Source organism: Globicephala melas, chromosome 3 (genome assembly GCF_963455315.2).
Source record: "Globicephala melas chromosome 3, mGloMel1.2, whole genome shotgun sequence".
NCBI classification, from domain to species: domain Eukaryota; kingdom Metazoa; phylum Chordata; class Mammalia; order Artiodactyla; family Delphinidae; genus Globicephala; species Globicephala melas.
The window spans coordinates 5851640-6428355 of NC_083316.1; the positions used below are offsets into that span (position 1 = coordinate 5851640).

A 576716-nucleotide genomic window follows, 5' to 3' on the forward strand; every position below is an offset into this window, starting at 1 on the left:
ACATTCCCCACCTTGTAGACATAGCTTGAATATTTTTCCTTCTGATTTTATTTTGTAGCATGTTTCCATTACCTTTTAGCAGGAAAGGACCACATACTTTAAAAATACCTTTTATGTGTTAAGAGGATTTGGGTTGTGTTATATGGCTAAGAGCATTTAAAATTAGAAAGGAATCAATACATTTTGCAAACATTATGTGCTAAATTCTATCTTTAGATTCTAGCCTAAAAGACCCCAGTCCTTATCATGGGCATTCACTTTTTCAATTCCAAGATGATGCCTTTCCATCTTGCTGGCTTTGGGATGCAGTTTCCATCAACTTTAGAGACAGGGTCCCATGTGGCAGTTGGTTCTAAATATTCATGCCAATGACCATTCAAGACCAGGAAGGACTGTCCTGGGTCCTCCTCACTCTGCAGAGCATGTGGCTGGGTGCATCAGAATGATGACTTCAAAGTTGTCTGCATGCCTCATTCATTCTCTATGTTCCTCTGATATAAAGGGCCAAGAGAGGAAGTCAAATAAACAAACAACCTACTGTTGCCATATTATCCACTTCTGTTGTATGGTTCCGGTGCACATTCACTTATTTAATCATGGGGACCCTAAGAGGTGGTGCTATCAAGTACACCATTTACAACTGTGGTCCACAGAGGTTAAGACACTGCTCAAGGCTGCACAAAGAGTCAAGCAGTCACTATTGAGTCTATGTTTGCTTAACTCCAGAGCCCATGAGCTTCCATGACTCCATCCTTCCTCTCCAAGGTAACAGTACCCAACCTCTGCAGGCACACCCTGCTGTGTCCACAGCCTCCTTCAGATCCCCCGGGATACGGCATATAGATTCTTCTTCCCTTGAGCTGTTCACTTCAGCTCTGCTGCTTGGACCACCTCTTCTTCAGAGGAACACACATTCTCAAAATATCTTCACCTTTACTTTTGTCACCTTCTCTTTCAGTCTTGCTCAGCCCTCTCAGAATATCTCATCTCTCTCTACCTCTTCCTTTCTATGTTCCCTTCTTTCTTCACAGCACTACTTTTCTGAAAGAGCAAAATCAGCCCCACCAGTGACAAAATGTAAGGATGGTGTTAATGAGAGCACTATTACGTTAAAAATAATTCCTAAGTCAGTTTGACATGTGACTCCCCCTCTAGATGTCCCTGGAGGGCTCTTGACCAGGCTTTGGGGTAGGGCACATGACAAGAATTTGGGGGCGGCAGAGAAACGAGGAAAGGAGGAAGGAGGGGAAAAAAAACGCAGCTGTAAACTTCATTTCCCTTGGGCACTTTCTCTGCCACACTTCTGCTTTTTTCCTCACTATCTCCCCATCTTCTGCCATCTTTTGACTATGCTCATCCCCCACGGATACCAAAATCACGGATGCTCAAATCCTTTATGTAAAATGGCCTAATACAGTCAGCTTTCCTTATCCACAGGTTCCGTGTGCACAGATTCAGGAGGTCGACTGTACTGTCATCATCCTGCATTCTTGCAAAATTTCCTGCTTTCCCCAGTTGTCAACGGTTTTATGGAAGTTCTTTTCAGGAAATAATGGTTATATAACCTTCAGACACAAAAATGCTGGTGCAGTTGTAGTCAGACAAGAAGACCAGAGTTTAGCCTTGTTGGGAAGGGACGCTATTCAAATAGCTTGCAGAAAATCTTGCTCACAAACTTCCCTTGATGGTCATTTTATTTTTTAAACATCTTTATTAGAGTCTGATTGCTTTACAATATTGTGTTAGTTTCTGCTGTATAACAAAGTGAATCAGCTATACGTATACTTATATCCCCATATCCCCTCCCTCTTGTGTCTCCCTCCCACCCTCCCTATCCCACCCCTCTAGGTGGTCACAAAGCACTGAGTTGATCTCCCTGTGCTATGCAGCTGCTTCCCACTAGCTATCTATTTTACATTTGGTAGTGTATATATGTCCATGCCACATTCTCACTTTGTCCCAGCTTACCCTTCCCTCCCACTCCCATGTCCTCAAGTCCATTCTCTACCTCTGCATCTTTATTCCTGTCCTGCCACTAGGTTCATCAGAACCTTTTTTTTTTTTTTTTTTAGATTCCATATGTATGTGTTAGCATATGGTATTTGTTTTGCTCTTTCTGGCTTACTTCACTCTGTATGACAGACTCTAGGTCCATCCACCTCACTACAAGTAGTTCAATTTCATTTCTTTTTATGGCTAAGTAGTATTCCATTGTGTATATGTGCCACATCTTCTTTATCCATTCATCTGTTGATGGCCACTTCAGTTGCTTCCATGTCCTGGCTACTGTAAATAGAGCTGCAATGAACATTGTGGTACATGACTCTTCTTGAATTATAGTTTTCTCAGGGTATATGCCCAGTAGTGGGATTGCTGGGTCATATGGTAGTTCTATTTTTAGTTTTTTAAGGACCCTCCACACTGCTCTCCATAGTGGCTGTATCAATTTACCTTCCCACAAACAGTGCAAGAGGTTTCCCTTTCTCCACACCCTCTCCAGCATTTATTGTTTGTAGATTTTTTGATGATAGCCATTCTGACTGGTGTGAGGTGATACTTCATTGTAGTTTTGATTTGCATTTCTCTAATGATTAGTGATGTTGAGCATTCACGTGTTTGTTAGCTATCTGTATATCTTCTTTGGTGGTATGTCTATTTAGGTCTTCTGCCCATTTTTGGATTGGGTTGTTTGTTTTTTGGACATTGAGCTGCATGAGCTGCTTGTATATTTTGGAGATTAATCCTTTGTCAGTTGCTTCATTTGCAAATACTTCCTCCCATTCTGAGGGTTGTCTTTTCATCTTGTTTATGGTTTCCTTTGTTGTGCAAAAGCTTTTAAGTTTCATTAGGTTGCATTTGTTTATTTTTGTTTCCATTTTTCTAGGAGGTGGGTCAAAAAGGATCTTGCTGTGATTTATGTCAAAGAGTGTTCTGCCTATGTTTTCCTATAAGAGTTTTATAGTGTCTGACCTTACATTTAGGTCTTTAATCCATTTTGAGTTTATTTTTGTGTATGGTGTTATGGACTGGAATGACTGGTGAGCCGAAAGCCATATCTGCCTCGTTCACCTTCGTGTCTCACTCAATTACATGGTGTCTCCCTGTTCCTCATTGGCAACATTCAATAAGCATGTAATGAATCATTTTCTTTTCCATCATTCCAGGGCAGCTGTTAGTCAACAAATAATTAAGTGAAAGCAGAGCTCTACCATTGCAGTACCAACTTCACTAAAGTGGGGAGAGTTCATCATGACCCACAATTTGAATTATACCTGGTGGGTGGCCCCTTTATTCAGAGCAAAGTGCTAATAAGGCAAGTCTAGTTTTGATTCATTCCATTTTCATGTCTTCATAGCTTTATAGCAAACTAACTTCACACAACTTTCTCAAATATGTATTATTTTGTCATAACAGGGACATTGAAAAGTGTAATTGAATTTGCTATAGAAAGGATAAATTCAAGGAATTGCACAATCAATGGTGGTTTAAATATAAAGAGAGACACTGTAATTTTCCAATATGCAGTGATTTTTATTGCCTTATTTGGACACTACCTAAGTTCATTGTATTTTTTCCAAGTCCATCCATTCAGGATGATGAATTAGGATCATTTTGCTGGTAGGGGAGTATACACTGAACTTGGAGTTCTCTAAATAACTTGAGGTGAACTGAGTGATTATATACTCAGGTGAGTTAGAATATGATGTTTAAGAACTCATACTACAGCTGTTATAAGATCGATTGCTTGGTTCTTTAGATATCAAACTTCTGTTAAATTAACAAATCATATTCTTCGAAGACAAAAGTCACAAATATTTTTCAGGTATGATTTCAGTTGGCATTATCAAATGCATGAGCACATAGGCCCAAGATATGCGATGATGAGTACATAAACCCACAGAGTAATTAAACCTCTAGGTTCACATGTGCCTTTCTGGAGCAACCACTGTTTTCTTTTGTGTCATCAAGAGTTTACCTGTTCTTGAATTTTCATGCAAGGTGGACTCTTTTTTTGTGTCTGGTTTCTTTTTGCTTGCAGTTCTTGAGATTCATTCATGCTGTGGTTTGTATCAATAATTCATTTTTTTAATTGGTGAATACTATTCCATTCTATAAATACACCATGACTTTTTAATTATTTCTTCAGTTGATGGACAGTTGGGTCTTTTCCAGCTTTTGCGAGTTACAAGGAAGCTTATTAAAACAAGAATTTTGGGGGGGAGGGTATTACTTTTCTCATTGCTAAACACCTAAGAGTGGGATCTCTGGGCCACAGAGTTGGTATAAGTTTAAATTTATCTGAAACTCCAAACTTTTCCAAAGTAACATTTTACTCATGAGAGTTTCAATTGCTTCATGACCACTCAATATTTCATGTTAGACACTTTGATTTTAGCCACTGGAGAGATGTGAAATGCTATTTTATTGCAGATATAATTTTGGTTTACCTCATGACTAACGATAATGAACATCTTTTCATGTGCTTATTAGCCATTCGTATATCTTATTTGTGAAGCATCTGTTCAAGTCTTTTGCCCATTTTTCGTTGTTTTATTTTATTCTTTTTAATGAACTGTAAGAAGTCTTTATAAATTCTGGATACAAGACATTTTTCAAATATGCATATTCGGTATATTTTCTCCCATCCTGTAGTTTGCTTTATTATTTTTTTACTAGTGACTTTTGGAACAGAGTTTGAAAAAATAACATCCAATTATCAATATTTTCCTTTTACACTGAGTACTTTTGTGGCCTAAAAGTTGTTGCCTACACTGAAGATATGCTCCAATATTTTCTTCTACCAGTTCTATAGTTTTAAGTTTTACATTTAGGGCTACAATATCTTAAATGAATTTTAGTGTGACATTTATTATGTGTTCCTGTTTAATATTAAAAAAATATCCTTTACTATCTCTAGTAATTACTCTTAATCTTGAATTGTACTTTGTCTGATATTAATATAAAAACACCGGCTTCCTTATTCTGACTATTGCATGGCATATATTTTTTCTATCTTTATATGTTTCTTCATTTGTGCCTATATTTAAAGTGTTTTTTTGTTCTTCAACTGACCTTCAAATCTCTAGCTTTTTTATCTGGTCTTCCAATCTCCACTTTTAGCCTATTTATATTTAAGGCAATCATTGATATAGTTAGCTATAATTCTACCACTTTGTAATCTATTTTCTTTTTATCTCATCTGGTTTTCATTCCTGTGTTCCTCTCTTCCAGGCTTCTTTGGCTGTTAGAATTAGTCTATTGCTATAGGAATTCCCATTCAATACATCTATTGGCTTTTTAGTTATACCTTGTAATTTTTTTTAGTGGCTACTTTAGGAATCAAAATATGCATTTTTGATTCATCATTGTCTATTTAAACCTAATAGCATTTTTCACATAAAATTTAAAAGCTTGCAAAGTGTACTTTAATCTATCCATCTATCTTTTGCTACAGTCATAATTTAATTTACCCACCTATTTTTTACTATTGTTATACATTTTATAAAATATATGTTATAAACCACACATTGTAATATAATCACTTTTGCTTTAAATATTTAGTTTTCTTTTGGATAAATTAAGATCTGCATTTCCATCTGATATCATTTTTCTCCAGCTTCAAAAACTTCCATTAGCATTCCTCATAGTACAGGCCTGCTGGCATTTAATTTTTTCAGATTTTATCTATCTTAGAAGTCTTTATTTCAAATTAGTATTTTGCTTTATATAGAATTTTCAGTTCGTGTGTGTGTGTGTTCCTTCTGTCTAAAGATATCATCCTATTATCTTCTGATCTCCACTGTTTCTCATGAGAAGTCAGCCATAATTCATGATTCCCTGGGTTTAGCGTGTATGTGAGTGTGTGTGCGCATGTGTGTGCGCATATGTTCAGAGGTGTTCATTATTATCTGCAGAAGTTTGTCCAATATAGACTTTCTTCTTTTGCATAAATCGGAAATTTTAGACCATTATTTTAAAATATAATTCAAGACAGTGTCAAAGAACAATTACCATTTCCCAAATTCATGTACAAAGTATACTAAGTACATAGTAAAAGCAGATTTAAATATAATTTTAAAGTAAAAATACATTTAAAAAATCATTAAATAGATTCAATTATAATCACAATAATTTCCTAAAAGATTGTGTTAATTACCCCTTACACTAAAATTGATATCCAGGTAATAATAATTTTTGTCAGTAATGATATTGGTTTAAATTATTTTTACCCTGGGAAAATAAAATTATAGAATTCTAAAAGCAATCCTTGCTTGGGTGGATTGGGAAGGCTGCCAATAGAGAAAATCTAATTCATAAATACAAACAGACTATTACTAAGCATCTCATAATATCATTGATTTGGTTAGAATTGAAGCAAATGATTTACCCCAAGTCTTTTGGTGTAAAAGAAAAATTTTAAATTATGATAATACAAAATATATAAGATCACTAATATTTATTCATTTTCTTTAGTACCATTTGTGTCTTGATTCTATTATCTAAACTCTAAGGTTAAAAGAGATGCTTCACACTCTCCCCCCCACAACAAAATAAAAAAAGAAAAGAAAAAAAAATTAAGGTTGAAAAGTACTTACTTTTAAAACAGTTCCATGATGTTATATACATTATGTTTGTATAAGGGAATGATCCCATGAAAATATGTCAAGTTTTTCTGGTAGGCTAAAATATATGGTGAGGTTTAGATTTTTACCAGTTTCTAAGAATAAATGGTAACAAAACTAGATCTGTTGACAGTTGACTGTTCTAGATTCTAAAGGCTAAGAATGCATTAAATTTTATACTATTATAGTCATAATTTTAACACAAATAGCACTTCCATAGAATAGCATGAATACTAATTAGTGCCTATTTGTGGCATTCATGCTTATTAGGGTTTGGTCTAAGTTTATTGATATATTGGAATCAGAGAATTAGAAGTCATCTTGTTCAATTCATAACAGTCCATCACAGATCATGTGCTTACCAACTCACTAGATACTCTGTTATATTTTAAGTAACTTTCATATGAGAAAAGTTCTGCTTTATACTGAGCCAAAATATATCTTGGGTTAATCTAAATTTATTATTTTTTTAAATTGTATCCCATCAAAGTTTATCAGACCAGTTGCTTTTACATATTAGCCCAGAGTTCAGGTTCAGTTCCTAATATATATCTATTATTTGAATAAATCACAAGCCTGAAAATATTTCAAAATAGCTCTTTAGTGTTACAAATAATAAACCAAGAAGTTTTTATTTTCCCCTAAACCATGTGCCGTTGCAGCCCTGGATGAATGAGGACATATACTGCTAAGAACAAGAAGGACATTGATTGTGTTTTACTCTTAAGGTTGACTTTCCGGACTTCTTTAGCAAGGCTATGACTGTAAAAAGGCATTGTCAAGAGAGCCTTGTGAGTTTCGCTACAGCCCCTGGCATGGGCACTGTAGCTTGCCAACCCCAACAATACTTTCCTCTTCTTCCTTGATAACTCAATCAACACTGATTTTTTTTGGGCATCTGGTTGGCACACACTCTGGGAAGGTAGGCTCCCGGGTGAATCACCATGGTCTCACTTCCCTTCCTGTGATTGTTTTTTTTTGTTTTTTTGTGGTATGCGGGCCTCTGACTGTTGTGGCCTCTCCTGTTGCAGAGCACAGGCTCCGGTCGTGCAGGCTCAGTGGCCATGGCTCATGGGCCCAGTCACTCGGTGGCATGTGGGATCTTCCCGGACTGGGGCACGAACCCGTGTCCCCTGCATCGGCAGGCGGACTCTCAACCACTGCGCCACCAGGGAAGCCCTGATTGGTTTTAAGATAAGCCTACTAGCCCGTTCTGGCTGAAAGATGTAGGGAGAATTCTACTGTATATGCAGGTGATAGATTTCCCAACTTAATGAAAGAGAAGATATTCCAGGAGAAAATCCACTTATGCCCTTTCCCCTCCTACTCAGCATTCTGACCTGTGACAGTATGACATCTATAGCTGCAGTGGCTAACTTGTACCCAAGAGTTAACAAAGCAGGGAAAAATAGTCAGGATGCTGAGGATGGTACAGCAAAGAAAGATGGCTCTGGGAAGCCTGAGGGCTTCATGGAGCCACTGTCTGTCTCCGACTTCTTGTTAGGTGAGGTACATACCTTGATGTTTGAGTCATGGATGGTCAGGAATCCTCCTTCTTGCAGCCAAAAGCAATCCTAATTACTACTGCACTTTTCGCACCAAAAGATAGGCCTGGGGTGCTGGGGGTCCAGATCCGAGACTTCCATTTAATACCAAGGACAGAGAAAAGGAGCATATGAATCTAGGAAGTAGAAAAACCCAAACTGAATAGTAAGAAGGAAGAAAGAGAGAAAACCAGAGAGGACCAAGGAGGGAGGTATGTATTCTGACAACCCCTCCACAACAGGAAGCAGATGTTGAAAATGATTAGGACATGTGTGATAGTCAACTGTTCAAGAATCAGTATGACATGGGTACCACCCATCAGACTGTGTGCTCATTACCTTGTGCTCACCAAAGGTTGGCTGTATCAGAGTAATATCAATAGTTCCAGGCAGGTAGGCAAGGGGAGAGTAGATTCAGCTTGTAAACACCTCCCCATCCCCCAGGTGATGTGACATGGGAGTCACTTAGAATTCCATGCATGTGTCTGAATTTCAGGGGACCCAGAGGCAGCTGAGGTGAGAGCTACCCATCATCAATGGGTCTACCAGGGTCCCAGGCACAGTCGCCTAGTCAGGGGACATGGCAAAGACTCAGTGAGAGATGAGGAAAGTTCTGGTCAGTCTGGAGTACCACAGGACCCTGACCAGGCTGACCACAAGTCACACCCTCAATCAGAGAATGCCAATGGAGTGCCCAGGGTTGGTATACTTCAGAAGTCACTGGTACAGCGATCAGGATAACATAAGCCTTGTCATGGATCCACCAACTTGGAGCTCAGGTTACATAAAGGAACTCTTCAGTTAAAAAATCTGACTAGTCTCTACGTCTGTGTCTGTATTCCTGTCCTGCCCCTAGACGTAGAGAATGGACTTAAGGACACGGGGAGGGGGAAGGGTAAACTGGGATAAAGTGAGAGAGTGGCATGGACATATACACTACCAAATGTAAAATAGATAGCTAGTGGGAAGCAGCCGCATAGCACAGGGAGATCAGCTCAGTGCTTTGTGACCACCTAGAGGGGTGGGATAGGGAGGGTGGGAGGGAGACACAGGAGGGAGGGAATATGGGGATATAAGTATACGTATAGCTAATTCACTTTGTTATACAGCAGAAACTAACACAACAATGTAAAGCAATTATACTCCAATAAAGATATTAAAAGAAAAAAAAAGTCCGACTGGTGACTGCATTGCACTTAGATGACTTTCTCTCCTCTCCGCCCAGCAGGGATGAGACTTGTGGAAAAGCTCAAGGCACTTACAGGAAAACAACAAAGCGAGATTCTCTGCACATCTGAGTGTCACAGGAGAAACTGTTGATGATTCTGTGCCCCAGTGAAGCATGTGTTCTCCAGGTTAAGCTCTGCCTAGAAGGCTCTACACACAAACTGTGGCATGGGGATTCTGACTTCCAGGTTCTGCAATGGGTACCATCTTTGAGATAATCTTAGTTTCTCAATGTTATTTCTAAAATTCAGTTCAAAAATTAAATGTAGACTTTTCATAATCAAGTCTAGATTTCCTGTATGCTCATAAATAATTTAAAATTAGATGTATTATCTTGAGTTTCTGTCTCCTACTAACTAATATTTAATTGAAAGTTATATCCCACCTATTTCCAAAATAGTTGGAATTTTAAATTAAGCATTACTTAAAATAGAAGAATCAGAGGACTGCAACTAATCCAGTAATCCTTCTTGGGGAGGTGGTCAGGGTTCAATCAATTATCCGTCAGTTAAGAAACAGAAAAGCTTCCAACTGGTTAAGAGAAACAGGGCAACTCAAGGGATTATACGATTACACATGTATTAGGGTAAAAATAATAATGATAAATAAAACAAGATTATGTGACTATGGATCATCCAGCTGTCTGAACAGCTTAAGCAGATGTGGTCCTTTCCCTAAAGGTCTTAGATTATAAAGTGTGATTGTATGAGAGTTTATTTATGAATCCTGAGCCAATGATCTAAAGAAGATAAACAAGCACAAGTAATAGTGCTTTAAATGCTTAATAAAAATCGTTAAACATCCCTACAGTTTATTCCTCCAACAATCAGTAGGTTAAAAGATTGGGTGGAGCCATTACCCACTTCTGTTTTTGGTTGTATCAATGTTTGATAAGAAATACACCCACACAGAAGTTCAGCGTTTCTTCATGCAAATTATGCCTATGTTTATTGTCTTTTTAGTACCTAGATCCCATTCTTAAACTTAGGGCTCTGAAAGGATTCTAAGTACCAGCCTAAATACAAAACTCATTACATAAATTCCATGTTGCCCTTTTGTTTAGATGTAATTCATTGAAATACTGAATAGCCTGCAAAGAAGAAAAGAGCTGAATATTGTTTGGGTCAAGAATACTTTACTCACAGGAAGGAAAAACCTTCTGGAAGAATCCATTGTCCAGTAGACAACGTGGGAATCATTGGAATAATCTGATTTTGTTACTTGCTGACATTTGTGATTCCTAATACCACGCTTCGCGACTCCTTCAGCTCTTAAATTTTCCTACAATATACCATTGAAAGAATGTGAAGAAGGCTGGTGGATAGTTTTCTATACCACAAATATAGGGTTAGCAAAAAGCATCTATAACTTAGACTTGTAAAATTCTGTCCAGAACAGACTTAATTGCATTCAGTGTTTGCAAATTTAAAGACTAAATATAATTACATATTTTGGTCTCCATATAAGAAAAGCATATGTATCACTGTAACTGGATACCTAATTGCAAACTGTATGTCTTAAGAAGAGTAGATTCTTTGTGCTCTAATGAAATGTGATATAAATTTGAATCAACATTGAGCAAACTCCAAGCTTGATATCTATTCTCTATATTTTAGTCCAGATAATTTAATATTAATTAATGCCTTTAAGATTTTTCGACATTTTTTTAAGAGGAGCCCTCCACTTGTTGGCTCTTGGGAAAAATATGTTTAGAAGTGAAGAGCAACTCTACCACAGCAGGAAAGACAGATTTCTTCTTCATATATTAGTTATTAGACTGTAATGCAATGATGAGGGTCTAGGTTTAAGATTACCTTTATATTCCTGAGCCTGCTGAGCATGAAAAAGTCTTCAATATTTCCCAGTAACCATGTAAATGCAGCCTGTCTAGATAGAGTAGCATATTCACCACATCTGTCCATTTAGCGGTTATTCAATCTAAGGCAGTTGGCTCCATGAATCCAGTGACCGTCCCCCACCATTGCTCCAGACACCACCTGGTGCTGAAGTGGGAGCTGAGAAAAGTGCATCTCAGAGGCTCTTGCAAGAGAAAGCAGAATCTGACCACAAGGTCAATTGATTCTTCATTTGAAATATCATTTATTTTTAAATTTAACTCATGTTAAAATTTAGTCACTATTTATCTATGTATTTAACGTTCTGTTTTTTTTTTCTTTTTTAAAGCCCAGCGTTTAGAAATCCTTGTCTATATTGTTACAAATTATCACGCTTTTATAATAATGAACTACAAAATAAGCCTGGACGCTAGTCATTCATTACAATGGATTACTAAAAAAAAAAAAAAAAATCTTTGAAAATGTCTTTTATTTAACCTCCTAACACCAAAATTATTGTTTGATAATAATGCCTTTCTATTTTAGGAAAGTAATCAGGGTTGACGTAACCTTATAGCCATCCCATGGAGAATGGTTGGCCCAGACACATGGAGGAGATTCCCAGGTGAGATGATGAGTATCAGTTTTCCAGATAAGGGAATTGGAGGGTGGGTGGATGGGTGCGTATGTACGTGCTGTAAAAAAGTAAGCTGAGGCACATTAAATTGTTTTTAAACATTTAAACTTTTTATTTTATAGCCGATTAACAATGTTGTGATAGCTTCAGGTGCACAGCAAAGCGACTCAGCCTATATAAACATGTATCCATTCTCCCCCAAACTCGCCTCCCATTCAGGCTGCCACATAACACTGAGAAGAGTTCCCTGTGCTGCAGAGTAGGTCCCTGTTCGTTGTCCATTTTAAACACAGCAGCGAGGCCCATTAAAAATTTTGAAGAGTTCTTTTGAGCACAAACGGATTCTAATCAGGCAGTGCCAAACAGGAGGTAGGGGTGAGGATTTTACAGGCAGGACACAGAAGCGAAGCAAAGCCATGATTTGATTGGCTAGAGCTTCAGCGGGTTTCTCATTTGGGAGAGTCTGATTGGCTGCGTGTGATTGGCTGTTCTCAAGTTTCACTCCCTCAGTTTCCAGTGCAACGGCTTAGGTTTTGGTTTGCTTAGGTAGGCAACTCAGGCATTAGAGCCACCTCCGTCCAATGGTCTCCCTGTTTAAATAGTGCATAGAGGAGGGGTGCCCTTCCAGGCAGGAAGAAGCAGGCGGGTAGGTTCAGAAAAGAGGATTGGGGTGGGGACCTCTAGGCTTCGTGCAGCTCACTTTATCTAGAGCCTAAATCAGGAGGTATGAAGGCATTACAGACTGAGCAGGGCTGCTTCAAGAGCCCTGGCCTTTCACAGCAGGATGTAGTTTTCTTGCGTAGGCAATGGGGCAGAGCAGGGCCAGATTTCTGTTTCATGTAGAACACTGAGGGTTGGCTTTGAGCAGTCAGCAAGGCAGGTGAGCAATTCTGAAGACTTGACTAAGGCAAAAGAGTGAGGCTATGGAGAACGGAGAGGCTTGAGAAGAGACGGGTGATAAAGTTGGAGGAACGATGGTTATTTGGATGTGGGCAGGTGATGGCACAAAAGGAGTGGAAGAGAAGTGCTTGTCCCTGGCTCAGTCATGTTATAGATGGTCACAGAGGGACAGGAAGGCTTGGTAGGCATGGTTCTGAGTTCAGTTTTGGACTTGTCACCTGTGATTGGGGGACTATTTAAAAGGAAAGTGCCGCATAACTTAGGTATGAAGATATTTATATCACACACAGCAACACTCAACATGCTACTCAAATATTTCACTTGGGGTTCTTTTGAAATCTTCCGTTTAAAAGCAAAGTTTCCTGAATTTGTAATAAGGAACTCAGTTCATGAGAATCATAGTATTTGGAATTAAATTTAGAAGTGTATTACTTTTGTCAAAAGTGCCAGCAATAACAAACAAAATCCAAAAACCCAAACAAGCCTATTCCAAGCTGTTGTCTTCATCTTACATCCCTTAGTTTGGGTATTGATGCTTGGTCATTAGAGTGACACCCATGCAGGTGACTCACTTCACTCCATCCTACCTCTGCTTCCTTGCTGTCAAGGTCTCAACCATGGTCAAGCTGCAGAAAGGATGAGATTTTAAGTGTACACTTCATAAACCCTGAGAGTCTTCCTTGCCTGGAATTGTTTTGCCTCTGATATGTTACTGGGAGCTACAGCATCCCATTTCATTTTCTCTTGAGAAAACCAACCCCAGTGGTACTTTCTCCACACATTTTTTTTTCCTGGACATATTTATTTTATGGTTATCTCTTTTGCTCTATTGGGTGAGTAGAACTAGTTCAATATTGTATGAAAATCTTGCCATTTTAGGATTTTAAAACATTGTGAAATTTTTAAAAAATATGAGGGCAGTGCCAATAGCAAACATTTATATACATATAACCTCTTCAGGACCTGGGCAACATTTCTATCAAATCAAGTTCTAAGTAATCTAGTAGCATTACTTGCCTTTTTTTTTTAAAGAATAAAATCACTTTATGTCTTCATTCTTTCATTCAGTCATTCATTCATCGAGCACATACTTATTAAGCACTTACTATGTGTTTTGCAAATGTAAAGTAATAGAGATATAACAGTGAACAAAAGAAACAAAATCTCCTGCCCTTAATTAATTGACCTTCTAGTGAGGGAAGAAAGGCCACATTAAGACAAAAATAAGATTTGCGTGTCTACTAACTGCCATGGCACACCACTGAAACATTCTCTTGCATTTACACCTAAGGAAACAGTACTTGTTGTCAAATGCCTACGTACAACCCAACAAACTTTTTTTGTGTACAGTTCCCTTATTTGTATTGAATGTGATTTCCCCCACCCCTGATCTAAAAATGTTGATTAAAATCCATCCCTTTACCCAGCCCAGGGTAGTATAAACATGTTAGAAAAATCCTTAGAATATTTGGCTTATTCTTCTTACTTTACAGATAAACTGAAGCTCAGAGATGTTTTTGATTTCTCTGAGGATCTACAGTTGGTATCAGAGTTGAGGCAAAAATCCAGCACTTTAAGAAAGTTATTACGAGAATATTAACTATTATAGCAGTGTGAATACAAGCAGTGAGTTTATTTTCAAATTCAAACATAAAACCATGACTCAAACATGGGAGAGTGGCTTATAATCTTAAACTAAGTTACCTGAATTGAATGAATTCAGAATTGGGCAAAAATAGTCATGAACTATGTCACAGTATTGTTTATCATAGAGACCATTTCTTGTCCCTAAAAGTACATTATTGATCAATGTTAGAGTGTAATTAAATTATTCTCTTGTTGACTCTTTTAAGGAACACCTAAAAGGATATAAAAATAAAAGTTGAAGGGTAAGCTATGACAAAGTGAGAGAGTGGCCTGGACATATATACACTACCAAACGTAAAATAGCTAGTGGGAAGCAGCCGCATAGCACAGGGAGATCAGCTCGGTGCTTTGTGACCACCTAGAGGGGTGGGATAGGGAGGGTGGGAGGGAGGGAGACGCAAGAGGGAAGAGATATGGGAACCTATGTATATGTATAACTGATTCACTTTGTTATAAAGCAGAAACTAACACACCATTGTAAAGCAATTATACTCCAATAAAGATGTAAAAAAACAAAACAAAACACCACAATAAAAATGAGAATAAGAGCCTGACTGAATATATGTATACTAATAAGAATATAAACTTTAAAAGTAAAAAATAAAAAAAAATAAAAGTCAAGGTATCTGAATCATTCACGCTTGGTAAACAAGCCCCCTCTTCCGGTACCTCCCTAGGAAACAAATCCTGAGCACACAGCTCCACTCTATGAGTCATTACTTTTTAGATCGCATTCTCCGAGCAGCAGCCGAGAAATCGATACCTCTCTCAAGGTTGTAGACATGCTGGTGCTGGGCCCGATTAGTCATTAACCTATTCTCACTCCTCCCAGCACTCACAGAAGGAATTCCAGTGTCTCGGTGGATCTTGAAACAAGTCCTAGTAACAAACTTTGGAATGGCGGCGGGATTTTGTGAAAGGTCTGTTGCAAAATACTTGTACCATCTTCTCACATATTCAGGACCATAAATCCCAATAAGTCACCCAAAATCAGATATTCAAGATGAGTCTCTGAACTATTTCTTCCAATTTTGTCACTTGAGAAATCATTTATCAAATAAACCAAGCAAGTAAGGTTTTTCAAAAGACGTGTCAGGATCATCCCACTCGGAAGGGGAAAGAAAATGAATATATTAATGGTCCATGCAGCAACTTTTTATCTGATGCTCTAAAAACTGAACTGCAGAAGAGTTCCTCAGTGAGCTCAAAGAGTTAATGAGGCTTCCCGGAGCTAGAAGCTGGCTTTGGTTGTGTGGTTTCTGTATCCACAGACTCTGGTTCAATCAAAATGTAAATGTTATCTGGGTACACAAAACATATTTCATGGTGATAATGAATCTGTTGACATATTGTTCATACTTTATTGTATAAATTTTAGTGATGTATTTGCCAGAGAGAAAAACGAATACACAGGGAAACGCTCCGCGCTCAGCTCTACAATATGCTCTGGGTTTGACACGTGTCTGTGTCTGTCCTTGCCTTTAATCAATCAGAGTACTGTGACATTGGGAAGAGCCCAACAGCGTCCTTATTGAGTGAGCTAATCTAACTGTATTTGGAATAGGAACTAGAAGATGGGTTATTTTTAAAGGAAAAGCCACTGATTCCAAAACCTGTCCTGCAGCATAGTTACTTAACAGATGTATAAGCACTCAGATGTGCTATCGTGTGTGTGAAAGATGATCAGATTAGGAGGGGAGAGGTGGCCTGCAGTCACTGGGTGGACGTGTCTGTCTGCTTGAACTCAAGCTTGCACCCCCTAGGCTCTGCACGCAGGCAGAGATGCCAGGACTCTTTGGTGTCTCTAGCTGGCAGGACCAGCTGTCTAATTTTCAGGGCTCAGGGCAAAATAAAAATGGGTATCAAGAATTTCAACATGGCGACAGCAGGACCTTAAACCAAGCAAGGGGCCCTGTGCAACAGCACTAATCACGCTCCCGGGAGGCCTGCCCTGCCTTCTGGGTTCTGAGGATGGAGGGCTGCCCTCTAGCGTCGCAGGAAAAATGAATTCTCCTTTCTCATGCTTATTCTTCCTTTCCCCCCACCCCCAATCTCTCAGGCCCGTTAGAGCTTCCATAGTAAGTTTCTTTGTGCATTTTGTCGCAAGGACATTGATATGGAGTATATTTGTGGGAAAACCCCTTTGCTCATCGTGGCTTACCCTCGGCATAGCAGCCCTGCTACCCAAAGGCACGGAAGTGGACTCCTTGGGATCCCTTTAATTGCATGAGTCTAGATTTCATGCTCCTGGCTTTGTACTAAAGGGCATTTTTCATTCCACTTCATGCTGCTTGGGGGTTATTATTCCATTGTGGGTTTTTTTGCCTTCAAAATAGAAACTGTTGTGAACTTTTAAAAAGGTATATTTGGTGCAATTGATTACAAAATGCTGATAGAATAACTATAATGATTATATTGGTTCATATTTTGTATTAAACATAAAGAGGTCCTCATAAAAATAAGCCCCCAAACTGAAACAAACGAGAAGCCCAATATAACCTCGGGAAGCCTGACATATCTTGATTACTCTACTATATTCATTCCACGACCTGTGTACACGACGGTGAAATTTAAATCATATGGGGGACTTGGGGATGGATGTTGATTTTTGCTCATGTTTTGTTTTTTGTAGCCCTACTTTTCAAAGTACATTGGAAATTCCTAGAAGGGTCCTAGGCTTGGTCCTTCTTTTCCCCCTTGAACATCTGGCATAGGATAGGCACAACATAAATATTTATTGAACGAATTAATGAAAGAATGAGTGATAAAAAATGTCATAAGGGTCAAGGACAAAAATCCCTTCATGCAGAGTCTCTTTAAATTATGTCCTGCCATTGTGTTTAACAAAATCTCCTAGAAATCTTACAGCCACACCCCTTTACCATGTGGAGGATATATATAGGGTATAGCTACGGGTTGTTACTTCCCCACTGGAGAGAAGGAGAAAATACTTAAACATGTACTGTTCTCTTACGAGTCTCTCAATACTTTTAACCATAAACCTAAATTACAGATTATTTACTTTATCTTCCTTTTTGAGTGGGTAAAGGCAGCCGTTTATCAATACAAAGGGTGAAGAAGCACCAAGAATTGGAGAGGAGAAGTTGCTCCAAAAGGAAAAGGCTGGAAGTGCGCAGCTCTGCCCAACCTAGACAGACCACGGGCAGAGCGGGAGGAAGGGGAGAATCCTCACGACAGCAGCTGTGCAGCTTCCCACTCACCCGGGCTTCCTTAGGAGACGCTGGTCTCGGGATATTTATAAATCCGATTCATCAGCGCTGTCTTGCAGCTTGTTCTCAGAACCACAAAAACCCTAAAATCCCCCAGTCCAAAAGAAAGAACTGAGCCCGATGGGTGAGTCTGGACCCGCGGGTAAAGCTGAGATTTGAATTACCCCCGGGGGGGTGGGGGGCGGTTACGTCTACCGCCAGGGGTGGCCAGGCAAAGCGGGGTGAGGGCGCAGACCAGGAACTCGACAAAGAAGAGTTCCATCTCCTGCGAGGGCAGGAGGCCGTGGGACCCCCAGGACACGTTCGGGGTAGGGGGCTTCTCCCATCCGTTGCCTCCTTCCATTTCTTCTCCTCTGCAGGTCTAGGGCAGGAGGGAAGGCCCAGGACTTGGTGGAGTCTGGTGGGCAGGGTCCCTGGCCAAGGATCCAGTGTCCGGGACATGCTTCCTTTTTGTCCCCCATCCTTACCCACCGGCCAAGGTCTCGGGCAGCCGGTGGCAGAGCTGTGCCCTTCTCTGGTCTACACCCCCTGAGCAGAGCAGGCATTAACTCTGGCTAAAAATAAAGTCACTAGAAGGCTCCGGGCCGCTCTCCCCTCGTGGGCTGGGTCCTGCCGTCCCTGGGCACGCAGCTACCCAGCTCACACGCCTCTGTCCCGCAGGGGGACAGGAGGGCCAAGAGCGGGCAGTGGGACAGTTCGTGAAGGTTTCCCAAGTGTTAGGCAGTGCCAGGGCTCAGGGCCCCCTGCGCTGGTCTGGTACTGGAACAGACAAGGGCATAGGAACAACCCCCGGCCGTGTGCTGGTGCCCGAGAGGGGAGGATCGCGGTGCCTCGGATTCCTTAGGCTTCGGGTGGAGGTGGGATTTGCGGGTCTTGGGTATAGCCAACTCTCGACTAGGAGGAACCCTCCAAAAGGGTAGGCTCCTTTGGAGAGCACCAAGGAGCTCCCCTACCGCCCAGGGAGAGGGCCAGCGGGCTCGACCCCAGGAGTGTCAGGAGGGGGACACTGCCCCTGCAGACATCGGCCCCCGCGCCCAGTCCCCCGAGGTGACGTGGAGGAAGCGAATCCCAGAGCCAACCCTGCCCGCACCAGCGCCCGGCCACTCTCCCCGGTCGCGCCCTCGCTGCCATCCCTGCCGGACAGCAGGGGCTCGGCGGGGGCCGTGGACCGACCAGAGGGCTCCCTCTAAACTCCGATACGGAAAACCTTGCCCTATCGGGTACCTCCAAAGTGTGACTTAAGCTGAAACTGCAGGGCGCAAGTAAGGCGGCCTACCCGAGGACGTGGCGGAGTGCAGCGCTCAATCACACGGGCGGGTGTCCGCCTCGCTTCTCCATTGCGCATTTGGAGCTGTTCTCGGCCAGGGGGTCTCCTCGCGTCCCAGCGTCTTCCCGCCCACCGCAGGGAAGCCCCCTGCTCTCTAAGAGAGTGGGGAGGACCGTGAGAGCCCCCAAGCCCGCTGTGCTGAGTTGAAGAAGAGGAGGGTGGGAACCCCCTACCCATTAAGGGATGCGGAGGGGAGGGGAATCCCTCCTGCGAGCGCACAGAGGGTGAAAAAGAGAAAGTTCCCGCGACCCTCCGAGTAGGGGATACCAAAGGATGGGAGGTCTCCTCCCGGCTACGCTCTGAGAAAGTGGGGAGGAGCGTGAAAGCACCCTGTCCTACCCACCCCCCGCACACCACTCAGAGCCTGGGGGGACTGGAGGGTGGGAGGGGCCCCTCCCCGCCGCACTTGGAGCCAGTGGAGAGGAGTTAGGAGCCTCCGCAGTCTTCTGAGCGAGGTCGGAGGTGAGGGCGGCAGGAAGCGGGAACCCCCAGGCCGCGCTCGGGGACCGCGCAGGGCACGGTGGGAGCCCCCGCCCGACCCCAGGCTCAGACAGCGGAGGAGAGGTGGACCTTGCCCGCGCTGATCGTGGGTGGGTCTAAGAGAGGGACCCCCGGGGCTGGGGCGCGGCCCCCGCCTCTCCCCTCCCAGCACGCGGCTGGGCGCGCCGGCCCCCCGCCGTGCCCGGCGCGCGACACGGCCGTCGGGGGGCGGCGGTGGGTGGAGGCCTGGCTGCGCCGCGCGGGGTGCGGGCAGAGGCGGGTCGAGCGCCCCCTGTCGCACCCGCCCCTCCCGCGCGGTGGCGGCAGCGGCGCCGCCGGGAGCTGCCCCCGAGGCCGCCGCCCGGCCCCCGCCCGCGCGTCAGCGCGCCCAGCCCGGGGCGCCGAGCTCCGCCCGCGCCGGAGGCCCCTGCGCGCAGCTCGGAGCGCGGGCAGCGCGGCCGGCCGAGGCAGCGCGGGGCTGGGACGCGGGCGGCTGCGGGCTAGCGGGCGGCGCGGCCCCGGCCGGGCGCGCTCGGCGGGCGCCCCGTGAACCGCCCCGATGTGGCAGGAGGCGATGCGGCGGCGCCGCTACCTGCGGGACCGCGCCGAGGCGGCGGCGGCGGCGGCGGCAGGCGGCGGCGGCGACGGCGACAGGCTGCAGCGGTCCCGGGACTGGCTCTACGAGTCGTACTACCGCATGAGCCAGCAGCACCCGCTCATCGTCTTTCTGCTTCTCATCGTCATGGGCGCCTGCCTCGCCCTGCTCGCCGTCTTCTTCGCTCTCCGGCTGGTGAGTGGCCTCCCTGCGGGACCTGCCCGCGCGCCCCGGGGCCCCGAGAGGAGAGGGAGGTACCCGCCGAGCCGCGTCCCGCCCGGGGCTACCCCTCTGCCCGCGGCGCCCTGCCCCTCCTGCCTGCCCGCGGCCGACCTGGCTTGGGCGAGAACTGAGGGCGAGAGAAAAGTTTCCTCGGAAGGTTCTGCCCAAAATAAAGTTGCCGGGGTGTGCACTGGGTGGACGGCCCGGGTGTGCGTTTTCCACCTCTGCACACCCGCTGGCAAACTCGCCGCGCTTTCCACTCGGCGCCGCTGGCCGCAACAGCCGCTCCACTAGGTCTGTGTCCCTCCGAATCAGCCTCGCGCCTCTTCGCGAGACCGCTGCCCAGCCCCTGAGCTGGCGTTTTAGTTATTTAACTCTCTAAAAAGCCTGCCTCGGGAAAGTGGTGAATGGAGAGGAGAAATGAAAACAAGTATTTTATTATGCATATTTGCCTTTAAATCTGTATGGTTTAGTCCCATAGACAGGGCGAGATGGGGTGTTGACCTGTTGTGAATCTTCAGCCTCCAAGTGTATAAGTAACAAGCATCCGTGAACCGTTGATTTCCTATTTCTAGAGAGGTAGTTAGTCGTGTTTACTTGTTTTGCACAGGTTTTTAAACTGGATTTCATCACTGGGAGCGTAATGCAACTCCACAGCTGATGTCAATTTTGCCAATTTATATTTTTCGAGTAGAAATCCTTGGCTCACTCCCGTGAGCGGTGAGGGGAATCTGTAGATGGCGGTAAGCTTCCTGTTACTGATCTTTCTGTTGGTGTGGTTCAAACTTCTGCACCGCCTATGATATGTATGTGCAGATCGAGTGCCAGGCATTGATTAGTCAGTGAGATATTTTTGGTCAGTGGTTGATCTGGGGATGTCTGCATCGAATGATGTCTTTTTAGCTTAGAATATAAACATACACCTATATTCATGTCCTTGGAGCAAAGGTGTGGGTGTTTGCTTTATTTCAACACGTGTGCAAAATAGCTGTCCTTGGGTTTTTGGCAATTTATTCTTCATATCCTGAGCCAGATGGTGCTCTAATATTATGCATGGGAAAACTTATCATCTGGGTTCTTTAAAAAATGAAGTTTTCTTTTTCCCCCACACTAGTCAAGAGGTGTTGTCTTCTGCTGGAATTCAATGAGATAAGAATAGAAATTAGAAAGTAAATAGAACATCACGATGCCACCGATCACAACTGGGTCTTTTATTATACAACATAGAGCAGAGAGCACCTTAATTCTGTATTCTGGGTGTGAGTTCACGGCAGTCTTCACACCCTTGTTACCAGCCTGGAATGCTCCCTGGAATGGCATCTTTGTCTCTTCTCACCACTTTATAGGGCCAAAGAGGACCTGGTGAGAGACTTCTTCTCAGTCTCATTGGCAAGCAGGGTCTCTAAAAGCATCTCCTTCTCATTTCCATTCTTGCAGGGAAGAAAACACATCCCTTTTCCTCTGGAAAAAGCAGCCAGGACATTGCTACTTGTGATTCTGTTGAATCTGTAATTCTAACCCGTTCTGGCTGGTTCTCTTCCAAATGGAAAAGAAGGAGCAGGTGATGGCCTATTTATAGCACCATTAATATATTTAAAGACAAATGTGAAGTTCATGCTCCCCTACACAAACCACTTTGTTTGCTATCATACAGATCTCTAACTTCTTAAACCTTGATCTACCTAGATGTTCTTGAATGGGTCGTCAGGGATTCAGCACAGTCAGCTGAAAGCTCCCTTCTCTAATTTGTCTTTGATCTTTGTGTTTCTTTACCCAGTTCCTTTATGTTCCATTTCACGTGGTGCAAATGCTGGAGTGGTATCTTTTTAAAAAGCTTATTCGGGCATCTTTACTTTTCTTGATAAATCAATCATTCCCACACTCTCCTGGCATTCAGCTAAATCACTTTAAGTACAAAGCAGGCATTTCCCATGGCATGGCTGTAGCCCAGGGTGAGGTCCAGAGATGGTGGAATGGATCCTGTCCTTTGCTCTACCTAAACCATGCTCTGACTACTTTGTAAATCCTGCTAGGTGTTGAGCTGTGCAGAAATGTTCCAGAATCAGGAAGGGTGACGTGGTCTGGTGGAAAGGCTACCTTCAAGTGGGCACTGGGGCTACTTACTGGGCCTGGCATTGGGAAATGCATGGGAGGAATGGGCACTGTCTTCTGCAACTTGACCTTAGGAAGTACTGGCACAGTTCTGAGATCTGGACAGCTCATTTCTATTTTGCTTTTAGTAATAGCGTAAACAGCAGTTCCACTTTACTACATCCATCCATGTAGTCAAAGATGGCTAGGTTAGGAGCATTGGAAGATGGGACAGAGTTAACATGGAGTCATGTGCACACAGAGTGGGGTGAATTCAGTTTTCAGACTGACCAGAGCTTGGCTTCCCAGAAATCTACACTGGGAGACAGAAATAGCTGCCTGGGGCCTGCCCAGGTTTCCACCTTCCTGCGCTTTACTGGAATCACTAGGACAGATTCTTCTTTCCCTTGAATCTGCCTGATTTTGATTTCCACTAGACTTCCATCAGTTCTTGTAGTAGAAAAAGTCTGGTAACTTTCTTAATGCATATCCATAGTTTTCTGGAACATTTGAGTCACAAGATGATCCTGATAGTATCCAAGTACATAGTGATTTTTTGGTATATGTAATTGCCTTTGTGTGAAGTGACTTGAAATATCTTTTAAAAAGAAAAAAAGTAAGCTTTGTCTTGACTTAGTATTTCCCTGATTGGCATTATTCACAATCTGCTTTCACTTAATTTCAGTCTATGGTCAATCTATGCGTCTGCATCATTGATCACGAAGATAAGGTAATCTGCAAAGTATTTTTATTATATTTTAAAAAGTAAATTCTGAATTGAAACTTTACTATCTTGCTTAACTATTTTCTACATAAAAAGTGATTAAATAGGTTTAATCCCATATTTGTTAAGAAATATCAAGACGAAACAAATAGCACATATGATAGCATGTCTTGAATTTTAATATCTTGTTTAATAATAGGAAAAATATTTTCTGTTTCTTATGATGGAAGTTTTTGATGATAGTACTGGGCATGGTGAACAAAATTAAATTACCCTCTGGCATGAGAAAACTTGGAACTAATAAGACCAAACTTTAAGTTCTAGGTCTTATGAGGTAGCTTCATTTTCCAGGACTGGTTCTTATTACTAAATGCATGAAAACCTCATCTCAGAATCAAATCCTCTCTCATTTATTATGTCCAAAATCAGCCAACTTTTCTCAAAATTTGCCCGTCATGGTTAGGAAAGGCTGGCATAAATTTTTTAGTTTGTCAAATACCAGCTAGCTCCAGCCAGATTTGTTTTGGTTAAAATTTATGATTAGGGATGGTCAATATTTCAACTGGAATGGAAAAATTTCATTCCCATAAATTTTAAATAGTCAGATATTGCAATAAAATAGTTTTTTTCTGGTTTTTTTACCGGTTTTTTTTTTTAGTTTGGTAATATCCAAATGAGTATATACTTTTATCAGTATTACATATGTAATATGTATGATTTTGACAGAATATGATTTACCTTCTTGCTTTTACCATGATTCGGTGTTCTAGATATTTCAAACAATGACCGTAAGTACTTCATTACAAATCAGTTTTCCAGCATCAGGTGTTTTTTCTAGGGGCAGATATATGAGTGTTTCTTTTCTCTATACATGGAGAAAGAATCCTAATTCTTCCAAAACGAATAAGTGAATCCAATCATTGTAGAGGCAAATTGGCTTTATTATTCCAGACATTATTTCAGCGCCCCTAGTGGGTGGAAGGATCAATGGGGAGAAGTCTTTTCTTGGGGAGTGGAAGGCTGGAGAAGGCAGATAAATACGTCTGACATCTCCTCTAAGGAGCAGGCAATTCTCTGCATACTTTCTCTAGTCTCTTAATTCTGGGGGTGGAGGGGTAGTGCATGCTTTTAGGAATTGGAGTGGAGGTAGCTAAAGATCTGTCTTTCTGCAAATTTCTCTGTATGTGCAGGAGAATCTTACTTGGCAGGTGTTTGTAATTTGCAACCAGTAATTCAATAAGTCACTTTAATTATGATTTAACTGTGGTATAAACAAACGACAGTGAAAAACTGTAGTTTTCTGAAGGAAAGATGGTTGCAGTTTAGAGGCCTAGCAAGAAAGGATTTGGAAGCATCCTTTGGATATTAAAGTGCATAATTAAATATATGCACGGTACCTTGCCTTCTCCATTTAAAAAAGGCAGAGTGTAATGGTTAAGAGCATCTGTGTGTGTTGGCATTTTGACTTTGTCCCTTTCCATCTCTGTGACCTTGGGCAAATTGTTCAACTCCTCTATGCCCCAGTTTTCTTGTTTGGAAAATGAAATGGTACCTGCCTTCTAAGGTGATGGTCCCAATCAGTACACGTGAAGCACTTAGAAGAATGCCTGGCACAGAGTATGCCCTCAGGAACTGTTGTCATTACTGGGTCTTCTGTAGTTGCATTTTCATTGTTGCTGTGAAAAACATGTAGTCACATAGTATTAGAGCTGGAAGGGCGCTCATGCTACAGAGGAGGAAACTGAAACCCAAAGGCGGTGGCTCTTGTCTTTAAGGGTGCAGTTGTGGTGCTGGGTGTCTTGACTCTGCCTGCGTGAACTAGGCTGGTGATCACTGCAGATCTAGAATCCCCAGCTCTGGTCCTAGCACAGCAGCAGTTTTCTTGTTTGAAATTTCATGCTGATAGGAAAGTCCTCAAGGTTCATTCTGTGGATGGGGTTACATTTCCATTTTTTTCTCTTTTAATGTTAAAGAACTGTAGGGATGCTTCCCCACGATTAACTCATTGAGGTAGACTTCATTTATTTCCTTTATGCTGAATGTTCCCAGGGTTTTCCCATTAAGCAGCAGGTGCATTTGCAACTTTGCTTTCGTTGGCCAAGTCCCCGGCATGAATACTGTGGCCTGTAAAATCCATTCCTGTGGAGCTCTGTGTGAAACTTACTGGTATTTTTTAACTTAAACATTCTATTTAAAAAATAATAATGCTGTTAGAGCTGATCTGTTACTTTGGTAAAGGTGTCTTATGATTCTATTAATTACTTTGATCTGTTTGTTCAGGAATTGCTAGTGATGGGACAGTCAGGGCTAGGTGCTTGTGCATAATCCGCTGGTACCCCAGTTCCTTCTATAACTCGATGTTGACATCAGTACGATCCACTGGACTTCACTCATTCTTCCCTCACTGATATTCACGGAGTGCCTGCTGGGGCCCGCACTGGGATGGGCATCCCTCTGGGTGGCACTCCATCCAGAAGCAGCTCACCTTCGACACGCTGCCACTTACCTGTCCATACTAGGGTGGTCTGTTAGCCTGGACGCCGTGAGCTCAGAGTGTCTGCATCTGGTCCTTTTTCGCTTTGCTCTCTCCTCCACTGCTTCCCCTCTCCTCGAAGCCTCCCCCTCCCCGTGCTGCTTATCCAAGTTCAAGCTCTCCTTCCTGAGCTTAAACAGGTCAGCCTGTGCTGTGCATTCCTATCTGTATTGGTTGCTGCCTCTGATGCCTGCAAAGCTCATTTGTTACATGAAATAATTTACCCACTCCATGACTGTCATCTGATGTGCAGAATAGTTTTGTCAGTTCGTCTTGTCTCCTCAACTAATTGTTAGTTTTTTCAGGGAAGAAACTTAGCACCCCCATATTTAATACAGTGCTAACCAGATCGCAGGTGCTTAACTAACATGGATAATTTAGGGGGTGGATGCATTTTTCCTTAGCTGCTGTCATTCCCACTGTGTAGCCTCTTGTTAAGAGCATAAAACTGTCACTAGACCTGGATCTGGTCTCAATGTTGCCACTTAGTGTTCCTGACAAATTAATTTATCTGCTGTGGACTAAAATGAATAACACAACCAGGCTCAGGGAGATATTTTGGGAACTAAGTAAGATGGATCCTGTGGACATTTAGCACAGAGCTGGGCACATGTCGTACCCAAAACAAATGTAGGTCATTTTTATTATTATACTTGGAGCACACAGGGTTTTCCTTGTCAAGGTCCCCTGTAGGTGTATTTCAGGCTGACAACTAAATGAGTACTAGAATTTTTAAACCTGGGTATGAAAGAACAGGGGATGTTTTTCTATTTATGTGATAAGTATGAATATAGCTTTGAGGTACTTAAAAAAAAAGATGGAGAAGCATAGATAGTTTAATTAAAGTCATATTGTGACACAAGTTACCGTTCTCTAGCACTAAAATTCTGCCAAATTGACACTGCTATTGGCCTTCATATTTTTTTCAATTTTGTTAGCTTTGGTTAATGTTATATAATGTAAAATGAACAAGAGTGATAAGATAATATTTACCAGGCAATTCCCTGGTGTCAAACTAGGAAATAGATACACATCTGGCAATGCTGGTTTGCAGCCACCAGGTGCGTTTGGGGGGAGGGAAAAGGATTGTTGAGCCAGCTTGTGTGTTTGATCCATATGGCCAAATTAAGACTTTGCTAATGTTGCTTCAATGCCCTATTTGTATAAAGATACAATAAAGATCACAAAGAAGGGAACCGGGAGAGGTTTGGAGGAAGACTTCATTCGTTCATCTGTTGCTGGCAACGTTACAAATAATCATTTTTGCTCCCTCTTTTCACTTAGGCTTATGCTTCCATCCCCAGGTGCCACCTTCAGGTGAGAGAGAGTGATGGGCAGAGTTATGAGATACTCAGCCTAAAAAACTCCATGAGCAGCTCTGCCAACTAGTTTTCTGACTCTGCCCAGGGCTGTAGAATGACAGTGCCAAGACAGAAAGAACGAGAATACAGACCTGGGTCACCACCATTAGGAATGCATAAGGCCAATTGTATCTCAGAGTCGAACCAAGCCACTTTTTGCTTGAAATGGAAGATTTCAATATTCAATGTTTAATTGAATATTTTATTCAATTAAAATCTATTGAATGAATAATTTATTGCTTTTGAAACATACAAACATAAAGTACAATGGCTTCTTTTTAGAACGTTGAAATTCTTGAGAAGACTTCTCAAGATGATGCTTATTGTCTGAGAGAATCTTATGAATAAATCAAGTGTCTAGGGTAACCACCCTACAGCAGGTTCCTGGTGGAGACGATGGCGGACCAGCACCATGGTGATGGGAGCCCTGACTGCAGGGTTTTGGGATTAGAATTTCTACCCAATTTCCACCAGTGTCCTTTATCATCCCTCAGATGTAGTGATGCTGGGATATTACAGCCAGGACGGGCCAGAGCTCATAGGTGCTGGCTTCCATTCCATGCTTACCCCAAATGCTGAATTATTGCGTGTGTTTTAAATGTACTGTATGATTTTTTAAGCTCTATAAAAAAAGGGAAAATAATTAAGATTTCTATCTACTAGTGAGCTGTGCATATGTTGAAGGAAAGGAAGTTTTAGACTGGTGCATTAGTAGAACTAATAAAGCTATGTGATGTTACAAATTCAGAGGATAAGGAGATCAGATGAATAAAAATGAAAGAAATAATGAAGAAATGTTAACATAGTTCACACACATGATTGATCTGACACCTAATCCTCTCCCATTATTGGCTTGCAGTTAATTCAAACACATAACATCCATATTCTTCGGAATTGGACTTTAGGTGCACAGAATGGGATTTATCATTTGATTAATTTGATTAATCTTTGATTCTTGAGCTCAATCCTCATTTATATCTATTTGGCTTGCTTGTTTATTTACACTAAAATTAAACATCCACGAACCCAGTCCAAACTAGAATATCGCCAATAATGTATTTCAGTCTACACTGCACCTCTCCCATTCCCCTACCTACCCTCAGAAGTAAACTTCATTTGCACTTTTTGTTTGTCATTCTCTTGCTTTTCTTTTTGTTCATTTTATCATACATACCCTATATATATCATGTGGTATATGTGTGGTATAAAGTGGTGATTGAGGTCCATTTACATGTTTTTTTTCTTGTGGAGAATCAATTTTTACTGATTCATTTTAGTTACTTCTTTCCCCAAATCTGTTATAAATCAAAATTGCATATATGAGTCGTTTGTTATGGGCTATCTTTTCTCTTCCATTGGTTAAGTTTTGTTCTTTTTTTTTTTTTTTTTTGCGGTATGCGGGCCTCTCACTGTTGTGGCCTCTCCCGTTGCGGAGCACAGGCTCCAGACGCGCAGGCTCAGCGGCCATGGCTCACGGGCCTAGCCGCTCCGCGGCATGTGGGATCTTCCCGGACCGGGGCACGAACCCGTGTCCCTTGCATCGGCAGGCGGACTCTCAACCACTGCGCCACCAGGGAAGCCCTTTGTTCTTTCTTAATACGCACACACACAGAGTATAATTACTAAGCTTTATAATACGTATTTATATTGGGCAAGGGAAGTAACATTCAGCTCTTTGAAAAGTTTCTTGGTTATTATTGAATTTTTGTTCTTCCATATAAATTTTACAATCAACTTATTTTAACCTCAATATGAAAAAACTCAAGTGGGTTTTTGTTAGTGTTATATTAATCTATTGATTCATTGCTGATAATTGATATTTTATGATATTAAATTTTTCTATCCATGAACATGGGCTATCTCTCCATTTATGTGCTTCAGTAATGTTTTACAGTCTTCTATAGGCTGTTCTTACTCCTGAGTACCAAAAGATATTTTGTATTTTATTGCTTACTGGAAATGATGTTTTAAAAATTATGAATTTCTACTCTTTTGTTGATGATGTAAAAGAATATAATTTTGGATATTATTTTATAGCTACACAACTTATCATATCCTTTTTATTACTGGTAACTGAAATGCAGATTCTTTCAGGTTCTCTACATAGACAATCATATCATCTACAAATAATGAGAGTTTTATTTCCTTTTGTCCAATCCTAAGGCATTTCATTTCTTTTTCTTGTATTATTGTACTGGCTAGAAACTCTAATGTGTTATTGACAGAACTTGTGATTGAGGGTATCCTTACCCTTTTTCCTAGTTTTAAATAGAATTCCTTCATAGTTTATCCACTTAGGATCATGTTGGTTACAGATTTTTATAGATATCCTTTGAGATTCCCTTTTGTTCTAATTTATAAAAAAAGTTTAAACGTGATTGGGTGTTGAGTTTTACCAAATTGAGATAATTATAGGATTTTTTGTTGTTTTTTAATGTCAAAGTAATGGATAATAATTTTCTATTATTGAACAATTTTTATATTCCTGATACAAACACAGTTTTTATGATATCTCTTATAAAATGTTGGATATGAAGTACTAACATTTTGTTTAAGATTTGTGCAAGCATATTCTTTGGTGAAACGAGTTTGGAATTTTTCTTTATCAAATTGTCATTTTTCTTTTATAAGTTTTTCTGGTCTTATAAAATAAATCACGGAATATGCCTTCATTTTTAGTTTTCTAAAAGTTTTCATTATGTTAGAGTTGATAGAATTTGCTTAGAAAACCACATGGGTTTGTTGCTTTCTTTGTAGAGAGATTTTTAAAATTTCTGCTTCAGTATCTTTGATAGTAATAGGATTATAGTATTTCTAACTTTACTTCTCAAGTCAGTTTCAATAAGACTTTTCTAGGAATCTTTGCATTTTGTCCCAGTTCTCAAGTTTAATGGCATGTATGTGATAATACTGTTCTCATTTTTACACTTTACATATACTATATCTTCGGGTTTTATTTATAGTGTTATTTTTAGGTGCTTTCTTTTTTTACTTAATCTCATCAGATGTATGTTTTGTCTTAACATACATTAAGACAAAACATTTGCATTTTTGCTTTCTATCTTTGTTACCTCTTGTGTCAATCAGAACATATTAGAATATGCTATGGAAACAAACAACTCCAAAATCTTAATAGCTTAACACAGTAAAGGTTTATATTTTGTTCAGGCTGCACAGTAAATTTGAGTCAGCAGAGGAATTCTCTCACACCAGTCACTCAGAGATTTAGAATGAAGGAAGTTGCATCCCACAGTATCCTTCTTTCCTTGATTGCTACACTAGGGAGGAAAAGAGTGCTTCACTCTCTGGCAATTGACATCTTCCACATGGAAGTGACACATCACTTTTATTCATTTTTCATTGACCAAGTAAGTATCCTAGTTATCTTTTGCTGCATAAAACCCCCCAGAAAACTTAGCGGTTGAAAACATCAACATCATTTATTTTCCTCCTGAAGCAGCAACTTGGGCAGGTTTGGCAATGGCAGCTCATCCCTGCTCCATGTGTCAATTGGGATGGCTTAAAGGCTGAGAACTGGAGTCCTTAGAGGCTTACTCACTTACATGTGTAGTGGTCATTGCTGGCTGGTAGCTGAAACTCAACTGGGACTGTTGGCTGGAACACCTTCACATGCCTCTCCACATGGTTACTTGACTTCTTCACAGTATAGTTGCTGGGTTCCAAGAGTGACCATCCTCTAAGAATCAAGTAGAAGTGCATGGCATCCTTATAATCCTGTCTCTGAAGTCAGATAACACCACTTCCATCATGGTCACAAAGAACTGCCCAGGTTCAGTTGAGGAGGGCATAGAACCTCACTTGATGAGAGGAGTGCCAGTCACATATGGGTTGGGATATATTATGGCCCCCATTCGTGGGAAATACAGTCTACCACAGTACCTTATATAGCACATCAAATTCCCATATGCCTACAAGGAGGATGCATCAGTTAGCTTGTTCTGCGTAACAAACCGCCTCCAGAATTAACAGATTGGAATAACTATTTTATTTAGCTCACAATTCTGTGGGTCATCTCTTCGTTCTAGCTATTCAGTTGATCTCTGCTGGTCTATCTCTTGTTTGTGTGGTCCGCTGGCAGCTGGTGGGTCATTTGGTAGCTGGATCATCTAAGGCGTCCTCATTGACATATGAGGCCAGTTGGCAGGCTGTCAGCCAGGGATGTTGGGTAGGGTGACAGAGTCACTGGGCTCGTTTAGCAAACTAGCCTGAGCGACTTTGCATGTGGGGTTCTAAAGATCAACGAGGAAGAGGGCAAGCCCCAATACCTAAGTATTTTCACGTCTTTGTTTCATGCAACTGTTGTCAAATTGTCCAAAGAGAGTCACGTGGCCAGGGCCAGAGTCAGTGTAGGAGAGAATTACATAAGGGCTTGGATATAGGGAAGGGAATTAGTGCAGCCAGTTTTGCTGACAAAACCATAACCATAACAGAGAGGTGAACTAGAATGTTTAACAGTGCTATTACTGCCACGGTGCACCTACCTGGTCACCAGACATTTAGTTTACTCCTTCCTTAAGAAAATACGTACATCGCTTTCTCAAGAGAGACCACTCCAAAGTCCCATCCACTACTGGCAAGAAGCTCAGAGTCTAGGATCTGTGAATGAAGGGCACTACTTTGTTCAAAGGGGAATGCTGAGCAGTCATTTCACATGAAGCCTGAATGTGGCTTCTTCTTTTTTAAATTTTAATTTTGTTGGAGTATAGCTGATTTATAATGTTGTGTTAGTTTCAGGTATACAGCAAAGTAATTCAGATATATATATATATATATATATATTCATTCTTTTTTAGATTCTTTTCTTATATAGGTTATTACAGAATACTGAGTAGAGTTCCCTGTGCTATGCAGTAGGTCCTTGTTGGTTATCTATCTTATATATAGTGGTGTATGTGTATTCATCCCAAACTCCTGATTTATCCCTCCTGTGGCTTCTTTTGATCTGGAGACCTGTGGACTAAGAAGATGTTATCAACCATCCACTCAGCCACCCAGTGCACAAAGGATAGCCACAAAACTCTCCCATTATCCCAAGGGAAGAATGACACACGTTCATTAATCTCTGGTCATACCAATTTATAAATTCCCCTGGGCAGACAGTTTGAGGGTCCCTGGCCCTGGGGATAGGGATTGCTTCTTCATTAGATACAGATTCTTGTCCTGGAAATAGACCCCTGTCTATTATTTCCTGTGACATCTGAACCCTCCACTGGGGAGGTTCTTCCTTATTGGCCATCATTTTGACCACAGCTGGATTGAGTTTTGGGGAATATTTCCTTCTTGGGGACTGAGCAATTTTCTCCACCTCTTTCTTGCCATAGATAGAGAACCCCAAATTTCCTTTGTTTAGAACAGCAAAAGTTCACATTGGCATTTCTTTTGGAAACACAGATCTTTCAAAACTTCTTTGAATTCTTCTCTGTTTAATTTCACTCATCTCCCGGTGTCAAAGGTCATGTTCTTTTCAAGACATACTTCTGTGATTTGCTATATTACTCTGCCTTTTCGCTCCATCTATCTCTCAGTCTTTCTCTCGCTCCCTCTCTCTATCAGTCTGTGCATGCTTTGAGCCCGTTTGGGAAACACAATTTCTGGTTCTCTTTTCCCTGCGCCTTTTTGTTCAGTTGAAAGAATTTGCTGGCACCATACTTTTAGTTGGGCTTTAGTCTGAAGCACCTTAATCCATTCCGTCTTCAATAGTAGGTTTGATTTTTTTTTTTCTGCACATGACTGGGTTTTAATCACTCTAGGACCCAAGTTCTGTCATTTACTGGTTCAGACTGAGAAGCATTTTCCTCTTCCTCTGATAAATCCATAGAATTCTGCCTCCCTTTCATCCCTCCTTACAACCAATCAGTTATTTTCTGAGCTTGTATTTTTCTTGTACCTTAACAAATGCAGTGAACAGCAACACACCCACACTTGTAACATTGTGTTTGATGGCCCTTTCTAGAGTAGGGGTCAAACAAACTCTGGCCTGGGACCCAATCTGACCCACTGCCTATTTTTTCAAATAAAGTTTTATTGGAATATAGCCTGACCATTCGTTTGCCTATGATCTATGACTGTGTTTAAGGTACAGCAGGCTGTGTTTAGTGTGACAGAGACCTTATAGCCAGTGAAGCCTAAAACATTTATGATCTGGCTCTTACAAAGAAGCTCGCTGAGCCCTGCTGTAGACTTACAATTCTATTAGAGCATCTTTTGCCTTCCAGGACAGGAATATATTCTGACCAAATGTTGGACCATTGCGTAGCTTGGGTTGCTACTTTTCAGTCTCTGATAATAGTTTCCTTGCTGCTTCTGCCACCTAGCAGCTATCAATGCTGTATATTTTAGGTTTGGGGCAGCACTGTATTTCAGGTACCAATTTTTGTATCAGCAAAGGTGTTATATAGGTTGTGACGGGTTAATAAACCTCCCACACCAGAGGGTTACTTCTTGCATACACGTCCTGGCCAGTGTGGGCCAGGAGGGAGCTTCTGCTCATCTGGGCGGGGCTGTAGGTGTCCTCCTCATGACAGACGCTTCTGTAATCATTGTACCATGGAGAGAAAGTGCTGTGAGACCTCTCACTGGCATTTACAGGCCTCTGCCCAGGAGAGAAACACTTCGCTTCTGTCCACATTATTTTGGCCAAAGCATGGCTACTTGGAACTTCAAAGGAGGTCAGAAAGTACACCCAGAAGGAACCCAGAAGAAGGAAATGGAGAATATTTTGGAAAGTCCCTGACCACCGCATCTTCTTTCTACTTTCTTTGGGTTTCATTCTTTTCCACATTTCTGAAGTGGGATCTTTAATTCACCAGTTTTCAGCTTCCTTTCTTATTATGGAGCTTGGCAGCAACAGGGAGCATTGAGATCAGCAGAGAGTCACTAGGTCAATCAGGACGTGCAGGGATGTGCACCCGCTGGAGGGAGCCCTTTCAGGAAGGAATGTAGTGGGGAGCCTGGTCCGGCTGCTTTGGTCAGAGTGCTGCACGTGGAGCAGGGCAGAGCCGGGCAGGCTGGGCCCCTCCAGGCTTCTCCACACGTGTCTCATCCACATCTGACCCTGCACATCGCCCTTCCTGGGGCTGCTTGGCTTCCACCTCCCAAATCTTGTGCAGGCACCCGCGAGGGCCAGCTCTCACCTGGGAGCATTCCAGGAAGGGGATTCTGGTGGGGACTTGCTCCACTTTCCCCTCCCAATTCTGGCACAAATTCCTCTTCTGTTCAACTCTAACCAAGAGCCGTGGAGGGAAAGGGGCTCTAAGAAATGTGACTCCCAGCAAAGCCAAATTGACAGTAGGACAATTCAGCTCAACTTGTAAGATGAACCATTTCCCTCTGAGCACCACTTTTACTGCACAACACAAGTTTGCTCTTGGGAAGACTTTCAAAATTTTTCGCAATTATTTTGCATTTTACGTTTAGATCTATGATCCATTTTGAGTTGATTTTTGTGAAAGGTATAAAGTATGTATCTAGATTCATATTTTCGTGTGGGTATCTATTTAGTTTTTCTTTCCTTTCTCCGTTTAATTGTCTTTGCGCCTTGGTCAACATCAGTTGACTACATTAATGTGGGTCTTTCCAGTCCGTTGATCTGTTTGTCTCTTCTGCATTACCACTCTGTCCTGATTACGGTTGCTTTGTACTAAGTCTTGAAATCGGGCAGTGTGGGTCCTCCAACTTTGTTCTTCTCCTTCAACATTGTGTTGGCTATTCTGGGGCTTTTGCCTCTTCGTTTAAACTTCAGAATCCGTGTGTTGATATCTACAAAATTAACTTGCTGTGATTTCGATTGCCATTGCATTGAATCTGTAGATTAATTTGGAAAGAACTGACATCTTGACAATACTGTCTTCCTATTTATGTACACGGAATGTCTTCCTATTTATTTACATGGAATATTTATTGAGATCATCTTCGATTTATTTTGTCATAGTTTTATAGAATATTTTAGTTAGAATTTTTATTTATTCCTTTCACACCTCATGGTAAAATGGAGTATGACTATGTATGTGGGAAAGAATGAGAAAATATATTTTCTATCACGTATCACACACACACAACACACACATATACATTATGTGACACATATACTTAAAAGCAAATGTGGGGCTTCCCTGGTGGCGCAGTGGTTGAGAGTCCGCCTGCCGATGCAGGGGACACAGGTTCGTGCCCCAGTCCGGGAAGATCCCACATGCCGCGGAGCGGCTGGGCCCGTGAGCCATGGCTGCTGAGCCTGCGCGTCCAGAGCCTGTGCTCCGCAACGGGAGAGGCCACAACAGTGAGAGGCCCGCGTAACACACACACACGCAAAAAAAGCAAATGTGTATCATAGCTAAAGGCTGATTTCTTTTTGCCCAGTGACAGCCCTTCAGATTAATTTGTGGTAATCAAATATATAATCATGTAGAATGGAAAATTGGCATCATTTCAATAAGGAATAGTCAGACTAGCATTGGTGGAAAGTACTCAGATATTCAGGAAAGAGGGAGTGATGGTCACCACGATAATAATCTCATTTATGGCACACCAGTGACGTACTCAACCCCGCCAGCCATGCAGTGTCTGTAGTTCTGTTCATTTGCGGGAACAGGGACTTAGGGAGGCCCCGTGCTCACTCCAAGTTACAGTTAGTGATGGAAATTGGTTTCTACCTTCAGTCTGTCGGACTTCAAAGCACTTCACTAAAATATCCTTTTTATAGAAAAGTATTTTACATTAGACTGTCCTTTACCATCTAAAAGAAGAACAGTACTGTTTAACAAAAAATGAAAAATGCACGTGGAAAAGAATGAACATACAGATAATCTGTTGCTCCATGGAAAAACCTCCAAGAAGCAAAGCAGTTGTCACATGATAAATAAAAACGATGGGTGTTTAGGAGGCTTGGCAATTAGAAGCGATCCCAAATTACCCCAAAATGCACTGAACAGGAAAGGATGAAACGGTCCAGGAGAGATAGGAGCCCATTATCATGATAGTAGGTAATACCATGCTCAAGGTCTCTTTTAAAGGCATTTTAGCCCATTTTATTTAGTTTGCATTGTATGGTAAATTTAAAAAGTCTTTTTAAAGATATGTCTTAAAGGCATTTTCACACATTTTAGTACTAATAAAGACATTTTAGTACATTTCATTTAGTTTACATAACATGGTAAATTTTTTGTTCCGCTAAGGGAGGAGGGGTGAGGATATATAAACGTATTTAATTTAGATTGACAATGTTTTCACTGTTTTTGTTCACTTTATTTTGAGCTACTCTATTTGTTTTATACTCTGAATTTTGAAAACTCAACTAGCTCCTAAGGAAGCAGCCATGGGGGAGCTGTAGTGGCTTCATTCATCTTCCTGTCCACTGGGGCCAGAATAAAGGACGGGGGAGGCCCGTGTACTTCAAGGTCTGAGGGCGTTCCACTGTTTCATTTATTCATTAGACTTAAGAAAAACGCATGATTCAGATGCGGGGTTAGGAAAGAATGTGGTTTATAAGCTTATACATTCTTAATGAATACTGTTCTGTTTTCTTTCCTTGACAACCTTATAAAAGATTCTGTTTAGTGGAGAAGTCCATATTAAGGTGTTTGGAGTTAGACTTCAAAAGGCAAATGCAGAGTAAATTGGTGGCTGTTCTCTTTCTGGAAGAGCCCAGATTCTTCAGTGGGCTCAGGTTCTGCAATGGTCAGGGCCACTGGCCTCATGAGCAGTGGCTGACCATCTTAAGCCGTGGGCCATCTGGGAATCTGGTCCCCGCAACCGAGGCTGGGGACACTGCTTGAAGCTGAGATTCCTTCTCTGGTGTGTGGGATGGACCAGGGAATGCCGCGCATCTGGTGAGCAGGGGTGCCAGCCCCTCAGATCAGATTACAATGGAGAGACTTAGGGCCTTTGTCCGCCCCCTCCTCCCTAAAAGTATATTCACAGTCGTAGTTTATGCTGGGTTAGCATGGAGATGTATGTAATCTTTGAGCTTAGAATCTTGGGTTTTTTGTTTGTTATTGTTCTGATTTTGAACGAAATTAAAACATTTCTGTGGGCCCGTAAAAATATTAGGGGACCCAGGCTCTGTGTCCTCTGTGCCCAGTGAAGAGGTCACCTGAGGCCCACACTAGTCACTTCTCAGTGATCAAGACGCTGATAGTTAAAAAAAAAAAGAAAAAATATGCCATAGAGACTCCAATATTTAAAACCAAAACCCCTGTATCAAGTCTTATTACATAATGTACCCAGCTCAGTAAGGCATTGGGTCTTCAACTGATTACCGTTGGATCTTTTAAAAAGAGAAGCACAGGAAAAGCTCCTACAGGTAGAGTACTTTGTCCCCCTCTTCCTGGAAGGACTCACAATCACAGACTTTCTGTTCCTTTAGCTACTAATTTTCACTAGACAGTCACGCATATTTTCATACCATTTTCAGTCTTTCTGGAGAAATCAGAGCCAATAAAGTCACTGATTGTTTCTCCCTTACTGGGTTAATGAAGTAAGTGAAAAGCCACACCAGGAAAACAGCTGTCCTGGTTGTTTACTGGTTAGCTTTCTGTCCACAGCTCAGTTAACTTCATTTGGGAAGGTTTAAAATAAAATCGGTTTTCACGGCTCCATGTGTGTAGCAATTGTGGTCTCAAATTTGATGTCTTCAGAAGACAGGCTGTCGGGTCCCTGTGTACCTCGGCCCATGGTGCCTATGTGCTGGGGAGCACTGGTGGTTACCTGACACCTTTTTGCAACGATTGGAACATGTGTGTGAGGGTAAGAGTACAATTAGGCACTTAATTGTGGCCAAAAATAGCAATGGCGGGAGATTATAAGAACATCCCTTTGGATCCTTCTGTTTCCTGGCTGTTGTGGAAACAGATTCCTTTGGCCCCTCAAGGACTGGCCGCACCTGGTCTAGTGGATCATCTCTGCACAAGCAGGGTGCGGAGCTCTGCTGCAGGGGTCTGCAGGAAAAGACCGCCCCCAGCTCCCTGGGCTGGAGCCCTGGCTCTCTCCCCATCAGCTCCACAACCCTGGCACCTTCTTTCCGTTCAGGGCCGTGCGTTTCCTCAGTTGTAGAGCAGTGCAGGCACCAGCGCCCACTACCCCCATAGGGCTGTTGTGTTAAAGGGCTTAATGTACCTGAGTGTTTAGCACAAAATTATAGACATGAGTATTTGCTGTGATGGCCTTTTTTCCGGGTATGACTTGACGCAAATAATTGGGAGAGAGAGGAAGGGGAAATGAAGGCACTGAGGGTGGGCCTGGGTCCCTTTTCTTTCTGCTGGGTGTCAGCCTGGGCCCCATATGGTGGTTTGGCTGCTCTGCTTTGCTTCCCGCTCTCCCTGTGGTTATGGCCTGATATCTGAAGGGGGCATGGGGGGGCATCTCCAGGGTGAAGTTAGAGATGCTCGGGGCACGGAGTGAACCCTGTACCAACCAGAAAAGGTGAAGGCTTCCCCAGGCTCTGGTATTTGAAAGACCCACCCCGTACTTGCCAGATTGTACTGTAACTTTTAATATGCTAAAACCTCAGTGGAAGTTCTTAGGGCCGCGGCCATATGGGTGTTTGATTGAAACTCCTTTGAGTATTTCACCAACTAAATATATTGGGTGAGGATCAAATATCTTAAACGGTGTTCCGTCCCATAGTGTGTGCTGTTCAGAGCAAGGTTCCAGCATCATGTCTGGAGAAGCTAAAGCCTAAATCCAGGCTTGGATAATCAAAGGAAGTATGATGTCTATTACATTGTGTGAAATTGTATAGAATTGTAATGGTGTGCCTTTTAGGGGGTGTGTGACTAGAAAGACATAAATAGAAAATAAGTATTAGTGTGCAAATGTGGATTTTTAAAAAATGCATTAGTAAGAGGCCAATAATAAATGTCCATTTTCTTTTTGCTACTGGAGCCCAAGAGAGGTGGTGAAGGAAACTAGCAAACTGACACCTTCTTCTAAGTATTTCCCGCTCTCTCATCTTCTAGACCCTTTTCTATTAACCTGTGTTCCCGTTAAAACATTAATTGCATAATTAACATAAAAGAAAAACTTCTCCCTTGAGAGCCTGAGATAGTTTTTAGGTTTTATTTAAATAAAAACATTTCAAATCCATTTGGAGGCCTTAATTTCCTACAGTTGGGGTATTTCTGATCCTCTGGTGCAGGCAGTGAAGTTGGTTGTCTTATTTTATCCGTACCTTCTGTGTTCTTGAATTCACTTTTGAATGAAATCCATTTCTCCATTTACCAGGGAAACTTTGAATTTGATGGCATGGCTGTTTTGCATTATTTAAATATCCAATACTGGGTTATGTATATAGAAAAAATATGGTTATTTAATAAGAAGCTTAAATTTTCAAAAGTTCCAACTGTTTTACTTCTGAAGTCACTTTTAAAACCTGATTTATTTCGACACTGATTAACATTGATAACATTTTGATAACCAGTCATGGGTACCACGGGTTTTCTAAATTGTACCTTTGCAATATTTTTTTTCTCTCCTTAGGAAGTTGAAGACCACGTGGCATTTTTAATAACAGTTCCAACTGCCCTGGCGATTTTCTTTGCTATCTTCATCCTCGTGTGCATCGAGTCCGTGTTTAAGAAGCTGCTCCGCCTTTTCTCTTTGGTGATATGGATTTGTCTCGTTGCCATGGGCTACTTGTTCATGTGTTTTGGAGGTACCGTCTCTCCCTGGGACCAGGTAAGGTGTTGAAATGCTCTTTGTGTTTGTTTTTCTGTGCTTTGATCTGTAACATACCAAGTTCTGTCAACTTGGCCCTAAACTGTAAACAGGAGACCAATAGCTGAGAAGGAAGTCTTCTGAAACAGCTGTCTCAGGCATGTCCCCATAATGAAGTCACTCAGCACCCGTTTGAACTCCTCAGACCTGCTGGCCATTGGGGTGCTGCCTGGGCTCACCTGGTCACGTGTTTCTTCTGATGGCTAAGTCTGCATTTACACCTCTTACCACTTGGTCTTGGTAGCTCCATTTTCCTCTAACCCCTGAGTTTCCCATTATTCTGGAATCCCTCTGGGACTGGAGCCTCACTTTGTGCCTCTAAGTCTTCAAAGACTGGTCATTGCCCTTGAACTCTTTCTCAGTGACTGGATCTCCCTTCTTACAGACAGATGGCTGTGATACTGACTTTGTATCAACGTGATAACGTCATAGCAATAGGGAGACCCATAGTTCTTCATGTTGAAACTGGGGAGGCTCTTGACTTAGAAAATGGCTATGTCTGGAGGATGTTAGATCTTCAGGAGAATGTAGTCTAATGGGCTTTTCCCTGTGTACTGCTGCCACAAGGCTGTAGCCTGCTGACTGCTTGGTCAAGTGCTGGGTCGTCCAGGGCACAGATGTGGGCCGCAGATGGGGGTGTGCTAGTTACTAGCTTCAAGTTTGTGATGGAAGTCAAGGGGTTCTGTCACCCTCCAGGGAGAGATGAAACTGAGCACCAAGGGCTGTCCCTGAGTTGGTGGCGACTCAAGAGCCTGGGGTAGGAGAGGAACAGGAACCACAGATGGGTAGAGGAGAGGTCATTAGGACATGAGGCCCAGGGAGGGTGAATTGCTGTGGAGGCCAACGGAGAAGAGAGATTCAAGATGGGAACGCACAAAAGGGTTGACGTGCCTGAGCTGAGAGAGCGCTGGGTGAGCCCAAGGATGAGGTTTCCAGAGAATTCTGTCCCGTGACCTCAGCCAAACCATCATCCTCTTTGGGCCTCGGTTTCTTCTGCAAAGGAAGAGGCTGGACGAAGTGAACTCAGGTTGGTCCCTCTGGCTCTAAAGGATGCTGTGATGGTGAGCACAGGTGGAAACAGTGCCTTTCCTCTCCTGCAGCTCCCCGAAGAGGCCCCAGTGCTCAGGGAAGCTCCCCTGGCCGTCTCCTCATGCCCCCGTTCAAGCCTCTTGCAGGGCTGGGCACCCCCCACCCCTGTCTCCACGCTCCGGCCAGCTCCTTCCCCGCCTCTGCTCCCCGCTTTGTCCTTCACACGCCCTCACCCAGCTGCCATCGACGGCACGCGTGGCCCGAGGTCCCTCCGCCTTCACACCAGTGCACGTGGACAGAAACAGAAAACCGGTTAAGAGCGTCATTTGCCTTCTGTGGCATGGACCCAGTGGCCTCTCCTAGCACCAGTGCCACCTTGTTTTAACAAAATAGTTTTAGAAGAAGCCTTACTATCTGGAACGGCAGTTTCCTTTTGTTCAGAATCCTCTGAGCTTACTTTTCCATGTGAATTACGGAATCAGTTTGTCATGTTCAGTGAAAGCTCTACTGTTACTTTCATTAACCTCATCGGGCCCCTTCCCAGAGCAGCCTCCCCAGATGTCCAGCTGACACCCCACCGGGCCACCCCCCATCTTTCTTGTTTTTCTGTAGCACTCATGATGATCTACAGCACCTCAGAGCTCGTGACATACCCCTCTCTTTGTTAATCAACTGTCTCCCCTGCAAGAATATAAGCTCCTTCCGGGGTCCGGGGGTGGATGTGACCATCATCGGCTGTTGTGTCTTCGCACCCCTGAGCATTCTCTGCCAGTAGGAGCACCCAGAGCTGCTTGTGCAGTGCTCTCCTTAGTGGATGACTGTAGTTTTTCACTTTCAGATTTGTTGTTGTTGGATTTGTGTGTGCGTGTGTATCTACTTGTTCCGTTTTCACTTATCTGTTGGTTTTATAACATACACTTTGGTTTTATTGCTGCTCTCTGCCCGCTTGGACGCGACCTCTCTAAGCATCTTAAACATACCTATCGCACAGTCATTTTACTTCCATTTTTTCCAGATTGATTCCCCAGGTGTTGAGTTGGTTGGCTCAGTTTCTTGGCATCAGCTTTGACGTTGTTGTTTCCGACTTTAAGTTGAGCTGGGGGTCTTCACCCCCCGATCCGTGATCCCGCCCTAACCCTCATGCCGCCGAGGCCCTGGGCAGAGAGAGCTCCTGCGTGGAGCCTCAGCCCTGTTGATGTGGCAGGTGGCCTGGGCAGGCTTGTAGGAGCACAGCTGTGTGTGCCTGGTGCCCAGAAAAGGCCACAGCCGGGCTCGGCGGTTGCGGCTATTTCTGGCCAGTGTTTCTAAGCCGGGGGCTTGGCCAGGGTGCACGCCTCATGCTGGAGGGCTGCTCACACCTCTTGCCGGAAGAGGGGCGCTTTGGGCCCTGTGCCTCCACTGGAACTTGAAATCCTGCCCAGAACTCCCGGCTACCCCTGCCCCTTCAGCAGGGGACTTGAAATGTAGTTATTCTGCCAGATTGACCCCAGGTTTACTCTCTGGCGTCTTTTGGTATCAGCACCACAGATGCAGGCCCCTCACTGAACGCTGACCTTCCAGAAGTGTTAGAATAGGCTCAGTGTGCTTGAGGAAGTGAGCTCAAGGAATGGTTCCCACTAGAAGGTGTTTCTGTGAACAGTATTATTGTGAGGGGATGCAGGAGACCACCTGCTGCACTGACGGGGACAGTCCACACAGGGCCCCTCACCGCTGACGCCAAGGGCAAGTTCAGGGGTCCCAAGGCCACCCTGAGGCTTAATCGCTTGCTAGAAGGACTCACAGAACTCACTGAAAGCTGTAATACTCCTGGTTATGGTCTCTTACAAAGAAAGAAGGCAGATTAGCATCAGCCAGGGGACGTATTCAGGAGAACTGCCCGTTCTAAAGCCTCCATGGTTCCCTCCATGGGGAGTCACACAACAGCCCTGCCCGCCTGGCTACAACATGTAGCGCTGTGCATGGGGAATACCGCCTGCCTGCGAGGGTCAGCAGAGCCTTGTGTGTCCGGGGTTTTGACGGGGACTCCTCACGTGCTGCCTGCGTGGCTGACTGTCGGTCTCAGCCTCTCTGTAGACAGAGCTGACACTGCGTGGCCCTGAGCATCCTTCGTGAATCGCATTTGGACAGTCTGCTGGCCAAAGCCCCCAGGCAAACAGAGTCCTATCAGGTGGGGCATTCCTGGGGCCTGGAGCTCCCCTCCCAGGAGCCCAGGGCAAAGGCAGAGCTGTCTCTGGGTGAGGCGGGTTCTTCCTTGCACAGGTGGGTCGAGTGTAGATCTCGGCCGTCAACAGCTCCAGTGCAGAACCCAGAATAGAAACAGCCGGTGCGGGCGTCGTCTGGACGGTGCCACCCCTGTTCTGGGTGCTTCCCTTACACAAACCCATCCAATACTCGCGTAGCTTCGTGGGGTGGGCGCCATCGTACCCAGGCTCCCCAAGGGCCCAGGCTTCCACACCACGGGTACCTTGCTCCCGGCCGGGCTGCAGGTGAGCAGGACAGGAGATTTGAACTCGGGGGTCTGATTCCAGAGGCCACTCTGATCCGTGATACCGTGGTTCTCAAGAGGGAGCGATTTCACCCCCAGGGGACGTTCGTCCCTGTCTGGAAACGTCTTTGATTGTCACAGCCTGGTTGGGGGTCATCCAGTGAGTAGAAGCCATAGATGCTGCTCAACGTGCTACAGACACCCTACAATGCACAGGTCAGCAGCGCCACCAAGAATTATCCATCCTCAGATGTCTGGAGTGCTGAGTCTGAGAAACTCTGTATTTTAAGATGCTGCCCCTCAATGTTGTCTTTTAAATTTAGACCCAGTTCTCAAAGCCTCAGTAAGTGGAACTGTAGAGGTGCCAGGGCACGACTTAAGAGTGATGGTTCCGTTTTGATCAGGCAAAGATGAGTGATTTCACAGCGTGTATCCTGGAGAAAGTACCCTCAGGTGAAAGGGTGGCAGCTTTGAGATTGGTCACCCGTGTGGTTAGGAAGGGGTCACTGGGGAAATAAGGAAAACACGGAAGACGAAACTTCAGTGCCTTTGCCCTCACAGCCCTGACTGCGTGTGGAGGCCTCTCATCTTAATTCAGCTCAAGACGCCCCCAGCTTGGAGTCCCCTCCTACCCTGCGCTGCCAGCATCCCAACCCAGCTGACATTTGTTCCACACAGCTGCCTCCTGGACAAAAAGTATTTAAAAATGATATTTTGTTGATGGTTCCAAACATTCAGAGGGAAACTGGGTGATAAATTGCAGAGTCTGGGTCTCCAGCTGTTACAGTGGCAGCGTCTGCATTTTGCAGGGAAATTCTCTGCCTGCTTCTGGCTCCGGCTGACTTGCTGAGATGCCCGCCATGTGCTGTGACGAGCTCCTCATTGATCAACGGTAGAGGGGCTGTTGATGCACCTTATCTTCTTTTTCTGAATGTTTGAAAATACTTGAACGATTTTGAACTCAGCAGAGGAGGATTCAAGGTGTCTGTTTCCTCTGTTCTGTTAGGTAAAGGAAATGGGATAATTTTTATTTTTTTAAGACACCAGCGGCACTGTGTCTGGGGCCCATAGTCCCCTCTTCTGCACGTGCCCGGGCCACCACACGACATGACAGTGCTTCCTGTCTGAGGGCCTCTGGAACGCAGGGCCTTCCTGATAGGTAAGTCCTGTTGAAAGAGGCTTAATGGAGGTTGACAAATAGTGTCTCCCAGCTCTGGAGCCCGACATCTGAAATCAAGATGTGGACAGGGCCATACTCCCCCTGAAGGCTCCAGGGCAGGACCCTTCCCTGCATCTTCCAGCCTCATGTGGCTGCCGGTAACCTTGTGTTCCATGGATTGTAGACACACCTCTGCAATGTCCGTCATCACGTGGCACTTTTCTCCCTGTGTCTCTTCGCTTCTTATGAGGACACCCATCAGACTGGACTTAGGGAACCCCAGTGATTTCTTCTTAACTTGACCATGTTTGCAAAGGCCCTGGTTTTAAATAAGGTCACATCACAGGTACTGGGAGTTAGGATTTGAACACATCTTTGGGGGGGGGACACTATTCACCTCATGATAGATGTTATTTCACGGGAAGACAGTGTTGCCTAAGAGGATGCTGTCCTGTTGCAGGAAGCCAGTCCCATCTCAGGGCCTCTGTGATTCTGATATTTCCTTCCCCCTTTTAGATATCTGACAGCTGCTCTTGATGTCGACCTTCACTTAAACCACAAATCCACTTGGGGATTAAATGTATGCGGTGGAGGTTTTTGACCCATTTTCAAACCAGTGTCTGGGAATTAGAAACATGCTTGTGTGTGAATAGCCTGCTGAAATCAACAGAACAGAAAGAGAAAATAACCTGGTGGTTGATCCCATTGCCTTGTGAACAAGCAGGGCATCATAAACGAACGTTTGCACATTAGGTTGGTTTACTCTGCCAGTCCGAATAATGAAGGTGCTTCTTTGGGGTTTCTACCTGAGTGACATGATGACACTTTTCTTGCCTGATACATTTCTGTAATGTCTTTGGTTCACTTAGTGCAGCCTAAACATTTAGGTGATGTTTTAATTTATGACTTTCTATCAAGACAAATCCATTCCATCTCAGCTGAAAACCCCTGACTTAGGTCCTTCCCTCTGAGATGAGAAGACATTGAGAAGGTGGCAGGGCAGGAAGGCAGTCGCCTACGATGGCTGATGTTAGCCTGTAGCCACTGGGTTGGCCAAGTGAGGACCAGAGAGTGAGTCATATTTGCATTTGATTCCAGAGTTCTGCTTCCCTTGTATTAAGAGCCCACTGACTAGAGTTAAATAAAAACTTCCATGTCTGACAACCCCATTTCCGCCTTGGCAGGGAGACCAGGCTGCAGTTACTGTATAGATCTGTTAAATTACCAATGTGAAAGGCTAACATTTTGCTCCAGGAAGAAGAGACTTTCTGTGCCCTATTACCTGAAAGGATGCCAGACATTCACCATGTACCTATGTGTGTTTTCCTACAAAAATAGGACGTCAGTGTTCAAACATCTTTTTTTTAAATTGAAAATGGGTGAGAATGAAAGAAAAGCAAGGCCTCTCATAGGTTTTGAAATGGCACAGAGTCAGTTTTCAAGTGCAGTCACTTGGAGAGCTGTTAAAGAATGTATTTACCCCTGGAAGAACCTAGTAGCCTATGAATGAGAGGAGAAATCCAGCCTGTTCCTAAGTATCCAAGAAAGCCATCTCTGTGTGCTTTTGTGTGCCAGGGTTGATTTCTTAGGGGACATTTTGGACTTAATATGAAGAAGAACGTATCTGAGAAAAGTTAAAAGTAATATAAAAATTATTTCATTTAACAACAAAGGTGTAGGGTTTTTTTAACCCCCCCTTTTTTTAATAATGGCAAGGAATGTACTGATGAAATGTGAATTTTAAGGAAGTGCAGCACAGCTGGACACAGCCCCAAGTGAAGTTATTTTGAGATCCCCACATATTTCTGGCTGTTGAGCACGGAGGTGGCATTGCTGTATTCTCTCTACTGTTCCTTCCCAGCTGGAGTGTTGTGAAAACCACACAGGCTGTACAGTGAACTGGGGATTTATCACCACCCTCACTGGGGCTTCCCAGCCCTGACCTTGCTTGAAGAGACAAGTCTGCTGTTGTTTCTGGAACAATCTCCGTGTTTCCTCTTCTTTTCTCTCCTCCCGTGCTTTTCTTTAGAGGAGCATGAGCCCTGGTACTTAACATTGGCATCTTCATTAAACTGTTATCTGGCAATGGAAGGGATGCTGCCGTTCTCACCTCTGAGCTTTTGCGGTCCTCCCTCCACCCCATGCCCACATCAACATACATTTTAAAGGCTGGGTGGCCGTGGCCATGGCTCACGGGCCCAGCCTCTCCACGGCATGTGGGATCTTCCCGGACTGGGGCACGAACCCGTGTCCCCTGCATTGGCAGGCGGACCCTCAACCACTGTGCCATCAGGGAAGCCCTCGGAGGCATTTTTGTTTGCTGCTCTGTTCCCAGTGTGCAGCACAGTGTCACATACATGGGGATCACAACGCAAATACTTGAGGAACTAATTGAACGAGTGCGCGCATGACATATCTGTCTGCTCGTTCCCTTATCCTGTAAGGAGAGAAGACACTTCTGCGGTCCTGGTTCTTCCCTGCTCCGGGCACCGTTCAATTACTTTACATACATGCCTTCCTGATCTGTACAACCCTGCGACGTCACTACTATTATTACGTGCAATTTGAAGATGAGAAAACTGAAACCCAGAGAGGTTAAGCAACTTTCCCAAAGTCACACAATTAGGAAGAGAGCTGGAATTTGAACATGACATTCTGGCACTGTGCGTGATCATCACACACCATCTTACTCTGTGCCTCGGCATTGGTGACTGTGGGGTGTTTCCTGTGGTGCCTCAGCAAATGACAGATTATTATGTGACGAGGAAGGGGGCACCCTGGAGAATTCTGTATTGTTCTGTTACATGTTATTTGGAAAAACTTCATGGGGTGGGAGCTGTTGCTTCAGAGATGCCAAAAAATTGATCGCATCACTGTTCTGAATTGCTAGTGATATTCCCAGTTGGAGGTATTTTCATTCATCAGACGAGTCAGTAAGAGAAACGGGACATTTCGGCCCAAGGAAAAAATGTCTGTGTGTCCATATTAGTCAGCATAATTGTTTGGAAGTCAATGACTGCTTTCATACTGAAATGAACATAACTCCCTTATTAACAGATTCCCTGTAATTACACTTCTTTCTGCTGGTTTTCTCATCTGGGTCTGTCTTAGCATCTGTGTGTGCACCAGTAATCAGTTCCTTTCTTCCCTGTAGGAAAAACCCCTCAGGCTCAAAGGACCATTTTCTGGGATACTGGCTCTTCCAGTAAGGCACTCGTGTCCTAGGGGGTGGCCACCATCATAAGGAAGCTGGTCCTGTGTGTGCAGCAGTCAGGGCCTCTGGGGAAGTCAGTGTGCGGTCAGAAGAAGGAATCATGACCGTAGTCTGGAGTTTGTAGTGTTTTCCTGAAAGAGCTGGAACTTTACAAGGGAGGAAAAATGTTCTGTAGGCTTCCAAAACATCTGTTACTGACTCTGTTTAAATGGAGACATTTTTGATGGTGATTATCTTAGGGCTTCCTGCATCATGTCCCTTGTATTTGCCAAATGATTTTATAAAACGCTGCTTGTCATAGAATTCCAGCTACTTTGGCCTTGAATCTTGGATGCTGTTGTCATATCCAAAGAAACATACTTACGGGAATTGGTGAATAATATAACCTGTGATTGTCCTGTTTGGACTGTGTGTGTGAGTGCAGGGGAGCTGCTGACGTGAAGGGGAGTGAATTCTAGACTCCAGGCTGGAGCAGCAAGTTCTCGGGAAAAAAATACATCCCGAGTTTAAATTATTTCCTATTAAGAGTTGCTAAGCAACGCCTCACTTAGCTTCCCCAGTATTTGGTATTTCAGATTTCCTTTTCTCAGCAGCCACTAACATCATCCTCGCCCAGCAATTTCACAGAGTTGAAAACCCAGAAACTAGAGTTTGGAAAGGCAAAGATGCTGAAATTCTCGAGACAGAAAACCTAGGAAGAGAGAGGAGAGAACTAGAGAGAGAGAGGGAGCTCCGGAGGTTCGTAGAAAGTACCTTGAGTTTCTGCCTGAGCACCGATTCACACACACAGGGGAGAAACCTACCACAGGCCCGAGGAGGGACCTCTGGGAAAGAGCAGAATGGATAAATTCCTGGCACAAGGTCTGGAGAGCAAGCACCAGTGAAAAAGAGTTCCTAATGCAAAGGGAATCAGTTCATCAAGAAGACCTAACAGTTCCAAATCGTTATACGCCTAATAAGAGAGATGCAAAATAGATGATGCAAAAACCCATATCTAGCTCAGAGATTGAAACACCCTATCTCAAAAGCAGGTGGGACAATAAGAAAGAAAATCAATAAGGATATAGGAGATTCACAAAGTGTTACCAAACAAATTGATCTAATTGATGTTTATAGAACTCTCCAGCCAACAATGCAGAATATGTGTTCTTTTAAGCACACGTGGAACATTTACCAAGAGGGACCATATTCTTTCTTTTTTTTTTTTTTTAATATCTGTTTTGGAGTATAATTGCTTTACAAAGTTGTGTTAGTTTCTGTTGTACAACAAAGTGAATCAGCCAAATGCATATATATATATCCCTCTCCCCTCCCACCTACCCTATCCCACCCCTCTACGTGGGCACAAAGCACCGAGCTGATCTCCCTTTGCTATGCAGCAGCTTCCCACTAGCCATCCATTTTACATTTGGTAGTGTATATATCAGTGCTACTCTCTCACTTCGTCCCAGCTTCCCCTTCCCCCTCCCCGTGTCCTCAAGTCCATTCTCTACGTCTGCATCTTTATTCCTGTCCTGCCCCTAGGTTCTTCAGAACCATTTTCTTTTTTTTTTTTAGATTCCATATATATGTGTTAGCATACGGTATTTGTTTTTCTCTTTCTGACTTACTTCACTCTGTATGACAGACTCTAGGTCCATCCACTTCATTACAAATAACTCACTTTCGTTCCTTTTTATGGCTGAGTAATATTCCATTGTATATATGTGCCACATCTTCTTTATCCATTCATCTGTTGATGGACATTTAGGTTGGGTCCATGTCCTGGCTATTGTAAATAGAACTGCAATGAACATTGTGGTACATGACTCTTTTTGAATTATGGTTTTCTCAAGGAGATTGCTGGGTCATATGGTAGTTCTATTTTTAGTTTTTTAGGGAACCTTCATACTGTTTTCCATAGTGGCTGTATCAATTTACATTTCCACCAACAGTGCAGGAGGGTAGGGACCATATTCTTGATCCTAAAAGTCTCGCTAAGTTTAAAAAGATTACTTCATACAAAGTGCTCTCTCTGGCCATAACGGACTTAAACTTGAAATCAATAACGTAAAGAAGTTTGGAATATCAATCAATATCTGGAAACTAAACAACCCATTTCTAAATAACTCTGAAGGCCAAGAAGAAATTACAAGGGGAATTGGAAAGTATGTTGAACTGAATGAAATGAAAACATGATGGATCACAGTTTGCAGGGTGCACCTAAAATGGCACTTAGAAATTTGTAGCCTCAAATGTATATAGTACAAAAGAGGAAAGGGCTCAAATCAACAACATAAGCTTCCAACTTAAGAAACTAGAAAAAGGAGTACAAATTAGAAGAAAGGAAATAAAAAGGAGCAAAAAACAATGAAATTGTAAACAGAAAAACTTTAAGATAATCAGTGAACCCAAAACTGGTCCTTTGAGAAGATCCATAAAATTGGTAAATCTCTAGCCAGAAATAAAGATAGACAAAATTACCAGTATTAGAAATGTGAGAGGGGTTGTCCCTATAGATCCTACAGACTTTAAAAGGATAAGGAAATATTATGAACAGCTTTATGCCAATAAATTCCACAATCTAGATGAAATGGACAAATTCCTTGGAAAGCAAACTAGCAAAGATCATTCAAGAGGAAATAGATAACTTGAATTGCCCTATATGTATGAAATAATCTGAATACGTTGTTAAATATCTTCCTACAAAGAAAATTCCAGGCCCAAACGCCTTCTCTGGTGAGTTCTACAAAAATTTAAGGAGGAAATAATCCCAGTACTATTCAAGTTTTGCAAAATAGAAGACGGAACATACTTCCCAATTTATGTCATGAGGCCAGGATTGCTCTGATACCAAAGCCAGATACATTACAAGGAAAGAAAACTACAGGTCAATCTCTCTCGAACATAGATGCAAAAATTCTTTAAAAAATTTTAGTAAATTTAATCCAGCAAAACAATGGAATTTATATCAAGAATGCAAAGTTGGTTTAACATTCAAAAATCAATTCATGTGATTTACCACATTAACAGATCATTTCAGTAATTGCAGTGCCTGCCATCGTTTTGGTAGATAAAGGGGAGACGTTTGACAAAATTCAACATCTACTCATGATAGCATCTCTCAGCAATCTGGGACTAGAAAGGAACTTCCTCAAACCAATAAAGGGCAATTGAATAAAAAGTATAGCATTGGGACTTCCCTGGTGATGCAGTGGTTAAGAATCCGCCTGCCAATGCAGGGGTCACGGGTTCAAGCCCCAGTCCGGGAAGATCCCACATGCCATGGAGCAACTAAGCCCGTGCGCCACAACTACTGAGCCTGCACTCTAGAGCCCACGAGCCACAACTACTGAAGCCCGCGTGCCTAGACCCCATGCTCCGCAACAAGAGAAGCCACCGCGATGAGAAGCCCCTGCACCACAACGAAGAGTAGCCCCTGCTCACTGCAGCTAGAGAAAGCACACGTGCAGCAATGCAGCCAAAAATAAATAAATAAATTTATGAAAAAAAAAGAAACCAGTGTAGCATCATACTTAATTGGGAAGGACTGAATGATGTTACCTGTGATCTGGATAAGGTAAGGAGAAGACTCAAAAGACATAGAGACTAGAACGTAAGAAGTTAGGCTGGCTTTATCTGTCTGTGTGTGCACTGTCCACTGTATTAAAAATCCTATGGAACCTAAAAAATGCTGCTAAGACTAGTAAGTGGGTTTAGTGAGGATGCAGTTTACAAGGTTGAGATAAAATAAACTGTATTCCTATATATTAGAATCTTCCAACCGTAAATTGAAAAAAAAATCACTTAATATAGCATCAAAATGTAAAATACTTAGGAGTATATTTGAATAAACATGCATAATTCTTCTACACAGAAAACTATAAGACATTGTTGACAGAAATTAATGAAATGAGTAACTGGAGAGATAGACTCTGTTCATGGATCCAGAGACTCAATGTTGTTAAGCTGTCAGTTCTCCCCCAGTTCGTTCTGTACAGGCAACGCACTCTCAACAAGCTGTTTACAGAGAGTAGAAAGCAGATTCTAAGATATGTATGGACATGCAAAATACCTAGAAGAGCTAAAACAGATTTGAAAGAGCAGAACATAGAGATTTTACTCTACTGGATTTCAGGATTTATTATAAAACTCCGTAATCAACTTAGTATAGTATTGGTGTAAAAGTAGACATTTAGGCCAATGGCATACAGTAGATTGTCCAGAAATAGTCCCACATATATATGGTCAATTTAGTTTTGACTATGTCCCAAGCCAGTTTAATGGGGGAAAGTATAAGCTTTTCAACAATAGCTGCTGAAAAATTTAGTCTTGTGCAAAAAATAAACTTCCATTCATATATATGTGTGTGTGTGTGTATATATATATATATATATATATATATATATATAATATATACAAAAATGAACTCAAAATGGATCATAGATTTAAAAGTTAGTCCTCAAACTATTAAACTTCCAGAAGAAGACATGAGAACCATGAGAAAAGATCTTGGTACCCTTGGCTTAGAAAGCTGTTTCTTAAATAGAGTATGCCACAAATTGTCAGCTATTAAAGAAAAAGCCCTATCCATAGGATTTAATCAAAATGTAAAAACTCTTCCTACTCAAAAGCACTTTTATGAAAGTGAAAATGTAAGCCACAGACTGGGAACAATAGTTAAAAAATATATATCTGGCAAAGCACTTGTACTTAGGATGTAGAACTGACTCTTACAACTGAATTATACCTCAGTACAGGTGTATAATTAGTGAATGAGGTTTTGTAGTGCACAAAGAATTTTCATGCTCCATTCCAAATTATTGATACAATATCCTCAAATGGGAGGTAGGATTCCCATTTTAAACATGACCCCCCCCCCCCAAAAAAAAACCCTGAGATACGAAAAGAGGCTTTGTGACTCTCCAAAAACATGCAGCAGGTGGAAGGCTGGAACCCACTATGTCTTTCTTCTTTCCATTCAGGTGAGCTGACTCACCTACTCTTGGCTGTGTCCCCCTGATGGCTTTATAGTGGCTAAAAGAAAGGAGGGATCTTTAAGGAGAACAAAGATACCGAGATGTTTTGAGAGAATGGCAAGATTTCCATTTTTATCACGTCTAAAAAGGAAATGATTCCTTGAGCAAAGATTTCTTACCTATTCAATTTTTTTTTAAAGATTGGGAAATCAGAGGCTGAGTCGTGTGAAATTCAATCTCTTCTCAGCCTGTTTTTTAAAAGAATTTTTTTTCATTGAACATGGTACACACACAAAATGTGTAAGTCACCAATTTGTATTCTCTTTAATGCTCTTAATATGAAAAAAATACTTTTATTACCTCCTGCTGGGGGATGTAACTAAAGAACCAAATATTCTAAGATGTGTAACACAGATGCATTAGGCTAAAAATTGTGAAGCAAAGAAATAACTTTTTTTGGTAGACAGATGAACCAAAGTTCTTAAAGAAGGGAAATAAATAGGGAGTTATTAAAATAAAATAAAAAATTAACTTTATCATATTGGCCCAGATACAGGTAAATACACCAAGGGAAAGGAAGGGAGAACTCAGAAAGAGACCTGTCTTTTATGGCAGAGATGGAATTAAAACTAGTAGGGGTGGGAAGGACTATTCAGTAAGTGAAAAAAGGAATACATGAAATAAATGAAGAAAAGAAAGAAATAGATTTTTCTTATGGAAAGAATTAAATTCCTACTTTATTCCATATAAAAATACGAATTCTAGCTGGATTAAAATCTAAATGAGGAAAGCAAACCATTAAGGTTTTCACAGAAATGTAGCAGGAAATCTCTTTATAACATCAGTGTAGGGAAGGGTTTCTTAAATAAGGCATGAAGAGAAAAAACTTTTTTTTAATTATGAAAGAAAATTGATGGAGAAATATAAAAGGAAAGACCCATCCCAATTATTTTTATTTCTTTGTAGATACTCAAGAAACAGCCTTACATGTGTGACCAAGGAGGCATGTAGACGAATTGGTTGGGAACTGGATAAATCAATTACAGTACTTTATTCAATAAAATACTAAATAAGACTCAAATGAATACGTTGATCTACATGTATCAATACTGAGAAATCTTGGAAGCATAGTGCTGAGTAGAAAAGTTGCAGAATGATGCTGATTTTATATATAGTTATACTTTGAATACTTACAGATGCAAGTATTCAAAAAATAAAAAACATGAATGAGAAGAATAATGTACTGATTTCTCCCTCTTGGTTTTTTGTGGGGAAGCAGAGAAGATAATGTGAAGAGGAGACTTTAGCTGTAACTTCCTCTGTGTGTGTGTGTGTGTGTGTGTGTGTGTGTGTGTGTGTTTTAAATATACATATACTTATATATGAAAACATAGGATTGAAGCCTGCTATGGCATAATGTTCAGTGTATGAGGTGTGTTTACGGGAGGCTGTCATATGACTTGTATTTTTAAGAATTCTGGTTTTAGTGTTTCACATTTTAGAGTAAAATTAAAAAGATAGAAAGAACATCCGTTGTACTGAATATGACTTTGCCTTTGACCTGCATTTGCCATTCTGGATCGTGGGTCCCAGCCAAGCTTTTAGAATTGACTCCGTTCGTTATCAGCCTGTGAGCCACTGCTGAGGGCGGCTGTCTGTCCTGCTGCCTCCTGTCCTTCAGCCTCTGGGGTGTGATTGTTGTTCACCATGGTGAAAAAAAATAACCCTCCTTTTTTACCTAAATGTGTGTTATTACTAGTTTTAATAAAGCATGTTCTATTTTTCAAACTTTAAAAATATTGTTTAGCACTCTACCAATGACAGGGAATGTAATACTGAATGGTGGTAAGATACGGTCACTGGGATCTGTATTTAACAATTAATGAAAATCCAATCAAAATGTCCAAAGAACATAACCACTTAAAAGAAATAGCTAAATGGTGATATCATTACATTTTCATGGAATAAATACTTGGGGGATTAATTAATGGCCATAATCCTTAAATCCTATAAAGTAATTGTTTTTACAATTAAATGTTAATTGTTTTCTTTGGTTTCCAACTATTCCAAAAAAAAAAAAGAAGAAAAATCCCCAAACTGTTGACAAAATATTTGAGAATGAACGACTGAAATTAAGGCATCTTTGTCTTTGAACTTTACATATGTGTGCTGTTGAGTACGACACGGTTGTATTTTTGACACTTTTTTTCTGTTGACCCATGATGATAACAATTAACACATTAGCATGGAAGAATCGAATGAAATATTGTACTAGATTGATTCAAATCCTGCCACTCTCTTCCTTCAGTTACCTTCTGCATGTCTTCTTTTTTAAATGATTTGAAACTGTGTATTTAAGGGAAAACACTAATTTTCCAACAAAATGCTAATACTTGTAAGCTATGGCACTTAAATTTATTCATAGTCATCAGAAAACTTTAGAATTTCTAGAGATATAAAACAAAAACCTGGCAGCTTCATTAAATATACTAGGAAAAACATGTACCCAAGTCATCCAATGGACACTTCTTTCTCAAGTTCTGGGGGTCAGTGCATATAGATTTTGGATTCGTGTTTCCTACTACTTTGTAGATGGTACTAGCTTATTTTTAAACATAAACACTGGACAGAACAGAGGAGAGGGGAACATGAAAGAGGTAAGGAACCAGCAGCATTAGCAATCCATAAAGAAAAAGGAGTGGACAGTTCTTGTAACACATACGGATTAAATGGGTAGTGGCAGGAGGTTAAGGAATGGTGCTGGGGATTGACAGAGCCTTACGATAAAGGGAAGAATACATTCTATAAATTATCAGCACAGTATGCAGTATATTTTATCAAGCTCTGAATCTGAGATATTTTAAAGTTCTGATTTTTCTTTATCAAAGTTCCATTTAGCAGGATACGTTTTCCCCTCTCAAAAACTAGTTTTCTCATTTGCTAAATGCTATAGTCCTTTAGAACTCTGTACAGAGACTTGATTCGTGCAACAAGGGAGGGAGATGCCTCAATATTCTTTAGTGGTTGCTGCTTTTCCCAACACTACCTTTGACTTTTTTTTTTTTTTTTTTTTTTGCATCTCTTCTTTTAAGGTATGTGCTGGGGCTTAACTGCAGACACACTCAGTGTGCTGATCACAAAAACTCGGTCAACGTCTAATTCTTTGCATTCTAAGTCAACTTCTTGCTCCATTCGTCTTTGAAGAAGATGAAACTCAGCATCTAGATACTTCATTTTTATTGGAAATGCAAAGACACCAAGGCTAAGTAGGTGACATATGGATGCTCTGTACTCTTAGGATGTGGGCACAAACCCCAAGAGCTGTCTTAGAAACCAAAAGCAGAAACAGGCCTTTACAGTTGGGAGGGCATCTTTCTGTTGGCCTCTGGTGCAGCCTCTATCTAAGCCGTCGTCTGGGTATTTGTGAGTGTCACAGGGCGGAGAGCACAGAGACTCTAGACCTCGCGGGATGGAGGTTAGGGGTCCTACAAAGCTGTGTCCCACATACTGTGATTATGGACAGCCATCTGTTTCAGCCAGGATTTCTTTGGTGTCTGTCCTGTTCAAGGACTGCTTGGGGCCAGGATCTCTTTTGTAGATCCTTTATAGGGTGCTCCTATAAAGCATGCATCCTATAGCTTCACAGGATGATCTGATTGTGGGGGATTAATCCACACTCACCCAGAATGCCAACTTATGGTTTTATTGCTGTTTAGAGAGTACTGCTGTCTGCTAACCAAAAATACCTTCTTTCTGGTGTTAGGTTACCTGGGAAACCTCTTCATTGGGTGTGTGTTGAAGATCAGATCAGAACAAAGTGGGTCATGAGCTTTCCTTGGGTATTTTATTCAGGCTGAGACAGTCTGAGTAGGAGCACGGTTGCACAATGAGGTCATTGTTTTTGGCAGGTGACGTTGGGCAAAAGTCTTGGGCTGTGTTGCATGGAGCTCCTCCAGGATCAGTTTCAACGTCCTGCCAATACTCTCAAGTGAACCAACTTAAGGTCTCCTATAGATAGAAAGTGTGGCCCAGGGAAGAGGATGAATATTTTTGGAATATGAGCATTATTTTCCTCCACTGGAGGAAAACCTAGGTTTGGTTTTGGCTGATGGCTTCTCTTCTGGATTCTGCTTCACTCATCATTTAACTAACATCCTAATGTGGGAACCTGTCCTTTTGCCATCTGACATCATGGGAATCTCCAGCAGGACCTGGAGTCTGTGTCCATCAGGGCATAAGACCAGCCATTTCTAAGCTCTGGAAACACTATTATTGCATATAAGCTGTTACTTAACTAAATAAATACACTTCTCCTTAAGAGTTCAGAAAGATTTCTAATTAATTACAATTGAAAAAAAGGGGCCCTAGGAGTAGCTAGAGGCTGTGTTGACAGCTGAGGGAACAGCTACAGTCTCTGCCTCACTTTGGGTATCGGCTGTTGTGCCTGTGTGGTCAGCAGTGGGGCCCCTGATGGGCCCCAAAATGTGACTCTGGCCTCACTAGTAACCCTGAGATGTTTCTACCCAACAGCACCCAATAGCAGAGACTCCAGTACTTATCACTGTTAGAAATGGATACTCTCCTCAGGTTGGCAGGTATTTTTTCCCCAGCAATAATGAAGTGGCTTAGTAATGATGGATTTCTATAGATAAAGGCCAATGTTAAAATTTTAAAAGCCCTTGGAAATCTCAACATTCTTACCTTGGTTTCTGAGCAGAGTCAGCATGGAATAGAAATGCAGATGATCCCCATTATTTGCAGCATCCAGTTTTGCAAATTTGCCTACTTGCTAAAATGTATTTATAACCCCAGAGTCGATAGTTGAGGCCATTTGTGGACATGTGCAGAGCAGCAAACAATCTGAGTTGCCCCATGTGAATGTTCTCAGCTGAGCTGGAACAAGGCATCACTCTGCCTTGTGGTTTCAGCTCACACCGTAGGCAAGCGTCCTTTTCGTGATTTACTTAGTGCCATATGTATATATATATAGTTTGTATTTTTGTGCTTTGTGTTGATGATTTCACTGCTTAAAATGGTCTCCAAGCGTCTTGCTGAAGTTTTGTCTGGTGTTCCTGAACGCAAGAAGGTTGTGATATGCCTTCTGGAGAAAATATGTGTTAGATAAGCCAGAGATGCTGGCTGTGAGTTAAGTGTTAACAAATCAACAATGTGTAGAAAATAAGGTGCCTTTAACAAAAACACAGTAAAACAAGGTTGTGTATTGATTGGTTAAGGAAAATGCTGTGACCAGGGGCCCACAGGAGCCTCGCCCCATATTTAATGGTTCAGTACTCACTAATTCAGTGTTCATGGTGATGGTATAGCCATAACTACGGAGATTAAGGAGAATGGACCACCTGACCTTGGGAGGGCGAATCACAACATTGTCAGTGTAATAGCCCACGGAGATGGCAAGGGAACTACTGGTTTCAAATTTCTGTCCTTCCCATCACCTTTTCCATTTTCATATGTGACGTATTGAAATAACGTGCCTTGGCGTTGATATTTCTGTGAGTTGTATTTTGGCCTCACTCAGTTTCAGCTCATTGTTGAAATATCGTGAAGTGATGATAGCTTTAGAAAACCAGAAAAACAGGTTCATGTGAAGGGTTGAGGGGTTCCAGGATTAACATTTGGAAACAAAGGTCCTTCGGTCAGAGTGTCCTTGATGAGTGACCCCTGCTATTGGCGGTGACACCTTCAGCAGCTGGAGTGTTTGGCAACAGATTTGACTGCAGGTACTTGATGGGGTGAGGTTCCAGCCCAGAGCTCTCCTGGGCTCCTGAGAGACAGCCGTGTGACGGAGCATAAGGGTGGTGTGGTGGGCATGCTCCTGTGATGGGGAGGGCTCTGCGTCCAGATCAAACATTGCCACTTCCTCAGCAAGTGTCCTGGGACATCCTTTGGCGTCAGGCTGTTTGTTATTTCAGAGCCTCTCTGCCTTCGAGAGGGGCTGTTCCTGCCCCTTGAGTGGCATTTAGGCAGGAAAGAGACTCTCTAAAGGCCATTAGGATCGGGTACAGCCCCACTTCATAGGTACCCGCAGTGGGACTGGTGCTCACTTCCACCCCACAGACGGCTGCAAGGACTCAGGCCAAGAGCATCAGAACAGTGTGTTAGGACAGGATTTTTAAGGAACGCCGATGTTCCACAGCAGCCCGTGGCAGGCCCTGCGGGACTGGCTTAGGGGTGCTCAGACGTTCCCAGAATCTCCGTCAACCCCCTCAAGCCACCATGGCACTTAGTAAAGGGATGCAGTTGCTGTGGAAACCCAGCTTCAAGACTCATCCTCCAGCCTCCCTTCTGCGGAGGACAGATGGGGTTCCATGGACCCAGGTGTTAATGCACGCTGCAGTGAGGGCTGTGGAGTGGTGGGCAGGAGCCTGAGCCTGCCAATCACGTGATAGAGTTACTTTCAGTGTCATTTTGTACAAGTTATGAGCTCTTGATCAAGGGGATTAACTTGTCCAGGCCTCGGTTTCTCAATCTGTAAAATCACAGTCATATGAGCAGCAGCTCAAAGGACTATGGGAAAGGGTAGCAAGGATAATTCTTAGCACGGTGCCTGACATGTAGTGATAGGTGCTCAGTAAATGCTAGTTAGTGTGATAAGCCTTCCCATTCTCTGGGGTATCTTTTAAGGACTCTGCATGTGATGTAGCCCCTTTATTCAACTGGCAAGTAATAGAAATGCTGACACCATATGGGAGTTTGGAGCCCAAGAGAAAGATTAGTTTCAAAGTAGAGGTGAGAATTTAGTTTCTAAAAAAACTAAAAGTAGAACGACCATATAATCCAGCAAAGCCACTCCTGGGTGTATATCTGAGAAAAACAAAAACGCTAATTTAAAAAGATACTTGCACCCCAATGTTCATAGCAGCATTATTTACAGTTGCCAGTTATGGAAGCAACCTGTGTGTCCACGAACAGAGGAATGGATAAAGAAGATATGGTACCTGTATACAATGGAATACTACTAAACCATAAAAAAGAACAAAAGTTTGCCATTTGTACCAACATGGATGGATGTGGAGGGCATTATGCTAAGTGGAATAAGTCATACAGAGACAGACAAATACTGTATGATATCACTTATATGTGGAATCTAAAACATACAATAAACTAGTGAATATAACAAAAAAGAAGCAGACCCACAGATGTAGAGAACAAACTAGTGGTTACCAGTGGGGAGGGGTGAGGGGCAATATAGGGGTTATATTTTATAGCTATAGAATTATAGTTAAATCTAGGGGTTGGGAGGCATAAACTATTAGGGGTAAGACAGGCTCAAGGATGTATTATACAATACAGGGAATATAGTCAATATTTTGTAGTAACTGTAAATGGACCTTTAAAAATTGTATAGAAGTAAAAAATTAAAAACAAAGTAGAGATGAGAGAGTGAGTGTGGCAGAACTCAGAGCTGTGTGACAGGACAGGTGAGAGGTAAAAAGAGCTGCTCAGAAGGTGACCACATCACAGGACTGGCCAGAGAAGTGAGAGAAATCTCAGACCACCATGAGGTTGTAGTGCCCTGCAGGTCACAGATGGAGAGGCTGTGGACAGATATCAACAAGTGTAGGGACTGAAACTTTGCTGAACAATCCCCCAGTAACGCAGGATGGTTAAGTTCCTGACACCCGCTATACAATACGGTGCCTACAGATAACAACACTGTATGATGCACTTCAAAGTGTGTAAAGAGGGTGGATCTGGGGTTAAGTGTTGTGACCACAGAAGGAGGGGTGCAGGAGGAAACGCTTGGAGGTGAGGAAGATGTGTATTACCTTGATCGTGGTGATGGTTTCATGGGTGTATGCATCTCCCCAAACTCATGAAATTGTATACCTTAAATATTTATATCCAGCAGTGTGCTGGCAAACCAGCTCTCAGGAACTGTTTGTTCATAGTTTCACCCATTTCAATATTAGAATGTTCTCTATTTTGAGGAGTCCTTTGCTTATTGGGGATATTAGTGATTTGCCTTTGATATAAGCTGCAAATGTTTTCCCCGTTTTGTCCTCTGTCTTGAGTTTTCTTATGATGGTTTGCATGCAGAAGTTTTATTTCAAATTTTGTGTAGTTGGATTAGTCAATCTTTTAGTTTATTCTTCTCAATTCTGAGGCATGTTTAGGAAGTTCCCCCTCAAAACTCCTAGGTTATGAGGGAGCAAGCCTTTTTGAGCTAATCTCTACATTTAGATTACTGATCAATGAATGGGACATCTATCTCCATGAAGGTGAGACATGCTTTATCTTTTTCTGAGAGACTCTGCAGTTGGCCCAATGCTATTTATTGAAAGGTTGCTGCTGTTTTCCTAGGTTAAATCTCCCTTCATGAGGGTCTAGTTTTCCACTCTCTTCTCTTCCATTAGGCTGTTTGTGTACCGGGACCACTCTTTTAATTTTGGAGGTTTTATAGTAAGTTTTAATATCTGGTGGATCTTTTATAATTCTATGTACTTTATAATTCATTTTTCTAGCTCCAGGGAAAAACAAACAAACAAACATGTAGATATGGTTATTGGGATTGCATTAAAATTGTGGCTACATCTAGAGATAATTGATGGCTTTGTGATTCAAGAACATGGCATGGTTTCCATTCATCAATGTCTACATTTCTGTGTTTTTTTTTTTTCTTCCAGGAGTATATAAAGTTTCTTATATAGGTTTGGCCCCTATGTCATTTCCATACCTCGGTACTATGTATATATTTTTGTCATCCATTTAATTATTTTCCCTTATAAATGGGATTTTTTTCCATTGTGTGTTTTTTTAGATATTTGTGTTATAAATGAGATTTATTGACTTTTCTCCATTTAATTTATATCTTAAAATTTGACTAAATTCTTTTCTTTATAAAAAGTCTTTAATGCACTTTTGAATTTTCAGATAGGCAGTTTTATCTACATAGAAAGATTGTTTTATGTCTTTTTCCCCTGGATTCTTATGCCTCTAATTGCTTTCTCTTGTCTCATTGAATTGTCTACATCCATTACCGTATTTATTAGTGGCGGTGACAGTTGGCCTGTGTCATTTTTCTCACTTTAGTAGAAATATCTCCAGTGTTTCCTCATTAAGTAGGATCCTGGCATTTGGACTAAGATTCTTATGTATATAATCACATTCAATGTTCAGTAAGCACCTAAGAGTTCCATTTTATTGGGTGTTTTGATAAAGAACTGTTGTTGAATTTTGTTAAGTGCCTTTTTAACATCTTTAGAAATGAATTCTATTGATCTTTAATATAATCACTTATATATAAGGATTTTGATTGTTCTTTGTAGTCTCTAGCATTATAAAGTGCCTGCTTTTAAATATTTTTTGCCCTGAATTCCACCATGTCTGATACCAAATTGTAACCCCAGATTGCATTCTACTGCTTTGTCTGTCTTTCCGTATATCCTTTCATCCTTTTATTTTTAATATTTCTGGGCTAATTTAAGAGTCTCTTCTTGTTTATAGAAACAGTTATTGTTTTGTAGCATGAAAATATTTTTTGATAGGTTAGGGCCATTTGCATTTATTGACATATTCCATGTTCTTGGTCTCAGCTCTGCCATATGTAATCACACGTGTGGACACATCTCCCAGGGAGAGCCTGGAGAGGGAGACGTGTCAGTAGTAGGACCTCCTGGGGCTTCAGATGCTTTTCCAGGGGTGCCTGGGGCTTCCTACAGAAGGGAGGTGGGAGAGCTATACTGAGACTCTGCAGACGTGAAGATCAGAGGGGACCTCTCAGCCCCGCCGTGGGCACAGACACCCTCCGGAAGCCGCCTGCTCACACCGCCCTGTCTCCCGTAAACCCTGAGTCCTGCCTAGGAATATCTGGAACTGTGGTTTCCACTGAGGCCTCGTGACCCTGAGGTAGGGATGAGGGCTTTCTGATCATTGTTTCCAACAGCTGCAGATCTTACTTTCCATAAGATTTAAACTCTGTCCCACCTCCTCAAAGGCATTGTCAGGAGAATAAACTAAAGATGCAGAAGAATACCACCCACAAGGCCAGGATCAGGTGATGGTGTCTCCGTCAGGGTTACTAGTGCAAGAAGACCATTGGCCCAGTGGCTCCTGGGCTGGACTTTCTCCTGCTGTTACCAGATGTCTCCACCTGAGTGGCATCCCAGGCCTCTGACAGTCAAAGGTCTTGGTGTTGAGCAGATTCATTCATTGATTGTCAGCTTCTCAAGGTCAGAAATTCATGGAAACAAATCCACTAATTCACACTTTCTATCCCAAAACAGCTGAACCTGCTTTCATTTTAAAACGTTGACCCTCAAAATAGGCTGAAAAACAAAACCATCTTTCTTTTTGAACAGAGTACTTCAAATGTGTTTTCAGTGTATTTGATACCTGTTTTAATACTTGGGTAACAAAAAGAGCCCTCTGTCCTAGCTTTCTACATTCGGGACTTGATCGGTATGATGTTAAAAAACGAAACAAAACAAGAACAATCAGCAGATGCCAGCTCCACTCTCAGGCTGTGCTGCTGAACACAAATAGCAAAAAAAGCAAATAAAAATAAAATGGGAAATCTTTACTCCCCTGTTGAGATACATAATAACTGACTACAGAAACTGGGAGGAATAGGTAATTGACTTTCCACTTTGAAAATAGCCAACTTGATGTAGAAGATTTAGTTCTCAATTCCTGATAAGGAAAACAATTTTCAGATATTTCAGAATTGCGGTATGAATTTCCCCTCGAGTCCTACTTTGCTGCCTTGTCCCTGAAGGTTTTCATTTACCATTTCCGGACATTGGGCAATGTTTCTGTTCTTACAAAATCCGGCAGAAGACTTAGAAAGGAGAGGGACTTGGTCATGCTACCTTGTAAAATAACGTTTTGTTACAAAAATGTTATAAAATAAAAAAATATGTATAATAAAAGATCATTCACATGCAAAGAACATGAAATCCACAGATAAATCCAACTTGCAGAGCTGACACTGCCCGTTTTAGAAGGTCTTATGGGTTGTTTTCCTCTGCATTGACATGTCCTTGATGTACATATTCTGTCGTCAGTTTACTAGCTTGCCTTTTCCACAGGTGTTTAAACTTCCTCATAGGCATTCATTTAATTTCCGGCACAATTTACCTGAACTCTTGTTGTCAGATATTTAGCTTATTCTAAATGTTCTCATCATTGTAATCGAGCTGTGACAAGCTCCCCTGACCCATAGAGCATTTTTTGTGCTTTTTATAGTCATTTCTTAGTATAGACTACAGAAAGTGAAATTCCTGGTCCCAAAGAGTATCTGTAAGGTTCCAGAGAATACTTCCAAACAGCTTTGCAAGGAAGTTTTAACATTTTATACCCCACCTGTGAAAGAGGGTTTCATTCTTTTTTTTTAGCCATGAGGAATTTCATCACACTTGCCACCTCTCCTAGGCTCTGCTTGTGCGATGATAATGTAATGAATATTCATTTGAGAGTAATACAGAACATGATTGGTTGTTACAGGTATGTTTACATTGTTGTCAGGTTGATATTCTGCCCCTGAAGAGAGGCTAAACTTACTCTGCGGTGTGTAAGAGATGGATTCAGATCTAAATGTCTGTCTGAAATGAGAGAACCATGATTATATGTTGTCTCACTAAAGTTTGTATCGCAGCTGATGAAAAGGTTCTTAAAACTATGGACATTTTAGTGAAAAGTCTCCAGTAAATGTGATGATAGCACTCATTACATAGGACTGAAATAATATAAATACTATTCAATTAAAAATATAGTCACAAATTTATATAATACATATGTTTTATAAATTACTATATGTTATCTGTGATATTATATATATAGAACTTATAAAACATATTTATATAGTATATATTTTATATAACATATATATTATATTTAAAACAATATTATTTATAATGTTTATAATAACATTGTAATTAATTATATACTAGTATATAATTATAGAATGTAATAATAATATATAAATATCACACTTATATATTACATAAGTGATTAGGTAGTAGAAACAAAATTTAAGGTAAATAACAATTCTATCTGCTGTTCCCATCTTGAACAAATGAGGGCTTGAGATAAAATACTTTATAGTTTCTCTGAAAGGGAGAGGAATCCCAGTATACAAACATAGCATTTGCTCTGAACTTATTCTTTCTTTTTTTTTTTTTTTTTTGCGGTACGCGGGCCTCTCACTGCTGTGGCCTCTCCCGTTGTGGAGCACAGGCTCAGTGGCCATGGCTCACGGGCCCAGCCGCTCCCCGGCATGTGGGATCTTCCCGGACCGGGGCACGAACCCATGTCCCCTTGCATCGGCAGGCGGACTCTCAACCACTGCGCCACCAGGGAAGCCCTCTGAACTTATCCTTTAGATACGTTTATAGTGTGTACAATAATGAAGTTTATAGTTGCCTTAAATAAAGCAGATGTAGTATAGATATACAATGGAATACTACTCAGCCATAAAAGGAATGAAATTTTGCCATTTACAGCAACATGGATGGATTTGGAAGGCATCATGCTAAGTGAAATTAGTCAGATAGAGGAAGATAAATATTGTATGACATTGCTTATATGTGAAATCTAAAAAATACAACAAACTAGTGAATATAACATAAAAGACACACAGATATAGGGAACAAACTAGAGGTTCCCAGTAGGGAGGGGGAGGGGCAGCACAGGGGTTGGGGAGGGCGGGGTACAGACTACTGGGTGTAAGACAGGCTCAAGGATGTATTGTGCAACATGGAAAATCGAGCCAATATTTTGTAATAACTGTAAGTGGAAAGTAACCTTTAAAAACTGTATAAAAATAAAAACATTTTTAAAAATGGAAAAAAAAGAGAAATGCAAAAAAAAAAAACCCTTCCCTTAAATTGGAGTATTAATCATTAGTTTGAAATGAAAACAGAACTCAAAAAATGTTTATTTTTAAGTCAGTCCGTTTTCTAAATTATAAATTGTGTTATTGATTGAACAAAATGAATTTTCCTTGAAGAGTTGTTATGTCTTTAGGAATTCAGTATACACTAATGATCTTTAAAATGCAGAGATTAAAGGAGACTGGATGGAAGTAGTTTTATGTTCCCGAAAAAAAAGTCAGAAATTTCTGCTAATAAAGCTCAGAGCTCCAGAGAATGCAAACACATTCAACTTACTGAAGTAAGACATCCAAAATGAAAGTGTGTACACTCCATAAACCATGCGTGGCCTCGGCAACATGAATAATATCTGAAATATTATTGTGATCACACTCAAAGAAATAAATCCTCTGCTTGCTGTGATTTTCAGGTTTTAAATATTAATAGTATATAGAAACACTGTTTCTTCCTGCTGTAATTTTAAATATGACTCATAGTCTTTACACTATAAAAGGAAAAACCCTTAGTTTTAAGTATAGCCATAAATTGTTGCATTGGGTGTAATTCATGAAGTACTGGTGACCCTAGGTGATTTTTGTCCAGCAGGTCTGAATAGTAAGTATAATTCCTTTTTCTTAATGTTGGAATCTGATTGGATTCCCTAGTTTAATTGGATTTTTAAAGAGATATTTTCATTCTGTTAATTTAGTAAGATGTGTACTCTGTAAGGGAATCTTTTATTTGCAGTATGCTTGGTCATGTGGAGGAAGGATCTCAGTGTGTGGTACCCATGCCAATAACATTAGTGAAAGCTGGGAACCAGCTGGAAATGCAGATTCTCAGGCCCCAGCCCAGAACAACTGAATCAGGAATCCTAAGTGTGGCCCCAGCAATCTGTGTTTAACAGTCTCTCCAGGTGATTCCATTGCTGCTATGGATGTTGATTTTTTTTTTCAAAGAATATTCCCACTTGAATGTCACCTTCCTTACCTTCTGCACTGATGCTTCAGGATGTTAAGAAATAGACTATGTTTGAGGTTTTGGATGAAGACCTCACATATCAGTAAGCTTTGGTAGACAAACCACTCAGAATCGAGTGGCTTGAAACGACCCTATGGGCTCAACTGGTCAGTTCTTCTGGTCGTGGCTGGGCACCCTTGTGTGTCTGTGGTCAGCTGCGGGTCCGCTGGGGGCTGGATGGTTTGGGATGCCCTCAGCTATTGGGCCTTGTCTGTCCCCTTCATGCTCATCCTTCCTCCACAGGCTGCTCCAGGTGCATTCACAGGATTCCGAGAAAACAGGCAGGAGCAAGACCTCAGAATCAGGCCAGCTCCCCTTCTGCATTTTCTCTTGACCAACTCAAGACTCAAGGTTAGCCCAGCTTCATGGGCTGGGGGGAAGGACTCCACCCCTTCATGGGAGGGGATGTAAAATCAAACCCTCAAGGAGAGATGGTACAGGGAGAAGATAACAATCTGAAAATGGTCTGCCCCCAGCCCCGGGGCACAAGATCCAGAAGGGCCACTTCTTGGCTTCGGAATTCTGTCCCTCCTTTCTGTAGTTCATTCACATGAAAAGCTTCCTAGTTTCTCTCCGAAGCTGGGAAGTACGACACAACTGATAAAAGAGGACCCCGTTTGTTCATGGTCTCTGAGTCATCACTGTACCAGCGAGAAGACCATGTTTGCAAAAGTCAAATGAACCTGAATATTTGACTAATAAAAACATATAAAACAAGCTAAGTAGAAACAAGTAAAAATATTTTATTCCAAAAGTTGCATCCTCACTTTCATCCCTGGATTTCCTATGCAGTGTCTAGAATGTGCTCTTCTATGTGATGACCTGCATGAAGGCTCTGGTTTTCACACACAGCTGATTGTGTCCTCAGGGATGCTAGTGTGACAGTAATTGTAGTATGGATAGACTTCATTACTATAGAGTACTCTGGTACTGTTTTGCTGCTGCTTATGTTATTAGAGTGTTTGTGATAAATAAGAGTAGAAAAAGAGCAGGAAAAAAGGAGTATGTTCTTGATTAATGAGTTTTGGAACAAAAAATAATATGGTCCTTAATCTTATTTATAATAAGCATAGTGGTTTTGAATAGTTCATGTTAGACTTTAAATTATTAATGGTGGTAATAAACTGTTTTGTACAGTAATATTATACAAAGAGGAAGAAATACTTGCATTTTCAGATAATTTGCTAATGTGGAAGAGTTGGATCAGATGTATTCACCTAACACATCTCTATTTTTAGAGATACCCTTTTGGTTTTTTTTCCCACATGTTTAGAAAAAATAAGACATATATTCTGTGACATTCAATCTTTTGGGGGCTTTCGCTCTCTGGATCACAAGGTCTTATTTTCCAGCCAGCATGTGTTAAAAGACTTTTCTGTCTCAAATTCTTGCTCTCTAAAGAAATACAGGGAAAATTCTTGATACTCCCTGAAGAGTATAAATAATTCCATTATAAAACAATCATAAAACAATCACAGAAGGCTAGATAATACGGCAAAAACTTTTACCTAAGACTTGCTGGTACACAAAGCAAAGAAAGTATAGGTCACTTGGGAAAGAGTTTGGTGGGATTGACTTTGAGGTAGCCTGAAAGCAAGTGTTCAGATTGAAGAAATTAGACTTAATGCCAGAACTGCTGATTGAAGGCAGGGCCACGGTGAAGCTGGTGTGGTTGGACATGGACAGTCACTCCAGAGGCTGACCAAAATGGCTTTGATCCATGTGTCAGTCAGCCATGGCCACAATGATGCTGAAAAACAAATCACCCCAAACGCAATGGCTTAAATCATAAAGAATATGTTTCTGATGGAACTAGAGATGATCATACTGAGTGGATTAAGTCAGAAAGAGAAAAACAGATATTATATGATATCACTTATATGTGGAATCTAAAATATGACACAGATGAACTTATCTATGAAACAGAAACAGACTCACAGACATAGAGAACAGACTTGTGGTTGTCAGGGTTGGGGGGAGTGGAGGGATGGAGTGGGAGTTTGGGGTTTAAAAATAAACAGAATATGTTTCTCACTGAGCCCTGTGGGTTGGCTAGTGCTGACTTATCTTGGCTGTCCCTAACTCCAGGCTGCAAGTGGGTTGAGACCTGCCTCATATATGTCTGCATTCTTCATTGATCAGGAGCTGCTGGAGACATTTTCTTGTGATGGATGGTCAGAGCACAAGGACCAAGCCGAATGAGCAAGCACACTTAATGCCACTGCTCGCATCATGTTCTTTTACAGTTCATTGGCCAAAGCAAGTCATAGGGCCAAGTCCAACAGCAATGAGGTGGGAAGTATCTTCTGCCCCCGGGGGTGATGGCGCACAATGAACATTTGCTGAGCCCTACCTAGTCCAAGCTATTCCCAGTAAGACAGGAAAAGTGGGCTTGTATGAGGGTGATGTTTATTTTTGTAGATGTGTATATGGTAAAGCAAAATGTTATTTCTCACTCCAGTTGTTCACTTTAATCCCCTCACTTATATTTTGGAGAGACCTTGAGATTTATCTTTTCTAATATAATTAACATCCAAGCAGGTGACCTTTTTATTGGCAGTAATTTTGAAATGGCTACATTTTTTTCTAAGAATAGAATTGGCAACTTCCTAGTTGAGATCAGCATATGTTGTTGATTTGACCTCAAAATAGGATGGGCTGTAGTTATTATTGTGTTATTTTGAGAATATAAATGAAAAATAAATCTAAAACTGTAGACATGACATATAACAATAACAGCATGTAACATTAACAAACTAAATAACTTGAATGCACTGTTCATAGCAATTTAAGAGGTAATTTTTCTTTGCAGAAATGAAGGTATAATTCCAATCCATCTAGAGGGCTATCTTTGAAAATTATAATTAGCACAGTTGATAAGCAAGGACCCTTTACATACAGTACGAAGAATGTTGTAAACATTTTCTTGGCTCTTTTGCTCTAAAATACAAAGTATATTAAACATAAAACTATAAATGTTTTGTTCTCCTTTTAGCTTAAAATATAAACACAAATATTCAGCATTTTCAAAATTAGAACTCGAGTTGTGATCTTACAAGCTTATACTTAATACTGTCCCAGGAGCATGATGTTTAATTAGTTATAATGATTAACCTGTTTCTTAAGAGCATCTTCAAAATGAAGGTGTCAAGGACAGCAATCTAAATTCAGGTTCACTTGGGGATGTTTCTTTCCTTTATGTACATTAAATGTCTTACTCGGGACGTGCACACATACACACGAGTATGTATTTCTTGTGAGATGACCTGGCACTTACTATAATAAGTGCTTTTTCTTTGGAAGAGGGCGGGGAGGAGACACCAGCTTGATAGAAGGAGTGGGGCATGATGAGGGGAGGGGTCTAGAAAGGCAATGGGCATTTTAAGTTCTTTCTTCATGCACTGCCTCAATCATTTAAAATTAGGTTCCACTGCATTTAAGAGAAGAAATGACCTCAAACCACAGTTGCTATACAGGAGGGAAGTTTGTCTCTATTACACTGCAGAGAAGTCCAGAGTTAGGAATCCAGAGTAGGAAAGGATGCTTCATGACATTGCTGAGACCTGACTCATTGCAGCAAAATTCTCCCTATTTCCAGCATGCTCTCAGGCCACAGCTCCACCTCAGGCCACCACAATGCATCCCAGGCTGGGAGGAAGGTCCTCTCCCTCCTTTGCAAAGAGTCTTACTGGGAGATAAGGAGTTTATATTGAAAATATATTAAAAAAAAACTCATACAACTCAGTAGCAAAAAAACCCAAAACAGTCCCATTAGAAAATGAGCAGATGGTCTGAATAGACGTGTTACCAAAGAAGACATACAGATGGCCAACAGGTATGTGAAATAGTGCTCAGCATCACTCATTGTCAGAGAAATGCACATCAAAACCACAATGAGATATCACTCCACACCTTTTAGAATGGTTATTATCAGAAAGACAAGAGATACCAAGTCTTGGCAAGGACGTGGACAAAAGGGAACCCTTGTGCACTGTTGGTAGGAATGTAAGTTAGTACAGACACTATGAAAAACAATATGGAGGTTCCTCAAAAAATTAAAAATAGGGGTTCCCTGGTGGCGCAGTGGTTGAGAGTCCGCCTGCCGATGCAGGGGACACGGGTTCGTGCCCCGGTCCGGGAAGATCCCACATGCCGCGGAGCGGCTGGGCCTGTGAGCCATGGCCGCTGAGCCTGTGCGTCCGGAGCCTGTGCTCCGCAACGGGAGAGGCCACAACAGTGAGAGGCCCGCGTTCCGCCAAAAAAAAAAAATTAAAAATAGAACCACCAGACAATCCAGTAATTCCACTTCTGGGTGTTTACTTGAAGAAAACAGGAACACTAATTTGAAAAGATATATGCACCCCTATGTTCATTGCAGCATTATTTGCAATAGCCAAGATAGAAGGCAACCTAAATGTCTACTGATAGATGAATGGATAAATAAGATATGAGTTTTCTATATATGCGCGTGCACACACACACAATGGAATATTATCAGCCATGAGAAAGAAGGAAATCCTTCCATTTGCAACATGGATGGACCTTGAGGGTATTATGCTGAGTGAGATAAGCCAGACAGAGAAAGACAAATACTGCATGGTAACATATGTGGAGTCTAAAAAAAATGTCAAACTCATAGAAACAGTAGAAAAGTGGTTGTCAGGGGCTGAGGGGGATACAGAAATAGGGAGAGGTTTGTAAAAGAGTACAGACTTTCAGCTATAAAATAAATAAGGTCTGGGCATCTAATGTAAACATGCTGATAACACTGTATTATATAATTGAAATTTGCTAAAGCATAGACCTTAATTTTGCTCCTAAAAAAGATAAATTTGTGAGGTGATGGAAGTGTTAATTACATGTGGGAATCCTTTTACAATGTATACATATATCAAATCACCATGACGTACACTTTCAATATCTTTCAATTTTATGTCAATTATACCTCAATAAACCTGGGGGGTGGGAAACAAATCAGTCAAAGACGCTTATTGGGAGAAACCTTAACAGTACTTCCACCTGCCTCTCATTGGCCAAATGACCACATTTACGTGGGAGGGAAGTGGACTATGTAGTTCTTTTGGTTTAGCAAAGAACTGACGTTCTTCTCCCTTTCCTAGAAATTGAAGGATTTATCCTGGGGGCAATCAGCAAGCTCTGCCTTAATGCACATCACCCAGTTTGTCTTTGGAGGACATTCTGAATGTTTTTAGGGATATTCATTGTGACATATCAAATACCAACCTTTCGGTTACATTCGTAGCATAATAATTCAGTATAATATTTTGCCTTCCATAGCTTTTATTTATTTTATCAGCTGCCTTGACGCTGTGATTATGTTTCCACATATGTGCCTTTGGCACATCTTAGAATTAGATGTAGCTTCCAAGCTAATCAAACCACGTTTTTAAAAAGAGCTGGGAATTTAACTGAGCTATTCCTTTGTGTGTGGCTCTTGATGGAAAAATTAAACTTGCATTTTTAGAAAACTATCCTCCCAGTTTTGGAGTGGGGATTTATTAGGTAAATCTTTGCGTGTATCTTTGTAGTGAATTTATTTATATAATGAATGCGGGTCACCCTGCCCAGGCAATTTAAAGAATGTTTCAGTGTTATTTCTAAATTCACATTTGAAACGTTAGTTGATTGCTAATAAGAGAAATGATTTCTATTAAGGTCTCATACTTTAGTATCTGTTTCACGGAGATCCTCATTCTTGAATATTTGGAACGCCGTCAGAATCTCCCAGAGAAGGAAATGCAGTGAACGACAGGGTCGCTTTCTTGTGTATGATTTGAACTATTAATGAGAAGGAAGGATGGATAGTTTCGGTAAAGATGCTTTTCCCAGTCAGTTGGTTTATGGCATGCGCCTATTTTGACGGCAGTTTGTTGACATTAGCTGTTTCTCCTTTCAATAGATTAAGTTGACTAATAGATAGAGCAGCAGGATTGTCTATACAATGCTGCCCGAGGATTCGATTAGGCCTAGGGTGTTTTAATTAACAGCAGCATAAGGACTTAAACGCTGCCTCTTAGTCTGCCTAACCTTATTATTTTCAAGTAGCAGTTGAATAACACTTAGAAGAGAGTCATAAATCTCTCAAACTAATTAATGAAAATGTTTAAAAAATACTGGCAGATGAAAGTAACAAACATGTCAGCCCCCAAATTCTGTTTTTCAGCTACTGATTGATAATACTAGGTCAGTCGCCAAATTTTAATTTCTTGATTAAATGGCTTTCTCAATATTGCCATTTTATTCACACTTACTGAAGTTAATAACTAATGTATTTGACACTTCCTATCTCTCCTAGGAAATATTTTCCCTCATTATTAAAAAAAATGCAGATTGTCAAACGTAGCTACAAAAAAATCAAATTATTTGATATTTTATTAGCGAGAGTTTAAAACTATAGTAGTAGATGGTGGCAGTTCTTACCGAAAATACCTAAAAATTCTGAAGTGCCTTTTGAATCATTAGATTGGTGAAATTATATTCAGCATATTTTGAATATTTGCTTCGCTTCATTCTAGTTCTTTTCAGCATCAGTTGGGCATTCGTGGTGTAAATGGCAATTCTCTATTACGTGGGATTCTCTATGTGATCCTGTGTGGGGGTTGGATTAGAAGATAGACATTAAATATTTTCTTGTACCTGTGGCTCATTTCATTTGCAGAGTGGCTGTCAGCTGAGAGGCTGCTACAGGTGGTCCAGGTGATGGAGGGGATAGTGAACAGGTGGGGACCTGCCCAGCAGTATGCAGTGAATCTGGGAGAAGACGGGATGGATTCCAGAGATAAGTCAGAGGGGAACAGAACAGAAGGCTCTGTGATACCGGATGCGGCTGGGCTGTCCATGAATTTGAGATCTAACTCAGTCTTCTTTTGAGTTGGCTTCTATTTCCCTAAGAGTCAACAAAAAGAGGATTTTTTAACCACAACTTATTTGAATAAACATACTTTTGAAACAAAGTACAGTACTTACATTTATACCTATTCTGTGACATTTTTTGGCTTCCCCCATTGTATGGACTGCCGAAATCCTTTTTTAGTCTTGATGCTATCACCACATCCTTTCCAGTACTGCCCCTCAGTTTTGTGAGGATTTGTTCAGTGTCCACAGCATTGTAATGAAGACAGTGAACAGGCTGATCCTCCCGTGATGCATATGCTGGGGTGGGCACCATTCTGTGTGTCTTTGCCCTTTGAAGTGAGTATTACCACACCACCCGTTTTACTGTTGAGGGGAGTATGGCCCAAAGAGGTGTGTAACGTTCCCAAGGACACAAAGCTCTTTGTTGGTGGATCTGTATATAGACCCAGAGCTGTAACTGAGTCCAGTTCCAGGGCTCAGGCATTGCAACTTGGAGCCGTCCTGTCGCACCCCATCCATCACGTGGGTGACCTTCTGCTGGGAGCACGAGTGGATAGGCACAAAAAGGAGACGTGGCCTGTGAAAGGTATGAGCTGAGTGTGTACGTAGCTCTGTTTTAACACAGTAGAGGAAATTCTTTACCCGACACCCCCCCCACCGCCAAAAAAATCCAAAGGAGGAAGGAATTGTATTAGGTTGAGGGACTAAGAATGTTTCATGGAGACAGTGCTTCAAAGGCAGAACAGGTTTACAAGGAAGAAGGGCCTATCGTGGAGGAAGGAACAGCAGCAGTGGCAAAGCTATGCATACAGGCAAGCTTAGTGAACACAGGGGAGGAGTGAACACGGGCGGGGGTGGGTTCTAAATTCTCCATTTTGGCTGCTATATTTTGGTGTGTCTTAGGTAACACCAAAATTAATTTGTGTTTCATGTAGTAGACACAGGAAAGCCACTGGAGATTTGGGGTAGAGAAATGACATGCTTAGTCATTTAGAAAGCGTATTCTATTAACTGTCCCCTGATTCTGTTTTATTTTCCTACCTGCTACTGATTACTTCCTGGAAACACCCTATGTATTTTGTTGTCCTGTTCTGTCTTCCCTCCCATAATGTAAGCTGTTTGAGGGCTGAGGCTGGGTTACAGCAGGCATGCAGCTTCCTTTGCTCTTCAGAACTTTCTCTCTGGGAACCATGAGCTGCTATGTCACTTGTCTGGCTACCCTGAGACCACACTGCTGAAGAGCCACGTGTAGGCGCTCTGGTCCAGGGTTCCAGCTGAGCCCCTCCTTCGTGCCATCCCTGTAAGGTGTCAAATGTGTGCAAAGCTGTCTTGGACCCTGAGTGTTGTTGCCTGACCTCCAGCAATGCCACATGGAGCAGAAGAACCTCCCAGCTGGTCCCTGCCCAAATTCCTCACCCACAAAACTGAGCTAAAATAAGCCACTGCTGTTTGGAATTCAGGGCTGGTTTGTTAAGCAGTGGTAGTAACTGGAACGGATCAGATTGGGTCAGCTTACTTCAGAGGGGCGTGAGGGAGGGAGGTGGAGTGAGGAGCTCTCTGTCACACCTGATATGCTGTAATTGAAGTCACTGGTTTTACATTTCCCCCCGTGACTGAGTCCCAGTGACCATATCAAATGATGAGAGTGCTTGGTGTGAGGTGTTGGGTGCAAGAAAAGTGGATGGAATATTGAGTTGACAGCACCAATTAGATCTAGCATCCTGGACCTCCCTTTGGACATCCAAGAAATAACCCCAAATTGAATCTCTACTTTTTCTTCCAAAAGGCACCTTCCTTTAGACTTTTCATCTCATATAATGTTGCTCAGGTGAGGCACCTTGGAGTCCTATGTGGCAGGTCTTTGCTCTCATACCCCACATGGATGCTTCTTCAAGTCCAGTGAGCTCCACCTGAAAGCATATTCAGAATCCAACTACTTTCTTGTCCAAAAACAGTCACCTTCTTCCAGCCATCAGCTTCACTTTCTCTAGCCCTAGAGGTCCTCCCTGAGGTCATTCTCTAAGTGTCTATGCTTCCTTGTCTAACGGTCAGTGCACAGGCAGCCCAAGGTAGAGGCACTGCAGACACCACCAAAACTATATTGAGGACAAAGTCTATGAGACACCTGTGGTTTTTCGTATGGAAGCTACACTGATCCTTTTTTTATTAACATATTTTTCTTTTTATTGAGGTGCATCTTACATGGGCAAAGTGCATGAATGTTAGGATAACAGCTTAATGAAATTTTACAGTTGTGTATATGTAGATAGATGTAGAATACACCAATTCTAAATTATTTTAGGAAAAGTCCTCTTCCTCTTAGCTTGAAACATGTATGATAAGACTGGCTGACTTCTGGCCTCAATTGAGGAGTTTCCTTAAGGAGAGGATGTTATGTCTGCATGGTTTTTATCTCATGTTTATTGAAAGGACTGCCTGATTTGAAGTAAGAAAGTCCTGGATACCTAGACTTTCTTACTGTACCTCATTGGAGAAAATCCTAGCAAATAAAAATCTATCTTCTAGGCTTGCAAATCACCCCAAATATATGAGTCCCTGCCTTTTAAAAAATAGCCTTTCCTCCCCTGAGAACTGAGAACCCCTATTATGTACAATGAATAAAAGTAAAACATTTTCAGATGAAATTCTTTATTATTAATAAATTATTAGAAATATTCAACAACTGAATATCTGTGACTACTTTGAATGTTCACTTGGGTCTGATTATATTTTTTCTGAGTAAAGTCATTAACATATGCTTCCAAGTTTTCCTTCAGATGTAACCTCAGGCAGTGGCCAATGTGAGGTCATTTTAATATTTCTTAATATAGTCCTAGACTTGTTTGTACTTAGCAACTAATATCTATGGAGCATTTTCTACATGCCCCACTGCCTCCTGAAACCCTATGAGCATTAACTATTCACTCGATTCCACAGACCTAAAAGAAAGGCTAGGTCATCATCCTCTTTTTACAGGTGAAACTGAGGCACAGAGCATTCAATTACTTGCCAAGGTCACACGGCCAGCACGTGGCAGAGGCTGCATTTCAACCCTGTCCGGCAGGTGCCAGAGCCTATGCCCCTAACCACTGTAATCTACTACCTCTGGATGCCCAGGGAAAACACCAAATTTGGGGAAAGTCACCGACTGGCTGCTAGAGCACATCAGTTAAGGAGGGTGATGGAGTTTCTCTTAATCGTGTTTCCTTGGGAAAGATGTACAGAATAGACTTGACATCATTGGAGTTGAATCAGGGCCACCATGTTTGAGGAATGGAAAGTAATAATAACAGGCCCAGCGGAGCATCTTTATTCCCTCACTCCCTTTAACCACCCCATGGGGCAGGGACTGGTTTGGATGTGAGGACACTCAGGCAGAGAGAGATTAAGTTGACCAAAGGCAGCTAGTTAGTGGTAGAACCAGGTTGCTAACCCAAATAGTGGCTTCGAGCTTGTTCTCTTAACCACTGAGCTATGTGACCTCAAAAGAGAACAAAACACAGCAACACACAGGTTTGTGAGTTTCAGGGAAGCAGAATTCTTGGGTCCAAATAACCCTTGAAATGTCAGCCAACCTATATTTTGTCCTAGCTCCCTTTTCTTCTACACGTCCAGGCAATCACCCTCTCCCTACATCACAAATTTAACCTGAGAACTGTTGAATGTCCAGGAGACCTTGGTTGCTATACCCGCTATTGATTGCCATGGAGAAGGGTCATCACGTTGCCATGGCCTGGCGAGCCATTTTGTGTGTAAGTGAAACACATGCTAATTTGCCTTCAAAAGACTGGTTATGTGGGTTTTTTCAGCCTTGAATCCTCAGATTTGTGCCCTCAGGAAAGAATTCTATGATTTGACAGCGTCTCCTGAAAAATGAGTTTTGTTTCCACTGGAGAAGAAAAAAATCATTTGTGGGATCTTTCTAACAAAAATATGCTGAATTTCCAAAAGAACAGTTTTATTTTTATATCCCATTAGATTAAAAACTCCTCAAGACAACTGGTCTTATTCATCTTTCTCTATAATCACTCAGGGAGCTTATGATTAAATAAATCATTACATTTCAGTTTCTTATGCCTTCTTTATAAATTGACTCCATTATCATTATGTAATGTCCTTCTCTATTCTTGGTAATATTCCTTATTCTGAAGTATACTTTGCCTGATAAAATATAGCCACTGTAGTTTATTTTAGTTAGAGTCATATGGTATATCATTTTCCATTTTTTTTTCTCTTTTATTCTATCTGTATCTTTATATTTAAATTGGGTGTCTTGTAGACAAAACAATGTCGGGTATTACCTTTTTATCCAAGATGACCATCTCTGTGTTTCAATTGGTATGCTTATGTGTTTACCTTTGATATACTTATGGATGAGGTTGGATTGTCATTTAAAATCTTTATCTGCCTGCTTTTTGCCATGGTATTCTTTATGCTTCTGTTTTGATCTCTGACATTGGTTTATTATTTATACCAGTTAAAAAATTTTAGTGGTTACCTTTAATTGCAGTCTGCTTTCAAATAATATACCACTTCACAAGTATTGAAGGTGACTGTAACAGTATACCCCCCAAATCCCTCCCATTTTTTCCTCTCTATTGTTTTCATTTATCTTATTTTTCCATATGCTACAAATACACAGTATATTGCTACTATTTTTCCTTGATAATAAATTGTATTTTAGAGTGATTTGTTTAACAAAGGAAAAATATGTTTGACATTTAGCTTCGTTTTCATCATTCCTGGAGATTTTCATTTGTTTGTGTAGACCCAAGTTTCTATAGTATAGCCCTGCTGGTAATAAATCCTCTAAGTTCTCATTTGTCTGAAGAAAAGATGTCTTTATTTTTTCTTCACTTTGAGAGACAATTTCTCTGGATATAGTTGCTGGTTTGACCGTTTTTCTTTCTTTTTTATTGTTTTTCTTTGAACAGTTTGAATATGCCCATCTATTGCTTCCTATCTTGCATAGTGTCTAACGAGGAGTTGGCTGTAATTCTTCACTCTGCCCTTCTATATGTGATGTGTTTTCACTTTCCCTGAAGAGCTTCAGGATTATCTCTGTTTTTAGATTTCAGCAGTTTGAAAATGATGTGTCTAGATCTTGGTTTTTGCATTCATGTTGAAGTCCTTGGCTCTATTGTTTGATATATTTCATTATTTGTGGAAAAATTCTCAGCTATGATTTCTTCTGTCTCAGTCTCTCTTCTCTTTGTAGGATTCTGATCATACATATGTTAGAGGTTGTGTGCTATTATTTCACAATGCTGAGATGCACTATTCTTTTTTTCTCTTCTCTTTTTGTTCACAGTTGGTTAATTTCTACCAAACCAGCTTCAATTTCACTGATTCCTGCCTAAGCTTTGTTGAGTCTGCTGATGAATTTGTCAAAGGCTGCCTTCATTTCTGCTCCCATATTTTTATTTCTAGCATTTCCATTTTATGCCTCCTTATGAAATTCTATATATGATCGTGCATGTTGCTACCTTCTCCAGTGGAGTATTTTAATATATTAATTACAGATATTTTCAGTTCCCTTTCTGGGTCATATGTGTATCTGGATTTCTAGCTTGCTTTGTGTATTGTTGGTGCATTTTCCCTTGCATTTTTGTTGTATAACTATAATCTTTTATTAAATGTTGCACTTTATGAGTAGAACAGTAGAGACTGAGATAGATAGAATTTATGCTTAGAAAAGGGCATGCCTCTCCTTCAGCAAGACCAGTAGTGAGGGGGGTTGAGTTGGGCTTGTCAGAAGCTGTGCTGGGCTTGGGTTTTGTCTTGTATTTAGTTTCACTGTACCACTCATTTCTAGTTCTTTAGCTTGTCCTTAGGGTGTGTTCTGATTTTTTGATGGTTTTTCCCCAAAGTTTTTGCTCCACCTTTGGCTTTGGGCCTTTCTTTTGTGCCCTGTCCACCAGAGAGGGTCACTGTTTTCACTCCCACCCCTCCCCGAGTAGTATACTTGTCTTACTTATTACTCATTCTTACAAGCCTGATAATGGGGATCTGAAGAGGGGGGTGCTCTGCTGCACCAGAGCTGCCTCAGTACTAGGCAGGCTCTGCATCCATGGCTGTCAGGGATGGGGTTTCTCAGTGGTTCTTCACCTCCCCAGCGTGAGGAGAGTTCTGGACCCAGTTGGTGTCCTGCCCACACTTCCCAGAGATAGAGGACCTTTTTTTTTTTTTTTGTGGTGTGCGGACCTCTCACCACTGTGGTCTCTCCCGTTGTGGAGCACAGGCTCCGGACATGCAGGCTCAGCAGCCATGGCTCATGGGCCCAGCCGCTCTGTGGCATGTGGGATCTTCCTGGACCGGGACACGAACCTGTGTCCCCTGCATTGGCAGGCGGACTCTCAACCGCTGCGCCACCAGGGAAGCCCCGAGGACCCTTTTTAAAAAAGTTATTTACCCTACTCCCAGGTGCAGTGGATCTTCACCTGTGCTCTGTGGATGGCCAGGTGTGCTGTCTTTTCTCAGAGCCTTGAGACTTTGGATCTCAGGGGGGAAAAGGTTGGGCTGGGCTTTTTGCCCTTTCTGCAGTGGTGGCCACTCTCTCCTTCTAAGCATGGACCATCGAATAAGACTCCTCCCAGTCTTCCGCCTTGCTCCCAATCTTTTAAAAGAGCACTTGGTGGACGCGTGTGGAGAAGAGCCTGGGGAGGTATAGATAGTCTCTTTGTATCTCAGCCCCCAGCGTCTGTCTTCTCACACTAGCCCACACTCAGCCTTAGCAATTCATTCAAAGTTTTAGCTGACAGCTTCTTACCTGCCCAGGTAGGGGTCCTGTCTTCCATCTGTTCTACCACAGGGGAGTTAGAGCTCACATCCATCCACCCCTCAGGGGCACCCATCTTTCCCGAGATTTCAGGCTAGTTCATTGTTCTGTGACATCAGCTCTCTAATGAGTTCAAGAAAAGTTATAAGTTTTAGGTTATCCTGCTTTTTTATAGTGATAGGCTGGAAACAATATCCTTTACAGGTTACTGCATTCTAGGCAGAAGCCAGAAGCTCTTATTTACTTGTGTTTACAGTCTGTGAATTCATTCATTCATTAACCGAAGCTTTATCGAGTGTGCACTGGACCAGGCACAGAGCTACGTGGTGAAGATAATACAGACGACCAGGATAGACTCAGTTGTGCCACCGTTGTCCTCACAACCTGGTAAGAGGGCAGACCACACATATAAGAAATAGAGAAATAATGAGGTGAAGGAAAACACTGGTGGCACTTGCTGTGGAGGAGATTAGCAGGGTGCTGTAGTAGGGGCCACAGACAAGTGTCTGATATGGCGGGTGGGTGGGGGGGTGGCCTCCTTGAAGAGGTAAAATGGAAGCTGAAACCCAAAGGCTGAAAATAAGCCAGACTCATTAAGAGCTGTTGTTGGGGCAGTTTGGGGCAGGGATTTGGGGAAAACGTTCTGGGCAGAGATAATGTCCAAGGAACCTGGGGTGAGGGCTGCTACAGAGACTGACAGAAGGGCGTTAAACCTGGAGAGGGAGACCTCCTGAGTCAGGCAGGAGGCGTGGGCAGTGCCAGATCCTGCAGGCTGCCAGGGAAAGAAGCTTGGCTTGTCTTCTAAGTGCATTGGGAGGTGGCTGGTGGTGAAAAGTATCAGACAAGGTCCTAGCCGAAAACAGATGGCATGCTCGGAGGGGGTGACTGAGAGGCAATTAAGGAAGCTGGTGTTCACAAGGTCTAGACAAGTTTAAAAGAAACCAAGCTGGGATGGTGAAGGCCCAAGGCCAGACACTGCAGGGAGCTGTTACCACCTGAGCCTGAAGTGGGAAGGAGGGGCCAATGGTCCCTGACTCGCGAAAGGTGGGTTCCAGGAGAGTCTCCTAAGGAGCCGTGGCTCTTGCTGGAGGGAGGCTGGCTTGTGGTGCGTCGGTAGGGGAAGCCCTCCCGTCTCTTGCCTGAGCATCCAACTGGTACACCTCGCTGGAAGCCCAAATGCAAAGGAGCCTGTTAACCCAGTTCTCAGATATCAGCCTCTCAGTCACATGGCAGAGTGGAGGATAGACAGGACACAGAAGAGGAAACAAAGTCTGCAGCACTGAGGAAGAGGGACTGAATTCCCCTTTGGAGAGGTCACTCCACCTGTGGTACGGGCAGTGGATGGAAGGGATGAACGTGGCGATGGGTACAATGAGAGGCTTCTCCCAGCAGCTGGGAGGAGAGGAGAGATGTTGGGTGGCTGGGCAGTGACCGTGGGAAAAAGTGGTGGACATGGGATGCATTTTTAACCTAGAACAGGCAGAACTTGTTGGGTAGGATTTGAGGGGGGAGGCAAAGTCAAGGATAACTCACAGGCTTTTGTAACTGGATGAAGCCAGCACTCTTTTCTGAAAGGGGAGGATACTTTGGCAGGACCAAGCTGGAGGGAGACATTGGAGTCGAGAGTGATGTTTGGAGATCTTAAGTCTGAGGCACCTTTGGGGCTGCCAAGAGGAGAGGTCAAGCAGGAAGTCATACATCTTCTTCTAATATATCCATCCTTCTCATTGAAAAAGTCTGCAGATATATAAATAATGTGTCTAATGAGAACATGTTTTTGAAGTTCACTGTCTATAGTTTTTATAACCAAGTAGTAACATCAGAGAGGAATAGAAAGACTGTGGATCAGCATGCAAATATTTGCAAGTCATATATCTGATAAGGGGTTAACATCCAAGACATACAAGGAACTCATACAACTCAATAGCGAAAGAAAAGTTCAATTTAAAAAATAAGTGAAAGAACTGAATAGACATTTTTCCAAAGCCATACAAATAGCCAATAGGTACATTAAAAGATGTTCAACATTACTGATCAGACAAATGCAAATCAAAGCCACAGTGAGATATCTCCTCACACCTGTTAGAATGGCTATTTCCATCTGTTCTACCACAGGGGAGTTAGAGCTCCCCTTTTTTTATCTCTCTGGGCAGTGATAAAAGAGATTAAAAGCCTTTTGAGAAGGATGTGGAGAGAAGAGAACCCTGGTGCACTGTTGGTGGGAATATACAATAAGTTGGTATAGCTGCTATGGGAAACAGTATGGTGGTTTCTCAAAATATTAAAAGTAGAACTACCATATGATCCAGCAATCCTGCTTCTGGGTATTTATCCAAAGGAAATGAATTCAGGATCTCAAAGAGATTTCTGCACTCTCATATTCATTGTAACATTATTCACTATTGCCAAGATGTGGAAACAACCTAAATGTCTGACTACAGATGAATGGATAAAGAAGATATGGTTTATATAATGGAATATTATCAGCTATGAGAAAGAAGGAAATACCGTCATTTATGACCGCATGAATGGATCTTGAGGGCATTATGCTGAGTGAGATAAGTCAGACCAAAAAAGATGAACACTGTGATATCACTGACATGTGGAATCTGAAAAAGCCAAACTCCTAGAAACAGATGGTGAAATGATGGTTGCCAGGGGTTGGGGGAGGATGGGAAAATGGGGAGAAGTTAGTCAAAGGATATTAACTCCCAGTTATAAGATGAGTGAGTTCTGGGGATCTAATGTACAGCATGGTGACTATGGTTAACAATCCTGGAAAGTTGCTAAAAGAGTAGATCTTAAATATTCTTACCCCAAAAAAGAAATGGTAATTTTGTGAGTGTTGGGGGTGTTAACTAACACTCTCGTGGTCATCATTCTACAAATTTAAGTGATAAATACATTGTACACCTTACAATTATGCAATGTTATATGTCAGTTATATCTCAATAAAGCTATAAAAAAAAAACATGTCTTTCTTTTCTCCGATACTTATAGTCTCACTGTCAGACCAGGAAATTTAAAAAAAAAATACTTCTTGAAAACCATAAAATTTTAGCTCTGCTAATATTTCTCCAGATTCAGTTTATGTGGTAAAGCTTGTTCCACATTTAACAGGAGAGTTCTGGTTGGGGATAAAAATGTATAAATGTTTGGCCAGAAGAACTGGCCCACAGCCAAGCCATATGGATGCCTCACGTCTAGACGTTGGGAAAGGAGCAGGCAGTGACTGGGTGAGAAACGGAGGGACAGTGCGAGGGGAGAGCAGAGTGCCAGGATGCAGGATTCTCAACAGGGTCAGAGGCTCCTTGGGTACCCAGGATAAACAGGATGAAAATGTCATCCTATTTTGTTCCCTAAAAGCCAGAGACTGGCTGCTTCTAGGCCCCCTTTCCTTTGGTGCCAGCAGGAACTTTCTCAGCCTGAAGTTACCAGTGTGCTGGTGGATTGAGTTACTCAGTGACCTACAGATCACTCAGACCCCTGCAGAAGATCCCAGACCCCCTGCAGCTCTTTCCCAGCACCGGTTCTCTGGCTTGTCGAGTCCAGATAAGGAATGTACCAGATGGACATCCAATGAGCTAGCTCTAGAAATCTCTCATTCCAAAATTTTATTCAAGTAAATCTCTTTATTCCAAAATTTTAGAAACTCCCTTGGCTCACGTTGATCTCCTAATGTCTTGTCTTCTAATATGTAAACTATGTGTCCAGTGAGAACCGTTTTTGAAGTTTACTTCTTCCCAAGCCAGCGATAATATCACAGAGGAGGAGACAAACTGCAGAGTAGCATGAAAAGAAACATCACGTCTTTCTTTCTTTTCTTCAACACCTAGAGTGTCACCTGAGTCCAGGAAATTGAAAAGTACTTCTTGAAAACCATAAAATTTCAGCTCTGCAAATCCTTCTGCTGACTTTATCTGCCAAAGCTTGTTTCTCATTGAACATATCCTCTCCCATTCTTATATTTATCCTCCCTTCCTTCTCTGTCCCCTTTAGTAGGATAATGGGGAGTAAAAACAATAGGGTCTTTTCACATCAAGACTTGTGTTTGCTCCACAGAAGACCCTGTGAAAAGACACAGGTCAAGTCAAGAGGCATTGGATGTTGAATTTTTTTTTTAATACAGAAAAGTGATTTAATCTCTTTAATCCCAGCCTAATTTCTCATATGACTTCACCATATGTGTCAGGATATTTTCTGTGTGATTCTGGAACTTTCAGTTTTAACGACTATATAAATATATGTAATGGTGCATTTGTTTATATTCTACTTGCCGAATTTTTGACGTTGAGTCAGGGTAATCTAGATTTAGAGGCTCTTTTGGGTGGTTCTCTGTCAGTTACTCTATGCGGATGGTGGAAAGCTCTGTACCTGATGGCAGTCTGTCACCTTTGCGTCACTCTTGTGTCAGAGACAGCGCAGGCTGCTTGTAAAGGCATTGGCAATTTTTTTTTATAGAGAGCTTCTAAAGATCTACTCTTATCTGGTCTTCAGTTTATATGAATTTCTGTATTTTAGATTGAATACCTTTGCCTAAACCATGGTTTGCAGCCTAATCAGAGCTATGGACACAGTCTGCAAACCTCAAACCTGTCTCTGTGTGAAATTCACTGACCTGTTCAGGGACTAAACTCTTCATCTTCACCATGTTATTGATCTGCTCGGAACATCCAGGGATTTAAATAAAGCACCAAAAATATTTATATAGTTACATCAATTACTTGCATCTACTCTAGCAGAGAGCAATTACTTTTTGTGAATAGACACAGCTGTTAATTTTAAGGGCATTTAGTTTGCTTTTTTCAGTCTTTCACTCTACATGGTGCCTGAGAGATTAGAGACAATGAGAAAGAATTTTGTGACTAACTGAATGAATGAATGAATGAATATAAAGTGTTGGCTCGTGTCAGTGATGGTGGCGTGGTGTTTCTGTAACTTTATGCATTTGCTTTATCAGTATCACAAGCCCAGGACCTGTTAATCTTCTCCTGGTGCAGTGACAACCTACTAAGTAGTAACCTCTAAACCAGCAGTCCCCAACCTCTTTGGCACCAGGGACAGGTTTCGTGGAAGACAATTTTTCCACAGACCAGGGTGGAGGGAATGGTTTTGGGATGATTCAAGCGCATTACATTTATTGTGCACTTTGTTTCTATTATTATTACATTGTAATATATAATGAAATAATCATACAACTCACCATAATGCTGACGGCAGGCGGAGCTCAGGCAGTTATGTGAGCGATGGGGAACGGCTGTAAATGCAGATGAAGCTTCGCTGGCTCGCCGCTCACCTCCTGCTGTGCGGCCCGGTTCCTAACAGGCCACAGACCGGTACCAGTCCATGGCCTGGGGGTTGGGGACCCCTGCTCTCAACAGTTATAACCTCTCACTTCCAGGTGAGCAAGATTGTCTGGATGATGGATTCACCATCTGAGCAGTTGGGCTTGGTACAGGGTTAATTTACTGTCAATAAAATGATTAACAAAATTCCTATTTCTACCAAAGTAGAAGGCTTTCAACAAACATATAAGCTAATATTAGCATGGCCATTAACCAGCATATACAATCGGAGTAGATCATGGAAATATGAATCCACATGAAAATATTGCTATTCTTTCCATTAGTTTCTTACATATGTACTTATTTGCACATGTGTTTATGTGTATATGAATGTGTCTATATAATCTTTATTTTTGCCCATTTTTCAAATTACTTATTATTAAATTTTGAGAGTTCTTTATATATTCTGATACAAGTACTTAATAAAATATATGGCAAATACACACACACACACACACACAAACACAGTATCTTATTCCAGTCTGCTTTTCTTTTTGTTTTCTTAACTTTTTAAAAATACATCTTTATTGGAGTATAATTGCTTCACAGTGCTGTGTTAGTTTCTGTTGTACAACAGAGTGAATCAGCCATATGCACACGTGTCCCCATATCCCCTCTCTCTTGAGCCTCCCTCCCACCCTCCCTATCCCACCCCTCTAGGTCCTCGCAAAGCACCGAGCTGATCTCCCTGTGCTATGCGGCTGCTTCCCACTAGTTATCTATTTTACATTTGGTAGTGTATGTATGTCGATGCTACTCTCACTTCACCCCAGCTTCCCCCTCCCCACTCCGTGTCCTCAAGTCCATTCTCTATGTCTACGTCTTTATTCCTGCCCTGCCACTAGGTTTACCAGTACCATTTTTTTTTTTTTTAGATTCCATATATATACATTAACATACGATATTTGTTTTTATCTTTCTGACTTACTTCACTCTATATGACAGACTCTAGGTCCATTCACCTCGCTACAAATAACTCAATTTCATTTCTTTTTATGGCTGAGTACTATTCCATTGTATATATGTGCCACATCTTCTTTATCCATTCATCTGTTAATGGACATTTAGGTGGCTTCCATGTCCTGGCTATTGTAAGTAGTGCTGCAATAATCATAGAATGTATTTGAACATATTAAATGCTCAAATATATGTGGAATGAATGGTGTGTCTTTGCTGTTCCATGAATGTCTGTTTGAACAGTTTGGAAGAAAATGGGAGCACATTTGATAGGGTGCAATTATCCTGTCATCTACTATTTCACGTAAGGCCAATCTTTGAGGCAAACAAAGGCACCTCTATTTGTACAGGATGATTAGGTACCACACACTCTGATGTTTTTAGTAAAGCGAGAGTCCCTGGCCTGAAACAAATTTCACTGCAAAAGTATGTTTATTTTTCACTGATGACACATTAAATGAAAGGGATGACAGATATCATATTATGTATTAGGAGTTGTAGGAAAACACTGAGCCTGCTCTACGACCACAGCTGCACGCGAGGCATTCGGTAACCGTTTGCCATCTACCAAGAGTGCCGATGTTTTACCTTGTAACTTGATATTTTAGGGTGTTATTTATACTAGTAACATGCTTGCCCCAATTTATAATGAAAGAGGTCTTATGGAGTCCAATATTTATCTTTTATTTTGTAAATGCACTTTTTTTGCGTATTACATAATTTTCAGGGTTTGGATGGTTAAACTTCGCAGAAACCATGATTAAATTTATGAGGTATCATCGGTGACATCCTTGGAATCTCAAATAGGTTAATACATTATACATTTGATTTATGAATGTGTTTCATGCCTTGGTGCTTTTAGGGCCCAAATTCAGCATGAGGACATGCAGAACAAAAGTATCACTCTTTAAAAAGGGACACATTTGAAAGGGTGATGAGATTTATCAATAAAGCCTGATGTCTCAGATATATTGTATTGGCCCATTCTTTTTAGTTTATGTGCTGGGGTCATGAGGTCATTTACTCATGCAATAAGAAAAGTCCAACTTCGACCACAAGAGGTGTCTGATTTTAGCTACAATCTCACAACTTAAGAATCGGCCCGATCAGTAAGATTCGGCTTGTTTATTTCTCAGGTGTTCGCTCATTCTAGGAAGCTAGTTTTAAGTCACGTTTTTAAGAGTCATGATTTAAGGTGAATGGTTATGACTCTCAGGCTGCCGCTATGTGTATTTTTCCCCTTCTGATTCAGAAGTGGTCCAAGACTTGAACTTTCAAAAAGGACTAATGTATTGGAGGGCTGTGATTGAAGAATGTACAGGTTTGTCTAGCTTCTCCGCGATTGAAAACTGCAATACATTTCAATACATCTTAGAAAGACCAGTTGCATTTTGTTTTAAGTTATTATTAACCAGAATGCTGAAAGCATGCAAAATGTAATAGGGTCTCCCACTCCTTAAGGTAATGGGGTTGGTTTGAAAGCTCCTTTACCTGACTACATGGAGCCCAGAGAGGCGACACGGCGTGAGGTGCCTCTGTTGGCCGCACCTGCTGCCTTCTGCACCTCCGCCCAGGACCCACCCTCTCCTGGTTCCTTCTCTCCCTCCTCCTGCTTCATCTCTTCCACTCCAAATCCGGATCCACGTGCAAGGTGCATTTCAGTTGATTTTTTTTTTTTTTTTTTTTTGCGGTACGCAGGCCTCTCACTGCTGTGGCCTCTCCCGTTGCGGAGCACAGGCTCTGGATGCGCAGGCTCAGCGGCCATGGCTCACGGGCCCAGCCGCTCCGCGGCATGTGGGATCTTCCCGGACTGGGGCACGAACCCGCGTCCCCTGCATCGGCAGGCGGACTCTCAACCACTGCACCACCAGGGAAGCCCTCAGTTGATTTTTATTCTATGGAGCCTTGCTGATCTGCAGTGTTCTTTCTCTTTTTTTGTAATAACACTTGCCATTTGTATATAACTGGATAGTTTACAAATATTTTTACACAAACTCATATCGTTGACATCAAAACATTGATAGAAGAGATTTTATCCTTTATAGGTGAGGAAACCCAGGTTCTAACAAGTTAAATGATATTCCTGTAGCGCACTGATGTCCACCTTTCACCCATCTGTTCATGAAATATTCTTCCTCTTGACAAATTATCATTTTAAATCAGTTACAATTTCCCCAATTTTTATTCCATGCTTATGCTACTGAACTGAAAACATGACAGTTAATGCTTTGAGAAGCCTTCTAAGTGACCAGTTAAAAAAAATAAATAACAGCTTTCAAGGTTTCTTTCTAACCTAATAACACCCAATTAAAAAAGATCCTGGGGAGAAGTAATCCAGTTTATGAGATCTGCAAAATCACAGAGGTTTTACGAATTAACTCTGTAACAGATGGGCACTGGCTTTATGAAGAAAGTGGTGAAGTTGTTTTGGGGAATGGACGGAAGCTGGAATAAATGAGGCGCTGCAGCATCCTGCGCAGGGAGACCCCAGCCTGGCCCACCTCCCTTCAACTTCCTGGAAAGTAACTGCTCTCAGATGCCTACTCCAAGCCTCTCTCCTCTCCCACCCACCCTCACTCTCAGATGATAACCTTGCATCCTCTCCTGTTTCACTGGAAAGTTTTGAGCAATCTGACTCCCCCTCCCACCATGTCACCCCTCTACACGTCTAGCCTGAGCCTTTCTGCCTGTCATGGCCTTGGACTGCCTGTGGATCCCCTTATTTTGGGCTGACTCTTCCTGTTGGCCAGTTTTCAGGTATCTCCAGTTACCCAAGGGTATGATCTTCTCCTTTCTCTCTTCATCCTAAAATTCTCCCTCTCCACTAGATCTTCTCCTTCAGTACACTAGCATGCTATTCTTTTTATTTTTGGGGCTTTAAAAAATTTTTATTGAAGTGTAGTTGATTTACAATGTTGTGTTAATTTCTGCTGTACAGCAAAGTGACTCAGTTATACATATATATATTCTTTTTCATATTAGTTTCCATTTTGGTTTATCACAGGATATTGAGTATAGTGCCCTGTGCTATGCAGTAGGACCTTGTTGTTTATCCATCCTGTATATAATAGGTTGAGCCTGCTAATCCCAACTCCCAATCTTTCCTTCCCCCACTCCGCTTCTCCTTGGAAACCACAGTCTCTTCTCTGTGTCTGTGAGTCTGTTTCTGTTTCATAGACATGTTCATTTGTGTTGTATCTTAGATTCCACATATAAGTGATATCATATGATATTTGTCTTTCTCTGTCTGACTTACTTTGCTTTGTATGATAATCTCTAGGTCCATCCACGTTGCTGCAAATGGCATTATTTCACTCTTTTTAATGGCTAAGTAATATTCCATTGAATATATGTACCACATCTTCTTTATCCATTCATCTGTTGATGGACATTGAGGTTGTTTCCATCCTTTGGCTATTGTAAATATTGCTGCAGTGAACATTGGGGTAAATAGCATGCTATTCTTACCTCTTACAAAACGACACTCTTGACCCATTCCCCATGAACTACCATCCCATTCTTCTCTTTCCATTTGTAACAAAACTCCTTGAAAGAGTTCAATCTGTGCATTCTGATCACAATTGTCCCTAGATCCCACACAATTCTGGAGTGGATGAGATCAATAAAGACGGAAGAGATCAGTAAAGCCTATTTGGAGGAAACTGCTCTTACTAAGGTCACCTCATCAAGGTCTCCAGTAATTTCCATGTTGCTAAATCCAGTGGTCAGTTCTCAGCCTGACTTTTACCTGTTCCACACAATGCATTTCTTTCTCCCTCTGGAACTTGGATAGACATGGCTACACACAGATTTAAAACTTTTTTAAGTCTAAAAAGAAAGCACAGACACAGAATAAACAATTCTAAAAATAAACTGTCAGTTGGGGAAAATACTCAAATGCTCAAAATATAGAGAGCTTTTCAGATTAATAAAAAAAGATCAAAATCCCCCAAAAGGAGTAGATAAAGATGTGAGAGCATGGGCTTCCCTGGTGGCGCAGTTGTTGAGAGTCTGCCTGCCGATGCAGGAGACATGGGTTCATGCCCCTGTCTGGGAAGATCCCACATGCCACGGAGCGGCTAGGCCTGTGAGCCATGGCTGCTGAGCCTGCGCGTCTGGAGCCTGTACTCTGCAACAGGAGAGGCCACGACAGTGAGAGGCCCACGTACCGCAAAAAAAAAAAAAAGACATGAGTGCAAAACTTACAGAATGAATATAAATGAAAAAGATGTAAGTTCAGTCTCACCAATAATAAATAAATTTGAACTAACATGTCAAGGATATGACATTTTCAAAACAGTTAGAAAGAATAATAATGCAAAACAAAATAGGCATGCTTATATCCTGCCCTGGAGTGTAGCTTGCTACACAGCCATGGAAGGGGTTTTGGCAGATTTTTCCTTAATTCTTAAAATGTGTCTGTCTTTCAACATATTAGTTCCACATCTGGTAAGCTATCCTAAGAACATAATTACTCAGATATGCAAAAGATGTTACTGAATCTTCATAGGAGTGTAGAGAAATGCTATGTTACAAAATATCTATAGGTACACTAGTAAAAATTATAATATGAAGGTTTATTAGTGTTCTAATTGTGATATGTCACTACAAAGTACAGTGTACCATACACTCCCAATTTTGTTTTTGAATTTATCTTAGAAAAAAAGGTAAAAGGATAAATATCCAATAAAATGAGTGATCTTGGGTATTAGAGATATTGATTTACCCTCTCATTTGAATTTTCTGTGTTTTCTTTAATGAATATCTATTGCAATGAATATAAAAGAATAACACTGAAGAAATACAGAATTTTTACTTATGAAGGGAATTATATAATTAAAGTTCTAAATTCAAATCCAAGATGATTTTATTCATTAAGAACACACAAGACTGAGAGAGACCTAATGAATTCCGAGGGACACGTTGTCTCTAGGGGCAGCTGAGCGCGTTCAAAGTGTACATCACTAGTCTCTATTCCTTCATAATGGTGCTTTTATAAATTTTAAAGTTTATTAAATTTAAAAAATTGGCTATTACAATATATATAGATGCAAATACACACATGCACACATATGGCCACACACACCTTTGCATATCCCCTGGCTCCGCAACCTCAACTTGGAGTGGGACATTTGGGTTTTAAATAACTCAGGATTCTCCCAGGATGGAAAACTTGGGGTATCTTAAATATGGTGCTCTCTTGACTTGCCTTTGCGTTTTCTCTCTGCCCAAGTGTGTGTGGGGAGAACATTCATTCTTTGAGACCCAGGTCAATAGGCATGCGTGGTTGCTGATGACTTAGGGTGAGCAGGTGACCGATGTAGAGATGAGCCACCTGTGGCTGGGGAGTGAGATTGCGCCTCTCTTAGTCTTGATTTCTGTGGTCTTTGATTGAATACTGGAGGCAAATTTAACACCTTACTTAACGCAAAAGTAAAGACTTTGAGGACTGGAGTGGTAAAATTTTATCATTCTGAGTGGGAAGGGATATCACTTCCGAAAGAAGGAAATTCAGTATGTGATTGGAGGTTCATTATTACTGTGAGAGTAAGTAGATATTTTCATAGACTAAAATATATATAACTGATGTTCACCTTTTTTCCTTACAACTGGTAGGAGTCGTATAATATAAATAGTTTCCGTAAGAGTTTATTCTGTTAATATCATTGTTTAGACCTTTCAGAAGTTCTTTTCTCCATTATTAAATGGCATTATTTTCAAATGGAAATATTAAACTGTCCACAATTCACTTCAAGCTGACTTCAGTCTGCTCCATTCACACCCCACCTGCAGGGTGAATAGGAACAAGTGCATGTGCAGAGCTCTGCCTCTTGCTCAGAGGTAAAGTGGCCTTGATTAGGGGAATTTAGGATTAGACTACAGAAGCAGTGGGGCATATACACACACACATACACACACACACACACACACACACACACACACACACACTAAAATTCTTCTCTGCTGACTTTATTGCCTTGATCTGAAAAAAAAAATGGAATAGAAATGTACCTTGTAGGGAGTTATCACATACCATTGAAAGGCTCTAGCCAGCCTTTTTAAGTGATGCTTAAAACTAAACAGAAACAGATTCAAGGACTTAGAAAACAAACTTATGGATACCAAAGGGGAAAGGTAGGAGGAGGGGGAGGGATAAATTAGGAGGTTGGAATTAACATATATACACACTACTATATATAAAATAGATAACCAACAAGGGCCTACTGTATAGCACAGGGCACTCTTCTCAGTACTCTACAATAACCTACATGGGAAAAGAATCTGAAAAAGAACAGTCATACGTATATGTAAAACTGAATCACTTTGCTGTATACCTGAAACTAACACAACATTGTAAATCAACTATATTCCAATGTAAAATAATTCATATATGTATGTATATATATATATATATATATATTTAAGCATTACTTTGAGGATGGAATTGCTTGACAAATGCCTAAGTATCTTAAATCTGTGGGGTCTAAGGTACATCAAGTAACCTTTCTAAAGGCTGACCTGAACAGATATGTCACCTCAGCAGGAGTTTGAGAAGGCACATTAATAATGCTGTAAATCATAATCACCACAAGTCAGATGTCTGTGAGATAATAGGACCATTAAATATGATGCAAGTAAGAAATAGAAACTTTTTAAATGAGATATGTGTAATTGAGGACATGAACTTGATATGCTATTGCATTTAAAAAATAAATATGCTCTTTACGTTTGAAAAGCTAGTAATAAAATCACAAAATGAGATTAATGATGTTAAGCAGAAGCCCAATTAAATAAAGAGAAATGCCTTAATATGGATTGACAAAGGGCAGCTGGAGGTTTTACTTGATTCATCGACAAATTATAATTCTCTCTCTCTAATAAAAAGGACTGTAAAGTAGTCAAGATATAGTCTCACATATCTGTGCTTGGCTACAGAGAATTCAATTTGAAATGATATTTTGTAGCACATTACTTACTTTCTTTCATTTACCATTCTGCTTGTAAGAGGCCCTAGAAACTAATAAAATGATAATTACATAAAACTGATTTTTGGTGACTCTCATAAGGAAGCAAGTTAACTCAATATTATTTTTATCATTTTGCTGCTTTTGCATTTTGTGCATTAAATGCAGAAGAATGTTTTCCAATAATTTTGGTACACATAGTTTAAAATAGGCCATTGATATCTAGATCCAAAATAGATATGAAAATCAGTACTTTATATAACAAAGTAGCTGTAGCCCCTAACTGTGCTATTGTCATCATACTTTTTTTTTTTTTTTTTTTTTTTTTTTGCGGTACGCGGGCCTCTCACGGCAGTGGCCTCTCGCGTTGCGGAGCACAGGCTCCGGACGCGCAGGCTCAGCGGCCATGGCTCACGGGCCCAGCGGCTCCACGGCATGTGAGACCGGGACCAGGGCACGAAACCGCATCCCCTGCATCGGCAGGAGGACTCCCAACCACTGCACCACCAGGGAAGCCCGTCATCATACTATTAATTAAAACTAACTTTCTATATTATTCATTTATATCTATCTTTAATGGTTACTAATTTCCATTTGGGGTAATTATAATGTGCTTTTTATAAGCACAAACATAACTGAATAAGTCTTTCTGTTTTCTTCGTCCATCCATTTAGCACATCCTGTTTCCATGCACCACACTGCACTCATTTATCAAATTTCAGAAAGGACTAATGGAGCTTCTTGAGTGCACCAGGGTTTCTGCTAGACGCAGGGTACACACGCTGAGGAGGAAGCGGGCTCTGCCTTGAAGGAGCATAGGTGTCACGGGGGAGGTGACACATCACACAGAGTGGCAGGTCCAGTGGAGGGGAAGGTGGAAGGTGGGAAAGTCCCCAGTTCAAGGAGCTGTCTGCTCCTCGGCAGCCCTGTTCAAGTTCTGATGCTGGACCTGGGCTTTCGGACCGGTTGGAAATCTTAGACCAGGGTGAAAAGGCATAAATAAGGGACATAGGGAGGGACAGTTCCAAGCCTGGGGATGAGAAAAACACAGAGCAACATGTTGTGTTGTGGGAATTCTACCAAACATTTAATGAAGAAACAATGCTAAACTTCTTAAAACTTTGTTCAGAAAATAGATGAAGATGGAACAACAGCAGACATTTTTTGAGGCTAGCATAACTGACACCAAAACCTGACAATACATTAAAAAAATAGAGAGGGACCAGTACCTCTTCAGGTATGTAGGTGCCGATGTAGGGACACAGGTGCAGAAATCTTTAAGAAAAGAAAAGGATGATATGCCAGAGGAGTTTAAAACTTCCTAGTGAGGCTTCCCTGGTGGCGCATTGATTGAGAGTCCACCTGCCGATGCAGGGCACACGGGTTTGTGCCCCGGTCCGGGAAGATCCCACAAGCCGCGGAGCGGCTGGGCCCATGAGCCATGGCCGCTGAGCCTGCGCGTCCGGAGCCTGTGCTCCGCAGCGGGAGAGGCCACAGCAGTGAGAGGCCCGCGTACCGCAAAAACAAAACAAAAACAAAACAAAACAAAACAAAACAAAACTTCCTAGTGGTCGTTTGAGTGAGATGTCCCCTGCCAACCTGGCTGATTACGAAGGCAGAGAAGCCTCTGCTCAGTTTCAGCACTGAGTGTGTTTCTCTAGGGAGGACTGCCAGAGAGAGACCCCGTTTTTCTATCAGACACAAGGCTGTTTCCCCCTGGTTCTCTGAGACGTTCTCAGATCTCTGTGTGTGGAATTTATTCAAGGGCTCTGTCAATTACACAGTCTCCAAACCAATTCCTCTAATGTCAGGTTCTGCAAATTCGAGAGACAGAAGTTCAGTGCCATCTCCTGGTTCCCCGGTCTTATCCTGATGACAGTCACGACACGTTTCCTTTTCGCTGAGGGGTGGGCTTTGTGGGAGAGTCAGAGAAGCAGGTGGATTGCTCCTTAGCTTATTCTCCACAATAGCATACATTTTGTTGCTTGAAACGGAAGGCTGTGGAGGACAGTCCTAGAGGCCAGCACTGAGGAGGCAGAGAGAATGGGATGGTTTCACCGTCTGTTTCTCCCAGCATTGTTCAGACCCCAGTAAGACGTGTCTCAGCATCCTTCTAGAACATGAAGTATCCTATTCCTATTACTTGTTTAGATGCATCCCATCCTATCAAATGGATGTATACAGGTAATCACTCCTTCCTGAATGGCGAAACCTTTCCTTTTGTTTCTGTTTCTTGTATGTTTCTTTTGTTTTTTTTTCCCATAAAATTCCTATTTTTCTAATATGCATTTTGTGCATATCAGTGGAATTGTGCCTTAATTATTGAATGCCACCTTGTCTCTTGATAAAGTTTTCCAATTTGTTTCTCATGCTGTATTAATTATATTACCTATAATATATTTGACATCATATTAATATAACTCCGAAGAGATACTGATTTTTCAGAAGTAAACGTTTGTTTCTGGTTACCTGTCAAGAACTGTTACCGTCCCCTGCACCTGGCTTCCAGGCCATACTGTGATTGTCTAGTGCTCAGAGGTGTCCTTGTACAAGCAGTGTCCTCCGTTTTCACTGATGCTGTGCAGGTTGGCCTCTGGGGGTCAAGGTGAACATGTGGGAAGTTTAGTGGGTGGGATCCTGAGATCGACACCGGTGGGGGAGGGAGGGGAGCAGGCTGGGCTGAGGGAGAAGTGGGACTGTACTGCGGTCCCAGCATGGACTCAGCGCGCCCTGCAGGGAGCTCAGAAGCTTGAGAGTCGCCCTCCGGAGATGGGGTGGGAGGGCTGGGCCTTCTACCCAGTGACCACCAGTCATTGAGCTGATCTGCTGCACCAGGGCAGGGCAAGCCCTGGGCAGGGGGGTCTGTTCAGGTGACGCAGGTGCAGGAGGGGTGATGTGTCCTCAGTCCTTAAGGGGATTCGGTTTGCCACACAGAAACCCCCAGGATTGGGAATCAGCCCTGTGCTCACAAATCATGGTGTTATCTGCGATCCTGCCCGCTTGCCCGAGATGGTTGCCAAGGGTCAAGTCTGTACTTTCGTCCCTCTCTGTTCTGTGACTGCCTTATAGTGCGGGTCCTTTTTATTTCTCAGTCTGAAATATCAGTACTCTCAGACTCCCAGCTGCCTTCCTCTCAGGCGCCCGCAGTTCAGTCTTTCCAGGGCAGGGTGACTTTTCTAAAGTCAACGTGTGACCAAGTCCCCCCACTGCTGGGAGCCATCTGCAGCTCCCCGTGCCCCCCCGATCACGTCTAGACCTCCTGCGCCTTGTGAATCTGTACGTGCTTTGACTTGTCCTTATCTCTCTGCCTCAACTCCACGCTGTCCATCCTCCACACTCGCCTCTGTGACTCGGCTCTTCTTGTAATGTTTTCCCGGCTGTTCAGAACAGAGAGCAGAGCCCCTCACCTGAGCTCAGACTGCACCATCATCACCCCGTCCTGTGGAGCAGGGCTGATCCCGTGTCCAAGGAACCCTCCAGGCCCCTCAGATGGCATGACTCGGAGGACAAAGGGGGTCGGACAGTCTTAATATTGGATCAGTAATAATAAGCACTTGGGAGCCTCTCCTATGTTTCCAGCAAAGTGTGAATTACGTGGAGAGCTAGCAAGGTGTCAGTAACAGGACTCCACGGTGTTAAAAACAACAAGAAAGAAACACTTCATTTCGATTAGTTGTCCTGGTATCTTTGGCTAAATTTCAGATGGTGAGAAAAGGTAATGGGTGGAAATGTGGACTCTGTCCTTCTAAACCTGGGTGTTCTGAGAGAACACTGGCCCCAAGGCTGTACTGCTGTGCACAAGGAGCCCGTGCTAAGAACCCACTGTGCCATACTCGCCCCTGGGCCAGCAGTCCCATCTGCCACCCACCGGCACTCCCTTTGGGGAAATGTCCAGCTGTTTCTCATCTCTGCTGTCACTTCTTTTCACTCTTTATCACTCAGCCCTTCCCTACCCCCGAGATAGAGCAAAACTCAGGTAAACCCCTGTTTTATTTCCTGGTGGCCATTTTTAGTTTGGTCTAGTCTGTGAGCCATATTTAGGCACATACACGTATGTGATAGTCCCAGTTGCTCCTGGCATCTCACCTGCATCGTGTGAAATGATTATGCTCTGAGTAAAAGGAGTTACCTTGACTTGGTGGGAACTTGTACCTCTCGTTCATTATGTGCCAGGAAGCTCATGTATCTGTGTGTCAAGAATCTCAAATTCATTTGTTTAGAAGAATCTAGTGTATTCCCATGAACTCTTAAGATAGGGTGCATTAATTATTTTTGGAAATTAATACTACAACAGCTTGAAATACTTTCTTGTTCCCAGGAATTTAACTAAATACCGAAAGAGGATAGTTACTTTTAAGTGAAATGACCTAAATTGAATATATTGATATTTATGAATTATTTTCATCTTGAGAGGGATATTGTACTTCATCTGTTGGTAATAAAAAGGTTCTTGAATAGTATTTTGTTTCCAGTGCAGTTAGTTCCATTTTATGTAAACCTGGAAAAGGTCATCCTGTACCCTTTCAGTTTCTCTGGAACTTCACGTGAGTGTTCTAAATCTGAATATTTTGGCATCCTTTTCTAAAAATACTTCATTAAATAGTTATCATTTATTCAATTTAGGAATAGATTTGGAGGCTGTTTCAATGAATTATTTAGCCAATCAGTGGAAAGTTTTAATTCATTTCAGCAAAAGGAGTTATAATGTAAAAGATGACTGAATTTATCAAAATGATTTTCTCTCATGACCACCGAAATATGTGTCCATTCTCTGTAGAGTAACCCGTGGTAAACGCTGGATGTCCTGTGAAAACAGTACAGGATTGTTATTCTTGTTGCTCAAAGGCAGAGTCCAAGGTTAAAACACGGATGAGATGTTTAAAATTTTTACATGAAAAATTAGAACTACCAGGTTTGTCTCACTAGACGTTTCTGATTTTTCATTAAATTTATGATTTTGAGCACAAAAAATGCAGAAAAACATGCTCTTAAAGGAGAAGAAACAAACTCACTAATACATAGATGATGACTTAACCTAAAAGTTATTTTTTCAGTGCATTCTCACATTGATGCACTGAAACATCAATACATAGATGCGATAGATAGATGATAGATTATAGATAGATAGGTGATAGATAGATAGATAGGTTAGTTAATCTGTTCAGTTGATTGCTATTACAACACTGCAGGTGGCACACAAATATAATTTCCACCCCATATCATCAGAGCACATGAGGAGGCCGAGGAGTGACTATAGAGACCATGTAGTCACACCCTTTTTACTTCATTGGTTTTCTTTCCATATTTGTGTTTCCTCCATATAATTTGACTTAAATTGAAATAGTCTGTTTAAAATGGTGTGTGCTGTCTGCATACTTCTGATGATTCATTTATATTTACTCAGTTTCAAAATTCGCCTTGGAGAAGATGGGGGAGGAGATAGAAAGGCTCTTTATTTTCCCTACTTGTCCTCTCTATGGCCCTTTTAAATATCTCCTTCACTGCTTAGCAATATGCAAATATTAGGAAATTGCAGAGTAGAACCACGTACCAGTCTATGCTGGCAAATACTAAAATCTAATGACGTAGATGGATTTTAAATAAAATATATATTACCTAAATAGAATTAAGGCAACTTCAGAAAGAACTTATTTTTTATAAAGGCTCTAGTATCAGAAAGGTTTATTCTAGGAGCTGATGGATCCTGTAATGTTTAACCTGTTGCAAAATAGGAAAAGGAAAGTTTTCCAATTCATTTTTATGACTCTGGCATCATCCTAATATTCTAACCTGATAAAAATAACACTGTTGGAAAATTTTATGGCTGTAGATGCAAATTCTTAAGAAAAGTATTGGCAAATTTAGCCCAATAGTGTATTAAAACTATAATATTAATAGTGGCTAATAGCTACATGTATGATATTGATACTATGTTCCAGGAACTATTCTAAGTTCATATTATTCACTTATTAACTAGAATGTAAGCTCAAAAAGTCTTCTTCTGTTTTTCTCATAGGTATAATAACAGAACCCAGAATTGTGCATGGCACAAAACAGAAAGTCAATAAATTTATCGAATAAATGAATTAATAATTTTCATAACAACATTAGATTGATACTATTAATATTGCCATTCTCTATAAAAATGGTATAACAGATCCGTAGAGATGAAGGAGTTTGCCCAAGGGCACACATACCTTACTCAACTATGTAGTTTTTTGGGGGGAGTGCAAGGAAGGTTTGACTTTAGAAAATATAATAATATTGCTTAATATTTTAATCTATCAAAAGGAAAAATCACAAGGTCATTTTAATATATACTCAAAAACAGTTAAGATAATTCAATTCCGATTCTTAGGTGGGGAAAAATCTCAGTAAAATAAAAATCAAAAGGAAATTTCCTTGATATTTTATAAAGATAACTCAAGCTCAGCCTCCAAATTCTTACAGATATAACATCAGAGGAATTCCCATTAGATTGAAGACTAAAGAAGGATGTATGCTATCAATTCTGTTGGATAACATTGTACTGAAAAGAATCTTTAGTTCAACAGGGGGAAAAATTAGAGTATACGTATAGGAAAGGATAAGGCAACTTATCATTAATGTGGCTATTATACATTGACCTCGATACATAACAGCTGGGTGACTATGGCAAAGGTTATTTAACCTCTCTAAGCTTTAATATTTAATATCACCACTGAGACTATTAAGATGACATACTTCACAAATTTATTGTTTAAATAAATTGGGTAATGCATGTAAGGTGCCTCCCTTATGGTAGTTGGAAGATAGTAAGTACACTCAGTAAATGTTATTCGTTTTTATTATTACCTCCTGAGAAGTCAAAGGTACATAATTGAAAACCATTAGCATTAATGGAGAGATTCCATAAGTCATTGTGTTATTAAGTTCATGTATAAAGCTTAAGTGCTTTTTAATATATGAGTTTAAAAAGTTAGCAAATATGATGGGACAATAACCCAATTTACCTTAACACTAGTATATCTAGGAATATGTTATCATTTTAACATATTAACAATAATATGTCTAGAGATAAACATAGAGTTAAAAGTCCTGAAATAAAACTATAAAACTTTAAGGAGTGCTATAAGAAAAGATATTAATTAATCCAGAGGTAGCATAGGCTTACATATGAAGATTCAGTGTTCTAAAAACAACAACAACAAAGTTTTTAACCCAGTCTTTAATCTCAGCCAAAATGCACATATAAGTATGGGGAAATTAATCACATGTCACTAATTTTAATATGGAAGAGTAATACACAAACAAGAATAACCAGGGAAGCTGTATAAAGAAGATCCAAGAGATGGTTACTTGTATTTTTGTGATATTAGAACATGTGAAAGTTATAATAATTAAAAGACTAGGCTACTGAAATAAAAATAGACATATGGAACAGAAATAGTCACAAGTACATATGTGTCATTTCAAATCAGTGGGAAAGGAATTGAGCCTTCAAAAAAAGTGTTAGCTAACCATTTGGGGATAAAAGCAGGAAATTACAATTTCTGGTGTCAGTATTCCTATTTAGATGGCCACATAATCTAAATTTCTCCAGAAACATTCACATCAATCAGGAGAGCAAATGAGGTCATTGATAACCCATCTCAAAAGCATAACTTGGAGGCAAAAATTAGCAAGTATGTAAGTGATTTGTCTGATGGGAAATACACTTTCCTTTACCAGCTACCAGCAGAGCCACATACGGAGACCGTGCCTGATCAGAGCCAGGAAGAAATTGCGCTGAAAACAAGAGTGGAAGGTGGCAGCCCGGGGGTAGAAAAAATAAAAATTAAAATAAAATAAAATCATTTCCAGAGATAAAAAGACCCTCATACCTGGTCTGAACCTTGGTGGATCAAAACACTGACTAATGCAGAAAGTAAAGAAATAAATTGAGGGCTTCCCTGGTGGCACAGTGGTTGAGAGTCTGCCTGCCGATGCAGGGGACACAGGTTCGTGCCCCGGTCTGGGAAGATCCCACATGCCGCGGAGCTGCTAGTCCCGTGAGCCATGGCTACTGAGCCTGTGCGTCCGGAGCCTGTGCTCTGCAACGGGAGAGGCCACAACAGTGAGAGGCCCGCGTACCGCAAAAAAAAAAAAAAAAAAAGGAAAAATATTGAAAGTGCACCAGAGCAGGGGTGGCAGTCTTGGAAAGGCACTGGTTTTTTGGGGAGAAGGAATTCCTGGGATGCATAGTGATGGAAAGAAAGAAAATTGAAAGTGGAAATTAAAGTCCAGATCTGCTCTCTTAGCAACTTTCAAGTATACAATACAGTGTTGTTAGCCATAGTCATCATGCTGTGCATTAGATCCCTACAACTTGTCTTCTGAATGGAAGTTTTTACCCTTTGGCCAACATCTCCCCAGTTACCCTGTCCCCTTCCCTCCCCAGCCCTGGTAACCACCATTCTACTCTCTGTTTCTATGAATTCGGCTTTGGCTTTTTTAGATTCCACATATAAGGGATATCATACAGTGTTTGTCTTCTCTGTCTGACTTATTTCACTTAGCATAATACCCTTATGTCGAAAATTGCAGGATTTTCTTGTTTCTCCTGGCTGAATATATGCATGTCTTTCCATTGTGTGTGTGTGTGTGTGTGTGTGTGTATATACACATATATATGGCAACTTCTTTATCCATTCATCTACTGACAGACACTTAGGTTGTTTCCACATTGTGGCTATTGTGAGTAATGCTGCAATGAACGTGGGAATGCAGATATCTCTTTGAGATCCTGATTTCATTTCCTTTGGATATATACCCAGAAGTAGAATTGCTGGATGACACGGTAGTTCTGTTTTTAATTTTCTTGATGAACCTTAATTCTGTTTTCCATACTGGCTGCACCAATTTACATTCCTATTCACAGTGCACAAGGGTTGGAAGTGTCAGCTAAAACTATGGTGGTAACATTTTACAATATATAAGTACACCAAATCAATTCCTTGTGCATTTTAACCTTATAAAATATTGTATGTCAATTACATCTCAATAAAGCAAGAAAAAATAAAATATTTTTTGAATTAAGAAAAAATCAGAACATATTCTGATCCCTTCCAAGGAGCCATTGATTGAAGAAAACATATTTCATTATATCGAAATAAGATGGAACCCTTCATTCAAATATATGTATGTGTGTGTGTATATATAAAACATATATAATATTGTTTGTTCAGGAAAATAACAGACATTTCTAATGAACAGAACATGGAAGACAACATCTATACCAAGTTTCTCTAAGAAAAAATCAGAAAATGAGAATGGAAAACCCCAAAAAACAAACCCCAAAATCAAAAAAGGAAAACGTAACACACAACTCCAAGCTAATTTATATTCTTAAAGCGCTGTCAAATAAGTTTTAAAACTGCACGTTAGAAATTCAAAAATTCAGAGCAAAAATGGATAAAAAACGGGAGATACAGAAGAAGAATTGGCCAATCTTAGGAAAAAAATATTAAAGAAAAAGGCACAAAAGACAGAATAGATTTAATGAAAATATAATAAAGGATTTTGAGGAGTGACGTTAGCCAAGAGAACCAAGATGAAATAAAAAAGTAAAAAGGTTAGTGGGAAAGGGATAGGTATAAAAGATAGGCAAAAAAAAAAAAAAGTTTTAACATTCATTTAACTGCAGTCGCTGGAGACAAAAGCAATGTAATGAAACAGACCTAATGTTTAAAAACTAAAATAGAAGAATTTGGGGGGAAATTAATGAAGACCTGAACTTATACATTGGAGAGTCCACTATGTACCTAAGAAAACTGACCTAAAATGGTCAATGCTGCCATGTTTCTGAGAAGTCTGCTAGATTTTACAGAGAAGAACACATCTGCAGGGTGTCCATACAAAAAGATGCATCACTTAGAGAAAAGAAAATCAGAAGTACATCAGCATTCTCTATGTTGACAGAGCAAGCAAGACAGCAATGAAGCAATAATTTAAGAAACCCAAGGATATATTGTGTGTGAGCTAGTAATTTTATATCCAGCCAAACTGCCTTTCAAGAATCAAAAACCCAAGTAATACTGTACTCATGAATCCTTCCTGAGCAATCTAGGAGAGCAGTTCCCCTCAAACTGTTGTTTCACGAGGAAGAGAAAAGGAGCTTGTTCCAGAAAGTTACTCAATGTATCACTTGCTTTTGTGAATTAAACATGCAAAAAAAAAAAAAAAAACAAAAAAAACACAAAACAGCTGAACTGAACAATGTCCTTGGTGAAATAATTCATTTAATTCCAGCATGAGTTTCTTAACTTCTGTTGCCAGTTTGTAGACCATACTTTGAGTGGTGCCATAAAAAAGGACAAGGTGTATCCAAGAAAAGATGACTGGAACACTTAGACAATAGGACTGATGATGTGCATTGAATATACTGAACTTTACAAGGTATTTAGGAAGCCTGGAAGCATAGGTGAACATTCACAGTGTCTTCTAGGACATCTGCATTCTGTAAAACAATAATAATAAAGATGACCATTAGGTGTTTCTAAACTTTACGGATACTATGTAGATCTAAGAGTAAAAGGAAAGTGGGGACAAATAGGAGAAAGCAGTACATGTAAATATTATATTTTCTGAAAAGACAGAAGTGACACAATTTTAAAATGGGAGGAGTATTGACAGAAATTGAGCAGGTGAAATTCTTATATGCTGCTTTTGGTGGTGTAAATTGGTTCGACTACTTAGAAAACTTTAAATTAGTGGGTACTACAGTTCAACACATGCATAGCCTACTACGGAGCAACTGCATTCAGTTTAACTTCAACCTAAGTGTATAAACATATTCATCAAAAGATATGTATAAGAACAGTCATAGCAGCACTTGGTAGTAATAGCATAAGTCTAGAAACTACCCACATGTCCATTAGGAGAAAAACAATTAAACAAATTGTGTTATATTCACACAATGGGATGGTAGACAACAAGGAGGAAGAAGGAACCACAATGATTATACTCAGTGACATGGATGAATCCCACAAATATAATGTTGATGAGAAAAATCCAAACATAACAGGCTATATGTGGTAGGATTCCATTCATATAAAAAAACAGACAAAATTAATCTCCAGTATTTGAAGTCAGGATAGTGGTTACCTTTTTGGTGCTCTTGCTGGTGGGTGGGGGCCCCCTAAGGACAGGTTTCTGGAATCCTTGAAATATTCTTTTTTTCTTTTTGGCCGCGCTATGCAGCTTGTGGGATCTTAGTTCCCTGACCAGGGATCGAACCCAGGCCCTCGGCAGTGAAAGCACGGAATTCTGTTTTCTTGTTTTGGGTTCTGATTATACAACATTGTTTGCTTTGTGAAATCCATTGTGCTGTGTGCAGTTAAAAATTTTGCACTTTTTTTGTGGATGTCACACTTAAATGAAAGGTTCAGAACAGGGAGTAAAGAGAACAGAGGAAAAATAAAATGAGCTCCTTGATTGTTGCTTAGGTAGTAAATGAGAGTCAAAGGATAGAATTTAAAGCTGACAAAGCAAATAGCACACACCTGGTAGGGAAAAGAAGGCCTAAGGGTACTAACATGTATTGTGTAGTAGTTACCACTAAAACAAAAATGCAAACCTTTCTAAATATTAATACAAAGATACATAATGCAATAAATATTTTATATTTAAATATTTTATATTTATGTTTATATAGACAAAGAACCATAGTAAACATAATGTAATATACACAGTAAAATTAATATAAACTGTTTGACCAAGTTATAATGTTGCAGTCATATCAATCTATACAAATGGACTTAACCTACTTAAAAGAAGAAAAAAAAATACTCATATTGGCTCACAAAATAAAACCTGACTCTGTGCTTTTTACAAGAGACTTACTTCCAGCAATTCAGAAAGGCTAAAAGTGTGGGAGCCCTTTCACTGTCTCCTGTGCTGTGTCCCTTTACGTACCCCATCACTGTGGCATTTTGTTGTTCGTATGCATTTGTTTGCACTACAAGAGGCTCAAAGCTGATTGTGTATGTTTCCTGCCCCAGTGCTAGAATCAGCCATTTCTCAAGGAACATCAAAGCTGGAACAATTTGAACACCAAAGTAAATAAGGTAGTATTGGATTATAATCCACAGTCTAAAGTGAATATTCATAAATCCACACCAGTATAAATAAATGATTCAATGCATAAATACATGGGTAGAATAATCAGATCTCCCATGCAGAAGAATTCCACATGATTTATGTAGATATTCTGCCTTCAAGTAAGGAGAGTGTAGCTCCTCACCCTGCAAGTCTGGGCGGCACATAGTAAATTCTTGACAGAGGGCATTATGGATGGGTCAGGGGGTGGTACCTTTAGAGTGGAGAAGCCTGATGAACATGACCTTAGCCACGTGATCAAGATGAACATCAACAGTTATAAGTCGTGTGAATAGTACCTGCCCTTGATATGGTGTGATGAGAAAGGCACTTGATCTCTGTAGTCTTCCTCCCCTAAACACTTATTTCCAGGAAAATCATGAGAAAAACATCAGAAGTTCAGTCAAGGGACAGTCTATAAAATATCTTATTAATACTCCTCAAAATTGTCAAGGTCATCAAAAGCAAGAAGAACTCAGAAATTGTCACTGTATGGGGGCATGAGAATGTAATGAGGTATTCTGGATGGTATCCCAGAACAAACAGAATAAGGGCATTAGGTGAAAACTAAGGAATTCTGAGTAAATGATGGCATACTAATGTAAGATGTTAATAATAATGTAAGATGTTAATAAAGAGAAGCTGCATGCAAAGTATATGGAGATGCTGTATTATCTTTGCAGTTTTTCAGTGAATATAAAACTGTCCTAAGAAAATAGTTGATTAATAATTTTAACAAGGGGAGGATTCAAAGGTACACCAGTTAAGTGCAAACAGTGGAAAAAAGAGGAGATATAATGATATTGGACCAGGCAGAGTAACAGTATAACCACCTTCATGAGTCAGAAGCTAGAGGAAATGCAAGGAGACGTAGACAGATAAAGACTTAGAATAAGATCTAAACCAATAACCAGTGAAGTAGCTCTTAGTGTTCTAAATTAAATGTGAGTCCCAAGAATAGAAAACTTATCTTCATCTGAAGTGGGTCATCAATAGAAATTCCCTGGATATTTATCTGTTGTTTGATTATTGTTCCTAAAAGTACATATTCAAAAATAAGACTAATTGGAACTATCAGAAAGAGAAATTAACAAAACAGTCCCATTTACAGTTGCATCATAAAGAATAAAATACCTAGGAATAAATCTAAGGGGGTATAAGGCCTGTATTTGAAGAACTATAAGACACTGATGAAAGAAATTGAAGACAACAAAAACAGAAAGATATATTGTGTTCATGAAGTGGAAGAATTAGTACTGTTAAAATGACCATACTACCCAAGGCAATCTACAGATTCAGTGCAATCTCTATGAAAATATCAATGCATTTTTCATGGAACTAGAACAAATAATTCTAAAATTTGTATGGAAACACAGAAGACCCTGAATAGCCAAAACAATCTTGAGAAAGAACAAAGCTGGAAGTATTGTGTGCCCTGATTTCAAACTATACTACAAAGAGACAGTCATCAAAACAGTATGGTACTGGCACAAAAATAGACACATAGCTCAGTGGAACAGAATAGAGAGCCCAGAAATGAACCCACACTTATATGGGCAATTAATCTATGACAAAGGAGTCAAGAATATACAATGGAGAAAAGACAGCCTCTTTAAAAATGGTGTTGGGAAAACTGGACAGCTACATGCAACAGAATGAAACTAGACTACTCTCTCACACCATAAGCAAATACAAAATCAAAATGGATTAAGGACTTGAATGTAAGACCTGAAACCATAAAACTTCTAGAAGAAAACGTAGGCTGTAAGCTGTTTGACATCAGTCTTAGTAGTATTATTTTGGATCTGTCTCCCAAGTCAAAGGAAACAAAAGCAAAAGTAAACAAATAGGACTACATTGAACCAAAAAGATTTGCATAGCAAAGGAAACTATTAACAAAAAATCCACCTACAAAATGGGAGAAGATATCTGCAAATGATATGTCTGATAATAGATTAATACCCAAAACATACAACGAATTCATACAATTCAACATCAGATCAAACAAACAACCTGATTAAAAAAAAATGGGCAGAGGACCTGAATAGACACTTTTCCATAGAAGACATAGAGATGGCCAAAAGACATATGAAAGATGCTCAACATCACTAACCATCAGGGAAATGCAAATGAAAATTGCAATGAGATAACACCTCACACCTGTGAGAATGACAAGTATCAAAAAGACACCAAATATCAAGTGTTGGCAAGGATGTGGAGAAAGGAGAAGCTTCGTGCACTGTTGGTGGGAATGTAAATTCATGCAGCCACTATGGCAAATAGTAGGGAGGTTCCTCAAAAATTTAAAAATAGAACTATCATATGATCCAGCAATTCCACTTCTGGGTATTTTTCTGAAGAAAACAAAAACACTAATTCAAAAAGATATATGCACCCCTGTGTTCATTGCAGCATTATATGCGATAGCCAAAACACGAAAGCAACTTAAGTGTCCATTGATAGATGAACGGACAAAGAAGATGTGTGTATATATGTATATATGTGTATATACATATATATATATATACAAGAATTCTACTCAGCCATAAAAAAACTGAAATCTTGCCATTTGTAACAACATGGATGGATCTAGAGGGTATTAATGCTAAGTGAAATAAGTTAGACAGAGAAAGACAAATACTGTATGATTTCACTTATATATGGAATCTAAAAAAACAAAACAAATGAACAAACATAACAAAATGTAAAGAGTCATAGATACAAAGAACAGAGTTGGTGGCCAGAGAGGAGGAGTGTGGAGGAGATAAGTGAAATAGGTGAGGGAGATTAAAAGATACAAACTTAACAGTTGCAAAATAAATGAGTCATGGGTATGAAAGGTACAGTGAGGAGAATATAGTCAATAACTAGGTCATGTCTTTGTATAGTGACATATTGTAACTAGACTTATCCTGGTGATCATTTTGAAATGTATTAAAGTATCCAATCACTATGCTGTGTAACAGGAGCTGTCATAGTGTGGTAGGTCAGTTATACTTCAAAAGCAAACAAACAAACTCACTCATAGAAAAAGATCAAATTTGTGGTTACCAGAAGTGGAGCAGTTGGGGTGGGGTGCTGAATGAAGGCAGTTTGATAGAATTCGCCTGTGAAGCCATCAGGTCCTGGACTTCAGTTCATTGGGAGTTTTTTGTTTGTTTGTTTTGTTTTGTTTTTTGTTTTGCGGTACGCGGGCCTCTCACTGTTTTGGCCTCTCCCGCTGCGGAGCACAGGCTCTGGACGTGCAGGCTCAGCGGCCATGTTTCACGGGCCCGCGGCATGTGGGATCTTGCTGGACCAGGGCTCGAAGCCGCGTTCCCTGCATTGGCAGGCGGACTCTCAACCACTGCGCCACCAGGGAAGCCCCATTGGGAGTTTTTAAATCACGGTTTCAATTTTATTACTTGTAATTGGTCTGTTCATGTTTTCTGTTTCTTCCTGGTTCAGTCTTGGAAGGTCGTACCTTCTAAGAATTTGTCCATTTCTTCCAGGTTGTCCATTTTATTGGCATAGAGTTGCTTGTAGTAGTCTCTTACGTTCCTTTGTATTTCTGCGGTGAAAGTTGTAACTTCTCCTTTTTCATTTCTAATTTTACTGAACTGAGTCCTCTTCCTTTTGTTTTTGATGAGTCTGCTAAAGGTTTATCAATTTTGTTTACCTTCTCAAAGAACCAGCTTTTAGATTCCCTGATCTTTGCTATTGTTTTCTTTTTCTCTATTTCATTTGTTTCTGCTCTGATCTTTATGATTGCTTTCCTTCTACCAACTTTGGGTTTTGTTTGTTCATGTTTCTCTAGTTGATTTAGGTGTAAGGTTAGGTTGTTTATTTGAGATTTTTCTTGTTTCCTGAGGTAGGATTGTATTGCTATAAACTTCCCTCTTAGAACTGCTTTTGCTGCATCCCATAGGTTTTGGATTATTGTGTTTTCATTGTCATTTGTCTCCAGGTATTTTCTGATTTCCTCTTTGATTTCTTCAGTGATCCGTTGGTTGTCTAGTAACATATTGTTTAGCCTCATGTGTTTGTGTTTTTTCCAGTTTTATCCCTGTAATTGATTTCTAATCTCATAGCATTGTGGTTGGAATGAAGGCAGTCAAAAGATACAGACTTCCAGTTATAAGATAAATAAGTATTTGGGGTGTAATGTACAACATGATAAATATAATTAACACTGCTTTATGTTACACGTGAAAGTTAAGAGTAAATTCTAAGAGCTCTATCACAGGAAAAGCATACTCTTTCTTTAATTTTGTATCTATATGCGATGAGGGATGTTCATTAAACTTATTGTGATAATCATTTCATGATGTATGTAAGTCATATCATTATGCTGTACCCCTTAAACTTATACAGTGCTTCATGTCAATTATGTCTCAATAAAACTGGAAGAAAAAAAGATAGAAATAAATAGGTAAATAGATAACTAACTAAACAAATAAATAAATTGGAAAGGCAGAAAAAAAATCAAACCCTCAGATTAACCTAAACACATATCATACTGATAACTACACAGAAATATAAATCGATACAGATAGCTTTTGAATGCAGTAGCCTGGCTGTATAATCTTTGTGGAAAATTTATAAGAACAGAAGGATCTGAAACACATTTTGGACTTTACTTGGCTTTTTTTGGCCATTGTATTGATATAGTAATTCTAAAGAGGTCATTAAGAGTGGGTATTGAAAGATAGAATAAATATATTGATGATGTCAGGAACCAGGGTTATCACTGGAGAAGAGAAATATACATATGATTTGAACAAGATGAAGAAGAACAATGTAGTATGTGTTAGGTTTAAATTAGAAGCACTATGTACTCATGACACATATTTATGTATGTATTTCTTAGCTGTGCCCACAGAAAGTGACCAGAAAAAAGTGGTCACAGCTAGTGCCCAATTCCTGGTTTCTAAATAGTCTTCCTCTTAAAGAGATCAGGATCCTTGGAGAAATTCTTGATTCTAGGTCTGAGGTGGAAAAGTATTGTTTGAAAATTATTGACGTGTGCTTAATTAATTAGTAGAGGTGTTTTTCTGAAGTGTATAGTCTAAGTTAGTTAAGAGATTTAAAAGTTGAAATGATGGTGCCAGGTTTAAGAAAATTTATGTTTATGTATGTTCTTACAGAAAACTTTCAACATCGTTTTTATGTTTGATTCATGAGTAATAGTTACATTTTAAATAAAATCTTTTTTAAATAAGTGTTTCCATTTTCTTCCCTCCTTGGACATCCTGCCTGGGATCTTGACATGATGTTTCATTTAGTGCTGGTTCTAGTATCTGTTCGCATGTGAAGAAGGAGGAATGTACAAGCTAATGTGAAACTTGGCTGGTTCCTTACAGGTCCTGTCTCTCCTTATAGGAAACAAACTCAACAGAAACACTTAAATGTGCCAAAGAATTTCAAAAAAATTAACAACCCTAAGACCTAAAACAATGTTACTATTCAACAGAAATTATTTTATGAAGATATTGATGCTTTTTGAACAGAATCACAGATCTTTTAAAATGTAAACTCAAGTTATATGCTTTTAAATAATATGATCTGGCTTGAGAAGAAATTAGGTAGCTTTGGGGTACAATAAAATTGAGAAATAACTTTTAGGAAATACCGTAGCTGGTGAGAGACTTAGAGAAACAGTCGTGATATAAGTGTAGATGTTTACACTCCTCCAACCCAGAGAATGTTTTTCTTCTTTCCAATAACAAAACGGCTTGAAATTCTCTTCCAAAGGAAAACCAGATGGTGCAGGGGAAGGCAGAGGTAGACTACTGGAGAGACTGGACCCACTCTGCTTTGAGCCCACTGTCAACCTTGCTTGTCCTGGCAGTACAGAGCCTGTGGGCCCCATGGCCTCTGGAATTGTAGTTCCAGCTCTCAGGTTGGGTCCCCTGGTGGCAATATTCATGGAGCAGGGGAGAGACACACGACCACCCAGTCACAGCACTGAGACACTTGCCTAATGCCACGTGATATGAAGTCATTTAGACACACAGAGTCCTCTCCTATGCTGGGACTGATTCCGGTGGTGAAAAGAAGGACCTTGCTTCTTGTCTTCTTTGAAGAAAGAACTTAGCAAAGAGACCAAGATTGTGAAAAAGATAGAAGTGTTTATTAGAAGCAAAGTGCATGTGGGAAAAACAAAAGACGTGTGAAAGAGCACACAGGTGAGCTCTGAGTGAGTTGCGCACAATGGGAGCTGCTTAGGTTGCTTATATAAGAGCGTTTTTTTTTTTTTTTTTTTTTTCTGGCCAGTCAACTCCATATTTGGTCCTGGTATGGGTACTTATCTCTCAGCCAAGATGGATTCTAGCTGGCATCTTCTCCCTCCTTTTGTCCTTCCCCTAGACTGAGGTCTTCTCTGTGCATGTGTCGGGCCAGGAAATCCACAAGAATGCACCCAGTCAGGGCCCTATGCTCCCACCGGTATCCCACCTCGAAGCACCAGCAGGAGACCACCTGTAGCTGCTCAGACTGGGGCCTGTCTATCTCCTACCTTAGGGGTACCCTCAAGAGATGGGGTATTGCTTCAATGTGGGGGGTGCACCCAGGGGAGGATGTCGGGGCCAGCCACACTGTGACTGTACCCTGGAGACGGGACCAGGCTGGAGGATGAATAAGGAGCTCCCCCCAGCCCCCTGCTCGCCCGGTTCCTGGTTCTGATGCCTATGTTTCATTGAAGAACAGAGTTTAAATCCACATTTCTGGAAAGCCAGCAACAATAATTAGAAGAAAAAACTGTCCGAAACTGTCATCCAGGGACTTCCCTGGTGGCGCAGTGGTTAAGAATCCGCCTGCCAATGCAGGGGACACGGGTTTGAGCCGTGGTCGGGGAAGATCCCACATGCCACAGAGCAGCTAAGCCCGTGCGCCACCAACTACTGAACCTGCGCTCTAGAGCTTGCGAGCCACAACTACTGAGCCTGCGTGCCACAACTACTGAAGCCCACGTGGCCTAGAGCCCATGCTCTGCATCAAGAGAAGCCACTGCCATGAGAAGCCCGCGCACAGCAACGAAGAGTAGCCCCCACTCGCCTCAACTAGAGAAAGCCCGCATGCAGCAACGAAGACCCAACGCAGCCAAAAATAAATAAATAAAATAAATTTTAAAAATTATGGAAAAAAAGAAATTGTCATCCATGTTCAAGATCACCCATAGCACCTCAGAGTCGAACCCCTGCCCCCCTCGCAGCGCAGCATTAGAGCCAGTCTCCTGCCAGCGCCCCGAGTGGGAGGCCAGGCAGAAGACCCCGCTTTGAGCATTCTCATCCACTAGGAATGGTCAAGCCTCCCCCAGGACAGAGCGGAGGATGGACCTACTGTTTCAGGCTGCCTTTCCCACCTGGAAGTCACCTCTGTTCCCACAGTTTCCCAGCCAGTGGGGCAGGCTGGGAGCTGCCTGCTTTCCTAGCATCGCTCGCCTTCTGATTCCAGCCTGAGAGTGTGGTCTCCTTGGCCGATGGGTCCAGGAGAAAGAGGTAGGATGGCTAGGGACAGAGGAAACCGCGTCTGGAGACGATTCAGATGCAGACTTGTTAGGGACTGCTGAGCGGAATGCTCATGGTCTATGAAGCAGCTACGCTTCTGGTATGACCCACCCATTCATGTGCCTGGCAGCTTCGCAGAAGCCTTTTAGTACAAGAATAAATGACCCTGGTCTAAACGGGCTTTCACTGATACCAATAATGTATATTACACTTGGCACAATTAAAATGATCCAGTGCAGTGCTTGGAAGCCAGTAGAGCAAAATCATTTCCTGTGGCTAGACTGTGTCACCTCCAGGCTTTGCCCACATGGTCCCTTCACCCTGGAATGTTATTCTCTGAGATAAAGCTGTCCCCTGTCTGGGTTTTTTTGTGGCACTCCCTGAGTCTACAAGTGCCTGTCCCCCATGTCAGAGCTGCCTGCTTCTCTGGTCCCTGAGGCGCACCAGTTCCATGAGAGCCAAATTAAGTGCCCTTTGCCCCCTGATGTATCTGTGTGGAGTGTGGAGCTGGGTACACAGTAGGTGCTTAATGAAAGAATAAAGGAAATGACATCTGACCTCATTGGACCCCATCTTTGCCCAGAGTAGTTGTTTCTTGATTTCCCCTGGATTCATGACATTGTCCTAGGTGCCTTCCCTTGCTCTTAAAAATCTCCTCCCGAGATATTAAAAGTGTCTGAGAAGTGTGCCATTAATTATGTAATATAATAAAATAGTAACTAAAGTGCACACAAAAAAGTTGGTAAGTAGGGAGACAGTAAGAAACCAATTGTATGTTTTCTTCTACCTCTAGTACTCTAAGATGGGCTTAGTCCTCAAGTCACATCAGTCAGTAGCCACGTGCTGGTTTGGGGCTGAGGTCAGAGGCAAGCGAGGGCGGTATTGGGGTGTAGACACTGGCACTAGACCCCCAGGGTTTCAACCCACGTGCTGCCTCCTGCTGTTAGAGTGGCCCTGGGCACGGTGCTTCCTGTCTCTGAGTCAGTTTCCCTATCCCATCAGATAACCCTTTCTCCTAGGCTTGTCACAAGGGTGTGTTGGCTGCATGATGGTTAGGAGGAGGGCAGCACCCAGGGAAGTCCAGGGCAGTCCCCACCCAGGGAAGCCTCTTGGAATTGAAGAGAGGGTGCAGTGTGCACATGGGCACCCTGATGGGACACATCAGCCTAACAGTGGAATAAAGACAGATCCTTAAGAACAAGATTTAACCCCCTTTTGTTTTTTAAGGACAGGGATGGTATTTCAAGAAGAGAGAACAGCATGATGAAGATATGAGTTTATTAAGAGCAGAATGACCTCATATTTGCTTTCCCCAGGTTTGCCCTTCGTGGGTGTTCATGAGCCATGAAAAAAAAAATCAACAAGAGGCAAGTTTAGCAAAAGTCTTAGCTGTGCCCTTGATGTAGATATGCTTTCATGTGAAGCTCTGTCTCAGTTTCCTTGCCTTCCGGGATTGAGAGAACCACCTAGTAGGCTTCTGGAAACAGTATCAGCCTAGGCCATTATGACTCAGTGCCCTTTATCTGAGTCCATCTACCTGGTGTTCTCCCTCTTAGATCAAGGAACACACTTATTAAAGGACAGAGCCCAAGTCAGCTATGAACCAGAAAAAAAAACTGAAATAGACCCAAACACAGATCCAAATATCAAATTTTATGGACTCTAGAATGGAGTGTTCTTTTAAATAAAACCTATTGAGTCTATTTTAACGTAAGCATTTTCAAAGTAATAGTATTATGAAAATATCCGGAGTGTAAAACTTTCCCATTTCTGATTAGTTAGCATTGCTCTCAGGAACATAGTGCCTATGTAAACGGGGATTTACATGCAGTTACTAATGTTTAGGTAGTAATAGGGGAGTTATCACTTCAAAAAAATAAATATTGTTCAGCCAGAAATATGTGTGGTGCTTTTTCGTTTTTGCGGTGTCTTTAAAGTGAGGCCATGGGGCTTCCCCGGCGGTCCAGTGGTTAAGATTCCTTACTGCCACTGCAGGCTGTGCAGGTTCGATCCCTGGTTGAGGAACTAAGATCCCACATCCTGTGAGGTGCAGCCAATATTTTTTTAAAAAAGTGAGGCAAAGCCTGTTACAGCATACAGTTTACTACTGGTTTTCACGATACTGGTGATGGAATCACGTTTCTTTAAATACCATGACGCATGTCATAGAAGTGTGACATAAGCCCCAAACTTAATAATCCTGAGACTTTAAAATAATACTTAGAAAGACCAGATCCTGTGCAAACCGTGATGCCCCATGTAAACGTGAGAAGACTGCTGACGGGACAGGTGGTGACGGTTTGGACGCTTCTGTGAAAAAAATAGGTAAATAAAAAAGCCAAATAAAGCAGCTCTGGTGTTCCAGAATGAAATTATTGCTGTAGAACAGATCTGCTCTGAAGACCGTCCGATTTTCACTGACATATAGGAAGGAACATAAGGAATTATTAACAGGCAGGCGCCGTGAGACGGTTGGAGTTGAGAGCTGTTTCAGGAAGTTGTGTAATTCAAGAATTGAAAGCCTCAGAGAGCCAACACGGACACAGAAATAATTCATCTTTACAGCTCAGGCATATGCATTCTCCCCTTTAATATTTTCCTCTTTCAGAATGAGAGAAGAAGCAAACAAAGGCATTTAGAGCTTGGTGGGTCTTTTTGTGCTAAGACCCCCCTTGTACAAACACACTGCTTCACCCGGATGCTGATTTATGTAGATGTTGAACACACAAGTAGAAAATGGAGTATTTGTTTTTAGATGAATAATTCACTCATTTTCCCCGCATGAGTTTTTCTCATCTGAAGCACTGGCCTTTCAAATTAAATAAATATAATGTTTCAAAAGAATATGGGCATGAATATTCATAAAGACCAAAACAGTGAATATAAATAAAAGCCCTTTTACATAACATTTTATTTTTTTCATGAGGACCTTACTGTTTTGTTTTTTTTGCTGTTGTTCTTCTAAAATTTTATTATTCAAAGTGATTTTCCAGGACACCATTTCTTCTACGAAACCTACCTGTTATTGAAGTAGTGATACTGTTTTTCCAAATTGTTTCATGCAACAGTATTTTCCTTTACTGAGTAGAATTGAGGTAGTACTTGCTCGTGGCACAGCCCTTTAGCCATAGAATCAGCCTAGCATGGTGCCAACTCCTCAGTAAGGTGCTTGTCTAAACAACTGGAGGAACGTAAAAAAAGAAAACAATTTTTAAAAAGATTATGTACCCTGAAAATGTGGCCAGTTCATACACATAAAGGATGGCAGATCAGGTTTTGGTGTTTCTATAGATAAGCCGATGATTTAAAGCTTCAAAATATGCATACATGCAAAATGTAGGTTATCATAAACTGGGAATACAAATAGTGAGGCTCTTATCCCAGTTCCTTAAAAGCTGGAGGTAAAGGTAGAATGAAACAGCTGACATTTGACTAGAAAGAGAAAGATAAACAAATTAAGACTGCGGTTATTTATACCCAAACAACTCGTTTAAAAGGAGCCAGTATATCATGATATTTGATTGATTAATTCTGTTAATGGAATTGTCTGGATAGTCTTACTATAAGTAGTCCCTGAGATTACTTAGAGTAGAAGTGCATTGCTGTCTATTTTATAACATTAGCTACTCAAGGCTGTGAGTTTCTTTGAACACATGACCTTATAATCAATGCTGATTTAATGGCAGCGTACTGTATAATTTAAATCTGGACGTTAATGAAAGTGAAGTTGATATAACTGCAGCAGGAAAGGTTGAATTTGAGATATGTTGTTCTTCACTGTCTGATATCCACTTGCCAGACTGGAAGGATGGGAAATTCTTCACTTGAAGGGTGGGCTCCTGGTCCATTCTGTTACACACAAAAAGGGGGCCACAGAGAGATGAAAATGTTCAGAGTCACTTTTGTAAAAATATAAGCTCAGAAAGTAGAAATCTATTTACTACCTTCTGAAAAAAGAATGATTTAAAAAAATCATCAAAGAGCACATTATTATTTTTTTAACATCTTTATTAGAGTATAATTGCTTTACAATGGTATGATAATTTCTGCTGTATAAGAAAGTGGATCAGCTATACATAAACATATATCCCTATATCTCCTCCCTCTTGTGTCTGCCTCCCACCCTCCCTATCCCACTCCTCTAGGTGGTCACAAAGCACCGAGCTGATCTCCTTGTGCTATGTGGCTGCTTCCCACTAGCTATCTATTTTACATTTGGTAGTGTATATATGTCCATGCCACTCTCTCACTTCGTCCCAGCTTACCCTTCCCCCTCCCCGTGTCCTCAAGTCCATCCTCTATGTCTGCGTCTTTATTCCTGTCCTGCCCCTAGGTTCTTCAGAACCATTTTCTTTTTTTTTCTTAGATTCCCTATGTATGTGTTAGCATACGGTATTTGTTTTTCTCTTTATGACTTACTTCACTCTGTATGACAGACTCTAGGTCCATCCACCTCACTACAAATAGTTCAATTTTGTTTCTTTTTATGGCTGAGTAATATTCCATTGTATGTATGTGCACATCTTCTTTATCCATTCATCTGTCGATGGACACTTAGGTTGCTTCCATGTCCTGGCTATTGTAAATAGAGTTGCAATGAACATTTTGGTACATGACTCTTTTTGAATTATGGTTTTCTCAGGGTATATGCCCAGTAGTGAGATTGCTGGGTCGTATGGTCATTCTATTTTAGTTTTTTAAGGAACCTCCATGCTGTTCTCCATAGTGGCTGTATCATTGTACATTCCCACCAACAGTGCAAGAGTGTTCCCTTTTCTCCACACCCTCTCCAGCATTTGTTGTTTGTAGATTTTTTGAGGATGGCCATTCTGACCAGGGTGAGGTGATACCTCATTGTAGTTTTGATTTGCATTTCTCTAATGATTAGTGATGTTGAGCATCCTTTCATGTGTTTGTTGGCAGTCCGTATATCTTCTTTGGAGAAATGTCTATTTAGGTGCCCATTTTTGGATTGGGTTGTTTGTTTTTTGATATTGAGCTGCATGAACTGCTTGTAAATTTTGGAGATTAATCCTTTGTCAGTTGCTTCATTTGCAACTATTTTCTCCCATTCTAAGGGTTGTCTTTTCGTCTTGTAGGCAAGAATATACAAGAAAAGACCGCCTCTTCAATAAGTGGTGCTGGGAAAACTGAACAGCTACATGTAAAAGAGTGAAATTAGAACACTCCCTAACACCATACACAAAAATAAACTCAAAATGGATTAAAGACCTAAATGTAAGGCCAGACACTATAAAACTCTTATAGGAAAACATAGGCAGAACACTCTTTGACATAAATCACAGCAAGATCCTTTTTGACCCACCTCCTAGAGATATGGAAATAAAAACAAAAATAAACAAATGGGACCTAATGAAACTTAAAAGTTTCTTCACAAAAAAGGAAAACATAAACAAGAGCACATTATTTTTTCCTAACCATGTACTAGAAAAAATATTAAGTAGACAATTTCTAATAGACATCATTTTACCTGATTGCTTCCAAATGAACTTGCTATTTTCTTTCTTTGCATTTGATGAGGAAAATAATTTTTAAGGAGAAGGACTTCCTGGTGTTGGAGCAAGCTTTTTGGTAGAGCAGATGGATTCTCAAGGTTCTTTTTATTTTGAATAACATGAATACCCTGGACAATGCTCACCTTATGTTGTCCTGTTAACCTTCAGGAATTATGGTGAAATAATGTTTTAGCTTCAGCAGAAGATCATGGCTTGTTTTTATGCTGCCTTATGACTCTGGACAAAATACTTAACCCTTCAGCACCTTGATCTTCCCAATTGTAAAATAAGAAAATACTTGTCAATAGATCCTGTTTGTAATGTATTTTGAGATCGTCACAATATCAGTTTTAGGTTGGATGATGTTCTTTCTACATACTAACAGCTATTTCTGGGAACGTTCTACCTTTTCTCAGTTCTTTTTTCTGTTGTTTCCAAAGACTTTTTCATGCAATTCCAAGACCGTATGAAGCCTGGACATTTTGGTAAATGGCTTTCTTAGAAGCCATGCTTACCGATTATTTTGCCAATAGGTTAACATACTAATTCTTTGGAAGTTTCAAAGGCAATGACCTATATTTTAGGTTTTCATTAAAGTAGAACATCACTTCTGATACCAACTGCTGTTTTAGTCAGGTCTCTGATAATTCTGAATAATAAGCAACTCCCAAATCCAAGTGGCTTGTAGCAGTAATCATGTATTTTCTCTTTCATACTCACTAGTTTGCAGGTTGGCTAGATTTGTCTGATCTCTGTTGGCCCTACCCAGGCTCAGCAGGTAGGATATATTCCAGACTTTGTTTTGGGTTCAGATCTACTCCATTGTCTTTAATCCAGACCCAGTTTAAAGAGATGTGTCTTTCTGGGCCATGCCCTTCTCATTGTGGAAGACCAGACATCCAAGAGGGCAGGCAGAAACATGAATTGAAGCCCCTGAAAGCCTCAGTTCTGAACTGGTTGCTGTCACTTCAGCCCATATCCCATTACTGAAAGTAAGTCTCATGACCAAGTCCAAAGTCAATGCCATAGAGATGAATACTGCATCTCCTGATCTCCATGGCAAGGGCAAGGTGAGAAGAAAGAACTGTGACCACATCTTCTACATTAGGAAACTGTGCCTAACTGAGCAAAGTTCAAGAATGCCTTGTGGAGCTTCCCTGGTGGCGCAGTGGTTGAGAGTCTGCCTGCCGATGCAGAGGACACGGGTTCGTTCCCTGGTCTGGGAGGATCCCACATCCCACGGAGCGGCTGGGCCCGTGAGCCATGGCTGCTGGGCCTGCATGTCTGGAGCCTGTGCTCCGCAACGGGAGAGTCCACAACAGTGAGAGGCCCGCGTACCGCAAAAAAAAAAAAAAAAAAAAAGAATACCTTGTGTTCTCATTTTTATCTTGACCAAATGACCACCATCCCAAAAAAATCTTTAAAAAACTGAAGAGGTACTCTGGGAAACAGGAGGATAATGTGGGAACACTATACTACTTTTCCAGACCCAAGAAACAGAGTTTACGTGCTTTAACAATGAGGACGGTAGCTCATATTCAGACAAAGTAGTTTGCTAATTACTGGTGGAAAGTTTACATATTTTTAACTCTAAGCAAATCAGACTTGCAGACAGACCCTGCCATCTTTATGTGAGTATGAGGGGGGAAAGAAGGTACAGGAAACAAATGGACAAGTTTGGAAATTGGCCTTCACTCCAAGGAATTTCAAGTGTCTTATGAACAGAGACCCTGTATTATCCATGATAGGTAACAAAATGCTTCATATATTGTAGAGTTAAATACTGGTGAATAAATGAATGCATGAAAGTTGAAGAAAGGAATATGAAACATATAAGTAGATGGATACCCAGGTCTAAACAAGGAAACAGGAGAAAGAGAAGTGTCCATGGAAAAGAAATCAGGAAACTGCATTAGTCATCACCGTCTCAAAGTAGGGGCTGAGGGTCTGGACAGACAGAACTGTCCAAATTCGCTGGCGAAGACAGCAGGCTGCCTTTGTGCTAGGATATTAGTGTTTTTTTTTACCTCCTACTATTCTCTCTTTTTCAAGCTTTTTAAAATTTATGATATACCTCCCACCTATTTTAAATTTAAAAAAGGCACAGTGAAAGTTATTGTTTTACCTCTGATTCCAACATCAATCTCCCTTAACTCTGAGAAACATCTTCAGGAGAAGAATGAAAGCTACCCAGTGGTTCATGGTTTCATCATTACTCTTTTGGAGCCCAGGCTTTCCATCAAAGAACATCATATGTATTCTTTCCCTTAATAATATAACATTTAAAGATATGTTTTCATATTCTGTAAAAATAGAGTCAATATTCAGAAAATATTCTTGTCCAAAAATATCTGCAGAAGAAAAATAGAATCTTTTCTATCATTGAGTCTTCAAGGTGTCCCTGCGTTTTATCCTGAATTACGGTCATTAAAGATGTTTTTGTATAGTATAGAGTTAATTTCCAAGAATTTCTAAGTATATCTTTCATAGTAAGAAAGATGGAGTTCTACTTAACTATTCAGAATCGAATGAGAGATACTATTTGATGACTCAAATGGACAGTTCATTTCCTTCCTCTGAAACGGGTGCTTCCGTCAGGAAAATGGAAGCAACAGGTTGGGGCAGTGACAACATGGAGGAAGGTGTGTCGAATGACCCAGACATCACATGTCATTAGTAACTGTTGGTCTGGTCCCTTCTACTTATTTAGCAGAAATGAAGCTGGAAATAAATAATTATTTAGATTGGTCTCTATTTTAAAATCAAATTGGCCTGGAGACTTCAAGAAATAAGATCTAATAACAATTTCTTTCATCAGTATCTTATAGTTTTCTGAGCACAAGTCTTTTGCCTCCTTAGGTAGGTTTATTCCTAGGTATTTTATTCTTTTTGATGCAATCATAAATGGGATTGTCTTCTTAACTTCTCTTTCTGATCTTTCGTTGTAAGTGTATAGGAATGCAAGAGATTTCTGTGTATTAATTTCATATCCTGCAACTTTACCAAATTAACTGATAAGCTCTAGTAGTTTTCTGGTAGCATCTTTAGGATACTCTATGTATGGTGTCATGTCATATCGCTTATGTGGAATCTAAAAAAATGGTACAAATGAACTTATTAACAAAACAGAAATAGAGTTACAGACGTAGAAAACAATCTTATGGTTAATGGCTTGGGGGGGAGGGATAAATGGCAATTGGGATTGACATATACACTCTATTATATATAGAATAGGTGACTAATAAGGACATGCTGTATAGCACAGGAAAATCTACTCAGTACTCTGTAATGGCCTATATGGGAAAAGACTCTAAAAAAGAGTGGATATATGTATAAGTATAACTGATTCACTTTGCTGTACACCTGAAACTAGCACAATATTTTACATCAACTATACTCCAAAATTTTTTTAAAAAAGAAAGAAAAAAAGATCTAATAACAAAGTCAAAGATGAATAATTTCTCATAGTTCACTGATTCATTGATTAACTCAGTGTCTGCTTTGGACCAGATTTTGATTAGAGCAGTGTGGCAGAGGTGAACACATCTCCCTTGTCCTGTGCGTCCATCTGGTTGGCATATTGGAAACTCTCTGCAGTCTTTGCCACAAGCAAGACTAACGCTGACCACTGAACCCACCCAGAGCCCATCAGATCCGTATGGGTCCCAGGCACCACCTGGGAACAGGGTTAGAATACAAAGTCGGATTCAGTAAACTTTGCATGGAGCCCAAGAGCACACATTTCTGGCAAGCTCCCAGGTGAGGCTGAGATCGAGTGCAAGGCCCACAGTTGGTGTAACAAGGATCTGAGCTCCACAGAGCAAGAGACAATTCAGGGTTGTTACTGGTACGGAGCATAATGGATGTGCTGAGGAAGCTTGTACCTCCCATACCCTGAAGAACCATCAGCCAAGACCAGTAATGAACTGGGGAGAGGTGGGAAGACCACACATACACCCAGGCAGAAGTCATCAGACACTCACAGGTTAGCAGAGGCACCGAACACACTGTTGACACTAGGAGCTGGCTTAATTTTCATTACCAGGGTCTTTCAATGACGAATGTGTAGCTGTGATGCGCTACTGCTCTTAGTTATATCCTTGTTACTGATGAGAGGTTAAGATGAGCTGGGATAAAAATGAGTGTCATCCATCATGCTGCCTGGACTCGTGGGAATGAATGCAGGTCTGTAGAGCCAGGCTGACACCCCTGAGTTACACACCGTGGAGCACAAGCCTCTAATCAATCAGCTCCCTTTGCTTCCCTGCTCGGAACTTGCGTGTGCAATTACACCTGAAATGTTTCATCCCTTCTTTCCTTCAGCACGTATGTGTTGAGATCTTTATGTGCCAGGTACTATTCTCAGGTCCGTACAGAATCCTTGTCCCTATGGAGCCTACATTTGTATGGATAAAGACAGAAAATAAAAATGAGAAAAATATAAAAATAAGCATTCAGATTCCAATAATGACAGGAAGGCGTTCAGCAGGGTGATTAGCTAGAGGACGAATGGGGGTGATAATTTAGATACAGAGTTAGTGGGATTCTCTCTGGGAGGTGATATTTGAGCTTCTGTCCTGGATGACAGAAGCCAGCCAAGGGAAGATCCAAGGAAGAATATTTGAGGCAGAAGAACAGAAAGTGCAAAGGCCCTGAGGTTGTCGGAGGAACATCAATAAGGCCAGTATGGAGGGACTATGAACGTGGGGTGATGGGAGTTGGTGAGATATGAGATTAGAGGCATCAGCCAGACCAGATCATGAGGAACCCATATTGGCATGCCGAGGACTTTGAACTTTTTCTTAGTGTTGTAGAAAGCCAGTGGTGGGGTATAAACAGAGGAGGAGTGACATGGTCAGTTTTAACATTTTAAACATTGTAACATGATTACCATCATGTCCCATAATTGTCATTCCTTTTTTGTGGTGAGAACTTTAAGATCTAATTTCTGAGCAACTTTGATGTATATAATAATGTTGTTAACTGTAAATGCAATGCTGTGCTTTAGATCCCCAGGACTTACTCGCCCTATAACTGCAAGTGTGTGCCCTTTGACAAACATCTCCCCATTTCTCCACTCCCAGCCGCTGGTAACCGCCATTGTACTCTGTTTCTACAAGTTGATTTTTTTAGATTTCACATATGAGTGATATCATACATATAAACAAATCATCAGTGTCTTTCTCACTGTGATTTATCTCTCTTAGCATAATGCCTTCAGGGTCCATCCGTGTTGTTAAAAAGGGCAAGATATTCTTCTTTCTCATGGCTGAATAATATGACATTATGTATATACATATGTGTGTGTGTGTGTGTGTGTGTGTGTGTATCTCCTTCCCCTTGGTTAGTCCTCATGGGTAAGCCTCTGTCTCTCTGCTGAGGAGAGGTGGAGTTAAATTCAAAGTTAAATTTGAAAAGCAGGGTGATCATAAAGAGACACCCAAAGAAGCCTTAACACACACGGATGCTTTAGCACTAAAAATTGGTGTGACAGGATTCCCCAATTAAAGAAAGTACTGTTTTACACAGTTGTGATATTTGCACTTAAAAATGTAAGAGTGACTTAAAGTAATCTTTATGTAAACTATGATCAAGGAACAAGGTAATAAAATACTAATCTACATGAAAAGGTAAATCTAGCTTGTGTGTTTTGTTTTTTTAAAAGTTAAAGCACATTTCTGACTTCATAGCTTTATAGTTATGTTTCCAGAAAGTTTTAAAGATGCCCCTAATTAGTAAATCATATAAATATTCTCAAAATCAACAATCCTTTGGGGTGGAAATAACATTCAAAGAGGAAATTTTTTTTTTGAATTTAGAACTTACCTTCCAGAATGCTCAATTAGATCAATATATTCAAAAATTCTATCTTTTCCTTGGGCAGTTTTTACTAAGACCTCGCATTTCTAGTTGTATGCTAAAACAATAAGATACATATTTTTTCCTAGGGCTCAAGGACTCCTGCAGGGTAAACTAGGAGGTGCCCTGAGAACAGGGGCCATTTCCTGTTCGATCCAGTGTCTGCTGTTTCCTGCCATAGACAGCTGATAGATGTCTGTTCATTTAAGTTTTTTGATCAGTAGAGAAATAATCATTCAAAATTTAATGTGGCTGTAGTTAATGGCGAGGCCCATTGCATCAAGGAAGATGGTGAGATATTTTTAGAGATGCATTTAGTGAGAAAATGCTAATAACGTGGATGTAGTTTAGGTCATGTTGGGACGTATAATAGAGTTTTTCGTGCAGACAGCAAATATTTAAGGAGCACCTACCACGTGTTAACCATTGTGCGCCTTGGCGTTGGGGACTTGGCTATGAGTGAAACAGGTTCCTGCCCTTACAATGTCATTTCATCTTCACTGTGCAGAGGGAGAAGATTAACGAACCCAGAACTATAAATAAATGTTGTGAATAAGGTAAAGGAGGTGACAAGGACTAGGGTGTGGAAGGGAGGTTTGCTGTTTTGTGCAGGGCAGTCCGTTAAGTCTGGTAGGTAAAGTAATACTTGATCAGAGACCTGAGTGGAAAGAGGGAGCCTGGTAGGGGCACCACAGGGATGAGCACCTGGGCAGCAGCACCCCTGGCAGGCCCCAGAAACAGCCAGGAGGCCAAAGATACTGGATCACGGCAAGGGAAGGAGGGACCTGGCAGAGTGGAGGGCAGTGTGGCCACAGGAGACCACATCCTAGGACTGGTGGGATGTTGCCCGGTCTTGAGAGTTTACTCTGAGTGAGATGGGGGAAAGCTGGAGAGTGTTGGAGAAATGATAAGAATTTGTATATGAACTGGGTCTAGAAAGAGGTAAGATTTCAACAGGCCAAGAAAAGGAGGAAGGACATTCTGAGAACGAGCAATGGCAGACCTAGAGGCGAGCAACCCATGCCTACCACATGGGGATGACCAGGGTTGGCTGGAAGACAGGCTGCTTCCAGAGCAGAGTGGGGGTGAGGATGGAAAGGTCAGTTTGGGGACAGTCTGGACCTCCAGGCCATGTGGTTTCTGCTTTACTCTGTGATCACAAGAAGCCTTGGAGAAAAGTGTTCAGAGCACAGGGGTAAGCCAGAGAAAGTATTCATCTAAGGAAAAACTAACTAGATCTTTGCACTCAAGATCAGAAATCCAGCAGTTGTATGTTGGCTGGATTAAAGAAAGGAGACTGCTGGAGAAAAGGAGATCAGTGAGAGTATTGCTGTATCAGTTGGATAAGCGCTTCCTATCATGCCACAGTGATCGTCAGTGAGGAAATTCTGGAGTCGTGTGGTGCATCCATTTCTATGGGATATTTTGCAGCTGGTAAAAAGTAAATAATACCTTCACATCTATAGACTTGGAAAGATGGCTGTGGTGCACATATAGTTCAGTGATAAAAGCACATTGCAGAGTAATGCGTATAAAAGCATCCTCTTTAAGCCATCAATTAAACCTCCCAGGTGTGTGCATGTGTGTGTGTTTGTATGAGCTTGGTAACCCATCAATTAAACCTCCCAGGTGTGTGCATGTGTGTGTGTTTGTATGAGCTTGGTTTGTATGAGCTTGGTATCAGTTTAATGTTTTGGACCTTTTTACTCACACATTCTTTTAGATACGGCAAATCCATTTTGGTTTTACATATGGCCCTATTTGAAGTTGCTTTGGAAAGCAAGCTAAAAAAAATAGAGCCCTCTGGGAGTAATAAAAAGTGCAGACTGTCCCCCCCTGGGCCTTGAAACTGCACTAGACTCTCTTTCCATCCAGCCTGCCGAATGCAGCCCAGGCACCACTCGCTGAGCTCCCGAAGTGTTGCTCCTGGGATGCTGCCACTAAAATCCAAAACTTGATTGAATATGATTTGCTTAACTGACCTTTAACAGTTTCCTTTTGTCATCCAAAAGTGGGTAACAGGAGCCACTGTATTCAGAAAACCTGCCACCTCTATTCTCCATTTGGTTACTGCAGATAAGCTTTCCACGTGCTTCCATTTCAAAGCTCAGAATGTTTGCAGAGCGTGTGTTAATTGAAATCGTGTTAGCGTTTTAAAGCTGTCCAAAAGTTTTGTTAATTTCAAAGAAATACTAAAGGATTTTGCATTAGAAGAAAAACATGTAGTTGGCAAAGAGGTTTTCTTTTGTAATTGATTGTCAATTCTGATACCTGAAAATATTCGTTTAATGCCTTTGCAGGATATAAGGGTTTGGCATAAATTCTACATGTAGCAATAATAATACCTTAATTGAAAGTGTTTCCTGTAAATTTGCTGGATATTAGGGATTCCAAAGTAAATTTAGTTTTCTCAGTGAGCTGTGGCTACATTAACAATTGTTTTTCTCATTCTTAAAAGAGACTTTTCCTATAGCTTAATGGTTCTCCACCAGAGGTGGTATTACTCCCTGGAAGACAATTGACAATGGCTGGAGACATTTTCAGTTGTCACAGCTTTGAAGGGGGGATGCTGTTGGCATCCAGTGGGTGGAGGCCAGGGATGCTGCCACCCATCCTGCAGTGCACAGAAGGCATCCACCACAAAGAATTATCCAGCCTCAGCGGTCAGTAGTACTGAGGCTGAGACAACCTGCTTAAGAGAATCTGCACCGTTACTTTTTGATGGTAATACGCGGTACAGATTCCTGTGACTGTGCAGGAGGGGAAATGAGCCTGGCGTCCACCCGAGCTTCCCTCTCTTTAAATCCAGAGCAGAGCCTTTTGCCCGCATCCTTCCCGTGAATTTACACCCGGACACACACGAGCAGAACAGCTGGTGCCCTGTCTCTTGTGTCCTTCCTGCTATTCTGGGCTTTAGGATTCCTTAAAGTAACACGGGTCACCCTGTAAAAGTGGGGCAAGCTCTTCCCTTAGCCTCACTTATTTTTTGAGTGAAGAGCTGTGTGGTGAATGAAGCTATCAAATCCCCACGTTCCCTATTTTTCTGACCTTGGTCTGGTCTTTCTTCCATTTGATTTATCACCTTTTTATCCCTTTTGATGTTCTGTTTCTTTTATAATGACAATGGCCTGTTTTATTACCTACTAAACCATTTTCTTTTCCATTCCGAGCTTTTCTCTAAGCTGTTTCAAATTGATTTTTTTTTATTGAGGTGACATTCACATAACATGGATTAGCCACTTTAGAGGGAAGAATTCAGTGGGTTTTAGTATAGTCACAGTGTGTGCCATATCCAGCTTTATCTAGTTCTGGAACATTCTCATCACCCCAAAGGAAACTCTCTCCCTATTGAGCAGTTACTTCACATTCCTCCTTGCCCCAGCCCCTAAAAACCACCAGTCTGCTTTCTGTCTCTGTAAATTTACTTATTCTGGATATTTCATATCATGGGATCATACAATATGGGGTCTTTTGCCCCAGCTGGGTTCACTTAGTATAATGTTTTTGAGGTTCACCCACATGGTAGCCTGGATCAGTATTCCCTTCCTTTTCAGGGCTGAATAGTATTCCATTGTATGGATGGACCACATGCAGTTTATCCATTCATCCATGGATGGACATTTGCGTTGTTTCCACCTTTTTAATATTGTGAATAGTGCTGTCATGAATATGTGTGTACATGTATTTGTTTGAGTACTTGTTTTCAATTCTCTAGGGTATATATTTAGATCACATGGTAATTGTATGTTTAACCTTTGGGAAACTGTCAAACTGTTTTCACTACAGGGGAATCATCTCTAAGCTGCTTTATTTTGTTAATTCCATGCCCCTCCTCTTGGCATCTGCTTCTACCAACTCCCCGCAGGTGGCAGCCATCCATTCTCCCTGAGTTTCCGGAAACAGTTTGACAGAAAACTTAAAGAATCCAGATGTGCGTTCTAAAGCACAGATACAAAACTCTGAGAGTTTAGGACCAGCTTTGCATCCATACCCATGAAGTGCTCAGATTCACCTAATGTCTGCAATAGTTTGGATACCAAAACTGAAAATCCCCAAATTTTGAAAAAGAACCTTTTTTCCCTCCATCACAATAGTTAGTCCTTTTGTGTAACGCAGTGGATTTGTTTGAATATGCCCTCTTTTTGTCGTAATATTATTTCTTGAATGGCTGTGGTTCCAGGGGATCTGTGCAGCCTTTAATGGGAAGGAGAGGGGGAGCGTTTGGGAACAGGCATTCTCTGTGACTCTCACTGTCCTTCCTCCCCACCTGTAGGTGTCATTCTTCCTCTTCATCATCTTCGTGGTGTACACCATGCTGCCCTTCAACATGCGAGATGCCATCATCGCCAGTGTCCTTACCTCCTCTTCCCACACCATCGTGCTGAGCATCTGCCTGTCTGCAATGCCGGGGGCCAAGGAGCACCTGGTCTGGCAGGTAGGTGCACCTCCACCTCTGCAGGGTGACCACACCTGTTCAAGGTGTGACTGTTGGCTGGTACCTGGCAGGTGCTCCAGGTCTTCTCTCTGATGTTGACCCTGAGTGTCGCTAATGGGTAGCCAGCCACTGCCCCCTCTCTGCAGTGGAATCAGCAGTCACTTAGCAATTAGCAACAGTGAAAATTGGAAATGGCAGTTCCATTTTGCTGATTGATGGTTAAAAGCTGTTATTATACATTGTAATTTAGTACTCTTAGTTTTAAGAGTTAGAGTGAAACAACTTATATAATTAAATTCATAATTCTCCCCCATCTCTCTCTGAGAGATTTCCAAAACCCCGTCTTTACAGAGGACAGAAGAGCTCTCTATTTCTTAATCCTCTGGCAAGTCCAAGGACATAAAAAATAGTTCTTTAAAATGCTTCAACAGCAAATTTAGCTTTACTGCTAAGTGGCATTCCAGCGAAGCCTTCCTATTTAATTAGTTAAAAGCATTTAAAAAACCATTTAATTTCCTGTTACATACATCCGTAGACATGAGGGGCAGTGGTTTGCACTTATTCTTAACAGTCTCTTTTTTACCTGTAAAAAGTGTGCTTAATTTGCTGGGTTGGAATCAAATGTAACAAATGCAGCCAGTGTGCAGAATGCAGCGGGGCTGAGAGGAGTAGTTATGAACACCACTGTCGTTGAAAAGGGAATTTTAGACGTGGGTCATTGAGCCCTGAGGGTCTCAGAAACCAGTTTGTCCTTCACTTGAAGGAATGTTTTACTTGGAAACTTGAGATGGAAATGGAGGCTTACCCTTGGGTCTGTAGTAATTGCTCTTAGTTGGAAAGCGTTCTAGGGACCCCTTTTCTCAATACTCGTCTCTGAGCGTTCATAACAAACATTCATTAAGCGTAGCCTGAGCACTTGTGAAATGTCCTCTGTGGGCACTGGGTGAGGGTAAAGCTCCTGATCTGGCACAGTGGTGCCCGTTTCCCATTGACTTGTTTGGACGTTACTAAGAAGCATCCCCTCCAGGAAGTGGAGGGAACTATGTCTTTCCTGTGACGGAGCAGAGTAGTCACATCAGTAACCTGCATCGCCAGAGACACACACGGTGGCTGGTCAGTAACTAATCAAATGAAAGAGAAGGTGGGTGTTTTATTAAAAGATGAAACAATCCAGCTGTGCCTGGGATGAGGCGGAAGAAGTGTTCCTTTTTACACGAGTTCTGCCCCAGCTTTTACTTGCTTTTTCTACCTTTCACAGCCTCCCATGAGGATATTCATGGGACATTTCTCCTTTCTCCCACAAATTCCATTCTTCCACCCTCCCTTTAGTGGGGCCATTAGGCTCAGCCTTAGGTAGTCACATTCAGGTCAGGGCGATGGGTATGTTTTTCATAGGAATGAGTACATAATAATTTACGTAAGAATATCATGTGACGATAATAATTTGCTCTGCCAGTTTACACTATAGAAATCACTACAGGAAAGTCCTGGTCACACAGGCAACAGGGCACTCATGCATATTTCACTGCTCATGGCATCTTGCTGGTCGTGGGTTACCGTGGAACACATACCTTGAACATTTTGTACCTATTTTTTCTGCCCCTTCATGAATAAAGAAAGTATCTGCTGGTGCAGATGCAATAGAAAAAACATCTGGGAAATGAGGATTATGATACCTGCCTGTGAAGATCAAATGGGGTTAAAAAAAAAAAAAAGGAAAAAAAGAAGTGATTTACAAAGAACCAGGCATATTTTAGATATCAAGTACTATACTGAGGTTTTTTTTTTTTTTTTTTTTTTTTTTTTTAGCACTGTTATTTTCTTGCATTGGTTAAAAAAAAAAAAGTGGAAAGAATGTAATCTTAAATTTTTATTTACTCAATTTCCAAAACCAACAAAGAAAAATACTTCTTATCAGTGGACAGGCAGAGATAGGATAATGATAGGATAATTCTAGAATAGCAAAAGAATAAACATTCTTTATTCCATAAGAATAATGTTGAAAGGAACAGAAGAATATAAGGTCAGGTTTCCATCACTTCAGAAGTAATTTCACAGTGATTTCAGGAATGAGAATTCATTCTCAGGCTATGACCTATCATCTACTTGAGGAAATTTATTTAATACCTGAAAATTGTGGATGATGTCTCCTAACACATTTAAATCAAAGTATAATTCCTAATACATTTATAGACCTACCAGTACATTGAAAATCCAGTATGGATAATTTTTTCCCCTAAGTCTTTCAAGGATAGGTTGCCCCCAGATGTGTTGCTCCATTGCCTCCAGCTGCTTTGGTGTGGACTTCCTACAATACCATGCTCCTACATAACCATAATGCAGCTATCAAAACTGGAAATGTGCATTGTTTAATTCCTGACGTTCTGGTTCCTCCAGCTTTCCCAGTAATGTCCTTTAGAGAACAAGAGCCCATGCATTGCACTTTGTTCTTGAGTCTCTTTGGTCTCCTTCTGGATGGAACAGTTCCTTTGGCTTTTATTAACGCTTTTGAAGGTTGCAGGCCAGTTACTTTCTAAGATGTCCTTTAACATGGGGGGTCCAGTGTTTCCTCATGAATAGATTAAAGTTATGCATTTTGGCAGGAATCTCAGAAGGGATGGTGTGTCCTCATCACGTTCTATCAGGGCCGTGTACGTCTACTTTGTCCCATTATTGTCAGTGGTAATTATCAGTGTGCTGTCCACCAGCCTTTTCCACTTTGAAATTACTCTTTTCCTCTTTGTCATTAGTACATATTTTGTGGAGCGGTGCTTTGAAACTATGCAAATATTCTGTTTCTCATCAGACTTTTAATATATTTATTTGCTTGTTTGTATCTACGTAGTCTGATGTTCAGTAGATTATAAACCACTGCTGTCACTGTTTATTTTGATGCCCATATGGTCTCAGATTTGTCCAGCAGGTGCCTCTCCAAGCTGTACCTTTGACTTGTCCCTGTGATTCTTTGAGCATTTCCTCAATTTCTGGCACAAGCTATTTTGGGTTCCTCTTGTGCCCTCCCTGACCTAACCCTAAAATCAGCCATCCCTCCAAGGAGCCCTAGTTCTTTTTGGTGAAGAATGACATTTAGTGGCAAGATCTGGGCTTTAGGCCTTTCCGTTGCCATTGGGGTGTCAGTACTCCAAGTGCTTTGCATCTCCATTTATTTTTATATCTGCCTACATCTTAAACAGCATGACTTCACACTGATATTTCCATTTCCACTCCAGCATAAGTTTTATGCCAGTTTTCTCTCTTTCCATTGTGGCTCCCTTGACCAACAGTGAAAAATATTTAGCTCTCATGATCCTAAATATATTTATTTATTTGATGAAACCCTGCATGTAACCAGTCTCCTGTTGCAACTGTCAGCCCCTCCCCCTGCCCTCTCACTTGAGACAGCTTCCTTCCCCCATCCCCATGTCCCGTTCCCCCAGCTGGAGCTCTGAAACCCAGTCCACGAGAGGGTGTCCCCTCCGGCAGCTGGGGCTCTGACACCCAGTCCACGAGAGGGTGTCCCCCACCCCAGCTGGGGCTCTGACACCCAGTCCACGAGAGGGTGTCTCCTCCGGCAGCTGGGGCTCTGACACCCAGTCCACGAGAGGGTATCCCCTCCCCCAGCTGGGGCTCTGACACCCAGTCCACGAGACGGTGTCCCCCACCCCAGCTGTGGCTCTGACACCCAGTCCATGTGAGGGTGTCCCCTCCCCCAGCTCAGGCTCTGCACTTGACTTTGCCCAGTGTAGGAACTCCACACACCCAGCCCAGCTTTGTCATCTTGGGTGAGTTTCGCTTCCCCCATCCCCTGTTGGTGCAGACGCTTCTCTTCTCTGCCTCACCTGAGGGCTGGGCACTCAGTTATTCAGGAGGGAAGGAAAAGGACAAGAAGAGAAGGGGTAGAGGGTGGGCCCGGAAGAGGAAGACAGCAAACACATTTTGAACGGACTTTATTTGTAGAAGAGGAAGAGATTCTTTTCAGTTACTTTGTGTGATTCCCTTTGTACTGTACTGGTCTTGGCATCTTTTCTTCTAACTCTTTTCTGTCTTTGTTTCCTAACTGGATTTCAAAGAAGAGCTTTTCTGGAATCTGAGCTTATTAAGGGGATCTGGAATCCTTAATAACCAAGGGAATAAATTATTTTGATGTTAGGAAACTTAAAAGCAGTTTTGTACTGTCTATGTAAGAAGGATACTTTGTTTGCCTATCACGAATTTAGCAGAGGTACAAAGCCCTTAACAATTTATGGTTAACAAGAAAATAAGAATTTTGCCTGTATCAGTAGGATAGCATGCGTTTGACGGAAAGTTCCACAAAAGCAGCAAGGAGTCTTTTTTGCCTATGATTATATCACGTCAGAGGGAGACTGAGGCTAGGAAAGCAGGATGAAACTTCCCACCTCATGCCATGGTGCCTGCCTCCTGCTTGGGCCCTGGGAGCAAGGGTGGCAGCTATGCAGCCATTAGACAAGGTTAGGGATCTGGGTAGGTGTCCTGCTTCCCAGACTGGGGCAGCTGGTCCATCAGTCAGGAGCCCAGTCCGTCCTGCAGCCTGTGTTTGTGTAGCACTTACTCCATTTTAAATATGCACCTTGTCTGTTCTTCATTTGTTAAACTTCTGTAGGTCAGGTACACTGTCAGCTGGGTACTGAACCATCATCGAGGAATTTCCAAATATTCCTATTCACATATTACAATTGCATTTTGTATTTGAAATTTACTTAATTTTTTAATGTATTTATTTCCTTGGTATTCTTAGCATGGTCTGAATTTTCATTTTCTGTATGTTTTATTTTCCCGTGAGAGAGGGAGGAATTTGAATATAGATTTCTTTCACAAGCAGGTTATATGAGAATCCATATTTATTAAAGAAGATAAGCCAGGCAGTGCATATTGATTTTCTAACAGGATTACTCATATTTCAGAGAAATTTTATAGGATTCCTTTATGCAGTGGATACTTTAATATATTTAAGTTGTGATACAATTTGAAAATTTTTCATTTGGACCTAAAATAGAAAATATAGCCTGTCATCTATGGCAAGTGTGCAATCGTAGTAACGCAGATTTGTTACATAACTGATTCTTTTTCAGTATAATTCAGGAACTGTATATTGGAGTCTGGAATTAAATTGCATTTAGGATCTAATCTGAGAAGCTCAAAGGAGAAACAGCACGTTACCAGCTGCCCAGTTTCTGGCTGTGGAAGAGACGAATTGTTAGGAATTTGGATCTCTGTTCTTGCGGTTTTGTCTTTAGAGAAGCTCAGGATATTAATATTTTCCAAAGAGGGGAAAAGAGACTGTATCACTCTTCATTCTGTGTAGCATCCAGCTATTGATTATGATCTGTATCCTATTTGAACAAGGTATCATTTATCTGTTCTAAAGACATTATAATTTGGAAGGAGTGGGGTAAGCATAGAGAAGAGGTTAAAAACAGGAAAGTACCCAATGTGACTGTGTCCTCAAGCAAATCGAAACGCACTTCACAGTTCTGTTCTCCTTTTGCCTTCCTTACCCTTCCCCCAGCTGGACAGATAAACCTCATTCTCCTCTAAATGACAGGAACTTCGCACCATCATCGCATCAGAGAGAGTTTTGTAGGGCAAGTGAACAACAAACCGAAAATTAGCACTTCCCTGCAGGATGCCAAATCATTTAAAAATGCTCTGGCAATTTTAAGAATGTTTGAGGGAACCCTCCTACACTCTTAGTGGGAATGTAAATTGGTGCAGTCACTATGGAGAACAGTATGGAGGTTCCTTTAAAAAACTAAAAATAGAACTACCATATGATCCTGCAGTCCCACTCCTGGGCATATATCCAGAGAAAACTATAACTCAAAAAGATACATGCACCCCAATGTTCATAGCAGCACTACTTACAATAGCCAGGACATGGAAGCAACCTAAATGTCCATCGACAGATGAATGGGTAAAGCAGATGTTGTGTATATATAATGGCATATTACTCAGCCATAAAAAAGAATGAAATAATACCATTTGCAGCAACATGGAAGGACCCAGAGATTATCATACTGAATGAAGTAAGTCAGAGCAAGACAAATATCATATGATGTCTCCGTATATGTGGAATCTGAAAAAATAATACAAGTGAACTTATTTACAAAACAGAAATAGACCCACAGACGTAGAAAATAAACTTATGGTTACCAAAGGGGACAGGAGGAGAGGGAGGGATAAATTAAGAGTTTGGGATTAACAGAAACACACTCCTATATGTAAAATAGATAACTGATAACTGATAAAATACCTACTGTATAGCATAGGGAACCATATTCAATATCTTGCAATAACCCTATAATGAAAAATAATCTGAAAAAGAATAGATATATGTATATTCATATACATAAAACTGAATCACTTTGCTGTATGCCTGAAACTAACCCAACATTGTAAATCAACTATACTTCAATTAAAAAAAAAAGTGTCTGAGACAGAGAAGCTTCACGTTGGTAGTTAACTATTTGACTCTAATGATGGAATGAGACCTAAGTTTATTTTCCAACATTTGTGAACCTGTTTTGGGGAGGAGATAGAAGGAACAGAGGTAAAGGGAAGCCCTTTCAGACTATGAGTTTTGTCTTGGAGATTTGATCAAAGGAGCATGAAAAAAGATTTCTCTAAAAATGAAAAATGCCATCGATCCCCCAACAGCTGTCTCTATCGTCTTCTTGAACCTGTCATCTGAATTCTGTACTTTCTGTTCATTCAAAGCAATGGATTCATGTCAGATGACTTACATCATTACAGATTGATTAAATGTCAGCTGAATGGCATGTTCCACTGGCTGACATCTTGACAGGTGGTTTTCCTAGTACTTTCACCAATCCATGCATTTTTGTTACAGTATATACAAAGATCTGAGGCTCTGTCCATTCCAAATGTTTATTTTTGAGGATAGTTTGTGAAAGATACTGATTTCTAGTCATTTATTAAACCATCAATGATGCTTTTTATTTTTTAATTATTACTTGAAGCAAACAGACCACTTTATTATTTTTTTAACATCTTTATTGGAGTATAATTGCTTTACAGTGTTGTGCTAGTAATGATTCTTTTTAAAACCCTTAGTGGACAGTGAGAAAGTCAGCAACCCCTATGGGGAGTCACACGAGACAGACTCCTTCTAGGTACTTGCAGGTCAAACGATGAATCTGCTAAGTTGTGTGAACTTGAGAGAGTAATATATCTGCAGCTTGACTTTAGCGAGAACTTTGCTCTGGTCCTAAGGTATCTCTTTAAAGAGTAGAGAGAAACCCAATGAAACTCCATTGGTGCAATGGAGAGAGGATGTACAGATAGTCACTGGGAGACATTCTAAGGACAGACAGGGCTGGGGATGCTCCTAGTTACCTGTAAAGTGGAAATAATAATAATAATGCCTTCTTCCTAGGACAGCAGAGATGATTGGATGAGATGATAAATGAAGAGGACTTAACTGGGCCAGGTGCACAGTTAATGCATCAGTTAGTAAACATCAAGTGTTGATAACAATAACTGTATAGTGATAGAACTACAACATCCTCGTTATGTTTGTGGAATGCAATGACCTGGACAGGCTAAGGGAGGGGACGTACTTTCTATCCATTTTTGCAGTAATAATCACAGTGTGCCCTCTTTGAGAATGATGTACATCAAATTTGCTTTCCCCGAGAGATGTGAGTTCCTGCCGGCCAGACTCTGGGTTCATCACTTTTGCTGTCCTTCTCAGCAGCTCATGAATGGCATGTCAGAGAGTATGAGATGGTGGACACAGCAAGCACTTTGGTCCCAGATGGAATCTGGGCTTGGATTCAGTTTCTCCCACTTTATAGCTGTGTGTCGTGGACATGAAGGTGGACCACCCGGAGCCCCCTCAAAGAAAGACTGATTGTCCAGCTCTTCAGGGTGCTGGTAACAGCTGGCTTTCCATCCTTAGTCCCTTCCAGGCTGCCTCAGCTGCACAGAGCTGCCAGCCCAAGGTCATGACTTTCCAAGGGCGGGCCACATCCATGACTGATCGAGGTGGGGGGCCCAATGCAAGACAATTCTGATTGGCCATTTCAGCGCCACAGCTTCGGTGAGTCTGTCTGAAGTTGTCAGGCCTGCATCCCAGCCCAACTTCTCCCTCTGCCAAGTCCCGAGTCCTTCCCTCCGCTTGGGCATTGATCCGAAGGGCACTCCCTACTAAACACCCAGCTCTGTTTCATATGTGCTTCCTGGAAAACCAAACTGCAGCATCGCATAAACTTGGCCTAAGTCTTTAGTTTACTCAGTTTTCTCATCTCTAAAATGGCAGCAGTAACACCAACCTCCCTAGAACGTTGCTGGCCTTGGTGCTGATTAGATGACCTGGTGTATAGGAAGAACCTGTTGTTAGGCTGGCCTCGTCCTCAGTCCTCAGTAAACAGTAGACAGCAGCAGCGGTAATATAGTCTAAATGACTTTTATAGAAGCTGAGATAAATGGAACATGAAAATGCTTTGAGGATATATGTTAATAATCAAAGTCCAAATGACCTATGGAACTGAGTAGGGCAAAAGTTGCATCATACATACGTAAGACCCTCAGAGCCCAGGTCTGGACTGGTTGACCATCCTGTGGAATGTCCTCTGCAGACTCAAGGCAGTGAGATTCATCCTGGTGAGATGCTAGAAGCCCACACTACACTGATGAGTGAAGTTTGGAAGTTCAGCTAATACCTGGGGACCTGTGCTTCTGTAGGTTAGTAAGACACCAGCTTTTGGAGACCCAAGAGACGACTCAACCCTTGTCAGGAGTGAGAAGGAGGTGTTTATAGGATCACTTGCCAGTTGGACATCTTGAGCTCTTTCCCTGGAGTATTTGTTCCCTGGAGCAGCCCACTCCTGTTCCCCAGCCAACCTTGGGGATTGCTCATTTGGACCAGCCAATGGTACTGTGATACATTGGATCAGACCGTCCTGCATCTCAGCTTTGTGGTCCTGGACACCTGCATGTATACAGCTCCATCTCTTTGCATCACTCCTTCCACCCCCTCAGCTGAGATACTGTATTGGTTTCCTAATGCTGCTGAAAAAATTACCACAAACTTAGGTGCTTTAAACAACAGCAATTGCTAAATTCTGGAGTTTATCATTTCACAAAAATCAAAACCAAGCTGTGGCAGAGTTGGTCCCTTGGAGGCTCTGAGTGAGAAGGTTTTCATACCTCTTTCCTAGCTTCTGGTGGTTGCCAGAAATCCTCGGTGTACCTTGGCTTTTGGGGCTTCAAAACTCCCTTCTTTTCCTCCATCTTTACGTGGCCTTCTCTTCGTGTCTGTGCATCTTGTCCCATCCTTATAGGGACACTGGCCATTGTCTTTAGGGCCCACTCTGATGATCTCAAAGCAACATCCTTAATTTAATTATGTCTGCAAAGACCCTTATGCCAAAAAAAAAAGGTAGTATTCTGAGGTTCCTAGTGGACATAACTTGGGGGCTTGTATTCAACCCGCTCCCGATACCAACCTCCACAGATGGACAGCAGTTCCACTCCTCTCCTTCATGGCTTGCTACAGACCCTCCATGTATTCTCCAAGACCAGAGAGTCCATGGGGCTCCCCTTCACTTGACTACTCAGGTATTACTAAGCTCTATGGTGTGCAACATACGAAGATACCTCCTTGGAAGATATTTATGGTAACACATAGGAAAATAAAGCAAAACTAGAAGGATTTAGAGTGAGGAAACATATGGGAATTCCACTCTTGCTTAAACAAAACTCTCATCCATAAGGCAATCAACAAGGATTCCTGAGGAACGGTTGCAGACAGGTAGGGGAACTAAACATCTGCCATTGGCTTTTTGCCCCATTTTTAAAAATAGGTGATGGGGTCACTTTTTTTAAAAAAAGTTGAGATAAAGGTTTCAAAAGGTTTTCAGTGAATATGCTTCTTCCAACCACTCTAAAGTTTCTCATTGTTTGTAGTAATTTTGCATTTGACCCTTTTAGGATTTTGAGGTATATAATCACATCATTTTCAAGTAAATCTTTACTTTCTGATTTTTATAGCCACCTTTTCTTTCCAATTGCTTTGCCTAGTACCTCTAGAAAAAGGTTGACAGTAATGTGGTGATAGTAGACACACTTGTCTGTTTTTTTATTTAGTAGAGTTGACGTTTGTCCTTTAAACGACATGCTGGCTTTGGGGTTAAGTTAAATAAATGTTATAATTTGAAGGAAGTAACCATGTATTCCTACTTACCGACATTTTCTTTTTTCTTTTTCTTTTCTTTAAAGATTGATCTTGAACTTTATCAAAAGAGTTTCTAAAAAAAATTACCCGTGGGCAAGACTGTATGATTTCTTCCCTTTTATAATATTGAATGATTCTTGAATCTGGAATTAGCTCAGTAGGTCATGTTGTGTTTTTATCTAATTTTCTGCTTGATTCTTTTGACTAATAAATTATGAGGGGTTTTGGATCTGTTTTGACAATAATAAGAGCAAACACAGGCAGCACTGGCCATGGGCCAGGGATGATTCTGAGTGCTTCACTCATGGGTGACCATCTTCCATCTCAAATGTTTATTTAGATTAAAGATCATCCCCTTTTTTTCTGTGCAGATTCTTCTGTTTAGATTTACTTTCTTTTCTGGGGTGTTTTTCTCAAAGATATACTCTTATAAATGCAGTCTCTTTCATCTAAGGTTGCAATTATATTTTAGAGAGTAGAGTGATCTCTTTTCATAGTTTCAATTACTTCTGTTCTGATGTTTACTTTTCCCTGGTTAGTTTCTTATTCTTGGGATTTGTCCTTTCTCTATTAACTCCTGAGTCATCTAGCAAATTTTTAAATTTATTTTTCTTTATTTCTCCAAGGAATGAGTTTTGGATATATTTATTATTTTTATTGAATTTCTGTTTTTTTTTAATTTCAGATTTTTTCTTTGTTAATTCCTTACATTAATTTTCTTTGGTTTTGTTTTGGTTTTTATTTTGAACTTCTTGTGTTAAATGCTTAATCAATTTATTTTTTCTCTCATATTTATGTAAATACTGAAGGCTATACATTTTCCTCTGGAGCCTGCTTTAGCTCTGTGCTTTATATGTGCTCATCATCATTATTTTCTAGATATTTTGCTGATTTGGTTTGAATTTCTTTTGTTACACAAGAAAAACGTTTGCTGTTGTTTTGATGATTGTGGATTTTTCCCTTCTGTTTTTGTTATTAATTTTAGCCTTTTTTGCATTAAGATTAGATAACTGTCTATGTTATTTCTACTTTTTAGAATTTATTAAGGTCGTTGTTTGGTAATCTAAGGCCAGCCTGAATTTCTCTTTTCCCTTACAAAATTGATCTTTCTACCTGGTTGCCCAATGGACTTCTTTATTTTTGAAGTCCAGCAACTTTACTGCTATTTGATGTTTTATTAATACTTTGCATTTACTCTACTATTTTTCAGAGTGCCTCCCTTTTTTTTTTTTTTTTGCGGTACACGGGCCTCTCACTGCTGTGGCCTTTCCCATCGTGGAGCACAGGCTCCGGACGCGCAGGCTCAGCGGCCACGGCTCACGGACCCAGCCGCTCCACGGCACGTGGGATCCTCCCGGACCGGGGCATGAACCCGCGTCCCCTGCATCGGCAGGAGGACTCTCAACCACTGTGCCACCAGGGAAGCCCCAGAGTGCCCTTTTAACATGAACTAAATACTACTACTGCTACTGCCAGTCATTCTCATCATTAGCACTAGAACTCTCTGAGCACTTGTGGGGGTGAATCACTGTATTAAATGGCATTCAAGTCATTGTGTTCTTATAGCCACACAAACGCTAACTGACAGAATCTCCTACCTCAGAGTGGGACTGCTTCCTGCCATACTCCTAGTGATGCCATTCCTTCTGGAGCCTATAGCCTCCTGAACATCCTGAATCCAAGAGGGCTCCCCGCAATATTCCTACAATTGCAAAACAGGGACCTGGCTTTTACAGGCCCCTCACCTTGAGGTACATCTCTGCTTCCTTTCTGAATCTACAGCCTCCTTTATGGGGGTTCTCTTAGAGTGTCTTTTCTTGGTTTCCCACCTCTGGGTCCTGCTTACATTTAGTAGCCCTCACACCCACTTTGGAGTCTGGAGTTTCTACCGATCTTCTAATTTTGTCAAAAATATAAATTACCTATGCATTTCCTGTGCTCTTTGGTGTTCTGGATAATTTTTAGGAAAAGAAGAAGAATTGTAATCTTTGTGGGTCAAACTGGAAATATTTAGTTTTTAACCTTTTCTTTAGTTTCTTAAAAATCCCCTTCTATGCCATACCTAAGCCTCAAACTCTAGATCAAGACATTGACCAAAAATGGGAAGGGGAAGCAGAAAATAACAGATGAAGAGTTTAAACAGAGTTTTATTTATAATATAGAATATTTTCCTAAGATTCCTAGCCATGGCTTGGTGTATTAATTAGCTCAGGCTGCTGTAATGAAATGGCATAGACTGGGTGGCTTAAACAACAGAAATTTATTTTCTCATAGTTCTGGATGTTGGCAGTCTGAGATTAGGGTACCAGAATGGGTTCTAGTGATGGCTCTCTTCCTGACTGGCAGATAGCTACCTTCTCACTGTGCTCTCACATAGCAGGGAGAGAGGAAGAGGGAAAGATAAAGAGGGAGAGGCAGACGGAGAGAGAAAGGGAGAGGAACAGGGAGGGAGCAAGCTCTGTTGTCTTTTCTTATAAGGACACTAAAATTAGACCAGATCAGGGCTCCACTCTTAGGTCTCCATTTAATCCAAATTCCCTCGTCACTCTCAGTGCAGTCACACTGGGAGTTAGGGCCTCGACGTGTGAATTCATGTGGGGTGGGGGGACACAGTTCCAATAATTGGTTTGTCTGGTTTACTAAAAGTTTAGCAAGTCTGAGTCTCAGTGTTGTTCAAAGCACTCATGATGCTACCGAGCCTTCTGTTCTAATCCTGGACATTCCTGCTCTCCTTTCGTCCTTTGACCTGTTCTGCTGGGAGAGAGACCCGAGTAGACCAGAAGTAGAGTTGAGGTGGTGAAGGGACCCATGTCCTCGGCTTCTCACGGACCAGTGGGGAATCACTGATCTGGAGATGAAGGCTGAGGTGGTGGAACCTTCCCCATGGTCCCATCCTCTCCTGCTCTGTGTTATTATTATGACTTTCCACAGGAATCCTCACATCGTATTTCATGATGCTTATTTGTCTGTATGTCCTTCTGTCACACGTTCCCTGGGCCTTGATATGAGCTTTTGAGACCTGTGGCAGGAACCAGAGCTTTTAAATATTTTTATTTGTCCCAGCACCGGGGGTACATAATGTTAAATGGATGCCTGCATGAATAGACACATGAGGGATGGAATGAATAGGCACACACACGCATGACCGGGTGTAGCAGCATTGTAAGCATCCGTGTGCCTTGGACAGCACCCAGCGAGGGGGACAGTGGGCAGTCCTTTCTCTTTGCACTGTCTCTGAGCATGACTGCTGGGTCAGGTAGTGGTGCCCTTTAAAGAGAATCAGGAAGAGTGAAAACAGCCCCGACGCCCTCAAACTTTTATTTTATCCTTTTGTTTTCTTCAAGATAAGTCAGATCCTCACATGAATTTTAAATAAGTTTTAAATCAAGCTTACTGTATTATAGAGGAATCAGAGGAAAGATACAAAGATGACTGAAGAATTAGGAAACTGGATATACAAAGGGAAGTTCAAGATTGGGATTACTCATCACTGACAGAAAAATGAGGTGAAACTGAACTGGCTCCAGGGATATTAACATGATCCATAGGAACAGTAGGCTGGATGCTTGAGTCCAGCAGCCCCTGTGCACTTGGTTACTGAACCCATAGAGATCATCATATTTTAGCTAGTTAATGAGGCAGAGAAGGTCACTGATTTGGGTTCCTATTAATTGAGAAATAAAGACATTTTCAAAAATCCTGAAGACACTGAGGACATTAATCTGAAGTAAACTGCCTTATACATACCTCTGGAAGTTTGGTCAAGGAAGTACTTAGTGCTTCAAGCTACAGGTTATACTGTGATCTAAACCTCTGGTTTAAGGTTTCTTTTGAAGTGGTCTTTTTTAAAAAAATATTTACTTATTTATTATTTATTTTGGCTGCATCGGGTCTTCGTTGCAGCACTCGGGATCTTCATTGCGGCGTGCAGACTCTTTAGTTGTGGCATGCCTGTGGGGATCTAGTTCCCTGACCTGGGATCGAACCCGGGCCCCCTGCATTGAGAGCATGGAGTCTTACCCACTGGACCACCAGGGGAGTCCCTAAGGTTTCTTAACAGGTCGATGACTGCTTCTCTTGACTGAGCACCAAGGAAGTTCTGTAGGCAGAGCTAGGCTTTCATTTGGAAGATCTTCTAGTCTTTCCCTGCCAAAGAGTATCTGGATTCTTAGCAAACTCTTCTTATTATGGGGTGAAAGTCTTGTGTCCCAGACACAGTGGTTCTTAAGTGGACCAGTCACTTGTGGACACATTTGGTGGTTGTGAGATTGGAGGTGACAGTTGTTGAGACAGAGGTGGGTGGATCCCAGCAGAGATTAGGAGGTGGTGAATTGAAGAACCTCACCTGTGCAGGTGGGATGCACTGTCATTACTATTGTCTCCTGGCAAATCCTGCAGAGTTGGTTCATTAGTATTTGGTTCACTTGATTATCATTTTAATTACCTCTCTTAGAGAACCTTCTCAGATGACTCTAGGAATTGGGATCTTCTGACTGTAAACATCAATATTTCATGGCAAATCAATTTCCCCACATTTTTAGTTCTTTTTGTTGCATGATCTTCTGTGTATCAAAACCCATTCTGGATATTTCCCTCTACTGTGGTTTACCTTTACTACTCATCTAACAGCTTTTTGGACTTTTGAGGAGTTTGGGTCTGTTTTTTCTTATAAATAAGCCTTCATGACCTAGAAAGAATGACACAGTTCTTTCCTTTCCTTTCCTTAACTCTATCTCATATGGAATTTAAATAATTTTTTGGATTTGGATAAAAAGACGAGGAAGGTGTGTAGAAATTTTACCCTGGTGTTGCATTCTTATGGAAAATCTTAAGAACTGTTTTGAGCTTATCTTTTGGATCAGTTTAAGATTCTCATTTCCTATTTAACATGTTTTAAAATCTAATATTTATAACATCCACAAAGTAGAAAAGTATTTCCATTTCTTCCCGGCCTTTTGAGTTGCATATAATGTAAGAATCATTTTGATGATCTCTGGTTCCAGGTCTCAGTAAATGTTTGTCTTCAGTATTAGTCAAAAGTCACTTTCCTAAACTTTTCATCCTACTGCCTCTGCCCTGGATGCATCACTTACTCCTGGGGGTGCTGCAGGAGATGCTGGCTTGGCTCCGGGCCTGACCCACAGCTCTCCAAGGCATCATTCTAAAACTCAAGTCTGCCTTCATAATCCTTCAATGGTTCTCATTCCCTGCAGAGCAAATAACCCAGATCTCTTGGGATAGTGCGCTAGGCCCTGTAGCACCCGCAGCCTCGCCCCACCCCTTCCCACCAGCCTCAGCTCTGCAGAGGCTGAGCCACTTGCGGGTACCTGATTGTGCTTTGCCTCCTCTCATGTCAGTGCTGTTACATCTATTTTGTCCTCTGTCTGGAGCATCCTCCTGTTATCACCTGTCCAGTGCCTGAGAATGAGCCAGGTGTCCCCTGCAGAAAGTCCTCCATGGCCCATGAACTTGTCCCAGGAGCCCAAGTTTGGGCTCTTGGAGCCCAGCCATCATGCACCTCTCATCTCAAGTGCACTGGATCTCTTTTCTGACTCCTGTACTTCCTGGATGCTCCTTGTAGAAGGGACTTTTTCTTTGCTCTCTCCAGGCATGCAGATGTTTCCCAGATACATAGAATGCCTCTGTTCCCCATATCTGATCTTAAGAACCTCAAGCTTACTAGGAAAGCTTACTTGTATGCTGCACTAGCAAAAGCAGTTAAATCCTTTTGCTGAGTCCCCCAGAATGAAAAGATATGTTTCCCCTTTTCAAAGACAGGATGATGCATAATGGAAAAAGCTTTAATTCTGGAGCCAGAAAGACTTGAGCTCAAATCCCAGTTGTACATAAATTGGTTGTACAAATTTTAGCAAGTAACTTAGCTTCTCTGAGCATCTGTTTACTTATCTGTAAGTAAAGAGGGCCAAGGACAGAACTGGACCGAGGATTAGAGACCATGTGTCAATAATTCCTGGCGAGTGCTTGGCCTATGTTAAGTGTTCAATAAATGGAAGCCATTATGGCTATGATTATGGCTTTCTGCGTTTTCTCTCTCTCTCTGGCTTACTTTTTGTTGTTTTTCAGTAACGCACATATAATCAACCTTTAAAGTTAGCAGAGAACTTCTTCCTGAGGTATTTAAATGGGTGAAAACATTCAACATCCAGAAAGATATTCCATGATGATATTTTAGAACAGTTAATGGAAGAATCATATAAACCTTAAGGGGAACCCATATAACCCTCTACCAATTAGATCAACAGTGAAATGTCCAAAACTGTAGAAAACCATTATGCAGTATGAGAGGTGATTTAAGAGATAGCTTTCAAAACTAATTTCTTTAATAACAGTAACTTTAATTAACTTGTAGTATTACAATTGTAGTATTGCAAATCAATTAAATTATAGTATTTTTACTAATCAGATTATAATTTTAGTAAATCTGTTTCTTGTAAATTTAGAGAACTTATTAATGTCAATTGCACGTTCATCAATCTATCCAGAAGATGTATTTTGTGTAACTGCTGCATTCCAGTCCTTTTCTAAGTGCTTCCAGGATGAGCATGATGTAAAACAAGAAAACCTCAGGCACCTTAACATCTACTAGGAGACCTGTAAGTAACATTGAGAAACAGAAATGCAGGTTCATAGCAGTTTACAAAGGGTGGTGATTGTGTCCTCTGTAATAGAATTCTTCACCAACAATTTACCATAGTCAAGACATCTGCAGTCCTGGATTCTGCATTTAGAACTTAGAAGGTGATTTAAAGTGATACCAAGTCTCTCCTGTCACTCAACTGTGAGATGGTCAGTTGGATTTACGAGTACGACCAAGAGCAACAAAGAAAGGCCTGTGTATGTTGTAGAACAGGGGTTCTCAGTCTTTCTATGGGAAGGACCACAGAGTAAATATTTTCGAATTTTCGGGCCATCTGGTCTCAGTGGCAACTGCTCAACTTTGCTCGCTGTAGCCTGCAAACACCTATGAATAACATGCAAGCAAATAGACGTGGCGGTGAGCCAATACAACTTTATTTACAAAATCAGACTCGGCATATTGACTCATTGTAGAATAATAACTAGAAATCTTATTTTCACTCTAACTATAATAATTTATCACCCCACAAAATACTTACATGCCTCTGCTGCTCCATTCACTTAAACATAGTTTGTTATTTTTCAGAAATTTGTAATATGCAACTTCCAAAGCCACCCTTTCTCAGAAATAGACCTCCATCTTGTTGTTCTGTGAACCTTGTGAGAGGCCTCACTTGAGTCACATCCCTGGTGAACGTGAGGTTAATTTTTATTTCATTGGTCTCAACACCTCCACTACTGATGTAAGACTCAGGATTTTTCTCCTTTTCCCATCACTTATTTCTGTGGTGCCCTGGATGTGTCTCAACATCCTCTGCTGGATTTTGAGCAGATGCTTCAGAGTTCATGTAACACAGTTAATATTTTTCAACAATGTGTCACTGACTGGGAAATTCAGGCATACATGCCATACATTTTTCAGCTTGCAGGGTCCTGCTAAAAATTTCCCCCAAAGAGTCTTCCAAAAGAGTAAAATAAAAATGTCCCAGGGTATACCGATCAGCACTTCTTACAGCTCGTAGCCTGGCTGGATCTCTGTTTTACAAAGACAGCTGCTGCTGAAACAAGACTGCACATACTGCTGAAGGAATGTTGATTCTTAATGTTTCTGCACATTTCTACCTCTGCTTCTCTCTCTCTCTCTTTTTTTTTTTTATTAAGTCAAATTGAGGGAAGGCTCAAGGGAAGATAAGAACCTTCTTAGGAGAAAAGACGCTTAAGGATTTTCATTCCGTCCTTTGGGGTCTTCCCAGCAATCTGCTTATTTAGCTGTCAGGTTTCACTCTCTGGGCTGAGAATTTCCCCTAGTGCTGTGTTTCACTTGTTTATAGTCAAGTCTCCTGACTAGTGTGCAGGATACAGTTACATAAGCATCAGTTATTTGATCCCTTTCCACTTGCAGCTGTTTGCATTTCTCTTTTCTTGAAAGAACCACAAGTGATTCTCAGTGAGTTCGGCTTCTGACCCCATCCATTCTCACGGGGTCTTAAAAGATTGTTGAGACATTTTGTTTAGAAGGTCTGAAAATTTAGCCTGCAGGATTTTCATGGTCTGCCCAAAGCTGGCATCTAAAAATAAAATTTAAGCTGACTGGCAGCATGAGAAGTGCCCACATCAGCAGATGGTATGAAATGCAAGGCTTGTAAAATGAAAATATATGCGGGAAAATACAAAACTCCTTCCCATTTATTAAAGGTCTGATGGGAACACAAGCTCTTCATAGACGCAGTGGGCTGTTAGATTGGGAGATATTGGAGACAGAAGAAGCCTGTATTTTAGCAAGGCGCTTAATGAGATCCTGCCTGAGGTCTTTAGGATGAGACAGAGAAACAGGGTCTGGGAACGCAGTGCCACCCAGAGGGTTCGTCCCTGACAGAGCAGGCAGACCCAGTGTGCCCAGCAGTGTGAAAGGAAGTATTCAGGTGTACTCTGCAGGGTCATCCCTGCCTCTGCCTGTCCCACATTTTAAATCAAAGGCTTGTTTGGTGACAGAGGTGATGCCGAGAGCAGCCCTAGAGCAATGTTGATGACATGAGTCTGGAGGAGATACTGGATAGAATGCAAGTAGAATAAAGAGTCGAAAGCAATTTTGTCTAATTAGAACATGTGACAAATCACTTAAGATTAGATTGATTTTGAATGCATGAGGGTCAAAAGGTGATCTGCATAAGCAAAAAAGGGAAGAAGCATAAAGTAACAGAATTTCTCATGACGAAGAATGTTAAGGATCTTAGCTGTCTGCAAGTTGTATGTGATTGGTTTAAGCTGGGGCAGAACAGTGACTTCTCCCGAGCAAGAGCATGTGATGTGTGTCCACATCAAACAAAAGAAAATAATAATATCAACAGAAATAGCTCTGTCTTCACGTCTTTTACTGAGAAATGCATTTCCAGAAAATGGGTTGATAATAACTAATGGATGAACATTTACTATTTCATTGAGTTGAGTTAACTAACATCTACTTTCCCAAGCATCTTGACTCAGTCAACCTCTCCCTACTACTGAGAGGAACTTGAGAATGGGAGTGGCAGCAGGGGGCTCAGAGTTGCCCAGCTTGCAAATGGCAAGTGTGGATGGGATTCAGGCCCAGGCCTCTAACCATTACGGAATTCTCTGAACATGTTCTCCCACCCCCACGGTTATGAACCATGAAATAGAAGACTCAGCTTTCCCAGAGATCACATGATGAAAGGAGAATTGTAGGCGATCTTCTTGACTTTCATGGCAGACTGAGGAGGAATTAAAATTTTGACACAGGGTCCATGATCATTTAAATGAAAGACAGTGAAAGCATCACCAAAAGAATGGGTCTTTTCAAAGCCTAAGGTTGAACCATCCCCACTGTTGATGGTTGATTATATCTGGGAAGCAGGCATATGTGTACATAATCACCTTTTGTGACAGTGACAGTGAGAAGACACAGACAGGGACGGAGGAGAGAATGCTGACCCGGGAACATGGGAACGTGGGCTCCGGGCCCAGCTCCACCACTAAGGAAGCAGCCTTGTGACTCCAGTCCTTGGACCCACCCAAGGGCCCTAATCTGTGAAATGAGGGGCTTGGAGAAAATGATCCCGATTGCTCTTCCAGCTCTATTCTTTTATGATTATGTAAACAAAGTGCAAAGCATCTGTGTAAAAACTGTTCTGTAAAATAATGAAAGGGAAAAGAGTGGGCCTACTGTGAAGTAAAAGGTTTCTGGTGATGGTGTGGTTGTGAAATGGGGCTCAGGTGTTTGTTATGAGGCAGTGCGGAGAAAATTCAGTTAGAAGAAGTGTTGACTGTGGGGTTCCGACTGGAAAGACTTCAATACATATTCTTTTTCCAGATGCAGACACAAGTCACTTGGAGCTCTCTTTCTTCTTGCTTTCTGTATTTGTTTTTTAATGAAAAAGAAACAAAAAAAAAACTCAAGAAGAACAATCAGTTCTTGGAACTTGGAATCAGGTCTTGGAACGACCCTTGGAAACTCAGAAACCTGTATGTGAAATGAGTGTGGCTCGATAGATCAGAGAACAGATGTGCAGGCAGCAAAGTGATAACACACAGGCTCCTAATCTTAAGGACCACTTCCTTGGTCCCTCCGTGGAATTCTCCAGAGCTTTTCACCCAGTGGCAATTTCCAAAACTGTAGGCTTTTATCAATTTGTTTGTTATCACCACGCTGGTTTAGACTCTGATTCAATAATCCAACTGGGAAGTAGAAACAGCATAATTCTTTTAAATGCAAAGATACTGCACCATATAAAACAAATACATTATAAATCCCTCCAGTTATTCTAAATTGTTGGTTAACCAGATAGAAGTCTATCAATTTTATTGATCTTTTCAAACAACCATATTTGATTTTTATGGATTTTCCCTATCATTACCTGATTTTAATTCCATTAATTTCTGCTCTAATTTTATCTCCTTCCTTCTACTTGCTTTGTGTCTAATTTTCTCTTCTTTCTCTAATTTCCCAGATGAAAGCTTATGTCATATATAATAGATCTTCTTTTCTAGCATTCAAATTTAATACTATAAATTTCCCTCTAAGCACTGTGCTTGCTGTATCTCACAAATTTTGACAGGTGGAATTTTTGTTTTCATTTTGTTCAGGTTGGTTTTATCACCTGGGTTGTGGTCTATTGTGGTGAATTTTCCACGTGTTTCTGAGAAGAACTTGTTTTCTGCTGTTGTACGATGGTGTGTTCTATAAGTGTCAACAAGGTCAAATCGATTGATCCTGTGGTTCAGGTCCTTTTTACCATTAACGATTTTTACGCTGACTTGGTGTATCCATTACTGAGAGAGGGATATGAAGTCACCAACTATGTTAGTGGAGTTGTCTCTTCTTTCAGTCCTATCAGTTTTTGCCTCATATGTTTTGACTCTCTGTTGTTGTTGGATATGCATTTAGGATTATTATTTATTCTTGGAGAATTCACTCTTTTCCATTATGTGTGGTTCCTCTTTGTCCTTGATAATCTTCCTTATCCTGAAGTCTGTTTTATCGAAGTTGCTACGACTATGGCAGCTCTCTTTTGACTAGTGTCTGTGTTTCAGACAGTGTTCTCCATGAAAACAGAACCATTAGGAGATACACACACACACACACACACACACACACACACACACACACACACACACACACAGAGTTTATACCAAGACAGTTACTGATTCCCCTCACACACATGAAGCTGATTGAGGTTCAGGAGCACATATCATATTAGATTCCCCTTCTTTCAAAACCAGCTGAGAGATGCACTCAGGACTCAGAGAGACAGGGGTCCATTAGGACCACAGATCAAGTGAGCTTGCTAGCACTTCACCTCATCCTTTTCCACTCCCCACCTGGGTCTGACCACTTCCCCTGGAGGAAGAGCCCACCCACCAGAACCTGTGCTCCCTTTCATAGGAAGATCCCACAGAGCCAGGGAGGATTGCTGAGGTGAGCAGACAGTATTTGTTTCCTAGAGCTGCTGTAAAAAGTAACCACAAATTTGATGGCTTAAAATACTTAATTTTATTCTCCCCCAGTGCCGGAGGTCTTAAAAGGATGCAATCCACTCCACTGGGGATGAAGTCAAGGTTTGGCAGGTCGGCTCCTTCTCAAGGCTCTAGAGGAGAATCGCCCCCTTGCCTTTTCCAGCTTCCAGAAGCTTCCCACATTCCTGCATCATTTCGACTTCTCGCTTCCATCACCACATCTCCTGTTTCCTCTCTGATCCTTCTACCCCTCCTCTTATAAAATTCCCTGTTTTCTTGGACCCACCTGGACAATCCAGGACACTCTCTTCCTCTCAAGACCCTTACCTTAATCGCATCTGCAAAGTCCCTCTTTCCCTGTAAGGTTGCATCCACGGGTTCTGAGGATTGGGACGTGGGCGTCTTGGGGGAAGGCATTGTTCAGCTCACCACACAGGTCGGTCCCGTCTCCAGTCTCACCCATCACAGCGCTCTCATCTGCAAGGAGGGTGAGTAAAACAAGGAAGAGTGATGGGGAGCATTTCCAGGAAACTCCCCCCGTATTGAATCACAAATAAACGAAAACCAGGTTAAATCTGGGAGTTCGAACTGAGACGGATTCCCAGGGAGAGAGCATGAGTAATCCCGGGTGTTTGATGGGGGTGCTCCTGGGGCCAGGCCTGGTCCTGTTTGGCCCAGCCCACCCCTTGTACTTCTCCTCTCTGCTCTGCATCGCAGGCGCTGACCCAGCAGAGGGTGCTTCTGGCTCTGCACCAGCACCAGCAGGAGTCTGGGGGACACAGGAAGGGAAAACCAATAATACTTCTTCCTTTCTTTCCTCAGACTTGCTTCTCCTCTGTGCTGCCAGCTCCTGATGGACTGGACCAGTTTGGTTCTGTCCAATAACTTCTAGGCTCTGCTAACATCATTTCCATCCCTTTCCGTCCAGCCTGGGGTCTGGGTTAGAGGCCTGTGGGCTTCCTCTGTCTCTAACCTTTGGGTTGCCTTACCCCTGCTCCTCTAACTTGGCCTCTCAGTTCCTTCATTTCTGGGTAACTATACTAAGTGTGTGTGTAGTAGTCATCTCGAGCTGCATAACAAATTCCCCCCACCCCAGGTTTAGTGGCTCAAAACAACATTTATTATCTGTCTCACAGTTTCTGTGGGTCAGTGATCCAGGCACAGTCTTGCTGGACCCTCTGACTCTGGGGTGTGTGTCAAGGCTGTTGACTGGGACAGAGACATCCTAAGATCTGCTGGGGATGGACCCGAGCTCACTTAGTTGTCGGCAGGATTCAGTTTCTCGCGGACTGTTGGTCTGATGGCCTCAGTTTCTCATGAGCTATTGGCTGGTGGCCTTAGCTTCTTGTTCCTGAGCCCTCTCCATAGGGCAGCTCACAACACGGCCGCTAGCTTCTTCAGAGCAAGCAAGGGATAGGGCAACAGCGTATCAGCAAGAGAGAAGTTAAGAGCAAGACAGAGTCACAGTCTTTGTCACCTCATTTTGGAAGTGACATCTGACCCATCACCTTTGCACGGTCTGGTCATTGGAGCAGGTCACTGGGTCCAGCCCACACCCAAGGGGAGGGAGTAACACAGGTGTGAACAGCAGCAGGAGTGGAATATTGGGGGCTGTCTAGGCAGCTGGTGACCGCAGACACACACCTCACCCTTAGGTATCCTTCCTTATCCCATTATACAGTGTTTCTGTGAGCCATCCTGATTTAGCTACCAAGTTCAGTGTCCATGAACAGATGCCTTTCTGCCTTTCTCGTCTTTACATGGAAAAGAAAAGTAGCTTATTAGAGAGCTGGCTCCCTACTGGTGAATTGCGGTGCTGGCTACTTACAAATCAGGGGTAAGTTTCTCCTCCCTGTCAAAGAAAGAACCAGCTGTGGGAGGATGAGTGTGCCTGTGAAGCAGACAAATAAATGCCCGTTACATCCCGGAGGTACTCGCAGAAGTTTCTAGGGTAGGGAATAAACACCTGTCCAGATCCACCCTACCCAACCCTAACGGTCACAGAAGTCCGAGCTTAGAAAAGTGACACATTTCCACTGTATTTATTTTAAATGTGCCAAAGCTTTTGCACTTGGAGAACTTGGCCTGTCTGTTAGAAGGGCAGTTGCTTCTCCCGAAGGTGATTTTGAAGGTGACAGGGCATCATAATCCTTTAGGGCGCCATCCGTGGGTCCCACTCCTGCTGATAAGCAATGCTTTTGCACGTTTGTTCTTCTCTGCAATTGCAATTCCCTGGTAATCTCCACCTGACCCACAGCTCAGCCACAGTCCCTAAAGGCTTGGCAATTGGATGTGTTATCGGAGCCACCACAGCTGTTTCGAGTGAGGTCTGAGCGCCCGGTCTTTGCATAGGGATCATTGCAGAAGCGGGAGGAAATTTCTACCTCCAAATGATCATTTCCAGAACCACTGGCAACAATTCATTTCTTCTGTCTTTGGAAGCTATTCATCAAAGATGAGCTTCCTCCCTGCTCTCACTGTTCCCTTTCATCTGTACAACAATGCACCATAAAGCCCCCTGCATTAGTACGTGTGAAATGTCTTGAACATACACTAATGAAGCTTTTACATTTTCCTGTACTGATCCTCGTGCTCTCCCCCATACAAGACAGAACAGAAATCCAGTTCATGTAACATTTTCTCACAGTGCCCTGCCCAGAGCAGGCATTGAACGAATGATGATGCATAAGGAATACAACGACAATCATAGAATGATTGCCAACAGCATTTATTTGCGCTGACCGTGTTTAACATATTTCATTTTATTTAATCCCAAGTATTTAACATGTTTCATCTTACTTAACCCAGGTAATAAAATTCCTCCCACCCTTTTCTGGATGTGAAAACAGAGCCTTGGGGAGACGAAGGGACTTGCCCACGGCTACGCAGCATGTAGGTGACGGAGCTGGGATTCCAATCCAGGCTCCTGTGCCTGCAGCCAGCGCTGCCCTTCCCTCAGGCCCCTGCAATCAGGCACCACTTCCAGATTACTCCAGAAAGTTCTGCCCTTGCTTCCTTCCCTCAGTCCCTTCTCCTTCCTCAGGTCTCAGCTTCAGTTGTCACCTCCTTAGAGAAACTGACTCTTCCAGACCCAAGTAGGACTCCATTCCTTCTCCTAAACCCTTACGCTTTCACCATAAAGGACTTTGCATCCTTTCTAGTGCCTGTTCAGTGTCTATTACTACTCAACCTCAAGTTCCACGAGCTTGTGGGGCTGGGGTCTGCTTTGAGAATGTGCTATTTCTGCACACCCCCAAAGAGTCAACACCCCACATTGCTGCTATCTGGCAAGAAGCTGCTCCTGTGTAGGATGTCTCCTCAAGGGGAGGGCTGCCTGTGTCACCCCTGGAAGTGGGCGAATCCAGGACCCAGAGCTGGGGCCCCTGGCATCCTCATCTTATTCATTCTCTCATCCCGTGGCCCTTTGGTAGAGACTCAGGTTAGGAACTGTTCTGTGCCCTCCCTGAACTCGTAATCTAGTGGACAAGACAGATACTCAGAGAGTTAGGGTAGTGAGATTTCTGTGCTGCTGGAGTTGAGTATGAGGGCTGGGTGGCATGAGCGGGGAGCCCCTAACTCAGCCCGGGAGGTCCTGGAAGGTTTATTGGAGCAGATCCTGGTTCGGGTCTTGCGTGATGTCTCTTCTGGGTGAGGGCACACATGGGCAGGTGGACGTACCTGGGGAGCCAGAGCCAGCAGGCGCCCTGGTTCTACAGCATAAGTACAAAGGGGCGCTTTCTTGGCATTTCTAACAAGCCTCCAAAACTAGACACCTTCTGAGCTCGCCAGCCTTCTTGTTCCTCATTATCAATGGCACACCTGGCGTCCTTCCTCCTGAGCAAGTGGATCTTAGGCTGTCTGCACTGAGAGCTGACACATGGCATTTTGCACAGAGCAGGGCTTTCAGGTGGTGCTGACCTGCTTTCTACTTTCACTTGCTTTAGTTTCTTCAAGTACAGAGGCTCCGCCTCTTCCCTCACCACTTCCAACCTCCTGCTGGGCACCATGGCAGCGGTTCTTCCGTGAAAAGCTTTTCTCGGGGCTCACTGCTTCACTGGTGAAACTCAAGGGCAATGTCACACAATCTCCTGCTCCCCACAAGCTGCTCCATCTTCCTAAATTCAATGGAAGGAAGTTTCTTTTCTTCTTCAATTTTTATTGGAGTACCGTTGCTTTACATTGTTGTGTTAGTTTCTGCTGTACAGCAAAGTGAATCAGTTATATGTATACATATATCCACTCTTTTTTTGCATTTCCTTCCCACTTAGGTCACCACAGAGCATTGAGTAGAGTTCCCTGTGCTATACAGTAGGTTCTCATTAGTTATCTATTTTATACATATTAGTGTATATACGTCAATCCCAACCTCCCAATTCATCCCACCCCGTTCCCACCTTGGTGTCCATAAGTTTGTTTTCTACATCTGTGACTCTATTTTTGTTTTGCCAGCAAGTTCTTCTGTACCATTTTTCTAGATTCCACATATAAGTGATATTATATGATATTTGTTTTTCTCTTTATGACTTACTTTACTCTGTATGACGATCTCTAGGTCTGTCCACGTCTCTGCAAATGGCACTATTTTGTTCCTTTTTATGGTGAAGTAATATTCCATTGTATATATGTACCACATCTTCTTTATCCATTCCTCTGTTGATGGACATTTAGGTTGCTTCCATGTCCTGGCTATTGTAAATAGTGCTGCTATGAACATAGGGGTGCATGTGTCTTTTCGAATTATGGTTTTCTCTGTATATGTGCCCAGGAGTGGGATTGCTGGGTCATATGGTAGTTCTATTTTTAGTTTTTTAAGGACCCTCCCTACTGTTCTCCATAGTGTCTGCACCAGTTTACATTCCCACCAGCAGTGTAGGAGGGTCCCTTTCATAGAAGGAAGTTTCTTAAAGTCTCGGACCCTCCTTCTGGGATCCACGCACAGCTGAAATGAAACCATCACTGGTTAGATTGACACATGCCCATCTCAAGGCTGAACCTGGCAGCAAGAAATAGCATTTGTGAAACTGCTTTTATTTTTTCATAGGGCCAAATTAAACACATTAAACCAAAAAATATTTCTAAATTAGATAATTTTGCCCAGAAAATTCAAATATTAGCAACTCAAGTGTGTCTAAATCCATGATTTCTTTATAAAAAGAAATGATTTTTCTCTTCATTATAAAAAGAGAAAAAAATAGCATTACCTACTTAAAGTAATCATAATGAATCTACTACATAAAATATATTTATATAATATATATACACATATATATCTCAAAATATAAAAGTGAATAATTAAAAGTGGGTGAGAAAATAAAATCCTGCAGAGAAAAAATTGTGCATAAGAATGAACAGCTAGTAGAGTTTCGACGTCAGGAACCTATATGCCACTTGTGCTCTATGTCTCTTTGCTTAAACTGTTTCTATTTCAGTCCTGCACAGTGGCTCCCAATTATTCTATCCCTTTAGAGCAAGCTATTAGAGCCTCTGCTTTTGCCAGGAGCTTGAATACCTCTTCTTAATAACAGTGGATCTGAAATCTGTCTTCAGGCTCAAACACTTTAATCATTGAAATATGCTGCAACTGCAGGCAAGTCAAGACTGTATGCCCAGACTTTAGGACCTAAAGAATCTTTCTGGCAACTTGCCTAGAACCCCAAAGCCATCTGTAACCTGCATATAAATGAACTTTATGAAATTAAAAATAAACATGCAGCCATAATATTTACTTGTCCGCCTTCATCGCTTGCCCTGTGAGGAGTGGTAGCAGGCTGAGCGCATAAGTCAGAGCCTATGGCTGAGCAGTTTCTGCTGCATCTGCAGTCAGCAGCACATAATTACAGGTGGTGTTCTGTAGGCAGGGACAACAATACTGAAAAAGAAAGTTAGAAAGGCATTCATAAAGTCAGTAGTGTTACATAACAGCTATGGGCTCTGTCCTGCTGGAATTATTTTATAATCCCTACCAAGGACCGTGGACACTATGAACGAGGCAGAGTAGTCAGGATAGGTGATGTTATGCTGCCATAACAAATGGGTCTCAGTGACTGCCCGCAGAGTTCTGTTTCTTGCTCACATTATGTTCTCATCACAGATAATTACTGTAGTCCTCACTACGTCTTCTTTCCCCCAGATCCCAGGTGGAGGGACTGTTCCCATCTAGAACATTACTGGGCTCATGACAACGGGAAATGAGAGGGCAGAGTCATGTTTTGGCACTTAAAGCTTCTGCTCAGAAGTGGCTCATGTCACTTTCCCTGATAAGTCTTTGTTCAAACCTCATGTTAGTTGAAAAGAGAAATACAGTTCCCTTGACAGGAAGGGCATCACAAGTCACATGACCAAGTTTGAAGATGATGGAACTGAATGAAATGGAGTTTTCCCACAGGATGGTGCAGAGACTGTCTGGAAACAACACTAGAGTTTACCAAACTGGGGTCTCTTATACCCATAGGTTTCTGCAGTTTGCTTTCTAAAGACAAAGCATTTCATAAGCAAACGCTCATTTGCTGCTGGATGTTTCCTCCAGTGCTTCTGAAATCTAAATGGCTCTTTCCATGTGATTATGACTCTTTCGGCCAAATTGTGATGGTCTGATTTTTAAGTGACCAACATTCATTTTAGGGCCCTACAGTCACCTGGCTGTCTTGCTTTCAAATTTCTCATGGTGCATTAGCTGTAGTCCCTGCGCAGGAGACTGGGGAGCGTGCGAGCTGTGTGGGGAGCATGTAGGGTGCACGTACACATCTCTCTCCAGCTAATATCTACAGTGTCCTGGACAGACCCAAACTTTCAGTCAGTTCCTGCTTCACAAAATCTACCTGGAGCACCTCTACCTTCTCCTGTAATCCATGGCTTCCCTCTTGGGGAGTCAGAATGCCCTCATTGAGTGGCCAGAACATTGGCTGCTGTTCTTCTCTTCTTTGTTTTCCTGGGACTCTAGAAATTCTTTGCAAATAGAGCTCTTGAAGTCCTGCCTTGACATTCCAGCATTCCAAAAGTGAGGACGCAGATTAAGCCCTACCCACAGTGGTAAATTCTAATTCTAAAATTCTCTCTATTGATCTAAGTGGATCACCTTTTCCTTAAATGCCATTTAAGAACTTTCTGACAATTAACACTGTAACCCAAACCTTCTCGGTTTCTGTGAAGTTGACCAATAAATGATTTTTCAAAGTTCAGAAGCAGTATATCCCAATTTTGTTATAACATATACTTACCATAGAGAAAGTTAACCATTAACAGTGAACTGGATCCAAAAATCTCTGTCCCCAGGAGTATCGTTCAATAAGAAATGTGTTGCCAGTATGAGCATGGCTGGGAGAAATTAGACTTTGACCCTTGTTCTGCAGAGGATCTCGATGGCAGTGATCCAATCCATGTTTGTGACACTGAATTGAAAATTGCATTTATATGAACTACTTGGAATTAACATTATTTCTTTAGACAACCTCTGACAACTCATTGATGACTAAGCCAGTTGATAAGACCCTATGATATGTCTATTTCACTCTTAACCATGAACTCTGCTTCCTGATCCTCTACTATCCTGGAGGAATGCTCTCACCCCATACCTGGCATCCCTGTGCCTTGTCTCCCTGCATCCAGGCTCAATCCACTCCTCTACATCACACCTTCGTGGCCCCTTATCACCTACCTGAGACAGCACAGGCTCCTGGGTACCATCACAGGCCCACCGTCTTCACCCAGAATTCCATTCACACTCAACATCTCAGCTATACTAATCCTCTTAAAAATTCCCCAGATCTTGGGCTTCCCTGGTGGCACAGTGGTTGAGAGTCTGCTTGCTGATGCAGGGGACACGGGTTCGTGCCCCGGTCCGGGAAGATCCCACATGCCGCGGAGCGGCTGGGCCCGTGGCCCAGCAGCCATGGCCGCTGAGCCTGCGCATCCAGAGCCTGTGCTGCGCAACGGGAGAGGCCACAACAGTGAGAGGCCCGCGTACCGAAAAACAAAAAACAAAAAAAAATTCCCCAGATCTGCTGCTCCCTGAGGCCCCTGGAACTTTATACTCCATGGTTGATACTCCATGACATCCTCTCTTTTCTCTGCCCCATCTTTTCTCTCTGACCACAGAATTCCTATTCATCTTCTTAAAATCGGGTCTAGAGAAATCTACTTTGAGAAATATTTCCTGACCTCTCACAGACAGAATTAGGTGTTTCTTTATTCATTTCTTAACCTATACGTACTATCATATTCAAAACCTTCTGCAAAGTTTGTCTTCAAGGATAAGTCCTCATTGTATGACATTTCACTCTATCAGTGGCTCTAAAAATATTGTTTGAGAAAGGAGGAAACAAAGGAAGGAAAATTAGTCTGAGTTCATGATGGTTATGATTCAGGGACTTCGTAATTTACGCTCACAGTTATTTTAACCCTCCTGAAAGTCATAAAAATAATATTATTATCCCGATTAAAAAAATGGCAATTTGAGACTCAGCGTTAAATGACTTGACCTAGTTTCCACTGACAGGACGTGTCCACGTTTGAGTTCTTATTTTGCTTTATACTTTCTCTCAGTAAGTCCAGGCTTCCATCTAGAGACCCACAAAACACGTGTTTAGAAATAATAGTGTCTGTGGTTTTCTTTTAGGGATACATGGATACTAGAATAGATTATATGTATAACTGAATCACTTTTCTGTACACCTGAAACTAACACAACCTCGTAAATCAACTATACTCCAATATAAAATAAAAATTTTTTAAAAAGACAACATGGATACTTATTCATCGTTATTCATGTATTCTTTTACTCTTCAAAATATTTAAGAAAGCCCACTGTGTGCCAAACACTAATAAACCCCCAAAGGTTCAGTGATCGATCAGTCGCCAACACTGACACCTGGACACGAGTAGTGTCAGTCTGCTGGTCAACTCTGGAAAATCCTGTTTTTGGAGGGAGCTTATTTCAAGAGTTGGCGACTATGTTTTCCATTGCATACTACTGTGTATCTACCTTTGAGTGTCCAGTATGTAATTATTAAGTAACTAGTTGAAAAAGAGTTGGAGAGTCCTACAGAGGTCCCTGATCCCTTTGAAAGATACTCCATGACTACACTTTGTCTAGAATTATGCCTGTTACCTTTTGTTATTTTTCTAGCTTATGTCTTTGAGAGCTTTGTTATATATGTTTCTGTATATACTTAATTTTATTGCCTAAACAGTATGTTAGCAGAAATAATGAAATCAGTACAAAGTTGTACCATTTAATTAAAATGTTACTATCCATTGCTTAATAAGAATCCTGTAATATGTGGAGGTAGAGTTGAACAGAGTTAATAATTGGAAGGAACAATACATTTGTCATAATTTCTCCCATGAATACAGACTCCTGATAAACTTAGAAGAGGCTCTTTCTCATGAAACCAGCTGTAGAACTGGTATAAATCTCTTCAGATAAACTGACTTGTTAAGAAAGGGAAAAAGCAAAAAAAAAAAAAAAAGAAAGGGAAAAAGCAATCTTTTCTTCTTGATCCACATTTTAACTGCATTGTTTTTAAGTATCCCTCTGGAAATGAGAGTCTGTATTCCAAATCTTTCATCAGTGAAAAGCAGTATTTTGATGGTTGACAGACTCTCTTCCAGAGCTTTGGGTGCCAAGACTTAACGAGTGTGAACCTTTATTGCAAAACCTTGCTTTTTTCTTTCTAAGAGAATAAAATCACCCAAATATCATTTTTAAGAATGTTAGCAGAAGTTGGACCTGCTGTGCCTCACATGCTTGAAGCCTTGGAATATAATATAATTTATTCTCCTAAGAAATATTTCTTGAACATCACACATTTTATAAACGTTCTGTGGTCTCTCCTTCCCACCCTTTTTGGTCTGGTCACTTAAAACAGATGGTAGAAAGATGTGTTCTTATATAAGTTCTCCTTTTTATAATATTTCAGCATTTATCATTTTCAACCATAAATGTGCCAGAATAGATTGTCCTTCTTATTAATTTTCAGGAGAGCTCAGAAGTTAAAAAAAAAATTTAAAGGAAGTTATATATTTTTTCCTTTTAGTAGTCTACTCATACTAAAGGTTTAGAACTGTATAGTATTTTTAAATACTTAAAATACATTCTTTATTGTTATTCTTTTTTGATATGATGAAATTTTATGGCCCACCTTCATCTTACTCCTGAAGGAAAGGTCCAGTGCTGTGCTGGTCAGTTGTGAAGGTCTTTAATTGGTCACTCCTGGGGGTGGTTGTTTCTTGGGACCCAGTTAGAAGGCCAAGGAAGAACATTCCAAATGGGTCTTTGGAACTGGAGGCCCAATTCCAAATCATCCCCCATAACTTGTGCTCCGCTAAAGACTTCAGGTGAACTTTATTGAGATAAAACTTACATACAATAAGACGCAACATTTCAAGTATACATTTTCATGAGGTTGAACAAATCTACGATCCTATGTAGATACTAGAACAGTCAAGACATAGGACATTATCCCCTAATGAGTTTCAGAGATCATGGATCACCACTGAAATGCAATAGGGTTCTCTCATTTCTTTTAATGGCATGTTCCTTGGGCTTAGGCATCTTGTGTTGAGAAAGTTCTATATCTTACTGTTACACTTTTCAGAAAAGAAAAGGAAGGAAAAAGTGGTCCAACTGTAAAACAGGAGCACATCTTATCTCCATCTGTTCTTAAAGTACAATTTAACTCAGTTGGGCCTGGAGACATCATTTCAAGAAGCATTGTAAGGACAAGCAGTTCATCCCTTCACATAGCGGAGGGGAGTATGGTGAGCAAGACCCCAGCACCAGAGCATGCAGAGCGGCCACAGACTGTGCGTGGAGCAGGGCTTGTCAGGCAGGACCCTCTACTGCACGAGAACACGTCTGTTAGGGAGGACTGACAGATGCCCTTGGACTTCAGAGCACTCATAATATTCACCCTCAGTGCACAGACACAGGGGCACGAGTGTGACCCCCCACCTTTGCTTTCTCAAAATATAAGAGAAAAATGTGGGGAAATAGTAAGCATGGCAAAGCATGACAAATGATGAGTCCTCATTAGTGTTACTATGAAAATCCCACTATGGCATGAACTATTTAAGAAACATGGAGGGCATAGAATTCAGCAAGTAAAAACAAGCCATTCAAGCATCCTTGTAACAGGGAAGAGCCAAATCTGACTCCATGTTGGATCTGTTTCTTTTACTTTAACCTTTGCTTCCGCTGCTTTTGTTCACTGAAAGGACACTGTCTATACAGAATGGCCTGCCTCGGGGAACCCTGCCCCTCTGCCTGAATGTTAAACCAAAGTGCCTTTGTTCAGGGAAGCATCCTGACCCTGTCCACCTGTGGACAGCTACAAGAAAGAAGAAAGTAACACATCCCCTCCGAGGCTGGCCATTCCAGGGGATATTTGCAAATCTTATGGCCTTTTTACTTTATTTCCTCATCTCCTCCCCCTCTCTGTGCTATAAATGAAACTGGCATCCAAACCCCAATGAGATGGCTTTTCCGAGACACTCGTCTGCCATCTTCTCGGTCTGCCGGCTTTCCGAATAGTTGTACTCCTTGCCTCAACTCCTCGTCTCCGATTCATTGGCCTGTCGTGCAGTGAGCAGAGCCAGCTTGGACTAGGTAACACCCTGAGTCTGTAAAAAGAGCATTACATTAAAAGGTCAGGTTTAAATAAAGAAACAAATAAATGTGAATTCATTAGTTACTTCAGTGCTGAAGCTAGCTATGCCGAGGCTATCTATAGAAAAGAAAATGATTAGTCACATTTCGAATATGCTTAAACTTACATTTATCACCTTTTAAATTAAAAATATACAAAAGATAAATGAAGGGATTTGCCTTGATTTTTCAGCAAAAGCGTTAATTCATCTGAGCACTTTTGTCCTGCTTGAGAGAACTTGAGAATTCCCATGGCATTGTGGAGACTGAACATATTTTTGTATTTTGACTGTGATGAAGACAATATGCTATTCTTAATAAAGAAGTGGTTATTTGGGGACAGGAAGTACATATTTGATTATAATTACAGTCACCAAATGTTTACTTGCTGTAAATAAGGGTCTGGGTGGGGTTTGATGAACACATGTGCATGTCCATCATGTGGTTCTTTAGAGCCAATATATGTATAAAGCTCTTAGTAAGCCCACAGAGACTTCAGATGTGATTCCTTAAGGCCTAAAAGCATGTCACTGGGTAGCCAGACCAACTTCTTTAATCCCTGAGTGTCTACAAGTCCCAGCAAAGAGGGTCCTGGGTCAAACCCACCTTCGTTTTGTCATTCACAGCCTCCATCAGGTATCAGACTCTCACTGGACATTTGAGCCCAGAGCAGGGGTTTACGACAGATTTCCTGGGTTTTCAGGCATCATCTTGAATTCTATGAAATATTTTTGTATATACTGAGATGTTTCAACAGTTTTCACTAGATATTCAGAGGGGTCAGTGACTGTCCCCAAAATGTGAAGAGACGGGGACTATGGCTGAAAACCATCCTGCTGTTTCTTCCCAACCTGGTCCTCCCTCCGCTTCCCATGTGTCGTCCCAGTTACATCCCCCTCCAAGATTCGGTGATGGAAAAAAGTGGTGTTTTTATAATCAGTTCAGCCTCAGATGGCAAGGCAGGCTTCTTGGTAGGTACGTGGGTGTGCATTGTATTCACCTGTGTGACCTTCTGTACTTGACTGTTTGACAAATACCTCTTTGAAGTCATGTGTCCAAATCATTGTTATGTGATGGCCCTGTTGAGTCCTCCTGTAGCCTGGGGGTGTTCTTCCTTGAACATTTGTTGTACAGATGAGGGACCAGGCGAGGGAGTTGCCCTCACTAACAGCCATTCATCAATCAACAAATATTTGTTGAATGCCTGCTACATATTTTTCTTAACATCTTTACTGGAGTATAATTGCTTTACAATGGTGTGTTAGTTTCTGCTATATAACAAAGTGAATCAGCTATATGTATATACATATATTCCCATATCCCCTCCCTCTTGCGTCTCCCTCCCACTCTCCCTATCCCACCCCTCTAGGTGGTCACAAAGCACTGAGCTGATCTCCCTGTGCTATGAGGCTGCTTCCCACTAGCTATCTATTTTACATTTGGTAGTGTATGTGTGTCCATGCCACTCTCTCACTTCGTCCCAGCTTACCCTTCCCCCTCCCCGTGTCCTCAAGTCCATTCTCTACGTCTGAGTCTTTATTCTTGTCCTGCCCCTAGGTTCATCAGAACCATTTTTTTTTCTTTTTTAGATTCTATATATATATATGTGTTAGCATATGGTATTTGTTTTTCTCTTTCTGACTGACTTCACTCTGTATGACAGACTCTAGGTCCATCCACCTCACTACAAATAACTCAATTTCGTTTCTTTTTATGGCTGAGTAAGATTCCATTGTATATATGTGCCACATCTTCTTTATCCATTCATCTGTCGATGGACACTTAGGTTGCTTCCATGTCCTGGCTATTGTAAATAGTGCTGCAATGAATATTGTGGTACATGATTCTTTTTGAATTATGGTTTTCTCAAGGTATATGCCCAGTAGTGGGATTGCTGTGTTGTATGGTAGTTCTATTTGTAGTTTTTTAAGGAACCTCCATGCTGTTCTCCATAGTGGCTGTATCAATTTAGATTCCCACCAACAGTGCAAGACGGTTCCCTTTTCTCCACATCCTCTCCATCATTTATTGTTTGTCCTGCTACATATTTGAATGGTTGCCTTCAAGTACCAATTCTATTAAAAGTTATGAAAATTTTGGAAGCACTTGATATTCAGTTTGTTTGAGTTTTGGGGTAGGAGTGCATTTTTGGCAAATTGTTCAGACCTTTTTGATTTAAAATTGGTAATGGTCAGTTATGTAGTTTCAATTGCTTAAATTCAAATAGGAAACATACACTTTATTGGGTACTTGGTTTGTTTGTTGTGGATATTTATTTAAATATAATTTTATATGTGCATGGACAAAAAGAATTACAAATTTAAATATATAGGAAGTTAATTTTAACAATGTTCTTAAAATAAGAGGGTTAGCTACTTTTCAAGCATGTGTAATTTATTTCAGGAATATTGCATTCCTATCATTTTGGCCAGCATTTGCATCATATACATATATATATGAGTGTGTGTGCACGCGTGTGTGGTTGTACAATTTTCATCTATCTTTTTATAGTGGGACTTGGTTTTAAATACTAATTCAATTCAGAAGAATAAAAGATCTCCATACTTTTACACACACGCACACGCACACGCACACACACACACACGTTTTTCGGATAATAAAATTGGCAACAAATTTCAAGTGAATGCACCCAGCCCTTTGGATTCTATTAGTCTCATGGTTTAGATCTGCACTGTCCAGTATTGTAGCCACAAACCATATGTGGCTATTCAAAATTAAATTTAAGTTAAATATGATAAAATTTCAGTTCCCTCGCTGCCACATTTCATGTGCTTACCAGTCATTTGTGGATAGTGGCTACCATCCTGGACATCTCAGATAAAGAACACCATCTACTTAACCAGCTTCCTAAAGCTGTGCATTTAGATAATTTTCAATGTTTCAGTGGTATACATAATGCTGTAGTGAGCAACTTTATCTGTAAGTTTTGCACACATCTCCCGTATCTCCTTAAAGTGCAGAAATTCATTCATCATTCAGCTAAACACTGTTTAGTAAATTGTTTTTCTTGCCTTCTCAGTGACTTGTAGCAGTCATATTAAAATATAAGATAAAATGTGAAATTTTAAAATGTGAAGGCAAATATTCAATTCATAGACAAGCTATTATGTTCCTAGAACTGTTCTATAGAAATAAATAAATATTTAAAAATTCCTAACATTGTGAAACTTTTGTTCTAGAAAATGAACAATTAACAAAAATAAAAATGAATGAATGAATGATTGAATAATAATATGATAATGATTGAATAAATTATTGAAAAAGAACATTTTTTAAAATTAACTTCCTATATATTTAAATTTGTAATTCCTTTTGTCCATGCACATATAAAATTTTATTTAAATAAATATCCACAACAAACAAACCAATAATGATTGAATAAATAATAAATATGTGAATACATTTGCATCAAAATAGTCTTTAATGGGTGCACATTATCTGAGCCATTATTATGGTCATTACCATTTGTTCCAGTGTATCATAGACTTAATTTTAGCCTGTGATAACTTTTATGGTATAGAAGGTTTTAACATTCTGTGCTTCAGTTTTAAAGCTTTTCCTTTATGGCTCATGCTTTTTTGAGAACTTTAGACCCAAAAAGCACTAACTAAAAAGGGAAGATTGGTAATTTTAGAACATTAAAATTTTAAATTTCATTTGTGCAAAGACACCACTAAAAAAAGTGAAGAAACAGGACTGGGAGAAGATGTTTGCCACCAATACCTCTGATAAAAGTTTTCTCTCCTATAAATCATGATGCCAAAAATGCATATATATGGAAAGTATATGAAATACATTTTTCAGTGATAGTATCTAAATTACAAAAGAACAGAGGAATTGATATTCAACCTCCCTCATAGTCAGAGGAAAGCAAATTACTAACAGGGAGTTTCAGTCACACAACCATCAGACTGGTAACATTTGAAGAGCCTGACAATCCCTTGGTAGGATTGCATATGAAGGATTGAGAGCTGGTACATGGCTGTTGATAGTGAAAATTAAAATAATTGCTTTAGAAGAATAAAATTAGGCATACCTTTGAACAGAAATGCTACTTTTTTGATATTCTTCGAGAGACTTCAGTGAGTGTCCCCAAGAAGACAGTTTCCAAAATATCCATTTCAGCATCATCTATCATAATACACAATGGAAAGCAAATGATGTGTCCATCAGTAGGAAAATGAAAAAATTAGCTTATGGTATAGAGACAAGAATATTAATCAAATGTTAATAAAACAAACTGGGTTTATATGTTCTAGGAGAGATGGTCATCCAGAACATCAAAATGAGTGAACAATAGCAAATTGCTCAATACTGGGTATATATAGAATGCCATTTGGTACGATTAGAACATACAGAACAACACTGCGCTTTGTTTCTGGTACTATTCAGATATGATAAAAGTCTAGGAAAAGACAGGATGCCAGTGGTCCCTGTGAAAAGAAAAAGGAAAGGGTGTTTCTCAGTAATTCTTTACATCGTTTTTATAGATGTGGATGGTAGCTTCACGGGTGTTTGTTATATTATTTTTTTTCTGTACTTTTCTGCCTTTTAAATGTTTTCATTTTTCAAAAGCAGTTACAAATAAGAAACAAAAATTTTCTAGTGTAAGCGGAAAAATGCCACTTTAAAAAATCTTCATGTCTCTTCCACCCCCAAGTCACTGCCTGAGTTTCTTTTTGTGGTGTTCATCCTCTTTGCACAAGTGGGACATCCAGATGTCATCTTGAGCATTATCTTTTGAAATTTATGGCCTTGAAACCTCTGAATGAGCCTGAATTGAAGGTATTCAAGCATGATTCTCATGGAGAACAGTGATGGGAAAAAGTCTGCCTGAATTCCACTAACAATTTTCTAATATTTAACTTTTATCATTTGTTTCATTCTTTGTTTTAAAAAATATAGGAGCATTTTGTGCCATTATTGATTTTCTTTTTGTTCCCATTGATTTTTAACAGTGCTTGGGGAAAGGTCAAGATTATGATTAAGTGTGGCCTAAAAACACATATTTGGCCTCCTTCTGCAGCTAGCCACTGTTTAATAAAAAAATTTTTTCTTGCCTTTCTTGACTTGTAACAAGCAAATTAAAATATAAGATAAAATGTGAATTTTTAAAATGTGAAGGCAGATAATAAATCTCTCTTCGCAGAACTATTAGAATGTAGAGACAATTTAATGCCTAGGTTTACACAGTCTTTAAACACAGTTATTGTAACATAATGGGGAATATCCATAGGTCAAAAGGTACATGTGCTCTGTACATGTGGCAGCCGGCAGAGCACCTGGTGCCCCTGGAGTGGGGTGCTTGGTCCCTTCTTGGGAGAAACTACATATTGTTGCCATGATCCCAATAACAGCCACCTTTGTGTCTTGCTAGCTTCCCCTAACCCCACTGAATTATTCAGTTTCTCCAAGGTACTAATTTCGGTTCTCTATAATACCAAGCCTTCACACCCAAGAATACTGTATTGCACATTTAGCAATGTATTTGTGTGGTATTTTCCCTGTACATCAGCAAAATCCTATCCTTTTGATTACATAGCCCTTGTACATTTTTTATTAATTTAGAGTATTTTGTATCTTCTTTAACTCTGTGAATGGGTTTTTAATTTTTTTTAATGATATCATAACTATTTGATACATAGGAAAAACTATCAATTTGAATATTTGTCGCTTCTAACAGACCAGCTAATTGAACACTCTTAATAATCCTATTTTTTGTTCTATTTTCTTTGCCACATGAATGATTATGTCGGTGAATAATAATTTATAATTATATTATAATTTATAATAATTTCAATATTTATATCTCTTATTTGTTTTCATTCGATCCTGGAAAGTCATTCAGTAAACTGGGGGGGAAATAGACATTCTTGTGTCATCTGATTTTGGTGGAAAGGCTTGTCTGGCTTACCTTCAGTGTGATCCTTGCAGAGTTTCATTTGCTGAGGTAATTCACTGTGCTTGATGCTGAACAGGAAATATGTCAGTCTTTTATATTTTACTTAGTTTATAAAAGTAATTCCTTTGGATCATCCCTGTTCAGAACACACACACACACACACACACACACACACACACACACACACACACAAGGAAGGAGAGAAGGAGGGGTCTTAAAATAGTAGATAAACAATCTGATGACACTGATGAAAACATGTTTCAAAAAGAAAAGCCTGTTAGTTAAAAATCTAAGAAACTCAAGGCTTTAAATTTTTTGCAAAACAGTTCCCTTTTCTTACATTCTCAGTGTGTTTATGAACTATTTTCTGTACTCATCCTAGGAATCCACTCATAAGTCATTAGGTCTTCTTTTTTGTGTTTTCCAAAACTGCCCTTATAGACCAATGTCAGATTTTCAGTCCAGCTGAGAAAAATGTTGAAGCATCCTCCTGCACGGCGGCATTTACTTGTATTTTTATTTTATCATTTTAAATTCTGGGTCTCAGATTTAATCAGCATATTTTGCTGTCCTGCAGACTGCTTTAAATGCATCGTATCGGTCTTGTTCTCTTTCCTGACATTTTGGGAGGCAGATTTAATCTTTGATCTCACCATATTTGGAATCTATTCACAAAATTTGCAATCTGTGACATTTGCTTTTTAAAAAGTAAAGTTAAAAGGAATTAGCAAATCACACCACTTAAACAGGAACCAATATAAACTAGCTAAATATGTATGAATGTCCTTCCATAAATGTCATCTGCATTTATGACTGACGGAAATCCTCCATTCTCCATAATTTTCCAGGGTCCAGTGACATAGACTTCATAAAAGGTAAATAAAAAATAAAACATGCAGGTGAGACATAGGATGAGTACACCCCATGGAAGAGAGCCCGGCTTTTACCCTGAGCATCCCTGAGCCCAGAGGAGAGGCTGCCTGTGTGCCCTTTAGGCTTGGGACATTTTCCCATGTACGCCTACTCCAAAGTTACAACCCACTTTTTTTTTTTTTTTTTTTTCAGTAACCGGGCCTCTCATTGTTGCGGCCTTTCCCGTTGCGGAGCACAGGCTCTGGACGCGCAGGCCCAGCGGCCATGGCTCACAGGCACAGCCGCTCTGCGGCATGTGGGATCTTCCCGGACCAGGGCATGAACCCGTGTCCCTTGCATCGGCAGGCGGACTCTCAACCACTGCACCACCAGGGAAGCCCACAACCCACTTTTTTGAAATCTCCTGTTTGATTCTTAAAATCAAAATCTGCAGACTGCCCTCTTGATGGTTGCAGTCCTCTTGATGGTATATTCATAGCTGGCTTAATATATGGAGGCTTTTAAAAGCCATACATATAAAATAGAATGACTCATATAATTTTATATAACCTAGACAAAAATAGGATCTTCCAGAGTTGATAAGAAGACCACACTACTTGTGTCTGGTGAGGATTCATCTCAGGTCAGCAGGAAAAGCACAAGGCAAGGATGCTGTAAATGAGAGCCAGGAGCTTTACAGCTTTACAACCCAGTGCTGCCTTGGGTAGTGCCTGGTCTTCAGTTTTACATTATATCTTAAAATTCGTTGCACATGACCATCTCCATGTTCTAAGGTTTTGGGGAGCGAGGACCGTAGTGTTTTCAACTTTGTATCTCCACAGCACCCTCCATGTTGTTTATGGTCAATAAATGTTGGTTGGTTGAGTGAATAATCAGGTAGGCTGGGTGTTACAATTGAGTTAAGCAAAGACTCCTCCTGCTTTTATCCCAAGTACCATCCCAAGCACAGCCCATAGAGAAAGAAGGTTTTTTTTTTCTAATTGCACATTCAGACATATCTTGAATACGTGTGATGCTTACGTCCATATTCCTATTTGATTTTTAAATGAATTTACTTAAATAGATTATTTTTAAAAGGTTAATTCTATAGAAGACAGTCTTTGTGACCATAGTTAAGATGTTCTTTCTCCCCCTGAACATGGTAGCTTTAATTATTCAATGCATTTTTCCACAAACAGTTTAGTAAGGTTATCTGTTGATCTGGTGCCATTGCTGAGTCAAGAATTATCTTTGCAATTCAGCATAAGGACACATTTACGGACTATGTTCAGAGGATAAAAGATTTAATATTCATTTCTTATTATAACAAGAGAGGTATTGTAATATGAGTAACATACCTATAGAGAAAGTCAAGGAATTCATTGTACTTTAAGTGGAAAGAGTTGGATAGCACACCCACAGAGTTGCCAGCATGCTGTACATTAACCCATATGCTTCTCATAGCAGCCCTGGAGGCACAGAGAAGGTGGCTGATTTGCCCCAGGCCACCCAGCTGGGTGGTGGTAGAGCTAGAAGTCCACCTCGTGTGGGGTGTTCAGAACCTGTGGTCTTCATGGTGGCATCAGGGGAGCTGCCCTCTGATCTCGGTCACTGTTTCTCTGCAGTAATGGCCTGCTTTCCTGAACCTGAAACGGTCACCGAGCCTTGGTGCCTGCTAAGAGCCCTGGGCTTGGCAGGAAGGCACGTTATAAGTCCCTTAGTTAGACTCCACACATTGCTGCCACCCAACAAAACTCAAATAAACCACAGTGGAGATCACCCCAAAGAAAATGAAAGGTTTCATTCTGTTCTTGAAGATGCACAAAAACAAAACCTAAAGCCCGAAATGCAGGACTCTTACCAAGAGACATTCAATAAGCATTAACTGATACTACAAATGATGGAGACTTCAAGAAAGTACAATATTGAATAAAGGTCTCTCTGTTTTCTACAGGGTGAATTTTCTACTGGGAACATTTATGTGTGAAAATTGTCACTTCATTGATCTTTTTCCAAAGGGAAGTGCTGGAGCAGGTGGAGGTGAACTTGCTCTTAATAAGGCCAAACCCTCAGAGACCAGAATAGCACACGCACACGTGCAAACACACACACACACACGGCTGTATCAACCCACACGCCAGCAGGTGTGCTGACTCCTTGGCTCACTTGCTGGAGTAAGAGGAAAAGTTATGCCTTTCCTCTTGCCTCCTTCCTTTAGGGCTGGTCTATTGACATTCGCAAGTTAATTGTGAATTCACTTGGTATTATTCAAGAGTCTTTCAAAGCATACATAAATGAAATGCTGGGCAACTCATTAAGACATTCATCAGAAGTGCTTTCCGTCTCTTTTCAAAGCTAGAGAAATAAATGCAGAATTGAGGAGTTTTCATCAGCTTATCTTTTTTTATGTGCTGAAATAACTTATGGACTGCCTTCGTTACAATCAATGCTTTATGACACCCACTTTAGTTCATATCAATAGGCAGATGAATAATGCCTATGTAAAATCTATTTTAAGCCATTATTTTCTCCAACATCAGTTTGCTTCACAAGTTTTGAAAAGAGAAACATCTTCTCTTCCAAAAATACGTCATGCTCATATAGTTGATTGAACTACAAAGTAAATTTGATTTACAGGGGCCACCTGGATACATAACAAATAGGCTAGCATCTCCCAAATGTCTTCACACACCCAAGTCTCCACGATGATCCCCATAGAAGAAGGGTCTTGTGTCCAAATGGATGGCTCTGTACTGTCTGCTCTCCTGTGACATCCCATTACCAATTGAAGATTAACAGCTCTCTGAGCCAGTCTGTCCAGCTTTCCGGGATAATAATTTAACACTTATTAACACCCCCAGTTCTCAGGAAAAAAAATGCTTTGATAAAACTAACTTAGCTTTCTTCAACTAAGGTAAAAAATAAATCTAGAATGTTCTTATGTTTCTAATAATGAGCAAAAAATATTCTGCAAAGAGGATTTTTCTCCTGGAGTAAGGGAAGCACTGGTACAAGCGTACACGAGGGAAGGAGAATTTGGGTTCAGCAAGGATGTCAGCCGAGGTGGGTCAGAGCATCCTGAGGGCAGCTGTAAATAGTCATCTATAATGCAAGTCCCCAGCATCATAAGATGCTGTAAGAGGAAAGGATACTGTTCTTAGGAGACACAGAACACCTCCAAATCTATTTTCTTCTTACACTATGATTCTGCAGACATGAACTCCACTTTGCAAACCAATCTGCAGCACCCCGGAACCTCCGTGAGGCCTGGGAAGGTGCTGGATGGAGGGACCGTTCTCCCTCCTCAGGGGCTAGTGTCACACTGTGGACCTCAGATTCCTCAATGGCAGAATGAGGGAATTGGTCACTGCATGACCTTGTCTAGTATTCTAGGATTTTGCCAGTGAAGTTACAAAGTAACAATATTTGGAAGTTTCCAAGTATATAATATTTTTGGTCTTGGAAATAATAAAGTGGCTAAGTCTACGATAATTTTTCATTAGAGTTTATTATTTCGATAATATGTTGATCAGTCTTACTAATTTTTGGTAAAATTTATTTTAAAATAATTTTAAATAGATTACAAGAACAACTCTATCACATAGCCAATATTTAAATTTGGGAGATTCTTTTCAGTCTAGATCCCTCTGTTGCCATAGCGCTTTTTTAGGGCTAATCATGGTGTACAGATAATTTTTTCTCTACTTTTTAGATGATAAGTTAGATAAAATTTTGCTCATGTGTAAAGGGTTTACACTCATCTTTTTTATTGCTGCAGCCTTTGATTCTTAAAAGTTTTGCTCTTGTACCGTCTTTGGACGGTTAGTCGTTCAGCAGTTAGTTTTGCTATTTGTGTTCCTTTGAATTATTGCCTTAGAACAAGTAGGATTGTCTCACAAAACTCTTTCTAGTGTCTGCTGTTTCAAGTACAACAAATTTGCTTGCAATCGATTTTGGCATTTCTTTAATTTGTTTCCTAAGATTATAAATAATAACTTATATCTTAAGAATTTGTGTCTTTTTTACTTTAATTACTAATGAAACTGACATTTTTTCAAGGATCATTTACTTCTTTATAGTTCATGTTGTGTAAACCTGGAACTTCTTGCCTTTTAGGGATGTGGTTTTGTTAATGAGTCCAGTTCTTTATGCAGTTTAGATATTCAATCTCACCTGTCATATTTATCTCTGCTGTTTCCTAATTCTTCCTTTAATCTTAGTTTTGTTGGGTTTCATTGTACTGAAGTACCTAATATTTATATAATTATTTCATCTCTGTATTTAGTCAATCCACATTTTCTTCTTTGGTGAATACCTATCTATATAATTCACTATATCAAACCACGGAAACAAAAATAAAAATCTGACCTGGACCCCCCTTTCTAAAAAGCTCGGATGTGTAAATCTGTCACAGGCAGAACTGCCTTCTCTCCCTTTTTCCACCTTTTCCATTATAATTAATTCTCTTCCTTTAAGAGAACAACATTCTAGATTTTGTTTTTAATATTTTGTGGTCTGATTTTTACAAATATTTCACTTCTTGTCCATTTGGCACTTAATGTAGTATGTGAAGAGAGCTCAAAATCCAAGTAAAGTTTTCCTTTTATTAATACATGTTCTCCCAGCACCGTTGATTTCGTAACTGATTCATCTCCACATCATCACGGCAATCTTACTTTATAAAATATAGCTGTTTTCTATAACTCAGGCTCTGAACTTTGACTCTTCAGCCTCTCAGTTTCATCACAGGCATAAGTCTTTATTAAGTCTCTAGTAAGGTAATTTAAAAGAAAGTTAAATGACTGTAAGTGGTGTTATCCTTAGGGCTGTTACTGTAATTAACATGTTGACAGCCCTTTGCTTTTTTAAGTCATTTTTCCTAGGTCATGGAAATTATGTCATCTGAGTGCCTGGTCTCACTTCCAGAGGTGTACTATGGCTTTATGGTGAATTTCTCATTGGGAATGAAAACAGATTCCAAGGTCGGTGGTGTTGATGCATGACCTTGGTTTTTGCTCCTACCACGGGTGAGAATTCCTCACCAGAAAGGCCTGTGTTTGATGCTGCTGCCAGAGCTGAAATGTCTTCCTCCTTGGAGATGAAATACGGGACTTTAGAGTTTTCTAATTACATCAGAAACTATTCACCAGCTCTCTTTACGGCCCAGGTCATGAGCTAGGTGAACTTTTACTTAATTCTATTCAACTGACAACTGTTCTAGAAAATGTCCTATTTTTTGTAGCTGCGTAGCTTCCTTTTGTGTGTGAGGAATATATTTTTCTTATTTCTTCAGCCATGATTTAATAGACCAGGTGTGACATTAAGTTGACATCTGTAGACTTCTCAATCTTTCAAGTTAAATTGGGGTAATAAAACCTGCAATGTCTGTTCATTGGCTGATTGTCAAATAAACAGATGGTTACGATAGAGCTTTGACTGTAATGTGCTACTAAAACATAAGTTATTTTTCATTAAGAGGCTGTCCCTCCTTAATAGTTATAGACCAAAGTGCATTACACTGGGGCCATATGCTCTAGTGGAGGCGTGGACATGGGAACAGGCAATCCCAGTTCCATGTGGTAAGTGCCAGGCAGCACCAGAGAGAGAGCTCCTCAAAGCCTAGGGTGGGTGGGGAAAGCTCCAGAGAAGAGAGCACCACAGAACTAAGTCTGGAAGGCCGAGGTTACTACACATACAAGCACTGAGATCTAAGAGTACAGATATGTTCCTTGAACCTACACCTGCTGTAAGTGGTTTGACCTGCCTTGGGGGTGTGGGTGAGATCTTACAGATAGATGATGCTTAAAAATGTCTCGGGCCATATCATTAAAAACATATGTAGTCTATGACAAATAATTTGGCCTTCAAAAGATAGACACTAAAGACACAATTAATTGAAACAATGCAAGGACATGACCCAAGAGTCCTGGAAAACATACATAAATGCCTACCATTCAAACACTCCACAGCTCCCGCCCAGGTGTGTAGCGAAGTTTCTTCAGTTACCAGTTGACTTTGCTTAGCTGACTCCCCACTATTCCTGCTTTTCTTCATCACCAAGTTACTTGGCATAAACAATATTTGAAGCTTGGTTTTCATATCCCATTAGTCTATGTGACTTCTGTCCCAGTCGTTATTGAACTGTCTCTAAGGTGGCTGTGGTTCCCCAGGTAACAAGCTCATAGTTGAAATGGTGAACTGTTCGGGTTTAAGAAGAAAAGAAAGATTGGTTGTCTGCCTTTGGAGAAACAAAGACGATTGATGCTAATGACCAAAGCAAGGCTATTGAGAATTAGATCTCAATCTAATTTAGCCTTGCTGATTTAGTCTTCCATTCACAGAAGTTCAGGAACGTTCATTCTGGTTTGAAGATGAAAATTTTTCAGTAGGCGAAGATTAAAAGTACCATTAATAATCTTGGAAATGTAAGGAGCCCTGGATATCTTATGAAGCAATCTCATTGATTTTATAAAAGAAGAAACTAATTAAGTGACTTGCTTAAGGTCACACAACCTTTTCATTCCTGTAGATATAACCATCTGACTTCTGCTTAAATATTTCATTTAAGCTTTTCCCTAAAGGTCAGATTCCAAACCAGAGTGAATTAGTGATTCATCGAGAATCTGTGACCACAATGTCTGACAGTCATACACTTTTGGAGACAAAATGAAAGCACAGAGAAACATGGATCAAAACTGGTTGGTTCCTTGACTTTTTGACTAGAACCACTGAACTGTGGGTTACACATCATAAGAAATTTAAATGGACCAGCTAAAATATTTCAGTGTTCTGTAATATTGTTGTAATAAATATAGTTTAACATAACATGTCTTTGCTGTAGCATTTGATGTAGCCATCACAATTGAGACTTCTGTAAGACTAGGAAACATAGAGTGGACATTCCCTCCTAATTCAGTATGTCACGAGTGGGTGAACCAGTGCTTTGAAACATGAGTAGAAGCCATTAAATGGGGGCCAAAAATAAGGATGAGATGGAAAAGAAATGCAGAAGAAAAAGACAATAGATAATTAATAGCTATGTAAGATAAGGAGGACCCAAGGCATTAAAAAAGAACAAAAACAAAACCAAAAGCTTGTATTTAGGAGTAGAAAATAAAACCACACAGGAATAAATAAATATTTTAAGCCCCCATGCTACAGAATTTTGCCCTTTCTCCTAGACCATGGCTTTTTGAAACTTTCTTTTAAATTTCAATATATCGGTAATAATTCAAATATTATATTATTTCAACTTAGTTTCATGGTAATAGGACTGTGGTGTTATTTATTTTGTGTTAAAAAAAATGGTGACACAGGGCAGCAGACATCTGTCTTTGACTGTTGTAAATGTTCTTTCATTATTAGGCCCTAAGTCTTCAGTCTTACAGGGTCCCAGAAACCCTCTTTTTGTTCATTCATTGATTATTGATTCTACCAGAAATATTCTTAGCTGATATGTCACTAGAGATTTATTGCAAAACTCAGAAGCAATAACTTGCACTTTGGAACATATGTACTATGTGAATCATTTTCTTTTATGGAATCTAAAGCTTAGGTTCCATCTATGGAAAGCAATGTTGCCCAGCATTTTCTTCACTACATTTAAAAAGATGACTCTTTCTTATTGTTGGCTTTTTAAGCAAAAGACAGCAAGATCCCATTTTTTATTGATTTGTAAATTTTCTGTGAAACACTGGTGCTGCAGGAGCTGTGTGAAATGGCCAATTTGACTTATGAACCATTGGTTCCCAGCTCACTCAACAGCACAAGATCTGAAGTATTTTTCATAATTAGTAAAGGTGAATGTTACAACTTTTTTAGGTTTGTATCACTGCCAGTCTTTCCCTTTAAAAGTCCGTCCACAGGGAGGGGATATAGGGATATATGTACACATATAGCTGATTCACTTTGCTATACAGCAGAAACTAACACAACATTGTAAAGTAATTATACTACAATAAAGATGTAAAAAAATAAAAAGTCCATCCACAAAAGTTGTCCTGGAACTTCTCCTGGAAACTGTGGCCCAGTGCCAGTATCCATGACATCAGTGTCAGAGGTGAGCCCTGGGAGACGATTCAAAGGAGATACCGCTTTCAGAGAAAAATTTAGGATGGCTCTCTTTTAAACAAGAAAACAAGCAAATTGAGATTACTTAGATGAAAAACAAAGCAAGATTTGGAGCATTTTTGACAGTTAAAAAAATACAAGTATATTAGCAATTAGAAAAATACCATTAACCTGAAATCATAAATGTAATTCTCAAATGAGATATTAGTAGTAGTTTAAACTTCAAATTAAAAAGTTATTGTATTATTCAGTTATAAAAGCTCCATTGCATTCTGCCATGTGTCATCTATTTCTTTCCTAAGACTTTCCATTTTTGTATTGATTTCCAAAGTGTTTGCCCTTACTTCTTGGAGGTTGGTTATAATAGCTCTTTTAAAGTCTTTGATAATTTTAACATCTGTAATATATCAGGATTAGTATCTGTTGATTTTCCTTTTACTTGTGAGTTGAGATTTTCTTAGACCTTAGGAATTTGGCATTGATCCTTGGACATTTTGAGTATTATGTTACAGGATTTGGGGTCTTGTTTAATTCCTAAGGAGAATGTTGTTTGCTTGTTTTAACAATTGACCAGGTTAGTTACAGGCTGCAGGGTTTTTTTTTTTTTTTTTTAAATTTTATTTAACTGATTCTTTTGTATTAAGAATTGTATTAATTAGTGTTATGGGCTGAATTGTGTTGCTCCCTGCCCCCAAATTCATATTTTGAAGTCTTAACCCCCAGTGCCTCAGAAGGTGACTCTTTCTGGAGATAGGGTCTTTAAAGGGGTATTTAAGGTTAAGTGAGGTCATTAAGGTGGGCTCTAATCTAATATAACTGGTATCCTTATAAGAGGCTATTAGGGCACAAACACACAGAGGGGAAAAAACAGCATGAAGACATCAGAAGAAGAAGTCCATGTACAAGCTAAGGAGAGAGGCCTCATAAGAAACCAACTCTGCCCACACCTTGATCTCAGACTTCCAGCCTCAAGAACTGTGAGAAAACAAATTTCTGTTTTGTAAATCACCTGGTACATAGTCATTATTATGGAAGTCTGAGCCGAGTAATGTATTTAGATTTGATATTATTTGGTCATTAGTTGAAGAAATTTGAGGCTTGGTTTCTTTAAAATTCACCTTATTAAGCTAGTGACGTGACATTATGAAAACTCGTGTTCACATAAGGTACAAGAAATTACTGAATGTATTTTCTGGAGAGGGTAACTTGGGGGTGTGTGTCATGAGAGCCGTTCTTAGAATGGTGACAAATAATCACCCCTTTTCCATGTTGCAGGGGAAATGGATGTACGGTTCTAAAAAGAGTAACACGTGGGAAAAGACTTTCTTATTTGACTACATGAGTTTTTAATTTCTTTGCATGGAAATTATTCTAAACAATAATATAATCATATAAAAAGCTGGGAAAACATTTGCAGCACCTACAGTACAGAGTTGATTTCCTTAATGGATAAAGGAATGTTTTCAAATGAATTAAAAAAACAGTTACAGGCTGGGGGAGAGAAGACACACAAGCTACGGATATGGAGCAATTCTCTCTCTCTCTCTCTCTCTCTCTCTCTCTCTCTCTCACACACACACACACACACACACACACACAAACAGGTGTGAATATAATATTCACAATGTTTAAATTAAAGCATTTGCAAAGTGGCAAGGCTTTCAGATAAATGTAAAACCCAGGGTTGATGAGAATGTATGCAAATGGGCCCGTGACCTTTAAATTGGATCCCATATTTGTAGGGCAATCTGGTACCATATAACAATGACCTTCACAGTAGAATGCCCTTTGACCCACCAGTGACGCTTGTCATCCTGTATCCGAAGGAAATACCAATGAATTTGTGTAAAACTTTAGCTTCCAAGAATGTTTATCACAGTATATTTTATAATGGCAAAAAGTGGAAAGAATGAAATATCTGACTGTAGGGGTTGGGTTAAATAAAGTTTGTTACATTTGAATATAATATAAAGACTTTGCAGATTAATAATAGGGGGAATATTTATTTACATTATTATGTGAAAAAACAAGATTCTGAATCATGGGACTATTACCATTCTTTTTTTTGAAAGAAAAATAGCTGGATATGAATACCAACTATTGGAAGGATATTCATGAAAATACTGAAATGGATTGTGTTGAATTACAGGTATTTGGATCATAAGTAACTTTTAATATTTTCTTTTGGATTATCTGTTTTCTATGCTTTAAAATAAGCATATAAGATATATAGTGCTATTTTTAAAAACTCAGTATGGTTTATTTAATATAAAAATATGTTGCAGAAACAGTTGTGCTGTGGTTGCTTTGATTTCATAAAGGTAATGTAGAATTTCTGAAATGCAAAGTGTCTTTACAGTCACTTTTTGTAGTTCCTGCTCTTATTTTGTTGATTTAACTGAAGCTTAGCTCTTATCTTAAATATTCCTAAACCTTAGGACTTCCAGAGTCAGAATAATAGATATTTTGTTCCTCTGCATACCTTTGATAAAGCCATTCGTTTTATATTGACTCTTTTAGAATGGGACTAAGGTCTACATAGCCAGTTATGGGTCAGTTAAGAAAATTAAATTTCAATTGTATTTTTACAATCAAATATGTATCATGGACTATCTTTACCAAAATGTTCTATTTTCAAATCAAGGCTTAAGAAAAGTCTAATGTACTATAAATAATCAGATCTATTGAAAAACACAATTGATATTTTTAAAATGAATTACCTTTAACATGACATTGTTGTTTTTCAAGAAATAATGACCTGTTCCTGAGAGTGTGTGTGTGTGTGTTTGTGTCTGTCTGTCTGTCTGTCTGTTTTTGACAAGTGGGTCTATTCTTTTTCTATTTACTAAAGCAACAAGGAAGTATTATGTCGTGTAGAATATGCTAGAATGGATCCTCTGGGTATGATGTTCTGGGTTGAGATTTCTGCACCAGAAGTCTGCGAGTCTGAGCACCTTCTGCTTCCCTCCTCCAGTCCCCATTGAAGTGGAGCCAAAAATGCTTTCTTTCTGGCTCATTCTGCTGCACACAGGCCCTCCCAGGAGGCGGGTGGCAGTAACAGAGCTGTCACAGGGCTGCCACAGGTGGTTCTGTGCTAAATCTGCAGCTCAGAGTGTGCCTCCTTGGGGGAGGGGTAAGGTGGCTGGAAACTGTGCTCATGTCACTCCAGAGACACTCCCTGTGGGTCGGTGGGCAGAGGCCGCTCGTTAATTACAGCTGGTGGAGGCTCCCCGCGCCTCCTTCTTGCATCTGCATCTCCAGGTTTGCATTTGGAATCCACAGGACAGTGATGTGCTAGAGGGTTTGGGTGAAACAGGGTTACAAAACATCAGGAATCCTCTCATGATAGCTGGCATAAGAGCTTGTAATACCATCCAAGAATTCCAAGGTTTCTCGGGTAAATAAAAACCATAGCTACCATTTTATAATGCTTGCTGTGGGTAGACACTGTACAAAGCCATAGTACTTAACACATAATTTTGTTTTAAATGCACAAAATGGCAGTATTCCTACTATACAGGATATGAAACTGAGACTCATGTAATTGAAATAATTTGCTAGTTGTCACACAGCTTGTAAATGAAGACAGAAATTGAACCATTTTATTCACCGCGCCCCCCCCCCCATAGACATCATTGTTAAGGACTCTCTTAACTAGGGGATTTATTCTAAGCACATTCCCAAATATTAAACATATTTTGTCTAACAAGTAGAGCCAGCAAACCTATTTAAAGTTGTCACACTATTTGGGGGAAAAGTTCTGTGTGAGTGTGGTTTACCTGCATAGATTTATCTTTACTGAAGATGTAACTTTTTAACATCACATCACCTTTCAGTGTGTATCTTCATTAAGAAGTTTCAGTATTTCAGGGTGCTCAATTCCTTTCTAGTTAATTTATATTGAAATTTATTCTTTTTTCCTTGAGTTCATGATAGAGATGCTGTTAATCTCTCAAGCTTTCAGAGTATCTCGTATTCCAAGCATTAGTTGGTCTCTGCTAGGCAGAGAAATGAGATCGTTGAAGTATGTCAGGGTGGCCAAGGAAAGCTAGTCTGAACAGGTCAAGTTTTAGGGCAGACCTGTGGGATGAGAATGATTATATTACATTAAAGTAAATAAGCATTTCAATTTTAATCGAATATCAGATATATGACTGAAGAAAGCAAGATAGTCTTTAAAGCATGTATGTGAAGCTGCTTTGTGTTCTGTAGAAGACATTAAAATAGATTCATCCTATATTTCGAATATTTCAGAAGAATTTTACCTTCCATCAAATTGGCAGTTAACACACATATATGTGATTTTTGACCTCCAGGTAGCTGGCATAGAGGCTTTTTCTAAAAGGAAAAAGGTGTCTATGACTTGCATTCCAGGAACAAAGTAAGATGCTGATGAATTTATGAATCTGGCACAGTGGGGATGGAGTCAACAGCCGTGAAAAGTATTAATTCTGGCCTCAGTCATGTCGCAGAAGATACCTGGAGAAACTTCTCAGAAGACCATCTCCTTGTATTGTGAATACCCTCTAGGCGTGCTGTTTGCCCCTTGATTTATACTTTCTCATAACTATCAGTGTAAGATAATATTAAAGTGATAATAATAAATGAAAACCAAAGTTAGAAAATTTAAGGGACCTAGTTTGCCTCTGGAACAGGAGAAAAAGAGAAGCTTCTGACAATTTGCTACCGGACTCCAGTGGAACAGGAGAAAAAGAGAAGCTTCTGACAATTTGCTACCAGACTCCAGTGGACCAGAGAAAAGAAAAGTTGTTTGAGTTAAAGCACTTAAGTGTTGATTGCTGACAAGAGTGAGAGGAAATTGAAGTTCTGGGGCCCATGCATAGAGGAAAAGGGCAGGAGAGAAGTAGCTGTTATGCCCGGGGCAGAGGGGCCACCAGAACACACCTGAAAGTGTCCTAATTGTTCTCAGAAAAGACATCATGCTCTCAGCAGTGCTCCCTCCAGCTTTCTCAAAAACAAACAGACAAACAAAAAACACTCCAGCGAGCTGAAGGCCCCTGGCTGTGTTATCTCCTGGAAAGTTTGTATCAACATAATATGCATTGATCAAAGATCTGTGAAGTGAGAAGGCGTCAACTGTGGTTTATTGGTATTTTGCTTCTTGGCACTTAATTACCTGAGAGCACTTGGAGAATTTTCTGGAGAGGCGTCCTTCTGAAGCATTAACTTGTGCACTGAGATGGTGCCAGTGGTCAAATTGAAAGAGAAGTCTTGAAGGAGCTCCCAGTGCTTTTTTATTTAGAAAGTTATGTAAACACAGCACCGAGGTTTCCCCAGCATCAACACTTAGCTCTTTCTACTCGCCTTCCCATATGCTGAAATATCTTTCTCATGTTCCTACTTGCCGCCCAGATACTTTTAAAAGAGAAATCATTCTCTTTAGCAAGTTATTTTTTTTGGTTTTGTTGTTGTTTTGGGGATTTTTGCAATAAATCTTGTTGTGTATTTATCTGATGTCTTTGTAGTAACTAAATGTTTTAGAATTGTGGTTATATTATTTTCAGAACTTGCCTTTTACCTGACTTACAGTGTGAGCTGTCGCAATGCCAGGGGACAGTGCTTCACTTGCAGGTTTTATATTTGAATAGGCAATGTGCCAGCCCTCCCCACCCTTCCCCACGCCTTGTGCTCCTCTCAGGGTGCTGCCAACAGGGTGGACCTCCTTGGAACTTAATGGTGGGAGGTGGGGAGGTACAAAGACACTCTGAGCCCACGTATGATCTTTCCTACTGGGCTGATTGCAGTGGTGGAAATAAAGGCAGACAGTTGCAACTAAGGGCTCTTCATAGTGGCCCAGACGTATATCCTGCCAACTGAGGAATTCATTGTCTTTTGCTATAACAATATCCTGCTGAAATGGTAAGCCTTAGGAAAGTTACTTAAACTCTGTGCCTCAGTCTTTCCCATCTTTACAATGGGGTAATAGAGTTTCACTTTCATTGATGGTAGAGTAGCGCCTATCAAACCAAACTGTAGATAAAATATAAAACAACTTCCTGCAGGCACTGGGGAGTGACTGAAAAGAAGCAGGATCAGGTAGGATTCAACACTTGGGAGTAAAGGAACAGTCCCTGGAGGGATTTTCTGTTTTATGGATTTGGGGGGTTAGAGAAGACTCCAGGCAGCCCCAGGAGGAATGGGTAAAATGCAAGAGGAATGGGTAAAATGCAGGAAGAATGCTGCAGTTTCCCTGGATTGTACCATGAGTAAAGGAATTCATTGACAGGACAGTCACTAGAACAGGAGGAGGGGAAACGCTGGGAAGGACTGATCCACAGAGGGAGAGACCCTGGTCCCAAATATAAACTCCATACAAACCTCAGGCTGACTCTCGAAATAACCATGAACACGACAGAACCCTAGGATGCAGCTGAGGCTACAGGAGCTGAACAGAGACTGCACCTGTGGCCCACAGCAGGGGCACTGGGTTCTCATGTTACATTAGGTGGAAAAGTCAGGGCTGTATCTTGTCCTCACTACAGGAGTCTCCCAAATAGCAACACAAAGAGACAGAGCTCAGAAGCCAATAGACTAATTGAAGTGGAATCTAAAAAATTCAATTGACCAAAAGGAAAGAGGAGAGGAGGAAAAGAACATGAAACATATGGGACAAATAAAACCACAAGTAAAATAGTAGACCTATACCCAACTCTGTTAATAATTATGTTAAAATGAATGGACTAAGTACACTTGTAAGAGGTTGATATAATCAGAACAGGTAAAAAGCAAAACCCAGTTATACGCTGTTTACAAGAGAGGCACTTTAAATAGAAAGACATACAGGCTAAAGGATTTGACAGATACACCATAAAAGCAAGCACTGTAAGATTGGAGTAGTTATATTAGCATCATATGCAATACCCAGAGAATTACCAGACATTTCACAATAAGGTGATTTACTGCCTTTATTAGGAAAACATGACAGTCACGAATATGTACGTGCTACAGATGGTTGAAATTAGGACTGATAGAATTTAAAAGAGCAAGAAACCCTCTTAGAATGAATTGGTGATAAGTAAGAGGGAAATAGCATCAATCTTACACAAACCATTACAAGGAATAGAAACATAAGGAACATCTCTCAACTCATTTTATGAGGCTAGCATAATCCAGATATCAAAATCTAATAAAAATATTCAAAATAAGGAAAATAACCGACCCGTATTCTTAATGAATTTATATGCAAAATCCTTGCTAAAATCTCAGCAGATCAAATCTATCAGTATATACAGAAGATATCTTGACCATGTTAGGTTTGTTCCAAGAATGTGGAGTAGGTTTAATGTGAAAATTCAATCAATTTAGTCCACCACATTTACAGAATAAAAGAGAACAACTATATGAAGATTGCAATAAATGGAAACGGCATTTGGCAAAATTCAGTATCTTCTATGGTATAAACTCTCAGTAATTTAGAAAAGAAGGGAACACTTTCAAACTGATAAAGGGCATATGTGAAAAACACATACAGTTAACATCTTAATAGTCAAATATTAAACACTTTTAAGATCTGGAACAAGGCACTTGTATTCAATGTTTTATGGCAGGTCATACAAGCGAAACAAGGCAAGAAAAAGAAGAGGAAACATGGAAGGTAACAAGTAAAGCGGTCTCTTTTCATAGGACAAATTAATTGCACAGAAAATCCTAAGGAATCTATTAAACAACCCGTAGAACTAATATATGAATATAGCAAAGTTGAGAGATACTGTACAAAGCCATTATACAAAACTCAATTGTATTTTTATATACTGGCAGGAAAAATTGAAAAAGAAACATAAAAATATAATTCCCTTTACAGTTACGTAAAAAAGTATTTAATAAGAAATTTAAAAAAAGACAAGTGAGATCTCTACATTTAAAATTACACAGTTGCTGAAAGACATTTTTATTTATTTTTCTTTCTTTTCTTTAAATTGAAGTATAGTTGATTTACAATGTTGTGTTAGTTTCTGGGGTACAGTGGAGTGATCCAGTTATACCTATTCTTTTTCATATTCTTTTCCATTATGGTTCATTATAGGATATTATGACTATAGTTCCCTGTACTATACAGTAGGACCTTGTTGTTTATCCATTCTATATATAATAGTTTGCATCTGCTAACACCAAACTCCCAATCCCTCCCTCGCCCACCCCTTGGCAACCACAAGTCTGTTCTCTATGTCTGTGACCCTGTTTCTGTTTCATAGATAAGTTCATTAGTGTCATATTTTAGATTCCACATATAAGTGATATCATATGGTATTTGTCTTTTTCTGAAAGACATTTTTAAAAGACCAAAGTAAGGGGAGCAATATGCTGTGTTTGTGGCTTGGAAGCCTCAAAATTTTTTAAATGTAAATGATCTGAAGATCATTGTATATAGTCAATCATTCCCAATTGTAAGTCCAACAGGGTTTTTATAGAAATTTATCAACTGATTATAAAATTTATGTTGAAATTTGGGACTTAGGAGAGTCAAAGTAATCTTGTAAAAGTGGAGCAGAGTTAAAGTACTTACCTTGGTTGGCTTTAGCCAACTGATCAACTGATAGGTCAGCATAGGAGTTCGTAAACAGACCAGCTTATACAGTCATCGGATTTTGGGCAGAGATGCAAAAGTCATCTCATGGTAGATGAAAGTCTTTTCAAAATGGTGCTGAATTGGGCTTCCCTGGTGGCGCAGTGGTTGAGAGTCCGCCTGCCGATGCAGGGGACACGGGTTCGTGCCCCAGTCCGGGAAGATCCCACATGCCGTGGAGCAGCTGCACCCGTGAGCCATGGACACTGAGCCTGTGCATCCAGAGCCTGTGCTCCGCAACGGGAGAGGCCACAACAGTGAGAGACCTGCGTACCGTGAAAAAAAAAAAAAATCGCGCTGAATTAACTGGATATACATGCAAAAAACAAAAACAAAAAAACCCTCTATCTCTACCTGTCACCATAAAAAGAAATTAGATCAGGTGAATCATCTAATTGTAGCTAAATGTAAAAACTAAAACTATAAAGCTTCTAAATGAAAACACTAAAGAACATCTTTGTTGGGGGTAAAATCGACACTGAGTTTCTTATGCAGGAAACAGAAAATAATAACCTTTAAAGAATAAAATTTTCTCATCAAAAACACCATTTAGAACATGACTAGGTAAGCCAAAGATAAGAAAACATAATGAAAAATACAGGTCTGACAAAAAACTTTTTATCCAGAATATATAAAGAACTTCTGCAATTCAATAATATGAAGACAAACAACCTAATTAAAAATCAGACAAAAATCTGAACAGACATTGCACAAAGGATGACATATAAAAAGCCCCATAAGCACAGGAACAAGGTCTCAAACAGGGCTTCAGATTTATTAGTCAATGGGAAAATGCAAATTAAAATCACAGTGAAGATAACGCCACAAGCCAAAATGACTTAATGTAAAAGAATGACAACACCAATTACTGGCAAGTTTGTCATAGGTGTCTGGCACCAACTTACTGCTTACTATCATGAGATCTTCCAACTCTGGTTCTTGTGGAGTGAAAATATACTATCCATCTTATTGTTTTCTAAACACCCACCTTCTATTCTAGTAGCTATAGGACAGAGAAATAAATATAAAGCCAGGCCTTATATGCTAAGTGAGGAAATGCAGACCTCATTATCAAAGAAAAATACTGGACTTGATTCTGTATTAGGCAAGAATGAGCTTGCCCCCAAATTCTACCACCTTAGTTTATTTTTTTCCCTGTCTCAACTCTGATAGGATTATGACTATATTTGGGAGGAAAATAATGCACTGATTTTATTTACCTTGTTTTCTTTTTTGTGGCAAAACAGCATTGTAAATTTGGACTAATCCATGACCAGTGGATGGAGGCAGCTTAGAGTTTGAGAAAATAATTCCACTTAATAATTGATGTGGAAATTCAACCTGGAAATGTACTTTTAAAAAGCCACCAGTTTAAGGTCTCCAAGGAGTTTACAGGCCTACCCGTTTTATCAGCTTCTGTAACACTCATCCCTACTCACCCTCCCCGTCTTCCTTCCCAGGGTCTCCTCCACGCAGGCAAACGTCTGTACCATGTGATTCTGAGTCAACTCATGAATTCTGACAAATGTGGCAGAAAGGAAATGTACAGTTAATTAAATTTCATCATGTCTGCTGCCAGGCTTCATTTCAGCATAGGAGTCGAGCTAATCTAATAAGCAGCTGACCAGGACCTTGATTGTTGTGCCTCCCAGGGGACGTGTTCAGGTAGCTAACTGACTGTCTCTGGTTTGCCAAGACATGTCTGTGATAATCTACAGACTGTTGGAGAGAGGCCTGCAGCCAGGTATCCTTGTAAGTCTGCTGACACTATGATAGGAGTAGGTGGTCTGTTATCACACCACACATGAGAATGAAGAGTCATCTTGAAATGACGACAGTGAGCAAGTGAAGACAAGATGAATTGAGCTTGTAATGTGGATGCATATGGAGAATCTACCTATGTCTGTGTCCATATCCATATCTACATCTATCTATCTACAGAGATAATTAGATGATAGATAGATAGATAGATAGATAGATAGATAGATAGATAGATAGATATGTAGTTAGATAGAAATAGAAACAGAGATAGACAGAGAACACTTCATCCGCAGGTTTACAGGGGAAGAGTTGGAGGCCCAGATGTGAAGGAACTACCCGGAATTATATTATCAATGGCAGGTGGAGTCAGGATCCAAACCCTTGCCTGCCAAGGCCTAGAGCCTTTGCTTTCAGTCACAATATGACATCATTTACATGACTAACCATCTCATCCCTTGGGACTCAACTCACCTGCTCCAGGAAGTCCCTGCTCACCCTTCTTCCTGCCCCAGCTTGGGGTGCCTGCTTCCCTGTGATTGTCTAGTAATTTGCTTGTAACTCATCTTTGAGCACTGGGCAGTATCGTGAAAACAGCATGTTATAAAGGAGGCATCACCACCCAGTGAGAAAGACGAAGGTTATTCAGCAAATAGTGTGAGAAACTGGCTACATAACTGAGGGGAAAAAAGCTTGTCAAACTTTTACCATCCAGCAACAACCAAAATAAAGTCCAAGTGAAGAGATAGTGTAAACAAATAATTAAGGAAAACATAGTGAATATCTAATCTTGTAGTGAGGGAGTCCTTTCTGAGCCTAAAAGGGACTCCCTCTGGGCCCTAAATTCTGCACTGTTTTCTTTGGTGTTTCTTCTCATTTGTCTGCCGGAAGCTGGAGCACCTGAGAGAGGTTTCCATCTCACTTCTCCAGGGGGATTGTCATATGATGCAGCACCACCTGCTCCAGGCACTTACTCCTTGCACCTGGAGGAAGTACCTTGGAAGCCTTTCTTCCCCCTAGTATGTTAAAACCATCAGAGGAAGTAAAGCGGGAGCCAAGCAAGGTTAAATGGGTCCTTTCACTACTGATTCCAATGGCCCCTTGGTCATAGAACTCTTCCCTCCTACCTGCATGTATGGGTGTCAGACACAGTTGGCTCATGGACTTTGTGGCTGACATTGATGGGCCTGGCTGCTTGGGATGGTAAAATCCCATGCCCAAGTGAATATTTAGACTCTAGTAAAACCAACATCAAAGCTGACAAGAGCTGTTGGAAATGAGATGAAAGGAAATGAGTCATTTTGGCAGTCATTATACTTCAACTAAGTGCAAAGGACAAAAAAGGGTAATGATGTAAAAAGAGGTAGAAGAAAACTAAATAGGGGGCACTTGCAAAAGGTGCTAGAATAGTAGAGATTATTAACTGATACTGGAAATTTTTTAGTTCCGCCATTTAATTTCCTTGACTCAGAAAATGCCAGAAGCTGTTCTTGACAGATGTACCAGAGAACAGTGTAAACTGAAGACATACTGCAGCAAAATTAGATTGTATTTAAACTTTGGCTATCTTTTAAAAACTCTATTTTTAAAAATAGTTGCATAGTCATTCTAGAATCCCTTATGTTCTGTTTATTCAAAGGCATATTTTAAAAATTGGGGTTTTTGTGTTTGGTTGCATTTGGGAAAAAATAAATTGTCCATTTGGGGCCACAGAGAGGAAGCAAGATTTTTCTCTCTGAAGGTAGTTTAATAGTTTAAGAAAGTGTTGCCTGCCTTTCATCATCAGAAAAGGTGAAATATTGTACAAAACATTTGACAGGGCCATGGTATAGTTCAGTAATGATACCAAAAGTAATGAACATTATGGTGTGGATGAAATTGGCCCACAGAAACCTGCAGTATAAATGTCGTTATGTTTAACACATATGAAAAAGAGTTCAGTGTGCTTTTGCTTCTGGGCATTTAAAAGGTTGGTTATTTATAGCAACGATTTATGTATTATATAATATATGTATTTATATATTCAGCACTTTTATCAGGTTTATTTATTACTATAAACTGTATTTCAGCTTTTTCCTATTTTACCATTGGTAACAAAAATAATATTCAAACTGAAGAAAAAAGTGGTTACCATTTGAATCTGTGGTCCTTTTTAAAGGGAATTCAGTGTTAATGTAGTTTCATTACCATTTTCAAAATGAATGTAGGAGATAAACTTTGGAATGATCATCTTTTCAGCTTTTGAAGATGCCTGTGCTTCCTGGCCATTTGAATTTCCTCGTCTTTGAAGTAGCTTTTTAAATCTTTTTGTCTACAGGGTTGTCTTTTTTCTTTTCAATTTGTAAAAGTTATATTTATAACAGCAATATTAATCCATTTGATTTTTAATATGTGTTGCAAGTATATCCACCCAAGCCTTGTTTATAGTGGCTTTTACTATGCAATTTAAAATTTTAGGTCCTCCCTGGAAGGTATTTTGCTTAGTGAAATAAGTAAGACAGAGAAAGACAAACACTGTATATTATCACTTATATGTGGAATCTAAAAAGTAAAGCAAACAAATGAATATAAAAAAATAGAAACAGACTCACAGATACAGAGAACAAACTAGTGGTTACCAGCAGAGTGAGGGAAGGGGGACAGGGCAAGATAGGAGCAGGGGGTTAAGAGATACAAACTATTATTGTGTATAAAATAAACAATAAACAAGGACATATTGTACAACACAGGGAATATAGCCAATCTTTTATAACTTTAAATGGATATAATCTATAAAATTACTGAATCGTTCTTTGTACACCTAAACTAATATAGTATTGTAGATCAGCTATACTTCAATTTAATTTTTTAGTTAAATCCTCAAACATGACCATTTTCATTTATTGCCACTAGGTTTGTCCCCATTCCCAATATTAGGGCATCCTAAATATTTATTAATATATTTTTGTTTTTTTCATTCAAATATAATCCATCTGGAAATCATTTTTAAATATTATGAGAAAAGACTCTGGAAATGTTTTCTTCTAAATGGAAGTTGATATCTTTGGATCAATTAAAAATAATATTCTAAAGTAAAAACTATTTGTTTCTGATAATTGGTAAAGCCATTGAAGAGTAGGGTCAAACAGAATGTTTCAGCACCTGTATGAAAATAAAGCACAGTTTTATTGCAAGACAGAAAACGAAACCTGAAGAAATGGCAGAGGATCCTGTGCTACCAATGGGAACACTCTGAGATCCAGCTGCATCCATCCTTCCCCCACTTAACATGAAATTCCAGCCCCATATTCATTGTGTTCTGGAACTGGAAAAATAATGATAAAATTTAAAGAAAATTTTAAAATCTTAAGAACCTGTATAAAATTTATAAAATAAGTAAAAGAGTAAGGGAGAATTTGCTAACCTGTTTGTATAACTTTCTGTGAATTCAGAGTTGGAGTTGCACAGAAACCAACAGATCAATAAACTGAATAGCGATACACACACACACACACACACACACACAAAACACAAAACACAAAATAAAGGAACAGAGAGGAGCTTCAAGATGGTGGAAGAGTAAGATGCAGAGATCACCTTCTTCACTACAGATACATCAGAAATACATCTACATGTGGAACAACTCCTGCAGAACACCTACTGAACGCTGGCAGAAGACCTCAGACTGCCCAAAAGAGCCGTGTGGAGGACAGGCTCTTGGTGCTCCAGCCAGGCGTCAGGGCTGTGCCACTGAGGTGGGAGAGCCAAGTTCAGGACACTGGTCCACAAGAGACCTCCCTGCTCCACATAATATCAAACAGTGAAAATCTCCCAGAGATCTCCATCTCAATGCCAAAACCCAGCTCCACTCAATGACCAGCAAGCTACAGTGCAGGACACCCTATGCCAAACAACTAGCAAGACAGGAACACAAACCCACCCGTTAGCAGAGAGGCTGCCTAAAATCATAATAAGCCCACAGACACCCCAAAACACACCAGCAGACGTTGATCTGCCCATCAGAAAGACAAGATCCAGCCTCATCCACCAGAACACAGGCACTAGTCCCCTCCACCAGGAAGCCTACACAACCCACTGAACCAACCTTAGCCACTGGGGACAGACACCAAAAACAACAGGAACTACAAACCTGCAGCTTGTGAGAAGGAGACCCCAAACACAGTAAGTTTAGCAAAATGAGAAGACAGAGAAACACACAGCAGATAAATAAGCAAAGCAAAAACCCACCAGGCCGAACAAATGAAGAAGAAATAGGCAGTCTACCTGAAAAAGAATTCAGAATAATGATAGTAAAGATGATCCAAAATCTTGGAAATAGAATGGACAAAATGCAAGAAATATTTAACAAGGACCTAGAAGAACTAAAGAGCAAACAAACAGTGATGAACAACACAATAAATGAAATTAAAAATTCTCTAGAAGGGATCAATAGCAGAATAACTGAGGCAGAAGAACGGATAAGTGAGCTGGAAGATAGCATAGTGGAAATAACTACTGCAGAGCCAAATAAAGCAAAAAGAATGAAAATAATTGAGGACAGTCTCAGAGACCTCTGGGACAACATTAAACGCACCAACATTCGAATTATAGGGGTCCCAGATAAAGAAGAGAAAAAGAAAGGGACTGAGAAAATATTTGAAGAGATTATAGTTGAAAACTTCCCTAATATGGGAAAGGAAATAATTAATCAAGTCCAGGAAGCACAGAGAGTCCCATACAGGATAAATCCAAGGAGAAACATGCCGAGACACATATTAATCAAACTATCAAAAATTAAATACAAAGAACAAAGATTAAAAGCAGCAAGGGAAAAAACACCAAATAACACACAAGGGAATCCCCATAAGGTTAACAGCTGATCTTTCAGCAGGAACTCTGCAAGCTAGAAGGGAGAGGCAGGACATATTTAAAGTGATAAAGGAGAAAAACCTACAACCAAGATTACTCTACACAACAAGAATCTCATTCAGATTTGATGGAGAAATTAAAAGCTTTACAGACAAGCAAAAACTAAGAGAATTCGTCACCAACAAACCAGCTTTACAACAAATGCTAAAGGAACTTCTCTAGGCAGGACTCACAAGAGAAGGAAAAGACCTACAATAATAAACCCAAAACAATTGAGAAAATGGTAATAGGAACATACATATCAATAATTACCTTAAATGTAAATGGATTAAATGCTCCCACCAAAAGACATAGACTGGATGAATGGATACAAAAACTAGACCCGTATATATGCTGTCTACAAGAGACCCACTTCAGACCTACGGACACATACAGACTGAAAGTGAGGGGATGGAAAAAGATATTCCATGCAAGTGGTAATCAAAAGAAACCTGGAGTAGCAATTCTCATATCAGACAAAATAGACTTTAAAACAAAGACTATTACAAAAGACAAAGAAGGACACTACATAATGATCAAGGGATCAATCCAAGAAGAAGATATAACATATGTAAATATTTATGCACCCAACATAGGAGTACCTCAGTACATAAGGCAAATACTAACAGCCATAAAAGGGGAAATCAACAGTAACACAATCATAGTAGGGGACTTTAACACCCCACTTTCACCAATGGACAGATCATCCAAAATGAAAATAAATAAGGAATCACAAGCTTTAAATGATACATTAAACAAGATGGACTTAATTGATATTTATAGGGCATTCCATCCAAAAACAACACAATACACATTTTTCTCAAGTGATCATAGAACATTCTCCAAGATAGATCATATCTTGGGTCACAAATCAAGCCTTGGTAAATTTAAGAAAACTGAAATCATATCTAGTACCTTTTCCGACCACAACACTATGAGACTAGATATCAATTACAGGAAAAAAATCTGTAAGAAATACAAACACAGGGAGGCTAAACAACACAGTTCTTAATAGCCAAGAGATCACTGAAGAAATCAAAGAGGAAATCAAAAAATACCTAGAAACAAATGACAATGAAAACACAATGACCCAAAACCTATGGGATGCAGCAAAAGCAGTTATAAGAGGGAATTTTAGAGCTATACAAGCCTACCTTAAAAAACAAGAAACAGCTCAAATAAACAACCTAACCTTACACCTAAAGCAATTAGAGAAAGAAGAACAAGAAAACGCCAAAATTAGCAGAAAGAAATCATAAAGATCAGATCAGAAATAAATAAAAAAGAAATGAAGGAAATGATAGCAAAGATCAATAAAACTAAAAGCTGGTTCTTTGAGAAGATAAACAAAATTGATAAACCATTAGCCAGACTTCTCAAGAAAAAAAGGGAGAAGACTCGGCTTCCCTGGTGGTACAGTGGTTGAGAGTCCACCTGCCAATGCAGGGGACACGGGTTCGTGCCCCAGTCTGGGAAGATCCCACATGCCACGGAGCGGCTGGGCCCATGAGCCATGGCCGCTAAGCCTGTGCGTCCAGAGCCTGTGCTTCACAACGAGAGAGGCCACAACAGTGAGAGGACTGCGTACTGCAAAAAAAAAAGAAGAAGACAATAGAATTAGAAATGGAAAAGGAGAAGTAACAACTGACATTGCAGAAATGCAAAGAATCATGAGAGATTACTACAAGCAACTCTATGCCAATAAAATGGAAAACCTGGAAGAAATGGACAAATTCTTACAAATGCACAACCTTCTGAGAGTGAACCAGGAGGAAATAGAAAATTTGAATAGACCAATCACAAGCACTGAAATTGAAACTGTGATTTAAAATCTTCCAACAAACAAAAGCCCAGGACAAGATGGCTTCACAGGCAAATTCTATCAGACATTTAGGAAGATCTAACAGCTATCCTTCTCAAACTCTTCCAAAATATAGCAGAGGGTGGAACACTCCCAAGCTCATTCTACAATGACACCATCACTCTGATACCAAAACCAGACAAAGATTTCACAAAGAAAGAAAACTACAGGCCAATATCACTGATGAACATAGAGGCAAAAATCCTCAACAAAAATACTAGCAAACAGAATCCAACAGCACATTAAAAGGATCATACACTATGATCAAGCAGAGTTTATTCCAGGAATGCAAGGATTCTTCAATATACACAAGTCAATCAACGTGATACACCATATTAACAAATTGAAGGAGAAAAACAATATGATCATCTCAATACATGCAGAGAAAGCTTTCGACAAAATTCAACACCCATTTATGATAAAAACTCTTCAGAAAGTAGGTAAAGAGGGAACTTTCCTCAACATAATAAAGGCCATATATGACAAACCCACAGCCAGCATCGTCCTCAGTGCTGAAAAACTGAAACCATTTCCACTAATATCAGGAACAAGACAAGGTTGCCCACTCTCACCACTATTATTCACATAGTTTTGGAAGTTTTAGCCACAGCAATCAGAGAAGAAAAAGATATAAAAGGAATCCAAATCAGAAAAGAAGAAGTAAAGCTGTCATTGTTTGCAGATGACATGATACTATACATAGAGAATCCTAAAGATGCTACCAGAAAACTACTATAGCTAATCAATGAATTTGGTAAAGTAGCAGGATACAAAATTAATGTACAGAAATCTCTTGCATTCCTACACACTAATGATGAAAAATCTGAAAGTGAAATTAAGAAAATACTACCATTTACCATTGCAACAAAAAGACTAAAATATCTAGGAATAAACCTATCTAAGGAGACAAAAGACCTGTATGCAGAAAATTATGACACTGATGAAAGAAATTAAAGATGATACAAATAGATGGAGAGATATACCATGTTCTTGGACTGGAAGAATCAATATTGTGAAAATGACTATACTACCCAAATCAATCTACAGATTCAATGCAACCCCTATCAAACTACCACTGGCATTTTTCACAGAACTAGAACAAAAAATTTCACAATTTGTATGGAAACACAAAAGATCCCGAATAGCCAAAGCAATCTTGAGAAAGAAAAACGGAGCTGGAGGAATCAGGGTCCCTGACTTCAGACTATACTACAAAGCTACAGTAATCAAGACAGTATGGTACTGGAACAAAAACAGAAATATAGATCAATGGAACAGGATAGAAAGCCCAGAGATAAACCCATGCACATATGGTCACCTTATCTTTGATAAAGGAGGCAAGAATATACAGTGGAGAAAAGACAGCCTCTTCAATAAGTGGTGATGGGAAAACTGGATAGCTACATGTAAAAGAATAAAATTAGAACACTCCCTAACACCATATACAAAAATAAACACAAAATGGATTATAGGCCTAAATGTAAGGCCAGACACCTTCAAACTCTTAGAGGAAAACATAGGCAGAACACTCTATGACATAAATCACAGCAAGATCCTTTTTGACCCACCTCCTGGAGAAATGGAAATAAAAACAAAAATAAACAAATAGGACCTAATGAAACTTAAAAGCTTTTGCACAGCAAAGGAAACCATAAACGAGATGAGAAGACAGCCCTCAGAATGGGAGTAAATATTTGCAAATGAAGCAACTGTCAGAAGAGTAATCTCCAAAACATACAAGCAACTCATGCAGCTCAATATCAAAAAAACAACCCAATCCAAAAATGGGCAGTGGACCTAAATAGACATTTCTCCAAAGAAGGTATACAGATTGCCAACAAACACATGAAAGAATGCTCAACATCATTAATCATTATAGCAATGGAAATCAAAACTATAATGAGGGCTTCCCTAGTGGCACAGTGGTTGAGAGTCCGCCTGTCAATGCAGGGGACGCGGGTACATGTCCCGGTCTGGGAAGATCCCACATGCCACAGAGTGGCTAGGCCCGTGAGCCATGGCCGCTGAGCCTGTGCATCCGGAGCCTGTGCTCCGCAATGGGAGAGGCCAAAACCATGAGAGGCCTGCGTACTGCAAGAAAAAAAAAAAAAAAAACTACAATGAGATATCATCTCACACTGGTCAGAATGGCCATCATCAAAAAATCTACAAAGAATAAATGCTGGAGAGGGTGTGGAGAAAAGTGAACCCTCTTGCACTGTCGGTGGGAATGTAAATTGACACAGCCACTATGGAAAACAGTATGGAGTTTCCTTAAAAAACTAAAAATAGAATTACCATATGACCCAGCAATCCCACTACTGGGCATATACCCTGAGAAAACCATAATTCAGAAAGAGTCATGTACCAAAATGTTCATTGCAGCTCTATTTACAATAGCCAGGACATGGAAGCAACCTATGTGTCCATCAACAGATGAATGGATAAAGAAGGTGTGGCACATATGTACAATGGAGTATTACTCAGCTGTAAAAAGGAATGAAACTGAGTTATTTGTAGTGAGGTGGATGGACCTAGAGACTGTCATACAGAGTGAAGTAAGTTAGAAAGAGAAAAACAAATATCGTTCTCTAACACATATATATGGAATCTAAACAAAAGAAAAAAAAGTGGTCAGAAGAACGTAGGGGCAAAACAGGAATAAAGATGCAGACCTATTAGAGAATGGGCTTGAGGATACGGTGAGGGGGAAGGGTAAGCTGGGACAAAGTGAGAGAGGGAAGCAGCTGCATAGCACAGGGAGATCAGCTCGGTGCTTTGTGACCACTTAGAGGGGTGGGATAGGGAACGTGGGAGGGAGGGAGATGAAAGAGGCGAGAGGTATGGGGACATATGTATATGTATAACTGATTCACTTTGTTATAAAGCAGAAACTAACACACCATTGTAAAGCAATTATACTCTAATAAAGATCTTAAAAAAAAAGAAAAGTGAGACCTAGAAATATAGATTTAATGTATTCATTTTTAACTTAAGTAAGGAGAAAGTCAATGTTAAAAACTGTAGTCTGTATGTGGCTATGTAAGAGAATATTCTTATCTTTACGCATAGACAACTTATTCTTAAAAATTCGGAAAAATACGTATATGCATATATATGTATCTCCTTATATACATATATGTATACATATATGAAAAGAGAGAGAGAGGGAAAGAGAGAGAATCTGGGTAAAGAGTATGTTTGTGTTCCTTGTACTGTTCATGGAGCTTTTCTGTAATAAAATTATTTCCAAATAAAAAGTTCCAAAAGTAAAAAAAATAAATTAAGAAAAATAAACATCCTGAACCAGGGAAGTTTTGGAATGAAGTAAATTTGAATAAAAATTCTGGGCTTCATCTGGGAACAGGCAATTGCAAGAATATCTTGTTGTAATTATGTAGAATACTAAACACACCTCCACTCAATAAAATAGTAGCAAAGTATAACTTATTTCCTTTAGAAAGTTGAACTTAATGGAAGGGAGAATTCCTCTTGGTAAGCTGTGATTTATCATGTTATGTGAGATAAAGTACATAGCTTGAGGTTTTATCTTACTTATGTTTCATAGTTAGATATTACTAGCACTAAGCCTTTTTTCTATCTGTAAGATGAAGTGCAGGCTGATTAAGATTCGTTTGGGGTAGGTTTGGGGACCCGCAGCAGCTCCACTTGAGGATAAGCATTCTTGTTCATTTATTACATTTGAGGGCAGCATTCGTCTTGACCCTGACTGTTACTCATAAAATCAAAGACTTGTTATTCATACACAAAAGAGAGTCGGTCTTATCAGCAATGTCTACCTACTGTTAAAGTAAAGCCTTTCTTTCCATAAAGTGTGGGAATCATCTGACCACTTGCTGAGGGTTGTAGGGCTGGGATTGAATTGCCTGGACCATGAACCTAATAAATCCAGAAGGAGCACCAAGACCAAGAGGTGGTACTGGGAGCCTCAAGGCAGAGAGATGCTCTGGGACAGAACGGTTAAAAGCTTCCTGATGTCCAGAAACCTGCCTGCTATCAGAGGAGGACTTCCTGATTTTTATTGCTCTGAAGAAGATGCAAAATTTGCATTAAAACCCACGAGGTACATCTGTGAAATACGTGCTTGAATGTCCAAAAGCACTCATTGAGAGGTATTAGGTCCATCCATAAGTTGATGTTTTGGATTTAAAAATTCCAGTGTAAGAGTTATTTTCTCCAGTGATATACTGTGACACATATTCCACAGATAATGCTTTCCCATCAACAGTCTTTTCCAGGCACTTTTGGAATCTTACCAAAAGTTACTTTTCATGTGTAAAATTTTCCAATATTGAACATTTAAGTATTCAACCCAAAGAAGTTCCTTGTCTCATGAGCTCAATGAAAATTATTTTATCATAACATGTGAAACTATCCAATGAATTGGGGCTGCTTCTCAAGAAAGTGAACTTGTCTTGCAGGGGGTTTAATAAAATAAGGTGTTGGGTTGACCTTGGCCAGGGTCACCTGCACACGGAGAAGGCATGCGTTAGCAGAGTGTGGCGTTGTGTCTTTCTCTGCTAACCCTGATGAGTATAGTCACTCCTCTCTTCCTCCCCAGGACTCTGTGTTGCCAAGGAGGAAGGAGTGGAGGAGAAAGAAAGAAGAGATGGGATGAGTAAAGTGAAAAAAAAAAAAAAGCTGTTAAAACTCACTTCAAAAGAGGAGAGTGGAATTGTTCTACTTTTGGGAAACCGACCGGAACAGATGCACGTCTATTCAAGACATCCATTCAACATGGATTAATTAGTCACAGGCACCTTTCCTAGAAGCTGGGGAAAGCAGTGAACACAAATAATAAAAACCCTTACTACGTGAAATTTGCATTCTAGTTAGGGGAAGGTGAGACAATAAGCAAACCTGTAAAAATATATACATATGATACGGCAGAGTGTGATAATTGAATGGATAAAAATAAAGCAGAAAAAGGCTTTCCAGTGCTGGGGGAGGGAGGTATTGTTACTTGGAATAAGCTGGTGAGAGAAAGCTTCACTGATGAAATGCCATTTGAGTGAGATCAAAGGATGTGGACGTGTGGGTTAAAAGAGTTCTAGATTCAGGGAAGCCAGCATGTGGAGCAAAGCACAAAAGCAGTGGGATTGGACAGGCAGTATGGGTGGACCACATAGGCTCAGGAGACAATGTCAAGGGCACTGACTTTGTTCTCAGGTGATTTGAGAAGACACAATAGCAACATGAGTAAATGAATGACTGATCTTTCATTCAGAGTTAATGGCTGCTGTGCTGAGAGGCAACGGGTGGAGAGGAGGGCAGAGTCATGAGATTGGTTTAGAGGCCTGTGCAGAGGTGAGAGGGGTGGAGGCGTGGGGACCTGGGCACTAGCCATGGAAGTGGTATGAGGTGGCCAGTGTGGGATACTTGCCAGTGGTTGACCAGTCCAGATAACCCATCAATCAGATGTGGAGAATGAGACGATCTGCGGCAGCATGTTGGACTCCAAGGACTGGAGAATGTTGGGCCAGAGGAATGCCTGGTCAACCTTTGGAAATAAAGCAAAGGCAAAAACTCAAATAACATGAGAGTGAGCCTTGTGGGGGGAGGAGCATGGTGAGGGAGGAGCCTCATGGGGAGGAGCCTCATGAGGGCAGAGCCTCCTGGGGAAGAGCCTCCTGGGGAGGAGCCTCATGAGGGTGGAGCCTCCTGGGGGAGGAGTCTTGGGTGGAGCTTCTTGAGGGAGGAACCTCATGGGGGAGGAGCCCCAGACCCTTTCTAGTTTTTAGAATGATAATTATTATTTTCCTCCAATGTCTCTTGCCTTTCTCTGTAAGCAGCCAGGAGCTCTTGTGTGGTCCTGTCACAGCACTTCCCTTCTTTGCACTCTGCAGCTTGTAATTAACTATTGACAATTAATGGCAGCATTAACCACAGGCAGAATGTAAGTGTACAGGAGGGCATTTGTCTGTCTTGTTTTCAGTAAAATGTTTGATGAATAAATGACCCGGTGAACAAAACTGCACCAAGAGGATGGATTTTCTATATTTGTGAAACCTTCACTTCAAAGAAACTACTTAAAGTTATTAAAGAAAACAATCCAAAACTCTTATAAGAAGAGAAGCCCCTTGACCCTCTGTGGTCAACATCACGAGCCTGATTTCACAGCAGGAAGGAAGACTGTCTAAGGAAGAGGGCGCCTCAAGGCCACTTTCTATGGACAGAACCCAGAGCCTGCTAAACGCTATCTGTTGGTGCCCTGACTGCTTCTCTTAACCAATTATCGGAGACATTGGTATATCATTCTAAATTGGTTTGCCTTTTTTCCCCTCCCTTTTAATCTATTTTCTTTGTCCTTCAAGGCAAAGTGGTTTACAAGGGTTAGTGGTTTTGTTCACTATCTAATTACAATCGTCTCCTTATAATGAGCACATTGCAGCAAGCACCCGAACCCCTCTCATACCCCAGTGCAAACTCTCAAAAAGAAAGTAGGAGTCAATTAAAAAACCACAGTGCTGTTATTAAAGAGTGGAGAATATTACCTTGACTTTTTTAGTGAGCAGCACATTCCTTATTGACCATTGTCATTGCTAATTTTCAAGCATTTATTGTTTTAATAATTCTATTTTATTATTTTAGAGAACCATTTCCCATAACTCTTTGTTTAAGTTCTTTATGTCAATCTCCTAAACCTCAGAAATATTTAGGAGCATTTAAATTGGCTTTTTCCAAACATGCATGAAATGTTTTCAGTTCCTGGCTTTGTAAATAACAGTGTGAACCCCAAGGAAAGAGCAGTCTGTTACTCTGTCCTCCCACATATCCTCTTGTTGGAGGCGAAGGTACCTGTCTAATGTTCACAAACAAAAGTGTAAGTGTTTGGCATCTCCCGAGGTCTGGGTGTCTCTAAGTTACAGATGACTTCATTTTTGTTTCAGAAATATTCTTTCTTTTAAATTGTTAATGAAGGACACTTGCCATGAGCAGTATCTGTGAAGACTATGCATATCCAAACAGTTAGGTGGGTTTTGTTTTGCTTTTTATTTAAAAATTTGTTTTAATTGAAGTATAGTTGATTTACAGTATTGTGTTAGTTTCAGGTGTCCAGAATCATGATTGAGTATTTTTGCAGATTATATTCGTTATAGGCTATGAAAAGATAGTGGGCATAATTCCCTGTGCTATACAGTCAATCCTGGTTGTTTATCTATTTTATATATAATAGTTTATATCTGTTAATCCTATACCCCTAATTTGCCCCTTACCCCTTCTCTCTTGTCTTTGGCAACCACAAGTTTATTTTCTATGTCTGAGAGTCTGGCGAATGACTTAATTTTTAAATACTAGCAAATTATGTAGACATACCAGAAATTTTATATGGTGATGTTTTAGAAATAGTCCTTTCTTAGTGTTCTCAGAGTCTGGGGACCACACTCTCTCCAGAGGCCTTCCCAGGAGGATGCCCCTGCGAGTGTCCCAGCCCTGCTTGGGGTGTCCCCTCCTTCTCAGGCTCAGGGAGTGGGGGAGTGAAAGGGTGACCCCTATGTCCACCAGACTTGGTACACCCCCTTTGCTTTCTCCACATGGTGAAAAAAATTATATATATGATATATATCTGGAGATATGTATGTATCCAGAAACTTCTCAGTAGGTGTTATTCTTCAGCCATATATTCCTTTACTTACTTCTCAATATATTTATATGTAAAATATATTTATATTACATATGTTTATATAGTTTACATCACTCCTGTGCTTTCATGTTTGGTAACCTGTATCTCATAGTTCCTTTAGCAGGAAGTGGACTGTAATTTTTTAAATGTCTATTTCTCCGATAACCTGAGGCACACAACAGCAGCCTTGCCAGTGGATACATTTCCATGATAATCAAATGCCCTACCATTTGATTTAGCCCACGTGTGGGGCATAGGAACCCAAGTCAACACGGAGCTCCAAGTTCATGCTAATAAATAGCCCCTCGTTCCCTCACTAACAGCATGATTGGTATTTATGACAGTGATCCACTTACCTGATGATTCGTTGACTGAAACTGACCAAAGGAACTGTCTTCTGGCTACTTGAGAGCATGTGAGCAACAACAACAAATCTAAAATGTTATCAAAAAAATGAATTCTGTTAAGTTGGTGCAGCCGCTATGGAGAACAATATGGAAGTTCCTCAAAAAACTAAAAACAGAGTTGCCATATGATCCAGCAGCCCCACTCCTGGGCATATATCTGGACAAAACTCTAATTCAAAAAGATACATGCACCCCAGTGTTGTAGCAGCACTATTCACAAGAGCCAAGACATGGAAACAACCTAAATGTCCATCGACAGATGAATGGGTAAAGGAGACGTGGTACATATACACAATGGAATATTGCTCAGCCGTCAGAAAGAATGAAATAATGCCGTTTGTAGCAACATGGATGCACCTAGAGATGCTTATACTAAGCAAAGTAAGTCGGAAAGAGAAAAACAAATACCATATGATATCACTTAAATGTGAAATCTAAAATATGACACACATGAATTTATGTATGAAACAGAAACATACTCACAGAAATAGAGAACAGACTTGTCGTTGCCAAGGGGGAGGGTTGTGGGAGGGATGGATTGGGAGTTTGGGATTAGCAGATGTAAACTATTATATATAGAATGGATAAACAACAAGGTCCTACTGGATAGCAGAGGGAACTACATTCATTATCCTGTAATAAACCATAATGGAAAAGAATATGAAAAAGAATATATATGTATATATATGTGTGTGTGTGTGTGTGTGTGTATAAAAAACTGTGTGTATGTGTATATATATATAAAAAACTGAGTCACTTTGCTGTACACCAGAAACGGACACAAGTATATTTGATTGCAAATCAACTATACTTCAACTAAAAATATAAATAAATAAAAATAAATAAATTCTGTGACTTGTGCATCTGAGGCAAAAGAGTGCACTGGCTGGGCTGGCAGGCTCTGTGCTCAGGCCACTGGGTTTTCAGGGGATCAGGGGTAGGTCACCTCCCCTCTCTTATCCCTGCATCTCCATCTATTAAATGGGGAGTTAAAGCCATTAAATGAATTCATAACTAGGTTCTGCTTGAAACAGTGCCCAGCCCACAGTAGGTGCTGGGTATACCTCAGCTCATGTTGCAGCCACAGTTGTTGTTGTTATTATTATTATTATCATTAATTAGTACTCACAGAATTCAGTGTCAGAGACAATGTATCCCTGATGTTATGGCCTCTACCAAGTCAGTGAATTGGAGTCATGCTTTTTTTTAAAAAAAAAAAACTCCTCATTGTGTTTCAAAGACGCATTAAGATGGGCTACATAGAAATAATACACCAAGTTGCACAAATTTCACATAAGCAAGGAAAGTGAAGTCAAGGAAAAACAAGTGAATGGAGAAAGCAGCTCTGTGAGCTAGTTTTTGAGCTCCTCTAAGAGCCAAGCCCAGAAGACATGTCTCAGGTCAGAGCTGTACTGAGAGCGAAATCCAGAATCTCTATTTATCTTGATCTTTTATTTAACTGTCTGAAGGGCAAGGAAACAATGTTAGGCTTTCTCTGGTTCCTCCCTCCCTCCGTCAATTGCTATTTCTGGTGTCTGCCTGAAGGCAAGGAGAAGGAGGCAGGGGCTGGGGGGAGGCTAGGGCTGTGGCTTGGGCCAGATTCAAAGCAAACATTCGGCTCCTGCACAGAGCCCCCTTTGAGAAGCCCATGGCCTCGGGCTGCACACTGGAGGCCCCTTAGCAATCCAGAGGTTTCAAAGCCATGGTGAGCAGTGCACGAACCACCAGGGGTCCCAGTCCTGGCCTTTCTGCCTCCTGCCCTCAACCTTCCCAAGTCAAAACTTGTTTTCCCTTGGGAGCAATGGAACAGGAATGAAATGTGCAATAGAAACATGGCGCTGGAATAGACCATCCGTCCATCCATCTATTTGTTCTTTATTCTCATTGACACATTCAACCATCATGTGTGGAACACCCTGTCTGCCTTGCATTATACTGGGTGGTGGAATAGTCATTGCTCTTAGTTGCAAAGTCTAATGAAAGAATATCCTCAGAAGTAGGTAATCCTGCCCAAGTTGGTTCAGCACAAGATAAGCACCACAGACGGGGTGGTCAAGTACAGGAGAGGCCGCCTGACCCTGCTAGGGCTGGAACGGGAGCTGAAAAGCCTTCCTCTTCCAGTGCCAGCAGGGCTGGGTCCTGGGGTCGCTGAGGAGTTGACCAGGCCAAACACTAGGAAGGAGAAGGTGAGCATGGAGCAGAGACAGTGAGCAAAGGCTAATGGCCAGAATCTTGGGGTGGGGTGGTCTCACCTCGAAAAGCAAGGTGGCTCCAAGGTGGGGCAGGAGTGTCAGTGGGCTTCCAGAGACAGCCTGAGTCCCAGCATCAAGGACATCCTATGCTATTTTAAGAAGCTTACACTTGATCTTGTAAGCCAGTGTTTAAAGTATTGCACATGGACCACAGCAAAATAATCACCTTGGAAGTCTGTTAAAATGTAGATTCCTGGGCCACATTCCAAACTGATCAGAATTTTCTGGAGGTGGGTCCTGGAATTTCGTATCTTAAATGTGCATAATTGATCTTCTTTATGCATAGTGAAGTTTGCAGACAAAGCTCTAGGTCATGGAGAGGTTTGGGCAGAGGCCTGCCCAGTGCTGGTGGTGGGGATTTGAGTTGTGCACCCCCAGAGGCACATGATAAGCTTGCACTTTCCTTCTTCTTGAGCTCAGGTGACTTGCTGAAGTGCGTAGCAGAGATTTGTGGCATCTCCCAAAGGAGCCTCTGTGCCACTGTCTTCTCTCTGCCGTGGTAATTGTGGACGCCCATGGTGAGGTGAAGCCCATATTAGCCTGGGTCCTCACCCGTCTGCTGACCCCTGGTGGCCTTCAAGCTTGAGGCAGAAATGGACATTTAGGGTGTGAGCTGCTGAGACCTGGGAGGTGCCCATAGCCCCAGCATCACCCACCTGTGCTGGCTAGAGCAGGCAACTAGAATTCATCTGTATCACTTTTGAATAGCTTCTGCCAGCTACATTTGAATAGGGACAGCCCAACGTCAGAGAGGCCAACTGAAGTTTGTGGCAAGAGTCCAGACTTGATAGAGGAACAGAACAGAAGGGAGAATGGAAATGGGGAGGACACAGATTCAAGAGATATTTAACACATAATATTGTCAGAGATTCATGAATGTCAGATGTATGGGGAAAGTACATATCAAGGAATGGTGTCCTGTTGCTAGTCTGGGTGATCGGGTTGTGGGCAGTGACACCAAATGGATAGAGAAGGTGGAGGGTAGATGACTTTAGGGATGGAAGATGGGGAATTCCTTTTGGCCAGATCTTGGAATGTGCTTGAGGGTCCATCAGGAGGAGGCGTGTGCCAGGCAGCTGGCTGTGACGGGCTAAATCCTGCAAGGGGAGTCGGGCTACAGACCCAGGTCCATCAGGGAGATGCCGCACTGCAGGGGATTGTGTCAACCCTGGGAGCCGACGTGTTCACTTAGTTTGAATCTTGTGAGAGTGAACTGAGACCGTGGAGAGCACCAAGGTGTACAGAATTTGGGGGGCAGAGGAGTCTTGCGGAATGGTCAGGGCCAGAGAGGATCATCAAAAAAGGACAGAATAGAAAGATATTTGCAAAAAGGTTCTTGAGGCATGCTCCTGAAGATGCTGATTCGCTGGTCTGTGTGGGATGGACCCAAGGGATCCATAAAAGCTTCTCAAGGAATCTTCGATGCCCACCCAAGTTTGGGACTCTATTATCTTCCAAGAAGCTTGGTAGAGCTAAAAAGAGAAAGGATGGTCAGGACCTAGAGAAATACAAGCGTTCCCTTTAGTGACAGTCAGTGGGAGGAGATGGAAGGTCTGGTAGCTGCAGTGAGGCCCCAGAGGAGAGTTTGGAGTCAAGATGGAGAGGTTGTCCTTGAACTGAAGGGATATCTCTTACTGGAGAAACCCATGTAAACATGGGCGTGGGTGTAAACTGGGGTCATGCGACAGGGGAGTGAAGGAGGACCTCTGTTTTCTTTTGAAATAGAGAGCAGACTGGCTTTTGGAGCATGAAGGCAAGGGTTCAGTGGGAAGGAGACAGAGTGTCAAAGTTTGGAAATAGTCCTGGAGAAAGATGGAAGTGATAGCTAAGTGGTATTGAGGTGACCTTTTGGTAGTGCCCCAAAATTGGAGACCACAACTGTGTAGCTGTCTCAATCTTACATCCATGGAGAATTCTCTGGATTTGTGTGCTTTGGCATCAGGGTGGGAAAGACAGAGGGTGTCAATCCATGCTTCATGACTGGATAGGCACAGCAGATATGGTTACAAGGAGGCCAGCAAGGGGAAAGCTCAGATCATCTGTGGTAAATTCCCAGCTCTCCAGAGAAGGAAGCAATGCCAGCAAGTAAACCAATGGGTGAGCAGAAAAAGCAGGGCCAGGAGTGAGGGCCAAGTGATGGTCAAGGTGAGGCTGTAGGAAGCTGGCAGGGAAGAAGGGATGGGCAGTGAGTTTGATATTTCTGGGATGGAATGGTTCATGTGATCAGAAAGTTCAAGGTTATGGGCACGGTGATTGGAGTGAAGGCCACTGGCCTAACGTCAAATGTCTAAGTATTGTCGGATAGGTTCTGTCCATGAGTATTGAAATATCAGAGTCACAAATCAAGTTGGTAGCATGGAAGCCTCTAGGCCAGGTTCCAAACGCTTTAGTGAGTAATGAGGGAACTGAGATCCAGGACAGCCGGCATGACCCCACCTTTCCCAAGGTGAAGCACAGAGCCACGTGGTCAAAGCCTTTGCTCAGAACCTAAGATCAGAAGCCCCTTCACTGTCCTCTCTGCTCCTGATCCAGTTTATTTTTCTTTTTGTTTTTTTCTTTTAATTCTGCTATAGTGTCTTTTTATATATATACATCTTTATTGGAGTATAATTGCTTCACAATGCTGTTAGTTTCTGTTGTACAACAAATTGAATCACCTATACGTATACATATATCCCCATATTCCCTTCCTCTTGAGCCTCCCTCCCACCGTCCAGTCACACCCCTCTAGATTGTCGCAAAGCGCCAAGCTGGTCTCCCTGTGCTATGCAGCTGCTTCCCACTAACTATCTATTTTACATTTGGTAGTGTATATATGTCCATGCTACTCTCTTACTTCATCCCAGCTTCCCCCTCCCCTCCCCATGTTGTCAAGTCCATTCTCTATATCTGCGTCTTTATTCCTGCCCTGCCACTAGGTTCATCAGTACTGTTTTTTTTTTTTAATTCCATATATATGCATTAGCATATGGTATTTGTTCTTCTCTTTCTGACTTACTTCACTCTGTATGACAGACTCTAGGTCCAAACACGTCACTACAAATAACTCAATTTTATTTCTTTTTATATCTGAGTAATATTCCATTGTATATATGTGCCACATCTTCTTTATCCATTCATCTGTTAATGGACACTTAGGTTGCTTCCATGTCCTAGCTATTGTAAATAGTGCTGCAATGAACATTGTGGTACATGTCTCTTTTTGAATTATGGTTTTCTCTGGGTATATGCCCAGTAGTGGGATTCCTGGGTCATATGGTAGTTCTATTTTTAGTTTTTTAAGGAACCTCCATACTGTTTTCTATAGTGGTTGTATCAATTTACATTCCCACCAATTGTGCAGGAGGGTTCCCTTTTCACCACACCCTCTCCAGCATTTATTGTTTCTAGATTTTTTGACAATGGCCATTCTGACTGGTGTGAGGTGATACCTCATTGTAGTTTTGATTTGCATTTCTCTAATAACTAGTGATGTTGAGCACCTTTTCATGTGCCTCTTGGCCATCTGTATGTCTTCTTTGGTGAAATGTCTATTTACATCTTCCACCCATTTTTTAATTGGATTGTTTGTTTTTTTGATCTTGAGCTCCATGAGCTGTTTGTATATTTTGAAGATTAATCCTTTGTCTATTGTTTCATTTGCAAATATTTTCTCCCTTTCTGAGTGTTGCCTTTTCATCTTGTTTATGTTTCCTTTGCTGTGCAAAAACTTTTTAAGTGTCATTAGGTCCCATTTGTTTGTTTTTATTTTCATTACTCTAGGAGGTGGGTCAAAAAAGGTCTTTCTGTGGTTTATGTCAAAGAATGTTTTTCCTATTTTCCTCTGAAAGTTTTATAGTGTTCAGTCTTACATTTATGTCTTTAATCCATTTGGAGTTTATTTTTATGTATGGTGTTAGGGAGTGTTCTGATTTCATTCTTTTACATGCAGCTGTCCAGTTTTTCCAGCAACACTTATTGAAGAGGCTGTCTTCTCCATTGTATGTTCTTGCCTCCTTTGTCATAAATTAGTTGACCATATGTGTGTGGGTTTATCTCTGGACTTTCTATCCTGTACCAATGATCTATATTTCTGTTTTTGTGCCATTACCATACTGTCTTGATTACTGTAGCTTTGTAGTATATTTTGAAGTCAGGGAACCTGACTCCTCCAGCTCCATTTTTCTTTCTCGATTGCTTTGACTATTCAGGGTCTTTTGTGTTTCCATACGAATTGTAAATTTTTTTATTCTAATTCTATGAAGAATGCCGTTCGTAGTTTGATAGGGGTTGCATTGAATCTGTAGATTGCTTTGGGTAGTAGAGTCATTTTCACAATATTGATTCTTCCAATCCAAGAACATGGTATATTTCTCCATGTGTTTATGTTATCTTTGATTTCTTTCATCAGTGTTTTATAGTTTTCTGAGTACAAGTCTTTCACCTCCTTAGGTAGGTTTATTCCTAAGTATTTTATTATTTTTGTTGGGATGGTAAATGGGATTGTTTCCTTAATTTCTCTTTCAGATTTTCCATCATTAGTGTGTAGGAATGCAAGAGATTTCTGTGCATTAATTTTGTATCCTGCAACCTTACCAAATTCATTGATTAGTTCTAGTAGTTTTCTGGGGACATCTTTAGGATTTTCTATGTGTAGTATCATGTCATCAGCAAACAGTGACAGTTTTACTCCTTTTCCAATTTGGATTCCTTTTATTTCTTTTTCTTCTCTGATTGCTATGGCTAGAACTTCCAAAACTATGTTGAATAAGAATGGCAAGAGTGGACATCCTTATCTTGTTCCTGATCTTAGAGGAAATGCTTTCAGTGTTTCACCATTGAGTATGATGTTTGCTGTGGGTTTGTCATATGTGGCCTTTATTATGTTTAGGTAGTTTCCCTCTATACCCACTTTCTGGAGACTTTTTATCATAAATGGGATGAATTGAGTGTTGTCAAAAGCTTTTCTGCATCTATTGAGATGATCATATAGTTTTTATTCCTTAATTTGTTAATATTGTGTATCACATTGATTGATTTGTGTATATTGAAAAATCCCTGCATTCCTGGGATAAATCCCACTTGATCATGGTGTATGATCCTTTTAATATGTTCTTGGATTCTGTTTGCTAGTATTTTGTTCAGGATTTTTGCATCTATGTGCATCAGTGATGTTGGTATATAATTTTCTTTTTTTGTCATATATTTTTCTGTTTTGGTATCATGGTGGTGGTGGCTTCATAGAATGAATTTAGGAGTGTTCCTCCCTCTGCAATTTTTTGGAAGAGTTTGAGAAGGATAGGTGTTAGCTGTTCTCTAAATGTTTGATAGAATTCGCCTGTGAAGTCATCTGGTCCTGGACTTTGTTGCAAAATTTTTAATTACAGTTTCAATTTCACTGCTTCTGCTAGGTCTGTTTATATTTTCTAATTCTTCCAGGTTCAGTCTTGGAAAATTGTACCTTTCTAAGAATTTGTCCCTTTCTTTGTGGTTGTCCATTTTATTGGCATATACTTGTTTTTAGTAGTCTCTTATAATCCTTTTTATTTCTGCAGTGTCAGTTGTGATTTCTTCTGTTTCATTTCTAATTTTATTGATTTGCATCCTCTCCCTTTTTTTCTTGATGAGTCTGGCTAAGCGTTTATCAATTTTGTTTATCTTCTCAAAGAACCGACTTTTAGTTTTATTGATCTTTGCTATTGTTTTCTTCATTTCTATTTCATGTATTTCTGCTCTGAGCTTTATGATTTCTTTCCTTCTACTGACTTTGGGTTTTCTTTGTTCTTCTTTCTCTAATTGCTTTAGGTGTAGGGTTACATTGTTTATTTGAGATTTTTCTTGTATCTTGAGGTGAGATTGCTATAATTGCTATAATTGCTATGAGCTTCGTTCTTAGAGCTGCTTTTGCTGCATCCCATAGGTTTTGAGTCATTGTGTTTTCATTGTCATTTGTTTCTATGTATTTTTAAAATTTCTTCTTTGATTTCTTCAGTGATCTCTTGGTCATTTAGTAGCACACTGTTTAGCCTCCATGGATTTGTGTTTTTTACACTTTTTTTCCTGTAATTGATTTCCAGTCTCCTAGCATTGTGGTCAAAAAAGATGCTTGATATGATTTCAGTTTTCTTAATTTTTCAAGGCTTGATTTGTGACCCAAGATGTGATCTATCCTGGAGAATGTTCTGTGTGCACTTGAGAAGAAAGTGTATTCTCCCACTTTTGGGTGGAATCTTCTACAAATATCAATTAAATCTATCTGGTCTATTGTGTCATTTAAAGCTTCTGTTTCCTTATTTATTTTCTGTTTGGATGATCTGTCCATTGGTGTAAGTGGGGTGTTAAAGTCCCCTCCTGTTATTGTGTTACTGTCTATTTCCCCTTTCATGGTTGTTAGCATTTGCCTTATGTATTGAGGTGCTCCTATGTCGGGTGCATAAATATTTATAATTGTTATATCTTCTTCTTGGATTGATCCCTTGATCATTGTATAGTGTCCTTCCTTATATCTCATAACAGTCTTTATTTTAAAGTCTATTTTATCTGATACGCGTATTGCTACTCCAGCTTTCTTTTGATTTCCATTTGCATGGAATATCTTTTTCCATCCCCTCACTTTCAGTCTGTATGTGTCCCTAGGTCTGAAGTGGGTCTCTTGTCGACAGCATATATATGGGTCTTGTTATTTTATCCATTCAGCCAGTCTGTATTTTTTGGTTGGGGCATTTAATCCATTTACATTCGAGGTTATTATCAATATGTATGTTCGCATTACCATTTTCTTAATTGTTTTGGGCTTGCTTTTGTGGGTCTTTATCTTCTCTTGCATTTCCCACCTAGAGAAGTTTCTTTAGCATTTATTGTAAAGCTGGTTTGGTGGTGCTGAATTCTCTTAGCTTTTGCTTGTCTGAAAAGCTTTTGATTACTCCATCGAATCTGAATGAGATCCTTGCTGGGTAGAGTAATCATGGTTGTAGGTTTTTCTCTTTCATCACTACGTATATCCTGACAATCCCTTCTGGCCTGCAGAGTTTCTGCTGCAAAATCAGCTGATAACCTATGGGGATTCCTTTGTATGTTATTTTTTGCTTTTCTCTTGCTGCTTTTAATATTTTTTTTATTTGAATTTAATTTTTGTTAGTTTGATTAATATGTGTCTTGCTGTGTTTCTCCTAGGGTTTATCCTGTATGGGACTCTCTATGCTTCCTGGACTTGAGTGACTATTTCCTTTCCCATGTTAGGGAAGTCTTCTACTATAATCTCTTCAAAGATTTTTCTCAGACCCTTTCTTTTTCTCTTCTTCTTCTGGGACCCCTATAATTCAAATGGTGCTGCACTTGGTGTTGTCCCAGAGGTCTCTGAGATTGTCTTCAATTTTTTTCATTCTTTTTTCTTTATTCTGCTCCTTGGCAGTTATTTCCACTATTTTGGCTTCCAGCTCACTTATTCGTTCTTCTGCCTCAGTTATTCTGTTATTGATTCCTTCTAGTGTATTTTTTACTTCAGTTCTTGTGTTGTTCACCTCTGTTTGTTTGTTCTTTAGTTCTTCTAGATCTTTGTTAAACATTTCTTGTATTTTCTCAATCCATGCCTCCATTCTATTTCCAAGATTCTGGATCATCTTTACTATCATTACTCTGAATTCTTTTTCAGGTGGTTGCCTATTTCCTCTTCATTTATTTCATCTTGTAGGTTTTTACCTTGCTTCTTCAACTGTGACATGTTTTTGCTGTCTCATTTCTTAAATTTTTTGATGGGTGGGATTGTGTTCCTGTCTTACTGGTTGTTTCGCCTGAGGCTTCCAACACTGGAGTTTCTAGGCTGTTGGATAGAGCTGGGTCTTAGTGCCAAGATGAGGACCTCTGGGAGACCTCACTCTGATGAATATTCCCTGGGGTCTGAGGTTCTCTGTGAGTCCAGTGGTTCGGACCTGGAGCTCCCACTGCAGGAGCTTCAGCCCGACCCCCGGCTCGTGAACCAAGATCCCGCAAGCAGCGTGGGGTGGCAAAAAGAAAAAAAAAAAGAAAAAAGGAGAGCAATAACAAAGAGTAAAAAATAAAATTAGACTAGGAAACTAACAGACATGTTAGAAAGAATATAAAAATAAAACTATAGATGAAACAACAACTGGAAAGTAAAACAGTACCACGATATTAAAAAAGAGGAGAAGAAAGAAAGAAAAGGCGGAAAAGGCCTTGGCTCTGGAGTGTGGGGCTTAGGCAGGGGTGGGGCTTAGGCAGTGAGTGAGGCCTATGCTTAGGCCTCACAGGGCTGGAGAAAGCCCTGTGGGAGTGGTGTGGGGTGGGACTTAGGCTCCACGGAATAGAAGGGGCCTAGACGTGCCTCTGCTCTCAGAGGGCGGGGGACCCGGCCTTGGAGCTCAGCAGGCTTCCCAGGCTCCAGTGGGTGGGCAGACGCCCTCTGCTCCTCTCCTACTCCTCTGGTCCTGGAGAGCCCTTCCTGCCTATTTTTCTTTAGACAGTGTTTTTTAAGACCAGTATAATAGTAAGTTATTAATAGTTTAATTTTAAACTATTACCATGGTGAATTAAGAAATGGAAAAAGAATTGTGGAGGAAATTCACAAAGGCCAAATCCATCACCCTTACCTATATCTTAGGCCTCTGTACTGAGCAAAACTCCATTAGAGGGACAGTCATAACGTCTGGGCTCTCAGCTTTATGTAGGAAGGTGACATGAGCACAGACTCTGAAGGCTCACCTGTCCCGAACCCTTACCTTCTGTCCCATAATGTTCAAAACAAAGTCCCATAAGATAGGCTCAGCTTTGGGTTTGAGAATAAAAATAACACAGCTTTCTGCTGAGGGAGAAGGATTCATCTCACAAGTGGACAATCTGCGCCAGGACCCAAAGAGAAACCTCAGTTCTCCTCATTCCTCCCTTACCCTGTTCCAAGAATCCTGCTCTCTCTTTCTCTTCCTTCTTTAGGTTCTTTTTGCCTTAAGTGCACTTCCCTCATATTTTCTCGACAGTAAAGTATATAGTGTGCTTCAGAGTATGAGTTTCCTAGGGCTGCTGTAACAAATCACTACAAACTCAGTGACTTAAAACAAATACGATTTATTCTCTCAAAGTCTGGGAGAACAGAAGTCCAAACTCAAGGTGTCAGAAGAGCCACACTCCCTCCAGAAGCTCTGGAGGGGATCCTTCCTTTCCTCCTTCAGCTTCTGGTGGTCCATGTGTTCCTTGACCATGGCTGCATCCCTCCAGTCTCTACTCCTGTCTTCACATGGCCATCTTCCCTCATCTTCCCTGTTTCTTCTGTTCTTGTAGGATACATGTCAATGGATTTACAGCTCAGTCGAATGCAGGATGAACTTATCTCTGATCCTAAACTTAGTTACATCTGCAAAGATTTCATTTTTTTCCAGGTAGTCATATTCACAGGTTCTACGTGAACATGGCTTTTTTTTTTTTTTAAGTAGGGGGTTCCATTCAACCCACTGTAATAAAAAAATGGTACCTTAACAAAATCTGCTTTGATGTTTTCTTTTTGTGAGTTTATTCTGCCCTTATAACTCTACAGTCAACTCCTCGAGGGAAAGGATGTGTCTTCTGTTTCACTGCTCTTTCTTAGTCCCTCCAGCTGGTACATGCCAGGATGTCTTCCCAGTTTGTCCAGCTTTGCCTCCTTTCAACTTGCAGACCTTCAAAGTGGAGCAAACTCGTCCCTACCTTTTAGCACTTATCTCAAGGCCTACTTTCAAGAAGTCTCCTTTAGATCGTCCCATATGTCACCGTGAAGAGGTTAATTTTCTCAGATCCATCTGAATTCCTTCTCTTACTGGTTTGTCATCCTGTTTACAGTACATTCCATACGTGGCTTTTATGTATGGTCTCAACTTACTCATTTGCTTTACACCAAACATACTCAGAAAACTACGTGTGACAGAAGCTTATGCTCCAACACAGGAAAGGCTGTGTTTGCTGACTCAGTTGGCTGTCCCAACCAAATGAGTCAGCCTTACATTTGGCTGCAAGAAACAGAAAATCAGACTATAGAGGCTTAAACAAATGGGAATTTATTTGCCTCAAAAAAATAACACATCCAAAGGTAGTGGGCTACAGACCTTAGTCCGGCAGATTAAGGAAATCAGGACTGATGTCTTCAGGAGTGCATTGGCTTTTCTCTCACAATCATATGGAGGCTGCTGCAGATCCAGCCATTTCATCTACCTTCAAAGCAAGTAGATGGGATAGGAAAGTGGAAGTTTCCCATGAATTGCATCTGCTCCTTTTTATTAAGAAATTGAAAGCTGACATGGAGGCCCTTTCTCTTCTGAAGGCTACTTCACTCACATCTGGTTCCTCGGCCACTTCCAGTTACACGAGAACTGAGAGAAATAATTGTGTGGATTTCTAGCTTCTGTATTGGGAGGTACCTGGAGAAAAGGTGGTGGGAAAGGTCTTGACTAGCTGATCAGTAGAGTTTGCTGCTCCCTCAGAGTGCTTGTGTAACCCAGACTGTCTGGATTCTGACGCATCGTCACACACCATCTAATACTGTCATCTTGTCTGACGCCAGGACTGATGAGAACAGCTGTTAAGTCAGTAGGCAATAATTAACTCCAAAGTACATAAATTACCAGGCTGCAGGATTTTTTCCCTTTAAGTATACAGGTGAACGTGGGGTTGTGGTCACCTCCACTGACAGAAAGCTCCAACGCAGTCATTGTGAGGCTGCTTTGAAAACTGGGCGAGACTGCTAGTTAGGTGGGGAATATGCCATGTTTATGCGTGAACCCATGGATGTTTTATTACTGGTGTTAATAAAGCGTGTAAAAGAGAACTTCATAGGTTCTGGTGCAGCCTCTGCTTTTATTGTGGAAAATTCACTCAGAATCATATCCTCTTAGGCCACAGTGTTCTCCTGGGGGCCTGCATCCAGCCGTGATGTGGGGTTAAAATGAAGGAGAAACCTGGAGAAAAAAGGCTTATGCAGGTCATATGTATCTGTGTTAATTTATCATCCATTAATGCAAAATTTAGTAAGATTTATTATCATTATTTACGAAGGAGACAATTTTACATTTAAATCTGAATTTGATCAATGATCACTTAATACAACATTTTTTATTAGCAAAGGCTCCACCTGGGAGCGTTTTTGTAGCTCTGAAGTTTGATCCCCTTGTTAAGCCAACTTTATCAGATTTGCTAATGCAAACGCTATCAGACCTGGGATGCTGACTTGCTCTAAGAAAGGTACAAGAGAATGACATATAACTTTCAAATGCTAATTTATTAACTGGTTCTAACTAGATGATTTCTGTTTTCCATTTCTCTTAGAAACTACTGAGTGTTTGCTATTTGCTTTCAGAACAAAACGTATACGCCCACGATAGTAGCAACTCTATAGTCTGGAAAGGGTGCATTTAAAAATATTTCTCTAGAAGTTACTGGGAAGCCTAACCTCGCTAAAATATTTCTTTGATGTCATGTTGTGTACATATTGTCTTCCATCCCTACCCCTGGTCCTCGTTCCCCTGTTACTGCGGGTCCTTTGAAATCCCACTGTCTGTTCAGATGTGAGTGTCTGAGGTTGGCCTGGGCCCATATCATATTCAGCTGCTTCCTCTTCCCCCGCTCCCATACCCCACCACTCAACCTCAGCTTTATCCAAGATAATTTTCTAGTCCTCTTACTGCAGTGTTCATCTCCCTCCTCTAATCAGTACAGGAGCCCTCCTGAATGAGTGGAAGGGTGTCTTCGATTTGGTTTAAATAATTACACCACACTTCCCATCTTTAGTTTGAATAGCAAAGCCCTCCTTCCTCTGGAGAAGCTCATCCTCATTAGCATTAGCCATTATTCAATCCATTATTAAATTCTCAGCTCTTCCCTCCACTTGAATTGTTTCTTTGTTCTGGCAATATTCGGGTTTAGCTATCTACTTTTTTATTGACATTAGTTTCTCCAGTGGTAGTGTAAAACATATGCACTTGGGGAGACTTATGTTAAAAAAATAATAACCTACTGAGTCTCCAGGAGTGGGCTCTGGGCACTTAGGCATCGTTTTAAAGCACCAGGTGCTTTAAATGCACAGCCTGTTTCAGAAGTTTGGTGCAGTGAGCTCTGGTGAGGTAAGGACCTTACTGAAGTTTATCTCGCTTTTCTGATTGCTAACAACAAAATCAGAAGACGTATTTGTATCGGACTTAGAATTGAAAGCATGCTTTAAAATATAAGTTTCTGGCTCTCTAAATAGAGCACAGTTTGTGCATGAAATTTGCATTTGTATGTTATGGTGATGTTTTTATTAGATTCACTATAGTTGTAAGAGATGGCAAAAGACCTGTACAGAATTGGGTGTAGTTTATGTACATTACCAATGGGAAAGATACAAAGGTTAAGAAGGGTGGATTTTAATCTGTGGCTGAGGGGGTCATAAATGAGCTGGTCTTGCTTCAAAGAATGATGTAATCAGACAGATGTGTCTCCTGGGGAAGCCTGTCTACACAGGTAGCATCTGTCTGCCGGGGGCATTGGCTCCTCTACAGGGAGCGGCCCGTGGTCTGGAGAGCTCTGAAGTGTTACCTTGTTAGTAATCCAAACTCTACCAAATGTGGGAGGCTGACTTGCTCTAACAAAAGTGGCAAAGAATGATATTTAAACCCAGGATGCCAATGTATTAGTTTATCATGCGGAATATGCCTATCGGGTAGACCAGTTAGTTGTTCATATAAAATCATCTCTTATCTTCTCTCTCTATAACAAGAAGCCACCTTGTCCAAAGGTCACCCATGAGCCTAGCTATAACACAGGTGGACTGGGGATTTGTATGTTTAAGGCAATGTTTCTCGACCTTTCTCCATTACTACTCTCTTAAGAAGACTTTTTAAATGTTTTTTTTCTAACCAATCCCCCATGACATTTTAATACCACAGGTATATTGCATATCTATTTATGTATGCATATCTGTGTATCATGCATTAAAAGATTAATTTTTTGGCTTTCCCCGAGAACCAGTGTTTGCCCTCTTGGAGCCCCTGCTGAGAATGTATGGCCTAAGAAATCCATTTCCTAAAGCCTAAACTATGAGGCTCCACTTAGAGGGATACACCAGCCAGGTGGGCCAGGTACTGGAATCCGCTGACAAGACGACTTCTCTTCCAGACAACATTGTTTTCCTCAGAGACTAGTCTCTTTCTCTGCTTCCAAAATTAAAATCTTTACCACCCACTCACCTCCCTCCTTTTTTGCACATATCTTTCTTCAGATGTTTTTGTTCACCCCACAGATCAGAATCAAATCTGGCCAGAATTGCATTGTCTTTCAGGTGATGAAACATGTATCTGCATCCTTTTCAGGTTAAATCTGATGGGACAATTTTGGGTCCAAATTCTTCATGTCTGTCCCAGGTGTTATTTGCATGGAATTACTGAAGGGACATCAGGTATATGTCAAAGCATAACCCTTCTCTTAAGGATGACATCTGACAAAGCAATTACGAAGCTTTCTCCCCAAATGTGAAAGGCAGAATAATGGAGTGGATTGATCCAAAGCCAAAAATCATAGTTAAATTTAAGCTCCACCAGGACAAGAATTTTTGTCTTTTTTGTTTACTTAAAATTATAGTCCCTGTACCATGAACAGCTTCTGTCACATGGTGGGCCCTCAATAATATTTGTTGAATGAAAAAAAAATATTTTTATTCAGTATATGAATTAGTATCTCTCCAATTGTGGTGTAGTGAATCATGTGGATATGAGGAATTATATTCATTCATTCAAAGAATATTTACCAGGGACTTCCCTGGTGGTGCAATGGTTAAGAATCCACCTTCCAGGAGACAGGTTCAATCCCTGGTCCGGGAAGATCCCACATGCCATGGAGCAACTAAGCCTGTGCGCCACAACTACTGAGCCTGCACTCTAGAGCCTGTGAGCCACAACTACCGAGCCCACGTGCTACAACTACTGAAGCCCATGTGCCTAGAGCCCCTGCTCCACAACAAGAGAAGCCACCGCTATGAGAAGCCCGCGCACCGCAACGAAGAGTAGCCTCCGCTTGCTGCAACTAGAGAAAGCCCACGTGCAGCAACGAAGACCCAATGGAGACAAAAATACAAAGCAAAACAAACAAAAGCGAAAAAAGAAACAGAGACTATTTACCAAGAACATGTTATGACAGACCCTATACAAATTACCCAATGTATCCATAATGGAATAAAACAGATGGGATCCCTGCCCTCATGGACCATAGAGCAAAACAGGAGAGACAGGCAATAAGCTAATGGGTAAACACAAGCTATCACCTTTTGGGAAGCAAAGTGATATTGGGAGAAATAGCAGGGTGCAGCTGGTGATTACCAGGAGGCCCTCATGGAGCACGCTCATGGCAGGCCTGTCATGGAAGCCAGGTGTGAGTAGGCCCCACACAGGAAGAGGGGCAGGAAGGAGCTTCTCAGGCAGAGAGAACTGTGTGTGTAAAGACCTTGAGCCTGGAGAGATGGGCAAGCTGGATGACCCCCAAGGAGGGCACAGTACCTTGAGTGGAACTGAGGGGTAGGGCATGAATAGAAACTAAAGATGCAGACTGGGGCAAGATGTGTGAAGAGTTCAGTGTAGACATTAAAGTGGGCAGGCCAACTCTTCTGGGTCTAGACCTCAGAAGGAAGGTCTGGGCTCAAGGTCCACCTTTGGGAGTTGGTGCTATTTAGATGGTGTTGAAGAAGGCGCCAGGTATATGGATGTCCCTGCAAGGGGAAAATGGAGAAATTTAAAGAGAAAGGGACCTAGACTGAGCCCCGGAGAGGGCAGTATTTGAGTCAGAGTATTGGAGTCAGCCGAATGGCCAGACCCCAGGGAGCATGGGGCCAAGGAAGCTGAGAGAGACCAGGATCCTTGGCAGGAGAAAGGGACCAGCTCTGCTGAGGACGCTGCTCGGGAGTCACGGTAAGGGGAGCGTGGAAAGGAGTGGATGGGATTGACGAAGTTGTAGGTAACCAGTGAGCTTGACAAGAGTAGTTTTTGTGGCTTCTTGGGGTTGCTACATAGTTTGAAATGGAATATGGAGAATCAGAGGCCAAAGAAGTAGGAAGAGCTTCAGTAGACAAGCCATTGAGGTTCGGCTGTTAAGGGAAATGAGAAATAAAGAAGAAGGCAGCGTTGTGTTGTATTTAGGGAAGGCACTGCTCGGTTGGGAGCAGACTTGCTTGCTGCTGGGAATGGTTCAAAGAGGGAGAGATTGATGACAGAAGTAGCGGACATGAACTGGAGCCTGAAATCCCTGTTGCCTGGAGACAATTGATAATCAAGGTGATGGTCCAGGCTGTGTGGTTTTCTTCTGCATCAAGGTTAAAAGGTATTTTTCTTGCAAGTGGTGGAATTTGGTTGTCAAATTTCATCCCAACAAAGAAATTTCTAAATGCATATTCTAAAATCAAACCGTTTCCTCCATTCCAATTCTACTCCCATGTGGTTTTGATGCTAGGCACGGTTTTTTCTCATCAGCATCTTTCAGTGTGTGATTGCCTATAGAAATCCTTAAGGTGTGAAAACTATTTCCTGTAGCAAGCACAACATTTCCGTTTCTCTGATGGGGGGAAAACAACCTTCAGGACCACCTGATCACGGGAAGCTCTGCATGTCCTGCCTCTTCTTTCCAGTATAGAGATAATTTCTCAGTGTAGAGATAATTCCTCTTTGTCTTTTAAACCTATAGCAATAAACTTCTTTGCTGTTTCTATTGAATTTCATATTCCAAATATCCTTGCAAACTCATTCTAAAAAGGCATCAAACTGTTTCTCAAATAGTTAAATTGTGAGATAGTAAACATTACCCTAATTTGTTAATGACTGATTTACATATGATGCAAAATAAAGGGAATTTCATTAGCTGTGAACTAAGAATTCTACTCTTTATTATTGTCCTTAAAAAATTAGTACCCCTGGACTGCTCATCTAATAATTTTACTCTGGAATTTTAGTGGGCAGGTTTATTATGTAATATGTCCACTGGAAAATAGAAATGAGTATTTTTAACTTTTTATACTCATTCTTTGGAATTCTAGTAGCCTTGGATAGATTTCTGTTTCATTCCTGGCTTGAAATGCTTCTTCACACCATCAGGAAGCATGTTAGTTCATCACAGAAATGTATTTAGACTTGGAAAACACTGGAGATTTTAAAAATATGATCATTATGGTCCCAAATGAGGGTTTGGGCTTTAACTCATTTTCTTGATAGGCTGAGACAGTGTATGTGAAACCCACCATCTGAAAACCTTTGTAAATTGTCATTTCATGAGACTTTGCCTCTTTTGCATACGCCATCTTTTTTGGGTGAGCCCTTGACTGAAACTGGACTCACGGGGTATATTTAATTGTGGCTTCTTGTCCCCAAGGAAGACTAGTTGGCTTGGGGAGGAAGTAGTTGCTATCACTAATGACACAGAGAAGACCTGAACCCAGAAGGTTAAACCCATTGCTACTCCGGGCTGCAGCTTCCGAGAATCTGCACAATAATACTTTCAGCTCGGGTTTACTTGGGAGAAACAGACACCTCTGTGTAAACTGCCAACAAGTCATATATATATATATATATATATATATATATATATATATATATACACATACATATATATACTCAATTTTATTGGAGTGTAGATGATTTGCAATGCTGTGTTAGTTTCAGGTGTACAGCAAAGTGACTCAGTTATGCATATACGTGTATTCATTCTTTTTCAGATTCATTTCTCATATAGGTTATCACAGATTATCGAGTGGAGTTCCCTGTGCTATACAGTAGGTCTTTGCTGATTATCTGTCTCATATATAATAGTGTGTGTCTGTTAATCCCAAGCTCCTGATTTATCCCTTCCCCCCATGTTTCCCCTTTGGTAACCATAAGTTTGTTTTCGATATCTGTAAGTCTGTTTCTGTTTTGTAAATAAGTTCATTAGTATTATTTTTTTTAAAAATTAGATTCCCCATATGAAGTCTCATATATTTTTGGTCGAATCACGTGTGTCTTCTCAGAGTCGATTAAGGAGAAAATAGGTAGCAGACCCATCATGAGTTTAATAACCCTTTTTATTCTACCTAATTAGTTAATATATTTTTGTTATTGATGTTGAAATTGTATGTCATTAGTGATGTGCTTTCCAAACCATGTGTTAAGGCACCACCAGGGCATCCCAGGATATTTTAAAATTTCAAGGGGAACCTAGCAACACTGGACATCTGTCACTGTGGAAATCAACTCAAGGTAGTTGATGGTTTCAATATTAGGTGGCACTGCATTCCTTTTGTTGTCAAGCTGGGTTTTTGGCATATGTGACCGGGAAAAAGAACAGTGGCCTGGGGAAATCAAGACAGGATAGGAAATGTGGGTGGCGGTGTTGAATCCGAGGCTAGTGTTTGTGCAGATGCAATGCTCAACAGACACACTGACTACTGAGGGCCCATAGTAAGTCACATAGTAAGTGGCTACTTAAGAATGAAATAAAATTATAATATTTTATTTCAATGTATATGTTGGATTTCTCTTCCAACAGCTCCTAAGCTGTTAGGGCATAATACTTAAGCAGTTCAGACCTTACTACTTAATAAACAAGACTGTTAGATATCTCCTTTGGCCTAGGAATGCTATGAAAATATTAAGAAGACACTACGGGCATTGTGAAACAAGAAAATTTGGGAACCTCTGCATTAGTGGTTTTACTTTTTGCAAGTAAAAGTTTATAGTAATGTTGGAGGATGTATGCGATGCATGCTCAGTTTATCAGCAGTTTTCCTTCAACCACAGGCATCCATAAGTCTCATAAAGACGGCCCGCTAATGGGGAACCCTAACGGTAGGACGATCACGGCCATCCCTCTGAAATCTCACCTGTGCAGCTCCTAGAAGCCTGCTTTGCATCACCTGCCTTTGTTTGCTTGCTTTGTTGACATTTATTATCGGTCTGTTTTATTACATTTTTGTCAGCGAGGTTGATTTCTTGGGTGGGGAGAATATAACATTTAGTTGATTATAAATAAATGCTCAATGAATGTTTTTTGAACAAATGAAGTGATGTAATGAATGTCTTAGTTTGTATTAAGCCATCAGCAGTATGTGGCATTTCTGCAAAAGAGCTACCAGCCCCAGATTTCTAAAGAATGCAGGGTTAACCTTTAAGGGAATTTTCTGGTACTTTATAAATAATCTGTCTTTAAAATTCAATAGTTTTAAAGACACAGGGAACTATATCCAATCTCCTGGGATAAACCATAATGGAAAAGAATATAAAAAAAGAATGTATATATGTGTATAACTGAGTCCTTTGTACAGCAGAAATTAGTACAACATCGTAAATCAAGAATACTTCAATTAAAAAAATAGAAAAAAAAACCTCAGTAGTATGTTGGAGGTGGGAGAATTGAGTGAGGGGCAATCAAAAGGTACAAACTTCCAGTTATAAAGTAAATAAGTATTGGGGATGCAGTGTATAACATGATAAATATAATTAGCACTGCTCTGTGTTCTATATGAAAGTTAAGAGAGTAATGTTGAAGACCAACCTTGAGTACCACAGAATGTGTTTGTATTTAGAGACAGGGCATTTGGAGAGGTGACTGAGCTAAGATGAGGCCATTAGGGTGGTGTCCTTATAAGAAAAAGAGATTAGGACGCACAGAGAGACCCCAGGGGCACACAGGCTTGCATAGAGAAAAGGCCATGTGCGGAAACAGCTGGAAGGTGGTCATCTACAAGCCAGGTGAGAAGTCTTAGGAGAAAATAACCCTGCTGACACCTTGATCTTGGACGTCCAGCTTCCACAACTGTAAACAAAGAAACAAACAAAAATTTCTATTGTTTAAGCCACTGAGTCTGTGGTATTTTGTCCCTGCAGCCCAAGGAGATTAGCGCACACACGGGTTTAGCAAAACCCATTCCTTTTGATTAGGGTCCTGGAATGGTGCTGACTGGGAAGAGCTGCTTGGTCGTGGCCCTGTGAGACAGCATGAGATGCCTCTTGGTGATTTGGGTGGAACTAATGTACTGCATTGGCCCGAAAGTTTGTTCGGGTTTTTCTGTAGCAGCGTACAAAAACCCGAACGAACTTTTTGGCCAGCCCAATATATTCTCTGGTTGAAATTGCTCAGAAGTCAGAGTCTGGTGTCAACGGTATAAATCTCTTTGCTTCCTCCAAGACCCACTCCTCAGGAAAACCCTCAGTAGGAGAGGAAAGAAGGTGGCGAGGAAACCCAGGAGCACCCTCCGGGGAGACACTACTTTTAAGTGCATTTCAGCCTTTTATCCTGTTAAAAGGAAAGCTGCTGCCAGCCATCCCCTCCCCTAATTACTATCATTAATGAAACATCTAGTTTAGTTTGTAATAGGAAATTTCTTTGTTTTCCAATTTGCAGAAGGTTTCAGTTATGCAGCCAAGCAGTTATTTATCTTTTTTAATCACAGCATGACTTTATGGAATATATTTTGGTCTGATTAAAAAGGGCAATTCCAGGGTAGACCTTGAGAATCACAGCATTCATTGTTTTTTCTCCTGTATTTGGAGTCCGTGACTGCACAGGACTTTGCAATCTATCACTTCCATGTGAATGCACTTGCTAATGTCATGTTTAAGTTCATACCCAGGATTGGCTGTGCTATCCCTGTGGTGTTATTGCCCTCAGCAAACTTGTCCCTCTGTTATCATGTTACATTTGATATCTACATTTAGTTCCATTCAACTTCATAAGGTGTCCTCTTCTTCAGTCATAATTGGCAGGGTATATTGTGCTTGGTTTGCTTAATTCTAATTTATCTACTATTGTGTAGGTTATAAATGGGGTCACAAGTAGGTCATAATGCAAGTTGCCAATGGGGTAGCCATGCAAATGTACCCCGAGTACCCATAAAAGATGTGCGTCCCTTCTTGCGTGCTGTTGGTTGAAGAGACATATTTAGCTCACATGAAGTGGTGTATCATTTCATCTTAAACTAAGCTGCACAGGTTGGAGTGTCTGATAGCCTTGGTCATGTTTGTTGACTGAATCTGAACACCTGTTGCCTCAACTTTTTAAATGTGGATCAAATGTGTCACCTATAAAGCAGTGATGTGAAGATAATTGTGTATAGTGTTTAAACGAAGCTAAATTTCATTGATCCAGATTAATTAGAGAGATTATCTGTCTAAATTAAAGTCTAAAGTGTGCTCAAATATCTTTTTTTTCACTTGTAAGTCCACTGAAATCACCAGAATTAGGCAAATTTTGTATTGCTTAGTGCAGATCCTTAGGTGAGCTGATTCAAGGTGAATAAAATTTGAGTTTTAATTAGTATATAATTATATGTTTCTAAAGTTTTTGAAACGCACTGAGACACAGCACTTAGAGGTGTTCTCCTATTGCGCATATGTCATTATATATGGGAGAGAAGGTTCAGGAATACCCAGAAACCAGCATTTATTAAGCCCATTGGACAATCCAGCACTGCTTCGTCCTCTGGGTTTCTGAAAGAGTGGAACCTCTTTGGAATAATTAACTTTCATTCAACTATGTGGACTTACAAAGACCAAGGAGACAGTGGCTTCTGTTGGGTACTAGTAAAGATGTAAAGTTCAGTTAATCATCGATTGGTTGACAGAATGTCAGATGTAATCATTCAGACGTCACTGTGCCAGCAGAAGGGCAGGAGACAGTTTGGACCAGATGGAGACTAACTCTAATAAAAGTCCTTTGTAATCACAGGTAAACTCCCAATTGGGCTTGGAGCTCTGTGAAACAAAGAGAGTGGGGAGAAGAGTGTCTGCTGGTGTTGTTTTACAGAAATGGCCTGCCGAGTAAGTTAACAACAAAAAGGAAATGACTGGTCCCATTTTGGCCACAGGAGAAGTGGGCTATGAGTTCTGGAGTTAGCAGCTCCCTCCTTTCCATACAGCTTATTTGTTTGCTCTTCTCGCTCCTGTGGTGGAGAGGAACTAAACCCTGAAAGCTAAGATTCTTCCACGTGCTTGAAATCAGAGAGAGCCTGGATGAGAGAACACACGTGTGACAGTGCACTCCTCTGTGAAAAGCAGAGTGACCTATGGATCTCGGTGGAGGGAGGCTTGTGCACTCTTCTTCCACTGAGTTCTGAATATTGGAAACTCTATGTTTTGTCTCCTTTTTGTTATTCTAAACTATTAATCAAGCCACCTTTCTCCCCATCAGTTTCAAATTTGCAATCCCTGAGCTGAGATGTACAAGTCTGGGTTTCTGCAGGGTGAAGCCAGCTTTCCCTTCTAGGGAAGATGTGTTCTCAATGACTTAATTTGTGAGAGGAACTTTCTATCAAGATCTTGAGTATCTTCTAGGCCCATCTCTTTCCACTGGCCTGTAATGAGCTGGTGGAACACTCCTGAGAGAAGCAAATGACTCTCAAACTCCTCCCTGAAATTTTATCTAGCTGTGATACCAAACTTGAACCCTAAGTGTAAGATTCTTTAGCCCTTTAGCCCAAATATAGCTGGAAAAATAGCATAATGTATGCTATTCAAAAAGACCTAATAATAACAGCTCTAATATAAAAGAGAATAATGAAAATAATAATCACAACCAACAGTACTATTTCTAGCCGCCATTTCCATAGGAAATCAAATTGCATTTGACTCCCAATTTTCAATTCCAGTCTAACCAACCAAAACGCTAATAACACCCAGTGTTGAGGTGGTTGGTTTTTCAATTTTCTTCATAACTTTCTGTCTTAGCTCACGCTGTCATAACAAAACACCCCAGGCTGGGTGGTGCAAACAGGAGATACTTATTCCTCACATCCCTGGAGGCTAGGAAAGCTAAGATAAAGGTGCTGATGATTCTGTTCTGGTGAGGGCCCTCTTCTGGTGTCTTCCAGACACCCCTTCTCACATGGCAGAGAGAGGAAGAGAGACAGACAGACAGATACAGAGAGACAGAGAGAGACAGAGTCTCCTCCTTTCCTTATAAGGACACTAATTTCATCATGGGGACCGGACCTTCATGACCTTATCTAAACCTAATTATCTCCCAAGGGTCCCACCTCTAATACCATCATATTGGGAGTTAAGGCTTCAGTATATACATCTGGGAAGGACATGACATTCAGCCCATAATATTTTCTGACTCCACTCCTTATCTGGAGGGATTTTAAGTTAGAAGAAGATTCCAGCATGTGACCTGAGGATCATTAGATGTTATAGCCAAAGCACAGTGTTTCTGGTCTATACTAAAAGGCTGATAAAAAACAGAAATCCTGGGGCATCCCTGGTGGCGCAGCGGTTGGGAGTCTGCCTGCCGATGCTGGGGACGCGGGTTCGTGCCCCGGTCCGGGAGGATCCCACGTGCCGCGGAGCGGCTGGGCCCGTGAGCCATGGCCGCTGGGCTTGTGCGTCCGGAGCCTGTGCTCCGCAATGCGAGAGGCCACAACAGTGAGAGGCCTGCGTACCGCAAAAAAAAAAAAAAAAAAAAAAAAAAAAAACAGAAATCCTGAGGCCAGGGCATATAGCAAACTTAATTCTTTGGGGGTTGCAGGAAATGCTGAGGAGATGGAATTGTGATTCTCTGTAGCCATGTTTGAGAGCTCAGTTAAGGAAAACTCTACCTTGATCATTTTCTCTCCCAAGCAAGAGCATTATTTTATTTAAGCCAAATTTGATGCTTATGAGATGCAGTGAGCTTGCTGAATATTCATTTGCAGCTCGGTTCATCAAGTTCTTATAATCCCTTTTATCCTTTGACTTATAATTGGTATTTTTGCATATTTATGATCTGCTTTGTTTTAAGCTGAGGACCTGTTTTAAATGCTGTACTGTCCTTTCTCCTCCAGCCCTGTGCAGTGAGCTCACAGGGAAATCATGGTATTGAGTGATGGGGCTTCATCTGTTACCAGGAGCCTCACCCCACCCTCAGCTTGCATGTGTGCTGCCTGCTGACCTCTGTGGACATTGTAATCGGCAACCCCTAACCTGAGGTTAAGAATGGGAGTATTGAACAATTTTAAAACTCTTTAAAAGAGTCACAGAGGACCTGAGTGGTCACCTAATCCTCGTGATAGTTTCTCAACTGTTTGAAGACAGTGAGCTCACATCCTTAAATGTCCTTTTCCCAGGTGAAATAACCCTGCTCGGGTCAGTTGCCCTTGGTCACATGATCCCGTTAGGAACGGCCTCACGTCCTGTTACTTTCCTCTGAATGTACGTCGATGTACCAGCATCATAGTTAAATGCTCCATGGACGTGTGGTCTCCAAACTGCAGCCACTTAAAAGAACTTTAAATGATGAAGGCGCTTTATAGCATCAAATACAAATGCTTTGTAAAGGAAAATGATGTTAGCTGCTTCAAAGCTTATACATGTCTCTTTAGAAATTCTTCAGAAATACTTTCCCCACGCCCAAGTAGAGAGTGGAATTGTGCTAGACGAATGTGCCCTGGCCCATGTGAATCCGGGCCATGTGGGTGGGTATGGGGTAATCCTGAGAGCCTGGTGGAGCCCTGCCCTCCAGTCTCTTAATTTTGTAGACTTTTGTTTCTTTGCCTATAAAATGAAATAACAGAAATGTCCATCTTCCTGGCTGTTTTACTTTCTGGACTCTTGCAAGGATGAAACAAGGTGTGTTTGGAAAGGCAAGGTGATGGCTGTGAAAGAAGCAGAATCAGAGTTTGCTGGTGGGTACCGGCCTTCCCACCAGCACAGGACTGATTATTTATGCATCTCCTGAGAATCACTGACAAGTGTTGACCAATCTTCCCACCCTCACATCAAGTGAAGTTGGGGAAATGGAAAGTGGTGGAGACAACCAGGCTTCTGTGACAACTGGGCAGAGTCCGGTTTGCACAGATTCTGGATCGTGGGTCAAGCTTGATCTTAAGGCCTAATTTGAAACTTCATGGTGAACCTTGGCTGCTGTTATTACCTTAAACAATTTATTTTCTTCCAAGACATCTCTTGGGAAGCTAAGTTTCTTCTCCTATTTTCTGACAGATGTGAGAGTAGCTAAATGAAGCAACGAGATAAAAGAAGACATCAAGACAGTATGATGTTATAAAATAAATCCAACATTGTGAAAATAGGATTTTTTATTGTGTGTTTTATTGTGTGTTAAACAGTCTTCTAGGAAGTAAAATGCTGTGATATTATTTTTGAAACGAAAACCTTAACCGCATCACTTCCTTGTGCCCTAGGTTTTATAGAGTCATTATATGAATGCGCCCTTTTGACGGAAAAATGCTTTAGGATATCAATCACATATGTAAATATGTGTAGTTGTTAAAATACCAGGACTAATTCTATTAACCTTAGACTGTGGTATTTTAGGATGAAAGCAGGGATCAGAAAAATGCTTGTAATTTGATTAAATTTTCCACCAGAAGAGAAAGACCATAACAACTTGGCATTAAAACTCTTAGCTGTTTATTTCTTAAGCATTTCCTTTACATATCCAAATAAAAATCTATAAATGCATTCTTTCTAATTATCTATAGCCAGGGAGGGTTCGAATTACATGTTGTTGGAAGTAATGCAGCATCCATTGACCAAATGGATGAATGGATGAACGAGTAAGCAAAAGAAGGCTTTTCCTTCCATCCCATGACATTGCAAAGTTGCCAGGGCACTGGGTCAGGCAGGCAGTGTTGTAATAGAGATGCCCCTTTCGTACTCCCTGCTGAGGGAGGCCAGGGGACAGGGGATGGCTTTATTCAGTTCCCTTGCTTACATTTGGTTCTTATTTTGGAGGAACTGAGTTCTTTGTTTGAAGGCATTTTTAAGGAGAAAAAGAAGAAGCTCTTATAGATAATCACAGTTATTTTTGTCATTATTTCAGCTGCACCTAATAAGGAAAGAGTTGGTGTTTTCTAATTCTGGGCAGGCTGGTTTGTGTTGGCACTTCTGGTTCCTGCATTCTTTGGGTCACTCTTCTTCAAAGCAAACTCAGCAATGTCAAGGTCTGAAGAATCTTTAGCGAAGCGGATGGTCATTTTGCAGAAGCAAAGCATGACAGGACTAAATTAACAGTGCACCCCTGGGCCCGGCTCTGAAATGACCTGTGCTCAGGCAGGAAGCCAGGAAGTTCACGAGCTTTCCCACATCCTCGAAGGACTGACATCCACGGGGGTGATGTGGGAAAGGACGGCAGTGGGAAGGAACAGAGCCTGTGCAACTAGAAATGCTTGGGAGCAACACCGAAGATGAGCACACTGCTCCCCTGTTCTGTGCTGAGGCACACACAGAGCACATGCATGTGTCACGTGTGCACATGATGTACACACACACACTACCCCAAACCACACGTTTATCCCATATATAAATTACATACGACACACACACATCCATTACACATATCATTCACATAACACATACCAGGTACACATGTGTACCGCATACATACATCATGCATGAATCACTCAGAGAGAGACATGTGTCATATGGATATATCACATATACAAATCACACACACCATACACATCACAGAAATCTTACATGCATATTATGTACACACGTATCATGCATGTATCATATGCAAATCACACACAGATGCATGTCACACACACACACACACACACACACACATGCACACACTCAGCAATGCACAGAGCTAATATTTTAATCATCGGGAGTACTACACTGTGCAGAGGGAGGATGGCATGGTTCTCTGTGAAGTCCTGTCATGGGAACCTTGAAGGCTTAGGAATAAAAATTCCCCCAAGAGTGTTTGAGTCCTGGCATGCATGCTGCCCGTGTCAGTTGACTGATGTGTTAAGCTGACCTGTGTCAGTGGGAGACCCTTAGCAAGGAGCACAGAGCTTTTGGACACAGATGCTCTGCCTTTGTTGTTGAAGGGATGAGTGCCCGTTTGGTGAGAGGAAGGGTCATGTGGAGGGGGGTGAGAGCGGAGGGACATTTTCTGCAGGTGTGACCGTGTATGCCCTGCCACACCTGTGCAGGTCTAGCCCTGAACACAGGATCATCAGTTTTATTTAATTTTTACCACTCGCTCTGTGTTAATAGTGGGCCTTGAAAAGACCATGGTCATACACTGGTGGTGAGAGTATCAGTGGAACATTTTCTCGGAGCAATTTTGCCATATGTATCAAGAACTTTAAAATATTCAAGGCTTTCAACTCAGTGTATTTTACTAATTGAGCCTGAGAAATGATTAAATATGAGGCCAAAGCTTTGGACACAAGGTTGACCACTGTAGCGTAAAGCAAATGCAAAGAATATTAATAAAGAATATTAATAAAGATAGTATAGACATAACTAAGTTATGATATAGTCGTAGAACTGAATATTATCTAAGCATTCAAAATCCTGTTTCTACAGAATTTTCGTGATCTGAAAAAAATCAGATTAAATGTTAACTTAAAAAAGCAAAGCAAAACTCTGCATTCAGAATGAACTTGGTTCCTTTGGAACAAGGTAACAGTCTTGACAAAAGAAAATATGGCACCAAGTTCTTCGTGGGCAGGACAATTATAGGTTCTTTGTAGTTTTTCTTTATATATTTTTCTCTCCCCTCCCACCACAAATTTTTGTGAACATGAACGGTTTTTATCATGAATAGAGCAACAAGTTACATGGTTTGAAAGGTTCCTATATTCCTATATAAACAGTAAATAATGGGGAATATAACTTCTCCAGGCTCAGTGAATACAGCCTGTATCATCGAGTACCACAGTAATGCTGTATGACAACCATGAAATCCCAGTGGCCTCGATAGTGGACTATGGGTTGGCTGAATGTCTCTGTTCCATGAGTTTCTCATCTTCCCAGGACCAGCGGGCTAGTCTTTTCCTGATGAGACACAAGAGTGTCACCCAGAACACACCAGGCCTTCTAAACCTGGGCTGGATCTGGCACTCAGTTACTCCCACCCACATTGCATTAGCTGTAGCGAATCACATGGCTGAGCCCAGAGACAAGGGAGGGGCAGCAAAGTGACCTGTCAGAGGGCACGGATCCAAGAAGGGGGTGGAATCCTTTTCTGTTAAGTAAATAAAAATGTTAGTTCGGGAACAGAAATAAAATTAACCTCAGGCAGAGTCATCTCTTTGAAGACTGCTGCTCACGTGCATTGCGGTGTTGTTCTGTTCTCGAATGATAAACGGTCGCCCTACTGAGTGGCTCTTTGTGTCCTCAGATCCTGGCCAACGTGATCATCTTCATCTGCGGGAACCTGGCCGGGGCGTACCATAAGCACCTCATGGAACTCGCTCTGCAGCAGACGTATCAGGACACTTGCAATTGCATCAAGTCCCGGATCAAGTTGGAATTTGAAAAGCGTCAGCAGGTAAAATGCATGTTCAATCTTACGTCCACGTTATTTGAGACATTGTTGAAATGATGTTGTCACTGCTAATGTCAAGTGTGCAGTTCATCTGCTCACGGGCATCAGAAGGAAACCAGAGTAGCTATCTGGTTGCCCTGCCTGCCCAGCCTCAGGAGGTGTGCTGGGTAGATTGAATCATGAACCAACAAGCAGAGATGGCATCGTCAGACTCAGACCCAGCAACCCCAGGATCACCCACGTGCTGACAGCCACATCAACCACCATTCAAATAATAATGATAATGATTATTATTACAGTGATACTTTATTAAGACACTCATTTTGGGTGAAAGCATATTTCTCTGTGGCAAGAGTGTGCCCCACCTGAAATCTGCCTGTGTCGTCAATAGCACTTCGTATAGGGCCTGTTTTCCACCTGTGGTGGGATGGGACGAAATGATGAAGTGGGATGGGGTGATTGAGCTCATCCTTGAGGGAGGTGATTGGAGTTGGGAGGGAAGGTCTGGTAGGGAACTAGTTGTTATAGTGTCGAGGGCTGTCCTGCAGTGTTCGATGTGGGTGATGCATGGAAACATACATCAGGGAAATACATAGGCTCTGATGAAGCACTGCAAAAATAGGAAGTGGAGATAGTAGGAGATGTGGGAAGCAAAGCCAGCTAGGATCCATGTGGTCTCATCCAGGATGGTGGCAAGCTGGTGAAGCAGATATGCTTTGGAGGGGAAACCAGGAAGGGGTCCTGATCTTGACATGCTTAACTTCAGGTCATGGTGGAATATCCATATGAATAGTTTTGTTGTTTTTTTTTTTTCACTTGGGTTTGTGTATTTCCACAGGAACCCAGTTTCCATCTATAAAGGTGATGGTTGGCATGACTCTCTGTGAACCCCTCTCTGAGCACATTCATCAGTATTTGGCACATAGAAGATGTGTTATTATTATTTGTTAAGTTGTATCGAGTTAGTCCATTTTATATAAGTTCATCAAAATGTATTATGGTGGTGAGCAAAAAAAATCCTTTAAATATTGACACTAGACTTTTATTTGTGTATGGACCTATGAATAGTAATTGGATTCCTTTTTGAAAACAGGGAGGTCTGTTTGTCATTCAACAAATATTGACTGAGCATCTAGTTTGTGGCAGGCATGATTCAAGGTACTGCGATGTGGCTGTAAATATTGCTTTCCCACTGGTATTAGCAAATCTCCCAGTTTGTTTTTTTTTAAAAAAAATTTGTGTCACAACATGTGTAGCAAAAGTATTCAGATATTAATGTTTAATTATTTGGTCCCTATGTATATCAAACTCTGTGTTCCACATTAAGAGAAATAGACAGTTGTTGACGTGGTCTGTTAACTGGTATATCTTCATATACTGTACATTTATCCATGTTCAGTAATAGTTCAAATCTGGGTTCTAGAAAAGTCCATAGATTCAACACACAGCACTTAGTGTTCACGATTGTTCCCTCTACAGAGTTCAGATGTTTTGGGAGAGATGGTATCCTTTTTCAAACAGCAGTGACTGGATCAGGTTGGTCCTGGCAGTCATATTTAACTTTCTTTTCCATCACTTGCACCAAGGTCAGGAAGACCTGAAATTCCAAGTTGAGGGTTTATATAACCTAATGTTTATAGTACAGATTTGACAAAGTGGTAAGTCAGACTGCTGACCTGGTCTGCACTGCTTCCTGCCCTGAAGAGACCTTGAGCAACCAGGACCAGGTGTCATCCAAGTGGTCAGGAAGGGCCATGCTTTGACCGTCCTTGGCTCCAGAACTAGACCAGTGAGGCACACCTCGTGCTACAGACTTTATGGGACCATCGTGGGAGGTATTATAAGGGCGTCCACTTACAAGTTTATGAAAAGGAGCCAATGATCCTTTTTAAAATAAGGAAAGAGAAAAGGGACACTTTGAAGACAAAGAACTTATACTAAAGATATTTAATGAAATATAATTGGACACCACACATGTATTTTGCTACCAAACTTGGGAGTCAGCTCTCAGGGTCTTGGGCCTGTAATGTAGTAGTTTTCTTGTTCGGATTTTGGAAAATATGTTTCTAGAATAGAATAAATGTTTATAGTTTTTTTTTTTTTCAGACCAGCATGTAATTAAATGGGAATGAAAATTTTCCATAGTTAATAAAATCAGTAAGGTGTGATCATACAGATTTAAGGAAAAAAATAAAAATTGGCCAGTGGCAATCTAGGTATCCTTCACACAGAGGAGCAGTCTCAGAGACCATAAGGCCTGGTGTGGCCACAAACCAAATTAAGGTGCAAGGATTCCACATGCCACTTCCTCTCCACCCGTTACCACAAACCAGTTTTAAAAAAAAATTATTGAAGTATAGTTGATTTACAATGTTGTGTTAGTTTCTGATGTACAGAAAAGTGGTTCAGATATTTATAGCTATATTTATATAGATCTATATAGATACCTATATATGTTATATGTGTGTTATATATTATATATATATTCTATGCATGTTCTCTATATATCCATATCTCTATATATCTAAATATATAGGTGTTTCAGATGTACAGATGTACAGCAAAGATTCAGATATATATATGTAATACTTTTTCAGATTCTTTTCCATTGTAGGTTATTACGAGATATTGAATATACCACAAACCATTTTTGCTTTATCCACAGTCACTAGGACAAACAATAGTGTCCTTCAAAGGGCTTCATTCAGGGTAGGGGTGTGTGCTGAGCAGCTACAAGATGATTTGTTTCAGCCACCATTTGGTTAAAATCAATACCATCCATTTTAATGTTATATCTGCAGTTGCCGAAGAGTGAGTTGACACTCCCAGAGACTGAGGGCTGCCGTCTTGCATAGTTACTGGGCCTCTTTCACAGCTTCAGCCCCCTGTCGTCCTTAATCCTTGGGGAGGAAGGCAAATGTCCTGTGAGCCCAGGAAGCTGTCCCTTCTGCAACCGCCCTGGGGTCTACAAATAGTTGATATTACTGGGAAGTAGCTAGGGATTCTGAAATCTTTTCAAAATTGCTCAACTCTGTACTTTCTTTTCTTCAAATTTTGTGCTATTTTTCCTAGATGCAAATGAGATGAATTTCTTGAGATTAAAAATCATGTTTGAATAAAGTAGTATTTGTGCTATAAGAGTTGGAGAGAGAAGGGAATGAAAAATGTTAGCAGAGATTTTCTCAGAGTTGTATTCTTGCCCTAAAAGTGCCCTCATGGATAAACACTAAAAATCATATATATATTTTTTTTACTAACTGGGAAAACTAATGCATCGCATTAGCCTTGAGGCCACCTTTGGGGCCTGAAAATGGTGAGTTTTGACTTTTGTCTTAAGTTTCACATCATGCAGTAAAAGCCATTTCTTGTGTACCATGTCAGTGCCATAGAGGCTCTTTATCAAGCAGGTGTTTCTCCTTGGAGTGTGTAATAGACTCTCAAGAATTGATGAGAGCTGGATTCAGAGCAAAACAGGAACCCTTTCTCTTAACTGCCTGGGCAGTTGAAATAAATGTTGCCTCTGTAGGACTGCAAACTGGATTTGCTTTTTTTATAGAAAGAAAATAAACACTCTTCAATTTATATGTTGTCTTTGTTTGAAAGTAATGTAATTCAAAGAACCTTCATATGGTCTACCTTCCTCTGGAGCCATCCTGTGGATTGAATATGACACAATATGTGTTTCAGTGGAGGGAGAATACTAGTCAAGTGAGGTGTGGACCCCATGTTATTCCTGGATCTGTAGCCCACCACGGGGGCCGTTAGTGAACCAGTAGGCTTCCGGTCTCTCGGGCAAAAGTGTGTTTCTTCTCTTCAGATTTCAATGGAGCAAATAAGTGGTCCTTTGTGTCCATGGTTGGGTAGATAATAAATGTACCCATGTTTATCCTAATATGATAGCAGGTAATATTAGGGCACTACCGAATGTATTGCATGAATCATTTATGATGCGAGGTAAAGTGTAGATAGAGTTGCTGTAGATTTGGGATGCTAAAATTTGGTCCCTTTTCATGAGGGAAAAGGAGAAAGAAGGAACAGATATTTCTCTGAGTCCTCATAACGTGCCAGGTTGTCTATTCAGTTCTTTTACATATACTGTTTTATCAGTTTTCTGTTGCTGTTGATGACCACAAATGCAGTGGCTTAAAACAGAACAGATTCACTATGGTACAGTTCTGGAGACCAGAAGTCCAAAATCAGTCTCGTGAGTTTGGTCAGGGTATTGGCAGGGCGGGCTCCTTCTGTAGGCTTTGAAGGGAGAATCTGTTTAGTTCCCTTTTCAAGCTTCTAGAGCCTGCCTGCATTCCTTGGGTCCTAGCCCCTTCTTCCATCCTCAAATTCAGCAGCATAAAATTTTCCGATCTCTCTGTCTGTCTCTCCAACCCTCCTGTCTAATCTCTGATTCTGCCCTTGCATCTTCTTGCTTCTCTCTCACTAACCCTCCTGCCTCCCATAAGGATAATCCAGGAAAATCTCCCCATCTCGAGGTCCTTAATTTAATTATATCTGCAGAGTTCTGGGTTTGCCATGTAAGGTAACATACAGGTTCCAGGGATTAGAACAGGGTCATCTTTGCAGGTTCATTATTCAGCCTACTACCCTGCCTTCTTAACTTATGTATCAACTCTATGACTTAAGTCCTTTTTCCCACTTAAAACAAACAAAGTAATTGTCAAGTTACTTGTCCAAGGTCACTCAGCTAGTAAGTGTTGTTATTTCTGCCTCTCATGTTGGTTCTGCCTAGGTTGTTTGGAGTGATCTCTGAGGATAGGGATTTTTCCCAGCCATAAAGGACTTTTTTTAGTTAACTGTGTTATTACTATTACTAGATACATAAGAAAGCATAAGACAATAGCAAACATTTACCTGGCTTATCCTTAGGTAATGCATTGCCCTGATAAGAACATATTGTCCATGAGAATGTTAGGAAGTTACATGAAAGATCATTTCCTCAAGAAGCCACAGTGTTAAATCTGTCTGTGGCTTGGTTTCCATTCTGTAGTGGACCCTCGAGGACACCTGAGCTGAATCCTGGTTACGTACGTCATCTTTCAGTGTGACCTTGGTCAAATTTCCTAACTTCTTTTCCTCTGATGGAAGTTCTTCTACTTGATCTCTTGCCACATTTAAGAAACAGTCTTTCCAGCATCCAGAAGGGTATCCTGTTAAGAAAGTAATGAGTAGCTGGTCTTGCACTGAACTCTCATGACTTAACACACTAACTTAAGCAACAGAAATCAGCTGCCACCCTGGCCAAGCCATTGACCGTGCTGAGGCGGAGCGAGGGGGCGGGTAGTGATTGATGCCGGCTGTGCCATCTCCTGAATGCCCTCCATTATAAGTTCCCTTCTTCCTTGAAGCAAACAGATTGAACAGAGAAGTGTTCTGCTTTGTCTGCTAGAACACATGGGGAATCTTGCCAACACTCTTAACAGTCCCATCTCACCACGTTCGGAAGTCTACTTTTCACGAGCAGAATAGACATTGCTGCTCACACGGCATGACTCTGCATTTCCCCCAGTTGTCTGTCTGCATCTGAGTTGGTACATGGAGTCCAGAGTGAAGCATCTCACAGCAATGCCTCTTTTTTTTTTTTAACATCTTTATTGGAGTATAATTGCTTTACAATGGTGTGTTAGTTTCTGCTTTATAACAAAGTGAATCAGTTAAACATATACATATGTCCACATATCTCTTCCCTCTTGCATCTCCCTCCCTCCCACCCTCCCTATCCCACCACTCTAGGTGGTCACAAAACACCGAGCTGATCTCCCTGTGTTATGTGGCTGCTTCCCACTAGCTATCTACCTTATGTTTGGTAGTGTATATATGTCCATGCCACTCTCTCGCTTTGTCACAGCTTACCCTTCCCACTCCCCGTATCCTCAAGTCCATTCTCTAGTAGGTCTGCATCTTTATTCCTGTCTTGCCCCTAGGTTCTTCTGACCACTTATTTCTTTTTTTTGATTCCATATATATGTGTTAGCATATGGTATTTGTTTTTCTCTTTCTGACTTACTTCACTCTGTATGACAGTCTCTAGGTCCATCCACCTCACTACAAATAACTCAGTTTCATTCCTTTAAATGACTGAGTAATATTCCATTGTATATATGTGCCACATCTTCTTTATCCATTCATCTGTCGATGGACACTTAGGTTGCTTCCATGTCCTGGCTATTGTAAATAGAGCTGCAATGAACATTTTGGTACATGACTCTTTTTGAATTATGGTTTTCTCAGGGTATATGCCCAGTAGTGGGATTGCTGGGTCGTATGGTAGTTCTATTCGTAGTTTTTAAGGAACCTCTGTACTGTTCTCCATAGTGGCTGTATCAATTTATATTCCCACCAACAGTGCAAGAGGGCTCCCTTTTCTCCACACCCTCTCCAGCATTTATTGTTTGTAGATTTTTTGATGATGGCCATTCTGACTGGTGTGAGATGATATCTCATTGTAGTTTTGATTTGCATTTCTCTAATGATCAGCACCCATTTATGATAAAAACCCTCCAGAAAGTAGGCATAGAGGGAACTTTCCTCAACATAATAAAGGCCATATATGACAAACCCACAGCCAACATCGTCCTCAATGCTGAAAAACTGAAACCATTTCCACTAAGATCAGGAACAAGACAAGGTTGCTCACTCTCACCACTCTTATTCAACATAGTTTTGGAAGTTTTAGCCACAGCAATCAGAGAAGAAAAAGAAATAAAAGGAATCCAATTTGGAAAAGAAGAAGTAAAGCTGTCACTGTTTGCAGATGACATGATCCTATACATAGAGAATCCTAAAGATGCTACCAGAAAACTACTAGAGCTAATCAATGAATTTGGTAAAGTAGCAGGATACAAAATTAATGCACAGAAATCTCTGACATTCCTATACACTAATGATGAAAAATCTGAAATTAAGAAAACACTCCCATTTACCACTGCAACAAAAAGAATAAAATATCTAGGAATAAACCTACCTAAGGAGACAAAAGACCTGTATGCAGAAAATTATAAGACACTGATGAAAGAAATTAAAGATGATACAAATAGATGGAGAGATATACCATGTTCTTGGATTGGAAGAATCAACATTGTGAAAATGACTATACTACCCAAAGCAATCTACAGATTCAATGCAATCCTTATCAAACTACCACTGGTATTTTTCACAGAACTAGAAAAAAAATTTTCACAATTTGTTTGGAAACACAAAAGACCCCAAATACCCAAAGATATCTTGAGAAAGGAAAACGGAGCTGGAGGAATCAGGCTCCCTGACTTCAGACTATACTACAAAGCTACAGTAATCGTGACAATATGGTACTGGCACAAAAACAGAAATATAGATCAATGGAACAGGATAGAAAGCCTAGAGATAAACCCATGCACATGTGGTCACCTTATCTTTGATAAAGGAGGCAAGATTATACAGTGGAGAAAAGACAGCCTCTTCAATAAGTGGTGCTGGGAAAACTGGACAGGTACATGTAAAAGAATGAAATTAGATCACTCCCTAACACCATACACAAAAATGAACTCAAAACGGATTAAAGACCTAAATGTAAGGCCAGACACCTTCAAACTCTTAGAGGAAAACATAGGCAGAACACTCTATGACATAAATCACAGCAAGATCCTTTTTGACCCACCTCCTGGAGAAATGGAAATAAAAACAAAAATAAACAAATGGGACCTAATGAAACTTAAAAGCTTTTGCACAGAGAAGGAAACCATAAACAAGACCCAAAGACAACCCTCAGAATGGGAGAAAATATTTGCAAATGAAGCAACTGACAAAGGATTAATCTCCAAAACATACAAGCAGCTCATGCAGCTCAATATGAAAAAACAAACAACCCAATCCAGAAATGGGCAGAAGACCTAAATAGATGTTTCTCCAAAGAAGATATGCAGATTGCCAACAAACACATGAAAGGATGCTCAATATCATTAATCATTAGAGAAATGCAAATCAAGTAATGCTTCTTGATAAAAACCTAATTGGGCATTGAGAGCCCAAGAAGAGTTCAAGTGAGTGAGACTTTCGCACTGCAGTTCCTGAAGAATGAAAGCAGCAAGTTTCAGTATAAATGTTATTCCATGATCTTTGGGTAGGATCGTGCAGCCAGCGGAGACAGCAGAAGATGAGAAACACAAAACATCACACGGTACATACAGTTTGGTTCAGATAGGCTGACCCCAACTTGCAACCTCAAAGGTTATGAGTTAAACTTTTCTCCCACCCTATCCACTTTTTTTCTGTTTTATTTAATAATCACTTGTGTCGTTTTTTTTCTTTGGTATCTCTTCCTTGATGGAGTCATAACTTGTATCATTCTTGGTGGCCACTTGTTTCCATTTCATTAAGTGATGAATTACAATTTTTTCTCTTGGTATCAGTCCCTCGATGGAAAGGACATAGTTTATGTAAGTCACCACTTTTTCTCACCACTCACTAGTGAAAGATCGAATGATGTAGAAGATAACACTTATGTTTTGCTTGGAAGTTGAAAAAATGAAGAGTTGAGATTTCATGCGAGTTCTCTTCCCAGTGTTTGCCATTCGAATGCATCAAAATGAAGTTAAAGAAGGCATGGACATATATACACTACCAAACGTAAGGTAGATAGCTAGTGGGAAGCAGCTGCATAGCACAGGGATATCAGCTGCATAGCACAGGGATATCAGCGGTGCTTTGTGACCGTCTGGAGGGGTGGGATAGGGAGGGTGGGAGGGTGGGAGGGAGGGAGACGCAAGAGGGAAGAGATATGGGAACATATGTATATGTATAACTGATTCATTTTGTTATAAAGCAGAAACTAACACACCATTGTAAAGCAATTACACTCCAATAAAGATGTTAAAATAAAAATAAAATAAAATAAAATTTTAAAAAAGAGAATTGCTTTAAGAGTTTACATGGCATTGTATACTATTGATTGCTTAAATTCTCTCAAAAATCAGATATTATGTATCATTGAGAAATACCAGGGCAAGATATTTTGGGATGTTACAGTTTATGCCATGATGCTTATAGGAGCTTATAAATGGGAAATGAAAATCAATTCCAGAAAAAATATATGAGTAACCCTCAAATCATCAAGCCTGCAATATTTTCTGATGATTTCTTTAGTTAGAATGGATGAGAACACTACATATTTTCAAAGACTACAATGAAGGCCATGCTGTGAACGTGTACTCTGGCTCCTTTAAGGAGGAATCAACAGCTGTAGATCAAAGATCAAGGGGAAAGAGGAGGAAGACCATTGGAAACAATGTCAAATCTTGATGCCTAATGAAGAGCATCACTTCAGGAGATTAGTAATAGGAGCTGAAAATAGCATCAGTGTTTATTCTTTAAAAAGTTAGACATCCTGTTCTAAAGGAAAAAAATAAAGTATGGTTACAATAATTAATCAAGCAATGTATGCAAATGCCTATTTATATCATGACAGGAGAAAAGCTAAATGGTAAAATAAAACCTCCAGAAGTTTCCTCCCTGTAAGACCCTTGAGCAAAACCCCAATCTAATGTCCATTGTGAGGAAGCCACTCACCTGTCTTATTGGAGAAACACCTGGGGAACATTTATATTGCTGCAGTTTATCCCAAGCTAATGTTTGTTGATAATACTAGAGAAGCACGCACACACAAAACAACAACAACAAAAACAAACAAACAAACAAAAAACAGAAGATGCACCCTCAGGAGAGCATCCGGTTTTGATATTTTTGGCTTCTGAAAGTTCTCAGTTTTTCTTGGAGACAGCTTATTTTTTATAGCCTGTGACGCAGTAGTTTGATGCTTGCAAGATTGTATAATAGGAAAAGGATAATGTAATGGAAAGACTCAAGTAAGTTCAACATCATTTGATATGAGTAAAACAAACCCAATAAAAAAGAGTTCCAGAATCAGTCCTTCTGGCTGCAGTAACCATTCTTCTGGTATTTGTCACACACAGGAGAAAATGTGTGCCCTACTCCAAAACCAAAGTCAATGTCAGAGCTTCTGTGATTGCAATCATAGTTTTCTTCCTGAAAACGTAGTCAGAGATAGTCCAGCATACCTGTTAATGGGGAAAAAAGGCATTTTGGGCTCACCAGCATGGGGCTGATTTCAAAATGTTAAAGTTATTGAATTTGTGTTTAAGAGTCTATCGCCATAAGCATAGTCACAGATAAAAACACCTCCCATCGCATTAGGGCTGTGCCTGCTGAATCAAGGCACTCCCCAATGTTTATAACAAATTGAAAACTATGAGTTAGGAGCTTTAGAATTTTGTTAATGCATATATATTTTCAGAAGGTGTTATTCTTTGGAGTTTTCCCTTTTTAAGTTGTCTGAGTATCCTCAGAGTTTTAGGAAATTTTGTTCTTGTGCTTCTCAAGAAGAATCCTTTGGTCTGTTATTGGCCATTTAATATATGTATGTTTTTGGATGTGAAAATTCCTCCCCCAAACCTATGTTTTCCATAAATGTGAAAGAATGTAGGTCTTTATGATACACTCAGGGATGAAATATGAGGAATATTAGAGGTAATGACATGCATATAAACCTGTGCATAAACTACTAAATTAAAATAGGGTTTTTACGTATATTCTTCTATTAAATACAGGATTATGAAGACTATGGAAGTCCCTCTTATGTATCTAAACTTCTATTTCACAGTTTTTTCTTCGATTATCTGTTATGTGCTAGGGGATTAACCGAGGGAATAGAGTAGTATCTTAGTAGAAGACTAAAGGCCCCTGTTGTCTTTGGGCTTACCTTTGAATGGCAGGAGACAGACCATAACTGTCAGAAGGCAGAATTTTCATGAGAAGATACAAAAAGATAATGTGACAAAGCTTAGTGGGGCAGGTAGAGTGGTGCATTGGAGAGGCCAGTCAGGGGGGCTTCTCTGGGGATGTGACAGTTGAGTTGCAACATGAATCACAGGAATATGCAGCCCTATGATGACATGATGAGAAATGCTCTCAGCAGAAGGAGTGGGCCTACAAAGGTCTAGACTTAGGACCCTGATTGGCCTGTTTGAGGAGCATAAAGGTCAGTGGGATCATTGGGAATGAGAAGAGAAGAGGGAAGGAGACAGCAGTCAGATACCAGACCCCACACTGGGCCTCACAAGGTGTGTTAAGGACTTGGGAGTTTATTATACGTGGAGTGGGAAGTCACCGAAGGGTTTTAAATAAGGCAGTGATGTGAACTGGCTAACATTCTTTTTATTTTTTTTTGAAATATAGTTGATTTACAATGTTGTGTTAATTTCTGCTGTACAGCAAAGTGATTCAGTTATACATACATATACATTCTTTTTCTATATTCTTTCCCGTGATGGTTTATTACAGGATATTGAACATAGTTCCCTGTGCTATACAGTAGGACCTTGTTTATCCATCCTATATATAATAGTTTGCATCTGCTAATCCCAAACTCCCAATCCATCCCTCACCCCCACCGCCTCCCCCTTGGCAACCACAAGTCTGTTTTCTATGTCTGTGAGTCTGTTTCTGTTTTGTAAATAAGTTCATTTGTATCATTTTTTAGATTCCACATATAAGTGATAGCATATATTTGTCTTTCTTTGACTTATTTCACTTAGTTTGATAATCGCTAGGTCCATCTGTGTTGCTGCAAATGGCATTATTTCATTCTTTTTTATGGCTGAGTAGTATTCCACTGTATACATGTACCACATCTTCTTTATCTATTCACCTGTCTATGGGCATTTAGGTTGCTTCCATGTCTTAGCCATTGTGAATAGTGCTGCTGTGAACATAAGGGTGATGTATCTTTTTGATGGATTGGAGGAGGAAGGAGGGTTAGCAGGGTGACCCATTACAAGCTATGGCAGTAGTCCATACCTAAGCTAAGAGCAGCTTGCGTCAGAGTGGACAGATTCAGGACCTATTTTGAAATGAAACCAGTAGGGATTACTGTTGGATTAAATGTTGGGTGAGAAGAAAAGAAAATAATCAAGAGAGATGCCTAAGTTTGAATTCCAGCAACTGGATCATGGTTGGTGTGCCACTTCTTAGATATCAAAGTCTTTGGGAACAATACTTATCAGGGGTGGAGTAGAAATCACGAGTTGAGTTTTGAACAGTTAAGTTTGAGATACCTATTTTGTGTCCCAGAGGAGATACCTAGCTGGCAGTTGTAAATGAAATCGGGAGCTGAAAATGTAAATTTGGAAGACATCAGCATATAGTTTGTATTCAAAGGATGAAATGAGAACCCCTAGGGAGAGATTAGGATTAGAAAAGACAAAAATGACCCAGGGCAAACCCCCAAAGCATACCAATATTTGAAAAAAGATAGATGGTAAAGAGTTAGCCATTCACTGAGAAAGATCACCCATTACATGAGAGAAAAGCCAGAAAGTGTGGTTCAGTAGAAGCCAAAAAAGGAAGTTTAGGGGGATAGCAGTCAACTTAGTCAAATGTTGAGTCGCAGAGGGCAGAGCGTGAAGAAGTGACCAATGGTCTTGGCAGCATGGCGGTCGCCGGGCAGAGGGGTTAAATTGAACGGGAGGTGAGGAAGGGCATGCTGTGAGTTTTGACGGCTCCTTTGACATGTGTAGCAGGAAAGGGGAGCCAAAAATGCGGAGCAGTTTGTTTGGTCAAGACTTTCTTTACTCAAGATGGAAACCGATGTTGTCTTACATGCTTACTGTGGCATCTCTGGCAGTACATTTTAAGCTATTAATAGTTTCTGCTGTATTAGATTACATAGTTTTCCCAACGTGTCTTTCTTTATTCCGAATCATTGAATCATTCTCAGGAAGGGATGGGCAGAGGGATTGATTGATTTTTCTAGAAAGGCAACTCAGTTCCTGGATTACAGTTACTGAATAATCACAGCTGGCTCATGTGTATGCTGGCTCGTGTTCTGGTAATAGCTACTAGAAAGTTTTGAACCCAAAGAGAAACAATGAAAAAGAGTTTTTTTGTAAATAGGCAAATAGTAACAACATGGAAACCATGAAAGGGAACAAAAAAGTTGGGAGGCCTATGGGTAAAGTAAAGAGGATGAATTAGGACAAAAACTCAAGCCTCAACTTGGGTTAACTATGTTTTAGAAATCCATTAAAATGAAACCATAAGCCTAAATGTTAAAGGAAAAATACTTCATCCTCTTTGCAAAAAAAAAAAAAGATTACATATCAGTGAATGTGCCATTATAACCATATTCCTGGGAGGATCGCTACACAGAGTGTAAAAGTTTCAAGGTTTCACAGTTTTACTAAAAGCATTATTCTCGTTATGGAAAAGCAAGGCTAGGCATTTCACCTGAAGATAAAAATCCATCAACAAGCCATAGAATTATTTGAATTGAAAAGCACAAAGAGCAGTAGATGGCAGCTTCAGCCACCTCTTAAGATTCAGCATGAAAAGGCAGCAGCAGATACATTGAGATTTTCTTATTATTGTCCACGGACCCCTGCACATCTTGATTAGCCAGAGTCCAAATGACCAGAGTCCAGGGAATAATGTTTGGCCTCAGAATGGAATTTTCTTTGTTGTTGTTTCCAGTCCTGTTTTAGGCTCCTTTCTGGCGCCTTGTGTGCCAGATGACTTAATTTTCTAGAGGAGTAGTGTAGAATAAGAACAGGAATATTTTATCATTGACTCAGACCAATCTGATGGAATCTAAGGCCCGCAGGCCACGCAGGCATCTCAGCCCTGAAAGAAATGGCCATTCCTTGGACAAGCTTTGTCGTGTGAAATCTTTGTCGCTCAGGGACAAGATCCAATGGTTGGAGGAAGAAAAGTGCATTAAAACGAAACACAAAACCCACTCACATGATGCAAAAGGTGACACGCGTGAAGGTGTCCTTGCCCAGGCTCCTGCTAATGGCCTTTCCCATCTACAGGTCACTGGGTCTCAAGATGTGGCTGCCATCTTGGCAGCTGCCCGGGAGTTTACCACCAGACGAAGTGACTCTGGGGTTCATTTCCAGAGGCCTACCTGGGGCCCGCTCCTGCCATCCTGAAACCTGACTGTGAATCCTTTGGTGGCAGGGCTGTCTATTATTTCATTATTTTTCTTTGTATTCTTAGAGCCTGGTACAGTTGCCTGCATGGAGTAGGCAAGGACACGTACTATGACACTCCAGATGTGTCAAGACACATCCATATATCCTGTGCTGTCTCTCTCCCCCCGCCCTTCTCTTTCTACATTCAACCTTTATAATGCAATTTTTTTTTTTTGCGGTATTTCCTGTATCTCACAAGATTACCAGCACCCTTCCTTTTTATTTATATTTTAATTAGAATTTTCTTTGATTTATTTTTCGCCTTTTATTTTTCTGCATAGACTGGGGGGTATCACTTTTTTCAGGTTCTTAAATATATTCCTATAACTTTCCCATTCGGAAATGTTGGATTTCTCTATTTACAAACTGTATCATTAACTCAGCAAAGCTTTTAATGTTTTCTCTGCAGAGATCCCACACAGTCTTAATAAGTTCATTCTGAAATTTTTATAGGTTCCTGTGAAGAGGTTATTTTCTTTTCAGCATAACTTTTGTCTGTCTATGAACAGTATGCTGTATATTGTAACAGTATATTGTTGGGATGTGTGTTTATCTTGTAACCAGACCCTCAGGAAATTCTCTATTTACTCTGATAGTGCTTTCTTCCTGATATGATAATCACTTTCAAACTACACTTTGTGTTTTTATATGTTTATTTTTTTTACATTTTCTGGTATCAAGAGCTTCCAATACTACACTGAATGACATTGTTCTATGGGGCAGTTTTCTTGGTGCCTGTGCTTACAGGAAATGTCCATCATTTTGTCTTTCACAATTAAATACACACATTTTTTAAAGTGTTTTTATTTTTTCTACCTCCTTAAACATTTCTTTTTTAAGCCATGGCATTTTTTTTTTTTAACATCTTTATTGGAGTATAATTGCTTTACAATGGTATGTTAGTTTCAGCTTCACAACAAAATGAATCAGTTATATATATACATATATTCCCATATCTCTTCCCGCTTGCGTCTCCCTCCCTCCCACCCTCCCTATCCCACCCCTCCAGGCGGTCACAAAGCACCGAGCTGATCTCCCTATGCTATGCGGCTGCTTCCCACTAGCTATCTACCTTACGTTTGGTAGTGTATATATGTCCATGCCTCTTTATCGCTTTGTCACCGTTTACCCTTCCCCCTCCCCATAGCCTCAAGTCCATTCTCTAGTAAGTCTGTGTCTTTATTCCTGTTTCACCCCTAGGTTTTTCATGACATTTTTTTTTTTAAATTCCATATATATGTGTTAGCATACGGTATTTGTCTCTCTCTTTCTGACTTACTTCACTCTGTATGACAGACTCTAGGTCTATCCACCTCATTACAAATAGCTCAATTTCGTCTCTTTTTATGGCTGAGTAATATTCCATTGTATATATGTGCCACATCTTCTTTATCCATTCATCCGATGATGGACACTTAGGTTGTTTGCATCTCTGGGCTATTGTAAATAGAGCTGCAATGAACATTTTGGTACATGACTCTTTTTGAATTATGGTTTTCTCAGGGTATATGCCCAGTAGTGGGATTGCTGGGTCATATGGTAGTTCTATTTGTAGCTTTTTAAGGAACCTCCATACTGTTCTCCACAGTGGCTGTATCAATTTACATTCCCACCAACAGTTTAAGAGGGTTCCCTTTTCTCCACACCCTCTCCAGCATTTATTGTTTCTAGATTTTTTGATGATGGCCATTCTGACTGGTGTGAGATGATATCTCATTGTAGTTTTGATTTGCATTTCTCTAATGATTAGTGATGTTGAGCATTCTTTCATGTGTTTGTTGGCACTCTGTATATCTTCTTTGGAGAAATGTCTATTTAGGTCTTCTGCCCATTTTTGGATTGGGTTGTTTGTTTTTTTGTTATTAAGCTGCATGAGCTGCTTATAAATTTTGGAGATTAATCCTTTGTCCGTTGCTTCATTTGCAAATATTTTCTCCCATTCTGAGGGTTGTCTTTTGGTCTTCTTTATGGTTTCCTTTGCTGCGCAAAAGCTTTTAAGTTTCATTAGGTCCCATTTGTTTACTTTTGTTTTTATTTCCATTTCTCTAGGAGGTGGGTCAAAAAGGACCTTGCTGTGATTTATGTCATAGAGTGTTCTGCCTATGTTTTCCTCTAAGAGTTTGATAGTTTCTGGCCTTATATTTAGGTCTTTAATCCATTTTGAGCTTATTTTTGTGTATGGTGTTAGGGAGTGATCTAATCTCATACTTTTACATGTAGCTGTCCAGTTTTCCCAGCACAACTTATTGAATAGGCCGTCCTTTCTCCACTGTATATTCCTGCCTCCTTTGTCAAAGATAAGGTGAACATATGTGCATGGGTTTATCTCTGGGCTTTCTATCCTGTTCCACTGATCTATCTTTCTGTTTTTGTGCCAGTACCATACCGTCTTGATAACTGTAGCTTTGTAGTATAGTCTGAAGTCTGGGAGCCTGATTCCTCCAGTTCCTTCTTTCGTTCTCAAGATTGCTTTGGCTATTCGGGGTCTTTTGTGTTTCCATACAAATTGCAAAATTTTTTGTTCTAGTTCTGTGAAAAATGCCAGTGGTAGTTTGATAGGGATTGCATTGAATCTGTAGATTGCTTTGGGTAGTAGAGTCATTTTTACAATGTTGATTCTTCCAATCCATGAACATGGTATATCTCTCCATCTATTTGTATCATCTTTAATTTCTTTCATCAGTGTCTTATAATTTTCTGCATACAGATCTTTTGTCTCCTTAGGTAGGTTTATTCCTAGATATTTTATTCTTTTTGTTGCAATGGTAAATGGGAGTGTTTTCTTGATTTCACTTTCAGATTTTTCATCATTAGTATATAGGAATGCCAGAGATTTCTGTGCATTAATTTTGTATCCTGCCACTTTACCAAATTCATTGATTAGCTCTAGTAGTTTTCTGGTAGCATCTTTAGGGTTCTCTATGTATAGGATCATGTCATCTGCAAACAGTGACAGCTTTACTTCTTCTTTTCCGATTTGGATTCCTTTTATTTCCTTTTCTTCTCTGATTGCTGTGGCTAAAACTTCCAAAACTATGTTGAATAAGAGTGGTGAGAGTGGGCAACCTTGTCTTGTTCCTGATCTTAGTGGAAATGCTTTCAGTTTTTCACCATTGAGGATGATGTTTGCTGTGGGCTTGTCATATATGGCCTTTATTATGTTGAGGAAAGTTCCCTCTATGCCTACTTTCTGCAGGGTTTTTATCATAAATCGGTGTTGAATTTTGTCAAAAGCTTTCTCTGCATCTATTGAGATGATCATATGGTTTTTCTCCTTCAGTTTGTTAATATGGTTTATCACATTGATAGATTTGCGTATATTGAAGAATCCTTGCATTCCTGGAATAAACCCCACTTGATCATGGTGTATGATCCTTTTAATGTGCTGTTGGATTCTGTTTGCTAGTATTTTGTTGAGGATCTTTGCATCTATGTTCATCAGTGATATTGGCCTGTAGTTTTCTTTCTTTGTGACATCCTTGTCTGGTTTTGGTATTAAGGTGATGGTGGCCTCGTAGAATGAGTTGGGGAGTGTTCCTCCCTCTGCTATATTTTGGAAGAGTTTGAGAAGGATAGGTGTTAGCTCTTCTCTAAATGTTTGATAGAATTCGCCTGTGAAGCCATCTGGTCCTGGGCTTTTCTTTGTTGGAAGATTTTTAATCACAGTTTCAATTTCAGTGCTTGTGATTGGTCTGTTCATATTTTCTATTTCTTCCTGATTCAGTCTTGGCAGGTTGTGCATTTCTAAGAATTTGTCCATTTCTTCCAGATTGTCCATTTTATTGGCATAGAGTTGCTTGTAGTAATCTCTCATGATCTCTTTTATTTCTGCAGTGTCAGTTGTTACCTCTCCTTTTTCATTTCTAATTCTATTGATTTGAGTCTTCTCCCTTTTTTTCTTGATGAGTCTGGCTAGTGGTTTATCTATTTTGTTTATCTTCTCAAAGAACCAGCTTTTAGTTTTATTGATCTTTGCTATTGTTTCCTTCATTTCTTTTTCATTTATTTCTGATCTGATTTTTATGATTTCTTTCCTTCTGCTAGCTTTGGGGTTTTTTTGTTCTTCCTTCTCTAATTGCTTGAGGTGCAAGGTTAGGTTGTTTATTCGAGATGTTTCCTGCTTCTTAAGGTGGGCTTGTATTGCTATAAACTTCCCCCTTAGAACTGCTTTTGCTGCATCCCACAGGTTTTGGGTCGTTGTGTCTCCATTGTCATTTGTTTCTAGGTATTTTTTGATTTCCTCTTTGATTTCTTCAGTGATCACTTCATTATTAAGTAGTGTATTGTTTAGCCTCCATGTGTTTGTATTTTTTACAGATCTTTTCCTGTAATTGATATCTAGTCTCATGGCGTTGTGGTCAGAAAAGATACTTGATACAATTTCAATTTTCTTAAGTTTACCAAGGCTTGATTTGTGACCCAAGATATGATCTATCCTGGAGAATGTTCCATGAGCACTTGAGAAAAATGTGTATTCTGTTGTTTTTGGATGGAATGTCCTATAAATATCAATTAACTCCATCTCGTTTAATGTATCATTTAAAGCTTGTGTTTCCTTATTTATTTTCATTTTGGATGATCTGTCCATTGGTGAAAGTGGGGTGTTAAAGTCCCCTACTATGAATGTGTTACTGTCGATTTCCCCTTTTATGGTTGTCAGTATTTGCCTTATGTATTGAGGTGCACCTATGTTGGGTGCATAAATATTTACAATTGTTATATCTTCCTCTTGGATCGATCCCTTGATCATTATGTAGTGTCCTTCTTTGTCTCTTCTAATAGTCTTTGTTTTAAAGTCTATTTTGTCTGATATGAGAATTGCTACTCCAGCTTTCTTTTGGTTTCCATTTGCATGAAATACCTTTTTCCATCCCCTTACTTTCAGTCTGTATGTGTCTCTAGGTCTGAAGTGGGTCTCTTGTAGACAGCAAATATATGGGTCTTGTTTTTGTATCCATTCAGCCAATCTGTGTCTTTTGGTGGGAGCATTTAGTCCATTTACATTTAAGGTAATTATCGATATGTGTGTTCCTATTCCCATTTTCTTAATTGTTTTGGGTTCGTTATTGTAGGTCCTTTCCTTCTTTTGTGTTTCTTGCCTAGAGAAGTTCCTTTAGCAGTTGTTGTAGAGCTGGTTTGGTGGTGCTGAACTCTCTCAGCTTTTGCTTGTCTGTAAAGGTTTTAATTTCTCCATCAAATCTGAATGAGATCCTTGCTGGGTAGAGTAATCTTGGTTGCAGGTTTTTCTCCTTCATCACTTTAAATATGTCCTGCCAGTCCCTTCTGGCTTGCAGAGTTTCTGCTGAAAGATCAGCTGTTAATCTTATGGGGATTCCCTTGTGTGTTATTTGTTGTTTTTCCCTTGCTGCTTTTAATATGTTTTCTTTGTATTTAATTTTTGACAGTTTGATTAATATGTGTCTTGGCGTATTTCTCCTTGGATTTATCCTGTATGGGACTCTCTGTGCTTCCTGGACTTGATTAACTATTTCCTTTCCCATATTAGGGAAGTTTTCAACTATAATCTCTTCAAATATTTTCTCAGTCCCTTTCTTTTTCTCTTCTTCTTCTGGAACCCCTATAATTCGAATGTTGGTGCGTTTAATGTTGTCCCAGAGGTCTCTGAGACTGTCCTCAGTTCTTTTCATTCTTTTTTCTTTATTCTGCTCTGCAGTAGTTATTTCCACTATTTTATCTTCCAGGTCACTTATCCGTTCTTCTGCCTCAGTTATTCTGCTGTTGATCCCATCTAGAGTACTTTTAATTTCATTTATTGTGTTGTTCATTGTTGCTTGTTTCATCTTTAGTTCTTCTAGGTCCTTGTTAACTGATTCTTGCAATTTGTCCATTCTATTGTCCATTCTAGCTCCAAGATTTTGGATCAACCTTACTATCATTATTCTGAATTCTTTTTCAGATAGACTGCCTATTTCCTCTTCATTTGTTAGGTCTGGTGGGTTTTTATCTTGCTCCTTCATCTGCGGTGTGTTTTTCTGTCTTTTCATTTTGCTTATCTTACTGTGTTTGGGGTCTCCTTTTTTGCAGGCTGAAGGTTCGTAGTTCCTGTTGTTTTTTGTGTCTGTCCCCAGTGGCTAAGGTTGGTTCAGTGGGTTGTGTAGGCTTCCTGGTGGAGGGGACTAGTGCCTGTGTTCTGGTGGATGAGACTGGATCTTGTCTTTCTGGTGGGCAGGTCCACGTCTGGTGGTGTGTTTTGGGGTATCTGTAGACTTATTATGATTTTGGGCAGCCTCTCTGCTAATGGGTGGGGTTGTGTTCCTGTCTTGCTAGTTGTTTGGCATAGGATGTCCAGCACTGTAGCTTGCTGGTCATTGAGTGAAGCTGGGTGCTGGCGTTGAGATGGAGATCTCTGGGAGATTTTCGCCGTTTGATATTATGTGCAGCTGGGAGGCCTCTTGTGGACCAGTGTCCTGAAGTTGGCTCTCCCACCTCAGAGGCACAGCACTGACTCCTGGCTGCAGCACCAAGAGCCTTTCATCCACAAGGCTCCTTAATTTGGGATGATTCGTTGTCTATTCAGGTACTCCACAGATGCAGGGTACATCAAGTTGATTGTGGAGCTTTAATCCGCTGCTCCTGAGGCTGCTGGGAGAGATTTCCCTTTCTCTTCTTTGTTCTCACAGTTCCCAGGGGCTCAGCTTTGGATTTGGCCCCGCCTGTGCGTGTAGGTCGCCAGAGGGCGTCTGTTCTTTGCTCAGACAGGACGGGGTTAAAGGAGCCGCTGATTCGGAGGCTCTGGCTCACCCAGGCCGGGGGGTAGGGAGGGTCACGGAGTGCGGGGCGGGCCTGCAGCGGCAGAGGCCGGCGTGACGGCGTGACGCTGCAGCCTGAGGCGCGCCGAGCGCTCTCCCGAGGGAGCCATCCCTGGATCCCGGGACCCTGGCAGTGGCGGGCTGCACAGGCTCCCCGGAAGGGCGCGTGGCTAGTGACCTGTGTTCGCACACAGGCCTCCTGGCTGCGGCAGCAGCGGCCTTAGCGTCCCATGTCCGTCTCCGGACTCCGCACTCTTAGCCGCGGCTCGCGCCCGTCCCTGGAGCTCTCTCAAGCAGCGTTCTTAATCCCCTCTCCTCGTGCACCAGGAAACAAAGAGGGACGTAAAAGTCTCTTGCCTCTTCGGCAGCTCCAGACCCCTCCCCGTACTCTCTCCCGGCCAGCCGCGGCGCACCAACGCCCTGCAGGCTGTGTTCACGCCGCCAACCTCAGTCCTCTCCCGGCGCTCTGACAAAAGCCGGAGCCTCAGCTCCCAGTCCCGCCCGCCCCGGCGGGCGAGCAGACAAGCCTCTCGGCTGGTGAGTGACGGTCGGCCCGATCCTCTGCGCTGGAAGCTGTCTGCTTTGCCCTCCGCACCCCTGTTGCTGTGCTCTTCTCCACGGCTCCCAAGCTCCCCCACTCCGCCTCCCGAAGTCTCCACCCGCGAAGGGGCTTCCTAGTGTGTGGACACTTTTCCTCCTTCACAGCTCTCTCCCGCTGGTGCAGGACCCGTCCCTATCCTTTAGTCTCTGTTTAGTTTTTTCTTTTGCCCTAACCAGGTACGTGGGGGGTTCCTTGCCTTTTGGGAGGTCTGAGGTCTTCTGCCAGCGTTCAGTAGGTGCTCCGTAGGAGTTGTTTCACGCGTAGATGTATTTCTGGTGTATCTGAAGCCATGGCATTTTGATTTTGCTTTTAAATCTAAACTTATGTTTGACTTTAGAGAGATATATATAGACCATTTGCATTTGTCATCATAATGGTTACACCATATCTAGCTTCTCTCATTCTGTCTCCTGATACTGAGTGCTGTTTCCTAATCTTTTTTTATAGTAACGTCATCCTATTTTGTATGTCCTTTCCTTTTCATTAGGATTTGTAAGGTGTCTGCTTTATTTCTAACGTATTTTGTGAACATTTTAGAATATGCACCAACATTTTAACATTGTAATTGCTTTTTATCGAAGTGGTCCCAATAACACATATCTATGTGTTTCTTTGCTAATAAATGTTCCGGTTTCTCTTATTTTGAAATTAATGCATAAACTAAGAAAAAGTTATATTTGCTTAGATATCTCACGAGTGTCTTCATTCTTGTTCCGTTTCACTCACCACTAAACTTCTAGAGAAAGTAGGGACCGCTCTTTGTTTCTCTTGCCTTTTTACCCACTTCCTAAGTTCACTACCCAACTGCTATCAAAGCTCACTGTTCAGCTGAAAACACTTGCTAAATTTAAAGGTATTTGCATCCTAAGTTTCTGCAGTGTTGACTTTTGTTGCCAGTATTTTTTTGGAAAAAAATATTCTTGGAGGGAAAAACAAAAACCTTCTCTCTTGGTTCCCGTTACCTGGTACCACTTGGGATCCCTAACTTTTTTCTCTCTCTCCACATTTTTGGTAGACACTCTTTCCCACCAAGCACACACACATGTTTGTAAGGACTCTGCACAGAGACATCTTTTCTCCATATTTGTCTTGGTCAGTTTTCAGCTCATCACACATTTTCAGTCATTCTGTCTGGATTGATGGCTCTCAATGCACTAATTCTGCCTCCATCTTTTCCTGGGTTCTAGATGCATTTTTCATTAATACCACATACTCAGAATGTCCGAACCCCATTTTAACCCAGACCACACACTTTGTCTGTGCTTTCTCCTTTGAATATCCCCAAAAAACAATTGCTCTGCTGTGTCTTTTATATTTGACATCCCCACTGCCACCTCTTTTGGTTTTTCCTGCACCCTGCCCTCATCAGATTCATGTCATATTAATCCTTGAAAGGCACGGTTAGTATCAGGGCAAAGCTGAACATGTAAACACACTGACCTGGTTAAAAATGCAGTGTCCTTAACAGCTGTTCTTTGAACTGTTTGCTGAGAGGCAGTATTGTGTAATTGTTGTAAGCATGGTTCTGTTTCCTCATTCTTGATTTTGAATCCTTTGACACCCCTTGATACCTGCATGACTCGGGGAAAGTTGTGTAACCTTTCTGGTCTTTGGTTGCCTCATCTGTAAAATGGGTGAGTTAGTTAGTCCAGTCAGGTTGCTGTAACAAAATACCATGAACTGAGTGGCTTGTAAACAGCAGAAATTTATTGCTCGTCGTTCTGGAGGCTGGAAGTCCAAGGTCAGGGAGCCAGCATGATGGGGTTGTGGTGAAGACCCTCTTGAAGTGGTTGCAGACAGCTGACTTCTCCTTGTTTCCTCACATGGAGGAAGGGAGCTTCCTGGAGTCTCTCCTATAAGGACACTCATCCCAACTGTGACGGCTCTGCTTTCATGACCTGATCACCCCCAATGAACCATCACACTGGAGGCTAGGATTTCAATGTGTGAATACCAGGGGGACACAGACATTCAGACCAAAGCAATGGAGTAATGACATTACCTACCTCAGTAGAACTGTGGGTGTCTTATACATTTTTATTATCCCTGAGCCAGGGGCATGTTCCCAATACATATGCATGTGTGCACACACGTGCTCCCCCCCATGTGTACAAGTACACATATATAATATATATATTTACATAAATATATTCATATATGTGATCACTAAGTTTGTATATTTATACATATTTATAAATACATGTATTTCAAATGTATAGATTTAGAGTATATTTATATGCATTCTGAATTCCAGACGGCCTAAAGAGAGTCCACAGAAGGTAGCTGACACTTTATATCAGGACTGAAGGACAACTGAGGCTCATGTGATAGGGTACTGGCTTCACTGGGGAGTTATGAAGAGTGATAATAAAAACAGAACCAGCATATGCATCTTCAAAGTCCTGCGGGACAAAAAAGAGCCAGGAGATATTTTTTCAGCTGACAGACTATGAAGAAGGAAATGTTGAAAACTGGGGAGATTAAAGGATGTCCCCACCTTGTCACCAGTGAGAAAGTGTCCAGTTTGTACAAGACCTTTGGGAGGGAAAATGACTCATGTATCAACAGGTTACCAGTGAACAAATTCCCAATCACATACATTACTTTCTTTCTAGTAATATCTTTATCCTCGTCTTCTTTTAAGCCATCATTTAAAGATATTTCTTTATACTGAAAAAATATATATACGGAAACTGTAAGATACTTGAGTTATGAGCCTGGTTCTTTGTTTATTCAAGGACAGACAGTCCAGATATCCATGTTAGACTCATTTCTATGCTGCTAACATGTCAGTACTAAGAAGAAGGAGAGAAATTCTAAAAGCTTCTGGAAAGAAGGAAACAAGGATAAGTGCTGTGGGACAAGAGTCAGATTTGCATTTCTCATAAGCAACACCAGATGTTAAAAAATAGTAGAGCAAAATCTTAAAAATACTTAAGAAAAGTATTTTGCACCTCCATTTGTTCACCAAGTCAAACTACCATTCATAAATGGGCAGTGTGATTTTCAGGCACACGTAGGCTCAGAAAATGCAACCCCCTACAGGTATAATGACATGGAAATTTGAGGATTTCCTCCAGTAAAACAAATAAAAATGAATTCAAACAAAAGAGGGGATAAGAGAAACTTTGTGAGCCAAGAAACTGGTAAAACTTGAGAGTTCATACTAAGTAATAAAACTAAATAATTATAGCTGCCTAGTGTAAAAATAACACTATTAATTAGAACAGCAAGAGGAACAAAATTCAAACACTTTAGAAATCAGATGATTTCAGCTTGGGAGTTATTGGGTTGAGGCTGTCTTATCTTGTCTAGAAAAACTGATTTCTTCTAGAACGTAACATTTAAAAATAAGAAGTGGTTTACCCCATTGCTTTCAGTCATAGTGATTTTTTTTTTTTTTTTCTTCTGTACGCGGGCCTCTCACTGCTGTGGCCTCTCCCGTTGCGGAGCACAGGCTCCGGACGCGCAGACTCAGCGGCCATGGCTCACGGGCCCAGCCGCTCTGCGGCATGTGGGATCTTCCCGGACTGGGGCACGAACCCATGTCCCCTGCATCGGCAGGCGGACACTCAACCACTGTGCCACCAGGAAAGCCCCATAGTGAATATTTTTAATTTCAAACAGCATTAAAGGGGAGAATTAGATTTTTATATTCATCAAAGCAGGTCCTGTGTTAAATTTGAAAAACTCTTTAAGTGGTAATTCAAATTTCATTGCAAAGGAAAAAGGCATTGCTTATGTAAGGAAAAGCCATCCTGAATTATGCAGTTTCAGGCTGAGGCTTTAATATCTTTCTTACATCCATGTGCAATAAAATCTCAGTTTAAGGACCAGGTGAAAAGAGCTTATTACATTTAAGCTGTGAATGTCAGAATCTCCTGAAGCATGTTATTCATTTCAACATTATTGGTACCTGCATTTACGTAACATCTTTCATCTGAGGGAACCGAATTCTTTATAAATATCATAAATATTGCATTACGTAGAATCATCTCATGCTGTGGTGTTTTTGCCATACATACATATGGCAGGGAATTACTGAGGTTTTAGCAAAAGGTTATGCAGATGGGTGATTTCACCCAAATTCCTGAAGGCAAGACTCAGGCATAGGCTTCATTTGGGAATAATTTGCTCTTGGGAGCATTTTTCTTTACTTCACGTGTCCCAGCGTCACCCTTCTGATGCGTTCAGCCTGAAGCTTGCCTCCTATAAAAAGCTACTGTAAGAAAGTTCGGTGCTCTCAGGAAAGGTTGAGGACCTCCTTTCTAACCAGAATCTCCTCACTGAGCAGACCCTTCTGTCCTTCCTTGGAGTGTATGTGTGCCTTTCAACTTCTAACGTGAAGCCCTGCCTGATTGTGTGACCGACCCTGGACACGGGTTTTTTGTTTGACTTGGTTGTTGGTTTTTAACCGCCCTGCGCCTGGATTTCCTGGTCTGTAGAATGTGAATAGTGGTAGTAATCTGCCCCACCCGATGGGGCTGTTCTAGATATGAAGCATGTATGTCAGGGTTCTGGAGTATCACTGAATGGTAGCCAGCATGCAGTGCACCTGGGCCCTTAGTCACTAGGTGGAGGTTGTGTGGATCTTAAACCTCTCAGGCTTCTGGTCTCTGTGAGCTGTGAATGGACGGTTTTGCACAGGGATTCACCTCCTGCATGAACACTGAGAAGTACCCCTGAATATTAGGCGGAAAAGTAGCCTCAATCTAAACTTTTGGAAATCTGCAATGCTTTTGACACTTCTTAAAAATTAAGAAAGTAACAACTATAAGAAGATACAGAGGGACCAAGAATGAAGGCTGTAAACCAGCTAGTATGTTGCTGGACTTTTGGCCTCTTAATTGTGCCTTCTATTCTCTCTCCACCAGCATTTGGCAACACTTTAGAAGTACATAAAGTTCTACAAAGAATCATCACTTCTAATTGCTGCAGATCAAAGTGTCCTTGACTTTTTTTCACATCTTTATTGGAATATAATTGCTTTGCAATGTTGTGTTAGTTTCTGCTGTATAACAAAGTGAATCAGCTATACATATACATGTATCCCCATATCTCCTCCCTCTTGTGCCTCCCTCCCACCCTCCCTATCCCACCCCTCTAGGTGGTCACAAAGCACCGAGCTGATCTCCCTGTGCTATGCAGTTGCTTCCCACTAGCTATCTATTTTACATTTAGAATGGACTTGAGTGGTGGGAAGCGGAAGTTGGGATGAAGTGAGAGAGTAGCAGTGTCCTTGACTTTTGATGTTTCCTGATGTTGCTCTCTTTTTCTCTCTGCATCGAAATATTTCAAACTTAAAGTGCAAAGCAAAGGAACAAATAATCAGACCCTCTGCCTTACTCTCGCTTCCCCTTGGAGGGGCCCAGGGGAAAGGCACACCTCTGAGTGACTTCAGTGCTCACTGGGCTTCATTTTCCTCGTGTGTAAAACGAGGGTTCTGAGCCTCAATAGACTCCCTACCTGCCTAGTGGCCCATGATTTTACACTTTACCAATCTTATTTTCAATATCTCAGAAACCTTCAAAGAAAATTCTATGATTGGTTTCCTTTCTTTCATTTTCACTGCATCTCAAGTTCTGGCTATGATTTTGAGTTGTTGCCACTAAGCTTTTAACTCCTTCCTATCTGTGGACATTCGTTTCTATCCCGTGGGCATGGCGTTCATTTCTCATGGCACATTACTCCTATTTTATTAGCTAATTACTTTCGGGAATTTTAGAAATTCGCGTATGCTCATTACAAGAAGCTCTTCAGAGCAAAGCATCCACTTAAAATAGTTTCTTAAGTTCACAGTTATCTTTGCATTTACAAAGGTGAGTACTACTATGACATAATGGAAAAAATACTATTTAGACTAGAAGTACATTCTACCACAAATATCATCAATTGGTGACCCAAGAATGTCAGTATTCTTTATTCTAGTCATTTCAGATAATGGACACCCTCACCAAAGCACATTTCCTGACAATAGAAAAAGTAGAGTTTCTTAATAATTTAAGAAAATCTTTGTCAAGTAAAATGCCTAGGGACAGAAAGACTGGCTTATTGTGAGAACTGAAACATATAAAATAATCTTGAGTCATAAAACTTAGACATTTTTAAATATAGATAAAATGAATTAAAATCATTTTATGGGGCTTCCCTGGTGGTGCAGTGGTTGAGAGTCCGCCTACCGATGCAGGGGACACGGGTTCGTGCCCCGGTCCGGGAAGATCCCACATGCCGCGGAGAGGCTGGGCCCGTGAGCCATGGCCACTGAGCCTGCGCGTCCGGAGCCTGTGCTCCGCAACGGAAGAGGCCACAGCAGTGAGAGGCCCGCGTACCGCAAAAAAAAAAAAAAAAAATCATTTTATGTTATTTAATAGAATTTTGATGAGCAAGAATGTATTATTTTAGATTCGTGAAGCAAGCCATTTCCACCATTGCAGAATAAATATGCTGTCAAGTTCTGATAAACAATAGAATTGGATAAATTCTTTTGCTCTTAGCTCTGGGTTACACAAACAATAATGGCTCAGAAGTTAAGCTACTAATGCTTACTGGACATAAAACCATCTAATAAATCACTCCTCTGGCTAAGAAAATGCTTATCATCTTTACATTCTCAGAGTCACACAAGTGCAATTTTCTTAATATTGAGAGATACACTCACTGAAGGAATTGCCTTGTTCTTTTCTCAAACAATATGGTAACTTTGAAAGCAGAAGTAATATTATTGTCCTGTTCTGCTCCTCACTTGGAATAACAACTGAGTAAAATGTTATTGAGCTAAAAATATTGTGTTGATTTGGAATGGAGAATTGCTATCAAAATTATTTTTGTTTACATTCTGATATCATATAGGATTCAGCACAGAAATTTGAGTTCTCTGGACACTGTTTCTTTCCCGATGCATAGTCAGTTTATAAGAAACACAGCTGAAATCTCAGTGTTCTTCATCAAGCACCATAAATGTAACAGGTTCTGAGAGTCTGGAATATCTAAATGTGACCTGCCCTAATCTGCATACCATTATATGCATTTGTAGGCAGAGAGTGAGGGAAAGAGGAGGGAAACTACAGCTGACTGTTAAACAACTTGCGTTTGAACTGTGTAGGTCCAATTATACATGGATTTTTTCAATAAACACTAAAGTACTACACAGTCTGTGGTTGGTTGAACCCATTGATGTGGAACCATGGATATAGAGAGCCAACTATGGGACTTGAGCATCTGTGGATTTTGGTATCTGTTTTTGGACTGTGCTTTATTGCTCTTTGTCTGGGTGCATTTTGCAAAAGGACTCTTGACACTGTTCCCTTTGCTCTCTGCCTTCCTACCATTAAGTCTCTGCTCCAGTGGCAGCCCCTAGTGGTGACCCTGAGACTATGCTGATAATAGTACCACCATGATCCTTCGGTGACCCAACAGTATTGTTTAGTAGCACTTACCAATGCATTACATCATTTCCCTTTTTTTCCTTTTTTATTCTTTTATTTTTCACCTTTATTTTTGCCTCTTGTCTATATCAGAAGCTAGTAAACTTTTTCTGTAAAGGGCCAGATAATAAACATTTTAAGTTTTGTGGGCCAAGAGGTAAAATCAAACCACTGGTCTCATCAAAGGCATATTGTTACACATACACACACACACTTTACATTTTAAAATGTAAAAGCCATTCTTAGCTTATAAGCCATCGAGAAATGGGTGGGAAACAAGATTTAGCCAGTGAGCCATAGATTGATGACACCTGGTTTTATCACTCAGTTAAAAAGTAAACATCGTTATAGAAGGAACTTTGAAAATTTGGTTTATCACTATGTCCCTGGAACATAGAAGACAAAAATTCAAATCAGCCACAATAAATATGCTCAATTTAAAAAAAAATATGCTAAAAGAAGTAAAGGAAGGTGTGATGACAATGTCTCATCAAATAGAGAATAGTAATAGAGTGATAGAAATTCTGAAAGAGCCAAGTGGTAATTACAGAATTAAAAGTACAATAACTGAAATGAAAAATTCACTAAAAGGGGTCAACAGTAGTAGATTTGAATTGGCAAGAGAAAGAATTGGTAAACTTGAAAATAGATCAATAAATATTATGCAGACTGAACAACAGAGAGAAAAAGAATGGAGAAAGATGAACACAGTTTCAGAGAAATGTAGGAAACCATTAAGTGCACCAACATGAACATAGTGGGGGTTCAGAAGGAGAGGCAGAGAGAAAGCAGAAAAAAGTATTCAAAGGAGTAATTGTGAGCATTTCCCCAAAACTGATATATCCAAGAATCGAAAAGTATGATAAATACAAAGAGATCCACACCCAGAGGCATCATGCTGAAAATGCTAAAAGCCAACCACAGGGAGAAAATCCTGAAAGCTGCAAGAGAAGAGTGTCTCACCACTTACAAGGGAACTTGAATGAGGATAACAGCCGACTTATGAGAAACCATGGTGACCAGAAGGCAGTAGGATGGCATATTCAAAGCACTGACAGGGAGAAAATTACCCGTCAACCAAAAAATTCATGTTAAAAAGATAAGTATAACAAACTCTATGAATATATACTTGTTTTTCTTTCTTCTCTCTCTTCTTTAAAAGACATAAAATTGTGTACAGTAATAATGATAGCAAGGTGTTTTTTGAGGTTGTGACTATATAGATGTAATATGTATACTGTACCACACTATAATGGCAATGATCGTGTGTAATAATTATTGTTGTGCGCAACAGTAAGAGCACACACATGGAGAAGAATAAATAGAAATTGAGAATGTGATCTTAAGTTTCATGTGGAAATGCAAGTGACCCAGAACAACCAGAATGATACTGAAAAAGAAAAACAAATACGAAGGACTCATTCTTGATGATTTCAAAACTCCTACAAAGCTATAGTAATCAACAAAGTATGATATTGGCATAAATACAGACCAGTGTAATAGAATGGAAAGTCCACAAATAAAGCATCACATTTGTAACCGATTATTTTTGACTAGGGTGCCAAGATAATTCAATAAAGGAGGAATAATGTTTTCAACAAATGATGCTGTGATAAGTGGATACTCACATGCACAAGAATGCAGTCAGACCCCTTCCTCACACCATCTACAAAAAGTTCACTCAAAATAGTTCAAAGTCCTAAATGTAAGAACTGAAACTATAAAACACTTAGAAGAAAATATAGCCATAAATCTTCATGATGTAGGATTAAGCAAAGTTTCTTAGATGTGATACTAAAAGTACAATAGAAAAAAATCAGTAAATGGACTTCACCAAAATTTAAAACTTGCACTTCAAGGAACACCATCCAGAAAATGAAAAGACGGCTCACAGAATGGGAGAAAATATTTGCAAATCCCGTATCTGAGAAGGGACTTGTATTAAGAATATATATATAGAACTCTTGCAACTCAGTGACAAAAAAAATTCCAAAATACTCCAATTGAAAAGAGCTGAAGGATTTCAATATGCGTTTCTCCAAAGAAGATATACAAATGGCCAATATGCACATAAAAAGATTCTCATCATTAGCAGATCTGGAAAACGCAAATCAAAACCACTGAGATATCACTTTACACTCACTAAAATGACTACAATAAAAAAGACAGAAAGTAACAAGTTTGGGGGAGAATTTGGATAAGTTGGAATCCCTGTACACTGGTGATTGAATTGTAAAATGATGTCACTGCTTTGGAAAACATCCTGGCAGTTCCTCAAAAAGTTAAACATAGAGTTACCATAGGAACTAGAAATTATACTCCTAGGTACATACTCAAGAGAAATGGAAGCATATGTCCACACAAAAACTTGTACGTGAGTGTTTATTGGATCACTACGTATCATTCATAATAGCCCAAAAGTGGTAACAACCCAAATTTCCAAATTCATCCCCGAGGAATCTCCTATCTGCTTATTTCATCTCATTGGCAGTGATTTTCCCGTCTGTGACAGGGAAGTTGACAGCACATGGTATCAGAGAAGTGAAACCTTGCTGACCTCACGTAGGAACTCCTCTTTATGGAGATTTATGCGTTATTATTTATTGAAAGATGTCAATAAATATTAACATCATCAATAATCATCATCATCGTCATCACCGTCATCATCATTATCAAACCACTTCCCTCAGAAACCACTCTTCCATTGCAGTACTCTCTGCAGTACTTGGATACTGTATACTTGTCATTTTTCTTCTTTTGTCTCTACCTAAACAATGGCAGTTTCTGCTTTCTGAGAGTGTTGTTTCTGTGACTGAGCCCCTGCTGTTTCACTGGCATCATTTGCAAGCAGTGTTTTCCCTACTCCGTGGATGAGATGCAACCTTCCCCGGTCTGCGTGTGCACGGGCACACACACATTCCTCACAGCCCTTCACTTCTCTGTCCCTGAGCGAGCACGCTCAGAAGTGATAAACACATGGCCTCTAGAATACTGGCCACCACACAGAGAGCCCTGTATGACACATGCCTTTTTATTTTCTGTATTTTCTCATATTTTGATGTCTGGCCTGGCTCTTCCTGGAGACTGCCGCCTCGAGATAATCCATGGAGGGAGAAAAGGACTTGTCTGCTTGGACACCTTTCATATGTAAACCAACCAATCCAGGGCCAATACCCCAAGCACCTTCTCTGTCAGGCTCTCACACTCCAGACTGTGGTCCGCCTGCCCTAATCACTCCAAGGCCAAGTACCAGACAACAAGCCACGGCCCCAGAGCCTACTGTGATTATGCAAACTAGCCAGTCTGTTTACCCTCCCTTGCCTCCCCTTTCCCATGGAAACCACAGAAAAACTCGCCCAAGTTTTCCCCCTCACTCCCTCTCCTCCAGTTGACCCTGTGGCCCTGCATGGCATGCCATGCTTCCTGTTCCAAGGGATCTGTAAGTCTAGAAACTTCTTCCATTACTGTCATTCCTGTGTATCCATGTCTTACCATCCCCGATTAAGACAAATCACAGGTACGTTACAAATCAGGCATCAGGTAAGAAAGAATGAAGTTACACAGAGCACCTCAAGATCAGGGATAGTAGCAATGCTGGAAAAAAAATGTTTCACAGCACTAACTACGTCAGTGAAAAAATAGGTGAGAGGAGCACAAGTGCACCTCCAGAAACGCAAATCCTGAAGATTTCCCTCAATTGTGAGGCCACTGGGTGCGGGCACCTTGTACACATTCCAGTATTGCTGCTGTTGCTCTAAGTGAAATGATGCTTAGAGACTGTGCAGAAGTTCTTTCTCAAAAAAATTCAGTGCTTTAGAGCCTTATGGAATAAGGAGCAATAATAAAGAAAATAGGGCAGAAGAAAGAGATGTTTTCCCACATTTTAATAAAAAGGAATTGAGTGAGGCGTCTTGGTTCTGGGAACTCCTCCCTGGGAACAGAAATTATTCCTCTCTGTTTGTAGGACAGTTGCCCAGGGAGTACTGTTAGCATATCAAGATACTGATGGGAAAAATTGCTGACGAGACCTTGCTCAGTGGTTAGTGTACCCTTCCTTGGAGACTTGGCAGAGAGGAGGCCTGCAAAGGTCTGCAGACGGTGCCTGGGGCTCGTCCAGCAGTTTAGCACCTTCCTCTTCATTCTGGGTCATGTGACTGCCGGCGTGAACAGCAGCTGTCTTGAGCCTAGGGTCCAGGGCTCCTGATTTGAAACCCAGCATCAAAGGATTCTTCTTTAAAGCCATTTGTTGGGCAAGACTATAGAGGGACTGATGTAAAAAGTGCAATTTGCTTAATGATTTTCTCTTCTAGTAAATAAATTTCATGTCTATTAATAACAATATCCTCCCACCTCCACCTCTTCAAATTTATTTCACCCTGCTGAGGTTTCCAGCCCTAAGCAGATTTATAAACATTTATCACAGACATAAAAACGGATCAGTAGAACTGTAAAAGGTAAGAGTTTTAAATCATTCTCTGATTATAGCTGTGGGCACTTCCATTACCTTTTCCATTAAGGAGTAACATGTATAAAAATATTGAGCCATTTACGTTACAGGAGAGGGGAAAGAACAGAAAGGGGGAGACTGATTAAAATTGCTATTTCTCTTTTTTTAAAAAAATAAATTTATTTATTTATTTTGGTTGTGTTGGGTCTTCGTTTTTCTGTGCGAGGGCTTTCTCTAGTTGCGGTGAGCGGGGGCCATTCTTCATCGTGATGCGCGGGGCTCTCACTATCGCGGCCTCTCTTGTTGCGGAGCACAGACTCCAGACGTGCAGGATCAGTAGTTGTGGCTCACAGGCCCAGTTGCTCCGCGGCATGTGGGATCTTCCCAGACCAGGGCTCAAACCCATGTCCCCTGCATTGGCAGGTGGATTCTCAACCACTGCGCCACCAGGGAAGCCCATAAAATTGCTATTTCTCTTGCTGAAGGAAAATCCAGCTTTCAAGTTTTAACCATAAAAATGTTTTGCCCTTGATCTGTTTTAGTGTGGAAATATTGTAAACATAACAACAACATAGACAAATATTTCTTTTATCTACCCCTGAAGGTAGGATACATTTTGGATATACTATAAAAAAATTGTCATTACATTTTCTGTGTAATTGTTACCAGTGCTAATGATAAGAGGAAACAGTTGTATACCACTCTGCAAATTTCATCCATCCTTTATAACTCCTTTTATCGCATGGAGCCCATTGTCCCTGTGAGGACCTCAAAGAGGTTGTGTGTCTGGATCTCAGTGTCTGATGTGAAAGTGGCTCTTTTGACACTGATTTTATTTTGTTAAACATGCACATATTAAATCAAGAGGGCAAGGCTTGGGTTCTTTATGAATATCTTGGAATTACTGCTTCCCTCCATTTCTAGGAAAAGATCTTCTCTCCCCCGGGACTTGCCCTAACCATGACATGCTAACTTTCGTCGTTACATAAGTTCTGCAGTGCAGTTTGTAGAAAAAGCAATGAAATATTATCCAGAGGGAAAATATAATGTAAAAAAAACAAAAGTGGGGAAAAGGGAATGAGATTTTTGGAATAGACCGAAAATGTAACTTCCACAATTCTGGGTTTTTTCCATGTACATTATGTTGGAACTGATAATGTTTCAATTCGCTTGACTCTACTGGGATTGCAGGTGTAGACAGGGAAGGGCTTGGATTTAAATGCAATGTACTAGTAGGTCTGTTTACAGTTTTTTTTTTTTTTAGCACTAGGTACAATTACTAAGAAATTTGGATTTCAGAATATTTCCTTCTGTTCCTTTCCTTTTCCCAGAACAACTCCCATAACCCTCCCCTGGAGTGTGGACAGTGGATCCAGCCAGCCTGGGTTTGGGTTTGGCTCACTTGTGAAATGTCAGGCAAAACCCTCTCTTGAGATGTTCAAACTTCCAAGATGTAATAATGAGGATGGTTAATCATCCCTATCCCATGTTGCAGCATTTAGTGAGGATTAAATGAATACAAGATGTAAAGAGTTTACTCTTTTCCTGGAACATATAGCTAAATAAATAGTAGGTAGCTTATTATTCTTTAGATTGTCTATAATTACCTTATTATTTAGAACACTGAACATGCCATCAGGAATATTTACTTATTGATTCAAGCTAAAATTACCTTAGATAATCTTCTGCAATTGAGACCATTTATTTTCATGTGTTTAATGAGGGTGAAATATTATCATGTGCTTTTCCCTCTCACGAGAAACATGAGGTTTCAAAAATTATACATTTTTACCATCACTCGGGATGAATAAATCTTGGCTCCTGGGAAATGAGGCAGTTTGTGGGGCAAATTAGGAGTTCAGTTTAGAAATCCAAGGAGAAGTGTTGAGAAGGCAATTAGAGCTGTAAGTCTGGAGCCCAGGGCCGTGGGCTGGGCTGTGAATGCACACTGAGGGGAGCCAGCAGATTGATTCAAGGCTCTGAGATTGAACTCATACACCAAGCGACCCTGACATCCAAAGACCCAGGAGAAAAGGAGATGTCAGCAAAGGTCACTAAGAAGAGACGAATCCTGTAGCAGGTGGGGAGCTGGGCCAGGGTGGTGCTCAGAAACCCAAGTAAATAAAGAGTTTCAGAAGGAAGGCAATCCACTGTGTCCTCAAGGAGAGCAGTTCCAGCAGGTTCTAACAGGGCGGTGGGGGAGAAAGCCTCCTGGCTGCAGGTCCAGCAGAGAGAAGAGGAGAAGCATTAAAGAAACCTTTCTTTAATGTCTCCTCTTTGCGGGAGTCTGGAAAACGTGATCACCCACATATTGACATCAGTAGTCTGGATAAGTAACCTATGACATCCTGAAATACCAAAAAGTGAGGCCGAACCTTGAGACAAGGAAATGTTCATTTAGGGAAAAAAATACGTAAATGAGTATTGCTTCCTAGCCATAGTACCTTTCTGAAATATGTGCTTCAGAGATATTAGTGGCCAGAACATAAATGTTTCCATCAAGTTTTAGAATCACTTCTAGGTCCCTGTGAGGTTTTAGACGCTAAGTCATCTAGAGACACGCGTCTGGGCTTGGGATTGACACCTCCCACAGAAGCCCTCTTGGTTGTTGTGTCAGTAGGATTCAGGGTGCCTGTTTCCTCTGCCTCAGGGCTGGAGCCAAGTGATCCCACGGTAGCTGCAAATTGATGGCCTCAGGGAGGAATTCTACTTTCTTGGCTTTTTATTGGGTTGTGTTTCTTTGTTGCTTTTATTGTTATTCCTGAATGTTTTCAGGACCCATTACTGGAGCTGTAAGAAAGCCCAAACTTTAGTTCTCTGAATATCTACATCATTTTTATAACCTTGTTTATTATGGCTTAGGAATTGTGGGGAAAGCAAGCAAAGCCCCCTCCCACTTGTGTCCGATCGCCACGTGGGAGACGCCCTTGGAGCTACACATTCTGGGTTCAGATGCTTCCTGGCTGCCCAGGAGCTGCGTCTTATAAAAGAAGGATGGAAGACACTTAGCACAGCTCTGACCCGTAGAACGCTCTCCACAGACATGAGCTGCTGTTTTCTGAAACACTTCCTTAAATGGTTTGCATTGATTAGACACTGATGCTACGCTTTAAAAATTTTCAGGATTCTTTAAAACAAGATTAACCAACGGATCTAGAGTAATCAGCACGCTGAGAGAACTAATTGGGGAATATAGATTCGTTCACTAAATAATGTTCAGCACTGTATGTGGTTACCAATATTTTTAGTATCTCATGTCAAAGTGAACCTGGGACCCTCACTGTCGAGGTAGCCCTGTGGCCAAACATCCTTTCCCACCCCACAGCGCCGGGAGGACTGGATGCTGACCTCCAGATGGCAGTGTCTTGTCACCTCAGGACAAAAGCAAGATGGCGAGACATAAGATGCAGCTCTGCCCGCTCAGGTAGATGTGAGACAGGAATCCTTCGGAAGGAGGAACAACAGAGCTCACCGGGTTCAGATATAGTGGGGAGGAGGAAACCCTGGGCATGCAGTCTTCTATGATGGAGCCGTCATATTCTGAACAAGTGATACTAACGTACACTGCCCAGCGAAGTGACGTGGAAAGCGCTAGCGCACAATGGGACTGGATGGGCGTGAGTGGTGGGTCGTTGAAAATCAGTGAGGCTAATTGAGTATCTGCCCCCCTCATCATGGGTACTTTGCTGTAGATGTGTAGGTGAGGGTGAAGTGTTCCAGGAAGACAGGACGAGAACCGCGTGCTGTGGGGCCGTCTGCCTCCGGCACAGGCAACCAGGAGGATTGAGCAGGGTTCCGTATGTCACAGGAGGCTGCCTGTCATTCTCCAGCCCCAGGCCATCTATGCCTTCCATCTCTGTCTGTGCTCTGCCTCTACCCCCTCACACACATGTACACACAAGGGTGTCTTTCTGATTTTTAACCCATAAGCAAAGTGCTCAACAGAACTATTCTCCTTTATTCTTTCCTCCTAAGGGTTTAACTATTGTAGAGGGTTAATGACCTAAGTTTTTGAATTGAGGACCAACCAGTGCCCACCCCCATGCCTCTGAAATGACCCCTCACGTCAAAGCCTCTGGCAGGGGCCACAGTATCCCATCAGATGGACACAATCCAGACCTTTGCTTTTCTCTCTGCTGAAAATCAGATGCCAGAATTCCCAGCAAATAATTTTCCTTCAGTCATAAGACCCTGCAAGGGGACAGCTGTGACATGGTGTGACGCAGCTGTCCAGGCCGATAGAAGGAACCACATAATGGACATGAGTGTCCCTGGCCTACAGGTGCAGTGACAACCCTGCCTTCTTCAGACTTTTCTGAATATGGGGATTTCCGGTCAAATGCACTGAACCGGGGATTGCTTGGCAACCCGGAAGCTGGGCGGAGGGCACCACTGCCTCTCCTGGACACAAGTTCCCATTCCATATGGGCCCTCTCTCTGTTCCCAGAGTTTTCTTGTGAACTGATGGATTCCCGTAACCCCTCTTCTTGAGATGTCTTTCACTCTTGGGCTATGCTGTTCTTTGATATGTTCACTGTATTTTTCGCAGCAAGTTTCTGTTTTCCCTTCTCATTAGTGAGGAAATTTGTATTCACTGCAGCACTTCTGTTGAGAACACGAAGCTAAGGAAATAGAATCATTAGTTTTTAATTAATCCTGAATCTGTTAGTCAAGCTTCTCCAGAGAAACAGAACCAAAATGTTGTGTGTTTACATAGAAAGAGATTTGTTTTAAGAGATTGGCTTACAGAGTTATGGAGGCTGGCAAGTCCAAAATCTGCAGGGTGGGTGGCAGCTGGAGACCAGAGAACAACCAGTGCAGATCAAGTCCAAGGGCCATCTGTGGCAGAATTCCTTCTTGCTTTGGGAGGACAGTCTTTTGTTCTATTCAGGCCGTCAACTGATTGGATGAGGCCCACCATGCTATGAAAAGTACTCTGCTTAACTCAAAGTCCACCAATTTGAATATAAATCTGATCCCAAAACACTCTCACAGAAACACCTAGAATCACGTTTGACCACATCTCTGAGCACCGTGGCTCAGCCAACTTGACCCATAAAATTAGCCACCATACTGAGCTTTCTCAGTGCTTGCATTTAAAGCACTAAGATGTATTTCATGCCAAGAATCTTTTGAAAAGCAGATATTTCAACAGGCTCATCACTCAGATTCTGAGATGAAAGAAACAAGAAATATCATCGGCTTTAACTTTGCAAGGGTTTGCTTTTCAGTATAGGTACAGTTTTTCTTATTCTGCAGCTGTTCACTCTATTCAAGGCAATACCAGTCAAACAATGTGTAAGTATTTAGCTCTTTCCAACGCGGTGTACTTTAAGATGAGGTTTGGCATAAACCAACGTGTCTCCTTTGTGTTCAGGAGTGTGTGTGTGCGTGTGTTTGTGTTCTATTCAAGAACTTCATAATACCCAGGTTACTGTACTGTGTAGGCTGTGGCATTGCTTGCCACCAGCTTTGGAATGAAAATGAAAGCAGTCTGATAAAACTGATACCAAAATCTTTGTTGTTTGTCTGCAAACGTGCTGAAAACCTCCAGCATTTGGTGTTGAAATCCACAGCTCTGTGGTTTCTAAGAGTTACACTTGCCAGTGAGTCCTCAAATATCCATGGCTTGTAACAGGACACTTGTGGCACTGGGACATCCAGTTACTAAGGATAAATAATGCCTCTGCTATGAGCCATCTCTACCAGAGTGGTACAACTTACAGGAAACAGTTTCATTCGTCTAATCAATTTGCACAGAAGTGGAACTTCCTAGGAGTACTTCGGAAGGTCCCCTTTAGAATTAGACGTGTGGCCCAGCTACACACAACTGTTCAGGTACCCATGGAGAGCCTTCATTTACAAACTACCAGCTTTCCAAACTGATGTGTGAAATTAATTGCCTATGACGGGAGGATAAGCCAGGCCTAAGTAAACACAGCGATTAAATACGGAACTAGGCATATAATTGCGGACACTTAACTTTCCTGTCTCTTCACGGTAATTCTTTGCTTTTGTGCTCCTAAATCTAGACTTTTCAACTGGGACTCAAGCAGCTATGGCAACACAGCAGCAGGTTACAGGGAGAATGGGGGTAGAATCAGGCCCTCTTCAGAAGGTCGACCTCAGCCGTTAGGATGCCACGACTGCCCACCGACATGCAGCCCCCCAGACACGCAAAGCCCTCTCTCCCCTTCTGCCTGTCATCTCTTCCTCCTTCCCTCTACTCTCCCTGACTTCCCATCAGCCTGGCTGATGCCTCAGCTGAGCCCAGGGAGGCAATCCCAAGAGCGACAGCCGTCAGCAGCTCTGCAGAGCTAGCTGCTTGCACTCTGCACTCACAGCCCTGCCCAGGTATCCCCACGCTGACCTGTAACACCCGACATCAACCGTTGGCTGGTAAGCTGTGCCCCGTGGCCTGTGTGCTCTGTGGGCTATGAGGCTCCCAATACACAGCCCCCTCATTGCCCAGCGTGAGAGCAGAGTGAACTGAAGGATAAACAGAAGTCAGACAGATGGAGACCAGGGGTCCACCTCTATTACTGACGAAGCTGTCTTGGAGAGCTGGGCTTGGATCTGGCCTCAAGTAGCATAGGTAGGTCACTTAGCCCCAGTCCCTGGTGGAGTGAAACAGCTGCAGGAGCCCGCGCTGGACACTCAACCCGGAAAATGGAAGGCGGCAAGGAGTAGATAAGGAAACCAGTGTGCTGCCAGAAAGGAAAAGAGGGCAGGAGCTGCCCTCAATCCTTCTCCTCCGAGGAGCGAGAGGCACGGCCGGGACAAGCTGGTTGACTCTAGCTTGGCTCCCTTCCTTGTGGACCAGTCAGGGTTCCCTTAGGAGATGTGCGGATACACACAGAGAAATCTGTTTAGAGGAATTATCTCATGCGTTGGTGGTTGCTTGAAAACCCGCGATTTGTAGGGCAGGCCCGCAGTCTGGAGGTTCAGGTAAGAGATGATGTTTCGGTCTTGAAGCTGATGGCTGGAAGCTCATCTACTTAAAATCAGCAGACTGTGAATGTTAATAACATCTAAAAAAAAAAACCTTTCTAGCAACACCTAGACTTGTTTGGCCAAACAACTAGTTACCATGATGACACATAAAGCTAACCATCACGGCACAGAAACAGGAGAGAGCGGCAGTGAGGCAAGGTGGGCTACATCCTTCCACGTGCTCTTAGGGGCAGTCTCCCCAACACCAAGCCCCATGGATCCTCAATACGTTTGCCCTGCATGGGTGACTTTGCCCACGTGTTTATTTCTTTCCACTACTTTGGAGCCAGTGAAGGGTGATTTGGGCAGGGAGGCATAGCTCTAAGGCAGAGGGCATTAAACTGGTTTTTATGGTGCAGACAGGGTTAAAAAATATTAACCATGCACCTTGGTATGTATATTTGTTTATTCATAAGACATATATGTTCATATTTTAAGTACATTATAAAACAGGTTAGCATTAGGGGTAGACAACAATGAAAATGATCTTTTAATAATTTTTTGTAGTTTGAAAATACACTAGATGCTTTTATTTAGTATTATTTTAATATTGAATACTTTTAGTAAGAGCATTATGATGGAATATGCTTCACTGCTTAAGAATTATTTCGTTAACACTTTGCAGTAGAATGCTTTTCTGTACTTAAGTTCAGTTATTTCTGACACTCTGTTTAATGATCAAATGATCCAACTGAGGAGAGGCTTGGACACTGGGTCTTTAAATCATGATACTCATTTTCCAATCATGTCCGCACTTAGGCAGAGATTTTTTGATGAAATTCAGCTCTAAATGCTCCATTGTTTCCTGATGTCAGTCAGTCCTTGCAAATCAACCAGAAGCTATTGCATTTTTATTTTTTAGCAAATGTACTGAATTTGCTCAAGATGTCCTGAATGTTCATTTGGGAGATTTTTAACTGAATTTAAAAATTCTATTTGTAAGGAATATAAATGTACAACTATGAGAGTTTTTATATTGTTTTTGTCAAGAAAATCACATAAAGAAGTAGTATTTCTAAGTGCCTGCCTTTCACATGGTTTCTCCATAGCATGTGTTCTTATAGAAAGAGCAATTTGTCCCTCATGGTTAAAATGACAATCTTACTTTGAAAGAACAGGTTAATTGTACGTGTGTGTATGTGTGTGTGTGTCTAAAACTACTTCTGAGATAGTATAATATTAGAAGTTTTGTCATGACAGGAGAGATCAACAAATTTGGACTGCTGTAATTTTGGCCAAAAAAAAAAACAACCCACACACAAAAAAATAAGAGAAGTTAACACAACATTGTAAATCAACTATACGTCAATAAAAAAAATAAATTTAAAAAAACACATAATACCTATTTCAGTTTAATGTCTACGCACAAGGTAACCAGGAAGGTACTGTGTAGTATGAAAGTCCATCATATTAGGAGGTTTTATACAGATTTTACTTTCTATAGAATTAACCACACAGAACGTTCTAGAGCAGGTGCATCACCACACACTATGAGCTGATCCATCGGAGAGACGCCAGCTCCAGCACTCTGCCCGGGAAGTCCTGTCTTCCTGCTGGTGCCCCCTCTGTTGTATGTGACACCTGTGTGTCTGGCCATCACCTAGAGAGGGTGCCACTGTCAATCAAGGTATTAAGTACCTGTATGTCTCTCACTTTTAATTTTAAAAGCTATGCATAAGTAGAAGTTCCAGTGTTTGCTTCACACACTCCATTAATCCCTGTTCTAGAGAAAGCCTTCTTTTCACACCAACCCATAAATCACCAGAGTACCCTCATCATGGGGAGCATAGTGCGTCCTTCTTTTGTCTATTTTGGTCAATTTTATTAATTGATCATATTAAATAAGTGTTAGTGAAGGCAACAAGACTAGAAGATGTCAAGCTCAGAACATCCCTCGGAAACTTTCCCTGGGCCTCAAGTCCATGTCTGTAACACGAGTCATGTCTCAGTGCTGCAGCCCCGTGACAAAGCACTGCAGGCTGGACAAACCCACCCACGTGCTCACAGCTGCATGGTAAGCTGTGACCCAACTCTTCCCTCCGGCCCTGCCACCCAAACCCACTACAGTGCACAGTTCACATCTGCACCCACCCACCGGTTTCCTTTCCAGGACACCCTGGTCCACTGGTCTGGTAGCCACATCCTTATATGTAGGTAGTACTTTTTCCTATTTCTGCTGTGACAAATCACTACAAATCATGGCTCAAAATAACACAAATGTATTCTCTTCCCCTTTTGAGGGTCAGAAGTCTACGATGGGTTGGTAGGGCTTGTTCCTTCTGGAAACTCTAAGGGAGAATTTGTTTCCTTGCCTTTCCTAGTGTTAAAAAACGATAGGGCTTCCCTGGTGGCGCAGTGGTTGAGAATCTGCCTGCCAATGCAGGGGACATGGGTTCGAGCCCTGGGCCGGGGAGATCCCACATGCCGCGGAGCAACTGGGCCCGTGAGCCACAACTACTGAGTCTGCGCGTCTGGAGCCTGTGCTCCACCACAAGAGAGGCCGCGATAGTGAGAGGCCTGCGCACCGCGATGAAGAGTGTCCCCCACTCGCCGCAACTGGAGAAAGCCCTCACACAGAAACGAAGACCCAACACAGCCAAAAATAAATTAATTAATTAATTTTAAAAAAACACAAAAACAAAACAAAAAGATAAAAGAAGACAATTCAGGTGATACAAACAAACTTCATTTAATGCTTCATGAAGCAGTCTCCATTCGGAGAACTGCAAAATGGGGCAGAAGCCAGGAGACTTTTGCAGGATAAAGAATAAGAAAGAGAAAACCTAGAAAACATCTGATTGGCTGAGGTCACATAGTCAGCCTTTTTTGGGGTGAGAAGGAACAGAGAAGTACAGTAAGTCCCCTACCTACGAACCTTCAGGTTGCTAACTTTCACAGATGCGAATGTGCATTTGCGTGTCCAATCACTCAAGTTAGTTCACGTGTCTGGCGTACATCGTCACGTGCGTGCATCCTCTACAAATTGTTGTGCTTTTGTGTACTTCACTGTACAGGACTGTATAGAGTACAGTGGTACAGTATCTTTATTTCAAGCCCAAGATGTCCGGAAGCAAGCGTAGAAGCAGCGGACTGTGTTAGGTGGGTACCTAGACTAACTTTGTTGGACTTACGAACACATTGGACTTACGAACACACTCTCAGAATGGAACTCGTTCACATGTAGGGGACACATTTCAAAACTAGCTTCCACAGCCTGCCCCCAACCTTGGCTCACGGCCCCTCCCCCATCTTCAAAGCCACAGGGAACCATGTGCCATCTTCTGGTCTCTCCCTCTGCTTCTGTTCTTACATCACCTTTTCTCTGTCTACGACCTTCTGTCCCCCTCTTATAAGAGTCCTTGTGACTATACTGGGCCCGACTGGATAATCAAGAATAATCTCCTTATCCCAAATCTTTATCTGAATCACATCTGCTAAGTCCCTTTTGCCTTGTAAGGTAACCTGTCCACAGCTTCTGGGATTAGCATATGGATGTCTTAGGGAGGCCATTATTCAGTCGAATACACATAGCCTCGTCACTTTTATGAATAACCATCTCTCAAGTGGTAGTATAAAAGTTGCTGGTCCAGCACACACATACACCAAAAAGAAAAAAACAAAGATTTCAGATTTTAGGGAGACGATGGGGTCAAAAGAATAATAGAACTCCTTAGGTTGGCATATAATCATTTTGCAATCAAGCAAATGTTCAAAATTTAGCATCAATTAGTATTCTGGAAGCAAGAGGCAAATATGTTTCTCCCATTCCAAGGGCAGAGGCAGAAACACAGCTGAGACTCCTTCCTCCAGCTGCTGCAAGTGCAGAAACAGCTGCCGCCCCCCGCCCCCCAGGGCTGAGCTGCTGCCAGAAGCAGCAGCCCGGTTTCCCCTTCCCAGCCATCCCAGTCGATAGATGCCCTCCTGCCTCTTGGTGCCCAGAGACCGGCTGGCAGCACCACACCACAGCTATAGTGATTTCTGTTCTATTTTTAATTTACAGTGCTGGGACCATGGTTGTTTTACTAGCATTTCACATGGTCTGGAGCACATTTTGTGTTCGATCGAGAAGAGCTTTGCCCAGAAAGCTATTCCCTTCTCTCCCGAAGTCACTCGGGTTGGAACTTCTTCTGCGGCCTCCACTTGCCTGGATGGCATCACTCATGGATACCCTCATGGACGCTGTTTCCTGGGTGTCAGCTCTGAGTAAAGAGCCTCCAGGGAGAGAAGAGTTTTATTTCAGGGTTTCTTAGAAGACAACAAGAGCTCAGAAAAGTTCTGAGTACTCTTGCCATACTCAGAAGCATGCGCAGAAAGTCAGGAAGAACCAGGACGTCGGGAGAGCGAACAGCGTTTGCCCAAACCTGCCTCTGTTTGAAGAACAGTGTGAGGTCTTTATCTCTCTTGCTTCTTTAGGTCAGCAGTGGACTTCAGGGCAGCATCTTATCACATCCCCGCATTCAGTTTGAATGAGCAAAAGATAAGCAAACGTTCTTTAGTGTATTCATATATTAAACTGGGTTAGGTAGGTGTTAGAGCCCTAACCAGTAGTCCAGAAGAGTTAGAGTCTATGAATATGTCCATCGGTTAATCTCTTGTTTTTTTTAATGTTGTTTTTTATTGTGGTAAAAGTCACATAATATAAAGCATACTCTTGTAACCATATTTAACTGTACGGTTCAGTGGCACTAAGTACATTCACACTGTTGTGCAGCTCTCAACGTCATCCGTCTCCCCAATCTTTCACCTTCCTAAACTGAAACTCTGTCCCCATTAATCACTAACTCCCCATTCCCCCGTCCTCCACCCCCCATGCCCCAGCCCCTGGCATCGACCAATGTACTCTCTGACGCTATGAATTCGACTCTTCTAGGTACCTCGTATAAGTGGAATCAAACAGTATTTGCACCCCATGTATATTGGAATGGATTTTTAAGGTTAACTTAATATATGTCCCGCAAGCAGATTAAAAACAGAGAGAAGGTATAACGTCTTTTTTTTTTTTTTACATCACTGGCAGAATTATTAATCCTACTACTAATAGGCATGTATTAAATGGCTCCAGTGGACCGAGTTATGTACCTAACTTCTAGGTTGGTACATATTTAACCACACACAGAAAGACAGTAAATCCTAGACCAGCATCAGCTCATTGCCCGGACATTTCACATGGTGGAAAACATAACCGGGCCTATGAAAAATGCTTTCCCCAGAGGCCCCCGGCACTGTCACCATTCACTCTGATGTGAGAGTTAGCTCGTGTCCTTGGATGCTCTCCCTGTATTTGATATCCTGCCCTTGTAACACCTCGCTTTTGGAGCCTCCGGCTTGGTACGCGGAGCCCCAGGGCTCAGAACTGTGGCTTTCAACTGGGAGACCCTGAAGACATCATGGCTTCTTCATTGGTGAGCCAATGGAATCCCGTGTCAGGGGAACAAATTAAGGGTGTTTCTGCGGGATCCTTAAGAAAGGACTGGGGCGGGGCTCATTGAGGTCTGGCCCTTTTAGGGATCCTGATCCTTGAACACTGCTTCTTCTAGAAGACCATTGGGAGCCCTCCACTACCTGAGGCTGGTGGAGGGAACACATTTGGGGCAGGCCAAATGCTCTGGGTGAAAATTCTGGTGCTAGGGACCCAGGAACATCCTCCATGGAGTTTTGCATGTCCCAGAACTCTCTGGGAAGGAGCTAGGTGGTCTGCGCTATCCAGGAATTCTTTCCTGAACTGGGAATTGCAGGGGTGGGAGAGACATCTGAAGAACTCAGCAACTTGGGCTGGAAGGTGGTTTCCAAAGAATGACTCTTTGGAGAGGCCTCTGTGTGGATCTCCAATGCCTAAAACAGCCCGTCCTTTCCATTAAGTGCAAGCTGGAAGCATCCAGGTTTAGTGCCCCAAAGCCTTGTCAAGTAGAAATGTTTTCTCAAGGTAACACTGACAGTTTCTGTTTATGGAAAACATCAAAACTGAGGTTATGTGAACATTTCAAAAGAATCTCTCCATAAAGCATCTAATAAAAAACATTTACTGGCAAAAGATGGGGCAAAATAGACTAAGGGACAGAACCACAAGTTGTTCAATCTGAAAAACATGTGAGTTTTTTTTTTTTTTCTCCCACTGCTGAATGGAAAACTCATTTTAAAAATTGGACTTTGGGCTTCCCTGGTGGCGCAGTGGTTGAGAATCTGCCTGCTAATGCAGGGGACATGGGTTCGAGCCCCAGTCTGGGAAGATCCCACATGCCGCAGAGCAACTAGGCCCATGAGCCACAACTGCTGAGCCTGCGCATCTGGAGCCTGTGCTCCGCAACAAGAGAGGACGCGATAGTGGGAGGCCCGCACACTGCAATGAAGAGTGGCCTCCGCTCACCACAACTAGAGAAAGCCCTCACACAGAAACGAAGACCCAACACAGCAAAAATAAATTAATTAATTAATAAACTCCTACCCCTAACATCTTCTTAAAAAAAAAAAAAAAAACAGAAAACATTAAAAATTGACTTCAATTGTGAAGAACTGTTTCTGCTCTCCAGTAAGACTTCCAGTTTAAAGAGGGATGATAAGAAAGGCTCTCATTTTAGGCAATTGAAATGAGAAGATGGTGCTCAGGCTACCACTTGGCCATCTGTCCTGCTCTCTTCTTTTGTTGCATTGAAAGGTACTGTGTGATCACAGGTGTCCCCTACCTGTGCTGGGTATCCACCTAGGGGCTAGTGTTTCACTTTGGAAGCTCAGCACCCCAATCTGTCGGCATCCCAAGCACGTGCTGCCCTCTTGGGAGCAGTCTCACACACACCAGCATCACAAGGGGAAGGCAGACCATTTATGCATTTACACTGAGAAATCCCACTGCTGCCTAAACAAGATGCTCATGTTTGCAGGTCAGTCTATGCCGTGTGTATTGGAGGTGCAGTTATATTTGTAATTATGTCCCAGGAGCAGGAATCAGAATGAGTGGGCCTAGAGGGATTGTTGTAATGGCTGGACCACCGGTGTCCCCAGAGTACCTCCGTCTCCCCATAGAGGCCCACACAGGTCACACCCTGGACAGTGTGGTCCTGAGCCTGTCCGGCCTCTTCCTGGACCACATCATCCCTTGCCTCTCCTACAGCCTTTTTCTTGTGTGTCATCACTGCCCATTTCTATTGCTCTCTGTTGGGTTCTGACATGCCATTCTGCAGCGTATTACTCTTTAAGATGCCTGTTCTGGGTTTATTTATGTTTGGTTTTTGGTGTAATTCTTTTTTTTTTCCTTTTAATTAATTAATTAATTTATTTATTTATTTATTTATGGCTGCATTGGGTCTTCGTTGCTGCATGCAGGCTTTCTCTAGTAGAGGAGGGCGGGAGCTACTCTTCGTTGTGGTGCGTGGGCTTCTCATTGCAGTGGCTTCTCTTGTTGTGGAGCATGGGCTCTAGGCGCACGGGCCTCAGTAGTTGTGGCTCGCGGGCTCAGTAGTTGTGTCTTGCGGGCTCTAGAGCACAGGCTCAGTAGTTGTGGTGCACGGGCTTAGTTGCTCCGCAGCTTGTGAGGTCTTCCTGGACCAGGGCTCGAACCCGTTTCCCCTGCACTGGCAGGCAGATTCTTAAGCACAGCGCCACCAGGAATGCCCTTGGTATAATTCTTAGAGGAAAATTTTGTATGACTTTTTCCAAGTTCCAGTAAGGAGAGGAACCACCTCCCCGTGTGCCCACGTTCCGCCCACATGTTTCGGCTTCCTGGGAGGTAGGGAACTAGAGTTTACTAGGTGCCCACATCACGCCAGAGACGTTCCATGTTATTATTAGGAACTTCGATGAAAACATGCAGGGTAGGTGGAACTTTCTTATACTGTCGACGACAAAGCTAAGATTCCAATCTCCGAAGTCCAGAATCACACAGCAGTGGATAATGTCTGGACGGGGACCTTTGCCCTGGTGGTCTAGGTCTATATGCCCTGCCCTTTGCCCCACACCACGGACCTGAGAGCTGGGGCTCAGATGTGCCCTTCTGGCTTCCTGCTCCATCCACTCCCACTGTGGGTCCTGCTTACTGATTCCCTTCCCTGGACTGGTCTTCCATCCTGTCTCATCCATACCTCGAAATGTAGCTCTAGTAAAACAGCCAACAAAGTCCATTGCTGGGATCTGTTTCATAGCCGAGGTCCTCTATGCAGACTAAGAACTCCTGAGGGCAGGGTTTGTGTCATGGGTGTCCTAGCACAGTCCTGGCATTTGATGGGATAATGAGGTATCTATCAAGAGATATATGGAAGAAGGAGGAAAAGACTAAGGCTAGGATAAATAAAAGAACTGTTCAACACACATGGGCAAATAAACTGTCTCGTAAATTGTCAAAAGGGGAGGAGTTTACTTCTCTGACTCCTAGGTTTTTGTATTTCCCTAATGAGGAAAAGTGTAAATGTAAACAAAATACGGTATATTGGCAGGGATGATTGACATGGCTGGAAAGGAAGAACATTGTTCCTCTCCATTTGGTGTCCCACCTTCAGGTTCCTGTATCTAGAAGATGTTTTGGCAAGGACTGTGTGATCCACTGTCATTGGGAAATATAAGTCCTAAGGAGATATCGGGGCAGGAGAACCAGTGTTTTTGATAACTGTTCATCTGCTTCCAAATTCCAAAAGATTCTTCTTTTTCTGAGTAACTCTTTCTCAATATTCACTATGGGCTTCACTCATTTTTCTTAACACTGTCAACATAATGTTTTTTCTTCTAAAATAATAAAATAACATGCCAAAGTCTTGTTCAGGAGGGAAGAAACCATTCCCTTGATTGGAATGAATACATTCTGTACTGATGCGGGTAGAGCAATGAAATCACCATCTTAGATGTAGAATAATTTTGTGTATTATTACTTTCACTAAAGTTAACTAAAATTTTATTGCCTTTAACTAACCAAACTAATTAAAACTAAAGCATTTCATGAATGTAAAGGACATTAAAAGTGAAACCATTGCTTACCTAACCTCCCGCCCTCCACTGAAAATAAGATGTTCTAAAGTGTTGAACAGGTAGATGTGAGGTGAGTCAACTACAGATGGTACCAGGGATGCAGGATGACGCACTGGTGATGGGTTTGAGCTCTCCAGATTGATGCTTATCTTACCTCTTCGCTGTTGCCCACCTGTGCCATTTCTCAGTGACTCTGCTACTCCTTTGGAGAAAAAGAGAGGAAAAATTAACATATAATCCTCCTAGATTTCTACACAAACAGCTCTCGTGAAAATCTCATGAGGATGAGATGAAATACTTTTCCTATCACATATGTATTTCATTACTGAAGCTATGGAAAACCACGGTGTGATAGTTAACTTTCTGTGTAAACTTGACTAGGCCGTGGTACTCAGATGTTTGGTTAACCACCAGTCTAGATATTGCTGTGAAGGTATTTTTTAGATGAGATCAACATCTAAATCAGTAGGCTCTGAGTAAAGCAGATGACCCTCCATAATGTGGGTGAGTTTCATGCATCAGTTGAAGGTCTTAAGAAAAAACACTGAGGTTCCCTGAGAAAGAGGGTCTTTTGTCAGCAGGTTGCTTTTGGACTCAAGTCAGAAGAACATCAATTCCAGCCTGCTCGCCTGCCCTGCACAATTCAGACTTATCAGCCCCCAGAATCACGTGATCCAATTCTTTAAATTAAAGACGATAGATAGATACATACATACATAGATGATAGATAGATAGATAGATAGATGACAGATAGATAGAAAATAGGTAGATAGATATACACACATTCTATGGGTTCTGTTTTCTCTGGACAAACTTGACTAAGATATGTGAGAAATCACTAGAAATCAAGAGAACACCATAGATAAATCAAAAACAATAAGCATACATTGGAAAATGATGATCTAGAAAACAAAGGTATTTTTTAATTGTAGAAAGAAAAGAATATGACATTGTGTTATCAATGGGAATTTCATCAATCAGAGCCTTTCTTGTCATTTTATTTCTTAGGCATCTGAGATCAGCTTGGCGCTGGATGAAGCCAAGTGCTCTGAGATTCTGACCCAAAGATGTGAACTGTGATGAGAGATGTGATGTTTATTCATGACTTGCTGAGTCTTTACTAATTTGGGAATAGCCCAGAATCTATCACGGCTCTACTCCTTTCCTAAAACATATGTTGAACTGTATCTGGATCTAACTGCAGCCTGGTTTAAGAGGCAGAGTAAGTAGACTTCATGGGTCTGATGGTAGGAAATAGTGTGACTCATGATTTTTGTGAGAGTCACCCAAACTACTGGTATTTCTTAAAAGGAGGCAATGCAAAACAATCAGAGGGAATAAACACAGAAAGAGCCAAAGGAGTAAACGGTGTAGATGAGTGAAGCCCGAGCAGGATGAAAGCACTGCCACCTCCAGGCAGCGTGAGCGTGGGTCATTTTCCATAGTAACATTCCTAATGCACTGGCTTCCCATCAGAGTTAATGGTTCGTGTATAGTGCCTGGCACAGAGCAACACCCAAGACAGATGAGCTGTTATTAATAATGTATTGTGTTTTTCATTAACTGAATGTTTGTTTTTAATGTATTTATTTTAATTCAGAGTCTAGTATGTGAAAAACACTGCACAGTTAACCTAAAGATAGACGGTGTAAACTGTGAGACGTGTAGTAAAGGAAGGTCCCACAGCACTGGGCTAGCCGTTGGCCTCCATCCCAGGGTTGCGAACATCTGAGTGATGGAAGGTCTGCCGGTTGTGAAGGATGTGGTCCTCTATCCCACCCTCCCTGTGCATGCTGCTTCTTCCTAACTAATTTGTTCTATGTTTATCCAATTTAAGAGGCTGCTGTAACCCAATGGAACTCAGATGGTATCTCAAAATAGTGGTCGTTCAGCATTTACTGAGTGCATATTATATGCAAAACATTTGATAATATTTTAAAAGAATAATTGTTATATTAATTTCTGTGACAAAATGTTCACAGACTGAAAGGCTTTATTGAAGACCTATACTATTATACTGTTATGTAACTCCCAAATAGAAAACGCAAACCTGTTTTATATACCAAGAGTATATTTCTCTTCTAGGAGTTTTATGGTGTCATGTCTTATGTTTAAGTCTTTAAGCCGTTTTGAGTTTATTTTTGTACGTGGTGTGAGGGTGTGTTCTAACTTCATTGATTTACTTTCCAACTTTCCCAGCACCACCTGCTGAAGAGACTGTCTTTTTTTTTTTTTTTTAAACATCTTTATTGGAGCATAATTGCTTTACAATGGTATGTTAGTTTCAGCTTCACAACAAAATGAATCAGTTATATATATACATATGTTCCCATATCTCTTCCCGCTTGCGTCACCCTCCCTCCCACCCTCCCTATCCCACCCCTCCAGGCGGTCACACAGCACCGAGCTGATCTCCCTGTGCTATGCGGCTGCTTCCCACTAGCTATCTACCTTACGTTTGGTAGTGTATACATGTCCATGCCTCTTTATTGCTTTGTCACCGTTTACCCTTCCCCCTCCCCATAGCCTCAAGTCCATTCTCTAGTAAGTCTGTGTCTTTATTCCTGTTTCACCCCTAGGTTTTTCATGACATTTTTTTTTTCTTAAATTCCATATATATGTGTTAGCATACGGTATTTGTCTCTCTCTTTCTGACTTACTTCACTCTGTATGACAGACTCTAGGTCTATCCACCTCATTACAAATAGCTCAATTTCGTCTCTTTTTATGGCTGAGTAATACTCCATTGTATATATGTGCCACATCTTCTTTATCCATTCATCCGATGATGGACACTTAGGTTGTTTCCACCTCCTGGCTATTGTAAATAGAGCTGCAATGAACATTTTGGTACATGACTCTTTTTGAATTATGGTTTTCTCAGGGTATATGCCCAGTAGTGGGATTGCTGGGTCATATGGTAGTTCTATTTGTAGCTTTTTAAGGAACCTCCATACTGTTCTCCACAGTGGCTGTATCAATTTACATTCCCACCAACAGTGTAAGAGGGTTCCCTTTTATCCACACCCTCTCCAGCATTTATTGTTTCTAGATTGTTTGATGATGGCCATTCTGACTGGTGTGAGATGATATCTCATTGTAGTTTTGATTTGCATTTCTCTAATGATTAGTGATGTTGAGCATTCTTTCATGTGTTTGTTGGCACTCTGTATATCTTCTTTGGAGAAATGTCTATTTAGGTCTTCTGCCCATTTTTGGATTGGGTTGTTTGTTCTTTTGTTATTAAGCTGCATGAGCTGCTTATAAATTTTGGAGATTAATCCTTTGTCAGTTGCTTCATTTGCAAATATTTTCTCCCATTCTGAGGGTTGTCTTTTGGTCTTCTTTATGGTTTCCTTTGCTGCGCAAAAGCTTTTAAGTTTCATTAGGTCCCATTTGTTTACTTTTGTTTTTATTTCCATTTCTCTAGGAGGTGGGTCAAAAAGGATCTTGCTGTGATTTATGTCATAGAGTGTTCTGCCTATGTTTTCCTCTAAGAGTTTGATAGTTTCTGGCCTTACATTTAGGTCTTTAATCCATTTTGAGCTTATGTTTGTGTATGGTGTTAGGGAGTGATCTAATCTCATACTTTTACATGTAGCTGTCCAGTTTTCCCAGCACCACTTATTGAATAGGCTGTCCTTTCTCCACTGTACATTTCTGCCTCCTTTGTCAAAGATAAGGTGACCATATGTGCGTGGGTTTATCTCTGGGCTTTCTATCCTGTTCCATTGATCTATATTTCTGTTTTTGTGCCAGTACCATACTGTCTTGATTACTGTAGCTTTGTAGTATAGTCTGAAGTCAGGAAGCCTGATTCCTCCAGCTCCATTTTTCGTTCTCAAAATTGCTTTGGCTATTCGGGGTCTTTTGTGTTTCCATACAAATTGTGAGATTTTTTGTTCTAGTTCTGTGAAAAATGCCAGTGGTAGTTTGATAGGGATTGCATTGAATCTGTAGATTGCTTTGGGTAGTAGAGTCATTTTCACAATGTTGATTCTTCCAATCCAAGAACATGGTATATCTCTCCATCTATTTGTATCATTTTTAATTTCTTTCATCAGTGTCTTATAATTTTCTGCATACAGGTCTTTTGTCTCCTTAGGTAGGTTTATTCCTAGGTATTTTATTCTTTTTGTTGCAATGGTAAATGGGAGTGTTTTCTTGATTTCACTTTCAGATTTTTCATCCTTAGTGTATAGGAATGCCAGAGATTTCTGTGCATTAATTTTGTATCCTGCCACTTTACCAAATTCATTAATTAGCTCTAGTAGTTTTCTGGCAGCATCTTTAGGGTTCTGTATGTATAGTATCATGTCATCTGCAAACAGTGACAGCTTTACTTCTTCTTTTCCGATTTGGATTCCTTTTATTTCCTTTTTTCTCTGATTGCTGTGGCTAAAACTTCCAAAACTATGTTGAATAAGAGTGGTGAGAGTGGGCAACCTTGTCTTGTTCCTGATCTTAGTGGAAATGCTTTCAGTTTTTCACCATTGAGGACGATGTTGGCTGTGGGTTTGTCATATATGGCCTTTATTATGTTGAGGAAAGTTCCCTCTATGCCTACTTTCTGCAGGGTTTTTATCATAAATGGGTGTTGAATTTTGTCAAAAGCTTTCTCTGCATCTATTGAGATGATCATATGGTTTTTCTCCTTCAATTTGTTAATATGGTGTATCACGTTGATTGATTTGTGTATATTGAAGAATCCTTGCATTCCTGGAATAAACCCCACGTGATCATGGTGTATGATCCGTTTAATGTGCTGTTGGATTCTGTTTGCTAGTATTTTGTTGAGGATCTTTGCATCTATGTTCATCAGTGATATTGGCCTGTAGTTTTCTTTCTTTGTGACATCCTTGTCTGGTTTTGGTATCAGGGTGATGGTGGCCTCGTAGAATGAGTTTGGGAGTGTTCCTCCCTCTGCTATATTTTGGAAGAGTCTGAGAAGGATAGGTGATAGCTCTTCTCTAAATGTTTGATAGAATTCGCCTGTGAAGCCATCTGGTCCTGGGCTTTTGCTTGTTGGAAGATTTTTAATCACAGTTTCAATTTCAGTGCTTGTGATTGGTCTGTTCATATTTTCTATTTCTTCCTGATTCAGTCTTGGCAGGTTGTGCCTTTCTAAGAATTTGTCCATTTCTTCCAGGTTGTCCATTTTATTGGCATAGAGTTGCTTGTAGTAATCTCTCATGATCTTTTGTATTTCTGCAGTGTCAGTCGTTACTTCTCCTTTTTCATTTCTAATTCTATTGATTTGAGTCTTCTCCCTTTTTTTCTTGATGAGTCTGGCTAATGGTTTATCAATTTTGTTTATCCTTTCAAAGAACCAGCTTTTAGTTTTATTGATCTTTGCTATCGTTTCCTTCATTTCTTTTTCATTTATTTCTGATCTGATTTTTATGATTTCTTTCCTCCTGCTAACTTTGGGGTTTTTTTGTTCTTCTTTCTCTAATTGCTTTAGGTGCAAGGTTAGGTTGTTTATTCGAGATGTTTCCTGTTTCTTAAGGTAAGATTGTATTGCTATAAACTTCCCTCTTAGAACTGCTTTTGCTGCATCCCATAGATTTTGAGTCGTCGTGTCTCCATTGTCATTTGTTTCTAGGTATTTTTTGATTTCCCCTTTGATTTCTTCAGTGATCACTTCGTTATTAAGTAGTGTATTGTTTAGCCTCCATGTGTTTGTATTTTTTACAGATCTTCTCCTGTGATTGATATCGAGTCTCATAGCGTTGTGGTCGGAAAAGATACTTGATACAATTTCAATTTTCTTAAATTTACCAAGGCTTGATTTGTGACCCAAGATATGATCTATCCTGGAGAATGTTCCATGGGCACTTGAGAAAAATGTGTATTCTGTTGTTTTTGGATGGAATGTCCTATAAATATCAATTAACTCCATCTCATTTAATGTATCATTTAAAGCTTGTGTTTCCTTACTTATTTTCATTTTGGATGATCTGTCCATTGGTGAAAGTGGGGTGTTAAAGTCCTCTACTATGAATGTGTTACTGTCGATTTCCCCTTTTATGGTTGTCAGTATTTGCCTTATGTATTGAGGTGCACCTATGTTGGGTGCATAAATATTTACAATTGTTATATCTTCCTCTTGGATCGATCCCTTGATCATTATGTAGTGTCCTTCTTTGTCTCTTCTAATAGTCTTTGTTTTAAAGTCTATTTTGTCTGATATGAGAATTGCTACTCCAGCTTTCTTTTGGTTTCCATTTGCATGAAATACCTTTTTCCATCCCCTTACTTTCAGTCTGTATGTGTCTCTAGGTCTGAAGTGGGTCTCTTGTAGACAGCAAATATATGGGTCTTGTTTTTGTATCCATTCAGCCAATCTGTGTCTTTTGGTGGGAGCATTTAGTCCATTTACATTTAAGGTAATTATCGATATGTGTGTTCCCATTCCCATTTTCTTAATTGTTTTGGGTTTGTTATTGTAGGTCTTTTCCTTCTTTTGTGTTTCTTGCCTAGAGAAGTTCCTTTAGCAGTTGTTGTAGAGCTGGTTTGGTGGTGCTGAACTCTCTCAGCTTTTGCTTGTCTGTAAAGGTTTTAATTTCTCCATCAAATCTGAATGAGATCCTTGCTGGGTAGAGTAATCTTGGTTGCAGGTTTTTCTCCTTCAACACTTTCAATATGTCCTGCCACTCCCTTCTGGCTTGCAGAGTTTCTGCTGAAAGATCAGCTGTTAATCTTATGGGGATTCCCTTGTGTGTTATTTGTTGTTTTTCCCTTGCTGCTTTTAATATGTTTTCTTTGTATTTAATTTTTGACAGTTTGATTAATATGTGTCTTGGCGTATTTCTCCTTGGATTTATCCTGTATGGGACTCTCTGTGCTTCCTGGACTTGATTAACTATTTCCTTTCCCATATTAGGGAAGTTTTCAACTATAATCTCTTCAAATATTTTCTCAGTCCCTTTCTTTTTCTCTTCTTCTTCTGGAACCCCTATAATTCGAATGTTGGTACGTTTAATGTTGTCCCAGAGGTCTCTGAGACTGTCCTCAGTTCTTTTCATTCTTTTTTCTTTATTCTGCTCTGCAGTAGTTATTTCCACTATTTTATCTTCCAGGTCACTTATCCGTTCTTCTGCCTCAGTTATTCTGCTATTGATCCCATCTAGAGTACTTTTAATTTCATTTATTGTGTTGTTCATCGTTGCTTGTTTCATCTTTAGTTCTTCTAGGTCCTTGTTAACTGATTCTTGCATTTTGTCCATTCTATTGTCCATTCTATCTCCAAGATTTCGGATCAACCTTACTATCATTATTCTGAATTATTTTTCAGGTAGACTGCCTATTTCCTCTTCATTTGTTAGGTCTGATGGGTTTTTATCTTGCTCCTTCATCTGCGGTGTGTTTTTCTGTCTTTTCATTTTGCTTATCTTACTGTGTTTGGGGTCTCCTTTTTTGCAGGCTGAAGGTTCGTAGTTCCTGTTGTTTTTTGTGTCTGTCCCCAGTGGCTAAGGTTGGTTCAGTGGGTTGTGTAGGCTTCCTGGTGGAGGGTACTAGTGCCTGTGTTCTGGTGGATGAGGCTAGATCTTGTCTTTCTGGTGGGCAGGTCCACGTCTGGTGGTGTGTTTTGGGGTGTCTGTAGACTTATTATGATTTTGGGCCACCTCTCTGCTAATGGGTGGGGTTGTGTTCCTGTCTTGCTAGTTGTTTGGCATAGGATGTCCAGCACTGTAGCTTGCTGGTCGTTGAGTGAAGCTGGGTGCTGGCGTTGAGATGGAGATCTCTCGGAAATTTTTGCTGTTTGATATTATGTGCAGCTGGGAGGCCTCTTGTGGATCAGTGTCCTGAAGTTGGCTCTCCCACCTCAGAGGCACAGCACTGACTCCTGGCTGCAGCACCAAGAGCCTTTCATCCACAGGGCTCCTTAATTTGGGATGACTGGTTGTCTATTCAGGTATTCCACAGATGCAGGGTATATCAAGTTGATTGTGGAGCTTTAATCCGCTGCTCCTGAGGCTGCTGGGAGAGATCTCCCTTTCTCTTCTTTGTTCTCACAGTTCCCAGGGGCTCAGCTTTGGATTTAGCCCCGCCTGTGCGTGTAGGTCGCCGGAGGGCGTCTGTTCTTTGCTCAGACAGGACGGGGTTAAAGGAGCCGCTGATTCGGAGGCTCTGGCTCACTCAGGCCCGGGGGTAGGGAGGGGCACGGAGTGTGGGGCGGGCCTGCGGCGGCAGAGGCCGGCGAGAAGTTGCAGCCTGAGGCGCGCCTGTGCGTTCTCCCGGGGGAGTTGTCCCTGGATCCCGGGACCCTGGCAGTGGCGGGCTGCACAGGCTCCCCGGAAGGGCGTGTGGCTAGTGACCTGTGTTCGCACACAGGCCTCCCGGTGGCGGCAGCAGCGGCCCTAGCGTCTCATGTCTGTCTCTGGGCTCCGCACTTTTAGCCGCGGCTCGCGCCCGTCCCTGGAGCTCTCTCAAGCAGCGTTCTTAATCCCCTCTCCTCGTGCACCAGGAAACAAAGAGGGACGTAAAAGTCTCTTGCCTCTTCGGCAGTTCCAGACTTCTCCCCGGACTCTCTCCCGGCCAGCCGCGGTGCACCAACGCCCCGCAGGCTGTGTTCACGCCGCCAACCTCAGTCCTCTCCCGGCGCTCCGACAAAAGCCAGAGCCTCAGCTCCCAGTCCCGCCCGCCCCGGCGGGCGAGCAGACAAGCCTCTCGGCTGGCGAGTTCCGGTCGGCCCGATCCTCTGCGCTGGAATCTGTCCGCTTTGCCCTCCGCACCCCTGTTGCTGTGCTCTCCTCCGCGGCTCCCAAGCTCCCCCACTCCGCCTCCCGAAGCCTCCACCCGCGAAGGGGCTTCCTAGTGTGTGGACACTTTTCCTCCTTCACAGCTCTCTCCCGCTGGTGCAGGACCCGTCCCTATCCTTTTGTCTCTGTTTAGTTTTTTCTTTTGCCCTACCCAGGTACGTGGGGGGTTTCTTGCCTTTTGGGAGGTCTGAGGTCTTCTGCCAGCGTTCAGTAGATGCTCTGTAGGAGTTGTTCCACGCGTAGATGTATTTCTGGTGTATCTGTGGGGAGGAACGTGATCTCCGCGTCTTACTCTTCCGCCATCTTCCCGGAAGTCCCGAGACTGTCTTTTCTCAATTTTATATTCTTGCCTCCTTTGTCGAAGATTAAGTGACCGTAGGTGTGTGGGCTCATTTCTGGGCTCTCTATTCTGTTGCATTAATATGGCACAAATAAATCTATCTACAAAACAGAAACAGACTCATACACATAGAGAACAGACTTGCAGTTGCCAAGGGAGGCAGGGAGGGAGGAAGATGGACTGGGAGTTTGGGGTTGGTAGATGCAAACTATTACATTTAGAATAGATATACAACAAAGTCCTACTGTATAGCACAGGGGACTATATTCAATATCCTGTGATAAACTATAATGGAAAAGACTATAAAAAAGGAATGTATACAGCACTATTTACAATAGCCAGGACATGGAACCAACCTCAATATCCATTGACAGATGAATGGATAAAGAAGATGTGGCACATACATACAATGGAATATTACTCAGCCATAAAAAGAAACGAAACTGAGTTATTTGCAGTGAGGTGGATGGACCTAGAGTCTGTCATACAGAGTGACGTGAGTCAGAAAGAGAAAAACAAATACCGTATGCTAACATACATATATGGAATCTAAAAGAAAAAAAAATGGTACTGATGAACCTAGTGGCAGGGCAGGAATAAAGACGTAGACATAGAGAATGGGCTTGAGGCCACAGGGAAGGAGGCAGAAGCTGGGGCGAAGTGAGAGTAACATCTACATATATACACTACCAAATGTAAAATAGATAGCTAGTGGGAAGCAGCCGCATTGCACAGGGAGATCAGCTCTGTGCTTTGCAATGACCTAGGGGTTAACACTTTGATTCTTCAATTATCAACGTCATACCCATTCCTTATTTTAAACCCAGTCTTATATCTCCTTGGTTTCTAAATCAAACATGGGAAAACACTTTGAGTCATATGGTTTTTGATAGAATGAAATTAATTAAAAATTTGCTACATGTTAAGATATAGGTGAAAATGGGAGAAAAGTTGAGACATTTTTTGTTGGTGGTGGTTATTTTGCAAGTTTCACTGATATGTACTTATTCTGGCAATTTCCCAAAGGTTGAATGCTTGGAGCAAAACTCACTAAAAGTGAGCCTATCCTGTGGTTTTTCTCCTTAGTGTTCCACTCATAGGAGATGATGCTTCGGTGGGCACGGGATGTTCAAGAGGAAAATGGAGGAGGATTTATGTTTAGTATTAATTACACAACTGAGAAATAGTTCTCTCTGTCAAAGAGCTGCCTGAAAAACTTTGTATTGTTCACTGTGCGTGTGGTGGAGACATCCATGACAGCATATGAATCAAACTAATTGTAACTCATTTGGTTATGAGAAAAAATGACATTTGCATTCTTCTGAATTAAGTCTTTCTCACACAAATTACTGGTTGCCACTGTAAATCAAGCAACATGTGTTCTGAATTCTGACTGCTGGAGAATTAGCTATTGAGTGGGGAAATGAGATACTTTTGTTTGCAGCTAAACTCAAGTTGACTTTTTTCTTTTGCTTTATCTAAAAATAAGTGTTATAGAACTATTGCTTCACCAACTTCTATAGCAAGAAGGATTTGGGAATTGTTTCGTCCAGACTCTCCATTTTAGGGTGAGGAAAACGAGGCCCAGGGAGGTAAGAGGGTGGCCTGAAGTCTAACCCAAAGGAACAGTCAGCTCAGACACGAACTTGCATCGTCTGATTTTATGCAATGAACGACTCGCTGCCCCACCATCATCCCGGTGACGTGGTGAGATGGCCACCTCTAGGGCAACCAGCCACTTAAATCCAGGATGTGGATTTAAATCCAGATCCCTGCAGAAGTCAATACCATCAGAACACGAGGACATGGGGTAGCTGGGATTTGCTTCCAGACCTGAAAACACCCAAGCACGTGCTTGGAATCCCTGCCCTCTCCTTCTCAGCTGAGAGGTCAATGAGAACTTGGGCATTAAGAGTTTCCAAGATCTATTTTATGGATTTTACTGTTAAGTTGAGCAACATATGGGAGAGAGATTATGGAAATAATAGTGATAATGCCCTTTGGTTGAAGGATATACCCTTTATTCTCACTCGTCGGTGACAGTTCTGATGTGTTTGCCCTGCCATTAAGTGTGATTTTCAAGAGAACTTTCTCCACCTCAGGAGACATCAAGCCACAGCTCGAGGGTCAGATCTGGCCGCCACCTGCTTCTGTAATGGCCTCATGAGCTAAGAAAGTATTTTACATTGTTAGATGATTTTTTAAAAAATCAGGAAAAAGAAACATCAGAAGAACAATAAAGCTCCATGAAACATGAAAATGACATGCAGTTAAGGTTTCCATTTCTATAAATAAAGTATTGGCTCACAGCACATTCATTCATTTTCTCCCTGTCTGTGGCTGCTTTCCTGCTACAGTGGCAGAACTGAGAAGTTGTGACAGAAGTGACTTGGCACATAAAGCCTGAACTATTCATTTCCTGGCCCTTTACAGAAAGTTCTCCAATCCCTGCTCTAGGCTTTATGGGTGGAAGCTCTGTGCCAGGCGCTGTTTCCTCCCAGTGTTAGAATTCCGCTTCTCTCCCGAGAGGCTATGAGACTCTAGTATCCCACCCCTCCAGAGAGGAAATGGCTCCTTGCCAAATGGCGAGCCTCGGAAGCTACCCAGCGGCCCGTCCTGCTGCTTAGGAGTGTAGGTGCAGCTGGGTGACAGGGGTCAAGAGAAGGCGGCGGTGTGAGGGCCAGGACAGGTAGAGAAGAGATTGGAGAACGTTTAAGGACACTTGAGAATATTTAAACAAGTAGCAGGTGAGGCATTGGAGATGAAAAGGCAGCGGGTAGCAAGACCGAGCAGGGAGTGTCTGTCTGCCCATGGATCCCAGCAGCCACTTGGGAACCCTGTGTCCTGACAACCTCCTTCTCTGTGCTGCTGATGAAGGACTCTGTTAGGGATTGAATTGTGTCCTCCCCCAGATTCATACTTTGAAGCCATAAATCCTGGGACCTCAGAATGTGACTGTATATAGTCACAGGGTCTTTAAAGAAGGAATTACATTAAAATGAGGTCATTAGAGTGACCCTAATCCAATCTCACTGGTGTCTTTATAAGAAGAGGAGATCGGGACACAGGCACACACAGAGAAAAGACCGTGTGAACAAACAAGTGGAAGGCAGCCATCTGCAAAGCCAAGGAGAAAGGCCTTGGGAGAAACCAGCAAAAGTGCCGACACTTTGATCCTGGACTTCCAGCCCCCAGAACTGTCAGGAAGTACATCTCTGTACTTCCTGGACTTCCAGCCCCCAGACTGTGGCACCGTCTTACGACAGCCCTAGAAAAGTAATACAGTGGCGTGTAGCCACCTTGACACCCTCAACATGGAAGTAGGCACAGCCCTGTCTTGCTCAGCATAAAATAGCCCACATATGCTTGTAACAATAACATGGGGTGATTCTCCAGGGTCTGTGAGTTCCACTGCTTCTCAGAGGACAAGAATTATGATATGATTTTATTGACCCAATTATTTCATCACATTCTTAAGCAAAGCCAAATTTCAAGCACATGCAATGAACCCGACAGGCGATGAAACGGATGCCTAGAGCAGATATTCTCAACCTCAGCACTGTTGACACATGGAGCTGGATCCTGCTCTGTTGTGAGGCTGCCCTGTGCACTGTAGGATGTTAAGCAACATCCCTTCCCTCTAGCCACTCTGTGCCAGTAGCATCCTCCAGGTGTGACAACGAACATCGTCTCCAGGAACTGCCTGATGCTCCCTAGGGAGGTACGGAATTGTCCCCAGTTGCAACCACTGGTGTAGACTGAGACCCCTACCACTCTTCTCTTCCTCCCCCCTTGTCAGTTGCGGTAGTGATTTTTTTTTCCTAATTTATTTGGGGTCCAGCAGGAACACTTTTAAAGTAGCTGGGGCTCCAGAGTGTTTCCGCCGTGCAGTGGTCTCCATTCTCCCTCAGTCAGAAATGGAGAATGCCTTGTGGTTTGCCTCTCTCTGGGTTTGTAGGGATTAGTAAGAATTCTCTGGCCTTTGTTTGCTCAGGGAGACTGCTTGAGAGGGTGGGCGGTGTTAAGAGCCACGTATAGCCATAGCCCACCTCGTGCTCAGCTCTGGAATCTTCTCTTTCTCTTCTTGGCTCTTGGTTCCTGGAGTTTATGTTACTGGGTCATGCCCTTTTGTGTTCTGTTGCTGCAGTTGGTGAATTTTCCTTGTTGCTTTTTATAAGCGTTGGCCTGTTCTCTTCGGTATCGTGAGCAGGATGTTCTGCCCTATAGTTTTAATATGACACCTACATTTGGCTGCCAATTTTATTTATACACTTATAGTCATCAACAATCACAACCATAATTACTGATCACTTAATAAGTGTAGAAAACATCTAGAATTGCAAAGGATGTGTAAATAAAATGCATTATCTCTGCACGCTTCTCCCTCCCCCCAAAGTAATTTTGACTGTACCTGGGGAACCAATGTAAGTGAAAGAGTTAGAGAATAATTAAATGACAAGCGGGCATTCGGAGAACAGCACCATACATGTGGGCTTGAACTAGTCTAAGGAGATTTCTGATCATCCAGGCTAATGTACAGGACTTCCTGTGTGCCAGGCATGTTCTAAGCCCTTTCTGAACATTAATCCTTTTAACCCCACAGCAATCTCATTGCAGAGGGCTCTTCTCATCCCCTTTAAGATGAGGGGCAAGGAAAAGGAAGAATGAAACAAGATGCAAAATACAACAGGAGAGAGCGTTCAAGGAGAAATTAGCAGATGCAGCTCTGGAATGTTATGAATGAAATGGTGGAAAGTTGCATAGGTGAGACTGGGTCAGATGGTGACCGCTGTGGAAACGTTTAGACCAGAAGTTTTTATTCACTGTGGTGGAAGGGATTGGTGAGTTCACTAGACCAGTGATGTCACTGATATTGTTGTTGCTAATGTATTGCTGTTGTAAGCAGATTACAGGTAGCAAGTGCATCGTTGTACTGACAAAAGCATTCAGCTACGGTAGAAGCTTTGTAAATATAAGTATCTAAGGTCTTGCTTATTTTTGAAATAATTATTTTGGAAATTAATAGATAATTCTATTTCACTTTTGAAATGTATGGTACTTTAAAACGTGATTTTTTGTTCTGTAGCTTTGCCGTATTGAGTAAAGGATGACTGTTTGAGTCAGACGTCTCATTTTATGTGAGTTTCATGACTTTGAATGCAAGTTGAGTAAGAAGTTTGAGGTCCGTCAATTGAATTAAAAGTTTTGGGTGCTTCTGCTCTATTAAGTTACCTATTCCATATGCAAAGAGCATCTTGCTTTGGGTAGTATGGTATGGTATGCTTTTATCAGCTACCAGAAAAGCAGTTTAGTAAAACCACTCAACAAATAACAGAACATTCCCAGATCTTTCAATGGATCACTTAAGAGTGAATTATGAAACATATCTTAATGCCATTACATTAATTTTCCCCTTCCCTCTCAAGATGGTTTATTTTAAGAAATCTCTTCAATCCTATCTAATTTTTATTACATTTATTTTCTTGACAAAAAAGTCAACATTAGTTTTTTTTAAAAAAAACATTTTTACTGAGCTAACTCATATGAATTTATGTCTAAAACAATCTTAAAATAAATTGAAAGTGACTCATAGCATTTGTAGACAGCTGCTTAATTTCCATTGTCGATCTTGTTTGCTTTAAGCCATTTCTAAGAATTAGTTGCCAAGTTTTAAGTTGAGGTAGAAGCCAAAATGTGAACCTCATAGAGAGAACAAAGTAGCATTCTCCTCAATTCCTCACCAAGAGCCTGTCCTCCTGCATCTCGTCCTATGTAGTGTCAGCCCAGCCTGGAGCAAGTGTTTGGATGAGAATGAGAAGAGGGAGAAGTTGTGTGCAGAGCTGGAGGCAAGGTAGATTCACAGAAAGTCAAGGTGAGACTTGACTTGAACTGGGCTCCTGGGGTCCCGCATGGAGAGGCCCTGGGCTTCCAGGGCCTGTAGAAATTATTTAACCCTTGAGTCCACCATGCCTTTGGAACCAGGAATGTTGGAAACGTCTGTCATCCAGTCTGTATCTGATGGAAAACACCGCCATTTTTCCCCATCCTTTGAATCTGGGTGTGCATGATTCTCAGTTTGCCTAATAGAATACGGGAAACTAACGCCGTAGGAAGTCTGTGCCAAGGCCTTACGAGGCCCCGAGATCCCTTCTTGCTTTCTGGAATCACCACCAGGAAACCAGTCCAGCCTGATGGAGGATGAGTGGCCACACAGGGAGAAGAACCAAGGCCCAGCTGCTGGCCAGCAGCAACCGCCAAACCAACAGAAGGCCTGTGTTGGGCCTTCCAGCCAGGCCAGCCCTCCCCAGTTGAAAGCAGTCACGTGACTGGCCTGCAGCAAAACCAGCAAAGGAAGCACCCAGCTGATCCACAGAATCAGGAGGGGGAAAAAAAAGAAGCATCATTGTTCTAAGCCACTAGTCTCGGGGCAGTTTGTTTTGCAGCAGCGGATAACTGAAATACATCCCTAATCCAAAGCAGGCCTGAGCTCAGGTCAGTAGGGGCCCAGGAGCTGCTTAGAATAAGATGCTATTTTCCTTAGAAATCATTGCATAGGGTTCAGTCTTGTATCAGACACCAGCCTTTCACACTTTCAAATAAGTGCTCCTAAAAATATGTTTACTGTTTGACAAATATTTTTATGGGCATGACAAAGTTGAGAATTCCCAAGTTTACATATGCTGATGTAGTTAATTTAAATTAATTGATAAGTGTGTATATATATATATATATATTTTTTTTTTTTTTTTTTAAGTGTAACATAGTGTCTTCTCATGAGCCATAGCTTTCATTCCCATGCTGATCTCAGTTTTTGTTTCCTGGCAGAAAACTTGCCCCCTTTGCACTGTGGCAGGGCTGCATATCATAAGTTATTCATTCCTCTTCACCTCCTCCACACTGTGCTCTGGGTTGTGCGTCTTTCATCACTGAGTCAGAGACAGGAGGAGCCTTCCCAATGTAATATACATGAGCACTTGAATTTGTACCTGCAGAATAACAAAAAGGAGAGTGCCCGCTTCATCAGCTCTAGAAAGATGAAATATTAGAACAACTTTAAGAAAAATGCATGAAAGAATGTAAAGGCACACATGCCAACTAATATGTATGGTGACAAGATTAAAAGACATCTATAGATCTATAGGTATATAGATATGGATATATATGCACATGTATTACATACTTATATAATATATATACATATATTTGTTATATACATGCTCCCGTCATTTCTTCTAATGGAGAAAATCACAGGTTTTTCAAAATTACCCCCAAATTTTCAAAATATATTTCTTTTTTGCTGCTGCACTCAAGGATGTCTTCCCATTTCTTCCTGACACCTTACAAAGTGGGAGAAAGCTCAAAGTGGAAGAGACAGCAGAACCATACTCAAACACCTCTCAGGCTACTAGGAGGACACTGGTAACCAAAGAAGTCACACATCACCCACATTTGTTACCCACCATCCACTTAATGAGAGCTGAGGCCAGAATGTTCTCCTGACTTCCATCATTGAAAAAGCAGACTATTGGGGCTTCCCTGGTGGCGCAGTGGTTGAGAGTCCGCCTGCCGATGCAGGGGACACGGGTTCGTGCCCCGGTCCGGGAAGAGACCACATGCCGCGGAGCGGCTGCGCCCGTGAGCCATGGCCGCTGAGCCTGCGCGTCCGGAGCCTATGCTCCGCAACGGGAGAGGCCACAACAGTGAGAGGCCCGCGTACCGCAAAAAAAAAAAAAAAAAAAAAAAAGAAAAAAAAAAGAAAAAGCAGACTATTTAATGAGCTGCCCACTTATACAAAGTGCGGTGAGGCCTTAGTCACACACCCATGCCTTCCTTCCTGTGTCCATCTGACAAATGGAGTCTACTGTGTTCCCAGCTCTGTGTTCCACGCCAGGGACATAATATTGAAGAAGGCACAGTGCCATCTACGGCGTCGGGCAGGAAAGTAAACAGATGATTAGAGCTTGAGGGTAAACATTGGATGCCAAAACAGTACACAACACCTAACCAGACAGCTCTCAGAGAGGAGGTGATGGAAGAGGTGGCGGGTGTGGGATTAGAAGCTTGACTGAAGAGTTAGCCGGGCTGACCTTACTGAATGCCGGTGGTGTGGGTGGGAACGGAGTGATGGAGCCTGGGGTCCAGGTCCCAGGTCCCAGGGAAGAGGTGAGTGCAGCGCCAGGCTGGGGCTGCACGTGACTCAGAAGAGCTGGACCACAGGCTCGAGGCTGAGGAAGAAGAAATGAAGGAGGTGGGGTTCACCTCTGGTGAACACAAGATACAAGATACACTACACCAGAGGTGACATCCTGGAGGGCTTAGGATTTGTCAGTAGACATTTGGAGCTGGGACCGACCTGATTTGCCTGCTTCACATTTTAGAAAGACCTCTGCTGCAGGAGAGAAAGGGGGAGGGGAAGACAGGAGGTGGGAAGCCCAGTTAGGAGATGACCCACTCATCAGATGGGTGGCAGGGGTGACGGTGAACTGGGGAGTGGCTGTAGGGCAAGGGGAAGGGGCAAGTTCCACAGTGTGAAGGACAGGAATCGCTGCTTCCCTGGATGCGGGGTGGTAAGAGGGAAGAGTAATCGAGGATGAGAGTGGTTTCTGCTTGGGCAGCTGAGCAGATGATCAACCTTTAACTTAACTAAAGTTACAAGGGGAGGAACAGCTCTGGAAAGGAAGGTGATAGTTTCCATCTTGGAAATGCAGCATTGGAGTTCTCTGCATGTGACAGAGACCACTGTTTTTTCTCTCAATATCCATTCTCTCCTTCTTCTATACTAAGAGGATCTTTTTACCTGGGCACATGCCATCCTGAACAAAGACATGTCCCATCATCCGTTAGAGGTGATTATAGCCTTATGATTACCTCTGGCCAATGGCGTGTGTGCAGAAGCCACGATATCTTCCAAGGGATGCCCTAGTGAGGTGTCCTCTTCCATTCTGGAAGAATGGAGGCAATAAAGCGATTGCAGTGATGGACCTCGGAGTCCAGGGAGGAAAGGAATGAAGTGGGGAAAGGGAAGGAGCAACAGGGGACAAGTAGTCGGGCTAGAGGTCCAAGGGAGGAGCCTCACGTTTAGAGCAATGGTTCTCAACCAGGGGAGACTTTGACTGCCACCACCCCACCAAGGAGCATTTGGCAATGCTTGGAGGTGATTCCAGTTATCACGGCTGGGGATGGGATTTCTACTGGTATCCAGTGGGTAGGAACTCTTGAAGTCAAGTTTAGGTTTAGGTCTGTTGGGTAGAAGCTGCTAAGCATCCTGCAATGCACAGGACAGTCTCCCAGAACAAAGGACTGTCCAGCCCCAGATGCCCGTAGTGCTGAAGGCGAGAAGTCAGATGCAGAGGACTGGCTGACAAGGTGAATGTGTACAATGAAATTGCATGTCCTACGTAATAGCGTTCAGATTCTTTCCACACACAAACATGCATGTGTCCCTGCAAGCCAGTCAGAGCTCATCTGCCTGGCAAGGCTCAGCCCACGGGCTGCCAGTTTGCTTTCTCCAGGCTTAAAATTTTGATGAATTCTTAAGAATGTATATGTTTAGAAAAAATAAATGAGTTAGCAAACACACCAAGTCAAGGTTTCCTGCTACATTACCTGTATGATTTGAACTTGAGTTATCATCATATGTAACTAACAATAAACTCTCTTACGAGATGTTTTTCTTAAATTATAGAAGCTTCAAGCCACAATTTCTTTTTCTCTGTCAGGTAGCCGGGAGTTGGGGAGGAGGAAATTTCCCCCCTACCTACCCTTCTTTAGTTCTTTTGGCTGGTCCAATAATGAAATTGACACAAGACAGATGAACAGGAGAAAAAATACAAATTTAGTTCATACCTTTGGAGATCTCATAGAAATAGAACATTAGAAGGGGCCAAAGCAGGCAGTTTTTATATTTTTAGACAAAGAAACAATACATGTGTGAGAAATTGACAAGACAAAGGAATTTAAGCTTGAGTGCTTAATTAGTGAAGAATCAAAACTGAGTTTGGGCTTGGGTAGTAAATTAAAGGAGTAACGAGGTTTGTTTATAGGAGCTTCTCGGCCCTGAATTCCCTCTCTCTGGCCATAAGGGTGTGTCTACCTCCTGGCACTGGGAGCGTACCTTTCACAGGGGAGATTTATTTGCTGCTTTCGGGGGGCAGAGAGGGTGGGTCAGAGTATCCCTTTTGCACTGGCTGTTTCTCAAGTAACTGTAATTCAGAATAACCAGGATGTCACTGTGGTTGTGTGTGGGGTAGGGGGCTGCCCTGAGGCCCAGCAGTTGCATCTGAGATCCTGAACCAGAGTCACTGTTTTTAGCTAATATTTGATGTCATTCTTTCCAAAGATAGAACTCTTAGTGAAATCTAGGTGGGAGAATCCTTGAAAGAAAATCTGCAGTCTGATTACAGAGAACGTATTTTTTTAAAGACAAAGATAAAGCTTAAAAATCATGTGCCAACAGTATTCATTCAGAGATCGGGTGTGTAACAAGTTAACAGTCCAGCAAACTGCAGCAGAAAGAGCACCTTCATTCCCGTGTTCGAACCACAGTCCTTTCATTTGAGTTACTTTAGTACAGTTCTAGCAACGGGACTGCCCTTCTACTTTTTTGCCGTGGTGATTTTGCAGTCCAATTTGCTGATTGCATCTTTCATTTGTACCTGAGGAAGCTTAGGACATTGCTTAATGAGCAGAATGAGAATTAGTGCAATTCCGCTCTCTCTTTTTTCTCATTTATTGGTATCAACAGTATCAGTGCCCAAGGGGACAATTAGTGTTTAAGGGTAGGCACCATATTTAAAGGGTAGTATCTGCAAGGTTTTGCCTTTAGAGGCTTTCCACTGGAGGCTTTAGTTTTCAGGACAAATAAGCAGAAATGTGAACATCTACCTCCCTGCTGGAGAGTCCTTGGATCACCCCTCCAAGCCAGCTCCTCAGCTTTGCATTCACAGTAGCGAAAAAGCAAACGCCCACTTCAGGATTCAGTCCTGTGTTCATGAGAGAAATGGCAAGCAGTTTCTTCCAGAAATCTCCTCGTTTCCCTCCCTGCTCAAAGAAAGCCTTCTGATATTTGCTGGCATTTGCTCTGTGCCCCAGTGTGGCTGGGGACACACCTCTGGCAGGGGTCTGGATTGAGGGGTGGGAAGAGGTTGAGGGCTGTCAATACCATAGGAGACTGTGAGACTTACCCCAAGACCAAGTTTGCGTTGGGGTTCAAGTCTCCAAGTTCAGCACAATTAGGAAAAAGGATTATTCTCCCCACCAAAAACAGGGGTGGGGAGAGGAATCAACCACACCCAGAGACACTACCATGTAGAACAATATCCATCCCCATCACTGGCTGGAGCCGTTATTTCTTCTTGTGCCTCTTTGTATGTTGCCTCTTTTTCTGGATGGTAAGAAGAGCTCTACCCACTGACTGCCTCCACCACCTGCTTGATGTGGGTTACTTAGCAAGTCTCCAAACCTCTTTTCCTTCAGTTACCTCTTCGTAAAAATGAGGAAAGTAATAATACCTACTTTATTGGGTTGGGGAAGAATTAAGCAAGATAATGATTACAAATCACTTAGATCTGGAATTGGTACATGGAAAGTAGTCAACTAATATCTGTTGAATGGAAAAAAAATATTGAATTAAGAGCATAGCAACTGCATGGAAACAACCTAAATGTCCATCGACAGATGAATGGATAAAGACAATGTGGTACATATATACAGTAGAATATTACTCAGCCATAAAAAAGAATGAAATAATGCCATTTGCAGCAGCATGGGTGGACCTAGAGATTATCATGCTAAGTGAAGTGAGTCAGACAGAGAAGATAAATATCATATATATGGAATCTAAAATATGACACAAATGAACTTATGTATGAAACAGAAATAGACTCACAGACATAGAGAACAGACTTGTGGTTTCCAAGGGGGAGGGGGTGGAGGAGGGAAGGATTGGGGGTTTGGGGTGAGCAGATGCAAACCGGTATGTTCAATATATAGAATGCATAAACAATAAGGTCCTACTGTAGAGCACAGGGAACTATATTCAATATCCTGTGAGAAAGCATAATGAAAAAGAACATGAAAAAGAATGTACATACATGTATTGATATAACTGAGTCACTTTGCTGTACACCAAGAAGCACATTATATATCAACTATACTTCAATAAAATAATTTTTTAAAACAGAGCACAGAAACTGCATTCAAGTAGAGTAGTTCTATAATTTCCCAGGAAGAATAGGAGAAAGTTCATTTCCATGTAAGATAGAGGTCTGTTCTTTGAGCAACAATTCTGAATGTTCCAAACATGAATTTATAGACCTCTTTTGAGGCCAAACTTAGTAGCAACATTGAAGGAACTGGTCTCCCCTCCAAAGCTGCATAGCCTCTGGCACCCACCCTCATCCCTCCCCACACCTCTTATACTCATCATGGTTTCATAACATGAAACACCCAAACATCCAGCCTTAGACTGAGCAGCCCAGTCCAGACTAGAATCCCAAGCCGCTGAGGGATTAAACAGTGAACCCGCAGTCTCCCCACCATAAAGGATCTGCCCGTGCAGACACACTCTCGGGCTCTTTCTCAGTACTTTTCATGGTTGATGGTACAAACATCACTGTGCGACACGACACTGCCAACATTCTTAAGTATGAGAGCACTTGGCTAGCTGATGAAAGCCCGTTGCTTGGCAACCAATGAGAACAAACACTTTGATTGGAGAACAAAGACGACAGGAATTTGTACATAGGATGACAGCTACAGCCAAGCAGAATGGGTAAATTCTCAAGACTTCAGCCTTTCCTTAGAACAAATCTTTTAGAGAAGTGATCCCTGTTTTTTTATAGCTGAAGAGAAACGTTTGACCCTGGTTGGGGACATTCCTGCCCTGTATAATTCCTACACCTCTCAAAGTAACCCCAAGTGCCTGAGTGAGTAAGTGAAATTTCACCAAGTCAGAACGGCTGTGAAGATCACATGCACACAAGGATTGAGCACATGGGGTGGTGTACACACCCTTCACGGTGTTGCATCTGTCCGAATAGCTAAGGTGTGCAATGGCAAAAAGTACCCCCAAACTGAAGGGGCTGGCAACGATAATGGAAGGGAGACCTTGTATGTGTCCAGTATAGATGGGCTGCCACGTTGCATCCTACACTGGACTCGGGCTCAGAGTAGCTTCTACCTGGGACGTTACTGGTCCCCAAAGCAGAGGGAAACGAAAGCTTGGTGAGCCTCACACTGCTCTTAAGGCTTCTGCTCAGAAGAAGCACACATCGTGCCCCTCACATTTCATTGGTCAGACCAGACCACGAGGCCAAGCTTATGATCAGTGGGGCAAGGAAAGGAAGGGCCAACACATATTTCAGAACAACTATTCAGTTACAGTGTTGTGTGTATAACTACATTGTTATCTGCTCGTCTATGGCACACCGTTTCATTGAGGGATTGCATTTGAATGTTAAAATATTCCATTTTACTCCTTGCAATATTTAGTACAATTGATCCCACATATTACGTCTATACCTTATCATTTCCTTCTGTCGACGGTACTGTCAGCATCTCCACCTTCTTCTCAGAAGAAATTACCTGGCCACCTGTACGTCATGAGTTTTTCTTTTCTCTGAAATCCAGCAGTGTGGTCAGTTTTCACACATTCTCTCTTTCATCTTCTTCAACTGGCTTTACCTATTGCAGGCTGGAGGGTGTTCCTTACATATAGGCAGATGACCTTCGAGAGGCAAATCAGACCAGAATCAGTGTTACTCTGGAGTATTTTACTTTTATACTTTATAGCATGTGAGTGTGGAGGTCTGTTTGCATGGTGAGATCCCCTTTGGGTGATATAACAGAACTGGTGTTGAGCTGTGTTGTCTCAGAACACGTGGGAGCAGTGGCCAGGGAGATGCGTGTGATGCCCATGGACCCTCCCACCATCTTGCTCTGGGCACCTGTACAGCCATGCGCCCTGCTGCCTGGTCCAGGGAACAGAGCTGTGCCTCTTATCCTAGGACATCCATAGTCTCCCACCCAAGGATTGAGTGCTTTTTACCTTAGGAGTGATGTTTTTTTTCCACTAGAGGCTCTATTTTAAAGAAAGAGTTGGATTGATGGTAAACAGTTCAAGTTTAGAAGTATCAATTTTCTGTCACCTGTGACTAGAGACATAATTTATAATTTGACTTGATTAGCTTTCTGTTCTCTAACTTCTCTGAACTGGAGAGTAATCACATGTAAATGACTGTTTCTTTTTTCCCACCTTCTATTAATGATGTGCTCTCTAAAAGTGTCTCAGCCATCTCAATCCTCTCATTGAGCTTGCAAATCAGAGCAAGTGGGATGAGCAGTCAGTGGCTATAAAGTTGGAAGACACAAGTTTCCTCTGATCTTGACTGCCTAGTGAATACCACCTCCTTATACCCTCTCTGAGCCACACCTATACCTATTTTTCCCTTTTTTTGGTCAAAAATGTTTAAATTTAAATAAAATTGAATGTGACTCAGGTTTATAAAATGAGACAACAATACATGAATGCAACCAAAGGACTTACTGTTTTGTAAAAGGGAAGAATGATTTGTTGATGTGCATATTGATTTTAATTTGCACAAAGCATTTCAGTTTTCCTAGAATGTGAAATAAACAACCTGACTTTCCCTCCACAAACAGTGGCCATTAACATGGCACACCTGAACTGTTGTTTTGGGGGGTTTTTCCCTAATTTTATTATTTGAGTCCTCTCTGTCTTTTTCTTGATGACTCTGGCTAAAGGTTTATGAATTTTGTTTATCTTCTCAAAGAACCAACTTTTAGTTTTATTGATCTTTGCTTTTGTTTTCTTTGTTTCTATTTCATTTATTTCTGCTCTAATCTTTATGATTTCTTTCCTAATACTAACTTTGGATTTTTCTTGTTCTTCTTTCTCTAGTTCCTCTGGGTGTAAGGTTAGATTGCTTATTTGAGATTTTTCTTGTTTCTTGAGGTGTGATTGTATTGCTATAAACTTCCTTCTTAGAACTGCTTTTGCTGCATCCCATAGGTTTTGGATCATCATGTTTTCATTGTCATTTGTCTCTAGGTATTTTTTTTTATTTCCTCTTTGATTTCCTCCATGATCTCTTGGTTATTTAGTAAGGTTTTGGTTAGCCTCCATGTGTTTGTGTTTTTTACATTTTTTCCCTGTAATTTATTTCTAATCTCATAGCATTGTGGTCAGAAGAGATGTTTGATATGATATCAACTTTCTTAAATTTACTGAGGCTTGATTTGGGACACAAGATGTGATCTATCCTGGAGAATGTTCCGCGTGCACTTGAGAAGAAAGTGTAATCTGCTGTTTTTGGATGGAATGTCCCATAAATATCAATTAAATATATCTGGTCTATTGTGTCATTTAAAGCTTGTGTTTCCTTATTAATTTTCTGTCTGGATGATCTGTCCATTGGTGTAAGTGAGGTGTTAAAGTCCCCTACTATTATTGTGTTACTGTCGATTTCCTCTTTTATAGCTGTTAGAATTTGCCTTATGTATTGAGGTGCTCCTATGTTGGGTGCATATATATTTACAATTGTTATATCTTCTTCTTGGTTTGGTCCCTTGATCATTATGTAGTGACCTTCCTTGTCTCTTGTAACATTCTTTATTTTAAGGTCTATATTATCTGATATGAGTATTGCTACTCCAGCTTTCTTTTGATTTCCATTTTCATGGAATATCTTTTTCCATCCCCTCACTTTCAGTCTGTATGTGTCCCTACATCTGAAGTGGGTCTCTTGTAGACAGCATATATATGGGTCTTGTTTTTGTATCCATTCAGCGAGCCTGTCTGTCATCACTTTCAGTCTGTATGTGTCCCTAGATCTGGAGTGGGTCTCTTGTAGACAGCATATATATGGGTCTTGTTTTTGTATCCATTCAGTAAGCTTGTCTGTGTCTTTTGGTTGGAGCATTTAATCCATTTACATTTAAGGTAATTATCAGTATGTACGTTCCTGTTACCATTTTCTTAATTGTTTTGGGTTTGTTTTTTGTAGGTCTTTTTCTTCTCTTGTGTTTCCCACTTAGAGAAGTTCCTTTAGCATTTGTTGTAGAGCTGGTTTGGTGGTGCTGAATTCTCTTAGCTTTTGCTTGTCTGTAAAGCTTTTTATTTCTCTGTCAAATCTGAATGAGATCCTTGCCAGGTAGAGTAATCTTGGTGGTAGGTTCTTCCCTTTCATCACTTTAAATATATTGCTCCCTTTTGGCTTGTAGAGTTTCTGCTGAGAAATCAGCTGTTAACCTTATGGGAGTTCCCTTGTATGTTATTTCTCATTTTTCCCTTGTTGCTTTTAATAATTTTCCTTTGTCTTTAATTGTTGTCAGTCTGATTACTATGTGTCTTGGTGTGTTCCTCCTTGGGTTTATCCTGCCTGGGACTCTCTGTGCTTCCTGGACTTGGGCGGCTATTTCCTTTCCTGTGTTAGGGGAGTTTTCGACTATAATCTCTTCAAATATTTTTTTGGATCCATTCTCTCTCTCTTTTCCTTCTGGGAACCCTATAAGGAGAATGTTGGTGCATTTACCATTGTCCCAGAGGTCTCTTAGGCTGTCTTCCTTTCTTTTCATTCATTTTTCTTTATTCTGTTCTGCCACAGTGAATTCCACCATTCTGTCTTCCAGGTCACTTATCCATTCTTCTGCCTCAGTTATTCTGCTATTCATTCCTTCTAGTGTATTTTTAATTTCAGTTATTGTATTGTTCATCTCATTTTATTTGTACTTTAATTCTTCTAGGTGTTTCTTCTTTAATTCTTCTAGGTCTTTGTTAAGCATTTCTTGCATCTTCTCGATTTTTGCCTCCATTCTTTTTCCAAGGTCCTGGATCATCTTCACTATCATTATTCTGAATTCTTTTTCTGGAAGGTTGCCTATCTCCACTTCATTTTAGTTGTTTTTCTGGGGTTTTATCTTATTCCTTTATGTAGTACATAGTCCTCTGCCTTTACATTTTGTCTGTCTTTCTGTGAATGTGGTTTTCGGTCCACAGGCTGCAGGATTGTAGTTCTTCTTGCTTCTGCTTTCTGCCCTCTGGTGGATGAGGCTATCTCACACCCGAGCTCTTGACCCTTCTTCATCCTCCTCCAATTCATTGAAGTCTCTCTTCAAGAACCAGCACAGACCCAACTTCCTCCTTGTCTTCTTGGTCAAGATCTCAAGTGGCCTCTCCTTTCCCACAGTCCTTCTTATAGTCTTGGTCATGGTCTTGGGTTGTGAGCACTTGGGTCCTTTCCTCTGTGTCACTAATTGTTCAACTTTGAAACGATGAGAGGTAAATTCCAGAAAGAACCTCTTGTAGTTCCATAAAATTCTAGGAACTTACAGGGGCATGGAGACCTTCAACTCACTGAGTCCAACAGACATATTTTTTAGACAACCAAACTAGGCCTCAAAGGCTGGAGTGATATTTTGTTATTGTTATTGTTATTGTTGTTGTTTTATGTCTTTATTGGAGTATAATTGCTTTACAATGGTGTGTTAGTTTCTGCTTTATAACAAAATGAATCAGTTATACATATACATATGTTCCCATATCTCTTCCCCCTTGCATCTCCCTCCCTCCCACCCTCCCTATCCCACCCCTCTAGGTGGTCACAAAAAAACGAGCTGATATCCCTGTGCTATGTGGCTACTTCCCACTAGCTATCTATTTTATGTTTGGTAGTGTATATATGTCCATGACACTCTCTCGCTTTGTCACAGCTTACCCTTCCCCCTCCTTATATCCTCAAGTCCATTCTCTAGTAGGTCTGTGTCTTTATTCCTGTCTTACCCCTAGGTTCTTCATGACATTTATTTTCTTAAATTCCATATATATGTGTTAGCATACGGTATTTGTCTTTCTCTTTCTGACTTACTTCACTCTGTATGACAGACTCTAGGTCCATCCACCTCATTACAAATAGCTCAATTTCGTTTATTTTTATGGGTGAGTAATATTCCATTGTATACATGTGCCACATCTTCTTTATCCATTCATCCGATGATGGACACTTAGGTTGTTTCCATCTCCGGGCTATTGTAAATGAACATTTTGCTACATGACTCTTTTTGAATTATGGTTTTCTCAGGGTATATGCCCAATAGTGGGATTGCTGGGTCATATGGTTGTTCTATTTGTAGTTTCGTAAGGAACCTCCATACTGTTCTTCACAGTGGCTGTACCAATTCACATTCCCACCAGCAGTGCAAGAGTATTGCACTTTTCTCCACACCCTCTCCAGCATTTATTTTTTTTAGATTTTTTGATGATGGCCATTCTGACTGGTATGAGATGATATCTCATTGTAGTTTTGATTTGCATTTCTCTAATGATTAATGATGTTGAGCATTCTTTCATGTGTTTGTTGGCAGTCTGTATATCTTCTTTGGAGAAATGTCTATTTAGGTCTTCTGCCCATTTTTGGATTGGGTTGTTTGTTTTTTTGTTATTGAGCTGCATGAGCTGCTTATAAATTTTGGAGATTAATCCATTGTCTGTTGCTTCATTTGCAAATATTTTCTCCCATTCTGAGGGTTGTCTTTTGGTCTTGTTTATGGTTTCCTTTGCTGTGCAAAACTATCAAGTTTCCTTAGGTCCCATTTGTTTATTTTTGCTTTTATTTCCATTTCTCTAGGAAGTGCGTCAAAAAGGATCTTGCTGTGATTTATGTCATAGAGTGTTCTGCCTATGTTTTCCTCTAAGAGTTTGATAGTTTCTGGCCTTACATTTAGGTCTTTAATCCATTTTGAGCTTATGTTTGTGTATGGTGTTAGGGAGTGATCTAATCTCATACTTTTACATGTACCTGTCCAGTTTTCCCAGCACCACTTATTGAAGAGTCCATCCTTTCTCCACTGTACATTCCTGCCCCCTTTATCAAAGATAAGGTGACCATATGTGTGTGGGTTTATCTCTGGGCCTTCTATCCTGTTCCATTGATCTATCTTGCTATTTTTGTGCCAGTACCATACTGTCTTGATTACTGTAGCTTTGTAGTATAGTCTGAAGTCAGGGAGCCTGATTCCTCCAGCTCCGTTTTTCATTCTGAAGATTGCTTTGGCTATTTGGGGTCTTTTATGTTTCCATACAAATTGTGAAATATTTTGTTCTAGTTCTGTGAAAAATGCCAGTGGTAGTTTGATAGGGATTGCATTGAATCTGTAGATTGCTAGGTAGTAAAGTCATTTTTACAATGTTGATTCTTCCAGTCCAAGAACATGGTATATCTCTCCATCTATTTGTATCATCTTTAATTTCTTTCATCAGTGTCTTATAATTTTCTGCATACAGGTCTTTTGTCTACTTAGGTAGGTTTATTCCTAGATATTTTAGTCTTTTTGTTGCAATGGTAAATGGGAGTGTTTTCTTGATTTCACTTTCAGATTTTTCATCATTAGTGTATAGGAATGTCAGAGATTTCTGTGCATTAATTTTGTATCCTGCTACTTTACCAAATTCATTGATTAGCTCTAGTAGTTTTCTGGTAGCATCTTTAGGATTCTCCATGTATAGTATCATCTCATCTGCAAACAGTGACAGCTTTACTTCTTCTTTTCCAATTTTGATTCCTTTTATTTTCTTTTCTTCTCTCGTTGCTGTGGCTAAAACTTCCAAAACTATGTTGAATAAGAGTGGTGAGATTGGGCAACCTTGTCTTGTTCCTGATCTTAGTGGAAATGGTTTCAGTTTTTCACCATTGAGGACAATGTTGGCTGTGGGTTTGTCATATATGGCCTTTATTATGTTGAGGAAAGTTCCCTCTATGCTTACTTTCTGCAGGGTTTTTATCATAACTGGGTGTTGAATTTTGTCAAAAGCTTTCTCTGCATCTATTGAGATGATCATATGGTTTTTCTCCTTCAATTTGTTAATCTGGTGTATCACGTTGATTGATTTGCGTATATTGAAGAATCCTTGCATTCCTGGAATAAACCCCACTTGATCATGGTGTATGATCCTTTTAATATGCTGTTGGATTCTGTTTGCTAGTATTTTGTTGAGGATTTTTGCATCTATGTTCATCAGTGATATTGGCCTCTAGTTTTCTTTCTTTGTGACATCCTTGTCTGGTTTTGGTATCAAGATGATGGTGGCCTCATAGAATGAGTTTGGGAGTGTTCCTCCCTCTGCTATATTTTGTAAGAGTTTGAGGATAGGTGTTAGCTCTTCTCTAAATGTTTGATAGAATTCGCCTGTGAAGCCATCTGGTCCTGGGCTTCTGTTTGTTGAAAGATTTTTAATTACAGTTTCAATTTCAGTGCTTGTGATTGGTCTGTTCATATTTTCTATTTCTTCCTGATTCAGTCTTGGCAGATTGTGCATTTCTAAGAAAATGTCCATTTCTTCCAGGTTGTCCATTTTACTGGCATAGAGTTGCTTGTAGTAATCTCTCACGGTCTTTTGTATTTCTGCAGTGTCAGTTGTTGCTTCTCCTTTTTCATTTCTAATTCTATTGATTTGAGTCTTCTCCCTTTTTTTCTTGATGAGTCTGGCTAATGGTTTATCAATTTTGTTTATCCTTTCAAAGAACCAGCTTTTAGTTTTATTGATCTTTGCTATCGTTTCCTTCATTTCTTTTTCATTTATTTCTGATCTGATTTTTGTTTTCTTTCCTTCTGCTAACCTTGGGGTTTTTTTGTTCTTCTTTCTCTAATTGATTTTGGTGCAAGGTTAGGTTGTTTATTCGAGTTGTTTCCTGTTTCTTAAGGTAGGATTGTATTGCTATAAACTTCCCTCTTAGAACTGCTTTTGCTGCACCCCATAGGTTTTGGGTCATTGTGTCTCCATTGTCATTTGTTTCTAGGTATTTTATGTTTCCTCTTTGATTTCTTCAGTGATAACATCGTTATTAAGTAGTGTATTGTTTAACCTCCCTGAGTTTGTATTTTTTACAGATCTTTTCCTGCAATTGATATCTAGTCTCATAGCATTGTGGTCAGAAAAGATACTTGATACAATTTCAGTTTTCTTAAATTTACCAAGGCTTGATTTGTGACCCAAGATATGATCTATCCTGGAGAATGTTTCATGAGCACTTGAGAAAAATGTGTATTCTGTTGTTTTGGGATGGAATGTCCTATAAATATCAATTAAGTCCATCTCGTTTAATGTATCATTTAAAGCTTGTGTGTCCTTATTTATTTTCATTTTGGATGATCTGTCCTTTGGTGAAAGTGGGGTGTTAAAGTCCCCTACTATGAATGTGTTACTGTCGATTTCCCCTTTTATGGCCGTTAGTACTTGCCTTATGTATTGAGGTGCTCCTGTGTTGGGTGCATAAATATTTACAATTGTTATATCTTTTTCATGAATCAATCTCTTGATCTTTATGTAGTGTCCTTCTTTTCTCTTGAATAGTCTTTATTTTAAAGTCTATTTTGTCTAATATGAGAATTGCTACTTGTCTGGATCTTGTCTTTCTGGTGGGCAGGTCCACATCTGGTGGTGTGTTTTGGGGTGTCTGTGGACTTATTATGATTTTAGGCAGCCTCTCTGCTAATGGGTGGCGTTGTGTTCCTGTCTTGCTAGTTGTTTGGCATAGGGTGTCCAGCACTGTAGCTTGCTGGTCTTTGAGTGAAGCTGGGTGCTGGTGTTGAGATGGAGATCTCTGGGAGATTTTCGCCATTTGTTATCTATAGAAATGATCCCTGAAAGTATAGTCTTAGGCTGGATTGATTTAATTGAGGTGTTCTATGTAGTGACAGAGAAAGGGAAGGACTCGCATATACTCTTTCCTAGGTGCTGTTTCTACTCTAAAGTACTGCTACTTTCTATCATACATAAATATGACTACTGACTTTTTTGTAAAAGTCAAAGAAAGATAAAGCAAGGCCTCTCAAATAGTAAGAGTATTAAATGTGTTCTGATTTGATTGATGTAAAGCAAAGTTTCTAAAGATGGACATAAGAGAAAGAAACTAAATTTTATAACAAGAAACAGTGGCAATAGCAGTTGTTACTAGACCTTATCTTCAGAGATGTGCATGGTCCTTTTATACTGCAGGGAAATATTGAATAACATCATCTGTCTCCTCAGCCACGTGTAACACAGTGGCTGCTTAGGGATCTGGTGTCTGTTTCTTCTGGTAGCTACTTTCTATTGGGAGAAGAAAAATACATAACAATATCCCTTCTGTTTATTAATTGTTTTGGCATCCTGATGTAATTGAATTGCACTTAAAATAAGAACTAAATAGAAATAAGAATTTGGAAAGAGAAAACAATTTTAATTCTTATAAAAAAAAAACATGGCCCTGTCATCCTCCCTTTTGAAAAATACAGCAAGTTTAAATATTTATTACATGCATGGTTTAATGCAGGAACAAGATATAATGTACATCTCTATACCTTAGCTCATAATTTAAGTACAAATTATTTTTGCTTAAATTGGATTTTCCTATCAACCAAAATAATCTCAAAAGTAGCATAAATATAAAGTTAAATATCTGCTTTGTTTCATTATATGAGAAATGCTTTGGAGTGCAGAGTGTCCTGAATTTTGAGCAGTAGTACGTTGAAATTTACGAGCTCTGTAGCTTTTCTCAGAGGCACAATTTAAAAGAACAAGTTCTAGGAAAAAAAGGCTTGTGTTAAAATGGAACTCTCAAACCAAGGTCAAGCTGTTCACTGGAATAGTCTGGAATTATCCAGATTCTCTGTATGTAGACAATCTTTTGTAGCAAGAGAAAGAAATAGCAATGGTGTATATCAATCAGTTTTGTGACAGCTTGATTTTCCAAAAGTCCCCTTAAGAAATTCCTCCAATGTATTTGGAGGTAATGTAGCTAAGTCATATCCAGTATATTAGACACTGAAGTTTGTGTGTTGCTTTCAGATAATTTGGCAGGGTACACAGCTATATTAGCAAAAATCTGAAATATTAATGGAAATATTAACCTTGTCAGATTATGAACTGAGTTGAAATTTATCATGTGTCCCATAATATTGGGCTTTTCTTTCAGAGCAAAGCATTTTATAATGGAAGAAAGACATATTTAAAAGTGACTTGATTTACCACATTTGAGTACAGGCTTTTATTTAAGGTTTACCCCAATACCCAATTCTGTGATCACCAAGAGGAGATGTGCAGACCCCAGAGCATGGATCCTGTCCATGGACTCTGATCATAGGTCTTGCCATCCACCAGTGGTACCAGAATCACATGATAGTGGAGAAGCCATGGGTCCTTTCCTTAGGCTGGTTGGCTGTTACCAAAATCTTTATTCCATTCAACCTTCACACAAATTCTTAACACACACACAAAAAGAAAAATTTGGTTTGCACAGCATATGGAGTTGATTTCCTGTACTTTTCAAACTACCTATAAAAAACCAGTCATCTGTCTACATGTGGGGCTAAAATGAAGATCATGGTTTACATTTGGTTATTAAATGAAGTTATGGTCATGAAAGAGAATTACTGTATTTGATTCATCTTTTTTGTTCATAAAATCTGTCTTTCAGGAAAAGCTGGCTCTGTGTGCTTTGGGGTTTAATGTATTCTTATTACAGAATGTAGGCAGAAGAGAGAAGATGTTTAGAAATGTCTCAGTTAGGTTTTCCCCAAGCAGCCCTAAGGCAAGGATGTGGGTGTGGACATTTAGTTGGGAAGTGGTCCCAGGTGGCAGCGTGAGTGGACCAGGGAGGGTCCCGCTCCAGCTCCTGAAAGGAGCAACTGGAAACAGGGGCTCAGTCCATCTGGAGACCCTCCAAGGGAAGTGTGGAAGATGCTCAGACCTGCCCACTGAGGGGTGTGGGTGCAGAAACTGGGGTATTTATCCATCATTTTATAAATGATTTTTTTTTAATATCCACCAATTACTTTCTCATTGGTTGAGGCACAGGGAACTGTAGATTTAGAAAGGAACAGCCTTCAGATGACCTCCAAGGAGGGCAGAAGGAATATGGTTAGGACACCGACAACATCGGCTCCAGAAAGCATAACTAGAAATGAATATAAACATTGGGAGAGGCGACTGACTGCACCGAATCCACGTGGACACTCAGGTTATCATCACATGGTAATAATGCAGAACGATGTCAACTAAGCATTGTGACCTTATGCGTTTTGTTTTTTCTTAGCCCTTGACTCTTCCATCACCCATCAGAAGGTACAAAATTGGTTTTACTCTACTTAAGCTAATCATCAGACATCGCTGTAGACACAGATTCCATTGAGATTTCTAAACAGATAGCCTAGACCAGATTCATAATCTGTTATTCCTACGTGCCAACACTTCTTGTCACTCTTTTTGAAGTTAACAAATTTGTATTCAGTATCTACTTGCTTTATGACAGAGATTTGATGGCACTCCCAGTAACATGCCTCCTTTTGCTCCCATCTGCGACTGCTTTGATCATGTCTGAGAGGGTGACCAGACGGGTCTTCTGATTTTGTTGACAGCAGCTCATACTTTTCTCAACAGGTTTCCTCTCTTTGTTTAAATAGATTTTGAACATTATGAGCCCTTTATAATATTTTGACCTCACATCCAGTGATGCAATACACTGATCAATAAACAGAAAGAGAAACAGAGATCATCCCATACAGTGTTACTCAGTATGTACAGTGTGTTCAGTAGCTACCAGAATAGAGTTAAGTGAATGCAACATTAGCATAACTCAGTTCCAAACTTTAAGGGACAAAGTCTGTTGTCTTGTTGTCTAAGTAGTTCCTTGGATGTATCACATGTTTTATGACCTTCAGACTTCCCAAATGTCTAACCATCTGGTTGGTCATGGAAGCCAAAACAGAAAAATGACAATAAGTGGCAAATAGATGTATTTGTCAGGTGGGTAGCAAAAGATGAGTAGATGATGGAACAGCTCTTTGTATTAAGATTTACAAAAGGTGGTAAAGTGCCATTGATTTTAAAAATAAATCCCACTGTCTTTCCATGTGGGTTCTGAGATCAGAGAGGGAGCAGAATTGTATAGACACTAGATCATCAACCAAATGTATTGAACTCTCAATTTGTGTGTAACAAGGACACAGCCTGTCTTCTAAGTTTTAAAATATGGACTTCTATTTTTCACGTCATTAGTAATTTCTTGGTAATCTGAGTTCCAAGTGGCTCCATTTTTCTGGGGTCACTTGTTCTGTTGACAAACCAAAACATTACTTGATTTCTTACTCTATTTTTGACCTCAGTTATTTTCCATCCTCCTGCTTTTGCTTATCTTGGCCCCATCCGCATGCAGAGAAGTCTCACACGTTTTGCTCTAGTCCAAAATTTGAACTCACCTTGTCACCTTTGAGCTAACATGATGCTGCTATATTGTTAGATCATTAATGAAATTTGGAGAATAACAGAAGGGAATTCGAGCTCAGAATACAAATCAAATTTCAATTTCAAGTGGTTGCCAATGTTTACCAACCATTTTCCAACCAGGAGACACTTTGAATGTTCTCTTTTTCCTTGGATGCAGCCTGCTGATGTGAAGCTGGGGTCTCCCCTTCCCCTGAATGAGTCTTTCACACCTCTCCCATACCAACAGTATCATTGTCTGCCAGAGAGAAAAACCCAAAGTAATCACTGCGTTATTTTGCAGAGTAATTAAATTTCCCTTTGTATGAAAATCACTGATCCAGATTTTGCCCAGGCCTGGTATTTATGACCAAGAAGGTCATTAGGGTGGAGCTTCTGATCTCAATTACAGAAGAGTAAGATATGGAGAGCACGTTTCTCCCCAGAAATACATCTGCACGTGGAACAACTCCTACAGAACACCTACTGAATGCTGGCAGAAGACCTCAGACCTCCCAAAAGGCAACAAACTCCCCACGTACCTGGGTAGGTCAAAAGAAAAAAGAATAAACAGAGACAAAAGAATAGGGACGGGACCCGCACGAGTAGGAGGGAGCTTTGAAGGAGGAAAGGTTTCCATACACTAGGAAGCCCCTTCGCGGGCAGAGACTGCGGGTGGCGGAGGGGGGAAGCTTCAGAGCCGCAGAGGAAATCACAGCCACAGGGGTGCGGAGGGCAAAGCAGAGAGATTCCCTCACAGAGGATCGGTGCCGACCGGCACTCACCAGCCCGAGAGGCTTGTCTGCTCACCTGCCGGGACGGGCGGGTCTGGGAGCTGAGGCTCGGGCTTAGGTTGGATCCCAGGGAGAGGACTGGGGTTGGCGGCGTGAACACAGCCTGCAGGGGGCTAATGCACCACGGCTAGCTGGGAGGGAGTCCGGGGAAAAGTCTGGACCTGCCGAAGAGGCAAGAGACTTTTTTCTTCCCTCTTTGTTTCCTGGTGCGCGAGGAGAGGGGATTCAAAGTGCCTCTTAAAGGAGCTCCAGAGACGGGCGCGAGCCGCGGCTAAAAGCACGGACCACAGAGATGGGCAGGAGACGCTAAGGCTGCTGCTGCCGCCACCAAGAAGACTGTGTGTGAGCACAGGGCACTATCCACACCCCCCTTCCTGGGAGCCTGTGCAGCATGCTACTGCCAGGGTCCCGGGATCCAGGGACAGCTTCCCCGGAAGAACGCATGGCGCGCCTCAGGCTGGTGCAATGTCATGCGGGCCTCTGCCACTGCAGGCTCACCCCGCACTCCGTACCCCTCCGTCCCCCCAGCCTGAGTGAGGCAGAGCCCCCGAAGCAGCTGTTCCTTTAACCCTGTCCTGTCTGAGCAAAGAACAGACGCCCTTTGGGGACCTACATGCAGAGGCGGGTCCAAATCCAAATCTGAGCCCCAGAAGCTGTACGAACAAAGAAGAGAAAGGGAAATCCCTCCCTGCAGCCTCAGGAGCAGCAGATTAAAGCTCCACAATCAACTTGATGTACCTGCATCTGTGGAAAACCTGAATAGACAACGAATCATCCCAAACTGAGGAGGTGGACTTTGAGAACAACGATATATATATATATTTTCCCCTTTTCCTCTTTTTGTGTGTATGTGGATGCTTCTGTGTGTGATTCTATCTCTATAGCATTGCTTTTGTCATTTGCCCTAGGATTCTGTCTGTCCGTTTTTGGGGTATTTTTTTAGTACAGTTTTTCACACTTGTTATCATTGGTGGATTTGGTTTTCGGTTTGGCAGCTCTCTTTGTTCCTTCTTTCCTTTTTATAAAAGTTTTTTATTACTTAAATTTAAAAAAAATGTTTTTTTATTTTAATAACTTTATTTTATTTTATCTTCTTCTTTCTTTCTTTCTTTCTTTCTCTCACTTTTATTCTGAGCCATGTGAATGACAGGCTCTTGGTGCTCCAGTCAGGCATCAGGGCTGTGCCTCTGAGGTGGGAGAGTCAAGTTCAGGACACTGGTCCACAAGAGACCTCCCAGATCCACGTAATATCAAACAACAAAAATCTCCCAGAGAGCTCGATCTCAATGCCAAGACCCAGCTCCACTCAATGACCAGCAAGCTACAGTGCAGGACACCCTATGCCAAACAACTAGCAAGACAGGAACACAAACCCATACGTTAGCACACAGGCTGCCTAAACCCATAATAAGGCCACAGACATGCCAAAACACACCACCAGACTTGGACCTACCCACCAAAAAGACAAGATCCAGCCTCATCCACCAGAACACAGGCACTAGACCCCTCCACCCGGAAGCCTACACAACCCATTGAACAAACCTTAGCCACTGGGGACAGACACCAAAAACAACAGGAACTACGAACCTGCAGCCTGCGAAAAGGAGACCACAAACACAGTAAGTTAAGCAAAATGAGAAGACAGAGAAACACACAGCAGATGAAGGAGCAAGGCAAAAACCCACCAGACCTAACAAATGAAGAAGAAGTAGGCAGTCTACCTGAAAAAGAATTCAGAATAATGATAGTAAAGATGATCTAAAATCTTGGAAATAGGATGGAGAAAATACAAGAAACATTTAACATGGACCTAGAAGAACTAAGAGCAAACAAACAGCGATGAACAACACAATAAATGAAATGAAAAATTCTCTAGAAGGGATCAATAGCAGAAAAACTGAGGCAGAAGGACAGATAAGTGACCAGGAAGATAAAATAGTGGAAATAACTACTGCAGACCAGAATAAAGAAAAAAGAATGAAAAGACTTGAGGACAATCTCAGAGACCTCTGGGACAACATTAAACGCACCAACATTCGAATTATAGGGGTCACAGATAAAGAAGAGAAAAAGAAAGGGACCGAGAAAATATTTGAAGAGATTATAGTTGAAAACTTCCCTAATATGGGAAAGGAAATAGTTAATCAAGTCGAGGAAGCACAGAGAGTCCAATACAGGATAAATCCAAGGAGAAGCACACCAAGACACATATTAATCAAACTTTCAAAAATTCAGTACAAAGAAAACATATTAAAAGCAGCAAGGGAAAAACAACAAATAACACACAAGGGAATCCCCATAAGGTTAACAGCTGATCTTTCAGCAGAAACTCTGCAAACCAGAAAGGACTGGCAGGACATATTTAAAGGGATGAAGGAGAAAAAGCTACACCCAAGATTACTCTACCCAGCAAGGATCTTATTCAGATTTGATGGAGAAGTTAAAACCTTTATAGACAAGCAAGAGCTAAGAGAGTTCAGCACCACCAAACCAGTTTTACAACAAACGCTAAAGGAACTTCCATAGGCAGGAAACACAAGAAAAGGAAAAGACCTACAATAACAAACCCAAGACAATTAAGAAAATGGTAATAGAAACATACATATCGATAATTACCTTAAATGTAAATGGATTAAATGCTACAACCAAAAGACATAAACTGGCTGAATGGATACAAAAACAAGGCCTGTATATATGCTGTCTCCAAGAGACCCACTTCAGACCTAGGGACATATAAAGACTGAAAGTGAGAGTAGGGTAAAAGATATTCCATGAAAATAGAAATCAAAAGAAAGCTGAAGTAGCAATTCTCATATCAGACAAAATAGACTTTAAAACAAAGACTGTTCAAGACACAAAGAAGGACAGTACATAATGATCAAGGGATCAAGAAGAAGATATAACAACTGTAAATATCTATGCACCCAACATAGGAACACCTCAATACATAAGGCAAATACTAAGAGCCATAAAAGGGGAAATCGACAGTAACACCATCAAAGTAGGGGACTTTAACATTCCAATTTCACCAATGGACAGTTCATCCAAAATGAAAATAAATAAGGAAACACAAGCCTTAAATGGTACATTAAACAAGATGGACTTAATTGATATTTATAGGACATTCCATCCTAAAACAACAGAATACACATTCTTCTCAAATGCTCATGGAATATTTTCCAGGGTAGATCATATCTTGGGTCACAAATCAAGCCTTGGTAAATTTATGAAAATTGAAATCGTATCTAATATCTTTTCCGACCACAATGCTATGATACTAGATCTCAATTACAGGAATAAATCTGTAAAAAATAAAAACACATAGAGCCTAAACAATACACTAATTAATAACCAACAGATCACTGAGAAATCAAGGGGGAAATCAAAAAATACCTAGAAACAAATGATAATAAAAACACGATGACCAAAAACCTATGGGATGCAGCAAAAGCAGTTCTAAGAGGGAAGTTTATAGCAATACAATCCTACCTTAAGAAACAAGAAACATCTCAAATAAACAATGTAAACTTACACCTAAAGCAATTAGAGAAAGAAGAACAAAACCCCCCAAAGTTAGCAGAAAGAAACCATAAAGATCAGATCAGAAATGAATGAAAAAGAAATGAAGGAAACAATAGCAAAGATCAATAAAACTAAAAGGTGGTTCTTTGAGAAGATAAACAAAACTGATAAACCATTAGCCAGACTCATCAAGAAAAAAAGGGAGAAGACTCAAATCAATAGAATTAGAAATGAAAAAGGAGAAGTAACAACTGACACTTCAGAAATACAGAAGACCATGAGAGATTACTACAAGAAACTCTATGCCAATAAAATGGACAACCTGGAAGAAATGGACAAATTCTTACAAATGCACAACCTTCTGGGAATGAACCAGGAAGATATAGAAAATATGAACAGACCAGTCACAAGCACTGAAATTGAAACTGTGATTAAAAATCTTCGAACAAACAAAAGCCCAGGACCAGATGGCTTCACAGGCGAATTCTATCAAACATTTAGAGAAGAGCTAACAACTAATCCTTCTCAAACTCTTCCATGCTATAGCAGAGGGAGGAACATTCCCAAACCCATTCTACGAGGCCACCATCACCCTGATACCAAAACCAGACAAAGATGTCACAAAGAAAGAAAACTACAGGCCAATATCACTGATGAACATAGATGCAAAAATCCTCAGCAAAATACGAGCAAACAGAATCCAACAGCACATGAAAAAGGATCATACACCATGATCAAGTTGGATTTATCCCAGGAATGCAAGAATTCTTCAATATACGCAAAGAAATCAATGTGATACACCATATTAACAAATTGAAGGAGAAAAACCACATGATCATCTCAATAGATGCAGAGAAAGCTTTTGACAAAATTCAACACCCATTTATGATAAAAACCCTGTAGAAAGTAGGCATAGAGGGAACTTTCCTCAACATAATAAAGGTCATATATGACAAACCCACAGCCAACATCGTCCTCAGTGGTGAAAAACTGAAACCATTTCCACTAAGATCAGGAACAGGACAAGGTTGCCCAATCTCACCACTCTTATTCAACATAGTTTTGGAAGATTTAGCCACAGCAATCAGAGAAGAAAAAGAAATAAAAGGAATCCAAATTGGAAAAGAAGAAGTAAAGCTGTCACTTTTTACAGATGACATGATACTATACATGGAGAATCCTAAAGATGCTACTGGAAAACTACTAGAGCTAATCAATGAATTTGGTAAATTAGCAGGATACAAAATTAATGCACAGAAATCTTTACATTCCTATACACTAATGATGAAAAATCTGAAAGTGAAATCAAGAAAACACTCCCATTTACCATTGCAACAAAAAGACTAAAATATCTAGGAATAAACCTACCTAAGGAGACAAAAGACCTGTATGCAGAAAATTATAAGACACTGATGAAAGAAATTAAAGATGATACAAATAGATGGAGAGATATACCATGTTCTTGGATTGGAAGAATCAACATTGTGAAAATGACTATATTACCCAAAGCAATCTACAGATTCAATGCAATCCCTATCAAACTACCACTGGCATTTTTCACAGAACTAGAACAAAAAATTTCACAGTTTGTTTGGAAACATAAAAGACCCCGAATAGCCAAAGCAATCTTCAGAATGAAAAACGGAGCTGGAGGAATCAGGCTCCCTGACTTCAGACTATACTACAAAGCTACAGTAATCAAGACAGTATGGTACTGGCACAAAAACAGAAAGACAGATCAATGGAACAGGATAGAAAACCCAGAGATAAACCCACACACATATGGTCACCTTATCTTTGATAAAGGAGTCAGGAATGTACACTGGAGAAAGGACAGCCTCTTCAATAAGTGGTGCTGGGAAACTGGACAGGTACATATAAAAGTCTGAGATTAGATCACTCCCTAACACCATACACAAAAATAAGCTCAAAATGGATTAAAGACCTAAATGTAAGGCCAGAAACTATCAAACTGAGAGGAAAAACATAGGCAGAATACTCTATGACATAAATCAGGCAAGTTCCTTTTTGATGCACCTCCTAGAGAAATGGAAATAAAAACAAAAATAAACAAATGGGACCTAATGAAACTTAAAAGCTTTTGCACAGCAAAGGAAACCATGAAAAAGACCAAAAGACAACCCTCAGATGGGAGAAAATATTTGCAAATGAAGCAACTGACAAAGGATTAATCTCCAAAATTTACAAGCAGCTCATGCAGCTCAATATCAAAAAAACAAACAACCCAATCCAAAAATGGGCAGAAGACCTAAATAGACATTTCTCCAAAGAATGTATACAGATTGCCAACAAACACATGAAAGAATGGTCAACATCATTAATTATTAGAGAAATGCAAATCAAAACTACGATGAGATATCATCTCACACCAGTCAGAATGGCCATCATCAAAAAATCTACAAACGATAAATGCTGGAGAGAGTGTGGAGAACAGGGAACCCTCTTGCACTGTTGGTGGTAATGTACAGTGATACAGCCACTGTGGAGTACAGTATGGGGGTTCCTTAAAAAACTAAAATAGAACTACCATATGACCTAGCAATCCTACTACTGGGCATATACCCTGAGAAAACCATAGTTCAAAAAGAGTCATGTACCACAATGTTCCTTGCAGCACTATATACAATAGCCAGGACATGGAAGCAACCTAAGTGTCCATTGACAGATGAATGGATAAAGAAGTTGTGTCACATATATACAATGGAATATTACTCAGCCCTGAAAAGAAACGAAATTGAGTTATTTGTAGTGAGGTGGATGGACGTAGAGTCTGTCATGCAGTGTGAAGTCAGAAAGAGAAAAACAAATACCGTATGCTAACACATATATATGGAATGTAAAAAACAGTCATGAAGAACCTAGGGGCAAGATGGGAATAAAGACACAGACCTACTAGAGAATGGACTTGAGCATACGGGGAGGGGGAAGGGTAAGCTGGGACAAAGTAAGAGAGTGGTGTGGACATATATACACTAGTAAACGTAAAATAGATAGCTAGGGGGAAGCAGCCACATAGCACAGGGAGAGGAGCTCGGTGCTTTGCGACCACCTAGAGGGATGAGATAGGGAGGGTGGGAGGGAGGGAGAAGCAAGAGGGAAGAGATATGGGAACATATGTATATGTATACCTGATTCAGTTTGTTATAAAGCAGAAACTAACACACCATTTTAAAGAAATTATACTCCAATAAAGATGTTTAAAAAAAAAATAAGAAGGTCATTAATCTGATTTTAAATCAGTGTTTCCCTGGTGGCACTGTGGTTGAGAGTCCGCCTGCCGATGCACAGGACACGGATTCGTGCCCCGGTCCGGGAAGGTCCCACATGCCGCGGAGTGGCTGGGCCTGTAAGCCATGGCCGCTGAGCCTGCACGTCCGGAGCCTGTGCTCCGCATTGGAGAGGCCACAACAGTGAGAGGCCCGCGTACCGCAACGAAAAAGAAAAAAAAAAACCATAAGCACTGTCTACCCAGGTCTCCACTTTGAAATTAGATTTTTCTTTATTGTGCCCCAGATGAAATGCACAGCAGATCTTTCATTCATTGAACAAATAACTGCAGGGAAAATGCTACTTTCCAAGAACTCCTGCAGTAATTGAGAAATAAAGCAATAGACAAGCCCCCCACTTCACTGCCCTTCATACCACCAGTCTCTTTGAGTGGAAGGAACCACATAAGGGTTATATTGCCAATGTCCACAATAAAATCTAGTGGTATTTCCCCCACCAAAAAAAAAGTTCTAAAAAATTTGTGGACTTGTCAATATTTTCCCTTAAGGCTGGAATATCTACAGTACTTTTCTGATATTGGTATAGGTATACTGCTTTTTCTTTTATTATTAAGGTTTTTATAATTCATCTCTTTTTGGTGTATCTTTTTTAATTTCTGATAGTTCTGTATTCTTATATTTAAGATGTGTTTATTATGAGTAGTTTAGAGTTACATTTTGTCTTTTTTCAGTCCAATCTGACAGTATTAGTCAATTAATTGGAATATTTAGTCCATTAATTTCAATATAATTTCTGGCACAACTGTCACTTTATGATTTAGTTTCTATTTGCCCCACCTGTTTTTAGTTTTCTTTGACTCTTCTTTATCGACTTATTTTGGATTAATCAAGGATTTCTTTCCCATTTTCTCTGTTAACCTGTTAGTCATACATTTTTTCAAACTTTTTGTTGCTGATGTGGAAATTGCATCCATTCTTGACTTACTACAGTCTAACATAAATTGCTTTATTTTGCCACTTCTCACACAATTCTAGGACCTCAGAACATTTTTATTCCATTGACTCCCATTTCATCTTTTGTGTTATTGTCATTGTGCATTTCATTCTGTTATATTTTAGACCACACCAGACATTAGCCTCATTATTTTGTACAGTTCATATTAATTTATATTTCCCCAGATGTATATATGGACATTTACCTTATTAAAAATTTTTGATTTCTGCATTTCATTTCTTAATTTAAATGGAAACATCAAGGGGAATTTAACAAAAAAGTGAAAAGATGATTATTAAATAAAAAGTGTTCTCTTACTTTCTTAAGTACCAGTAAAATTCCCTTTGGTGTGTGACAAGTGTTATGACAAGTGTCAGCTCCCTGCCCTTTATCTAACTGCTTCTTTTTGCCTCTGTTGCAAGGAGGTTGGTAACAATACCAGTCAGATGATGCTGTTGTTTTGATTCAATTGGTTCACGTGAAGATGGCTCCTGGGAGCATGTGGTGCATAGCAGGTCCTCCTCATCTATTAGCTCCCCCTCTTTTCCCAGATCCCAGGCACGTGGCTTCTTCCAAACACCAGCCTGTCTTTCTAGCCTCATCTAACAGCTATGCACTGTGGGTGGGCCCCTTCCTGGATCATGAACAACATGATATTAGGGACACTGTCCCCTTCATCTTTGCATTTACCATTAGTGCTTATCAAGGGGTCTGGCATTTAATGGGCAGTGATGGATGTTTTCTGATTGGGTTAATGAAGGACGGAAGGAATGAACAAACAATCATCACTCAGTTATGCCAGTTCATAGAGAAATGCTCCCTACCATGCACTGAGACCTTACACAGGCACACGCTGAGTCTCCTGTTGACTTTGCACCTGTCTTCCTGGGTCAGGCTGGGGATGGGCTGTGGTGAGGGTCATTTCATCTTCATCAAGATGCACTCCTGACCTACCCTCTGCTCCCTTGGTGGAAGTTCCCAACAGCCCCAAAGCGATGTGCACTGTGGGTGGGCTCAGGGGACAGACACCTGGACCAGTGAATCTGTGAGCAAAGCTCAGCTTCCCCATCCCTTCCTCTACTCTCTCACCACTTTGTCCACCAAAAAGAAATTTTTTTAAAGAAAAAAAGAGACAATGTGGAAGAAGGAGAAAACTTGGCATTCAACAAATGTTTGTTTATACACACTGAATACCACTAGCTAAATCCACAATGCCTGAAGAATATGGTGTTTTCTGTAATAGATTAATGTTTAAAACACTCAAGGATGAATATCAACTTGCAAAGATTGCCATCTATGATACTTTTTCTCAAAAAATTGCATAGTTTCCTTGAAGAGAATGGAAAAGTTGCCACTCTAACTATAATAAATACAGATTAAAGTATGTGTAATATTGCATGCTATTGTGTACAAGATATACTGAATTTAAAGACTAAAAATACAAGAAAATCTCATATGTTACCATTTCTTTGTGTCCCACCTATAGTTTCTCATAGGTGATGTCTTTTTCAGAAGCTAATATTCCTGACTCTGTCTTTATAATAGTTTAGAAGCACTAAAGAGGATTGGATGGTCACCACAGAGGAAATGAAATATTTGAAAATATGTGACTCTTACTTAGGAAATGTGGAATATGGGCTGACTTTCAAAAGTGCAATAAAGCTTGTACTTTATCTCTCAAATGAACAAGCAGGTGAAAATGAGTGTTTTGTATCTTAGACTGACCACTGGTTCCTGGCATTTTAATATTATTTCTGCTTCACTACTTTAAAATCAAATTAGATAAATAATACCCTCAGGGAAATAACTATGCCTTCCTTTATTCTCCATACTGAAAAAGACATGCTTAGAACTCAATAAATAACAACACACTCTGACCTTAGACAATTTTATATTTTTTTCAATATGTATTTCTAGAATCTGTATTTTAACTTGTAAAGAGTCCTCAAATTAGCCCCACTACAAATCAGAATTGATATCAGATGATACTGGGCTGTGACCTTGGTTGTGTAACATCTCTTGGTCTTCCTTCCACACCTGGTTTCAGGAGCGGCTTCTGCTGTCCCTGCTGCCAGCGCACATAGCCATGGAGATGAAAGCCGAGATCATCCAGAGGCTGCAGGGCCCCAAAGCCGGCCAAATGGAAAACACCAACAACTTTCACAACCTGTACGTCAAGCGGCACACCAACGTCAGGTACGCTGCTGCTCTGTTCTCCTTCCGCAGCAAGTCTGGGGAGCCTGTATGCCAGGTGGGGGACATATTTAACTGGGAGCCCATAATCTTACAGTTTCATGTGTCCTTTGGAACTGTTTATCTTTGCGTGTAGAGTAATTATCACTCCACCTACCCATGTGCTACATCTTGGGCCTTCACATTAAGATAAGAAAACGGGTTCCTCTACTTATTGCATTTTGTGACCATCAATTACAAAAGGGAGAGAAGTGGACAATGGGGCCCTTATTCTGGGAACTCCTTGGTCAGAGCTCACTGTGTCCCTGAAACCCAGGACTCAGTATCAGTAAGATTAAAGAGTCATGGGCTCTAGGCACAAGGACTGGTTCCTCAAGGTGGACTTGGCAAGGGCAGGGCCTTGGGAAGCCAGCACTTTCCAGGGAAGCTGGATGTTCTGCTGTCAATCAGGAATGATGGGTTTCTAGGGTATGGCTGGTACCCAGCATCATAGGGGACCAACATGCACCTTAATTAAATTATAATGAAAGTTACTGCTTTTCCAAGAGTGGCACAGCCATCCATACTTCCCAGGGAGCCATTCCTGGATTCCCAGTAACTGGAAAACTAACATGGGATTGTGGTCAGGAAGGAGGATGGTATAGGACCTCTTCTCCCCTGAGCTCTAGAGAGGAGCTGTGCAAGTCCTCACTTCAGTCTGGAGAGGGTGCTCCCTCCTGTGCTCCCCTCCATCTCTGGCTACAGTGGTGTGGGACCTCTCCACATGTGGGTGCCCTGGTCCTCACTGTTCTCCATGCCCACCCATTCCTGATACCACTTCTCTGGGGGCTGTCCTTTCATCCATTCGATTACATTGCAGTGGTGATTGCTATTCTGGCTGGGTTATCTCAATAAGGAACCTGTGCATGCCTCACTCATTATGTTATTCCTTTAGTCACCCCCCACCCCATTCAATAGTTTAATAACAACAACCACAAACACAAACTAAAGTGTGTTTAGAATCGTCTAGAATTGTAATAGGGCTGTTTGCCTTCAAGTCCAGACCTTTTCCATTGCGTGATGCAGCCTTCTGTCTGGTTACTTCAGGTCAAGGATTTTTGAAGTTTATTAAGAAACAAATTTAACTGTAGCTTAATTTATGCATTGCTAAGACAAATTGCATTTTAACACATGATTTTAGAAAAAGGTATGGCCCAAGCATGCAAAGAGCTAATATACAATGAGAAATGCACATTGAAAGGGAGACAAGAGAAAAAAAGTTGCATATCAAGTAAGAACTAAGGAAAAAACATTGAATAAATGAGGAATCAGGAGTAAACTTTTTTATAGTCCCCGCCTTTTTTTTCTTGGAATAATAGGAAAGAACTCTGTGTGTATATATACATATATATGTATGTATGTATATATGCATATATTTATGTGTTTGTATATACATATACATATATATATGTATATATATACACACACAGAGACAGAGAACATTCATACATGTTAAAGAGTAAAGCTGGACTTCCTTGGTGGTGCAGTGGTTAAGAATCCTCCTGCCAATGCAGGGGACACATGTTCGAGCCCTGGTCCAGGAAGATCCCACTTGCTGTGGAGCAACTAAGCCCGTGCACCACAACTACTGAGCCTGTGCTCTAGAGCCTGCGAGCCACAACTACTGAGCCCACACACCACAACTACTGAAGCCCATGCATCCTAGAGCCTGCATACCACAATTACTGAGCCCATGCGCCGCAACTATTGAAGCCCATGCACTCTAGGGCCCACATGTGGCAACTACTGAGCCCACGTGCTGCAACTACCAAAGCCCGCATGCCTAGAGCCCATGCTCTACAACAAGAGAAGCCACCACAATGAGAAGCCCGCACACCACAGCAAAGAGTAGCCCCCACTCACTACAACTAGAGAAAGCCTGCACACAACAATGGAGACCCAGTGCAGCCAAAAAAACGGCATAAAATTATTTAAAACACTGGACTGCATTTAGGTTTTTAAGCATTTTACCTACATAATTAAAGAAAAAACATTTATGGTTTCTGACAAGATATACTATAGTAGAAATTGCTCTTTCCAGCCTTAACTATATGAAAATCAGCAATGCCCCTTTCATCTCCAGAAATATTTTTATGTCACTTATTGGTATTCAAACTGTGTAAGGATAAATGTGTCTATCTAAATAGGATCACAGACTATCTTTAAATAGCTGTGATATAATCTGGGAACAATAGACCTGTAAAAATGACTGAAGACACAACCAATCTCAAGCAGTTGATAATGGTCTGCATAATATCTGTATTAGTTATCAGTTTCTGTGTAACAAATTACCCCAAAACTCAGTGGGTAATTTAAAGAACAATAAACAATATTGTTCTTTAAAGAACAACAAACACACCAATCAGAATGGTCATCATCAAAAAGTCTATAAATAACAAATGTTGGAGAGGATGTGGAGAAAAGGGAACCCTCTTACATTGTTGGTAGGAATGTAAATTGTTGAAGCCACTATGGAAAACAGTATGGAGGTTCCTCAAAAAACTAAAAATAGAGCTACCATATAATCCAGCAATCCAACTCCTGGGCATATATCTGGAAAAAAACACAATTCAAAAAGATACATGCACCCCAATGTTCACTGCAGCACCATTTACAATAGCCAAGACATGGAAGCAATCTAAATGTCCATTGACAGAGGAATGGATAAAGAAGATGTGGTACATATATACAATGGAATATTACTTAGCCATAAAAAAATGAAATAATGCCATTTGCAGCAACATGGATGGACCTAGAGATTATCACTAAATGAAGTAAGTCAGAAAAAGACAACTGTCATATGATGTCACTTACATGTAGAATCTAAAATACAATACAAATCAACATATCTATGAAACAAAAACAGACTCACAGACATAGAGAACAGACTTGTGATTGTTAAGGGGAAGGGGGTTGGAAGAGGGAAGGACTGGGAGTTTGAGATGAGCAGAGGCAAGCTATTATACATAGAATGGATAAACAACAAGGTCCTACGGTATAGCACAGGGAACTATATTCAATATCCTATGACAAACCATATGGAAAGAAATATGAAAAAGAATATATATATATAACTGAATCATTTTGCTTTATAGAAGAAATTAACATTGTAAATCAGCTATACTTCAAAAATAAAAGAACCATTAAAAAAAAAACAACCCATAGAATGGGGGAAAATATTTGCAATAATATATCTGATAAGGGACTTGAATCCAGAATATATAAAGAACTTTTACAGCTCAACAATAAAAATACAAATAACCTAATTTTTTTAAAAAAAGAACAATAAACATCTCACAACATCTGTGGGTTGGAGTTTGGGAGCAGCTTACCCAGGTGGTTTTGGCATAGACTTTCCCATGAGGCTGCAGGCTGCTGGGCAATCTGTTCCCAATGTGACTTCCCACCTGGTGGACAGGTTAACTTTCTGTTGGCTGGAGGCCTCAGTTCCTCATCATTGGGCCTCTTCACAGGTTGCTTGAGTATCCTCACAACATGGCCGCTTGCTTCCCCAGAGGGAGGGGTCCAGGTGGAAGCTTCAATATCTTTTATGATCTAACCTTGGAAGGTCATTTCTGGTCATTTCTGCAGTATCCTATTGGTTACACAAGTCAGCCCTACCCGTTATGGGAAGGGACAGTACAAGAGTGTGAGTACTGGGAGGTGAGGATCACTGGGGCCATCTTGGAAGCTGATTAACACACTTATCTAAGGCAAAGGATTGGTGAAGCACCTTCAACTGTCTTCAGAGATTGTGTAGAATATGTTTGCAGTATTAAATTTAAATTCATAACACATATTTGGGATGCTAAAGTAACTTAAATTCTTAAAACTTAAAAATGGAAAAACTTCAATGGCATGGAGTACCAATTAATTTTAAATGAAATATGAAAACATATGGCCTTTTCCTCCTGAAACAGGACAGGTATAATAAAAAAAGAAGCAGATAAAATACCTGGCTAATGCAGGTAGTTCAGTCAATAACTGAGGGTGTTTTTTAATGAGAATTATTAGGTTGATAGACCAAAAAGATCTGTTGATAACTTTTAGTTTTGCTTTGATGATTCATTCAATGAAATATTTATTCTCTGTTAATAACATTGACTAGCTCTTTACTAACTGATATAACAATAATAATAATAGTAATAAGTAGGATGAGGAGGAAGTGGAGAAGAAAAAGAATTTATAGATGTGAAGGTAGCAACTACCAGTTGCCTTCTGAATCATTGTCTTCCTCTGAATCCCTCCCACTAGTGCTGAAACATTCACAAACCCATCATGTCTTTGAAAACAAACATAAATCCCTGAATCCAGTGCCACCCTCCAACTCTGAAATTACGTCCATGAATTTCATAGCCCAGATGCTAGAACAATTTTCCACTCTCTAACTAGACTTCCTTATTTTCTCTCCCTCCTCAAATCACCACCCTCTGACATTAACCTCCCCCATGTCACAGAACTCATTCTTCCTACATTCACCACCAGTTGTCTTGTTCCCAAATCTGAATATGACTTCCTCTGCATCCTATCTCATTGACCACATGGTTATGCTTGGTCCCATTCACCTTGTCTTTGCACTTAAATAATTCTACATCCTTGGGTTTCCATGCCATTGTTTCCCCTTTGTTTTCTCCCTGCAGTCTTCTTTATTGTTTTCTCGTCCCTAAATCTAGGCTGTTCTGTAAATGAAAGCATTTCCAGGTCTCTCCTAACTCCTCTGTTCTCTCCAGTTCTCGCCCAGGACTTAATGACCATCTATATGATGCTAAGACACAGAACTCAACCGTAGTTTTCCATAAGCATCTACCTAATGGTCTTCTTCTTGGGTTTCCCACTGACACCACCCTCAGACTCAACCCAACCAAAGTGGAGCTAGTCAACTTCTCCTGCAAGCTTGATTTGATTTGTACACTAGGTACAGCCCCAGTACTCAGCCAGAAACCGGTCTTTATCTCAGCACTTTCTTTTCCTAGACACTTCCCACAACATCTAATCCCTAACAAAGCCTGATTCATTCTCCTTCCTACAAATCTCCCCTCTCTGTCCAGTTCTCCCCATTTTCCCCCACTTATAGACTTTCCACAGGGCTCTCCGGGATGTACCAGATATGATTCTAACTGACCTGCCCACCTCCAGGTTGCTGCCGCCAGAGTGGTCTTTCTCAAGTGGTGATGTGATCCGAGTCTAGGTCGGGTTTCCTTCCTGTGTGACCCCCGAAGTGCTCTGCGTCTCCTCTTCCATAACCCTTTGTACATTGTGTCCCAGTTACTCATATACAGTCTGCATCTTCCTGCCCAGTAACCACAAGGCCAGCTTCAGACCTGTACATTCAGCCCATCTTGGGCTCCTTCACCCACTACATGTCTTGATACAGGAAACACTGTGGAGGTTGTCAACAAGAAGTAGAGTCAACCACTCGTTCTCACGTTCTCCCTCCCATGCTGCCTGGATCGGGCATCTTCCTCTGAGTGAGTAATGCCTCCTCTTGGACCATGGCTCAGCATCTGTGGGTCCCTGCCTCTGCAGGAGAGCACAGGAGAAGTAGGGATGGTTTTATGGCACCATCTGAATGGAGAGCACAAAAGCCCCAGCAGCCCTGATTTCCCTGGACCAGAGGTCTCCCCCTGCTTCTGTCCATCATCAGAGGAGCAAGTCTTTCCTCCAAGGTGAAGCCACAAGCCTTGTACTTTGCCTGAGGAGCAGAGTGTTGCCAGCAGCAGAGATCAAGCCATGTTCTGCCTGGGACCAGGCTGACGGCTGCCGCACTTTTTTTTTAAATTGTGGTAAAATATACATAGCAGTTACAATTTTAACCATTTTAAATTGTACAGTGCAGTGTCACTAAATACATTCATGCTGTTCTGCAACCATCACCAACATCCATGTCCAGAACGTTTTCTTCATCCCAAACCGAAGCTGCATACCCACTAAACAACAACGCCCCATCCCCAGACTCTGGCAGTCACCATACTACTCTCTGTCTCTATGGTTGGGCTAGTCTAAGTACTTCATATAAGTGAAATCATATAATATTTGTCCTTTTGAGTCTGGCTTATTTCACTCAATTTAATGTCTTCAAGGTTCATCCAGGTTGTGTTATTTGTCAGAATTTCATTTCTTTTAAAGATTGAATAATATTCCACTGTATTATACACCACAGTTTCATCCATCCATTTCTTTAAATGTCAATAGACATTTGTTTCATTTTATGAATAATACTGCTGTGAACATGGATATACGAATATCTGTTTGAGTTCCTGCTTCCAGCTCTTTTGGGTATATACCTAAGAGTGGAATTACTGGATCCTATATATGGTAATTTTATATTTCATAAAATTTTGTGAATTGGCAGTTATTTTTGTTTCATGGCCCTTCTTAAACCGTACCATATTCACTACCTGAACCCAGAATTTTAGGCTTCTTTATTAGTCCTTTACACAAAACATAAACACGTTATTGTGTAGGTAAATTTGTAATGTACACAGTGGTGCTGTAGTTTCTCTATCCTGACCCATCAAGGTTAGCTAAACACATACACAACTCTAAGGAATCTCACATTTGCCCTCCCAGCCTGTACATCCCATGAAGGGAAGCTGTACTGTCATTTCCTAAGTGACTTTCCCTGACTCTTCACCACCTCCACTGTTCTGTCTTACAGCACTCTGCCGTTTTCTTTTATAGCACTTATTATCACTGTAATTGGACGTTGGTTGGTGTCCTTATTTGTTTAATGCATCCCCAAACCAAACTCTGAGCTTTAGAAAGATGTTCTGTATCTGCTCTCCTGGCAGGTAGTAAGGAAGCCAGAATTTTTTTCTTTGAATCAATAAAAACAGGATTTGACTTTTATTATTTTGCTTCTTCTACATAGGAATCCTTATAATATAAAATCATGTAACGATTCAAATAGACGCATACTCCTTTGATATCAGAATTATGACACTGTAATGTACTGTCAGGATGAAGACCACATAAATGAGAGAGGCGGGGAGGGGCTGGCCCTGAGAGAAGAAAGGTGAGCAGTAAAAATGGACTAGAATAGAGAACGTGCATCACATGACTTTTTCGTCAACGATTTTATTATAAAAATTTAACATCAAAAAAAAAATTTAATGGGAAAGTTTAGCAAAATGTTTACATATTCCATACCCAGGGAAATGACATTTTGCAAAAATGTAAAAACTTATACTCTTTCAATGGGAAAAACTACCATTACTTTCTTAACGAACATCAACTTGCCAATATGGCACCCACTGGTTTGTTCCCACAGTATCCTCTATGCGGACATTGTTGGGTTCACCCGTCTGGCCAGTGACTGCTCCCCAGGAGAACTGGTCCACATGCTGAATGAACTCTTTGGAAAATTTGATCAAATTGCAAAGGTGAGTATTAGTGATTGCCTTCTATTTTGAGGATATAGAAAATTTGGGCTTACTTTTTCTCTGGTCCCTTATCAATTTTTTACCTCCTCATAAAAGCATCCTTTAGGAATGTTGTTTGTAGATTTGTTGGATTTATTTGCCATCGAGCCCTGATAAATCTCTAATCTACACTGGGAATGAGAGATGTCATAGCATATAATTAGCATATTTTTCATCTACTTTTAAAACTTCTGCATATATATAACTCAGCACACATATAATAAATACATTCAAGATGATGAGATTTGATTTGCACATCTCTCTCTCCTGTGCCGTTCTAAGATTCTCTTTTTAGGCATTTCGATGTCAAGGAGTTGGAAACATGATTTCCTCTCCAGTTGTTAACTATTACATATTCACAGTGTTAAGCGGCATCCTGGGAAAATCCCTAAAATAGGATGCATCCCTTCTTCCTAAGCCCTTTATTGACTGTTGTCCCCTTTATATCCACTGACCCTTGTGCCACTTGCAGAGATGTAAGTTCAGTATTTGTCATTCATATGCTCATTTGTGGGAAGTTTCACAGAGAAGAAATGATGACAACTGATCTAAAACCATACTAGACCTTATTCTAGACTTATTTATTGGAACTATTAAGGTTTCTGGTGGGAATATTGATAATTTTTTTTCTTTCCTGCTAGCCCTGTACTTCTGTCTCATAAAATGTTTCTGGTCAGCTTAATTTTGTCTCTGAATTGTTCCCAACAAAAATACATTATTATGCTTATTAAAATGCATTCTTTACATAAGGAAGAGTTGGTTCTAAGTTTAGTTCATGGTGAGATTTTGAAAACAATAGGTGAGATTTTGCTCACTTTTAAACAATAAAGAAAATTCCAGCCAGGCCTCCTAGGCATGAATCTGGCTTGCAGATGTTCACAGAGTCACTCTTGCGTCAAGCTTTCCATGAGGTGTCTTATGTTGCCCAACTGACCATGACAGATCTCATTGGGAATTCTAAAAAATCACGAAGAGTATAGCCCTGTTTCCTTCCTTTACCAAACCAAAGGAAGAGGTTGAGTTTGGGGTAGAGGGGGCCTCATCTTTAGAAAACGTCTTGAAAGTTTGAGTCAGTAAAAGGTCCTTTTTGTTGCACTACCTGGTCACAGTAGGAAGAAACATCCTAATCTTGGCTGATAACAACAAAGCTCCAGTGTTTACATGGCATTTTCCCCACACGCAAGGCTCTGTGTCCAAATTACTTCTCTCTATATGGACACCAGTCAAACTGATTAGGGGCCCACCCTACTCCTGTATGACCTCATCTTAACTAATTACATCTACAGTGACCCTTTGGCCAAATAATGTCACGTTCACAGGTACCAGGGGTTAGGATTTCACATGTGAATCTGAGGAAGACACAATTTATAACTCATAAGGGAGGTACTCGGTATGACTTCCTGCTCCTCTCTGCTGATTGTAACAAAGGAACGTCCAGGCAATATCAGAGACTGTCCTAGGATAGCTTGGGCCATCCATTGCTGGTCACAGGGGCAGCATGCTTTGGATATCAGTTCATGGCTCTTAGTTCAAAACATGGAGTTGGTGAGCATTATAAGCAAACAGACAGTTCAGTCCATTGAGGGAATACTACATAAAGCACATTAAGTTAAGGAACTCAACGTCACTGCTCATTCACTGTTAGTTTTTATCCACTTTAATGAGGTATAACTGGCATACAGAAAGCTATACATATTTCACATACATACAACTTACTGAGCTTAGGGATACACCCTTGAAACCATCACTACAATCTATGCCATAAACATCTATCACCTACAAAAGTTTCCTCTTGCCCTTTTAATTTATCATTATCATCATCATTATTATTTTGTGATTAAAACACTTAACATAAGATCTACCTTCTTAGCCAATGTTTAGGTATACAATATAATATTATTAACTATAGACACTATGCTGTACAGTAGCTCTCTAGGACTTATTCATCATGCATTACTGAAACTTTGTGTCCTTTGACCAACACTTCCCCATTTTCCCCTCTCCCAGGCCTGGAAACCACCATTCTATACTCTGCTTCTGTGTTTGACCAATTTAGATTCCTCATATAAGTGGTATCATGTAGTATTTGTCATTCTGTATCTGGCTTATTTCACTTAACAAGTCAAATTCAACAGCACTTTAAAATGATCATATACCATGACCAACTGGGATTTATCCCTGGGATGCAAGTTGGATAGCATCGCAAATCAATTGATGGGATATACCACATTAACAGAATGAAGGGTAAAAATCATATGATCATCTCAATCAATTGATGCAGAAAAAGCATTTGACAAAATTAAACACGCTTTTATGATTAAAAACTCTCAACTAATAAGAAGGAACTTACCTCAACACAATAAACCCGTATATGAAAAACCCATAGTGAACATCATACTCAACAGTGACAAACTGAAAGCTTTTCTTCTAAGATTGGGCATAAGACAAGGATACCTACTCTCACCAGGTCTGTTCAACATAGTGCTGGAACTTCCTGACGCAGCAATTAGGCAAGAAAAAGAAATAAAAGACATCCAGCTCAAAAGAGAAGTAAAATTATCTCTGTTTGCAGATGATATGACCTTATATGTAGAAAACCCTAAAGAGTCCACAAAAATCTGTTAGAACTAATAAATAAACTCAGTAAAGTTGCAGGATAAAAAGTCAATGTACAATAATCACTTGTATACAATGAAGTATCTCAAAAGGAAATCAAGAAAACACATTTACATTATCATCAAAAATAATAAAATACTTAGGAAATAGACTTAACTAAGTAGGTGAATGACTTATACACCAAAACTATAAAATATTGATGAAAGAAATATAAAGAGACACAAATAAGTAGAAAGACATTCCATGTTCATGGGTTGAAAGAATTAATATTAAAATAGTACCCCAAACCATCTACAGATTCAATGCAATCCCTATCAAAATCCCAATGGTAGTTTTTACAGAAATAGAAAAAAATCCTAAAATTCATATAGAACCACAAGAGACACCAAATATCCAAAGCAATTTTGAACAAGAAAAACAAAGCTGGAGGCATCGTGCTTCCTGGTTTCAAAATATATTGCAAAACTACAGCAATCAAAACAGTCTGATACTGGTATTAAAGACAGACATACAGACCAATGGAGCAGAATAGAGACTAGAAATAAACCCATGCATATACAGTCAGCTGATCATTGATAAGAGTGCCAAGAATTCACTGTTCTTAATCTTACTGTTTTCTAGACTCAGGATACATATTTAGGAAGTATAGGAGAGAAGCCTTATTAATAAACAATGTTTTGCCTTTTTATTATTTAAAATATTGTTATCAGGAATTACTAACACGTCATCTATAATGCTATAGATAAGCATGAAAGTACACAGCTCTCTATGAGACAGGGAAATAAATCTGCAAAATCTTCAGTAAACCTAACACATACTTAAGAACAAAAAGATCTTATGTTCGTTTTATTATTTCAAATTTGTTAGTTTTATACATAAGCCTGTGCGAGTGTTAAGAAGAAAAAAAGTCTGGGATTTCCCTGGTGGTCCAGTGGTTAAGACTCCAGGCTCCCAATGCACAGGTTTGATCCCTGATTGGGGAGCTAGCATCCCACATGCGATGCAGCATGGCCAAAAAAAAAAAAAAAAAAAAAATCTGTGTTTGGTACATCTTTGTTTATTTATGTATTTACTATAAATTTGAGTGAAGAGTCTATAAACTAGTTGAAAAGGTTAGAAATGGATGTAGGATTAATGCATATGAATGAAGTTAATCTCAATGTTATAATATAAATGCAACCCAGCCAATAAAAATAATGAGTTTGTCTAACTTTATATTAAAACAGCTTAACCTCAGATCAGAATTAAGTTTCAAATTACTTGGCAATGTTGAATGGTGGCTTATTATGTTGTAGAGATGTTTATCGGAAGCTACATGTCTGCAGGTAAGAATCTGCTTCAGCTTTAAAAGAAATGAGGAAAATCGTGAGCACAGTAGGAAATGACAAAAATTCTAATTCTAGCTGAGTTCTGCTTACCATTTTCTATCCTGAAAGATTCTGTTTTGCATAGAATGTTTCATTTCACTGTCAATGTTTGGATTTGTTCAGACTAAAGAGAATGGTCCTATCTTTACCCTCCTCTGCTGTGTTAAGTGTAAATCATTCCAGAACCTTCTCTCAGCTTTCCCCTTCTACCCCTTACCCTGATTCTTCCTGCTTTGGTAAAGGAGCATGCAGGTGAGGGTGCCTCAATCTTGATGGGTAATTAAGGGAAACTCAACTAGTTCTCATTTCTTTCTTCCCACAAACCCTATTCACTGTGGCAATGCCAGTAGAACTAGCACTTGGTGATATTTGGTAAATCAAAATCATTATATATGGCTTCCCTGGTGGCGCAGTGGTTGAGAGTCCGCCTGCCGATGCAGGGGACACGGGTTCGTGCCCCGATCCGGGAGGATCCCACATGCCGCGGAGCAGCTGGGCCCGTGAGCCATGGCCGCTGGGCCTGCGCGTCCGGAGCCTGTGCTCCGCGACGGGAGAGGCCACAACAGTGAGAGGCCCGCATACCGCAAAAAAAAAAAAAAAAATCATTATATATGTGCTTAACTCAACTGAAATTCTGTGATTTCTTCTTTCAGGAGAATGAATGCATGAGAATAAAAATTCTAGGAGACTGCTACTACTGTGTTTCCGGACTCCCTATCTCTCTCCCTAACCATGCCAAGAATTGTGTGAAAATGGGACTGGATATGTGTGAAGCCATAAAGTAAGTGTAATGCTTAGTAAGAGCTTTTTTAACTGTTTGGTAAGTTTTAGTTGTAGTTCTTACAACTATTCCTATTTTTCTGTCTACTGAAACTAAATACATGATTGTACATTTAAATATAAATGGGCAGAGACTCATTTATTGGCATGTGAGAACTAAGTCCAAAGTAAGCCTTCTGTGTTTTGTATTGCTATTATTAGTCTTAGATTACAGCAACACTGAGTTAGAATCTATGGGAAGGGACCTTTGTGTTTGTTTCAAAAGTGCTTTTTTTAAAAATGTAAAGGTCTCCTCCAATCTTCAGGAAAAAGGCTGTACTCTCAGCATCTCTTGATTTCTGACAAGTACATGTAAATTGTAAGAGAGAAAGTAGTTTTTACCACCAGACTGCAATGAATATAAAAATCCAGCCCAGAATTACTCCATCTAAGTCACGCTCAGCTCTGTGAATGTAGTTTCAGTTTATATCCATAATAGTTTTCTGCCTTGTATCTATAGGTTCTTTCATTGTAATTCTAGAGAAGATTTGCTTACATAGAATAATGTTATCGTTACAGTTGACAAGTACAGGGTAAAAAATGTGAGGTAAAAAATGAATTTTCACTGCCCGTACCATAATGCATACTTCTTTATAAGTACTTTCATAGAAGCCACGGTATTCTTATAAATGATAAAAGCTCTTGTTTTCTGATTGTGTGATTGAAGAATTTCAGTTTGGGTTTTTTTTGGGGGGGGGATTGCCTATTTTTGGTCAAGTGATTTTCCCCTATCCTCCACATATTTTTCGGCTAAACAGCGTGGGAGCTATGTGCTTGATGGTCTAATTCCTTGTCTCAGGGTCAGAGTAAATAGGACCTTAAGTGAGAAAGCAACAAGTCAAGTTATCACTGTGTTTAGCCCACCGTGGTGTTAGTTGTGGGCCGAAATGGACTGAGAGGTTTGTCGGTGGGTTTCCAGTGCTGGCCAGGGAAGAACAGTGAAGCCCTAGCCGCAGCAGAGTCTGCAGACCTAAGTGTCCAGATCCACTAGTTCAGCCTTTGTCAGGGGCCACTGTGGGGTGGTCAGGGATTGAGAGGCAAAGGAATCGAGAGGAATCGAAGGAAGATTCAAGATGGGAGGGGTGGGCAGTGTCGCCTCAGCTTCCCACTGAAATACATTGTGTGGGAAATAACTGTCCCCCTTCTTCTCCCCATAACTAAATCATTTGTCTTCTCGGAGACATAAAAAAAAAAAAGTTTTCAGCTTTATTTCAAGAGTCATTAACTATTCACGCCACTATGGGTCTAGATGGAAGTGAATTTAATCAATGTAGACCTAACAGATTTTCTCAAATGTATAACCCACCCCTGGAGGCCACCTCAGTGTTGGTTTCAAACATGAGGGGAAATGGATTCTATAAATGGGTTTTGTGAAGGATGATATTATGTGAATCAATAGCACATTGGATTCAACAATCCACCCTTTTACTAAAGCTTAATTTCTGCTTTGGAATCAACTGTTTTCCAGTTCTGTTAAGTTTATGTAATTCCAATATGTTGAAAAGCCTTTAGAAAAAAGATTCCCCCCCACCAAAAAAAAAAAAGATTCCCTACATTCTGTCCACTGGCATGTCATCAGGTCATCAGTCATACCTTCTTTTGTTGTTACATTTATTTATTGGGGTTAAATATACATACATAAACATTGCCCTTTGAACCATTTTTACATGTACAATTCAGCGGCATTAAATACATTCAAAATGTCATACAACCATCACCACTATCTACTTCCAGAACCTTTTCATTGTCCCAAACAGAAACTCTGTACCCACTAAGCAATAACTCCCCATTCCCTTCCTCCCAGCCCCCAGTAACCTCTGTTCTACTTTCTGCCTCCATAAATTTGCCTGTTCTAGATATTTCATGCAACTGGAATTGTACAATACTTGTTCTTTTGTGTGTGACTTATTTCACTTTATATAATGTTTTCAAGGTTTATTCATATTGTGGTATGTGTCAGTACTTCATTCCTTTTAATGATGGAATAACATTCCATTGTATGTATGTATTGCATTTTATCCATTCATCATAGATGTCTCAGTGATATCTTATGTGTCCAGCATCTCAGTAATGTCAACAGATTTGAGTGAACTTCCAGAGCTCTTCCTTATACCTAAAGTTAAGTTTCATATCTTAATGGCCATGTGTCCCCATGATCTGCTACTCCTTGACCAAGGGCTTCTGAATTCTTCCCCTGCTATGTATCAACAGTTCGGCTCATGTGCAGTTGACAAAGTGATCAGTAATAGGTTGTAATCGAAAAATGGGCAGAAGACCTAAACAGACATTTCTCCAAAGAAGACATACAGATGGCCAACAGGCACATGAAAAGATGCTCAACATCGCTAATTATTAGAGAAATGCAAACCAAAACTACCATGATGTATCACCTCACACCGGTCAGAATGGCCACCATTAAAAAGTCTACAAATAACAAATGCTGGAGAGTGTGTGGAGAAAAGGCAACCCTCCTACATTGTTGGTGGGAATGTAAATTCGTGCGACCACTGTGTGAAACAGTATGGAATTTCCTCAAAAAACTAAAAATAGAATTGTCAGAAGATCCAGCAATCCCACTCCTGGGCATATATCCAGACAAAACAACAATTCAAAAAGATACATACACCCGTGTGTTTGTAGCAGCACTATTCATAATAACCAAGACATGGAAACAACCTAAATGTTCACTGACAAATGAACGGATAAAGAAGATGTGGTACATACATAAAATGGAATATTAGCGATAAAAATAAATGAAATAATGCCATTTGCAGCAAAATAGACGGACTTAGAGATTACCATACTAAGTGAAGTAAGCCAGAAAGAGAACTACAAATATCACATGATATCACTTACATGTGGAATCTAAAATGTGACACAAATGAACCTATCTATGAAACAGAAACAGACTCACAGACATAGAGAACAGACTTGTGGTTGCCAAGGGGGAGGGAGAGTGGGGGAGGGATGGATTGGGAGTTTGGGATTAGCAGATGCAAACTATTATATATAGGATGGATAAACAAGGTTCTACTGTATAGCACAGGGAACTATATTCAATATCCTGTGATAAACCATAAAGAAAAGAATATAAAAATGAATATATATATATGAATCATTTTGCTGTACAGCAGAAATTAACACTACATTGTAAATCAACCATACTGCAATAAAAAATAATAATAGTAGGTTGTCTTGCTACACCCCCAATATAAGCCAGGAAAAGAGCGAACACCTCAGCACATTTCAGAAATTCTTTGTTCTCTCTCACACACAAAGACAAGCATTTTCATTCCCATTTCTTAAGCCAAAAGTTGAGCGTGAATACAGGAATTTCAGTTTTTCAAGCTGCTGAGGAGAAAGCACACGCTTGGCACTTGGAATTTTGCCAGATTATCTCCAGTTTTGGTGGGAACCAGCAACATGGGTCCAGAAACGTTTGCCTGTGTTTTTTCCTTCCAAGTTTGGACCTCCACATTTATCCCTGTTCCCCATTAGCTAAGTTCACCACTGCAGAAGCACTTCAGCTGCAGTTTGGGAATATTCCCAACGCTTAAAGAGACTTTTTTTTTCCTATCATGAAAATGTAAACTGTTCTTAATCAAGGCAGTGATATTCAGGACCCTGATTGTGTAAGTGATTAAGGCTCCTCTTAAATTAGAAAGATTGTCTATTATTGCAAGCTCTAAGGGATCATTTCAACATTTTTCTAGAGATCACACAGATTTCATCTACATGCATTAAAACGTTAGGTCAATCAGGCCATCTGAACCCTTGATCAACTCATTTCTCTAAAAAAGACATGAAGCATGTGGAGATTGTTAGAGTCGAATCATTAACCAGTCACTTCTATCACGGACTGGCCTTGTGACTCCCGGGCCCTGTCAGGAAGGGGACACTCAGGGGAGTGGGGAGCAGAGAGGAACCATAGTGAGAAGAGGCCTGGAGAGACGGGGACCAGATAGGGCCCGGGCAGCTGTCCACACTCAGTGCGGATGGGGACAGAGTGGTAGGACAAGCCTCCTATGTCATGTAGATGCTCCTCGTGGGAGCAGGAATGAAGGGTTTGGATGACTTGTAAAGTACCCCAAATAGGTTGTCTTTTTTATTAAAAAAATGAGAACAGGTAAGGAGGGTAGAGAGGAAGGGAGGGGAAAGAGACAGCCTTCTATATTCTTTTTTCAGGACGTCATTTATTTTTACATCATGGACCCATTTCTTTTTATCGGTAGTATGCTCAGATGATGTCACTGCATCATTCAAGCATGCTTGTGCCATTTTGAGATGTTTCAGGTTCATTTTACCGCATCCCACACCTGGTAACCCTTCCGACTTGCTGTGTTGAAATCAGTGTCACGTTTCCTCTTGGGGTGATTCTTTCCATGTAACTAGGGATACCTTCCTGCATTCTTCTTTTACAACAAAATTTTAATTGATAAATGTATCTAACTGGCAGAAACAAGCCTCGCCAAGCATTGCTATTTTTGCTTAAAGGAAGTTCTTCATTTGTCTCTTTCAATGAGTTGGCAACAGAGTCCTAAAGTATTTTTTAAATGATTTTTTTAAAATGAGTTTCTTTTTAATGATACCTTATGCATTATTAAAGCTTCTTAAAGAGTATTTTTTTCTCTTTTCTGTTAAAGAATGTGAACAATTGAAAAGCTTTCATTTCATGGTTTTTTTTTTTAATTCCTATTCAGGCTAAAGTCATTATTAAGCTCACAAATAAGCCGTATTGTCTCATCAGCAGAAAATATTCCTTGGGGACATACGTTATGCTAAGCACTAGAATTGCAAATGGCATCTAAGGTTGTTTCTGACGGTACAAGGCAATGTCACACGAGTCTTAGTATGAAAATTCTGAGGAGGTGTCAGCACATGTTATGTGCGTGATACACATTGGTTGAAAAAGTAGAAACTACAACCAAAATGCTGCATCACGACCCCTGCCATCCTGACGCTTTACCGGCCAGAGCACTGGCTTGGCGCTGGTGGTTTAGTCTGGTAGTAACCGAAGAAAAATCCCTTTCTCTTGCCTCAGAGCAGCAATCTTCTGCCACAGTAAGAATTCATGACAATATTTCCAACAATCTGAGACATTCTGAATGATAAAATGCCCAGAAAATTGGCCAGGAATTAAAGGAAGAAGAGGCTGGTCCTGGAAGGTGATGTGACTTTCCTTCCCTTTAGGAAAGTGAGGGACGCCACTGGAGTGGACATCAACATGCGCGTGGGAGTGCATTCTGGGAACGTCCTCTGCGGCGTGATCGGGCTGCAGAAGTGGCAGTATGACGTATGGTCCCATGACGTTACCCTGGCCAACCACATGGAAGCTGGAGGGGTCCCCGGGTAAGGCGGCACATTGGCTTTCTCTCGTCCAGCAGGTAACAGGGCTGGGAATAATAGGTCGACAGGTTAATAACCGACTGCTCAGTGATTTCTGTTGCCTTGGTTAGTATCACGTTACTCACGCCCAGTGGCCTTTTCCATTAACCAGATGGACATGAACTCTCAAGCCCCAATGCAACCACCCCTGGGACCCGTGGTCAAAGACTGTGGATGTCAGATTCTAAATTACAGACTTCTACTTATTTTCATATTTATGAATAGAAACCTAAGTTAAAGATGGTTTATAAGTCAGTGGAGATATATGACGTTTCTCTATTATTGGTAACTTCTGAAATCAGTACTATTGAAATAAGCAAACGGTACCATCTGGATAGATGACACAAGAATCTCGATGCAAGTGCTGTAATTTGGAGAAGCATGAGAACAAGCATTGAGAAAGAAAGCCCATACTTTTATACAGATCAGCACACTTCCTAAAATGACTTTGGCATGCATTTCAAAAAAAAAATATCTTCATACCCCAAAATTCGATAAGATCGAGTTTTAATTGCTGTAATTCACCATGCAGGTTTCTGTGAGTGCAGAGAAGCTCCAACTATTAGTAGCTCATGACATCTGGGAGCATCTTTCCAAAGCAGTGGTTAACAGACTATGAACCTTAATTACAGTCAATTTTACTAAGAACATATAGCCTTTCCTTCACTTGGGGCAGAAGAAATTCTCTCTGAAATCCCAAATAAATAGAAAGTCTTCTTGCACGTTCCTCCTTATATATCCTGATTGTGGTTTTAAAATGGAATTTCAGACGTGTTCACATCTCTTCCGTCACACTGGAACACTTGAATGGGGCTTATAAAGTGGAGGAAGGAGACGGTGACATCAGAGACCCATATTTAAAGCAGCACTTGGTGAAGACCTACTTTGTAATCAACCCCAAGGTCAGTATTGTAAAGAGTCTATAATTAGCCTATGACTTCTATGATTAAAAGTGAAAAGGGCAAAGTACTCATATGGAAAGTGTTTTTAGTCAAGAACTAGTGTAATTCTTCGCTCATCTTTGCCTCTAAAACTACTTTAACTGCGTATGTGTTTTGTAACAATGGATTCAAATATTTATTAAAGAAACACTTGAAACGAATCGCTTGTTTATATGACAAGGGTATTATCTGCATCACGAGGTTGTATAGGTTAGTCAATGTTGATCAATGTGTGTGTTAGTCCACGATGGACCCCGCCTGGCAGTTAGAAAATTAAATAAAGATAAGGATTTTGCTCAAGGCTTTGGATGATAAAAAATCTAATGAGAGAAAGTAGGATGAAGATATAAGAAAAAGGGAAAGAAGAAACTTCTGGAAGATTGGCAAGTAAATGTCATGTATACACTTGTGTGAGTACATTATGTGCAGATATGGTAGCTTTGATACAGTAAACACCATTCATCGCATGCAGACAGCTGCTGGCTCTAACTCTTCACACCACGTGTCAGGCCAGAGCGGGGGCTTAGAGTTCTCATCTCTTTTAACCCTTCCCAAATTCCTGCCAAATGAGTACTACTGCTATTTACAGATTAAGAAACTGAAGCTCTGAGGGTTTCTGTAAACTCCCTCCAAATTGCAGGCTGGTAAATAGTGCAGAGAGCAGAAAGACACACCTCTGAAGTGTCAAAACCAATATCATAACATCAAGGAGATCAAGGTTATTAATGTTTACTCACAATAACCTCCCTAAAACCCCAGTTTCACCTTCAGAGACAAACTTCCAACTGACTAGAGGGTTGATCTGGAGACAAATGTATGACAAGCGGGACGAACTGTGCGGTGATGGGACAGGGACGGCACAGGGAAGAGGTTAAAAAAAATGTGTACAAAGAACACTGAGTTCAGCTCGGTGCTCTGTGGTGACCTAGATGGGCAGGATGGGGGTGGGTGGGAGGGAGGCCCGAGAGAGAGGGGATAGATGTATACTTATAGCTGATTCATTTCGTTGTACAGCAGAAACTAACACCACGTTGTAAAGCAACTATACCCGCAATTAAAAAAGAAAAAAAAAAAAAAGAAAGAACATTGCGTTCAGGCAAAGAACACCAAAACACCGATATTCGGGGCCATTTAGCATCAGAAAACCCCCAATCGCTTTAGGAAAAAACACAACCATCAAGAACACATTGAAACAGTTCAGCATATTCTGTCTAAGAATCAACTTTATAAAAATATCCCTTAAAATAGCTATTATTTTTCCCTAAGTTTCAAATACAGGTAAGTTTTGTTGTCTGAAAAAAAAATCATTGGGCTCCAACAGCTCATGGCACTGAATACCAGTCACTGAAGGAATGAGAGTAGGAACCAGGAAAGTGAAGGGCATGATGTTAGAGGAATCTGCTTACTCAAGGGAGGCTTCTTGGTGGGCAGAGCAGGAAGGCGGGAGGCTGTGCACCTGTGCCCTGCCAGGTGTAATGCTTTGTTTCTCACCCCAAGGGAGAACGACGGAGCCCCCAGCACCTCTTCAGACCTCGAGCCACCCTCGATGGAGCCAAGATGAGGGCTTCCGTCCGCATGACCCGGTACCTGGAGTCCTGGGGAGCGGCCAAGCCCTTTGCACACCTGCATCACAGAGACAGCATGACCACGGAGAACGGCAAGATCAGCACCACGGTACGCCCTCCCCATGCCCTAGCGCTGGGCGAAAGCTAGTTCCCCAAAAGGCATCTCCTGCCAAAGTAACTTTTGTCTGTAATGAGGCAAGCTCACTATCTCCGACTTCTCAGATTGGCATTCTCAGATATTCCTTACAGATATCAGGTTATCCATGAGCACCAACCCCGCATTGCTAAGGGTTTTAACCTAGAGTGATTTTGCATTATAACCTTATTACCCAAGACTCTAATTTACAACTGACAGTAGCAACTGAATACAGCTGAACTCTTTTTTTAAATCCAGGTTTGTGTTTTGCTTCTGCTATTATGAAGTACAATAGAAAGCCCGAGCATCTTAATAAGAGAACAAATGAAGGCATGATGTCCTTGGAATTTGAGTGGCATCAATAAAACTGTCTCTTCATCACCCAGAGGTTCAGGCTGTGTCAGAAGCAATGTACATTCTATTGTTGGATATCCTTATTTACATCATCCTTACTTCCAACAGAGAATAAAGTCTCAATGCTTCTTACAGCAGGGACATTCTCAATAAGATAGCTGAAGTGCAGATAGACAATAGAAAAACTCATAAGAGGAGAGAAAAGTAAACACAGTTGAGCACTTAGAATAATCCCAATGGTATAGTTAGATTTTAAAACAGTCTCTGAGTAAAATTTCATGCAGAATGGCATTAATTGTATTAGGGATGCATTTGAGGTAAAGAAAGAAAATGGGATGTTACATAATTCTTATTAGCTGATGAGAAAAAGAAACATACCAGGCTGTCAGGTAAAAGTGGACATTTCACAATCACACACCCAAGCCCAAAAGGCAGGGGCTCAGCATTCTTGTTTTGTCTCAGTTATATCTCTTCTCTCAACTTCCTTTGTTCTTTTTCAACTGAAAAATAAACGATCTGACAGAAGATCATGATCCCTCAGTCAGTCAACAAGGGAGACCACCAGGGCAAGTCCTAGAAGAGTTTGCATTCTGTTGGAAAGAGAGAGACCCTAAGTCGGACGCAAATGAACAAACAAGATCACTCCAGGTGCCTGCTCAGGGCCATGATGAAGAGAAAATGGAGTATCGTCTTTGGGAGTGAATGCTGTGACTACTCTGGATGGGGCGGCTGGGGACATCTCAGAGAAGGGGGGAAGTCGGTGGCAAATCAAATTCTGTGGCCCTGAGATGGAAATGAATTGGCATCTTTGAGGGCAGAGAGAAGGTTGGTGTGGCTGCAGCGTCATCAGCAATAAAGCAAAGGGAGGTCATCAGGGCGAGAGGCTCTAAGTAATCATGTATAATTTATTCTGATTGTGATGGGAAGTCCTTAGAGGGTCTTACCCAAGGGAAGGGCATAGTATAATTAATGCTCTGGGTAATGGAGCAAGAATGCAGTGTTCCAAGGGAGGAGGATGGTGCCCTCTTATGCTAAGATTTTAGTAGTGGAAACAGTGAGAAGCAAACTCAAGTTATAATTTGAAAGTGGAACATATAAGACTTGGTGATGGAGTGGGTATGTGTGAAAAGGAGGATCAAGGAGGAATACACACTTTTTTGGCTGCACCCCTAGAAGAATGATGATGCCATGAACTGAGATGACAAATACTCGGGGAAAGTCAGGGGATTTCAGATGAAAAAATCCAGGTTTCGCTAATGGACATCTTCAAATCAGTATGCCTTTTAGACACCGAAGTGCAGCTAGGAAGTTGGCAGTTGGGTGTGCGAGTCTGGAACTCAGGGAAGAGGTCCCAGATGGAGATGTGGATGTGAGAAGCATCCGGCTTTAGATGATATTTGAAGCCATGGAGCTGGATGAGATCATAAGAAGAGAAAAGATCCAAGGAGGCAGGATTGGGGCAACTGGAACCTTCCAGCAACTAGACCCTGTTAGAGGAAAGGTATCCTAAGACCCTAGGATCTAGTAGTCAGGGAAAGTCGATGCTTCTATCACTCTTATGAAAAAAGTTGGATAATTTCATCTCAACACTGCATTTATTATTAGTACTAATGGCTAATATCTCTCATCGAGATTTGTTATAAACCAAGAGTTGGTCGGTCGGTCGGTCGGTTGTCTGGTCGGTTGGTTTTCAAGAAATAAGAATCAGATCTAAATATTAAAACATGATTTTCTGTGCTGTTTCATATGTGTACCTGTGAAAATAAGGCCTTGCTTTTCTGGGTGTGTGATTGATGTTGCTGTGGTTGCTAATTTCTTATCAGTCTTTATTGTCTCAGGACTTAAGAGCAACTGTCTGCCTTACTATCTCAGCAAAACACTAAAGGAGAGATTTCAGCCTGACTTTAATCTGCTATTATGTGTTAGTGAAGATGCCTCTTTCAAGAGAGTTGTTACTGGCTAGAGATTTGAACTTCAGGAAATTGTGTATAAAAACCAGAGGGCCTCTGGGACAAACTCAGTTTTCTTGACCAGCTGGCCTCCAGTCACAGGATGGAGCCTAGGGACTGCCTTAGTAGAGACAGAGGACATCTGAGGCTTTGGTTATTAGCACATGAAGCCCATAGGACTGTGTCTCTTACTCAGTTCCAGAAAGATCCCACTGCCATTCTTATTAATACATCCCAGGGTTGAACAATTGTCATTGCCCAAAGTTATTTCTTTTATCTAATCCCCTATGCAGAACTTCATTGACTCTTGATTTAACGTTGATAGAGCTGGTAAATAAGGCATTGTTTTACTTTATATAGTAAAACTTGGAGTTCAGTTATTTTTTAAGACTCACCTTTCCCTAGGCTGAATACATTTCCTGATCTAACCTTGGAGATCAAACAACAAAGAACAGTTTATTTGGAGCCACTTTGTTACAAGTTTTATTTTAATTATTTTATTTTATTTAAACGTATGAAAGTGAATCTTGTGGTTTTTTAAGTCTATTATTGAACATTTGGCAGTGGAGACCCCCACTGATTAACTCTGACCAATGTCTGTCTCTGTCATTGACCTTTTTCAGGAACTACCAGCACTCATATGTACATTTCTTCTTTTCGATCAATGATTCTCGCTTTCACACACTTAACCAAAAGTCCCATTTCTTAACAGCCCAGTCAGTGATAAGGATTGACTATAGATTTTATGATAATGTTTGTGTCTTAAAGCATTTTTTAAATTTCAGTCTGATGCCAAACTACATTTTCCCATCATTTGTCTACAGTAACTTTAATAACAGTCCTCTGCAGGCGTTGTTTGAAATCATATCTGCAAATATCAGGATGGAAATTTAAAAAATTCAAACCACAATCCTGACACCAGAGTTTACAGATTACAAAAAAATTCTAAATATAAACTGAATTTTTAATCATGTTTCACACTTATAATTAAGCTCTTTTTCTCCTCATGGGTAGTTATTTGTTACCTAAATGATATTTTCCATGATAGAAGAAGAAATATACATCCTTATCACTGAAAGATTCTTAAAGTATGTTTTTGGCAACTAATACTCTTTTTTTTTACTAGGATGTACCAATGGGTCAGCATAATTTTCAAAGTCGCACCTTAAGGTATAGTATATGTGTATACATTCCACTTTCTAATTTTTTAAAGGCTTAATTGTTTTTTATTTATTCCTGAAAGTAATTATTATCAATTATAGTAATTTTGAAGTCTACTTCTTCTGAAAACAGTGCAGCTACTTGTGAAAGCCCCTACTAAATTGCTTTCAGCTTCTAAAAATAGGATTATTGGTGTCATTTTATTAGAGTTAAAAGAGGGAAAAGGAAAACACTGCCTAGTAAACACTTTAGAACTTTAAATTGTTTTCTTAAAATGATTCTTCTTCATATTAATCTGTAGTAAAAAATTGAACTTTCTTAAAATGAGTAACTTACTTAAAATGATGTTTGTGGGGTTGAATCCTAGAAATAAAAGCAAGGTTAAGTCCAGCCTTTCTATAGTGAAAAGAAGTGCAGCCCACCCTGCTCAAAAAAAGAAAAATTGGTGCTTCCCTGGTGGCGCAGTGGTTGAGAGTCCGCCTGCCAATGCAGGGGACACGGGTTCGTGCCCCGGTCCGGGAGGATCCCACATGCCGCAGAGCGGCTGGGCCCGTGAGCCATGGCCGCTGAGCCTGCGCGTCCGGAGCCTGTGCTCCGCAACGGGAAAGGCCACAACAGTGAGAGACCTGCGTACCGCAAAAAAAAAAAAAGAAAAATTGCTTCCACAAAGGCCTGTAGGTCCCTGTTGCCATCTTCACAAGATCACAGACAGACACTAACCCTTTTCCTTGTCTGTGTTCCTCTAGCTTTGGGGCTCAGAGTCTTACTTTTGCGTTGGTCTGGGAGCTAAGTACTTCTTATTGAAGATGTTAGGATAATTAATGAAAGGCCCCAAACTTGAGTCAGCCTTTCTTTCCCCACAGAGACGTGAGTTTATCCCTGTAGAAAACGCATTGCCTGAAAGTAGTTAGATCATTCCCTGCCAGATCTTTAGGGCACACTGTTTCAGACCCCTCTATGTTACTTTATTTTTGTTGTAATGAGCTCTAATTTGTATTTTGTGTAAAATTTGAAATTTTAACATTGACATATAACACTTAGAGCCCTATGTTATAAGGAAAATTGGGTTCTTGGGCTTTTGAAATGTTATTTTTTAAGTGGCAAATACCAAATTAAAGAGAGCTTAAGGTAATTTAAGAAATATTTGGGACCTGTGACATATCTTGAGAAGGCTTGACTCTTCAGGCCAATAAGAGACTAGCACATCTGCAAACAACTGTCTACAGAATTTCATGGACGTCCTTTCGCCTTATATGTGCTATGTCCTCTCATCTGTCTAGTGGGAAATACCTCGTGCAGTACCAGTATGATGTGGGCAGTGTATTTGGGGATGAGTGCTGTCTGAAAGACAGTGATCAGAAGCTGTCAGTTTTATCTGTACCAGGCATCTGGGAAACCTAATTTCATCCCTACAGGGTTACTCCAAGGTAGATGAAATTGCCATTATCATTTTAGGAGGGAAGAAACCAAGATGCTGGGTTAGGAGGTGACCAGAGTCACATGACTGTGGAGGCGAGGCCATGGTTATGCCCAGGGTCTGTGACACCAAAACCTGTGTTCGTAGCTGCTCTCCTGTCCTGCCTGCCCTCCAAAGAGCTTCCTCCACATCTACTCCACTTCCCTCCATGGTGGTTGATCTTTGGTGGCCCCAAGCCTCACAGAGAGAGCTCGGCTTTCAAATCAGCCTCACCTGGGACTTCCTGTGTACGTCCTGCCTATGTAACATGGCCAAGGTCCTAAAACCTCTCTGAGCCCACAGCCTGGCAGTGAGTGGGCATCACAGGGCAGTGAAGCATCATCTGAGATAAAGCAGGACCTCTTCCACGCCTCTTTAGATATAGTGGCCCAGGCCTGGGGGTGGGACAGGTCGGGGAAGGAGCTCAGGAGAAAGAATGGAGAGGAATTGGAAAGAGGGGTTGGGGACACTCAGTACTGGAGAAGCCAACGGTAGGGCAAGAATGAGGACAGGAAGGTCAAAAATGCTGAAACGTTGAAAGTCTGAGGAATAAAGCCCTGCTTGGTGAATTAAGAACTCCTCATGGAGAGATGATCAGCCCCAAGGGTCTCCTATCAGTTCTGTAGCGGAGGTCACAAAACTGTGGAGACAAGGAAACTGTCTACATGTTAAGAGCTGTTAGCCAGAAAATTAGTGAATACAAAGGGTGCATAATATTGGCATTTATTGGCTACTTCATGTGCCACATTTACTGCATTGAGCACCGCACAGGCATTATCTAAGCTAATCCTAAAACAGACTCACAACGGCAATGCCATTGTTAGCACCCTGGATATATGATTGAAGGGTTAAATTTTCTTGTGAGCTCAAGGCACCGACACTGTTCCTTCTCACACTTGGAGACACTTTTTGAAAGAGAAAGCCACCAAACTGAAGTCAGGAATCTCAACACTTGGCATAGGGCTGATTAAAAGAAAAAGAAGAGTCTAAAATGAAGGTAGCACCTCAACCATAAATGAGAATGAGCCATCTTAGATAATTGCTAAGATGCCATGCTTTTTTTAAAAGAAGGATCAAAATTAGTTTGCCTTCCAATTTAGCTTGGAATTTGGCATGCTAAAACCTCTTAATTCCATTGGCTTAGTGTCTACAGGTGGATCACTTAATATCGTTCTGTTTTTGAACCAAAACTGCCCTTAGCCTGTTTAAAGAAAGCAGGACCTGAAAGTGTGAATCCACAAACAATGATATAATGTAGGTAGATTACCCATCCATCTCATTAATGATAATTCCATGAGATTTAATTACAGATAAATATGACATTGCACACTTAATACTGTTCTTATCTATATATAGAGGCAGTTCTAAACTCAGAAAAGTATTATTTTTATTCCAGAGTAGGAGGTCTATTCAGTGAGTAATTTAACCAACCACAAGACAAAGAAGCCTCGTGATCACTCCCATGGGACTAGGTGACTCGGACACCCAGACTCAGGTGCAGGCTCGGTCAGGCCAGTTCGGGAAGGGCCAGATGTGATTATACTCTTTGCAGTAGATGTTTAACTTTTAAAAACAAGTATTACTTTGATTTTCTCCTTTACATCATTCTCATGCTAATTGTCAAATTAACCTTGGAGAACTCATTCTTATCTTGGCACAATTTATTTGCAAAACATTTTATATTATGACTGAAGATTATTTACTTCCAAGATCAAGTGAGCAGTCTGCACATATAAGTGGGGTTTTCTGTGAATAGCGCTTTCCAAAACTGAGGAACATTTAAATACATGCAATGAAGCTTTGACGTGTCTCAAGTAAGACTTTAGTTCTGAAAATTCTTGAAAATTGACCAAGGAAAGCATAAAATAGGAATGATTATTTTGTCAACCACACCAAATTTTTACAAGGGAATTTCCAAAGCCAGTATGTTCTGTCATAATATAAAGTTTATAAAGGCAAAAATTTAAGGGCTAGTGCATCTCTTGGGACAGAAATTTCTTTTATCTCAGACACCAAGGACATATCTTTCAGTGTTGCTTTTTAATTTCACTCTGAGTAGTAAGGCAACATTTTACTGCACCAAAAACTCTAGCCAATTCATTCAATCCACAGAGTGGCTATATGTTAATAGAGAAAAGGCTGCACATAGACTGTTTCCTTTTCAAAAAAAAATTCAGTTAACAGATTCAGACAGAGATTTTGGCATCATAGACACACAGGCTTACTGTTTAGTTTAGTAATAATATTCTTACCCAAAATATTTCCTCCTTCATATAGAACCAAGTCACAAAAGAAGAGATTTGAAGAGGAATTAAATGAAAGGATGATTCAAGCAATCGATGGAATCAATGCACAAAAGTGAGTACTTTTAAATTATCATTCCTCTCTTATTTCAATCCTATTATTTGAAAATAATGACATGTTTTCCAAAAGAATTTCCCCCCAAACTCTGTCATACTTATCATGACAAAGCCAAGTTTTCTGAGACAGTTCATTCATTTCACCGCAAGCATCCTTAATAATAGCTTTTGTTAGTAGTATTTCATCTTTAAAAAAATTTTTAACTCTGCCTAATCCTCCCCAAGTAAATTACTGATAAACAACAAGATACATAATTATAGAGAGAAAATTAGAGCATAGTGTGTTCAGTAGCATATTTTTTAAAGATCAGTAGATTCCACATGGGAAAATCATTAAGTTGTAATGTGTGACACTATTCAAAATGCATTCATCCCCCCACCCCGAAAAATCAGAGAATGTGGAGGTACCTGTGTTCTAAATCCTGGAAGAGGGTCTTGAGCATTAGAATCTGAACTCATGGAGGCAGCAGGAGAAAGACCAATTCTTTGGAGGCCAAAATATCACTCAGTCTATAAAGCCAAGAATTGCTATTGTAGTTTTAAACGGTCCAAAAAGGCAGGAGACAAGATTTAAAGAAGGTGGTGGCTTTCATGGTTTGCACCGAATGATTACATTCACCGGCCTTGGAATTCTCCTTAGGTGTGTGTGCCATGGCTGACCTCATGAAGGGCAGGAGGTAAACAACTCAGTGTGGTTCCTGGTACTCATTAGATGCTCCATAAATGTTTATTGAATTAAACTGCGGTGAAAACCTTAGTAGATCCAAATGAAAAGGTTTTATGCGGGGCTTCCCTGGTGGCGCAGTGGTTGAGAGTCCGCCTGCCAAAGCAGGGGACACGGGTTCGTGCCCCGGTCTGGGAAGATCCCACATGCCACGGAGTGGCTGGGCCCGTGAGCCATGGCCGCTGAGCCTGCGCGTCCGGAGCCTGTGCTCCGCGACGGGAGAGGCCACAACAGTGAGAGGCCCGCATACCGCAAAAAAAAAAAAAAAAAGGTTTTATGTGAAAGTTTTCATCTTTATGGAAACCTATTTAATTTTTATCAAGCAAGTTGACTCATGGAAAGTGTAAATGATTTTCACCTTGAACTGTGCCTCCAAAATTAAGTTACATAGCTTTGCAAAATGCATACCTCTTCTAGACTGTGCTTTGCAAGTGTGCATTTCAGAATATTTACAGTACTTATGGAGGAATCGTATGAGTGTATGTATGTATGTGGTGTGTGTATGTGTGGAGTTCCATACATATACAATAAAGTCTCTAGGGCTGGCTAGAGCTGCAATTCAGATATGCCAGCACGTTGAATGCACACCTGCCTAATCCCTGCTGTATACCCCAAATAGATAAAGCCTTCCACCTGCCACAGAGCACTCAGGGCACACCAGCAGTGCCGAGATAGGTGCTCTGCTTTGCGTGATACCAGGATTGAAGTAAAAAACAGTCTCAACTCTGCCCTGATTGAAACCTCAACACCTCACAACTGAGAAAAAATGATTACCTGTAATATACTGGCAGCTAAAACCCAGGCAAGTCTGATTTCACACAATGTAGATTCATTTGACCGGAGGAAATAGCAGTTACTACTCTGTAACCCACTGGAATAAAATACAGCAGAAGAGAGAAGAAATCTTGTTCCTTGACAAAGGTTAGCCAATTACATTGCTAATAGTAATAATAAAAAACAAATGTATAAAATCAGCCTCAGCATGTCTTCATGCAGGACGCCTACCTTGTTAAACTACTTTTATGCCCACTTTTTAGAACGTTCCTACTAAAGGAATCATTAGAAAGTACAATCATTGGCTTTGCTTTATTTTTGTCAAGGTTGTTTGTGAATTGTGTGTCAGTATGGTATCGTTTTGTACTCAAATACATGTTTAGTTACCACCTTTGTGTTTTAACGTAGTTTTATGCTAAAGTCGTGGTTAACGTTGGTGTAACTGCTTATGCTGTAATTTTCCCAACATATTTCAGAAATCAAGTGGAGGAAAATGTCATGCTGTACTCAAAAATCAAAAGGGGAATCTTTTAAATGGAAGCTATTAGGCACCTATTTTTTTAATTAGCTTCACTCCCATTCTGTTATGCCCTGCTCATTAAACTCTCTTCTTCTTCGATAAGAGGTTCTTCTGATCTTATTTGATTTTCCCCTTGAGGATTCAGTAGGGACTCCAGGCTTGATGTACCATTCAGTCGTTTTCTGCTATTGACATAAAACAGTGATTTATATGCAGATTTTCATGTATTCATTCATTTACTCATTTAGCAAGCATTTGTTAAAGGGTGAGCAATGTCGTCATTTGCTCAGCATCAGACATGCATACCAAGACCCCAGGCCTCCTGTTACCCCTCAAAGCCCTGAGTGAGGGGAAGAAAGATCACTGCACAGATGCCCTACAGTCGTGACAGGTAAAGAGGAGCAGGACAGCACAGATGAAAAGTCTCAAGTTTTCCGGAGGAGGTGACACCTGGGCCAAACCTTGAAGGAAACTAAGAGGGAGAGAGGGAAACCATGATGTGATAACAGGATGCGCCAGGGTCAGAGGTGTGGTCCCCAGTCTTTAGCACAATCAGGACACAGGACGCCCCTGCAGGAGTCTCTCAGGGTAAAGAGGCTTGAGTGGGAAGTTGGATGCCCTGAGAAGCAACGTGGAGTCCGCCTGAGGGGGTGGGGCGTGAGCACTTTGAATGGTTCTAATCAATGACTGTGTGATCACCTCCATCCTGCTGGTATGCAGAGGATTCCTTAAGACAGGAAGACCCTAAAGTGAATGCTGCAGAGACAAACCAGAGATGGCCAGGCCCCCGTGAGGACGGAGCTCAGAACAGGGGTTTTGACTTAGTCTGGGTGGGTGATGTCAGCTGAAAAACAATGCACAACCTGAGAGTTGTAAGTTAAGTTTTACTGGGGGCAAAATGAGGACTGTAGGCCAGGAGACAGCCTCTCAGGTAGCTCTGAGGAACTGTCCAAAGAGGTGGGGAGGAGGTCAGTATATACGTGATCTTGGTGAAGGGGGGCACGTGCAACCCAGCACACGTTTAGGCAGAAGGTGGCTCCTTCTCGAGGAGCAGATGTGCCCATGAATAATTTTAGTGCGTTTCTAGATGTGAGAAGAGGCAAGAAATTGGGCTCATAAAATCTGAAAATATCTGAAGGCCTTTTCCGCCAGTTTTCCCAGAGCACAGATGCCTCATTCATGATCTCCACCCTGAACCCCTTTGAAGGTGTGTTAAAGGTCAGCGACAGCAGTGGCCAGTGACAAAATCCTTGTAGAGGCAGGTGGCAAGTGGCAATTTTTAGTTGGCAGCGAGGTGAGAGGGAAGAAAATGTGTACCAGAGGTCTGCCCCAAAGAGGAGAAGCTTCTCCTCTCTGGAGGTGCAGGGCGGGGAAGAGGAAGCCCTGTGGGTGGACGAACCAGACCATCCCCTCCACGGCAGTATTTTTCTCTTGAGGAGCTGGGCAGTCCTGTAAGATTCATCTCAATAGAGGAGTGTGCTGTACAGTTAATATTCAGAATGAGATTGCCATGTCAGGTCCTTCCAGATTGGTTTAAAAAAAAAAGAAAAGAAAAACAGTAGGAAAGAGATAATGTGAAAAGTTCAAAAGGGGAGAAACAGGGGCCTCTGGGGTGCAGGAAAGGAGCTGGTGAGTTAATGAAGGACACGGGACCCAGGTTTAATTATGTCTGAGTGGAGTGGAGTGCATGTATGGGTGGATGACCGGCCAACCCCAGGGCTGGGGAAGGATTGGGCTTCCACACCGAGAGACCATCTATCCAGCATCATTTATTTCAGCTGCAGGTCCATGGATCACCTTTCCCAAATGCCACAGGTCACCCACGGCCTTAGTGCGCAACTGAGGCCACTTGGACCTTTGGATTCAAGGCTGCATAGATAGGTGGTATGTTAGTCAGCTGGGACTGCCGTACAAAATGCCATGGGCTGAGTGACTTAAGCAACAAAGATTTATTTTCTCACAGCTCTGAAGGCTAGAAGTCCGAGTCAGGGTGCCAGCGTGGTTGGTTTCTGGTGAGAACTCTCTCCTTGACTTGCAAAAGGCAGTCCCCTTGCTGTGTGCTCCCGTGGCCTTTCCTCTGGGCTACGCAGAAAAAGAGAAAGAGCGAGCTCTCTGGTGTCACTTCTCATAAGTACACTCATTCTCTTGAGTCAGGTCCCCACCCTTAGGACTGCATTCAACTCTAATTACTTCCTTGGAGGCCCCATCTCCAGATACGCACACCGTAGGTTAGGCCTTCAGCGTATGAAGTGGGAGATATGAACAGTCAGTCCGTAATGAAAGGCAAGTGGTCTTCTCTGTATTTTAACATCCCCTTTGTGATAACATTCCAGAATAATTCTGCATGAGGATGTGGAAGTACTTTGTCTCTCAGCTCAAGTCAAGATCTTGTTTAGAATTTCCTTTATTGGCCTCAGCCTGGCACAAAAGCAACTTAGTATAAATTAATAATCATTTTTTTGTGTAGCGCAGGGGCGGGGTTGACTTTCTTTGTGCCAGAGACCACTTGGGTCAGGAACAGTGTCAGGAGACCAGGAATATTGCACACATTCTCCATTCTCTTCTCTGTCTGTAGTTCCAATTCCCCAAAATATTTGAATTTATTTTCCCACACAAATCTTTCTGACTCCAAATATCCATATGACATTTACAAATCTCTGAGTTTCCTGTGAATCAATATTGGGAACTGAGGCCACCTCAGAGAACCAACAGAGACGTGAGGCCTGTGGGGAGGATGTGCTCTCCTTAACTCTGAGGACAAAAGAGGAAGAATTGGGCCCATCACTTACGGTTTCAAGGAAGAAGCCTTTGGCCAAACCTGACCTGCTGTGGGAAAAGGAAGGCACAGGGTAGCTGTGGGTCTGGTAGTCTCACAATAGATATCTTTGCTGCAAGGGGATTCACCTCAAGACTAATTGGCCCAAGACAGTTTTGCCATAAAAGATAAAATAAAGAAAATAAGAGAAACATTGAGATGGACATCATGAAACATTAGCAACAAAATTTTGAAAGATTCGATTGCAAAAATGCAAAAAATACTTAGATGCGCTTAAAATGTGTGTAGTTACATGGTTATAGTTGTATTTGGGTGTATCTTAGAGAAAGCAATGGTACTTTCTTTCTCAAGGTCGATCACTAAGGGTTCAGTATCTAATATCAGACATACATTCTTTACGATATAAAAAAATCTGCTCTAAGCCTCTGCAGATTCCCCTGGGAGTAAAATGAACAGAGGAGGGACTCTGCTATTTCTTATCAATGTGTGTAACGTATATCACTGGTGATACATACCCAGACGGTACTGAAATGTCCCATCACATGCCCAGTCCTTATATTTCACCAAATCATCTAAGCCAAGTTCTGTGCCAAATACCACAATTCTGTCTAGTTCATGATCTTCACTGTCAAATGGCAAAAAAATTCACCATGTTCCTTGACAGATGAATGGATAAAGAAGATGTGGCACATATATACAATGGAATATTACTCAGCCATAAAAAGAAATGAAATTGAGTTATTTGTAGTGAGGTGGATGGACCTAGAGTCTGTCATACAGAATGAAGTAAGTCAGAAAGAGAAAAACAAATACCGTATGCTAACACATATATATGGAATCTAAAAAAAAAAAAAAGGTTCTGAAGAACATAGGGGCAGGACAGGAATAAAGATGCAGATGTAGAGAATGGACTTGGGGACACAGGGAGGGGGAAGGGTAAGCTGGGACGAAGTGAGAGAGTGGCAGGGACATATACACACTACCAAATGTAAAATAGATAGCTAGTGGGAAGCAGCCGCATAGCACAGGGAGATCAGCTCAGTGCTTTGTGACCACCTAGATGGATGAGATAGAGAGGGTGGGAGGGAGATGCAAGCGGGAGGAGATATGGGGATATATGTATATGTATAGCTGATTTACTTTGTTATAAAGCAGAAACTAACACACCATTGTAAAGCAGTTATACTCCAATAAAGATGTTAAGAAAAATAAAATAAATTTAAAACTTTTTAAAAAGAAATGTGTACTCATCAAGAATTATACAACCATTTCTTTTTGGGGAGGATAGGACCTGTATTCTTCTTTTGCCTCCAGCTTCTACTATTGCATGATAAATTTGGTAGAGACGGCAGGAGAGAACAAGCTGTCGTATCTAGATCAGCCAAAGAGCCAATGATTAATGCTCTCGAAGACTGTTGTCAATTACTAGCTGCCCTTTATATATTTGCCATAGCTTGGTAAACTGTTGGTTTTGGTGGGTGGGAGAGATGACTGCTCACTGAAGGATGTGCAAAGATTGATATATTATCATTTTCTAGTGTAATGAATCCAAAATTGTGAATCAACAGTTATTTTATCTATTATGGCAAAACGGCCTTATGGCTAATTACTTGTACAGCAACTCTGCTTGCAGCCAAGATTCTTATGAGCAAATACCTTGAACCAACAATTGGAATTCCGTCCTTTCCCCAAACATCCATCCAGGGATCAAGTCTTATGAACCTGTGTTAGGTGTTGGGGACACAAAGAAAGGCAGATTTTGTCTTGAGGGCTTCCTGTCCACCTGCAGGACAGACAGGTAACTAAAGCCTAGAAAGATGGGGGCCCCACTAACCAATGAGGAGCTGGTTTTATCTCCACTTTATAAATTTTGCTCGCATTTTATTTCCAAGCATATATTATCCAGGAGCATTTTTTAAATAGAAATTTCATCCGTAATAAAGAAAAAAAACTTTTTAATAAGTTACTGGCATACATTATTCATAGGATATCCATAATGAATGCACAGTTCTAAAAAATGTGTATAGTTAAAATTTATCTTAAATTTTATTTTCTGCTTCTTCTAATATTAACCAACCTTGGATTCCTCCAACTAGTGCCATAAAACAGAACAATAACCTATCTCTGCAGCTGGGGCAGTCATAATATCAAAAAAAAAATTATTTTCCTGATACCTAAAGCTTATAACCTTGAATCCAAAAGTATTTTTAAAGTTCTCACTCTTAATGGCAATCATTCTAGAATACATGACTGACTTCTGGGCCACAGTTGAAATTGCACTGTCTGTGGTTTAGTCTCCTGGGAGACTCAAGTTCATCGTGGTGCGTGTGCTGTGAGCATCTTCAGAACTGTCCCGATGTTCCAGGCACACGGCTGTCCAGGTAGCCCTGGATATGTTCCTCCTCAAATGAGGCAGTGTCCTGGGTTAACTGGGTCAACCCTAATGTGAAACCTCAGTGTACATTTCGACCTGAGTCTGAAATCAGGAGGTGACTGTCCCTGTTGATTATGTGATAATGTGTGACAGTTCACTTGGTCTTTGTTCCTGGATCGTCAAAGGCCTTCCCCATTTGTCTTTATCTCCCAAATACGTTGCAGTTAGTCAAAATCCATAGAGATATGACCAATGGGTTGGAAAAGTGCTATATTTAGGAATTCTTGGGAATTGATCGTTGTTTTCACAGGTATAACATTTTATCTCTAGAAGTATATATATATATATATTCTCTCTGCCTATATAGAGATATATAAGTATAGATATAAATGTAGGTGTAGCTATATAGTTATATACACTTGGAAATATATACATAAATATGCAGGTATTCGTGCGTAAATACTACATGCATATACATATGCAATTCAGGTAATTATATATTTTAATTATAAAAGTCTTTTTTTAAAAAAAAATCAGAAAGTAGAAATAAAAATTCCTCAGTGTAGTGACTTAGCCTAGATGGTAATTTATTTTGTTCGTATTTATTTCTAGGTATTTTTCTTGATGCATAGATTTCAATTTTTTCTTACATTTCTGTACTCATGGCTATAAGAATGTGAAATCTCTCTGTTTTCTTAGCTTTATTTCATAAACTGTGTGTTTATTTTACTGCAAAATGTGTGACTGTACCGGGCATCATATGCCCAGCTTGCTGGGTCATATACCCAGGGTGGCCGTTTAACCTGCGATTATACACAATGTTCTAGTGAAGAAGAGTTTTGTCTTTAAGGTCTTTCTCTATCTCAACTGCTTTCCCAAAACAGATTTCTGAAAGTCAATCAATGTATAAGAATGTTACTTCCATATGCCTTTTATTTTTCAACATCTGAGAGATATATATGTATTATGTATGTGTGTGTTTATGTTGGCATCAATGTACTGTTAGTGGTCTGACCTGATTGCTTCTTATATTAGTATTTGTACCCATTTTTTGAAATCTGTATTCAAGCATGACTTTTTTTTTACTTTATAGAAATGAAAAACATGACAATGAAAGTATTTTTAGTAAGTGTGAAAGGAGTAAAATCTTCTTGCCTACATCTGGAAGCCACTCTAAATATTTCTGATGCTCTGTGATGTGTTGCTTGCTATAAGCTAAGAAAAATGGTGCTTCTCTCTGAACCAGATCCTTTAGGAGATGAAAGTAACATGTGGTTTCAGTAAGACATCAGGGAATAAATTTATTGACGTACTTGAGTCCTTTTGATGACTTATCTCCCTGATTATTTAAGTTGGATAACTTGAGTTTCAATTTGGTTTGACAGTTGGTTTGTAATATAGAATTTTCAAGGAGAGCAATATGTGAATAAGCATATTATATTTGCATATCCTGTTAACAAACCTAGATTCCATATTTGGCATTATGAAGAAAGAAAAATGCAAGTCATTTTTAAAAAATAGTTCCAGATGTTTGGTTGGAGGTTTGGTTTTATAATGTGTCTGTCCTTTATATTTCCAGGCAATGGCTCAAGTCTGAAGACATTCAGAGAATCTCATTGCTTTTCTACAATAAAATACTAGAAAAAGAAGTAAGCTATTTTTTTCTTCAAAATCAATCATTTTTCCAAAATATTAGTTTTTTAAAAATTCCATCATGAAATTGTATTCATAGCATTTTACATGAAACATTTAAACTGCCTCTAACCATATCCGATTTCTTTCTAGCTTTTCCTGTGGTTCTTCCAGGCATATATCGTTTTACCACATTTCTGGTTACCAGGTTTCTGTCTTTGGCTAGTCACCTCTTTCAACACTCCTGTTAGTAAATGATGTCTGTGTGATGTGGAGCTAAGGGAAAGGGAAGAAGTTAATATCTTGCTTTCTCAGTGAGAAATTTTCTTAGAAAAGATTTTAAAAGAAAGCAAAATCCTTTCTGACAAATTTACAGTGTCTTTACACAAATTATTTTAACTTTTTGATAAAAATATGAGATTTACATTCAACCCCTGTTTGGGAGAATTAGAAACTTTTAAGTTTTGTTGCATCTAAATACTTTCACATTTTAACTCCTAAAGTAGAGCTATTTCAGGCACAAATAAATAACCAGACATTTAGTTTATACATGTCAAGCTTAACCAGGATTTGCTAAAATGAATTAAGTAATTATTGCAGAAAGGACAACTGTTCTAGGTTGGCCTTATTCATTTGCCTTTTTGTGTGTGTTGATCTAGAAAAAGAGCAGGTTAGAGGTAATTTGCACCATCTAACCATATAATTATAGTTTTAGTTTGAACAGAAGCTACTATGTTAATGGCAACAGTCACAGCACAGGTATTAAAACTCTGTTGAGAAAATTCAGTTCATTGTTTTATGGATATTGAATGGACATAGAAAATATCAACATTCTTTCCAAAACTCATCAAGGTTGGATTTTACAATTACACCAAAGCTTTCTTTTGTACTAGTTAGTGATCAAGAAGATCAATTTTCTGCTTCTAAGTCAGGGACTTTGACTGCAGAGAGTTTACCAAATTTATGTTTGATATAATTTATTATTATTATTATTAAGCAACTTAGACACTAATGACTACTTACTGTTTAAATGTTAAATTATTTCCTTCCTGATAGAAGTCCTTTTCTTTGATTAATACCACAAGGAAATTCCAAGTCATGTCTCTGCACAAAGCACATAAACTAAGGACATAACTGAGTGCATAAAATATAATCACATTTCAGCAATTATGGTAGCAGAGCTTCTTCATCAGCTTTGTAAATTATCCTGGCTATGAAGTCACAAAAGTCACCAGAGAAATATTCTAGTAAACAGAAAATGATCATTATTAAAACATGCAGCTTTTGCTGACATTCCCCATGTGTACATATTTGCAGAGGCAGACTTTAGACAGCATTGAGATTTAAGCTCACTTTTTGTCCTCCTATTCCCAACCTGCTCTTCAGGCCAGCAGGAGGGGTAAAAGGCAGCAAGACATAGAGGAAGAGAAGCCAGACCACCCAGAGGTCCATCATCTGCACCAAAATCCCAGAGGCTAAACCCGAGAAATACACACCTAACTTCCCATAACTTGGGACACAGTTTGTGCAGATACGCTAATGCAACCTGCCAGCATTGTCAGGAGGCTTCAATAGCATTGCCACAAAAACTTGATTTCCTTTAATTTTATCATAGAACCCTTGTTTGAGAGGCAATAGTGCCTCGTGGTTGGAAGCCTGGGTTCGGGAGCCAGTCCAGCGGGATGAAGATTCTGGTTGCACCATGTGCTGTGTGTTTCTAAGAATGTTAATCAGTTGTTCTGGTCCAAAGTTTTTTCATACAAAACTAGAGACAGCAATAGTTCCTGCCTCACGCAGTTGTTGTGAGGATTAAATGAGTTAGTCCGCAGAAAGCCTTGAGAGTGCCCGGCACACCATCACCAGAGTCAAGGGGACATGTGGCAGACTGAGTGCAGCGTTGGCTGGCTTTTCCTGCATAAGCCAAGAAGGGCAGCGCCAGGCGGGCAGCTACACTGGTCAGTTTATGATCCTGGATGTTATGGAAAGCCATGTGAAATTGCTGATTATGCTGGGCAAGTAGAAAGAGTCCAACAGCCAGGCCCAGACAGGCAAACAGATGTTTCGTAGAGGACAGAGCCTGTTGGTCTTCTGTCTTATAATTTCACTCACCACCTCTCGATAATAAAATAAAAAGCTAAAACAAATAAATAAAATGAGAATATTGCATTTCCTCAGTATTCTTCAAAAGCAAAATATGGCTATATGAAAAGTCAGTTGCTTTCCACAAGCAATCTCGGACCTTAGACCCACAAGAGAAGCAGGACACCTGCACAGTTCATTGGTCCATTCAGTTCACTCACTCGTCTTTCTGGCCAGGTGCTCTGTCTCCTTGCTGGAGGGATTCGATTGCCTCTACATGGGTTTCTGAACAGGTCGACTCACGAAAGTCATGGTCTTTGAAGTCACGCTTTCACAGCTCGTTTGGAGAGAGGAAGCTCTCGTTGCCAGAGGTGAACAGCCACTGTCCTTAGGTTGTCTTTCTTCACAGTCTGCAGGTGACGAGTGTGACGGATGAACCAGGTACAGTTAGATGTACCTGCTGGATGACTGTTTCAGCCCTTCTCTCAGACAACCTGTCATTCCTGGTTTCTTTTCCCCCCTTAGTACCGAGCCACTGCACTGCCAGCCTTCAAGTATTACGTGACCTGCGCCTGCCTCATATTCTTCTGCATCTTCATCGTGCAGATCCTGGTCTTACCCAAGTAAGTACATACGGTTCTACGTTGTCATTCTCACTGGGTGTGTATTTCTGCTGGACTCGGTTATACTAAGGGTTACGAGAGGATGCACAGTTTCCAACGGAGCGCTTATGTAACATGGGTGGGCGGCAGGCAGGGTGGGGAGAGGACGGCGGGCAGGGGAGGTGATTTCAGGCTCTGTGAAGCTAAGTGGCCCCCGTGTCTTACTCAGTTTTAGTAATTTTGAATTTTCAAAGTGGACATGTTGATTGACCTTCCAGGGATTTTTTAAAAAATAAATTTAACCATTTTACTTTGATTTCCATATTATTCTGATGCTCATGTCTAAGAAATGTAACCCAGTAAGTTTACCCAGAAAGAGCAAAATCACCAGATGTTGTTTCTAATAAACAAACAACACTATTATGTATTGAAAGGACAAAACCTGCTCTGGGCTTACTTTGCCCACCCCTCCATTCTGATTTCATGTTCTCCCTGAAGCCCACCCTCTCCGCCATCTCTGAGTGTTATGAGTCACTGTCTAGCTTGCCCCTCCCAGGAGAGACCTGGGTACAGAGAACTGGGTAACCAGATTTCACATTTTTCCTCCTACTCGTGAAAACCCAATCACTCCATGATTCCTAGGTAGACGTTCTCTTATACCTTATTAAGGAGTGGAATATAAGTCAACTGACTTTCTTTAAAGAAACTGATTTTTTCTCATCCTACAATCTAAAAGAAAATGCTTGTCCTTCTTTCAATAATTGGGGATAGGAAAGAAATTTAAGAAAAATTTTCTTTCCACTCATCATTACCTCTTTTGTAAAGGCCACAGCGACCATTTTCAATCTGGTTGGAGTTAGTTGTATTATTGCATTTAACTTCAGCGGTGCAGCCAGCATTTGTGGGCAACCTGAATTGCTGAGTCTCATGAAGATGCTGAGCAAACTAGAAAGAAATGGTCTGCCTTTCCCTTCATACCCCAAAGGATGTTCTTCTGGACAACTAGCCAATACCAAGGCATTTAAAGATTAATAACAAGTGATCGTATTATTCGTACATGTACAATCCCAAAGCTATCTGCCCCCTTTTAGAAGAGGTTCCCACTGGCCACCCCCTTCCTCCTCTTTCCCCCCATAAATGAGCATTGAAATACATTTGCCAAATGAGTTCTTCCTCTAGACTTACACAGTCTTCAGTGAAATTTGCCAAGGTCAACCTGTCAGTTTTCCAATGGAAAAAAAAAATGCTAACAATTAAGCTTCTTCTAAGTTCCAGGCCTCTGCCACATGGTACAGGAGAGAAACAGCTGTTCCTGCACAGACAGGGCTTATTGAATAGTAAAGCCGAAGGGCATGTAAAAAGTGATGTAGTTGAAACAAGTGTTACCAAGGGGAATGAGCCCTTATTTATACTCTAAAGTAGAGACCTTCATTCATTTTTCTACATCTTCCTATTGGATGAGTATTTTCATATTTTCTACATCACAATTAAGACAGGGTTTATCACCTACTATTTGGGAGGGGAGAAAGTGACCAGAGCGTTATAAAATATGATGCCAAAGAAGACAAAAGGACTTCTGGGGACCAGGAAAAACATTCCATGGAATTACACTTTAAAAAAAATCAAGTTGGTGTCTTTTCTGTCTTCGCTTTTATTTTTTTGTCTCTTTTCTGTTGTGTTGTTTTATGAGAACCCATCGAAGTTCATTCCCTCAGGCATCATTACCAATTATTGTGTTTCTCTTGAGCAACAAGTTGGATTTTGAGCATGAGTGTTGTGAAATAGGTACGGGTCACATTTCCCTCTCTGTGTTGGCAGTTAGAAGGCGCAGAGTAAGGTCTGCGGACGCCTTTCTTGGAGACTTTAGACCTGCACTTTCTATACCGGCCTCACAGTATAGTATAGTATAGTATAGTATAGTCTTTTTCCTTCATTTTTCTTTCACGTTAATGTCCTAATTTTTCTTTTTTTAAAAATTCTTACTCTGAAATATTTCAAAAATACAGAAAAGTACAGAACATAATATAATAAATATGCATTTGCACACAATCCAGATTTCACAAATGTTGAGCCTGTGTCATACTGACTATATATAAGTTTCTGTGCTCTTGGGGACGTTATTGGTTGGGTATGCTTCCTGTAAACAGTACCTATTGTTATGGGGTTTTTTTTTGTTTATTCAATCTGATATCTTTTTGTATATTAATGTGACTTTATTCCATTTGTATTTTGATGCTTTTATTGATGCATGTGGACCCACTTCTACTCTCTTATTTTATATTTCATTTACTTTGCTTTTCTTTGGTTTTCCCCATGCCCCAAATCTCCCACCTTCTTAACCTCTAAAGGATTGATCAAGTTTTCTTTATTCTTATTTTTCCTTTACTATATATATAGAACAGGGGGGAGAGAAGGGGGATCCTATATAGTTTCTTTCAATGATTACCATTGAAATTTTAACACATATTCTTAGTTTAATAAATTATCAAGTTAATCATTATGTCTCGTCTAGGTAATTATTTCTTAGGATTTTAGTTCCAGATGGTAATTACAGTCAATATTGATTTAGACTTACTCACATTCTTTATCATTTTGTTTGTTCATCAGTGCTTTGTAAACATTATTTCTTCCTACAAGTTTATACTCCTTCTTGCTGATGTGTGTCCTTTATTAGTTCCTTTAGTTAGTATCTGTGAGTCGCAATAGCTCCTTTTTTTGTTTGTATTAAAATATCTTTAGCTGCTTTATTTCAATTTACCCTTGAATAATAGTTTGGGTGTAAAATTCTTATTTTCCCTTACTATTTTGCTGATATCATTACATTGAATTTCAGCTTCTGTTGTTGCTAAGGAAATGTCTTCTGTCAATCCCATTACATTCCTTTGTAAGGAATCAGTCTTTCCTATTTGTATGCATTTCAGCTTTTTTTTGCGAGGGGGTGGCCAGGATTTTTACTGTATTGTTTCTAGATATGCACTTGTTCTTATTTCCCTACGTGACTAGTTGTGATTTTTGTTCAGTCTGAGGATTCTTGTCTTTGCTTAGTTCTTAGCAGTTGACTGCCTGTTTCACCTCACATCTTGCTTCTCTCTTTTTCTCTGTCCTTTCCTCCTAGAACTCTTATTAATTGTACATTGTGCTGTTCATTCTGTGCTCCAGGTCCTGTAGTTTTTCCTCAAAGTTTCCACCTCTTTAATTCTTTGTGCTGCATTCTGGTGAATTCCTCATCCACAATGAGTTTATAATTTCAAAGATCTCTTTTTCATATCTAAGAAGTCTACTTTTTATCTGAGTTTTTCTTATAATTCTCTATTTTGCCTATGCTTTATATTTTTTTCCATTTATTTTCAGATTTTAAACATGTTGTATGAAAATATCACTTGTTTCCTTCTGTTATTTATGGTTCATAAGTGCATGAATTCTGTTATTTACTCTCACTATTGTCTCTTTTGTGGTCATGTGTCTCCTTCTGTTATCTGTAATTTCAACTGTGAGTTCATCAAAGCAAGGGTTTAGGTCCATGGTGATCTCATGTGTTCTGAGTTCTGAAGGTATCACTATGATATAGTTTTCACTGTATCTCTGCCAGGACCTCTGGGGTTCACCAGTTCAAGCCACAGTATTTTTTAAAAATACTTAGGTCATGTGAGTTTGATTAGCCCCTTAATGTGGATCAGGATTGGGGATCTCAGTTGTCAAAGATTATTCATTTTCCACTTATGACCCTACATAGGTACTTGGCATCCCTGAAAATTACCAGGCTGCTGGGCATAGTTTTTATGTTTCCTGATAGGACAGGCCTTTATGCCTTCTGACTTTATTCAAGAGCTCAGTTCTAGTTTTCCATTGAGAAAGTCCTGTGAGCATCACCAACCTTGTACTGACATTAAATCTCACATTCACTCCATGGCATGTATCAGCCCCTGGTCCCTCCCGGGCCATTTAGTGTCAGTGCCTCTTGGCATTCTACTTTGAATACCCTCTGTGTGTCTAGTGTGTTCTCTTCCTTGCTCTGAGTGCATCCATTTAAAAATAATAATTCTGTTATATTTTATGAAGCATGTTTATTGAGATAATGCCGCGTCTCACTTTTTCTAATATGCCCTAGCTTGTTTTTAAATATGCTGAGTTACATTTTTATTTTGTTTGTTCTTTTGGTAAACTGCTTCATGTTTTGGGGGGGCGGGGAAGGAGAGAAATGATTAAATGAGTGAGTAAATGAATAAATAGTGAGTGAATGAATAACTAAGGAGGAACTTATGACCTTGAAAGGACCAGAAAGGGGAAGTGTTTCCCTGAAAGGGGGCCTTACATCATCCCTTTTGGGCCCATAATTTTCAAATCTGGCTCTAGTCTCAGGATTTGAGCAGATGTAATTAAATTATTAGTTGGCCCCTCTTTTTGGAGTTGTTCTCTCACTTCTGTCAGCTTTGTACTATAACTTTATCAGAAATGTGAGCTACCTTCAAAGACCAGAAATGAGCGAGCATGAGTTTTTACATTTTTTAGTAGTTTCATTCATATTGTCTGCCAAATTAAATAGATTATGTTAAACCATTCATGGCAATTATTAAAATAAGAATTTTTTTTTCTAATAAGGTTCAGTGAGATATCATATGTTTCATTACCCAAGCAAAATTAAGAATAATGACATTTTCCTTAAGGAAAATTAATAGCAAATTATGATATAAAATGTCTCTATTATTTCCACTGAGATTCTTTAATATGCATTCTGTTACTCATGTTAATAATCAATGCTCATTAATGATTTAATAATCATTTCGAAAGAGTTGCTTTTATTTTGTTATCTTCAAAAAGGGGAAAAAAATAGGAGAAAGTTTAATGGTAGAATCGTTCATGTCCATTGAAAGAAGGCTTGGTTTTCTAAACAGAAATGGTGGAGAACAACTTTTGTGAAGGCAGTTTTCTTTGGTGGGCAACCAAATTGGTTGGCCCTCATATTGGATACCATGAAGGTAATTTGCTCCCTGCGTACCTTGATGCAGTGGATGTGAATCTTTGGGCAAAGCAAAAAGTAAAGAAGGAAGAGAAGGGAAGGGAAGGGAAGCAAAAAATGAAGCAAGATAATTCTCACTGTCCAAGATAAATGAACCAGGTACCTTTTACTGAGATGAACAATATTCAACTCTGGATTCAGGTCACCTGAAAGTAAGGAAATGCCTCACAGTTAGTAGCTTGAATATAAGTTAGAAGTTTTATTCCTTCTCCATAATCAAAGGCCCGAGGTCCCTCAGATTCCTTGGGAGTCCTGGTTCCCTCCAGCACACAGCTCTGCTTTCCCTAGAGTTTGGTCCTCATCTTCATTTCTAAGATGGCAGCATCTGCATTCTGAGCAACAAGATGGAGGAACAGACCCAGAAGCAGAAGGCAAAAGCATTTATAACTGAGTCTCTGCGGATGCCTCCAAGAAACTACCTCATGACACTTTGGTCTGTAACTCAAGACTGAGATCTTAGTCACATGTGCAAACCTAGCTGCCAGGGAGGCTGGAATGTGTAGCCTTTAGTCTGTGTAACAGGGTGCCCATCTGAAAACTCTATTATCAGGAAAAAATGGATTTCATGAAAACCAGTAATCTCTCCAAGAATGAAAGGTGATTTTAGTTGTGATTACCTATATGTCACTGATACAGTAAGATTTGAAGGACAATAACAATAAAAAGGGAGCTGAATGCGTTTTTACTCAATGAAACAGGCCATTATACTTTTATTTTGTATCTGGGCAATATTCTGAGCATTTGTAATAAAAATAGAAATCCATAAGAGAAATTCATACATACATTCTGTCCATCATTTGTGGAATCACTCTACAGCTGTTTATCAAGCTATCGTATACCAGGCATAGTTCGAGATGCTGGGGAAGCAGCAGTAAGTAACCCCCCAAAAGTCCTTTCTCTCATACAGCTTACATTCTGTTAGGAGGTACAACACTAATGTAATAAACAAATACATATTAATTCAGTTGTAATAAGCTTTAAGAAAAGTTAAAAGAGTAGGCTACTATAGAGTGAGGGAAGGTGGTAATTCAGATGAGGGCTGTCAGGGAAGGCATCACTGATTGAGTGATATTGAAGAGAAGTCTGAATGAATTGAAATGAGAATTACGTGGATATCTGGCAGAAGAACATTCTAGATGATGGAAGTCACAGGTGTGTTCAAGGACCAGCAAGGAGGCAGGATGGCAGGAGCAGAGTAAGCCCTGAGAGAGTATGGAGATGGGATCACAGGAGCAGTGAGACGGGCAGGTCGTGGTGACCTTCACAGGCTACTGGAGAACTTCGGATTGAATGCTGAGTGTGATGAGAAGCCCTGGAAGGTTCTCAGCTGAGGACATGCTGTGGCTGTGCTTGGGGTATTGTTCTTGCTGTTCCGGAAGAGGGAGAGAGGAAGACCAAGGAAGATGATGGTTTGCACTTGAGTAGCAGTGGAGAGTGGAGGTGTAAAAAGTGATCAAATTCTGAGATGTGTTATGAAGAGCGATGAGGAAACTCTTGCTATTAGATTGGAGATGAAGAATAAGAGAAAGCTAAGTTCTGTGGATTGTTTTGTTTTTTGTTTTCGGCCTGAGCAAATGGAAAAATTGGGCAGCCATTTACAGAGAGGGAGACGCCAGAGGAAGGAACAAGTCAGAGAGGAGCATAGAATGAAAGGCTCAGCTCTGAGCATCAAAGGCATGTGTGTGCATATTAAGTGTCCAGGTGGTGGGGCTTCACGGTGGGGAGGGGAGGGTGTATGTGAGCCAGTGGCTCATGGAAGGAATCAGAGCTGGAGTCATAATTTGGAAGAATCAGCGCGTAGGTAGTATTTATATCCCTGGGAGGTGATGAGCTCACCTAAGGAGTGAGTGTAGAAAGAGAACACCGCAGACCTTCGGAAAATTCAGGTCTTCAGCCCTTATTGTTGGCATGAAGTGGAAGCTCTTATCTCTGCCAAATGTAACTCCTTTTCCCTTTCCAGCCTCACAGGACTTTCAAGTGGGCGGAACATCTCAAAGCTGCTAAGTCCTATTATCGGAGAAAGGCTGCAATAATCTGTAATGGTGATGAATATTTAAATGCCTTTTCTCCTTTTCATTCTTCGATTCTTTCATTTAACAAAGAACCTTTCATTTTGAGGTTCTATCACCTATCACTTAAAGAGGGGGGGATTTTTATTATTTCATGCTAATGTACAGTTAAAGTTTTTTTTTTTCCTTTGGTTCTTATTATCCTTGCTAAATACCATGTAACAGACGTGAACAGAGCTTTGATGAGAGAATCTGCATCATTCTCAGGGGGAGGAAGCTGAGGGCACAGAGGGAGAAGGGATACGAAAGTCATCACATTAAACAGAATTCCAGAGAAAGACACCGTTATGTACCCATAGAAGTGGTTTATAATTAATATAACTCTTAGATTTGGGGGGAAGGATGTATCTCTCTGCTGCATTTTTCCTGTCATCAAAAGTGCATCCGCATCTCCATCAGGACCACCTGTAAGCGATAAACTAACCGGCAGAAAACCAGAAGGAACAAAGACCTTGTCTCAAATCAGCCTTTTCCATATACTGTAACAATACACTGTATTAAAGTGTCCAAGTCAAAAATTACCACTAAGAAGTGTAATTTTTCTTGCCTCCTGACAGGGGAGAGTCAAGTTTGCTTTACAGTGAGTATATAAATCAATTATGCCTGTTTGTTTTTTAAAAAAAAATTTGCAACCAGAATGTTAATTAAAATTGATTGCATTACACAAACAACCAGATACTGTTCACTGTATCCATGCTTAATGAGCCTGAACACGCTTTTGATAGAACAGGCAGGATAAATGGTTATATTTAAGAGCTTTTGACCAACCATGAATTTGCCTTAGGGTAGTTCTTGTTCTCTGGGATGAAAGTTACATTCAACCAGACAAGAATGTCAATGTCTGGACTGGAGCACTGGACAGCCCACCCTGGTGGAGCAGGTCACCCCGAATGTGAGCCACTCTAGGTCTGGATCTCAGGTTGTGACATCATGTTCTGCATACAAGATCATATCAACTACACAGAGAGATAGTTGTACTTCTTCCTCTCCAATCTAATGCCTTTTATTTCATTTTCCTGCCTAATTTCCCTGGCTAGAACCTCCAGTATAACATTCCATAGAAGTAGCCATGGCACACGTACGATCTTGGGAGGAAAGCATCCAGTCTTTCATTGTTAAGTATGATGTTACCTGTGTGTTTTTCAAAGATGCCTTTTATCGAGATAAAGGAAATCCCTTTGATTATAGTCTGTTGAGTGTTTTTATAATAAAAGGGTGTTGGACTTTGTTATACTGAGCTATTGAGATGATCATGTAGGTTATCTTTCCTTTATTCTATTAATACAGTGTATCACATTAATTGATTTTCAGATATGAAACCAACCTTGCCTTTCTCAGATAAATCCCACTTGGTCACGGTATATAATCCTTTTTATATGTGACTAGATTCAGTTTGCTAATATTTTGACAAGGATTTTTGTATCTATGTTCATAAGAGATATTGGTCTCTAGTTTCGTTTTCTTGTGCTGTCCTCGTCTGGTATTAGTATCAAAGTGACACTGGCCTCATAGAACCACTTAGTAACTGTTCTGTCCCCTTTATTTTCTGGAAGAGTTTGTGAAAAGGTGGTATTAATCCTTCCTTAAGTGTTTTGTTGAACTCACCAGTGAAGCCATCTGTGCATGAGCTTTTCTTTGTGAGTAGTTTTTATTTTTGTTTTATGTTTTAATTACTAATTCAGTTTCTTTACTTTTATAGGCCTATTCAGATTTTCTATTTCTTATTGAGTCACGTTTGATAGTTTGTGTCATAACATACTTTTAAGAATACTCATTCCTGCTTTAATGAGCATTTGTCATCCATTCCACCAAAACACAGATAGTTCATCATAACAGGACCACTGTTTTCCTTTATCTACCTCTCGTCCCCCTTTAATGGATTCTGACGTTTGAGAAGAAGCAAAGTAGGGGTCATCAGATACATTAAGGAAAATATATCACCAGATACTGTTCACTGTATCCAGTGGATTATTATAAAATGTGGGAGTCAAATTTTAACACGCTTATTGTTTTCTTAGGCTCTAATATAGCTGTTTGACCCAATTCCAGAATGTCCAGGATTTCTATCAAGCATCTTCATGGTGGAATAATTATTCCTAACAACGAACATTGAAATGCACTTTAGAAAACAAGAGCCTATGAAACTCACTATAGTACATGAATCTTTTATTTAAATTCTGATTCACAAAATAAGTCATATGATTTGAATATAGATTAAACCATGATAACTGTCATTAAATCTGTTGAGATTTGTGTAATTAAAGGCCAGTATAATCCATTATCACTTATCCATTCGTAAGGAAATTCAGCTATGGCATATCCTATGGAATATATAGATATTGTCTCCATACTTCTAATTAAAACTGAATGGTTGGCTCTTTTTCAAAGGGAAAAGGAAGAAAGTTGAAGTAACTGATTTTAATTATTCCTAAGTTTCCATCTAACCACTAATGCTATCATAATACCTAGAAAAAAACTTGAGTTAATGGATTAGAGTCCTGTAAAGAGAACAGAAATGGCCTCAGGTATTTCACCATGGGAATTTAATAAAGTGAAGTGCTTACAGAATGAGGGGAAAGCTGAGAAACGAAACAGGAAAGCAACCAAGTGGTGAGCAAGGGAGGAATCTGCTACCACCCTAGGTTTGAAAGGACACAGGAGGGAAGTGGTATCACCAGAAATGCAGAATCCTGGACTTGCCTGCAGAGGCTAGAACCATGACCATGCAGGATTTTTCCCCGATAGGGATCTGGAACCTCAGAGACAGCAGGAGTTGCAGCCCGTTCAGAGAATGGCTGCTACATAGAGAGTAAGGAGAGATACCCATGCTTCCTCCTTCCCCCTTCCAGTCATTCCCTGCTACTTCCCATTGGCCAAACCTTGTTAGAACCAGTTGGCAAAGAGTCTGGAAAATGGAGTTTGTAGGAGATGGAATGGAAAAGTGTTTGAAAACAAACAGGAAATTACCAGCACACTTAGTGATGAATTTTCCCAAATTTGTTGAAATGCATTAGCCTCCAAAGGCAAGAACCTCTGTGAACAGCAAGGGGAATAAATATAAATAGCACTACATGTGGTGTGTTATACTCAAACTGTTGAAGCCAAAGAAAAAAAGAAAGAAAAAAAAAACTGTAAATGAAGCCAGAGGAAAAAAGACATTTCATACAAGGCATCAGTGATGGAAATATTGGCTGACTTCTTATCAGAACCACTGATATAAGCATAGTCAATCCTGAATTAAATATTCAGTAAAAATATTCCTTTTCTTAAAAATGAGATGAAAGATATTTTGCAAATGAAAGAAAGCTAGAGGAATTCATTACCAGCAAACCTATAGTATAAGAAGTGCTAATGGAAGTTCTTCAAGCTGAACTGAGATGATACCAGAGGCAAACTTGAATCTACAGGAGGGAATGAAGAGCAGAACATGCTTAATATGTAAGAGTATAAAAGACTCGACCCTTATATTGTATTATTTTTTCTAAAAGACTGCTGATCATTTAATGCAAAAATAAGAACTACACTGAGAATTAAGATGCAGAGAAGAGCGGGATTGTATTGTTGTCAGGACCTTATGTATTTTCAAAGTGATGCAATATTAATGCTAAGTAACTTCTGATAAATTAATCATGTATATTTTATTTCTTGAGCAATCACTAAAAAGTACAAAAAGATATAGCTAAAAAATCAATAGAAGAAATTAAAAGTCCTATGAAAATATTAGATTAATGAAAAATGGCAAAAAGGGAGAAACAGAACCAAAAAGACACGAGACAAATAGAGAACAAATAGTAAAATGGCAGATTTAAAATAAAGAATATCGACAAATATAATGGACCACACCATACAAGCCAAGCAGTAGGACAATAGACAAGAGATGGTAATATGATAGGTTTATTATTAAATGTATAAGGACTAAACACTCCAAATAAAAGCATGACAAAGCCACGTACTGTCTACAAGAGATGCTCTTTAAATACAGAAGGAAGTTAGGTTAGAGTTAAAAAGATGGAAAATAGAGATCATATAAACAGTAAGCATAAGAAAGTTACTGTACATATGTTGATATCAGACAAAGTAGACATGAAGGCAAGAAGTGTTAACAGAGATAAAGAGCAACAATTGAAAATTGAGGAAAAGTTCAGTTTGTCAGAAAACATAAAATCATTAAATGGCGTATACTTAAAACACAGCTATAAAATACTTGAAAGGAAAAAACCTGAAAAAAAAAGAGAGAATTAGACAAATCAATAATCAGATTTAGATATTTAGTATCCCTTTTATATCTTACTATATATAAGGATATTGAAAAGCTGAGCAAGATTGTCAACCTATGAATTGGCATTCATAGAACACTAAGTCCAACAGTAAAATACATGTTATTTTAAACTGTACATGGAACATTGACCAAGATATAAAATAAAATCATCTCAACAAATTTGAAAAGATTGAAATAAATATGAAAAGATGAAAAACTTACAGACATACCTAACTATACCAACGCCAACTTAGAAATTGAAAACAATAGAATATCTAAAAATAATCCCAGCTATTTCAATGTTAAACTATATACTTCTGAATAACCTATGAGTCAAATTAAAAAATCAAGACAAAGTAGAAAATGTTTGGTATATCAAAGTAAAATGTGTGGACTGTTTCTATAACACTAATTTAGAGAGGATTTAGAGAGCTTTAAAACACTTATATGTGAAATAAAAGAAAGTTAAAGTCAGTTGTTTACATTTCCAACATAGGAAACCAGAAAAAGATGAACAAATCCAGTGACTAGAAGGGAATATATACTAAAGAAGAAATCAGTAAAACAGAAAACAACCAACAGAAAAAGCAACCAACTTTTGGCTAAAAGTTGGTTCTTTAAAATTTATTTTAAATGCCTAACCACTAGCAAGACTGATCAAGAAGAAAAGAAAAGTAATCACAAACCACCCAAGCTAATAATATAAGGAATAAAGTGGGATTTACTACAGATCCTACAGACTTTAACAAGATAAATATGGAACGTTATGAACTACTCAAGGCCAAAAATATCTACAATTTAGATAAAATGCGAAAATTCATTCAATATACAACTTATCAAAACTGATGTGCATGTAATCAAAATTTAAATGGGTATTTATCTATTAACTGTATTAATTTTTTTTTTTTTACTCAAGTGATTTCTGTGTGAATTTTACCAAACATTTTAAGAAAATAAGATAGAAAGAACTGGTCAAATACTAACAAATTTCATAATTGTGAATGGATGAAAGTGTCCTGTTCTTGGAAAGACACTCAAAGATTGAGGCTACAAGCCAAAGGCCACTTCTGTGCCACCTTTAAAAGATCTAGCTAAAATTAAAAGATAGAGAAATGTTGGAAATAAAGGATGGAAAAGAGTTATTTCAGGAACCAGCTTACAAGAAATAGGAAAGCTGCAATAATATAAATTTCTGACAATATAGAGTTCAAGTGAAAGGCATTTAGCATGAAAAAAGAGACATATTACAGTACAGTCACCAAGAAAAGTTAAGAATCATAAATCTTTATGCACTCCAGCATCTCTCTGAAATAAACAGACACTATTAAAATGTTCAGATGTATTTACAAACCCACAATCTTAGTTGGAAATATTAATACATTCTAAAATTGACAGACCAAATTGAGACAGTAAGTCAGCCCACTGGGGATCTAACTAACTCATCAGGCTCTGACAATAGATATATTGAAAGAACATGCTTTGTTTCCAGCAAAAAGAGAATATAAATACATATCATTTTTAGACATTCATAAGACATAATAGAAATAGAACGTATTTATCACATCACAGAAGAAAAAGAAATTGTCAAAGTAGAAATAACAGAGACCACAGTCTCTGATCAAACCTAATGAAATTAGAAATAACAAGGACAGACCAAAAATAAGCTCCTTGTGGAATTACTCTTGTATTAAAAGGAAATGGAAATTGAAATTATAGGCTTTTTAGAAAATAATGGCAATGAGTAGTATAAATCAAAAACTGTGGGATTTGGCTAAAGCAGTAATTACAGGAATATTTATGTCCTTAAATGCATTTATTAGAAAATACAAAATATTGGCAGTAAATGACAATCAAGAAAAAAGAACAATGAAAGTTTAAATAAAGAAGGAGGAAGGGTTTTTTTATGTTAAATCAGAAACCAATAACATAGAAAATGATCAGAAAGCATAGACCTTAATTATAAACCAAAAGTTCATTCTTTGAGAAGTTCAACAAACATGCAAAGCTTCAAAAGTTTGATCTAGAGAGAATAAGAAAAATAACCTTAAGGACAAGAAGAAATCGCTTCAAATATGGCTACTTCTAAAATTATAAGAGAATATTGAGGAGATTATTTCATATTCAAAAATCTAATGAAATGGATAATTTTCCGGGAAAGTTGAACCAGTAAACATGACAGAAATGTGACATGTCTACTCTAAAAACAGAGAGGGGGTCAGGAATACAACTATGTGGATTAGAAAACTAATCAACTGTGTGCACCCTGACTGTACCACTTGGTAGGGGTGTAACTTTAGGCAAGTTTCTCAACTTCTCTGGGCATCTGTTTCTCTTTGGTAAAATGAGGTAATAACAATAACTGCTGTCCAGGATTACACATACATATAAAGCCTTTAAAACAGTGCTTGACACATACATAGTCAATATCCTGTCATCATATTATCATGTCATCACCCCATCACCATCACCCTCACTATCACCAGATGGTTTTATAGCTGAGACTTACCAAACCTTCAAGAAGAGATCAGTCGTATTTAAGCAGTTTCAGACCTGAATTCCCTGGCGGTCCAGTGGTTAGGACTCCGCACTTTCACTGCAGGGGGCACAGGTTCGAACTAAGATCCTGCAAGCCGCAAGGTGTGTCCAAAAAATAAAAAATAAACAGTTTCAGACCTAAGAGAAAGCTATAATGTTTCTGAAGTCAACCTTATGCAGCTGGCATCACCTTGACACCAACAAGGAACCAAGAGAGCACAGAGTCAAAGAAAACCCATCAGAGCTCTCTTATAAAGATGCATGAGAAAGACGGCAAATGGGAGTTTAGCAGATGAGTTCCTGTGTCTCTCCTGGGTCACAGGAGTAACGAGAGCCCTCCGTACACTCCCTCCCTCCACACTGCCTGGCTAATAGGAAGCTCTGAGAGTCTGTGATGGGGAGATGCTGAGATTTTGGCTTCTAAGGAGTGATGTCTGAAAAAAAGGGGTGTTTGGGATAGGGAAATAAGGAGGCATACGGCGCTTCCCTTTCCTAGGCTGTGAACCACTCAAAACAGGGATGACATTGTACTCGTCTTTGCACCATTCCAGCCCAGCATGGGCCTGGCCATGAGACTAGTCAACAAACAGGTGTATTTGGTATATATACACCTTCCTAGCAGACACTTATTGTTACTCATAAGATGTGAACAAATGTCATTATCAGGCCAGGTATTTGAAAGCATTGTGCACCACGTCTAGGAGCTAACTCAGTACCTCATAAATATATCATTAGGTCAGGTTCAAGTGCATAGTGGTTTGAAGTCCAGGTTTTGTAGATCTTGCTTGATGTGTAATCATCTCTCAAGATAGAGTAGGTGTCTGAGTCTGAGCTGAGCGGACCCTTCCCATCCTGATGGCTTGAGGGGATTACTCAGTTCACTGATTACTTGCCTCTTTTCCCTCCCCGAGGGGCTCACAGCTGTGCACTCACTGGGCATTTCAGCTTGTTGCTGGTTTGCATCTGAGTCTTCCTTTCAGTGGATTTACTTTCAGAGTGCCCGTACTCTTCTCAGTGCCAGTTTTTCTGTCTCTTCGGTATCTCTAGCCAACCTCATTAGCAAGAGCTTCCATTGTGGCTTCAGGTATCACTGACCTCTCTTTGGATGCTGCATCTGAATTTCATCCAATTATTCATTATGGCTCATCTTTTTTAATACCCCAAACACTGCTTCCTTTGGATTACATGACGTTTTAAGAGGCCTTGAATTTTTTAATTATTTAAAGGACCTCTCGGAAATGCATACAATTCTTATGGCCACATTTATCTAACTGTAACCTGTCGGTGGCAGAACCTGTAACTCAGTGGGCACATTTTTCACATGATCACAGGAAGCTTGTGTGTTCATTGGCTCATGCAAGATTGTAAAGGTCACGGCCTGTGAAATCTTTGGGCAACCTCAGTAAACATTTAGCTGCATCAGTCTTGAAGGAAATTGTATCTGGTTGGATTGTCCTGGGGAGGATGAGGACTCAGTGTTTCCAAGCAAACCAGATGAGGCTCTCCTGGAGGTAGCAGCTGCCATCAACAGAAGGGAAAAGGGCACTGAGATGGACGTGATCAGGTGTGGGCATGAGAGGGCTGGTTGCAGAGGCAAGTCATAAAAAGATGGTTTTTCCTTAATGAAGAACTGATGATTGTAGGGCAGTTTTAATGGGTCATAGCAAGTTGATCAGACACAACCATAGATGTTTTTCTATGGACGTATCTTTGGTTTGTTTTTAGCTCCATTTTCATTTCTCAAGAAATTAGGGAGGTTTGAAGTCCTCATTTAATGAAACCCTAATTAATCCAAAAGTATTCATGATGGCTTTCCAGAAAAATCGAAGCTATCCCCACACTAACCTGTTCCTTTTTGTCTCCTGGTAGAACGTCCATTCTCGGGATTTCCTTTGGAGCTGCATTTCTCTCGCTTGCCTTTATCCTTTTCGTCTGCTTTGCTGGACAGCTTTTGGTAGGTACTTCAAATATGGAACTTCTTTGAAAAGTGTGCTCATTGAATGAAAACTGATTTCTTCCTCAAGACAGGGAACTTGTTGATTTACTGTTTTAGGAGATATACATCCAAGTAGAGAAATATGGACGCTTCATGTCAACAGCCCAGAGTATAAACTGAGGCAGCCCATGCACAGCCAAGACACTAATCTGAAGGTTACTTGAAATGTTGGCTATCATGCTATAAAATTGTATTTATGTTTATTTGTTTCTGTCAACATTTTTTTATCTCCTCTAAGTTTTCAGAGTATTTATAGCAGCAAATACTAGTGTTAATAGGAGGCTTTTAGTGACCGGGAGAATTAAAATGTAAACCAAATGTGTCTTTAATGTGAACTTTTAAGGTATAAAGTTTTGGAAAATATGAAAATAGCAAATGTAAAAATATCTCTTAGTATTTTAATTTAAAACTAGTCATTGTCAGCACTTATGGTTTAAATGATAGTTCAGGATATAAGAATTAAATCTCACTGTATTCTTGAGTCTAAAGCAAGTGTTGCTGGGTGGCCCTAGCTCCATGAGAGCACCCTAAGAAAGCCAACAATGAGGGCTTCCCTGGTGGCGCAGTGGTTGAGAGTCCGCCTGCCGATGCAGGGGACACGGGTTCGTGCCCCGGTCCGGGAGGATCCCACGTGCCGCGGAGCAGCTGGGCCCGTGAGCCATGGCCACTGAGCCTGCACGTCCCAATCCTGCACTCCACAATGGGAGAGGCCACAACGGTGAGAGGCCCGCGTACAGCAAAAAAAAAAAAAAAGCCAACAATGAGATAGGAGTGCCAAAAGACAGTCAAGGTTTCATTTTGTTCATCCGAGGTGAGTTGAAACAGGAGAGGCCACTATGAACCAGACTCCAAGCATTGGGTGCATTCTAGTTGGTTATGTGAAATCACTCGGCCAAAAAGGGTTGAGATTCCAAAGCATGTCCCTACCTCTGGACAGTAGACACTGCCTCCTCTGCCTTGTACCTTTGCAAACTTTTGTGGGTTTTGTTTGCTAAATCATAGTTTAGATGTTTCCAATTGGATTGGAAACTCTTCCAAAAGTGAAACTGTTGTTTCTGATTTCCTCGAATGCACACATGGTATCTTGAGTCTCTTAAAAATCCCCTGAAGACCTTGTAGGTTGTAGTGAAAATTGAGTAACTGTTGACCACGGGAATCCTTGTCAAGTTCTAAGATACAAGGAATTCTTAACATGCAAGGGAGCCTGACTTTCTATGTTCAGATTTTCCTTGGGTGGAAAAGCACACAGACTCCACCCTTTCTCTTCCTGTCTCCCAAAAGACTTCTGCAGCTGTTTCTCAGGTTTTCAGAAGAGGAACGGTCATTTGTGGTTCCATTGGAAATCCAAACCCTGTTCTAATTAAAGCATATTCTACCACTGTGTCTAAGTAGCCATTCTTCTCTTTTCTGTTCCAAGGAATCCAGTCTTGGGGGTGGCGGGAATATAGTGTATATTTAGGGTTTCAAACTGACATTTCTTTCCACTCTCTAAGTTGCTGTAGGAAAGAAACAGAGCCAGAGGAGGGAGAAAGAATCTCCTGAGCAACTTTGCTGCCTTGGTGGGAATGCTTTGCTCTTATATAACGTCTCCCCTCTCAGCCTTGGTATAATCTGACCTCACTGTTGAACCTTTCGTGGCTTTTGGTCCCTCCTGTACCTGCCAGTGGTGCCTCAAGGTGTTCAAGGTCCAACATTCCTGGCTTCTGTTTCCTACCACTCCCCGAGGGCTTCCCAAGACTCTGACACCCACACACCAGATACTAGGAAGTTCTTAACTCTGTGTTGTCTCAGAGAGAAAAGTTCAAGACTGCAAATGAACTAGTGTTTAATCTCCTCCTCACAGGAAGCCTGTACTTTGCCAAAGTGGTCAGGAAGACCAAACTTGAAGACATCTGGTCTTTCTAAGCTTGAATCAATAGGATCTGTGAATGAGTCTGCCCCCAGAGGCCAGCTGTGATGCTTGGTCCAGATGTAATCCTGGTAAAATTCAAAGAGGAATTCTTCTCATTCCAGTAATAGGTTCTTTTCACTCTTTAAAACATTCTGAAAGGATTTTTTTTTTTAATCTTTCAACATCAAACATAGTCATGCAGAAGGCTTTAAGTGTGCTTTCTAGTCTACCCTCCAAATTCGGTCAAAAACTGCATATATCACCTTTGAGACTTTGGTTAAGTCTTTTCCAAGCCACAGTTTCCTCACATGGAAATTGGACATCAACCATCCTCACAGCTTCTCGGGATGATTGGAGATGTTAAATGGTAAGGACCTAGCAGGATACCAACAGATTTTCAACAAACAGCTAGCATTATTTTCCATCACTGCATATTTTAGAGTGCCTATTCTTAGAGCACTTAAGACAAACCCATTTTTAGGCAACAAACAACAGCATTAACTTTTTAAAAATTAATATGAGTTCTCATAGTGTTTTGAACAAAGATCAAAATGATAAATGCTTGCTTCTGTCTCTTTAAAAAAAAATTTAGTTCTTACATGTGACATTTAATGTAATACTTGTGTCACTCTACAAACAGCAAATTTAAATTGAAGAAGAAAAGAAACTTATGTATATCACAAAAATTCCACAGTGGTCATAGAGAAGTATGAGGTTTTATTTTGATTTGCACTTACTTAGGGATTAAATACTGAGTTTATGAAAGAATGCTGAATATCCCAGACTCATCTTCTATTAACTGATGTTCACCTTCTGAAAACTTAAATGCCAAAGGCAGTATCAATTCTAATATCGGTATTAAATTCTCCGTATGAAGAAAGAAATTAAAATACATCTGTGAAGGAGGTTGAGAAAAGGTAGGCCTGACAGATATTTTTCCTCCAAGACCTTTACCTTTATTATCCTCTGTTGCACAAAAAGTGCAACACAGTAGATACAATCGATGGGTCATTGTTCTGCTGGGTGTGATAAAAAGGTAGAGAAACATCAAAGTGGGCAGAAAATAAGAGTGATAAGGAAATGCAATATTTTTCCCATTGATTAAAAAGATATGTGTTCAGTGACACATTCAGAGAAAACTGCCAGGGTATGTGTTTGTTATAATCATGATTGCTGTGGGAAGCCCGGCCTCTCCTCTCCCTCCGGTCACCCTAGCCCACACCTTCCCCGAGGCTCTCCCAGCAGTGCTGGCCCTCCCCTCCCCGCCATTGCCCACTTCTTAGTTCTTGCCCATGGGGGTGGGCTCTGCACCTGCTCGCCTTCCTAGAAACTTTCTCAGGAGCATCACCAGCCCTTGTGATGTGTCCTTCTTTGAGCACCATGGGACTCAGGATCTGCACCATGTAATTTAACACTCGATCATATAACATCTCTCTGACCCCCATTTTTTTTTTACTTTTTGGTGAGTGTGACTGCTGTTTCTCCTTGTATATAGTAGGTTCCTTAAGGCCAGGGTTGTTTCCTACACTTGCTTTCTATCTCCCAGGGAATCCAGCAGAATGCCAACTTCATAAACGAGTTTGTAAGAGCATATGCTAAGTAAGCACTACTGGACTTCTCTGATTTCCATGAGGTTCTTTTTCCTTTCTCCACTCATCGGGCTCCATGGAGCACCTCCCTTGTCTCACCAACCCTCCCCCATTCATCCTCAGGCAGAGTTATGTGCCCTGAGAGCCCGTGTTCATCCTTCTTTCTCCAGATGCCCTGGCATGGGGATGGGCTCTGTGTGTAAATGAATGTACGAAGGACTGAATTGTGGTCCCTGGCCCTCATCTCACTGCACTGAAATTCCTTCTCACGCACCGTGATTCCTTGACTCTGACGTGCTTCGGGCTGACTTCTCCTTTGGAAATAATCTCCTAACCTTCATAAACTAATTCTGAAGAGCCCTCCTTTTCCACCACTGTCTTCCCTAGTGCCAGCTGTTTGGGTTTCCTATTTTCTATTCTGATTGGTATTCTTTCAGGTGAAAAAAAATCATCAGTGAGTTCACCTCAGCCCTGTTTTTTTCATTGAGTATTTCAGGCACCTGAAACACAAGATAAATATTTAATGTCGGTTACCTTAAAGGCAACGTCCTGGCACCACTGCTCAGAGAACATCCCACACCCACCCTCGCCCCGACTTGACTTCCCCCAAGCTCACCGCTCTGAATTCAGCTCGCAGTCACCGCATCCCTGCTCCCAGTTCTGGCAAGCTCCTGGCTTGCCTGCATCCTGGACCATCATCCCGTGTTCTCACTTGTCAGACCTCCTTCACCGCCTGTGCATCAGTCCCCTTATGAGGTGCTTAGCTTTCTACAACAGACACTGGTTAGCATTTCACAATTGTAAACTTGAGAGCTGAAAGGGCCCCAAGAGATAACCTTGGTCAGCCCCGCATTTTGTGGATGAGGAATCCAGGACTTGAGATGCCATTCGCTTCAATGAGTTCCCGTTTCTACATACTTAAAAGTTTCCCTCCGTGAAAAATAATGCAGGAGTTGTAAGCAGATCTCTTGAGGTTGGAGACGGAGGCTTTGGATCAGGATCAGGGATGTGATCACTATAAGATCTGCAAAGGTTTCCTGTCCTTGGATGAGAACCTTCAGAACCAATGTAAACTGCTTATGACGGGCAAGATCCCATGAACAGTTCTGTATCTGACCTCACTGCAGTTTAGAAATAATAAATGTTATATTATATTAAAATTACTCTGCTAAGCATGTTATATAGGCTGGCTCATTTAACCACACAAGAGTCCTTGGAGGGAATGCTTATTCTCAATTAATGAAACAAACAGAAGCCCACAGAGGCTACAGAATTTGCCCTGTAGTGTAGAGCAAGTAGGTTTTGGAGCCATCGGAAACAAGCCTTAGAACCCTTGGAGGCAGGTTCCAGAGGGTGCTAGGCTGTGTGCGGAGAGTCACTGGCAGACAGGTGCTCAGAACTAAGCAGGGATGACCACATTGTTGGTCAGGGGCCATCATGGCCCTGAGGTTGTCTCTGGTGACTGCTAAGCATCAGTTGGTCAGAGTCACATAAGTCAGTCAAGATAACCTCACATAGAACCTAGTGAGTTCATAGTCTAGTTTTCCAATATATGTAGCTGTTGACCCAGTTTCCATAAAACTGGATTCTGGGCAAGGTATAACTCCATCTTAAGAGTCATTCAGTAAAATGGAAGAAAAATGTTAATTTATAAGCAGATTTAAACTCAAAAATATTCTAATAAGAAAACATCCTTAATAATAATACTTTGCAAAAATGTTTTTACATATGTGAGAGCCCTTTAAAGTGCATTCAATGTATATTATTTTATTTGATAATCCAAAGAATCCATTTTATCTAAGTAGAAACTAAGATGTAGAATAAGAGATTGTATTTTCATGACACTCAGCAATAAAAAATAATAATAGCCGTCATCATCGTAGTAGTAATAATAATAAGTGCATACTTACTGCCAAATTTAACTTTCTAAACTACCTGAAGTAGACTTACATCTCTGGAAGAAATACAAGAGATATAACTATAAATAACACACACACCAAAAAAAAAAAAAAAAAAAAAAAACCTCCTTGATGAAATGTATTTTAGAAGGAGTATGCCAGATTCAGCAAATGAAAATGTTAGAAAATGTCAGGAGAATTTTTTTCTCTCAATGTGGTTTTCTTGTGCTTTGTATAGCAGAGATAATATGATATCAGCCCACCAACGTTGTTCCAGGCAGAGATGAAAGCACAAACACAGAGATTGTCTTGGGGAAGGAAAGTAGGTCACACACCAGCTGATAAAAAAGCTTTCTACCCACAGGAGTGTTTTTTCCTTGAAGTCTATTTTCTCTAATGTCAACATAATCAGCTTTCTCATGGTTAGTATTTTCCCAGTGTCCCTTTCCCCATCTTCTTATTCAGCTTTTCCTTGCTATATAGGTGTGTCTCTTGTAAACAACATCTAAGTGTATGTTACGTTCTCTGATCCAAGAGTCTCTTTCTTTTACCTGACAAGTGTAATACATTTATGTGTATTATAATTACTGCTAGTCTTATTTTGCTTTTTTTATCCATCATGTATGTTCTTTGCTTCTGCTTATTTTTCCTCCTCTCCTGCCTTCTCTTGGACGAACGGAGTTTATTCTCCTTTATTCCCTCTAGTGACTTGGCAGTTGCTTTATCCAAGTCTTTTCTTTTAGCAGTTAACGTAAAATATGTAACATGCACATGAGTAACAAGGTCCATTATTGTCTCCATCTTCTTGTGAAGAATACAAGGACCATGATCTAAATCTCTAAATCTGATCATCCTTTTCCATCATCCATGCTAGTGCTGTTTAGATTTTTAAAATTTAAACTATTTTTATTGTTCATTGTTATCACTATTCTTGTTTAACAATCTCTTTGTTCACCGTTCTTCTGAATGCCATTCCTTCCTCCAGATGCAGTGTCCATATTTCCATAGGATTATTCCTTTTGTAATCCCTTCCATGAAAGCCTGTGTATAATATACTCAATCAGCTTTTATATTAAAAAACAGCCTTTTTTCCTCACTGACTAATAATTTAGTCAATAATTTTTCTAACATTTTGAAGACATGAGTCCATATTTTCCTGGATTTTAATGTACTGAGGAGAAATCTACTCTAATTGTTCTTCCTTGGTAGATGTCTTTTCTCTAATTGTTTTTGTAGGATTTCTTCTTTGTCTGTCTTGGTCAACTGACTCCTTGTGTTAAGGAATAGGTTTACTTTCATTTTTCCTGGTTGCGACTCAGTGCATTAATTCAGCCACAGAGTTCATATTGTGTTCCAGGTCCACAAAGCTGTCATCCCATATTTCCTTGTATTTTGCCTCTTTCCCTGTCTTTCGGTTCTATTTTTCTCAAACTTTCATTCCAAGTATGTTGAACCTTTTTATTGTACCTTCTGTGCCTCAACATCATACTTTTTAGCTCTTTATATTTCTGTGCTGTTTTACAGGTTGTTTCCTGTACCCTCTTAAAAGAGGGTACAGGTTGTACCCTCTTCAGCATAACTATTGAGTATTTAATCTCAATATCTACATGTTTGTCTCTAGAGAGTCTATGGAGCTCATTTTTAAAATATGCCTGTTGCTTTCTCTTAACTGATTATTCATTATGAACTCTAATCCATCTTTTATTAATTTAATCTTATTTTACAGGCTATTTCAGATTAATATAATAATTGCAGATCTTGTGATACTAATTCTACTATCTGTTATTTCTGTTTATTCTTCCTTGTAAGGTCTTCTTATGTAGTTCATAATTTTTGTTTATTATGAGATCATTCAGTAGGGACTGTCCCCTTCCCAACTGGGACGTGCCCTGCACCCTGCGATGTGAAGTATTTTTCATAAGCAGTGTTGTTCTTGCTGCAGCTGGAGCCCCAAGGACTTTCTCTGGTTTTTGGTCTGATTGATAACCACTCATCTTGGAATTCTCATTATGAAGCAGATAATGTGATTTCAAAACCAACACCCATATTTACAGTTTGAATTATCATTGGAAGTTTATTGGTACTTCCTTGATCTAGTGTATGGAGTTCTTCTAGACTTCTCCACATGGAGAGAATAGCCTTCTGAGGCTTCTGGTTTTATTCAGAGGTCTTGGTCCCAGCTGCCCACCTTTGGCAGACCCAAGGCAACATCTTTTCCCTGTGGGCATTAAATGCCCAGCCCTAGGTAATGTCCAGTTTCAGGACACTCCTAGGCTAGTCCCACAGCCTCAGTCCCGCTAGCAGTGATCTCCTTTTTTCCCAGCCCATAGGAATTTCTCTTTGGGTCCATCGTTAGGATAGGGAGCTTATTGAGCGAGCATCTATTACGTTCTGACTGTTTGCCAAACACCATGCTGCCTCTGGGAATACAAAGATGGGTTATGGGAGTTCCCTGGAGGTCCAGTGGCAAGGACTCGTCACTTTCACTGCCATGGGCCCAGGTTTGATCCCTGGTCAGGGAACTAAGGTCCCGCAAACTGCACAGCGTGGCCAAAAAAAAAAAAAACAAAACACAGATGGGCGTGAGGAGGCCACTGTCCCCCACCATGTCTCCACATAGCCAGAGACAAGCATGTCGGCAAAGATGACACAATGTGGGCAGTGCTATGAGGAGCACACAGTGGATGAATGACAGAGGAATATGGCTCGGCCAAGGCGTACCAAAGAAACAGGTTGATTTGGTAAAATATGATTGGGTGAAATAACAGTCTGTGGGAAATCCAAGGACAATTAAATAATTAAAGTAGACACATCAGTCTCTGTGACATTAAATGTTTTAAGAACTTATTGCTGCCATTCAAAAAGATAGTCCCTGCCCAACTAAAATGCCAAAGTAGCAAAGGCAAAGTGTTCCTTTAGACAACTACACAAAAGTGTATTTTTATATGATAAACTTCACCATAGCTTTTAGGCAAGATTTTAGGATGAGTTCTAATAATAAAAATTTGTTACTCAGCCACTGTGATATATTTATAACCTTCTGAAATGTTTCTCATTGTATTAAACTTCACGTATATAAGGACCTACTTCTTTTCAGGTACATCGTTTTATTTTAAAAAGGAACACTAATGAGACTGCAAACACAATCTGCTTTAATAATTATAACATTAAATTATGAGGAATTTTAGAAAGAGAGACTACCAGTCGTTTCCAGTGCAAAAGTTTCAAAAAGAAGAAAAGGAACGGAGGAAGGAAGAAATGGAAAATATTTTTGGTGGAGATAGTTTTTTCTTTTTTTTAAATCCAAAACACAGATGAAGAGCATTTTATTTTTACATGGAGAATCTCTGCCTCTTCTGGATGAAGAACATTAACATTCATCCACACCCTTTCTAGCAACCCACACTGCTCACCATCCCAAGCACTAACTCCACCATAGGTTGTTTTTGTTTTTGTTTTTTCCTGGCTGCGTTGAGTCTTCGTTGCAGTGTGTGGGCTTCTCATTGCAGTGGCTTCTCTTTGTTGCGGAGCACGGGCTCTAGACGCTCAGGCTTCACTAATTGTGACACATGGGCTCAGTAGCTGCAGCTCGCAGGCTCTAGAGCATGGGCTCAGTAGTTGTGACTCATGGGCTTAGGTGCTCCACAGCATGTGGGATCTTACCAGACCAGGGATGGAACCCATGTCCCCTGCATTAGCAGGCAGATTATTAACCACTGCGCAATCAGCAAAGTCCCCACCATAGGGTTTTCATATAAATTTATATTCTTTCTCCTTGTACATCTCCCACTACAGTTAGTACCAATTCCGTATTTATCAGTGGATGCATGTGACATTACCAGCCAAGAGCATTTCTAGAAGGATTTCTAACATTTCTTACTTACAGTGAGCTCGCTGTAAGTAAGAAGAGGCAATCATAGGATACAGTGAGCCTCACTGATGATCACGGCAGGGAGGAAACAGATTTGGCTGAAACGATGCCAGTGATTAAAGCAAAGATCAAATAGAACGACTACCCTGAGTACAGAGCAGGCATGCTCTCATTTTCATATGCATAGCATCTTCTGAATAAACACCACAATATTCTTTGAGATGTTATCATTTATAATGTCTCATTAGGATGGTGTAAATTTTGATAAACTTTATCTTTCCATCAGGGACTCTGTTTGAATACTTAACCCAAAACAGAATAAACTGAACTAAATTATCATGTTAAGATCCAAGTTGTAATTTTTATTCAGAGCTACAAATGGAATCAATGTTCCCATTTTTCCTTAATCGGATTCTTTCTATCTTAATTTCTTAGTCTTTTTTCTCCTTTCCTCCCATCGTTGGTTTCTTCTCTTCCCCCTAAGGTCTGTATCTTCCTCCTCTTCTTCCCGCACTGTCTTTGTAGTTCAGGGTCCCCATCTCCATCATCATCTTCTGTTTCCTCATCCTTGCCACCAGCAGTGTTACCAGTTTTCATATTTCAGAACAGTTGTATTTATTTTGCCTCTACTTGGTGACAGGATGCAAAGACAGGGGAGGCTGCCTGTCTCCGTGAGCTGGAGAACAATGAGTATTTGGCTTGATAGGTTTAAAAACAATTTCACGGGTGAGACTTGGAGTCACATAGGAAGACTAAACGGAGAAGGAATTGAACCTACCGCATCCTGAATCCGGTGTCCTGAGCCCAACACACGCCAGCCCCACGCATCTTTAGTGAGCAGTTCCAAGAAGGGTGCTGTTCGCTGGGCTGAGTAGGAACAGGACAGATTTCCAGGACATTCTGCCACATGTACAGTAGGCACACAGAGGCAGTAGTTTCTAGGGCCACCAGTTTGTAATTTTGCCCAGCGTGTCACGGGAGCAGAAAAAACTCACGTGTGTCTGCCCACATCTGCTTCAGCAAATGACTAGTCTGTTAGCAGAATATAACATATTCCTATTAGATGGTCTATTTGGCAATATTATCACCATGCATTATTCTAAAAATTCAAACAGTAATTTTTTTAATTTCATACTTTCAATAGTATGTCTGTGTAATAACCAGATCATATTTTACCTAATTGACTGTGACATGGAATCTGTAATGTAATATTTAGATTTAAATATTCTCCTAAAATAGCAGTTTTGTGTTTTCTGCTCTTAAAATGTTTATCATATCTATTGACAATTTCTGTGTACAGACACAAAAGCATCCATTTTAATAATTTTCTTTTGAATAAAAACACTAATCCTAGTCACTTAGGATGCAAATACACAAATATTGCCTTAATTTGCCAGAATCCAGCCAAATGTCATCATCTCCTACTGGAATATGAGCTGGATGACTATGATATTCTATTTGAATCTCTGCTCTTTACTCTATTATAGCTTCTCCTCCAGAATGCAGATCTGACTGTGGTCTGTGGTGTTAATATTATTCCAAGTAGCATGCATTGAACAATAGTGGTACACTTTCAGGTGGGTGTCCTCCAGCCGCGTGACCCTGAAAGATACTGCACGTTCACAGCATTAAAGAGCATCTCACTGGAAAACAGACTTAACGCCACCACCAACCCCCGTCCACACCCTGCTTTGGGGAAGAAGCTTACAGCATAAATCTGGCTCCCCCTGAGTTGCTGGTGGGAAGGTGCTCTGCAGAGCCTGGCTGCCAGCCAGTGATTCAGCTCCTGGCAGCCCCTGGAATCCAGGGCAGCACTGCCCCCTTCTCCCAGACAGACTGTAGGAGAAACCAGAGAAAGACCCAGGAGAATCTGCTCAAGGAGTGAGCCCTAAACGCTGTCCTGGGATTCTACATCAGTGGGGGATGTATGCTGCAGACAAATGTTCTGCATCTCTTTATATCAGGATCTGAAGGGGAAAAAAAAGGCTATAGTGGAATGGAAGGGAAAAAAATGTTTTTTGTTCATCTAGATGTAGAGCAAATAGATTTTTAGTCACTAAAATGTTTCTGAGAAATATTATGTTTTCTTCACAAATATAAGAAGAGTTAACACATATGTCCTGTTCTGGGCACCTTACGTAGCTCATTTAAACTTCGAGGCAGGCACTATTATTCTCATTTTACAGATGAAGAAACTGAGGCCAGAGAGGGTAATTGACTTGCGGAAAGTTTAGCAGCTATAGGGACTTGATGCCGAGACACAGGGCCGGTTACCTTTCTCACTACCTCTCATCCAGTATCACACAGTCTCATTTAATTGTTGTATCAACAGTTAACAAACTGCAGTGCTTACGTCAACAATACTTTAAAGAATAAAGCAGAAAGAAAATGTGAAAGAGGTGGAGAAATAAAAGCACTGTTTATTAGTGCTATTAAGGAATATTCTCTATTTGAATTTTATTGATGTCGCAACAGTTTTATCATTTATATTAACTTACTAGTGCAAGTCAAATGTGTATAAGTGTATATTTATCCCTCCTTCTGAAATTTTTCAAAATTATACCTTTTTTTAAATGGTTCCAGGACACGTGGCCTCGGATCCACAGTCCCTTTTGGGTGAAGTTAAAATTCAGATCCCTAGAGAACTCTTAAGAATGCCTGTCAGATCAGATAACATAGGTAAATACCCACTCCGGTGGGTACCGGGATATCCGGCACTGGCCAGGTTTGTGTTACCCACAGGTTAGGATTCTCCCTACTCTGCTCTCTCACCACCGGGCCAAAGGTGGACATCACAGTGCTGCTTCCCCAGGAAGGTGGCCTCGAGGCCTCAGTGAGGTTAGCCCATCACTGAGTTCCCACAGAGCAGAGTCTGGCCCACAGAAGACGGCCAGGGAAAGCTGGCTGTCATTCTATAAAGACCTCAGTTCCTTCCACACAAAAAGAGCTTCTTCGAAACTGTAATGCCGCTCAGTGCAGCATTATTCACTGTAGCCAATGCCAGTGTCCAACCAGAGATGAATGGATAAACAAAATGTGGCCTATACATAGACGGTTACTCAGCCTTATAAGAAGAAAGAAGTCCTGTCACAGGCTACAGCGTGGATGAACCCAGAGGACATTATGCCAGCGGAAGTAAGCCAGGCACAGAAAGACAAATACTGCAGGATTCCACTTACATGAGTACTTAGACTGGTCAGAGGCTTAGAGACAGAAAGTAGCATAGTGTTGCCGGGGGAAAGGGGAGTTGTTTCATGGGTGTGGAGTCTCAGTTGTGCAAGATAACAGCTCTAGAGATCTGTAACACAGCAGTGCAGATGCAGTAACACTACTGAACTGTGCACTTAAAAATAGTTTAGAGGGTCCATTTTACATTTTTTAACACAATCAAAAATAAAATTTTTTATAATTAAAAGTAGAGCTTCTCCACGTGGAGGAAGCCCTAGCAGGATGGGATGAGGTCGAGCCATCGCCACAAGCCTCAGCTGAGAACGCTGGGTGTTGTCTTCACAGGTACAGGCACCAAACTATTTTATGGTCCAGTTGTATTCTTAGGATTAGCTGTGTGTTGATCGCTTTCTGTGTCAATCACCTGAACTTATGAAACCTACCTCCTCACAGCTGTGATCTGAGACCCAACACATCCCCCAGAGTGGTTTAATTACCTGGCATATTTTTCCTTTACCAGAAGAATTTTTAAACATAATTTCAGGTCTCCTTTTTTTTTTTTTTTTTTGCTGTACGCCGGCCTCTCACTGTTGTGACCTCTCCCGTTGCGGAGCACAGGCTCCGGACGCACAGGCTCAGCGGCCATGGCTCACGGGCCCAGCCGCTCCACGGCATGCGGGATCCTCCCGGACCGGGGCACGAACCCGTGTCCCCTGCATCGGCAGGCGGACTCTCAACCACCGCGCCACCAGGGAAGCCCTCAGGTCTCTTTTAAAGGCCGTACAAGCACATCCTAATTTGTCATAGAAACGTAATTAATTTGTTCCTAATTTGTAACAATGATGCCAACATAGTCTACTTCTTCAATCTGTGAAGAGTATCGAGGCATCCTGTGGTTTTAAACATCCTTGAGAAACTTGAGAAAATACATAAAAGAGCAACGCCTTTCTTTTTCTTTCTCCTCCCAGCAATGCAGCAAAAAAGCGTCCGCCTCTCTCCTGTGGCTTTTGAAGTCGTCGGGCATCATCGCCAAGCGCCCCTGGCCTCGGATCTCCCTGACGGCCATCACCACGGCCATCATACTAACCATGGCCGTGTTCAACATGGTGAGTCAGGGCCCCGCCAGGCGGTGCCTGTCTCACAGGATTTGGAAACCTTTCCCACAGCTCTTTCAGTGACACCAATTGCCGCCTGTTAAATTCAGCCCTCAACCGCTGCAGCAGCGGCTTCGCTAAGGGGAAGGCTGCAGACTGGGGAAACCACCGCGAGGAAGGGAGGCTCCTTCCAGCTGTTTCCTACCTCCTAGCTCGTCTTGGCTCCGGCTACAGAAATGCCACCAAGTGTCAGCAGGGTGGTCAGCCAGGGGTAACAGAACCAGCAAATTAAGGAGAGCGCAGTGGGAAAGGTGTCCTGCTCTGGGGTTTCAAGGGCCTGATTTCAAACATCAGCTCCCACCTTACCAGCTGTTCGATTTTGGAGAATTTTCATTACACACTTCCACAGGCTCCACTTCACTTCTCATGAGAAAACTGAGAACTTCGTTCAGTTCTCAGTGAGAACTCACACTTCTCGACCAGGGTGGATGTTTAAGGCATGAACCGATGCTCTGAGCACACTTAAGGCGGCATGAGGTATGTGGTAAATATTGAACCAGTGGTCGCTCTCACTGTATCAATATTATTACTGGTATAGCCCTAAAAATAGACACCTAAGTAATCAGTGCACATTGAGACACAACTTTATTATTATTCTGACATCATCACCATCAACCATAAGGCGTTCATTTCCTTCCTATGTTGGGTGTTTCACTAGTGTTGGAACCACAGTGTCATGAGTATACTCCTTGCCTTCCGGAAACACAAAACCAGGTTGTGGAGAAGAGGCGCATGTGTTACGTAATAAAGACATAGTTTTCATAGGTGAGACTAATGAGCATTCATTCAGCAAAAAATATATATTGAGCATAGATATGCACCTGGTACATCACTAGATCCTCAGAACCCAAAGACAGTTTGCCCCCCAGGAGTTCCCGGTGGAGTTTAGGAGACCGACAGCTGGGAAAACTTATAAAAGTGTCTGAGAGCCAACCATGGAAGTGTGTAGGGGGCGAGGACAGGGGAGCCAGGCTGCAGGACAGGATTCTGAAGGATGGGCAGAAGGAGTTCCCCCAGATGGTGGACGGAAGATGAGAAGGAAGGGAGGCATTTGGCATCTAGGACAAAGAAGAGAGAGAAATTTGTACCAAGTAGCAGCAAAAAAATAAGGCTGAAGGAGTAGGTGAGGACCTTGAATATTTGCTTGGGGTTTGTCCTCAATGTCGTACTATGGGTCGTACAGTTTCTCCAGACACACCTGGAGATTCAGGTGAGGGTCATGCCAGCTGGAAGGCGGATGGGCTGAGGTGCTAGCTGCAGAGGTGGGAGGGCCCCTTCCTCCACTTCACTTTGCCTCGAAGTCCATCTTAAGGGCACCTGGAAAGGAGGTGGCAGAGAAGCCTTAGCTTGCCCTCCTTCCTCCCACTTCCTGCCCATCAGGAGGTTGGGGATGGATTCCTGAGTGTCCTCCCGTGTGCCTAACTGGAGGACAAGTGAGCTGGCTTCTCCCACCTCACTTAACGACATGCCCCAGCTCCCTGTAGGAGCTCCCCTGAGAAAGGACATGAGGTCGGGCCCTACTGTAGGTCTTCCCAGGCACAGGCCAGTGAGAGGTGTCACCATGGCTTTGCCTTCCTCTACCCACCTGCTCAGCCTCAGAGGTCAGCTCAGGAAGGGGCTGCTCCCACTTGCCCCTGTGCAGTTAGAACTAATGGTGGCTGTTGTGGGGAGAGGGCTCAGCAGTCAAGCCCACGCAGCCAGCGGGCTTCCCCAGGGCCAGCCTGTGTTCCTATGTGGAGCTGTCTTGCTGTGTCAAGTTCACCATGACAGCTCCACCATCCTGGCCCCTCCTCCCGGACTTCTCCCCAGGCTCATCAGCCTCCTCCTGGACATTCACGGCATCTGAGGCTGTCTTTCTGCTCCAGGGATGATGAGACCTCCCCTCCAGGGATGGAGGCCTCCTCTTCTAGGTCTCAGGCATACCTAGACCGTGACATCATTTATTATCAACAAGGGCTTCATCAGGACTGACTGGGGAAGAGCTGGGAAATGGTGCCCTGTCTGGACAGGTAATTCCCTCAAGAATACCCTGCTCAGGAGGGACTTCAGATCGCAAGGGCTCCAGGGGAGGTTGGCAGCAGTCAACCTGAGGCACGTGCTCACGAGGGCCCCAGACCGTGGGCCAAGGGCTGTCTGCGTGACGACCCAAGGATATTGTGACTGTGGCCCCAGAGCTGTCACCAGAGCAGGGGAGCCCTCAGGATGAGGAATGTGACATGAGGGACTGGAGACTAGACAAGAGGGCCTTTCCTGGAAGAGCCCTTCAGCAAGTATCTCACTAGCCATTAAGACCCCTAGGTTTCCTGCACAGGCAGTATCGTGGCTATTGCATGAGCATATGAATCTATCACCACAGAGGAAGATGGACAGAGACACAAAGGGCAGTGGTGAGAGACTGGAGAAACAGGAGCATTTCCTGAAATGGGTTCCTCGTGCTGGACTTTGTAACAGGCATGCGTGTATTAGTCCTGCTGCCCTGAGACCCAGCTGTCCAGGAGAAAGTGCCAGCAAGCTCTGAGAAGAGCTCAGTAAATCAGGCTGTGGGAGACATCTGGGACAGAAGTGAGCTCCACCGTGAAGGAGGAGGGGATGGGGCTGGGAGAAACAGAACGACTTGAAGGACAGCAGTAGCTAGAGTTCTGAGCGGTTCCAACAAACACCGAGTGTGTTCCGTTGCCCTGACGAGTGTTGACCCCCTGTGCCCTTATAATCGTCTCCTCAACCCTCAAGAGTGTGTTCACTCACCTGTGTGCTCATTTACCTGTGCACTCACTTGTGCACCCATTTACCTGTGCACTCACCTGTGCACCCATTTACCTGTGCACTCACCTGTGCACCCATTTACCTGTGCACTCACCTGTGTACTCATTTACCTGTGCACTCACCTGTGCGCTCATTTACCTGTGCACTCACCTGTGCGCTCATTTACCTGTGCACTCACCTGTGCACACATCCTGAGCGGTGACACATGTAACACAACATCCACACACCTAAGAGCAAGGGGTGTTTTACTTATTTATTTTTTCACGTGTCCTGGGAAAGCACCCTCTATACAAGGAGGGGCCGTTCCGTAGTTACTAAGTGAGAGAATGAATGAATGAATGTGTAAGCAGGCAACCCTTTAAAAAAGAAAAAATATTTCATGAAATCCAATTTGACCTTATAAAGCCAGGATTTATCACCTAGTTTTTAAAAGACAGACTCGAAATGGGAAACAAATCTTATTCGAAGCTGGTTGTATTTCTCCTAGGATAATTAGTGATTGACGGGCAGTTCAATCACTGTCTATAAATGTTGCATGAGCTCAGCATTTAGGAGTAGATATTTTTACAGTAACTGCAATCCCTTTGGAGAGAAGAAATATATCTTCTGTACCGGAAACACACTTCCAATGTCATTTTCCTTCCTCAGAAAGAAGGAAGTGCATTGCCCAGTGAGGTCGAGAAGTCTATGGAAGACACATTAAAAGTATGATGGGTGAGCTTTGAGAAAGAATGAAATAAGGCTCCACGCACTGAGCTGCCCCTTGGTATCAGGGGCTGCAGGACAAGGAACAAGCTAAATTAATTTGTTTCTGTCCATTATTTTTCCTGATACCTGGTGAAATTAGTGGTTCCCTCCCATGCAGATGTTCTCCTTGTATTTATTTCAAAGAAACATCACAAAACAGTATGAAATGCAGCATTAGGTAGACAAAGGAAATCGCTTTCCCTAGATCTTGAGCTTTCTTGTCATTTCTTATTCATCACAGAAGGGGAAGGACTGGTCCATCAGGGTGCCACCTTTGAACGCATCTGATGATTTACAGAGAAATGCTCTCCAGCTATTCGGATCTCCGACCTCCTGCATTTTGACTGCATAAGGCAGACACAGGGTCCTGTGTCCCCAGCCACACTGCACGGTGCTGTGAAGTCCCTTGGGTCACTCACATCACCAGGGGGTGCCAGTGCAGCGCTGAGACCTGGGCTGGTAGAATTGAGCATCTTTGGGGTGCCACGCCAGGGAAGTGGGCTCCAGGTCCCTCACTCACATTCTGGGAAGATGGCCCCCCCTGCTGGGGATGTGGGTACAGTCTTTACCTGCACGCGGTCGAATGCTCCTAGCGGGGTTTCTGTGCCTTTTCTCCTAGCCCCACTTCAAACCTCCATCCAGGAGAGGTTTCTATTTAATGTAGTACCTGTATAGCTTTTAAACTTATCTTGGTACTTCTTCTAAGAATACAGTTCCTAGACTAACTGAGCCCTATCCCCACGTTGTAGTTTTGCTCTTTCTTAGCAGTGATTAACCCATGAGGCTAATCCAGGTGCTGGACTCATCACATTCCAGGGAAGAGCAGCTCTTTTGTGTGGGAGTTAGGCGAGGGGCTGCCTTCATGAGCAAGCTGCGCTTAAGTCACTGGGAGGATAATTCTCTGTCAGGAAACTTCATCTTTCTAAAGTCACAGCACATTCATATCCTCTTCTGTAGCTCCTGTGATTTTGAAGCATTCTTTTAGAGACAAGGCAAAACCTTTCTTCCCTCTTTTTTTTTTTTTTTCTGTTTTCAATGTTTGTTATTTTTCCTTTGGGGAAAATATATACAACATAAAGTTTATCGTTTTAACCATTTTTAAGTGTACAATTCAGGGGCATTCAGTACCTTTGCAGTATTATGCAAACCATCACCACTATCTATTTCCAGAACTTGTTCATCATCTCAGACTCTGTACCCATGAACAATAACTCCCCACTTCCCTGGCCTCTGGTAACCTCTACTCTGCTTTCTGTTATGATAAACTTACCTATTCTAGAATACCTCGTCTATGTGAGATTACATGATATTTGTCTTTTTTGTGTGTGGTTTATTTCACTTCCAATAATGTTTTTAAGGTTCTCATTTTCCCTTTGATGCCCAGTCCCTCCACAGCGGGGGAACCTCTCAGTTTGCCCTGGATTTTTCCAGCCAGTGGCAAACAGCCCTTATTAACTACTTTTCTATCATCACCACCATCACTCTCTTTACCTCAGAGAGGAGAGAAGCCTTAGGGATGATGTGAGGGCTGAGGCCACCCACGAGCTCCCTCTGCCACTGACTGTGTGGATGGACCCTTACACACTGACCCTCCGCATGGATTTTTAGTCCCTAATGTTTATCCCGAGGCTGAATTTTCACAGCCCTTACAAGAGCTGGGGTCAACAGGGATGGTGTTCCTTTAACTCTCATTACACACTAATATAAATGACGAAATGTCCAGGTCAGGTTTATTTAAAATGAATTGTGAGACTTTACCAGGACATTTAAAATACCTGATGTTCACCAAACACCCCAATAAAAAGTGGAAAAAAACAGCCAGTTATCCAGACATTTTTTTTCAGATAGAGGGTTTCGGGTAGCAAATTGCAAAAAGCCTGTGTGTTTTGTTCCATTTTAGTTTCCAGCTGACTGTTTAGAACCATGTCTGAGAAGCTCAAATCCTCTGCCTTTTTTTGTCTGACATTTTGGCAGTGTCGTCATGTGATGCCTCACACCATTTTGCAACTTCTCCGAGAAACTTCCCAGAGAATATTATAAATAGTCCAGCTTTGTGAGCCACATAGACAAGGAGTTAGCCGTGGTTAACTAGTAGTTAATTGGTAATCTAATTACCAATTAGATTATATAGATGGAATATAGATGGTTAGCCCTGTGCCGAAGACCTAGCCTAGTTTCATGGATGGGATGAATCTCTTTCATAAGGGAAACTGGCCTGAGTGATTCTCTAGTTTACCTTCACTGAACACTTCTCTGACCCGCAGCCGTGGTATGGAAAGTAACTGATCCTTGGTTACCTAACAGTTTGTGCTGCAGCTCGTCTAGGAAAGAGACAGAAAGGGAGAGAAACAGAGATAGAGACAGAGAAGGAGAGCGAGGGAGTGACACTTTCCTTCTGGGTGCTGGTATTGGTGACCATTACATAAGAGCTAATCATTTTTATTTTCTCAGGATGACTTCTTTCCTTTTGAAATCAGGACCCCCTTTCCAATAGTCCTAAGAGCATCCTTCCTTTCCAAATTCAATCCCTCGTGATCCTGAGATGCCAAGCACTCACAAATAATAGAGACAATGCCAGTTACTGCATTTTTCCCATAAAATTATTTTCTTAATATAAAAAAAAAAAACTCATATAACTGCATTGACTCATTTAACGTTTGAGCCACGATGGTGAAGATCCTGCAAAAACACATTGTGAAGACTCCGATCTCCTGCTGCAGAATTGAAAATGTGAGGGTTGTGATGTCAGGTCATAATTCTAACCAAACCCTCTGCCCTGTCCTTGGTTCATTTTAAAATTTATATTTAACAAGGTGCTTCTGTTGTCTTTAACGTCAACTCGGGAGTTCTGGAATTCACTATGAAGTGCAGAGCACAACAAGAGTTATTTACTTATTCAATAGAAATTCTGAAAGCCTCAAAGAGAAGATGAAGGGATTAGCCCCGGAAGTAAAGATGCTGAGTTGCCCACACAATCCTGCTCACAGAGGTGACAAAACACGTCATTAATAAACTTGGCACCCACCTGCTAACTCTTTACTCTCCTTTGCACTAATTCATTGTAAAAACACTTTCCTTGCAGTTTTTCCTGAGCGAGTCAGAGGAGACAATTCTTCCAACTGCCAATGCGTCAAACACAAGTCTTCCTGCCTTATACAGTCAGGTAGCAATGCTGCGTGCGCAAAATTTGTTTTTCCTGCCGGTAAGAACATCTCCCTTGTTATTATTGCTTTTGTTGTTTTCCTGTATGCTGTTACGTATTGAATGGCATGGCCTGCACCTCATCTGTTGTAGACTTGACTTTTCTTCTTCAGATTCCATATCTGAGTATGTCCTGACCGAGTAAAAATTGCCAGGCTTCAGCAGAAAGTCGCAGCCAACGGGCACCGATTAGACCACATGTGGAAACTTTCAATGGCATTTTGAGGCTCTCACGGGTGACTCGTGCCTTTATTCTCTTAATGCTACATTTTAATTTTTTTTTATTGAAGTATAGCTGATTTACAATGTTGTGTTAATTTCTGCTTTATAGCAAAGTGATCCAGTTATACATATATATATATTCTTTTTCATATTCTTTTCCATTATGATTTCTCACAGGATATTGAATATAGTTCCCTGCGCTATGTCATAGGACCTTGTTGTTTATCCCTTCTGTATATACTAGTTTGCATCTGCTGACCCCAAACTCCCACTCCATCCCTCCCCGCACCTTTGCAACCACAAGTCTGTTCTCTATGTCTGTGTCTGTTTCTTTTTCATAGATAAGTTCATTTGTGTCATAGTTTAGATTCCACATATAAGTGATATCATATGATATTTGTCTTTCTCTGTCTGACTTACTTCACTTAGTATGATAATCTCTAGTTGTATCCATGTTGCTGCAAATGGCATTATTTCATTTTTCTTTACGGCTGAATAATATTCCATTGTGTATATGTACCACATCTTCTTTATCCATGCATCTGTCGATGGGCATTTAGGTTGCTTCCATGTCTTGGCTGTTGAGCATAGTGCTGTGATAGGGGAACATGTATCTTTTTGAATTATAGTTTTCTCTGGGTGTATGCCCAGGAGTGGGATTGCTGGATCATATAGTAACTCTATTTTTAGTTTTCTGAGGAGCCTCCATACTGTTTTCCATAGTGGCTGCACCAGTTTATCTTAATGCTACATTTTATAGAATGTATCCCAGCATGTAGCATTCGATTGTATGTCACTGAATTGTTGCTTACAGATTTTGCTAATTGTTCCAGTGAATTAGCGTTAGCTTCCTGACTCTGTGATGACAGGGACCACAGTTCATATTTCTCCCTCTCCTTTGGCTGCAAATGCTGTCCAGTAATTGTATCTTCAAATTCTCCTTACTAACTGACCCTTACTAAGGGCCTAGATTGAAATTTCAAAACTTACTAACACATCAGTCATTTAAATGAAAGGAGTTAAATCAATTATTTACTGCTTAATAACTTCTTTCTTCCATGAATTGTTTGTGGAAAAAAAATGATTTTGATACTCTCCTTTCCATTTTCTGAATAATCGTCTAAAGGTAGCATAGGTTCTTCCCATTTTGTTTGTGTCACATATTCCAGGCCCTGAAATTGGTCATTTAATATGTATATTTTAAAATTTTTCTACCAATTTTTTAAAACTCCATTAGCTCTGGTGATAAAGGAAACTGCCTTTCTTTCTCCCTTTGATATTAGGCTTTGATCCTTTTTCCCATCTCATCATTTCAATTTCCTGGGACGCTCACAGCTCTGTGTACAGAGAGTAGGGGCGTCTGGTGTTCCTTTAAGCCATGACAGCTAACCGGAGTCCATAGCAATGTCCCCACAGACTCAGGAAGAGAGGATGGCATAAGCTTCGTCCCATATCCACGGGGTCCTGGCCTTCATGTTAGGCATTATTGTGAACCCCAGGGAGGATTGGACACCATCTTTTCTATTTCAGTTATGTGAAAAATGAGGGATGGGATTCATGATGAGGGTTTATTGGCTGTGACCTCACTGTGGGCAGTTTGGAACCCCATTCTTTAGAGAATGATTCGAACTACCTGTGTGGTCTGGCTCTTCCTCCTTGGATGGATGGTATTAGCACACACATGGTCCATCAGCCCCTGGAGGGAGGACAAGCCTCCAAACCATCCCCATGCTGCATTCATAAGGCACTTTAACAACTTACAGGAAACATGCATCTTCATAGGAAAGGAAAGTATAGCTGGCAAATCATCTTTTTAAGAAAATCTCTCTATCCAATATTTTTGGGTTGAACAGCTCACCGTCCTTGGCCCCCCTAACAGCAATAAGGTCATCAACCTGAATTTCATTTAAGTAAGTCTGCACATGATACCTTATTTTCAGAAGAAGCAAATCATTAGAAACCCAAAATGGCAAAAAAGAACATTTCCTCCACCTTCAACGATTCTGAAAAAGCACACGGTAGACTTTTCAAAATCTAGGTCAGACTTAGTCAGTAGGCTACTATTGTTCCAATAATAAGTCCTCAGAAAGAGGATTATGATGGGCTTTGCCAAGGAAGCCCCTCATGCTCATGTACTGTCTGTACAGAAACGACATTATTAACTCATGAGTTTAGGGGTCCCAGAGGAGCCTGGAGACATCCTGGCTTCCCTCTTAATAGATTGGAAGGAACATTGGGAAAGCCGTTTGTGGATGTGCATGATGTCTGCATTTTTACTCTCAAACCCCATCATATATGACACCTGAGGTTGACAGTGGATGTGAAGGAGCATCCGCAGGCACTGATGCAGGAGGTAAACAGTGATATACTCTTCCTAATGGCCATTTATAGCAGTCATCCAAAAGCATAGAAGTAGACACAGTTTGCACCCTGCAATGCTGACTTTAATGGCCATTTATAACAGTCATCAAGAAGCATAGAAACAGACAGTTTGTACCCTGCAATACTAACTTTAATGGCCATTTATAGTAGTCATCAAAAAGCATAGAAACAGACATAGTTTTCACCCTGCAATACTAACTTTAATGGCCATTTATAATAGTCATCAAAAAGCATAGAGGGCTTCCCTGGTGGCAGAGTGGTTGAGAATCTGCCTGCTAATGCAGGGGACATGGGTTCGAGCCCTGGTCTGGGAGGATCCCACATGCGGTGGAGCAACTAGGCCCGTGAGCCACAACTACTGAGCCTGAGCGTCTGGAGCCTGTGCTCTGCAACACGAGAGGCTGCGATAGTGAGAGGCCTGCGCACCGCGATGAAGAGTGGCCCCCTCTTGCCACAGCTAGAGAAAGCCCTCGCACAGAAATGAAGACACAACACAGCAAAAATAAATTAATTAATTTATAAATTCCTACCCCCAACATCTTAAAAAAAAAAAAAAAGCATAGAAACAGACATAGTTTTCACCCTGCAATACTAACTTTAGAAAGTAATTTTAAAGGTGCAAAGATTTAGCTGCCAGGGTGTTTGTCGACAGGTTTATGTAACAATAACAACAAAGAAAGGAAAAGAAAGCAAACAACCTAAAAGTTAGAATAAATTTAACTGTTTAAACAAATTTTGTTATGAACATACAATAAGATTATATCCAGCCGCTACAAAAGATGTTGTAGAAAACTATTTAATGACATAGAAATATATACTTATAAGCTATTAAGTGAGAAGTATCATTTAAAAACATTCCAAACAATCCGTTCCCAATTTTCTAAAATAATAATACCAATAACAAGTAGCACACACACCAAAAATAAAAGCTGGAAAGATATACAAAACAATTAATCATGGGGCAAGTTGGATGTTGGATTATAGGAGATGCTTACTTTTTATACGTGTCCTTTGTATATTTCCTAATTTTTAACCTCAGGTGTATTATTTCTGTAGCAGAAGAGAAAGTCATTTAAAAATGTCCAACAGAATCAACCAGAAAGAATCTTTGCCATGTAGGCAGTTCACACTATATCAGGCATGTATATCATTTCATCCACAAAACTATCCTGTGAGTTAGATATTGGAATAACTGTTTTCCAGGTGAGGAAACTGAAACCAAAAGATACTTAAGTAAATTGCCAAAGAGGACAGTGGCTGCTCCCTTGGTGTCAAAATGCAAGTTGATTTCATTGATTAATATATGAAAAGTATTAATAACTATGTGAACCAATTTTAACGTAGTTACCTAATATTAAGTAATAGTAATATATTATATTTAAATAATATTAACAAATAATACTTAATAAAAATATTAACTAATAATTATATCAACTATTAAAACTATATAAAAATAAGGTTCTTAGTAATAGTGTCCTAATAGAACTCAGCTCAGGAGCCTACAGCCAGAGCTCTTGACATCCAGGGACCTCCCTGTAGGGCTACCTTATGTAGGAGAGGCAGCTGATCTTCAGAGCTCCCAGCCTGGCCGCCTTCCGTTATTCTTCCTTATTGACACATTCCCTCTGTCGCTACATTCAGGGTCCCAACCTACCTTTAATGAATTCCCACATCACCTTGCACATGGCCTCCAAGCCTTCTAGAAAGGCTTATTTAATAGAAAAGGGACTAAAAGGCTACTTCCCATAACATATGTATTTTAGTAACCCTAACCTTAACCCTAACCCTGAAATGTGAAAACGTTTTAAAAGCCTAAGAATGAATTTTAAAATGTGAAATCATAGACATATTTTATAGGTATTGGCACATATTTCAAACTAGGGGTGTTTCAGAAAACTTTTAGAATCCTACTGCCCCCAATCCCCTGAAATGCACATGCACACATTCACACACACACACACACACACACACACACACACACTCACTCATGTAAAGGCTCATTATTCTGCTTCTCATTCACTTAGGCTGAACTGTTGATAACATTCATTCTAATAATGATTTTCAGCAGAATTTTAGCAGCAGAATCCTTTTTAAAATCAAATTTTAGGGTGGGGTGGAGGGACAGATTGGGAGTTTGGGACTGACGTGTACACACTGCTGTATTTAAAATAGATGACCAACAAGGACCTACTGTACTGCACAGGGAACGCTGCTCAATATTCTGTAATAACCTAAATGGGAAAAGAATTTGAAAAAGAATAGATATATGTATAAGTGAATCACTTTGCTGCACACCTGAAACTAACACAACATTGTTAATCAACTATACTCCAATATAAAATAATTTTTTTTAGAAAAAGAAGAAAAATAAAAGAAAAAGTCTTACAAAGAGCTCCAGTTTATAACAAGAATAGCAGAATTTATATGGCTTCCCATGGGCCAGGCACTGCTCTGTGCACTTTACTTTTATTATCTTCTTTAATCTTCACAAGAATTCATCAAGGTGGGCTTTATCGTCCTCCTTACCTTGGGTCACCTGTGCAGGGGACAGGCATGCCTTTATTTGTACCAGCGAGCTGCTTTATGAGTCGAAGGGCGAGACGCTGAGTGGGGACCTCGCCCGCTGCGCATTCCCAAGGCGATTTCGTGGCTTTTACGGAGCAGTTGTGTAAGACAGTGACTGCTGACTAAAGAGCTGGTTAAAAACCAGGGATTCTCAGACTCTTGGTGGGATTGGATACTTGTAAAAATCTAATAGTGGATGAGCCCCAAAATGAACTAAAGAAAGAAGACATACAAAGTGCAAGCCCGTGTTTTATTCGACTCACCAGAAAGAAGCCTGTCCTGTCAGGTTGCTGTGCACACGCCCACAGGAATGCAGGGACCCCCAGACAGTTTGCGGGGCTCCCTGGGCTGCTTTCAGAAGCTGTCCCAGCACCGATGCCCGCTGAATCACTGAGCCTCACACCTGCCCTCTGAGGGCAATACTTAGTCATTAAGTATTTAAGTAATTAAGTAATTAATTTAAGTCATTAAGGTAATAATGCAAAGTCCCCTATACGTGAGGGCTGGTTTCAAAGCACAGGCTATCTCTCCCTCACCCTCCACTTTAGGGAGACTGAGTCGGTGGTGCCCATCCACTCTCTCCCAGACGTCTTGATTCTGTCCTTCCTCTCCGCCAGCAAGATGGTCCCATCAGGACACATTTCCTCTCCTCTTTTCTTCTTCCTATTCTCTGTCGTGGGGTTATCAGTGGTCAGAATAGTAGAGAACTGACCTCAGGGAATTGTGGCCAAAGAAGTTGCACTTACAAGCTCTCAGCATTCCCTAAGCCGCCACCACCCATCATGCTCCTTGCCTAGGGATGCTTTACTTCCCGAGGACTGACCCAATGCTTGTCGGACCCAAGGGAGTTAATTGCTGGCCTTCCTCTGAAGCTGAGATGCCAGGTCGCAGTCCTCACTGGTGAGGATCTGCATTGATCCCTGTGTGGGTGCCTCTCACAGGGAAGAAGGTGCCTGCTAGGACCACCGCAGCTCATCTTCCGACTTTCCTTTCTCCCCCAAGAACAGGACTGATGCACTAATATTAGTAGCCCTCCCCATGGCTGACTGTAGATGACCTTAGCTGGGGAAATAAAAGGAAGGGCTAGAGGGCTTCCCTGGTGGCGCAGTGGTTGAGAGTCCGCCTGCCGATGCAGGGGACACGGGTTCGTGCCCCGGCCCGGGAAGATCCCACGTGCCACGGAGTGGCTGGGCCCGTGAGCCATGGCCGCTGGGCCTGCACGTCTGGAGCCTGTGCTCCACAGCGGGAGAGGCTGCAACAGTGAGAGGCCCGCGTACCACAAAAAAAAAAAAAAAAAAAAGGAAGAGCTAGAATGACAAAAATAAGTAGTTTATACATGGCTTATCCCATATAATATAACTAAAATGGAATAGCTTACACACTGAGCTGTTTTTTAAAGGCAGGATTTATCAAACATCAGTGGGATCTATGTTTTATTAAAATGATTAAACTTTACTGACTGCTGCTTCTGCTGCAGACACGCCGAGATAGTAGGTAACCTTTGTTATTAAAACCCCATTATCCAGCAAACAAATGCTTTGTGAGAATGACAACTGTTTCCACTTAGCGGGCGCCTCCTGGCCTGCAGGGCCGTGGACTCCAAGCTTTACGTGCTCTTCTCAGTGACCTAGAAGGAGGACATTATTACCCTCATTTTACAGATGAGGACACTGTGACACATGCATGTTAGGGCACTGGCCTAAAGTAAATCCACTAACGAGTGATTGGAGCAAAACTGAATCCAGGGCTATCCTGTCTTGACGATGTCCATTGTGGTAAATGGAAAAGTGCTAACACAGGGCAGGCCTGCCAGCTGCTTCCCATGGACCACAAAAGATGGACCGTGCCGGCCTGCTTCCTCACACTGGGGTCTTTGATGTCTTTGGTGCCTGTCCACTTCCAGGGCAGTCATGACTCACCCAGGTCAAAGCTTTTAGGGTTTTTTGTTGTTTTTGTTTTGTTTTGATTTTCAGTTTCAAAATTTACTATCAAACGGCAGTACCCAAGACAATGTGGAACTAGCATAAGTAAAAACATATAGACCAATGGAACAGGATTAATAGTTCAGAAGTAAACCTTCACATTTATGGCCACTTGATTTTCAACCAATGTTAAATCTTGCTGTTTCTCCTTTTCTTTTTTTTTTTTTAACTTTATACGGTGCTACAGTTTATTTTCAATCATATTCTTGTTGCTGATGTTGAAGACTCACCACTGGATTCCTCTCATGTCCTCCAGTTTTCTTAATTGATTTTTTATCTGGGATAAAGACCCATTAGTAGTCTGGTGAAGCCTGTGAACCCTTAGGATGTTGTGGGTTTTTTAAGTTTATTGGAGTATAGCTGATTTACTGTGTTGTGTTAGTTTCAGGAGTACAGCAAAGGGATTCAGTTATACATATACATATATTCATTCTTTTTTAGATTCTTTTTTCATATAGGTTATCACAGAATATTGGGTAGAGTTCCCTGTGCTCTACAGTAGGTCCTTGTTGGTTATCTATCTTATATAGAGTTCAAAGCTTTTAGTTTTTTTAAATCCTTTCTGTTCTAGGTAATCCCTCTGACACACAACTGCTTTTTAAATAAAACGTCTAGGCTTTCTTATACCTTTAATAGAACTACCTGTAATGATTTGTATCCTCTTAATGAATTCAATCATTGAAAGCCCACAAAAGATTCTGTGTACTGTCATTTTGTTTTAATCTGTAAATGGGTAGGGAGCCATATTGTTTTCATTTTCAAGAAGCAAAGGACATTGGCTAATAATGACATAGCTTCAATATAGATTTCTAAAAATTATTTCTGAAGAGTATTTGGCCATATGCACGATTATTTTTTTAAACATGCTACGCTGGGTGAGCAAGCCATGTCATGAGTAATTCTTTTCTAAATGCAGTGTGTTTAGTCATGTATCACCGAATCAAAGAGCAGACAAATGCATCTGCTTTCACAGGCAGTCTGGGAGTTGACCAAGTGAGCTTGATGGGGGTCCCCAATTTTAATTCTCATGTTGGCATTCCTCAGAAGAGATCCCAAGTATTCACCTGACGTATTTCCCTGTTCCAGTACTTTATATACAGCTGCATCCTGGGATTGATATCCTGTTCGGTTTTCCTGCGCGTGAATTATGAGCTAAAGATGCTGATCATGATGGTGGCATTGGTGGGCTACAACACCATCTTTCTCCACACTCACGCCCACCTCCTGGATGACTACAGCCAGGTCTTATTTGAGAGGTAATCTGCTTCCTCTTCCTTCTCTCTAGTTCTTTCATGGGATGTTGGTAACATAAGTATGCGTGGAGTAAATGCAAATTAGCAATAGCACTGTCATTGGGAATCACTGTGTGAGTGTTTCTTTGAAATGATGATTCAGGAAGAGAATGTGTGTTTTGTATTACAGATTACACAGAATAGGTATTATCACATATGATCAACAGATATGAAATGGTTTAGAGAGAGGATTTGTGTTATAATCTGTACTATATCGATAAGAATATCTTTTCTTTCATGTTCAGCTTTATTGATATTTTGGACTGAAGGATTTTCAGGGCGTTGTCCTGTGCATTAAAGGTTATTGAGCAGCATCCCTGGCCTCTACCCACTAGATGCCACAAAATCCACCCCCCCACACAAGTCATGACAATTGAAAATGCCTCCGGACACTGAGGAATGTGCCCTGCAGGGCAGTGCGGCCCCCAGGTCACAACAACTGAATCCATATACACAAAAGTACAGGGACAGTGAGTGGTTCCATTCACAAGTTATAGTGACTGGAAGTATAACTTGTTGGAGATAAGATAAAATTTCTTATTGGAGATTTCCTAAAACATCCTGGTGTGGACGGAATCCTATTGGTTGTGTTTACTCTGCTAGCCTTAGGACCAGATGCTTCAAGAATGATTCTCCCAGATCCGCTCCCTTGGACTTATGAAATGTTTCCTGTTATCAAATTACTTCTGTAAGCTAATCATAAATATGTATTCCCTGCTTGAAAAAGAAGTTTTCATCATGATATTCTCCATCTCACATCTTAACAGCAAAAACACATTTTGTATCAAGTGTCAGGTTTATTTCTGGACACACCAGACTTCAAGTTTTTCTATGAATGCTTTGCATAATCCCCCATAATATTTCTATATTTCTTTTAACATCAAATAAATGCCTTAAATACTTGCATAGATTTTTTTCCCAATCTTTATTGGGGTATAATTGCTTTACGATGGTGTGTTAGTTTCTGCTTTATAACAAAGCGAATCAGTTATACATATACATATGTCCCCATATCTCTTCCCTCTTGCATCTCCCTCCCTCCCACCCTCCCTATCCCACCCCTCTAGGTGGTCACAAAGCACCGAGCTGATCTCCCTGTGCTATGCGGCTGCTTCCCACTAGCTATCTATTTTACCTTTGGTAGTGTATATATGTCCATGCCACTCTCTCGCTTTGTCACAGCTTACCCTTCCCCCTCCCCATATCCTCAAGTCCATTCTCTAGTAAGTCTGTGTCTTTATTCCTGTCTCACCCCTAGGTTCTTCATGACATTTTTTTCCTTAGATTCCATATATATGTGTTAGCATACGGTATTTCTCTTTCTCTTTCTGACTTACTTCACTCTGTATGACAGACTCTAGGTCTATCCACCTCATTACAAATAGCTCAATTTTGTTTCTTTTTATGGCTGAGTAATATTCCATTGTATGTATGTGCCACATCTTCTTTATCCATTCATCTGATGATGGACACTTAGGTTGTTTCCATCTCCGGGCTATTGTAAATAGAGCTGCAATGAACATTTTGGTACATGACTCTTGTTGAATTATGGTTTTTCTCAGGGTATATGCCCAGTAGTGGGATTGCTGGATCATATGGTAGTTCTATTTGTAGTTTTTTAAGGAACCTCCATACTGTTCTCCATAGTGGCTGTACCAATTCACATTCCCACCAGCAGTGCAAGAGTGTTCCCTTTTCTCCACACCCTCTCCAGCATTTATTGTTTCTAGATTTTTTGATGATGGCCATTCTGACTGTTGTGCGAGGATATCTCATTGTAGTTTTGATTTGCATTTCTATAATGATTAATGATGTTGATCATTCTTTCATGCTCAGACACATCAAACACTTGCATAGATTTGTTGCTCCGGAAAGATGGTTTGTGTTGGCCGCTTCACCAATAGAGGCCCAGTGTCAGGAACGTGGGCATCTCACTGTGTAAACATTTCTTCCCAATAAGAATGCTTTTAGAAACACAACTGCACCACATTCTCCTCACCAAATTTAATTTTCGTCATCCTCCACGCCATGAAACCCTAACAATCTGTAGTCAGGATGAGGATAGTGGAGTTGCAAAAATACAGAATTGTATTAAGGAAATTATATGATTCCTTAGCCAAGATAAAAATGAAATTGAAGTTAATTTTGAAGCAAAAGTAGAAATTAGATTAGCAAGTTTCTGATGGGGAGGGAAATACTTTGGGGATCTGAGGGAAACAGGCCACTTCTTATTAGAACCCCAGCAGCAGGGAAGTAGCTATTTGGTTAAAGAAAAGGAGTTTTACTTTCAGAGCCCTTTTGTTTCATTCAAGGTCTTTTGTGTGTGTTCTCTTGGCTTTGTCTTTATAATCACCTTAAAGCTAGGTAGGGCTCACGGGACAAGCCTCAGGCACCTGCCTTCACTGCCAACGGTAAGCCAGCATCCTCTCTAGGATGGGTGCAACTGCCGTACCATGTTTAAGCCCTGCAAACTTCCACAGAAATATTAACAGGAATTAATTTCCTTTTGTATTGAAATGTAAATTCAGTGAACTTTACTCTTAAGTGGGAAGTCTTAACTCTCTCCTAATTAAGGAACTTTTGCATATATTGATCTGCTATACGTACTTATAGTTTTTTGTTCTTAAAGAGATAGCATTATGTCCTTCAAATATTATTAATGACTCCTTGACTAATCACAGAAAGAATAAGCAACGCTTTTGGTTACCTTCCTTATCATTCTATCTATTTCCCATTTCATTATTAATAGGACAGTTCCCAGAATGTGAGCAGAAAAAAAGGAAAGGAAATTAAACATAATTATAGGAATTTTACGAAGGAGTTTGACTAAGGTTTCTGCGCGAGCTGCCACAATACTCCCGGAAGCATTCCTCTGCCAGAAGATGACTATTACTGACATAATAGCATAATACCTCAGAATTAACGTGTTCTCTAATAGCAGTTTAAAACGAACACCGAAGGAGAGACCTTTGAGTGGCAGCTTGGAATCCCCTCTGATTTCCCCAACCTCGGTGTGTGTATGATTTAACCATGTGACTTGTGCCAGTGCTAAAAACCCATTGAGGTCAATGTTTCCTTTGCCTTTTCTGGGATTCAAGATATTCCACCATGAAAGAACTGATAAAGGTTTTTTCCTCCTATATCTGGTTTGTTATTGCTGACACAACCCTTTCAGATATGAAACTAGGATCCTTAAAAAAAAAAAAGCTAGTCTGAGATGTTGCTTTGAGAATGTACGTCCCTCCGTCCCAAAGCCACAGATGCCCTTCAAGGAAAATGCTGGCTTAACACAAGGCCAGGCAGCACCTCCTTTCCTGATCGAGTTGGTCTGTGCCGTTGAAGTCACACGCTTGGTGCCATCCCTTTTCCGACCTGTTTTTGGTCACTGTGGATGCCGAAAGCTTGGCCTCTGTGCACCGGTGTCAAATCAAATCTCGGAGACAGAGTTTTAAGTGAAGTAGAAAAGAATAGCTTTATCGCTTTGCCAGGCAGAGGGGGACACACCGGGCTCCTGTGTGTCCCAACCGGGGATGATTTGGGGAGGAGCTTTATAGCAATAGTTCAAGGGCTGGGTTGTAATAAGGATCAGGGGTGTGCAGGGTCTGCAGTCCTTTAATCTGGCCTCAGGTGGTCTCCTGATGAGGTTCTCTGGTTCCTGTGATCTGCTCTCAGGTGCTCTCCTCCCTTGTCTCTGCATCCCCTCCCTTCCTGGATTAGCAACTGTTCGAATCTGCCCTTTGGAGCTCAGGGAAGTTCATAGAGGCTGGAGTCTATTCCCTACAAACAAGAAATGGGGGACAAAGAAAAGCTTCCGTGCCCAGGAGCCCCACAGGGTCCTGCTTGGTTTCAGCATCTCTGTTTACAGGGGACTGCTGGGCCATCTTCTGAATACACAGTTTGGACTGTGTTGTTGTCCTATATGTGAGTTCACCATGTTTCAGGGGCCTTTTCCAAGGCAAATTTGACATTGATCACAGACAAGCCAACAGGGAGTTTTTTGCCAGCAGAGTCAGCAAAGAAAACAAAAGTATGCACTAGAAAGACTCCAGATCAATGAATAATTCAGAAAAGGATACCAATCTGTAAGATTCATGAGTGCGGAAAGCCAACTTCACAGGAGAAAAAAATAGTCCACTCGAGAGGGTGTGCCATTAAAATCCATACGAACGGAGGCCAGCAAGGTCCCTGCACTTCACCCGCCATCATGTGACTGTGGTCTGTCACCTCTTGGTGGAGAAAGCTCAGAAGTGTCTGATATCTAGGAGGTCCAGGAAAATCCATGTCCTGATTCTCTGGCATTTACAACAGTCTTCCATATCCTCTGTGAGTACAAGATGCTTTGCTGAATCAATCAATCACCGATCCCGATTCCGGTCCATGACACCAACTCCCAAAGCCCTCAGCCAGCGCCACTGAGGATGCTTTACAGGTGATGGTCGTGGTGATCGTGATAAACCATTGATATTGCTGGAAGCTGTTTTTGTTTCAAGGACACATTCCCTTCCCTTGACAAAGGCTCCTTACAGAGTCTGAAAGACGTTATCAGATCTTTCCTGCATGTTTTTTCCTTGCAGAACTGAAGAGTATCAAAGGGTGAATATTATCATTTCACATGGACCCAGCCATTATGTTAATTCACCTGAAAGCTAGAAATATGCTTTCTATTCTGAAGATGTGTGGAGGATGGAGAGCTTGAACAGAGGGGTTAACCAGGAGTCCAGCACATTAACCAGCTCTGTGTGGGCACTTAGCCTAATAAAATAAATACTGTGTGGGCTTCCCTGGTGGCTCAGTGGTTGAGAGTCCGCCTGCTGATGCAGGGGACCTGGGTTCCTGCCCCGGTCCGGGAAGATCCCACATGCCGTGGAGCGGCTGGGCCTGTGAGCCATGGCCGCTGAGCCTGCGCGTCCGGAGCCTGTGCTCCACAACCGGAGAGGCTGCAAGAGTGAGAGGCCCGCATACCGCAAAATAAATAAATAAATAAATACTTTCTGGGCAGCATATAAAGTGTATAATTAAGCAACAATTATATTGAGTACCCAGCATCATTCAGAAGCTCTGGATTATTGCTGGTAGAAATGTCTGCATAATTTTAACTTCCTGACCTTAGCAACAGCTCCATACCAAGGATAGCCATGGAGATGCTCCATAGCGATGGAGCCATGAGTCAAGCACCTTCAACATGGTTCTGCATTCTCTGTTTTTTCTGTGTCTCATGGAAAACCCAATGGCTAGAATTCAGCATATTGTAACATTTTGACAGTGTCCCAGCTAGGGATCCGCTGATGATGAGCTCACTGAAAGCCTGGAGGAAGAACTGCAGCATTAATCATGCTCAGGAAGAAGGCAGGAGCAGTGTGCATGCACCTCTGGGAGAGATGGTCCAGAGGTGTTCCTAGGGAGGGTGGAACCACTGCATCTTTCAAACCAGAAAGCGATAATGACTAAAGCAAGGTGAGCAGTAGGTGCCCTGAAGTACGTACTGCCACAGGTCACCAAAGGGCAACACACACAGGGGTGCCAGGAACAGTTCTCTGGACTGGAGGAATTCTTTGAAAGCATAAAAGCCACAACTACCAGAAACTTCCCTCTGAACGGCTCAAAGGAGTCAGGTGGACATGCCGAGACAGGTTGGAGACGGGCCTGGGTTCAGGAGCTGGGAGGAAGAACACCTGACATTTCTTTAAAGTCTCCTCTTTTAAATGAAAACCGTATTCCAAATCTGTAGTCAAACCCATAATATATCCAAGTTCATACTGAAAAGATTTTAAATTACTTTCAAATTTAATATCTCAGTTTCTCTTCCCCTTCCTAATTCCCCTCTTCCCCTGCAGTGCCATCTCCAGAAAGTATGGAATACACACGTTTGTTTCTCTGTAGCTGACACCACTAGTAGCAGAGCTGGGAGGTAGAGTAAGGAGGTCAGTAATCTGAATTGCCTAAGTTAACAAGAACAACAAAAAAAGGTGTCCTAGGGCTGCTCGAATTCTACCAATCTTTCTTTTCTTCTATAAAAAGCAACCATTAGTGAGCTCCTTTGTTATCTAACCTAAAAAAGAAAATGCCCTGTGATTTTGACCCACTTGTAGGAAGATACTCAGGTTTTAGGCTGTTTTTTGTTTTGTTTGATTTTCGAATGAGCTGAAGAAGGAGACTTTGGAGGGCCTGGGCCCCCAGACTAGACAGGGTACGTACTTCTTATCATCAGCTCTCCAATGTATGAGGCTAAAGCCCAGTGCACAGACCCACGATATCAGATGCACCAACTGCTTCCCACTTAAAATCACTCTTCTCCAAAGGATGAAACCATGACTGCATTAATCAGGGTGCATCTTTTCTCCATGGCAAAAGGCCAGCACTACCTCTCCAGCCCCACTTTTATCATTTCTCCTGACCTGCAGCTGCCTCCAGGGCTCTTTCTTAAACATGAGCTTATCCCTTATTATGTTAGTCGTTTGCAGTCCCAGAATTTGTTTGCAGTCCTTAGCATTTGTGAATAACTCGGAAACAGCATGAGACTTTGATCCATCTGTCCTTGGATGACACTGGGTCACCTTCTTTGGAAGATTGCATAGGATTTCAGTGCATCTGTGTCCAGCCACAGGAGGAAAAGTGTCTATAAATGAAACCCCTTAGATTTCAAACCAACACAGTTATTTGTCCACTCATTCCTTTGTCTTCACAGCACAGTTTCATTGAATACCCTGTATATTACAGGCCTGACTGCTGGAGTCCAAGCACAAAGAGATGAATAAAATAGTCTGTGCTCTCAAGAATTTACAAAATCTCCTATTAGAAAATTGTGTCTCACAAGAAGTCCAAAAGGAGACTTGCAGGTTAAGTTCCTATAGCCTACCTAGGGAATGAGTGAACCTGTTGGCTGGAAGCTGGTTAAGTGACCCAGAGTTGACTGTGATATTGGAAAGGTCTTGAAGAAGTGTGGAGATCCAAAAAGATAGGGGAGGAGTGTTGTCAACATCATGGCAGAATAAGACATCCCTTATGTTTGTCCCCAACAATAATTTGTAATCTATCCTTGGAGAAAAGTGCCTTTGTAGGAGCTGTGGGACCCAGCACCATATAGGATCCAGAAGGAGTCTCGTCCACCCATGTGTTGGACAGTAGGCATACAGACCTTGATCCTGGCTGTGGACCCTGCAGTGACATGTAATCCAGCTTCAGCAGCTCTTGGCCACGGAGCCCCCTGGAAAACAGTCTTAGCCAGTGACCCATGGAAGAGAGAGACTTTGCAGAAGTCCAGGTTTTCAGAGGAGAAGTTCTAGCACACCATTGGAGAAAAAAACATGAGTTTGGACAAGCTGAAGTGGGTAAGAGAAACAGTCTGACTCTGTCCACACCACCCTTCCCCCAAGATGGCACAGCTTAAGTCCAAGAGAGATGTTCTCACTCTCTGACTTCTCCTGTGAGCACCCAGCTTCCCAGCTGTGCAGGATGCTACCAAGCTGGGAGAGGAGCAGATAGGACTCTCAGAGGGCTTTAAGAGAACACAGATGCTACTAACTGCATGACTGCCTTTGTCAAGAAGCCCACCCACAAGCCGCTGGGAACACTTCACCCACAGATCTCCCCAGCTGGCTCACGGGCACCCTCATTGTTCCACATGCCTCATGCACACCCCTACCCTGCGGCCAGCTCCCTGTGCATATTCCCTCCCGATGGCAGCATCGAGAGGGAGCTTGGACCAACGGCTAGTGGGCATGCACAGAAAGCTGACTGAAATCTGAGGGCCAGAGAGAGACCACAAACTTGAGCTTTAGTGAGTTTTGTTTGGGAAAACAAAAGGAAGACTGTCAGCAGTCGGCCTGGTGCATTGTAGGATGGAGAGGAGGCATACAAGCTTAGAATTCTGTCATAAGAGGGAGCAAGAAAGGTGGAGAGATGTATCCACAGAAGATCCCGAAAGCCTCAGAAGCACTAGCAGGGCTGGAGGAAGATATTTATGCCCTGAAGACAGTTAGTAAAGGGTGCAGGAAGTGAGTGCTACTTCACATACGAAGACAGCAATGCAAAACTTTACGGAACATGAAATCAAGGAAGAAAGGAACAAAGGAACTAAAAAACAGCTAGAAAACAATTCATTATTAAGCCCTTACCTATCAATTTTACTCTAAGTGTAAATGGATTGAATTGTCCATTTAAAAGGCATAGAGTGGCTATACAGATAAAAAAACAAGATCCAACTATATGCTGCCTACAAGGAACTCACCTCAGCTTTAAGGACACACATAGGATCAAAGTAAAGGAATAGAAAAAGATATTCCATGCAAGTGGAAACAAAAAGAGAGTAAGGGTAGCTATACTTATATCCGATAAATACACTTTCATCCAAAAACAGTAACAAAAAACAAAGAAAGTCATTATGTATTGACAAAGGGGTCAATTCATCTAGAAGATATAAAAATCATAAATATATATGCATCCAACATCAGAACACCTAAATAAATTAAGCAAATGCTAGTAGATATGATAGGAGAAATAGATGACAATGGAATAATAGTAGAGAACATCAATACATCACATTCAACAATAGATCATCCAGACAGAAAGCCAAGTAGGAAACATTGGACTTGAACTAAACTGTTAGGTCAAATGGACCTAATAGACATATTTGGAACACTCCATCTAACAGCAACAGAATACATTCTTCACAAGCACACATGGAACATTCCAGAATAGATCATATGTTAGGTCATAAAACATGTCTTAGCAAAATTAAGGTTGAAATTATACCATGTATCTTTTCCAATCACAATGGTATGAAACTAGAAATCAGTAACAGTAGGAAAACTGGGAATTTCACAAATATATAGAAATTAAACCACGTACTCCTAAACAATCAATGGTCAAAGAAGAATACAAAAGGAAAAACAAAATATAACTTGAAACAAATGAAAATGGAAACACAAGGTACCAGAACCTATAGTATGCTGCAAAAGCAGTTTTTAAAGGGAAGTTTATAATTACAAATGCCTACATTAAGAAAAAGAAAGATCTCAAATAAAAACCCTAACATTACACCTCAAAGAAATAGAAAAAGAAGAACAAACTAAGCCCAAAGTTAGAAGAAGGAAGGAAATAACAAAGATCAGAGCAGAAATTAATGAAATACAAACTAAGAAGACAATAGAAAAGATCAGTGAAGCTAAGAGCTGCTTTTTGAAAAGATAAACAAAATAAACAAACCTTTAGGTAGACTAGCCATAGGGAAAAAAGAGAGAGGACTGGAATAAATAAAATTAGAAATGAAATAGAAGACATTGCAGTTGATACTACCCAAATTCAAAGGACCATAAGAGACTACTATGAAAATTATACACCAACAAATTGGACTACAGAGAAGAAATGGATAACTTCTTGGAAATATACAACCTACCAAGACTGAATGATGAAGAAATAGAAAGTCCTAACAGACCAATAATGAGGAAGGAGATTGAATCAGTAATCAAAATCTCCAACAAAGAGAAGCTCAGGACCATATGATTTCACTAGTGAATTCTACCAAACATTTAAAGAAAAATTAATCCCAATATTTCTCAAACTTTTCCCAAAATTGAAGAGGAGGAAACACTTCCAAACTCACTTTATGAGGCCAGCATTACCCTGATATCAAAGCCTGATAGGGACACTAAAAGAAAAAAACAACAAATAACAACAACAACAAAAAAACACAGACTAATATTCCTGATAAATACAGATGCAAAAATTCTGAACAAAATATTAGCAAGCCAACTTGAACAGCATATTAAAATGATCATGCACAATGATCAAACGGGATCTATCCCTGAGATACAAGGATGGTTCAACACATGCGAACTAATAAGTGTGATACACCACATTAATAGAATGAAAGATAAAAATCATATGATCTCTTATCTCAATAAATGCAGGAAAAGCATTTGATGAAATACATCTTCTCATGATAAAAACTTTCAACAAATTGGGTATAGAAGGAACACACCTCAGCATGATAAAGTTGCCATATAACAAGTGCATAGCTAATATCATACTCAATAATAAAAGGCTGAAAGCTTTTCCTCTAAAATCAAGACAAGAAGAGGGTGCCTCTCTTGCCACTTTTATTCAACATAGTACTGGAAGTCTTACCCAGAGAAATCAGGCAAGCAAAAGAAATGAAAGGCATACAATTAGAAGGAAGATGAAAACTTGTCTTTGTTTGCAGATGATGATATGATCTTATACATAGAGAACCCTAAAGGCTCCACCAAAAAAAAATTGCTAGAACTAATCAAAAAATTCAATTAAGTCACAGCATACAGAATCAACATACAGAAATCAGTTGTGTTTCTATACACTAACAATGAATTATCTGATAAAGAAATAAAGAAAACAATCCCATTCACAATGGCATCAAAAACAAGAAAATATTTAGGAATAAATTACACCAAGCAGGTGAAAGATCTGTACACTGAAAACCATAAGACTTTGATGAAAGTAACTGAAGAAGACACAAGAAAATGGAAAGAAATCCCATGTTCATGGATCAGAAGAATATTGTTAAAATGTTCATACTACCTAAAGCCATCTATAGATTCAATGCAATTCCCATCAAAATTCCATTAGCAGTTTTCACAGAAATAGAACAAACAATTCTAAAATTTGTATAGAACCACAAAAGACCCTGAATAACCAAAGTAATCCTGAGAAAGAAGCATAAAGCTGGGGGCATCACACTCCTGATTTCAAACTACACTGCAAAGCTACAGTAATTAAAACCATACGGTACTGGCAAAAAAAAATTGACACATAGACAAGTGGAACAGGATACAGAGCCCAGATAACCCCTTGCATATGTGGTAAACTAATATTTGACAAGGGAGCCAATGATACTCAATAAGTAAAGGATAGTCTCTTCAATAAATGGTATTGGGAAAATTAAATACCACATGCAGAAGAATGAGATTGGACCCCTATCTTACACCACTAACAAACATTAATTTGAAATGGATAAGAGACCTGAAACCTTCAAACTCCTAGAAAAAAAACATAGGGGAAAAAACTCCTTGACACTGATCTTAGCAATGATTTTTTTGGATATGTCACCAAAAGCACAAACAACAAAAGCAAAAATAAGTGAGTGGAACTACATCAAGCTAAAAAACTTCTGAATGGCAAGAGAAACCATCAACGAAATGAAAAAGCAACCTACAGAATGGGAGAAACTACTTGCCAATAATATATCTGATAATGGGCTAATATCCAAAATACATAAAGAACTCATACAACTCAACATAAAAAAATAATCAATTTAAAAGTAGGCAGAGGAACTGAATAGACATTTTCCAAAGAAGACATACAAATGGTCAACAGGACCTGAAAAAATGTTCAATATTATTAATAATTGGGGAAGTGTGTATCAAGACCACAGTAAAATGTGGCACACTCCGTAGAATGGCTATTATCAAAAAGATAAGAGATGACAAGTTTTGGCAAGGTTGTGGAGAAAAAGGAATAACGGGATATTATTTTCTCAACCATGAGAAAAAAGGAAATCCTGCCACTTGCAACAACATGAATGGACCCTGAGGGCATCATGCTGAGTGAAATAAGCCAGCCAGAGACAGACAAATACTGTATGATGTCACTTATATGTGAAATCTAAGAAAGCTGAACTCACAGAAACAGAGAGTAGAACGGTGGTTACCCAGGGCTGGGGAAAGGTGGGAGAAGTGGGGAGATGTTGGTCAAAAGGCACAAGCTTCCTGTTATAAGATGAATATGTTCTGGTGATCTAAGGTACAGTGTGGTGACTAGAGCTAACAATACGGTATTACATGCTTGAAAGTTGCTAAAAGAGTAGATCTCAAATGTTCTCACCACAAAAGGAGATGGTAATTATGTGAGGTGATGAGGATGTTAGCTAATGCTATAGTGATAATCATTTCCCAACATATAAGTGTATCAAATCAGCACATTGTACACCTTAAACTTATACAGTTTATATGTCAATTATGTCTAAATAGAACTGGAAAGAAAATAACTGAAAAATATGTCAAAAGACACAAACTGTCTGCAGAGGTCATTCCCACCCCTGACTCAGTTGGTCAAGAAAACTTATTAATGGTGCATCTCCAATCATCGGAAAGGAATGGTGTATTTTTTAAATGACTGAGCTGTTTTAGAACTCTCCTGTCTGACAACAGCTCTGGTGGCCATTGCAAACAACCGGATCAGCCATCAGAAAATAGGTTTGTTTGGATGGCTGCTGAGTCTGAGCAGTGGAATACAGGAATTTTGGCTGAGCTGTCATCCTCACGCTTCATCACCAGCCAGCATCACCTGGCCAGGACCCAGCCACTGCACTGGAGGAGAGGTGACCTGCCACTGCACTGGAGGAGAGGTGACCTGGAGGAGAGGAGAGCTTGGAAGCAGAGGTCAGCAGGATGCTGTATGCCACTCAACTGAAAGGCCAGGAGGAAATATCAGGAAAGTGGTACTAACACGTGCATCTCAGCAATCCCTTGCCCTTTCTCCAGCCAGACTTAGAGAAAGATTTCTTGACAGGGCAGTTGGCTGTCTTTATTTTTCCCTTTGCATTTTAACCCCAGCGTTTCCTTTCTGGGGTATTTTTGTTTTATTCGGACTGTGTCGTCTTCTGACATTGTAGTTGAGGTCTTGGTCCTGTTCTGAGCAAGGTATAGCAGATTCATCTTGCAGCAGCATCAAGTTGGCCAAAACTTGAGCTTTTTGCATCGTTTGACATTGAAGATGCCTGAGGATTCAGAGGTTCCTTGTCGGCAAAGCCAGGCGTTTCCTAACTTACTCACAGGGACAGCCAGAAGTAAACAGATTTCATCAGCGGCAGAGCAACAGGGTCTCACGTTAAGAGGGAGGGAAGTAGCCATTGTCTCTTTGTGGGACTTTTCTTTATGAAACGTGGGCCTCAGGGGGTCAGGGTCCCAGAGGTCAGACTACTTTTGATCCCAGTGAATGACCTGGGAAGATCTGATTTTACTCAGTTCGTATATTGTTACCAACACGACGGAAACTAGGTTTCTTGAGGTACTTTTCTTCTTAGTAAATAGAGGCTTATGTCACCTAGAAAATAGAATGTTTTGAAATGTAATTATGTTTGTGTATACATGCCTGGACTGCATCCTCTCCTGAAAGCAATGAAAATGTCATTTTTATGTCACGGAGCTGTTAGCCTTTAGGTTAGAGACTGGCTCACCAAGCAATTCCATATCCTTTGCCCAATTTGTTAGGTTTCTTTGTTCTCTTGGACTCTGGAAACTTGAGGGCCAGAATGATTGCTCCATCAACAGCCTCAGGGTGAGGGTCAGCTGTAAATTAGTGTGTGGCTACAGGCACATTTGGGTGTCTGTGCCTCCAGAACCCATTTTTAAGTATAAAAAATAGCCTATCTGGTCACATTTTGGCTAAAACTGTCAAGTTAAAAACCATAGAGTTAGAAACCTTCTCAGTTATATTAGCTCTGTCTTCTGTACTTCATAACAGAGTGATAGCACAGCCCTAACATGTGAAAGTCCAAAGTGGATTTCATCCCTAAAACTTAAAGGGAAGGGAGAGAGAGAGAGACCTCAGACTAAGTTGCTGTCAGTTTTATATAATGGCTGATACAATTGTTAATGTGTCAATTGTGTCACTTAAAAGAAGACATGCTGAGGTCCTAAGCCCCAGTAGCTGAGAATGTGACCTTATTTGGAAATAGGGTCATTGCACATGTAATTAGTTCAGATCAAGTCCTGCTGGAGTGGGGTGGGCCCTGATCCAATATGACTGGTGTCCTTGTAAGAAGATGGCCATGTGGAGACAGAGACACGTGGGGGGAGGGGAGCGGGCACCACGTGATGATGAAGACAGACATTGGAGTGATACAGTGGCTAGCCGACCACCAAAGCCAGGACGGGGCAAGGAAGGATTTCTCTGCTGGTTTCAGGGGAGCACAGCCCTGCCGGCACCTTGATTTCAGACTTCTGGCCTCCAGAACTATGAGATGATAAATTTCCGTTGTTTTAAGCCACCCAGTTTGTGGCACTTTGTTTCAGCAGTCCTGGGAGTTAGGAGTTTGGAATTAGCAGATACAAACTACTGTATATAAAATAAACAACAAGGTCCTGCTATATAGCAAAGTATCTTGTATAACATATAATGGAAAAGATTGAGAAAGAATATATATATATATGTATATATATGTGTGTGTGTGTGTGTGTATAACTGAATCATTTTACTGTGCACCTGAAACCAACACAGCATTGCAAATGAACTACACTTCAAAAAAAAAGAAAAAGAAAAGTCCTGGGAAACTGATATGATCAACACAACTGACTAGACTCCGCCAGAAGACATCTTGGAATTTTATTCTCTCTGTCCCGATGTCCCCCCCATACTACCCACTCCTTTTCCTCCCAGCCTCTCTTGCATACACACAAAGAGCAAGGAACCCAGGAATGGATCTGTGGATGGAGAAATTCATCCTTCAAGCTTCAGGAGCCCACCAGCCATGGCCTGTGAGGGGCCCACGTGGGAGAGATGGACTCCAATTGGAATCAGCAGTTCTTTGGGGCTGGATGAATAAAAGAAGTTTTTGAGAAATCTAAATGAAAGTGAAGACAGCAGGTTACAGTTCTCCCTAGTTGACAGAGAACGTCAGAAGGACAAAAGGCATCTGTGGACTGGTACCCAAGTCTATCCTACAGGCTGTGCTGTGCGTCATTATTTCTGAGGTCCGTTTAGTTCTGTACTTTGCAGTGCACTGCCCGGTCCAGAAATGAGAGCCATTCCTAGTCTTGCTTCCCCCAAGTCCCCACCTCCACCCACCACTATTCCTCACTAAGGCTCAAGAACTGGCAGATAGGTAGAGGTCATTTCCACCCCTAAACCTATGTTTAAATGCATTAGCGTGAGGAGTCCCAGAAAAGGATTTTTCCCTCTACGTTGCTTGCATGTATTTTCTGTGTGATTATCTGAAAACTCAGCCAGCCCCTGAACTGCATAAAGAGGGTCTTACCTCCCACTCTCCATCAGTGAGAGGGACGGGAGATGGCTTTGTATATTGGGGGCATCTGGTCCCTTACCTGGGGATGCACGTGGGACCTGAGTTCTGATTGGTTGCATTGATGAAGCTACTGTAAGATCCTGACCTTGAAGTTAACATTTTACTCTCAGTTTACATTTATAGGGTGATGGGTAAAAGGGAGGGATGTCATAGCAGTTTTCTAGGATTCCTGGAATGGTAAAGTAATAGGATGTTCACAAAGCAACATGAAAATTAAAAACAGCCTGCACCAGCTTCTTACGCGCTGTTGTCTATGTTGTACCACTTTTTTTTTTTTTTTTTTTTTTTTTAGCTATGCCGTGCAGCTTGTGAGATCTTAGTTCCCCAACCAAGGATCGAACCCGGGCCCTGGCAGGGAAGGCTCGGAGTCTTAACCACTGGACTGCCAGAGAATTCCCTGTACCAGTTTTATTAACTGGTCAATATCCTGTCAGTGTAGTCAGTATGGGGGGAAATGAGTTTAAAAGTCACTGGGGACTCCCCCCGGAGGTCCAGTGGTTAAGACTCCGTGCTTCCACTGCAGGGGGCATGGGTTCGATCCCTAGTCGGGGAACTAAGATCCTACATGCCGCACATGGTGTGGCCAAAAAAAGTCCCTAAAAGTCACTGGAGTTTGCACTGCTTATAAACATCTGCTCCCTGCAGTGACTTCAACTGTGCTATTAGACACAGCTGCCACGGGCTCAAAAAGGAACTTCATTTCTTAAAATCACTACTACTGAGACAGGAAAGTGACACTTGTCAGCTCACTTCATTTCCAGAGAGAAACTGGTGACCTCCTTATGGCTGTTGAGCTCAGATTTGTTCCAGCCACAGTTGGCTTGGTAGGAGGAAAGAGCCCTGAGTACAAGCATAGCCCTTCTGGAGAGTTCTCTGAGGTCCTAAGCCCTTCAGCCACTGGGACCGGAGATTCTGTCTCCTCATTTCCGCAGGAATCTGCCTTTCTTTTGCACATGGATCTGTCATTCTGTTAATGAAATCCACCAGCCTGCATTTTCTTATCTTTTTCTCTACCTTCCTCGCTCCATCCTCTTGTTTATCACTGTGTAGTTAATACGAAAAATCATGAGTACCATTTATGAAGTGCTTCCTGTATGTCAGGCTCTATGCCAAGTACATAAGTATTTGACCTAGTGACCAAGACAGCCAGTAAGATGGGCACTGGTACCCACTTTGGCTGATGGGGACAGTGAGGTTTGGAGGGGCTTATCCTAGGCCCCAAGCTCACTAGAGCAGGGGAGTCATGATTCCAACCAGGGTTACTTACTCCAAAGCCCACCTGCGCTCTTTGGTTCTTTATCCATTTCTCTTGTTATCTCCTCAGTCCTCGAACCTTCTATGGAGAAACAGGAAAATCTCAAAGCATATTCAACTCCCAAGCAGAAACTGATGACTTGATATTTATACTTGATTAAATACAAGCTATGCTGCTTATGTGACATGGCAGCCAAGCATAATCAACTTCTCAAGTCTCATTTACAGTTATAGGTGTGAAATAATCATTTGTCAGCTCTGCAGGATTACCCTGGGGAATCAAGTCTATTTCTCCTTGTATGCTGTACAAGAACCAAAATCAGAACCTTTAAGTTGACACGTAAAATTGACCACCACACCTGCCAACTAGGATGTGTGGGTGGTCATTGCCTAGAAGGTCATGGTGAGGATGCAGGGCCCAGCCAGCACAGCGAGAGCTTGGTGGGGCAGTGGGCCAAGGGTTTCCATCTGTCTTATGTCTTCGTGATACAAAACCCCATGAAAGGAGGAGTAAGGAGGGCCTGCCAGAAAGTTATATGAAAGTATATTATTCATATGTCAGAGTAGCTTATAGAAATAAAGTTCCCTACTTCATTTTTATATCTCCCGTGATTATTAATTTCTAGCATACTGTCTCATTCTGCAAATAATTACTAAAAAATACAAGTCATATATCCAATTATCCATATTGATCCCAGAAATATAAAGAAAATGTTATTAATATTCTGCTATTCATTTTATATTCGCTAGAGTTTGGTATAAAGTAAGAAATCTATATTCATTTGGAAGATTTTTTTCTTTTACAGAGCTCTTGAAATAAGGATTATTTTGCTTTCTTTTGATGCAATCTGGGCTTGCAAATGTATTTGAAGTGTGTGTGTGTGTGTGTGTGTGTGTGTGTGTGTGTGTGGTTGGTATAGAATGTAGACAAGCACTAGAGATTCTGAAATTTGTTCATGCACAAATTCTACGTCCTGTATGTATGTTGTTTTGGTATATTGTTTTCATCTGTTTGTTTGTTTTTTAATAGACCAGGCATTTGGAAAGACCTAAAGACCATGGGCTCAGTGTCTCTCTTTATATTTTTCATCACACTGCTTGTTCTGGGCAGACAGGTAAGAAGTCTGTTACTTCTGTAACTTCTCTAAAGTGCTGTATTAATAATACTTTGCTGACGTGCATTGCCATTGCTTCCATGCAAACAAATGTTGAAGCATCAGAATCATCTCATCACTTAAGAGAAAAGTAGGTAGCACAAGGTGTGTATGCTTGGCTATAGACACAAGAAAAAGGCCTCTCATTTTTTCTTTTTTCCCTAAGAGGCAAATTTTGTGAACAGTAGAAGTGTGAATCAATGAATTTCCTGTTAAGTCTCAAAATAAATGTGTGGGTTTCTGTAAGCCTACAGTGTATTCCCTCAATCGCTGCCACTAATTGGAAAAAAAAGTCCCCTTGCCTGGGGTTTTCATCTGCATTTCAAAACGTATAGCTTCTTTTTCTTTTAAGTGGGCATTAAATATCCCTGCTGTCACTTGCAATTATCCCTAGAAATATGGTCCCTTGTTCAAAAATTTTATTTTGTGATGCAAATGAAACATCCTCCTCGGGCTCTGTGCCCGCTTCTGGCCTCCCCGTGGAGCCTGTAGGTGCAGGACTTTTAAGGGCAATATCCTTTCTCTGCCTGCAAACAAGGACAATCACCCAAAGACTAAAGACTCATCCCACACCAGGTAGCTCTGCCTCAACCAAAGTTTGTTTTAAGTTCTTTAATGGATAGCATGAAACAAAGAAGTGATTTATGTGGAGATAACCAGGGAAGAGACAATGCCAATTAAATTATATACACATCTCTAAACAGTTATCTGAGAGGCAAACTATCAGCTGGGGAGTTTGGGTCTGCCTTCCCTTTCTCACCAGGAGGAAGCGGCTAATAATTGCACAGTCGGAGCAGAGACCAGATCTGTGACAGTCAGTCCAGCACCCGGGAATGCCATCCATCCTCTTCCATCTTCCTGGGGAAGTGCAAGGGGCATCCTTCCCTGGAGCTCACAGTGCAGCTCTCACCAATCTCCCTAGAGCTACGCTGTGGTCCTGATGCAGAGCTCAGAACACCCCGGTCCCCCCATCACCCTCCCCACCTCTGTCCCCGGCACATGCTAGGTTCTGCATTCTTAGGCAGTTTCTCCTACTAGAATGATCACTCAGATTGCTTCACAGCAATATATTTTAATGACCTAGAATCAAATTGAATTCTCCCAACTTTTTTTATTGATCACTGAGATAATATACAGGCAATACCACTACACAAATGTTGTCGAATCCCTGCTCACTGATCAGTTACTCCCTAAATGATTTAAATAAATTATCAAAAGTATGCAGTATTACGGCCAGGCATTCATTTAACATGATAGGGCTGGTACCGGTTTCCTTTTGTGTCACTAGTGTAATGATAAGTAATATGTCCATCTAGAGGCCTAAAGAGTAGTAATCCCTGCAGGATTAATTGTGTTCACAGTTACTCTTTAACTAGAACCAAGGATATACAGAGGTGAGCCGGAAGGCTGACCTTCAGTCCAAAATCATTCAGTGAATGATTTACTGAGGTCCCAAGTCTTCTGGGATAACAAGAACTGAGAAGTCTGTGATATAGTGCCTCTGCACACCCTTCCGGAAATACAACTGTATTATAAACAAATGTCTGATATTTGAAATAAGGTTGTCAAGTGTTGTAAGAATCCATGGCCTCAGAGTTACCTCTTTTCTGAATATGTTTTAAATAATAGCACAGACTTTTTGCAACTTATTTTTGTTATCATTTGTCCTAATGGCTCCCCTGACCCATGACCATCATTTTTGAAACGATGGCAATGTACTTGCTTTCTAAGAAAATGACTATACTAAATATTGCTCTAGGCATCTCAGAAACCTTAGTGAAAACATAACACATCCTAGACAAGAGCGACAGTACAGTACCACTCTCTGTACTGAAACCTAGTTTGTGACAGAAACGCAAGCCAACTCAAGGGCCTCTTTTGACAAAGAAAGGTCCCTTGTATTTCACCCAGGTTTAAAGGGCAGCCCCCTGCCATCAAGGGTCTGCATCCTAGGTGGGCTCATTCAGAGTATGGAACCGGGCAGCGGCAACCTAGTGCCTGAGAGTGAGGCCGAGGTCCTTGTGCGTGAGAGTTGAGGATCCCAGAGAAAGTGGAATCACATGCTGCCTGCGCCCCTGCCCAGAGACCACTTCTGTCCATGCAGAAAGGTGTAAGCCCAGTTCCTCAGGTACTTTTCAGAACTAGACAGAGCACGAGACGCCCTCGAGGCTGTGGTAGGACGTGAAACACAGCAGACAGGGTCGCTGGGGTCCCAGACGCGGCCTGGACACCCTCTCAAGACTCTTCCTGTTCTCTCTCCCATCACGCCAGAGCTCATGAAGACAAATTCCACATCTGAGTGGAATCTGGGCCCCTAAGCATTTGGGGAGTAGCCCCAGATGGAATCTGAGAGATGGGAGGTGATGTGAGGACTGGAGGTCATGGAGCAGGGCTGCTGTTTTAGTCGAAGTGTCACAAAGTCCTTAGAGCGCTTTCCCGCCCTGAGTCAGGGTCCCGGAGGAAGCAGCTCTCCCCACCCCTGGCTGGATCTCCTCATGCAGCCTCCCTGGGTCTCTGTGTCAAATCTCCCTCTCTTTTCTCCTGTAAGGACATCAGCCATTGGACTTACAGCCCACCCTCAATCCAGGATGATCCTTAAGTTCATTACATCCGCCGAGACCCTATTTCCAGAGATGTCACAGACACAGATACCGGGGTTCAGACTTGGAACGATCTTTTTGGCGACGTGATTAAGTCCATTACAACTGGTTTGGGATAAAAACATTTGTCTTCCTTTGGGGGACTGCACATGAGTTTTTAAGGTCCTTGCGCCTCAAGGCAAGGGCTCTGCAGCAGACTGCACTGGTTGGGGAGGTGAGGGGGAACGATTTGTCAGAAGGTCACTCTCAGTCCAATGTAGCTGGTCCCAAAGGGCTCCGATTCCTTTAGTAGGAGACTTAAAGAATGCTTGCACGTGGTGCAGTAGCAGTCCCGCAGAACACCTGAGCGACTCTTCACGAGCCTTACGAAAACCTTTCAATCTTCCACGAATTGGGCTTGCTGCCTGCCTCAACTGGCTCCATGGCTTCATCTCATGTTTCACTTTTGTCTGATCTTCGGTGTATACCTGTGTCTTCTCGAGGCCACCACCATAGATTGCTTCTGTTATTTTAGTTTAATACCGGCCACACCACTAGTATATCCCCCCACAAAATATCTAAATAAATGATCTGTTCTCCAAGGGAGAGGCCTTTTCCAGTACGTGCATAGCATGATTTCTATAAACACAGAATGTGGAAAATGTGTCCGTAATGTAAAACTTTAATATAAGCAAACTTTTAAACTATCTCTTTTGTAATCTTTTTAAAAAAAATGTCTTGTTATATGAGCTAAAGATAAGTGCCTCCCCAGAGGAGGCGGAGTAGTTTTTGAATATATCATACCTAGTTTGAGGCAAACCTAATTTCAGTGAATGAGCATTGTGCTTTCAGGTTTCAAACGGTGAATTATTTTTTGAAATTGCAATCTGTGCATGAGAGGCCATTTACGTGTGTGTTATTTTGCTTCGTGCTGTCATGGGTATAGCTAAGCAAACCAATAAAACACACTCCCTCCATTTAGTTCTTCTTTGCGTGTATTTGTCAATAATTACTATCTGTGCTGAAATACACTCTCTCTATTAGGCCCTTCTGTTACAGGAAGATTCATTCCAGGCTATTTCATTATATTAAATTATATACATCAGAGCAGATACAAAATGATGACAAACCAAAGAGACCCTGTGACAGTAAACGGGCCTATTTCTCCAATGTTAATAACAGCTGATTTTTAAAAACATTGAATTTTAATACATTATAAAGCATGAACACATACGTTTTTTACTAGCAGGCACCATCTTAATTAAATTATATCAAAATGAACTTTTGTCTAAATATAATGTCATTCTCTCAGTACAGTGCAATCCCAAATGAAAAAACACATACTTTTCACTGTATACTTAATTACATAATTTGTGGTAGAGGAAAACTGATTTTCAGCTGTTAAAGGCAAACTGCCACAAATGAACACTATTATTTTTTAAATGCCAATCATGAAACAATGCACTCTCTCTACTAAAATATTTTCCATTTTTCTTTTATTCATTATTTATATTCTATCACAGCTCTTTTCAAAAAATAATTCAAGCCACCATTTATTAACATGACTATGTAAGAAGCTTTCATGTCATTTTTGTCTTTCAAGGCTTCAGTATAGCTATTTTCTCTGTTTCTGAGGCTGGTTCTTTCCCAAATTTGCATTTTGGAAATCCATGTTGGAGGGTGAAATGAGAGGCATTTGGGGGCAACTGAGGGCTTGGTAGGGAGGGTGACAATTCCGTTTGGGGGGGGGTTCTTTTTTAGGTTTGTTTCATTCTTTTTATTTTCTCTTTAAAACCTCCACTCTCTGGCAGGACAAGATGCCTATTGTTTCTTTACCTCTGTGTCCTCTTGTAACAGAATGAATATTACTGTAGGTTAGACTTCTTATGGAAGAACAAGTTCAAAAAAGAGCGAGAGGAGATAGAAACCATGGAGAACTTGAACCGCGTGCTGCTGGAGAACGTGCTCCCTGCACACGTGGCTGAGCACTTCCTGGCCAGGAGCCTGAAGAATGAGGTCAGAGAGACTGGGCTGAAGGGCAGAGGCTGGGCTGGTGGAGAGAGGCGGGGCCAATGGGGAGAGGCGGGGCTGGTGGAGAGAGGCGGGGCCGATGGGGAGAGGCTGGGCCAACGGGGAGAAGTGGGGTTGATGGGGAGAGGCTGGGCTGATGGGGAGAGGTGGGGCTGATGGGGAGGGGCGGGGCTGGTGAAGAGAGGCGGGGTTGATGGGGAGAGGCGGGGCTTCTGGCCAGGGAAGGGTGTGCGCTGGTGAGGGCCAAAAGCTCCTGGCAGTGACCTAGAGGCCTGTGGCACTTCAAACATGTCAGTGTTCAAAATACTCGACATTGGCCTGAACGTGTCCATTTTCAAGAGTATATTGACTGGCCATATAGAGATCAACTGAGAATAGTGAGTTAGACTCACCTATGAACATCTTAGCATGAAGTTGATTCATTCTTCCTAGTTTTTCTTCCCCAATCATGTAAAGCTCTGAACGTACAATATGAGGCACTGGAGTTCCAAATATGTCACAAAAGGGGTCACCACCCTCTGCCTAGTGTGGGAGGACGCTTCCTTACCAGCATGCCATCAAGGCCAAATCAAGAAGCAAAATCACACCATGCATCCCACACTCCACTGTTCCATGGCTCGTGACTTCCCTGAGAGCCTTTTAAGGGTCTTAGGATTTCAAAGGTATGAGATAGAATTTAGGAGTTAGCCACACAAGGACAGATCAAAGACTTGAGACCATCCATCTGAATGGATAGAAAAGGGAATTTCGTGGAGCATCTAAAGGAATGGATATTTAACTAGAGTTGGAGAGATTGGCATGTTGTTTCAATGCTGAATTGGCTTATGAAATGAAATGTCATGAATTTTCTTTAATGTAACTAAATTACAAGAGTCAGCAGATGTATCTACAGTGGGACTCTGTTAATTTAAGAAACATGCATTTGAGCACCCACTGAGTGAATGACCTGTGTTTGGTGCTGTGGAGTTTCAGAGATGTATGAGGTGCAATCCCCATTCTCAGGAAATGTTCAGTGAGGATTGGGAATGGATGAGGGATCCGGAAACCTGTAGATGGAGGAACTCGTTAATAGATAAGCTGAACTTTGATGACACTTATGCACAGAGCAGCCAAGTGAGAAGGCTTGGAACGGTATTTATCTGTAACGTATTTACATTGACATTGAGAAGAAAGTGCCAGGTGGTGGGCAGGGACTGGACCTTATCACTCTGGTCTTTCTGGAAGCATGCTAGGCATGGTGAGCCAGTCCAGGGGCCCCAGCAGGTCCCACCATTCACTTCTCTGTTTCTTCGCCTGGTGTTTTCTGCTTTCAGTAGGTTATTCAGCAACTTATTTACCTCTTGGTCACAGGCAGTGAAATCATTACATCTATTAAAAAGGAACCATCTGTTTTCATTAGCAGTTTAAGAGCTTGTTTGTGTCTATATGTCTAGCTGTCAATTCAGGTTATAAATTCCTCTGTTGCCCCTGCCCTGGGTCAGGCTGGTGCTGGGCCTGGTTACAGAGATGAACCGGCCCAGGAGGAGACAGAATCCTATTGTCTCCAAAGGTGCCAACTGCGTAAATGCAGGAGTCCAGAAAGTCCACCACTGTGAGCAAGTGACTTCTGAACCAGAAAAGAAAGTGCTAGAAACTGGCAGAGAGATGAAGGCTGTAGAGGGGGAGAAAAAGACCATTCCAGGCTTCAAGGGGCTACTTCTGTCCAGATGACAGGACGGTGCTTCGTTCAAGACCTTAAGAGGCCCCGGGTTCAGCCCTACAGCACTTGGTGACCTCTTCTGCCCCCTCCTGACGTCTCCCTAGGCCAGACCAGGGGAATCATCTGTTCTCTCTATTCATTCCTGTTTGCTTGACTTATTCTAAGCAGGCCTCTGGACACAGTTGCCCCTTTGGAAATCATAAGGAAAAGCAGATGGGGATGTAGAGTGAAACCCACAGGTGGACAGCATGGGCTTGAACCTTTGTCCCAACATTTTCTGTCATGGTAATGTGAGCTACTTCCCCAGCCTGAGCCCCGTCTCCCCTTGAGTCAAAGGGGAATTGTGCTTTACTTTGCACAATTCTTAGGTAGAGTGTGGGATGTTGCATGTCACACTGAGCATCCGTCCCTCCAGCTGAGGTGGGCATTTGATAGAGCAGGACCCGGAGTCCCACATCCATGCAGGTGGGACATACCTGGTGGGCAGGCAGCACCAAAGCACCAATGGACTCATCCACTTACCGAGTGGCCCTACTGTGTGCCAGGCCAGTGACCCTTCTGCGACTAGCACGTCATGGGTGCTCCCAAGATGGGAGTGACATTTCCCTCCAAGTTTCCTCATCAGTGCTGCGAGTTTCAGAACACACACAGCGTCTTCTACAGCCTTCACCGCCCACGTGGGGTCCGTGAGGAAGGCTGCAGTGTCAGGGCAGCACCACCCGGTGGGCTTGAACCCTGGAACAGGCACCACCTCACTGCGCCGGCAGTTTGGGAACTTTTCGGAGACAAAGTAGGAATCAGCGCGTTTCGTTGAAATCAGCTCTGGGTTCTGTTGCCTCATTTGTCAGATCAAGAAGGTGAATTCCTTGGGGGCCTCGTCCATGGCCACATCACGCCTGTGTGTGCACGTGAACCTGACTTAGGCGCTAAAATGATTTCCCCCGCAGACAGTCAGCACCCATTCACCAAGCTCCCAGCTTATTCCTTCATTCAGGAAACACACCCCTGACCCAGGCAGCCTCATTTTCCCATAGGAAAATGAACAGGAGCTCAGTTGCAAAGCTTTTCAAACGCTTCCTGCCACAAACAGCTCCAAGTTCCCTTATTGCATATTAGAGGTCTCCGGTTTTCGCTTAGGAACCCCGATACCCTGGACGTCATTAGATTTGCACTTTCTAGCTGCTGACCTCACATTGCTCAGGAGGGTAGAGCGACACACACTGAATCTTACATCGGGTCATCAGACCGATGAGACCGTCCTTGAAACGATCTCTTCATTCTGCACAACTGTGGGCTGCAAAAGTCTCTGTATTTCATCAGACAACAGAGAACTCCCCTGGGCTGTGACTTTCCAGGTTTTACTGCCAGTTTTTGCTGGTTAGGTTAAATATTTGGGGAGGGGAGGGAGCTACTCAAGCAGCCACTGTAACTGTTGGAGATTAAAAAATTACAGCGGGCCCCATCGGGCAGCCTGCAGTCAGGGCAGCCTGACGTCTGCTCAGCGGGACAGAGATGCCGCCCAGTCGCTGCTCAAGATCAGACCGGTGGTGAAGGAGAGTCTGTTGCTCTGGTCCTCACAGGGAATCCTGCGTGCAGAAGAGAAGCCCCATAAAGGGTCTGAAGGAGAAGGACAGCCCCTAGCCCCCTGCCTAAAGGTTCTGAGGGCTCCCACCATGAGTCTCAGAAAGGACGGTTTTGTTTTGGGGTTTTTTTTCCAAAATGCTTATAACCAGGTTATTACCAAGAGGCTCCTTTGAGTGCATGGCAGACTTCTGCCCCATCCCTCAGACTTCCCGACAGGCTGGATGCCTACCTTCTGTCACAGTCAGCCCTTCCTGCCCCCTGGGCAAAAGAACCCACTTCCCTGACCTGGGGATGTGTCATCCTAAGCTTGTGATCCCAGGCCAGGCAGGCTGAGGTGTTTGACCTCCTCTGTTTAATAGCGTGGACATGGTCCAGGCTGCTGGCCCCCCTCACTGTCAGGGCCGTATAGATGCGCCCTGCATACACACGCGCGTGCTCTCTCTCTCTCTCTCTCTCTCTCTCTCCCCCTCCCCCTGTCTCCTTCCCTAATGCTTCTGCGAGGGAAAGTTCTGCCCATCGTCAAACACGCGGATCCTGAAGAGGATTATTTCTGGAGGATTCCAGACCCAAACTGGGCGTGACAGAGCACAGCCAACGCTGAGACGAGAGGGGTTCCTGGGCCCCGGCCAGCTTTCCTTACCCGCTGGGCCCTGCTTGGCCATTGAGAGCAAAGCGCTTGTCCCGGGCCTGGCGCTTCTTAGCTGTGGGACCTCGGGCTCCCTCCTCACAGAGGCTATAACTAATTTCAAAAGCGATAACGCATGCGAAACTTTTAGAGCAGTGCCTGGCATTCAGGAAACACTCAATTTTAGGCATCTTTGAAGCAAATATCCCAAACTTATGCAAAACTTGAGAGCACTGCCTCCTGGAACTTATCAATATCTGTCACGGGAGGCGCCTTCCCACAGCTTTTCAGGGCCTGACTAGCATGGACAGCAAAACTCACATAATCGCTTTGCGCTGTACCCTCATCTGATGGCATCACCTCCTTCGCTCCTTCTCTGTGGTGTGGGCTGAGCACTCATGGCTTCTGAATGCAGAAGCTGGACCAGGGTTATTTTTAGAGCATGCGGTAGACAGGAGTGTGGCTTTCAGTCCCACAGTAATGGTTAATGTTCCATGGTTTTCTGGAACATTCCTTGGAAACATGACCTATGACCTTGGCCAGGACCCATGTTCACAAAGAGCCTTTTGATTCTCCTACCTGCCTCATGCACAGAGGAAACTCGTTTTCCTTCAGAAATACAGAGTAAAGAATGATTTAATCACAATAATTATGAAAAGATCTTTTATTTCGATTTAAAACTGTTCACTGCACCTGTGTCTCAGGCCTGTGGGCAGAGAGCTGCTGTGTCCACCTTTGCGAGCCCCTCTTCTTCCTCCCCCAGGGCACTGGTTTTACTCAAAACATCCTCAAGCTTCTCCACCAGCTGCTGACTGTCCTGACCGGGTCCAGGCCCTCAAGCCATTCAGACCCTGGTACAGAGCTCTGTGGCCCAGACAGAGCCCGCTGGTTGACAAAGCCTACTCTCCAGATGGCTGTGTTTTGGCAGGAACATGTCAGAAAGGTCCCTTGAACAGATGTCCCAGCAGCTTTGGTCCCTTGTTGAAAAGACTGCATTTTGTCGACCCTTTGCCGAGTCCCCGGTGGTCAGGGTTCTGTGTGATTCTGAGCCGCGCAGCCTCACTGCGGGAGAGCCGAGGCTTGATCAAAACGAGACACAGATGTCAATGCGGGTACAGGGGAGTTTGCCAGGCACACAAACGCTCCCCCTTCTCAGCTAACTCCCAACACCCGGGCAGCTCCCTCAACGCATTCCTTACAGAGTCAGGCTAGAAAGCCACAGGTTTTCAGAGACGCTTTTGTGCTTTCTAATGATCTGACTCCCCTGAATAAATTAGGCGTTAGCTGACAACTGGGGACTGAGGGGGGATGTGAAAGGTGGGAGGATCACTCTGGCCTCCTCACTATGGCCTGAGTCAGCAGGAGAAAGCGCTGGTCCCAGAGTTTGGAGCCCCAGCTAGTGGCAAGTTCCGGCAACTCCCTAGGGCACACCGAGCAGACGTCTCCACACCTGCGTGCAAGCAGCACCAATCACACTTTGTTCTCCTGTCCTTGTACTTGCGCTCTCTCTCCAACTAGACCCTAAGCTCCTTAGAGCAGGGCTTGCGTTGTCCGTCTCTGTGACCCCATTACCTGCTATGAAGCCTGGCACCTGGCAGGCCCTCATGGGGGGCTGTGCGTGCCTGTGTGTCTATGTAACAGCACGCTAAAGTGAATGTCAGCCCAGGACACCAAGAGACAGTAGGTGTCATATTCCAAAGGGGGTGCTAAACAGTGTGCAGAATTTACAAATGCAAGAGCTACACAGCTCTCGATCCTTCACTCTCAGGGACACGAGGGCTGGGAGAGTAGAGGTTGGAAGAGGGATTTGGGACAGAATATAGTGAGAAGCGAGCCCCCTTCTGAAGGGACGTGGGGAATCCTCCCTTTACCTCTTGCCTCATAAATAGACCATAACCACTCAGCTTGGGATGTGTACCTACGACTTGGGCCCCTACGTGGTCCTGGGGCAGCAACTCCATCTGGGGGACACAGATGACATGTAGTTTCCTGAATGCAGAGGGCAGGGGCTTATTGGAGTGTCTGGCCCAAGAGAGTTGGGGGCTGCAGGTGGGGATGTAATGGGACTATGAGGGTTTGGGAGGGCAAAGCCTGCTGAATGTTTCCAGGGACCAAGCCAGAGAAAAACAGTTGGCATGGGGTCATTTTAGATCCTGTTTTGAAAAGCTGCTTAGAGTGAGGAATGGGCCCCAGCAGAGAAGCTAGAAGACTAACCAGAAAGCCCGGGGCAGAGAGAGTAGTCACAAGTAGGAGCGGAGTGCGTGGTCCACATCAAGAGAACCTTGGCAGGATGTCCCGTGTTGGGGGGAAGTGACGGAGAGTCTTCAGATAACCCATGAAGATGTCCACCAGGTTTAAGTTCCCTGGGAGTATGATGTAGTTAATAGAACGCGTCCCTCCTCCAACAGACCCTTCTTTCTTCCCCTGTTCTCCACCCCTGGGTGCTTTGGAAAACTGGGCTAGGCAGCTGGGGAGGGTCAGACCAGAAGCATGAGGGGGAGAGAGAGAGTAGAAGCCAACCGTGCCCCCTTCCCACCCTGCAGACACTCCTCCACCACCCAGCAGGCCCACACTGGGGAAGGAGAAAAGCCACACATTCCACTGGGGTCTGAGTTCTGACTTCTCGTTAGATTGGACACTTAAATTATCGATGAGAGGACTCCTGTTACCTGAGAATGACAAGAAGAGTCATGGGGTTGTCCCAAGTTTTCATCCAGAGTTGGGAAAGAACTGAAGTCCTGCTCAATAAACTGCAAAAGACAGTGCGCACAGAAATGCAGCTGCTTTGTGATGATTTTGCCATAACTTGAGCTTGTTTTGCAGAATGGCTACATGTGAGTGAATGTTGAAATGGCATCTAAGCTTCCACTTCTAAAGCTCAGTGAGATTCTTGTTGGCAGCTATGTTCTGGACAAGGGTCACCCGTGCTAGACCCTGAATTCCAAAATCTCCTCCAAGGCTTCCTACCTGCCCTACCCTCACCCCAGATCCTCTGGAAGTATAAGATAAGCTCGGGTCATCAGCCAATGAGCTTGTGGTTCTCTCTGGCCCCAAGCGCAACCCAAAGACCTGAGGGAACCTCTCATGAGTTTAGGGTATGGCTCTAAGCCCTGCACGTTTCATTAGCTCTAGTGAATTTGTAAAGCTTCCCATTTGTCAAGTTTCCCTGATTCTCAAGCATAGCCCTGTGGAAGCCCTGAGCCAGGAACTAGGGGGTCAGAAATCCCCACTCACCCTCGGTGTTTCCTCAAAGCTCCACGTGACCCATTTGTCAGAGGGTGGGTGAGCATTTTGCAGTCCAAGGCCCCAGTAGCACTCATGGCCTGTGGAGTGCCAGACCAGGACTCCAGAGATTAGTCCTGGTCCCTAAGTCAGTGGGAGCCTTGGTGTGTCACCAAACTCCCCTGACTTCACAATTCCTCATTTGTCCCATGATTCTTAATCAAGGCTGCACAGCAGGAAAACTCATAGAGTTTTACAAAAAGATGCACATGCTTGGAGCCCACTGCAGGGGCAAGGTTCAGTTGGTCATTGGGCGGCCCAGGTGTCACCTTCTTGAAAGCCCCATTGGTGACTCTCCTAGGCATTCCTATTAGAAGACCATGGAATTAAATGACCCATCAGACCTCTTCCAGCTCCAACAACCTAGGTGTTCTGGGGCAAGAGTTCAGAGGACAATTTTGAGTGTCGACCTGAAAATGTTTTATTAGACTCCAAACCAGTGTGGTTAAAATCAGCCCTCATATCCAAACTTTCAGTCAGTTCAGTCTTGCATTTCCTTACCTCCCATCCCCAGATACCCTTAAAGACCCTAGGGGAAAGGAAAAAGGCAAAGTGACGTGACCTGCAAGTGATACGGGACCCCATGCTGCCCCAAGTCCAGGCAGCACACTCTGTGGTCATCCAGGAAATGCAGGGTAAAGCATAAAGTGTAGCATTTATAAGAGTGACCTCTGCATCAGACTTGGTAACTGTGACCTTGGGAAAGTAATGTAACTGTTCTGTGCCTCAGTTTCCTCATCTGTAGGTTGAGAATAAAAATACCAGCTTCCTAGGATTGTAGTCAGGGGCAAGTTAATGCTGGTGGAGAGTTCAGAGGGGTGGGCATCCTGGCATGCAGTGGGCACTCAGCCAGTGCTGGTGATTATTGTGTGTATTCTTGTCATCATCATCATTCCCCAGATGGTCACTCTGGCTGATGTCAGCAGACAGTGGAGAAGTGCAGGGTGCAGAAAATATACCCTTGCCTTGCTGGATGTACCCCTTTTCCTTAAGAGTAGAGAAGTCAGTGGAGTTTATACTACTTTTATGAAACTGCCCTTTTTAACTAGAAGAGGTTTCTAGGGGCTTTTCTCTCCCCTGTTACCCTGACACCCTGGCTGGGTCAGCATTACTGGAACCTAAGCTTGGCAATCATACATTCCACAGGTCATCTTCTGAGGATATGAGTGTTCACAAAAACAACTTTTCAGAGAGAGGAAGTACAGGTCTGCACCAAGAACCAAGTCAACCATATTGGGAGAATACAAAAGAAAAACCTTGATTCTATTGTTCATGTATTTTATAGAGATTGTAAGGCAGTAGCAGAAGGCACTACCAGGTGGTTGGCCCTGAGAACAGGAAGATGACACAAGTCTGTCTTTCCCAGGAAGTGGTTGTGACCTGCCGTGGGTTGCCATTGCCCCGATGTGTGTGTCATGAGACGTCAGCGGAGGAAGAATGGTTTTTCTGAGAGGCCACCAAACCTTGGAGTTATGGTGCTGTTGAAGTGCTCACTCCCTGCTAAGGGATTCATCTGAGTGCCGCAGAGAGCAGAGCACACTGGTAACATCCATGCAGGGTAGATTCTCTCCCTCTGCCAGGCACACAGGAAACATCATCCGCTAGCTTTCTTTCCTCCACTCAGAGGTCGCCATCTTGTGTGACAGAACTCTCCTCACGTTTTCTGGTGGAGGGAGTGTTTCCCATGATGCAGTGTGCCCACATTGGCGCCTGGCCATTCTGCCCGGGACAGGCCATCCAAGGGCCCTGATGCACCAGCACCAGTGAGAGAGCAGATCTTCTCTCCCAGGACCAGCCCCCATGCCCACATAATAACGCTTCCTATAAGAAATCTCCACTGAACTTGAAGGTTTCACTATATGCTGGGGAAAATTATGTGTGGAAACACCTTGAAATTGTATTTACAAGACATTGTAATTTTCCTCACTAAAAGTTTAGACTTTTAGTTTAGACTCTAGTCTATTTAAAAACAAAAGGAAATCCCGAACAAATATTTCTGGTGTCTAATACAATAGAATAAGTAGCCTGAGGAATTTCACTATTTCTCTCTGGTGTAATTCAGAAGTAACATGATGAGTTTCATCTGCTCCTTTCAGGACAGGCTGAAGAGGAAAATTCATGATGCCTCCAATCCAAAGAATGTAGCCATAATGAGTCACTTTAGGACAATATAGTAGCTTGGGAAATCGTTTTGTTTCCCTTTAGTTGTTAAAAGAATGTTGTCGTTGTTTTTTCCTAAGTGAGAAGTCTATGGTCTCTTGTCATTGTCTACGATAGAGATGGCAGAGAGGGGTAACCAGAAGGGCACCTCATACTAACTGGTAGTGACAGTGGGAGTGTGGTGTTGACGATTCTGAGCCTGCATCCAGCTCCCTAGAAGCCTTCACCTGTGATCAATGGCCAGTGCCTAAAATGGGCCTGGGACCAGGGTGGAGCAGGTGGAGTGGACCCTGGGTGATTTCTTTACCAGTCTTAACGTAAAGAAACACTTCCATTAGGAGCACGTTTGCTTAAAAGTTTTCCTAGTGCTCAGCTCTTCCTTTTCTCCTGGGCAGGATTTATACCACCAGTCCTATGACTGTGTCTGCGTCATGTTTGCCTCCATTCCGGATTTCAAAGAATTCTATACAGAATCGGATGTGAACAAGGAGGGCTTGGAATGCCTTCGTCTCCTAAACGAGATCATTGCCGACTTTGACGATGTACGTACTTACCCTTGATGGGCAGGGCTGGCCCCAGTCCCATCCTTTGGCGTTCCTCTGGACTGGCACATTTGAAGTTAGTCCAACATCATGGCATATCTTAAAACTTGTCCTTTGACAAAATTTCTGGTGGTTGGCATTAAGCTTTTTTGCTCTATTTAGGTCACTGACTAATTTTGGTGAGGCAAACACATATTATTTTTAAAGCTAATATGATTTCTGTCAACAACGACCAAAATCTGTTCCATAAAATCTCTCTCCAGCATGCCCATGAATTTTCTTGAAAGGCTTGAACTCCAAGGAAAATACTTGCCCATCTCTTTATACATAAAAAAGATAGTAGCTTATTTGCATGTGTGTCTGTGCAAACTCCAAGGTCTATGTCAGATATCAATTTGAATTGTACACGGATGGCATGCTTTGTTATTGAAAAAGCAATATGAATGTGGTAGAATATATTTTAGAAGGGACAAAGTGTACATCTTAGGTATTGGAATAGGTGTCACTTTTGAATTTTCTGCCTACAAAGGAAACAATGCACTTTGTTTTCTAGTAAGAACAAACAGACCTCTGGTTTGAAAGATATTGTTGTTTTACCATTTTTAACAATATTTTGCAAATATAGGAAAGTTGACATCAGTGAACATACGTTCATCATGATTGATGGAATTTTGAAACACAGTGATGAAATTATATAATATGATGGTTTCAGGCCAACCTTCTAAATGTCTTGTGGGACCTGTGCATTTCTCTGCTACCACCACTGTCACCATGAGGTTGACTCAAGACTCATGGTGAAGTAATGACAAGTAGAGATTTTCACTGTTGTGCAGGGTTCACAGTGAAAAATGTTGGCACATTTCCTCCAGCTGCCCCTTGGTAAAATAAATGCTCTCTAGCACTAGTGACCATTCTTTCAGGTTGGATTGCTCATGGAGATGTGATCATGGGATTTGCTCACTTATCTTAGATTCTCTGACATGTGATCTTGAGCGAATCTCCTCTGAAAGCAGGAGTACCAAGGAAGGGTCTAGAAGATGTTCCCAGTCTTCTGTTCGTACCTTTGTCCTGCTGAGCAGATACAGAACCTTCCAGAGTTTCCTTCATTTGCTCTCTCCATCCAGTCTTTCCCTTTCCTACAGCTTCTTATTTTTACCTTTCCTCCAACCCACCCCAAGGTCTAATGTAGTAGGTGAGGAGGACCCCAGTAGGAAACTGATTACTGGTGCCAGAAACTGGGGCAAAAAATATTAGGGTCAGGGCTGATGAGAGGGACCATTTATTCCCTCCACTCCAGGTTTTCAGAGGGCAAAAGTTAATCCTCAGCACTACAGTTGGTCATAATTCACCCTCACCATGCAGGGAAGACCTCACTCTCTGAATCACGATTTTATATTTAGACCTTTCAAACACAGAGTGGGGAAGTTTATTTGAGGCCATTATCACTCGCATCATAATTTATCCTGTTGCTTTCACTAGCAAATTCTAAAAGGTAATTCATGTTAACTGGAAGTAAATCGTTATACTGCATATCTTTCCAAGTACATGCCCTTTGTGAGACGCATGAAGTGTTCTTTCCCCACGATGCCCAAGGTCGAAGGGTGAATAATCAGTATCATGTTCCCGTGACTGAACTAGGATTTGAGAATGTCTCTAGAAAATGCTTAGCCTTGGGTCAGCAGTTGACTGAGTAACTGTGTGATTGTCATTGCCCCCCAGCTGCTGTCCAAGCCAAAGTTCAGTGGAGTTGAAAAGATCAAGACCATCGGCAGCACGTACATGGCGGCGACGGGTCTGAGTGCCGTGCCCAGCCAGGAGCACGCCCAGGTACACACGTGTCAGCCACACCCAGCACACGTGAGCCTCAGCTCTGCCCACAGGTCATCCTGGGACCAAAACAGTGACCCATTCACTGAATTGCAGGCACAACCCTGACCTCAGTGATTAAGGTCTCATGAGAAAAGATGAGAATTCTGGAGGCTTCTGAGGGTCTGTTCACAAAACTTCTTTCTCTGGCAGACAAGGTAGAAAAAAAAACAACCAGTCTGGTAGCTGCTTGATACCAGATAAATATACAAGAAAGTTGATTCGAGCTGTTTATTTAAAGGTGACTCATTATGGGAGGGCTCCTGGTCTTTTGATTTAAAACAACGTGGTCAAAAACATGCTGACCACCCAGAAATTTGGTTGAAAAGGTGATTTGGTCAAAATTGAGTATCTTCAATCAACTAGGGTTTTTGAGGGGGGTTTTCTGTTATGTTGTGTTTTGTTTCTGTGTATGTGTGTGTGTGTGTGTGTGTGTGTGTGTAGATATACTTTGTTTTTGTTTCTCTTTTGCCATGCCATGTGGCACGTGGGATCTTAGTTCCCCGACCAGGGATCAAACCCCTGCCCCCTGAATTGGGAGCGCAGAGTCTTAACCACTGGACCACCAGGGAAGTCCCTAGATATGGTTTGTTAACTTGTGGGTCAATAACAAGACCCCTTTCCCCTCGGGACAGTGGGCTCCCTGACGGGCACTGGCTTGTTTGACCCAGGGCAGAGGTGGTGGGTGCAGCACAGAGGGATGAAACTTACCAGAGCACAGCTTGCTGGAGGTGGTTGGATTCCCCCAAGGAGAGGAAGAGCTCAGCCATTCCCCGACCCCCGTGTGTCTAGCTTCCCCCCAACCCCACCACCTCCCACAGGCAACCAAGAGAGGGACAGAGGGGCAGCAGCTTGCTCAGACAGAGTCCAACCCCCAGAGCATCAGGAGAGGGTCCTCTTCTCTCTTAACATTCGTGGGCAGAGACGAGAACATGAAACGTCGGACTCAAGATTAACCCTAGCATTTTTCTGAGTGAGTGGGGTAATATATGTCCCTTCTACTCAGGTGTTGCTTCCAGATTATTATTTTTTTCATGGGTATGAATTACTTTAGTAATAAGGAAAAGTAAAACAAACAAGCAATAAAAGAGAACTTAGAAGAATCGTAAGTTTTGAGCAGTACCGTTCCAAGCAATCTTGACGCCTGACACAAAAGGAAAAATGGACACCCTTGTTTACGTGGTGTTGTGTATCTTTCGGGGTTGGGTTTTTATTGCCAGAACATTCAAGTGTTGAAAAACTATTGGAAAATTGGACAATAAAGGTATTAAAATGTACAACCTTGTTTTAATTCTAAATATCTTATTTTTACCCAAGACAGAACTAATTAGATTTTTACTGTCCTGGCTTTAATGGAAGAAAACTTAATCCTTTTCAGCATCTTTAATGTTCTGAAAAAAATTAACCATTAAAAATAACATAAAATTATGTACACAGGGACAGACATTTTTCCTGTTGCCTCGGGCTCTAAGACGCCCAGCACAGCACTGTCAGAAACTGATTAGTGAGCTCAGCTGCCATAATGAAGGCTGGGCAGCTTCAAAACAGAGAATTATTTTCTCACAGCTCTGGAGGCTGGAAGTCCCAGATCAAGGTCCTGCGGGATGCGGTTCATGTGAGGGCTGTCTTCCTGGCTTGTTGCTGGCTGCCCTTTTGCTATGTCCTCACAAAGCAGAGAGAGAGAGAGATCTCGTGGGTATGGCTTCAAGATATGAATTTGAGGGGGATCTGTGCAGTCCACAGCCCCTATCTTTCTTTAAATTTCAGTGTTTTACTTCTTTCTGGATTTGTCTGCATTAATTTTGATTTTCTAAACATTGCACTAGGATATTATTTCTCATGATGGTTGAGTTTTTCAGTGCCCCCTTAAGTTTTGCAGCTGAGGTGAGTGCCTCACTCTTCTCACCCTAATCCCAGCCCCAATTCTGAGGCCTCTCAGCTGACCTCCTCTTGTGGCCCATTTAGGACACTTCACTTGACAAAATCACACCTGCTCCAGAACTTAGCTAGCAACAGCCACTTACGGAACCCTTGGCAGGGATGCTCAGAGGCACATGAAGACCCACTCGGCATTCAGCGTCTGTGCTGGGCCCATCCTCCGTCACCCCTCCATCATCATTCCTCCATCATACCTCGATCATCCCTCCTTCATCCCTCCATCATCCCTCCATCACCCCTCCATGATTCCTCCTCCATCCCACAATCACCCTCCATCATCCCTCCATCACCCCTTCATCACTCCTTCATGACTCCTCCATCATCCTACCATCATCCCTCCATCACTGCTCCAACATTCTTCCATCATTCATCCATCACCCCTCCTTCATCCGTCCATCATCCCTCCATCATCCCTCCTTCATCCCTCCATCACCCAACATCACTCCTCCATCATTCCTACATCATTTCTCCATCATCCCTCCTTCATCCTTCTATCATCCTTCCATCATCCCTTCTTCATCCCTCCATCATCCCTCCATCATCCCTCTTTCATCCCTCCTTCATCCCTCCTTCATCCCTCCATCACCCCTCCATCACTCCTCCATCATTCCTCCAATATCCCTTCTTCATCCCTCCATCAACCCTCCATCGCTCCTCTATCAGTCCTCCATCATCCTTCCTTCAGCCCTCCATCATCCCTCCTTCATCCTTCCATCATCCCTCCATCATCCCTCCATCACCCCTCCATGATCCCTCCTCCATCCCACAATCACCTTCCATCATCCCTCCATCATCCCTACAGCCAGGCTCCCTAGTCTCGACTCTGTCACCACCAGACCCTGGTCTCCTGGATCTTCAACAAATGTCTCCAGACCTCTCCTCCCCCTTCCCATAGGCACAATTTTTGGATGGCTTGTCCTTATCCACTGCCTTTATTTTTCACCTTCTCCTTCTGTGCTAACCCTCACCAATGCGGATGTCAGAAATTCCACTCCTAAAGATCAAGAAGTACTTCCAAATTCCAAAATCCAAGTCGGATTTGCATTCCCCAAGCGATCATTCTCTGTGTCCTGTCTGTGGCCTCTGATACAGCCAGCCATCACCTTCGCCCAGAAGTCCTCTTCTCCCTCAGCTTCTCGTTTCTTCTCTTTAGTGAATCCTGCCTGAGGTCTTCCTCTGTGGACATCTCTATGTTCTTTCCCCAATCCCTCCCCTCCATCAGGGATCTCAGCTAAGACTTGCTCCACCAGCCTGTGTATCCGACCGCTGACAAAACCATCGTCCACCTTCCTGACCATTAGGCCAAGCTTGGAGCTCACGTTTCCAGCTTTCCACAGACACCCAGCTTGCTCACAGCACCCTCACCTTCCTCTTGTCCTCCCTACTCCCAGAACAGGGCCTCCACCATCTGCCTCCACGCCCCTGCTCTGACCCATCCCCTACCTCTCCCTACAGCTCCCTCATCAGCCCTCAGACGTGCACTGTGCGTCTGTGCAGACAAGCACCAAGTGCTACTCATACACCCTCCAGGAGGGGTGCACCCACCAGCTGCATCAGAGGCCCTGTGGTGGGTGCTACACATGGTCTCCAGACACCTGAGTGAGGGGCTGGAAATCTCCATTTCCACAGGTGATTCTGATGCACAGGAAGACACCCTGTGTTCAGCTCTCACCCATCAGCCGTGCCAAGGCTCCCGCTTTCATAGGAGCCTCTCCTGCACCCTGACCTGCTTTGGCCTCACCTGACCCTCTGTGTCTAGATCCTATTTCCTTTCCTCCCACGTGCTGCATATCATTTCCTGCTTTTGTTTAGACGTGTGTTTCTTGCCCAGCATCCAAATTATAGCAGCGGCCGTGTCTTATGTGGTGTTCCCCAAAGTCCCAGAAGGGGGCGCTGAACAGAGTGATTGCCCATGTCTGTTCAATGAGTGATGGAGCAGCGCGTGGCCACCCTGCTTCCCAGCCCAGCCTCTCGCTTCCTTCCCGCCATTTTACAATCCTGCTCCTCCCCGTGCAAACGCGCTCTTTTTTTTCTCCTACCATTTTCGAAAACTTAATAAATGCCTCCTGAGTCTTTACTTTTAACAAGCCTAGGAGGCACCCCAACCCAAGCCCATTTTACAGATGGAGAAACTGAGGCACAGCAGTGCAGTAACTTACCCAAGGTCATGGAACAAGCAGCCATAGAACAGGGCTATAGAGCAGGGCTGCAGACCCGGGCACTCTGGGTGCAGGGCTCACCTCCCTCTGCCCACAGCTCTCGTGCTGCTTCACCCCATCCTCTTCTTCCCCAGCCCCCCACCATGTTGGCTTCTGCACCCACACGTTTGTACGCACACCATTCACCCAAGCACTCCTTCCACAGGTGCCCCATCCCTCCTGCCCTCATCACTGGCAGCCACAAAATCTGCCTTCTCAGCTACCCTTGAGCTGCATCCTGACAGCCACCACTGTTAATACATGAGTACTTACCTTCGTGGTAGAGTGGAAGGAGCGTGGCTTTCACGTGAGACTGCTCATTCCTTACCATGGTAGCTAAACTTTCTGCACATTAGTGTCCTTTGGTATACAGTGGGGATCCCACTCATTTCCTGAGGCTGTGGGGAAGACATTAATATGCAAAATGCTCCACGGGCAGAGTGGGTGATAAAAAGGATAATAGCGGTAATAATACAGTTATGGTTTGTACACTGTTTCACGTATGGATACCATTGCTTCCTCCCGCAGAATAGGTAAGAGGGTTTGGGGACATAAATGAAATATGGCGTCGGGTCCACGTAGGGAGCTTTTACTCAATACGAGCTATTTTTATTTAGAACATTTAATTAGAATCTTGGTAAGATCATCCTAGAGATATTTTGAAATTCAGTGAAAATCTGAAAGGAAAGTTCATTATGTTTGATTGGGGGCATAGCATGCTTGAGAAATAATAACATGGATATAGTCTTTATGAAAAAATGAATGTCCCTTTTGCCTTTTGTAGCCTACCTACTTATCTCTCTAGTTAAAACCAAAAAACTTTCCATTTATTGTTTACAAACAAAAAATTTTCTATTTATTATTTAGCCAAATATTTAGTTTGGCAACAAACATATTCAACACAGCCAGATATTTAGTTTGGCAAAATATATTGGGTTTCTCAAGGATTCATGTGTTTTTCTTAAATCCAAAAAGAGGCAGAGCTGTCTAGATAGAAGCAGCCTTTTGAAAGTCAGCTTTTATTTGTAATTACCTCCACATTTTCTACATGCCGGCACAGGCTACTTACCCCCTGGGAAAATGAATGCACAGGGGTCTATCAGCACCTAGTAAGAGCAGGGCTTTCTATCTGCCTTTGTTTTGCTTCATTTGTGTTAACTTAAATGAAACAACACATTCTGATTTTAAGCTTAAAGACAACATGACTAGATGGTTGGTTGTATTATGTGTAACAACTGATTGTTGTTGTTGAAAGAAGCAGGCATTTGTCAAAAAATGAAACATTACATGGAGAACAGGCTTGCATTCTGAACCCGCTCTCGTAATCCCCAGAGCATGCACCTGAAAAGTACATGTTCCGCGATGGAATTCAGGGTTGATAGAAATGGGGAGCTTATGCACCCCAGAGGCACTTCATTTTAACGTCAGGACTTCACCACTTCCCAGACACATAGCAGCCCCCTGCTCCTTCCCAGCCATGGCCTTTAGACCTCAAGCCATGATAGCGCACTTGTAGTTACAGGTATGTTTTTCTTGACTTATGTAGTCTTCTTATAAAAGGACATCTCACTAAAAGATAATCATCTCCAGTTTCTCCTGAAAATTGGTAGATCTCCTGATCTTCATTCCTGATGACAACAATCACCAGCTGAGAAGCAGCTGCCCCATCTTGGCACATTCTCCCCAGTTTGCCACACTCCTCACCCCTCCCTATTGCCTCATTCCCTCTGCTGCACTCTGGAGCCTCCCCTACTCGATCTCTGAAAGGACTTTGCCTGCCCTATCATTAAGGAAGTCCATCCTTCATGCCAGAATCAATGATTAGGGTCATCTCTGGTCTTATTATGTAAATTGGTTTTGATCTTTTTAATACAAATTTTACTGAGAACTTAAATATGTCAAAACCAAAGTACAGAGATGAAAACTTTCATGTAAACCCATACTTTGATTACACTATTGCTGTGATGAGCCTTACCTCTAGCTTTTACTCACAATTTCAAATAGAGTGATGCCCATTGCCAGCGACACTTTGGAAGAAGTGACTTGTGGTGCCAGAAGAATGGGGGGAGGGGAGAGGCAGAGAAGCAAGAGATAACAGGGAGCTTGTATTCCTATCAAGGTACGAGTGCTGGTGCTCATTAAAAATTTTTAAGCTTTGTATTATTGCTCTCTTTTTAATTATTTTTATTTTAAAAAGTTAAATTATTTATTTTATTTATTATTTTGTGTGTGTGTGTGTTACGCGGACCTCTCACTGTTGTGGCCTCTCCCATTGTGGAGCACAGGCTCAGCGGCCATGGCTCACGGGCCCAGCTGCTCCACGACATGTGGGATCTTCCTCGACCAGGGCACGAACCCACATCCCCTGCATCGGCAGGTGGACTCTCAACCACTGCGCCACCAGGGAAGCCCTAAATTATTTATTTTAAATGAGTTTCTTATTTTATTTATTTATTCTATCAGAACAAATTTGACAGCAGGTTGTGGTCTAAGGGTAGTTACTAGTTTGTAAGCACTACCTCTCACTCTGTTTCTTGCTGAGTTGGCCCCATAGACATAACCACTGTGGCTAGCACTAGGATTTCTCCATCATTCTTCTCCCTCCATCCCCCAAATAAGATCCCAGGCTCCAAGTGACCCATCTATGAGATTCCTACACTTACTCAGTTTATTAGCAAAACCGAGCTGACCGACAAAACAATGAGCAATAAACATTGCCCATCCACATTCACTGAGTCAGGCTAACGGTTCTGTCTCTGCCTGAGTTAGGAGCTGCCTGATTTGACTGTTTGGGATTTTATTTAGCTAGTAGGTCAACCAGCATAGATTTTCTTTACCCATTGGGGCAAGTGCCAGTTACTTGTTAATGACTGCACCTCTGTAACTGCCCTCCAGAGCTTATAGTCTGGAAAAAGTCATGTATGCAAACAGCAACTCCAATGCTAGGTAGGCCTGGGGATATTAGAGGTGTCTCAGCTGGGCTGCTATAAGAAATTACCATAGACTGGGTCACAAGTAACATTTATTTCTCACAGTTCTGGAAGCTGGGGAGTCTGAGATCAGGTCTGCAGATTTGGCATCTGGTGAGGGCCCTCTTTCTGGTTTGCAGACAGCCATCTTCTCTCTGTGTCCTCATTCGGTGCAGATGGAGAGCAGAGAGAGAGGAAGCAGCTCTCTCCTGTCTCTTCTTATAAGGGCACGAATCCCATTCATGAGGGCTCCACCCATGTGACCTAATTACTTCCCCAAAGCTCCACCTCCTAATACCATCACACTGGGGATTAGGCTTCCTCATATGAATTTTGGTGAAACTTTAGGACACTCCACCAAGTTGATCAGGGAAGAAGTAAGGAATCATTCTCAGATATTCTGCTGCCAGTTTCTTAGTAACTAAAGCATATGTTGAAACTCAAAACCATAGTTTCCTTTACTGGCAAAAGTAGAAAATAGTTTTGGTCTCTGCTGAAATGAAAAGCAATATCTCAGTGCTGTGTATTTTTGCACAAACACCAAAGCTATCGTGATGTAGGGTAAATGGAGAGAGAAATGCCCTCCTACTTTAATGCTACTAATATGAAACAAACACTGAAGGAAGAACCATCACTCTTTGCTACACACACTGAGAACCTCAAAGATACTTAACATTTCAGACACTTAGATTGTTGTTGAAGTCATTCATCAATGTAGGTTGCTCAGTGTGTGGAAAGCGGGGGGAAGTACTAAACTAGGGCATAAAGCAATTCTTGCTAACATTTTCCTCCTAGAAGCTTTTCATGTCAAGCAGAGTGATGTGCTTCTCTACCCTATCATGAAGGAAACTAAATAAAACCTGAGCCTCAGGGATGCAGGCAGAATGTGTTGCCCATATGAATTCATTTCATCTTAACCACAACCCTATGAGACTGGTAGTTATTGTTTCAATTCACAGATGAGGAAACTGAGCCCCGGAGAAGTTAAGTGACTCAGCCAAGGCCATGCAGCTGATGATTGTGGAACCTGGAGCTGGACCCAACTTTGTCTGACTCAAAAGTGCTGGCAATTATTTAGTGAACTTCCTGCTTTCAGACAAGTAGTGGTCACCATATAAACAATGAAAATAAAGAAACAAAGGAAATAAAGAAAGAGGTGAATGGGAGAAGCATGTCCGTGGGAGATGGACTTGGGAGCTGAGGAAGCAAGATGGAGGGGACTGTCTGAATCTCAGGTTTCCAGTTTAGGGATCTGAAATTGATGACACCATTAGCAAAAGTAGACGAGTCAAGAATAAGAGCTGTTAATGGGAGATTAAATAGAAATAATAGTTTTAGACTTACAAGTTTGAGTTTTCAATAAGGCACCCAAGTAGAATTCCAGTCATCCACATGGGTGGTGGCCAGTTCCAGAGCCATTAATGAGCAATGCTTGGATATAGTTTTCCATCAGCTGAATATCTCTTAGACACATCATCCAACACAGCTGTCACCATTTTAGCAGCAAGACTATCAAGGAAAAATGCTTACCTACTTGTCTACATGTATGTGCCTATTTTATTTAAATCTCTCCCTTAAGAAGCTTACAAAAATGGACACAATGCAAAAATATTTTTAAATTAATAAACTAACATACAAGGAATATGAAAGATAAGATAGAAACAAAAATGAGGATGGTGCAATAAAATGAAAATCAAATAGCAAAAGTTGTGACCACATTCAAGATGCACACGGGGAAGGAGGCAAGAGGGTGAAGTTTATTTGTCTGATGTTAAGTATTGATACCTCAGCTTTCTTTTTGTTTCCATTTGCATGGAATACCTTTTTCCATGCCCTCACTTTCAGTCTGAGTGTGTCTTTAGATTTGAAGTGAGTCTCTTGTAGGCAGCATATAAATGGATTTTTTTTTGTAACCTATCAGCCACTCTGTGTCTTTTGATTGTAGTATTTAATCCATTTACATTTAGAGTAAATGAAGATTGAGGACCTTGGAGTCAGATTGCCCACCTGCAAAGCCTGGTTATTCCACTTACATAAGTTATTAACCTCTCTGTGTTTCCCTTTCCCATCTGCATAATGGGGATAAAGACAGGCATTCTTTCATGGGAATCGTTGTGAGGATAAAGTACGTACATACATACACTATTGCTATTAATTGTTCCGAAATTTCCAGCAGCCAACACAAGTGCAGTGCTTTAGTGTTCATAAGGTGAGGTCAAATCACTCATTCATTAATATATTTGAAACCAAGCCACATCAGGCTGCAGCTGGATGCTCCACTGGGTCCCTGACCCAAGCTCTAACAAACGGGCCCTCATAATCATTAGTCTGTAGTGAACAGTGAGCTCAGTAACTTCCTTATGGAAAACGGTTTAACACATTGAGGGGGGAAGTTGTTAGCTAGAACATCTCTCTCTTTTTTTTTTTTTTTTTTTTTTTTGCTGTACACGGGCCTCTCACTGTTGTGGCCTCTCCCGTTGCAGAGAACAGGCTCCAGACGCACAGGCTCAGCAGCCATGGCTCACGGGCCCAGCCACTCCGTGGCATGTGGGATCTTCCCAGATCGGGGCACAAACCCGTGTGCCCCACATCGGCAGGTGGACTCTCAACCACTGCGCCACCAGGGAAGCCCTAGAACATCTCTTAATGCATATTTTAATCAAATACGTTCTTTGGTAGAGTGAGATCAGGTGGAGAACATTGCGTGCAGTTTAATCCAAGTTCACTGGATACAGAGGAATCCACAGATGGCCCAGGAATCAGGCCATTTTCCATAAATATTATTTCATGCCTCTGAGTTTTGATGATAAACACTGGGAAGCTGTGGGTTCCAGTCCTGCTCTCCAAAAGGTGCCTGAAACTCAGATGCCCTGAGCTCCCAGGTGAGGGCCGATCTCCATGCTGGGACATGCAGCTCACCTGGTTGGGGTGACTCTCCTTCAGAGAACTGTGAGGTCTGATCTGTTCTCCCAGGAGCCCCAGGCAGCAGAACTAAGTGCTCCTTAGACAGCAGTTCCGAATCTTCAGAATCAGATGAGCACCAACACAGCAGGAACGCAGTGGACGTTTGATGGATAGAGGAAGGCGAGGAGGAAAGAGAGGAGAAGCCAGGAGCAGAGGCTTGTGTTAATTTCACCTCGGTCAATACCAGTCACTTGGGTTATAAAATAACCTCAATAAACATGCATTTACTTTATGCCACATTCCCTGCAGGTGAAACTTGCAAAACAAACAGCTTTCCAAGTGTGTTCCAGGAAACTGAATGAGTGGTCTCTCTGTGTAGCTAGAAGTCAGTTAAATATTTGGAGATGGGAGAAATTATTTGGATCATGGAAGAAAGAGCTGTTTCAGGCTGTCATCAAACATTTATCAAAAGTTCAGTTATAAGGACTTCTTGAAGTGACCTGAGCTCTTCTAGAGACTGAGCATAATTTTCTCTAGGCTTTACTAAGCCCAAATGAGTCCTTGACGTTGGATTTCAACCCCACTCCCAGAGCTCAGTCTCTTCATTTATCACTGAGGTCACATCAAACCCACAGTGGAAGCCTGCTGCCTGGAAACAGATTGGGCAGTCATTTATCAGGGAGAGAAGCTCGTTTGCTGCACCTTGATTCCATGAAAAGCAAACCATTTCTCCCACGGCCAGTCTGTTCTCTTTGCCAGGACTGTTGTAATTTTTACGGCACAGGATCCTGTCTGTTGATTTAACAGCTCATGCCTCCCGTCAAGGAGCAAGATGTTTTCCAACTGCCTGCATATACCTCCAAATCATGTCTTCCCCCTAAGTCATGAGACAAGAGATATTAGCAAGCTCTGATGGAAAAGTGTAACTGTTCTTAAGAAATGACTCTCTGCATTTCCACCAAGGTTAGCTGACAGTCTGCTTCGTGGTTCTAATATTTTAAATGGTTTGGTTTTGCTCCCACACTTTTAAGTTGCGGATTTCTGGCAACAGTAGTATTTCATCCATCTTTTTCTAGAATGATAAAATTCACTTGAGGAAAGGAAGGAAGAAATCTTTCTCTTAATTCCTCTTCCCCCTTCATATATATATATATATATATATATATATATGTATATATATGTGTGTGTGTGTGTATATATGTATATATATATATGTGTGTGTGTATAAATAGGTATATATATGTGTGTGTGTATATATGTATATATGTGTGTATGTATATATGTGTGTGTATGTATATATGTGTGTGTATATATATGTATATTATGTGTGTATATATGTATATATACGTGTGTGTGTATATGTATGTGTGTGTATATATGTATGTGTGTGTGTATATATGTATATGTATATGTGTGTATATGTATATATATACGTGTGTATATGTATATGTGTGTATATGTATATATGTGTGTATATATGTATATATATGTGTGTGTATATATGTATATATATGTGTATATATGTATATATATGTGTGTATGTGTGTGTGTATATGTATACGTGTGTGTATGTATGTGTGTGTATATGTATACGTGTGTGTTTGTATATGTATATGTGTGTGTGTATGTATATATATGTGTGTGTGTATATGTATATGTGTGTATATGTATATGTGTGTGTGTGTGTGTGTGTGTGTATAAAGTTTAGTGCAGTGGTCTCAATTGGGAGCAGTTTTGTTCCCCAGGGGACATTTGGCAATGTCTGGAGACTGTTTTGGTTGTCACACTGGAAGGAGAGATGCTCTTGGCATCTAGTGAGCAGAGGCAGGGATGCTTCTCAACACCCCTGCTGTGTGCAGGACACCCCCCAACAAAGATTGATCCCACCCAAATGTCAGCAGTGCCCAGGTTGGAAGACTTGCTTTAGTGCTACCCCCTTCACTGGCATTATTAAAAGGCCATGTGGGTCATTGGACTGCCCTCTTGCCGTGTTCCTGTTTCCCTTAGCTGTTACCGTGGTTTTTGCCATCTTCCTGGCATCTTGAATGGGTGGGTTCTGTCCGTTTTCCTTCTCAGTCATCCCCACTGAAACCCTCAGAGTTAGTTTTTATCTTTACCCTCCGTGGAGTATGCCCCCCACTGGTCACCAGGTGCCTCCTCTTCAAATGCCCCCGAGAGCTTTCTCCACCTCTGATTGAACTCCTCTGGGGCCCAGGGGGATGAACACCCGTCCCAGAAATCACAGCGCAAGACCCGCGATGACCCCGTGTTCTGTCCTCTCAAGTATTTCCAGGGTCCTTTACTGACCCCCGCCCCGTCCCAGCTGAGGGCCTCCCGCAGGTCACCCCTCTGATATTTTGTTTCCATTTCTTCCCCTGGAGCCCTCGCCCACTGCAGCGGACACGTGAGTGATTCCTTTGGGCGTGTGCTTCCCACGGGCGCATCCCTCAGCTTTGACCTTCCACCACAGCTGAGGACTCTCTCTCTGTTCCTCCCAGACATCATGCCCCGCCCGGCTACCCGACGGTCAACCGAAGTGTAGTCTCTCAATAGACATTTATTAAGTGCTTCTTCTGCACCAGGCGCTTTGCTGTTGTGTGTGTCTACAGGTTAACAGAACATAGTCTCTGCCCTTGTGGAGCTCACAGACCAGGCAGGGAGACCAAAGAAAGACGGAGAGGACGTCCATACCAAGAGTCTGACGGCAGCTCCAGGGCTGCATTTCAGTTCAGCCTTCCGAAGCTGTGTTCCAAACTACCCCGTGCACCTAGCCACTCCAATAAAAATTAATTTAAAACATAAATAAATAAGCAAGCAAGCAAATAAATAAATAATAAAATAAAATTATGCCCCAAAAAACTGGGGGACCTTCAGGACGTGTAAATGAATACATTTTTATAGGTTATATACAAATACTAATAAAGAATCTATTTTTTAAAATATAATCAAAAATAGAATTTTCAAAAGGATGAACTTCAAAAGTAAACACAAACAGAATAGGTGTTACAAATTAATGGTAAATGTGAATTAGTAACAGGAATCATAAATACAAATTAATAGTAAAAAGAAGTAGAAATTTCCACTTATCTTCATTGGAAATCTTGGACTTTTCCTTCAGCTCCATGTGGGTGATAACTCTCTATTCCTCAAGGGACGATAAACCACCCAGGGACCAGTAAAGGCAGAAAATGGTTAGCCCCTGTATAAGTCTGCCCAGGCTGCCATAACAAAGTAACACAGACTGGGCAGCTAAAACAACAGACATTTATGTTCTCACAGTTCTGGAGGCCAGAAGTCTGAGATCAAGGTGCCGAAAGGGAAGGTTTCTTCTGAGGCTTGTCTCCTGGGCCTGTAGAATGCCACCTTCTCACTGTGTCTTCACATGGTCTCTCTGGGTGTGTCTGTGTCCCAATCTCCTCCTCCTATAAGGACCCCAGTCATACCAGATTGGTCATACTAATGACCTAATTTAATCTTAATTCCTTCTTTAGAGACCCTGTCTTCAAATACAGTCACATTCTGAGGTCCTGGGGGTTAGGACTTCAATATATGAATTTGGGGGTACACAATTCAGCCACGACACCCCCTCCCCCAAGGAGGCCAGAGGAAAGAGTGTGCATCCTGTAACTGAAGGAGCCTTTCCCCGCCTGCTGAGTCCTCACCCCCGCCTGCTGTGTCTCTTTCCTTTCAGGAGCCCGAGAGGCAGTACATGCACATCGGCACCATGGTGGAGTTTGCATTCGCCCTGGTGGGGAAACTGGACGCCATCAACAAGCACTCCTTCAACGACTTCAAGTTACGAGTAGGTACGTTGTGCAGATCTGGGGTGGGCTGTGGAGAAGGCCTGGCGTCAGGAACAGATTCACAGAAAGGTCGCAATCCTTGCGATGTTGGAGCAGTACAATGACAAATGCATCATTAGAGCAGCAGAACTGGATGGCAGGTGGAAGGGCCCAGGGCAGCTATGAGCTCCTGAGGCACTTTTGAGCAAATTAGAAAAAAAAAAAAAAAAAAAAAAAAAAACCACCTGCTTTGGTTGCACCCAGGCTGCAAGCACTTGGTTTCAGAAGTGGACCCTGAGCCGGGTCTCAGTCTCTCCAGCCACGGTCATTTCTGCAGGTCATGGTAGGCTCAGCCTTCAGCCATGCCAGGAGCTGATGCAAGCCTGACTGTAAAACCCTCCATCATTTTATGATAGTAGGACCCACTATGGGCTATAAGATGCATCCAGACTTCAAAGATGTAAGACTGTTTTTTTAAAAATGCATCTTGGAATTGTTGGAATAGTCCCCATACTCCTGGGGTCACAACCTATAAGAACCCCAACTGTGTCCTAAATTCTAACAGAGCTGGAGCTTTTCAGATTGAACGTTCCAATCCCAGAGAAAAAGCCAACTTTCTTCCAAAAAAAAAAAATTCAAGTAAGTTCTTCCCTTGCTTTAAGTTGATTCTTGAGCATGTTCCATGCTCCCTTGCCCTTTACAAATGTCTATCCAAAAGAAGTGTGTTTTAAACCCTCAGGTCTGCACACACCGCCTTGCGACGTTTGCACGGTCACTTGCAGCCATTTGTGATTTGTAAGAGCTTCTTTGACCATTTTATGCTGTTCTTGGCAACATATTTTGCTGCTTCTGAAAGCAAATCCATGTAAGAGTAGTCCTTTTAACAAAGTCTATCTGAGTGGCTTTTCACCTCTCTTGCATACAAATTTCAACTTTAAAAAAATCCCAATATTTGGGGCTATTTTCTTCCTTTGGTGTTCATATGTTCTGAATTGTAAAACCCAGAAATAGTACACATTTCTGGAGCAAATGGGATTCTCTTCACTGCATGTATGTCTTATTGTGAGCATCTGAACACATTTTTATTTAGACCTTCTCATCTGTGTGCCCAGTGGACCTTTCTCTGGCTCTACCCGTACAAAGATGAGAAGGGCCAGGTGGGCAGGAAGCTGAACGTGGAGGTGGCCCTTTCGCCTGGAGCTCTTTATTGCTTTAACAGCTTGGAAAATGGGATCCTCAAACTTTCATAGTGTGCTCCTTAAAAAAGAAACCAATTGCATGGCAGAATGACCCCTGTCAAATAGTCTTTTTTTTTTTTAATTGAAGTACAGTTGATTTACAATGTTGTGTTAATTTCTGCTGTACAGCAAAGTGATGCAGTTATACGCATATATACATTTTTTTTAATATTCTTTTCCACTATGGTTTATCATAGGATATTGAATATGGTGCTCTGTGCTGTACAGTAGGACCTTGTGGTTTATCCATTCTACACAGAAAAGCTGCTGACCCCAACCTCCCACTCCATCTGTTGTCAAATGTGTATGGACCAAAACAATATTGCCCTTCACTGTGAGGGGGAACGGGACAATTCTTTGCTAGTCATATCTGTCACATCAAAAGCCCAGGGTTCTTGGTCTGGACCATAACAATATTTTCCAAATTAATGTGAGCAAGTTAATGGACTTCCTTAAGTAGGTACTTATTGAGTGCTTACTTTGCACTGATTATTGAATAACTATTAATATCTATACACTCACCCCACACACCAGCTCTTTTTGATGTCTGCGGAAGCCCTGCTCAGTGTGTCCGTGGCCTCCGAGCTTGCCTTTCCCCAAACCCTCCGTCTCTCCCGAGGGCAGCTTCCCAGCCCCATCTTTGGACACAGTGCCATCCAGTGGCAGTTCACAGTAGGAACTCAGAAAGGTAATATTAGCCCCTACAAAATCATGATGCATAGTAAGAGCCAAACTTGCTCCTAATGTCCTTTTCCGCACGTCAAGCTGTAGAGCCAGTCAGTGAGTGGGAAGCACCCCTGCGCTTCAGCAGAGATCGCTCCGCTGCCAGCAATATCGGCCCCAGGCTCTCTGCCCTGGCCCAGAGCCACTGACCAAGCAGGGGCTCAGAGCAGCCAGAAGGACAGCTGAGGGCAGTGGCGTCTGAGATCACCGGCCAGCAGCAGGAATAAATTATTCGGGATGTCTGAAACAGAGATTTGAGTTTTACTGAATACTCCACAAAAGCAAAGGAGAACTTCTTTCTCAGTCTTGCGTACCTTCAGGGATTTTGTGGAACAACGTTTGTGCTGTGTTGCCTGCCCCACTTACCATTGCAAAGGGGAGGCTTTGCCTCCGATCTATAACTGGGCTTGTACACGAAGCAGTTCAGTAGTGGGGAGTGAAATCTCTCAGAAACACCCTCATTAATCCATACGGTTTGATTACTGCAGTAAGCCTGGGGAGGAGGGGGTCTTAGATCCAGGAGAAAATATAGGGGGGAAAAAATCAACCAGTGTCCATACCTCTGTTTCTATTTCTGTGGCCTACCTCTTGGACGCCCATAACAACTGTGGGTCCGTGTGTTTGAACTGAGTTCTTGGGACAAGGAATCGTCCTACTTGCTACACTGGGGGTGGGGGAAGACCCCAGGCAGGGGTCTGTGAGAATTAGAAGCTTGTACATGTCAAGCTCACAGAATAGTACATGGCAGGTAAAAAATGCAGCACACACGTCAAGGGGCTGGTGGTGGTTTAAGCAAAACATTAGAGGGAACCCAGAAGTCCACCAGCGGCAGGACAGCCAATAAATAGAGTTCACAGACTCGCTGCGGCCGGTTAAAATTAAAATAGGTGCATTTCAGAAGTAATTAACCACAAAACTATCGGAGAACAAGATAATCATCTCTTGCCTAAGATTATGTGGCATCATAGAAAAACAATTATAATGTTGAGTTTTATAAAGTGTACCAATTTTACGCTATTACAGAATAATTGTAAATAGACATACGAGCGCGAATCAAGAAGAGGAAGAAAGACAAACGTTTTACTGTTTTTGAGATGATGACGTTAGACGAATTATGGTTCTTTGTTTTAGAGTTCCATGAGTTGGGCGAATTTTTGCTGCGTAATCATGGTTCAGGAATGGTCTTGTAAAACTTTCCTGTTTGAGACAGTTGCTTACACTGTCAAGTTCATGATTCAAATCGTGCTCAGCTGGTTCTGGTGTGTCACAGGTATTAACCATGGCCCTGTAATAGCCGGTGTGATCGGAGCTCAGAAGCCACAGTACGATATCTGGGGCAACACCGTAAATGTGGCCAGTAGGATGGACAGCACCGGCGTCCTGGACAAAATCCAGGTAATTTAGTCTGTTCTGTTGTTATCCACCATGTCTGTCGTCTTGGGAATCATGCATAAGTATATAATAAGGATAATATATTAAAACAGAGGGAAGAAAGTAAACTTTGTAATTTAGTTAAACTTTTTATTGAGGAAATACTAATTCGTTTCTGCATTAACTGTGAACCATAAAAATTGTGAAATAGTATGAAGGTTATTGCATTTGGGAAAATAAGTGATCACAGCGACCAACAGGGCAGTGCGGCCACCTGATGGGAGGGGCGGCAGGGGTGCCCTTCTCCTTGGTATAACCCAGACCAGATGTGACCACCTGCCTTCCGCTCCCCAGGGGCTGAACTTGGAGGATGAGTGAAGGGGCCAACTGTGGAGAGGAAGAGATGAAATGGAGTGAGGTGAAATGACAGTACTAGATCAGACTAGCATGGGATTCAGATATCTGGAAATGACTGGAAGGCTCTGGAATCCACCCAAGGGGGAGAATTCCAAGAGCTGACAAGTTAAAAGCAGTGGTGACTGCGCACACCTGCTTGGGTTACAGCACCAGCACCTAGAATGAGAGACTCACTCCCCAAAGGAGAAGGATATGTGTGTGTATGTGTGTGTGCGCGCGTGCCTGCATGTCTATGTGGAACTTTCTGTTTTCCTCGCCCTCAAAAAGCAATGGTTCCACATTTCACCCCAGCTTTGTTGTCTTCTGGAAGATAAATTCCTGCCAAATGGCAAGTTTGTATGAAAATCACTGGACACAGCTAACAGGCTTTATCGGTTTTTTGTCCTCTTCAGAGAATTCCCTGAGCCCCTGTTCTGCACCTCAGCTTGGCGGAAATCCTCAAATAACCCTGCCTCCCAAAAGTACGATGGACACTGGAGTCCATTGTTAACCTCTGCAGGGAGCTGTCAGCTCCAGCATCACCTAGAAGGGGCTTTTCGTGAAACCTCTGCAGAGCTCGCTTGCTTTCAGTGTGACTCTCCCTCATTCCTCCTAGAGGATCCTGTCTCCGTGGTCTTTCTCAGGCAGAGCTTGACCTTTAGATGGAAGGTGACACACGTGACTTCTACGTGTTCGCCTTGCAGTCAGAACATGAGTCAGCAATTGCTGAAAAGTTAGCAACCATCCAACAAAGAGAAGAGAGAGAGAAGAAAAGAGGAGTGTGGAGGAAAAGAGGAAGTATCCCAGGCCTTCCCGGCCAAATTGGCCACTGCCAAGGAAAAATAGAGCCGGCTGTTCTCATGGGATCCGCCCCAGACCAAGCTTTCAGCAAAAATGGGGCTCCTCTGACTAGGGCTTTCTGTCGGTACATGGCTGGCCGCTCCCCGTGCCCAGGGATGCTCCAGCGCTCCTGGGCAGCCCGGGTCTTCTGCTTGGTGGGGAGAAAGGCAGGCTCCTACCAGGAACACATTCGCCCACCCGTGGGCCAACCTAGGCCTCCACCGCACACCAGGAACGTTCGGAAGATGGACTGTAGTTCCGCATGCTTCACGACTCTCCAGGCACTTTTCGAGCACTTAGGATAAGTATCAAAAGCAATCTGAGAGAGGCCGGTCAGGGGAACATACCCTCCCAGAGACCGTAAATCCCCTCCAGGTCAATGTTGACAATGATCACGTGTGTCTCTAAGAGGAAACTGGGCCTCATAAAAGTCCGGTGACTTAGTGCCGTGCAGCCACCTGGACCGTCTCTGTGCGTTTTCTCTGAGCCCGGGGAGGGAACAAGACAGGTTTCAGCCTGTCCAGAGTGAGGGATGTCTTCCACAGGCCTGCGTGTTCACTCAGTTCAGCGGCTGGAGGGTCCGCATCTGGGTAGGTTTTTTTCTCCGGAGGGCAGAGCTCACCCCAGCTCCACTAGCCTCTCATCTCCATTTATGTGCGAAAAAACCAGTAGTGAGATGCCAGGAAAAATTGAAAATGATGCTGAGAATATTTAAAGCTTCCCCGGGGCCTGAAGAACAAATTCTTTTTATTGAAGAGGATTACACTCCCACCATGCTTCCTGTGCCCCAAGAACAGCATAGGAAGCCCCTCGTCCCCCAGCCAGGCTTGCCCTGGACTTGGAGGAATCGTAGCTGGAGTTCATTAGGTTGATGGCTCTCTGAATGTCACCATAACTGTGCGGTTGGCGATACAAATTCCGATGGCCAGCTCAAAAATGCCAAGGGCGTGCTGCCCAGCACCAGCCTCAACTGCAAAATTACCCTGCAAGGCTTCAAACGATGTGTTTGCTCCCTGCGTGGAAGACCGGAAGCCGAGTGTCTGTAGCAATCTCTAATTCTGATTGCCCCTAAGAACTCTAATCAGGAGAATATATTTGTCATCTGATTTTCTTGACTATGTCCATAGTTTTTCAGTTCTTATCTAATGTTCCCGAGCTACAGCCTATCCTCCTTCTCCGGAACTTGGGCCCAGCCAGGGGAGGGCAGGACGTGAGCATCTGGACTTTGCATCCCCCTTTTCCTTCCTGTTCTGCTCAGAAAGACCCACACTTTGGCCCCTTTGCTAGGGGCCAGCCACTGGGTCACACTGCAGAAGACAGATTGATTTTTCTAGCTCTTTCCCACAGCCTGCCCTTGAGATCGTCACAACACACACTTCAGCCTTACTTCTGGGGCCCCCTGGATGCTGTCCTGGGTTCTAGAAGCCCAGCCCTCCTGTGGTTTTGATGTGCTGCCACCTCTGCCCCATGGCAGTGTCCATCCTCCAGGCCTCCCTCAGCTCCAAGGGGCTGGCTCATTGCCACTGCTGCTGCCCCAACACCACACAGCCCCCTGACGGTGTCCACACCAGAACAAAAATTGTGGTGTGGCATGCCCAACACACGTGTGTCGCGCCCAGCACGTGCGTCACCCACATACCCAAGGTGGCTGGGCCCTACAGGTGGCATGGCTGTTTCCTCTGATGAAGTGGGATGAAATCCCTCCTCCTCGCCTGCTGTTTCACATGGTTCCAGAGCAGTGTTACCAGGGATTTCTGGGAAAATAGCTCCCTCCCTCTCTGCTCAGGTCCCAGATACCTCCTGGGGCGCCTGGCTGGGGGACCACGTTCCTGATGGGTGGTCCCTCACCTCAGAAGCTGAGGTCTTGTTTGTAGCCCAGTCGGTGCACCTCACACGTTCTCTGCTTGAGAGGATGCCTTTTGCAGGAGGTTCCTCTGACACGCAAGCATCAGACCCCTGCCCTCGGTCCTAGGCGTGGTCTCTCTCGAGAGCACCGCGCATGCTCAAGCTGAAGACAATACGACTCCCCTCCCCTCCCCTCGGAGAGAGGATCCGTCCTACCCAGCAGGTTTCCCTGCCCACTGACCCAGCAGGACCAGGACGTAGTGCAGAGATGGGGTCCTCACCTCGTGGTGCAGTGGCAGGAAATCAGGAGTCCTGTCACATTGACAGACTGCCCCGGAGGGGTCACTCCTTTCAGCATCCCGAGTCAATCCAATGAGGTGGGGAAACTTTCCAGACCTGACGCAGAGCATCCTGTCCACCCTTAGGCTGGTGCGAATTCCTAATGTTCTTTCAGTTTTAGGTCATTTTATTCATGTGTATTAAACCTGAAACACGTGGCCATTTGCAGAGTCGACTGTGCTGCTTCTCGTGTGTTTTCTCTTATCTATATTAAAATCTATCATTAACATTTATTATTTTAGAAAATGACATTAATAACAATTTATAAACATCATCCAAAATCCCACCACTTCAACATAGGTTTACTTCCTTTTTTCCAGGTCTCTTACATGTGAAAGCATAATCTTCATGTGGTTAAAATCATGGCACGGATCCAGGCTTAATTCTTTTTTGGGGGGTGAAATAGTTCGACATGATTTCATCGTCTGATCCGTGACATTGATCGTGATAGCGTCGTAGTTTTTTTGTTTTGTTTTGTTTTCTTCAGGACACCATAAATTTGAATTTTATTTTAAAATCATTATAATTAAACATGTCATTATTTTTCAGTTCTATAAATTGTAACTGATGTCTGTAACTAATAACAGTAGTCAATAGTCATTTTTAAATAAATGTTTACTGCATGTTTGGCCCAAGTTTAACTCTCAAAAATATGGAACGCTTCATGAATTTGTGTGTCATACTTGCGCGGGGGCCATGCTAATCTTCTCTGTATCGTTCCAATTTTAGTATCTGTGCTGCTGAAGCAAGCACGATGGCATCGTAGTTTACTTAACCCTGGAGATTACTTGAATCTTAGGTGGTTTCCAGTTTCTCACTTTCACAGCACTGAATTAAACATTGTCCTTAGAAAGCTCTTCCTCTCATGGATTATTCTCTCATCTGATTTCTCAGGAGTAGGATGAATGGGTCAAAGAGCATGAACATTTGGGGGCTCTTTATTCTTGTAGTCAAATGCCCTTTGAAAGGGTTGTGTCCGCACCGGCACTAAGCACTTCTTCATCTGTCCCTGTGCTTCCAGGTTACTGAGGAGACGAGCCTCATTCTGCAGACCCTGGGATACACGTGCACATGTCGAGGAATAATCAACGTGAAAGGAAAGGGGGACCTGAAGACATACTTTGTGAACACAGAGATGTCACGGTCCCTTTCCCAGAGCAACCTGGCATCCTGAAGCGTCGCCTCGGTTTTGGCAAGAAGACTGTATTTTCAGGAAGATAACAATGCACTTTCTGACTGCCACTTTTGTCCCTCGTTTGTGATGTGTGTGCTCTGTTCTGTCCTCTGGAGCCTCTGTAGACTCATTCCTGTGACCCGGTGGCCTGCCGTTTGGTGTCTGATGTGTGCCAAGATCGCCCTGCCATTTGCACCGTGCTTACTCCTGAGCAGAAGGGAAAGGAGTGCGCATTACAGCGGAAAAGCCTTCAGAGAAACTGACAGAGATGAGAGAGGCGAAACAGACAAAAATTCTTAAGGCAATAAAACTAGGGGGTGTATATTATCTTCCGGTGCATGTTCTTTTTTGGAAAAATATGGTAGCTCGCCAACCGCATCTGCTAGTCTGATACTAAAACACACAGTATGTGTGACTAAGTTGATTTCGTCGCCCCCCCCCCATGGAATCCGACTGTGTTCACCCACGTGTCTCATTGCAGTGACTGTCCACGGGCCCAGCTGGGATCCGTGGCACCGTCACCTTGCTCTGTCGTGTCTCGTGCCAGCAGCACGTCACCATCCATCACCAGAATTAGTTCTTACAACCTAGGACTAGTTTTGTACCAAACACGTCTGATGTTTTGATGCCATTGTCTTTTGTAAGGTTAATTCATTAAAAGTTTTCTGTACTTTGGTTGAGAGTCTGTCTCTTTCCCGCCCCTGCCCCCTCTTATTCTTTCTCCTGTGGTTTCCTCCAGAACTGAGTTGGTTTGCCACTGATTCTCCCATGGGCAGTTGTTTCAGAAGCAGAGATTGAACTCTCCTTGGGTAAATCAGATCGGGACAAAGTTTGTGATGTCGATCATTGATTACGCAACTCCCTGGAAAGAAAGACAGTATGCTTCACTGTGTCACGTGGTCTGTTTTCACTTTGGCATCTCTAGGGAATATTTGCAGGGAAAAATATTTTACTAGTAAAAAGATTCTCTACTAGCAGCGGCACGCACTCCGTCCACATACTCTGATCTACTGTAATACGTCGGTAGAGCTATGAGGCCCCGAATAATTGGGAACTAGGTACATCAGCTTCACAAGAGTCTGAACTAACGAGAGAAGCCACCAAAGCCCCACGAGCTGCCTGTTATGTCTGAGGAGACTTGAGAAGGCACAGGGACTTCCCTGGTGGTCCAGGGTTAGGACTTCGCCTTCCAATGCAGGGGGTGCGGGTTCGATCCCTGGTCGGAGAACTAAGACCTCGCAGCCAAAAAACCAAAACATAAAACAGAAGCAATAGTGTAGCAAATTCAATAAAGACTTTAAAAATGGTCCACATCAAAAAAAAAAAAAAATCTTAAAAAAAAAAAAAGGGCCCAAAGCCAACCTCGATGCATTTTGGAAGAGAGAAGACCTGGAAAACTGTGTTCTTGTAAATCCAACTCAAGAGTTTTGGTTTCTTTCTTCCCCTAAAGAAATCATACTTTGCCAAAGGGTGAAAAATAGGTCATGCATAATCAAATGTTTAAAAGCAAAGCCGCAAATGCCAGCCTGGTTAGGCACACCATAGCTCAGGGCAGGCATCTGTAAGAAGTCGAGGACCCCAGGGATGCATTAGGAAGCGGCTGGGAACTCGGACTTGAAGCAGGAGCCCTCCGTTTAATCCCTGACTGTTTTTTTTACTAGCTGTGAGACTTTGAACACATTTTTCAGTTTCTCTTAGGACTTTTTTCCTCATTGGTAGCTCATGGGATCAGATCTGATTAAAAGAGCTAAAGACCGTGAGAGAGGCTGGCAGGTACCCAGGCCTTGCTCCAGCTTGTTGGACCCAGTGCATTGCAGGATCAACATGGCCACCCTGCCAGGGCTTTGGCTCATACTGGGTAAAAAGAGCTTATTGAAATTAATAACCGGCCTTCATCATCAAAGTGGGAATACAGCATGACTCGTCCAACTGTCTGCCCCAGTCAGAAAGTTTTTGATCCTATAATTGCCACTCAGCATTGACATTTATACATCTAATTCTCCAAAAAGGTGACTGAGAGAAGAAAAATAGTATAAGGGCATTTCTCTTCACTGTAACCGAAATCTGGACTAGGATGCCCTAGGTTTCAGGGACTTCGAACTGCCCCTGAGGGTTCTTCCTCCCTTGGAGCCTACAGCATCCATCCTGGGGCTCTTTTTGTCACCTGCCCTTAAAGGTAGACACCTGCAGATGGGTGATTCACCCAGTGCCCTTAACTGTGCCCCTCAGCCCCTGCCCCAGATGCAGAAGGAGAACTGTTTTTCCCCAAAGCTGTATCTCCAGCCTTATCAAACAATAGCTTTTTTAAAGCAAGCAGAGTCATTATCAAAGTCCACCTCGCAAAGGCCTGTGCACACGTGTCTCTCAAAGTGAGGTTCCCAACCAGCAGTATCAGCATCACCTGGGAACCTGTTAGAAATGCACGTTTTTCAGGCCCCAATGCAGACCTGCCAACTCAGAAATCCTGGTGTGGGGCCCAGCACGCTCCCTGTACTTTGCAGAGCAAGTCCTCCACGTGATTCTGATCCCCAATCAAGCCTGAGGCCCCCAGCATTTTACAACAGAGGAACCAGCTGCAGAGAGGTTCAGGGGCTTGTCTGAAGTTTCCCAGTTGATCAGTGACTAAGACGAGACTAGAAGGGAAAACTGCCTGTTTCCTGAATTTGAACGTGTGACTTGCGGTCAAGGCTCCCTAAGTTCAGGCAACTACGGACATTGCTGTGAGCAAATCATGCAAATGAGAGGACTCGTCAGCCACGTCCATCATGGCTGCAGCATTGATAACACGTAAGAATCTTGCCTCAAAACCCTCCTTAACTCTCAGTCTTGTAGGAAGCCCCCCTCTCATGAAAAACACTGAGTCCAGTCCCCTTAACACTGCAGTATTTTTAATACATCTGTTTAGAAAAGTCTACGTTGTCATGACTCTTCCATGTTATTCTTTTCCCCAGCTCAGTGTGCTTTCCTAAAGACAGCAATACTCTGCTTTTGAAAAAAACACTGACAAATGGAAATTTAATAAATCAAAACAAATTATTTTAATGTATGTTTTTCTTTGATAAGATGACTAATGGGCATTCACTGATTGGCTTTAAGGTGTAAAAGTCAAGATGCTGAAAGAAATATAATTTTCCTTTGCTTCCTAATAAACAAGAGTGCTTTTGAAAGCTTGCCCAATTAAAGCCCTGCTTTTTAAAAGTAGTAGAAGGTTAAGGGAGTAGAATCTGACTTAAAGTAACTGAAAATAATCTGACATTAATTTATCGCAACTACGTTCAGATGAAGGCATTTCTTTTTTATTTATTTATTTATTTATTTTTGGCTGTGTTGGGTCTTCATTGCTGCACACGGGCTTTCTCTAGTTGTGGTGAGCAGGGGCTTCTCATTGCGGTGGCTTCTCTTGTTGCAGAGCACGGGCCTAGATGCATGGGCTTCAGTAGTTGCGTCACACAGGCTCAGTAGTTGTGGCTTGCGGGCTCTAGAGTGCAGGCTCAGTAGTTGCGGTGCACGGGCTTAGTTGCTCCGTGGCATGTGGGATCTTCCCGAACCAGGGCTCAAACCCGTGTCCCCTGCACTGGCAGGCAGATTCTTAACCACTGGGCCACCAGGGAAGCCCCAAAGGCATTTCTTAGAGATGGCTTGTCTTTCTTGGTAATCAAGACTGAAGAAAGAATAATTTATAAAAATTTCCATCACCCAAACTTTATATATTTTCTATCATGTTACTATAAACATGCTTAATGCACCCAAAGGCATTCCAAATAAACTGCTATTTGTTTGAAAAAACATAGGAGACACCGACAGTGAAAAAACATTTTCAGAAGTATAAGGAAATAGTTAAGAATCATTCAGCCTTGAAATTGCCAGGAACGCAGTGTCATAAGTCCTTAGAGAATCAAGACAATAAAACCAGCAATGGAGGAATCAGCATTGAAATTAATTAGATCACCTGCCCATTAACTGCTAAGCTGTGGAAAATTTAATCATGATAGGTGAGGGATGATTTCTTGCAAGAAATCCATTCATTAAAAACACAGCCAATATCTTAATGCTTGAATAAGTTTCAAATCACCTCCAAACTAAACATTTCTAACTTTGGTTAAAGGCAGCAGCTGCTTCCTAAAAGAAAACTGTTCAAAGTGACAGTCACAGCCCCTATCGTGCAGGTTAAGACCACACTCCAGTGGCTTATGGATTCCCACACAAACTCCTCGAGGTTTAGAACTCCCACTTTAAAGCTGAGGAGATGTGGGCTCAAGTAGGTGAGTCCATTTGCCCTACCCCGTGCAGCTAGAAGGTGCAGGAGCCACAGTGTTACCCAAGTCTGTCGAGCGCCAAAGCCCGATCTCTTCCTGTGACCTCTGGCTGCTTCTCCACCGAGGGATGACAGCAGCACTGCTGGCCACCGAGGCCACCCATCCTACTAGGGACTTTTGTCCTCGTTTGTCCAAAATTCTGTTATTTGTGGCTCAGGCCTGTGGCGGGGTGGGGGGAGGAATGCTGTAGACGCTAGAGTTCAGCTGTGCCGGAAGGCAATTTCATTATCTCCCCATTAAGTATTGTTTGTGCTGTGAGACGGAGGTTTCCATAACCGGTAAGAAAAGGACCTGCGCACCATTGCCACCAGTGCCTCCGCCAGGAAGACTCACAGACGTGGAGAGGAGCGAACAAAGATCACCCCAACCGCTGTCAAGGGGGAGCAAGGTTTTCATTGTATTCAGATGCTCATAATGGATCAGTCTCCAGCATCATTTCATCTGAAATCGGTTCGCGTGAAAACCGTCATACTAGGTAGGTGTCCATCCTCAGACTCGCAAGCCTTTGGCCAGGCTGGTCGCCAAGGAAACGTGCGGGAAGCAGCCCTGCGCGGTCCTTCCCGCGGTCCCAGTGCATCGGGGGCACATCAGGGGTCGCCCGCTGGCCCGGGAGGTCCACACAGGGACCCTGAGGCCGGCGCCACACCGCGTCCCCCCTTCCCCTCCCCCCCCCCCCAGTGCCATCCCTCTCGCCCGCGCCCTTCGGGCCATGCGAGGGCGTCAGGACGGAGAAATGTGACCGAAGCCGGGAGCCTTGATGCTGGGGATGTCGTTCTTCCGGTAGAAGTCGGCCTTCACGTGGCCGGCGCGGCAGTGATCCCGGTTCGGGGGCTCCACAGGCTGGTGGATGCGCCGCCCATAGACAGAAGACGTCAGCACACACACTGGCCTCTCGCGCTCCTGTTGGGGGTGAGGGTCAGGGAGCAGAGCGCTCTTACCTGTCCAGCCCGCGTGCCGCGCATCTGCGCCCCACCTCCACCTGGCTTCTTAGGACCCCTCCACGCTGACGCCGGGGAGGGGGACCTCTTTAACCAATTCACACCCTGTCCCCTCTGCTCAGGGCCTGCCGCTGTCCTCAAGTCTTTCAGAGGAAAGACCAAGGTCTCGCACGGGGCAACAGGTACCCACTGACTTCAGGGTCCTGTTCCTCCCCGTCTCCTCCTTTCTCCCCGAGCTCCTACTGCCTGTCTTCTGTCCGCCTTCTTCCTTCTCCCAGATACACATCTCCCCAGATCTCCCATCTCCCCAGACCTCCCATCTCCCCAGACCTCCCATCTCCCCAGATCTCCCATCTCCCCAGACCTCCCATCTCCCAGACCTCTCATCTCCCCAGATCTCCCATCTCCCCAGACCTCTCATCTCCCCAGATCTACCATCTCCCCAGACCTCTCATCTCCCCTATCCCCCATCTCCCCATGCTCCATCCCCCAGACACCCTCATCTCCCCAGGCCCCCCATCATGTCCCCAGCCCCCTTCATCCCTTTCATTTTCTCCATCCCCTTAAAAGACTGTATTTCTCTGCATACCACTTATCAATATCTGGCATCCAGGTCATTATTTGTTTGGCTTTTATTTCTCTGTCTCCTCGTGGGAATGTCAGCTCTAGGAGGACAGACACTTCTGTTTTCTTCCCTTTATACTCAGTGGCACATGGGAGGTGCTCAAAAACTCTGACTGGATCTAAGTCATGCCAGGTGTGTGCTTATGAGAGAAAAGCACTAACTTCACTACCAACTTGGAATGAATTAACTCAAACCAAAACAACAGAAAAACAAAGTTAATGTCTGTGACTTAAGTGGTGATACTTCATAGTACCTCCATCACTTAATTTCACAGCAGTTAAAAGTTTCTTTGAAAGTGACCCGGTGGTCTTCTTAAACATTGGCTGCTACAGGCAAAAATCCTCTGATCCAAAAAGGAATCCCACTAGAAGCTTTTTCATCCAGATTTCTGTGTATTGTATAAGGATTATGATATTAATACAGAATCCAGATCTTAATAAACAGTCCTCGGATCAGATTTAGAGAGACAATGTCCTAGTGTGGAAGAGGGTCTAACCCAGCAGCAAGTGGGCTCGACCATGCCAAAGGGATGCACAGCCTCCTCCCCCACCCCATCCCTATCAACCCCCCTCTCTACGCCCACATCTCCAACCCACCACCCAACCCCCTGTACCTGCTGTGAGCCTGACCTTCTCACCCTGTGAGTTTGGTTACCTCTGTTGGTCACCACCCACCCTGTGCAGCTGACGAGAAGCAAAGCCCTTCCTCTCAGAAAACCATGCAGAGATAAAAGAAGAACTGAGCCGTATGTGGTACATACAGTGGCCTGGTAACTTGGGAGAAATACTCTTTCCTGCATGTGTGGTTTCATCCCTGGAAGGCCAGTGTTCTTAGAACTATGATAGCCAGGCCTGGGAGGTTAAGCAAAGACCTGTTTATCTATTGAAAAGAACTCCTGAGTTTTGCTGTCATGGAACTGTTACATTCTAGAGGACCAACCAACAGTCACAAAAATTAATACACAGTTTAACATGGCAGAATGGAGTGAGCTGTGACAGTAGCTTAGTCTTCACTTCCTGGCACAGTGAGACAGAGGAGAGCCTCACAAAGGCGAGTTACGTGCAGCCAACTGCACACAGTGCTAAACACACACACACACAGTGAATCTGTTCACACCCAGCGATACCCTGCCTTACTATTACCTCCTCGTTAACATGGAGTCCCAGGCTTTTTGCATGTTCTCTGTCGTCTCGGTGCAATTTCTGATTATAACCTGGGTTCCTCTTAAAAACACAGTCATAGAGGGAAATGATTCCGGTCTGGGAATAAAAAGAGAAAGAAAGCCATGGTTTATTCAAGGGCTGAGCTGTGGAAGCTTCATGTGGCTTGAGAGCCCAAAGTCTCCCTGATGAAGAGTGGAGATGTACAGAGATTCCCGACTGCACCGAACGTGTATGGGGAAGGTCACCACCCCTCAGGCAGTGACCAGAGCAGGGACGCCAGGCCCCAAGTTCCTGAGAGGCCCGACAGGATGGAGATGTTTCCAGGGACACTTTTCCTAGACTGTTACAGACTCCTTCTTCCCAGAGGAGGCTCCTGGCTCTCCCTGACTCCACCCTAGGGCTCAAGTCTTAAAATTATGATAATCCACTCAATATATGTGTTTTCTCCTCCATTTTTTTTTTTTTTTTTTGGCCATGCCGCGTGGCATGTGGGGTCTCAGCTCCCTGACCAGGGATCTTACCCACGCCCCCTGCAGTGGAAGCTTGGAGTCTTAACCACTGGACCGCCAGGGAAGTCCCTCTCCTTCATTTCTACTTTTCTTGAATTTCTCAAATTTTGTATAATAGGCTCGTACTGCTTTGAAAAACTAACAATAACTGAATACTAGGACAATATACCCAAATAGAAGTTCTCCCTCTCTAGAGAGAAATATTTTCTTTAATCATATGTGGCAGCTATAAAAACTGTAATTCATATGTATATGAACACATATATTTGGTATATGTTATATATGTGTATATATACATATGTATAATATACACATATATCCAAACATAGTATAAAATACTCACACGCACAGCTCTAATGTGTTAGAAAATGATCCCATTAACAGAGCTGCCATCTGTAACGTCTCCATTTTTTTACCCCCAATTTTTCTTACTACAAAAATAAAACTGCCTCATTTGGTAGCTAGTAAAAGGAATAGAAATCCACGCGTTAGCTGATCTTTAATCTTCGCCTTGTAAGTCAGGCCTGTCATTTCTGTTCCTCCAGCCCAGGGCCAGCTGCCTTGAATCCTGCAGCAGCAAAGGCAGATGCGCCACCTCGCTGGAATTTGGGATTGCGGGGCCTCTAACCTCTGCTTGCTTGTTTGTCTTTATCCTGAATAGCAATGTTAGAAGAGTCCCCCTCCGACGGAAGGACACAGAGGTAGAAGGTAACGGTGAAAAGGATGCACATTGCGTGCAGTCTGTTGGAAAACACATCCCGCCCATTCTCAGTGTGGGAGCTCAAGAGCTGCTGACAACAGCGGATACGGCTGGAGTGTGATGTACCTTCAGCCCAGCCGTGAAAACTCCTTCACAGCTCATCTGTCCCGTGCACGACGTGCCACTCCAGCTCGGGAAGGTTTGAAGATAACTCAGACACGGCTGCTGTCCTGGTGCCATTAACCATCTAGTCAGGAAAACAACGCCGTCTTTTAGAAACATTATTTTCAAGTTCTTCAGAATTTCAGTGGTACCATGTTCAAGGCACTTATTCAGTGATGCTGGAATCCTGGTTTGCCTACGTTCCGAGTCACTCCAAGTGACTAGAGACAGGAGCCATGGCTTCTGAATCCGTGCCCTGATGGTCATTTAATGAGGTCACCTCGCAGGAGCTTCTTCTTGGCTTTGTCTTCCCTCCCCCACTCAGCTGCTGGGCCTCTGCACGCGTTGGTTTGGCCGGCCCTGACTTTCCCGCCTCCTGAAGGCCACCTACACCCTACAACCTCCTGAAGGTAACCTTGTACTCGTGGGATTAAAAAGCAAAAGACCCAAATCAGTGGAGAGGTGATACATTATTCAGCTTTTGGTACTGTGAACATTGGCTAGCTGTTTGGGAAAAAAAGAAAAAGAAAGCTGGGTCTTCACATCACCCTATGGACAAAAGTAAACTCTGGATGGATTAGAAAAATAACTGAAAGGAAAACCCACAAGGGACCTCCTAGGCAAGAAAGCAATGGAGAAATATCACAAAGAAAATATCCATCACTTTGCCCATGTAAAAATCAGACATTTGCTTATCAAATAAAATTCAAACTTAAAAAACCTTCAGGAAATGAAGAAGAAATCTCAGTATCTTTAACATCAGTGTGTAGGATGTCCACAGAAGCAGAAGCTGGTGGGGTTGGCTGGGTGCTCACTTCTAGCCTAGAGAGATTAAGCAAACCTCACAGGAAACCTTTTTTTGGGTAAGCTACGGGGCCAGCGGGTCCGGCAGAGACACAGCAGAAGCTCAAGGATGCCACCCACTCTGCTGGGATGGTGGGACACAAATTCTCCAAAGGAGCATGCTCGCCTCCTGTAAAGGGGGTTTTGCAATGCAGACCCTTCCCTTTGGGGTTCAGAGCTACTGGCCAGGCCCGGCAGAGGCAGACACGAACAGTAACTTGAAACCCCATCACCCCTACATCACCCGCATTTACACGGTAATGTAGGCTGGGCTCTTGGTCATAATGTAGATTTTCCATTGTCACTGGAATCCCTCCTGGCCTGACTGACCCGTGAAATGGGTGTGTTTCGGGAAAGAGCTGCCGTGGGCAACAGAATGACCTGGTTTCCTAGGACCGAGCACCTGAGTGGGAGCTGCACCTGCAGCCAGAGCCCTTCTGCACCCTGAGAACCTTGGGCCAGAGAGGAGGAGGCCAGCGGCCAGTCTCTGCTCCCTGCAGTGACTAGCTGCTCCCGGGTGTGCGGCTCAGCCCCACCACAAGGGGGCAGCCCTGACAGAAGGGGAAACAGGGATCCTCCTTGTGCTGGCTTCCTGTGCAGGTGGCCCATTCCCGCCTGCCCCTCCTGAACTGAGTAAGCCCCTGGGGTCCTTGGACTTGTCCTGGGAGGAAGACTAAAGAGGGAGGAACGAACTCAAGAACAGAATGAGAATGCCATCGCTGTTACCTGAACGAGGAAGGAAGTCTTGCTTCATTCTGTCCCCTATGATGGAGAAACCCACTGCAATATGCAGCTTTACAGAATAATGCCTATTTCTTCTATTCTAATTGGGTCTCCTAAAATACTCTATGGAAGTAAGATCTATGAGCAGCAATGCCGGACTCCCATCCCCAGGATTAGGTACCAACAGCCTACTATATCTTAGAAGAGTCTTTATTAGAAATCTCACTGCTGACGGATGTGATCAGAATCTTTAAGTCTTCTGTGTGGGGATTTTGCTTACTCAGGACTTTTCAGAGTAAAAACGAGTTTTTTTCTATCATTGAAAAATAAGAAAAATTTAATCCATCACCAGGCAGGCAGCCTTACTTAGTAATGTGACTGTCCATTTCCAAATCCTAATCAAACCAAAAATCTGGGTTTTCCCGGATTTTAATTATTAATCTTTCTTCTTTCAGTCTTTTTTATTCCTTTATGATTTGAAGCAAAATGATATTAAGAAAAGCCAAACTGGATTTAGATGCTGCCACAAAACAGAGCTTCTGGGTTCCTGATATTTTGCTATTAAAATCTCTCAAGGGATTTCCTCTATTTCACAGATGACTGTTTTTTTTTAAAGTCAAAGCAGAGCCCCTTTATTTTTCTCTCATGATTTCCTTAGCTCCTTTGTGTTTTGAGTATCATTATAATGTATTCTGGTCTTATTCTGGTCGTGGTGTCTGATCGCCCACGATCAGTTTCCCTATGGTGACCCCTACTCCTAACACTGAAAAATCACTCCAGTCTGTAGCCCTGGGCTGACGCCGTAAGACCAGTGGGGGCCTTCAGTTTTCAGCCTCCAAAGCACATTGGGTCTACTTTGTGCCAGGCACTCTCCTAGACTCTGGAACAGAAATAGGGAGACCCTACTTTAAAGGAGACCACCTAAAGGCTGGGAATGGAAATAAACCCACTAATTAAAATATCTCAACATAACACCCAGGGAGGAACAGAGGTATGTACAAAGTACAGTAGCACCAAAGAAGGAAGGATCAGCTTTTGTCTGGCCTGGGGGTAACAAGTGGATGCAAATGAAGTTGACAGGAGGGACCACACCACTGTAGCCAAGGCCACTGGGGAGTAAGCTCCCTGTGTGTTATATTCATATGTTGAAGTCCCAACCCCTAGTACCTCAGAACATGACCTTATTTGGAAATAAGATTACTGAAGGCGTAATTAGTTGAGGTCAGACTGGGATAGGGTGGGTCCCTAATCCAACAAGACTGGTGCCCTTATTAAAAGAATTTGCACACAGGCACAAATAGGCAGAAAGTGAAGATGATATGAAGAGACACAGGGAGAAGACAGCTGAGCTAAGGAGAGAGGCGGGGGGACAGCTTCTCCCTCACAGCCTCAGAAGGGACCAACTCTGCCAGCACCTTGATTTCAGATGTCTAGCCTCCAGAAACTGTGAGGCAATAAATTTCTGTTGTTTAAGCAGCCAGGTCTGTAGTACTTTGTTACAGCAGCTCTAACAGCATACGCGATAAGGAGAAGTAGCCATCTTTTGAACGATGGAAAGTAAGGATAGAGATAGTACAAAGGTTACTGCAGTGGAACCAGAGACCCAACCATGGAACACTCTGCTCAGGTAAACTGAATCGGTAGACCTACTGGCTTGGTAGACATCACCAATGTTCAGTGCTCCTCTACTGACTACACAGAGGATTAATCTTCCCTCTCCTTTAGGTTAGTGAAGCCATGAGCCCAGTTCTAACCAATGAATGGTGCGTAGAGGTGACATGTGACTCTTCGATCGGAAGTATTTAAGAGCTGGTGCCAGGGACTCCTGAAGCTTCAGACTGAGGTGTTAGCAGCTTCCACGGTGGCCACAGAGGGACGGTACTGGGCAGAGTCACCCTTCTGATCCCTGTTGGACGCTTAGCATGAGAAATAAGCTTTGTTTCAGGCCACTGAGACTTTGGGGGTTGTTCGTTACTGCAGCATAACCTAGCTTATCATGACTAATGCAAGTTCATAAACAAGGAAGAAGTCCTAGCCTACCACCTCCAGCCCACAGGGTGCCTGGGGGCTGTCTCTTCTGGGGTTGTGGGCTTTATTATACCCAGTGCCTCCTCCCAAACTTGGAAGCTCTCTTCCTCCCAGAAGTTACACAAACTCTCACACAAATAGTTGGGGGAAGATTTTGAGCAAACTGAGATTCAAGTCCTTTATTTTCTCCTCCCTTTCAGACCATTCTGAATATAAATGCACTCTTCATTGTAAGTTTCCATCACAATTAGGCCAGGGCCAAGTGACCAGCTCTGGCCAGGAAATGTGGGTGAAACCAGCGGACGCCATCTCCTAGGCCTGGTCCCTAAGAAACTCACAGCAGGCCTCCACACTCTCTCTCCTTGCTCACTGACCAGCAATTTAAAGGATCCAGGGAGAGACCCAAAGTCCCAAAGATTCCCAGGCCCTGGCAATAATGGAGTCACTAAAACAGAGAAGCTCAGTTCCCCAAGTAACTGCATTAAGAAGACCCGCCCAGGAGAAACATACATGTTGGACTGTATTTCATTACGTTATGTTTATATGCTTAAGGCCACCGGCGCACTTATGTTAACAACCTGCTCTCTGGAGAAAAAAGACCTGATTTGTAGTGTTTGCTAATTTCTGTGGTGTAAATACTCCCATCATGGCCAATTTCAGGCTTCCAATTGAATGCAGAGTTCAGAAGAGATGCTAAAAGTCCCCTCTTTGTCAGTATGATCAGGCTCTGACACACCACTAGTTAAGACTCTCAGGGTTTGGGGTCCATTTGTTTGCATAGCACATCCTAGCCCACCTTTATTAATAAGGTTATGACCGAGCTCCTCTCATCTCCTCTCCTCAGGGGACATAGTACTGCTATCTCTCACCTGGAGGCTTTCAGGTACTGTTTGCCTACCCAGAGCTTTGTGACCTACTTTTAAAACTGAAAATTCCCAAGGTGACTGAAAATGGTTTTCTTTGATTCATAAGGGCCTCATTTTACTTCTGATAAATTCAGTGCTTCTCCTTGGGAGTCAAGCAGTGTATGAAGCTTAAGGAGTATGTTTTCATTAATTTTAATATTGTTCAAAATTCTATCTCTCAGAAGAAATGTCACTTGTCAAGGACATAATGATAACTTTTTAAAAAGGACAATACTCAACTATTCTCTTTGGTTTGTGGCAAAGATTGTATTTCCTCTCTGGTGTGTTAAGATCACAAGTTTGGGAAATTTTCATAACTTTCCAAATAATCTGAATAGTTTATCAATTTAATAAGAATGAAGCCAGTTGCCTTCTCTCTTCCATTGATACCAGCTCCCCATTTGCCCCCTCTTCCGCCCCCTGCCCCCCAGCAATTCACATCAAGGAAGAAAGGGCCATCCACGGGGGCTGAAACCTGAATCTAGTCTTACATGTTGTCACTTGGTCAAATATATTGGGGAAAATGCTGTTTGTTTTCATGTATCATTTGCTTGTTGTACTTCTTAAAAGGGGATGATTTTGAAAAAAAGTCTGAGATACACTATTAAATGAAAAGAGCATGCTGCAAATATATACACGTAGATGCGCGATCGTGTGTGAACATGTTCTTATATTTAAAAGTTTGACATACGTGACTGCATTCATAAACGCATGTGGAAAGGCATGCACCGTGTGCTCACATGGGTGGTCATGACTGGTGGGAACCAACTGGTAGGAAATTCCCTATTCCTGTTGTTTCCTTCCAGAGGAATCACTTCCACTAGAAGGGCATACATGACCTCTCCTCTCACTCCTTTATCCCTCTTGGGTGACCTGTCCCCCTTCCACCTGCCCTGGAGGAAGACACTGAGCCCCACCCTCCAGGCCTTAAGTTCCCAGGGGCAGGTCACTGAACAGTACAAGCGCAGCCAGCTCAGACAGAGAGCGGCAACCAGAGTCCACTCCCAAGTTTAGTCCCCCGAGGAGAAGAGCAAGGTCAAGGATAACCCAAACAGCAGATAATCCAAAAGGAAACCTCTGTTTAGTCTAAGAAGCTAAGCTCATCAATCGCTGACTTGTCTCTCTGTTTAAAAAATCCGCATCCATTTATTCATCCTCACTGGTTCATCAGCCAGTGAGACCGTGGGCACTCTTTCTATCGCTGAGGACAGAGGATTCGCACAAATAAATCCCTGCCCTCATGGAGCTCATATTTTAATAGGAGAGAAAAAACCAACAAGATAACCAAGTGAAATATTTAGTAGGTTAGATACTAACACATGCAAAGGAGAAGATCAGGCAGGATGGGGAGTGTGTCTTGGTGGGCAGGGGGCGGGGCAGGCACACTTGCATTTGGCTAGTACACATTGGGACTGGAGTCATGCGGGTGCAAGATGGATAAGATAGAGAAACTTGCCTAGATTTTGACAGGTGGCCCAGCAACAGAACTGGAGCTCATGTGTCCTCCACAGCCCCTAGGAGTGGCCAAGCCTGTATGGCAGATGTACTTGATGCCTAAAGGTGAAGAGGGGCCAGGAAGGGCTTGGGGAGCTGGTATTTAATGCTTCCTGTATCCTGGACGTGGGCATAGGGACACCCCTTTGCACCTCTGTGCAGTCAACACCCATCGTTATGTTTACCAAGCGCTTGGCTGCACGAGGCAAAGGAAATTCAGTATCAGGAGGGTAAAGAAACAGTCAGCCCCTTGCCTCTTTCTCTCCACCACACACCGTCACAGAAAGTCGGCTAATCCCACCAACACTAAGGTTGGACTTTCTGAGCAAAGCTTCACTCAAGACACAGCTACCCACAATTCACATTAGCATGAAGGAAAGCATATTCTAAAACTGTCTAAGATTTTTTTTTAATGTAGCTTTTAGACTTTGAGAAATTTAATCAAAACTGTCATAAAAGGGCATTCTCCTTTGACTTAGCCTTTCCATTTCAGTAGCAGAAATGTTGCACGAGGCAGAAGAAGAAAAAAGTAATTTCAAAACACCATTGAACTGAATCTATGGAACACTATTTCGTAGAAAAAGCCCACACTGCTAGAGGCTCCCTAGGGAGCAGGACAGCACTTGACAGCATTTTCGCTGGCAGCTTTAGAGGACAAATTTGTCTTAAGATCCAGGGTATTACTGGGGCTTTAACTAAGTGTGCTGCTGCAAGAGCTTTGACTCTGGGCTCCTGCGGGGGAGATGCCTTATAGAACATCAGGAACCACCAGATTGTCACGCAGACTACCTGCCTCACCTGTGTTAATTTCCAACAGTGAACAAGATGGAGGATAAAAGGCCCCAGGACCGGTCCCTCAATGAAAGGAAACTCTAATCATCACTAAGAAGAACAAATAATAATAAGAAGAGCTCTTCCTACATTGGGCTTACTACGTGCCACTTTCCACCCATTAATTAAATTAATTCTCATAAGAGCTCCATGCATTTGGTGCTGTTCAATCCCTGATCCCGAGACGGGCAAGGTGAGACAGAGTGTTTGAACTAATAACACAGAGGACTAATAATGCAGGACGCCTGGGCCTGTGCTACTAAGGAACTAACCGGTGAGTGTGACACACAGCAACTGACTTAAGAGCTACTTTTGCAATATTTCTTCCCAGCTCTGAGCGGGGCCTGGAATTATTTACAAAGAATTTTGGGGCAGGTGAGACCCCAGCAAACCTGTGATACAGAGTTCATCCTTTTTAGTCCAAATGATCTCAAGGTCAGAGAATCAGCTTCTGGAATCCTGTAGCTGATTGAATACCAGCACATACAAGGTCATTATTGCCATTGGTAGCTGGCTTGCAAATGGACTTTGAAATGTCTTTTGTGGTTCTTGCTGCTTTGAAGGCTTTTTTATTTAGTTGTTAACCTTTCTCCTGCATCATTTTTTTCCCTGTGACGCTAAAGGCCTCAGGACTTGAACTTGCCTGTGACCCCAGCTATCAACAGTACTGAATTTTTTTTTCTTAAAATCTGCTTTGCATTAATTTGTCTAAGGCCCATCCCTCCATTGGCAGTAAGACATCAGAGCAGATGTTGGCAAGCATTTTCTGTAAAGGGACATATAGTCACTGTTTTAGGCTTTGCAGGTGCCATGGTCACTGTTGCAACTATTCAACTCTGTGTGGTTGCCATTGACAATACTATACACATGGGCATGTGACTGTGTTTTAATAAAACTTTCTTAATACAGCTGGCAGGGCAGATTTGGCCCAGGAGGCTTCCTATGCATGGCCCCTGCACCAGAGGGGTACATTTCTTGCCCACTTCTGATCTGCTTCCAAGTACGGAGCCCTGGTCACCTCATACCTTGGGCGTCTCTCTGCCCCTTGGTTGATTTGCCCCAGAAAGGTGGAGCCATGTGTCAGATTGGTGAATTTAGGAAGAATAAACTGAGTCTGCCAAACTCAACTCTGCCCCTTTTCCCTTGGTAGTGTCTGGCCCACAGGGGGTAGAGGGGTCTTCTCTGCTTTTTCCGGCACCCACAGCTCTCGTGGCTGGATGGGTAAATCCATCTGATTCAGAGCTTCAGTCTCCCCAAGCCCAAACCCATTTGCCCAGAGTCCTTAGCGGGATCCTGCACCCTGGCTTTTTTCTCTGACAGATATGTATCTTGGTCCCCACCTGCTTAATCCTTTATCTTATTTCCCTATAGCCTCAAAGTGGTAATCAATAAGACCCCTCAAAGATACACATAAAATGGTGTACTGTGAATTTTTTCATTATGTCAAGAAGCCGGATAATACTTATATACTTTCAATAAAACAGCGTGGACCAACTTAAAACATCAAGACTCCTTGATTTTTGGCTGGTTCTCTCATGCTGTGCATTAATGCTATGCGTGACTCATAAATTCACTGGCAATAAGTTCTTTCAAAATATATTGCTCATGGGAGGAAAAGATATGAGGTCCATGGTGGCTGTGAGGTTGGGAACCACTGCTCTCAATCCCGTTCCTGTCTTAATGGTCAGCAGAGATATTCAAGCTCGGGCCAGTCAGGAAACAGGGAGGCAAGGACAGATGAGCTACAGGCATCCCCTTTCTTCCTCCTGTCCTTTTGTCCTTCCATATCGTCAAAGCCAAGCAGAGAGGCGCTACCAGATACAAGAGATCCTCCTGGCTGAGGTTTATGTGTTGGTTTGCTGGAGCTGCCAAAACACGAAGTACCCAGAACCAGGGGCTAAGCAACAGACATACACTGTCTCACAGTTCTGGTGGCCAAAGTCGGAGATCAAGGTGTCAGCAGAGCTGGTTCCTTCTGAGGGCTGTGAGGGAAGGATCTGTTCCCAGCCTCTGTCCATGGCTTACAGACAGCTGTCTTCTCCCTGTCCATCCACATCATTTCCCCTCTATGCAGGTCTGTCTCTGTGCCCAAATTGCCTCTTTTCCTAGACGGCAGTCATTTTGGATCAGGGCCCCCCACTAAGGACCTCACTTTGATTACCTCTGTAAAGACCCTGTCACCAAATAAAGTCACATTTTGAGGTGCAGGGGATTAGGACTCTAACATAAGAATAATAGGGGGACACGGTTCAACACATTACAGTTGTCTAAACTAGACATTACTGCTTCTGTTTGCACAGCTAAGCTCCGTGGTATCCTTTCACATGTGGCAAGTACTCAAATGTGTGCTGACCTGATCTAAATGGGGATTCACTTGGGCTCTGTGGATTGTGGGTAGGGAGAAAAGGATGTGTTTGGTGGGAACACCTCACACATCAGGAGGGAAAGACCTCCTTCCTCCCAGGCACTTGGTTAATCTATAGATCCCTCTTCAGGCCACCCCTTATCACTGCAGGCTGAGCATCTCCAATCAATGCGCCTTTTAATAATGATGCCCCTGCTTCCCCAGCTGCAAGACAGGCTGCAGCAACGTACAGTACAAGACACTGGATGGAGACTTTTAGGAAAAACATGGAGAAGAAAGGAATAAACGACCCCCGCAAATTCTGAATGTTTCTTTTCCTTTCCCTTTTCTTGCTGGTTTGGCTGCAGGGTGGCCTTCGCAGACCCTCAGGCTTTCCCCACGACTCGTGTGTGCCTGGTGAGGCCCGGCCACAATCCTGGGACGCTCCCAGCCGCGCTCTCCCTGCCAGCGGCAGTTCAGCCCTGCCTCGAGGTTTCCTTGTTCGCAGGCGGGCTTCTAGGAGGGTTTCCGCGCCCTGGGCGGTCCGGGCTCAGTCACTGCGGCGAAAGCCTTCAGGTAGTGGCTGTTTTCGGGCCGGCCCAGGCCTGCAGCAGGCAGACCCCAGAAGCAGCAGTGCCCCTGCCGGCTGGGTGGCCCCGCGCTCCTGCAACCCTCCTCCAGATCCTGGGCACCAGGCCCACCTTGCTGCTCCCGGCAGAAGTAGAAGCCCAGGGGCTCTCCCTCACTTCCCCCCGGGGGAAAGCTCGGCCCTAACCCACCCCTAAAAGGCTCCAAACACCCGCTGAGCAGTCCCGGCCGCCCAGCCCGCACGCCCGGCCTCGCAGCTCCCTTCCAGGTGAGCGTTTTTCCCCTCCCCCCATCCCCACACCCGGCTCCGAGCCTGCCCATGCTCTCGTGGGGGGCGCGGGGGTCCACCTTACGCCGGTGGTCGTAGTCGCGGTACTCTGAGGTCTAGGAGCCCCAGAGGGAGGCCACTCTCCTACCCTCCCACCACCTTTGACCCGTACGCCCCCTGACTCCCTGCGCCCCGCCCCGAACCCCGCACAGGCAGTGTCGCTCAAGCCCGCCCCAGCTCTTCTGTGCAGCCCTGCCCCGGAGTCTAACCCGAATCTGCAGCCCCACCTCCCCGGCCCTCCACACTCCGCGGGGCGGCCCCGGCCTGCAGCCCCGCCCCCAGAAGCCCTCGCCGGCAGTGTAACCCCGCCCCCAGCATCCTCCCGGGCAGTGTAGCCCCGCCCCACCCCTTCTCCCTCTAACGCCCTCCCCGGAGGTCCCCCATTCCCCCTCCCCCAGGCCCCTCCGGGATAGTGCGGCCAGGCCCCCAGGACCCCTTCCTGGCAGTGTGACCCCGCCCCCAGCACCCTCCTAGGCAGTGTGATCCCGCCCCCAGCACCTCCCTGGCCCCTCCCCCGCAGTGTAGCGCTGCCCTCAATCCTCCCCCTACCTCCCGTCCCTGCTCTCCAGCCCGCCCCGCCCGCCCCGCCCCGGGCCTCTCACCCTGCCCTGGCGGTAGTAGTAGCTGTACTCCTTGGGGTCCTGGCGCCGCGGCGGGACGTAGCTGAAGGCGGACTGCGCGGAGATGGGCGGCGGCCGGGGCTTGCCCCGCAGCGTGGCGGCGGTGATCTCCTCCTCCTCGTCCTCCATCCGGCCGCAGTGCTCGGTCCCGCCCCCCGAGGGGTCTGGTCCCAGTCCGCCCGCCGCAGGCTGCCCGGCGCCCACGTTCGGCCGTTGCCTGGAAATCGAGGGGGCGCAAAGCTAGGCTGGACTGCGGGGCGGGGAGGGGGTGGGGCCGACCCTCCCCCGCCCCCCGGCACCTCTGTGCACACCCGGGTCTTTCCTTCTTGGAGCGTCGGGGGAGCCTCACCGGCTAAAGCCGCTGCGGGGTTCCCGGGTGGGAGGCACCTCTGGGATCCGCACTTTCCACCCTGCTTACCCTTCTCCACGCAGTGTCGGTTCGTTCACTCAGAGACCATTGTTCGCTGGGCAGTTAATGACCTTGCATCTACTGAGTGCCGGCGCTGGGGATGTAGCCTTGAACCAAGCAGCCCTTGTCCACCGGGATCTGACAGTCTGATGACGAAGACAGGTGATAGGTGTGAAAACGCAAGTAACTTGAAGAGGGTCTGGGACAGTGCTGCACAGTAAGAAGATAGAGAGGGCCGCGTGTGTAATGTAAAACTTTCTGGCAACCTTGCTCTCATCCTCCCCTGGGCAGAGGTCCTCATAAAAGCACCAGCAAAGGAAAAAAAAAAAAAACCTCTTATAGTCTACTGCCACTTTCAACCTCTCCAGTCTCTTTTAAAGACCGGATATAGGAGCTCAGCTAATGGTCAGGAGTCGTCACAAGCCTTACACAGGTGATCTGATCTCACACTTTGCAAAATGGGAGCAGTCGACACCAATTATCTTGAGACCTCAGTTAAAAGTGAGACCGAAATCGTTTCATTGAAAAATCCTTTTCCACAGATGTGTGGACGTGCTTCTGTTAGCTTCGATTTCAATTTCAATTTGTTCTGCACCAGACTGACAGCTGCACAGGGCATGGTTGCACACATACACTCTCTCTGATGGCTCAAGTCTGGCACACAGTAGGTACTCAGCAGATACTTGGTGACTCAGTAAGAAATACAGCTGCCATAATGGCTTGTGTACCTTCTAAAGGTGAGTCTGAGACAAGGGCTTGGATGCTCTTGCTTTATTTGGGAGGTAATTCCAAGGAGCAGGCGGGAGGGACCAGAGGAGTGAGTGCAGCAGGGAAGTCTGTATAAGGCTGAATTCTCAAGGTCACCCCTGAGGGCAGCTGGAGCTCGACCTTGCCCAAGACTTTCTGAGGAGCCTGGAGCAGCCTCTCAGAACCACCTGCAGTTCAACATGAAGGCGCTTTTTATTTCTTGTTCCCAGTCCTCCTGGGGTGAGACTGCCTTCTGGTTTGTTCACTTCTGACTTTGTAGGACCCCTGCCCAGTGCTGCCTAGGCTCCCTGTGGGTCTCCTCGGTGCCGGAGAAGCCCTGGGGCTGACAGTGACAGGCACAAGGCATCAACCTGAGGCAGCGTGCTGCTGTCAGGAGGTGGGTGCAGCCCCATGGAACGGCCACCACCCTGGGGGTGGTTTCAGATGTGAGGCTGAGAGGCTGCAGGGCGGGAAGCAGAGGTGGAGGAAACAACAGGTAAGACCAACTTTGCCAGTTTCAATTATCAAGAGATTTTAGTTCCTTTATAAAATAACATTTTTCCTCTATGATCCTATTATGTATTCTGGGGACATGAGTGGAATACAAGGTCAAAGAGTCTAATGTGTTTAAGTCCCTTGTGTCTGTGACTTGTACTTGCAAAGTTCTGCGTGGGGGGAGGGAAGGATAAAAGAATGAAAACCCTGCTCTTAAAATAAGTGGGTTAATAGTACAAGAAGGCACGCTGAGTACAAGTTAACTCTGCAGGAGATCAGATCATCTTTGTTTCACATGTTCAGGTCTACAGTCCTCCGCTCTACCAGCTGAGCTATCGAAGGGTGCACAGATGAGCTTTGTTTCAAATGCCAACCTCAGTAGTCTGGGATGTCTACCCCCCTAATCCCATGCCAGCCTCATGGATATACACCGGCGCCCGCAGCTGACGCTGGGTGATGACATTGCACTGGTCTGGCTTAGGTTAACATGGGCGTACTGACCGCTCACTGTTCATGCAGCCTGCTCTGCGGGTCCACCGGGGCCTCGGCTGCCTGCAGCTCCCCGCTGGATGACACGCTGGAGGGCGGCCTCCACTGCAGAAACTCAGGCAGTTCATGGGAGCATTGGAGGCGCCTAGTCCAAACTGCAGCTGGGACTTGTCCCGTTTCTCTTGACATCTGGGCAGAATGTAAGCAGGGGGAGACCTGGTAGGAAGAAGTTCTGTTAATTTGAGGCAGGGAAGGAGAAAGCTAATGCTGTGTGACATTAGCATGTCACATGTCACATTAGCGGTGGTTTCAGCACATCTTGGGCGGTGTGTGTGTTATATTTATCATGAGTCCTCATGAGCCCACAGACTTGTTAAGTTCAGAAGAACCCTCTGGTTCTTTATGCTGATGAGAAAACTGAGATGTAGGTAGGATAAGTGACGATGCAGGTGACAGGGCAGTGGGTGCCCCTCCTGAAAGGTGTATGGAATATCTGAAAGGGGGGGTGCTGGTCTGAGGGAGTGGTTTTCTCCTTTGGAGCCCTCAGACCATTCAGAGATGGGGCCACAGCCTGGACAAAGCACAAAGCTTTAGCCCGCGATTCTCAGCCAGCGCACTGACGCAGCCGAGGAACAAAGTGTCCAGATGGCCTCCTCTCCACCTTGTAAACCTTTGTTAACTGAGGTGGAGAGAGGGGGGAAAATCACCTATGAATACATGAAGATGCCATCATCTTTCTAAAAAATCTGTTGAAAATGCAGAAATTTTAAAACAAGGTTGATATCTCCATTTTAAGTTTGAAAGCTTTTACAATCATGTTATTTGTAAATGTCACTGTAAACTCATTTAAGTGGCCCAACATATTTGGACTTTAATTCACAGGCTTTAAAACAGTTTAACATCCCTTGGATTAAGTACTCCTCTGCTTTTATGATGGTTCAGAGTTAAGAGGGGTGGATGGACAAACACACATATCCGTCACCGGCTAGGAGAACTGCCCGTCTGTGTACCCAGCAAACCCAAAGGTCATTATGAACTCAAGGGGTATGAAAGGGTGCTCCTGCTGCACCTTTTCCGGATCCCCCATCAGTGCTGTTTGACAGTGAGAGTAACTGCATGACCCTGGCTCCTGCGACAGGGGAGCCACTGCCCGTCCTCCCAAGCGTCTCCACAGGCTCTGGGGCACGGGCAGTGGTCCGTGATGGGGTAACACGCCTTTACCTCACTCGACACCTCCTCCCTGGTAACGAGGCGTGAGTACTGCTGGTAGACTTAGAAAGCATGTTTGTCATCAGGTTTTTCCTGTAGGCTGCGTCACTCACTTGATGGAGTCCCTTGGAGTCACATTAAGCATCAAACTTATGAATCAAGACATATAAGTGCAAATTTAATTTTGGCTAGTTCACCTTGTCGATTTTGAAATCAAAATGAATGTGATTTTATAGATGCCCCCAATGAAAAACCCCCGATACCGACGGCTGTAGCAGTGAGCAAGACCACGTGCCAGAACCAGAGCTCCTTACAGAGGCTGGACCCCAGGGCTGAGACAGGAAATGGCAAGTGAGCCTGGGACATCCTCTTCTGCCGAGAAATTTTCAAAATCGAATGTGTCAAGGTCAAAAGGACAAAGAGGCCATCCTGAAGGGTATCCCACCGATCTAAAACAGGACAAGTTATGCATCCAAAAGATGACTGTCATGGGCTGAAGCACATCAAGCATATAAAATGTCATGAATTCATAAATATCCTAAACAAACAAAATACTGACCAGATAACCACCTCTGTATTCTAAACCTTGATACAAGGAAAGACACATTTATCTCATTTTCTTTTTCTGTATAAACCTTATTTTATTTTTATTGGAGTATAGTTAAGATGTTGTGTTAGTTTCTGCTGTACAGCAAAATGAATCAGTTATACATATACATATCCACTCTTTTTTAGATTCTTTTCCCATGTAGGTCATTACAGAGTATTGAGTAGAGCTCCCTGTGCTATACAGTAGGTTCTTATTAGTTATCTATTTTATATATAGTAGTGTGCGTGTGTCAATCCCAATCTCCCAATTTATCCCTCCCCCGCCTTTTCCCCTGGGTAACCACAAGTTTGTGTATAAACCTTATTTTAGAGTTCAAAAATAGTTGATGGGAGAAATTTCTTCTTTATAGATGAATACAAGTAAAGGAATAAAATAAAAGGATAAAAAAATAATAAAAGTAAAGGAATGATAGCGTTAGGAAATCCTTTTTTTTTAAACACCTGTTGGAATAATGAATCTAGGCAACAGTCATCAACAGATGCTGAAGCCATTAGGTGACAGGTTGACGGGGACTATATGGTGGATGGATCAGGCTGGTGGTGATCCAGGAACCCACTATCAGTCTTAATGAGTATCACTGAGAGGGTAACGAGACATTACGGTATGATGTAAAACAAATACACAGCATCTCCTCTGAAGCATCCTTGCTGAAAAATTAAGCTGAATCTAAGCAAGCCTCTGGATGTAACTTTTAGTTTAACAGGAAATATAGCAAAGGAACCAGTTAGAAAATGTCAAATCAATACTGTGGGATATTTTACAAGGCAATTGATCTAACTTCTCCAATAAATTAATAACATGGAAACCAGGTGAGGGAGGGGGGCAGTTACAGACATGAGACTTAAGACTTAGGGGTATAACATCTAAAAGTAGTATGTGGCCTTTGTTCAGATCCTGCTTCAAACAAATCAACAGTTAAAAAATATTTCTGAGAGAAAGACATATACCATATGATACCACATATGTGGAATCTAAAATATTGCACAAATGAATCCATCTATGAAACAGGAACAGACTCACAGACGTAGAGAACAGACTTGTGGTTGCCAAGGGGGAGTCTGGGGTTAGTAGATGCAAACTGTTACATATAGAGTGGATAAACAACAAGGTCCTACTGTATAGCATAGGGAACTATATTCAATATCCTGGGATAAACCATAATGGAAAAGAATATAAAAAAGAATGTATATATAACTGAGTCACTTGGCTGTACTGAAGAAATTAACACAACATTGTAAATCAACTATACTTCAATAAAAAAAATTAAAAAAATATTCCTGAGACAGTATAGAAAACCTGGAATATAGACCAGGTATTAAATGATCACAGGTAATAATTATTAGTTTTGGGCTTCCCTGGTGGCGCAGTGGTTGAGAGTCCACCTGCCGATGCAGGGGACATGGGTTCGTGCCCCGGTCCGGGAAGATCCCACATGCCGCAGAGCGGCTAGGCCCATGAGCCATGGCCACTGAGCCTGCGTGTCTGGAGCCTGTGCTCCACAACGGGAGAGGCCACAACAGTGAGAGGCCCGTGTACCGCAAAAAAAAAAAAAAAAATTATTAGTTTTGTTCATTGTAATAATGGCAGAATAGTTAAATAAAAAAGAAAAAAGTTTTTTGGTTATGGATTCATACTGAAGTATTTAGGATAAAAGTATATGATAGCTTGGATTTTTAAAGAAACATTCCAATAAAAAAGGAAAAGAAAAAAAAGAATATGGGAGTAAATAGATGAAACAGAATTGGAAAATTTGGGTTTTTTTGCCATGCTGAATAAAGGGACTCATGTGAATTCATTATACTATTCTTTCTACACTTATGTGTGTTCAGTGTTTTCCATAATAAAATTTACAGAATTACTGAGATATTGTTTATTGCAAACATTAGAACCCAGAATATCAGTTCAAGACACAAATAGTGTGCCCTATATACCAGAGACTGTGGGAAGAGATGGGGACAGAGATGTTTAGATTTTTTCTGAGATGGGATTTCAAGTATATTAAGGCAAAATTTCTTATGATGGAGCCAACAGCCAAAGAACACCAACAAAAGGTAAGGCTTATTGACTACACAGGCAAGGGAGCCGGCACGCCAGAGGAGCCAGGCAGAGGGATGACAGGATGGGTAGAGGATTTGGGTGAAATTGAACGAAGCTGGGTTGGAGATGCAGAGAGCAAGCTTGTGTATAAGAGAACTAACATGAGGCCTGGCCTGAGAAGACGACCCAGGATGCTCAAAGATAAGAAAAAGGTAAGGGCGTTTGTGTCCCAAACCCTCTATCTGAAGCTCTGCATCGTCTTGGAAATCAAGGCTGCTTCTCTGCACCAGAATGACCCAGGAGGCTCAGATCCTGCAGGCAATAGAGGTGTGTTCCATTCTTATTACAGTAAAGGTTTTACAGAATGAGGTTTCTCAGCAGGGTGTCTGTGATGCTAATTAGCAAAAGGAGTGGCCGCTGGTTCAAGCTGCTGCCCCAGGAGTCTTAACCGTCCAGGCAATGATGCTCCTCCTTATAGAGCATCCCTGATGGGCCCCTCTCCGCGAGCTGTAACAATGAAGTCTGACTGCAACGTAACTCTTGTACCAATGACAACAAGAGCCCTCATGGCTCGCTGAGCACTTACTGTTTTCCAGGTACTGGCCATACAGCTGACAAGGCACGACTTATTTCATGATCCTGAAATGGAGCAGGACCCTAAGAGGCCTTTCAGGGACAGTCCCCTCCCCCATGTCCTCTGCTGCAGTTCCTCTCTGAAGTACCCAGATAATAGATAATGGTATCTGATGCACATTTCCTGAGTTGTTTTACAGATGCTAAAACCACCACTAAATGGAAGAAATTAACTACCTGATGACCATGAGAAGTGGCCCCCAGACCTAACTGGCACCTGAGGACTGACAACATTAACCCCTGACACACCACCCTGTTACCTCACCATCAACCAATCAGAGAATTGTGCACTAGCTGATCACAGATCCTGGGACACCCCCTCCCTCACTTGGCCTTTAAAAATGCTTTGCTGACGCCCATCGGGGGGTTCAGGCTTTCTGAGCACCAGCTGCCTGGACTCCTTGCCTGGTGCCTGCCATAGATGCTGCACTTTCCTTCACCACAGCCCCGTGTCAGGAGATTGGCTTTGCTGCACGTGGGTGGGCAGACCCAAGTTTGGTTTGGTAACAATCCGACACTATGTATTTAGATTCCAGGTGGGTCTGGATATGTTTCCAGTTTGGGGAAATTTCAGCTTTTGGAGGCTTATTCACCACCATGGTGCCAAGACCCCCTCCCTGAATTCAGGGAAGGGTCCAGCTTTTTTAGAGGGAACTGACTTTTTACCCCCCAGAATTCTATCAAATATGCTCAGTTCTGCTCCTTCCTATTCTTTCTTCTCCCTAATGAATATTTACCAAGTCTCCAAATGCACCCAGGTGTACAGAGTCAGCAGGTAGAATCCTGGTCAAAGAACCAGCCAGCATCTCTTCATCCCAAGATACCATCTACCCTCCCTGTCTAGGCTTGGTTCAGCCAAACAGCATTCCTTCTTTAGGTCAAGGTATGGAAAATTGCCTGTTTTGTTCAGGCAGAACTGTCACCGCACCATTCCACAGCTCCAGCCTGCCGCCCCCCTCCCTTCCCCCCGCCAACAGGCGCGCAGGATACACTCTCTCCTCCTGGGACCAGGGATCATCTCGATTCCGCTGCTGAAGCCCAATAGATGTCCTCACCTTTGCTGCCCTCTCGCGGCTGGTCTGAAGATGATCACTGTTGCTTCAGGGGTTATGCTCGCAAGTTAAATTTTTTTCACCTATTTTTCTTTCTTTGCTTTACTTTTTTTTCCTTGCTTTGCTTTTACTTTTAAAAAACAACATCAAGAGTATGTCTTATTTAAAAACATTATCAATATATGGTACCAGGAGTTATCATACTGTACATGTAATTTCAACAAGGAAATTCACGTCATATTTACTTACATAGGTAGACATTAAAATATTAGTGGCCTGAGGATTCAGTTTATAAGGACATATGGCTTTATAATCTTACGGAGCTTGCCAAATTTACTCCAATTGGTGAAATCAGCACTCTTGTATCTGTTTATTAGCCTAAACTATTTTCATAGCATATCCACGCACATTTTCAGGATTAAAATTTGCTTTAAAACAAAGTCAGTTCTGGCCTCACTCTCCTTGGCGACCGTCTGCTTTGTGCTGGGTGCTCTGGCCATGGTGATGCCTGAAATGCTCTCCCACCAGAGACCTGCCTCCCTTTCTTTGAATTCAGCTCACAGATCACTCCAAGAAGCCTCCTCCTGCACCCCAGGCTGGCCTGACGTCTTCTGCCTTCCAGGGTCCTGCTCATGCATCAGGACTGCCAGCTGGCTCATCACTATAATCACCCATAGCCCCTCCAGGCAGGAGCTCTTTTCTGCTTCCCTCTGCAGCTCTAACAGTCAGTGGGTACCCGGCATGATCACAGCTCTTTAATAAATGTTGAATGAATGAATGAATGAATGAAGAGGGTAAGGGAGAGCTAAATGAGACAAAGGCTCAGGAGAGGGTGTAACTGGAAGTGCAGAAGAAGGAGCATCTCATTCCAATTAGGGCAACCAGGAACAAAAGTCCCGATGGAGAAGGATTTAGATAAATGGAAAAGGCGGAGGAAGGTTTTAGGCTATACTGTTTTTTTCATAGCATTTGTAACAGACTGCTCTTACCTCTTTCTGTGGCTATTTAAGTCTATGTAATCAAGTCTCCATAAAAACCCAAAAGAACCAGATTCAGAGCTTCCAGGTTGGTGAACAGGTGGAGTTTAGGGGAGAGTGCTGCCTGGAGAGGCAAGGAAACCCCACACCCTTCCCCATACCTGCCCCTAAGAGTGTCTTTCATCTGGCTTTCCTGAGTTATGTCCTTTTGTAATAAACTAGTAATCTGGTAGGTAAAATGTTTCTCTGAGTTCCATGAGCTGCTCTAACAAATTAATGGAGCCCAAGGAGGGGGTCCCTGGACCCCCCAATCTATAGCCGGTTGGTCAGAAGCACAGGTCATGTGACAACCTGGACTTGTGACTGGCATCTGAAAGCGGGGTGGTGGGAAGCGGGCAGACTTGTGGGACTGAGCCCTCAACGTGTGGGAGCTGGTGCTGCCTCCAGGTAGATGGTGTCAGAATGGAGCTGAATTGCGGACCCCCAGCTGGTGTTGGAGCACTGCTGAGTGCTGTGTGGGACACCCACACCCCACCCCCTTGGCCAATGCATACACTGTAGTTGGGTGCAGAACCCTTTTATCCGCAAACTTTAACTTGACTGTAATGGGACAATGAAGCATCTGCAATGAACTAAAGAATTTTAATCCATGCTTAATTTAAAATTTAGAAGTTTATCCCTCCAAACACCCCCCCAAAACCCTACTTAAGTTGCTTTTTTTACATCTTTATTCCTTTATTTAAAAAATTATAATATATACGTGTATGTGTATGTGTATATATATATATACATATATATATATATATATATATATAAAGCTCCTATACCGATACAAAATATTATTAACTAAAGGGTTATTTTTGCATAAGTCTACAGTTATAAATGTTTACATCCAAAGTACTAGTCTATTTTTCACTGCTCCTTTTCCTTACCATATATTACTTCCTCTAACAAAATACAAAAGAAAAAACCGGCAGATAAAATTTCTTCCTTATATTTGTTAGAAGAAGAAACAAAGGTCTCTCAAGAATATATTTTCAGTTAGCAATAACTGTCACAACACACAAGACTTAAAATTATGACACTTACTCATTACATTCCTTTATTGTACTTGATCAATTCTGTTTGATGTATAAAAGTATCTGATACCAGTATTAAATGAAGGTTAAAATTAATTTTAAATTTGCTACTGATAAGCATATACATAGTATAAGGAAACTAGAGACCCCTTTCAGATCACCAAAGTACATAAATAAACGGCTAATTTGCAAGTTCTTTCACTATTTGAGTTCTGAAGTCAGTATTCATTCTTGTTACCAGTGACCACCAGAGTTTTGAGAAAATAGTTTTCTTTGTAAATATTCCACTAATTCAAGTCTTGATTTTAACATCTCAATCTCGTAATAGGGAATCTGTAAAGAGAGGAAAATAAATACATCCTCATCCTTCATAATCTGAAATTACCTTGGGTTTGGTTACCTTTTCCGCCTACCACACCCTCCCCACAGCAGCATGTAGGCTCCCAGCAGGCAGAGATCCCAGCGGTGCCTGTGACGGTGCTGCCAGGTAGCAGAGGCTCAACAACAGGTAGAATGTCTAAATAAGAATCAGACATAATCCCTTCCCTCAAGGAACTTACAAGTTAGGTGCTAACTTAAAATATACAAAAAGTAGGCAGTAATACTAAGCAGAACATGCAAAACAAATTGGTGCTCTAGTGCTGAGAGGGGGTCGACACTTCAGGTTGGGGTGAAAGGTCAACCTGAGCTGGGAGTTGATGAACAGCCAGAATTTAGACACTCAGAGAGGTGAGGACCACCTGACTCGCATCGGCAAGGGAGAAAGGCCAGGCAGAAGAGACCACTGAGCTGGGAGCAGAGGGCCTGGCTGCGGGCAGACCTCGAAGGGTCTAGAATGTTGAGATGTAGATGTAGTCTTTATCCCATAAGCAGTAAAGAAACAATGAAGGTCTCTAGGCACACACTGGCACGATTCACTTCAGGAAAATTAATCTGGGTATGTACAAGACGGAAAGGAAAAAAGTAACCAGACAGGAAAGCAGAGAGGAGATTGGTAGACAGCTTAGAGAATGGAAAGCTCCGTGGACATTCATCACGACTCATCACCTAAGACCTTGCTAAGTGATCTACGATGTAAATACAAATAAGAGTCTTAAACATTAAAAACCAATGAAGATCCTGCTTTTAATGGGTCATCTTGTACATTCTCGTCATTAAATCAAAGGGAAATTAAAACAGATATTCCAATAATTTAGTAATTCTAAAAGCAAAGTAAAGCACAGCTCATACAGAATTTAGGTATGTCTCACTTTTGGAAAAGAGAAAATTTGAAATTCGTGATTTCAAATTACAAATCAAGAGACTTAAGCCTAATGAACAAAGCTGGCATTTAAACCAGACTTAAGAGGCTTGGTCCACTGGGCTGGCATACTACTTAGTATCCTGGAAAAAGCAAATCTGAACTAGAAATGGCTTTTAGGAAAAAAAAAAAAGGCAAAACCATACCTGGACAACTTGATAACCAAGTAAGTACAGATGTCTTTGTTTAGTAGCTTCCTTTCCCAGTAAGTGTTTGCTATTCAAACAAAATCTTTTTGGACCATCAATGCACAGTGCTACCCTAAAAAACCAAAGAGGAGAGGGAAACTTAATTTTTAAAACAATCCGAAGTATTTATATGGTTTTAGCTGCCAGAGTTTATTTGGGATTTGGCTATTCCTTCGTGCCAATACTATTTTCAAATGAATCATGACTGTTATCCATTAATCTGTTGAAAAAGCACTCAACTTAATTAAATTAAGGTTCACAAGATATTACATGGAATTTCCAAAACTGGTATGCCATAGTGTTTTAATTTTCAGAAGCATGTCTTTTTTCACTTTCTTAAGAAAACAATCCCTGTGTATTAACCTCAACAAGTCTTATAACATATAAACCACAACAGTTTTCTTTACCTTTTATGTATATCTTCATCGACTGTAAATGGTAATACAAATCCATCTTCATCCAATTTAATTTCAACATCTGGTAAGAGAAGAAAGGAAAAATTCTTCGTGTGATACCCTCACAAACACTAGCTTCCTTTTCTCCTTGTTGTTTTGATTTCTTCCATACTGCATTTATCAACTGGGCAGAAGGCTGCAAAGTAATGACCACACCAGACAATGGTGAGAATTTTAATTTAATCAGAGCTTTGCCCAACCAAGTCAGCTTTAAACTAAGAGGGCCTTCACTGCACTAAAACAAGGAGGGGGCCCTCAAGGTATCTGGGGCATGATGTGAATCACACACACTTTTACTCTCCTTATAACAACTGGTGGGAATAGTGAAGAAAATCCTTTGAGTAAAGTCAGACACCTGCGCAACTGGCACCTTGCATCCCTGGAGCTCCAGTGCCCAGGGAAGGTGAAGCAGCCGGCAGCCCAACTCGTGGGCCCTGGGCGCCGGCAGGCTCCCCCTTCCTTCCTTGTCAAAGGAGCCCATAAAGGAGGGGAGTGAGATGTGACCACCTGAAGCCTAGAAACACTGAGCTCACTGTCCTTTACTCATCAATTTGAAAGGAGAAGGACTTTGTAGTCAGCGCTGTCTGCGATGATGCAGACGCTTATACCTGCTACTGAGCACTTCAAGTGCAGCTAGTGCAACTGGGGACCTGAACTGTGAATTTTCAAAATTGGAATTAATTTAAATTTAAGTAGCTACTGGTATGTGTGGCTATTACATTGGACAGCACTGGCCAGGAGGATGAGAGCAGCTAACAATTACTGAGCACTTACTGTCTCCCAGGTATTAGTCTGAGTTACCTAATTTTGTCCTTAAACAAGTCTTTGAGGTTACTACTCCTCTTACTCTCATCTTGCAGATGAGAACAAGCAAATGAATGCCCCGAAAGGATGCCCAAAGGCATTCAGCTACTATGTGGCTAACATGGAGTCCTGACTCTTCAGCCCTACCGTCCACCCCTGTTCCAATTTGCCTTCAGGGAAGGGCCAACTTCATTTTGCTTCCAGACCTTTGGTGGCTATTAAGCCCCACGTGTTCCATCAGAGGACAGCACACTGAGGTTTAGTTAACAACAACAAAACTCCCTACTACTTACCTATCGTGTAACAATAGGGTGTTAACACTTTTGAAGCAAAATACAATCTTGCTCCTAAAAGGTCAATCAGTCCAATCATCACAGATTTATATAGCTGAAAATCCATGGGGGTCTCCAGGGAAGAGCATGGAGTAAGAAATGATTTCACTTGATATTTAGGAAGAAGTTTTGGACCCTAAAAATGTATGTGCAAACATGAGAAAGAAAAATAAGATACAAAATCAGAGAATAAAATGAAGGTTGCCTGAGTATAAAAGTCTGATCCAATATTACTTTATAGGCATGATGCTTCTCCAGGACTTAGGACAAATAACTTTCTCAAAATGACAACGCCAAATATTCTTGTTATAGTTCAAGCCCAGTAGTCCAAAATATCTTTTAAATGTGTTTAAATGTAGCCAATGGTCACTGAAAGAAAGACAGATAGATAGAAAGAAAGAAAGAAGGAAAGAAAGCTCAAGAAACATCTTCGGAACTCTCAGAATTGCTTTAAGGGCCTTGAGGAAACACAGCTGAAGTTTTTAATAGTGGAAATTGGGATAAAGCTGACATTTCAATTTAGAAAGAAAAGGACAGCTATGTAATAATGGTGCTAGCAGTTGGTTATCCATCTGGAAAAGGACTAAGAGTTCTGCCCCACATTACAGACTATAATCTATTTCAAGTAGATTAAAGATCTAAATATAGTATGGAAAACAATATTTTTTAAATTTAGTAAAATATTTATATTACCTTAGGAGTCATAAAACAATACACAGCAGCCATAAAAAATGAATAATTTGACTACAGAAAACTTTCTGTATAGCAAAAATACAGAAAGTATATAAAAATTTCTGTATAGCAGAAATTCTGTATATAAAAATTTCTGTATAGCAAAAAGGCATCATAAACAATATTAAATTAAAACTAAAAAAATTTTAAACCACAAACCAGGAAGAAATGTGTACAATGTACTTAACAGTTAATATGTTTTACAATGTGTTCTAGGACAAAAAACAAATACAAAAGAGAAAGACAAACAACCCTATACAAACAGAAATTAAGGTGTAACAAGGCAATTCGTAGCAAATGTAAGTGACCAGTAAACGTGAAAATATGCTCAACTTCGTTATCACTCGTTAAAGTGCAACTGAAGCATGTGACTTGACATTTCACTGAGTCAAATGACAAAATTAAAGGGACTAAGAACACACCGCAACACAAATGGGGACACATGGTCACCTTCATTCACTGCTGGTGAAATATGGCATCTACAACTATACGGGAAAAAGAAAATGTCAGTCTATTGAAAATTAATCCAGTAATCCCACATTCAGGAATCTAGTCTTTAGATTCAAACAACAAAAAGGTTCCAGTATGACAGGATATGTAAGTATGTTTATGACAGCATGGCTGATCAAGACAAGCGTTTGAAAAAGCCTGAAAATCCATCAATGGTGGGACAGTAGAATAAATACCGTGAAATATCAGACCATTCTTTAAAGGTATACATTTGATCTTTACCTGTTACCCCCGAAGAATGTCCATGATATACTGGGAATAAAAGCAAACTGTAGTTTGAATAGTCCCATTCCATGAAAAGAGAGAAACTAGATGGTGTTTATGAGCTACTCATAAACATGGTTCGGTCAAGTACGGAGAACAGGCAGGAATGAGCAAGCTGGAGGTACCATTTCTGATCCTAAACAACGTGCCTGATTAAGTTAGGAGAATGAATCCTTAGAAAGCTTTATACAAAGCTCGAACTCCATGTAAACTGAATTCTATCACGTCAGAGTGAAACTTCTGCTTGGTTTAAGAACATACTCAGTAATGGTTCAGGATCTGTTCAGTGCATAAATTCACACCTCTATATCCAACAGCCATGGGGAATGCTAAAACCCTTTAAAATCCCTAGAGAAAGTCTAAGAGCACTAAGACTCATAAGCCTGCCATACTTGATAAAACCTTCTAAGAATCTTACACCGTAGGAAGTGGGTCTTTCAAGGACAAGAACACAGGAATAGGGTCAATTTATTAGAGAAAAGGCTATCTGGTGGCAACTACTCCAAGTAAATGAAAATTCTGCTTTCTAATGAGGTTACTGAGACAGCTCAAAAGAGAAGGAACTTAAAAGATTCGGGAGCGGGGGAGGTGTTGGAGAGGAAGGAGGAGGCAAGAGAATACCATCCCTGTAGGGAAATAAAGCAATGCAGCTCATGCTTTTACCTTATAGAACGGGCATTCTAGAATCGCGGTTAAGAAAAGTTGGGTCAGTTGTGCTAGGCTCAGTCTGTCCAAATAGGACTCTTCACCTGAAATAAAAAGCATCCCAGTCATAGTTAAGCTTGAACTTTGGTGTGTGTAATAAGAGAAAAGAATATCCAGAATGCACATTAATTAATTCACTCCAGTAAGGTACTTTTAAATGACACTAGGAAAAGAACTTGTTAGAATTAATTATACCTTCTTGCCTCCCATCTCAATGAAATCTCATTTTGGCTTCCAAGAACGCATGATCCTAACTAGAGAATATAATTAAAAGTGACAAATGTATGTTAGTAGAATTTGTAGGAATTTCCTTTACCTATGGAGATCTAGATTCCGGCATATTTGGGTGGCTTTGAATTAAGATGAACATCTTCTCAAAAAAAAAGGAGTGATACAGTTGTTCTCATCAAAGACGCTAACATGTAATTGTGACACTGCCACAGCCATCACCAGATCCCTGCAAGAAGACTCAGTTTCTCAGCTAGGGCAGCAGAGTCTGTTTACCCGAAACTGTTTTCTCTCTCCATGCAATGTTCTAGCATTCTTTAATTCTGTGTTTATATTAGCATCTGCAGCTTCAGATTTCTTCGTTAGATCGTTATGGAAGAAAAAATAAAGGCAAAGAAAGCACTGCTCAATAAAAAAGGTACATATGTGACTTGAAAACATCACAAGTTCAAACGCTAAGTTTTCGACTTTCAGAAGTAATAACCAACTCACCTTGCAGCTGCTGAAGAAAATACGGGCTGAATATTTTGGCCATAAAGTTGACTGGATGGCATTCAATAAGTGAACATGAATGGAGAAGTTTCAATAGTGTTTTGGGTGGAAAATAATTGAAACGAGTTAACAGTATGTTTTCTAGCTTCCTAAATAAAGCAGAGGCATTTGGTGGCAAATAATTGAGTTTTCCAAATGGTTCAATTAACTCAGCAGTTTGATTAGGTGAAAATTTTTCTGACTGACAAACAAAAGTTTCTGCCACTGCATTGAGGATGGGTTTTGAAAAAATCAGCTTTCTACTGCAATACTCCATGACTTTGCTGACAACCTCGGGATCCAGAGTGAGACAGAGGGAAGCGACATGTTGCTCTAGGGCTTCTGTAAAAAATCTGTCATTGTACCCAAAGTAGATGAATGCCTCTAAGACTTCTTTGAGCTCTTCATTAGTGAAATGGGGGATATGCCTCACAACATATTTACCCAATTTTATAACCAGCGTAAGTGCCTGAGTTTGATCAAGGACCACCAGGGCGGTGAGCATTTGGCTCAGCAACTTAGGACTCAGGTTGGGAACTACTGACAGAGAAAAGTTATTTATCTTATGTAAAAACGTCTGGTGTTGGTCAACTTTCTCAGGACATGCCTGCAGTATTCTGTAAAGGGTCACAATATCCTCGGGGGTAAATTCTTCCAAATTTTCACCTTGCAGTTGATATATAATCAGGTCTCGTGTCGAACAACCTGGACCTTGCAGTTTAATCAGACATTCCCCCAGGATACAAAGACTGTGAATGTCCAGGCTACCCATTTCGAGACGATGCTGGCACTCTGCCAGGAGGCTTAGCAGCAGGCGACTTTGGGGACCCACATATAGGGTCAGGGCTTGCAAAGCAGTCACCAAACCCGTGTTTGACAGATTTGAGGGGTCCTGTGCAAACTGATTACACAAAGCTTGAAAGGCGCTATTCTCCAGTATTTCTTTTGGCAACCTTTGATCATCATCTTTTTTTTCCATTTCACAAATCCGACGTAAGGCTCCTGCTGCCATAGTATCAGGCAAAGTCTGCAGTGTGCTTATATAATGTAAGACCTGTTCCGATGAAGTGAAGCTGTTCAGTCTCCTGTAAAATATCTGTTCATCCACATTTTTAACACTGTGTTCAGACCTGTCCCAAGCGTGTGCTTGAGAGAACACTGGCTCGCCAACTGGATGAAGGTCATTTCCGTTTTCTGAATGGAACTTTTTAGAATGGGCATGATGGAACCTGACCCTAACAGGCTCAAGTTGCAGTGACCAGAACCATGGACACAGATGCTCCTTGACTGTCTTGTGAACACAATTTACACGTTGAGTTTTCAGACCAGCCAGAGTTCCATGTATCCGAAAATCAGATAAATGACAAAGGTTCCTCCGCAAGGTAATTAAAGCCATGCCACCAGACTCTCAATTCCTCTTGATTTATAACTATGTTAAAAGAATAAAAATAACACGGTCAAATATACTAGAACACAGTTTATTCAACATCAATGCTTATGGAACTAAGGATGAGTACCCCAAAACGAATGATTCCCACTCAACATTTCTCACTCAAACAGAAGTACCAGAAGAGCAGCGTCTCTGCACCCTAGAGCTTAGAACAGCGGCTGGATCTCATAATAATCGCTCTCATTTGCCAGGCAATGCTGTACTTAATTCTCCCAACAACACAACGAATTAAATACTTCGATGTCATTTTAGAAACGAGGGAACTGAAGTACAAAGATGTCACGTGGTCCAGTTTACACAGCTATTAAGGGGCAGAGCTAGGCTTCAACTCAGGTAGTCTGGATCCTAAGTACGCCTCCTATGTGTTGGTTGATGGGAGGAATTGCGTTTCGTTCAACTTCCCCAAAAGAGGCAGCAGGTAAAGTGGCCATTAATTCGGATGGGTCAAAGCAAGGGTGAAAAAAGCGCTTAAAGGGCCTTGAGGTGTTGGTTTCCCCTCAGTTAGGATCTTGTTCCAGGACTGAGGAACAAGAAGGTTTAGCTTGGCAGATGGGAAGAAAGAAATGTCAGTAGAATAAAAAAAGACGCTGGTCAACGACGGGGTAAGGTGGGTGGCGCGCCCACACCTGAACACCCCCGCTGTGGAACCTGGGAACACGAGTGCGCGGGACGGGAAGGACGGGGGACCCCGGGGACCGCGTCCTCCCTGGAGGGAAAGGACCCCACGGGCCGGGAGCCCCCCTAAACCGCCGGGAGCGGCGCCCGAAGAGCGGGGCGAGCCAGGGAGCGCGGGCGCCTTAGCGAAGCCGCGGGCCACGCACGCCGGGCCGGAAAAACCGAGCCCAAACCCGGCGTGGACACCTACCTGACTCGGCTCGCTGGGGGACCCAGCAAACCCTGAACGCACAGCAGCCTCTTGGAGCCCCGTACGCGCACGCCGCACTGGGGCCCAGCGCTTCGGCGCCTGCGCCTGGAGAGGAGCCGCCCCACGTTCGGCGCGCCGTGATTGGCCCAGCTCCTTTCCCGAGCTTCCTATTGGTCTCGGGCGCCGACTGTGTGCGCAGGCGCGGGAGCAGGGGGTCGTGTGTACCTGCGCTTTGCCCAGCGTCCCCGCCGGACCCCCGCAGGTGAGGGCACGGGCGCGGCAGTTTCCAGATGTGGGCACCCGCCCAGCACGGGACTGAGGGTGGCCGGCTCGGGGTCGGCGAGGGCACCGGCTTCCGCGTCCCTCCCCCAGCCGGGCTGGGCGCTTGCGGGTCGGTCAGGACCCCGGCCCCTCGGGGTTGCGGGCGGCGCGCGCGGAGGGCGGGCTACGCCGGGGACTCGGCCTTGAGGCCTCCCCGCTGCCTCTGGGAGCGGGTCCCCGGCGGCGCCGCGGCGTTTGCACAGCGGAGCCGGTCCCGCAGGTCCCTGTGGGCCCTTCCTCCGTCGGCACTTTTCTAGACGGGGTCAAGGGCACATTCGGGCGCAGGGTCAGGCGAGGGCGTCCGGACGGGGCGCCGGAGGGTCAGGAATGTTGGGAGTGCGGACCCGGCCGGACGCAGGCTCATGCTCCGCTGTTTCTCCGCCGGACCTTGCCCTGCGGGTGCCGGCGAGCCGCCCCCGAGAAATGCGGGGTGCAGTAGAGGCTCTACGAGGTCGTTGTGGGGCTGAGGGGCTCATTCTCTGAAGCTCCTAGGATCGTGCGTGGCTCCTGGGAAGTGCTCCGGGTCCTTAGCTATGATAATAAGCGGTGCCGTTTCCATCACCCGTTGTTTTCGTCGGGTGACTATGGTCATCGTCCCCGCTCTGAAGGTGCGGGAGCTGAGCCACCGGTCAGTTGAGAAGCTGGCCTAAAGTTCTGCTCTTGTGAGTGATTCATCGTGGCTGGATTCAAGCCCCAGTAGTCTGGCCCCAGAGTGTGATTTGTGTGCCGCGGAATTCGAGCTTCGTACCTTGTATCCTCCTTGGTTTAATGAATTCTCTCTCTTCAACCTTTAGAATTAATGCTAACAAACAAACTTAGGAGTATATTTCGTATTATCTGTGGATATTGTTGCAATTATTTTAAATTAAGAGAATTCATACCTGCAGGTTGATTACTACTTCATTAAAAAGGAAATCCCTTTTTCCCTTTTCTATTTGTCAGTGTAACTGTCACAGCTGTAGCAGATGCTTTGAAGTGATGAGGTTTTTGTTACTCTATGCTACACAGAGAGGACAGGCAAAGGCCATAGCCGAAGAAATAAGTGAAAAAGCAGTTGCATATGGTTTTTCTGCAGATCTTCACTGTATTAGTGAGTCTCATAAGGTAAGTCATGGTTTTTACGGGGTTTCATACTTTGAAGTATTCTGGTTGGGAAGCGACGTTAAACAACGAAGTGGGACGCTGAATGCCACCATGATCCTTTTTTTTTTTTTTAACACTTAGAAATTTATTTTATCAACTGTGTTGCAAGATTCCTGCCAGTTTTTTTCTACGTGTGTGTGTGTGTGTGTTTTGAATTAAACTACATAGTCTTAAAAACTAAGACGAATAACTACTCTCAACTGTAAATGGGAATAGTAGTATTCGCCTTGTTTTTCTCACGGGGTGCCTGGGAACAAATGAGTTGTGCGTGTTCACAGGAACATGGGCGCTTTCCACCTCACGAATCCTGCTGCCCCATTTGTAACTTCCCTGAAATTCATGCCAGAGTTCCTCCAAGTGAAGAACCATTGAATTCTTCGGTGAAATAGAAGTTAAAGTGGAGGTGTAAGGATCTGCAGAAGACTTGGGACTGCTTGTTTTTATCACGTTCAATCTCTGCAGAAGTTCCTACCTTAGGATACATGAGATCGTAACAGATCTGTGCCCAGACTAACTGGTTTGATTGAGACCCTCAGATTATAGTTTCATACAGTTCAGGCCCTAGCAACGAGCAGGGGCTCCTCCCTAACACCACACAGTGATGTGCCAGCCACTAAGCCCTCGAATTCAGCTCTGTACTTGAAAACCCACCCCTGCAGTGCACTCTCAAGTTCACAACCTCCTCTGGTCTTTCCCGCATCTCTAGTTGTAAAGACTAGCCTGTCAGCAGCAGAGGTGAATTATAAACTCAGTGCATAGCAGGGAAACCATCAAGTTCCTTGATGCAGCAGGGCTAGGGTGGCCCCGATGGAGTCAGTCACCCAGCAGGGAGGGTCCTGGGGGACACCAGCAATCGCAGGCTCCGTGATTCTACAGCACCTTCAAAGTGAATTCACATTGCTGCTGCCACAGGGTGGAGTACAGTCTGTATCTGTTACTGCAAAGTCATCAGCATCATATAACCAGCCCTGGTTTGGCCCCCTCACCAGTGACCCCAGTGGGGTCAGCAGCTATTTGAAAGTTAGGTGAGTAGTGAATTTTTTTGCTGCCACCATAGTCATGTTGTTTGCTCTTCCCAGCTGAGTGATTTCTCCAATTGATAGCTCTCTGCTTCCTAGATCATGGTAGTCTTTTTCAAACTAAAGTGACTTTAAACTGCATAGAGTTGTGCTGTGTCCTATAAGCACAGTAAAATGTTAGCTCAAGTCTTTACCTGTTATATCAGCATGAAAAATAAAGTGATGAATTCCTTTGTGCCGAGTTAGATGATATTCTTGAGGAGCAGAGCTCATGGAGTCGATACGAATAGAGACAGGCAAGTGCTTTATTGGAAATACTTAGATTTAGTTGAGAATTAGAATAAGGAAACTTGGTTTGTAAGACTCGGAAACACTGATGATCTCAGTTTACCACTGATGATATTCTCGGCTCTCTGGAACCCTGAGGGAGTCGGGCCCTTCCTGACAGCCAGGTTTCCTGATTTCTGAGGAGTAACACTTTCTTTGCCAACTTTAAAATGCTCTGTGTACCTCTCTGCCGTTATGCGATACAGACAACAAGACGGAAAATTAACCTGATTGCTTTGCTGATGTGTTAAGTCAAAAATACATATAGTAATAGACCTCTGACATGACACCCTTATTTTATAGTATGATCTGAAAACTGAAACAGCGCCTCTTGTGGTGGTGGTTTCTACCACGGGCGACGGAGACCTGCCAGACACAGCCCGCAAGTTTGTTAAAGCCATACAGGACAAGACACTGCCGGGTGACTTCTTTGCTCACCTGTGGTATGGATTACTAGGTGTGGACTGTATTTTGTGCACTTACTGTACTGTTGCTGCTGGATTTAACTCTAGTATCTAAACGTATCTTTCAAAGCCATGGTGTGTAATTGCCTGGGTTTTGTCCTTTTTGGGTTTTTATATAAATACTTTATGTATGTATAATATTTGAATGTAAATAAGGTGCTGTTTCCCCAGTCTTCACCCCACAGCAGCTCCTCTGCAGAGCCCCTGAGTAGCACCTTAACCCCAGGCACACACCAGATTCAACCAGGAAATATTTTCACGATGTTAGTGGCTAGGCCCCACCCTAAACCTGCCAGAACAGAATCCCTGAAGGAGCGACCTGGCATGCTGGTGCTTTTTGGCGTTGTTGTTGTTGTTTTAAAGCTCTCAGGTGGACGTGATAGTTTCCCTAGGGGAAGACCCATTCCCCTAGGATGTGGTTCTCAAGCCTGGCCATGCACTGGGATCCGCTGGGGGAGTTTTCCTTCCAACTCCATTATTTTGAGCCCCCCTCCAGTGATTCTGACTTAATTGTTCTGAGGTAGGGTCCTGGTATCAGTATTTTTTAAAGCTCCCAGGGGACTCTAATATGTATCCCAGCTTAAGAAGCACTGGCCTAGGGCTCTGTGAAGTACAGGTTTAAAATATTAAAGGATCAGAGGACCAGCTCAGCAAGATAGGACACGAGAGAGGGAATTCAGGGTCCATTTGCCTGGCTTGTGATCTGTATTCACCTTTGAGAACTAGTTTGGGGAAGGTACCTAGGAAGGATGGAATGTGCTATGATAAATAATTGGTTAGAGCTTTGAGGTTGTGACCCTGGCCAAGATCTGTCGCGTAATGTATTCAAGAGAGCATTTTAGAGTGTTCACATCTTTTTAATTTGTTTTTTTCCAGTTTCTTTATTTTCAAGAGTGGCCCTGTACATATTGCTTTAAAAATTCCTCCAAAAATTATTTAAAAGGCAACACTGAAGCTTATCTAACCGTTTTAGTCAGTCTTAGGCCCATATATGGACCCACCAATTGCTTACCTCATTCTTGTAGGAAAAATCCAGGAAGACAATTAAACAACTAAAAAATTTAAGCTTTTAATTTTAAATTTTCAACTAGGTATGAAATATTAGTCCATTTCTTACCAGGAAACATAGAAGCAATTCTTAATTTATCCAACACAGAAACAGAGCAAATAAATGGTTGGTTGTGTTTCAGATGTAACCTCTTCACGTTCTAGATTAGGAGTCAGTAAACGGTAGAGGACAAGATAGTAAATATTTTAGGCTTTGCAGGCCACTGGTCTCTATACCATCTACTTATCTCTGTTGTTGTCGCTTGAACCTGCCATAACAAGGTGTGAACCAGTAGACTTGGCTGTGTTCCAATAAAACTTTATTTACAAAGACAGTGGGTGGTAATTGGCTCACAGGCTATAGTTTGCAGACCCTTCAGTAGATTGGAAAAGTCTTCAAATACAGATATTACATGTTTTTAATCCTTGTTTACAGATTGCCATATTTTTACACAGATTCATGGAAACAAAAATGTGAGATCTATATCTGTTAATAGTGGTCCAAAGAATTTATTTGTTTCTATTTGTATACTTAGTATTTCTCAAGGAAAAAATAAGAAAACGTGAAGCTATACATTATTTCTTGTTCCATCAACAACAGCATGGAATGGTATTGTTTTAAATGTTTTGTTTCTCTCTTCTGTATGTGATTAAATTTAAACCTTATTGCATACTAATAACCTATTTGGTCTCTTTAGGTCTGGGTGATTCAGAATACACGTACTTCTGTAATGGGGGGAAGATAATTGATAAACGATTTCAGGAGCTTGGTGCCCAGCGTTTCTATGACACTGGCCACGCGGATGACTGTGTAGGGTAAGAGCAACGTATTTTCTGTCATTTCCAGTAAACCTTGTTTGTACATGATGAAAGTTAGTGAGTTTATAAAAGGGGTTCACTTTTGATTTAGCACTAAACTTCGATCTTGAAAGTCTTATTTTAGTTTTGTTAGCTGTTTTTAATTCTAGCACCAAAGAAGACCATCCAGAGTTTCACTTATCTATGTTGCTGATTTTTTTTTATGTGCCTTATCCATCTCAGTATCTGTTAATGGAAGAAACTAGGAGAGGTGCCCCAGTACGGTTACCTTAGTCTTAAAAATGTGTAGGTGTTTGCAAAAAGTCAGCATTTTCTTTAGGCACTTGGGTAGCGTGTGCCCACGGGAGCGACTGGACTCGGGACCTCCCATGTGGAAGGTGCCCAGCAGGCCACGAGTTACGGTTGGAGGATGCGGGTCAGAGGCCTTCCTGGCACACCGGCTCCTTGGTGTTCTCCCTCCTATTGGCCATTTGCCACCATGCCAACCGGAAATATAATTTCTATTTCATTATTTTTTCTTGTTTTTACAATTCAGCATTTCACTCTATGTGCCACCTTTCAAATGTTCCTAATGTCTTAATTCAGAAACCTTATGGGTACTGTGCTACAACTTATGCTGTCGTTTATCCTTGAACTGCTTTAGCCAGATAACAGCACACACACACGCATTTGATTCTTTTTCTACTAGGCCTATGTACTAAGTAAATCTCACCCACTAGATCTGTGTTTATGCATCATGACAAGTTCAGCAAAGGTCGTGCTTTTCTACGTATATCACCTTGCCCGGGCGTGTTGGAGACACTTCTATTTCCCCATAACTCAGCCTTTGAGTCCACTACATCCGTCGTTTTCTGCAGCTGTGATACTGTGGGTTTGTTCCATCTCCCCAGGGCATATGTCCTGTCTGGTGACAAAGCTCTACCACATTTCCTTGCACGTTATCTTTTAGTTTTGTCCCTTTGTATTGGGCTTCCCCCCAGCGCTGAAGCTTGTTGGCATTAAATGTTTATTGTCCTGTATGAGCTATTTAATTGCTAAACCCTTATAAATCCATTAGTCCTATTGCTCAGTTCATATTTTACTTCAAAGACTTTTGGTTTCCCTGTTCATTTATTGGATCGAGCATTAAAATTCTTGTATGTATATTTCAGCAGCCTGCATCTCTTAAGTTGTCAACCTAAGTACTCTTTTCTAAAATTAAAATATTTTCAAGGAGACATCTTGGCTTAAAGTACCACCACATTGAAGGGGTTAAGAATGTAGACTGGAGTCTTAACCACTGCACCACCAGGGAAGTCCCCTGTATTTATGATTAATTCAGCTCTCCTAAAGGATGATTGCTTTTTTCCCCTGTGGTCAGCCTGCCTGGAAATTTTATTGGAATAATTGCTCAGAACTGATTGAAGGTTTGAACTATTAGTCAAAAGAGCATTAATCTGGAGTGGTTTCTTGGTAATATTTTAATCTGTGGGAAATAAAGATCAGTAAATTGGCTAGGCAGAAAAAAAAAAGGTGCATTCGATTGACGTAATCATCATTTGTGATATTAGAGTAGACTTGGATTTTGGATAAGTACTGTTAACCTCATCAGAATTTAGCATGCCTGTCTAAAATTACAGCTTCTTAAATTACCAACTCTATTTTAGGAAGTTAAGAGGAATCACACTCCTATTACCTTTTACTAAATTATCTTCATTTTTGCTCTCTGAATTTTGTACAGCGCAGCGCTAATGAACACATTAATGTTCTGCTTTTTAGCTTAATCATTCATAAGTATTTTTTGTATTCTGAATAGCCTCCATATTTAGTGTTTTTGACAGTTGCACAGCGTTCTGTCAAATGGACAGATTCTGCCATTATCCAATTGTTATGTATTTAAATGGAGAACTGAGGCATTTGTTTCTTTTTTCCTTTTTTATTACAACAATCCAGTTTAGAACTTGTGGTTGAGCCATGGATTAATGGACTCTGGGCCGCCCTGGCGAAGCATTTTCTGTTGAGTAAAGGAAAAGAGGGGATGAATGGAACTCTCACAATGGCATCTAATGCCTCCCGGAGGACAGACCCCGTGACACCGGAATTACTACACGTTGAATCACAGGTCGGACTTCTGAGATTAGATGATTCCAGACGAAAGGATGCTGAAGTTTTAGAGCAAAATGCAGTGGACAGAGGTCAATCGAATACATTGGTTGCAGACTTTGAGCCCTCGCTTGCCCGTTCAATACCCCCGCTTTCACAGGCCTCTCTGAATATTCCTGCTTTACCACCAGAATATTTACAGGTGCATCTGGAGGAGTCCTTCGGCCAGGTAAGCAGTTTTACTTTATGTGCCGTGGGTGGTGGTGGTGGTGGTGTTTTTTAAATTACATTATGATGGAGTCCAGCAGACTGTGGCGTGCAGGGAGAGTGTGGTCTCCCACCTCTCTTTTGTAAATAAAGTTTTATTGGAACCCAGCCATGCCTGTCCATTCACGCGGTGCCTGTGGCTGCTTCTGCACTGCAGTGGCAGAACTGAGTAGTCACTGGAGAGGTGCTACCTCCACGCATGGCACACCTGCTTGTGTTGTTACATTCCCTTTCTTTGAAGAAGGAAATGGTTAACAGCTCAGTCTCTCCATTATTTTGGAGAATTAACTTCTTGGTTTCTCACTTTATGTGTTGGCCAGATGAGGGCAAGTTGTTGTGGGCAGTCAGGAAGTTATCTCAGCAGCTAAACTCAGAGGACTCATTTATAGGAAAATCTTTTTCCAGTATGGATTTTCGGTATTCTGGGTTACTTCACTTTGTGGGTTTTTCTTTTTCTTGATAATATCTTACACATATATTTTTGTCTATATTAAGTCTTTTTCTCTTTGCCTAGAGTATTTTTCTTATCAATAAATAAATGACTTTAAAGTGGTCTGTAAATTTTTGAGCATCGAGTTGAATAATAGCTAATATTACCCCATGATTGCCGGTGTATGGTACCCTGAAGTTTCTTCCAGCATGCTTAGAATAAATTCCAGTGCAGCCAATCTTGTAATGCAGAGCCAAGCCCTCTGTTTTAGAGTGGCTGATTGGAGTCCCACAGGGGCTTTCTCACATAAACCCCACCTTTAGTAGTGTTTCTCTAATGCATTCAGATAAACAGGTATGGTTTTATATGACCAGCCGTGGGTTATCGCCTTTGCACTTATACTTCATTATTTATTAAGTGGGGCAAATCACAATAAGTACATGGTAGTCAGGGCTGGGAACAGGCATGGGTGGCTCTAGTAAACATGCCGGGCTGGTGGGAGCAGGGTGCATGGACTTGTGGAGAGCCAGCCCCCGTGTGCTCGCTGCAAGGCCGGGTGCATGTGGCAGAGGCTGTGAGCGCTGACTGATCTGACAAGGCACTTCACTGAGAAGCTGCTGAGAGTTTCTTTTATGGTAGCTATCATTAAATAGGCTTGAGTTGTTGGTAATGTGGTTAAAAGATTTTTAAAAATCTCAACTATTTAAGGGAAACTTGTGTAAATCTGTTCAAAGGATATACCTAGAGGATAAGGGGTTGGGGAAAAAAGTTTCCTTTTTTAGGGCATCCTCTTGGGATCATCACCTTGGGGGCAGGGTGGGTGGGAGAGGGGAGGGTAGAAGCAGGATTGGCTGAGTGGGAAGCTGAGCTTCAGTGCAGCCATAAGAAAGCCTTCAGCTGGACCCACTCAGGCCACACAGTGTCGTCTCCCCATCCCTTCTGCCTCTAACGCCGTGGGATCTCCTGGACTGTGTAGTACAAGCAACACAGCCTCCGATGAGCGTGTCACGGGGTCCTGCTGCAGAGCTCCTTCCTGCTCTGGGCCCCCCTCAACGCTGGCCACTTTTGTGTCACCTGGTGTTTGGGTTGGAGCAGTATCTCAGTATCCCAGAGCCTGAAGAGAGGCCTGCCAGGTGTAATGCATCTCTCTAGGTGAAGTGAAGTGCAAGATGAGATAGTGTATCCTTTACTTGGGGGGGATGTCCTGACACGCACCAAACATTGGAATCCTAAAAATTGTACTTACACCACAGGCCCTCAATCTCCATAAGGCACAGAAGACTCCAGCATCATCTGATTAGCATAATGGTGTTGATACTGTGGACTAGTGTGATGTTTTGCTGAGTGTCCAGATGTTCTACATTTATTTGCACTGTCTTGTACCAGCAAGCAGGAACGATGTCATGGTCTTGGGGCAAAATTGTAAATGTTCAAGTGAAAGTGAACGTGTCTAGTCCTCTTTATGGATAGAGATGGAAAAGAGCACCTTAGCTAAACCTTTGTCCACATGCCACGTGCTATTTCTTTTTGCATAGTTCATTAGGAAGACTGTTAGACCTTTACATGAAAAATGGTAGTATCTGATATTTTCCGTATATCTCAGAAATTCTAAAGTCTAATAGGCAAGTTTAAGGTGTAGATGAGCTTCTTTTCTGAAAGACTGAGAGGTGTATGTCTGTAGCCATTTACCTTAGGGAAGAATACTTAAATAGCAGGACATTTTAAAAGATCCTGTAGCTCTCACCTTGTCACTAAGTGAAGCAGTGGTAAGTATAATTGAAAACTGCATTTAGTAATATTTTATCACATTTGTTTCTCAAGGAGGAAAGCCAAGCACCTGTGACCTCAGTGGATCCAATTTTTCACGTTCCAATTTCAAAGGCAGTTCAACTGACTACGAATGATGCCATAAAAACCACTCTTCTGATAGAATTGGACATTTCAGTAAGTTACAGAATGTGTTTCTGAGCGCAGGGATGTTGCCAGCAAGTGCAGAGACTTGTGCTGTGTCCTCATCTACACACTCAGGAAGAGTGAGGTCTGTGGCTGGACAGCGGCCTTTTTATTCTTGACCCATCATTTTTTCTCTCTGCCTCATACCTTTTCTTTTCACTTCAAGGAGGGCCTAAAATGAGTGACTGGAGGTGATTCTACTTGAGAGCATAGTGTTGCTGCCTTACTCATTAAGCCACGAAAGAATAATGGAATCAGAGCAGTATTTCCGTAAGAGCCCCTGGAAAGGAAGCTGTTTACCTGAGGTCAGCGGCTAGTTGGAAGTAGAGCCAGACTAGACAGTCATGTGACATTCACTTCTCAAAGTGATGGTCCTCGTTCCTTTGAGGATCTGGAAGAAATCATGGACCCCCTCTCCAGAAGAATGATTATATATAAACACTTTGCACACAGTTTTCGGGCGTTGATGTGCTCCCTCTCTGAACCCCATCCATGAGGCTTCCCCAGCTGCTGCCTCATTGGCCTCAGGTTAAGAAACTGTGGTTGTACATCCTCACAGCCACGTAGCTCAACCCTTGACGAGGGCCCTGTGAGGTTCCGTGGGCTGGGCTCTCAGAAGAGGGTGCACCAAGGCCGTCGATGTGGGTTTAATTGAGTTTCTCATAGAAAGAAAGAAATGTGACAGGCGTCAGAACTAGATGGTTTTGCTTACGGAGTATTGAGTAGTTCCATCTTCCTTTTGAACATTTTAATCCATGTTGCTAAATATCGTATGTACACCAAACCATTTCACTCTTGTTCTGTACTTTCGTCATAAAGAGGCAAGGTTTGGCCGCCTGGTAGGGACAGCGTGTGTCCCTCCCAGGCTAGAGGTGTGAGCGTGTGTGGCCAGAAGCCCCTCTGCGGAGCATTCCACACCCCGCACTGCTCTAAGTAGACCTGCTGTGGGCGGTGGCTCCACCTGGAGCCCGGGTTTGTGCACGACCAGTACCAAGCCAGGCGGTTTGACGTCGTGTGTCATTAAGGGAAAAGAAATTGCTCTCCCTGACCCCTGTTCCTCCCCAGAGAAAAGGAGTAAAGAAAGGAAATTGAAAACCAGTGCAGACGGCCTTAAGTAGTTTCTTTTGCTCCTAATGTGTGTGTGTGTGTATGTTTTCATGAGCGGACTTTTACATGGATTATTAAAACACTGCTTACCAGAGCACCTTGATTTTTAGAAGAGGCAGAGGGTCTTAATTTCTAGTCTATGAATACTCAGTGTAAAGCAAAACATTGGATAACTACAGAATTTCTTTAAAAAATAACCCCTAATAAAAGTATGTTTGTTTGGTTACTTGGGCTTATTTGTCAGAAACAAAATAATTCTAGTTGCAATAAACTAATTCATTTATTCAAGTGGTCATATATTTAAAACTCTGTTACCCCACAACTAAAACTCTTTTAACTCATGTGGAATTTTTTGTATTTCATGTTGGTTCTTCTCTAGAAAACAGATTTTTCCTACCAGCCTGGAGATGCCTTTAACGTGATCTGTCCCAACAGTGACTCAGAGGTGCAGCACCTACTCCAAAGACTGCAGCTCACAGACAGGAGAGAACATTGTGTCGTCCTGAACGTTAAGGCCGACACGAAGAAGAAAGGTACAGCCCTGATCTTTTATTTCCCAGGATGTCATTGGGCCAAGGGATTGGAGGTGACCAGGGCGAGTCTGCACAGATGCCCGGGGGTCGGCCATGGATCAGCAGGCGGAACACAGCCACTTGCTGGTCTTGGAGGATTTTAACTTTCACGTCAAGTACCCTGAATGAGTCAGTTACACTGAATGAGATGGTAATAGAGTTTATGCTTATTGGATGCTTACAGACATTAAAAATGAAGTTGAAGAATCAGCTTTTTCCAAACTCTGGAAATCAGCAAGCTTGCAGTAAACTGGGGAACGCTTAAAAAAATGAATGTAACTGGTTTTGGAGAAGCAGATTGGTTAGTTGACTAGGGCTGATTTGTTAGACTGTTTCTCGCAATCAGCATTATTTTGTTTCTAGGTTAGCATATTGTCACGCCAAAAAAACTGTATTATATGAATCTTTTTTAAAAGTCTTTTGTTGGGAGTTCCCTGGTGGCCTAGTTGTTAGGACTCCAGGCTTTCACTGCCGGGGCTGAAGTTTAATCCTTGGTCGGGGGAACATCCTGCAAGCCACATGGCACGGACAAAAAAAAAAAAAAATTTTTTTTAATGTTTGTTTCTCATAGCATATTTGTTTTTGCTTATTTAATGTATGAAAATAATTGCTTGCTCCATAATTAAAGGAAGTTATTTTTTAGTTATTTGCTTAGAATCTTGAACTGGAATTCAGTCAGTTCTGAAATTCTTTTTGAGGATGATAGGCAGTGTTATTGGACCACTGCCGTCTTTTGGCTTTTTGTTCCTTTCTTTTGTTCAGTGGTTTTGGATAATTTCCCTTTCTTTTGTTTGGTGTACTTAGATTTGGTAGGTATGGCTGGTACAATAATGCCGTTGAATTTATAACCATTGTTTTTGTAAAGTAGGCTTTTTCTTCTGTATTCCTTTTGAGGAAATTTTTTAACTGAATAAACATTGCCACAAGTCATATTGCCACAAGTACTTTGATAGCACTATAATGTAAAATATTACAGCTATTAGTGTTTTTAGGGATGGAAAACATTGTCTTCTCTATTTTCTGTGTCATTGACTCTTTCCCGTCTGCCTGAAAAGGAGCAGCCTTGCCCCAGCATATACCTGAGAAGTGTTCTCTCCAGTTCCTTCTTACCTGGTGCCTTGAAATACGAGCGGTTCCTAAGAAGGTATTTTTCTTTCTTCTTTGGGTGACTATTTAAAAATATGCTCACCTCTTTGTAGGGTTTATTAAATCTGGTATTTGCCCTTTGAAGGCTTAGAAAATATGGTCTTCACAGCATGTGTTCAAAATAGTTCCCAAGGTGTGCAGTGTTTTTGTAATTGTCATGGACAAATATTTTTATGTTGTGCTTATACTGAAGTTTTTTGTTTTCTACTGAAATGAGATTTTTAAAGTAGGGCTTTTTCTTAATCTTATTTTTCTAGACATTAACTTGATGTAGCACGGTAATTAGTGATGAAAGTGGCCCTAGGTAGCATGTGTTTTCCAGCTGTACGTGGACACTTTTTCTCTCTAATTGGTGGCAGGAAGCTTGGCGTGTAGGGCTTTTCCACTGCTTGCCACCTGTTTAATGTTGTGAAGACCCCTTTTGTGTAAAAACCTGTACTTATTTATTATGTCAGAATTCTGCAGGGAACATTGAAGGGTTTTGGTAGGTTATATTGATGTTTAGATGAATTTGGAGACAGAAAGATCCACTAGATGTCAGTGTTATGCCGGGAACTACTGATTTTGTTATAACCATGTTACTCAAGTGGATATTCATGGGTAAACTTTCCAAGTTGTGCTTTACCAAACTTGTATTGCCAGTGAGCATAAATAGTACTATTATTGGGCTACCCTGTCCGCAGTGCAGTGTTTATTCTGTATTTTATTACTGTGTTTACTGCATTTGTAGTCTTTGGGAAGTGAACTACTTTATGGAGGGGCTTAGTCCTAGATACAATTTGAGTAAATCTACGATTCACTGTGATGAGAACTCCTTGATTAAATTAAATCGTTTCACAGTTTTAGTTTAACTCTTCCGTTTCTGAAAATTTCGTGAAGTACATATTTAAAAATATATCTTTCCTTACTGCAAAAGTAATATGCCTATAAAAAGCCTGGACACAAAAGTTAGTAACTCAGGAAGCAAAAGTCCTTCATAATCAAACCCCCGCAATTAACAGTTGGATTTTGTTTTGCTAAGGAAAAATGAGGTCATGTAGTATATGTGCTGTTCCGCAGCATGCCTTTTTTTACTTAAAAGGAAATGAGTTTGGATATGCCAGCATGGAAAGGTACTGAAGATACTTTTAAAAGATGCTATGAGTGCAACACAGTTGTTGATTTGAGGACTTCCCTGGTGGCGCAGTGGTTAAGAATCCGCCTGCCAATGCAGGGGACACGGGTTCGATCCCTGGTCCAGGAAAATCCCACATGCCACAGAGCAACTAAGCCCGTGCACCACAACTACTGAGCCTGTGCTCTAGAGCCCGAGAGCCACAACTACTGACCCCACGTGCCACAACTGCTGAAGCCCTCGCACCTATAGCCCATGCTCTGCAACAAGGAGAAGCCACTGCAATGAGAAACCCGCGCACCACAGCGAAGAGTAACCCCTGCTCGCTGCAAGTAGAGAAAGCCTGCACGCGGCAGCGAAGACCCAGTGCAGCCAAAAATAAATAAATAAAATAAATAAATTAAAAAAAATTTTAAGAAAAAAACAGTTGTTGATTTGATTATGGACAGTTGGTTGTTTCCAGTTTTCCACTATTTAAAAAACCTACATAGGTGAACATTCTAATTCATCTTTGCACACTTGTTTGAAGTCTTTTTTATGTTTTTATTTATTTTTATTTATTTATTTTTTGGTTGCGCTGGGTGGGATCTTAGTTCCCCGACCAGGGATCGAACCCATGCCCCCTGCATTGGAGGCGTGGAGTCTTAACCGCTGGACCGCCAGGGAAGTACCTGAAGTCTTTTTTATTTTTATTAAAAAAATTTTTTTTTAACTTTTTTTTTAGATTTATTTTTATTTATTTATTTAGGCTCTGCCGGGTCTTAGTTGCAGCATGCGAATTCTTAGTTGCGGCATGCATGCGGACTTCTTAGTTCCCCAACCAGGGTTCGAATCCTGGGCCCCCTGCATTGGGAGGGCAGAGTCTTACCCACTGGACCACCGGGGAAGCCCCCTGAAGTCTTTTTTAAAAAATAAATTCCTTGGAGTAAAATTACTGTGTTAAAAATATTTCTAACTTAAGTTTTAGTAACGTTTGTCAGTTTGTTTTCTGCACAGTGCTGTATTTCCTGTTTTAGTACCATGAAGTTTCTGTAATTGTAAAATAAAAATATTGTAAAGGATTTACAATTGCTACTGTTTTAGCCTGTAATTTAGGGAATTTTATTGACTTGAGAAAGCGTGGTGTGAAGTGTTCTTGGTAAACTCCTGTCTTACCAGAGATCCATGCAGAGACCTGGGGCTTTACGCCACGACGTTTCCCAGGTGCTTGTTCTATGTCCAGCACTTTGAAGAAGCCATGTAATTTGTTGGTATCTGGATAGTTTAAGCAGGGATTCTTGGCTGGGCCAGTGGAAACCCGTGACCCTCACAGGAACATGGATCTCATTTTCCCTGTTAAGGGCATCCAGCCCTCCGGGATGTGGGAGCCCACTCGCGTTTCAGGTAGCTTTGATGCAGATGACTTGCCGAAGTTCTTTGCTTCCCGTGAGTAATGAGAGTTTTATGTGTGCCATGATGGATGTGCTTGGAATTGCATTAGAACCAAAAGTTGTCATTAGCAAGTTTGGTCTTTTGCCCAAGAGTTTGGACTTGGTTCAGTCTTTGAGACTAGGGATCTGGGACTTTCTTATTTTGCTTTATTTATGTTCTTCTCCTCCTCTTTCCACGATGGATCCGAGGTGACTCAGAGTCCCTGTGCAGGGGTCTGGATGTTCTGGCCCTCACTGTTTGTCAGCCTCTGCCCGTGTCCGCATTTCCTTGCATTTGTGTTGAAGCGCACGTGCTCCCCAGGAGCCATGCTTTTGCCTGCCTCCCGTGCCCTCCTGTGGCTCTGCCATCTCTTTGGTTGCCCATCACTTCCTTTCTTCCATGCAGCCCGCCTTCGGCTCAAGGCTGCCTTCTTGGGAGCCTCTGGCCTCAGAAGCCCTGAACGTCCGTATGTCCTGGTGGATAGGCAGCCTGTCGCACACTGGTTACTTCTTGACTTCTGTTGCTCTCACTCGCCTGTGAAGCCTTTTGGGCAAGTTAGGTGTCCACTTTGCCCCATACTTTACCTGCCCAGTGCCTGTCATAACAGTGGTCAAATAAATGTAGAAATCTGGGTTGCAATCATCCGCTAAGGCGAGAACAGGTACTGTGTCCCGAGATAAAAACGTTAAGTTGTGACTTTCTGATTACTCACATATACCTGCCATGTAATTTGAGATTGGGTTGGTTTAAGATATAGGGAAGGTGACCAAAAATGGAACATGAAAGTGGGGTTTGCCTAACAGGCTGCCATTAAAACAAATAACAGATGAAATGCTCTTGTCCTGACCACACTCCTAGTGACCACACTCACTTTTTCTTGGATAACTGGGCACATCCCCAGGTGGGTACTCAGCCAGCATTCTAACGGCTGTAACCACAGAGCGCGTGGTGATTTAAGTCGGCTTCCTCGGCCACAGGCGTTCTTGCGAGCCCTTGTGGACCACACTGGCGACGGCGCGGAGAAGCGACGGCTGCAGGAGCTGTGCAGCAGGCAGGGGGCGGCCGACTACAACCGCTTCGTCAGAGACTCCCGTGCCTGCCTTTCAGACCTCCTGCTGGCCTTTCCGTCCTGCCAGCCTCCGCTCAGCCTCCTGCTTGGTGAGTGGATGCTGTCACAGTCACCCCAGCCCCGGGGGGCAGCGTCTCCATGGTAAGAGCACCTTTGAGTTCTCTGCAGGCCTGTGGGAGTGCATCTTGATCACTGTGATCAGTAAGTAAGCCTCTTACAGCTGCTCTTCACGCTGCCTTGACAGCTGAACTGCCTTCTTGAAGTCGAAGAATCTCTCTTCCAAGCTTAAATTTTTATTTTTTAATTTTTCTTTCCTACCACTGTCACTGTCATTTGCTCTCTTAATATAGCCAGCCTTAATTCTCTTAGCCAAATTTTATCTAAAAATGAGGTTGCCAAGAAAAGGATCTTTTTCAAAGATAGTGATAATTGATGGAGTCTGGTGAAGCGTGTGCTCTGTGTGCAGGGTACAGAAACGTTCCCACCTGGGCAGGTCCACCAGTACAAACAAGTGGCCTTACTCACGGTGCCCCGGGGCATTAGCCTTGGGAGAGACAAAACATCCAGAGGTAAAAAGATCATATGCTGTTTTTTTGCCCAGATTGTGTCTTCTGGTCCTCATACTCCAACAGAAGAGAGTTTAAGATCTTCCCTGAGGAACTGGCCTCAGGAATTGGAGACGTTTACTAGGGACAGTGACTATAAGAATCTTATAGGATTTTAAAACCCTTGTTACTTTCCTATGCTTGTGATTTTGTCGTCTCCTCTCTGTTTTCCTTGGTGATAAATAGTAAAATGTTTAAAATTTGCATTTGTGTTTGGTGACAGGAAAACATGTACTTTTTACCCAAGGTCCCTTTTGATGCCGAGTACGGTTAAGGACACTCCGCTTTACAAGTCAGGCCCTGCCCCTTTCCCTTTTTATTTCTTAGTATTCTCTTTCCTCCTCCTCAGAGTGGTGAGGCTGCCCTTCCTGCGTTCCTGTGCGAATGAACACTCTTACCCCTCCTCAGTTGAGTCTTTTGAGCTAATAGAGGTGTTGGGATAACAACCAGAACACCCATTAGGGAAGTTACAAGAAGTCTTGTAAAGCTGTTAATCATGGAAAAATTGTTCCAATTCTTTTTATAGAGTTTCTGTTACCTTTTTAAGCTTATATGTATCATTTATTATATAGTTATGTAAAAAAATTAAAGGCATTGAAACATAAAAGTTTTAATTATTTTCTCATTTCTGTAAGAAAACTTAACATAACTAAAGTATTAAGGTGAGCCCTCTATTAAACCTTATCCTGTTACAACTGTCAGACATTTTAGAAAGGTCTTTCTAAATTTTTGCTAAATAGCTATCAAAAATATAACATACGGAGCACAAAAAATTATCAGGGTTTGATAGTGGACAATCAGATATTCAAATACTGACTTCTTAATTCCTTTTAAAAGAGTACCTGTGTATCTTAGAACCACTAGGTTTCTGGATAACTTGATTGAAAAATGTCCACCATTACACTCCTGTTTTTTTGTTATTATCATATAAATATTATGAAGGAAAAATATTTCAAGCCTAAGTATTTTCCATAGTCCTTAATCTTTTTTGGGTCATGATCTTTTTTCAAATCTGGAAACTCTGGACACACCCCAGAAAACAGTGTAATTGGTTCCTTGACTCTGAGGCCCATTCATGGACCCTACTCTTACTGCCCTTTGATGTTTAAAAAAAACAAAACAAAACAAAACAGCTTTTAGGTAGAAATACTGAGTTCAGATTGGGGAAATGTGATATGTCTGGTCTTTAAGAATTGGAAAAAAGTATTTAGTGATATTTTACTTAGACACAGTGAATTTATGTGTGCTCTAAAATATGATTTAGAATTAAAACAAGTTATTTAGAAATTCTAAATAAGAAAATAGGAATCAAATTCAGATCTTTACATATAATTTACATATATACATATAATTTATTTTCAGTAGGAATGAATTAATAATTGCTTATTTTAATTTTTTTCTAGAACATCTTCCTAAGCTCCAACCCAGACCATATTCATGTGCAAGGTACTGACGTTTATTAACATAATACTTAGCTTCTTTCTCCTAAAATGTAATGAAACTCTGACTTCCAAATGCTTAGTAGCTACAAATCCATTTACTGAAAACTTAGCAGATTTGTGCAGGACAGTAGCAGGCGTGATGCGGAGTGAAGAAGAGCAGGCTTGGACTGTGTCCTCCTGGAGTTCATAGGGTGTGGCTCCCGTGGTCCAGAGCCGTGTCCCCACTGAGCGAGTCTGCAGGTCCTCCACGTGTGGCCTTTACTGGTGTGCCCGGCCACCTTCCCTGGGTGGACGTAGGGAAGAGGGAGGAAAGCTGGTATAAATCTCATTCAGCCTTGGCGGCAAACAGGTAACCAGAAACTGTCCTGAATGACATCACAAAACTAGGTCGGGGTGGGGGGGGCTTTGAAGTAAGCAGCAGAACTGTTTTCTGAAGAGGAAGAAGGTAGGTTTAGAGCCCATTAGGAAATACCCTCATGCAGTAAAAAAGGCCTAGCTTGGCATGTGTCTGTGAGTCCTGAGGCGGAGTTTACAAACTTATCTCTGTGTCTTTGCAGCTCGAGTCTGTTTCACCCAGGGAAGCTTCATTTCATTTTTAACATCGTGGAGTTTGGGTCTGACACCACGGCGGTGACTCTGCGGAAGGGCGTGTGCACGGGCTGGCTGGCCACGTTGGTTGAATCGATTCTTCAGCCGAACACAGGTGCCTCCCGGGCAGACGGCGAGAAGGTCCTGGCGCCCGAGGTACTAGGAGTGGGCAGTTTGGGTATCATTAGAAGTGTGCTCTTTGCCCGATTAGAAAAGACAATGTAGGGTCCCCTGCATTGTCCATTCCCCTCAAATTATTCAAAGGAAAATGTATGCCCTACTTGAATTGTAATATCTCTTTTGGAAAGTCAGGAGAACATTACTTTCATTCAGTGTAGTCCATGTGTTTCCTAAACGTGTAAAGCATGAATTTTGTATAACACATACGCTCTTTGCTTCTTGCTTGTCACTTCATAAAGGAGAAGACCTTGCGTCAGTGTTCTTGGTAGCTTGGCACAGGAGGAGTCATGTGCGTGGTGAAGGCTGGCAGTGAGGAAGAGCCTCATTTTGTGCTCAGTCGGTGTCCTGTGCCCCAAAGGAGTCATCTTAAAGTGGCAGCTGACAACCAGAGATTAATTTTACATCCTTCAGTTTGGGGTAGGATTTTACCCTGCCCGTTTCTTCCCCTTTTGTTGGAGCCGTGGTGTTATTTTATATTTTGATCCACACTTGGCAAAATCTCACTCGAGACCGTACGCATAGGGAGCAGTTAACCTTCTCCCTCCTCACCCACAAGGATGGTTGAAATTTAAAAGAAATTTCAGTCTTTGTCATGACGTCTTCTCCATGGTATTGAAGAATGAACATGTCAGTTGTAATGTTATCTTATTACTGGTTTGGTTGCTGTAAGTTACTGAAGTTAAAACGTTGACAGCACTTAGGGGGATTTAAGACTTCTGATACACACTTGAGTGACCCTAAGGGAAGACTAGGGCTTAAAATTGCCCTTTAACTTGGTATTTTCCCAATCTGCTGCCTGGAGCAGGTTCTTTACCGTATGTGTCCCTCATATCAACAAAATACTGAGAACATGAGAAACTCCTTTTTTGTAAAGAAATATTGTAGGGCTGACATGAAAGTATTGTGTCATTTCACGATCTCATAAAAATAGCAGATGATCTCCAGAAAGCTAAAAAAAAAAAAAGTATATTGATGCTGTATTGCAGACACCTTTGTGTGCCTTTCACATATTCTTTCTTTCCTCCCTCCTGCCCTTTTCTTCTTCTTTCCACATTTTAACAGACCTTTGTTGACTACCCAGTGTTGAGGCCTAGAGGTACATATAGAAAGGATATAATTTAAAGCTACTTAAATTTCGTTGTGCCGTGTAGCACCATGTTTTATTCAGGATCCATCCACCGCATGCCCTCCCCCGACTGGTAGATAGTACTGTTGTTCACAGATGCCCCTGCCCCCTGAGGAAGAGTAGACTTCCCCTCCCATTCATGTGTAGCCTGGCCATGTGACCAGCCTTGGCCAGTGAAAGGTGAGCAGACAGGATTATGCCACATCTCAGCAGGCGCTCTGAACCTGATAGGATGCTGTGGCTTGCCTCTCTTGCTCTTTAGCTCTGACATCGGATGGAATGATTCAGGTCAGGGATGCTCCTTGGGTTTGGATCCAAGTGAAGGAGATCATGGTGCAGAGCTGCAGCCGTTGAGCAGAGCCAGAAGTAAGCGTTTGCTGTTGTAAGCCTTCGGAGATTTACAGCAGGAGCTGACTAGTGTTCTGGTCTCTTTGCCGTCCCTGGAACATAGGAAGTGTGGTCTCTTCAGCAGTTTCCTGCCATGCCCATCCTATCCTGTTTTATTTTGCTTCCTGGGACTTATCATTACCTGTCATTCTATAAATATATGTTTGTTTATTGTCTTTTCCACCCACTAGAATATAAGTCCCATGAAGACAGATTTGGTTTTGCTCATTTCTCTGTCCTAGTGTTTGTCATATTGAGTACCTTCAGTAACATTGTTCAGTGGATGAATCAAGTGAATAAGGCTAATATAATATTAATTACAGTTTCACTCCAGAATGAGAACAATCAGTTGATATAGCTCTGCCAGTTCTCCTTTAAAAAGTACTGTGTTCATCCTGTTGATGAACTTCAGACAATTTTCCTTGAATTAAAGGTTAAAATATATACAATTATACCAGTAGGGAATGGAGGGAAGATTCCTGTCATTCTTAACTGTTATTATCACTCTGTGTAACTAAAGCATATGGCAAAGTGAAACTGAAAGATGAATATATTTACAAATTGATTCCCTTAAGTATCCCTGGCACGTGATTTAGAAGAAAACCCTTTTGAAATTATAGCAAAAAGATTTTGTTTATCTATATATCACTTATTCTAGTTTTGCAACAAACACAGGTAACATGGGACCTAGAGTAGCAAATGTAGCAGTGCTCTAGTATCTTTGGGGCAGCCCCTTAATTTCTCTTCCGCTTGCCTAATTTTCACTTAAAACCTTCACCCCATCTTGATGTTAATCTTCATTGCCCCTTTATGTCCTAACATGAAGAAGAATGTCTTCATTTTTTTGTGCATTTCTTCATGACACCTATAATGGGTTGCCTACTAGGAAGCAGATCTTTTTCTTGGGCCTAGAAAAACAACTCAATTATTATTTATTCAGTGTTCTGCCTCAGAAATATCGTGCCTGTCATTTTTAAAATACCTTTGATTTGGATAGAAAAGAAAAATTTACAAGACAGACTTGTTTATTTCTCTGTACTGACAAATGTGTTTGTGGTTTCAGTAAGGTTTAATGCTGCAATTTGATTTTATGATGCTTCTTTGAGGGGAAGTTGCACTTCCTGATTTCTTTAGCAGGCATCACCTTGGTTATATGCTTTTGTCTGTTTTTTTTCCCGAACTTATGAGCATTGGTTTAATATTTCAGATATCCATATCTCCTCGGGCAACAAATTTTTTCCATTTACCAAATGACCCCTCAGTCCCCATCATAATGGTGGGTCCAGGAACCGGCATAGCACCTTTCATTGGCTTCCTGCAACATAGGTATGTGTTTTCTTTGGCTGGTGAGAAAATGTGTCCCTTGTGGTCCTGGGTGGAAGTATGTAATAGAGAGCTTTTTTGTTTTTCAGTGGTTTTGAGGATATTGGACTTTGGTTGTAAAATTTTTATTTTAAAATATTATTATCAAATATGTGATAGCATAGCATAATTTGTCACCATGGGAAAAGTAAATATATCTTCTAGAAATTGTGCTTTGTGCTGGAACTTCCATTTTTACTCTAGTACATTCTTTTTCTTTTTCCCCTGCTGAACCATAGTTTATAGTGCATGTATTTGGGGACAAATTTCAAGCACACCTTTATGCTGTGGTGATGTGCAGCTGTCCCATCTATTCCTTAGCTAGATAAAATTGGTAGTCACAAAGATCCAAGTGCACCAGCAGTTTCAAAGTTAAACCCTTAACATCAGTAATTTTCAACAGAATGATATTAATACATGTATCTTTGTATCAGAACACAACTATTTTTTATAAAATAAATAAATAAAATTGTGCTTCTCTCCCTGTTTGTGAAATAACAACTCTTAGGTAATATTCCCCAGATAGTGGAGTAATATCCTTTGTACGAAGTCTTTTTGTTGTTTTCTTTTCTTTTTTTTTTTCTTAAGAAATCAAAAATGTAGGGCGTGTCCATCATTTCTGAAACATTTCACAGCAGACCATTCTACCTTTTGAAGCCTGGTGCCGGGACTTCCCTGGTGGCGCAGTGGTTGAGGGTCCACCTGCCAATGCATGGGACACGGGTTCGATCCCTGGTCTGGGAGGATCCCACATGCTGTGGAGCAGCTGGGCCCGTGTGCCGCGGCTGCTGAGCCTGTGCTCTAGAGCCTGCAAGCCACAACTGCTAGGCCCGTGCGCCACAACTGCTGAGGCCCGTGCACCTAGAGCCCATGCATGCTCTGCAACAGGAGAGGCCGCTGCAATGAGAGGCCCATACACCGTGGCGAAGAGTGGCCCCCGCTCGCCACAACTGGAGAGGGCCCGCGCGCAACGGTGAAGACTCAACGCAGCCAAAAATAAAGAAAATGAATGAATTTATTAAAAAAAAAAAAAATCCCGGTGGCACTTTTCTATTATGTTGAGAGTTAATTTTTATTCATAAAATTGTTATGAATATTTAATGTAGAAATTAGTCTGGGTTTCACAATGTGATAATTTGAATTATCCTCACTACAGAGATGTCATACAAAGCTCATAGAGGTCTGCAGTTCGTAGGTAAGCTTACTTTTTGTAGTGTCTGCTGGAGTGGCCCAGGTACGCTGCGGGTAGTGAAATGTTAATTCAGTACATGGACTGAGTGACTGCGAAGGTGGATTTTACAGACCTACCTGGAGAGGTAAAAGGAAAAAGAAAGATTGCTTTTACCTATTCTTTATATCAAACATCTCAACTTTCTTTTTTACTTAGAGAGAAACTGCAAGAACATCACCCAGATGGACACTTTGGAGCAATGTGGTTGTTTTTTGGCTGCAGACATAAGGATAGGGATTATTTATTCAGGTACTTCACAATTCTAGCATGGTAAGACTCAGCCATGCCGTACAATACTAATTTCAGACTTTTTCAACTTTAAATTACAAACCTTCCAGTGACCAGTAGATATTGTATTTCAGAGAGGAGCTCAGACATTTCCTTAAGTGTGGAATTCTCACTCACTTGAAAGTTTCCTTCTCAAGAGATGCTCCTGTGGGGGAGGAAGAAGCCCCAGCAAAGTATGTGCAAGACAGCATCCAGCGTCACAGCAAGCAGGTGGCAAGGGTCCTTCTTCAGGAGAATGGTCATGTTTACATGTGTGGGTAAGTGGCCATCATGCTCAAGTGCCGGGGAGGGGAGGGCAGTCAGTAATGTTTATTAAAGAGACCAGGGACCGATTGGTTAATGATCTGGACATGTATGGATGAGAGATTGGATTCTTAAATACAGGAATAGAAATACAAGCTCTAAAATGATTTTTAACATACACTTAATAGCCAAGAAGTTGGCCAGCGTGGCCCCCCCTCAAGAAAAAGAAAATTAACTCATGCATTGGGGAATGCTTTGTGCTGTTTTAAATACGTTTTTAGCCTCTTAACGTTACATTCTGTCTCAGGATTGATTTTGTTGTATCAGTAAATAGTGAAAATGTGATTTGTGCAGTCGACCTAGCCAAGGAAAACAGCTTTGGTTTTGACTCTGAGAATGTGGGTCTAGGATCCTTTTTCTTTAAGGCATAATTTATGATGTCAAAGTTGACATAAGCCAGGAGTCATTCTTATGTTTCATCTACTTTTTGATATAAGATCCATTATAGAAACCCAAGATTGCCATAGAAAATAAAAATTTTAGGAACTTAGCTACTTGTTTTAATGGAACTCAAAAATGTTTACCAGTTAAAACGGAGTTTTGAAATAAGAAATTACTCTTTTTTTATCCTAACACATCCCTGGCATTTAAAACATTCCGTAAGTCATCAGGTCAGGTTTTTTTGTTTGTTTTTTTTAAACTATGATACAGAGAAAGAACTACTGGCATAGTGACGTAGAATACATATAAATATAATTGAAAAGGTTCATAAAACAAAACTTCCTTTTTCTACTTACTTTTTATGACACATTCTGATAACTTATATTTCGTTTGTTCTATCATTTTACAAAAATCTGACTTTGGCTACAAAGTTGATTTCATGACCCATTAACGAGTCCTCAGCTAGAAAACGCTGCTCTAGGTCAGAAAGGGCAGAGCTTCTGGACGCTGTGTTGGTTTACATTTTCATTTACTTTTAGTGAAGCATTTGATCTTTCTTTTGTTTGCAGAGGACAGTGCTGTCAGTGTCAGATATAGGTTGAAGGCTTAGATGCAGCTCTAATAATGGAGGTGAAGTCCATTGTGCAAACATAAGTACAAATATATGAGTAACTGGTAATTGAGAACTTGGAGGGGTTCTTAAACATCTTAAAAAACTCCTAAAACAGTAACGCAGAAATAACTCTGCACCGTCACTGGTGCTTCATTTTTCACATCCGTGAAGTGAAGCTGATAGCGTTCATAGCTGGTCAGAGGTGAGGGCTCAGAGTGACACCCCACGGCACTCTAACATGGACCGAACACAGGAGACTGAGAAGAACAGCCACTGAGGAAGAAGCGAACTTGTCCCTAAGTCCAGGGGACACTGACTCAAAGGGGAGCCTTTGCTGCCGATAGTCAAGTGGGAAGCAGACAGAGGGGCCGGTAGGTTTGGCAGCTGCAGCCGCGGGACATGGGGAAGGGCCGTGGTGTTAGAAGTGATCTCAGAGTACTTGAGGGGAGAGCATGACAGCCGTTAAAACTTTCTCAGGAAATTTTACTGTGAGGGGGCAGGGCAAGTTCAATTCCTGAGACGTTAGAGTCCTGTCATTCATTCAATAAACATTCGAGTGCCTACTAAGTATTTGGCACTGTGCAGATGTCGAGAGAGAAATGGTAAATGAGATGCACTCCTATCCCAAGCCACCTGCTCCCTGTGGGAAAGCCAGGTCAGCAGATGCTCACGGTATACCGGGTGCTGTGCAGGGGCCACAGGAGCGCACAGGAGGGGCCCCTTGCCCGACCTGCAAATGAAAGAGCTGGGACGTGGAAACACACTTAATAGAGGGCCAGCCCTTGGCAAGTTCTCAGTAAACGTGTCTGTTAATAACTCATCGTGTGCACGGACGCCTTTGAAGTGTTTAAAGCTGTGAATGGGGTGGTCAGCATTGCATGTGGCAGTGGTCCTGGGCGGAGACCTGTCCCTGGGGGAGCAGTAGGTGCCTGGAGACTGAGGGACACTTTCCAGAGAAATGGAGGGAGGACTAAGGTGTAGTGACAGAGTCGCGGCAGTGAGATTCGTGAATTAAGGAGGATTTGGTAAAAATCACTGTTTCCTAAACAGTAATACCGTTATTCTTTTTTTTAGAGATGCTAAGAATATGGCCAAGGATGTAAATGATGTCCTTGTGGAGATAATAAGCAAAGAGGTTGGAGTTGAAAAACTAGAAGCAATGAAAACATTGGCTACTTTAAAAGAAGAAAAACGATATCTTCAGGATATTTGGTGAAAAAATTGGAAAATAAAGGAAGAGAATAAAGCTTTTTGGCTGAAAGTACTAAAAGACAACTTTACTGAAGCTTGAGACTTCTGATTTTTAAAATTAAAATTTTTTTTGACCATTTCTTGGAGGATGTCGGGGGGTGGCATGGAGAGCGGACCATTTCACAGTGTAGGAAGCTTTCAATTCAGGTTCCCATATATGCCCCCCCAACCCTCCCCAAACCGCCCTGAGCTGAAAAAGGCAGCCCGCACTCCTCCGCCAGCACCTCCCGGGGCGCCTCTCCCTCCGGGAGAGCTTCTGCAGGGACTGCGACCAGATCACAGGGCATCTCTAGCAGTACATGTGAAGGCTTCTCAGTACGGGATTTGGGCACGAGCGTCACCTGGGTAGACAGTTAAATCTTGTGAGCTAGTCACCGTTTCTTTTTAAATAATCTAAAAATAATTTATATTCTTATCTTAAAATATACGATAAAAATATTCATATTAGTGCATTAAAATTACATATGTATAGCATATATGATTATATAATTTTATCAAATTTTTTTTATTACCAAAACTATACTTCTGATAAAAAATATTTTAAGATAATGCTTACAGGGATTTTTTTATGCTAGAAATCTGAAATATATTTTGAAATTCCGCTCTGGCATGTGATTTATTTACCACAATTACTTCCTTTTAATATCACAGTGTCAGAATTTAGGGAATTTGCACTCACTTTACAGATGCGAGCAGATGCATGTTTAAGTAAAGCTACACCCTTTTGTCCTCCTCTGTCCAGCCCCCAGCCCACCCCCATTCCCCACCTTTTCATTTCTGCTCCTTTTGGCATATTTTTTAGTTTTTCCACATAATCTATTTTACCTTCATGATATCACACAAGTTGTAACCTGGGCTTAAAATACCTACTTAATATCCTTGTATTTTTAAAATTGCTACTATTGTCTGCATATTTTATGTCTTCCAAATTCATATATTCAAATCCTGACTCCAGTGTGATGGTGGTGGGAGCTGGGGCCTTTGCGGAATGGTTAGGTCATGACGCTGGAGCCCTCAGGAATGGGGTCAGCGCCCTTGTTACAAGAGGCCCCGCAGAGCTCCCCGCTCCTTCCCCCTGTGAGGACATCGTGGAAGTCGGTTGTCTGCAACCCTGAGGCCTTCACCAGGACCCGACAACACTGGCACCTGGTCTTTCCAGCTTCCAGAACTGTGAGAAATTCTATTGTCTGTTAGCTACCTGGTGGTATTTTGTTACAGCAGCTCGAATGGACTAAGACAATTCCCGGTGACATGTTCTCTTTTAAGATTTTGTCAGAATGGAAATCAAAATGTAAAAGGGGTATGAAAACTTTTCTCCTACTCTCAGGTATATATTGTTTTTTTTATGAAAGAGATTGGCATTTAAAAAACAAATCTTCACCTGTCACAGGTTTCTGGTCATTTTGAAAAATGAAGATCTGAAGGAAATATTATATAATCTTAAGATTTGTTAAGGCTTCATGGCTGTTTATTATAATCTCTAATCTCATATATTTTACAATAGAAATATTTCCAAAAAAACAAAAGGCATAAGAAAACATAGCAAGCAGAATTATATGCATATGTTATATATATATCAACCAAAATAGACTCAAGGTGAAAACATGAAAGGGGACAAAGAACAATATTCCTTATTGATAACTAACAAGAATATATGACAATTAAGAATTTGTGTCCATCTTTTTGAATTATGGTTTTCTCAGGGTATATGCCCAGTAGTGGGATTGCTGGGTCGTATGATAGTTCTGTTTTTAGTTTTTTAAGGAACCTCCATACTGTTCTCCATAGTGGCTGTATCAATTTACATTCCCACCAACAGTGCAAGAGGGTTCCCTTTCTCCACACCCTCTCCAGCATTTATTGTTTGTAGATATTTTGATGATAGCCGTTCTGACCAGGGTGAGATGATACCTCATTGTAGTTTTGATTTGCATTTCTCTAATGATTAGTGATGTTGAACATCCTTTCATGTGCCTCTCTGCCATCTGTATGTCTTCTTTGGAGAAACGTCTGTTTAGGTCGTCTGCCCATTTTTGGATTGGGTTGTTTGTTTTTTAATATTGAGCTGCTTGTATATTTTGAAGATTAATTCTTTGTCAGTTGCTTCATTTGCAAATATTTTCTTCCATTCTGAGGGTTGTCTTCTCGTCTTGTTTATGGTTTCCTTTGCTATGCAAAAGCTTTTAAGTTTCATTAGGTCCCATTTGTTTATTTTTGTTTATATTTTCATTACTCTAGGAGGTGTGTCAATAAAAGATCTCCCCACCAGTGTTCATTGCAGCACTGTTTACAATAGCCAGGTCATGGAAGCAACCCAAATGTCCATCGACAGATGGACAGATAAAGAAGATGTGGTACATATATACAGTGGAATATTACTCAGCTATAAAAAGGAATGAAATTGGGTCATTTGTAGAGATATGGATGGACCTAGAGTCTGTCATACAAAGTGAAGCAAGTCAGAAAGAGAAAAACAAATATTGTATATTAACGCACGTATGTGGAATCTAGAAAAATAGTACAGACGAACCTATTTCCAGGGCAGGAATAGGGATGCAGATGTAGAGAACGGAAGTGTGGACACAGGAAAAGGGGAGGGTGGGATGAATTGGGAAATTAGATTTGACATAAATACACTACCATGTGTAAAACAGATAGCTAGTGGGAACATGCGATATAGAACAGAGAGCTCAGCTTGGTGCTCTGTGATGACCTAGATGGGCAGGATGGGAGGGAGGTCCAAGAGGGAGGGGATATATGTATACATACAGCCGATTCACTTCCTTGTACAGCAGAAACTAATACAACATTGTAAAGCAGCTATACTCCAATAGAAAAAAGTTTTGTCCGTATTGTTGTCTGTCCATGCATGACCCCAAAACTGATAGGTCCCTAAAGACACACTGAGGAGTGTCTGTAGTGGCCCCAGAACCTGACCCGAACCATCTGATTTATGCACAACATCCGGGTTATTTCTGTTAGTTGTTAGATCCCAATTTCAGGTGAGTATTGATCAGCTGTTGCCTCACAGTGTGCCAGCAAGTGATGGTGAAACTAGATCCCAGGCCAGGTTCTGCCGCACATGCAAGTATTTAATAGTTTACTAGCAGTCAGGGATAAAACATCTTACAGCCTGTCATGTAAGCTTAATGAAGTTCCAGCCCTGTCTCTCTAGCTGGGCCAGCTACATCTTGCATAAAAAGTTTCACATCTTGTGTCAGTTTATTCAAGGTGGTTGTGACTACTCCAGGAGCAGGGTTTTGTTTCTCCTAGCAGCATTGTGAGCTACCCTCCAACCCTTTGGCTGGACACAGTGCTATTTTATGCCTCAGGCGCTACCCCAAGGGTCTTGCTAGAAAAAGTCTTTGACCTTGTTTATACTGCAGTGAAGAGTACCTCTGAGTTAATCTGTTCAAACTCCATCATATCTTAATAGTGCTAGGTATTCAGTAAGAGCCCCTTTCTAACCTCAGTTTTTCTAAGAATCTACTATTGGACACATTATTGTCAGTAACATAATGTTGATCAGTGATGAAATCTATTAACAGAAGAGCTTGGGGTAGCTGTCTGCATTAAGGTTTTCTTCATTATAATGCTAACTGCACCCCGAGGATTCCTTACTCTCTAACACACCTGTGTATCTGAAGTATTCTAGACTGAATTCCAGGCAGGCACCGTAACACTGGGATACTAATCTATTTAGTCATAAACTATCAGATAAAAAACTCGGAGAATTTGGCCTTTGCAGTTAGCAAAGTAGATGATGTACATGCTGCATCCAATAAACTAGGTACCCATATTGGTTTCAGATATACTCGAAACATTTTAAAAATTGACCATGAACTTGGCCATAAAGGAAAACTCAACAGATTGCGTGAAATAAGGCATTGTTTGCTGATCCTAATAGAATTAAAAACTATAAAAAGCCCACAAAGGCCACATCGAAGAATTTTTAAACACATGCAAATGATTCATGGCATAGGAAATAAAACTAGATGACAGAAGATTTAGGACTGGTTTCTTCTAAAGTGCTAACTGGACACACGGTTGTGGCCAAAGGAACACCCCGGAGGGAAATTTCATCCATTTCACAGATATTTTGAGGGCCTACTTTGCCAGGTACTGAAGTACAGTTGATACAGTAGTGAACAAAGTAGGTAAAATGCCTCTGTTCTCAGAGCTTACATTTCTATTTGAGGAGAGCCATAAATAAATGAATAAATAAATACCAATTACGATGTCTGAGAAGGTGATAAGCGTCATGGAGAAGGACAAACCGGGCTAAAGGGGCTTTGGTATGTGGTGTTGGAAGGGCCGTGCAACCAGACAGAGCAGTCAGGGAAGGGCTCACTGAGAAGGGAAAGATCTGGAAGAGAGCAGGCAGCCGGCTGCTGTGGATATCAGGACAGGGGGCAGTCCGTGCAAAGGTCCTGAGGTAGGACGGTGTCTGGTAAGTTGGAGGGAGAGAAAAGAAATGGGGAAATCCGATGATGTGTTGCCTTGAGGTCATTGTAGATTTTGGGTTTTACTCTTAGTGACTGGAAAGCCATTGGATCAGAGGAATCACATGATCTATTGATAGTTTACATTCTGCAGGACTTAACTCTGGCTGTTGTGGTTGAGACTGAACTGAAAGAGCCAAGGATTGAACCATTGAAATCACTTAGAGAGTTGACATAATACAAAGGGTCCGGTCATCAAATCAGACTCACGAGAGTCAGAAATCTTAACCTTCTCCAGCTTTACTAATGTCAAGGTTGCAGGTAAATGCAGGACACGTGGAGGAGGGAGAAACCTAGGACTGCCTCCACCACTCCCTAGAATCTTCCTGCTGCATTAGGCCCTTGCAGACCGAGATTATCATAAAACGCATACATTGCAAATAGGGCATCACTTACACAAAAGGGACTATTTAGGTCATGGAATATCTCTTTTATATGCCCAAAATTACACAGCTAATGCAACACTTTCTGGAACGCCAAGCCCTATAAATCTATGCATCCTAGGTTTATCTAGGTGAGCACTGTAGACAAACCAAGGACATCCCACCGAAAGTATTCAGTAATTATATTAACTGTAATTGTACTAACAATCCAAATAAAAGCAAGATGATTAAGCAAACCAACCCATATGTTATTTAGAAGAGATAGACTTTAAGTTGGAAGGTTTGGAAAAGAATACCATGCAAACAAAAGAAAAGCAAGTCTAGTAAAATTCATATAAAAAGGAGGCTTGAAGCAAGAAATATCACAAGAGAGATTTTCATGGTGATTAGAGTCGATTGATGAGAAAGACATGAAAATCCTAAATATGCATGCACTCAATAAAAAAGCTGCAAAATATATAAAGCAACAATTGTCAGAACTAAAAGGAGGAAAAGCCAAATCCAAAATCACATTTGGAAAGTTATACCATAGAACAAGCAAACGAGAGTAAGCATTTAAAAGATTTTTAACAGCACAATAGGATCTAATTGACGTATATAAAACACTAACACCAACAACTTCAGAATAGGACTTGTCTTCTAGTTTACATTGAATATTTACCAGAATAGACCAACTTTTAAAGAGATAGAAACTGTACAATAGGTTTTCTGAGAATTAAACTAAAAGTCAATAACTAAATGAAACTAGAATAACCTCCAAATATTTGGAAAATAAGCAACACAAAGTAACCTATGAGTCAAGAAAAATCACAAGGAAATTAGAAAATATTTTGATGAAGATGAAAAAAAGACTCCAAAATTTGTAGTATGCAGCTAAATCAGTGCTCTGGGGGAAGTTTGTGCATCTAAATTCTTATAAAATTAAAAAAGCTCAGAAGTCAATGATCTATGCTTTAATACTAGGAAGTTAGAAAAGGATCAGTACGTTAACTACCAAGAATATGAAAGGAGATAGTAAAGATAAAAGAAAATGAAATAGAAAAAACAATGTATAATAGAGAAAACCAGCAAAGCAAAAATTGTTTAAGATTTTTTCCGTCTTTATTGAGGTATAATTAACAAATAAAATTGTATAGAATTATAATGTACAACGTGATGATTTGATCTATGCATACTTTGTGAAATGATGACCACATCACGTTAATTATCACATTCATTGCCTCACATAGTTATCGTATTTGAGTGTGTGTGATGAGAATGCTTTTAAGATCTACTCTCTTAGCGCATTTCAAGTATACAATACTGTATTATTAACTGTGGTGACCATGCTGTACATTAGATTCCCAGATCTTATTCATCTTTTTTTTTTTTTTTTTTTTTGCAGTATACGGGCCTCTCACCGTTGTGGCCTCTCCCGCTGTGGAGCACAGGCTCCAGATGCGCAGGCTCAGCGGCCATGGCGCTCGGGCCCAGCCGCTCCGTGGCATGTGGGATCTTCCCGGAGCGGGGCACGAACCCGTGTCCCCTGCATCGGCAGGCGGACTCTCAACCACTGCACCACCAGGGAAGCCCCAGATCTTATTCATCTTATAACCAAAGGCTTGTACCCTTTGACTGGCATCTCCCCGTTTCCCCGGCCTCCAGCCTGGGGTAACCACCATTCTACTATTTCTATGACTTTGACTTTGTTCTTTTTGGATTCCACATATAAGTGAGACTGTACAATATTTGCCGTTCTCTGGCTTATTTCACTTAGCATAAATGTCCTCTGTGTTCATTCATGTTGCAAACGGCAGGATTGCTTTCTCGGCTGAGTAATATTCCATTGTGTATATTGTTACAGATAAACTGAGGCATATTAAACATTTTAAGATTTTATTTGAGCAAAAATCAGTTCAAACCAGGCAGCACCAAACAGGAAACTTTCAGGAGTGCTCCACCTATGGAAACTAGGGAAAGACTAATGAGGAAGACGAGGAAGCAAAGCAAGGGAATTGTTTGCTTGGCCATGGCTTAAGCAGGTACGTTATTTGGGAAATCCTATTTGGCTGTTTCCGATTTGGCTGTCTGTCCTTAGGTTTTGATTTCTTAACCTTGAGGCACTGCAGGCTTAGGTTTTGGTGGCTTACATAGGCTGCCAAGGCATTAAAGCCACCTCAGGGCTTCCCTGGGGGCGCAGTGGTTGCGAATCTGCCTGCCAATGCAGGGGACACGGGTTCGAGCCCTGGTCCAGGAAGATCCCACATGCCGCGGAGCAACGAAGCCCGGGCGCCACAACTACTGAGCCTGCGCGTCTGGAGCCTGTGCTCTGCAACAAGAGAGGCTGCGATAGTGAGAGGCCCGCGTACCGCGATGAAGAGTGGCCCCCACTCGCCGCAACTAGAGAAAGCCCTCGCACAGAAACGAAGACCCAACACAGCCAAAAATAAATAAACAAAAATATTGTTAAGTGTTTAAAAAAAAAAAAAAGCCACCTCAGCCTACCGACCTCCTTGTTTAGTTAATGTAACGATATATACCACATCGTCTTTATGCATTCATCTGTCGACGGACACTGAGGTTGTTTCCATACCTTGGCTATTGTGAATAAAGCTGTAACAAATATGGGAGTGTAGATATCTCTTCGAGATCCTGATTTCATTTCCTTTGGATGTATATCAAGAAGTGGGATTACTGAATCATATGGTAGTTCTATTTTTAAGTTTTTGAGGAACCTCCATAGTGGCCATGCCAATTTACATTCCCACCAAAAGGGCACAAGTGTCCCCTTTTCTCCACATTCTCACCAGTACTTATTATCTCTTATCTTTTTGATAAGAGCCAGTCTAGCCGGTGTGAGATGATAGCTCATTGTGATTTTGATTTGCATTTCCCGATGGTTAGTGATATTGAACACCTTTCCATGTACCTGTTGACCATTTGTGTCTTCTTTGGAAAAATGTCTGTTGTCTTTTGCAATTTTTTTTTTTTTACTACTGAATTGTATGTTATATATGTGTGTATATATATATATATGAGATATTATTAAGCCCTTATCAGATATATTATTTATAAATATTTTCTCCCATTCCATAGGCTGCTTTTTCATTTTGCTGATGGCTCCCTTTGCTGTGCAGAAGCTTTTTAGTTTGATGTAGTCCCATTTATTTATTTTTGCTTATGTTGCCTGTGCTTTTGGTTTCATAACAAAAAATCATTGCCAACCAATGTCAAGGATCTTTTATCCTATGTTTTCTTCTAGGAGTTTTATGATTTCAGGTCTTACATTTAAGTTTTTAATTCATTTTGAGTTAATTTTTGTAAGTGGTATAAGATAGGGAACCAGTTTCTTTCTTTTGCATGTGAATATCCAGTTTTCCCAACACCATTTATTGAAGAGACTGTCCTTTTGCCATTGTGTGTTCTTTGTGCCTTTGTCAAAGATTAGTTGACTGGGTATGTGTGGGTTTATTTCTGGGATCTAGATTCTGTTCCATTGATCTGTGTGTCTGTTTTTATGCCAGTAACATACTATTTCGATTACTGCAGCTTTGTAATATAGCTTGAAATCAGGGTGTGTGATGTCTCCAGTTTTGTTCCTCTTTCTCAAGATTGCTTTGGCTATTTGGGATATCTTGTGGCTTCATACAAATTTTAGGATTGTTTTTTCAATTTCTGTGAAAAGTGCCAATGGAATTTTGGTAGCAATTTCACTGAATCTATAGATCACTATAGATAGTAGGACATTTAATAGTGTTATTTTTTTCCAATCCATGAACATGGACTATCTTTCCATTTATTTGTGTCTTCCTCAATTTCTTTCATCTATGTCTTATAGTTTTGCTAAATTCAACATCTTTTTATGATAAAAACTCTCAACAAATTGGGTACAGAAGGAACGTACCTCAACATAATAAGAAAATACCTGCACGTTTGACGTCAGAAGTATTGTGAGTGAAAACAGTTTGGTTACCAAGCCTGAATTAAGAGATTTATGAACAAGCTATGATCACTTAGGAAAAAATAAAGGATATTGTATTTCTGTACATCCAGATTGTTACTATAAATTTAAAACTTGCTACATGAAAAATAAAGTTACCTTAAGTAAGTTTAAGTAAGTCTTAAACCTGGACTTTCTGATCAAACTTTAGTGTGTCCTTCTGATCTCCCACTGCTCCCAAGTGCCTAAACTATTATACCTTGGCTTTAAAATCCCCATGGCAATAAGACGATTTCCAATAACCTGGGGCTTCTAAGGTGTGTTGCTTTCTTGCCTATTCAGGACTGTTTCTTCACTCTGTGGATTTTTTTCACTGGACATGACTTGGCTTTATTTGAATTTTCCTAAAATGTTATCACCGAGTGGGTTGTACTTCAATTTCATCTTTAATCAGTCAGATTAATAAAATACTGGAAAGAATATCCACATTAATAAATTTAAGCTTTAAGTTCTTTAATCACAGCACTAATTATACTTTAAAGTTATCTCAACTGGATTTGTATTTTGCCATGATTGGGGACTTAAATTTTTATCCATTTATTTATTTTCTTTTAATTGAAGTGCTTAGCTCATTCTGGTTTATACAGAGATTTCCATGATTTTCTTTTTTCATGTTTGGTGATGGAAAGTTTCATTCAGCTTCAGTATGTGCCTGAGGGGCATGGTGGTGGGGATGGGGGGAAAGTTCATAGTCTGGAATCAGAAACTTAAGAGCTGCAGCTCCTTGGAGAGACAGAGAGCACAGTAGTTAATAGCATAAATACATATTTGAAATAGACACATGTTTGAAACTCAGCTCTCATGCGTGGTTGATGGCTTTGAACAGGTTATTTAACCTCTCTTTGCCTCAGTCTGTTAAATGAGGATTATGAGCTAATTTATATAAAGAACTTAGAATAGCTCCTGGCATTCAGTGAGTCCTTTATAAGTGGAACTGCTATTAATGATAACAACTTCAGATTTTTGTTTTTGTTTTCTCTGTGATATATATTTCCATTTTTTTCTATAAAATGCCGAGATATAAACTACAATAATTTCTGGTCCTGTAAGATTCTCAATTTATTTTGCTTCTGAGGTATTAGTGATAAATATTTAATGGTTCAAACATGAAAGTAAGCATTCATGAACATGGACAATTTCAAATAGCTCTACACAGACCCAGAGCTGCCTGAATTACAATTTTTGGTGAGATGAATGAATGCCCTGCATCACGTGCTGACTGCCATGTAGAATGTCCCATGTGATAAGGTCTGGTCAGTTCTGGTTTCCCTCCTGCTCTGTGAGCCACAAAGATTAGTCCTTCTAGTCACTCAGGTGATGCAGTTTACCAAATGTTTGTGGACATACACGTCAAGGTGGCTTATTTTCATCAAAGTTGAAAACTGAGATAATTTAAATACTTTTGCAATATTTGAATGGATATGATAAATTTTCCCACTCAGGAAGGAACATTTTTTTTTAACATCTTTATTGGAGTATAATTGCTTTACAATGATGTGTTAGTTTCTTCTTTATAACAAAGTGAATCAGTTATACATATACATATGTCCTCACATCTCTTCCCTCTTGCGTCTCCCTCCCTCCCACCCTCCATATCCCACCCCTCTAGGTGGTCACAAAGCACCGAGCTGATCTCCCTGTGCTATGCGGCTGCTTCCCACTAGCTATCTATTTTACGTTTGGTAGTGTATATATGTCCATGCCACTCTCTCACTTTGTCCCAGCTTACCCTTCCCCCTCCCCGTATCCTCAAGTTAAACACTATTAAAAGCAGTGTTACTCACAGTGTTGTTAAATCAATTCTTCCAGGCTTCCATCTATGCTTTGTTTAATGCTAACATTTTCCTTTTTAAATGAGGTTGATTGACATTTCATGGAGATCCAAATATCGCTTTTGACATCCATTAAATTTTCATGACCTGAGGTTCAACTGTGTTTTTTTAGGTTAGGACAACTTTTACTTTTAAAAGTATTCTTTTAGGTTAAGAATGTTAAACTAGAGTTGGCTGAAGTATGTTGAATGCATTTTATTGTCTGATCAGTCTCTCTTCAGCATTTATTACGTTCAGTGTACACGTGTGCACAGCCCACCATTGTAAACAGTGGGTGGCATGATCTGAGAAGAAACCCAGTTCAGAACCTAGGCTTCCTTGGTCTGCCCACTTCTGCCATGTGTCTCATACCAGGGTTAACAGAGTTTATCCACCCCTGTGTGTCAACCCTGTGGGCCTCACGGAGTCATCACTGAGATTCTGTGAGATACGTGTTGTTATTCTTAGTCTGCAAATGAGAAGGTTTGGCTAAGAAGATTTAACTGCTCCATAAACTCACACAACCTTATTTTTCTTCTAAATGAGTGTCTTGGTTATTTTCAGGTCTTTGTTATTCTTTGTAAGTTTTAGAATCAGCTTTTCAAGTTCATCAAAACAACCTGATGAGATTTTTAAACTGGAATTGCCTTGAATACATTTTGGTAGGACTGAAATCTCTGCCATATTGTTGCTTGCTATCATGAAAATGATTCTGCTCTCCATTTGATTAAATCTTTTGTAATGTCCTTCAGTAAAGCTTTGTAATTTTTTTCACACAGCGTTTATACATCTTTTGTTCATTTTATTCTTAGGAACACTGGATATTCTGTGATTCTTAAATTACTTTTTAAAAACTTTAAATGACTTTCTAGAATTTGAAAAAAGCTAGTTTGAAAATAGGATATAGATAATATTAATCATAGGAATTTAGTAGATTTATCAAATAATATTAAATAGCTTTACTAAACCACACAATAATAATATTATTGTAGAATTAATTCTGATCAGCTTAGAAAAATTAAACTCCAGGCTTTATTCTGATTTTGCCGCTTTTCTCACTAACATCTTTCTGTTCCAGAGCCCCACGCAGGACACCACATTACATTTAGTGTTCTTATCTCCTCGGTCTCCTCCAGCCTGTGACAGTTTTTCAGCCTTTCATTGTTTTTCATGACACTGAAGTTTTGAAAAGCACTTGTCAGGTATTTTGTAGGAGGTCCCTTGTTTGGGGTTTGCCCGATAGTTACTTATGGTTACACTGGGATCATGGTTTTTAGAGAATACACCAGAGGTGAGATGTCACCTTATTTCTGGGAGCACGTGGCATAACATGAGTAATCACTGGTGAGGTTAACCCTGTCACTTGGTTAAGGTGGAACCTGCTGGCTTTCTCCACTGGGAAGTTCCTATTTTTCCTTTTCAAAATGAGTCACTAAGTCCAGCCCATATTAAAAGGGAGTGAAATTAAGCTTGACCTCCTGGAGGAGTATCTATATATATTATTTTTATGCTTTGTAAGGAAATTTTTCCCTTCTCCAAGTTATGTATTTTATTTTGTCATCTGTTTCTATCAGATCGACTCATGGGTATTTATTTAAATACTATGGGTTATAATATTATGGGTTTTTTTTTGCTCAAATTGTTCATCTTTGACTACTGCAAGGTCTTTCAGGTTGACTCTTGTGTCCCTGCAATATGCCCCTTTGTTTTACTTTCTAAGTACTTCCTTATTTTCTGGCACTCTGAGGTGTTCCAGGATCATCTTGTATTCTCCCTGCCCCAGTGTTACAATCAAACATTTTCCCAAAGAGCCCTGATTCCTTCTATTAGAGAACCCCTGATGACCACTGATCTCTTTTCTATCTCTCTAATTTTGCCTTTTCCAGACTATGACTTGATTAGAATTATACAACAGGCTGCTTTTTGGGTGGGTCTTCCTTCATTTAGCAAAATGTCTCTAAGATTCATCCATGTGATTGTGTGAATTGACATCTAGTTCCTTTTTATTGCTAAGTAATATTTCGTTGCATGGATATACAAAAGCTTATTCATTCACCGATTGAAAGAAATATTCTGCACGAACATAAGTTTTCAGTTCACTTGGATAAGTATGTGGGAGTGGGATTTCTGGGTCAGATGCTAAGCTTTTCTTTTCTTTTCCTTTTAAAAAATAAAATTTCTAAGAAATTGCCAAACTGTCTTCCAACGCAGCTGTCTTGTTTTGCATTCCCACCAGTGATGGCTGAGAGCTCGTGCACTTATTCTGAGAGTAAATTACTAGGAGCTCAGCCTCGTTACAGCTTCAGGACTGTCCCGTCTGCGGTCTCCGTGGCGTCACGTGTTACCGCATTCAAACAGGAGAGTCAAAATTTCAAACGATGGCATGGAGATGATAGAAACAAAGAGACAGAACTTGAGTTACTTGAATTTTGTTATTCTGTATGACCGCTTGAAGTTTTTCTTCATGGTGACTTTTTTTAACATTGGAAAACACTTACTTGCTTCAGTCTTCCTTTATAGGTGAAAAATGCTTTGAAATATAGGTGTAGCCGTGATCATATGGTGTGCTCATTAAGAAGCTCTGCGTGGACTACAGACCAACGCTGGGACATCCACCCCAACCTCTGAAGTGCGTTGCCGTCTGAAAATTAACGTGGATACGACAGGTGCTTCTCAGATTTTGTTCTCTACTGTATGTGATTTTTTTTTTTCCCCCTGAGCCATCTTCTTTTCTGGTGTAAACTTTTAAATCAAGTAAATCAGATATAAAAATATTTATAAACAGCCAGAATCAACCCTAAAAATGATATAGTGAAACCCACACTTTAAAACTGTTCCTTGAAGGTCAGCACACAGAAACTGTGGAGAAAACCATTAACCAAACAACAATAAAACTTAAGTAAATGGACATTTGTACAGAAAAAAAATCCAATTTAAGGCAGAACGTCAGGAGAAAGGACAAAAGGGGCTGGCCTTGTGCTGCCAGAAGGAACTGCAGGGCACGTTTGAGTATTTTATTAATTTCACCAAGAACTGGACAGTTCTTCTGAAGCAATGGGTTAAATATTCTCAATGTTTCTGAACATCCAGCCCTTTTCTCAGACTCTTTTGGACATTTTCACTTAATAGAAATTTATGGTGAAGGTATGTTAGAGGAAATTCTTGACTGCAGAGACATTTGAAAGCCATTAGAATCAGTCCTGAAGGAACAAAGACAATAACAGTATTTCAATTTCTGGAATTTATTGTGAAATGTGATTTTTTTTCTTTATGGATCTCTGACAAACTTACATTTAAGACTTTTCCTAACAATTCATATATCTGTTTCTTTACATGAATAAAACTTTCCAAACTTAACATTTTTTTAAGGTTTTGAAAATAACATTTATTTCTTAAAAGTTAACATGTGCATCATAGGAAACCAAAGAACACAAGAAGCAAAAAACAAAGTCATCCATCATCACAAGCAGTTTACCATTTGATGTGTCCTTCTAGGTCTCGTTTGTATATTTAAACACAACGAAGCATCCATTTTTATGTAAGTAAGATCATACAGTTATGTATCATGCTTTTTCACACATCATGAATATTTACCGTTTCAAAGTCCCAAAGCTATGAGTATTTTGATAACCAAAAATACACTACACCAACTCAATCTGGAAGGAGAAAAAATGTAATCCTTTCTTGGCGACAAAAACTTCAGAAAAGACAAAAATGGCAACAGGCCCCTATCTAGAAAAAGATATTGGCAAAGTTATGATTAAAATACTATATTCCCTTAACGTTCAATTAAAAATGAGACATAAAGCAACAGAGTACCCAAAGTATAATGCTTTTAAGAGGATTCATTATCTGATCTAAACTATTAAAGTATTAGCAAGGAGGTATGTTTCCACTGAATTACTTAACAATGTATTCCTATCGTACAGCTAAGAGATGCACACACATCAATGGTTATCATCAAAATATAAAAAGGAACATATCCACATACTTCCCTCCCTTTTATACTTCCTTTTGCCCCTCTGCTGCCAACCTAATGAACAAGTCCTGGTGTACATTTCTCAGATGGTTTAACAATTCCATGTCCAAGATGCTACTTTTTTTTATCAATTATAACAAAGATATTTACAAATTGGTTAATTCACTAGCTCTACTTTTTATCAGACATTGTCACCTCAGGACTCCTAAAAATCCTAGATGTTGCAAAATAATGAATGAACCTTGTCCATAGTAAGCATTGGTACTTTACAAAAATGCACATTTAGACCTATGGTTATAACCTAAAACTGTCTTCTAGATATGGAGATATTAGCCAAGAGCCCTTCCCTTCACCCTTCCTCTTACCCCTCCTCCAGCATATCAGCAACTAAGTACAGGACCATATCTAGCTCCAAGACGTGGATTAACATAGACGCTCCCAGAAGACACAGCCCTTCCTAACAACCAACAAAAGGGCATTTATTAAGGGGTTATGTTACTACCTCTACTTTTAATATACTTTGGGCATTAGGACTTGCTGCTTATTCTTTAATACACAGCAATATTAACTAAAACACACAAATAGAACAATGGTTAGACAATCTGAACTTGTCTGAAGACTCATGGGCACAGATCCCTTCTCTGTACCTCCTTCCCTGTCCGCTCCCGCCTTCCCACCACCCAGTGAATAGTCAGCTCACTCTCCAAAACTCAAGTTTAACAATTTCCACTCCCCCAATACAACCATTCCTATGAATTAACAGAAAACAATACTTAAAAGGTGTTACTTTTAACTCTCTACTTTCAACATATGTTGTGCACTTTTACACATCTAGAAAGATTAGATGTTTCAAATACGGATTTAAGTTTGTCCACTATATATATATATGTAGTAGCACTGAAGAAGCTGCACACAAAGGCTATAGTCACAAAGTGTCTCCTAAACAGGAACACTCTGGCCTAGAACACTTCCCCTTTTCATCTCTATCAACCCAGTGGACAAGAATAATAAGCATCTGTAATGCTTAGAGGGGATTTTAACAATTTCACTTCCTGCAGTTGTTTTCAGAAGTCTTTCCTATGCATTTTAACACAAAGTGTACACAATGTATTTGTCGGCTATTTTTGTCATACACTGGCAACCTCTTTAACATCTAGGAAGACTAGATGTTGTAAATTTGGACCTCTGTCCTTCACTATGTACACAGCCAAGTAAAACAAAACGCAGAGACATATCGGACAATGGTTAGTCTTGGTATAAAGCCCTTTACACTTTCTTCTTTCTTCCTGAACCAGCACAAATAAAATAATGTGTACTGCTCAGAGAGGTGGTTTGATCATTTCGATCACTCCATTTCTAAAAGACAGTACTTCATATGAATTTTAACAAAAGGATATATCTACAAAATATGTTACTTCACTACCTCTACTTTTAACATACTTTGTGCACTTCTAAACATCTAGAAAGACTAGATGTTTCAAATAAGGACTAAAGTTTGTCCACTATATACACAGTAGTGTTGAATAAACTACACACATGTAACAATGGTTAGATCTGAAAGTGTCTTCTACATAGGAACATTCTAATGCACTTCATTTCTCCCAGTACCTCCTTTCTGCCATCCATCCAACACTGGGCAAGTATAGGCACAGGTGTCACTTAGATGTGATTTACAGTTTCACTTCCAAAGGTCCTTTTCAGAAGACGGCCTTTCAATGAATTTTAACACAAAGTGTACAAAATGTGTTAGTTTACTAACTCTACTTTTGTCATACATTGGCAACCTCTTTAATATCTAGAGACTAGATATTATAAAATTGGGACCCACTGGTCCAGTATATACAAAATATATACAGTAAAGTTAAACAAAATGCATGTAACATATAGAGCAATGGATAAGTTGAAATGTCCTAGTACCTGCTAGCAAAACATCTTTTGCAATCTTCCCTCCCACCTCCCTAAACCCAATGAACAAGCATAGAGTATACTGTTCAGAGAGGAGGTTTAACAATTCCATTTCCAAAGACAGTATTTCCCATCAGTTTTTAAAAGCTATTTACAAGAAGCATTATTCTACTAAAACTACTTTTAAATACATCAAGCACTTCTAAACATCTAGAAAGAATAGATATTTCATATAAGAACTTACTTGTCCACTATGTACACAACACCGTTAAATAAAATTGCACACAGGTAACAATGGTTATAATCTGAGGTATCTTCTAAATATGACCATTTTGGCCTGAACCATTTCCTCCCTCAATTCCTTCTCTCCACCGCCAATCCCGTGGACAAGTACATGCATGTGTAATGCTCAGAGGTGGCTGAACAAATTCATATCCAAAAGTCATTTACAGAAGACAAGCTTTCCTATGAATTTCAATAAAGTGTACAAAATGTGCTAATTTTACTAACTACTTTGTCATACACTGGCAACCCCTTTAACATCTAGAGACTAGATGTTGCAAAACTAGGACTCAGTTTGTCCATTATATGCACAGCAAAACAAAATGAACATACAAAAAATGGTTTTGTCTGAAAATGTCCAGGTATGAACACACTAGCATATTACCTTTTGCAATTCTTTCCCTCCCTCCTCCAAACCACTGAACAAGTATAGACAATAGTATACTTCTCAGAGAGGTGGTTTAACATTTAACATTCCCAAAGACAGTACTTCCTGTGAATTTTAGCAAAAAGTTATTTACAAAGTGATATTTTACTACATCTACATTTAACATACGTTGGGCACTTCTAAACATCTAGATGGACTAGATGTTTCAAATAAGGACTTAATCAGTCCACTATATACGGAGCAGTATTGAAAGAACTGCACACATGTAACAGTTGTAATCTGAAAGTGTCTTCAAAATACCAGCATTCTAGCCATTCTAAGACCAATCCCCTTCTCTCTCTCCCCGCTCCACCAACCCAGAGGGCTATAATGCTCAAATTTTCAGAAGACAATCTTTCCTAGAAATTTTAACACAAAATGTACAAAATGTATTATTTACTAACTCTAATTTTGTCAAACACTGGCAACCTCTTTAACATCTAGAAAGACTAGGTGTTGTAAATTAGGACTCATTTGTCCATTATATACACTATATACACAGCAAAGTGAAACAAAATGCAGGAACATAAAAAAGACAACGGTTAATCTTGCCTCACTATAAACACACTGGCACAGAGCTCTTTGCACTTCCTTCTCCTCCCCCCGACCTTGCACCAGTGCACAAACAAACACAGTGCATACCGCGTACTGTTCAAAAAGGTGGTTTGGCCACCCCTCCCCCCCAAAACATTTCATACGAGTTTTAACAAAAAGATATTTACAAAATGTTTTTTTACTACCTCTACTTTGAACATACATCAGGCACTTTAGAAGATCTAGAAAGACTAGATATATCAAAAAAGTACTTACTGTCAACTACACATACAGTAGTAAGGAGAAAAATGCACACACAAACCAATGGTTCTAATATGCAAATGTCTTCTAACTGTGACCAGTCTGGCACAGAACCTTCTTTTCTTCCTCCTCAATGTCTTCCATTCCATGTCCTCTAACCCACGGAACAAACGTGGACCTCTGTGGCTCCTGATGTCGCCTCTAGAGGCGGTCAAACAACTCCATTTCGAAAAGTCATTTCCAGAAGACATTACTTTTCTATGGTTTATTTTAAAGAAACAAATGGCATTTACAAGACGTGATTTTCTAACTATCATACATCGTTAACCTCTACACATCTAGAAGGCCTAGATGTAGCGAAAAGTTTTCTTTCGAAAGGTTGGGGGAAAGTTGAGAGCAGCTTTTTCATATTATATACACAGGCCTTCTATAAACGGCTAGTAAGTCTTCCCAAAGGGTGGCGGGCACTTCCTATTGGCCGCACGTGGTACGTTTTTCTACCATTTCTATCTTCCAACATCGAGGTCTTGATAGAACGACGACCAACTGCCCGATGACCCGCTAACTTTCCACCCGTCGTCGACCGGGGCTCCGCTCACCTTCTGGGCCCGTTAAGGCCTTTGTCCGTTGTTGTCTGGACGAGGTGAGGTCTCATCCCACTGGGACAGAGAGGTCCCCTCAGGTCCAGGATTGCGCGGGCTCCAAGGCCTAAGGGTGGCCGAGCTGGCGTCCACGTAGACCCCCCTTCCCAGGCCCTCGAGGCTCTCCAATGGCTGCCATGCTTCTCACCCTGCCACGCCCGACGCCCAAAGGTGCCACGTCCTTGGTGGCCTGCCGGAGGCTTCGCCTAACCCCTGCAGCGTGGGGTCTAGAGATCCGGCGGTGGGCGGGATCTGGGCTCCGAGGGGCTGCCGCCGTTAGGTCGCGGAGGTGGGGTGGGGGAGCAGTTCGTTGCTGCTTCCAGGCTCGGGTGCTGCCGCTGGGCAGCTGCGGCGAGGGCTCTGGGGCTCGGCAAGATACAGCCTGAGCCTGTCCCGGGGGCCCCCCAGTTCACCTGCCGACCGGAGGCCAGAGGGCCTGGAGGGCCCCGGGCTAGAAGGCCGAGATCCGCTTCTCACCGCGCTGTCAGCCGGAACTCCAAACTTAACATTTAAGAAGTGTTTTCCGATTAACTATGGGGAAAGGGACATGACAAATCTTGCTATATGTCCACTGAACATGAATATGCAAAGAATGTTAATTTTGGCAAATATGCAGCGGTTACAGATGGAAGCGGATGCTGTACTGTAATTTATTAAGGCATTAGGCTCATATGTAGGTATAAATTTCCCCCTTTCTTCAAAAAGTGCATTAGTGCAATTAAAAGAAGCAATTCATTGCTATTTATCTTTTTATTGTATTTCATTTTAATTTTTATAATTAAAAATGATTATACGTATATCAAGTGCAATAAGAGGAAATTTTTACTGTTTCTTTCTTGCCATTATTATTATGTGTTTCACTACATAGCTACTACTGAAAATAATTGTCACAAAGAGGAGGTGATGGTAAACCATGATCTACCAGGTGTCTGACATATTAATTAGGCTGCTGCTGACCTGAAGTTTGGCTTCAGAAAAAAGGAGTATTGTGGGGTCATAATAATAAAGAACACAGCTTCGTGGGGGAGGTGCTTTCTGTTGGGAAGGAAGAAGTCTTTCATTAAAAAAAAAGAAAAAAAAACTAATGAAAGAAAAAGAAAAAGATTTAAAATGTTTACCGTTTTCTTAACATGCGATAATTTTTTTTACTATGTTAAGATAAAGAAATTGGAATATAGAACGTCTAGCACATGACCATCATTCCTTTGCTTTCATTATTTCTGTCATTAAAAAAAAATGCACTTTCTTCATCGTTTAGCATCTTACACGGCCTCTGAATGACCACTGGTGGGTGTGAGGTTGCTGAAGTGGAATTTCATGTCTGCTGTAATATATTAGCAGAATACGAAGTGGAATTTGGTCAGGATTATTTTGTTCCCTTGGGCTTGTCATTTGGCCATAAGGGTCGCACAGGCTCTGATGGAGCAACATGGCAGCCGTGAAGGTCGAGGGGGAAATGGACGGTCACAGTCACACACGCATCCTCTTGAAGGCCTGTGTGGCTGGTGTGAGCTCAGATGGGCTTTGGCAACGGTAAGACACTCAGCTCCACGGTGACCAGTGATCACCACCCCAGCCCTTTATCCAAAGATTGCAAAGCAGTCTGCCCGGATCTTTTTGTTTTTTAAATTGCATCGAATTGAGAAAATGTATGATGGTGTTTCTGTATGTATTAATTACATTCTAGTTTCTGAACATTCACCTTTTTTTAACTTCAGTTTTCAAATACATATAAGAAAAGCTGATTTTTAAAAAATAAATATTAGACTATAAGCCAAGGACAAGTGCAATATTCATTATAAAAGACACCTTTCATTTCCTCTAATGGTGTAAGACAAATGTGGCTTAAAATGACCTGAAAACTCAGCGAGTCTTTATGGCTTCAAGTTCTCCTCACAACTCCATCCACACTTTTGATACAGGTTTTCTGAAAAGGCAACAGGACACTCTTTTACTCTGTGCAGGATGAGACTTAATTGCATAGTATTTCTTTAACGGTTAATCATAAAGTCAGTGATGTACACGGAGTGATACCTCACATCTTTTTCTCTGCAAAGAATCCCGACGGTATTTTGAGCTGGCAGCTCTGGGTAAAGGGCAGCGGGGTGCAGCTTAATGGCACATACATCTCTCGGTCTGTTTGCCTTCACGTGACCTAGAATTCTGCCCGGTAGACTTGGTGTGAAAGCCTGTGTCACACTATCTTCTGCGAAAATTATTAAACCTTTATCAATATTGGTAACTGGGTAGAAAGGTTAACCTAAGTGAACAGGGATCTTAATGACGGTCCATGAGATGAGTTAACAGATTTCAAGTCCTTAGAGCTATGCCAGATACAAAATAAGGATTTACAGTGTGCTGCTATTCATTGCTGATACTAGTCCTGTTGCTACTCTGCTCCTGCCCCTAGAACTTCTACATTTATTCCTGCAACACCCCTTTGTGGCTGGGCGTGCTCTGAATTCCAGAAGTGTGTTTGATGTATGGCAAGGTCACTCTGATACATTTCTCATTTCCCTGGCAAGCGCCCACCCCATTGCGTGGTTCCAGAGCTCACATCTGTCTCCCTGGCCCTCGATTCAATAGCAGTTAACTCAGCACCTCTCACCAGCTTTAATTCATGGTCCAAAGGTTAACAGGTAAAGGAACAGGTTTGGAAAAGGTCTAAATCATGTTTCTGTTTTTCCAGATGGATGACTTTAACAAAAGAGCATGACTCCATTGGGTCTAAGAGCAGTTAAATTCTGCCTTTATTTCAGAACGTATCTGTAGGTTATTAAGATTTTTTTCTTCAGTATTTTCAAGGGGAAGTGAGAAAGCTGTATTTTCTCTGTAAGAAGTTTCTCAGGAAGATATGTGAACTACTGTCACGAGACCTACTGCAGCGAGGAGACTTAGCCACATGCACAGATTATTTTCCCATTTGAACACTATTTAACGGCCATTACGGATGAATAAGCTAGGGTTGTAGCAGGTTATCGCTCACCTGCATTTTTGCTTAATTATTAGTCAAAAGGGACAAACTGGGGAGGGTTTCGTTGGGAGCTGGACTAGAAAAACCCGGAGGATGAGTGTGATTTGCTCCAATAAGATTTGGGACCATACTGCTAACCAGGCAGCCTTGTGGGGACGCACTTAGGGATGCACTGATGGGCTTTAATAATTTCAGACCCAGTGCCCAGCACGTGTCGCAATTCTGGGAGACGACATCGTTGACTGTGAAATCTAAAGGTCAAGAGAAAAGTGAAGGGAGATACTTCTTGCCCACCTTCTCCCTAGAATATCAGATCTGCTGTTCCTCTTGCTGGATAAATGAAGTAATAGTAGCCAAAATTCAAAATAGTTCCCCATAGAGCAGTAAATGCCCTGGTTTTCTTAGAGGGACTCAAACATGCCTAAATGGGGCTCAATTCCTCCTTCCAACGTGCCGAAGCTGACCTGAGCCGAGTCCCCAAGTCGACAGGTATTAGAACCCCGTGTCTTTCAGTTTTCCTTCTATGATGAAGCAAGTGTGTCAGCCTATGTTTAGTTAGTTTCTGGAATAGCTTGTCAAAGATGGTTCTCAGAAGAAAGGAATTTTTCTGGAGTTTATCAGCCTTTGAGGCTTAGCTATTCAGGTTTAGCAAGAGGGAGTGGGAAGGAACAGCTGTGGGACCCAGATATTAAGGCTAAAACAGTAAAAACAGCCAGCAGATGATGTTAACAGGGTGTCTCTGAGATGAGTGCTGTCCCTGGCAGCACCCAAGCATCTGCTGATGATGGCGAGGAATCATGTCTGGAGCCTGAGGCGGCGAGGGTGGGATTCTGACAAGTTTACAACATGGACCCTAATCGAGTGATGTCACGTCACAGGCTCCCTCCCAGCTGCAGGGGAGGAATCCTCCCACTCTCCATGCTGGGGCTGTGGGAAAGAATGGGCTCTGTGACCTTTTCAGCCCCTCAGCCTCACTTGGCTGGGAAAGTTGGGTCAGACGGAGAGTCTCCTAAGGCTGGAGAAACAGACAGAGACAGCGGAGGAGGACTGGAGCAGCAGGGACATTACTGAGTGGCCCAGCTACAAAGCTGGGAGCTGTGTTTTCAGCTTAATGTACATGTTGATTCATCCATCCATCCATCTGTCATCCACTCATCCATCCATCATCCATCCACCTATCCACCTATCCATCCATCCATCGTCCACTCATCCATCCATCATCCATCCACCCATCCACTCCTCTGTCCATCCATCATCCATCCATCCATCCACCTATCCATCCCTCCATCATCCACTCATCCATCCATTAACCATCCACCCATCCACTCATCCATCCATCTATACATCTATCCACCATCCATTCACCTATCCATCCATTATCCATCCACCCATCCATCCACTCACTCCACTCATCCATCCAACAAATGCTCATTGATCAACTGCTACAACCCTGCTTTTTTTCTACTATTATTTAATTTTTAAAATTTTAAAAATTTGTATTGGAGTATAGTTGCTTTACAATACTGTGTTAGTTTATACTGTGCAGCAAAATGAATCAGCTATATGTATACATATATCCCTAATTTTTGGATTCCTTCTCATTTAGGTCACCACAGAGCACTGAGTAGAGTTCCCTGTGCTATACAGTAGGTTCTCATTAGTTATCTGTTTTACACAAAGTATCAATAGTTTATATATGTCAATCCCGATCTCTCAATTCAGCCCCCTTCCCCCTCCCCCTTGGTATCCATACATTTGTTCTCTATGTCTGTATCTCTATTTCTGCTTTGTAAAGAAGATCATCTATACCAATTTTTTCAGATTCCACATATATGCATTAATATATGATATTTGTTTTTCTCTTTCTGAATTACTTCACTCTGTGTGACAGTTCCTTTCTATGGCTGAGTAATATTCCATTGTATATATGTACCACCTCTTTTTATCCATTCCTCTGTTTTGTTTTTTTTTTTTAACATCTTACTGGAGTATAATTGCTTTACAATGGTGTGTTAGTTTCTGCTTTAGAACAAAATGAATCAGCTATACATAAACATATATTCCCATTTCTCCTCCCTCTTGCCTCTCCCTCCCATCCTCCCTATCCCACCCCTCTAGGTGGTCACAAAGCACCGAGCTGATCTCCCTGTGCTATGCGGCTGCTTCCCACTAGCTATCTATTTTATGTTTGGTAGTGTACATATGTCCATGCCACTCTCTCACTTCATCCCAGTTTACCCTTCCCCTTCCCCATGTCCTCAAGTCCATTCTCTACATCTGCGACTTTATTCCCGTCCTGCCACTAGGTTCTTCAGAACCCTTTTTTTTTTAGATTCCATATATGTGTGTTAGCATATGGTATTTGTTTTCCTCTTTCTGACTTACTTCACTCTGTATGACAGTCTCTAGGTCCATCCACCTCACTGTAAATAACTAAATTTTGTTTCTTTTTATGGCAGAGTAATATTCCATTGTATATATGTGCCACATCTTCTTTATACATTCATCTGTTTATGGACACTTACGTTGCTTCCATGTCCTGGCTATTGTAAATAGACCTGCAATGAACACTGTGGTACATGACTCTTTTTGAATTAAGGTTTTCTCAAGGTATATGCCCAGTAGTGGAATTGCTGGGTCGTATGGTAGTTCTATTTGTAGTTTTTTAAGGAACCTCCATACTGTTCTCCATAGTGGTTGTATCCATTTACATTCCAACCAACAGTGCAAGAAGGTTCCCTTTTCTCCACACCCTCTCCATCATTTATTGTTTGTAGATTTTTTGATGATGGCCATTCTGACGAGGGTGAGGTTATATCTCATTGCAGTTTTGATTTGCATTTCTCTAATTGTTAGTGCTGTTGAGCATCCTTTCATGTGTTTGTTGGCAATCTGTATATCTTCTTTGGAGAAATGTCTGTTTAGGTCTTCTGCCCATTTTTGGATTGGCGTGTTTGTTTTTTTGATATTGAGCTGCCTGTATATTTTGGAGATTAATTCTTTGTCAGTTGCTTCGTTTGCAAATATTTTCTCCCACTCTGAGAGTTGTCTTTTCATCCTGTTTATGGTTTACTTTGCTGTGCAAAAGCTTTGAAGTTTCATTCGGTCCCATTTGTTTATTTTTGTTTTTATTTCCATTTCTCTAGAAGATGGGTCAAAAAGGATCTTGCTCTGATTTATGTCATAGAGTGTTCTGCCTATGTTTTCCTCTAAGAGTTTGATAGTGTCTGGCCTTACATTTAGGTCTTTAGTCCATTTTGAGTTTATTTTTGTATATGGTGTTAAGGAGTGTTCTAATTTCATTCTTTTACATGTAGCTGTCCAGTTTTTCCATCACCACTTATTGAAGAGGCTGTCTTTTCTCTACTGTATATTCTTGCCTCTTTTATCAAACATAAGGTGACCATATGTGTGTGGGTTTATCTCTGGGCTTTCTATCCTGTTCCATTGATCTGTATTTCTGTGTTTGTTCCAGTACCATACTGTCTTGATTACTGTAGCTTTGTAGTATAGTCTGAAGTCAGGGAGCCTGATTCCTCCAGCTCCATTTTTCTTTCTCAGGATTGCTTTGGCAATTCAGAGTCTTTTGTGTTTCCATACAAATTGTGAAATTTTTTGTTCTAGTTCTGTGAAAAATGCCATTGGTAGTTTGATAGGAATTGCATTGAATCTGTAGATTGCTTTGGGTAGTATAGCCATTTTCACAATGTTGATTCTTCCAATTCAAAAATATGGTATATCTCTCCATCTGTTTGGATCATCTTTAATTTCTTTCATCAGTGTCTTATAGTTTCCTGCATACAGGTCTTTTGTCTTCTTAAGTAGGTTTATTCCTAGGTACCTTATTCTTTGTTTACAATTGTAAATGGGAGTGTTTCCTTAATTTCTCTTTCAGATTTTTCCTCATTAGTGTATAGGAATGCAAGAGATTTCTGTGCACTAACTTTGTATCCTGCCACTTTACCAAATTCATTGATTAGCTCTAGTAGTTTTCTCGTAGAGTCTTTAAGATTCTCTATGTATAGTATCATGTTACCTGCAAACAGTGACAGCTTTACTTCTTCTTTTCCAGTTTGGATTCCTTATATATCTTTCTCTTCTCTGATTGCTGTGGCTAAAACTTCCAGAACTATGTTGAATAAAAGTCGTGAGAGTGGGCAACCTTGTCTTCTTCCTGATCTTAGTGGAAATGGTTTCAGTTTTTCACCATTAAGAGCAATGCTGGCTGTGGGTTTGTCATATATGGCCTTTACTATGTTGAGGTAAGTTCCATCTATGCCTACTTTCTGGAGGGTTTTTATCATAAATGTGTGTTGAATTTTGTCAAAAGCTTTTTCTGCTTCTATTGAGATGATCATATGGTTTTTCTCCTTCAATTTGCTAATATGGTGTATCACATTGATTGATTTGTGTATATTGAAGAATCCTTGCATTCCTGGGATAAACCCCACTTGATCGTGGTGTATGATCCTTTTAATGTGCTGTTGCATCCTGTTTGCTAGTATTTTGCTGAGGATATTTTCATCAACATTCATCAGTGATACTGGCTTGTAGTTTTCTTTGACTTTTTTTTTTTTTTTTTTTTTTTTTTTTGTGGTACGCGGGCCTCTCACTGTTGTGGCCTCTCCCGTTGCGGAGCACAGGCTCAGGACGCGCAGGCTCAGCGGCCATGGCTCACAGACGCAGCCACTCTGCAGCACGTGGAAACTTCCCAGATGGGGGCACGAACCCGTGTCCCCCGCACTGGCAGGCAGACTCTCAACCACTGCACCACCAGGGAAGCCCAGTTTTCTTTGTTTTTTACATCTTTGTTTGGTTTTGGTATCAGAGTGATGGTGGTCTCATAGAATGAGTTTGGGTGTGTTCTTCCCTCTGCTATATTTTGGAAGAGTTTGAGAAGGATAGGTGTTAGCTCTTCTCTAAATGTTTGGTAGATTTTGCCTGTGAAGCCATCTGATCCTGAGCTTTTGTTTGTTGGAAGATTTTTCATCACAGTCTCAATATCAATGCTTGTGATTTGTCTGTTTATACTTTCTATTTCTTCCTGGTTCAGTCTCACAAGATTGTGCTTTTCTAAGAATTTGTCCATTTCTTCCAGATTGTCCATTTTGTTGGCATATACTTGCTTGTAGTAATCTCTCATGATCCTTTGTATTTCTGCAGTGTCAGTTGTTGCTTCTCCTTTTTCATTTCTAATTCTATTGATTTGAGTCTTCTCCCTGTTTTTCTTGATGAGTCTGGCTAATGGTTTATCAATTTTGTTTATCTTCTCAAAGAATCAGCTTTTAGTTTTATTGATCCTTGCTATTGTTTCCTTCATTTCTTTTTCATTCATTTCTGATCTGATCTTTATGATTTCTTTCTTTCTGCCAACTTTGGGGTTTTTTGTTCTTCTTTCTCTGATTGCTTTAGGTGTAAGGTTAGGTTGTCTATTTGAGATGTTTCTTGTTTCTTGAGGTAGGATTGTATTGCTATAAACTTCCTTCTTAGAACTGCTTTTGCTGCATCCCACAGGTTTTGGGTTGTCGTGTTTTCATTGTCATTTGTTTCTATGTATTTTTTTGATTTCCTCTTTGATTTCTTCAGTGACCTCTTGGTTGTTAAGTAGTGTATTGTTTAGCCTCCATGTGTTTGTATTTTTTACAGGTTTTTTTCCTGTAATTGATATCTAGTCTCATAGCGTTCTGGTTGGAAAAGATACTTGATACGATTTCAATTTTCTTAAATTTACCAGGGCTTAATTTGTGACCCAAGATATGGTCTATCTTGGATAATGTTCCATGAGCACTTGAGAAGAAAGTGTATTCTGTTGTTTTTGGATGCAATGTCATATAAATATCAATTAAGTCCACCTTGTTTAATGTATCATTTAAAGCTTGTGTTTCCTTATTCATTTTCACTTTGGATGATGTGTCCATTGGTGAAAGTGGATTGTTAAACTCCCCTACTATGATTGTGTTACTGTCAATTTTCCCTTCTATGGCTGTTAGCATTTGCCTTATGTATTGAGGTGCTCCTATGTTGGGTGCATAAATATTAACAGTTGTTATATCTGCTGCTTGGATTGATCCCTTTATCATTATGTAGTGTCCTTCTTTGTCTCTTGTAATAGTCTTTATTTTAAAGTTCATTTTGTCTGATACGAGAATTACTACTCCAGCTTTCTTTTGATTTCCATTTGCATAGAATATCTTTTTCCATCCCCTCACTTTCAGTCTGTATGTGTCCCTAGGTCTGAAGTGGGTCTCTTATAGACAGCATATATATGGGTCTTGTTTTTGTATCTATTCAGCCAGTCTATGTCTTTTGGTTGGAGCATTTAATCCATTTACATTTAAGGTAATTATCGATATGTATGTTCCTATTATAATTTCCTTATTTGTTTTGGGTTTGTTATTGTAGATCTTTTTCTTCTCTTGTGTTTCCTGCCTAGAGAAGTTCCTTTAGCATTTGTTGTAAAGCTGGTTGGGTGGTATTGAATTCTCTTAGCTTTTGCTTGTCTGTAAATGTTTTAATTTCTCTATTGAATCTGAATGAGATCCTTCCAGGGTAGAGTAATCTTGGTTGTAGGTTTTTCCCTTTCATCACTTTAAATATGTCCTGCCACTTCCCTTTTGCAGAGTTTCTGCTGAAAGATCAGCTGTTAACCTTATGTGGATTCCCTTGTATGTTATTTGTTGTTTTTCCCTTGCTGCTTTTAATATTTTTTTCTTTGTATTTAATTTTTGATAGTTTGATTAATATGTGTCTTGGCATATTTCTCCTTGGATTTATCCTATATGGGACTCTCTGCAGTTCCTGGACTTGATTAACTATTTCCTTTCTCATATTAGGGAAGTTTTCAACTATAATCTCTTCAAATATTTTCTCAGTTACTTTCTTTTTCTCTTCTTTTGGGACTTATATAATTCGACTGTTGGTGCTTTTAATGTTGTCCCAGAGGTCTCTGAGACTGTCCTCAATTCTTTTCATTCTTTTTTCTTTATTCCACTCTGCAATAATTATTTCCAGTATTTTATCTTCCTGGTTACTTATCCATTTTTCTGCCTCAGTTATTCTACTATCAATTCCTTCTAGAGAATTTTAAATTTCAGTTATTGTGTTGTTCATCATTGTTTGTTTGCTCTTTAGTTCTTCTAGGTCCTTGTTAAAATTTTCTTATATTTTCTCCATTCTATTTCCAAGATTTTGGATCATCTTTACTATCATTACTCTGAATTCTTTTTCAGGTAGACTGCCTATTTCCTCTTCATTTATTTGGTCCAGTGGTTTTTACCTTGCTCCTTCATCTACTGTGTGTTTCTCTGTCTTCTCATTTTGCTGAAATTACTGCGTTTGGGGTCTCCTTTTCACAGGAGGCATGTTCATAGTTCCCCTTGTTTTTGGTGTCTACCCCCTCTGGGTAAGTTTTGTTCAGTGGGTTGTGTAGGTTTCCTGGTGGAGGGGACTGGTGCCTGTGTTCTGGTGGGTGAGTCTGGATCTTGTCTTTCTGGTGGGCAGGACCGTGTCCGGTGGTGTGTTTTGAGCATGTCTGTGACCTTATTATGATTTTAGGCAGCCTTTCTGCTAATGGGTGGGGTTGTGTTCCTGTCTTGCTAGTTGTTTGGCATAGGGTGTCCCGCATTGTAGCTTGCTGGTCGTTGAGTGGAACTGGGTCTTAGCATTGAGATGGAGATCTCTGGGAGAGCTTTTGCCATTTGATATTACATGGAGTCGGGTGGTCTCTGGTGGACAAATGTCCTGAACTTGGCTCTCCCACATCAGAGGCTTAGGCCTGACACTCAGCTGGAGCTCCAAGACCCTGTCATCTACACAGCTCAGAAGAAAAGGGAGAAAGAAGGAAAGGAAGGAAGGAAGGACAGAAGGAAGGAAGAGAGAGAGAGAGAGAGAGAGAGAGAGAGAGAGAGGAAGGAAAGAAGAGAGGAAGAAAGAAAATAAGGTAAAATAAAGTTATTAAAAATAATTTTTAAAAGTTAAAAAGTAATAAGAAAAAAAAAAAGAAAGAAAGAAGAGAGCAACCAAACCAAAAAACAAATCTACCAATGATAACAAGAGCTAAAAACTATACAAAAAACCAAAAAAAAAACCAAACAACAAAAATGAACAGATAGAGCCCTAGGACAAATGGTAAAAGCAAAGCTATACAGACAAAATCAGACAAAGAAGCATACACATACACACTCACAAAAAGAGAAAAAGGAAATATATATATATATGGTTGCTTCCAAATTGCACCTCCTCATTTTGGGATGGTTCATTGTCTATTCAGGTATTTCACAGATGCAGGGTACATCAAGTTGACGGTGGAGGTTTAATCCACTGCTCCTGAGGCTGCTGGGAGAGATTTCCCTTTCTCTTCTTTGTTCACATAGCTCCTGGGGTTCAGCTTTGGATTGGCCCTGCCTCTGCATGTAGGTCACCTGAGGGCATCTGTTTCTCACTCAGACAGGATGGGGTTAAAGGGGTTGCTGATTCAGGGGCTCTGGCTCACTCAGGCCGGGGGGAGAGAGGGGTTCGGAATGTGGGGCAAGCCTGCGGCGGCAGAGGCTGGCATGACATTGCACCAGCCTGAGGCGCGCCATGTGTTCTCCCGGGGAAGTTGTCTCTGGATCACAGGACCCTGGCAGTGGTGGGCTGCACAGTCTCCCAGGAGGGGAGGTGTGCGTAGTGACCTGGGCTCGTACATAGGCTTCTTGGTGGCGGCAGCATCAGCCTTAGCATCTCATGCCCGTCTCTGGGGTCCACAGTGATAGCCGCGGCTCATGCCCATCTCTGGAGCTTGTTTAGGCAGTGCTCTGAATCCCCTCTCCTTGCGCACCCCAAAATAGTGGTTTCTTGCCTCTTAGGCAGGTCCAGACTTTTTCCCGGACTCCCTCCCAGCTAGCTGAGGTGCACTCGTCCCCTTCCGGCTGTGTTCACGCCGCCAACCCCAGTCCTCTCCCTGCGCTCCGACTGAAGCCCGAGCCTTAGCTCCCAGCCCCTGCGCGTCCCAGCGGGTGAGCAGACAAGGCTCTTGGGCTGGTGAGTGCCGATCGGCACCGATCCTCTGTGCGGGAATCTCTCCACTTTGCCCTCTGCACCCCTGTGGCTGCGCTCTCCTCCGCGGCTCCAAAGTTTCCCCCCTCCGCCACCCACAGTCTCTGCCTGCGAAGGGGCTTCCTAGTGTGTGGAAACCTTTCCTTCTTCACAGCTCTCTTCCACTGGTGCTGATCACATCCCTATTCTTTTGTCTCTGTTTTTTCTTTTGCCCTACCCAGGTACGTGGGGTTTCTTGCCTTTTGAGAAGTCTGAAGTCTTCTTCCAGCATTCAGTAGCTGTTCTGTAGGAGTTGTTCCACATATAGACGTATTTCTGATGTATTTATGGGGAGGAAGATGATCTCCATGTCTTACTCTTCTGCCATCTTGAAGGTTCAACCTCATTTCTTTTTAACACTGAATAATATTCCATTGTCCAGATGTACCACAGTTTATTTATCTATTCACCCACTGAAAGACATCTTGGTTGCTTCCAAGTTTTGGCAATTGTGAAGAAAGCTGTTATAAACATCCATGTGCAAGTTTTTGTGTGGATATAAGTTTTAAAATCGTTTGGGTAAATACCAACAAGTAGAATTTCTGGATCATATGGTCGGAGTATGTTTAGTTTTGTAAGACACTGCCAGACAGTCTTCCAAAGTGGCTGTACCATTCTGCATTCCCACCAGCCATAAATGAGAGTTCCTGTTGCTCCACATCCTTGTCAGCATTTGGTGTTGTCAGTGTTCTGGATTTTGGCCACTCTAATGGGTGTGTAGTGGTATCTCATTGTTGTTTTAATCTGCATTTCTCTGATGGTACATGATTTGGAGCATAATTTCATATACTTATTTGCCATCTGCATCTTCTCTGGTGGTGTGTCTGTTAAGGTCTTTGGACCATTTTTTAATTAACTTTTTTTTTTATTGTTGATTTTTAAAGTTCTTTGTATATTTTGGATAACAGTTCTTTATTGGATGTATCTTTTGCAAATATCCTCTCCTAGCCTGTGGCTTGTCTTTTAATTCACTTGATACTGTCTTTTGCAGAGCAAAAATTTTCAATTTCCATGAAGTCCCAGTTATCAACGATTTCTTTCATGGATCATGTCTTTGGTGTTGCATCTAAAAAGTCACTGCCATACCCAAGGTCATCTAAGTTTCTCCTATGTTTTCTTCTAGAGGTTTTATAGTTTTATGTTTTACATTTAAGTCTGTGATCCATTTTGAGTTAATTTTTGTGAAGGGTGTGAGGGCTGTGACTAGATTCATTTTCTCATTGTGCTTTTAATTTGCATTTGTCTAATGACTAGTGGTGGTCTGCTGATTTCCAAGTGCATGTGGACAAGCTCATGGACTGATACCCCTCTCCAGGGAGTGGGACAGCACTGGCTTTGATGAAACAAAAGAGCTGAGGCAGTAACACTATGGATCACAGGCAAGCCCTGTCTAGGGTTCCATAGCTGGAAGCATGCATTTTACCAGAAATTGAGTACAAAATTTGGGGGTCTGGCTGAGGCTGGTGCCATGGCTTCAGCACAAGGTGCAGCACTAGGCAACTTCCTGCCCCTCCTCCAAAAACAGCTGTGTAGACAACAAATATAAAACCCTATGGAGAAAACATCAGCACCTACAGATTGCAATTTTATCATAAAACAAGCTTCTAGAACCGCCAGTCATGTAAAAATAAAAATAGGTCTGTTTACAGAGAAGCTTTAAAATCATCATTGTTCTATAAACTTTGTTCTTCCAGAGGTATCTGTAGCAAGATCCAGTATGTAGAAAAGGTAGGTCAGTTTTTTCTTCAACTGTCTACTTACTTTCTGATAGTCTCTGATCATGTCTCCTCCCCTCTTTTTATAAACTGTTTCTTCTTCCGGTGGTCGAGATTAACAGACTGAAGACACTGCATAGACCACCCAACACCTTGAACATCAATTATACATATTCCATTATTAAATAATTGACACCTAGATTTAAATTTCCCAAGAGTAAAATGGGGTTGAAGCATTTATGTACATTTGCTTTGCAGATCCATGGCAATCAATATAAGCCTCCAGCCTTCGGGGTGACTCAATTATAATGAGGTATGAGCTTTCACTTGCATCCTTTAAACTTTCTACAATACTGGATGATAAAAAACCACATTCTCAGGTTCACATCACTACAGATTTGAACTTTTCTGTCTGTGCCATCCATAAGCCACTAAAGTACTTGTCTATGTCACAAACACACCTGGATAGGAGGGCAGCAGATATTCCCCCAGCTGGCCCTCTTGGGTTAGGATACAGGAGTCCTTGAAGGGCATTGAGCATCCAGGACAACGTGGGGCAAAGCTCATGCCTGTACTGAAATGCTGCTTCCTTGTGTCTGAGCCAAACGTACCAACTGGCGATAGAGCCCAGAAGCATGCCTCGTGGGGATATTGATTGAACGTACAGAAACGTTAATTACTCTATAATCCTCAGAAATGATGTTCTAACTCTTTAGGCTGCTCATGTTAACACATCAGCAAGGAGACAGGTAAGAGTTTGGATGGATCTCATTTTAGGACTGGCAGGTAAACACAAGCAGTTATCTAACAGCAATGCTATAGGATGCTTAGGGAGACAATACAGACTTCTTTCTTTTGTTTGCTGAGAAATCAGTTAGACTTTGCACAGAAAGTCAGCCACCTAACGAACTGTGGGGTTTCCAGGCCAGCTTACTGACCAATAACAGCATAGAGCATATTTAAAGCAAAGAGCCATGCTAAGCAGATTCGAGAGACTTAATAGGCACATTTTTCACTTATGCAGAAAAAATGTAGGCCTATGGAAATGTTCCAACTTAGCTATTTTTAGTTGCATGAGGCACAAAGATTACGTAATCATCATAAAGATGTCAGCTGGCCCCAGACTTCCCCAGGCACCTGCAGGAATGATTCATTTGACTAATGACAAAATATCTGCATATGGAGAGAGTCATACATCTTCCATGTGTTATAATATGTTAGTACGGCAGAAGCACTTTTATCTGTACATGACATTAACCCTGGGGAGTCCAAACGGCCAAAGTATCGAGAAATGACCAGGTGTGAAATCACTCTTGCTTAACTTGAGGGCAGCTTCAGGGTTAGAGTGGAAGCTTCTAGCGGTTGCTGGTGGAATGACCCCTGGATACTTTATCCAACCGTCCCAGGTTAGGAGCTGTCCAGCCCTGGAGGCTTCAGACAAAATCAGGAAAGGCCAAAGGTTCATGGATTCCTTTCACTTTCTTACGCCAGTGACCAAATAATAGAGAAGTGAAAAGCTGAGGTGGATGTCAGGAAGTGGGCGATATTGGTGGAATGTTCTAGTAACGTCCTGGATTATCCAGCTGCTGCTGAAGAGGAGCCTGTCTGTTTGGAGTCTCCGTGCAGGTTACAGCTGCAGAGAACCAAGGGGTGTCCGTCCACCTCGGGGAGCGAATCCACCTCTCAGGCAGGACCTCGGGTTCCAGGAGCATCGAAGAGGCTCAGCTTAGAGGGAGAAGCCCCGGATTTAGGGCCAGATGAGACATATTTCACCTGTGCTGCAGATAGCAGGTGAGGAGAAGGTGGCTCAGAGAGTGCTTGGGAGGAGCCCGGGTGATGAGGGTGCAAACTCCCCGGGGACCTGAGCGCAGGGGACAAACCTGCAGGCTCTCCCCAGGGGCCTCGCTCTGCACCTGGTGACGCCACCCCGGGTCCACGGTGTGCGCAGCAGGGCCCACCTCCCGAGCGGGGCCACCCCCCTCGTGGATGGCATCCCCTCCCTACCCAGGCCGGGATGCCGGCCACCTGCTGGGTCCCACCGCGCCCTGATGCCATCTCACGCGCCTACCTGGCTCTGCACTGAGGACTGAATTGTTCGGGAAAGGAAGAGAGGGCGCAGGGGAAAAGGAAAACGTCGGGAAGAGGAACTGACGTTGTTTTGAACCTGTGGTCCACGTGATGGCCGCCCATCCTGCCAGAGAAACCGGCGGCGCCCCAACTGCCAGGCCAGCCCGTCGCAACCGCCCTTCGCAGCGCCACAAAGCTAACCACGTCAGCAAGCTGGACACGTGTGACTCGGTGGACGCCATCAAGGCCCTTGCCTTGATCAGCAACCCCCCCTCAGCCAGGTGAGCAGAGAAGGCAGGTGGACCCTGAGGGCTGCCGGCAAAGCTCAGTGGTGGTGACGCAGGTGACAGGGTGGGGGGCAAGGCAAAGGACCCCCCTGATGATGAACTGCCTTGTTAACTTTGCTTGCGAAACCATGGCGCGTCGCCTTGGGTACACAGATTCCAAAGGAACACGGGAAAAGCAAGAACTGAAGACCTGCCGTCTTCATCTGAGGAAAAGAGTGTCACTTCACGAATTGTCCCCTAGATGGCGCCCCAAGACAACGTTTGCATTGTTTACAGCTCCGCCTTCGAATCTTTTTCAAGTGCAGCAAACGTCCGCTGCACCCTGTAAGGCAATTGAGGTGGTGCATTTTGTTATTTTTTCTTCTGCAGTGGACTATTAAGCCACTAGTGTTGAAACCAGACATTCTGTGTAGTAGGCTAGTCTCCTAGCCCCCAAGAATAAGGGGGCAAGGGACATTAACCCTGGCCCCAAGTGACCCATGTAACCTTGAGAAAGTGGCTCATACCCTCTGAGTCTCCACTTCTCCATCTATAAATAGGAGACAATAATGTCTTAGGAAATGATTTGCTCTCTCCCTCCCCCATTCTACCCACGTCATTTCCCTTTGCAATTAAAGTTCCTTCCAACCAGTTTGCTTTTTTCCCCGTTGGTCCTCTCTGATTAAATCAGGATCCGGTAGGTTTGTAAACTCTGCTAAACTGTCTTCTGAAGTGGTTGAATGGCTGCATCCGCTAGCAATGAGGGAGAGTTCCTCTTGCTCTACATTCTCGCTGCTAATTGGTATTGCCGAGTTTTTGGAGTTTAGCCGTCCCAGTCGGTGCGTGGTGGTATGTGGGTATTATCATTTTGAATGATTACTTAACAGAAGAACAACTGGTTTAGAATAGTGTTAGCTGTAGTCCAAGCATTTTAGCCTCCCGTGGACTCTCTGCTTTCCCATCACTGTTCGACTGTTGCTGCCTCCCCTCCACACCCCCCCATGAAGCCGCCATGCGGTGGGCTTTCATGGTGGTGTCTACGCTTCTGCTGGGACCTCCTCCTCACAGCAGCTCTTCCTTAGGCTGCGATGGTTGGGACTCCTGCCAACACTGGTCACATCTTCAATTTCTGTGTGACTTTTTCACTCTTTTTTTCTTTTTCCACCATAAGAAGCACAATTAGAGCTGAATAAGCTGCACTAAGCAACTTAATCGTGCTAAAGGAACTAGACGGCAACATTAATCACAGTTTAATTTCTAGGGTTATTTCTGGATACAGTTGAAGTTTGGCTTGTTTTCATTAGGAAACTGGCTTTAGTCTCACACTGAAATTCTTCGGAAGTGATTCTCAGTGCTTTCTCGAGGGCTCCCTGTCGTGGAGAAGCCTCTGCCCCCAGGAGGGTTCAGCCCATGGGAATGACGTGAGCCACGGGTCTGGCCCCATTGACTCACCAGTGATGCAAAGAGAAAGGAAGCGAATGTGGGAGAAGGTGACCTTGAAAAGAAGGGGACCTGGTCCCTCCCAGCCGAGTGTCCTGGACATTCCCAGGTGGAGACCCATGATCTGCTTGCACAGTCCTGTGGGCTGATTCCTGGATCTTGCGGGATCAACTGCCCAGAGTGCAGGCGAAGGTGCCTCTATTTCCTTATTTATTTGCAAAAGGGTGAAATTAATGAGAATCAAAGCCTGTGTGGTGAGAGTTCCCACTGGAGACTTTGGTAGAGTTCGTGACTCAGATGCCTTTCAAGTTATGGACAAAGTCTCAGCAGGGGAATCCCAGGGGCTACCTGAAAGGATGCTGTTTGTGTAACCACAGATCAAAGGAGATTTTATTAAAAAATATATCAGGTCTGCGTTCAGCTAGTCATTTTGTGTAAACACGTCCTTAATGCACATTGGAGGTGCAGCCTCCTTAGTGTCTGAATTTACAAATATCCCAGTGCCCCTTTATGAGATTTCCCTCACTTTTAGAGTCAATCATGTCCATTACCCCAACACTGTCAAACCACTTTCAGCATTGACTTTGCTCCGTGGGCATCAACTTTCTTTAGGCCTAGGGTGTCTTCGTTGTTGTTGGTTTTTTCTCATGTGTGCTGTATTGGAAGTACCTCCATTGCTTATATCCGAATTCAGCCTTTGTCTATCAAAAGACGGCTACATAACAGCAGACAACAGCTACCATGAGCAGATACAATGAACTCAACTATGCTGGCCTCAGAAATAACCACTCTGCACGTGGGGGGCTCCTGTTCAAGTACCACTGCCTCAGTAGTAAATTTCCACATAAATAGAGTATTCAAACGATGCTCTTAACTCAACTCATATCCAAATTCTTGCTATTCTTTTTAAGGTGATTGCATCAATCATGTCCAGGGCATCCGTTCATCCACGGTGTCTTTGGAGATTCTGTTGACACGGCGTAGCTAATATTGATTAATATTTGATTACCCACCTGTGAATTACCTATAGCAGACGCCAGAAAGCCATTCTGACTCCCTTGCTTCTCTGATCAGTGATTGTGAAATGAGCGAACATACAGTAAGATTTACTTTGACCTGAGATGCACAAAAGGGAATACCAAATATTGCACAGTGCATTACCATGTAGGATAAAATATTTGCAGCCTGGGCACTAGTTTGGAATTTATTTCTGCTGTTCTCCCCTATTGAGATCACTCATAATAATTGATTGATAATTGACTGAAGGGTGTGTTGTAACTCAATAAAGACAGAACCAAGGCATTCATTATTTGTTTTGAAATTACAAATCCAAAGAAAATATATTGCTCTGATCTTTGCTTCTTTTCTCTTTTGGATATTGAAAAACGATGAATGAGATATATTATCCCTGCCTGATTGCCTCTCCGCAATGCTGAAGTGTCGGCAGTGATTTTTTTAAATGACTGTATTCCATGCTCTTTTAAATTTTTTTATTAGTTCCCTGACCAGGGATTGAACCCAGACCCTCGGCAGTGAAAGTGCAGAGTCCTGATCACTGGACCACCAGGGAATTCCCTCCATGCCCTTTTTAAAATGGACTTACATTAAAGGTGAATTATACATTTTTTTAGCAGATGGAACAAGGTTTGATTCAACTTTAATATAGTTTATTATCAAAAATTTGGTATCAGGATCAACAGGAATAGAGACCTGTTATCTTCTTGAAAATAGTTCCCATAGCAAAGTGACCTAGACCCCCATTAAACCTAATTCAGAACCTGACACCAATTGTATAGTTCCTAGCAAAAATCACCTCACATACAGCCTTTTCTAAAGATCATATTAGCTCTGCCATTGAAAAAAATCAAGCTTATTACCCATGAAAAATGTTGATATCAGGGCTTCCCTGGTGGCGCAGTGGTTGAGAGTCCGCCTGCCGATGCGGGGCACGTGCGTTCGTGCCCCGGTCCGGGAAGATCCCACATGCCGCAGAGCGGCTGGGCCCGTGAGCCATGGCCGCTGAGCCTGCGCGTCTGGAGCAGCCTGTGCTCCGCAACGGGAGAGGCCACAACAGTGAGAGGCCCGCGTACAGAAAAAAGATGATATCAGATCTAATTCAGATGAACCTATTTTACCACGCAGACAAGATGAAGCCAGCCAGTCAGGAGCTCTCTCAGACCAGAAAGGAGAAAAGTAGTGTCAAATTTACTGCACGGTCGTGGTGGTAGAAAATCAGTCGATAGTATTTCTTAAACTGAAGTGTAAGTCAGGTAAGAGGCTGGATGCCAGGGGTCCCCAACCCCCGGGCCGAGGACCGGTACCAGCCTGCGGCCTGTTGGGAACCGGGCCGCACAGCAGGAGGTGAGCAGTGGGCGAGCGAGTGAAGCTTCATCTGCCGCTCCCCATGGCTCCCTATTGCTCTCCATGGCCCCCCATGGCCCCCCATCACTCACATGACCGCCTGAACCATCCCCGCTACCCCGCCCCTGGTCCGTGGAAAAATCGTCTTCCACGAAACTGGTCCCTGGTGCCAAAAAGGTTGGGGCCCGCTGCTGTATGCCACTTCTAATTTAATCAGCAATCGGAGGCAATTTGATCCTCACTTACATGAAAAAATTTAATGGCTCAATGTGAAAGACTCACAAGCTCGGAGGGACATCTGGATTCCGAAAAGTCCAAACTATCCTTCTGCCTAGTAGCTTCCCTCCCTTAAGTGTAAATAATATATACCATGTAAGTATATATTATTTTTCTTTGGGGCGAGCTGTGCATCTTGTTGGCTCGGTTTTCAGGATCTTAGTTCCCGGACCAGGGATTGAACCCGGGCCCTCGGCAGTGAAAGGGCAGAGTCCTAACCACTGGACCTCCAGGGAATTCCCTAAATAGCTTAATTTCTTATAAAAAGTTGGCAGTGCCTAGTTTAAGATGATGATTCATCATTTCACTTGGATATTACTGGTTCCAGTTAGAAACAAAGGACTGATTGGCTATACTTTAAGTACATTTGTTCTTATAACTCTCTTTGAACTCAGGAATGGAAAACAATGAACACAACCCATCCCCACGAGGGATGTGGTGGTGCCAGAAAAGGCATGTTCAGAACTTAGGGTTACCCAGACTCAGTCTTCCAGAATCTGACATCCCTCTAACTTTTATACCTTCCAAAACAAACAAACACAAACAAACCCCTCACACCACTGTAGTGTCTGTTCTGTAGTAGGGATGTCAATGTGACGCATATAGAAATTAGAAGTTTTATTAGTATTCCTCTTCAGGCAAATCCGTAGATAGAGGAAAGTCAGAGACAGGCTGGTAAAAACTGCTACAGATATGATGATTGGACAAATGAGAACGACCTAGAACATTGCCTGACTTCTTATTTCTTTGAAGTCGACTTCAAATTGCTTCACAAGTTTCCAAAAGGTGTCATCCTTAGCTTTGGTTAAAAAAGTTCATGTTTGGATTTTTTGCTAAGTTGATTGCTTTTCCCCTCTACCACGATTGTTGACCAACATTAGACTTGAACTTCTGCCCTTTGAAGAAAAATGCGGTATCACCCTTCAGTTGGAGCATCTAGGTTCACTACTGAAATTCTACATCCTCCTCAGAGAAGATGCATACATTTGGTCCAATGCAGAATTCTCATAAAGTAAGTGACGATAACTGCATGTTTTACCATTTGGTGTGACTTCTGAAGACATGAATTGTTAAAGGACTCATTCTGTGTTAAATACTGTTGCCTGTTTTGTGATACACAAGGAACCTGTTTGAAATTGTTTTACTTTGTTATTGGACATTTTCTAAAGCCAACTTCAGGCCTCGGTGAAAAGTGCAGGAAGTTACTGACCTCCCTATTCTCAAAAATTACATTTTATTTATTTATTTATTTATTTTAAACATCTTTATTGGAGCATAATTGCTTTACAATGGTATGTTAGTTTCAGCTTCACAACAAAATGAATCAGTTATATATATACATATGTTCCCATATCTCTTCCCGCTTGCGTCACCCTCCCTCCCACCCTCCCTATCCCACCCCTCCAGGCGGTCACACAGCACCGAGCTGATCTCCCTGTGCTATGCGGCTGCTTCCCACTAGCTATCTACCTTACGTTTGGTAGTGTATACATGTCCATGCCTCTTTATTGCTTTGTCACCGTTTACCCTTCCCCCTCCCCATAGCCTCAAGTCCATTCTCTAGTAAGTCTGTGTCTTTATTCCTGTTTCACCCCTAGGTTTTTCATGACATTTTTTTTTTTTCTTAAATTCCATATATATGTGTTAGCATACAGTATTTGTCTCTCTCTTTCTGACTTACTTCACTCTGTATGACAGACTCTAGGTCTATCCACCTCATTACAAATAGCTCAATTTCGTCTCTTTTTATGGCTGAGTAATATTCCATTGTATATATGTGCCACATCTTCTTTATCCATTCATCCGATGATGGACACTTAGGTTGTTTCCATCTCTGGGCTATTGTAAATAGAGCTGCAATGAACATTTTGGTACATGACTCTTTTTGAATTATGGTTTTCTCAGGGTATATGCCCAGTAGTGGGATTGCTGGGTCATATGGTAGTTCTATTTGTAGCTTTTTAAGGAACCTCCATACTGTTCTCCACAGTGGCTGTATCAATTTACATTCCCACCAACAGTGTAAGAGGGTTCCCTTTTCTCCACACCCTCTCCAGCATTTATTGTTTCTAGATTTTTTGATGATGGCCATTCTGACTGGTGTGAGATGATATCTCATTGTAGTTTTGATTTGCATTTCTCTAATGATTAGTGATGTTGAGCATTCTTTCATGTGTTTGTTGGCACTCTGTATATCTTCTTTGGAGAAATGTCTATTTAGGTCTTCTGCCCATTTTTGGATTGGGTTGTTTGTTCTTTTGTTATTAAGCTGCATGAGCTGCTTATAAATTTTGGAGATTAATCCTTTGTCAGTTGCTTCATTTGCAAATATTTTCTCCCATTCTGAGGGTTGTCTTTTGGTCTTCTTTATGGTTTCCTTTGCTGCGCAAAAGCTTTTAAGTTTCATTAGGTCCCATTTGTTTACTTTTGTTTTTATTTCCATTTCTCTAGGAGGTGGGTCAAAAAGGATCTTGCTGTGATTTATGTCATAGAGTGCTCTGCCTATGTTTTCCTCTAAGAGTTTGATAGTTTCTGGCCTTACATTTAGGTCTTTAATCCATTTTGAGTTGATTTTTGTGTATGGTGTTAGGTAGTGATCTAATCTCATACTTTTACATGTAGTTGTCCAGTTTTCCCAGCACCACTTATTGAATAGGCTGTCCTTTCTCCACTGTACATTTCTGCCTCCTTTGTCAAAGATAAGGTGACCATATGTGCGTGGGTTTATCTCTGGGCTTTCTATCCTGTTCCATTGATCTATATTTCTGTTTTTGTGCCAGTACCATACTGTCTTGATTACTGTAGCTTTGTAGTATAGTCTGAAGTCAGGAAGCCTGATTCCTCCAGCTCCATTTTTCGTTCTCAAAATTGCTTTGGCTATTCAGGGTCTTTTGTGTTTCCACACAAATTGTGAGTTTTTTGTTCTAGTTCTGTGAAAAATGCCAGTGGTAGTTTCATAGGGATTGCATTGAATCTGTAGATTGCTTTGGGTAGTAGAGTCATTTTCACAATGTTGATTCTTCCAATCCAAGAACATGGTATATCTCTCCATCTATTTGTATCATTTTTAATTTCTTTCATCAGTGTCTTATAATTTTCTGCATACAGGTCTTTTGTCTCCTTAGGTAGGTTTATTCCTAGGTATTTTATTCTTTTTGTTGCAATGGTAAATGGGAGTGTTTTCTTGATTTCACTTCCAGATTTTTCATCCTTAGTGTATAGGAATGCCAGAGATTTCTGTGCATTAATTTTGTATCCTGCTACTTTACCAAATTCATTGATTAGCTCTAGTAGTTTTCTGGTAGCATCTTTAGGGTTCTGTATGTTAGTATCATGTCATCTGCAAACAGTGACAGCTTTACTTCTTCTTTTCCGATTTGGATTCCTTTTATTTCCTTTTCTTCTCTGATTGCTGTGGCTAAAACTTCCAAAACTATGTTGAATAAGAGTGGTGAGAGTGGGCAACCTTGTGTTGTTCCTGATCTTAGTGGAAATGCTTTCAGTTTTTCACCATTGAGGACGATGTTGGCTGTGGGTTTGTCATATATGGCCTTTATTATGTTGAGGAAAGTTCCCTCTATGCCTACTTTCTGCAGGGTTTTTATCATAAATGGGTGTTGAATTTTGTCAAAAGCTTTCTCTGCATCTATTGAGATGATCATATGGTTTTTCTCCTTCAATTTGTTAATATGGTGTATCACGTTGATTGATTTGCGTATATTGAAGAATCCTTGCATTCCTGGAATAAACCCCACTTGATCATGGTGTATGATCCGTTTAATGTGCTGTTGGATTCTGTTTGCTAGTATTTTGTTGAGGATCTTTGCATCTATGTTCATCAGTGATATTGGCCTGTAGTTTTCTTTCTTTGTGACATCCTTGTCTGGTGTTGGTATCAGGGTGATGGTGGCCTCGTAGAATGAGTTGGGGAGTGTTCCTCCCTCTGCTATATTTTGGAAGAGTTTGAGAAGGATAGGTGTTAGCTCTTCTCTAAATGTTTGATAGAATTCGCCTGTGAAGCCATCTGGTCCTGGGCTTTTCTTTGTTGGAAGATTTTTAATCACAGTTTCAATTTCAGTGCTTGTGATTGGTCTGTTCATATTTTCTATTTCTTCCTGATTCAGTCTTGGCAGGTTGTGCATTTCTAAGAATTTGTCCATTTCTTCCAGATTGTCCATTTTATTGGCATAGAGTTGCTTGTAGTAATCTCTCATGATCTCTTTTATTTCTGCAGTGTCAGTTGTTACCTCTCCTTTTTCATTTCTAATTCTATTGATTTGAGTCTTCTCCCTTTTTTTCTTGATGAGTCTGGCTAGTGGTTTATCTATTTTGTTTATCTTCTCAAAGAACCAGCTTTTAATTTTATTGATCTTTGCTATTGTTTCCTTCATTTCTTTTTCATTTATTTCTGATCTGATTTTTATGATTTCTTTCCTTCTGCTAGCTTTGGGGTTTTTTTGTTCTTCTTTCTCTAATTGCTTGAGGTGCAAGGTTAGGTTGTTTATTCGAGATGTTTCCTGCTTCTTAAGGTGGGCTTGTATTGCTATAAACTTCCCCCTTAGAACTGCTTTTGCTGCATCCCACAGGTTTTGGGTCGTTGTGTCTCCATTGTCATTTGTTTCTAGGTATTTTTTGATTTCCTCTTTGATTTCTTCAGTGATCACTTCATTATTAAGTAGTGTATTGTTTAGCCTCCATGTGTTTGTATTTTTTACAGATCTTTTCCTGTAATTGATATCTAGTCTCATGGCGTTGTGGTCAGAAAAGATACTTGATACAATTTCAATTTTCTTAAATTTACCAAGGCTTGATTTGTGACCCAAGATATGATCTATCCTGGAGAATGTTCCATGAGTACTTGAGAAACATGTGTATTCTGTTGTTTTTGGATGGAATGTCCTATAAATATCAATTAACTCCATCTTATTTAATGTATCATTTAAAGCTTGTGTTTCCTTATTTATTTTCATTTTGGATGATCTGTCCATTGGTGAAAGTGGGGTGTTAAAGTCCCCTACTATGAATGTGTTACTGTCAATTTCCCCTTTTATGGTTGTCAGTATTTGCCTTATGTATTGAGGTGCACCTATGTTGGGTGCATATTTACAATTGTTATATCTTCCTCTTGGATCGATCCCTTGATCATTATGTAGTGTCCTTCTTTGTCTCTTCTAATAGTCTTTGTTTTAAAGTCTATTTTGTCTGATATGAGAATTGCTACTCCAGCTTTCTTTTGGTTTCCATTTGCATGAAATACCTTTCTCCATCCCCTTACTTTCAGTCTGTATGTGTCTCTAGGTCTGAAGTGGGTCTCTTGTAGACAGCAAATATATGGGTCTTGTTTTTGTATCCATTCAGCCAATCTGTGTCTTTTGGTGGGAGCATTTAGTCCATTTACATTTAAGGTAATTATCGATATGTGTGTTCCTATTCCCATTTTCTTAATTGTTTTGGTTCGTTATTGTAGGTCCTTTCCTTCTTTTGTGTTTCTTGCCTAGAGAAGTTCCTTTAGCAGTTGTTGTAGAGCTGGTTTGGTGGTGCTGAACTCTCTCAGCTTTTGCTTGTCTGTAAAGGTTTTAATTTCTCCATCAAATCTGAATGAGATCCTTGCTGGGTAGAGTAATCTTGGTTGCAGGTTTTTCTCCTTCAACACTTTCAATATGTCCTGCCACTCCCTTCTGGCTTGCAGAGTTTCTGCTGAAAGATCAGCTGTTAACCTTATGGGGATTCCCTTGTGTGTTATTTGTTGTTTTTCCCTTGCTGCTTTTAATATGTTTTCTTTGTACTTAATTTTTGACAGTTTGATTAATATGTGTCTTGGCGTATTTCTCCTTGGATTTATCCTGTATGGGACTCTCTGTGCTTCCTGGACTTGATTAACTATTTCCTTTCCCATATTAGGGAAGTTTTCAACTATAATCTCTTCAAATATTTTCTCAGTCCCTTTCTTTTTCTCTTCTTCTTCTGGAACCCCTATAATTCGAATGTTGGTGCGTTTAATGTTGTCCCAGAGGTCTCTGAGACTGTCCTCAGTTCTTTTCATTCTTTTTTCTTTATTCTGCTCTGCAGTAGTTATTTCCACTATTTTATCTTCCAGGTCACTTATCCGTTCTTCTGCCTCAGTTATTCTGCTATTGATCCCATCTAGAGTACTTTTAATTTCATTTATTGTGTTGTTCATCGTTGCTTGTTTCATCTTTAGTTCTTCTAGGTCCTTGTTAACTGATTCTTGCAATTTGTCCATTCTATTGTCCATTCTATCTCCAAGATTTCGGATCAACCTTACTATCATTATTCTGAATTCTTTTTCAGGTAGACTGCCTATTTCCTCTTCATTTGTTAGGTCTGGTGGGTTTTTATCTTGCTCCTTCATCTGCTGTGTGTTTTTCTGTCTTTTCATTTTGCTTATCTTACTGTGTTTGGGGTCTCCTTTTTTGCAGGCTGAAGGTTCGTAGTTCCTGTTTTTTGTGTCTGTCCCCAGTGGCTAAGGTTGGTTCAGTGGGTTGTGTAGGCTTCCTGGTGGAGGGTACTAGTGCCTGTGTTCTGGTGGATGAGGCTGGATCTTGTCTTTCTGGTGGGCAGGTCCACGTCTGGTGGTGTGTTTTGGGGTGTCTGTAGACTTATTATGATTTTGGGCAGCCTCTCTGCTAATGGGTGGGGTTGTGTTCCTGTCTTGCTAGTTGTTTGGCATAGGATGTCCAGCACTGTAGCTTGCTGGTCGTTGAGTGAAGCTGGGTGCTGGCATTGAGATGGAGATCTCTCGGAGATTTTTGCTGTTTGATATTATGTGCAGCTGGGAGGCCTCTTGTGGACCAGTGTCCTGAAGTTGGCTCTCCCACCTCAGAGGCACAGCACTGACTCCTGGCTGCAGCACCAAGAGCCTTTCATCCACAGGGCTCCTTAATTTGGGATGATTCGTTGTCTATTCAGGTATTCCACAGATGCAGGGTATTATCAAGTTGATTGTGGAGCTTTAATCCGCTGCTTCTGAGGCTGCTGGGAGAGATTTCCCTTTCTCTTCTTTGTTCTCACAGTTCCCAGGGGCTCAGCTTTGGATTTGGCCCCGCCTGTGCGTGTAGGTCGCCGGAGGGCGTCTGTTCTTTGCTCAGACAGGACGGGGTTAAAGGAGCTGCTGATTCGGAGGCTCTGGCTCACCCAGGCCGGGGGGTAGGGAGGGTCACGGAGTGCGGGGCGGGCCTGCAGCGGCAGAGGCCGGCATGACGCTGCAGCCTGAGGCGCGCCGAGCGCTCTCCCGGGGGAGCCGTCCCTGGATCCCGGGACCCCGGCAGTGGCGGGCTGCACAGGCTCCCCGGAAGGGCGTGTGGCTAGTGACCTGTGTTCGCACACAGGCCTCCTGGCTGCGGCAGCAGCGGCCTTAGCGTCCCATGTCCGTCTCTGGGCTCCGCACTCTTAGCCGCGGCTCGCGCCCGTCCCTGGAGCTCTCTCAAGCATCGTTCTTAATCCTCTCTCCTCGTGCACCAGGAAACAAAGAGGGACGTAAAAAGTCTCTTGCCTCTTCGGCAGGTCCAGACCCCTCCCCGGACTCTCTCCCGGGCAGCCGCAGCGCACCAACGCCCTGCAGGCTGTGTTCACGCCGCCAACCTCAGTCCTCTCCCGGCGCTCCGACAAAAGCCGGAGCCTCAGCTCCCAGTCCCGCCCGCCCCGGCGGGCGAGCAGACAAGCCTCTCGGCTGGTGAGTGCCGGTCGGCCCGATCCTCTGCGCTGGAATCTGTCCGCTTTGCCCGCCGCACCCCTGTTGCTGTGCTCTCCTCCGCGGCTCCCAAGCTCCCCCACTCCGCCTCCCACAGTCTCCACCCGCGAAGGGGCTTCCTAGTGTGTGGACACTTTTCCTCCTTCACAGCTCTCTCCCGCTGGTGCAGGACCCGTCCCTATCCTTTTGTCTCTGTTTAGTTTTTTCTTTTGCCCTAACCAGGTACGTGGGGGCTTCCTTGCCTTTTGGGAGGTCTGAGGTCTTCTGCCAGCGTTCAGTAGGTGCTCCGTAGGAGTTGTTCCACGCGTAGATATATTTCTGGTGTATCTGTGGAGAGGAAGGTGATCTCCGCGTCTTACTCTTCCGCCATCTTCCCGGAAGTCTATTGGAGTATTTTTGATTTGCAATGTTGTGTTAGTTTCACGTGCATGGCAAAGTGATTCAGTTATACATATACATATGTTCATTCTTTTTCAGATTCTTTTCCTGTATAGGTTATTACAGAATACTGTATTGAGTAGAGTTCCCTGTGCTACACTGTAGGTCCCTGTTGGTTATCTGTTTTATATATAGTAGTGTATGTATGATATCACTCATATGTCAGAACCTAATTTTAAAAATGATATAAATGAACTTATTTACAAAATAGAAACAGACTCACAGATTTCAAAAACAAACTTATGGTTACCAAAGGGGAAACAGGGAGGTGGGGAGGAGGGATAAATTAGGAGCTTGGGATTAACATACACACACTACTATATATAAAGGATTTTTTTTTCAGACAAAAGCTGAGAGAATTAATTACCAGTAGACTTGCATTAAAAGAAATGTTAAAGTCTTCAGGAAGAACAAAAATAACACTAGATGGAAATACGGATCTACATAAAATGAGGAGGCATGCTGGAAAGAGTATGTGGGTAAAAAATAAAAGGTATTCTCATTTTTAAAACTCATCAAAAGAAAATGAGTGTTTGAGTCATAACATACTGAAGGGTTTTAATATGGGTAGAATAAAGAGGGATGACAATGGCACATAGGAAGTGAAGGTAGGAAATTCAAGTTACTGTTGTAGGTCTAGAAATAGGTCCACACGTATGTGCTCACATGTGACACAAAATTGTTGGTGATAAAACAAAATGGTATATAAGCACTTTAAGAACAAATGGACAGTTTTTTATGAATCTAAACATACACTCATCATGCAACTCAGTGATCCCTCCTAGCTACTCAGTCAAAGAGAAATGAAAACATATGTCCAACCAAAGACTTCACATGAATGTTGATAGCAGATTTATTAATAATGGCCCCAAACTGGAAATAACCCAAATGTCGGTCCACTAGTGGATGGATTTACAAACTGTTGTACATTCATACAATTGAACACTGCTCAGTATGAAAAAGGAATAAACTACATGTACACACAACAACAGGAGTGAATTTCAAAAGCATTACATGACATGAAAGAAACCACACACACACAAATTACACGATGTATAATTCCATTTTTACAAAGCTCTAGAAAGGGCAAAACTATGGTGACAGAGAGCAGAATAATGTTTGCTGGAGGGTAGAAGGGGTGGTGAAGAAGATATTGATTGTAAGAAGCTCAAGGAAAATTTTTTGCATGATATAGATGTTCTATATCTTGTGATAGTAGCTACATAAATACAAATAAACTTTTTTTACTGTTTCTTTTTTTGTTTGTT

General features: G+C 41.6%; 4 protein-coding genes and 1 non-coding gene across 8 annotated transcripts; 2 read left to right on the forward strand and 3 right to left on the reverse strand.

The window, feature by feature from the left end:
* Positions 1 to 20009: 20009 nt before the first annotated feature.
* On the forward strand, positions 20010 to 465831 carry ADCY2 (adenylate cyclase 2). Its single transcript, XM_030856549.2, has 25 exons — positions 20010 to 20240; positions 39469 to 39666; positions 128574 to 128735; positions 231478 to 231627; positions 325810 to 325958; positions 333265 to 333376; positions 338052 to 338179; positions 343408 to 343566; positions 344372 to 344504; positions 346041 to 346217; positions 349674 to 349717; positions 353442 to 353522; positions 362272 to 362341; positions 364929 to 365026; positions 380754 to 380838; positions 394266 to 394403; positions 401044 to 401163; positions 409400 to 409569; positions 426948 to 427032; positions 431508 to 431666; positions 441427 to 441573; positions 443293 to 443400; positions 457140 to 457254; positions 460462 to 460586; positions 465004 to 465831. Exons 1-25 carry the CDS (start codon positions 20010 to 20012, stop codon positions 465154 to 465156), a joined length of 3297 nt encoding a protein of 1098 aa, XP_030712409.1. The 3' UTR covers positions 465157 to 465831.
* Positions 464629 to 464735, reverse strand: LOC115853269 (U6 spliceosomal RNA). Its single transcript, XR_004039496.1, has one exon. It is a non-coding gene; the product is annotated as a U6 spliceosomal RNA (small nuclear RNA).
* Positions 465832 to 470183: 4352 nt separating the features above from the next.
* Positions 470184 to 484740, reverse strand: CFAP90 (cilia and flagella associated protein 90). 2 transcript variants are annotated; one of them, XM_060295646.1, is made up of 4 exons: positions 484692 to 484740; positions 484256 to 484490; positions 472178 to 472294; positions 470184 to 470372 (listed from the first exon to the last, which is right to left on the reverse strand). In XM_060295646.1, exons 2-4 carry the CDS (start codon positions 484400 to 484402, stop codon positions 470193 to 470195), a joined length of 444 nt encoding a protein of 147 aa, XP_060151629.1. In that variant the 5' UTR covers positions 484403 to 484490; positions 484692 to 484740; the 3' UTR covers positions 470184 to 470192. The 2 variants fall into 2 exon arrangements, with proteins under 2 accessions (XP_060151629.1, XP_030712324.1); XM_030856464.2 differs by lacking the exon at positions 484692 to 484740 and having other exon boundaries at positions 484256 to 484596.
* Positions 484741 to 494001: 9261 nt separating this feature from the next.
* Positions 494002 to 502466, reverse strand: FASTKD3 (FAST kinase domains 3). 3 transcript variants are annotated; one of them, XM_030856550.2, is made up of 7 exons: positions 502375 to 502466; positions 500021 to 501488; positions 499259 to 499344; positions 497051 to 497225; positions 495906 to 495975; positions 495457 to 495571; positions 494002 to 494343 (listed from the first exon to the last, which is right to left on the reverse strand). In XM_030856550.2, exons 2-7 carry the CDS (start codon positions 501453 to 501455, stop codon positions 494245 to 494247), a joined length of 1980 nt encoding a protein of 659 aa, XP_030712410.2. In that variant the 5' UTR covers positions 501456 to 501488; positions 502375 to 502466; the 3' UTR covers positions 494002 to 494244. The 3 variants fall into 3 exon arrangements, 2 of the variants coding, with proteins under 2 accessions (XP_030712410.2, XP_060151630.1); XM_060295647.1 differs by having other exon boundaries at positions 494002 to 494943; XR_004039461.2 differs by lacking the exon at positions 494002 to 494343 and having other exon boundaries at positions 495493 to 495571; positions 495906 to 496089.
* Positions 502467 to 502561: 95 nt separating this feature from the next.
* MTRR (5-methyltetrahydrofolate-homocysteine methyltransferase reductase) lies at positions 502562 to 530554 on the forward strand. Its single transcript, XM_030856614.3, has 15 exons — positions 502562 to 502636; positions 503638 to 503799; positions 505488 to 505641; positions 507394 to 507511; positions 509447 to 509825; positions 512115 to 512237; positions 513733 to 513886; positions 514981 to 515069; positions 518573 to 518753; positions 520673 to 520715; positions 521269 to 521455; positions 524200 to 524318; positions 525742 to 525834; positions 525948 to 526130; positions 528245 to 530554. The coding sequence occupies exons 2-15, from the start codon at positions 503674 to 503676 to the stop codon at positions 528384 to 528386; spliced, it is 2091 nt and encodes a 696-aa protein (XP_030712474.3). The 5' UTR covers positions 502562 to 502636; positions 503638 to 503673; the 3' UTR covers positions 528387 to 530554.
* Positions 530555 to 576716: the final 46162 nt, after the last annotated feature.

Excerpts from the sequence above, each read along its gene's own strand:
- ADCY2 (XM_030856549.2), top strand. The coding sequence starts at position 20,010 with ATGTGGCAGGAGGCGATGCGGCGGCGCCGCTACCTGCGGGACCGCGCC. Across the intron at positions 39,667-128,573 it reads CCGTCTCTCCCTGGGACCAG|GTGTCATTCTTCCTCTTCAT; the intron begins GTAAGGTGTTGA and ends CCCCACCTGTAG. Across the intron at positions 344,505-346,040 it reads ACTTTGTAATCAACCCCAAG|GGAGAACGACGGAGCCCCCA; the intron begins GTCAGTATTGTA and ends TCTCACCCCAAG.
- CFAP90 (XM_060295646.1), bottom strand. The coding sequence starts at position 484,402 with ATGGAGGACGAGGAGGAGGAGATCACCGCCGCCACGCTGCGGGGCAAG. Across the intron at positions 472,295-484,255 it reads ACTACTACCGCCAGGGCAGG|ACCGGAATCATTTCCCTCTA; the intron begins GTGAGAGGCCCG and ends TTTTATTCCCAG. Across the intron at positions 470,373-472,177 it reads GACTCCATGTTAACGAGGAG|GAGCGCGAGAGGCCAGTGTG; the intron begins GTAATAGTAAGG and ends CACCCCCAACAG.
- FASTKD3 (XM_030856550.2), bottom strand. The coding sequence starts at position 501,455 with ATGGCTTTAATTACCTTGCGGAGGAACCTTTGTCATTTATCTGATTTT. Across the intron at positions 499,345-500,020 it reads TTTTCTTCAGCAGCTGCAAG|GTGAAGAGTCCTATTTGGAC; the intron begins GTGAGTTGGTTA and ends TTTTTATTTCAG. Across the intron at positions 495,976-497,050 it reads ACCCTATTGTTACACGATAG|ATGTTGAAATTAAATTGGAT; the intron begins GTAAGTAGTAGG and ends TTCTCTTACCAG.
- MTRR (XM_030856614.3), top strand. The coding sequence starts at position 503,674 with ATGAGGTTTTTGTTACTCTATGCTACACAGAGAGGACAGGCAAAGGCC. Across the intron at positions 503,800-505,487 it reads GTATTAGTGAGTCTCATAAG|TATGATCTGAAAACTGAAAC; the intron begins GTAAGTCATGGT and ends CTTATTTTATAG. Across the intron at positions 512,238-513,732 it reads TGATAGAATTGGACATTTCA|AAAACAGATTTTTCCTACCA; the intron begins GTAAGTTACAGA and ends GTTCTTCTCTAG.